General features: G+C 41.4%; 14 protein-coding genes across 19 annotated transcripts; 6 read left to right on the top strand and 8 right to left on the bottom strand.

Moving 5' to 3' along the window:
* Window positions 1–103,166: 103,166 nt before the first annotated feature.
* Window positions 103,167–118,111, bottom strand: LOC311013190 (uncharacterized protein). The gene is made up of 8 exons (XM_084009148.1): window positions 117,871–118,111; window positions 116,109–116,266; window positions 113,813–114,069; window positions 112,419–112,506; window positions 110,527–110,639; window positions 110,216–110,368; window positions 109,911–110,001; window positions 103,167–103,565 (listed from the first exon to the last, which is right to left on the bottom strand). Exons 1-8 carry the CDS (start codon window positions 117,959–117,961, stop codon window positions 103,527–103,529), a joined length of 990 nt encoding a protein of 329 aa, XP_083865274.1. The 5' UTR covers window positions 117,962–118,111; the 3' UTR covers window positions 103,167–103,526.
* Window positions 118,112–120,611: 2,500 nt separating this feature from the next.
* Window positions 120,612–127,789, bottom strand: LOC311014049 (leptin receptor overlapping transcript-like 1). Its single transcript, XM_084010407.1, has 4 exons — window positions 127,645–127,789; window positions 126,960–127,035; window positions 125,739–125,925; window positions 120,612–124,303 (listed from the first exon to the last, which is right to left on the bottom strand). The coding sequence occupies exons 1-4, from the start codon at window positions 127,658–127,660 to the stop codon at window positions 124,187–124,189; spliced, it is 396 nt and encodes a 131-aa protein (XP_083866533.1). The 5' UTR covers window positions 127,661–127,789; the 3' UTR covers window positions 120,612–124,186.
* A 1,087-nt stretch (window positions 127,790–128,876) lies between these two features.
* srp72 (signal recognition particle 72) lies at window positions 128,877–365,818 on the top strand. 2 transcript variants are annotated; one of them, XM_084010368.1, is made up of 19 exons: window positions 128,877–129,019; window positions 129,523–129,643; window positions 129,843–129,963; window positions 130,258–130,401; window positions 130,952–131,063; window positions 131,143–131,174; window positions 131,676–131,800; window positions 132,006–132,063; window positions 132,173–132,304; window positions 132,514–132,642; window positions 132,823–132,895; window positions 133,173–133,237; window positions 133,336–133,431; window positions 133,757–133,860; window positions 134,644–134,721; window positions 135,008–135,145; window positions 135,239–135,279; window positions 135,833–135,992; window positions 136,922–138,027. In XM_084010368.1, the coding sequence occupies exons 1-19, from the start codon at window positions 128,920–128,922 to the stop codon at window positions 137,100–137,102; spliced, it is 2,010 nt and encodes a 669-aa protein (XP_083866494.1). In that variant the 5' UTR covers window positions 128,877–128,919; the 3' UTR covers window positions 137,103–138,027. The 2 variants fall into 2 exon arrangements, with proteins under 2 accessions (XP_083866494.1, XP_083866495.1); XM_084010369.1 differs by lacking the exons at window positions 135,239–135,279; window positions 135,833–135,992; window positions 136,922–138,027 and adding an exon at window positions 365,809–365,818 and having other exon boundaries at window positions 135,008–135,156.
* Window positions 138,617–139,741, top strand: LOC311013362 (snRNA-activating protein complex subunit 1-like; the record flags this gene model as incomplete). The annotated part of the gene is made up of 1 exon (XM_084009380.1): window positions 138,617–139,741. One exon carries the CDS (start codon window positions 138,617–138,619, stop codon window positions 139,739–139,741), a length of 1,125 nt encoding a protein of 374 aa, XP_083865506.1.
* Window positions 140,436–145,029, top strand: arl9 (ADP-ribosylation factor-like 9). The gene is made up of 4 exons (XM_084010177.1): window positions 140,436–140,831; window positions 141,956–142,136; window positions 142,259–142,434; window positions 143,576–145,029. The coding sequence occupies exons 1-4, from the start codon at window positions 140,583–140,585 to the stop codon at window positions 143,750–143,752; spliced, it is 783 nt and encodes a 260-aa protein (XP_083866303.1). The 5' UTR covers window positions 140,436–140,582; the 3' UTR covers window positions 143,753–145,029.
* spmap2l (sperm microtubule associated protein 2 like) lies at window positions 145,453–154,470 on the top strand. Its single transcript, XM_084010178.1, has 7 exons — window positions 145,453–145,458; window positions 145,539–145,569; window positions 147,254–147,388; window positions 149,621–149,749; window positions 151,932–152,073; window positions 152,568–152,702; window positions 152,950–154,470. The coding sequence occupies exons 3-7, from the start codon at window positions 147,285–147,287 to the stop codon at window positions 153,079–153,081; spliced, it is 642 nt and encodes a 213-aa protein (XP_083866304.1). The 5' UTR covers window positions 145,453–145,458; window positions 145,539–145,569; window positions 147,254–147,284; the 3' UTR covers window positions 153,082–154,470.
* On the bottom strand, window positions 167,364–173,775 carry hopx (HOP homeobox). The gene is made up of 2 exons (XM_084009020.1): window positions 173,446–173,775; window positions 167,364–167,672 (listed from the first exon to the last, which is right to left on the bottom strand). The coding sequence occupies exons 1-2, from the start codon at window positions 173,593–173,595 to the stop codon at window positions 167,595–167,597; spliced, it is 228 nt and encodes a 75-aa protein (XP_083865146.1). The 5' UTR covers window positions 173,596–173,775; the 3' UTR covers window positions 167,364–167,594.
* Window positions 185,902–210,480, bottom strand: sec24b (SEC24 homolog B, COPII coat complex component). Of its 4 annotated transcripts, none has more exons than XM_084009208.1 (24): window positions 210,208–210,480; window positions 208,886–209,584; window positions 208,316–208,456; window positions 205,616–205,759; window positions 201,878–201,961; window positions 201,323–201,486; window positions 200,296–200,483; window positions 199,981–200,083; window positions 198,499–198,625; window positions 198,256–198,365; window positions 197,881–197,993; window positions 197,599–197,717; window positions 196,955–197,010; window positions 196,629–196,835; window positions 195,915–196,038; window positions 194,053–194,211; window positions 193,789–193,962; window positions 193,467–193,577; window positions 192,539–192,714; window positions 191,123–191,260; window positions 190,715–190,819; window positions 189,594–189,686; window positions 188,845–188,948; window positions 185,902–186,924 (listed from the first exon to the last, which is right to left on the bottom strand). In XM_084009208.1, exons 1-24 carry the CDS (start codon window positions 210,299–210,301, stop codon window positions 186,810–186,812), a joined length of 3,648 nt encoding a protein of 1,215 aa, XP_083865334.1. In that variant the 5' UTR covers window positions 210,302–210,480; the 3' UTR covers window positions 185,902–186,809. The 4 variants fall into 4 exon arrangements, with proteins under 4 accessions (XP_083865334.1, XP_083865336.1, XP_083865335.1 ...); XM_084009210.1 differs by having other exon boundaries at window positions 198,499–198,622; XM_084009209.1 differs by having other exon boundaries at window positions 200,296–200,480.
* tstd2 (thiosulfate sulfurtransferase like domain containing 2) lies at window positions 211,248–215,036 on the bottom strand. The gene is made up of 9 exons (XM_084009428.1): window positions 214,700–215,036; window positions 214,023–214,312; window positions 213,753–213,861; window positions 213,518–213,637; window positions 213,065–213,170; window positions 212,737–212,852; window positions 212,260–212,418; window positions 211,853–211,991; window positions 211,248–211,716 (listed from the first exon to the last, which is right to left on the bottom strand). Exons 1-9 carry the CDS (start codon window positions 214,832–214,834, stop codon window positions 211,487–211,489), a joined length of 1,404 nt encoding a protein of 467 aa, XP_083865554.1. The 5' UTR covers window positions 214,835–215,036; the 3' UTR covers window positions 211,248–211,486.
* Window positions 215,112–223,461, top strand: ncbp1 (nuclear cap binding protein subunit 1). The gene is made up of 23 exons (XM_084009709.1): window positions 215,112–215,275; window positions 216,305–216,390; window positions 216,584–216,684; window positions 216,778–216,934; window positions 217,018–217,125; window positions 217,568–217,689; window positions 217,796–217,865; window positions 218,180–218,395; window positions 218,503–218,600; window positions 218,692–218,755; window positions 218,844–218,954; window positions 219,169–219,233; window positions 219,347–219,409; window positions 219,518–219,592; window positions 219,839–219,942; window positions 220,129–220,251; window positions 220,335–220,437; window positions 221,175–221,268; window positions 221,441–221,544; window positions 221,700–221,817; window positions 221,920–222,060; window positions 222,603–222,716; window positions 222,805–223,461. Exons 1-23 carry the CDS (start codon window positions 215,239–215,241, stop codon window positions 222,916–222,918), a joined length of 2,388 nt encoding a protein of 795 aa, XP_083865835.1. The 5' UTR covers window positions 215,112–215,238; the 3' UTR covers window positions 222,919–223,461.
* Window positions 224,963–241,880, bottom strand: slc49a3 (solute carrier family 49 member 3). The gene is made up of 10 exons (XM_084009673.1): window positions 241,437–241,880; window positions 233,424–233,582; window positions 231,437–231,659; window positions 230,294–230,370; window positions 229,610–229,747; window positions 228,407–228,523; window positions 228,018–228,170; window positions 227,496–227,653; window positions 226,693–226,796; window positions 224,963–226,346 (listed from the first exon to the last, which is right to left on the bottom strand). The coding sequence occupies exons 1-10, from the start codon at window positions 241,599–241,601 to the stop codon at window positions 226,180–226,182; spliced, it is 1,461 nt and encodes a 486-aa protein (XP_083865799.1). The 5' UTR covers window positions 241,602–241,880; the 3' UTR covers window positions 224,963–226,179.
* On the top strand, window positions 249,270–305,454 carry pcgf3 (polycomb group ring finger 3). Its single transcript, XM_084009090.1, has 10 exons — window positions 249,270–249,384; window positions 274,721–274,830; window positions 280,577–280,694; window positions 284,055–284,151; window positions 285,924–285,979; window positions 286,573–286,680; window positions 291,718–291,806; window positions 295,712–295,849; window positions 298,482–298,562; window positions 298,804–305,454. The coding sequence occupies exons 2-10, from the start codon at window positions 274,816–274,818 to the stop codon at window positions 298,849–298,851; spliced, it is 750 nt and encodes a 249-aa protein (XP_083865216.1). The 5' UTR covers window positions 249,270–249,384; window positions 274,721–274,815; the 3' UTR covers window positions 298,852–305,454.
* A 12,492-nt stretch (window positions 365,819–378,310) lies between the features above and the next one.
* Window positions 378,311–382,620, bottom strand: LOC311013361 (E3 SUMO-protein ligase KIAA1586-like; the record flags this gene model as incomplete). The annotated part of the gene is made up of 2 exons (XM_084009379.1): window positions 378,311–378,370; window positions 380,786–382,620. One exon carries the CDS (start codon window positions 382,618–382,620, stop codon window positions 381,031–381,033), a length of 1,590 nt encoding a protein of 529 aa, XP_083865505.1. The 3' UTR covers window positions 378,311–378,370; window positions 380,786–381,030.
* Window positions 382,621–448,777: 66,157 nt separating this feature from the next.
* On the bottom strand, window positions 448,778–504,252 carry LOC311014051 (complexin-1-like). 2 transcript variants are annotated; one of them, XM_084010409.1, is made up of 4 exons: window positions 504,028–504,252; window positions 502,929–503,047; window positions 459,554–459,729; window positions 448,778–449,871 (listed from the first exon to the last, which is right to left on the bottom strand). In XM_084010409.1, the coding sequence occupies exons 2-4, from the start codon at window positions 502,957–502,959 to the stop codon at window positions 449,677–449,679; spliced, it is 402 nt and encodes a 133-aa protein (XP_083866535.1). In that variant the 5' UTR covers window positions 502,960–503,047; window positions 504,028–504,252; the 3' UTR covers window positions 448,778–449,676. The 2 variants fall into 2 exon arrangements, with proteins under 2 accessions (XP_083866535.1, XP_083866536.1); XM_084010410.1 differs by lacking the exon at window positions 504,028–504,252 and adding an exon at window positions 503,548–503,571.
* Window positions 504,253–576,716: the final 72,464 nt, after the last annotated feature.

Genomic DNA, 576,716 nt, shown 5'->3' with positions numbered 1-576,716 from the left:
TTCTGAGTCTTCACTAAAATAATATGATAATGCAGTTTAAAAATAAACTTGTTTATTTTATTGTCATAACGGAAAAGAGGAACATCAAAATATATTAAAGTTCTGATAAATAAAATGTATAAAAATACAAACTTAAGATATAAAACTTAAAGTCCTTTGAACAAAAACACAATAACAACAACAACCAAACAACGTTACCAGTATTAAAAGACTTGGTCAGCTTCATAAATATAACTTCGAACAAGACAAGACACAACGGACTACCAGTAGAATGAATAAAAACGAGATTTTGTGTCTATTTGAACCTATAAAATACTAGGTTCATTTATTGAAAAAGTCTCCCCTTTGGCTCCGCAGCTGCCATATTAAATGGTCCTCATTTATATAGCTCTTTTATCCAAAGCGCTTTACAGCAATGACTGACATTCCCCCATTCACGCACACATTCACACACCAACGGCGCAGACTAGGAGGATGATTGACAGGCGCGCTCCTTCATACAATCATGTGCACACTTCATGGCTGCACCTGATTGGACAATCGCTTTCACAGCTGTCCTGTCTGCTCCCGGATTTCAAACCGACCAACATGGCGGCTCGTTTAGAAACTTTCTCTTATTTTACGACAATAGTTCACCGAAATGTGTTTCTGAAAACATTTTATGCGAGAAATAAGCTATGCAGTTGCTGAATGTGTCTTTATTTTAGATCGACAAAGCTCAGTTTAAAAGATTTTCGAGAGCTTGCGGGAGGCAGTGGCGCACTGTCTCTCGACACTCGCCGTGAGGCGAAAGCATTGCAGGGCTTCTTACATACCGTAAATCCTCTAATATACACAATGGGAAGGATGGAAATAACGCTGCCTGTGGACACGTACCTTCAGCCAAAATATCCGCGACGTGAAGGAATTGCATGGCTAACAATGAATGGGAAGCGTGGAAATAACGCTGCCCTGGCCTCCATTAGATTTATTTATTTTTATATTTTTAAAATATTCAATTATCGGTCATTATAAATGCCAATTCCGATAGTTTGGAAAATGCCTAATATCGGCCGATAAAATCGGCCCGCCGATAAATCAGTCGGGCCCTAATAATAATGCATAAACTTGATTCATATTTGATCGCCACTGTCGGCTTCTGAGCATGATGCCTTGCAATGGACGGTCAACAGTTGCACAAATTTGAGGTCGAGTCACGATTAATCACATTCACATTACAGCGAATGCTGAGCCGATTCACAGAGACTTATGCATCATGCTACGTGCATCTGAATCTTTTTGTTTGCGCTAGATGAATGCTAGTTGCTATAGCTAATAGATAAACGATCAAACCATCACTACACACATGGGCCCTGGGCCTCAAAGCATGACAAGGGGGAACAAGTGATTGCAAGACCAAATGGGCCGGGGGCTAGCTGGTTAGCATGCTCATATCTCTGGAGCACAGTACATAGAACTCTTACACATTGCACATTTAAAAGGTGCTATTCTACACAAAGTGGCTTTTAAAATGATATTAAAACAATTTTCTTTTCCTGTGAGAGGAAATACATGAGATGTAACTCTTGGATGATTTGGCATCCAGTCTCTGGAATACCTCCAGCTACATTTTGCCTCATAAACACATTTGCTGACAAGTTCACTGATTTAATGCGTCCAATGGGAATCCTCAGGAAAAACACATTTCCAAGAAAATGTGAGAGCTGTTTTAAGTTGGTAGGCACTCTGCTACCTATTTCTCTTGGCCCCTTTGGCAGCAGCTTGTTAAGATTAGTCATCCACAGTTGTCACCGCTGGCATGTCTCTACTTTACCAATGTGTGACATCATGCTCATGGAAATTAAAGCCAGCAACCATATCGGCCGTAGCCAATTAAAGCCCTGAATGACCCAAACAGCAGTAAATATGGAATATTGGAGCACATTTCATGACCCGTTTTGTATGAAGTCATGTCTCTTTACTGATGGATGGCTGCCATTTACCTCACTTTTAAATCACGGCACCATTTTGTAATCAATATCATGATATAGAGGCATATAAGACTTCCTTGTGTACCTTTTTTCTGACAATTAAAAGTGTGATCTTTTACAACATTTGAAGCCAAAAAAAACCCATCTGATTAGGTGCTATCTTTGTTGTATACTTCTATTTCACTTTAAGAGTTCAACAAGTATGACAATGATTTATGTTTTTTCCCAAACGAGTCAATTACCTTAAAACAAAAAAATATTTTCAAGAATACAGCGCAGCACTTAATTTAGTGGTACAGCGAGGGCTTGTAAAATCAGCTAAATCCAGCTGGCTTACAGTTTTACAGCAGAGTCTCGATGGTTCAACACATTAAATGGTTTCTTATGCTTTTACTGCCCAGGTCTGAAAAGAAATGACTGCAACTGAGGTGAAAATAATTAGCACTCAGGAGTTAGAAACATACTTTCTTCACTTATCCCTCAGCCACATAAGTTTGACAGTACCATCGAAAGTTTCAAATATCACTTTTTCTCGTGTTTTAACTCAACTCTCATTGAGTGTGGTGCCAATGAACCTGCCAATAGTAGGTTTACTCACTCACTACTGGGGTCCCTCAATGCTCTGTCCTGGGTCCCCTCCACTTCTCTCTGTACACAACTCTCTCAGTTCCATTATTCACTCACAACGCCTTCCCTACCTACACAGCAACTTTATTTTGCTTTTAACAGCAGCTAATGTTGCCTTTGGTGAGATTAAGCTCCACGTCCTCTCAATGAGCAAGTCTCCAATACAGTATGATGTTTAATATGTTACTTTACACCTGAGAAATACTTAATCCTGAGAAAAACAAAACTACACATTTAGAGGTTTCACAGCCGGACTATGCTTCTTTCATGGACAGCAACAGAGCCACAGAGACTCAACCACATCACATCGGAATATATAGGGGGTCTCCACTGCGAAGGCCTGTAATGTAAGTATGGTATTGTTAAAGTGGAGGTGAAAAGTGATGTAAACATGAAAAATTGCTTTGCTAAAAAAATAAAAAACAACACATAATTTGTTTTAAAGAATATCATAACATGGAAAATGATTATTCTATCAATTCTAGTCTCTGTGTTGCTGTCAAATTCCTGAATATTGCTGTATATTACTGTAATGCAGTATGTATCATATTGCAGGATTTCTCGAAAACATAAAACATACACAGACATAAATCTATACATGTATATATTAAACGGGTATCCCGTGAAAGAGAATACAACATAATCGCCAAAGACATGAGTAAGCCAAAGCTTAAAATACAACCAGAGTACAGGAGCAGTGAATAAGAGGCAGGTAGGCGGTGACGATGATTCCATGGAGCACTCGGCCCTCCTTCATCTGAAAACAAGGAGGAGACGCCAATTGAGAGAAAATGGAGGGTAACATAACCACAGTGATTAGTAAAATAATTGCCCTGTGCATTGTTTATATACTGCCCAAAGACTGCCAAGGTGCAACTGGCCATCCAATGCCTTAATTACCTCTACTTATGCTATACACTGTTAATTTGGAAATAACACCATTAAATAGCCTCGTTGGTGTATTTAAGCTGCAATGTTGGTGGCCCCTGATTTGGATGTCTGCATTAACTGAGCTGTAACTTTTGTTTAGCTCCGTTAAGTGGCTAATCATTAACTTTGCTGTTTTTGATCAAACGTCATTGAAATCAACAGCAATTTTCCACCAGTCCAAGCCAGGAGCATAATGTAATTATTTACTGAGCAGGGCGTACGGTAAATAAACAAAATAAATAAATGACCACGCTAAGGAAGGACTAAATCAGTCTCATTGTTCCATGATTTCAACATAAAAAATATTTTTTTCTATAGCAAACATAACAGTTTTTTTCCTACATTTCACTCATGACGCCTTGTCATGTTCTGCACAAACTGCTTTTGAAAACCTGCTGAACAAATAAAGAATATCATTATTATTATTATATATTTCATACGGGTCATCTGGGGAGTAATTAGCGTAAAGCGGTGTTTGTTTATGCCCGTGTGTTTCTTCAGGCCATAGAACCTAAATACACTCATTAGCCTCCCGGTGTATTTATTTTGTCATTGCACCCTTTGTTCATGAGGGACGTCTGCTGTGGGGTTCAGGACAAGTGTTCAGGAATTTGAAACTGGAGTCGCCGCCGTTATTCCTCCTCAGTCGACACGTTGCCATGTGGGCTGAGTTTGTCTAAGTTCCCAATGTGGGGGGGAAAGAGTGCGTGGGGAGTCATGCCTTTCTCTGCTGTGTTCAGGTGTACAAAGAGAAGGCAGCTGAGTTCACACAAATTTGCATTGCGTTTGATGTGAACAAACTGGTCTCCCAGAGCTCTATAATAGTAGTTTATCTTACTTTTTACACAGAGACCGAACAAAACTATGAGTACAAACCAGAGACTGTCTGTGGCACAAACAACAAGGTCGCTGCAGAATTAATGCAGCGGCAACATTATTTTAAGTGTTTATGGAGCAGCTACAATGTTAGCATAGCCTGGTCAATCCGAACACCATTCAGTAACAAGCATTTTAAAAGTTATTTGCTTATTGTCTTGCGGACAGACTTAGCAAACCATGACTTTGGTCTATTTACTAATCCTAGTCATTATAACGTTACTTCGGTATCTTTTTACTTAGTTAATTGCAGTTAAATCACAACAAAGTTGTTTGATTTTCAGTGCATACCGCTGTAGTAATTCAGGCAACATGTGGCTTGCTATTCACACTGAATACAGTTTAATTAAATTCACAGAGCAGCACTGGGTGATGTTATGAACTCAGAGAGGATGCCGTTTGATTAGCCGGTGTGTCTGGGACTTCCATAACATGTCCAAAGCAAACATCCAGCATGGGTGAATAAACACAACTGATCCCGCGGCCAAAACTCTTAAAGTACCAGATTGAAGCTGAGAAACCAGCAACGAGACAGAAACAGTGGCAGCCTGCTCTACCAACTCTATTTATCAGCTACAGAAATATGGTGCCAAGTCACCAGACACACCAACTGAATCATTTTATGTGCACAGAAATCCCTGAGCTACACTGAAAAAAGAAAATAGTTGAACCAACTTAATTGAATTGTTTCATTTGGTAACACCTAAATGAATTAAGTTCTTTGAAATTAAGTTAATACGTTAGTTTAACACAATTGATTTAGTCACATGTACTTAATAAATTAATTGTTCTCAAATCAACATTGTGCATTAATCTAACTTAAAATTAAGGCAGGTCAACTTAAAGTTTTCAAGTTTCCCAACTCAATAATTTGCATAACCCAGAAGTAAAATATTGCTCTTTTCTAACCTAATAATATGGTTTAATGTAAATTACTTTTTGGAGTTAAATTACAATTCAATCAATCAAAATCCAATGTTTCTTTTAAATAGTTTATTGTATAAATGTAACAAACCATTAACTTTATGGCCACCAACACAGCTTTTGGGCCAACACATTACACATTTGTCCTTTTTAAAAACACATATGCACAAAATGCACAAGTAACTGTAAGTAGGACCAAAAAGTTGTCAGCAAAGTGTGAAATAGTGCAACAAAGTATTACACAAATATGCCTAACAATCTCAACACATACAGTGTTATCACAACTAGAAAAAGTGCCCCAAGAGTATACAGAAACTTCTCTTTAGCTATAGCCAATGAATATTATGAATCTGAACAGTTTAGCTGACCAATGGGGATGAAAAAATATGAACACTTCTTTTAGAGTTTTAAATCACACTGTTACACACTGTCACAAGAGTTTGTTGTATAACTGAACACATCAAAACTGAAATGCAACCTTTCCCTACAAATGGAGGGAAATTCCCCCTCCTTCTGAATCACAAACACTGCCATGGTGAGCTGCTCCAGGTCCCTCTGAACATCGTCTGCTCCACAGTCCTACAGAGCGGTACAGGACGCAAACACAAATCGTCAGTAGCCTCACTTCTTACTGTGATGAAGTGTTTGGGTGATGTACCAATATGTGTTATGTGCTAGGCAATTTCTTGGCTGGGTGTCATCACACACCAGAAACAGCAGAGAGAGGTGTATCAATCAGACAATCTAATTGTAAGCAAGAAAGATAAGATTTCCCAACATGTCAAACTATTCCTTTGAATTTGTATAATCAACTAAGGCCACGTTTACACGTAGCAGGGTATTTAGAGACACAAATATTCCCCGTTTTCAAAAATAACATCGTGCACACAACATCGTTCAACCCGCATAAATCTGCCGTTGAGCGCCAATATAGCCATGCAAAACCTATGGGAGGCAGTGAAGAGAGAAGGATAAAGTGTGGTGTGTATTGTTGCTGGGAATTACATTATGTCCAATATGGTCATGATAATAAATACAGGTCAGAAATCCAACCATGGTTCAGGTGTTATGGTTGTTCTAACAACAAACAACTAACAAAAATCTCTCTTTTTTTAGTACGCTTAATCTAGGAGAAGGCAAAGAGAGATGGAGAGGGGAGGAGGAGAAGAGGAGACAAGGAGGGGAAGAGAGAAGGAAAAGAGAGGAGAAGGAGAGGGGAGGAGAAGAGAGAGAGGGCTAAGAGAGGAGAAAGGGGATTGGAGAAGAAGAGATGAGGTGAAGAGGAGATGGGAGACAACAAGAGGAGAGAAAGCAAAGAGAGGAGAGGGGAGGAAAAGAAGAGGAGACGAGGAGGAGAAGATGGAAGGAAAAGAGGAGGAGAAGGGAGAGGTAGAGGAGATGAGCAGAAGAGGGAAGGAGAAGTGGAGGAGGAGAAGAAGAAGAAGAGGAGGAGACAAGTAGAGGAGAGAAGGAAAAGAGAGGAGACGGGGAGGAGAAATATGGCCATGATAATAAATACAACATGTCTCCAACTATGGTTCAGGTGTTATGTTTGTTCCAACAGTTTTTTTGTGTCCCTTTGACAAGATGTGCTGACATATAAACTGTTGAAACTTACTTCTCCCAGGAAGATGGTGAGGGCTTTCAGCACACATTCCCTCTGAAGATTAATGTCCACAGTCTAGAACAACAAATGTTGATTAATTTTAAGTTTGAAATTTCATAAGACAGACATCCTTACTCTTATTGCTTAACTCTTACATGTACTTTACTTAAAAACAGTAATTCGCAAGCCCAGAGATTCATTATAGAAAGAAAAGGGGATGAGTTCAGTGGTGTAGTTTTTTAGTCATTAAAAACATTCATGCATATGAAAGCAATGATTAGCATTGGCCTGCCCATATTAATGTATTTATGAAGGATTCAGATATATTTTGACAGCCCTCTTAGTTACGAAGTGTCTCGTTTGATGGTACATATTTACCTGGTCCAATGTGTCCATGATGTTTGCAGTCTTTCGGCGTGTTGCTCCTCCTTTGGCACGGATGACTTTGATCAGCTGACTTGAGTGCACATCTAACTGCGCCATGAACTTCCCCCTCAAAAGGAACAGCCACGAGCCTCTGGAACTCTGTATTTATCTAAAAACAAAACACAAATGACAGTAGATATTGTATTATGGAACAAAATGCAACTGATCTCATCCTGTATGCCAAAATGTCTATACCCCAAAAAGTATAATGTGGAAATTCAAAATGTAAATTCTGTCATTAAGTTCAGTGTTATACAATCTCAACCACATCAAGTTATGACCAATTCATGAAAGTTAACTGCAATAAATCCTGAAGCATACAGACTTTGATCACTTCAGTTCCATTCTTACCTCTTTCTGTGTGAAGAGTGCAGGCCATCTGTCCTTGAAATCCTGCATTCTTGGTTAAATAAGTGCATGGATATGAGTGGCCTCGTCCGTAATGCCTTTGAATCAGTTTGTAGTGCTTGAGCAGTTCAGATCTTTTTGTTAATGTCGTCCCACAGTCCTTACATCTTCACGTGAAGCGTAACACTGGAGAAACAAAGAGATGCGCTTTACTGGGTGTATAGAAATAATTTGAAAAAAACCCCACAGATGTAGGGTTGGGCAATATTACAATATATCAATATGGTGATATGAGACTAGATCTCATCTCAGCTTTTGGATATCATGAATACGATTGTGATGTGATTTTTTTTGCCACATTGCCCAACACAAAGCAAATCATTAAACACAAAATGTAGTCATCAAATGTAGCCAGCCCTCTCTAATTATATTTTAAGGGATCAGTTCAAAACCCAAAGTTTAAAACAAAACCCAAATGCCCGTATGCACTATGCACATTAAAAGCATTTTTTTTGCAATTGTTTCATCTGTCAATACTAGTTGCCAAGAGATCTATATATATATATATATATATATATATATATATATATATATATATATATATATATATATATATATATATATATAAACAATCACCTGCATTTCACATTTACTGTAAGTGTTGAAATTGTATTAATTTTTTCAAATATTTTTTTCACTTCAAAACACACCATCCTGTAAGTTACATACAGCCACATTTCAGCCTGGTCTGTAGCAGTACAACTTACCTTAGGTGGTCCATATGAGTGTACAGCCTGAGACCACCGCCAGTCATGGGAAAAAAAAGAAGAAAGAAATCATATATATATATATATATATATATCGATCATATACGCTGGTCTTAAATGTAATTATACACTTTTATGAGTCCGTTTGGTTTCATTTGACAGTGTCTTTTGATGTCAGCAGGTCTCGCTGTTTAAATAAATCGATAACCGATCACGATCCGATCAATGATGTCACTGTCGCGTTGAAACTTTTTGCAGATGCTCCCGTTGCATAGATTACAGATTGCTTGTGTTTTATCTGTCTCATTTACTCCGAAGAAGTTCCACGGCTTGTATCCGACATCTAATGATTCAAAAAAACTTTATTGTCCGTCACATAGTGACAGGGCTCACTATGTGACGGACATCGGCTTTCCGCCGACAAAATATGCATATTGTGGTGAGCTCTACTTCTCGCCTCCGACGCCCCGACACACTGACTCCGCTAAGCGCGCGCGCACACACGCGCCGCATGTTGGGGCCGCGGATAAGTTTCTCTCACTTGTGAACAATTTAGTCGGCGGTGATCAGAGAAATTTGTGGTTATTATCAGTACAAGCTGAGCTTAGTTAACCTTACCTCCCACCCCACCCGTGGCCGTGACCGCATGAACTGTGCGCGCCGACAGACATGCACACACTCATGTATAAATGCGCGCGCCCGTAGTAACGTAGTCTGAAGAGAACTGCGGCCCGGTTTGCCGCTATAATGTGCTAATGCTAACGAATAACTAACAGTAAACCAACACCAACACACTGCATGCATTGCATAGACAACTTTAAGCTAAAGTTACGATATTAAAACAAGAGAGTCCCGCCCGTAAACTACTAACCTGTCCATTTCGCTAATGTTAGCATGGCTGAATGATAGCTGGTTTGGTCAGGTCAGTTTACTAAACACTTAACTATTGACTATTTTTATATCTAACATATTAAAATATTTGTTCTACATTTGACTTACCTTCAATGACGATGTAAAAAGTAATATCTTCGTTACCTTCTTCCCAAATTGCTGGAGCCGAAAAAATGGCGTCTAAACCGCAGGTAGAAAAATTCTGGAGAAGGCGGAGACGTCATGACGTCAGACGCACAGCGTCACAAGAAACCGAATTGATGCAGGTTCACTCAAATGAGAATAGCAGGTTACATGTGTACTAAGGGAACAACATGTAATAACAAGTTGATATACTCCACAAATGTAGACTGCCTCCACTAAAGCAGAAATCATAATAAAACTCACTCAGAACCTTACGTAGCTTCAACTACTGCTGAAATACACTTTTTAGAGTGTATATAACATAATAATACAAACAATCAGAAAATATTAAAATAGTTCTATTCACATAATCAGTATACCCTACAGTTATGTTTGTTTTGGGGTTTTTTGTCAGACAACTTTAAACTTTACCCGTTGTATCAGAAATGCTATGGAGTATTTTCCTGGGTATTGGTATTGAGTCATGACAACCCTAGTCTGAAGGTCTCCATTAAGGACACCAGGAGAGAAAAGAGTGCAGATCCAAATAATAAATTCAGTTCCCGTAAAGCAAAAATCCAGAACATATTTGAATGTTTCATGGCTGCTCGGGGGTTTGACTGCTGTTTTTGTAGCAGAGACATCCAAACACCCAAAGCCATTCGACTGAATGTTCACCTGTTACCTGTGCTCTTAAAATGGACCACTATAGGCACTGAGGAAAAGCGCTAAGCCTTCAAATTCGACACAGATTATACATGTGACTTTCTTTTTTTCAGATTGTAGCTTTAAATTTACAAAGAAGTGAGGTAAAATGCAAGGAATACATTAGCAATACATTAAAAGAATTCACAGATAACGTGCAGGTGACGAAGCCATGATCGGACAACCAGGGGCCTGTATACATCTATTTTATATCGCTGTCAAAATAGCTCCTTCAAAAAACTGTATTATTAAAGGCGTAAAGGCAGCGATCAGAGTTTTCTCCGGGGGCTCCGGTTTTCCCACATTCACTCAAATGTGAAGAAAAAAAATGCCATTAAGAGTTGCAGACTCGAGCTCTCGGGATCACCTCGGTGGTCTACACACGGCCAGAAGACACCTTCTAGCAGAGAGGTTGTGTGTTGGCTTCTTGAAGGCACAAAGCCTAGAAGCGACGTTAAGGGTTTTCTACAGGTGCTCCGGTGTTCCCACATTTACATTTACTACACGCCATGAAGAGTTCCAGACTTGATCTCTCAGGATCACCTCAGTGGTCCGGGGTCTTCTAGTGGTCAACACATGCCTTGTAGCCATAGAAGGCAAGTTTCTCGCCAAAAACTACATTTTACAAGAGAACATTTGAACACATGAACCTCTACGTTCTCCTCTAGCCTCACTTTTACATGTCAGTCAAGGCATGCCAATATACTTTCATTACATATATTATATTGATACTAACGATTCACATTACTTTGTTAAAATGTAAACATTTACTTTGAGTTTCACACAGGACACGAACAGCTGCCTCCTCGACAAAAGTCCTGTGTTTGTTTGACCCTTCCACCTCCACTCCTGCCCTCCCTGTGTAGACTATCTTGTTCTGTAAACTATGTCTGTTGCTTCACCCTTCACATAGAAACACTCCGACCCAAGGAGCGCTGAATAAGCTGCATGATTTGATGCCTTGGCAGTGGGAACCGATTGTCATTTCAGTGGTGAAGTTGTGGAAATACACATGTACAAAGCCCAGTGATCATGCTGCTTGCCTTGTTGGTCGAGCTTACATTCAAATAACATTATACCACCATATAACTATCTAGTTATTGTAAGTTAACCTTCCACTGACATCCTGAAATAATGTTTGCCATGGTTGCAAATGTATCATTATGATTTTATTTCTGTTTTGACTAGTTCCAATGAACACATGATTTTCAGCTGTGGCCTGGGGTAGAAATTGTTGTTACATGGCAGCAGCTGCTCTTTTACTCCGGTCTCATGTCACTGAACGTCCCTAATGGAGCTATACTGGGAGTGCCTTGCTCAAGAGCCCTTGAAGGGTAAAGGAGCTGCTGCTTCACCGGCTGCTGCATGAATTCAAAGAGGCCACCTTCAGACCACAAGGTCACTTCTCTCACCGTCAGGCCTTTTTGCCACATGGACAAATACTCTACCAGAGATCCACATGGAAATACCTCCCTTGTTAGTTTTTGCTCAGACTGGGCCTTTGACAGGAACTCAAGCTGTGCTATCTCGCCATTAGGCCCAGGCAAAACGCAAAGACATAATTCTGATTATTAAGTCAGTCAGGGGGGGGTGGAGGATTGTCAGAAACACTGCAAATATTACAGGACTCTAAAACAGCTCCCTAATTGAATCTGTCAGCGTGCCCCTCATCTGGCTGTTACACACACATGCAGCTCTTTGTTCAGGGTAAAATATAGACATGAACTTTAGCTGCTAACTATTTCACATAAATGTTTTCTTTTTCACACATTGACACAAAGCCCTGGCTGTTTTACACTGCACAGCACCGAGACATTTTAAATAGATTTTATTAATCTTTTGCATTAGTGTGAAACATCCATAAAATGCTGCATAAGCTCTGTTGGAACAGCACAGGTGTGGTCAACGTCTGTCAGGTAGTCCGACATGGAGATTTACCAAGCATGTTAAACTGTAGCCAATTGTACAGCCCTAAATTATGGCTGGCCTGGAAAAATATAGGAAAGTCATAGGGTAAGGGGGAGATTTGCCGGTCGAATCCTGTTACAGAAGTGTGGTGCTGACTGTCACTGCCCACTTACCGAAGACATAACATATTACTGCTGAGGATAAACAGTGGATTGGGATTTCCCCGTCACCTAGCCAACTGTTGGGACAATGACACTCTAAAGAGGATTCAGTTTTAGCTGCTGACAAGTCAGATGGATTGTGTTTCATTGGCGAGAATATCAGAGATCAATGGGATCCAGTTGATCCTTTAGGAGTTTCCAGAGATTAATGAAATTCAGCAAATATTTATGTAATACATTTATTCTGTCACACTAGACTGTATGTAGAATCTTTCAGTGTTGTAACATAAGAAAATGCGTTCAGTCTTTTGTAAGTTTGCAGGATTGGGTTGCACCGGCTGTTCGTGAAGCTGCTAGCTAGTTTCAAGAGTTGCGCCATGAAAATGTAAGAACTGTCTTAACAAGTGAAGACTTTATCTATGATGCCGTCAAATTACACCAATCTATTATGTCAGTGTAGCATCAAAAGCTGCAAAGTAGTGTGACATGATTTCCTTCAGACAGGAAGGGTGGCAACGAGGCTGCACAATTGTATTGAAAATCAATACAAATGCAAAGACCAGATTTTACTTGAACTGAAGCAAAGACACACCTCCAACACATGTGAGTGTTGCTAGCTAGCTTAAAGCTAAAATTAACTTTGACTGTACAAAATGAGGACGTAGTCTCTGTGACTTCACCCATGTGTTTCTGCAGAGTCCTTGTGAAGTGGGTGTCTCAGGCTGTCGCCACCCTAGCAGTGATGACACAGCCTATCTCCCAGCTCATCCAGCTGGAGCGGATGCTTCAATCCATTGTAATCGGAACAACTCGAAAAAAACGAGCTCCAAGAGGAGTGCAAAGGCCTGTTCATTACGTAACCTGGCGTCATATCATCACGGTGGCGCATATGGTGAATTACCTTTTCATGCATTTTTTTTTTTACTTCATCTAATGTTTGCGTGTTGATGCTGTAACAATGTTGTAGCTGCCATTTCCATTCAAGGTGATGTGTGCTTCTTTGCAAGCAGCCTAGTCCTTCATCAGGGTTCCCACAGATGCTTTTCCCCATAGTATTCTTCAGTTGTTCATTTAAAGATGGTTACTATAAATATTCCAACATGCTCACAATGGCAATGCTAACTTGCTGAGTAGTAGTAAGTAGGCATCATGTTGCTAATGAGGTCTAAATTAAAGTTGACATCAGTATCAAACAGCGTTTTTAGTGTGACGTCATATGTGGCAACAGTAACACCTAGCAATGGTTGCAAATATTTCAACATCAGCGCTAGTTTGTGTGGCGCAACTTGTTTTAATTAAGTGCTGTGTGAATCTTCACTTGTGTTAAAGCTTGGCTGAGTTTGAGCTCCAGATGTTTCTAACCTGCTGGCAGTGTAAGCACTGTGAGAAAAGGACTGCAGCCACCGACTGACAAACTGCCTTGTAACCTCGGTATTTATTTCTCATGCACGCTGCTTTGGACATCCTCATTGTTTACTTTGAGGTACACGGATGGAGGTTTGGGTGAAACGTTTGGATTCCACTATCAAGGACCACTGCTTTTCATATTATCTTGCCTACAAATTGCATTTGATTTAGATTCAACCGAAACAGATGTGACTCGCGCTTCATCTGCAGCAAGCTTTGACCAGATTTATGGAGCAAAACCTACAACTTGGAGGACGTGAACTTTGAGCACAATCTGTTTTTCTGACACATTTTATCCAAATAAATCCAGCTTGACAACAGCTTGACATCAAACAATCGTGCCTACAGATGCTACAGATGTTCGCCATTTACAGGAAACTGTCACAATAGAGGACATTGACTGTGAAAGCACATCTTTATCCTCTCCCTCTGATTATGCGTTCGCAGACTTGCCCTCCAACGTTGCACTTCACCTTCCACCCCAATTCTAGCTCATTAAATCTTGATTGTGCAACAAGAAAACAGTGCTTGGGAATCCACCAGTTTCTGCTAGTCGGAATAAAGAAATTAAGATTAAACGGCAGTGCAGAGGAGTGAGAGTAAATTATGTCCAATTGGAAACAGGATCTCTTGAGATTTGGGAACATCTGTTGGGGTGTCAGGTTGCTTAACTTCTCGTTAGGCCTTCAGTGTACCTCTTGAGACGCTTGCCAAATGCCCCTCTGCTCCCTCCAGGCACTGCCCACATTTTACAAACAACCACAGAGCTGAAAACCAAGACCTAATGTTCTCCCGCTCACCTCACACACAACCTTTGCTGTCCCCGAGTGCACTTTTCCTTCCACAGAGCTGGTGTCACATGGGACTTCTTGGTGGCAGCAATTTGTGTTTTCAATTAATCGAGATTAAGTACTTCGATAATGTAGGCTCTTTTCCCACAAGAAAAGCTGGCTGCTCTGTTCTCCGTGCAGCGATAACCTCTTTGTATTTCTTCCATGAAATATGGACACAATGAAAGCTACATCACGCTAGCAGATATTAAAAGAGATAGATCATGCCAGACGTCAAAACGGCGTCCAAGTATCTGCTGGGTCGACCTGTTTGCACTGAAGAGCTCATTGAAAAAACACATTTCCTAACACATTGCGATGTGTTTGTGATCTCTCTTCCTCTTTATCACACCGGAGGACGAAAGGTAAACGCATTCCAAGTTCGGGGTTGTCACGTTAATGACACGATTCCCTCTGACATTCAAATTGCATTTGACAGTGAACTTCCGAGGCACAGATGTATCGGCCGGGGCCCAAGCAGACGCCGGCTTCAGTGCCAGACGACTGAGCAATCGTTTGGAAAACACTGGCAACACCCGGTGTTTTCATTTTCAGCTCACTTTTTAACCTCTTAGTAAACTTTCAGCAAATCTTAGGTACCGGATGACTGTGCACACATTTGGAGCCCCTTAAAAAAAAAAAACAGATCTGCCTGGAGTGAGCACTGTTGATGTGTTTGGATTCCATTGAAATGCTACTGTCTGTGGGATTTGGGAATTACAGTAGAAGTTCAATGAGAGCAGGCAGCCTAAGGGTGAAGGCAAGGATATCCCTTACTGCCTTTCAAAATCGCTCCCTTGAGACCTGACCTTTTTGTCCTGACCTTTCTGTGTCCTGACCTCGTGGTGCTAAAGCCATAATCTCTGTTTGCTCGTCAACGTTTCTTCCTAACTCCTGCCGTCTCCATATTTCATCTCTCCCAGTCCTCTCCACTATTTACTCTTTACATCACTCGGTTTTATTTTCTCTCCCTCTGTTTCTCCGTCCTCCTCCCTGTTTTCTCCCCCTCCTTCCCTCCCCTTCTCTGCTTGTACTTTTTCTCCCTGTGTCTCCCTCAGCTATGCAGCCATACTGCCAGGGCTGACTCTTTTGATTTGAGTGCAGTACATGTGGTTGAAATCTGAGGCCTGCTGCACTGCCAAGCCACAGGCCCCGTAATGGAGCGCTGGCGCAGGAGAATAAGCCATTGTTCTTAGTGCAGTCGGTGGATGGATAGATGGAGGGAGAGAGGGAGGGAGCTCTAACTGAAAATAAAAAAATTGACTCTTGCTGAACACAGTCCCTGGGGTCAAAGGGGAGCCCCATAATCTCGTTGTAAATCCCACTCTGTGTTGCAGGGGAGGAAAGGCCGCCTGGGAGTCATTTGCAGAAACGGGATGCAGAGATGTTAGCAAGTAAACTGTCCAGTCTTGGTTTCCTGGACTGTCTGACAGCATACTGCAATAACATAAACAAGAAAGTGAGAGTCTTTCAGCTGATGTTATGCTCACACGAGTTCCAGTTATGGTAACCTTTTAGATACATTCTAAAAGAATGTTTCAGTTCCTGCAAACTGACATGATACAAACAAGGTGAGTAATTTACCAGATGGTTCTGTGCTCATACCACCTCAACTTTTTGCACCCTTTAAAATAATTTTTTTTTAAATGTATAGAGAAGTTCTGCAAAAGTAGCAATACAACATTGTATAAATATTTTATAACAAGTAAAAGTCCTTTCAAAACGTGCTTTGAAAGTAAAGTAATTCATATTTTCATTAGTCACAATGTCCCCTTTTATGTGTTATATTATTTCATTATATGATTAATTTTACTGATGTATTAAGCGACATGTTGATGCTAAACTGGTCAATGTGGAGATCATTTGAACTACTTGTAGGATTTAGTGGCATCTAGTGGTGTGGTTGCAGGTTTCAGCCAACTGAAACTTTTCCTATGTGCCTTGTGTGTCAGAGAACTTGTGGCCGTCAAATATACAAATAGCTTGTCACTGTCTGGTTTGTCCATTGTGGGCTACTGTAGAAACATGGTGGCTGGCTCTGTGAAGAGCCCTGCTCTGCATGTAGACATAAACAGCTCAGTTTTAGTTTGAGGTGATTAAACACTTCAGAGATCATACTTAATCATAGTATATTCCATTTGTGCCTTTTGATCCCCCTAAATGCCACCTTTTCAAAACAAGTTGTGGAAAAGCCAATCCCCATAGTCGCCTTGAGTGAATGACATCATATAGTAGGTGGAGCTTGAGAAAAAGAGGCTACACTAAGCGTGTGTACTGTTCACCCTTTATTTCCTACTAACTATTTCCTGTAACTGACTTAAGTGCCATTCATATATTTTATCATTCAAGCAGCACTTATCATATTATATTCTTCAAAAAGTCAAACTCGTTCTGTACATATCAGCCAGCCTATGCACCAATACCAACTTGTCTGTGATCAGCTATCGGTTGGGCTCTAATAATGATAACAGAGGGACAGTTGAACATCAATACAGATGGATATTAAAGAGACTGATAAACAGTTCAGTATACAGTGTGAGTAAAGGTACCCAGAGTTGAAATAAATGAAGCTCCTGGTAAAAACATTGTTCTTCTCTATCATCTACAGTAACATTAAAATACCCCATGTATGTGTCAATCTGATTATTTAGATCTTATAAGAAAATGCAACAGGAGGACAATAAATTCAGCCTTATGATGAGCTGCGATAATATAGTAATTTTACTTACACGTGGACTCAATTTCTCCTCCTGTACAAACCAGTCAGGATGCAGGAATCTATAGCCTGACAACTTTCAACTTAATTAAAATGTGTTCTGGCCGAGGGGGATGATGACTGTGCAAATTCTTTTTGATTAGTCGCACCAGCTGCAGTCCACATAATCTCCCCCCTGCTAATAAACCTTACCTCCCCTATAGCTTTTACTGCTTGTAGGGTTAAATCTGCCTGGGAAATATCTTTTGTTTACCACGCCGGATGCAGCCAAATCATTAAAATAAGCACAATGGATCAAGTGACCCTTCCACTTTAAAATGTATGGCATAATGAGATGGGAGTGCTGGAGGGTGGAGGCGGTGTCATCTTGAATCACGGGAGCTGCCAGCCTGCGGGGACTCCTGGTGCCATAAGGTCCGGAGGTTTCCTCCTTCAGTGCTCCCATCAAGTCATTTCACAACTGGGCCTGCACATCAAGTCTGCACGCACCCCATGAAGTGCCGCCATTGTTTTCACTCCCAAAGCTATAAAACAAGGCTAGTCTAATAGCTGATGTCAGGGCGAAACCTAATGGAGCGATGCCCCCTCGATATGATCTGACTTTTACGACGTGGTGTGAAGCTGTAACGTTTTTTCTCACAGACGGGTAGTCGGGAGGCTTCGGATGTAGGTGATGATAAACCACCGTGAAGCCAGGTCTCCATCCCTGATCAAATTGCTGTGTAACATTAAATGTTCTCTCATTGAGAATAAATGTGCATGAGCAGTCGCCCTGTCTAACAGTGGTGCCACAGAGCACTGTATGTATTTGTTTAGCAGGGCTTCTCCTTGGAAACTCGGGACAGTGTCTCCTGCTGCTTGAAAAATAGTTTAAAATTGGACCAATTTTAGTGTGTTTCATGCATTGCTAAATATTTAAAAAATGTATTTGTTTTTTTCTCTCTTTCTCATCAGTCTTGGCTGCTAAACACTTCCCGGCACTGATTGCATTGGAGTAAATCCTCGGTCTTGCTTCCCAAAAACATTTTCAGTCTCAGATGACCATAAAATCAACTTAAATGTCAGCCTAAGAGATGTTTCCTTAAAGTATTGTGGAGCAAGTTGCTCTTTGAAATATTTGGCTCATAGAAGAGTTAGGGACCAATCACTTTGAAGCGCATTACTAGAAATGTGTCATCTACAAATCAAATGTTTTATAAGGCATGGCCTGCAGATCACCTTCAAATAGGCTTGTTCGAGATGAGTCAGGTCTGCACTGAATCGATCACCGGTGATCGCTGCACAATGCATGCCAGTTAGTTTTGTGTCCAACTTGATCCTGACTCAAGTCTTGCTCTGTCGTCGTGAACACAACTATTATCTCACAAGATCAAGGAGGCCGCAGTTTTTGGAGCCAGGCGCCGCGGTTGCTCTCAACCGACTGTAAGACCCGGGGCATGTTGGGAAATGCCTGGTTTTTGCCTCATCTAAGAGCTGATTGGCTCTTAGTTTTGACAACAAAACAGCTCGCTTAGTAGAAAATGCAAATTTCATGTGTGGGTGTAATATTTAACGCTAGATCGTTGGCTGTTGGTCTCATATGTCTAAGTTCAAACTGTTAACAAACATATCTCATGTGGTTGATAATATTAGTCATAATAACAACAACAAAATAAGTTATTTATATAGACCTTATCAAAAGGATAAATTAGCCTAGTGTGACATAAAAAAAAACGTCCGTAATTACAATTCAATTCTTTGGTGGAGGACGGCCGTAATGACAATTCATCCTGAGGGGGACATGAATGTTTGTACAAAATGTCATAGCTATCCACTTGATGCAGACTGCCAATCAAATCAAGCAAGAGGCGGGCTTTACCTCCCTTACTTTGCCGATTCCTTCCTGCTTTGATGCCAGTAGATGTGGCTGGAGCAGACAATGGCATTGCCACGTGTTGTGGTATGATCGGGGCCTTTGAGTTATAAGCTCCAGAACTATTTATTGAATTTAAGTCTTCATCTCTTTGATCATGACATGTGAGTTTTCATGTTGTACTTTTGAAAAAAAAAAAAAAAAAAAAACGTAACAGACACAAAAATTAAACACATTCGAACAGTTTTTGATTGGCGCTGATTGACATATTTGATTGGCGATTGTGTTGTGATACATCTACCAGCCTCTTCTTCTCTTCTTTGGCTGCCATCGTCCAGACAGCAGTTATTACAGTAAGTCACTTTGATGGAGAAAGGTGTAGGGTACTGGAGTCGTGTTTATTCTTTTTATTGTCAGCGTCACAGTTAATGATCATTACCTACCTTTACCTCGTGTTTGGCTGAAATGCCACATTTCTGTTTTCTGTTTACATATCTTCTTTGAATTTAGAGGGAGCCATTTGCTGATGTGGTATGGGTCTAAAATGTGACAGAATAATATGTGTCATATGAGCCAAGCTAGCGGGTGTGGTTGGGCGATTTGACGAATGCATCAGCGGTTGACTGAGCACATCGCTGTTTGTTTGTTGGGTAAGGCACACTGAATTAAGGGTTTATTTCTACCAAACCAGTATTGTGATTGTGATTGAAACAGTGGAAGAACTAACCAAGACAGTTTTTGGTGAGTTTTATTGTTGTTTCTGTCCAGTTTGAAGTGTCTTGAGTTAAAAAGGCGATTAAGCCTGTCTGTATGACAGAAACTTGAAATCAGATGTTGTAGGGTTGTTTTTCTTTTTGATAAGGTACTAGTTAAATTTTTTTTTTAAATGCATTCTTTCTTGACATTTTGTGAGTTGATTGAATAGGTCTGTGAATCAGTTCACCACTTTGGTCTCAACTGTAACTATAGGATGGATAGCTATGACATTTTGTACAAACATTCATGTCCCCCTCAGGATGAATTGTCATTACGGCTGTCCTCCACCAAAGACATTCTTAGTGGACAAACACTCGTTCCATTTTGACGATTATTGATTAGTTGATTTAATCAACAGATGTGTAAAACTGAGTTCCTTCATAAAACCCCCACTTTTTTTCTCCCAAAAATATGTCTGATGCTTTGACCAAAAAATGGGCAAAACTAATGACATTCCCATCATTAGCAAGACTGTAGACTCTTAGTCTTGTCTTCCTTGTCATCAGTCTTGGCTGCTAACACTTCCCTGTGCATTGATTGCATTGGCTCCTGTGTTTAACTTTATGCTGGGCCAACACATGTTGTTGTTTCTTCCACTGAGCACCGTGGCTCAAGGCTAACACACAGTGAGAAGCTCAATATCCATGTTGTCATAGCGAATGGAGGATAAACGGCCTGTTACAGCGAGCTGCTGAGCTTTCACCAGCTCTTCTTTACTTGGTTTGAACATCAGAGGATAAAGCAACCACTGTCTAAAAGGGCAGCTGTTTCCTACCTCTGTGCATTTCGGTGGAAGGTGATATATGAACTGGCGGGGAGAAGAAGAAGAAATGTTGAGGTCCTCCAAAAGTTAAAGGCATTAGGTCACAGTAGCTGCTACCACTGGTGTTCCTGGCTCAGGTCCTTCGCTGCTATCCTCTGCCACTGTACAACAAGTCCAACATGTGCAAAGGATTACAGCAATAGCAGATAATCAATAAAATCCCTGACACATTTTGATGTGATGGATGCCTCGCCGCTGCCCTCTGCGCTCACATCATCATTAGTAGTCGCGTTGGCCCGGAGCGATCCATCCTGATCAACAGTGAAGGTGTCAGGAGCAGCTACAGAAGTCGTTGTAGTTAAAGTGCTGCAGCTGAGTTCACCCCTTCACACCATTTCCTTTCTCAATGAACCCTAGCCCGTGTCCCTCAGTGGAAGAATTGGACGTCCCGGTCACAACGAGACATTTGACAGATGAGGGCAAGAGGAATGGTTTCGGTTTACCGCCGGCCAGAGGGGAGTCCCAGTTGATTTGAAAAACACCACATGGACACAGTAGGATGCTAAGTGTCTGTCTTTGAGGCACAAACAGAGTCGGGATTCTTGACTGGCAGCGTGGTTATTCACAAACATCAGGGGAGCCAGATGATCGATCCCGGTTGAAAGTCTTCAAAAGCTCTAAATGGATGTTGACATTTACTGTGATATATGCAGTGGTGTGTTATCTGTGTTATTTCCTGCTGATTGCTGCCTGATCCCCAAACAGTCTGAGTGTCCGGCCCAGTTGTGATGAGCAGAGGGAGTTTTCTCACATAAGGCGTATGCACTGATATATTTTTTACCATACTCATCATCATTGTATTGTTTCTTGTGTTTATATCATATTCTGTCACCTCAGGCAGAAAAATATTTTTTCATGTACTGAGGAACTCAAGGATGAGCCAGTCCGGCATGTGGCACGTAATAAAATTCCTTTGTGTTTATGATGAATGATCATAATGCAGACAATTATTCATTATCTGCAGCCCTTGACAAACGACACAAAATGCGAAATACATCCTTGCAAATGTTATATTCATTTTTAAAAAATGAAAGAAAAGAAGTATGATCTGCCTTTTCACAGTTGGTGGGAGTAACAAAGTTTTCGATCCAGGTTCTGACTACGGACCGTCTGTGTTTTATTAATATAGGTGCAACTCATTCTATTCCATACATTCAAACTGTTCTGACAATGTGATTGGTCAATGCCTTTATTCATGGTCGACCTAGTTCGGAAAGAAATGTTGCACATTATTCATGTTCTAAGTATTCATGAAAAAAAAAACGATTGGCAGTTTATTGATCATGTAAAGTCTCCACATCTATTAAATGCATTACATTTACACTGTTATACTGTGGACTTTAATACCTTCTTTTGGCATTCCTGTACAAACACTAAAGCTCTACATTTTAAAAACACATTAGACATTGTACATATATTTTATAGTATGAGTTCATATATTTAAACGGTCTATTTCATCCATGTTTACTGACTGCTTTAAGAAGCTGGGTAAACACGGAAGTGGTAGCTTTAGCAGTAGAAGCTATCAGGCAAGTCTTCTTTTAAATAAACTCCTGGTGTACGTACAAACTTTATTATGCCTCTTTTTGTGAGTACAGACCCTATGTGTACTACTGCAGAAGTTTGGTAACATTCCATGCATTATTAGTAGGGAAATTAACGAGATATACACTATGCACCATCGCGCTATTACTAAGCCATTCGGCTGATAGCCCTATCTTGACCAATGCTGACCATCGCTAAAAATGCTTCCGAGGGGGTATTTGGCTGGATGTCATGGTGGAAATTACCTAGGTTGCATTTTACTCCGAACCATCACTTTAACATTACATCTAGTTTTGCTATGGTTTAGCCTTGTATTCCTGAAGCTCAGTCACAACTAAATCTGCCCATAATCAGGGATGAAGATGTAAAGAAGAACTCATTCTAAAAGAAAGACCTTCACAGGAATTTATCTTGAAAATATGTCGGTAGTACTAGAATACTGGGCTGTACTCAGGTAGATGGAAAACAGCATCTGTCCATCTGTCTTCTACAATACCTCAGTGTGGGCTCAGACCCCCATCATCTCCCACAATACTTCACTGGCATCAGCTCCGCAGACAAGGAGGCCTCATTCACGACGGGACACCCCATTGGCTTGATTTAAGGGGACGCTAATAAGGGGAGGAAACCACTTTGCTTCACATATATCCGAGGATTACGTTTCACAGTGAATGGGAACATTCAGGCGTTGGGACGAGGAGGATCCTCTGGGACAAACTATATGCGGCAGCGATGGATCATTATGTGTCAACTACTTGAAAAACAACTATTTTCAGCGAACTGGACTTGATCCAATCACGCTAACTATTTCAAGTCACTCTTTTATTGGAGAGTTTCTGAAGAGTAATTTGAGTGAGAACGCTCAATGTCATATAATGACTCATGATTCTGCCTGTTCACAGTGAAGCATTCATGGGCTTGTACTGTACTTGTGGGCACGGTGGTCATCGCTGGTGATATGATTAGGAAAAACAAGGTGTAATAGTATAACCACTGTTCTAGCCAAGCCAGGTAGCACCTTTCACTGTTGTTATACAATAAGATAGTGCTTATTTCAGCTTATTAATTATAAATGATGTATATTTTTGCTTTTACTGCCATTTTCCAATAAAAACCAACCTTCCAGATTGTCGTTCAAAGTGCAGTGAAATGAAGATACCTGTTCCCAGTTTCAATCACATGTCCGTGTGTTAATTGATCATTCATCTCTTTTTATAAGCAAACTTTATGTATTTAGGCCAATATCTCTATCAAATCTCTTCTGTAAAAATGTGTGATGACTCATCCTGCACTCAGGGGCCTTAAGGATTTTTTGGGGGCGACTAGCTAGCGACTGCATGTCATATAAAACACCATTTCACTGTTTGTGGATCATATAGTTAACAGAACAATATGGAGAGAGACGAGAGTGATGACTATGTGCATTTGCATATAAGTGAGCTTTCTTTTCCCAAACAGTGTGACTGAGGTCTGAGTCATTCTAAGCAAACATTTTCAAGCTCAGCTCAGGCAGTAGGCTACATAGAGAAAAATGTTTGCCATGAAACGACCAGAGTTTTGCTGGCAGGTGAGAGGGAATGTCGGACCCGGGCAGCGTGGCCGGACACCATTCATCTTCATGCCCAAGAGGGAGGTGTGTTAGTGGAGCCAACGGTCTTCTAGCTCCGTATCAGACTTAACTCTAACTCTTTTTTAGCGGCCAATCAAATGCAAGTGCAAAATGATTTTATTTAGATCCTTTTTTTATATTACTATAGTACGGAAGCTAAAGACGCTCTCACTTCTGTTTCACTGGGACGAACCCTTACCCCCACCATTTCTATAGAAGAAAAGTCAACCAAAAGAGGCTTGAGAACAAAAGCCACTTATTTTTATTTGTCAAAGTGATCCTGTAACGTGTTGATGTGCAAAGAATATACACTTTTTATCTGTTTGCTGAACATAAGACATTTGAACGCAAACCCAGATGACCCTTTTTGTAGCATCCATGTCTGCTCTCTTATCTCTTGTCTGGATCGGATGTTCCAGCAGAACGAATCCTGCATGACTGCAGAGCTTTTCAACAGCTGACTGTCATTTCAAACATGTCAAAACATTTGTGGATCTGCCACTGAGGAGAGTTTTGAAAAGTATTCAAACTGACAAAGTAATAATTCAATATTATTGTTTAGGTCATAAAAAATGTATGTTCCTGATTTGCTGGAATGTGTCGTCTAAGAACTTCAAAACAACATCTGATAAACCATATAACTGGTTGTACAATATGTATTATTTATTTTTCAAACAGCAGGTAACCGTCTTCCAGATAAGAACTTGACCAAACAATCATTTAAACTTTCATGGTTCATCATTGAACTTTTGTAGAATGATACAGAATTCTTAGCATGATGTCCACATACACATTTTCTGAAGCTTGAAAAATCTGAGGAGAATGTAAATTCCATCAACTGATGAAGGCTATCAGAAGCATGTTAAAGCTTGTGTAAATGTCTGTATGTTGAAGTAAGATACAAATTAACTTACTATGTACAGTAAGATTCCTGGCAACAACACCTAAATACATACAGTTAGGTTCAGGCAACAAAGCCTAACTATGTACAGTTGGGTGAAGACATGAAGCCTAAGTACGTACAGTAAGGTTGAGGCAACAACACCCAACAATATAAAGTTAGGGGCAACAAAGCCTAGCTACGTACAGTTAGGTTGAGGCAACATAAACAATCATTAGGTTCACTTTGGGACACGCAGTTTCCCCAACACCAGTCTCCTGGTTGTAGATGATGTCATGGCAGTTTGACGTGGCGTCGGTACGACGTCAGCTGAAGACAGTCCAGTATTCCAGACAAGCTTGGATCCCTGATATTAGAGTAATGTGCCTGTTTGTGGTTTGAAATGAGGACATTGTATAAAAAATATCTCAAAGCACTGATTTAGATCAGTGGTAGTGAAATATGTCCGCACCAGCTTACGCTCTTTCTTGTCATGTTAAAATTACGATGCCGCCTCCCTCCAGCAGGCCTGAAACTGCTCACCTCATTTATCTTGAATTAATCCGGTTTACAGACATGTTAATCTCAGCAATGAGGCAAGAATCCAACCAGACAACATAAATCAGATGCCGTGGATTAATGTATAGTCATGCAGGGTGAAAGTGCCGGGGTGTTTGGGCAGAGCCACTGTTCAAACAGAGAAGGGGCACCACAACTCAACACCTCATTTATTAGGACGTGTCGGCAGGAAATGCCATCCAGAAAACTCTTCTCTAAACATGATCGCTGCAGGGAGGCGCTGCGTTGTGAAATCTCTTAGACCTAATCTGAAAAAAGCAAGCTGTTAATAGACGCAGCAGCCATACATAAAAGTAAACATGATCCGAGATTTATTGCTAAAAGTGAATATAACTACATTATTGTGACGTGATGTTTGATCTTTGATGTGATTAGTCCTGGGTTTCTTTCTTTCTGTGGTGTTTCTGTGCTGAACTTTGAAGAGACGGTGATGTAGTGGTTGGCACCTCACAGCAAGGAAGTCTGGAGTTGGATTCCCAGTGTGACCCAGGCCTTTCTGTGCCTCTTGCATGTATTTTCTCGTTGTTTGCATGGGTTTCCTCTGCGTTCTCCAGTTTCCTACCACCACCAAAACATGTATCTCCTCCACAATCAAATATGCAAATCATAAAGCATTACGTACTGGATTGGTCGAGGCCCAGGTTACCAACTAGGTGGAAACAGTTGATCTGCTGAGGCAATCCTTCATGGGAGCAGCTGGAAGCATAACAACAGTCTTACTTTGAAGAAAACATGTTTGGAACATACTGATGGGCAGCAGAGGAAAAAAACAAACTTCTGACTAACTAACTGGTTTGAGTTTCGGTGGACATTGGTCATTGGAGGACCTGTTCACTATTGAGTGTATGCAACGCAAAGATATCATCGTTACACAGCTCTCTGTGATGAATCCTCAACCATCTGTGGCGCCCGTGGGACAGAGGTAAGGAGGGGGGAACCGGGGAGCGTAATAAATAACGTGTATGTACCGCCGTGGCATGTGACAGCCACGGCGCTGTTGCCACCGCACTCTATCCCTCCAGGGCACCGCGCAGGGAACGGACGGCGGGCCATATATGGAGTTCCGATTACCCATCGGAATCACCGGCGTGGAGGAACATGGCTGGGAGGAAATCAGCGCAAGACGACCGGAGGGGATAAAAGGAGACGACGGAGAATACGTTCGTGTGGAGAGTAAGGAGATGATGAGAGAGAGAGAGAGAAAACTAAAAGCCCTGTGTATGACCCGCTTCTGGAAGAGAACCCCGCGCCCTGATCGACCCCTGGACCGTCTGACTACCCGCCTCTGCTTCGACCCCCGCCTGCCTGACCCCCGCCTCTCCCGCCGAGCCCCGGACCGTATGACTGCACGTCCCCGTGTACCAAACCCCGCTCTCGCCCAACGACGCCGCCCCAGCCTCAGCCCCCTCAAGCCAGCCCCGCACTCCGCGGCATCGACAGCATCCCTGCCACAGTCTTTAATAAAGAACATTGATTGTGAATTTGGTGTGGACAGCCCTCTTTTCCCTGAAATTGGTCACGTAGCGCCTTCTTATAACCCCGGAGGCGCCACACATCACACACACACAAGCAGATCACGTTGTGACTTCATTATTGACATGTTTATTATCCTTCAGTATAGCAATTTCAAATCAAACAAAAACAATTTTCCAGCTCCGCAGTTTGGCTTGAAAGGCCAGATTTCGTCAGTGCCTCGGTTCACTAAAGTCTCGTTCCTTCAGCTGTGTCGCCACGAGAGCCACGTTTCAAAAAACGCATCCAAGCATTTGGAGCCTTTGTCACAGGACTATTACCGTCTGTCATTCTTTCATGCGTCCAAGAGCATTATTTGTCATTTAAGGCTTATTAAAGCTGATCACGCACATCACTTTTGCAGATTACTCATACTTGCATGAAGTTCTTCTCACTCACAGTTCTTCTTGCATGTCTGGGAAGTTTTGACAGGGTCATTGATAGTTATTTACCATCACTTAGAGTGTCGTTGTGAGGCAATATGCCAACAAGAGGAATAAATACATTTTAAAAAAGTGTTTATTTATTGACAAAGTTTTGGTCCTTTGAGGAGATTTTGAGGGGAAAAACTGTTTTTACTGTCGAAAATGTGTGGGAGGAGATTCACATCAATCTTCTTGTCAATATGTGAGGTCCAGTTACGTTTTGTCCTCTACCTGCAGTTCTCTGTCAGTCCTGCACTGTGTAACTGTCTTTTAACGTGTCAGGAGTGACTAACAAAGTCAATTTCCTCACGCTCCAGGTCGCACTCGCCAATTACAAGCGATTATGAATCTGATATCACGGCCAAAACTCTTCTTGGAAGCTGCAGCCTCTGGAATCGCTTTCTAAAAATAAAAAAAAAATGGAAATTCAACAGCCAGGCAATGGTGAGTCTCAGTGCACACCGCTGTCAGCCAGAAGACGAAAGCATCTCGACTTTTCACTGCAATCAAATATTTAAGACATAATGCTTCCCAGATTGTCGGTCTGCAAATGAGTTTCTCTCATTTTCAACATCCAGATAACTGTTTGATCATTGGGACAATTTTAGATCATGCTGCTCATGCTGTATATTAATCAGTGCGGTTTAATAAAGTCACAAGACAAACACTTTCAGATGGTAAGTGCATATACACACATATGGGTTGCGTGATATGACGATATTTTGTGAGATAGTACAGGAGTGGCCTGTGGTCATTGTGAGCCATGTTGTAGCAGCCTGGCCTCGGTCCCTGGGCCACAGATACAGATGTTGGGTTAGTGGCCCTCAGTGTCTTGATACCTTTTAGTCTCAACCTATCCACGTCATGTTTAGACGCAGATGTGGTATTCAGGTGTGTGACGTCCGCTAAGGGCCAGCAGTAGGAGTAGTGGAGGGATTTTTACTGATGACGCTATGTCATGTGACATTAGATTCTTAGCTTTAACATTATAAGGGTAATTATCTTAAGTCAAACTGTGATGTTTTTGCGAGGGATGCACCAATGCAGTTTTCCCAGTCCCGATTCAATGTCATACCTGGGCTTTGAGTATCAGCCAATGCTGATACCAGTTTTTAGTTAATCAGCCATATCCCTCACTCTGTGGAAGGGACTGGGATTCAAGGCTTGACTTCAACATTGATTTCCTAATTTTGTAATGAAAAATATATAAATATTAAATTTACTGATTGTGGAATTGCAGCATACAGTATAAAATGTATATAGTATATAATCATAGAATTGAAAATATAGATAAACCCCATTGTCACCAAATACTGGTGTTGTCTTTTCTAACTCTATGTGGTTTTGTTGCCTGAACCCAACCGCCACTGTTGAGCTGCAACGTTTCATCATTTATATTCATAAGTATGAAGAGTCAAGTATTACATATTTGGTGAAATGTGTCATAAAAAAATGCCAAACATTCTCAAGATTCAGCTTTTCAATTGCAAGGATTCATCCATATGTTGTGTGTGTATCCCTAATGTATGTATACATATATTCTATTCACATGTTTTTAAATTGAAAAAACCGCCACTAATGTGAAGCTTGAGTAACTTCATTATCAGTACTATACTGGCTTTTGGCGACTCTGTCTTAGTACGAGAGCTTTAGCTTCTTTTCTTCCTTCAGCACAATGAAGAAGGAACATTTTTATTTGAACTACTTTAAAACACAGAGAGAAAAAACACAAATCTACACACACAGAGCTAAAACAATATATTGGACTGTACTCTACTTTGATACTTTGACTTTGTGGTCTATTACTCTGCATGTGAGATGACAGTTTGATTAATGACAGGAATTCTCAGTTGTATTAAATGAAAGGTCAATTGAATTAGACCTCCTGGATGCTGTCCCTTACATTCTGGGAGTCCTGACTGGGGATCAGCATTCCTGTTGCAGCCCCTAACCTAAAATATTTCTTGTATTGTAAAGCGATTATAAAGCAGACCCTGGATTAGTATCCGAATGCAATTCGACCCTATTAGTGTGAAGGAGATGCAACGGCTTTCAAGCATAAATTTTAGTCCTAAAGTGGAACACATGGCTCAATATCTAAATTAAACAACTGCAACAAGCTTTATATGTAAGGAAGTCATGAAAACATGATCAAAGTGGCCCCCTAGCGTTTCCAAGCGGTATTGGGTTTCCAAGTGGTGTTGTTGTTGTTGGCGCCACTGTTGCAAAGACAAATAGATGGCTTTCCATTTTCCTCAAAACCTAGCAACTACCAACAACACAGGACACGCTGCGTATTGTTTTCCAGTTACTTTGGTGGTTCCACTGTCCGCAATTTCCTCTACTGGGGAACGTGACTGCAATGAACTTCCATTGAACTTACTATTGATTTACTTGGTAACTGGGGATATTACCAGTGGCTACCTGGGAAAACCAAAGAGCTGAGCTTTGGGCTATAAATCCAGCCTTCATTTTCCTGGTGACACACAGCATTGCAGAATAAAAACAAGTTTAATGGGGAGCAAGGTTAAATGATATGAATAATAGCCATTAGATTGTGCAATCTACATATACTTCATAATACGTAAAAAAAAAAATGAAATGAAAAAAGTATTATTTATCTCACAAATTGAATATTTTACACATATTGAATTATGAAACTAAAAGTGGTTCCTTTAACTACTGTATCATGAATTGATCAAATGCAGCATGGCATGTTTGGCTCAACATGAGGTGGAGGCAGTACCATCCTGATGACTTACCTTCAACTGGCTCGAGCAAAATAATTATATGACAAGAAAATCACAATTGCATGCAGTGTGAGTGCTTCTCCTTGTCAGATGGGAGGGTCCAGGGACACAGAATGTCATATCTGAGGCTACTTTATGAGCATGTATTGAGCGATATAAATAAAACTGAATTTAATCTGAATTCCTCTATATTAAATGTATATTTCCATTTTTCTGTTGTGGTCCATAGTGGAAACATTTGTTCTGTACTGACATGGTTCAGCTATGTTTTAGACCGTCATAACTGTTGTACAAACAGACTCAAAAACAAATTGATTCTGCTGGCAAAATAGCAGCACCTTTCTCGCTTCACAAAGCTGATTATGATACAGCGCCACCACATCAGCGTAATGCCGCTATTGTTACAAATGACAGAAATCCATTGTGCAGCGCTTGTTAGAAAATAGTGTTTCACAGTTTTGTCGAGAGCTAGAGGCGGTAGGAAAGTTGACGGAGGCTGATGGGTAATGAATGTATTGTCATGTGTTTCGTTGGGCACTATGAAATAGCTCAAGTGGTCACAAAACCAGGAATATTAACATTAATAGTGTCTCCTCCCTCGGATGGTCGGAGTATGAGACAATGGTCTCCTGGCCACAGACATGGAGCCCTCCCATTCCCCACCAACATAGTTTTGCAATTTCTTTAGTCATTATGAATCTCTTTATTGTTTGCATGTGTGTCTTTGTGCCCATTTAGCATCCCTTTGCAGTCATGTGTCCCTTTATGGTAATTCTGTATTCCTTTTGCGTCTCTTTCTGGTTGTTTTGCATCCCATTTTGGTCATTGTTTGTCACTTTGCAGCTGGTTTGCATTTCTTTGTATCTTTATGGTCATTTTGCATCTCTTTGTGGTCATTTTGGTGCCTTTGTGGTCATTTTGCATCACTTCACAGTAATTTTGCATCTTTTTGCGTGTCTTTGTGGTCATTTCACATCTTTTGTGGTTCTTTTGCATTTCTTAATGGCCATTTTGTGTCTCTTGGCAGTCATTTTGCATCTCTTTGTGGTAATTTTGCATCTATTTTACGGTAATTTTACATCTCTTTGTGGTAATTTAGCATCTATTTTATGGACAATTTGCATCTCTCTGCGTCTCTGTGGTCATGTGCCTCTCTTTGTCATAGTTTTACGTCTTTTTGTGATCATTTTACATCTTCGTATTGAGTCTCCCACATGGGCCCTCTGACCCCTTGGCTCCCTTGGTAATCAGTTCATGTCTTCTCCGTCATCATGTGTAAAATACATTTTGACATTAAACCTTCGTATAAATATATAAATGAAAGAACAGAGACAAACACTTTTCAATGTCCTGGACTGGAGGGAATGACAAGTGGTGGATTTATCTAAGCTAAGATGAAACATGTGTACATACTTAACAGAGCCAGTGCAAACAGATTTAATGCCCCTCTCTATTGGCCAGTCATACAGAAATAACAGAAATAGCAAAAAGTCTAGGGGGAAAGCCAAACACTCAGAGCGTTCGTATGGATGTATGAAATTTGAACCCACAGCTACGCCCATCACTGTGAGAGGAAAGTGGTCTTGGACTGTGAAGGATTATGGGATGCATATGGATCCCATCTGATTGTTTTCTGGTGACTCCTTGTTGCAGGTCGCGCCACTTCCACATCTCACCACTTCCTCAGAAATGGCCTGTCGTGACCCCGGTGACCCCCATGACTCCTACAACCAAACTGCATCAACAAGACTTCAAGAGGAGATCTAATGGTTGAACCCCGTCTGAAGCATGAGTAAGTGGGGCATGCTTCCTGTCGAACACATTCACATGAAAGACATCACAGGGACTATTTCTCTGGTTGTAAGTTGTGCTGATGAAAGTCTGTGGATTATGAAAATTAAAGAGAAGACATAATACACACTCAAAGTCCCTTGGAATACACATGTAAACAAGTTTGTCTCAGGTTTAAAAATGGTTCAAAACCAGTATAAACCAGTACATTTCCATGACAACTGAGCAAAGTCAATGTGCTATTTGTAAATTGTTTTCTGAACCGCTGAAGAGTTACGAGTTGAATGTTAAGCCTGGTTTAACAATTTATCTCAGCTTTGGTTTTAAACTATCAAATCCACACATTTAAAAAAAAAACTGTATAAATTGGTTCCAAACATTTTAAGGCAGGTATCTAAAATCTAAACAGATTCAATCCCACTTTTTCACAATTTAAATGAATTTATTTTAGGTTTGAATACGTTTTTGTACCCAAAACAAACAGAAAAATAACAATCAAGACCACCCATTAAATTGTTTTAATTTAAAAAGAGTCTAATTTGGTCCGAAACATTTCAACATTGGTGTCTAAAATCCAAACACAAATCCAAAATCTGTTTTAAACCGTTTATCAGGCACTTTCTTTAGCAGTAAAGGCCTTTTTTTCGTGGTCAACATGTGAGTGGATTGCTGCCGTTCCAAAGTTTATGTTTTCATATGTCTGTAGAGGTGTGAAGAGGAGGATCCACAGGTGCTTGTCCCACATATACGCTGCAAGTGGCAGATGACAATTGATTCAAAGACCTCAGCGCGGCCACAAACAGTCGGTCACGTCACTGAATAGCAATAACGAACAAAATACTACCAACTCTTTTAGGCTGTGATGCTACAAGTGAGGTAAATGAAGGTCGCCTGAGCGCAGCTCCACCTCCACCACCGTACCCTTGGAGCGCTGCTTTTCCCTGTGGTTCACTTTATATTCTGGCTTCGGGTTGTGCCGTTAAAAAAAATCAGGTGCGGTGCATTCGTTGTTTTCATTATGCCGTCCAGCTGTACGTCTTTAGTCCAACATGTCATTTAAGCTTTTTTTTCTAAAATAACCAATTAATGTGCTTAAACGGGGGCTTGAGTTTTATGCTAACTCAGGAATCTTGCAAAACGTCACTCAATATTTCCTGCCCATACATAATTTCCACTTTTAAAGTTGGAGCGGTATTTGGTTAAGCTCAAATATCGGCGTGAAAAATGTTTTCGCAGAGGTTAACACATGCCCGTAGTGATATTTGTGATGGTGTTGCAGAAGTAGACTGAGCCCTCGTTCTGTACAGTCCCACTCCTATATGCTAATAAAGTGCAGGCCATCTGTAGCGTAGTGCTGAATAAGCTACCACCTACAGAGCAGCCAACAACATATTTAAACCTCCTCTACTGTATATATCACTTTGGGGAATGTAAACAAAAAGTGGATGAATGTGTCCCAGCTGGAGGAATCCTAACGTTCTAATAGCGGCAATGTGACCTTATTGAGAATGATCACTTTGGTTCGCTCTCGGTGTGTGAACAAAAGTGATATTTTCCCTCTCCCTGACGTGGAAATGTGGGACTGCTGCTGTGCTGTGGAGCGCACCACAGAAGAAGAAAGCTGACTTGGCTCAGACAGTTGCTCACTGAGGAAAAAAGGGAAACCTAAGTAAGAAAATTCTCAAAGTATGTGTTGTGTTTTTTAGCAAAATACATTTTCCTCGAGAATCTCACTTGTCATATTTGACTTTTTCCTCCACATTTCTTGTTAAACAGCTTAAACCTCACTGATCAGCCTGTGGGTCAGTATCATGACACGCAGCCAAACTCGCATCAAACCCACAAAAACCTTGTTTGAAATCCTAGCAGACATCCAAAATGTTCTTAAGATACCAAACATGTCAGTCTTAATTTGGGGGGGATGTGTTTAAAGTGATGCAGACGTCTATGATATTTCATGTGGCATTGAAGTAGTCATGAAGTACTTTATTCATTGATTTATTTATTGTTTTGCATTTGTCCAGTGTTGGATCTGAACGACCGAGAGCCAGATGTTGCTGTCCGTTTCCTTTATTTTTGTTTATCAATATGTGTAACGATGGGTGTGAATCTCATGGGGTAGTCATTATGGACTAACATCCTTGTCATTGTTTGATGATGCTTTTAATACAACTGTTTCATATCCGGCCAATTGCCTAGTTTTCATCATTGGTGGGGGAACTTCTGAGGTTAGATACTTGAGTAAATGGAGCGGATCCCAGTGTGAAAATATTGCATTCGTAACGGTAAATGTATTCAAAACAAAATGTTTTTACAGAATAAAAACATTGACGTTACAATTAGCATTGGCAAGCAAGTTTAACGCTTTTCTTTCCTTATAGAATATTTGCAAAGCTGAATTTAAAAGCTTCACTGTTCAGATCTGTGGTTCCATCCAAGCAGTCTTCTTCATTGCCTTTTTTGGCACTGTGCTACATTTCTACTTGGAACTACTTGTTAAGGTTCAGGAAAAGATCGTGGTTCGGGTTGAAATAACAACATAATGCCATCACTTTAGTAGGGAAGTTACGTGATAAATAAATCATGTTGACTTCTGGTTTCACACAGAACAATGACGGCGGTCTCTTGAATTAAAGGCCGTTATTTTAGTCTCGACCATCCATCTCCTCGCTACACGGAGTTTGTTGCCCTTTGAACTTTCCCGTTCATGATTATATGGATTACATATTCATTTTGTGGACACACTCTCACACCAATGCGGTGTGCAAAGTACCGCAGCTTGGTCAACTATGACGCTCTACATTCCCTACTAGCATGAGTTCTGCATGTGTCAGTGACTGAGTGTGAATACAGGCTCATTGCATGCATAGTGTCTTCGGTTTATAGGCAATAAAACCAAATAGTTGGTTAAAGAAAAGACCGTGCGTGACATTAAATGTGACATTAACCCGACTGAGTCACGAGTCAGGTGACTAACAACACTCACGACCTTCCCTTTGTAGTGTAATGTCATGCCAACCCGCAGAAAGAAAAAGTCGTGACGTGCGACACAGAAGGAATTGACAATTTGTGGCGCTCAGCACAAAACCAATAGATTAAACGTCTATTTAAACCGTTGCATGAGCTGCCGTGAGACTGTGTCGGTTGAATACTTGAGCTAATTGAGCATCGTTGCATTACTTTTAGACAAACGGACAGTGTATGAGAGCAGCCTGCCTCAGAGTAGAAGTTTAGATTAACATGAAATAGAATTACTCCGTTAAAGTGCAGGTACGTTCTCTGATTTTCGTCTGTAGCCCCCCAGGTTGATGTTCTAAACGCTCAAATATCGTAACACGCTGCAAACTAAAAGCAGCCTTGTACATTTTAAACCTTCGGCACTTTTAATAGCAAACAGGTAACAAGCGCCTGGCAGAGTGCACTCTGTGGGTCGAGGCCTTATTATCCCTTGTGAGAAACGTGCAATCAGGGAGTCATCTGTGCAAACACGCTCCTTGCAAAACCGCACAGGAGGCGAAACAAAAGAAATGGCCTCTGGTTAACGTAATGGAGCAGGCACTAGATGGTTTGTTGCAGGAGATGCGTGCTGACAGTTACGCTGTCAAGACCGATGCCCCTGATTGTCACCAGATGTTATTTTCCGCATCCAGTATATATCGTGTGATGGTGCACGCACGCTACCAGAAATGCAGCCATTATGGCCAAATACAGGTTTCGGTAATAGAGGCGGAAATTAGGACACTTCCTGTCTGTGTACAAGGCCTGGAGATGCCTTCTGTTCAGTGCTTCCCTATGCTGAGAGAAAAACAACCATTGGAAATGCTTTTAATAAATGAATGGAGTGTGATTTTTTTTACAAAAGTGAAGTGTAGCTTTTGTGGAAACGGGTTCCATTACTTCCATTAGTTAATTGACCTGATTATTTATTTATTTATTTGTTTTATTCCTTGAGCCGTTCTCATTCACAAGTGTCTTTTAAAGTTCAAAACTCCAAATGTTTAGTGTGCTTCGATAGAAACTAAACATTTGAGAGAGATGCTGGAACTAGTGAATTTTAACAGATTAATTGATTATGATATTGTTCTGTCAATTTACTAATCCATTATCAGACCAATCATTTTAGCTGTAGATTAGATTTTTCTATAAAATGTCAGAAAAAAGAGAATACAGAGACGCTTAGGTGACATCTTCACATTGCTTGATACAATGTCTTATTAGAAAGTAGTTTTGGAAAGTTTTGAAGAGCTTTCAGAGACCTCACCTTCATTAGAGGGTGGAGTTTACTCAGTCGTCATGAAAATGTTTTATATTGTCATTTTCACTTTATATATATATATATATATATATATATATATATATATATATATATATATATATATATTATGACTTGTTAAAATTATAGTTAATGAATGGTTTCAGCAGATAACCCTAACCCTAATCTCCTCTCTCCACTCTAAACTTCTATAATTTAGCACAGCATTGTGTAAAGTGCAGCTAATCTAATTTACCACATTAATTAACTGTTACTTTTGCTGTAATGAAGTTATAGTTTTCAATGTTTGGACAAACGCTTTCTACACTGCAAACTAAATAAAGAAATGTATTGGAGCCTCAAGGTGGGGATAATTATCTTTCACCTCTGGAATGAGGCCTCACTAATCAACTGTATACGGCTATTACCAAAGTGACTTGGGTTTAAAAAATATTCCCTAAGAGTCCCAAAGAGACAGCTGGAAGCTATTGTAAGTGCTTGGGAGGTCACGAAGCAACGACAACCTGTGTGTGCGCTGTGTGTATAATTGTTTTATTCTGAAACAACCTTGGAGGGAGTGTGAGAGCACCTTTCAGATGGACGAGAGGGGGGTCAGAAAAGGCATTTATAAGGCACTTGTTTTTACTGGCAAGTGCAGGAGACCTTGGAGGCAGCATATATGACACCATTGTGATACCGCCCCATGAAGGAAACCATGGACTTTACTGGCACCGCGGAAAAAAAACACGGGTGACCTCGAAGAGAATGCCTGTTTTTCGCTCGAAACACCCCCTCAATTTCATTTCACACTACATTTGTAATCTAATTACCTGGTGAAATGTTACACCGGCCGGGCTCCTCGGGTGTTGAGACGCAGCCGAAGCCTGTGGAAAGTTCCGGTGAGCTCACGGCATGGTCGCTCTGTGTCTCTGCTACCGTTGGAGGATTCGGTGAACCTCGGCGCTCCACCCCGGCCGCCCTGCCAGCCTCCGCCGTAAGCCGAGACCTCCCTCCATAAACGCCAGCAGCTGAGCCGGAGCCATGAGCTGTCAGGCCGCATTAAGACTGAGCACTCTGTGCTCGACGCACACGCAGGTTCCCGGGGAGGCCGCCGGGGCCAACCTCACGTCCCCGTGTGGCCTCGACTCCGGGCCCACACACTCCACCTCAGAAACAGGTCCCTCCATTCACTCAGCCAGCCTGAGGGCGGGAATTTAGACAGACCCTGATATGAACCATGGGAACGCTGTCCGCCCTCAACCCCAGCTGCCCTCCCCCTGAAATTAATTAAGTGTAATTTCACCTACATAATGGGATACTATACATTCAACAGGATGTATAGTGAACCATATTTTTCCCGCTTATGGCAAGTCATCAGATTATGTTTTTGCAAGGCAGAACTCTGTTTGACCCGCAGTGCAGGGTTGCAACCTCATGAAACCAACCCCCAGCTCCCTTGTAATGTTGTTTACTGCCACATTATTGGTGGTATTTTCTCACATGCTTCATAAAGTGATTACGTTCGGGGAGGAAAGCTACCTTTGTGTTCGCAAACCGTGTGGAATTCAGAAAGTCAGGACATTACCTACCAAGGCAAGCTATTGTCTGGGAGCGAGGTTTGTGTTGGCCTCGCTCCACATCACCTCATGTTTGAGATTACAGCACAAGCCACCCAGAAAGCAGCAGCAAAAAGGAATTTTTAATAAATTTGTTTGGCACTGTACTATACTGTTACATATAATATGAAGGGAAGATGAAGTTGCTATCTATGTGATTGTTACTGTTTTAAACCCCAAATAAAGGAGTTGTAAAATCTAATGTCTAACAACATTATCTGCTTGATTGGATTTGTGACATTTATACTTGATAGGAAATCCTCTTCAATATGTTTCTGCTGATGAAGATCATTTGATACGACCGAAAGCTCTAGAACAGCTACTGAGACCTAGATTGTTTTCTCAACTGCTGTCTCCAAAGTTGAGACTTTGAACTCGAAAAGTCCTTAAAATGCTGAAAAAAGGAGATCTACAATTACATGACAACTGGGCAACTCCCATCTGCTGAAGAAGAGCATGTGATATGTTTTAAAGCTCCAGAACAGCTACTAAATTATTTTCTAAACTTTAAAATATAAGAGTTTCCTACATGGAAGCTCTGAACGCATTAGTGCAGTGGAGATGTCTGAATTTTAAAATTAGTTTTCTGTATCGTACTGTTGTTGTCTGAGTCATGAAAGCCTCTTGGGAGTCACTGTTTGGTCCTGTTGCTGGTTCTGAGTGAGACCACACCACTGCTTCTAGATTTCAAGGCATCTACAAATTGTTCTTGCATGCTCTTATCCAGGATTCAATCAGGGTTGACCTTTTAAATTTGAGCTCCAGGCCTGCTAATCTGTCTCTGCTGAATGCATCAATCTGTGTCAAAACCCTGGAAAACCGAGTGGAACTGGTGTTTTTAATGAGCTCACTGTTTGAGTGCTTCCACTTGCTAACCTGCCCAGTCGAAGCAGTTGGATTAGTATTTTTTCCCCCCGGTTTCTCTTCACTAGCATCTTTTACTCTTGCCTTCATCTGCTTAGTTTGACTATATTTCATGGATCAGGAATAACCTCAATGAGACAAAAGGGTCACGGTTGAATCTTCCTTATTGGCGAGGTATGCACACACATACTAGAAATACACTCTACAGACTCTACACTCTGCATTGTCAATAAGGTTTTTTTTTTTGGCTTGACATATCACAGATTAGTTTCCAAAGAGTGGGCAGAAGTGTGCGTAGGGAGGAGGTCTGGGTGGTGGACGGGTCAAACAAACACAGGACTTCAACCCAGGAGACTGATGTTAGTGTCCCATGTGGACCAAGTAGTTTGGGTGTGTTTTGTTTTGTTTCAATTCCTTTTTGTGTTCTGTTGTGTTTGTTGATCACATATAATAAACTGTCAAGAGATTTATTTGTAGGGGAACATCATATTGTAGGCAATGGAATGACTTTTGAATAAATAATGTAACGGGTTGGTGGTAATTAATTAATTAATTCAGAATGTTTAAGTTTGCCATTTGACCTCAGAAAAACTTCAGGAAGTGAATATTGTTAAATAATGTGGCTTCCATAACGGCATAAGAAACAACAAACCAACTGAAACGAGCTGCCTGTTATGTAAAAAAATAAATAACTAACAGTGTCCTTTTTATTTCTGCTTTGCTACCTTGTACTTCAGTCTCTCTCTGTCTGACTTTCTGAGAATGGATAAAAAGGTGATTACGGTTGTTAGCGTATGTGTGTGGCCTGCAGAGCTCAGTGGCTGCATACCTGCCGGCTGCACGCAGGTACTCTTAAATCTTTCCCTTAACATCGACCTTCTGTCCAAACAGCTCTGGATATGTGTGCCACGCGAAGCCCCTGACTCGGTGAAGAGGTTGTGTGAGTTCCTGGCGTGTTCGAGTGTTCAGACAGGTTTACATGTCTTTTGTTAGCAGATTCCGTACGATCAAACTGTTATTTTCAAGTTGGGGCAGTGTGTATGGCAGACACGAGCTCTTCCAGATATTTTGTGCATGAGAAGAAGGGGGAGGGGGAGGAACTCAAAATGCTTTCCATCTCATCGTCACCAAACGTGTTGCATTACCGCTCACCGCAGAATGCTCTTCTGAAGGATCCACATGCACGCTACAGACAGCCGGAAATGAACACTGTGTCACACCACAAAAGACACATTCCTAGCGGGTTTATTCCTTTGGCGTCGCAGCTACATAACATGAAAAAGCGCCTGGAAGCGAAACCCACAACTTCTGGCGATTCGTCTCTGCCAGTATCTCACAATGGAGGCTTGAGGACCAGGAGGTACATCAGGGGAAAAAAAGCCCAGGGCATCAAATGGCTCGCATGGTAATGCTCTCTATGAGCTGTCAACAAGATATGAAACTCTACGCCTCATGAACTCGCTGTTCCTCCAAAGAGGGCCATTTGGTGCCCCTGCTACCGTATCCCGTTGCCACCACCGGGAATTCACCTCCACATAATTCAGCGGGCCCTTACCTTGACGCAGGAGGCAAGCTGGAGGTGGAGAGCCGAGACAGTGAGAATAAGGTTTCCCTCAGCTGGAAGCCACCTGTCTGAACTGGGAGATCACAAAGGCGGGCTGTGCAGCGGCGCTGGAAAACAACCTGTTTGGATTAAAGCACTTTGTCAGAATTTATAGCGGTTAGTGACTGACATATTGCTGTTGTCAAGGGGGAATAAAAAAAATGTTCAATCTCAAATTTGTGGTGATTGGACTGACAGCTGGTCCTTTATACTTCAATTTCACCGGTTTTATGATGCTGAATGACCTCTGAGAGCAGTTTCATAGTTTAAAAAAGGAATTACAGTCATGCAGCTTGAACCAGTAAACAAAAGTAGAAGTGCTTCAATATTAAATTAAATGAACTTTTTTTTTTAAATAATGCTATGAAATGACATCTAGTTAGTAAAAACAGTTGAACAGCAACACAAAGAGCACTTTGGTTGAATTCAGGAAGGATCGTAATTTCAGTTAAATGTGTGAAACACGTCGTGTCCTGTGCTTCAAATCACTGCGACGACTTTAAGATGGACAAAATATGCAGTTTTCTTTCTTGGCATTCCTACTAAGATTACATGAATAATGAAAATGAATATTGCACTAATAATCCCATTTACATGCAGCCATGTATACTTCGATCAACGATCTTGAAAAGGTCGCTGTTGAGTGAATGGACGACGGGATATAATCTCTGACAGCCAGCTTCTTCCCAGGTCCTGGATCTGCCAAAAGAAGGTAAACAACTGACACAATGCAACATAATCACAAATGTTATAAATAAAACCAAAAAATAAATGGACGTGGGCGATCACCAACACTGCCAGAAAAACACATCCAACAACATTGTATTTTTTATTTAAATTGTTACAGTTACACTGATAAGTACGACAGCATATTAGGGCCACTGTAGGAAAAAAACAAACAGCCGAGAGACGTGGGCAATATTCTGGGGGAAAAAAAGTTGAAAGTTTAAAGCAAGTTTAAAGTCGCAAATTTGCTACTTTTAAAGCAGCAAATTTGCTAGTTTATTACGATGCTAACAACCGGCATTTACTGTATACTAGCTAACTTCCCATCCCAACGTGTGACAACGCTTTGCTAAGGTCCTTAGGGTGATGGCTGTTGATGATTATTGTTGCTTAATTTGCCACTTTAAAACTAGCAAATTTGCCACTTTTTTTCTCAGAATATTGCCTCGGCTCCGTTTTTTTTTTTTTTTTCCTACAGTGGCCCGAATATTATAATATATATATATAATATTTATTGAAAGTAAAATAAACTAAAAATAGATTCTCCTTCTGACTAGAAATGTTGGCTTTTCTTTTGGGCATGAATCTCTCTCCCAGCCTTGCAAACATTTGTGTAGTTGGCTTGTGGTTGTCGAACTGACAAGAAGCTTTGAGTCGCAAACTACCAATTTATATGCATATTATGAATGCACTGTATACATGTCCAAAGAATGCTTAGAATGAGTCGTAATTCAGAATATCTAAACAGAATATGACTTGTATTACATTTACTGGAATATTGTCATATTTTGAATCATAGTGGAATATAAGCGTGCATGTAAACATAGTCAGTATTTAACCAACACTACAATAGTGCTGTTTATGCCTAAAACATCAACTTCAAAACGTTGACTAATGCTTCACTTGCTATAAGCGGACGCTGTATTGCAACATTGGATAATGTAAGAAAACAAATTAAAACATGATGTCAGTGAACATTTTACAAATAAACTCCATCTTGTTCTTTTTCTGAAGATCAAGTTTAAAGACTAAATCAACTTTATTGAACTGACGGAGGGAAACTAAGGCGTCACAGCAGACATGCGGTGCAAACAGATGCACAGAATTTTTATCATGAATGAAATGAAATATAGATAAAATAAAATGTACATTTATCAATACCACGAAACACACAATAACACGAAACAATGTTGAGTTATAAATAAAGGAGGAGATGATTAAATCAAATTACAACTGAAGGTTGTAATCAGATTTTTAGTAAAATGTCTTATTGCATCATCACCAGCATGAAAGACAGTTATTGCACTTGTGAACTCTCTTTGTGCCCATCAAACCCATCTTAAACACCCGATTTATAAACACTGCACACTGCTCTCATTCAGCAAGACGTCTTAACTAAATTTCTCAAAAGCCGACTCTGCGAGGAAACATCAAAATTCAACAAAAACTCAACATACTTCTGTGTCATCAGCTCCTATTGTTTAGTAATTTACGAGGTTTTGAAAGGTATTTTAACAGAGCAAATGAGACAGTTGTGAGCCCTTGTGGCACCTCCAGCCTTTCATAGTAAATATCAAGACTTTGAGGTAGAAGCAACTTTATGTGTTGAGGTGTACTCGGTCAGTTGTATGTAAGGTTAGAGGAAGCCGGAGGTCTGACAGATGTGGAGAGCTGAGAACCGCAAGTTGAAACTCTGAGTCACATTACTCATGGAGTCAGAGACCACTGGACTAACAAGCCAAATGGGAAAAGGTTTTGTTTTTATTTTTGCTGCTAATCAGTGCAGTGGGATAAGCCCTTTGAATTCCAAGTGCAACAGGAAGGCCTGATTAGGTTTCAAAGGAAGTTAGTGGTCACCAAAACCAATCTGGAGACGCCAGCTTTGACCATCAAGTGAACCTATTGAGGGCTATTGAGTAAACCACATCTCAAGCATTTAGATAGTGATATGCATTCTGTGTTTCTAGCTGTGGTCGACTGATATATAATAGTCTCTGTCTTCTTCAAAGACAGAAATAATGATCTCCTGCCTTTTTCAGACAAAGCTTTTATGCTTTGATATAATAGAGGCAGAAACACATCATATTTCAGGTGGAGGGCTGTTGTATTGGAGGATGAACCAACTTCATCTGTACATGTGGATCCACTATAAAACCAAACTACTCAGGAAGCCATGTATGAATTAAATATTAAAAATGCTTCCTTTATGCTAGCTGTGTCAGAAACGTCATACTGGGATACGTATGAATCAGATCAATCATATATCTCCTCCGTGATATCAGGTAAAGTTGAATGTTGTCTTTTACCCGGGACTCTGTTCAAATCTCTGTTGCACCAGACTGGAAGCCGCTGGCCAGTCAAACAGCTTGCAGTGTGCTCCAATATAGCCTGCTAAGCCAGATCTGCAGTGAACAGGCGTCAACCTCCGCTTCTGAAAAGTGAAGCCAAAACTCAAGTACTTTAAAATTGCAATCTTCAAATGGCCATCGGGGGGCGACTGCTCTGATTGCAAAAAGAAGTCTGATTGTAAATAAGTCTATGTGAGAAAGTGACCTTCACTTAATGTATTACCTTAGTAAACATTGTAAACATGAACTGAAAACATACTGTGGATTCAAATTCTAAGATGAAAACACTGTCACAGGATAGCCATGCCCTAAAACATACACTGCTTACTAAATTAACATTATTATTAACTTAGTTAACCTTTATACCAATGATCACATATATACAGGTACATACATGAAATAGGGAGAATTAGGAGCAGTGAAGGGGAGCAACGTAAGGTTTTAACATGTGGACAGACAGAGCGATCGAACTGCAGCCTCACATCTAAACTAAAAACCTCCTTTATCTGATGGGCAAATGTTAAGAATTGACTGGCGTTAACACAGACAATGAGACAAGGGATTTAGCCACGCTGAGAGGAAATCAAACTGGGTTTTGAGCCTATGGTGGTTAAAGGAAATGAAGAAGCAGACAAGCTGCTGACAGCTCTGACAACGAGACACATTCAAGCACAAATACTCTTACAAGGCTTTTATTGCCGTCCGTCTGCCACGGTGTCTCTAATGAAACTTAATTATAGAGTCCAGGAGAGCTGCAGACAGCAGGGTGGACAACCTCCCAACTCCCTGCGTCTCTGCAGCTCAGGACAAGCTTCCAGCGGACGCACTTATCTGATCTACGTCAACGTGCCTGCGTATGTTGTACCTGTGTGTGCGGTTGCCTGGCAGTCTAGATGAAAGCAAATGTATTTGGTAAATGTGATGGTCTAACACCTTCCTTGCCAAATGGAGAAAACACTTTTCTCTGCGAAGACGTGACTCCTGAGCGGCCGAGGTAATTTCAAACTGCTCTTTCAGCTTTGTCGGCGGGGATAAAATGCTGATTCACAAAACGTCTTTCAAAGTCTCCCCTGTCGAAGCGGAGGAAGGGGGACTCTATTTTCCACCCAGTGCGGGTTATGTGTAACCCAACATGTCTAAGTCTAATTGCTCAGAGTGAAATACAGTAGATCTTTTGATTCCCTCCATGTGAAAGTGGTGTTTCCATGCCTGGATCCACACCCCGTGACACGAGCACTCAGCACAAACATTTATTCCAGATCTCAGCGTTGTTTACAAACTACCAAGTGACTGATGGGAAGTGAGCAGCCATTTGATCCAACGCCCCTCTCATTATGCCGGGTTTTGGCAACGCTTCTGCATGCAGAACATTTTTGGACTTGCCAAAATGACTTAATAATTGTCATCTTGTCACAATGAAGCCTATCGGCGTCCCACCAGAACCAATAACCGACGTCAGCTGCTGACCAAAGTCGGTACATTCCACGTTATGTAACGACGCGGACAAAAACAAATTAAACTCGCCCATAATTTTGGAACTAACTGCTTTTATTTCGTAAAGTTGAGACATCAAGGCAACAAACGTATTAACACTGAGGAGAGGGAACGTTAAAGAAAGACATTTAGTCATCTGTTCTTTATTGGCCTCTATGAGCATGTTTTGTTTTTTTACTTCCGTTTTATTATTATTTTTACTATCATACCTTTTTATTGAAGTAGTGTTCTCTGTATCTTTATAATATTTAAAGAATGTTCTATGTATAATTATGTATATGTACATCATGGGGTTACACATTCTATAAAGTTCATGCCTATAATTCATTATAAACATACCAGTATGCTGGTGTGCACTTATTTTTTTATTTAATTTTATATAATTTGGTTTATAGTTGATTCACCTGCACCAGCTGCACCCAGGAGAGAAGAGACGCACCACTGTGCACGGGATGCCTTCAGTTTTCTTATGCATTACAAACATATTACTGTATTATTATAATGAATGTATTTAATTTACTTCAAGCAAACCAATCACATGATGAATTATAAACAGATTAGAATGTATTACAAGTATGGTAATTATTATACACTATGATCCTTGCAACAAATGTCAGTGAGTGACCAGCAGTTAAGAGGTATTATAATACTTCACCTTATGAGTCGTTGTAAAGTGCTTTTTAAGGTGTTGTGATTATTATTATACAGCATTATGAATATTTATCGCTATACACATACAGTCTTATGAGCAGATTAAAATGCATTACAAGTATGGTTACAATACATTGTAGATGCTGGTGCTATAGAAAGTGTTACTGAAATAATTAGTATTAGTATGTCTGCTTGAGTAAGTGTGGCTCAAACACAGCAGTTGCTGTTCAGATGGTTACTTCATGGCCTGCCAACAAACAGCAGATTTACTGTACGTTGGGTCAACTGAGTTCTCCTTCACATTCTGTTTCACCTTATTTTTTTATTGAATACTTCAAGTAGGAGTAGGAGTCTCAACAGAGCAAACATATTTAGCCACTGTGGGGGATTTTTAGTCGCACAGCACAAGTTGTGATGCATTTATGTGATACCTCATAGTTGTCTCTTCATTCTTGACCTGGAATTTCCCCTGAATAATATAAAGATATTCGGATTAAGTTGATATATGAATGGTTTGTTTTCATTATTGGTGTGAATTTGAGGTAGGTCCCTTGTAGACATGTTGTTGACACGTATGCACTAATTCCTGAATTCTAGGCAGAAAACGTGGACAGAAAAGCAACCACTTCTGTTTTTTTTCTCAGCAAAACTGTGAGTCACATCTGACTCCTTGAGACAGACCCCTGATCTGCTTACATAACTGTCAGTGGCGGCGTATACTGCTTTGTTGTGTTCAGGTAAAGAGTTCAGTTTCCCAGCCAAGACTGAAGATGATACTCACAATTCACCCACTGGTGGATTCTCACTTTACCGCAATCTGGTGCGAGCCGACCGCCACTCCAGTCACCATGGGAAAAGCAAATATTTCAAAGCTAGCTTCAGAAGTTTACAGCCCCAATGTCATTGTTAGTCTCTTCGGAGCCCGGTTGCTGTCTTTGGCTTGGTGGGAGTAAATATTTCTATTCCTCTGTTGTGTTAGAAAATGATGTGTATTCAAGCCCCGGAGCTCCTTCTCAACGCAGACTAAATACAGTCTTTCTGATTGTTTTTATGTTTTTTTTGTAATAGCAAGTCCTTTGTGTTGGTTTTGCTCTTTCTTTGTAAGTGTGGGTGAAATGCAACGTTTACATCACTTATTATTTTTAGTTTTTTGGCTGCCATCACTGATTTGTCGCCACCGTGAAATTGCTCTGCTATAAACAGCATCCCTCTGGATCTCTGTTACATGTGTGCAGAGGGCTCGTGGCAGTTTCACGGCAAAAAACCCTTGTGAGATCAAACACAAAGGGCAACAATTCCCCTTGGTTTTAACCATTTATCTTCTTGACACAGGGCTTTCTTGTCCAGTTACATTTGAGGGTTTACAGTTGAGTTCAACACATGAGACAAAGCGTTTTCTCCACGTCATTAGCAGCTGATTTAGACCAAAGTCTTTATCTATTGGAGGTCACTGGTGCGCATCTGATAAAGAGTGCTTCTTTTTTAAGTGCGGCGCTTAGAGAAAACGGGTGGTCTGCAGCAGCAAGCAGCGCCAAGTGATTTGTGGGCCTCCGAGCGGAGGCGCAAAAATCAAAAGGGATTAGAAGACATTTTAAAATTCTAGTCTGATTTTATCCTTCGTAAGAAAATTCTCGTCACACAGTGAGGAAAGTGTGCCAGTCAACTGATAGATGGCTGGATTCCTTGCACAAGTCAACGAGGTCTGTCGGCCACAAGCATGACAATTGCTGGATAACTCAATTAGCCATGAATGCAATTAGGGTGAAGTCGGTTGAAGATAATAGCAGAGCAGCAATGAACATATCAATATATTCGTGCGAGACTCATTAAACGCTCACAAGGTCAGTGTAATAGAATCCCAGTGTATACGAGTCATCGCAGCGCTGAGCCTCTCCTTGATCTGTTTTCCATCAGTTTCCGAGGGATTGTTTGGTCAACAACACGCCGAATCAGAGCGAGAATGTCATTTCAGACGACAGCATCTGGCCTGCGAGGAGGCTGTAAACGCTGCCACGAGGAGACGTCCCAGCTCAGATCTTTACAGCGGACTCGGAGGACATGCGATGCACTGGAATCATAAACACTTATATAGACCGTCAGGAACCGAAATCTGTAGTCAATCAGACTCCAGCTGCCAGAGATGGAGTCAGATCCTTAGCTTCTTCCAGAGAACGATACACTTTTAGGGCTGTTCACTTCCTTTTTAGGCTCTTTTTTCCCCTCGGCCCTGGCTAGGCGAGACGGTGTCAGATCCTGTCCGCAGCTGTGCGTCCGCAGCCTCTGGTTTAGCTCGTACCTCATATAATTTAGTAACCACCGAGGACGCCTCTGGCTTTTGACATTTGAGGGCTGCAGGCCGGCGACCACCAGAATAATCACTTACTCGCCATAAAGACTGCAGTCATTGTCTGAAGGAGCAATTGCAACGCAAGTCTTCGAGTAATAATGGCAAACATATCTTTAGTTTTATGAATCTGTGGCGCCGTGGTGTTTTGACATCATCCTTACCTAATTCTGCCTTTAAAGCAGTCAAAGGTTGAGCACAAAAAAAAAAAATTGTTTGGACCAAGACCCAAACTTCATTCATATTATGTTTAAAAAAAAAAAAAGGGGGTCTTATTTTAGATCAGAATGAAGAGTTGTTTCCAAACATTAGCGGGGTCAGTTGCCTGCTACCACTCAGCCCCTCATCTTTCTGTGATCTGGCACCAGATCAGCCGTCTGTTTCTGCAGAGGCTCCCTCGGCTCGGCTGCATCGTGACTCAAACTCCAAATCTGCTCCGGAGGTTGTGGCCTCGTTGGAATGCATCCACAAACACTCAACCTCTACCGCTCTCTCTCTCTCGCACTCTCTCTCTCACTCTTGCTGTCACACACAGACACTGCTTCTTCTTTTTTTTCTCGTCTTAAACTCCCTCACTCTCTCTTTCTCTCTCGGACGTGCGAGCACATCATCCCTCCCTGTTTGGCTTCCCCCTGAAGCCAGAAGATGGGAACTCAATTACTGCAGGCTTTGTGCACCCGGCAGCTGATAATTGAAAAATAGATCTGGCCTCTCGGCATCAGTTTGACCAGCAGTGAGCTTGTTGTGTGTGAGGCTTGTTGTTTTTACCAGAAACAAATCTGTTGTTTCCTGTTGTTAGACAACAGTTAAATGCAGTTTACGGTAAAATAAGGGGCCTTGTAAGAAGAAAGTGCTTTCAGTAATAGAGATTGGAGAAAGAAATGTGGTGAAAACTCAATTGACCTGCTGATCATGATTACCATTCACATGTAGCAGTAAAACAATGAGGGAAGGAGGCAAATTGCATTCACTCTTGAGATGAAATACAATTATCACCAAGGTAATGTCATTAATTTAAAAATAATTTGTTCAACATTTTGAAAAATGCACACTTAGCGTAGATGAAAAGATCGATACCACTTTCACTTGTGCCTGAGTGTTAAATAGGGACCTGGTGAGGGGATTAGCTTAGCTTAGCATAAATCCTAGAAGCAGGGGAAACCGTACGCCTATCAGCACCTTAATATTGTGTTCACTCACACAATTGCATACAAAGTCAATGCAGGATGTGAATAGAATGATGCGAAACTTTGACAGCAGTTGAAAAAAATCTATAAACCAGAGACTGTCTATGGTAGAAACAATGTCGCTGATGTATTTATGCCTAGATGACGTTATTTTGAGTCTTGATGGAGCAGCTAGAATGTTAGCATAGTGTGAGGGACAAAAGCTAACTAAACATGTGTGCTCAAATAGAAACTAATGTACTGTCAAATAATAAAGTATATTGTATACAACCAAAACCTGTGTGAGTTATTTCAATATTTAAATGTTAACCTATTGAATGTATAATAAACAAAATATGGTAACAAATATAGAAACATGGTGTATAGTGTGAGTGTAGGTGCAAAGGGCTACTACCCTTGTATCATGGCTGTGTGGCCACGACTGTGGCCATCACAATAGCCTAGCACTGATCGATCCAAACTTTGTTGCTTTTCGTCTTGCGCACAGATCTAACAAAGTATGACTTCAGATTTTAAATAAAGCTGCATTATTATGTAGTTATTTGGGAACCTTTTGATCCATTATACAGTAATTCACCGAGCTGCGTGCATCTCAGGATGATGCTATGAACCCAGACAGAATGGCGTTTGGATTTTTGGATGTATCTGGAACTTCCATGTACAAAGAGTCTATAGCAGTTATTTTGTTATGTCGTTGGCATCACAGCCCAGCATGAAGCTCACTAATCAACATGTTATAGATTGTGTACACAAAGAGAAATTTTAAAATGACAAGGAGGAGTTAGGTGCTGTAGCGAGCAGTTGATCCACCTGGATAAACCTCTCCATGCAGCATATTTGGGTTGCCAGATATAGTTGGTGAGCACAGATGTTAGTAAAGATGTCTGCACAGTTTCTATGGTAATTAATGAAGATGGCAAACCTCACTGTGACAACAAAGCTTCAACAAGTCATCTGGTCGTTATTTGTCAAGAAATACTTCATCGTAACCACTTTGTCTTTCTTGAAATGATTGGTTCACATTTAAATAGCTCTACGGGCAAGTGTAAATACAAGCAGGACACATTAGAGCGGTGATATAAATCTCATGTCTGCTGCTGCACCAAGGGAGCAGTCTTCCGAGGCACTGGGCCACAAATTGGTCAAGTGTAAATCGATGCTTCTTCATAAGCCACATATGTCATCGTTGTACTCTGACCAAAACATTACGTCTCCAACCACGGCAGCAGTAATTCCTGAACGTAACGTAACCACACATTCTCCAACCAAACGGCTCAAAACAAGTGCAAAAACAAAAGGTTGGAAAACTTGACATCTTGTTGCTATCATGTTGTTTTTATCAACAGTGTCGGTGAATAGCAGTGCACCATAATGATTAACATCCAAGAAGAGAATAGAGAAATTAGTGTAATGTCCCGAAAGTGAGAATGTAGCCTCATTCTTTAGACCTTACTTCCCAAAACCTCAAACTCCACCTCTCACAACATCTCCACCTTTGTCAGTCTAATTTATCTGCTGCTTGAATGGCTTTCAGTGCAGCACATCTGTGGTTCCTGCATTCTGGTTTATATACTCTATGTCGGGACCTCCCCCCCACCATCATCTCTCCCTTGTGCTTGTCTGGAGGACGGGGTCACTCGTGCACACGTTCATTTTTTAACATCCTTATGAGGTGAAAACAGATGGTTACCACTCACAGTGAAACCAGGCGGTGTTGCATCATGACTAAACAGCCTGAAGCCAGAGAGGCGATGGGGGGTCGAGGAGGTTAGCTCCCTACAGCGGCTCTCCTAATTATGAAGTTAAATGTCAGACATTACCATGGGGATTTTAATTAAAGTTGTTCATTTCCAAAATACTGTCCATCTATTTTGGAAATACTCGGAGTCACTTGTAATTCATCTTCGGCGATGTGAAATTGCGTGTTCTTGTTTTGTCAAGCGAGGGCTTAAATTCCTCATTATCCTTTTAAAAAGTGCCAAAATGTTTTGATTCTTCTGCTATTAATTATTTTGTAAGGTGCCATTTGCAAGATTAGAGATTTAGTGCTCTTGGCATTTAAGTATTCAGATCCTGTACTAGTAGTACCAGTACAACAATGTCAAAATCCAACTTGCAACCTGGACACTATTTTCCCATTTTATTGTGTCTATGTCTAAGTGACTATGGGATAACAACTTTTTGAAATTCAGTATTGAGCGAGAGGGCTGCATGCAGTGGCTACACAGGCTGCAATGTAATCTTTGTGGGCAATCGTGCACCGTATGCAATGTACGTCCTCTTAAAGTGCTTCCTTTTGCCACTGGCACCTGAAAACCTTATGGAGAGGAACCTACAGATAAATAAGGCTTTCTTCTTGACATTTAACTTGATCTGGTCTGTTGTTCATTGTGTCTAACCAAGTCTTGCTGAAGGAGCTCTGAGATCTGTGATAGGGTTAAGCCTCAACCACATTGTTGAAATCAGCTAAAAGTTCAACCATGAAATTAAAAGTATTTTAGATGCCACAAAGCATCACTTTCTGTACTCCAACAGAACAAGCTATGATAACACCGGCAATCCTCTCTCCAACTCTCTCTTCAGTATACTCTGACAACACCTCTCGCGAGATTTCAGATGGAGACTCCATTGGCCAGACTGACGTCAAAGTACATAACAGCAACATGTAGTTAAAGTATCAAAAGTGCAAAGGAGAAATAGCTATGGGTATGGATATATCAGTATATGACGTGTGTACACAGCATTTTACTGTTTTAGCTGGTCCAGGTGGAGGCAGTGGCGGCTCCAGAGATTTTCTGTTGCAGGTGCTATGGGGATGCTCAACACTTAAGAGAAGGTGCTTTGAATTTCGGGGCATTTCATTATGGCAGTCGCATCGGACCACCCTTGGTATAGCTACACACGCGTACACGCCCGCATTAACTATACTTGTTCCGCGACTATAAGCATATATGTAAGAGTCAGATTCAGAACAATTCCCATTCATCTGTATATTGTTGTGGGAACAGAAAGATACATGAGGCGTATATGCACCAGAATATGAAGCCTCGATCAATAGGATACACCGATACCACTTATTTTTCAGCACTTGTCGATACAGAGTACTGATATGAGCACTTAATAATACCATTTCACTTCTAACAATAACTATAATATCAAAGAAATAAAAAGCTAAGAGACTCAGAGGAGCAGCTTGTCACTTAGGGGGGAATAGTGCTGGTCCACCTTAAAGGTCAGCCCACCTTAAGTGTAGCCAGAGTTGTTGCTATTATCGGGGCTAACTCCCTTCACTTTCATTATCAGCTGGCTGACAACAACACACAGGAACTTAGCTTGTGTTGAGTTGTAGTATTGATTCACCGGCAAATAAACTGCACACACACTATACTGCTACATTCACAGCTGTAACAGCATAACACTCTCTCTCTCTCTCTCTCTCTCTCTCTCTCTCTCTCTCTCTCTCTCTCTCTCTCTCTCTCTCCCTCTCTCTCTCTTCTAGCAGCAGACACAGCTGATAACCTCCCAGCTAAATGAACTGATGTGGTGGAGACTCACTAGACTGTCTGTTTAGCTTCACACTGCAGCTGCTGATAAATGGTGACTTAAGGTGTTTGTTCATTAGGGTATCGTTGCAGCTGTGCAGCTCATTAGACTCAATGGTGAGATGTTAACGTCACGTTGCTGCAGTGGTGTCGGTGTGGTTATATCTTAGTAGTTTTATGAGGCTGCATGATATCGATTGTTCCATCTAACTTTTGTTATACGCGAACGTTCCATCCAGCGAGCCAACAGCGTTAATTCCACAAATGCATCATCCCACGTAAACTTTTGACAGCCCTGAACATTATGTAATTTCATATTTTGATAACACATTGACATTGTGACATAGCACATCTTCTGTAAAATCAAATGAGAAGCTGTTTATGATAAAGTAATCAGACAGAAATGTCTGGTTATGGCTAACCAAGCACCAAATTGGGGTTCTGAATCACTCTACAAAAGTCATGAAAATCAAATGTCATAAAACAGCAACACTGCATTAATTTGCAATATTGACCGCAATGTCCTACAGTGCAACACACAACAGCTGCATCGTGGAGCATTGCATCATTTTACAGCTGCAGCACAAACCAGACACAAGATGTGATAAAACTGTAGACAAGCACGGACGCTGGGAAGTTGCTGCTCGTCAACCCGAAACGGAGAAGACACCGAGCTGTCTTACGTAAAACACAGGTGTTTCAAAGCAAGTCATGCACTGTTTGTTGACCTTAATAGACCCACAGATAGTAAAGGGGTGGCTGACAGGGTATAAACTCTGCAACCCTGTCTCCTGCAAAATTACGTTCCCATATAACTAAACTGCACTCGCAATTACGTTTCCAGGGAAACTCATTTTCTCCTGGTTGCAGTTGGAAACAGTTTCCAAGACTGTTAACAAACAAAAAAAATGCTACAAAATTACAAAGTTAGGTTTAGCAACCAAACTACTTGGTGACTAAAAACCATCATGGCTTGCCTTAAAATAACTATGAAAACAAAACAAAAATGCAACCAAATTACTTGGTTATGTTTAGGCAGCAAAGTGCAGAGTTCAGGCACGAACAGTTTACTGGGTAAAAGCCTTGTATTGTTTTGACCTGACCATCCTAACCTTTGTGCCACACGGATTCGCTTGCAACTTATTTGTGATACGTCAAGAGCATACATAATCCATGACTAAACACATTTCTCTCGAAACACAATTAACAATACAGTTTTGTTGTGTGGGAACATCATTTTTTAGGAGACCAGGCTGAAACAGTGAAAGAAAATCTCTGATGTTGATGTATGAATATTGTCTCACAGTAGGCTATGTCAGTCCAGCACCTCAAATAGCCACTTCTTCATCTGTTTATTACAACAACAAAGAAAACAGTCCTGGAGTTTAAAAGCATAGTTTCATGAGACATCACTGTTGGTTTTTAATTAAAATGTGTTCATGGTTAGAACCTTTATTTTTAAATCTTAAAGTTTAGCTTTACTATCTGATATTTGGGCAACACTGCATCAATCAACAGCGTAAGTGTGTCAGAATTAGCACATGGCACCGTCCCTGCTGATGCTGCTCAGTGCATTCAGGGAAATGTCAGAACTTTAAAACCCTCACAGTGAAATCCTCGAGTCCAACATGCCCACAGGCGAGGCAACGCCATCCAAGAGGCAGCGATGCGCGACTCGCTGTGAGGATGATTAAACAAAGTGCAGCGGTCGAGGAGGAGTGACGGAGCGCTCAGTGATGAAAGCCAGACAGTGAAACGGTTCCTGAATGGTTTTGTGAGGTGAAGCAGACCCAGAGACTAAAACATATTACATGATTACACCAAAGTGAAGAAAGAGAAAGGGGAAGTTTTACAGCTCAAACTGAAACTGACTTCACTTTTCAAATGCAACGATGCCTGAAACCAAAATGTTACAGATACAATCAAGAATTCAATCCGCTCTCCAAGTTTGAATCTATCCTGTTTCTTTTCATGCACAGTGTTACTGACGGATGGAAAATATCATCTAGGAATTTCTTTGTGTCAACAGAGCATGCTGTATATTTTAGTGTGAACAGTTTTTGTCCTGTAAATCACGTTATAACAATGGCCTCATGGGGTGACAGCGTTTTCAGTTCAGCAATTACAGGTTTAAAAAGTAGCTCCACATTGATCAGATCAGACAGCAAAGACTGGACCTGATTTATACTGTAGTCCCAAATGCAGTGATGTCATTTGACAGGGGAGCATGTAGCACATGTCATAACTGTGTGATGAAGAGTACCCTCGAAGATTTACTTAACCGCACTTTGTTAAAGCTGCACTTGGCAATTACACTGTATCTGAAAACCTAGAAAAATGTCCCTCATGTATGAAAAAGATTTGATGTGCACCCAAAATACTTTTTTTTATTACATAAATTTACAGTCAAACTATTTCAGTTAAAATAGAACTGACATTTCTACACACTCACCACTGTTTGTGTTGCAAGAAGATACTGAAGCTTACTGGACACAAATAACTCTTGCAATAAAAAGTGCAGAGGGAGCTGTGGAGAAAACACAAGCAGCTTGCTGTTTGTTAACCAGAGTCCATCTGAATAAGTACAAAGTAAGTGCATATTGTATTCTGAAAACAACATTTTATCAAGATTATATTTGATTGCAGTTGAATCTGTGTTGAGATTTCACTACTCTGAACAGGACAGTAGTTGGAAACAGGTGCTTTGAATGGCCTTTCTCAATGTCTTAATATTGTAGTGGGGGTTTAAACTGTAACCTGGCTAAAATGGTTTGGGTTACATAAATTAAGTATGTTTGTAAGATAACATAAGTCAACTTTGTTGTGCTTTTGTGGGACACAAACTGCAGTCTCCTGGGTGAAAGTCCTGCGTTTGTTTGACACATTCATCCACCCCAACCTCATCATAAGCACTTTATTTACATGCTTGTATACTGTACAGTCAAATAACTGCTTTATTGGATTGCGTTGCCAAATTTAACACACCACTTAAAACCAAACAAAAGCCTTTTGTTAAATGTTGCTGAGATTGAACCTCACTTTTCGTCTTTGTATCTTACAAAAGAAATTTCAGTTCGTCAAATAGAGTCAAAGTTTGTGGACTCATGTTAGGATGTCCAATGTCTTTGTTGGAGTTTCTAAAAGTTTGAAATGCTGTATGAGTCCAGACCAATGAGGGTGCAAGGACTTTTTCACTTCATGAGCTCCAAATATCCAGACTGAGACCAAATCACCTCAGCTTGGGGTCTTGATGGAAACAAAAAAATGAAATTGCAATTTCCACATGCACCAAAAAGTGCCCTCTGAGCCTTTGGCATTGGCACATTAAAGCAGCGTTCAGAGCAGTGGCACAGATTGTTGCGATCAATACATCACCTCACAGTGCCATGGCTGCTGGAAAGAAATCAATGAAAGTAGAAGTCAAACTGTTAGCTGTTAAGGTAAATCATCAATAAAGTCATCCATGCGTGTGGTTCCATTTCAGATGTCCTAACAGCTTGTACATTATGACTGTATCACAAAAAAAGAAATGTCCTTGCTAAGATTGGAAGCAGAGAGTCTATTGATGTCATTCAGCATCTGCGCCAACTCCATCCAACTCCGTCATGGGTGAGGATGTGGGAGCAAGTGGACTCAGAAGTCTGGAAGTGATGCTTTTCCATTTTTGGAACATTTAGAGGTGACTTGTTTTGTTTTTTTCACACCGAAACACATCTTTGAATAAACAAAACAACACTTGCTGCTATTTTTACTTTTAATCAATAAAATGTAATTATTTATGTCTGTTTCCTGAGGAGGTAAAACACTGTGGTGGAGCAAAACATTGGTTTTCCGGCACTTAAGCTTCGCTAAATAACTGTGGCTAAGCTAATTGCGATACTAAAAGCTGATTAGAAGTTTTAACACTCAAAATCATTCAGATAAAATATTGCTCTCCACTGAAAATTAATGTGCAGCTTTTATATTTGTTGTTCAGTTGTTAATCAAACTCTAGAAATGTCATATGAAGCAAACTAGTCAAATTAATTATAATAGTATTAAGGATCTAAACCTTACAGCATCACCTTTTGAAAAGTTAAAGTAAGAAGAAACAGCGGAATTCTTTAGTTACATTTTCAAAACATGTTTAGTTTAGGCTTTGGGACATTGTGTGCTATGTTGTCATCACTTCTAATTGTATTTGAATAGAATAGTTCCTCTTTCATTTGTTTCATTGTATACTGTACATCATATTCTAATTTATTAAGTAAAATAAAAGAAAGCTGGGCAGCTAACTAACATGAAAGCAAACTGGGAAGAAAAGTTGTCACAATAACTTTTTATTTGGTTCTGAACTGGGATTCACCACCTGGTATTCTGTTCCAACAATCAGGGATGATTTACTATGAGTGGCATAAATGATTTGATGTTTTATTGTCACTGGGCAACATCAAATGAAACGTTGCACACGTAACGAAGCCTTTCGAAGCCTGAACAAGCTACTTATGATGATGGCTGTTCACCGGGCACAGCTGAGTCGGGTTCTGTAGTAGCCAGGCTCTTTAGGAGCCTATTCTGTAGTAGCCAGGTTCTGTAGTAGCCAGGCTCTGTAGTAGCCGGGTTCTGTAGGAGCCTATTCTGTAGTAGCCAGGTTCTGTAGTAGCCAGGCTCTGTAGTAGCCGGGTTCTGTAGGAGCCTATTCTGTAGTAGCCAGGTTCTGTAGTAGCCAGGCTCTTTAGGAGCCTATTCTGTAGTAGCCAGGTTCTGTAGTAGCCGGGTTCTGTAGTAGCCAGGTTCTGTAGTAGCCAGGTTCTGTAGTAGCCAGGCTCTGTAGTAGCCAGGCTCTGTAGAAGCTGGGTTCTGTAGTAGCCAGGTTCTGTAGTAGCTGATTCTATATTAGCCAGTACTCTTTCTCCTGCTAACAGACACTGTGTCATATAATATAAATAGCTGTGCAATTATTATGAGGATGAATGTATTTTAACTGAAACACAGACTGAAATCATTGATCCATGTCATTCATGACTGGGCTTGTCAACTGTATTAACTTTGTCTGTCAGTGACAGTACAAAGTAGGAAATAACAATAAATGACTTCAAAATATTTGTAAATTTAAATACAGAGACATTATTTTGTGAAATAAACAGCATTTCTATTTGTTTTTTTATTTTGCTAATATAATCAACCTTAATCCTTAAATAAAAATCATTTATTAATTATATAGGCTTAAAATCATTGTTTTATTTGATGGCCCCCTGGCATTTGGCCTTTGTGTCCTCAAAAAAATGCCAAAATTGTATTATTAGCGAATGAGTCAATCACCAAACGTGTTAGCTTGGTCGAAAATGGAACGGAACATTTTTTCACAGTTTATTATTACTCATCATAACTACAAACCATTGCTTGTTTGTGGAGCAGTTCGTACTTTGCGTGGATTTTTCCCTCTGCAAGCAACTGTGATTGTTGCGATTCCATTGAAATGAAGGCATTTCTGCTGATGTGATCTGGCCTGAAGCCCGTCTACTTGTGCCCATTTATGAGGTTGACGTACATGCCCAGCCCTGGTTGTAGTTTTAAACAGAGCTGTGCCCCACCTTAATGATCTTTTTAAGTCCCATTTATCTCCAGTTAGGACGTTCCATGACAACATACAGTAGTGTTGGCATCGAGGTGGATTAAAGTAAGCCCTGCTGCAGTGCAGGGGGGATTGACTGGAGAACCTGCAGAACAGAACATGTGTTTGGCTCACACAGATGAGGTCAGCATTGCTGCAGACTCATTGGACCCCTCCGGTGTGGAGCTGAAACACAGAGAGCTCTCTGGTCAGGAGCTAGCTGAGAGCAATAAATTGAACGAAAACGGAACCAACTCAAAGGGGAAACTATTCATCCCAGCCCTATAACTCTTCCTGCTCCTTTCCCCCTATTATATTTTATGTCCGAGCTTTTTCGCACTGATTGCATTAGCAGGCCCCGAAGAGGCCTTGGAAGAACAAAGCCACCATGGCTGGAAGCAGACCTGGCTCAGAGGAGGAGGAGCTCAGAGGTCTGGATGGCAAAACAGAGCTTCCTAATGAGAAAATAGTCTCTATAGTGTCATCTTGTAAATGACTTCTCAACGCACATTTCAAGTGATGGAGATGTGTTTTTATCCTTTCATTGCAGTTGTCTGTGCCTGTTTGTTTGACCACATTTTTGAATGTGTCCATTTTTCCATTTTATTTTAGGGTCCTTCTGTTTTATTGTCTGTGTAACTTTTAATGTCTTATAGCTATCATTCTGTTGTTTGAGAAGCAGGAGGAGTGTTAACAGATGATTAGGTTCTAGGTATATAGTTATAGTATTGTGATAATGATGACAATAGTGGCAGTTTTAGTACCTAGAGTACAGTAGTAGTAGTAGTAGCAGTACTTAGGTGATATAAGGGGATATTACATCCCTGATATCCTATTCATCCCCAAGAGAGTAACAGAGAGAGTGCAGTATTGACTTTAATATGTTTCTTAATGTCTACTCATTGATCATTTATCTGACTAAGGTTTGTGCAAGTTACAATCTATGGCCTCAAAGGCTGGGTGTCAGTACTCAATACATCTAATGTATGGACCTGAAATTACCGAGTGGTACCGAAACTTTTTGCATTTAGAAAAAAAAAAGAGATTTGTATGTTTTTGCATGCAGGCGATCCCTGCAATCGAGTTTAATGTGACATGTGATTGGCCCACTACCACAGCAGCTACAATCCGTACTGTCATGGTCAGCACACCTCACCCTCCTGCCAATCACCGGTCCACCACACCCCTAATCAGCCCAACTCCACTCACCTGGTCTCCACAGCTGCAGCTGATCACCAATCAGTCCAGGTATATACACTCAACAAAAATATAAACGCAACACTTTTGTTTTTGCTCCCATTTTTCATGAGATGGACTTAAAGATCTAAAATTCATTCCAGATACACAATATTACCATTTCTCTCAAACATTGTTCACAAATCTGTCTAAATGTGTGATAGTGAGCACTTCTGCTTTGCTGAGATAATCCATCCCACCTCACAGGTGTGCCACATCAAGATGCTGATCTGACATCATGATTAGTGCACAGGTGTACCTTATACTGCCCACAATAAAAGGCCACTCTGAAATGTGCAGTTTTGTCTCACAGCAAAATGCCACAGATGCCACAAGCATTGAGGGAGCGTGCAATTGGCATGCTGACAGCAGGAATGTCAACCAGATCTGTTGCTCGTGCATTGAATGTTCATTTCTCCACCATAAGCCGTCTCCAAAGGCGTTTCAGAGAATATGGCAGTACATCCAACCGGCCTCACAACCGCAGACCACGTGTAACCACACCAGCCCAGGACCTCCACATCCAGCAGGTTCACCTCCAAGATCGTCTGAGACCAGCCACTCAGACAGCTGCTGAAACAATTGGTTTGCATAACCAAACAATTTCTGCACAAACTGTCAGAAACCGTCTCAGGGAAGCTCAACTGCATGCTCGTCGTCCTCATCGGGGTCTTGACCTGACTCCAGCTCGTCGCCGTAACAGACTTGAGTGGGCAAATGCTCACATTCGATGGCGTCTGGCACGTTGGAGAGGTGTTCTCTTCACGGATGAATCTCGGTTTACATTGTTCAGGGCAGATGGCAGACAGCGTGTGTGGCGTCGTGCGGGTGAGCGCTTTGCTGATGTCAATGTTGTGGATCGAGATCAGAATCTTGATGTGGCACACCTGTGAGGTGGGATGGATTATCTCAGCAAAGCAGAAGTGCTCACTATCACACATTTAGACAGATTTGTGAACAATGTTTGAGAGAAATGGTAATATTGTGTATCTGGAATGAATTTTAGATCTTTAAGTCCATCTCATGAAAAATGGGAGCAAAAACAAAAGTGTTGCGTTTATATTTTTGTTGAGTGTATATACTCCCTGTCATCCTGCACTCATTGCCAGATTGTTCTATGTTGTTTGCACTAGTCCCTTTAGCGTTCCTCGGATGGATTTCCCGGTTCCGACTCTGCCTGTCCCCGACTAGCCTGCTCTGTCTCTGCCCCGGCATTCGACCCAGCCTTCCGGCCCTTACTCTGCCTGCTCCTCGTCTGTCTTCTGCCAGTGTGGTTCTGTGACGGAACCGCGCTGCACCGGACCTGGTTCCACGATCCTCTCGGTTACGGAATCATCCTCTGGCCACTTGGATCTTCAACCGCACCTGCGGTACCACGTACAGGCAAGAAACTGTTCCCGTGTGTTGGCGGGCTGCCTACGCCACACACCACTGCCTGGCACATTGTTCCCGGTCGCCTCCCGCGGTGTGTTCCTCTGGTGTCATCTGTGAACTGTCCTGTTTCCAAGTGTGCAACAAAAGTAATTACCGACTGTCTGTCTGCCTACGTGTGCTGCATTTGGGTCCGCTCCCGCGCTCGTTACACGTACAGCCAGTGGGACACGCACACAGCTTGCATTCACATGATGGATCTTGAATTAACAACTCTATTGGTTTCAGTATCACTTTAAGGGTACTGGTATTTGTATTTTGTACTTGCATCTTGATGTTTTAGATACCCAGCCCCTGTGAAAATCTTCCCGCCCTTCTCAAGTTTACCTTTAAAGCTCTGATTTCTTCACCAACCAGCATAAACTGTCATCACTTGGAATTGCTGCAAAAGCACCGTAATCGGGGTGTGGGATGTAGTTGTAGTAATGGCTGCATCAGTAGCAGCAGTAATAATAACTGTTGTAGTAGTGGTCGTAGGTGGTGGTCGTAGTCGTAGTAGGAATGGCTATGTGGAAGTAGTAGAAGCAGTAATGGCTGTATTAGCAGAACTAGAAGGAATTGAAGTAGTAGTATTGACTGTATCGGTAGGCATTCTAGTAGTAGAAGTAGTAGTCGCAACATTAAAGGCTGTAGTACTAGTGGAAGTAATGGCTGAAGTCGCAGTAGTAGCAGCAACAACTGATGTGTTGGTTTAAACAGTAGCAGCATTAAAGATTGTTGTAGTAGTAGTAGAGAGTGAAAACAGTAGTAGTAGCACCTCAGGTTTTGGTGGTGGTGTAGAAGTAGTAGTAGTAGTAGTAGTAGTAGTAGCAACAACTGATGTGTTGGTTTAAACAGAAGCAGCAGTAAAGACTGTAGTAGTAGTAGTAGTAGTACTAGTGAGAGTGAAAAAAAGTAGTAGTAGCACCTCAGGTTCTGTTGGTGGTGTAGCAGTACAGTAGAAGTAGTAGTAGTAGCAACACTAAAGGCTGAAGTAGTCAAGGATGTAGAAGTAGTATTAGTAGTAGTAGTAATACTATTGAAGACTGTAGTAGCAGCATCTTAGTTTGTGGTGGCAGTAGTAGCAGTAGAAGTAGTAGTAGCAACAGTAAAGACTGAAGTAGTGAAGGCTTTCGTAGTAGCAGTAACAGTAAGAGTAGCCAAGGCTGTAGTAGTAGTAGTAGTAGTAGTAGTAGTAGTAGTAGTAATGGCTGTTGTAAGTTGTGTTCTGAGTACCTAAACTCGATTATCACATGTGCTGAGACTCAGCTTCATCAAAGTGTTTGTAGCTGAGCCTCGGCAGCATCAGAGGATGTTTGTGTTCACCTGACCTGCAGCAGTAGCTGGTGACCGGAGGGACTCCGGAGAAAAGTGAGGTGAGGGCCTCTGCTTCAGAGAAGCACCGGCCTGCTGCTGTCCTTTCATGGCTCTTGTTTACTTCCCATCGTAGCGACTGCTCTGCATGTGGTTCATTAAACCGCAGCGTTTCCTTCGCATCCTGTCGGTGTCGTCATTATGCTGCAGAGTTCACGGACGTTATCGGTATGCTTTGCTATGAATGAATCATGGAAATTGCTGTAATTATCTCTCAACCAGATCCTCTTCATGTTTACAACCTTTAAGCCCGTGTTTTTCTTCATTGCACTCATCCAGAGGAGAGGGAGAGGAAATATCAATATGGCTTGCATCAAGTCAGAGAATAAATTATTCTTAATTGCTTGCAGAGAGCGGTGACGCTTGGGGGGCATTGTGGGGAGTCAGCGGGGGCTGCAAACTGATGGCGACTGTGTACAGTAGGTCATGTATTACGTAAGTCGCGTATGAATGATCTAATACTTTTCCTTGACTACTATTGTGACTAACTGATAAATTAGGAAGTGCATTTATACCCTTTCCTGAAAATGATCATTTGAACCTGTTTTACAAGACATGAGGAAAAGATTCTGAAAGCTGTTTTGGACCGCAGTGAAAATGTTGCTTTTGAAAGGGTAAACGTCAACAAATTAAGATTGAAGCAGAACATGTTGTTAGAATATGTTGTGAATTTTGGAAATTATAATTTCATTTTTATAGTGCCTTTCAAAACTCAAAGATGCTTTACAGAAAAGCAAACAAACAAACAAATTAAAAACAAAAGAAAAAGCCAAAACTTTTTTTGCTACATTTTGGACTGAGGACTTAAGGGGATGGAGAGAAAAGATGAAAAGTGCGGTCACTTTTCATGTGGACAAACACAAGGAATGAATGTGTTCTCTGAGTCTTCGCCTTGGCCAGACGACTTCTCGTGGTGGTTTTGATTTTGTTGTGAAGGGTGAACCTGCGCTGCAGACTGGCTTGGCTGCAGACTGGGATTTCCCGATCATGTCATTGTTTAAAAAATTCAGTCAATGAGGGAAAATATTTGTTATCGTGATCTCTGATGTGGAATTATATGAGGCAATGCAAGATCAGAATTTCTTTATTCAAGAAATTTAACATAAGATACAATACAAGCTCATACTTGCACTTTTGTTTCTGCTATTGATACTTGTTATAGTACGTTATCAGACTTTACAATGTTGTTACGTGAACAACATTAGCCATCAAATGTTAGCTTGCAAAAACAGCTGGCCAGCTGTCAAATACAAATACAATCAAATACTGCAGCCTGCTCAGAGCTCCTAAGCTTGAATCTTTGACGATCTACGTTCCCCTCGAGGCTCAGTTTCGGACGTGTCAGTGAGGCTTGTCATATGCTTGTTACATGCTTGTCTTTTCAAAATAAAGTTTTATCTTCACAGGACTTTAAGATCAAAGGGTCAGCCACAGTCAAATAGTTAAAGAGCGTGATTGACGTTAATGATTTACAAGACAAGTGACTCCTGTTTACTTTTAGTTTCACACAGGAACCCAACAGGAGAACTGACCAAGACACATTGGAAGAGAGAACCGGTTGTCAGCTGGTTCTCACACCACACAATTTTCCTCTGATATCCGTTATCTTGCCTGTCTTGTCGGTTGTCTGTTCTGTCTCTAGACACCTAGCAAGCTCATAATGATTAGACTGTGGTCTGTCATATGCAGATTAATATGAATTTTCAACTTCTTCAGGTTTTTTTTTATATGGAAATAATAAAAAATAAATAATCCTGATAAATATGACTCCAGATGTCACACAGTATGTATTTATGTGTAAATCTAGTTTCTGCATCATCGATCCAGCGGGGTCTCTAACCTGCAAGTTGCACTAATTGTGAAGGTAAAATCATGTCAAATGTGTGGTGTGGAAGAGGATTTAAACATCTTTCAGCTCATAGTTTTGCAGCCAGCAATGCTATAGTTTTGATTCACTCTCACTGCTTCCATCAGCCTTGTTTGCTAATACTTTTGAGATATAATTAGAATTTCAATAATATATCAATGCTGATTTTACAGTTACTTCGGCTGTCCCTAAGCAGCCAAAATAAATCAATGAATGCAGGTTTTAAGTCTAATAAGTAATGCTAGGAAAACAACTAAATATCTGTTCAATCAATCAATGCTGTCATCCCCTTCTAAATGCTTGTCTCCTTTCTATGGCTTCATTCACATCGGAGATTGAGTTATTATTGTCGAGGAATTATTCTACCATGCATTTTAAGTGTTGTTATTACTACGAGTGCCGACTCTAAAGAGATATATAACTCTTAATGTTGGAGAAATGAAAGAGGGATTCAGGAGTGCAGATAAAACAGAACTGTTGTGGTGTTCGCAAACCTTGGCTTCTGTCAACTCAACGCAGTGTGAAATGAAGTTAATACTATAGGAAAACAGGTGTGCTTCTAAGACAAAGCTGCTTTTTGCCTGAGAAAATAGTCCCCCTCTTATGCTGATGTCATGAAAAGTTATTTGAAACACTGCTGTAACTTGAGCTAAAATACAGTTTGGTTACAGTTTCCACTGCTATAGGGCTGTGAAACAAAAATAGTGAAAATACTAAAGAAAACAAAAGGAATTCATACTGTATAGTTCTGAAAATGCACTTTACCAGAAAGAAATGTTTGGCTTGGAACAAAAAATGCCCAGTAAAAACACCATGTGTTCCCCTTCCGGACAGCTGAAAGAGAAAATTTAGAGGCGCACTTAAATTCAACAATTGTGTTGTAATTCTGCCAGAGGAGCAAATTTCCCTGTGTGCTGCAACTCACTGATAGAGGTAGTAATTATTCAATCCAGCGTCTGAAAGGCTATTAAGTAATAATCACCAAACCAAATGTGTCTTGTCGTGTCTTTTAAAAAAGACTTCCTTCAAAAGTAGCTAAAATGTCACTTTTGACAAACCAACAACTCAATAGCTGAAATGTGTAGATGTGTTGGGACAGTTGGACATGGTGGCCAGGCTCTCCACCCAAATGGTAACTGCAGCCGTTGTTAGTGAAAAAGAACCTAAAGGACCTAAATTGAATTTTCACTGCCCACCTGCCTTGTAATGGCAAAGTTTCCCTTTTGGAAGCAAAACTTGCCAATGCTGCGAAACATGGGGCTCTGAAGTTTGGTGCTGCTCCAGGTCTGATGTGTATGTACTTGGCGGCCTTTGGCCCCTGTAAGCTGAATCCATTCTACCTGCAACTGGGAAGTCAATGCGAGTCTCACAATTTCTTTTTATTAACATTTCACCCTGAGAATATACAGTTGCATTTTTCCATCCACTGTGACTTGCTCCAGCATGTCCATAAATGTGAAAATACAGTGTTAGTCCCAAGGAAGTCTGTATATATTTTAGCTCATTTTGATGCTTCTATCTGACCAGCAAGTTCAGGAATGTTCTCTAGTGTTTGTGTTATTTTCATTTTCAGTTTGCTTCCATTCAAACTCCATTTAAATAGGCTTTTCTTTGATTGACACCTTCTCCGGCGCAGTCTGGGTAACCTTCACACATCTGCTGCTTTTATATGATTCAGGAAAAGGCTAAGAACATTATTTTTGAAATGTATAATTTGATCCAGATCTGATATGTACTGAAAATTGCCGATTGGGGATTTTCAGCTATTCTCCATGTAAGGAGAGGCCAAATTCTTTTATTACCGAGAGTCTCAAATAAAGAGGTTGAAATTGGTCATCGGGTGGAGGAAAGAAGCATAGTCCCATTGTGCCAATAAAATTAGCGCCTCCATGTGACTTTTACAAGGTCATTTCACAGCATAGTCGTCACAATCACAAGGTACTGTAGGTGGCTCGATTCAGTGATCTCATGTTTTAGCTCCATCCCAAGTAACAGGATAATTGTAGCAGTGAATGTGGCAGTTGAGGGACTGAACCGGTACCGGAGACCAGGCTCTTTGAATTACTGAATCCTGGATGATATGTCCTGGCTGTGGACTCGACTATAAATAAATGCCAGAGCACACCCTGCTGAATCTGGCTGAATGTGTGATTAGCTCTGGCGGCTAAATAAAGGGCATATTGGCTCGCAGAAGTGCCGGAAAGCTGCTTTTTTTTCCAAGGACAGCATATCCCCATGCCTCACATGTGGATCCGGGACGTCTAACACTCATGAGCCGATTTGTACTACTGTTTCTTTTGCACACAGCGTTTTGGATGAGTGATGATCTGTTTCTGAGTTTGCAGATGAAAACCAAAGTGCTTGTAGTGCTGGAGATACAAGGAGCATGATGTGGTGAAAAGTCTGATGATGCACAACAATATGAAAATGTACAAACAGTTTTGCATTTGTCTGTGTAGGTTTTTAAATTCCTGCATTTCCTCACAATCTAATGTTGGATATCTTGGAACGTTTTATTGTCGGTGTTTGAGAGCATGCGCCTGACTGTCCCTTAATCAAGGGCAGGATCACTGCTGCACATTTTTAGATCTGCTGTTTTACATTTGGGTCTGTTACAGAGAAAAAAATACCACTCCATACTGCTTTAATATTTAAAAAGTTGGTTGGATTGCTTCTCATTGCTGTTCAAAGATAAAAGTTATGACAAACGATATAAAGTGGTCGCACACATCCAAACCATCAGCAGGTGCTGGACCAAAAATAATAAAATATAAAGAAAAGTCACACTAGCTCACTTACGCCGAGAGCTGCCATGCTATTTCTATTGAAGGCTTCGGCGGACGCTCCAAGCTCAGCATGATATCGGCGCTTTTATTCTGCAGAAGTGCAGCCAAACTAAAGTGGGAGATCTTTGACTTCGAGAAGCGAAGTGCAGCCAATGAATAAACAGAGTCCAATGAGTCCTGTGACATGTTGACCTATGTTAGGCCCCCAATCACACCATGACACGTCGCAAGAAGCGAATCCGCTTCAAAAACTTCCCTTTGGGCAAAACGGCTGAAACTGTGAAGATGATAAAACGTGATTAACTGGGCAAAAATGGATTCAAGTGGACGTCAAGCTCCTGCTGTTTCTGTTAGATGAGGAGGAGGAGGAGGGAAAAAGTCCATAAAGAGCGGAGGTTTTGGGTTCACAACATACTGAAAGTTCATCATAATTAAAAAACACTAAAATCAACCTTTCATCTGCGTTTGCCATTATCCGTTCCTACGGCATCTAGCGGCATCAAAACAGGAAGGAAGTGGTTTGGTGGTAAAGCTCGCCTCTTGATTGGCTGCCTGGGCCTGGTGTGACCCTGGCACTAAAAAGTTGAAAATATTTGAACTTTTATGCATGTCCAAAAACCGCTAGAAAAGTGACACATGAGAACACATTTCCAGTGAAGCGTCTCAGCGTGAGAATTTATTTCCACCGAAAACACATAAACACGCGTCCCGGCCACAGAAAAATGCAATGATTGCGGCGAGCTGCTCTCAGCCGCTGTCTGGTGTGTTTACTGCACCACGTTTGTGCATTTAGTAGCACATCTACAAGTGACATTTCAAGATATTGCTCTTCTTCAGACAAAAAATGGAACATTGATTGCAGCTCTTTGTATGCAGCATGTGCAGATCGAAGAAACGTGACAACCAAAAGCCGATGCTCTTAAGTCTTTTTCTCTGTAAGCACGCTGGCAGGTAAACCACAATCATTTGGAGGCTCCACTTTGGACTAGAAACTGATAAAATGCTGAATGCAGCCCGTCAATTTTCCGATTTACTCGGGTCTCTGGCCTATTGACAAAAAATGTGTTTTCGTTCCTGATCTCAAGGATTCTGGAGTTGTGTTTGATGGCTTGAGTTGTTGCTGTGGGGCTGCTCATTATCACAGCCACAAAGGGCTTACAACAATCAGCATGCAGGATTCAGTCTGCTTTAGAGATACGTCCCCTCCAAGAAGTTTTCTATTTATGTTGACAGAAGGACTACTCTCAATGTCGATACCGTAAAACATTCTTTTCCCCCTGTTTGTTCATGTTGGCTGTAAACGGAGGTTCGCCTGTAGGTAACGGAGAGATGACTGAAAACAGATTGTGCTTACTTTTTTTTTTTTTTTATGCGTGGCGGCAGTGATTTTCCTCAGCAGACAAATTTACATTCCGTCCTGTGTTGCATTTAAAATCAACAGCGTATCAAACTGATGAATTCAGATCGAATCCCATCTCAACTATGCAATTAAAAAGGTAAATCTAATAAGAGTTTGTGAATTTCAACCAGCCCTTAGACGTTGCATCCCGTATTTTTGCGGCCTTTCAAAAGTAAACCCTTAAATTAGAAAAGTATTCCTCCACTGAACCTCTTCCAGCTCTATTTGTCAGCTTTTAGCACTCAAGCCCCTTGTGTTATATTGTCCCAGCAAGGACTGTGACCGTGGATTAAAATATCAAAGGCAGGGAGAGAAAACGAGAGCTGAACTAACATACAAAGAGGTAAAATGAGCAGACGGGACGTTTAGTGAAAAACTTAAGCCTGGAGAGATGCTTAGAGCGGCTGTCCAAGTCAAACAGACACTCTGCCAGTGCTCCAACTTCAGAGAGCCATCCATCATAGGAAGGCGACATTATTACGAACATGTTTTCAGCGTTTGGCTCCGTACGTGCAAGGTAAAGCGTTTGTTTCGGGGTGTGATTGCAGAGCGATGCCCAGCCCATGCTGGGGTTGGCCTATTAAAAAGGGATTTGGTAAAGGCATACAGTAAGTCGAGGCTGAGTTGGACCATGTTTGTCTTGAGGAAATCAGGGGTTTCACCTCCTGTCTGAAAGACTCCCTAGCTATTACTGGGAACAGGGATTTCTGCCTCAAGCGAGGTGTTAGCTTTTTCACTAAAAACAAGACATCACTAAAAATGGATCTTGAACCTTCCTCTTAAATTGAACATTTGAGGTTCTGAGGGAATATGACATATCTCCCAGTGTTTTCTCTTCAGTGTTGAGCTTGGTTTAATGTATCAATTTACGTAAAAAAAAATGTTTCCATTAAAAGCAAAATGTCCATTGACTCCAATCACACCAATATCTACTGCCATCAGAGGATTTGCTGACAGCAACCAAATTAAACCTGTGCTGACATTGAATTAAATTAGTCTGGGTGTGGATCTCTGAGACATTTAAATGTGAAAGAGTTACAAATTATTCCTAAATGAATGAATACATTTATTAAATTAAAAATAAGCCATCACAGCCATGTGGTTCAAGGATTTTCTCTGTGGCCACCATTTGAAACGGGAGAAGCCTGTTTTTCTTCAAACATCTATTTATTGTACCACAACTGGAGGAGCTGCTCAGTGCTGGTCAGTTTCCAGTCACTTGCTGTCCGTCCAGACACCCGACGACATCCAAAAGTGTCAGCAATCTGATGAACAGCCTTCTCAGAGCCCAGAAAGTGGACTTTGACCCGGTGGATGATCATAAAGCACTGATTAATTCTCTTTCCTGGTCTCTCGGCGTCGTCTTGGACCAACTTGACTTGATGGAGGGCCAGATCCGCTAGCTATTAAATGTCTAATGCTTTAAACACAGCTGCAAACATGGGCACAGATACAGAGACCTACAGACATGCATACAGTACGTATCGTTAAGTGTTCATGTGAGTGTTTGGGTTCAAAGGCGCTGAGTCATATCTGCGCTGAATGCACACAACCACACACATTCATACACATACACCGACCGCCATTGGCCTTTTTCAACATGTTATGGTGTCCATGTGTGAATGAGGTAATTACACAGTGTTATTCATGGTGATAATGCTATACGGCTCATTTAACTCTCATTACAAAGCGTTTCCAGTGAACTCAGCTGTCGGAGGAGACTCCTCCTCAACGTATTCCAAGATGCATCCCACCAAAGACATAGATCCTTTTCAAAGCAGTAAAGGCGAAACAAGAAAAAGGATAAGCTGCAACGTATGAGCCCCTCTCCCTGCAGCAGTCCCTCATTCTTTTTATTTCAGGACTTAAGATGATACTGATGTCTGCTGGGATTTCTAACAGGACCTCAATCATAGAGGGATACAGGCAGGAGGACATCCTGTAGGCTTCCTCTAATCTAAAAGGCCAGTCTTTCCAGAAGGGAACGTCATCATCTACAGTTTACTGTAGACGCATTTCTCAGCCTCCTTAGTTTACATTATATAAACGCATTTCAGGCATTTGGCTCGCGTTCCTGTGAAGACGTCAGCAGGGAGGGCTTCATTGTCTCACTAAAAGCCTAGCACTTCAACATGTCATCTGATGGATTGACTGTTGTTGGAGATTGAAACTACAGGCTACCGGCTCGGCCAATAGGACCACAGCAGTATTCCCCAACTTCCCACAAGGATTAATAAAATTCTCTGTCTGTCTTTCCATCTTCTGTCTCATTATTTTTTACATATCTTCAGCATGTCCATTTTTCTCTTCCCTTTCTGATAGTGAAAACATATTCTGAGTCGGTGATGAACTGACCGACAAAGTGACAGCCTTTTTTAGTATTAGCTGTCGGGTTGTTTTACGCCATGATTAGCTGGCGTTGTGTGCGTGCTACATGTCCAAGACGGGCTTCAAAGGATTTTGACTGGATCTTGTTTCGCTGTGCACATAAAATGTTATTGTCGTTAAATAAATAGTCATTAAACATATTGTGAAACTTTCTGAGAGCTGGCTGATCGATACCACTCTCATGTCTGTGTGAAAAGTATGGAGCTGGAACCTTGATGACTTTAGCTTAGCTTAGCATAAAGACTGACAGCTTGCCTGGCTCTGTGTAATGTTTTTAAATGTTTTTAAAGCTCACTCATTAACACATTATATCATTCATTCATCTTCAACCGCTTATCTGGAGTCAGGTCAAGGGGGCAACAGCTCCAGCAGGGGACCACAAACTTTGCTATCCTGGTCCACATTATATCTTGTTTGTTTCATCTGAAGACAGACAGTCATATCCATCACCTAACTATAACGACACATTCTCACTTGCAACTCAGTGATCCTGTACGCTTCAGACTGACGCTAGATTGTTTTTTCCATCTTAGATATTATACTGGTTGATTACTGTTGACAACTAATGTTGTTATATGCCTACCCGTCTCTACTGTTAGTTAAATCAATCAGGTACACAGTTTTAGTGTTAACATGTTAACATGAGTCTCAGATGCAAAAAGGCATCCATTACAGTAGTCTATATGTGGAAACCGTCACTGTACATCCTCAGGGTTGTTGGATAATAAGTGAAATCCTGATAAACAGGCCGGTGGATGTGGCTGAAGAGGAAGAGAGTGCTGTCCACCAGTTTAGTGTGATCCCTGGCTCCTCCAGCCCCGCCCACGGGACCTTTTTTCAGAAAAAAATATGTAGGTAGTCAACGGTGAGAGGAAAAAAAAAAATTCAGAATCACTTTTAATTGTGCCATGGATTGTACACCTGTCAATTTAAAAGATAATTTTGCAGGTCAATAAAGTTGCATTTTGTAGTATAACTGTTGAAGTATCAGACAGTGGTAGGATTCTCACGCTATTGCATACAAATTCAATTCAACAACTCAAATACACACAAATTTGCGTCGGGCGGCACAAACGTCTTGTGCTTATCGTCTTGCAGACAGACCTGACCTAACCATGACTTTGGACATTTTACAAATTGTCGTCATTATGTAGTTATTTCGGCATCCTTTTTATCCGTTTATTGCAGTTAACTCACAACAAAAAGTAAAAGTAAAGTAAACCAGATAAATCTCATCTGGGATCAGTCCATCACATGACTGTGCTGCTGCAGGCCTGTCCCTGTCTGAGGAGACACTCCCACACAAAGAGATCCCCTCACTCAGCTCATCCCTGGAGCTCCATATCTTCCCCATATGGGACAGATTGAGTTGTGACCACAGCTCCTCTCTCATCCTGAATCAAGACTGCAGAAATCAGCCTCCTTTCACGCTTTCCTGAGGCCACACAACAAGACGGGAAGGCTCTGATTCGGCAGCAGAATCTCTCTCCGCACTGCTGAGGTCGGATGTAAATCCCCCTGAGGTCGGAGGTCAAGTGTTTTCATCATCCACGCGGCTATTATTTTACGTGTCATTATCAGCTGCATAGTATCCCCGCTCAGACAGGAAACGGGTGTAGATGCAGGCGAGGAAGTGAAAAGACATGGGTCTTGTATGGCTTGTTGCCCTGCAGCTGTGGTTTGGGTCGCTTTTCCCCCCTCAGGACCTCACACAAGCCAGTTCATGTCCATCCAATAAGTCTTCAGCGTCTCAAACTGTAAAGGAAGCAGCTGCGTTTCATCCTCATAACCACCGTTGGCAAGATTGAGTGACCATCAATGGGCCCAAAGCGCAGCTTCCCTGTCCTCTGACCACAGCTGCTCTGATTTTTGATAAGCTTAGAAGTTTTGGGGCTCTTTATTATATCCCAGACTTCGCTTCCCACCAGAATCACTCCCATTCTTGTATCATATCCTATGAGAAGAGCCAAAAGACATTAGCCTCATTGTAATCCAACCCAAGTGTTGCATGTGTGAGCTGATAGAGAGCCGTAAAAGCAGGGGCTTCACCGATATCTAATAGGGCGTCCTCGTTTGTATTTATTAGCTGACACTTTAGTATCACTGTGGTTTGGAAATGTTTATCATGAATAGTATATGCTCACACTTCTCCATGAACTTGGCTACAGCTCTCCCACACACATCATGTTCCTAACATGGAGGGGATGTGCAGATAGCTGATACAGTCCCGATTAAGTTGATATAATGCGAATGTTATCCTTGCTCCCTGGATATTAAGATGCAACAAGAAATATTTTCACTGTTGCATAGCACCTAATGACTTGATGATACCTGCCAGGGCTATCCCTACTGGTGACTTGGCAGGGTGCTCACTTGTGAGAAATCCCTTTATGGCCAGTGTGCAAAAAACCTGAAATGACAAGCTACTGTTTTACAGGCTTTTGCATGAACTCTTATTCCAAAAATGTTACTTCATCATTCACTTCAAAATGCGAGATGTGCTAAAGATCTGTCAGTGTTCCAGTTTAAATCTGTTTGTTTTGGATTGACAGTTTACACTGTACAAACCTTACTCCTTTACATTTGTATTTCTTGTTGTTCAGCTGCTTTCTACTGTTATAATTTTTCATTTTGTTGGACTTGTTATTGTTTAAATGGCTCTTTTTTTTAACATATCAAGGGACAACAGTTGAAAACAGCATCAAATGCTTGAGGTCGGTAACAGTCACAGAATACTTAATGCACAGGTGGAAACCTCCAGCTCTGAACATGTGATCCAACCCTGAAGTGCCTTTAACTTGCATTATCTCTGCTGGCCATCAGGGGGCGACACCTCTGGTTTTAAAAAGAGGTTTGATTGCATGGAAGTCACTGACAAAGTGTATGGTCTCAATCTCAAGTTACAAGTCTTCTTCAATACAGCGTGATGTTCATTTGGTGAATCATGGTCCATTTAGAGTCAAAGAGACCATAAAGGAGGGGATGTTTGAGGGCGGGGCTATCTTGGGATTGACAGGTCTCTATCTACGTTGTCTGGTCTGGGTTAGGTCTGTGTTTCCTTCTTACACCTTTGACCCTTTCACAGTGTGTTTTCAGTTCATTACATTTTCGAGTTGCCTAAAACTGTCTTATTCAGCATTCAGTTGTACTACCAAGATGCCGACCTCGACCCCTGGTCGTCATCACTCTGACCTCATCCACTACTTTGTTCATGGACCTTTAACTTACGCAGAAATGGCAACATTTAATGCTACATCTGTAAGATCCTGATAATCCGCCTGGACTTCATTCACTGACACGGTCTTTATGTTAGCAGATTTCTTCTTCTTTTTAACTCTCTACTACTCAGTTGTAAGAATTCCTCCTGCCAACATCAGTTTAAATTGATAAGAAAGCTGTGGTCATCGTTGCAAAGAGCAGTTAACTTTACGTCTGTCAAATAAATGTTTCAGTCAACTTTAAAAAAAAAAACCTCATACAGCTGTGTCTAGTTCTTCCTTGAATTTCTAATCAAATTTGAGATATTGGCAGCGATTTACAGGTCTGACATGAGGCTACTACTGTAACGGATGACAAGCCATCTCCTGTATCTCGGATCACCTGAGATAATCACGGAAAACACTGGAAATCCTGTAACAGCTGGAACTGCCGGGTTAAAGTTACGAACCTGGTGAAAGGCTTGAAACACAAAAGAGGACTGATAATATTTAGTTTGAAAATAAAACTGATGCGTGTTCCAGTAAAGTCATTGTTGGCGCAAAATTAAAACCAATTAGGAGGATTGTATCCTGTCAGACGGCAGCCTGTAACTCAAGTTCTTGCTTCAAAAAATTGCTAACTTTTCATTCACAGGGTATTTAATAACAGAGAGAGAGAGAGAGAGAGAGAGAGAGAGACATTGAAATATTTTCCAAAGTGGATGAACTGTATTTTGGAATGAAGCCCTTCAATTGTAAACTTAAGCACCAAAGTAGCCAATAAAATGTATAAATGACCTTGGGAGAATGAGGCCATGGAGCGAACTGTGCAGGTACGCTGTCTCCACAAGTCATCTACACATTCATGACTCTTGCGAGGATATTTCCTGCCAGGACTCCAAATTACATTTTCAACATATGGAGGCTCCGCTGACATCGGTTCAAAATCATCATCATCGTTTACACAAAGTCCTGCTGATTGATGTTGATTGAAGGCGAGGTGTCCAAAAGTTATGAGACGTATAACAGCCACCCCGTGACCCCCATTTGTTAGACATTTGCGATTGCTGAACGTTGCAAATGCAGTTTCATGAAATCCAGACCATGACCTCCAGCTTGACTCGAATGATTCTCTCCGGCCAATAGAGCTATTTGAGTATCCCTTTTATTAAGCGTGTGTAACCGTTGGGTTTTCAGCGAGGGAAATGACACTCTTGTTACCGCTCACGGTTTCATGTGGTCGACTGAAATGACCCCGTGTGACCACGGGGGCAGAGGGCTCGATAAAAACGACAAAGCATGAAACTATAGATCACTCTCCAAAGCAGGAGTGGTGTTAACCTTGGAAATCTGGGGAGCTGTGAGGTTCAAAGAATACAGGCCCTGAGTTATTTGTTTAGCGTTGAACTGAGCTGAAATGGACCTACTAAGTTACTGGAACCATAGCTCAACTGTGCCCCGCTTCCTGGAGGGGTCAGAGGTCACTGTTGCTGTAGAGACCGCACAACAGTAGAGAGCGAAAGTGGCTGGAGAGCTCAGGAGTTTCTTTTTGTGGCCATCAAGAGACAGGAGGAATAGAACGAGAGAGAGAATTAGATGAATAGTTTGCGGTACAGAACACCACAAATTATAAATCATATTATGACCTCATTGTTTAGCTGGTTTTGATAAATGTCATGGTAGCATTTCAACTAATGATCTACTGCATGTCGTACAAAACCACAAAGCATGATTTCTTTATAGCACAGAGAAGCCCTCACTGATGTTTGCTATTATTCTTATATAGGTTATCCTAGGTGGCCTCCTGCACCATAAAGACCCTGAAACCACATACACTATAAACTATTTACAGAGCTGAGAAGCACATCCGAAAAGGGTTTCCGTGGCTAGATCCTCCATCTTTGCCTCTGTAAATGATAAACCTTCAAAATCACACATTGGGGATGGAAACAGTAGTGCCTCTATTTTTACTACTGACTCACAAGTGCCATTTAAGGGGAGACACTACGGTTGAAGAAGTAAGTAAGCATCACCATAAAACTTCACCAGTTGATAACATCAAAACAATTATTTTTCTTATCAAATGTACTAATTTGCATGAATTCCAAATCAGAGATCTGAACATTGGATGATGCCAGGTTCAAAGTTCTTGTTTCATTTTGTTGACATATTAGAGTCGAAAGTTTTCACATAGGGAATGTTGGATACGGATCACTCCATAAATCAGAAAATACAGTCAACAGCCATAAAAAGTATCATTTTCACCTTGTTTTTAGGAATACAATGTTGTATAAATCAGGCTGTGAATGATATATGAATGCAGCCCTCTGTAAAGACCTTCAGAATGTAGATAGGAATGAAACTGGAAAGTTTGTTGGATGTAAGAGCTACTGAGGTGGAGAGTTCTGGCTCAGTCTGAGAAAATGGCCTTTGAAGATATGGATTGCAGAAGTCCATACAAACAGACACTCCAGCTCCAGGGTGACAAAATCAACTAAAAGATATGCAACTATCAACCTCAGTTGATTACCTACATTATTAACTTTTGTATTACAGTATTTATGGAATTTACATTTAAATATGCACATTACCTAAATTTTACTTGTGATTTTCGGAGAATTGTATGGACTCGAACAGACAAGGTTGTAAAATCCATGTGTATTTTGGATGTTTTATTTTCACGAATCTGAAAGCAGATAATAGCCCAAAATCTCAAAAATACTGTTTTCTTGCATCTCGCCTGAAAGAAAACTTATTAAAAGTAAGACGTATTCTCCACTGTTCAGTGGATTTATGAAAGAGCTGATGAAAGTTTAGACAGATGATAGGTTTGGACCACAAGTACATTGTTTTCGTACCCAAGAGAAAGTTCAAAAATGAGAATTGGTGAATGCAGCAATGAGTCATACAAGCAACTTCAGAATGAGTGTTTCTTGCATGAGGCCCATTGTGTGACAAAACGTAGACATCTCTGGACTATGGAGGTCACAAGCCAAAAAATATTGGGCACCAGTGGTTTAAAAGATTGGCCCCTTCTGCTGATTGAAAAAGACAGGGATCTGGTGTTGTTGTCGCTTGCCTGTGGGGCTAATATATGAGGTGTCTCATTTCACAGTAATAATCAAAAACATGCTGATCTAATTATCATAATGTCAGCCTATAACCATTTCTTAGATAAACCATGAGCCAAATGCTTCACCAACTGTGGACTTGTTTTTCTTAGCCAATCAATTTCCGAGGCGGCAGCCAGGGATTACCTCCAAGGCTGATCCAACCCTCCTGCAACAGGCTGCGAATGCCGTCCGTGTCCTGCTTATTTTGCCTTCCTCCTGCGTATTTGGGTCTGTTTGTTGATCTTGGTCATGCTTTTCCTTTGGAGGCTGCACCATTTTTGTCTGCTTTGTCTGGCCAAGCCCTGACACCGGCTGGACTCGGGACTGCGCTGCGTCCCAGAATACACAAACGTCACTGGTCAGAGGGCCCGCGAGAGGCGCGAGGAAACGCTCGGCTAAAGACCACACAGCCGTCAGACCCGTCTCCGTGTGCAACTTGAGAGAATTCTGTGAATGCATTCAGGTCAACGCCGCGTTGACTCCGGCTTCTTTCTGTTTAAGTGAAGGAGAAAATACAGGAAGAGCCTCCGTGCTGTGTATTTTTGCAAGAAGTTCAGATAGAAACACGGGGATCACAGAACCTTGATCCACAACCACAGGGGTCAGTTTAACAAAATATATGCAAAAACGAGGGCCAGTTCTTAAGAGAGAGAAGAAAGATTGCTGGTGAATAATTTCCTCAACAGAAAAAAAAGAATTGCTCAATTATGTTGGTCTGGAGGTCTCCACTCCCAGTGAGGGCGAGTAAAAATAGTCCACGAGATATTGGACATTTCAGGATAAATTGGTATATTTTGGCTAGCATTAACAAAACCTCAGAACAGGAGAATCATAGCATTTTTAAACTTATGGGCAGTTGTACTTCATTTATGAATGTTTTGCCTCATTTGAAGTGATTTTTTGGACACTGAAGTTGATTTCGTTGCTCAAAAGTCTCCATATGAAATGAGAGTAACAGCTCATATTTTCCTTTCACTGCTCTTTTCCTTTCTTCTCCTTCCATGATGCATTCGCTGTCTTGTTATGAACTATTGACCAATGTGGTTTGATGATTAATAGACAAATGGTATAGTCAAATGAAGTGTGAAAGTTGATGGAAATTATATCAAAGCTGTTAATGTTTTTGGCATCACAAGGAAAAATAACATGTATTTTTAAGTCCTATACTTGTTTTCTTCCATTTTTTATTTCCATACTCTTGGCTGTCCTGCTAAACATTAACCTGCACAGTTTATTACATGTAGAAGAGGTGACAAAGAATCGCGTTTAATATTATTAAGGGAAGTAGCAGCTGTTGGTCTGCTTTTTTTCCGTTGGAGAAATGCATTTTGGATAATATTTGCTCTCTGTGTTGGTTTTTTCCTAATCACATTACTGCATCATTGACCCATCATGGTTGCCCCAAACCAGTGGTGAAAGTCCCTTAAAACAGATTACACTGCATCCTGCAGGCTTTTTTTTCTTAAAGGCTAAGGTCATTGTTTTTCTATATTTGTTGCCTTGCCAATAAATCCAAATTAAAAGATCAAAACCGACGATTAATTGATCCTGAACAAGACTATCGTTGTCCAAAAACGATTAAAAGCATATCAACAAGCAACTCTTTCGTTAAAGGGTCTGAGCAGGATATTCAGAGCAGAAGCATTCTCCCCACACGGCTCTCAATATGCCCACAGCTGAGTCGGCAGCTAGCAGCTAACAACAGCAACTGTGCAGACAGAGCTAACAGTGCTTACCTCATGGAGAACGTGAGGGTGGGTGCTACACTTCCGTGATGGCGCTGTGGGTCGGGACGGCGTTATCAGCTGGGACTGCCATGTGACCACAGTGAATAGGGCCATTAGCTAGCCTGTGGGGTACGCTCACACTGGGACTCAGATGCACACGCAGCCCAGCTACATAAACAAAGCACAGAGGAGCTAAGATTACAACACACACAGAGGGAAAGTGACTTAATTCTCTGCTCAGTAAACATTCCTCCACTATGTCAAATAGTTGTTTGCTGCCATATAAATGCTCTGAATGTTGTAAATTACACCTTTAACCAGTTATGGTTGCTCAAACACTGTCCTCTGAAAATACATCGTATTGCATTCTCCAGATGCTTTTTCCTTAAAGGCTAAAGTTGGTGATATTTTTTGTTTTTCATATTGTCAATAAGACCAAAGCCAACAATAAAAGTATATTGCTAACAAGACTTGCCTGAGGAGTCTATCCCTGATATGCCTTATTCCTCTACCATAGAGCTCCACAAAAATGATTAAAAACCCATCATCAAGCAAAACTGTTGCACTGGCGAAATGGTCTTTCATTACGTGGCTTTGAGTCAATCGTACCCTGTCCAGGTGCTGGAAATAGACACCAAATGTGCACCACATATGTATTAATTCGCAAATGAAAGTAGTCTCCAGATAATTACACTATTTACATCTGTTTTAGTAAAAAAAAAATGAAAAAAGACAGGCAAAGCTGTAGGAAAGTATTTTTCCCCTTCTTAAAACTGAAACTATATCCATTACACATGCAGTTATTAAAAATTAAAGGATTTTTTTTTAATAGAATTGGGTCACCAATTTATAATTCATTTGAATGCGCTTTATTTCAGTCATCACAGTGTCCGTGCTGAACTTGTACTTGCACTGGTGTTTTGACATGGGTGTTTCTTATTTCATTTGGATTTGGGGATTTTATTGTTTAGTTTTATGATATTTGTGTTAAATATATATTGGGACCTTGTTGGAAGTAAATGTTTTCACTTCAACAATGTGGATTTCTTTTTTTATGAATATGCAACATGAACTAGTTTTTGTCTTTTCATGGTGTTTGTTGCAAAAAAAAATCCCATGATCAGATCATCACCCGTTCTGTTGGAGAAGTAGCCTCAGTGCATCAGTAGCTCAGCAAATATACAGTTAAAAGTGAAAGTTATTAAATGCCAACATCTGTGGGTTCACCTCAGCCAGTAGTTTTTGTTCTCACTTCGAGGGTCACCTCACATTGCCCTTTCCGGGTGTTACAAAGACATCACACATGTTTCAGTCTGCCAGAGACCCCAAAAACCAAACATTGATTTGCAGCATCCATCAAGCGTTATCCTGAAGTCAAGTCTCTTTGCATTCAGGGGGGATAGAGCTGGGAAATACATAAGCTGGGAAATACATAAGCTGTCATCTGGTCCAGCTTCAAAAGTTTCTGTTTCTATTTTTCATATCAAACCTGCTGAAAGATGGGGTATTGTTTGACTTTTTTTTCCCGTCACGGCGTGCACCACATGAGATCTTTACGTTTGGAACCTTCCAGACTGCAAATGATTCGATAATAACGGTGAAATTCATCTGTTCTCCAGCTCTCTTCCAAGGCTTATAAAAGATTTGGAAAGTTTTCTGCTGGTTTCACACATTGTCTCTGATGGAAAACGTTTAAGAGGGAAGGGAAAGGCCACCCTGGATGAATTCTCTCTTTCCCTTTCCCCCCCCATTCTCTCTCTTTTTTTCTCTTAAATGCACACCTCAGCTCACTCTATCCGGCACGTGAGTCGACACTTTTTGCCCAGAGTTCGGAGGAGGCATGTTCACCATCGCAGCAATTATACTCAGCAGCACGTTTACAACGCAGCTGAATTAGCTTTTGGATTAGGTATAGCACTGCTTTTCTCATTGTGGCCTGTTGGCTCTGTTCTTTTCATTGTTTCCGGACTCCTGCCTTTGTCCGGGGAGACGTCTATATAACTGCTTTTGCAATTACGTCATCTAAGAAGGACTCTTTTTTTTTTTTTAATTACACACTTTTTTACGTATTACGTACAAGATTTTGTGAAAGATTTGTCACCCTTCTGTTGGCGACTTAAGTGTGTGTGAAGGAGACATGGAGCAAGGCACAGGGCTTCTGGGAATTTAATAGTGATGTTTTTTAAATTACATTTGTCTGCCATTTTGGGTTACTTATGTATTTTTAAATGATCTCAGCTTTGTAGGACTCACAAAGCTACTGTTTGCCTTTGTAAAGAGTTGTGAGGTGATTTGTTGCCCACGTCTTAAATTGTTTCATTATTTTAGTTTTTGGACCCCCATGCCCGACCCTTTCTAACGGTAGCCAGACACCAAAAAAAAGCTTCACGAAGTGGGGAAACTGTTTGCATCAGCCTCTTGCAATTGTGAATTTTTAACTATAAAATCACCCAATTGATGAAAACAACTGCAGAACTTTTTGCAGGCCATTCTGGCATGAACGCTGTATAAATCATGCTTTATTTATGCTAGCTAGCTAGTGCCACCACCTCAGTGTATGGGAGTCATGATACTGACTGCAATTCAAATCCTACCCACACAGAACAATTTAAAAAAAAGCAAAGTCAGCCTGAGTAATGGAGTGTGAGCCATTCGGTCTCAATATCAGGTGCAACCAGTTGGGGTTTTTACGGACGAAAGTGCTAACCTAAATGCTACAATAACAAATCTTGTGCACTTCTGTAGAAACAAGACAGCCAGAGAAAGACATGATCTGTTACACAGCGTCACTGCCTTGTACATTAACAGATCTTTGGCATTTGAACAGGAACAGTTGGAAAAATGTGTCTGCCTGTGTCTGAGATTCAGAACATGGTGTGAGTATTACAGTTATTCAGATTCTGAGTGCACAATAGCCTCAAAATATAACCTGCACATTCCTCTTATGCTGTTTTTCCGGTCTTGCCCTGCAGTCAACACGATGTTACTGACCTACAAGGCTGTAAACGGAACCGCCCTGACCTACCTCCCAGCGATAGTCAGACCCCACTCCCCAGCTAGAGCACTCCACTCAACCACCTCCACTGGCCGGCTGGTGCCACCAATGCTAAGAGCAAGCAAAGGTCGCACAGCCATGTCACAACCCTTCTCCGTCCGCAGAGTCGCTCCCCATCTTGCATAAGAGACTCAAGACCCTGTTGTTCAGAGTTCACCTCCCCCCCCAAAAAATTTGTACTCATTACTTGTTTGTATGTATTGGCTGTACTGTAGTTACTTCACTATTTTGCATTTTGTATCTTACCACTGTTGTATACCAGCTACGGTTTAACTTAGCAATTGGGCCTGCTTAAACTTGTTCTTGTGAAATCCGTACTGTACTGATAGCGATATACTGTTGCACTTTATTCCAACAAAAGTACTTATTGTAAGTCGCTTTAGATAAAAGTGTCTGCTAAATGTTAATGTAAATGCAGTCATTCCTGTGATGTTGCTGCGCTGCACTTCCCAGATATCACCTGCCAATCAAACAGTCTTCTCATTAAAATTCTCTGATGAAGAGCTCAAGGCAGCACTCTTCCTCTCTCTCTCTCTCTCTCTCTCTCTCTGCTAAGCCGCGGTGACTCTTTTTTCTGTGTAGTACAAACAGACTGGAACAGTACTGTAAATCACAAACCGGTCTGTCAGCCAACACACTTTTTCCTGAGAGAGACCAATCAAACAATGTGTGTTTGGAAAAGCAACTGTAAAAGCTTCCATGAACTGCCTGTATTTTGAATCACAATCGTGTTATAGCAATCACGGCGGAGAGTAGCAACATGCAGATCTGTTTATTTGAAAATGTCACATAACATTCAGCTGCAATCATTCCCTCATTCCTCCCGTAACTTGACCTGGTGTTGCCCAGTCTTCCCATATTCTTACTCACATAAACATCTCTAACAGATTGTATTGTAGTTCTTTTGTAAAAAATGTGTTCTGATTCTACAATGCAACCATTTTGGAACAATACAACCAATATATAAAACTCTTAGCTCTGTCAGCCATGTTGCCATTGTTAGAACTGTCCCCGCTGTTAGCACTGTTAGCCCCTAGCCGCCCACTCATAGCCATAGCCATGTTGAGAGCCGTGTGCAGCTTCTGCAGTACTGGGCTAATCATAAGTTGCATGTTTGACGGGAGAATTTTGGAACAACTACTGTAAGAAACAACCATCATAGAACAATGTCAGCTTATTTCTTCTCATGATAGTTTTGCAATAAAAAAAAAAGATTATTAATACTTTAGGAAAGTTAGAGTAAATTTGCTCATTATGTAAAATAAAAGTAGACAGTGCACACGATGAAAACTGTATTTACTGCATTTGTGTCCCTCTCCAAAATGACTGACAGTGATTTTCACTCTGCCGTGACTACCAGAGTCTTGGTTTTGGCCATTGAGTTATTTGGCTGGAGCCTCTGTTTCTAGCTAAATATTTATGATTGATTTGACCTCTTGACCTTCCAGTCAAATCCCAAGATATCTAACCATCATTAGCCCATCCATCCATCCATCCATTTTCTACCGCTTATCCTGTATTTTAGGGTCACGGGGGGGCTGGAGCCGATCCCAGCTGTCATTGGGCGAAGGCAGGGTACACCCTGGACAGGTCACCAGTCTATCACAGGGCCAACATGTAGAGACAACCATCATTAGCCTTTGTTAGAAAATGTGGACGTTTTTTTTTGTGTGCGTCTGCAGCCATAATCAGCATGGTGTAGGCTTGTGACCCATGTCCTGCTCTGGACGGGCTCTTTGTTGAGGTCACATTGTATTTTGGGCAGGCAGCCACCTTTCAATCCTCTCCAATGCATGTTACATCAAAGTGGCGTGTCCGCTGCCTCTCACCAGTGTACAATATGCTGCAGTATGAACTGGCCTTTATTCAAACCCACACTAATTACCTTGAAAGTTTAGTGGAGACAGTCTGTTGTTTGGAAACACTTGTTTCTTTGGTAACTGTGCAGACCATGTATGGTGTGCTACAATAAACAATGCAAACCTCTCTGATAGATGTTTAACTGTAGATTACAGATTGTACATGAGATAGTGGAAATTACATTCTATGCTCATGGATTTGTAATCAGATTTGAGTTCAGTTTAGTGGGTTTTTACTACAAAAACGTTCCTTGAAGAGTTTTGGAAAGAGTCCAAGTAAAGTACAATTGGAGTTCATTACTGGAAGAAAAACATTATCAGTATCAGTAACAGTGAGCGTTTACAGTTATATTCAGGAAGGAGTGAAGCTTGTAGACTTTAAAATCCCCTTGTGTAAAAGCCATCAGGGGAAAACTACTTTTGCCAAAATAAAAGTCTACTTTTTCAAGGCCTCGAAAAAATACAAAACCAAAGCAAGCTTTTTTTAGTTTTTCTTTCTGAAAAACACCAACTTTGCAGATGCTGTGAAAACCAACGCTATGGATAGTACACGTACACCTCCAGACTCCAAAACCCACAACTCCCAGCTCCACACCCAGACGCCTCTTCCTCCCGTTTACAGCCATACATTCTCAACCAGTCTGGGGTCCGGGAGTCAACCACCACCCCTTGACACCAATCCATGAGGGTTAATTGACAATGAAAATACCTGCAGGGAAAATAGCCATTTATAAAGTCAGGATTTAAACCTTGCCATATAGGATTATTTAAAAAAAAGTCACGAGCACGCCGCAAAGAAAATACCTTTGCCTTCAGATGAATAGGTATTCTTTCTTCCTCGAGAATATGTTGTTTTTCTTTGGGGAGCTTGCGGTCTTGAAGTGCTTTGGACCTCAGCTCCGAGGCAATTTAATGGATGTACGGAAGCCACACTGTGCAGAAAATAGTATTAAAATATGTTCCTTATGTTTTGATACCAAATTCAGGCTTCAGACTCGTGCACAGTGTGCACCAGTGGCGTTAAACGTGCCTGCTGCAATGACACGCGGGGCAAGTTTCTTTGGCTACGCCGATGAGAAACGGCGTCCAAACACTTGCCTCAGCAGCACTCTTACAATCGCTGAGGAACATTTTGTAGCCAGGAAACATTGGAGCTGATTTATGACCTCGCAGCTCAGTTTGTTGCCTGATGCTGAAAACGTTCCTTTGCTCTGGCTGAGATTTTGTCTTGTACCCTTGCCACCCTTAAGATTAGGCTTATGGATTGAGTTCACTCACCAAATACCTAATTGAGACACACAGAGAGAAATGTGATGTACATGGGGACAGGCAGGAAAGTGCACGCTCATTCGCCAGTTGCAGATCCTCATCCAAACCACTTATTTTTGGATGGTGGGTAAACACGATCTGAACATGTATTCCATATTTCTTGAGCCTGACATGATTTTATGCAGCAGTTTGCCTTATTTCTCCTGTCAATGTATTATGAAACAGTGAGAGCGGGTAACTGCAGCGATAGCATCGCTGCCATGAGTTGCTGAAGGCTACTGAGCTTGTGGAGAGATAGCATCACTATCAAACATCCCCAAATGGGTTAAACATGAGCGAGCTGCAAGAGAAACCACGCAGCAGCCTGCCTGTTTCCATAACAATGCTGCAGATACACATCTCTCGCTGTAATCAGGGGTTTACTCACAGCTGCGTGTTTTGACAGTGTTGCGTCAACTGTTTTGACATCGGCTCCGCTCATCTTAACTTTTCAACCATTCAGCTATATCTTGTTCCATTTTGTAACGTCTGCATGAGGATCACTGGCTCAGCAAACTGCTGTGGCGTCAATGTCTTTATTGTTATTTTATTCTGAGCAGTGATCAGCTTTGCACATGTTGGGTGGCTCCACATCATAAAAGTATATAGCCTGTTCACATCTGTCAACTTGGGGTGTGATGTTTCATACCGAACTGAGTGGTTGAGAGAAAACAGTCCACATATGTGGTGACTTCATTCATTCATTATCTGGACACAGTGGTTTGTCACTTAAAGCTGCTTTATAGGGAATTCAGAGCATATCTATTGCCAACACACGGCTCTCAACATGAGGACGGCTGAGCCAGCGGCTAGCAGCTAACTCTGCTAACCATGCAGACAATGGCAGTGGGTGGAGGGCAGAGGAGAAGCTACTGCATTTTAAACATCAGCATCCATGTTTGCTAGTTTTGCAGTGTTCTTTTTATTATTTGTTGCTACATTTCAACTTCATTGTTTCTTCACACCGGATTGTGTATTGCGTCGCTCAGGTGCATGCATGATTCAAACAACCACTCGTAAAACATTGCTAGGTGGTACTACTGGTGGTTAAAAACCCCACAGGGTAAATTTTACAAAGTATTTTTATAGTTAATAAAAAAATATGATTTCCAGAATCCATTAATTATTAAATGAATGAAAAATAATGGGAGCTAGGAGAAATACATTTACAATTCATGCCAGCATTGTTTGCAAGATTGTTTCTCTACTGTAAAGTAAATAAGTGAATTGTAAATCACAATTCATTTCCAAATTTTCACCCCTTGCAGATGGAAATGTGTCCGAACCGGGTGCCAACATTTTATTCACACTTTTTTAAGTACAATACCAGAGGAAGTTAAGGTTTTTCATTTTCCAAATGATTGTTGTCCAGCGCAAAGCCACAAGTCCAAGCAGTGGTGTGGTATGGATTTCAGCCGCTGTGATAATGACACATGTATCTTCAATTTCACGGCCTTTTTCTCATCTCACTCGTCAGGTTCCCCAGCTATTATGAGCCTGCTGTGTCTCTGACAGTGATGACAAGGAGGCATCATTAGGACACGGGTTAAACCTGCTGTCCTGTCTCGTCGGTGTTTTGAAGGGGCCCCAGGAGATCTCCTTTGGTCGATGAAAAGAAGTTAAGGCGGGTAGCTTAAAGGAAGTACCATCTTATATCTGCCTCGTCTCACGTTGCTCTCGTTCTTTCTTCCATCCCTCATTCTTTTGTATCGCATTTGCCATTCGCTTGGAACGTCTCGGGATCGGCTTTTCCATTCCCAGACAGCTGGAGCGAGTTACTGGCTGTTTGGCGATCGGGCCAGTGGGGGAGACGCAGATGGTTCGATTCTCATGTCACTCTGTCTGCTTGGCAGAGACATGGGGGAGCAAGTGGAGAAGGATTTACTCTCACACACACACACCCATATATACATATATACAGACATACAGATGCATACACAAATAGGATCCAGCACATAAAAGTCATGCATGCATGTGTGAGGAGCTCACACAACCCCCCCATTTATATTACAGGCTTAACACTCAACACTCAGGAGACACTTGAGCAGAGTGCAGCGGTTGATTAGGCTTCAGTTCAAGCCACTAAATAGCAACAACATATAAATGTAAATCAACTTTTATTGTCACACATGTACACAGAACAGCAGGCAGTCAAATTTAGCCTCTGCATCTAACCCGTCTTAGTGGGCAGCTACTATACAGCGAGTGGAGAGCAGTTTTGGGGGTTGGTGCCTTGCTCAAGAGCATCTCGGCAGCTATCAGTCCACACTCCGTAATTAGTCGGTGCAGGGATTAAAATCAGCGACCATCCACAGACCCCACAGATGGATCTAAAGCCACTTCTAACATATACAGGGGACCTTACAGGGATCATTTTGGGTAACGCACAAGTACAAAAGTATAAATGCGAACATTTTGTGTACAGTTTACACAAGCGTTTACATCCAAAAATCTATTTTAGTCAAAGTGGAAAAACCCCAGAATGTGGTACCAACCCCTCCAGTGAAAGGAGGGATAAACGGGGACGAGGGGAAAACATCTAATTGTGATTTTGTGGTAGTGATTTAAATTGTGCTGTATTCTTATAAATTACACTCAAAGCATATTGTTGGTCTACAGAATATTAAAGAATAGACTATTAAACACATTTTGTACCAATAATCTTACCTGTATCAAGGAAATCTGATGATTTAGTTAGACTTCAGCTAGTTTTCTGGGGAAAAATATCAGTTTTTCTCACATTTCCTAGCTAAGATGGTTCATTAGTGGTAATTTCTCAGTATTAGAAATAGGCTACATGTGATATTCAAATGTGACACTAAACATACCAATTAATGTCAATTAGCAACTGTTACTGCTGTTGCCGACTTGTGTCACGTATATAATGTCATTAAAATTGCATTCTCAGATTATTTTTGTTCAGCAGTTCTTTTAATGATTTGTATATAATTAGGTACAATGGAGAAAAGCAGCATATCCACATACCACACTCCAAGTAGCTTGAAGTCAATGAACCATTTCATTTGCCTTATCAGTTTTTCAAAGCTCCTTAAAGCGCTTATCATCCACCAGCCAACATAACTGGATGGGCGGTCTTCAGTGTTAGAAAGTGCAGAACATCACACAACCCTGAACCTATTAATTTGTTCCTAATTACAGGCATATTGTTCACATTATATCAACAGTGACTGTGCCTCGCACCACGTTTGCACTTTATTCAAAACATACTTTTGGAAGTGATGTGACTGCATGGGAGGAAAAAATTGGAAAAACCCTGAAATTATTTTCGAGCGAAAAAGAGCTTTGGGTCTCCCAATGTTTTACATGAAAGCATTCTTTTTTTTCACAAAATGGACCACTTTACAATTCGAGAGTTCCTCAGCTTCAATAATTGTTTTCTGAATGTTTTAAAGTTTGTTGTCATATCTAATTATGGCAAAAGGGCAGGCTGCATTCCTGCGGCGCAGCTTGGTCATCATGCTCGTCTTGGCCCCTCTCCTGCTGGGGAGGAGACGTGTGTGTGTGTGTGTGTGTGTGTGTGTGTGTGTGTGTGTGTGTGTGTGTGTGTGTGTGTGTGTGTGTGTGTGTGTGTGTGTGTGTGTGTGTGTGTGTGTGTGTGTGTGTGTGTGTGTTAACATTGCAGGCACAGTAGGTGGGAGGTATCTATAGCAAGAAGATCCTGCTGACAGCTGCAGACAGGTGGGAAACCTTACAATAATATTACACAGGAGTTAAGGGAGTGTGTGTGTGTACATGCTCTGAATGCATGTATTCATGGCAGTTGATGTGTAAAATGATACCAGTTAACCAACATTCATGTCATACCATGACCACAGAACATGTATTCTTCCTACTTTTATATATCATTGAATTATATTCTTATTCAAATGTATAATGCCTAAAAAGTTTATTTGTTCATTATTAAACTGATCTGGGCAATATATATGCGAGTGGGCACTACAGATACGTTGTACCATGTGATCGGTTCATATCAGCTGTAACACGAAATCGGGCCAAGGGCTTTAAGTGATGGCCCCTTCGCCCCCCTTGCTTGGACCACAGCATCTTCAAAGTGGGCCTGAGAAAATGTGGTTCTGGAGACGCTACTGTGGCAGCAACAACCATAGAGGCAGTTTTGAATACCTTGCAAGGTGTTAGCAAAGAAACAGAGGCAGAGCGAGTTTTGCCCCTATCGGAAGATCGGTGCTTTGATTCCTGGCTTGTCGATGCCGAAGTGTCCTTGGGCAAGATACTGAACCCCAAATTGCCCCCAAAGGCCGTGCCATTGGCGTGTGAATGTGAGTGAGTTAGATTAGATAGATCGTGATGGGCAGGCGGCTCCTCTGCCATCAGTTTATGAATGTGAATTAATGTGTGAATATAGACGTGTAGTTAAAGCGCCTTCAGTGGTTGAAACGACTATAAAAGCTCTTTATGAATGAAGGTAGGGAATTTGTCACAGTGATAGCATCACAACAATTGCAAGATGCAGTCACGAGACTTTACAGATGTGGTTGGGATCAGATGAAGGCCGACTTTGAAGACTGGTCTGGACCGAGCAAGGGGTTCAGAAGTGCAGGGGTAGGAAGTGGGGAGGGGGCCATCGACCCCCCACTTTACACCCCTGGTCGATTTGGTGTTGCGGCTGCTGTGATCCCGTCACAGGACCATGGTGAACTGGGGGTGAATACATAAATGTATCCAATCAAATGGGAATTGGAATGAGTCACCCAGCCTGTCGTATAAAACCACGCTTGAGGGTTCACTAGTGATGCTGTTTCCTTTCGAAATATGTAGTTACAAAAGCTAAATATGCTCTAACTAGCATGTCAATGTATCCTTGATCTTGGAGGCCAATGTTGTAAGTTACTCCAATTTCTCCAATTTTCCAAGATAGATAGAGCCCAATAACCACTGATAGATGTGTAGTCACACCAGATAAAAGTCCTAAATTAGTGTCTTTGCTTTATATTTGTAATCATTTGTTTCAAATGAAACCAGATACAAACTGTGTGTAGCTCCTTTAAAGTATCCAAACTGATTCTATTAGCACTAATTTAGCATTTTATTTCAAGTAATTCAAACTTGGCCTTTACAGCCATGTTGCCAGCGTTTTGTTAACATTAACATAGTTCTGTGAAAGAAAGTGGGCTGTTTGTGATTACGATATGAATGCTATAATGTTAAGCGACAGTGATTTGAGGACTCCCTACATTACACTCTGCTCGCATGCCATGATTTGAATCTTAGGATAATGTGCGGCATGTTGACGCTTCAGAACTTACTTGGTGCTGTTAACTTTGTTCTTTGGACTAGCTTCTCTCTGTGACACCCCCACATAGACATCTCCCCCTTCCTTACCTATCTGGAAGAACAGCAACATCACCTCTCTGCTGAATATATATCAAACTTGTGAATCGCTACCATATGTGTATGTGCCCTGGATTTCAGTGTTTTATTGTCCAGTGATGGTCTTACAGACTTTCCCACGGTGATGTGAATCAAATTCAAGGGGAAACACAGAATTCTTGTCATTTTTGTGCATTCAATTTGTCAAATGTATGGATATTGAATATCAGGACATTACAACCGTAACAACTTTCAAAGCCACTGCTGGTCCAACCGTAACGCGTGCATATGTTCCAACCAAGCACCCTGCTGCTGAAGAATCTTCACCTGTCCAGCGAGCGAGTTCCTCTTCTCATCTTACCCGTACCCATTACGAGGTTGCCAGCCCGGTGCACACTGAGAAGAAAACGTCACACGCAGGAGCACTCAAAACTGAAGTGAAAAGCATCCCTCAGAAGTTTTTTTTTTTCTCTCTCTGTTGTTATCTTCAACTCTGAATGTGCTTTAGAAATGTGTGCAGGACATCCATTACGGAGCTGTCCCTCGCTGGGCTTTTTATGGTGAGATAAAAGAAAAACCAAGAAGGTTATCTCCAGCTCAGCTGACATTCCAAGTCGGAGGATGGTGTTGACTGCAGTCTGCTAATTGAAGACACATTTGAGAAATGTCTCACTGAGTGCCAAATGGGCTTTCACTGATCTGACAATCCTGGTGCAAGAGGGACCTCCAGTGGCTGAGTTAGTCACCAGGAATTACACTGCCGGCAGCCTGAAAGAGTTCCATGATGTAGAGCACTCACTGATGACTGAGTGGAGATCTCCAGAAGTCAAAGACAAACTATACTGACCTCAGCCGCCTTGACTTTCATTGTCATAATGCAGTTTTAGAGCATGTCAGGATGGCTTCAGTTTATGAGAATATGGACTATGAAGTACAGTATGTGTGACTTGTGATGGTCTTTTAAGGCTTCTAAACCCAAACCCGTTTTGACTCCCAAGGTCTGATGGGTCAAACTAACACAGGACTTTCACCCAGGAGATCGCAGTTCATGTCCCATTTGAAACCAAGTCAACGTCGACTTATTTTAGTTTGTAACTTGCTTAACTAATGATAGTTACGTAACAAGTTATTTGAACCAAAACCACAATCTTTGCCTCTGCCAAGTTATTTTGTTTCCTATATCTAACCAAATAAACCTAAAAAGTACATTTTGACTGTAAAGAGACTGTATGCATGTAACGAGCAGGAACATGACATTTTCTGTGAATAAGAAGTTTAATTTAAAAAAGATGCTACGGATGTAATGAGTGTAAACTGATACGCCGCCCCTGCCACGTTCAAAACTGACGGGAAAAAAGGAACCTGGTGCGTCATGGGTTCGAAGTCTAGGTGTCAGCCCTGTGATAGTCTTGTGACCTGTCCAGGGCGAACCCTGCCTTTGCCCAATGTCAGCTGGGATCGGCTCCAGCTCCTCCCCCAAATTACCCTGAACAGGATACGCGATGGACGGAGTGAGAATGTGTTGAAACAACGGATCAGAGATGTTGATTCTCACAGATTTCACAGATTGAATCATTTAACGAGTAGACGACACTGATTATAAGACTAAGTAACATTAAGGCTACAAAGAGCCCATAATGCAACACTCTGTTGGAGTCATCAGAACACTTTGTATGAACACGGATATCTGATCTTGTCAACATGCAGTCTAGTCCTTGAATATGATATATGATATGAATATGATCACCATGGTTTCCAATGTAATTTGCTTGTATTCAGGCCAATATGGGCGTCCTGGCCATGTGGCAACAAGTTCTTTCCATACATGTGAGTCTGTTGCTTAACTCAAACTCTTTCTTCTGGTTCATGACATGTTCAGAAATGTGAGGCTGGGAGCGAGCTGACTGAGCCCTTTAATGCCTGGCTTTACCAGAGCTTTCATCGTGGCTTCACACACTGAGGAAGAGCATCATGATTTAAACAGAGTTGACAATAATTCTTCTCCACACAACATGATATAAGTCCACCAGGAGCCAGGCTGCTCAAGTGATGGTTTAATGACCAGAAAGGAGAAAAGTAAAACAAATAACATGTCCATCTTTAATATCTGTCAAAAATCTCTGACATTCTTCTTCAGATCTTTCACAGGCCTTCTTGTTTTTTGAGGTGGCAAAACAATAGATGAGACAATAGATGTCTGTAACAGAAAAGATGAAAAAAAGAAACAGTGAAAAAGAGCAAAGACATAAAAAAAACCCCCCTCCAAAACAGTCCTGCCCTGGCACACACAAGGCATTTCAGGTCTGAGAGAAAATAGATCGCAGATGTTGCTGCCAGAACCTGAGGAGGAAATGTTTACAACCTGTACACCAAATTGGTGCCAGCAGCACAGCCTGATATCTCGCTGGTGTTTCACCGAGGGAGAAAAAAAAGTTGAAAAGGTTACATTAGTTGACAAGGTCTCCAAAAACAGAGCAATCAGCCTGTCAAAAACAAAGTATTCAGGAGAAGTCTAAAATCAAGATTAACCTCTTCAAGGAATAGTTATATACTTTAGACAATGGGCTTATTCACTTTCCTGCTGAGTACAGGCGAAGATCAATATCACTCAGTAAATATGCAGCTGAAGTGATGCTGGTTAGCTTAGCTTAGCATAAAGACTTGAAACACCTAGCCTGGTCCTGTCTAGTGGTAAAAAAAAATAATCCACCTCAGCTCCTCTAAAGCTCACTGATTATTTGTGGTGTTAAATGTTGATTATCGAACTTTGGTGATTTTTTTTAAATGATTCACTGTTTCTACCTGTTTCCAACCTTCATGCTTTCCGTATTTACAGTATAAATAGTCAAACTGACATCAGAAGGCAGGTTCTGTTCCAGCACTAAAATAGCTCATTAAAAATCTAATTACTAGTAGTTTCTTGGAAAAGTGAAAAAAATAGTTTTTTATTTAAAGGTCATATTCATAATAGTTTTATGTAGATGAATAATTAGAAAAAAACATCCAGAGGTTTTAGAAAGGTACCATTGAAAGTATTCCGTTTCCTATAAAAAATGATTTAAAAGATTTTGACAGGTCCAAAATAAATGTTTATCTTTGTGGAAGATATCTGACTTTGTTGCCGCTTTTAATAAGAATAGTGAGCCAGTAGTTTCATGAAATTGGTATCACATGTTGTCTCTGTTTTGTCAGTCATCAAGTTTCCAGTTGGTGTGGGAAAAAAACTGATAAATGGCTCAGTTGGACGGTAAACGCCTGGCTTCTCTTTGGTAACGTCGACAACAAATGGAGGCTGCCTCTGCCATCCTACTGTCTGCTCTCCATCAGGTTGCAGAATATGTGAATATTTACTATGGCAACAAGTGACAAGTGGCATATTAGCTTAATCGTCCAAATAACCAATAGAAACTATTTTAAAACAAAATCATCAACAACTACCACGGACCTTAAAACATTAACGAATGTGTTTTGACCAGTTAGTTTGTCAGCTTCATTTCTCTGAGGAGCTACATCAGCATTAGTGAAGCATGCATCTGGTTATCTGACACTGTATTGCCCCCAAACTACGTATATAGGAGATGCACATCCAAAGGGATTTAGAAGTGGGTGGAAAAAAAGTAGATAAGTTAGTTAAATTGTGATGTAATGAGCCGTCGTGTTGGGTTTATCTCATTTAATAACTGTGCAGAACCTGTGACGGGGTGAGCTAACATACATAACGTGTATACATTTGTACTGTCTTCAGGCCTGTTTACTTCCTGAATCTCCGCCAATCATAGAGGAGGCAATTAGTCTAAGAATGTGGCAAGTAAACCCAGAAACACATTTCAGTTTTCTCAGAAGGATCGACAAAAGAAATGCCTTGAGTTACTTTGGCTCTCTATAAACACAAGACTGGGTGATCTTCTCATCTAACTCTTGGCAAATAAGTATATTTCCCAAAAATGTCAAAGTATTTTGTTACAAAGTATTATAATTTGTCTGGAACTGTAAGAAAAACGTGTATAGATACCTATATGAGAATCATACAATCCATGAAGTGGTCTGAATAGTTGAACTTTCACCCTCTTTTTCACAATTTATGTGTCTCCGTGCCGTCATCTACATCACCGCTTCATGATGAGATGAGATCATAAAAAGGCAATTTAATAGCTGAAGATCAAATTAGGGTTACAGCTTTCACCTCCATCCATCTGGTCATCCTGGAAATCTCCTCCAGAGCAATTTATCAAAATTTTGCAAAGAACACTGGCAATATTGACAATGTAATAACAATGAGAAATGGCCACCATAATATCAGTCAAAATAGCTTGCCAGTGTAAACACTCCATAGACTGGAAAGTATATTTCTCAACATGAAACACATCTGTCTTCCAGACCGTTGATATTGGGCTTCATACGACAGTAAAGGGAGGTTTCCTTCCCAGCCGGCCGACACTGGAACGACCTTGTCGCTGTGCTTCACCTGTGCACTCGATGGTCCGGACAGCTAACGCTGCCGTCTGGGGCTCATCGCTGCCGCCACACACACACACAGTCACCCTTCAGTCACCCCACGGGCTGTAAACTAAGCTGCCGCCACATGCCAACCAGGGGTCAGTGGTGTGTCAACATATTGCCACTGTCAAGAAAGGAAAACACATACAGAGACACACGTGCTTGCATTGCTACAGTTGGGAGGGCCTTTATTGTCTCCATTTATTCCCCAACCTCAGACCATTTTCCTTCCAGCTCTACATGCTTTAACCACAACTTTTACCTTAAACTAAGCCCAAGTCCAAACCCATAAACGCTCCTTAAAGAAGTGAAGAGCGGCCAAATTGACCTCACTGAAGAATGAAAACTCACACCGGCTCTCATTTAGATAGAAAAACAAGTCCACTCAGATGGTGCTACAACTTTCATCAATCATTTTCTGTCTGCAGAGAGCCTATTGAATCCATACAGAAGGGAACACTACGAGCCAGGAAGCGATGAAGTGCTTAGCGTATTCAAAGTGACACAGTCAGCATATCATGGTGGAAAAGGGCCTGAAAGAAGCTCACATTGTCAAGATCTGTTCAAGTTGTGTGATCGAGCCCCTAGAGCGTACTCCTGGCTCATGTCCGCTTCTCGCTCTCCCAGCAATGGGAGGTTAGAGTCTGTTGTGCCCACATCTATACAGAGACCTGGCTCCGTCATGGCATCCCGGATCAAGCGCCGCTTGACGGGCGGACCGTTGGATAGAGTGCAGAACTCCGGTTCGGTGCTCAGTCATTGTCCAAGCTGATGGACAAAGTTTCCCTGATGTTGAACATTTAATGGTCCAAAGCCAGCCATATTTTCTGTACACAGCATTCCAGAGGAACATTGGGGCCAAGTCAGTAGTATTTTTTCAAGATTTTTTTTGGTGGGTTTTGCAACAAAATGCAGTTTACAGTTCCATTTTGCTACATGAGGAAACCAAATAAACTACAAGGGTGGAGGCTTGCCAGAGGGCAGCATGGTGAACAGGTGGGTGGGTTTCATATATTCATATTGTTTGGGCTCTGACACTCGTGGATGGTACAATGATGATCTGGTGGTTTACAGAGTTTGTAATGTTTCCAGTCAGGATGCTTCCCATTGCTCGTCTGGAACTACAACCATTTAACAGCTTTTCACCAGGATGTATATGAATTTGATTTTGATAGAGCATCTTTGTATCAATAGCTAACCAACTATAAATCTGTTAATATATAATATAACGATGAAGCAAGAGAGCTTTAACCACCATGTGTTATGTGTGTGCTGGCTAATAATTCAGGCTGGATGAGTATGAATGTAAATCACTGAGGCAAACTGTAAGGCATTAGCACATCATGTCCTAGTTACTGCGACAGACCATATCATCAAGTCCAGCCAGATCAGATAACTTAATAAATGAATCTGATATTTTTTTACAAAGTAGAATGGCGACATGCAGCCATGTTGTAGTCTTTAACAAAGAGACATGGCGTGCAGCTATTCCTGCTTTTGTGTCACATCCCGTCAAACATGAACATGCCCACCACAAAGACAACAGACATGGTGACTACCATCCTGCACTTGCATGACAGTAAATTATTTCTCAATAGCCTTTATTCGGACTCCAAAAAATGAAGCTGAAGGAACCAAACAGAAGAACAGTTACAATGGAGTCGCCAAAAGACGTGCAACCAACATGATAGCTGAATGAATTACTGAATCCTCTCATTCAGTATCTGCTTTTTTGTGCTTTTTACTTGGAATATGGCTTCTGCAAAATCTCACCTTAAGATAGTGCAAGTTAAAAGCTCTGATTTCTGTTATAAAACATAGCACTCACATCAAAACGTCGACTACGTGCTGTGTTTGCTTTATTGTTGGAGAATCTGAACTCCCTCGTTCGCACGTTGCCAGGTTTGCTTTTTCACTTGACTCGGCTCTTCATTTTGTTTACGGGGAGGATTCCTCTGCGTGTGATGTCAATGTTTCTTCAATGTAAGAATAGCAACGTGTTTACGAGCAGCTTTGTGCCATTAGGGTGCTCGCAGCATGCAGCGTGGGCGTCAGCTACGATCCACGAGAACTTCTCAAAACCCCGACACCTAACCTTTGTGTGTGTTTACTCACGCCACTGTTAAACATTTACATACCCATCCAAACAGTGTCAGAGGGGAAAAAACCGCATCATCCCGCTCTGTTTTACATTAACATGCGGGCCAAGCAGTTTGCCTCTTCCTCCGAGACGGAGAACCGGTCCCTGAACATCCATAGTAATCAATCTGATGAAACCAAACAGCAGTATACACGGAGGACGCTGCGGTAAACAACCTTTTACTCAGCTGGATTGAAGTTTCGTCTCTGCGAGGAGTGAATAAGACGTGACTCCATGTTTCACTAATATTTTGTCTTTTAGTTTAAGCTCCGGACCGCAAACAACTATGTGTAGAACATCCCCGAGTTTGTTTTGTGAGCGGAGACAGACGAATATTTCGCTAAGTGGACTCCAGCTCTCATAAATGTTTAACAAATGCTTTCTATTCACAATAATTGAAACTTTTCCAGACCCATGTGGTGTTATTTATAATCCACATAAGCAACATACTGTACACCACATAATCTGTGTTTGTACAAGCAAGTGCAACAGACAAAAGTCACACGTGGAAACACAAGTCTCCTGGTCTCCATTTTAACAAGTCTCCCTTTTTAATGGGTATATCCTGGTGTTAAATATCTGTTATGTGTTTTGCCTGGCTGTGACGACGGTTGGACATAAACATGCTATTCTTGCTGTACCTATAATTGTTCTATTAATAACGTCTATAATGTCTGAGTCCCGTTCTGCATGGAGGGGTGCAGCTGTATTTATTGTGTGCAAACGCGACCTGTTTCCAGCTGCCACACGTTGTTAATCTTCGGCTACACCTCTGCCACTCGCAGTCTCATTTAGGTCGGACTCTTTTTGGCACTTGGCAGTCAGAGGGCAGGCTGCCGCCGCTGCCACCGGTGTCCCCCGTGGTCAAGGGCGCCACCACGCCTTTCTGACAAGGCGTAACGCCGGGTCTAACTGAGAGCACCTTTCCCCAGTTACGGCTGCACAACCCTTAAATACACACACGGATTCCTTTCCAGTGGTGCTCTTTCAGGGGGCGACCACACATAGACCACCTGGGGAGCACTCGATAGACTTGGGCTGAAACTTGAACCTGGCCTCTACCCGCCGAATCCGACTGGTGAAAGGTTTAGAGTCAAACTTGGCCCAAGATCTTTATTTGATTCATTAGTGAATTCAATTAAGCATGAAGCCACATGTAGGTGTTTCTCAACCCGAATTCTTGGTGAATTTGTTTCCAAGTATGTTTCCCAATTTAAGGCGAACAAACATGCACTGATCAACTTTATTTTGAGATTTTGGGCTATTTAGCTTCCATAACATGTCTACGAAAAAATCCAAAATACACATTTAGCTGTTTATTTTACTTTTGTGTCTGAAGATTTCTCCATTTTACCAAAATTAAACAAGAAGTTTGAACCATATGTAGCCAATGTTCTGTTAATGTATGCAAATTAGCAACTATTTAATAAGATAATGCTTCATTTTCATTTTAAACATTTGGATAAAACAAATTTGGCACACTGGGGAAGTTTCATTCATTGATCTGGATGTGTAGTGTTAATTTATTCTGTCTCTTGACCATTTTTGGTGGGCAAAAAAATCCTAAATGAGGAGGTACAAAACTGCACTGCACCATCAGTGTCTGAAACACTAAAAAACAACCTGGTAACTGAAGAAAAAGCACTTGCAATGCAACATTTTAAATTTTTGAAATAACAAAATTCATGGCAAACCAATGTTCTTATTTTCAACACAAAGACGGCATTGTAGTTGCATATAACTGTGTCTTTCTGATAACATGCCCATACAATTAAGTGAAACACTGACAATATTTTATTGGCTCTTTTTCCACGTTCTTTTTAGTTTCTTGCCCCGTTTTTTCAGCTGTATCGCTGCTTAGTTTCAACCACAAGTTATCTTGATTTTCCATCCCTCATTCAATATCGCCGCTGGCTTCCCGGTCATACTGAACGAATGTAATTGTGAAAGTGATTGCATATGTTGCAGCAGTTGACAGTTTACGGTTGTTAATGATTTCATTAAATGCAAACACACACACACACACACCCTGACATACACAGAAATTAAACATCAGCCTTGTGGGTTATGAAAGCTTGAGATGAGGGTGATAGTTATATAGAAATAGTAGATTAAGGTGTTGATCAGTGTCACAGTTTTGGAGCCATTTTTTATATTGGTTGGGTTTCTGCTTTACTTTTCCCCCTGATTGCCTTTGCTGTTAGAAGATAGTTTCCCCTTTATGACCCATCAAATCAACTTCTCCATCCTCATATTCCCACACAGCTTTTTGTTTAACGGGTATGTGACCTGCCTGGCATCGAGTGTAAAATGAAGACTGTGTGTTTCTATTTCATGCAGAGTCAGCTTTATTGTAAGTACACTCCAACCTTAATATCGAGGATGAATTTAGGTGTTCACCCTAATTATCACACAGGGAGAGGTAATGAAACACATTGTTTTGGGAGGTGACTCAGATGCTGAACTAAACCCCAGGCTGAAAACTGTTTACAAGGGTGAGTTAGCGGAAGTATTTGCTTTTAAAGGAACTTTTTTGAAAGTATGTAGTTTTATCCAATAATCCTAATTATTTTCACGTTCCTCATTGCAATGACTGTCACTTTAAATTGTGTATAATCCCATGCCTGTGCTTTTAAGACACAGGACTTGGACACCTGAATTTGCTTCTTGCATCCCGCATGTGGTTTATGCTGTTAAAACTTTTAATTGAGATGAGGCAAAAGGTTGCGGTTTTGTCAAATAGTTTGAAATAAAACCCTGTGCCCCTATCCATCCTGTGTGGTGCTTTACGTCTGCATTGACTTATTTAATGGTTGATGAAAACCACAAACTTCTCCTAACTTTAGTCAAGTGTGTTGAAATGCCCAAAAATGCCCATAAAAATAGTTGTCATCCTGTAGTTACCAGAAATGTTGTGGAGCAATCTACATCTTTATTTAATGCTGTAGGAAAACAAGCTAAACATGTTGACAATGAGTATTTGTTGTTGTCTTAGGTAATTGTTTCTCGCTATCCTAGTGGCATTACATACAACCTGGCAGTGAATGTTCCTTAAAATGTGAAGGCAAATGAGTTTTATAGGAACATAACTTTAAGACACAGTTGCAAAATACAAACATTAAAATATGCAATATGCATTCAAAGGGAACAGCAGCAGAGACTCTTTGTTCCAAGGGGACCTTTGTCCAAGGTCAACCTCTCATTTTCAGGTTGACCTTGTTTTATTGTTAGTAGAACGTGTTTACATGCTTTTATAATTAAAAAAAATATTGTCTGAATATACCTGTATTCACCCCTCCCTGAAATAGTCTGTTTTAGTGCCTGTCTCTTTAAGACCCCTACCGAAGAAGTCTTCTCTGATTAGTCAGCATTTTCTGTATTCTGTTTTAGTGGCACCAGAGACAGTTGAGAAAGGAGACAACCCACTGAGAGTCAGTTTCCTGTATCTGTGTCATGTGACCCCGCCCCGTTAGGAGACTAGTGGCAGGTCCTGAGTCTGTTCATTCCAATGGGAGAATGAGAGCACACATGAACACACATTGTGAGCCATTCTTTTACCCCAGAGTCACCAGTAAATATTGGAACAATTTTTCGAAATACACAGATATTCTGAACATTCTGGGCCCTAGTTTCGTAGACCAGGCGCAGTTGACGCGCAGCGCACCTGCAACACGCCGACGGGGTGTGTCCGCCAGGACTTTGCAAGTTTCGTGCACTGCGCAGGCTCGCGCAGGCACTCCTCCGGTCACTCCCACCCGCGCAAGTGGGAAAGAGGGAGGAGAAGAAGGCGTGAGTGGGAGACGAGGAGGAGACGAGGCGTGGACTGGGATTAATACAGCCGATTCAGATCTTCACCAATCAAATGAGCTCCTCTCCTCACCTTTAATGCGCCAGGCGAGGTGCAGTGCAAGTTTCGTCACTTGACAACCCGATGACAGAAGCAGTGCCGCCGCTCCCACCACGCTCATCACGCACTGTGCATGCGTATAGTCATAATAATTATAATGCCGATAAACTGACCGTGCGCAAGGCTGTAGGAAAACAAGCTAAACATGTTGACAATGAGTATTTGTTGTTGTCTTAGGTAATTGTTTCTCGCTATCCTAGCGGCATTACATACAACCTGGCAGTGAATGTTCCTTAAAATGTGAAGGCAAATGAGTTTTATAGGAACATAACTTTAAGACACAGTTGCAAAATACAAACATTAAAATATGCAATATGCATTCAAAGGGAACAGCGTAATGCAAGTTTCGAACAGTTTGAAACTTGCATTACGCCGGCTCCGCCACCTGTCAGTGGGATTATAACAAAGTGGAAGTGATTGGGAATGACAGCAACTCAGCCAAGTAGTGGTAGGCCAAGTAAAATGACGGAGCGGGGTCAGTAGATACTGAGGCATATAGTGCGCAGAGGTCGCCAACTTTCTGCAGAGTCAATCAAAAGACCTCAAAACTTCATGTGGCCTTCAGATTAGCTCAAGAACAGTGCGTAGAGAGCTTCATGGAATGGGTTTCCATGGCCGAGCAGCTGCATCCAAGCCATACATCAGCAAGTGCAATGCAAAGCGTTGGATGCAGTGGTGTAAAGCACGCCGCCACTGGACTCTAGAGCAGTGGAGACGCGTTCTCTGGAGGGACGAAACACGCTTCTCCATCTGGAAATCTGATGGACGAGTCTGGGTTTGGAGGTTGCCATGACAACGGTAGTTGTCTGACTGCATTGTGCCACGTGTAAAGTTTGGTGGAGGGGGATTATGGTGTGGGGTTGTTTTCAGGAGCTGGGCTTGGCCCCTTAGTTCTAGTGAAAGGAACTCTGAATGCTTCAGCATACCAAGAGATGTTGGACAAGTCCATGCTCCCAACTTTGTGGAACAGTTTGGGGATGACCCCTTCCTGTTCCAACATGACTGTGCACCAGTGCACAAAGCAAGGTCTATAAAGACATGGATGAGAGAGTTTGGTGTGGATGAACTTGACTGGCCTGCACAGAGTCCTGACCTCAACCCGATAGAACACCTTTGGGATGAATTAGAGTGGAGACTGAGAGCCAGGCCTTCCCTCCAACATCAGTGTGTGACCTCACAAATACACTTCTGGAAGAATGGTCAAAGATTCATATAAACACACTCCTAAACCTTGGGGAAAGCCTTCCAGAAGAGTTGAAGCTGTTATCGCTGCAAATGGTCGACCGACATCATATTAAACCCTATGGATTAAGAATGGGATGTCACTTAAGTTCATATGCGAATCAAGGCAGGTGAGCGAATACTTTTGGCAATATAGTGTGTCTGGTCCTTCTATAACCGAAGTGAGTGCTGTGTCTGTATTCCCGGCACAAAGTCAAACACATTCCCAGTGGCTGTTGGCCTCCGCCAGGGTTGTCCCATGTCACCAATCCTGTTTGTGTTTTTCATGGACAAGATTTCAAGGCGCAGCCGGCGAGAGGAGAGTTTCCAGTTTGGGGACCTCAGAATTGTGTCCCTGCTTTTTTCAGATGATGTGGTTCTGTTGGCTCCTTCAGAATGTGAGCTTTAGTGCCCACTGGGGTAGTTTTCAGCTGAGTGTGAAGCAGTTGGGATGAGGGTCAGTACCTCCAAGTCTGAGACCATAGTGCTCTGCCAGAAAGCGGTGGGCTGCACCCTCCAGGTTGGGAGTTAGTCACTGCCCCAAGCACAGGAGTTCAAGAATCTCTGGGTTTTGTTAACAAGTGTGGGAAAATCGAGATGGACTAAAGCCACACAATATTCAAAACATTTCCAAATGATGTGCAGAATAAGGAGGACAAGGCGAACACGCCAATACCACGCTTTCTTAGGAGACAGGAAATGTATATCATTTCACACCATTGGCGAGCTTGTGAATCTTCGTTACAGAGCACCTTTGGCAACTCTTCTGCCGGTGACTGTATGAAAACACAACCAGGCAGACATCGGGATGGCTCATTTAAATACAGTTTCTGAATACCAGCTGTGTGTGGATTTTGATACTTTCATAGTATTTTTAAAGCATCTAGATCTGGTTTATAATCAAAAAGATATGGAAATGTCAATTCTACAATATGGGCCCTTTTATGCCTAATGAAGGTCTATGCCTTTTTTGTTTAAAACATTTAGACAGTCCAACCCCCATTTGACTAAACTCACTGTTGGATGCATGCAGTTAATAAATAGTTAATGTGTAGTTTGACATAATCTATGCTTCAAATGTATTTTCCCCCAACATTTCCTTCGTCTGTAAATAGTTTAAACCATGTGTGCGTGGTGCGCTTCATATGATGAAGCGTCTGAGTCGTCACCATTAATCTGAGCCAATATCACCTCACATGCGTTTTAGATTCTTGCTGACAAGCGATAAGTGAGGAGATCTGATCATCAGAGTGCAGATGTACCAGATCGTCAGTAGGGGAACGATCAGCAGGGCTTCACTTTGGTCCAAACAACACGTTTATTGTTTCCTCTGCACACCAGCTGCTGCTTCCCCCGTGAGGATTAATTGGCAAAGCAACACACGAAAACATTCTCAGGTGCTTTATTGCTCTTGTTAACGGTGTGGATTAAAAGGTCTGAATAGTGGACGATTACAGGAAAATGTGACTTTAGGAACATGTGATGTGCATGTGTCACAGGAGCAGAGTGTGCAGTCATATATCACCAAGCAGAGTCTTGTCAAGACAGGTGAACAATAGTGGAAGAAACCCTGTGAGTGTGTGGTTACACAGGTATGTTGGTTGTTTTTTTTACAACAATGACTGGGAAGTATTCCACGAAGCTATCCACACACACAAACATCTAGTGGTTATGTTCTGGTTTGCAGGAGGTGGGAAGAGAATAAGAAGACGAGTCGAGGCTCCAGGCTTCTGTCCTCAAGGAGGTTTTTGGTGTCCGTTGATAGGATTCCCTGTCTGAGGACAGAAAAATAAACTGTAAGTGAAGATGACCAAAGACAATAAACTAAGTGTGCAGAGAGAAATGCCTTTAGGAGAATTGTCCCAGTGAGTAATGGCAGGTCAAATGATATCTAGATATCAAGGTTAGACTGGACATAATTTGGCTAAGTCTATGTTTTCTTTTAGTTTTCGAGGTTGCGTACATATAGAGGAAAAGAGTGGGTTTGGTTAAGGCTAAATAAGGTAATACAAGGAACAGCATTATGTAATTAGGATACACAAAAGCATATCTGTATTCTGTTACAGTTACAAAAACGGTTTTAGAACGAAATATTAAGTAAAAATGGTAGCAGATTTCAAATTTTTGAATAAACACTCAAATTAAAATAAAATCCCAATAACTACCATGCATGTACACATTACAACACTTAACAACACTTACACAAGTCTGAAACATTGGCCTCTCACGTAAGTGGAAAAAAATGCTTTCACTGGTTGGAAATTTGGCCCTTATTTGGTGTGCAAAGCAGAAGAGGGGAACAACATCACAGTGCAGTGAAAGTTACGACAATTCAGGATGGTTAGAGCACTTTCCAGTTCACTGAGATGACTATTTTTGCCGAGAGGCATCCCAGCGTGAAGAAAATGAGTGAACTGCTTCAGATTTTTGGTACAGCAAACATAATACAGGACAAACCCGGTTAATTTCATTTCATTTATATGCTGCTTCTGCTGCTCCAAGTTAAAATCTGGCAACAATGATGAGCCAAATGATTCGAGTCCTTGGATGCTGACAGCATTTTCACAGCTGGAAGGCAGACGTTGCACTGTACTGTGATGTTGTTCACTGTTTCGGCTCTACATAAAGACTAATGGTGAAATGTTTCATTTCTCTTGGCTTGGATTTGAGGTCATCTAAAAGTAATGGGAAGTAATCAAGTTACGTTTCTTTAATATTGTGATATTTGGATTTGGTTACTGTCTACATGTTTAACAGGTGATTAGTATCTGAATTCATTTTAAGGTAACCTGGTCCTGACTATATGCTGAAATAGTTTAAAAAAGCTGTTGAAACAAGCAAATGCAAACCAAATGGACAGACTGAGGGACAAAAGGTTTCCATAGCTATGCGACCAGAGCAATGAGTAACATAGTGCTGAGGTTAAAATGTGGCAATCTCTGGACTTGAACCCCTGGACGGTGACTGCAGGCTCCCAGCACACTGAGCTTGTGATGTGTAGCCAAACATATGCCAACGTGTGAGAGAAACCCCAGCACTCTTATGTTTAACAACTCATTTGTTGAAAGTTATTGAACATTTTCTGGTCCAGCATATAAATCCTCCACACCAGACTCTGCAGCTACAACAAACAACACAATTATACCACAATATACTGATAAAAAAATCACAAATCATAAGTTGATAAGGTATCCTTCGTTGACCCGTACTTCAAATCTATTATTAAAAGCGGGGCTTGTGTGTGAAGAAGTCTTTTCTTTCCTGGGAATCAAGGACTTCACGCTTAAATCATGTGAATGAACAAGCTTACAGACGTCAATCATGTCACCACCTGTATACTAGAGTAGGTATTTTCTTGGTAGAAATATCTCCTTGTTTGAATTTTTAAAAGCTCTTCTGATTATCACCAGCATAGAGTTTGCTGTTCTTCTAAAATGTGGGAATGGAATAAAACCATCAACCACCTCTATGCCTTTTCTCTTCCACATGCTGAACCACTAATTCTCCAGCTGAATAATTCCTGTTGCTTAATATATGTGATGTTTACATTTCCCTGGATTTAATCTCACTAATCACACTGACACCAACTAAGAATGGTACTGATGTCTACATGATCTATACTTCATATGAAACATGTCAAAGCTGGTGAAGTGTTTTTATCGTGGTTGTTTCCTGTATGTCTCCGGCGGTCCCTGCTCCTCCAGCTACATTTCCTCCCTCTCTCTGTAAAGCAAAAAAAAAAACCTCTGCATCATCTGCACTCAATCAGAATAATTATCCCAAGAAATGCGGCGCAGAGTCTGTGAGGGGAATAAAGCACAGAGGCTATTGGCAATCGCCTCCCTCCAGTCGTTATTAGTCATCTCTCTGCTGCTTTAGAAGAGGACCCGGACGGCTTGGGAGGAAGCCATGTGCAGCCGACAGACAGAGAGAGAGGGGGGGAGAGAGAAGGCCTGATGTGACTCCGCTGCCCAGAAAGCCTCAGCGAACTCTCAAGGCTTTGGCAGCCCAGCGGCTCCTCTGGGGACTGGCACACGAGTATCAGCCGTATGTTCTGTCTGTCAGGCTTCCTCTTATCCACAGATTTAAAAAACATTGAGCTTGTCGCGCTGAGGACGTGAGAGCATTTAAAAAATACCAAGGCGGACAGCGAACACCTTTGGGTTGCTCTGTTTGAGGTCCTGTCAGGATTTGCGAACGCTTCCCGGAGGAGCCCTTTGTGGGACGTTGTGGGGTTCCTGTTTGATTGGAAATAGTTTTGCAATCAAAAGTCCCCCAAAGCCCTCTATTTTTTAAAAAGCAGACAAGACAGTAAAACACTGATTAGACTCCAGTGCCCATGAAGTATGTTTTTTTAATGTTCTGGATGCCCTACAAGCCCACGGGGACTGGCAGCCGTCCTCAGATGACTGTCTACGTACTGAATTTCTAATTTCTCCCCTGGGACTTGCACTTGTCTGGGATCCAGAGATTTTAAAAGACTGAACTGGCCACTCTTAAGGTAGAGGAGCTTTTCTAAAATCCAAAGGCAGCTTCAGTACTTCTGCACCTTAGCCCTAAAAGATTAGGTAATAAACCCTCATATAAGAAGAACAATTCTTATATAGAAGCGTGTTTACTTCTTAGACTAGAAACCTCTCATTAATTCAGATACAAATTTTCAGGCAAACTCATCTGTTCCCCCGTTGAACTCGGGTCTTCTTTTTGTAGTTTTGGCCATAATTTAAGTTGTGATATAATTTTTCTCTGCAAAGTACAGCTGAGTTCTGGGAACAAGATCACATTACTACAAGAGTGTTTAAACATACAAACACTCCAGCCAGATTGTCTAATTTACCTTTTTTGGCAAATTAAAGTGAGAACATCAAGAGGAAAACTTGTCTTCATAATTGTTTTTCTTGTTTCCTTGTGCAGATGTCTTGACATTCCTGATCGTCACAATGAACTTGACGAGTACAACATTATTATTACTGATGACTGACAAAAAATACAAGAATAAGACCCAAGTTGTAAGATACTGGAATTATTTTATTCAAAAAGGGGCCAATGTTTTTGCTCCTTATTTATGTCATCAAACTTGCTGAAAAAGTATTTGTATTTGTTTGTAACTTTCTTGGAATATTGGCTCCGTTTTTTTCCCTACAGTGGACCTAATACGCCGTCGTAGAAAAAGACACTGATCATCCCTGTTTATCGTAAAGTAAGTAAGCAAAGACCTGTGCAACAAGAAAAGGGGATAATGTTTAAGTAATTCAAACTGAAGACAAAATGTAGTGAAACACAAACAAGCTGCTGATTATGCACACCCCTTTCAAATAACTTAATAATAAATAGCAATGAATACTTAAAATGCATGAATTCGATTTTTTGTAAAATCTAATTTATTCATTATTGTGATTTGTTTTGATTGCATTCTCAATTGTTGACTTGCGTGCCCTCTAGTGGCCGGCTGTTGGATTGATGATTCACGTTCTTCGTCGCCTCAGCGCTGCTGAATACTCTAGTCGTATGTTCTTGTTATAATTCACAGCAGGCAAAAATAAAACCGCTGCTGAGACGTTGATGCCGATGAGGAGTTTTTTTTTTTAAATCCTGGCACCAAAACAAACCCACTGCAAACTGGCAGCTGTGCCCAGATGAATATTAGACCCGTGTTTTTGGATGTCTAACGTTTCACCCTCGAGATCTCTGATCCAATGATTTTAAAACACTGAGCTGATCGCCCTAAAGATACTGATCCCTTCCTGATCCAAACAAACTGAAGCCAGTAAAATAACGTGAAACCAACCTGGAGGAGGTGGCTGGCCTCGCCAGAAAAAGTAGTTTGAACAGTTGAAAACATTCTCTGTTTTTACAACAAAAAAAATGTGTTCAAAACATTGACAACAAGCAACCTGTTCGAATGCCCTGGGAAGCCCAGCACGTCGGACTACGATGCTCCACTATGGTTGCACTAAAACCGTGGTTAACGCCTTCAATGACAACACTTTCTCACGTTCAAGGCAACAAAACCACTTGATTAGGTTCTGGAAAAACGATTGTGGTTTGGGTTATAAATACTAAGTTTTAGTGAAAGTGAATTTTAATGTCATGTACACAAAGACAAACACGTATTGTTGGTCTCACATGGGACACGAACAGCTGTCTCCTGGATGAAAGTCCTGCATCAAACATAATGCAAAATTTTCATCCAGAAGGGTCGCTGCTGGTTTCCGTGCAAAACTATCAGTAAAAGTTGACATTGTGTCATTGTTAGGAGGGAAACCTACAGCTATCGTTATGTTTAAGGGCCACTAACCAAGCATCTGAGTTTGGAGTGAGAATGTGTTGGGGGTTTTACCACTCTGATGTATGTTTATTATACTACGTCATCACTCTCTTGAGGGATTTTCTCTGAGCATCTCATAATGACATCACAGTTAACATGAGAGCCCAGTGCATCTCATACAGGCGTCTCAAACCGCAGAGGGGCACAACCAAGTGTCCCAGAGTCTGGGGTGAAAGGGTGTAAAAAATAAAGGTCTGAAAGAATGTGTTCATTCAGCTCTTTAAGGAACATTCTGTGTCACCCAGTGATTGCAAACAGGCTTTTTCAAAGAACCTTTAAAAGACAAAACCAATGATGAGACTCCAGTACCCATGAAGCTTCAGAGCTCTGGCTGTATGACAACCGCAGCAGGGACTGGCAGTCACGCCCAGATGAATGAATATGAATATTAGCCCTGTTCTTTTTTATGTCTTCTATTTCAGGCCTCGGATCAGTTTTGGTCTTGGTCTCCAGAAGTGTTTTAATACAGAAAAGGTTGCTGTTAAACCAACGGTTCAGCTGAGGGTGCTTGTGACATCCAAAGGTGAACCTTCACTTAGACCTGCCAGGTAATCGAATACTTGATTGAAAGAAAAGCAAAAATGTCAATGATTCTCAAATGTGAATGTTTGATGCTTTTCGTTGTCATGTATGATACAACTTTATATATTTGGACTATAATTACATCTGCTGTGTCTATGGGAAACAGACTTTTTCTGGGTTTTTTACATTTTACATACAAAACAACAAATCGAGAAAATAACAAGCAGATTTCTTGATCATGAAAATAATGATGAGAGGCAGCTCTACTTCACATTCGTGCTGAACCGTTACAGCTCCATGTTTGGCTGCCAAAGAACTTTCAGTAACCCCTACAGGTTCCTCAAAGCCTCTTTACTTTAATCAGTCTGCACACTCTCAGAAACAAGGTGCTAACTAGAACCATATTGGGTTCTTCGGCTTGTCTTGGTACGGCCAACAGATCATTGGTTTCATACCCCGACAACCGTCAGCTATACTTTCACATCTTTCTTTAAAAAGAGAAGCGACATGGAATCAAGCGTGATTTTTTTTTAGATGTTCCACACTAAAGAGTCAAATATAAATAATATATTTAAAAATAACAATAAGTTCTCTGCATCCTACAAAGTGTAGTTTTTCTGTCAACAATGCGTTGTTTAGATAAGTGACCGGAAATCAAAGTGTTGCCACACCAGTGAGTTCAGAAAAAGGAACAAAAAACAAACACTGGGAGAATCACCGACCCTGGTGATGGTTCACAATCCCAGTTTTTAAGGGGTTTGGGCTGGGAGGATCTATTAACACCCATATTTTCAACAATCCTTTAATAATTTCTTCCAAAGTAGGTTCTTAGGATAAAAAGGGTTCTTAATGGAACCCTAAGTCTTACAAAGAACTGATGAAAACCCCTTTCTTTAACAATAAAAAACGGGTAGAAGCACCACCCTTTTGGACTTCTTATTTCTAAAAGTGCAGAAGACAGAATAAACTCACTTAACCCCCCCGTTGAAGACATACTTCTACTTTCTGGGAGAGCTGACAGTCCAGCACCTCCTCTGGGGATTGGCAACCATACTCAGATGAATATTAGCCCTCCCTAATAAATCTCTAATATTTCACCCCTGAGGTTAGCGCGTGTCTCCCACACACGGATTTCAAAACCCTGAACTGGTGACATGTAAAGAGACGGCGGAGAACATTTTTACAACACATTGCAAAGAATGTGTGAACCGGCGTTTGCATTTTTAGCCGTGCAGCGTACGACCATTAAGAAGAAAAATGAAACCGGTACCTGGTTAAAGAGCTCTGCATAAAGCATGTTTGACTTCTCCACCTGAGACTCCAGGTCAGCCACTTCATCTGCATCCCATGATGTTGGAGTGCTTCAAACGACAGGCATGTAGGCGTGGAAAACACAGTGGAAAATGTATAAAAATGAAGGGAGATGAAGAGGAATTTTGTTTTCCTTACTTAATGCCAGTGGGAGTCTTTTTAAAACACTCCAGAGCTGATTTCTGGCAACAACAAAAAAGATGTGCAGCTTCATCACAGTGATACGTTTAATGTATGTTGCATCTGTCTGGTCCCCTGCCTTACCCATGGCAGCATGTAGGGTCCTGTAGGGGACAGAGGACGCTCTCTGTGGGACTCTCTTCATCTAAACTCTTCTTCAGTTTCTCGGCCTTCGTTTTCAACACGATGACCTGTCGCAGCAGAGCGGCTCTCTCCTCCAGCAGGCAGTCTTTGAATCTGTAGGAATACATTCATCTATGCACAGTGATTTATATACAGTATTTATATATGGGACAAAACACGAATGCAGGAATCTCTCTGACAACAGGGACGCTATAAACTCTGAATGTTGATACTGCTGTGTGATCGTCGTGGTCCTGGGAGAAGATACCCACCTCTTGACACTACACATCCAGTAGCGCTGTTGCTGGCAGAGCCACTCAAACTGCTCTGCCGTCCCCTGCAGTTTCTTCACACTCCTCTCGTTCTCCCGCCTCAGCTCCCTCACCTCAAACACAACACAGGATCATGTTGTATTTTCAAGCAGGATGTGATGAAGGGAAGACGAAAGCGTTAAATAACGACTGTGTGTGTGGTGCCAATGTGTCTGTCTGCACGTCAGGAGAGAGGCGACTCTGTCACCTGGAAAGATGAACAAACGGGGTCAGACTTCATCTCCAACTCTTAGGACTGTCACGATAACTCCCAGACTTTACGCTCCGCAAATAAATATTTTCATTAAATGTTTCACTGACAGGGCGGTCTGCGGTTTGGTTGGACTTGTGTCTCGCAGGGGAGATAGTTGTAGAGCTGGATTCTTTGCTGTTTGATGGACCGGTTGAAACCGGGGCCAGGAAGGGAGTGAGTCTTTGAAGCCAAGTGTAAATAAAAAAAATCCTGACAGTGTGTAGGAATGTTTCACTAATGCCCAGACTCAACACATGAATACAGACCTAATGTCAGGAGAGGGGGAACAAATCTGAATTAGTGCGTTCTCTGGCGCGGCTGTAGTTTTTCAAATTTGGCAACAGAACATAAATTTTAACCTTGCGGTTTTATATGTCATTAAATTAATTATTCAGAATCCAGCAGCAGACTTTAGTGCCTTTAACTGGCACAGTGACGCGTTGACCTAAACTAGCCTACTAACAGTAGTAACACATTACTACTGTTTGGGGGAGCTGGCACCAGTGATGCTGCACTGCATTATTACTGGAGGAGTTGGCTGCACGCTTGACAACGAGGAATACTTCATATTCATTATAAAAGCATTAAAAGTCCATTACTTATCTATTTATGCTCAAGCAGAAACAACCAAAGCCATGTTGGACAAAGTGTCCAATCCTGACATCTGCTGGAGAAAAGTCACATTACACCCACTTACTCATATACTGTGCTGTTAGATGCTGGTGGCTATTTATAATAATATAAACCGATTTGTTCATTAGTCACACCTTATTAATATATAGTCATGTCGCCCACGTATAAATATAATATTGCCATGCAAAATATCGCTAACTATGCCACCACTGAGCAGATGGACACTGAACGTTGGTATTTGATGGAATGAACATATTGTGTACTTGAACCGAAAGCATCAGGACATTTTTGTCATGTGTGATAGACAGTTGTTGATCAGATCAATTATTTCTCTTCATGTAACTGAAAAATGGAAGATAGTATTGTGCTCTCTGTATCAACAGTGTTAGTCAATAAGTGAACACCAACAAAGCATACTATTGTCTCTATATGTCTACTAATATTAAGACTAAAAGATAGGAGATATCAAGTTTTTAAGTAAATTCTCTAAATGTATGGAGAAAGAAATTATTTAAAGCAAAATGTATAATGTATATGTTTGTTTGTTTTTAAATCACTGGTTCCAGCTTCTCAGGTATTTTTCTCAGCTTTGATAGTGAAAGTTCATATTCTTGGGTTTGATGTTTCTTTTAGTCGGATAAAACAAGTAGTTTGAATGTCAATTTGGGCTTTGGGAACTTGTGGCGGCCATTTCTCACAATTGTATGACATTTAATAGACCAAAGAATGATTAAAGATCCTCATCATGACAGATGAATTGATCATTTAAATTGATGGTCTACTTTTGAACACCAAATATTGATGTCTGTAGGCTTTAAAAGTGGCTCTGGAACATGGACACACAGAGAACACGGATCAACAAACCACAGTGGTGACGTGTTTAATGCAGCAGGATTTCTTTGAGAAGTTTTCATTTCATTTGTTTGTCTTTGACTCTCACAGAGCCAAACTGTTTCTCTTCCCTCACCTCCTTGTGATGAGCGGAGCGTAAATCCTCCAGCGTCTCAGTCAAAGTCTGCTTGGTGTCTTGCAGCTCTTCCAGCTCCACCGTCTTCCTGTTGGGGACGAATACAGACTTTATCTGTGTTTACTTTTACCAGCGGAGAGATATATCAATGTAGATATCAGCATCGTGGTTGTAAGTTGCACCACAGAAAGTGATTTAAATGGACCTTTAATTGATTTTGATAGATAATTTTTTAATTTTCCATTGCACAGGAAATTATACTATACTATAACTATAAGACAAAAACAAACGTGAAAAATGATGCACTAATATTACTAATAAAACTGTTAAAACACATTAAATTACAGCTGTAATCATTTGGAACTGATAAAACATTATGTCTAATACTTTTAACTTTACTAAGGTAAACACTCATTGATAAAAATGACTGAAAAGAGCAGCATTAAGACTTTGCATTCAAAGAGCTTTAAGTTTAAATAGAATATACAACTATTTGGTGCTTGGAGGGCTCTCAAAGTAAAATAATGTTCCTCATTTTTTCATGTTTTTCCAGGTGTTTCTTCCACATATCTGTCTGCATTTCTATTCTCAACCCCCCCTCGCTACTCTGTCACAGGCAGCAAATGAGATTCATTCACGATTCTATCAGTACATTTACGGTTAGAGTCAATACGAATTTGAAAGGCAAATGTGAAAAATGTAAATATTAACCCCTCTGCTAACGTTAAGATTCCTTTCATCTCTTGACTTGTGGGTTGGAACCATAATGTGATAACGAATTCTGACACTAAGCCAACTCTCCACGGGGATTTAAAGGCAGCGCATTGAGGCACGCCGCTGCATTTCTGCTGACTTCAAATCGCAGGTCCGAGCTCCATGTTTTCATTCAGTCTTGAGACAACATTTGGAGATGAAGTTCTTCTCTGTGGGTTTGCAGAGCAGCTGCAGACAGCGTGCTGGAGATGATAATCACACGTTGGAAGGGCCTTTTTTATTATTATTATTAATTTTAACATTTCTTTTCTTATCTGAGTTACTGTTTGTTTTTATATTTGGTTCGGTTTTTACAGCTGGGTGGAACATGGAGGTATGTGTTTAAATCAAACCATCAATAATTGACTGAAGCACAGGAAGAGTTTGTGTTCAGCCTTTATCTGGAAACGTGTGCACATTCAGTGAAGTCCACACACTCAAAATGATTACTACTAATATTGACAAAAACTGTTCAAAAGTGATATTATATCATATTTAATAATATTAAACTAATAATATGTTTAAGTCTTATGTCTTATATATATATAATAATTTAGGCTATAGCTTAATTATATTTGTTATCATTAATTAATCTTTGAATTATTTTATGTTGATTAATTAGGCCATAAAAGTGGGCCGACCTGCAGAGCTCTGCCTGCAGGCTCTCCGTCAGCGCAGCTCTGTGCTGGGCCTCAACGCGCAGCTCCGTCTGGAGGCTCTCTGCCATCCCGGCTCTGTGTTGGCCCTCGGCGTGCAGCTCCTCCACCAGGCCCTCCAACTTCACCTCTGACCTCTGCAGGCTCAGCAGCTCTGAGCAGACCTGCCGCAGCAGCTCCTCGTCCCGGCAGCTCACCTCCGCCAGCAGGACCACACGCTGCTGCAGCAGGTCCACCTGGTCCTGCAGGGGAGACACGTAGAGATACTGGCACATTCACATACATGTACAGGAGATAACATTCAAGTCATCCATGGTAACACAGAATGGTTTTGTGCAACCAGATTCTATTTTATGGGTTTTATTGCTCTTTTTTATCTAGGGTTTTTCCTGTGCTGAATGCTTACACAGCTTTAAATAGCTTCGTCTCATCTGACACAGACGCTTATGGAAAGATACATGCACCCCAACATGGACAGAATATACAGAAATGGCACATACTAACCATGTATTTCAATCTTATTTTGCTCAGTACTTCCTTTTAAAATATTCCTGATCGTAGCTTTATCTTCTTGTACCACACAAGTGATATAAAAAGTTTGAGACAAGCCCTAACCTGACTGTCTTTCAGATCCCTGTGGGTAAAGTGAGTGAGTCACACTCTAAATCTCTGGAAGAGCTGCTCATTTGTTCCTGTGAAGTACAGATACACCTCTGAGGTCAAAAGGTAAAGAAAGAAGAAGAGAAAAACTACAACAATCTTTTACTGCCACACAAAATTCACTCAACTTTTCCAAAATATTGCAATAAAGCAGTCAAATCTCTCTTTAGTTAAACTTCTCACATCTCAAAGTTCGTGCAACTTGTGTTGACAAGGAGCCAAAACCCCCAAAAGGTTGGTACAACTGCCAAAGCCTCTACAGTATGTTAACACAGGCACTTACTGGTAACCTAATTCCAGTGTAATTGCAGTAATTGCAGCATAGGTGGCTGACTGGTATGGTCATGGCTATGTGCATTTAAATGATGGGATGTAATGAGGTTAAACGCTACGGAATGAAATTACACAAATTAAAATAAAGTATTGGACACCAGTTGGCCTTCAGGTAAGTATTTCCTATAAAGACTCTAATTGTAACACCAATGTTTGAGGTTAAAAATTTTGTTTTGGAAATAATTTGGCGAAAGGAGCAGAATTATCAGCAGATTGTGCCTCTCTAATGAGCTTTTTATCCTTTTGGAGCTACTAGATTTGGTTTCATGGCACATTTACTGTATGGTTCATTCCCAGCAGAAGCATGCAGCAACAAAGCTTGAATGCATCCACTGTCCACTGCCTTTCCAGCAGCAAACAGCATGACAGAGTTAGGAGAAAATTGGAACATTAGCAGCTAAATAGCCAGCCTGCATGAAACCACTACATTTCCATATAGGGATACTATAGACAATTTCCAGGATGTCGAGGTAAAACCCTTTCACCTCTAAATGATTGCCCTTAGCTACTGAAGTATTCCCTTAGCATCACTAGAATGCTCCTCAGAACACTTTAAGGGACCCGTGCTGTCTCTTAAAAGTAAAATAATGTGTGGAATTCAAATCAAATATTATATTCTTATATTCTTCAAGCAGAAGATGTTCATCTTCTTTTCAGTTTGGCTTGCTTTTTCTTTTTTTATTCTCTTTGTTGTCGTTGTTGAAGAAGTTAGCAACCACTGACAATAATGCTGTCCAGGAACACTGAAGGATGATGTGAGTGAAGCGTAACCATGGTAACTGAAATGCACATGCGCTGTATTATGACAGCGACTACCATGAAAGACTTAGTCTAAACACTTAGGTGGAGGAGACGAGCCAAGAGGCTTCATGCAACGCTCCTGAAAGAACCTCTGAGCTTAAAAACACAAGCATCAGGGACAAACTCAAGTTGAATGAATGAGAGTGAAAATAGTTCATGGTCTCAATCGCTACTTTCAAGTCTTCTTCTATACAGCATGATGTCCATTTGGTAAATGATGGTCCATTTAGAGACAATAGACCATAAAGCAGGGGATGCTTTAGGGCGGGGCTTCTTTGTGATTGACTACTATGGCGTCACACATCACAATGTGCAGCAGATAAATGAGGAAGAAGGTCAAAGTTCAAGGTGCAAAGTTTTGACAAACTAGAATGTCACGACTGAACGCATACTGCATTCAACAGCACGTACTGCAGTTTGTACTCAAAGTCAGAAGAAACCGTATGTGATTTGGAACGGGATCCATTTCTTTCTTTGGCGGGCTCACCTGCTGCTGGTGGATCCTGCTGAGGAGTTGGTCCTCTCTCATCCTGAGCTCCACGTTCAGCTGCTGCTGGTGGAGGAGGCGAGCGGTCATAGCTTCCAGATCATTCTGCAGCTTCCTCTCCCTGTCCCTGGACACCAGAAACTCCCTGTCGAGCCCGGCTGCAGCCACAAACAACAGACCCCAGTCGGGTTTGGATCGCTCAACCACAGCTGTGGGCCGTTTTCAGACAGAAGATCTGCTGAAAGTGTGCCACTTGGATGGGTTTTAATGAAAGGTAGTGAAGAAATGTTTTTTTTTTACTGTTCACAGCATAAAATAACCGTAACGTTTTAAAGCTACACGTTAAACGTGGAGTCGTATGTCAGCTGCTGACATCCCTGGCATGGAAACACGTTGCTCTCATTGGAGTCTTCAGGCTTTCGCATTCCGCTCACCTCATCACTGCACTTGTGTGTCCTTAATACTTTTTACACACATTGTTCTTGGATCTCAGCTCCTCCTCATCTCTCAGTCTATTGTCCACATCATGTGAATAGCATAGATGGGGTCCTCCATTGGTGCTGCATCTCCTTCTGGCCATCAGCAGAGGTTGTTAAACTCACAGGCCTTAATGTCTCTCACGATTTAGTGTTTTAAAAAAATCTCATCTCTGTTACTTATTATTTAATTACATATTGTGTGTTATTGTTTAATTTTCCATAAGTCACTGCATGGCATTTTTCTGTGGTATTCCTCAGGGTCTATTTGAAGACAAAAATCTGCTTAACAAATGGTATTCACCCACAAATTAATAGAGGATGATGATGACCATCATATACTTCCAATATAATGTTCAAATGTTCTTTTCTGATTTATGACTAGAACAATTTGACACTGAGCCGCATCTCAAATGAATCTTCATGTTCCCAGCTTTCAGATGACGTAAACCACTTCTATGTGGCATGCACTGTTGACCCTAAAGATAATAATATTAATAATAAATTGTATTTTTATAGCTTTTTGAAGAACTCAAAGACGCTTTAAAGATCCCCCTTGGGCCCACGTGGGTTGTGGCCTCTGTATAAACTCGGTCTTTTTCTTGGTAAACAGCGTCTCGTCTTACCTCGTGAGTCCTGTAAAATAGATTTAAGACTTTTATCACTGGTGGTGCTCAGACCTAATCTGATTACTCGTTCAGGGAGTTACAACAGTTTATTGTCACAGTGGTGTGTTGGCATTGTTTTCATACCATAATTCTGTGAAATGTTATCTCTTCCCCACTAACCCCGACGATGTCAAAGCAGTAAATACAACCACGTTTACGCTCAGCGAGGCACTTTGAAGTCATGACCTTGAAGTTACGTGATCTAATGTGTGAACAACGTGGAGGGGATCTTCTATTTGACTTCTTCAGCATGGAGCATGAATGTTGGTTTGTTAGCTAGCGAGTGTTTTCTATAAGGGCTTCATTTTAATGGCATGAAGCCAGATCAACCTAATACATTCAGAAATCCAGTAAATAGGAGGAAATGTGACCATTAGGATACAGTATGTGTGTTAAATTACTCTTAACATGACATCAAATTACTTTACTCTGGTACTTTTTATATCATAGAATCTGAACTTTTGATGTACACTTAACAAGCATGTGATTTAGGGGAGTACGCACATACATAACAGACTAAACAGGATTAATGGTTAACACTAGACTGAACCAGAGTACTCCAGTAAGGGCTCTGAAACGTGTATGCGTAGCTTCATTTTCAGAGGTCAAATGACTCACCTTTATCGTGAGTCAGGCGAGTGCACTTGGCCGTCAGATACTGGATCTGACTGTAGTCTTCGTCCCTGTGCGCTCGGAAAAACTTCCTCATGATCGGATCGATCAATCAATTCGTTTGAGCTCAATCCCAACGTTAAGCTTCGTCCAGCTTCCCAGGATCCTTACGGCAGAGCAGGTGTGTCCCACATGGTCAGATCGGACCCAGAGTGCACATTTCCTGCAATATTTCACTCTCCCTGCAGACAACGTCCGCCTTAAAGAAGACAGAGCACTAACAGAGGGCAAGCTTAAGCATTAATCCAAGCTGCTGTTTTCATAACACTGAGGCGAGGCAGGCTGTGTGTGTGTGTGTGTGTGTGTGTGTGTGTGTGTGTGTGTGTGTGTGTGTGTGTGTGTGTGTGTGTGTGTGTGTGTGTGTGTGTGTGTGTGTGTGTGTGTGTGTTCAATTCTGACTCACTGTTTGAATGAAAAGAAAAATTAGAACTTTTTTTGTGCACAAAATAAAGGCTTGATCCGACATTAAGTCGGGCTTGTTGTGTCAGGCAGGCGTCTTTGCAGCAGCAGCCTCAGGTTAGTTCTTTTCTAATACAGGACTGTGTTCGGGATCTTATAGAAGAAAATACCTTTGGCTTTCTCTCGTATTGTATGTATAAGCTATGTTTGTATTAGAAGTTTGTATGTTGAATATAGGCTACAACACTTTAATGTTTTACTTTCTTATAAGATACTGTACGTTAAGGTAAGTTTTTCATGTCACTTTATATGTCTATTCCACTATATTTCAGTGGAAGATATTGTATTTCACTGCAGTAATTTAACAGCTTGAATTGATATTGTGACGGTGACACAATATTGGGCTCTGAGATCTTGTGAATGGCGTTTCTCACTCATTTCAGAATATTTACAATCCAAGCAATGAATTTAGAAAAGCAGTTTAAACCATAATGAAAACAATCATTACTGTTTTACATAAAATAGTAAAATATTAGCTCCACCTACAACAGTAAAATTCAGTTTGTACATAAAGTCATGTGTAGTAATAATCTAATATATAATACTGTATAGTATAACAGTCGCAGGCAACATTTTTCTGCATTGAGTACTTTTATACTTTAAGTACATTTTCTTGAATATACTTTCTTACTTTTGAGGACTGTGCAGGTTGTTTTCCCATCTTTTTTCAGCTCTTTTACTAAGTATTGATTCTTTAAATAAATTACATATTTAAGGATCCATTAAGTCGTTTTTTAATTAGTAATTATTATTTCATATGTGTGATGGCAGGTCAGTCAGCTTTAAAGAGCTCCAAACATTAAATGACGTTCATCAGTCAGAGTTTCCTTCTTTACTACTACTTTTTGTTTTATAGCTATAAGAAATGAGAAATGCACATAATAGATTGTGTTAATAAGCCGATAAAGAACAAACAACAAATAAAGTTAAGTGTTAATAATCACCAGATATCCCCGAGAATATAAGCAGTTCCTTCTAACATATTCACACTGTGAAGTGTGGCATTGTGGCTCGTACGTCTAGAAATAAGACGCTGTGATCTCACTTCACTCCGTTTCTCAAAAAGCTGTCTAATCAACACTTTGCATTTTGCTGCTGACACAAAATATGATATGTGAGGCCAGAAGAGGGAGACAAAGCACAGATACTCCTCCCAGGAGAGTATTTATTACCTTGTACTTGAACTTATATTTGAACGAGTTTAGTGGTTGTTTATATAATGGTCGTTTTCTGTGTAAAAGCAGTGATGATGAATGAACAGATGTTGGGGATTTCTTTTCATGTGTCCCATGATGATTGTATTCAGTTCTTAGACCCCTACAAGAATACATTCTGGTGTAAAATGCACTTATTTGGGGTAGATCAACAACCTAAAAGTGCTAAATAAATTCTGACTATCAATCTGAGTTTTGAGAAACCTTTGCTGAAATGAATCAGCTCTGCAGTGATCAGCTGTTTCTTATACACCAGCCTTGTGTTATTCTGTTTAATTGAACATGGTGTTAATTGTCAAAAGTTCTGTTTCATCTGTGACTTAAAATGGCTTTGAAAATGATTCAGACCTTTTGAGTTTTGTCATCATGGGTTCTTGTGTGTTGACTGATGGCAAAAAGTCTAGAGTAGAACAAAGTGTGCAAAAAAATACAAAGCCTGTATGTTTAATAGTAAGTACTTGGTATAGCTTTACATTAGGTCCCATTAGGTTACATTTAGAATTTCTCAGCAAAATTATAATGTAGTTGAATGCAGATATAAGGACATAAAAATTGTTTCTACAGCAGCCTCCACATACAGGTGACCACAGTGAGAGTTATACAGATACATGTATAACCACTTGTATCTGATTAAAACTACATAATATTTAATAAATGTTCATATAATACATGCTAATTAGGGGCTCTTCTAGTTAACAGTTGCCAAGCAGTTCAATTATCAGTACAATCGTTCACTAAGTTGAAGATGGGGATCTTCATTATGAAAGATTTAAGATAACTACAAATCAGCTGTATATGTTTGTTCTACCCGGCGTGATGAGATGTTTTGACTCAGCAATGAGCTTCAGGCTCTCCTGTAGGCACCGAGTGCTGCTCACCAACTAACTAAGCCACGCTGATCATATCAGTTCAGCTTGTTTCCTGTGAAACCTTATAAACTAAGTGAGCATGGTCACCTATTCTGATCCAGTCTTGCCAGCAAACCAAATGCATTTGTAGTCATTCAAAGGAGAGGATGTTCAAAAATGGCGTTTATTAAAAAAAAGAAAACCACCATGCTGACCTCTGCCTCCTTAACAGAAAAGTTGTAGATAGAAAATGGCGTTGGACATTGACACGAAGCGTCCGATTATTAAAGTAAATAAATAGAATATCCTCCCAAATCTGTGAAACCAAGCTTAACATTTCTCTTAAAACAGAAACACAGAGAAACCCATCCCACATCAACACACCAGACTCTCACATCGGGGAGTTTGACTACAAAACAGAGTCAGAGAACATTTAAATTGAGCTTAAAATCCATACAGTGTCATACAATTCACACCTCAGGAACACAATATAGATTTACCCTGCTTGTTCAACCACAAACTGGCAGTGGGTAAATATACTGTTCAGAGCAATTTGATTCAAAGTGGTGTCACATAACAATATGCACAGATCCTGTCAGTAGTTTTCAATATTATTCAGAAACTTAGTCAAATACATTTTTAACTGGAACTAAAAAGCTGCCATCGTTGTGGTGCTTTTAATACAATCAGTGCCTTCACTGAGGTTGTGATCTCTAGAAGAGTCACGTAACAGACAAGAAAGTAAAACAAATAAAATTAATAAACATTGCAGCTGAGTGTGACGTCGTGTTAATGCCGATGTGGAGCCAAAAGCCAGGAGTCAGTATTTTTAGCCGTGGGTTCCCTCGGCAGATTTCCAATGTTTCTCTCTTCCCATAATTGATGTAAGAAATACCGTGGTCAACTTAAGGGTTTCACTTTTTGCTCTTTATAAATGAGAAGACAGATGTTCTCAAGCCTTTGTATGAAAGTATGGTGCCGGAACTGGGAGGCGATCAGCCTAGCATAAAGACTGGAAGTTATCCTAGTTTTAATAAACAAAAACAAAGCGTCAACATGTCGAAATTTAACTGTTTAACATGATGTATCTCATTTGTTTCATTCGCAGCAAGTAGAGATAATGAAATGACAAAAGGTGGTTGTAGAGGGATTTGTGTGCTATCACTATTTCTTGATGAAGCTCAGTTTATGCAATAGTTCATAATCATAAATTCCTCTAAAAACACAATTTGTCATTTCAATATATATTTGTTTGTGGAGAGACTAAACAAACAATATATATCATGTTAAATACTGAGATTTAAGGGTGTGTAATAGGCATATTTTTTAAAGTTTTACTGCTTTCATTATTTATGCTAAGCTAGGCTAATCGCATCTTGGCTCTCACTTCATTGACACATTAGAAATGTGAAAGAAAACTGAATTGGCTTATTTTCCCCAAACTATTCCTTTAAATCTGTTTTTATTTAATATATGTGTAGCTTAAACTTTTTTTTGTTAGAAAAAAACCATTCTGAAAGTGGAAATTATACTGTGAGAAAAAGTGTGTGGACATTATGCCTTTTAATTGACTTAAAGAACTTAAACTGTCATGCATGGAAACCCACGGTAAAAGTATGTTTTGGGCTGGCCGACAACTATTATGGGACACAATTAAAACAAATCATAATATGTCAAATGTCCTCATAAAATAATTCTATCTTTTCTATGTTTCAGAGAGCACATATTCAAACAGAGCCATGGAGAAAAACAAAGTTACTCAACATAATTAACAATCTAAATGAAATGTTCCAGTACTTGAGCAAGGCAGCAGATGCTAATTTTATGTTTAGCTCCCACTGAAGCAGTTAAACAGCAAACAGGAGAGCTGCACCTGACTGACTGCAGGCTTAAGCTGCCTAGAGATTACACCACCCAATGTACAAATTTCCTTCACACGTAGAAACACCTCAAAACAAATCAGAAAAGATAACTGTGTTTTTATCATGACAATGCTGGTGTGAGGAAATGTGACGGCATGTGTGCAGATCTGAACCTAATGTGCTTCTAGAGGGAAATACAACATTGACACTGAGCAGAGCACTTTTATTTTGAAGGAGTCACATGTTTAAGCTTAAGGGCTGTTAGTGACCGACTAGGCCTCGATTATAAGTCGCCCAGTTCTTAGCTTGGCTCAGTTTCCAACAAGGCTCCTGTCCTCAAGCTAATCCTACGCTAGCTGGTGGCTACTAAAGGCTTTTCATGCTTTCTTGACCTGACAAGAGGTTTACCCATACACAGAGTGAGGTAACAGCTATGCAAAATAACGTGGTGAATAAGCTGCATCCACCTGGGACATCACCACGTCGGTTTCATTTGATCGCTGCAGCGATGGTGTTTGAATAAATCCTCTCCTCTAAGTTTAGAAAGGAAACAAAGTGCTGCTCCTTATTTTGTGTGATGCTTTTTTTATGGGTTGCAGACAGAAAAACACAGGAAAAAACAACTGTCCTACATTTACACATGTAACAGGGTCTGAAGAACGGCTGGTCGCAACAACAGCCCAGTTCTTTTTACAGACTGGTCTTCATCACTTTCACAGCTTAGCCATGGTAGCATAACATTAGATGGAAGCTAATTTAAAGTCTGCATTCAGCTGAATTTTCACCTTTTACTGTGAGAAAAATAGACAGGCGGTGTTCGAAGTTGCACACTAACGTTCTGCATACTCAATCAGAATGCTCTGCATACTGCCAACTACATTAATGATTAAGTATGATTTTACCAGCAGACTGTTCCCACTGAAGAATGCAACGGCCAGTTCCAAGGCATCTCACCACATCTCTGAAAACGCTGCAGCAAATTGCCAAACAGGTGTCATTTGGATTAACTGACCATATATTGGGAATCTAAATAAGAACATCATATATTAACAGCTTTAAGCCTTGACCAAAATCCCACAACTCAGAGGCAGACGCAATGCATTATGGGGCAGTTGAGTATGTGCAGTAAGCTCACATTATACTCAGATATTCCAGATAATGTAATTTACATTTAGGAATTTTTCATGTACACAAAGTGTCCATAACCTGCAGTGTGAACGCACTACGTTTGTTAGTATGTAATTTCAAACAGAGCCACAGTTTCAATCTAATGAGACTTGCCAAATGGAAATACAGCTTTTTCTCATCATGAGTGGTGAAACCTGAGCTTGTGTTGTGCTGATTTTTTCGATCAGTTTTCTGTTGATTTACACTCAACTCAGCACTTAGACTGGAAATGCACACCCATCTGTACTCAGTGTCGAGACAGCTTCTTCCAGAGTGTCAACTAAATAGAGAAAGTCGGGCAGACGGGTAGGACCCCGTCCTTTTGGTCAGATTATGTCTTGTTTGACATTCAATTGGATTCTTTTACACATTTTTTTTTCACAGGCAAAACAAGCAGTTGATCACCAGTGCTCATCAGCTTACAAAATGAAACGCACACATGGAGAGAACATTAAAAAAATAAAAATCAAAAGAGCTCAACTAAAATGACTAAACACCCAACAGAAAGTCAGCATTTTCCACCCCACTTGTGTCAGTTCAATATGATGCAGGCAGTAAAAAAAAAGAAGTATTGCACTGATTTGGTGTGGGTCTATGGATGGGCAGTCATCATATAAATAACAACAACAAGAACCAAACAGTTATACCATAATAATAATAATTGAAATGCTAATAAAAACAGTTCAGACTAAGGTCCCCTCCCTCTGCTGTTTTACCACTGCTGCCAACTGAAGTCGTCGTTGGATCCAAAGACCATGAAGAAGCCCAGGATGGTCCCGAAGATGACTACGTTACCCGTTAGCACAAGTGCACACGCCCCCCAGGCGATCTGTAAACCAACACATTAATAATTCAGGTTAACAAATGCTGCCATACTTCCTGCCAGGCTGCAGTGCATATTTAGGCCAAAATCTAGTGGGTGTCAACGGCAACAGTTCACAGAATCATTTCCACACGCTGCTCTACAGATGTATATTCAGAACACACTGCTGGATGAGACATTAACAAGGAGCCAGCAGATAAATGCTAATCATGTCCTTCTGCAGCTGATGCTCTGGCAGCTCCTCTGCTGTCGCCAGACGTATTCTCATTGTCAGTCATTTTAATGAATTGCATATCTGGTTTTGTTTGCTTTTGTTTTGTTTGTTTTGGAGACTGCCTGCTGCTGGAGCCAAAAGCAAACCTGTCAGGAAGCAGCAGCAAGCCTTCTTGCTAATGCATTAGAACATACAATGCAGCTGGTAATATAAAAAAATTATGTTTTTGTCATCAGATCAGATCAGATCTCTTCAAATGGGCTAAATCAGTTCCTAAAATAGCTGGTCACTGTAGTTTTTATCCAAAAAACAGGAGGAATAAGTGTAGTAAGTGTGTCTAGTGATTGGGTCATAATGAACTTGAGTGTGCATTTGTTCATGGTAATTAAGGAGCATTAATACCTTCATTAGTGCAACAGTGTGGCTCATTAATGTTCTTTTGATCGTTTTTGGGTAACAATGGATCTCACTGTCATAGAAGAATAAAAATATCAGACTTTTTGCTTCATAGACAGTAATTGTTAGTAGAATTAACACTCCCACGGTTATTGTTTACATATCTTTACTAAATATACTTTTGCTTTCTGATATATCATTTCAAACTTGTACATTTCACACTTCACATCAGGTGTTAGGCTCGTTCGACATGAACTGCACCTCGCCTGGAAAGTATGACGAGAGAAGGCGGCAGCCGCAGGAGGCAAAAAGGAAGTCAATAGAAACAGTTACATCCTGTTAGATGTGATCTGTAGTTTATAAATAACAAAGCACACATTTGGATTTATTTATATTTGTTCATAAATATATGAACATTTTCATGTGTTTTCAATGGAAAGGAGAATAATGATGAAAGAATTATTAAATCATAATCCAATTGCAATATCAGTCAAAATAATCACCATTAGATATTTTTTCTAAATAGTTCGCCCTACATATTTTGATACTCAAGTGTCAAAATTGAGCCAAAAGCAATAGGTATTGATGCCATGTATGCATTCTATGACCATTTTTTCCAGGAGGTGAAAGTAATAAGGTGTTGACGTTATATTTTCTAGTGATGATACGTAAAACATGTAGCATAAAGTTTTAAAAATGTCTAGTTTTGTTTAATTTTTACTTGAGGTGTCCTGCTTTGGCGGATTCATCTCACTACAAACTGTATGCACACGCTGAAGGCTTCCTTCTTGCCGTTAATCGAAGCTGCACCGAGAAGATTCTGTTACTTACTACTTCAGCTCTTGCGAAGACGACGGGCAGGCCGAAGGCTGAGATGACGATGCCCGTCGTGAGGAAGATGGCCAGCTCTTTGCAGGCGTTACTGGCCGAGTCTGTGTCGTCAACCACCCTCCGCGAGATGCAGTACGGAATGGGAGACAGGATGTAGAAGAAGAGGAGGAACAGAGGCCAGTATTTGCTGCAGAGAGAGAGAGGGAGAGAGAGAGATACACTCACGTGTTGTGATGATAAAGGATGCAGACAAGTGAATTGAAGGATAAGCCAGTATTATGAAAACCCAATGAATGTCAAATGTATCTGTGGTGGTTCTAAGCTATTATTCATTGGCTTGGCTGAAAATTATACAGATACCGATTTATCTAAAATTAGCTACTTGTCTGATCATATCGGTCAGACTCTACTAATAAATACCACTAATTGATTTTCTAACAGCCTTCTCCCCCTACATTCTGTTGGACTGATGTTGCCATTTAGTATAATGATGATGGCTCAAATGGAAAAGAGATAAAAATAAAAGAGCCAAATAGTAGGCTTCAGCTTGATGTATCTCATGGAGGGACTGAAAAACCTTTTACGTGGCTTTGGTGCGCTTTATCACCTAACATTAGGAATTTACGATCCTGTAGGTTGCCAAAATCTACTTTAAAGTCCTCCAGTATTTCAGCTGATATTGTGATTGCATGGTAGCCTGGTTCAGTCCAGATCTTCGAATTCAAATAGGTCTGATATCGTGTCTCTTCACAAAACAGTCAGTCAATCACAGCTTCGTTGGGGACACTTTTTTCTTAGCTACCTATAGCCACAACCATGAAAAACAGTAAACTAGTGTGGATGACACCAACACAGCTGTACAGAACTTACAGAAGTAACAACACTTAAATCACAATATTTCAATCATCCTGGAAAACATTAATTGTCCAGAAAATCACATTGCTAGGGCAGGTATGTATCAAATTACTACACAATATACCTAAGGGCCATGTTGTTTCAACAAAAGCCACAGAAAAGGGAGCAATACATGCGTATTGTTCACAAAAGGTGGGAAGGCGTATTGGTTAATCAGGCCCTGCATCCACACCTGTATCTAAAGCTGTAAACCAATGATGGGATCAGCCAGGGAGCATGCCAGTGCCAAGCGTTAACAGTGACCTCACACTCTCACTCTCTCACACACACGCACATGCTCACAAAGTGTGTGATGGTGGTACTTACTCGTACACAGGGAGGGCACATCCTAGCATAAGGAACATCAGGCCAATGGCCCCTCCAAATGACAGGCTGATGAGAGCTACAACAGAGACAGAAGGAGGATTTCAGCATTCTAGCCTCTCTGAATGTGGGCCCCTGTAGCTACCATGTTATGAATCAGCTGATTTCACGTGTAACAACTAGATTTGCAATCGAAGCCACGTTACTGGGGGCGTGTGTTAGAGCAATACAGTCAGTGTGGTTGCTTGTTGACAGCAATTAATCCGGGAAATCCTCACTTGCAACAAAAAAAAGCACAGCATCTCAATCAGCGACTGTGTCATTACTGAAGTTAAGGTGCAGCTAGCATTAGCATTATAACGGTAACTACTGCGTTGTTACACGACTTAGAGTGAATGGCATTAAATGCAGTATCATACTGTAACTGTATATGGTTGCAGTGTGTTATTTAATGTCAATAAACATCTATTTGTGTTGTCTGGGAAGCGGCTGCTTCCAGCTCAAGGAATGAAGGCTATTGAGCTAATGCTAACGACTGTATTGGCCCTGCGGCTTCATCACGTTACCGTTAGCTAGCTGGACGAAGCTAACGCATCCATCTGCCTTCAGAATAATTTGAGACCGTTATGTAAACTGGTCTGGAATATAGAGGCTTTCTAAAGGAATTTAAAAAGTAAATATATTTTACCTTTAATCCCAGCCATTTCTCCCGAACAAAAGCTCGACACACAGCCCTGACGAATGACAACAGTGCCCCCCTCCTCGGATGTGTCGAGTCCGTCCGACCGAACCTCCAACCCTGCCTGTCGTGCTGCCTTCTAGTGCTCCCAGAAATATCAGTATTCTGAATAAAACATCTTAATACAACGTGTAGAGGTGGATTATTTGATTATATTTGTTATTTATATAATAAACAAATTACTTTCTAGTGAATTTAACATAAATACCTGTCATTGTGTCCTGATGGTCAGGGGTGGGAAAGGTCTTCAAAACGTACGCTGTCAAAGAAGCATTTACCAAGTAAAAAAAACATTCAAAATCTTACTCTAAAAAATGTTATCAGCTAAATCTATGTCAAATATAAAAAGCAAAGAACCGGTTCTCACAGTGGATATATTCAGTTTATATCCACATTTATTACTACAGATGCATACACATGTAAGAAGCATTTTATGTTGTAGCTCATCGAGGTTGAGCTAAATGTTACTACTTTGCAAATGTCTGGGTAATTTAATTTATTTTTGAAAATTGAAAATGTATTAACTATGTTATGTATGTAAAATCATAGCTTGCTAAATGTAGTGCAACAATAAGCTCAACAATCGCTTCTGAAATATAATTAAGTAGCCTATATTTTTTATTGAGAACATGACAAGTACAAACAAACAGAGCATATTGACATCCTTGTTCATCACAATCAATCAATCAATCAATCAATCAATCAATCAATCTTTATTCCAGACACAGGGACATATAAGCATATTAGCTTGTGCATACACCATACGATACTGTCTATAAATGTCACGGTCATCAGACACATTTTGGTGACTTCTTCAAAAGATTTAACACATTATTACAGTCGGGGGTTTTAGTAAAACTTTCCCTGTAAGCAACACAGTATTGAGAAGAAAAAAGGCTCAAATGTGCACCACTAACTGCTGCAGCAGCTACAGTCTTCCATAGCCCGTAGGCTCCCTACGACGGCAGCGTTGCGGAAGCCGAACTTTATAGGTTGGCAGTGAAGGCATCATTGGGCTGCGTCACTGCAAAGTGAGAAACCAAACGGCTAGTTTGTGCCTCCCAAATATCTACTTTTCGTTATCGCTGGAAACATGTTATAGTTTATCACCAATGTTCGGTCCGTGTATGGGGTTTATTTTAAAATAAAATAAAACCCAGTGGTTGTTTACCCGGATGTGTACACTTTCTGCTTCCGCCGACTCTGTGAGCCCATTCAGCGAAGATGGCGAGCGCTGGGGTCTCGGTGGCCTCGCTGTGGACTGAAGTGAACCGCTGTGGACAGAATGGAGACTTTACAAGAGCACTGAAAGCTCTCACTAAAAGTAGGTTCAAACTGAGCAAGAGACGCGGGCACACAGTAGACAGTCGGCTCACTTTAGTTGGCTCCAACCAGCGGAGCTCACTAGCTAAGCTAGCACCAGCTGCATGACCAGCTGTTAGCATGTGGCTAGGCTAACGGCAGTTACACTTATACTCGTCAGGTATCTCAAACACAGTGCTAGCGCCATATAGTCAAAGCTCTGCACATACTCGTTTATTTGAGTCTTGAATCTACGAATCCAGCTGGGTTGTGTAGGTTTTATGCGAAGTATTAAAAATCATATTTTGCCCCAGAAATGCGCCGTCCTTTCCCGATTAGTGACGTGTCCCTAGCCTTCCAGCTAACTTATGGTCGGCAGCTATCCAGCTTTCAGGCAGTTGTCACCAAAGCGTTAGAGACCATGTCTGTTTATTCTTCTTTGAGTTGTCCTGTTCTCAGGTAATATGTTTCCTTCAGTGTGCATTACTAATGATGTATCCTTTGTGTCCGTGTCTTCTGTTGCAGTTCTGCAGGAGAACAGGGACGACGTGACGGCCCTCCACTGTAAAATAGTCTGCCTCGTTCAGAATGGCAGCTTTAAAGAGGCGTTGAATGTAATGAACACACATTCAAAACTGCTTGGCAGGTAATCAGCTTATTGCGTGGTGGCTTATTTGGACTGTTGGACAGACAAAACAATATTACATTTTCATTATAATCTTCTATTCAAGTTCTTGAAAAGTATAAGCTCTGGAGATCTGCAGTGATTAAGTTGAATAAATGATTAACTGATTGGTAGTCACAGTTGGTAGTCACCCTTAGTAAAAATCTCTCTTCTTTCTCAGTGACGTTGTGTTTGAGAAGGCGTACTGCGAGTACCGGCTGAACAGAGTGGAAAGTGCCTTGAAGACCATCGAGGCTGCTGCTGAACAGACAGACAAGCTGAAGGAACTCTACGGCCAAGTGGTACGCCTGAAAAAATATTATAGTACTGCTTGATGCTTTCGATGATGGGCAGCATTGCACAAAAGTGCATAATTTGTCCATTAGATGTTGTATATATGAGCTCCTCAGCTGCTGTGTGTTTGCTGCTGAATATTGATAAAAAGGTATATTTGAATCAAACCATGTAAAATATATATATTTTTTAATAATTATATATCTGGCTACTCAACCAGAAACCATTTTAATCACTGAAGATGTTGGTGTTTGATTTGGGGATTCCTGCTGATTGGAAGTGTCTCTCTGTCCACTGTCCAGCTGTACAGACTGGAGCGCTACGCCGACTGCAAGTCCGTCTACACAGATCTGATCAGGAACTCCCAGGATGAATACGAGGAAGAGAGGAAGACCAACCTCTCTGCTGTGGTGGCTTCTATGAGTCAGTGGGAGGAAGCTCCATTGGTAGGCTTCTCTACAAATGTAACGTTTTCGGCTTTTGATGGTCCAGGTTTTATGTCACAAAAGTGTTAACATTAGAGCTAACATTCAACTACTACTTAAAACTAAGGGTGGGATTCACACGTTTACGATGATATCACGGTACTTGATACATTGCAAGATAATTATCTTTGATATGCATCATGATCTCTGTGTATCTCAAGGAGACAAAATAACAGTGAAAAGGCAAAAGCAGGAATTAATCTTATACTGTGTTTATTTACTGCATTGTAGTGTCAGTTTCACGGAACATATCTGTGCTATGTGTGCCATCATTCCAAAATAGCCATAAACTGGCAAAAGGCCAAGAGGAGTCATGAAGTAGTGACTCTGGAGAGGCAAAATGGTAACAGGCTTAATGCATGGAATCAGTAAATAGCACCTGCATATTTTAATAATAATATAGATTTTTAAAATTATATATATTATACCAGAGAAGAGCTCAGCTCAAGGTTATTATATATATTCTGTTCATTTTATATATATTAAAGATTTGTTTTATGTCCTTCTGCAGGAAGATCTAGGTCTTCCAGAGTCTACGTATGAGTTGTGCTACAATGCTGCCTGCGCTCTGATTGGCCAAGGACAGCTTAAAGAGGCGCTCGATAAACTACGACAAGCCGAGGGTCCGTAGTCTCTTCTCTGTCGACTTGCTTTTTCATCCATTCTTTGATTTGACATTAACTGATGGTTTTCCTTTGACAGAGCTTTGCAGAGTCTCATTGGCAGACGATTCTGTGAGTATATGCTTTGTTTTTGTAAAACACATGAGCACCAGGCGTGAAATCCAATTTTTGTTTAAGGAAAATCAACCCTTTTTAATTTGTAACATTTTCATCTAAGACAGTAGAAGATGCTTCAGAGATGATGGTGTGATGCACTTTGTAGAGCTTTGTATTTTGTGAATTGATTTGAAAATCATGAAGTGGAAAGTAATGAGAGTATAGATGAATTAAGACTTGGATAATCACAAACCATCGATGGCATTCATCTTGTTGTCATTATTATCATTTTATAATATGGAGGGAGAAGTTGTGTAGTTAAATGTTACTGAACAGCAGTCAAAACTTTCAATTCCCAGATATGAACCAATATTGTGATTTTGAAACTTATTTGAGTTTTGTTATCAAGGCAGATGATGGAAGAAGAAAAAATCATGAATATTACAGGAAACTAGAAATAGTTAAATAGGCGTTAGTAGCTGTACAACAATATCCATGGTTGTCTTAATTCACCAGGATGTGACTGAGGAAGACATCGAGTCCGAGCTGGCCGTCATCCATTCTCAGATGGCGTACGTCACGCAGCTACAAGGTCGGACAGACGAGGCTCTGCAGCTCTACAACCAAGTCATCAAGCTCAAGTGAGTGCAGGGACCGTCGCATGTAATTTTCTCCAAAAGCAGATGAAGACCAAACATATGTTGTGATCATGTTGTCATATGAATTTGTGTTGTGATGCTACATCTGTGCCGGAAACCGGCAAACGTCCATATATAACTTGTATGTTTTTAGTCCTATGAGCGCAAATGTCAAATAAATATTCTATAATCCACTCTTATTCTGCAGGCCATCAGATGTGGGGCTTCTTGCTGTGACTGCCAATAACATCATTACAATAAACAAGGTGAGTTCATGACAATCTGACAAATTAAAATATTTGATCATAAAAGCAATCGCAAAAATTCCATCAGGGTGAAATGTGTTTTCATTAAAGCTCCATCTGTTTTTCGTAGGACCAAAACGTGTTTGACTCCAAGAAAAAGGTGAAGCTGACGAACGCTGAAGGTGTTGAATACAAGCTGGCGAGGAAGCAGCTGCAGGCCATCGACTTCAACAAAGCCCTCCTGGCCATGTACACGAACCAGGTAGCTAAAAAGTGGACCCACAGCATAGCGACGTCGTATTTCACATGGCAATCTTGTATCGACAAACGGACGCCAAGTATCTGAACTTTTACAACATAAACTAATATTGCAAATACAGATAACATCTTTTGGTAACAATTGCATTTTCGGCCCAGTAGATAGTAGAGTTTTAGATTTCCTTACTGATCAGGATTTGTTGTCGTCCACAGGCGGACCAGTGCAGGAAACTGTCGTCCAGTCTTCAGTCTCAGAATCCGGGTCACCCACGGCCGGTCCTCATCCAGGTAGCCCAGCTGTGCAGAGAGAAGCAGCATAGCAGGGCCATAGAGCTGCTCCAGGTAGGAATGACCTGCACACATACTGCTACCTTTGTAAATGTGAAGCACCCACTTTGATTATCCATATTTAAAAAGTAAACTATTGTTACTGTTGAAAGAAGGATCATATTTATGTAGGATGTGCCTGGAATAAGTTATAGTTATAAGTTTTGTACTTACTAACAATAATTTTTTTCCCAGCAATTCTCAGACCAACATCCAGAGAGTGCATCTGGCATCAAACTGACCATGGCACAGCTCTATTTAACACAAGGTGATGGCATGTTTTACATTGACGGTGGTTTGAGTTGTTCAGACACGCGCTACTCCTCTATGTCTATTTTCCTTCTTTCTAAACACATGAATATCTCTGTCAAATGAAAGCACGTTTTGTTGTTTAATTGAGTCGTTTATTCAGTTTTTAATGGGCTCAGAGTTGATTGGAGTACTTATATATTCATAAACAGGAAGAATGTCCAACTTCTAATGGAAGAATTACATTTTCAAACTCTTTTGCCTCAAAGTTTACAGTTTTATTTTTTTGTCCTCAGGTCACGTAACAAAAGCTTGTGATGTTCTACGGTCCATTGAAGAGTTCAAGCACAAATCGGGCATGGTAAGTCTGTTTTGGATTTGTGAGGATTTTGGTGTTACAACCTAGTAAATGTGTAAACTTTCACAGCTTTCATCTAAACTGTGTCGTTGACTCCTCAGATTTCAGCTCTGGTAACGATGTACTCCCATGAAGAAGACATCGACAGCGCTATAGAGATTTTCAAACAGGCTATTGAACACTACCAGTCTGAACAGGTATGTGTCCAGTGTTTGGTTTTGACCGCTCTGCAGACTAGTGAGTCCTCCTGTGAAATAGGTTGCTGAGTTAGTGCCGCAATATCCACTAACAGAAGCACTGATTGACGTGTAATATGCAGGAAACATTGCAGTACTTACTGCTTCAGAGAAAATCATCAAAACTGAAGTGAATGCTATGAAACAAATGTTGCCAGTCACCATCTATTCTGTAGTGAAGGCTGTGGTTGACACGTGCATCTGACAAGACAAGCCAACACATGAACTTGTTTGTGAGATCTGAATGTTTCCACTATGTAATCGGCCTGTTCCTTCTCCTCCACAGTCCGGATCTGCTGCACACTTGGCCCTTGTACGAGAAGCTGCCAATTTCAAACTGAAGTACGGACGGAAAAAAGAAGCCATTAGTGATCTGGAGCAGCTGTGGAAGTGAGTAACTGCCCTGCGAAACACTCTCAGGTTCAACATGTGTGGAGTATTTGGGAGGTGGGGGGGAGGTTATTTCACAGATGTTGATTCTGCTTTTTGTTCTATTAATATTGTCAGTATGATGTCAAGCACCTCATGTGTTTATCAAACGGCATATATATATATATAATGAGAAAATAAACCCGATGTGACTGCAAAGCATTTATCCATTTACGCATTTATCCTTTTACATTTTTGTGCGGCACATCAAGTGTGAGTGCAAGATTCAAAGGGATAGTTGGTATTTTTTAGAAGTAACGTTACATTACATGAGGTCGGGGTGTTATCTACAGTAGATGGTGGTCAGAGATCTCAACTCTAATTTTCTAGAAGTAAAATTACCATATTTGTGAAAGGAGTCCTGTGGCTTTGAAGAGAACAACAGCTACTGTTTCCCATCGGAATGCTGTCCGACGGCAACATAAAGCAGTGGAAAATTATAAATGGCATTAATTTGAAGTTAAATTATTTTTATTTAAGTGTTTAAAATATTGTCGCTGGTCCTCCTGTCTGCTTCTCCAAACTAGCAGCGTGCCGACCGCCATCTACTGTAGATAATGATACACTGACTGTATAACTACTTCTTACCCCACTTCCAAAAATCCAAACGACTCCATTAACCTTTACATTTTTTTGTTTTAGTGTTTGTTTAGTGTTTGGTTTTACTGTTTGGCCATTTTTATCACTTGGAATTCCTTCTTTTCCTACAATTAATCTTAATTTGTTTAACTCTTGTTGAAACAGACAAAACACCAACGACATGCACACCCTGGCACAACTCATCTCAGCATATTCTCTGGTGGACACGGATAAAGCCAAATCGTATCCTTGCCCTAAAGTGATGAAGGAAGTGGAAGGCATATCTTTGTTTTTTGGATACATTTTTGAAAAATTTGTGAAAATAATTGTGAATGAATCCCTAATGAAAATAATTGTTAGATCCAGCCCTATTATATTTTAATTGTATGTCATTATGCTACAAACTCTTACAGTATTGCATTCCCAACATTATTCATGCAAAGACCTCGAGGTTAGGACTCTACATTACCTGAAAGTGTACGTTTTAAATGCCAAGGCAAATAGCTCTTTCCTTAGCGTTTGTCTCCAGCCTCAGCAAGCACCTCCCGTCCGCAGACACGATGGCCTTGAATGTGGACGTGGACGAGCTGGAGAACTCCCACGGAGCCACCTACGTCAGGAAAAAGGCTGCTAAGGTCACAGGAGAAAACCTTCCCAAAGAACAGAGGTAAACTCCCAGTTAGCGTTTTGTTTTTGTGTAGTAAAACGGGTCTACACGTTCACCTCCTTAATGCTAATTAATCTGCGTTTTTGTTTCCAGCCAACAGGTCGAGATCAAAAAGAAGAGGAAGAAAAAGAGAGGTATGTTGTTGATCAAAAATAGTTTGTGGGACAGATTATTTTGAGAATAATAAAAAAAAGTCAAACCAATAGTTAGAATTCATAAAGGCTGTATTTCCTCCTATATAATAGTCCGGTGAGTTAGCTCATGTGTTGCGGCAGTGAAGTCTCTCTTGGGATGCATTCACACCAGATGAGGCGCTGCAGTGAAAAGGCCTCCCATTCATCTGAGTGGGGATTGTGCTTTTGGCCTGCAGTCTGACACAGACCGAACCTTTGGTGAAATGCAGGCCAACGTCACGCTGCGGTGGCTAATCAGAGTACAGTCAACTAAAGTTCATTTAGGATTAATGTCCAAAAAACACAGCAAACGTGGGTGAACCAGCGCTCCTGGGGGCGGCGGGGATGTGGCGAGCTCCTCTGCAAGAACATGACATATACATGCCGAATGTTTCTGTGATTCAGATTCAAACCATGTTTAAATCCTTCTGACTGGATCACACTTATACAAGATGCTTTCAAGATAATATATGATGCTCAGCCCTTCATGGATTCCTCCTGATGTAACTTTTAGGCAAACTGCCCAAGAACTGCGACCCCAAAGCGACCCCCGACCTTGAGAGGTGGATGCCCATGAGGGAGCGTTCCTACTACAGAGGCAAGAAGAAGGGGAAGAAGAAGGAGCAAATAGGAAAAGGCACACAGGGAGCGACGGCAGGAGCTTCAGCCGAGCTGTGAGTATTGAATCGCATGCATGTGCACATCACCTGCGAGTGGAGTTGTCTGGCTGCAATTTCCTGTAAACGAAACCCAGTAATCAACTAATGGAGGAAAAGCACCAGAGATGAACCTGGTGTTTCCCTGCCAATGAATCCTCAGTGGAGGTGTCCAGCTGCTGCACAGGAGAAACAGATCTCGTGCTCGTCAAGGCCGAAATACAAGTTTCTCTCAGCCAAAGTAGAAATCCATATGCTCAGACCATCAGGCCGACTTCGACACTTAGGGAAGCGAGACAGTTTCAACTGACTGCTTATTTTGTAATCTCAGCTCTCAAGATGCTAATGTTAACTTTAACTTTAGTGTTTGTACCCATAACTTTGTTTTTTGAGTTCCATAGTAATGTTTCTAAAGACGTATTGACAATTTTGACTGAATTAAGTAGTAATTTATATAGATGATCTTATTAATGCGGAAGATAACTTCCGCCAAATGATGATGCCGTTGATGTTCAAAATAATCAATGGATCAAGGATTATTTGTTTGTTGGCTTTGTTTCTAAAGGTGGAAAGGCTGATACCACTCATGTCTGTCCATTTAATACAAGGCTAGAGACAGTTAGCTTAGCTTAGCATCAAGACTGGAAGCAGATGACAACAGCTAGCCTGGTCCTCTCCAAAGTTACAAATGTTATAGTTTTTGTTTAATCTGTACAAACAGACTATAAAAACAACGCGTTAAACCCGACCCCGGCTTTATGCTAAGCTAAGCTAATCAGCACTTGGCTTCAATTTAATATTTACCAGACAGACACAAGTGTGTGTGTATACCAAGTATGGAACGTGAACCAGAGGTCAGTTAGCTTAGCATAAAGCCTGGAAACGGGGCAAGTTGCTGAAAAGGTCTGGCACAGTGTGACATCGGTTTGGCCCTTCCTCTGTTCCAGGGATGCCAGTAAGACAGCCAGTAGCCCCCCTACCTCTCCCAGACCAGGGTCTGCATCCGGCTCCTCTACAGCCGCTGCCAGCAACGTGGTCCCTCCACGGCAGCAGAAACCTGCAGCCCCGGGGGCCACGCGCAAGAAGGCACCACAGAAGAAGAAGAAGGGAGGCAAAGGAGGCTGGTAGTAAGAGGGAAGCAACACATGAGGCAGCGGGGCCATGGGATACGCTATCGTCTCACCAAGAAATCATAAGCTTTTCTCTTTTTTTATGTTTCTAGTTACACGTTTCTTTTGTTCTGGCTATTCGTTTAAACCAAAAACTCCCTTCTGCTCTTCTGTGTCATTAATTTGTTCTGTGAAAAGTACAGAAGAGAGAGTATTTAATGGACACTTCCACTAAATTAATATTCTGTTGCTCTGCAAAAGCAGGCGGTTTTTTTAAAAGTGTTTTTACTTTGTTTTTACTTGTGATCTTCTGAGGTCACAGTAAAATGAATTTAAAAAACTGCAGATATTGACACTTTTCCATTAAAGGTCAGATTAATGGGGAAATGCTTTTTCATTGTTACCTGGTGCTTTATTTTTCCTATCAGTGTGACTCACATTTGTCTCTTATGTCAGGTTTTCAGAGATGCTGCATTCAAGAACATGAATGTCTAATAAATGTGATCATGGATTAGTTGATACAGCCACCCTAACAATCTATTCAATAAAGTTTCAATTAAATCATTAAAATCATGTCTCCTAACATCACGTCACATGTTCAGTACGGCAATTTAATTTGACATCATCTCAGTATTGGAGATTTCTTAATGTTGAAAATGCTAACTTGAAGTTCAACTTTGAGAGAATTGTCCTTGGTATTTCTTGGGTCTGAGTATTAGTGTGTCACACTTTGGCTGTTTGCTTCATGTTTCTTTAAATTGTCCCTTTTACTTTCAAACAGCTGCAGAAATGCTGTGTTAAAGAATATTTATTTTTCAATCCCTGTGTTGGTCTAAATTCAAGCAAAGATCATTTTAATTCTTGAATTAAATTCTGTCGGATGCATGTTTGAGGCCCAGCAGATGTCCCCTTTTGTTAAGTCTTAATAAAACCCTTAACAATGACACGTGACCTCTGTGTTCCCTCACAAAATGACTGCTGTTAAACTGCATTTGGGTTTGTGGAGGTTGCATTATTAGTTGATATTTATTTTAGATGGAATTTAACTTCATTGACTTGTTGGGGCTGCATGGTGGTGTAGTGGGTAGCACTCTCGCCTCACAGCAAGAGGGTCCTGGGTTCAATTCCTGGTTTGGGAATTTACCTCATGTTTTTACGTTTTTTTAATTACACAATCAAAAAAGGCACGTCATTAAATTAAATTTTGCCTAAATAATAATAATTGTTACTATTCCCACACTCTGTTTTCTTGTTCTCCAGTTTGGAACCAACATTTTCAAATGTTGAAATCTGAATAATTTGATCATTATAAATCATCCAGTATTATTGCGTTTTCGATCTAAGAAGGTAGATCCAGCTACAAGTAATGAAGGTTATTCTGACACCACATGAACGCAGCCTTAATTGCCATAACTGAATCCTGCCACTTGTGGGCGTAGTTATTTTAATTGGCTGATGACGAGTGTCACCTGGCCTGACTCCGTTCAGAGCTGCTTCAGACTTCAGTGTTGAGGTTTTGGTTTTGTGGTCAGGATGCCTCGAGTGCCGCCCATCTACTCTGACTTCTTCGACCCTCCTCTGACAGAAGATGTGGAGGAACTACTGGCTCGTTTCCAGCAGACTGACTCTGTCAGGTACATGGACTTTTCAGCCGTTTGGAGGGAGATGGGCTTCTCGGATGTGTTCACAGGCATCATCAGTATGGGGGAACAGAAGAGATTCTGCAGAGTGGCGCTGGCCACGGCCGTGAAGTACTTCCTGCCTCCATACAGCTACCAGATCCGAGTGGGAGGCCTGTACTTGATGTTTGGCTTGTACCACACACAACTTGCCAGTCCGCCTGTGAAGATCCGACTTGCATTGAGGGACTGGGCTCTGGTTAAGAAGTTTCTCAAGGACTCTGTGGAAGCTGGGCATCAAGATGTTGTTTACATATTTCAAAAGCTTGTTGCGACTAAAGCCATACACTACACCGCCATGCCACACTTTCTGGCCTTCCAAAAGCAGAGGAAGCCAAAGAGGGAGGCTATGTGCCCGGAGTTCATCGGGAGAGCCACAGCCGTCCAGGAGCTCTCCTCTGCAGACATCCTGGAGGAGGTGGCCAACATCCAGAGCCAGTATGAGAAGCTGAAGGAGGCCACGGTGGAGGTCAGCTGCCAGGTCACCACCACCCATCAAGACCTCTCCGCCCGCCTCAAAGACTGCATGTCAACCTTCATCACTTGGCAGCAGAAGACTTTCTCGGAGGCTAACAAAGGCAAGAAAGCCGACGGTGGTGGTTATGAAGACTGTGATGATGACTATGATGATGATGATGATGATGAGGGGGAGAAGACAACTGAAGCGGAGTCCAGCAGAAGGGCAAGGCTCCTGTCCTCCATCAAGCAGAAGAGCTACGGCAACTTCCAGGAGGCGCCCAAGTCCAGGAGGCATCGAAAGGCCGAGACAGTGGACACCACCAGCTCGGGGGCAGAGCAGGTCCAGGAGACTGGGACTCTGAGGAAAAAGAGGCCTCCCTCACTGCGGGCTAGGACCTGGCAGAGTCTCAGTGTGAAGGAGGAACAGTGCAGGTTCCAGACCTGGCTCCTGAGTGTTCCTGAGCAGCAGGAGAAGGTGCCGCTGAGGAGGACCAACCAGGCTCCAGCTTTCAAACCATGATGGGAATGAGGAAGGAGGACTTTCAGATCCATGAAGGAGTTCTGTCCTTTATTTTGATTTGATTTGGAAAGTTAGTTTGATAAAGAGTCGACGATGAGTTGATTGTTACTTGTGATGCGTCTGTTGTTTTACTGGAATCCTTTAATTTGTTAATAAACGTATGTCATTCTCACCTTGTTTTCACTCCTGACTTCAAAATTGCCTGTCGAGTAAGAAAAGATTAAACTTCACATTCTGTACTGTCTTCTGTCAGGTGACTCAACTGGTTATTTCAAACAGCTGTTTTTGGTCGGCCCACATGGATTTTCGATAATTAATTAATTATTCAATTGCCATGCTAATTCATGGGTAGTTTCAGAATACAGTTTTTTTTTAGATCTGAGTATTTAGAGTTAATAGAAAGAATTTGGTATTTTCAGCAAAATAGACTTAAAGCATCAAAAGTAAAAGTAATCATTATTTGATCTTTTAACGTTATAATATAATAATATAATATATTATATGCATATATGTTTGTCCTGCAAAAATGTTCTTTAAATCAATTTAAAAGAAAAATGTGCACTAGCAGATTTGGTCAGTAATTGTCAAATATAGGAATAATGGCGCCCTCGAGTGGTGACATTGCAACACTGCATCAACAAAAAGCGGCGCACATCATCCCGGAAATATCGTATGAAGGAGTTCCCCTTCAGCTTCCTGTCTGTTGGTTAATCCACTTGTTGAGCAGCGGAGGAGCACCAGGTGGTGGCTACAAAGTGAAAACGTCACTAAAAGTCCAACAATGGCGGAAACGGACGGCTAAAAAATCGTTAAGAAGACAAAAACCCGGCGGTTGAGGACAATGTTCGGTTTGAGGGAAGCCGGTGTCCTCGGTGCATCCGTAGCTCTTGCAGGGGGAGTCGCGTATTTTATCTGGGTCTACACTTCCTCCTCCGGCGACAAGAAGCCCCAAAAACGGCCGGGAAAATACGTTGAAAGTACCGGAGAGGCGAAGGAGGAGGAGAGGAGAGGGACCGCTGCGGCGGAACAAACCGTCGTGGTCGCTGCCGCGGCGCCGGTTGTTGCCGCTCAACCACAGAAAGCCTCGGAGGTAAAAACGTTACCCGGCCGGGACACACCTTCCTAGAAAGGATTATGTACTAATACTTCTAAAATAATCTGTTGTTTAACCTGACATGCAGATAATCTAACAAGGACCAAAGCAGGAGAAAACGAGCACATTTAACTGCCTTTCGCCTAAATAAACGTTTAGGTTTCGGATTAAAACTTGACATATAAACTGGAGTAGAATCAGTAGCTGTAAACAGATTTACTGTTTCAGTTTGCCTTTGATTATAAACTTAATACAGAGTTTAGAAACTACTACTACTTACGACGAGCGAGATACTTTTCTCTCTTTTTGGGGTTGCTGTGTGGAATTCTGGGAAATGTAGGACCTCATTACAGACGACAAAGTGAAACTACTTAACTGTTTTTAGAGTGACAGATGAATGATACTGCAACTTTTTAACTGGTTAATTCGGTCTTTTTTTCCAAGCAAAGCAAAGGTGACCTTGTCCCAGCCTCTCAGATGTGAACATTTACAGGGTTTCTTCGTTTTAATGTCAATATTTTGATTATATTTGAACTCAAGCACTTTAGAGACATTGGCCGAGGAGCCAGTTAGCACACCTTTGGTACTGACACACAACATTGGGATCAAATGATATATATAATGCATAAAACCATTGATTGATCATGAAAATAATATGCAGATTTACTGATAACTACTAACCATACAATACAACTAATGGTCATTTCCATTATTGATTAATCTGCAGATCTTTTTCTTGATGAAAAATGCCAGATATAGTTGAGGTAAAGCTAATATTTTCAAATGTGTTGTCTGCTAGAGACTTTATTGATCCCCCATGTCAGAGCAGCAGCAATTAATAATGAAAAAACAATATCAATAATCAAATATTCCACATTTTTAGACATATGGTTAGTCTCACTTTTTTTTCTAACTGCCTTTTTTATTGCAAAATTACATATTTTTTGGATAATTAAGTCTGTGGTATTCACAAAAGGGTTTTGTAGAAAAGCATGTCTACATTTCTCAGTATTACAGTATGTATCTTTTTGGTATCGGTAAAGAAACCCCCGTATCATAAACTGTGTGTGTGTGTGTGTGTGTGTGTGTGTGTGTGTGTGTGTGCGTGTGCGTGTGTGCAGAAGTCCAAGCCTGTGGAGTCAGCAGGGACACAGGTGCTGGTTCTGGGTCTGGATGGAGTCGGTAAGACCAGCCTGCTGAACTGTTTGGCCACTGGTTGTCTGGAGCAGGACACGCAGCCGACGCAGGGCTTCAACGCCGTCTCCATCAACAGAGAGGACCTGCACATCGAGTTCCTCGAAAGTAAGTCTGAACTCAAAAGAGATCGGTGTCAACGTGACCTGTCACTTCTGCTTCAAGTGTCATATGTCTGTCTGTCTGACTGTCTGTCTGACTGTCTGTCTGTCTGACTGTCTGTCTGTCAGTTGGAGGTAAGGAGGAGCTCCGGCCGTACTGGCAGAGGTACATGTCCAGGGCCCTGCTGCTGGTGTTCGTGGTCGACTCCTCCAACCCGCAGCTTTTCCCCGTCGCTAAGAAACACTTACATGAGCTTCTGTCCTCCGAGCCCCGGCTGCCTCTAATGGTGCTGGCAAACAAACAGGTGAGCATGACAGAAAAACCCTCCGTGCTGCTTTCAATCAAAAGCCTGCAGGTCTTCAAACAACCTTGTACATTAGAGACTATATGTTCACATAGGCTGCAACAAATTATTGATTAATGTAGTGATTGGTATCTTGATTAGTAGTTCGGTCTTAAAATGGTCAGAAATGTCCATCACAGTTTTCCAGGTTCCAAGGTGACATCTTTGAATGACTTGTTTTGTCCGATCAAAACTCCATAACCCAAATATATCCAGTTTGTTATTATAGAAGACTCATAAAACCAGCAAGTATTCACAGCCGGAACCAGAACAGAAGCTGTAGCCAGTAAATAATCAATTATCAATATAGTTGCTGACTCATTTTTTGTCTGTTGTTAAATTAATTAACTGATTTGAGCTCTGGAGAATTTAATTTTCTCTGCTCAGAATTTTGTGAAAGTGTGATCTGATCTGACGTCACGGCAGCACAACTTCACTTTGAAACACATGATTGTTCCCTGCTCTCACTCCCAACAACAACATGGAGTTAATACATGGAGACGGAACAGATTAGCTCCTATTTTAATCAACCCAGCGCTCTACGCAGGCCGAGGAGCAGCTCGGGTTTCACGTGTGCTGAACCCACGTAAACACCACCCGAGCATATTCTTCAAATAGATTTTTAATAGTCTCTGAGTCCATGAGAAGTGTTTGCTAACAGGAGTAAAGCAGGTTTGCACAGGTGATGTGATGATTGGGCTCCTGTTGGTCGTTTATCTTCAGTTTTAGTATCTCTGTTGTGATTAGTAAAAAGAAACGTTGATTTAAAACAAAATAAAATCTAAAGTTTGAGTGAGTGTTTCCTTATACAGACTGATTTAAAAAGATTTCGCTTGCATCTCTTCTTCTACAAAATGCTCTCAAAGTCAGATAATTTCAGGCTTTTTGTTATAATATATCATAAATCCTAAAACAGCAACGTCTCCGGATTTAATTTTTTTTTTGTTTTTTTTTGACAAATGATCTGAAGCTATGTCTAGGGTAGCTAACATGCTGCTTTCACTTTCACTGGAGACACTTTCACTGGAGTCCAGAAGCTGAAAAGTTCAAATCCAGAGCAAGTCTCCTCAGTGAAGTAAGGCGGTGACTCTGGTGTTTCCAGGACCTTCCAGGAGCCTGCAGCATCACCGACCTCCATGACGCCCTGTCGCTGTCCGAGGTCGGAGACCGCAAGCTGTTCCTCATCGGCACCCATGTGAAGAAGGGCGAGGCGGAGCTCAGCTCCGGTGTTCAGGACGCCCGGGACCTGATCACCCAGATGGTTTGTGACGGCAGATAAAACCCTCGCCTCAACCTGTTTTTGTTTGAATCTAATTTCTCTGCATGTTTTCACTGACATGTTCACTACACCAGGTTGGCTGAAACTCGTATTTATCTATAAGAAGATTTAAGTGTTTTGTTGTTTTTGGTACGGATGGGATAATAAAAGTCCTAGATTCAGGATTTGAAAGTATAAAACTTCACAGACGTTTCTTTTCTTGTTTGACTGTTACCAAAAATAACAGTAAGCAAGCAATTTGTTGTTTTGTTCTCTTGAGATGGGGGCCAACAGGACACTCCTAACAACCTGTGGTAAAATGTTAAATGTTGTTCAGGTTTGAATGCAGATTGTCAGACGGTCCAGAGCCACCGGGTTTATTTCAGTCCACAGATCCACTCAGGTCAACATCTGTTAGAGTGGGAACAGTCTGTTACGTCGGCTTTAACTCAATATTTAAAAGCTTGACATAAAGACATAAAGCTGTACTGGGCTGTATTTTTATAACAAGTACAGGTGATGTTCCCAGCCCTACTGATGAGGATAAACACAGGCTGCTGTATTCACATCAGAGATGGTGGCATTTTGATACATTTAAATTTACAAACAGTGACCCATTTCAGCCACATGGGGCCGCCAACATGCACACTTGACTAATACAGCTTTAAGAAAAAAACTTGTGGGGCTCATCGACCAGCTCTCTCATGTGCCGTTAATATCTGAACTGAAAACAAATTCACCACAACTATTGTCTTGTCTTATCATGTCTTAATATAAGAGTGGTTGAATGAAGCATGTTACGTGGATATTAAGGGCTGTTCTGTTTTATCATTATTTTATTATTGAATGATAATAAAACCAAACCGTAGCACTACCCAGAACTACTTTCTGTAGTATTGTTATTGTTGGGTGAAAAGCTTTAAAAACATATTGCCTTTATGGTACATGTTTATTGTGATGTCTCTATCTTAATGTTAAAAAAAGGAAATGTAAACCTTTTATTTAGATGTGTTCTGGATTGACTTTGTGTTTTTGCTGTTCAGAGAGACGCACAGCTGCCTTGTTATTTCGTCTTAATGCTGTTATATTTGTTGACATCCGTTTAATTCATCGCTGTGTTCACGTTGGGATGACGGGGAACTACGTTGATGTCATGTTCACCAGTTTTAAGGAATGTAAAGGTTTCAAAGAACACACTTTATTCCCAATACCAGAACTTGTCCAACATACAGTATTGTGTGAACAGTTTGATTGTCTCATACGCAGTTTTCACACTTTGAAATAAATTGTTTCCACTATATTGAATAGTTTCACTTTTGTGTTTTTGATTGTTGCTGTGAGAATCACTTCCCCATCCAGTCTCTCTACCCATCAGGACTCCCTGTTGCTCCACATGTATGGATATAAAACTAATAACAGCGTATTAGTGATATTTACTCTGTCATCTTTGATACCTGGAATCCAAACACACGGCGGCTCCATGGATACAGCCGTCCTCGCTGCTGACCTCCAACATATCACTTTCTTTCTAACGGAAGTCTTCAGACTAAGATGCATGGGATGAGTGTACAGACTCTAGTTTCAAGAGTCCTCGGGTTTGAAGTTGGTTGCTAGGGACTCCTGGCTCCATAGCAACAGAAGGAGATCAGTGTGACACCATCAGCAGGCAGCAAGCCGACACATTCAGCTGCTGCTGCTGCAAGTTGAGATGGTGTCTGGAAAACAAGGTAAACCTACTCATTGTTAAATGTTACACAGCCTTCAAATGTCTGGTCTCATATTTTCAGTCTAATTTCTGTTCTTTCAGGGATTCGGTCCAGATTTGGTTCATCAAACAGGTGAAGTAATTACTTTTTCAGTTTACCAGTCCAAAGAAGTTTGTTATAAGATAATAACGGCTCAACTTTAAGTATAAAGTATGCAAAACATCTCTCTAATTTCAGTATTTTATTTAATTGTATCTATATCGTTAAAATAGTTGTTTTTCTGCTTTTCTGTCTCTGCTTCTGTAATTTAATTAAGTTTTTCTTTATCGTTTTGATATATTAGTAATGAATGAGTTAGTAACCACTGGTCTAAATGATTGATATCCAGCTCTTTAATCTTATCTCCACAATTTCCTTAATTTCTGCTGTAATGTAAATTCCCCCACCATGTTTCATCTTATTTCTTTCTTCGTTGTATTGTTTTCATCACTAGAAACAAACACGCTGTCCACTTTATTTCTGATTCTTACCTCTTTTGTTCAAAATGTATTTGATTTCTTTTTTACATACTATAATGTACCATAACCCACGGATATATGCTCTTTTGCATAGTAAATTATAGTCCACCTGTTGAAGGGTCCACAACTATCCTGGTATCATAAACATGATGAAAGACACGACATTATAACACAATTTTAATTATATAAGATATGTCTTCATAGGGGAGGTTATAATTGTTATATATTATTATATAAATATTATATATATTATATATATTATATCTGCAGGTGTCAAAATTGTAATGTGTTATGAACAGTTTGTTATATGTTAATATACTGCTCATAAATGATAACTTTTAAAGTGTTTCCTATTTTATTGTGGCCTACTATGTCCGTATATCTCTTTCTGGGTCAAAGTGGAACAAAGACAAACTCACAGCTAAAACCAAAGAATGTCAACTTCTCTGTTTCAATCAATCCTGCAAAATGACAAAAAACCATCCGTCATAAAAATGTACGACTCGCACAGATAAACTTCATCAGTCGTGTCTTTGACTTTGATTGGTGGCCACAATGAGGTTTAGAGTCTGAAGCCAACGTTTGAACTGAAGAGATGGATGTAGCATCTCTGCCAGAAGGAAGAAAAAAAAAAAACCCTCGATGCAGACGGGAAACCCACCGAGTGATTGCATGTTCCTCCCGGGCCCAAACTCTGCGAATTACATTCGTATTTAAAGCTGATTTGTGTTTCTTGGGAATGTTGTGTTTTCTTGGCAGAATCTCGGAGCTGGCGCAACACAAAACCTCAAAAACGGTTTGGGCCACGACTCCTTGGTGAGTCGCTGAGTCATACCAACATTTGCCTCTTGATTAAAAGCAGCTTCCTTTCTACATATTTTAAAAACAAACATCTTTTCCCGACCCCACAAGAGCTATGACAATGTTGGTGTTATTACGTTTGGTTATTCCTGGTGTGCACACATCTTCAGCGTTGCAGGATGAGTTGGCTTCCAGCTGTTACCTCATATGAAATTGCATGTTTGTTCATCGATCTGGTATGGATATTGACTCCAAGAATTCAGGAGCCTCTGTGGTCGGTGTTTCCTTCCTCCAGCAGTTTCTTTAAACGACATAATTAAAGACAGATGTCTGGCATGCTTTGGATGAGCGGTTAAAAGGGCAGAACAATGGGGGAATGAACAGAGGACACAATTGAGTCAAAGAGCCTATTCTATTGTTTGGTAATTACCTGCTTGGAAACCATTCATTCCTCTGTCGTCTCCTCACTGGAAACTTTCCATCTTTTCATTGATCAGTGAGAAGCTGAGCTGGGGCAACCAGGAGCCAATGTGGCCCCTCGCAGCTTCAGGGCTCGGAGCCGTTCCAAGTGCAAGAATCCAATACCTAGCCAGGCACAAAGCAGACTTCTCAGCAAGGGAGGACCACCAGAGGTAACCGTAGCCCGTCTGCACCCTGAACATTATTGATGACTCTTATCAAAAAGGCATGAGTGGGAGGGAGGGAGGGAGGGGGGGAGGGGAGTGTTGACGCTCCAGACAGCTGGACACCAGCGTTTTATGCTGCGCTGCATCGACATATTTAGGAAAATGTTTGCAAAGCTGAAGCGGTAATGACTTTGAAGTCCCGTTTTGGCACAGAGTTGATTCAGGAAATGCAAACTGCAAAGTGATGTTCAGGACCGATGCCAGCTGCATCCCGATCAGAGGTGATCACCCCTGAGAGCCTTTGGGATCAATTAGCTCCGGAGGCTTTTATTCTGATATTGTTTGTTGCACTCCCCCGCCGGCCTGAGCAGTCACACTAACCCAAATAATAGTCATTAACTGTAATCGTAGAAGACAGAAATCACCTGCTGGTTCGGTGCGAAGCTTCATGGTCCTGTGAGGAGATATGGATGATTTATGCTGCTGCATACATACAGTTTGTATGGACTTGTTTTGTTTTGATGAGTTGAATATTAAATCTAGACTGATGAATGTATTCTGTTAATAATTCCACCTCTAATCTCTTTGCTCTGCAGTCGACTCCATTCAGTTTGTTTCTAATCTGATTATCTGGCAGACTGTCTGGTCCTACTGACACAATAGTATTACTGCAGGTTGAGACAGCTAGGGCTTTCATTTAATATACAGCATGCTTGCAGCTATTGATCATTTTGGTCTATAAAACCTTCTCAGTGTCTTAAAGCCCCGGCAGACATCGTCCAAAGTTTTGTTGTGTCCGACTGATGGTGCAAAACCTGAAGATACTCAGTGGTTAAAAGGCAAACATCGTCACAACTGAGCAGCTGGAACCAGAGAATATTTGGCTTTTTTTTTTCTTGAAAAATACCTTAAACATTAACAACAATTAATTATTCAAATATATTATTATTATTATTATTATTATTATTATTATTATTATTAAATATTATATTCTACTCATGCATTAAAGTTACTGTGAGGAACTGGTTATTATGCATCAGTCTTAATAAGAGATGAGACATATCGGGTCGTGGCTCAAGATCAAAAACACTTATAATAAGTTGACTGTGGTGAAATATTTTAATATGAGTGACTTGAAAAAGTCTAGCTGGCTGTCATGGTATGGTTCTGTGAAAAATAGAACCTGAATCAAAAAATACTGCATGGATACAACATTTATTTTTTAAGTATTTATTTATCATTTATAGGCAGACCTTATGATTTATAATCATCTTATTTAAGATTATTTGATTGATGTTCACTAAAAAAAATGTGTCTTTTTCTTGTGACACAATAAAAATCTGTTTCTTACATAATATGAAGTGATTCCAGTTTGGATGAGTGGCTCTTTGAGAGTTTTAAGCATATTTTGGTAATGACCCGGGCCTGCTGGACTCTGTCAGACCCTGCTGCCGTATAACGAGAGGTTCTCTGAAGGACTCCGGTTCTCAGAAACACTACCACCTTTGTCCAGACGGAATGCCACAATCAACACAAAATGAAAGTTCCTCATAATAACTTTAAGCAAATATGACAGAAATGTGCTGGTTCCAGCTTCTCAAATGTCAGAACTTGCTGCTTTTCTCTCTGTTTTACATCATATTATTGTCCGTCTCACAGTGGGCCCAGTGGTCCAGCTGAAGATGTAGAAATGAGTCACAAATATCTTAAACTTCCACTTTAAAAAAAAGCATCCGTCATTTCTTAAAATTGCCGTATGCTGAAGTTTCAAGCAAACATTACTCAAACCAGTAAATATCGGATTTGTCTGGGACTATTTCTCAGTGAGATTGAATCAATACTTGTTAGTATTGGGATTTGGTGACAATAGTAAAAATATCGAATATGACCAGCCTCATCTAGGAATAACTTTGAACAAAGCATCAAAGTGAAATGCAGCAGGGAACGTTTGACACTTGACACACACACACACACACACACACACACACACACACACACACACACACACACACACACGTGTCATCCCACTGTCTTGACTGAGTGTAAAACAAATTGGTTTTGATGTTTATGTGGTTATAGATGATTTTCCGCCCGTACCTCCGTCATCAGCCATGCACTGACACTCAGCCATTGTTCTGGATCTCCCCTCCTCCTTCCTTTTGCCTCAAGACATTCTTTTGTCCCAGACACACAACACAACATATAATGGATGTGGTAATAGCCTCTATTTTCCTGCAGGAAGGAGGAGGGGGAGGAGGCGAGCTTCTCCAGGAAGACCCAACATCCGTCCTCCCAGGCATCCCAGTACGAGCACATTGTCCGCTTGTCAACACCCAAACCCAGGAGCTGCAGCTCCCAGGAAGCCGGGTAAAAGCACCACTAGACATGAAGCACAACCCGCAACGTGAGGACACGTAGAGCTGAACCAAACAAACCCAGGTGCTCTGAGGTTTCATGCTATTTGGAAGCCCATTAGTTGAGCTTTGAGCTCAGTAAGCATTAGTTAATAAATCGTGAAAATAGATATATAAATAAGAGCAATACTGTAAATAAATCCTCATCCATAACTTCTACATGGTATGTTGTATTAGCTGCACATTGAGCCAACAAACAAACATCTAAAATTATTCTGGAGAATTGATTGTTGAATCTTGGGGTCAACACATAAATATGAGAGAAGATAATTACATTGATGAAAAACAATAATATTTCTTTTAAAAGAAATAATGTCCATATTTTTCTGGACTGATAACTTCCACTGCAGGCTGCTAGAAATCATTTTAAGAAAACAGTATTATCTTTGGTATCTTTGGCTATAACCACAAGTAGTGTTTCTTCTCGTGCAAAAATCCTCACGTTTATTGCTTCCATATGCTCAGTTATTGCTTTCCTCTGGTTTGTATAAACTATGAATATATTGCATACATATTTAGAAATCTGCAGATGTCACCATGGGCTCAGGGAATTTGTGATGGGTATTTTTCAGAATGTTTGACGTTTTGTAGAGAATGAATAAATATATAAGAATTATTAGTTGCGGCTCTACTAAACAAAGGATAGGATAGTCAGTGGTAAGTTTTTGTGGTTGTATTATATTATTGTATTTTCTCTCCAGACAGCAATGAATTAGAAACATTCACATTCAGTAATAAATGTGTACAGTTATAAACGTGCCAGCTCAATAACAAAGTCTTTGAGGTTTTGTTTCATGCATTATTTCCACCTCCAGCTCTCCGGTTGACCTCGCGGTCACTGTTTTTGGGCAGAGTTACGACTTTAAAGCTTTCTTTCTTTTCCCTCAGGGGGTCCACGTACAAACCAAGGTCTAGGATTTAATCGCTGCAGAATATAATATATCATATGGTTAAATAAGAGAAGCAGCAGCTCTGGTCACCGCAAGGAATCCAGCGTTTGGACATCTGCTATTTCAGTGTCAGACTGTGGGAGAACGAGGAGCGGAGACAAAAGAGCTCATTGTCCAAATTCAGGTCCCCCGGGACGCTCGCAGACAGCCGCGGAAGTCTTTTTATAAGTCCTGAACACAGCAGCAGAACATTGTTGGGCATGAAGAGAGATTTATACAGGGGTTACTCTCACTGTAATACTCCAGATGAATATGTGCTTTTGTCATGTAAACAGTAGACATCACATTGATTGCTTTTTTTAATACCCTCTACAAAAAAGATCATCACCAGCTGCTCAAACGTAATCCTCTCATCTTGCTGCTCTAAAAAAACAACACGCAAAAACGGAATAAATAAATAGCATTAAAAATCAAATCTTCTAAAAATACACATATATGTGCCACTGGGGAATTAGTGCCTACCTTGACAAAAAGAGGACTGTGTTGAAAGTTAATGGAACCATTTTGTGGCTTGCTAATAATGTTTAAGTATTTATAGTAGAGTTCTATAGTAGAATTGGTCACTTACTGTATTAATAAACGTCTACAGTCGAATAATATATCCAGCCGTCTGTTAAAGGCAATAATGTTAACATCAATACTTCAACTGCTCTGTTACAGAGATTCAACTCAACTTTAAGAAACTGCACCAGATATATAATTTGTTTTAATGGAAATAGATCTTATTTTGGTGTCATCTTGCCATGAAGTCAAAACCTGTTAAAGATGTTGGCATTTTGCCTTCATTGCATCGATAGTACAGAGATCCTTAGCTGGACTCAAACCAGGGACGTTGCAGTTTTGTGGTGTGCATCTTCACCATCATGTGACCATGACGCCCCCAGCCTGGTAAAGCTCTGAATGTAGGTCCACTTACTGGAGCTATTCTTTGAGCTTTTCCACTGTGTTCAGCGACCTTCTTATTCTGGCCCTTTGTGGGACACGGATAAAAGCTCCAGGATAACTATGTCGGCCTTTATGTGTAGAATATTTATCACAGATGTGCTTCCATCACTCACGCAGAGATTTTTAGAAGAAAAATAACTAACAGGAAAAAAGCCCTATAAGAAGCAAAAAATAACTCAATTAGAAACCACTTGACTTTTCAGACGTTTTTTTCACGCAGTACATTGAAATGTCTTCCAGGCCTCCTCACACACCTCAGTGTGAGTATAACTGTCCTATTTGGCACGTCGACCCCGGCATGAAAGCTGCTGTGATCACACCACGACTGCTGCAGCTCTCCAGCCCCAAACCCAACCACCCAGACTTCCAGAGAGACAGACGGGTGAGAATCTATCTATCTATCTATCTATCTATCAATCAATCAATCAATCAATCAATCAATCAATCAATCAATCAATCAATCAATCATCGTCTGTCTATCTATCTACCTACCTACCTACACATCATCCATCTATCCATCCATTAAATTACCAACTTTCACGTTATTAGATTAAACTACATCTAATATTCCATACGATATCATGATATGCCATATTATACTATATTATGTTAATGTCTGAATCATGATGTATAATATATTTGATTACATCTCTATATCCATACAGACAAACACTAGTGGCACTAGTAAATCATATCATCAGCCTGGTGTACACTGTTAACAGAGATATGCTGACTCTGCGGCTATGAATCACACTACTTTGACATTCCTTTCTCCAAATGTATTTGAAATGAAATCTTTGTTGTCATAGTTTTCTGAAACCTGTGTCAGACAGCTAACGATAACAAGTCCAACTTAAGGCTGTTTGTGCTCCACAGAGCGTTGCCACCATCATCTCCTTTGCTTCCAAGACGGCTCCAGTCTCCCAGCGGCTGGTCCAGCTGTCACTGCCCAGACTGAAGAGGAGCAACATCTGCCACGAGCTCGGACACCCGGGGGATCCAATCTGGGCTGTAAGAGCACCTGCTGATGAATCAGCCCATTGTTTAATGGTGCAGTTTAGGTTAAACGCTCTTGAACAGTAGACGACGCAAAATTCTGGTGTTCCTGTACCTAAAATGTATAAAAACGTATGGTCCTTTGGTTGAGCAGCAGCTGTGTTCAACATAACTAACATATTTAAAGACAGTTTTGGGCCAGTATATTTTTCTGAAATTGTCACTAAAAGTATGTACGAAATGTCTGTATTGCTAAAACCAGGTTTCAAAGGCAGCGAGGAGAGCCAGAGCGAGTGCTCGTGTTGAAATGCTGGCGACCCCAAAACAGCTCTCCAAGGACTACATCCCCCCACGAGAACCCGAGTGGAGCCCGAACAACGGCCTGTCTTCCTGAGCTTCCCTGAACATCACAACCATGTCAGTGCTTTTCTAGTTTTTGCTCTTTGTGAATCAAATTCAGCGTAAATCAGCAAAACATGAGGATATAAACAGTAATGAAGATCATTGTATTTACTCAAGCTTTCAGCCCATCCAAAGATCCTCCTCTTCTGTGTTTTTTAGCTTATAGTCCAGATAAAGTGGTTTCTTTGCAGATTAAATTAAAGCATAGACCCTAAAATGACAAAAAAAAAACAGAAGCCCCTCATCTTACTGCATGTGAGTGAGAACAACACACATCGGTGTGTCCATTTCTCTGGGTTCTGTTGATATTGTTACCATCCATATAAAACTTTGAATAAAAAACAACATTTGGACGGCATTACTAGAATTTATGAAAGATTGGCGTTTTAAATATCTTTTGAAAAAATCAGAAGATGAATAATGTTGGGAATAAAAACATGCAGGGTTTTTCCTATGCAGCTGAGCTGGTTCTGCGTTTCTATCACAACCATGTGTGTGTGAATCTTTGCACACAGGCAGCATCAGTTCCCTGACTTTTATTTTGTAGGTATTTTAGTCTTAAAGGGTCATTTTTCTTTTGCATGCTTTCACTGTCAGTTTCACCGCTTCCTCTCCATCTCTCTGAAGTTTCTGATTTGGACCAGATGTGTGTGTGCCGTGAGCATTTTTCTTTTGACTCTTACATAAAACAGCGTCACTTCATGCCACTGTGTGCATGCATGTGCAGTCTGAGTGTGAGAACATTTTATCAAAGCCTTTCACAAGCTCCCCTTTCCCCTTTCAGAGGTCATGACTTTTTGGAAATACCAATATTTCACCATAGTGAAGTTGCTGGGTTTCTGTTTGGAAATTAACTGTAATCCCACTTAAACTTTGGAAAGTAAGTGTTAACATAAAAGTAGTGACAGTTGATGTGTTCAGAAGTTGAGACCCGGTGCTGTAATTTGATTTGGAGCGCTGCAGGCAGTGGTAGCCAGCGTGGGCTTTAGATCAGCGCAGGTTTGTGGCCCGGCATGGCTCGGCTAGACATCAAAGGCGATTGAACCGACGTGCTGCTGGGAGGCTAATCTGGGATTAGCCTGTCACAATCGTGACCTGTGACCACAATGTAGTGAGGAAGAGGAGGGTGGGGAGATGGGGACGTTAAAAAAAAGAAAACAAGAAAGTGTTTTAGTTAAACAATTATTTATGAACAAACAGACTGTTTACAGTCACCCGTTGCCACCCCCAGGTGTGAATGTGAGCATGAATGGTTGTGACGGACTGGCGACCTGTCCAGGGTGAACCCCGTCTTCACCCAATGTCAGCTGGGATTGGCTTCAGCCTCCCCACGACCTGGATGGAGTATCGTGGCCAAAGGAATATAATCATAACATATTATAGGAAGAATAATTTAAAAAGAATAATAATGAGCTCAGTTAAATTAATTGAACATGAATAGCTAATTACATTTCTGCTTGAAAATATCGCTTTGGATAGGGGGGGTGTAGTGGGTGCAGTTCTTCTAGGTTTCAAAAAAGCATATATGGTCACATCCAGCAATCCAACGTAGCTAAATTTAATTTCCTTCCAAGCAGAAACATTATTATTGTCTCCTTTTGGAAATCCAAGTCACCAGATCACTGTTGACCATACTAAATCTGGATGCGGTGAAAGTAAAATGGGAACACTGCAAGGATCACTTCACCTACTTTTGTTGTTTTGCTTATGACATATCTGAGTGTTGCACATGAGTTGGGCTACACATGTATGCTGACGATGTTGTTTTATTTGTGGCTGCAAACACACAGATTGCTGCAGCCAAACTAGCAGACAGCTTGGGCACGGTGGCACATGCTTGATGCTTACTGCCTTAACAAATGTGTCGATACTGCATAACCTGTTGGTCTCAGGCACGTCCCTTTAAAACCAAGCTATCAAAGTTCTGGACAATAAACCATAAAGATTTCATCATTGCAATATCCTAGCCAAGTATCTTCCCAGTTTTGACAATTTCATGAACTACTCCCACCTCACACTTGCATTTCAATGTCTCCATAGTCTAGCCATAGTCTCCATCCATTTTCAACACTTTAATTAATAGACCTCACAATTCTGCCACTAATGCCTGAAGTTCATCACAAGGAAATGTTAGAATTAGACACCGTAAGACTTCCTTTGCACAGACTTGATTCTCAATTAAAGGCACCACCCTCTGGAATCCCAATTTATTTTTTACCCTTATATCACGTATCATAAATACAGGTATATTCCGAAACCCCTAGCACCACTAGATGGTGAGATACTCCACTAGGTGTGGTACTCTGATGGCATTTGCCTGGATCCAGACTTTCAAACCCGCCCCCTCCAAATGGAGCGTAACGAGTTGATGAAATGTAAGCAAAGAGTCACACAAGGCGTTCTTTGTATTTTGTCCACCACTATGTACAGAACATGAAAAAAAAAGTATTTAAGATCCCCTCTTAATGTGCAAACTATTCACAACACTATCAAATACAGTCTCAAATTCACCAGAAAATAATCAACACCTTTCTGATATCAGGAGCTTCGTAAATTCACTATAGTATTTATCCCAAAGATGTTGTGTTGCATTTAGGTGTAGAGACTTTGCTGTTGTTGTATAATGCCTAACAATCAGTCTATTAATTTACAGTCAATCGTTTACAACCCACAGAAGACTTGACTTGTATAGAGAAGTTTTATTTCTTATTTTATTGTTGATCATTGTACTTTTTTATATGTTTATTCAATATTTATGCCTAGGTGGGAAGTAATGAAGCACAAATATTTATTACTGTATTTGAGTAGAATCTTTCCATACTTTCTTCTCCTTACATTTTCAACACAGACTTGGTGATACATTAATTTGAATGTGGTTGACGGGAATTATCAGTATTTATTTCTTTCTTTTTAATATGAAACCGTTTTGGCAGTAATTAATGGACAGGTTTGTTGATAATTGGTCAAAATGTATCATTATCTACAGCTAAATTGAAATGTTTGCACAATTACTGTCTTGCAATTTTCTATCCAGTTTGTATGCACACACACATGTTCTATATATGCAAATGCAGATTATTACTTGATAAATCACAGTATAGATGGATGATCTCTAAATTTGGCTCAGTTGCATACAGTAAGTGTGCTTACATCCTGCTTTGCACGTTTCACATGTTGTGTGCCAACAGCCTCACGCAGGATGTGCAGCCCACATCTTCTGCTAAACACAGGAAATATCTAAAACAAGACGTTCTCATGTCGTTGGCCTGCTCTGTCAGATAATGGTACACTCAGTTAGCCTTCATTTGGGAGCCTGCATGGGAGTGTATATTTAAGGTTGTTCTTGATTTGTTACCTAACTCTACATAGTCATATAAAGTAATATTTTACAGTTCAAGTTTAAAAGCAACCCCTATTTGAAGAAAATAAACTGCTGTCCGTATTAATGCTGATAAGAAAGTGAAACCAGTTACGATCCATCTCATTAAGTTTCCTTTTAAATAGGTTTGAAGAATAGAATGATCTTTATCGCTATTTTTGGTTTGCATGCTGTAGCTCTGCTAGCAACAATTCATGTTACAGGAACTCTCTCTCTCTCTCTCTCTCTCTCTCTCTCTCTCTCTCTTTCTCTCTCTCTCTGTCATAAAAAAATTATACTAACAGTAGGATAGTATTTCAAACAGTCATAAAATATGCCATGGCCAATAAAAAGTAATTAAAATGTTGCATGCTGTATGTAGTATGTCATAAATATGCCACAAGCTGTGGCATTGTTTGTCATGAAATGGCCATTGTGTGGTAAGTCATAAAAACCTCATAAAAAGTCAGAGTATAATATACTGTACACTGAAAAGGTCACACTACAGTTTATGGAAAAATTAATAGTATATGTTGTAAAATTTAATATTGTAAGTCATTAAAAAATAGAGTATAGCATGTTGAAAAAAAAGTATGGCATGTCAAAAAAGTAATGAAAAAGTCATAGTATCGTTATGTTGAAAAAAGTGATAGTATAGTATACTGTAAAAAGTTGTGAAAAAGTTATAGTATAGTATGACTAAAAAGTCATAGTATAGGCTAGTATGTCATAAAAAGTCATACACATAGTGTAGTGTAGTATGTAAAAAAGTAATAAAGTATGTCATAAAAGTAATGAAAAAGTAATATAATAGTATAACTAAAGAAGTCATAGTATAGTCTATCGTAAAAAGTAATGAAAAACGTATAGTATAGTATGTCAAAAAGTCATAGTATAGTATGTAAAAAAAATCATAGTATAGTATTTCAAAAAAGTCATAGTATAGCATGTTGTAAAATGTTGTGAAAAAGTCATATAGCATGTCAAAAAAGTAATGAAAAAGTCAGTTTAGTATGTCGTAAAAAAGTCATAGTATAGTATGTCATAAAAAGTCATAGTGTAGTATGTTGTAAAAAGTCATAGTATAGTATGTCATAAAAAGTCATAGTATAGTATGTCGTAAAAAAGTCATAGTATAGTATGTCATAAAAAGTCATAGTATAGTATGTCATAAAAAGTCATAGTATAGTATGTTGTAAAAAGTCATAGTATAGTATGTCATAAAAAGTCATAGTATAGTATGTCATAAAAAGTCATAGTGTAGTATGTTGTAAAAAGTCATAGTATAGTACAGTATGTCCAAAAAATAAAATAAAAACTCATAGTATAGTATGTTGTAAAAAGTCATAAAAAAGTCACAGTATAGTATGTTGTACAAAGTCATAGTATAGTATGTCCAAAAAATAAAACAAAACGTCAGAATAGTTTGTCGTAAAACAGCTAAGGAGAGATGCTAAAGATCTGCATGATGGGATGTGGTACTGGACTGATGATGATCTCAGTTGAAGGAACCTTGGGCACTGATGTGATGAAGACTGGAGGTGAATGGGAATGAGGCGGGTCACGTCCACTTGTAATAAAATGACGACTGGCAGCAGAGAGAAGTTCAGTCTTTATTTAAAGTTTAGCAGCAATGATATGATTAGCTAAGATCTTAACAAAATGTGGTTAGTTTAACGCAGAGTGAACTCCCATACTGATGGGCTGATGGAGAGATGTGACAGAGCGAGAGAGAGTGAAAGAGAATCACCCTGATTGGACGGAATGTATATGTCAAAAAGGCATAATATAGTACACCAAAAATGCATAGTATAGTACATAAAAAAGGCATAATAATCAAAAAAGGCATAGTATACATCAAAAAACAGCGTATATCAAAAAAGGAATAGTATCGTACATAGTAGATGCCAGACTTTTCAACAATGCTCATTAAATATGCAAATAAAAAGTAATTGTATTGTATGTCAAAAAGACTCCACGACTCAGTCACAAAAATGTCATGAGGATGTCATACAGCATGTCTGAGCAAAGTATGTGATACAAATATCATAGTAATGTATAGTAGATTTCATACTATAGTATGTCATGTTTCATTGTATTGTATGTCAAAAAAATCATGCAAAAAAGCATCATTTTAGAAAACATCATATAGTATGTCAAAAATGTTATACTTTACCAAGAGTATAGTATCTAATAAAAAATATCATACTATAGTAAATCATAAACTATGTTAAAAAGTAATAATAAAGTCATATGATGATATACCATAAAATGTCATAGTATCTATAGTACATCATAAAAATGTCAACCACAATATCATAGCACATGATGTCAAAAAAGTCCAGGGCTGTTCAACTATATTGTTCAGGGGGCCACATTTCCAGAAAGCTAAGGGACGGGGGCCAGACATTTTCCCTGACCCTTTCAACACCTTTCTGGCCTGAAGAATTAAAACCTTTTTGTCTTTTTGCTAATTTGTGTTGATTGGGTATGATTTCTGACATACATTCCAGATAATACACACATTTTCTTCAAAATATATGATAGAAAAGATCTGTGCTCTTTATCCTGGTTATGTTTTTAAAAAGGGGGGATCAAATATAATAATAACACATTTTATTTATGGAGAGCCCTTCATGGTGCGCAAATTCGCTTTATGCTTAAATACAGTAAACATAGAAACAAACATACAAGCAATAGGGGGCAGCTATGGAGGAGGCTCTTGGTCCTGATGGGAGGGGAGATGAGGTTAGCATCATGGAACGGATGCTGCGGTAAGGAGTGTGGTGGTGGAGCAGATCGGTGAGGTCGGACGGGGCCTGGTGGTGGAGCAGGTCGGTGAGGTCGGATGGGCCTGGTGGTGGAGCAGGTCAGTGAGAAAGGATGGGCCTGGTTGTGGAGCAGGTTGGTGAGGTAGGACGGGGCCTGGTGGTGGAGCAGGTCAGTGAGAGAGGATGGGCCTGGTTGTGGAGCAGATCGGTGAGGTCAGACGGGCCCTGGTGGTGGAGCAGGTCGGTGAGGTCGGATGGGCCTGGTGGTGGAGCAGATCAGTGAGGTCGGACGGGGCCTGGTGGTGGAGCAGGTCGGTGAGGTAGGATGGGCCTGGTTGTGGAGCAGATCAGTGAGGTCGGATGGGCCTGGTGGTGGAGCAGATCGGTGAGTTCGGACGGGCCCTGGTGGTGGAGCAGGTCGGTGAGGTCGGATGGGCCTGGTGGTGGAGCAGTGAGGTAGGACCACCAGGCCCCGTGAGGTAGGACGGGGCCTGGTGGTGGAGCAGGTCAGTGAGAAAGGATGGGCCTGGTTGTGGAGCAGGTTGGTGAGGTAGGACGGGGCCTGGTGGTGGAGCAGGTCAGTGAGAGAGGATGGGCCTGGTTGTGGAGCAGATCGGTGAGGTCAGACGGGCCCTGGTGGTGGAGCAGGTCGGTGAGGTCGGATGGGCCTGGTGGTGGAGCAGATCAGTGAGGTCGGACGGGGCCTGGTGGTGGAGCAGGTCGGTGAGGTAGGATGGGCCTGGTTGTGGAGCAGATCAGTGAGGTCGGATGGGCCTGGTGGTGGAGCAGATCGGTGAGGTCGGACGGGGCCTGGTGGTGGAGCAGGTCGGTGAGGTAGGACAGGGCCTGGTGGTGGAGCAGATCAGTGAGGTAGGACGGGGCCTGGTGGTGGAGCAGGTCGGTGAGGTAGGATGGGCCTGGTTGTGGAGCAGGTTGGTGAGGTAGGACGGGGCCTGGTGGTGGAGCAGGTCAGTGAGAAAGGATGGGCCTGGTTGTGTAGCAGGTCGGTGAGGTAAGACGGGGCCTGGTGGTGGAGCAGGTCGGTGAGGTCGGATGGGCCTGGTGGTGGAGCAGATCGGTGAGGTAGGACAGGGCCTGGTGGTGGAGCAGATCAGTGAGGTAGGACGGGGCCTGGTGGTGGAGCAGGTCGGTGAGGTAGGATGGGCCTGGTTGTGGAGCAGGTTGGTGAGGTAGGACGGGGCCTGGTGGTGGAGCAGGTCAGTGAGGTCGGACGGGGCCTGGTGGTGGAGCAGGTCGGTGAGGTAGGATGGGCCTGGTTGTGGAGCAGATCGGTGAGGTCGGACGGGGCCTGGTGGTGGAGCAGGTCGGTGAGGTAGGATGGGCCTGGTTGTGGAGCAGGTCGGTGAGGTAAGACGGGGCCTGGTGGTGGAGCAGGTCAGTGAGAAAGGATGGGCCTGGTTGTGGAGCAGATCAGTGAGGTCGGACGGGCCCTGGTGGTGGAGCAGGTCAGTGAGGTCGGATGGGCCTGGTGGTGGAGCAGATCAGTGAGGTCGGACGGGGCCTGGTGGTGGAGCAGGTCGGTGAGGTAGGATGGGCCTGGTTGTGGAGCAGATCAGTGAGGTCGGATGGGCCTGGTGGTGGAGCAGATCGGTGAGGTCGGACGGGCCCTGGTGGTGGAGCAGGTCGGTGAGGTCGGATGGGCCTGGTGGTGGAGCAGATCAGTGAGGTCGGACGGGGCCTGGTGGTGGAGCAGGTCGGTGAGGTAGGATGGGCCTGGTGGTGGAGCAGATCAGTGAGGTCGGACGGGGCCTGGTGGTGGAGCAGGTCGGTGAGGTAGGATGGGCCTGGTTGTGGAGCAGATCAGTGAGGTCGGATGGGCCTGGTGGTGGAGCAGATCGGTGAGGTCGGACGGGCCCTGGTGGTGGAGCAGGTCGGTGAGGTCGGATGGGCCTGGTGGTGGAGCAGATCAGTGAGGTCGGACGGGGCCTGGTGGTGGAGCAGGTCGGTGAGGTAGGATGGGCCTGGTTGTGGAGCAGATCAGTGAGGTCGGATGGGCCTGGTGGTGGAGCAGATCGGTGAGGTCGGACGGGCCCTGGTGGTGGAGCAGGTCGGTGAGGTCGGATGGGCCTGGTGGTGGAGCAGATCAGTGAGGTCGGACGGGGCCTGGTGGTGGAGCAGGTCGGTGAGGTAGGACAGGGCCTGGTGGTGGAGCAGATCAGTGAGGTAGGACGGGACCTGGTGGTGGAGCAGGTCGGTGAGGTAGGATGGGCCTGGTTGTGGAGCAGGTTGGTGAGGTAGGACGGGGCCTGGTGGTGGAGCAGGTCAGTGAGAAAGGATGGGCCTGGTTGTGGAGCAGGTCGGTGAGGTAAGACGGGGCCTGGTGGTGGAGCAGGTCAGTGAGAAAGGATGGGCCTGGTTGTGGAGCAGATCAGTGAGGTCGGACGGGCCCTGGTGGTGGAGCAGGTCAGTGAGGTCGGATGGGCCTGGTGGTGGAGCAGATCATTGAGGTCGGACGGGGCCTGGTGGTGGAGCAGGTCGGTGAGGTAGGATGGGCCTGGTTGTGGAGCAGATCAGTGAGGTCGGACGGGGCCTGGTGGTGGAGCAGGTCGGTGAGGTAGGATGGGCCTGGTTGTGGAGCAGGTCGGTGAGGTAAGACGGGGCCTGGTGGTGGAGCAGGTCAGTGAGAAAGGATGGGCCTGGTTGTGGAGCAGATCAGTGAGGTCGGACGGGCCCTGGTGGTGGAGCAGGTCAGTGAGGTCGGATGGGCCTGGTGGTGGAGCAGATCAGTGAGGTCGGACGGGGCCTGGTGGTGGAGCAGGTCGGTGAGGTAGGATGGGCCTGGTTGTGGAGCAGATCAGTGAGGTCGGATGGGCCTGGTGGTGGAGCAGATCGGTGAGGTCGGACGGGCCCTGGTGGTGGAGCAGGTCGGTGAGGTCGGATGGGCCTGGTGGTGGAGCAGATCAGTGAGGTCGGACGGGGCCTGGTGGTGGAGCAGGTCGGTGAGGTAGGATGGGCCTGGTGGTGGAGCAGATCAGTGAGGTCGGACGGGGCCTGGTGGTGGAGCAGGTCGGTGAGGTAGGATGGGCCTGGTTGTGGAGCAGATCAGTGAGGTCGGATGGGCCTGGTGGTGGAGCAGATCGGTGAGGTCGGACGGGCCCTGGTGGTGGAGCAGGTCGGTGAGGTCGGATGGGCCTGGTGGTGGAGCAGATCAGTGAGGTCGGACGGGGCCTGGTGGTGGAGCAGGTCGGTGAGGTAGGATGGGCCTGGTTGTGGAGCAGATCAGTGAGGTCGGATGGGCCTGGTGGTGGAGCAGATCGGTGAGGTCGGACGGGCCCTGGTGGTGGAGCAGGTCGGTGAGGTCGGATGGGCCTGGTGGTGGAGCAGATCAGTGAGGTCGGACGGGGCCTGGTGGTGGAGCAGGTCGGTGAGGTAGGACAGGGCCTGGTGGTGGAGCAGATCAGTGAGGTCGGACGGGGCCTGGTGGTGGAGCAGGTCGGTGAGGTAGGATGGGCCCTGGTGGTGGAGCAGGTCGGTGAGGTAATATGGGCCTGGTTGTGGAGGGCTTTGTGAGTTAGGAGGAGGAATTTGAAGTGGATTCATTATTGAACAGAGAGCCAGTGGAGGTTCTGGAGGAGAGGGTTTATTGGTCATGGGAGCCAGAGCGGATGAGCAGGCCAGCGGCAGAGTTCTGAATGTACTGGAGTTTATTGAGGAGTTTGGATGATGTGCCATACAAAATGCTGTTACAGTAGATGGACAGACAGGCAATGTTCTTCAAATGGAAAAAGGGCTTTGGGACCAATGATGATCATGTCAGGTTCTGTCACAGTTAACTCAAAAGCCTTACTAGCTGTCGCTTATGGGCTTTCAGGAGTTCAGGAGTGGAATAGTGGAGAGGAGTGTGTGAAAGAGACAGATTTTCTTTTAATGGGAGCCAGCTGATCGGGACGGGAAGAGAGCGTATGATAAGGGCAGATAAGTGATCAGAGGAGTGGGACCAGAGAGTTTGAAAACCAGAAGTTCAAAAGAAGGAGCGGGAGGAATGGAGATAGTGGTTGTTTTAATTCCTGTAAACTGTTGCAACACCACCTCCCCTCCCCGGACAAGGTTTATCCATGTAAGTGTATTCTGTGGGTGGTCTAGTTGAGAGAGAAATAATCCAGGGGTTTTGCCAAGTTTCAGTAAGGCAGAGGACATCAATGTTACTGTCCGTTATATATTAATTCAGGATGGGGCTTTTATTATTGAGTTAGTGGGAGTTGAGCAAAGGTTTCAGGTGATTCACGTGTTGTTTGTTGTGAAGACGTAACCTGAGGACCAGAGTGATGGGAGGGAGTTTGGAGATGAGACGTGAACATGCAGCCAGAGCCTCTGTGTGGAGGATGGCCTCTGCTGAGTCATCCAGTTACATTTAGAATGTCCCAACAATCCGGGCGTAGGTGGTTATTGAGATGATGGTGTACAGCAGCAATGGTCCGGGTCGAGAGCGCTAGGACAGAGCTAGGGTTAGCATGTGACCAAGTGCAGGGGGTCCAGCAAAGGAACACATACTCCAGGGGAGTCCACATGATAATCGACAGCATAACAACGGCAGCACACCAGCAGTCTGGCATAGAGGAGATAGGAGGTGCTACCGGCCTGTGCACGGAGGAAGGAGATCAACCCTGTGCAGTGGAGTCGGTCAGCAGAGAGAAGCCAGCCAGAATCACAAACAAAATGTCCTTTGTATGTTCCATAGTATGGAATAAAAATTACATTGAAAAAATGTCACAAAAATATTCCATAGTGTAGTATGTCAAAAAGGGCATGATGTCATAGTACAGTATGTCCCAAAAATTGAATAAAAAGTTATCGTATTTCAGAAAGTCATACATACATAAAATGTCTTTGAAGATGTTTTTAGGATAGCAGGTCATAATAATGTACTGCACATACACTGCACCCACCAGTGTTAGTCAGGATAGGAATGAGTACTACTAAAGCTACTGGTTGCATGGCAACTAGGGGCACCTCACGAGTGTCACTGGCATTACATTTTGTCATCGATGCTAGTGCTGTTAGCTGTTAGCAATTTCATTGACTACGAGACAGTTTCATGTGGAAGTGAGACTGAAATGTTATTCTGTATTAGGCGTGCACCTTCCCTGTGTCGCCCTTCATCATAGGAGCCTTAAGTGGCACCCGGTTATCAGAAGTTTGAGAACACCTGCATTAAGTGGAACAAAAAGTCAGGTTCCACAAAGTGACTCACTGAGCCTGGCAGCTTCTAAATGCAGATTCCTCACAGCTCTACAGAGTCCTCTTAGCAACGGACAAAACCAGCCGACATTTAAATTCTGCGCACGCTCCCATCTGCTCTTATGGCACGCCATCAGACACTCAGATCATCCTTTCACCGGAGTGACTCGAGGACAGCAGAGCTAAGGCACATGTTCTCTGTGCTACACGATGTAGGGACAGCAGCAGCGTTTCCCCTAGAATCACTTCATGACCTCTCACAGCAGTATTAATAATCAAGCTATCGAAGTTAATTCCACTTTTGTTTCACTGTAAAGTCACTATGGATAAGTTATAAGATGAATATGTATCCCAAAAAACATTTTAAATCCGGCCGGCTGCTGACCAGGTGAAACTCTATTCCCTTATCAAATTAATTTGTTAATATTACATAAAGTAGTTGTTCATCTTTACTGGCTCCTGCTGGTGAGAAGGCCAATAATATCATCACTGATTTTTTGAGTAATTTAAGTCAAAGTACAAGTTGTACTGTAATGTTTTCTATGGCAACATCGAAATAGATCGAGGCATTTTACATTTCCTGCAAATTAAATTAAAATATATTAATTCAGATTAAATAATGAGATTAGATTTTGTGCAATCCACTGAATTAGATTAAATTTATTATGACATGAATGCAACAATCTAGTAAATCCTCTATCTTTCTCATAAACATACGTCTGATTTGCTCATTGATTTCCAACATGTTCATAATGTAGCCTAAGTCAAAGTTGACACTCAAAGTTAAAGAGATCTATACAAATCTGCGAAATACAAAAAACAACAGACCATGTCAATATTTCACTATTCAAACAGTACTGCTATGTTTTTGGCTCCATTGAAATTGAACACAGGAAGGAAGTCCTGAAAGTTCATCGATTTGTTCCCAAATTCGATCTGTTATCTAACAGTCAGGCCATTGAATTCAATTTTCTGGTTGATAAATAGGGATCATGGGTTTTTAATCTGTAATCCTGTACAATATCATGATAATATAAACTGTCGTATCATAAACATATTGTGGGTTTAAGCGATCAAAACTGTAAGATCAAATGGTGATACATGAGGGGTGGGAGAGGGTGTGTGTGTGTGTGTGTGTGTGTGTGTGTGCGTGTGCGTGCGTGCGTGCGTGTGTGTGTGTGTGTGTGTGTGTGTGTGTGTGGCCTGTATTTCTATACATATGAGCATTTAAATGCAAGCAAATCAAAAAAAGTAAACGTAAGGGGTTTTTGTTTTTACTGTTAGAATTTAAGTTAAAATTTCAGGAATAAACTAAGAGCATGTCAGTAAACCATCAGTGCTCCTGTGTTCATACTGCATGAATGTGCAGATGCCAGTGTAAACACTCTGACACAACAGTGTGTTGAAGCAGAAGTGTGTTTTATAGTTGAACTACCTGTTGGGTCGGTGTTGGTTTCTGCCGAGCTTGTTGGGCAGATTGTTCTCACAATCACAGCGTGTTCACTCCAGGCTCTTTGGCAGGAAACCTCATCCCCCTTCTCTCATCAACCACACACACACACACACACACACACACACACAGTCCAGGATTTCTTTTCTGTCCTGTAAAATGAGAAACTGTAGCCTTCTTGCTCCACTTTCAGCCTGGGTTCAAATTTCCATGCAAAATTTCATTTTCGTTCCTCTCCCACAAAATATTCAAACTAATTTAATTGGCCAATCAACGCCTCTTACTGGTTAAATCAGCCAAAATAAGTGCATTCTTGGAGCAGAAGAATTTGGTCAAACTAGCTCAAACTTTTGTAGACCTTGCCTCATTTATTTCTCCTGAAAAGAAGAAGAAGAAATGTCCTTCATTTCAAAGAATTATTTTTACATCCGACTTGAACTAAAAAGTAGAATTTGCCTTTGTGTTTTCTCTCCTTTGATGGGCTTTTGGCAGCTCAAGGAAGAAGTGATTGCTTTGTGGTTTCTGAAGGAATGACAGTAAATTTTGTTGAATTTATTATTTATTCTGCATACTTCTGCGATGGCTGACCACTCTTCTAAATTGTATGTCACACTGTACACATCATTTCAACCTTTTTAAGGCACTCAGCCCCAAGACCACTATTGAAGACATAATTCCTGAAAAAATATACAGTAGACTGCACAGAAGAAGTGGAGGTAGTCATCATGACATCACCCATTGGTTTGTGGACTCGGGTTTTGAAACCTCGAGTTTGGCATCATGGATTTTTTTGGGCAACAAGTGAACATATTTGTACAGCAGAGAGAAGTTTAAGCGCTTCAGCTTTGCCTTAAATTTTCAGAATTAGAGGTTGCTGCCTGTAAAATATATATTATTATTAATCCTTAAACAGCAGGGACATTTCGTTTTTGGCAATATTACTCAAACAAGAGGAAATAATGCATTTGTTGAAGATGAAACAGATACAAATTCTGTGTATTTGGGGCTCTTGTGAGTACTAGACAATCAAGTTGGTTTTGATGTTTTCAAGGAATTTTTTTACAGTTGGAAAAAACAGAACATCTTTGAGTGAGTGCTGACTGCTGAGATCACATCCTTTTTACAAAAAGTGATCACAGGGAAAAGGGACAATGAAATGACATCACCATTTATCTGTTCAGCCCATGATGCCATTCGGCTCACATGTCCACCCCCCTCCCCTCCCTACAACGTAATTGTTCCACATTTGTCCCTGAATGTTCGTGGATAGCAGCAGCTGATTCCAGCAATATCTATTGTAATCCCAGTGCTTCCTTACATCTTTTATAGTCCATCTCCGGCTCCCTGCTGACAGAAATACATGTAAACAAAACCTGAAAACAAAAGCAAACCGTCGCCCAATACCCCCTGCTCCGTCTGCACCATTGTATAACTCGGCTTCCTCTGTGAATTTGGACCCCAGACGTACAGCAGCCTCAAAACACACGCAAGTCAACTTTAACTTATGACAACAATATGTTTATTTCTGTAAACATGGCGGTTATATTGGCAGCAACACACAAACACCTTCACATTCCGTACAGTAAGTCAAAATAGCTTCATAGATACAAAGAGAGAGGGAGATAGGAGAGGGGAAGTGTGTGAGGACGAGGTGGCAGGGTCATTTTGTCCAGGAGAAACAAGGTCAGCGCAGAGCTTCAGGCTTCCAGGAGATTCTGTCATCAGTCTCAGTCCAACACCGATCCATGCTCGGCCGGAAGACCCTCCTCCTGCCTCCACTGTGCGATACGTAGCTTGAACCATTTCTGGAGGACACAAATAAACAAAAAAGAACAATTACAATGGGTGTTGTTAGAAACGGGGAACAGGAGGTTTTGTTCCGAAACAAACTGCTGCCGAGTCTGAAACGCGAGAGCGATGAGGTAACGGGTCCGGCTGAAAGAATACAGCCATGACATGAATATTCCTGAGAAGTTACACAGGTGGAGATCTTGTATTGTCAAGAATGACTTGAATAATATACTCCAAATTCATTGTTATACTTTCCTTATTGGAAGTACATGAGACACTAAAACTATCATGGTGCAATTTAAAGACCTGTGAAATATTTTAACTGGTGTCTATTACAGTTTGTTTTGAAGTAACTTGAGCATTACAGCCTCAGTAGTCGCCAGCCTGGCTAACAACTTTAGTCTTGTTTATAAATGTAGGGTAGGCCCTACTACAAATACATGTTTTCAGAGTATGAAGATGTCATAACACCTGCTTGGATGAAGGATTTTTTTCTCTCTCGGAGACGAGCGAGAATCTCATGTCTGTGCAATGAGAAGGTGTAATCAGGACATAAACTACCTTAGCACATTAGCACTATGGGGATAGCTAGCTCTTTGAGGTTCAAAACACCAGCAGTAAACGTGCTGCTTCCAGCCTATTTATAAAGGCATGTTAAAGATAGCATGTTAGCAAGCTCAATCATCAACATGTAACTCACAAAGTAACTTAGCATAAGCATGTTAACTTGCCTAAATTATCATTCATCTTAACTGCTGCTGAATTTTACATATGTTAGCATTTAGCATTTCAGTATTATAATGTTTGTTGAATTCAGCATGTTAACATAAACTGCAAATTTAACATTTAGCATGTAATATTTAGCATTTTAACATTGGCATATTATCATCCATGCAAACCGCTATTAAGGTAAGTTGAAAAAGTTAGCAAGTGACATTTTGCATTTATCATCCTCTCAAGTATCATGAACCAATTGGCATGTGTTCACATGCTAATGTTTAGTGTATTTGTGTGCTTAGATGGCACATAGGTATGCTAATGATTAGCATGTAACGTTATGCTTGGGTATGACATAAACATGTGTTTTGTGTAGCATGGGCCTGTCATACCAAGGGCACATAGAGTTTTGCCGATAATGGAAACATTTACAGGATGGCTGAAAGTTATGTTTTGGCATCCAAAACACCAAATGATGGTGGTTTGGATGGTTTGAGTCTGAATATCATTTTAGACAATAGGCATGTCTGTATACCAGCTGTTTTCAGTTGTGTTAAACATCTTTTTCTTTCTGTGACCAGAGCTATCATCAATACAGAAACCCCAAATATAAAATCTATGATTAAAAGAGTCATTATCTGTAGCTATGTTTCCCTTCTGACTTTCATTATCTTCATAATCACATCCCAGTCACATTTTCTCGTTGCATGTAAGTGTGGTCAGTGACTCATAGAGACACAGCAGTGACCCCGAGGCTAAGTTGTATCAGGCAAACCACAAAAGACGAATGTTTCCATCCCATTTTAACAGACCGCTCAGCCAATAACTGTTCCACTGAAACTCTGACCAGATGATGACTGCGCTGGGCGCCTCCACAGACACACACCCGTGACCCAGCACATTGCTGTGTTGTGCTTCGTGTTGTCAAGGTATTCACAACAACGCTGACATCATCTCGATAACACCAAGGGGAAAGGGAGGGAATTCAGAACGGCGGCGTTAAGACACAAGACCCCGACTGGCTTTGTGAGACACGCGCCCGGCAGGAGGGATGGTTTCCATATTTTGTACTGAAAACACATGAGATTCCCATTTGGAGGCATCTGGGTTTGCACTTAAAGACTAAATCAATTTGAGAACTGCTATCTGAAATTAGCTGTTCTTCTGTTCTCTTCTTGGCATTCTACATTTGTGTAGCTCATTTCTATGATGATGATGATGATGATGATGATACAAGGCAAACATTTTTGGAGAAAAGTTACAAAAGTTAGACCATTAGATATTTCTCAACTAAAGAAGAGCCAGGCTATCAGTCTTTAAACTTACATTTTCTTAACCAGGTTTTGAGTGGAAGTCAGTGGTTCTGTACTTTGTTTTGTTTATGGTTCTTTTTCAAAGTGGAAAAGATGGTTAAATGTCTTGAAAAAGCATTACAAACATGCCACTTCAGAAGAAAAATAACATTTAAAATGCTGGCCAATAAAACGGTGCTTGTGTAATTTATTTTTACCGATTGACTAGCACTGGATAAGGTAAGGAGGTCTCTCAAACTACCTTTCTGGCTGCAGGACTGAACACAAATAAAATGGTTTATGAAAAGAGCTCAAACATGCCACACAGAGGCTGAAGCACATGATTGTTAATGTGAACCAGGGAGTGGTAGCCGGGGTGTGTTTCTGCACTAAACCTTCTTCAATGAGAAGGTTTGTTAACAATCAATGTGAGGGGGGCAGGAAGAAAGAAAAAAAACCACATCAGCTGGAAATGAAGTCAGGCCTTTTGATGAGAGGCCAGACCTTTACCTCACCCTGGACCAGGCCTGCCCTGTCAGGTTGGCCCTCCCACCTTTGTATACTGTGAATGGAAACAGTCACTAACACTGGAGGGGGAATTAGGACGCAGTGTAGTGCAGTTTTAGTTTATCTAACATTTTTCATAGCTGGTTAGCAGGCAGAAAAAAGCTGAATTCTAAACCTTGGTGGAAGGAGCCGAATAATGAAACACTTCTGCTGGGGTTTGGTTGGAAGTTAGCCAAATCAGGTGGGAATCTTTCAATCCAGCTGGAATGAAAAACTAACCTTTTTAACCCTTTTAGATCACATCGCCGGCAATGTTGTGCATCTATTTAACAATATATGCCGATATTTTTAAATAATTTTAAGGCGAGTATGGACAAGAATGATTACACCTACCAGTAATCCATTCAACCTACTATGGGTGTATGAGTATCATATAAAGAACGATTTGAGAAAATCAGATCCTACTGACCTGGACTCTATACACTAACAATGGTACACACTGTTTACTTATCATGAGGAGTACTCAAGTGACATCATACTATTGAGTTGCATTATGGGAACAGTAGGATCCAGGGTTATTGGAGCAGGATTTATACTAGGGATTAAAAAATCAAGAAATCTCAACCTCTATTTCGTCTATTTTGACCTTTCTTTAATCCGCCTCTCTCAAGTTACCCTACCTTAAGGAAATGCAATACCACTTGATGGAGAAAGCCCTGTAAGCATTGAGGCTGAAACGTGTTTCTCTGGGCTGCACATAGATCCACATGCCCTGGTGAATCCAGAGGAACTGGTTTGTGCAGTTGAAATGGAAAAACGGTCAACTGCATGCATAAGTTATTAAAGTGTTTGCACTGGGTGAGTTGATTATGAAGAGGACACACCTTCCATGACATGTTACATCTTAACCTGTCAGCCTCCCGAACACAAACAGGAGCAGGAATTTGCCTATGAGACCTGACGTCAAATCAAATGACAGAATTTGCATATCGGGTTTCACCTTCTGTTGAATACAGCAAACAGTCATGTTGTTATCCCTGCCAGGCCTGGAAAGAGCTTTTTTAATGACTAAAAGAGACATTTACTCTTCAAAAACGCATAATATATGGCGACTGAAATTCTTGGAGTGCTTCCACAATGATGCATCTATGGGAGGAATGCTGCTGAAGCTGCCTGCAGAGCTTCAGTGCACTTTCAACATGTTGTTATCGGCGCTCTGAAGTTTCTCATCTGGCTCCTGATGTGACAGTTGCACAGACTTTACAGTAAGACATTCCTCAGATAGAGAGGTGGTGGGAGTGTTAACATGGGGGAGAGATTGAATACCTAAGTAATAATGTGATGTTTTATATAATTGGCAGTTTTTCTACTTCAATTAATGACTATAAAAGTGGTCTTCCCTTGTCTCTTTCTTTTTGCTTAACAATCGCTGTCCGGTGGCTCTTTCCTGCCAGAGTTGTGGATGTTGTGTTTCTGGTTTGATTTGAATGATGATGGGTTTAATTATAAGCTCCAGAGCTGCAATGACCAGTGAGTTAATTGATTATTTGATGGAGCGGAAATTTTGAGAATTCAGTGAGTCAGTTGCTTTTCCTCGTCTTATCATCAGATTGCATTGAATATGTTTGTGTTTTGAACTTTTGTCGGACTAAATAAGACATTTTAGAGATATTTTTTGATGTTACGTAGACCAAACGATTAATGAGAGAATTGAGTTAATTGATTATGAAAATAATTATTATTTGCATCTTGGGATTTCCTACATCCTTATCATCCTTAACTGTTGATCTTCTAATTAATCGATTATGGTCTATGGAATATCAGAAAAAGTGTAAAATGCCCATTACAATGTCCTAAAGCCCAAAATGATGTCTTCAGATTGTTTGTTTGGTCTGACCAGCAGAACAAATCCCAAATGTATTCATAATACTGTCACATTGACAAATAAAAGTAACAAAACCTCAGATTTGAGAGGTTGAAACCAGGGAATGTTTGGGGCATTTTGTTTAAAAATTTCCATAAACGTCTAACTGGTTATTAAAATAGTTGCTGGTTCATTTTCTGGTGATCAACTACAATAAACTTTCTGCTGCATATTATGAGCCAAAAACAACATGTTTTTTCAGTTATTTTCTCTCTCCTGGTAAATTCAATGCAGCTCAGTAAAAAAAAATCACCCACATTTGACCAAATATGAAATCAGCATAAACACAAGCAGAGAAAGTGACCACATATGAAGCTCAAACTTTGCCAACAAAAGTGGCGTCACAGTCCTAGCCTGGCTGTTTGATTGACGGATGATGTTTCCTCTTTAAACGTTGAGCCACGAATCAGTGTTCTCAGTGTGAGAATGGACTACAGCAGCAGGAAACTCAACTCTGACGTGACTTCATGAGGAAAAACAAGCAGGAGCTGCTCCGGTGACGATCAATGGGGCGCAGCTGCCTCTGTGGTCACCGTTTACACTCAAATGGGGATTATTTCATCACGGTGACATTTTAACACAGATACATTAGCCAGAATGACACTGAGCACTGACGCCGTTCACAGACCTGCTCCATCCACCGCTGCAGGAGCAGCTCCAGGTTTGATACCGCAGATATAACCTTGTTTGCTATGAGAAAATAAAAACCTGTTCCTGCAGACAAATATTCACATGATGACTGTATTATTTCCTCAGAAGTCTTCTGACACTGACGGACTGATGGTGATGCTGAAAGCACTTGTAAAACGTTCTTGACACTAAGTTGTGATACCATAAAGTCAAGTCGCATGTTGTTGTTCCTGTGCTGAAAACTTCTGTACAACCTCTAATAAAAAAGCACATTTACTAAAGTACTGCACTTTAGTACAATTTTCCTCAAGTGTTTTTTTTATAAGGAATAAGCTGCTTTTTCACTTAATGGTTAAGAGGGAGTTCTCACTGTCTATATATGGATACATGTCATGATATAGACATATAGGACAAATATCACAGCCCCTACAGGACTAAGGGGAACCAGAGAGAATCCTAAAAATACCTTAAATAAAAGTGAAATCACAATAACAAATAAAACAATCTCACTTTTCAGCATCAGAGGTGGTTTCAGTTTCCATAGGAACATAACTTTTAGAAACCCCGCGCTCTTCTGGTTCAGGACAAGCCCAGAGCGACATGATGAATAGATTTCAGCATAGAAACCGACACATCTGGATTTGTAAACATGGGAACCATCATCCCACACAGACCGGGACGGGGAGCCCACTGACACGTTATTACGTTACTACTCACTTGCGTGTCCTCCTCTGACAGCTCGCACTCCGCAGCGATCAGCATGAGCGTCGTCCCGTCCGGATGCCTGGTGACTGTTTTGAAACTGTTCTCCAGCACTTTGAGCTGCTCCTCCGACAGCTTCATACACTCCGTCGACTTAAAAGACATTATTCCTATTCGCTGCTGCTCCTCGGTTCGGTTCAGCTTCAGCCCTGCTGGGAGCGAGACGTGCGCAGCTGGACGCGCAGAGCGGGAGATGGAGAGGCTCGGAGCGGCGGCGGCTCTCTGGCAGCTCGGCGGGAGTGCGCGGATGAAGTGGAGGCGGTGTGCGCGTGTGTGTGTGTGTGTGGGTGTGAATGTTTGGAGGTTTTACTACTGTCAACAGTACGTCACGGGGCCGTTCCCACCAGCAGGGCCCTCCTCCAAACATCCCAGTTAAAGGGGTTATTGGACGATGGCCGCAGTAACTACTGGGAGGCTGATCACGTGGAAATGATCAGCAAATTAACTTTGTTGGCCTGCAGTTTTATCACAAGGAAATACTATAAAGTGAAGTATTACTACTGAAAACCACACGTATAAAATATAATAGGCCTAATATTAGAACAGTAATCCCTATGTGTATACATTTTATATTCTTTCCAATTCTAGTGGTGTTAAGGTCTATTTTTTAAGTTGCTTTTTAGATAAAAGTCAATGAAAATTATTGTGTGATTGATTTTAAAGGACAGGTTAGGCTTTTGATGTCATAAACATACAAATATTTAAAGGAGTATTTCATATTTTGGATAATATTTTTTCACTTTCTTGCTGAGAGCAATAGCATAAAGACTTGAAGCAGGGAAGAGACCACTCTCATTAAATACCACCGCCGCATCAATCAAATCCCTTTTGTGTGCAAATTAAACAAATAAGGTCACATGTGTTAATAAGTGATATTTTGAGATGCTTGTTGCTTTCTAAAAGCCAGGCTAGCTGTGTCTGCTAGCCACGTTTGTGCTAAGCTAAGCTAATCACCTTTTAGCTGTCTGGCTCTGAAACACAAGCAGAGTGGTGACACTCAGCAAAACTCAAGTAGGCCTACAGAAAACAAGTAACAATTCTTAAGATAAAATAAATGCCCTAAAGGATAAAGGTCTCTAGACAAGTACACATGTGAATCTTATGTAACAGCAGACAGTCAAAATTACTACTATTACTAAATCACATACTAACTCACTGGTATTAAGTAACAGACATCGTTTATGTCCCACTAGGATTATAGAGGTATGTTTCTTTTTGCCACCTTAATCTCTCCGATTGTGTTCATGAATCGTATCCGCTCGTTACTCAACATGTTGAGTGACTCCAGGATCCAACAGGACGCACCTGACCAAGCAGGCCTGCAAAGATAAGACACCCATTTTTAAATCATAAACCTCCCTCCCTCCCTCCCTCTCACGCACACACACCCTTGAAATGCTTTCCTCCCCGGTGGATGTTATGATGCAGTTTTCACTGCGGCGTGCTGTAACGGCGGAGCATTTACAGGACTTACTGGGCTGACTTTGATGAGATTGATGCCGACTGTTGTGGTGAGTCTGCAGCAAAGGAAACATCCTGACCAAGCATGTCGAGTTTCACGTGGTCCAAACAGTAAATACGGGCCCGATGATCCACCCCAGCTCACAACACACAGTTCCTTTTGATGCTATCTTTGGATTCTGATTAGACCCGTAATTATGTGGTAGCCTACTCTCACTGACATGAGCGATTGCAAAGCTTGCTGGGGGATTTCCTCTTGGCTGGATTTCTGGTGGCAAATAATATCTCGCATACGCAAATCTCACCGTTAACACCAACAGCAAGCTAGCCCTGCCCCAAATATATCATGCTTCATTAACCTTTAATGCGCAGTTGTTATTATTGTTGTGGATCTACGTGTTCAAGTGTTTGCTTACAATCCTGAGGTTTTACTCCTTGAGTTTGATTGGGAAAAGTGATCTTTTTCAAATCAAGACTGCTCTTTCCAACAGGATTATAGTGTTGTTTATTTGTAATGAACAACATAATCAGAGCCAATTTGAAGAAATCACACCAAGATGCAAAGCTTTATGGGTTTAAGACACCAACGAAAAGAAGGAGATGGGATAAAAGGCCTGGAAGTCTAAATTAACATTTTACCACCCACTGCTCCACTTGCAGGACACCAGCACCGGCCAACAGTGGAATAAATAATTTAAAACCTTATTTCCAAATCATAATAATAATCCATCTGTTTTAAGACCAGGTTCACCAAACCAAACAAACGATAGACCACGAAACAAGCCAGAATAAAACAGTTTGTGTATATTAATTACTGGTTTTCTATGTTTGATTTGAAATTATACAAACTAGAAACCCGTTTAGCAGAAAGAAGCTGACAGACATTCCACAAGCATGTGAGCACAGGAATACATACATACTTTAGGCAGCTCAGATGATCAACAAAATGAAATCAGCTGATGCTTTGGCCATAAATAAAGAATAAAGAATTTTAAGTTGGGAAAACGTGGACTTCATAACAAACTTCATAAAGAGTCGTGTCACACTCGACCGCCATGTGGAGGTTGTCTATACACACAAATCCCTGACCTGACGACGCAGCATATGGTGATTCTGATGATAACAAGCTGTCAGTTTATGGCAGACAAACATAATATGCAGTTGTGACCAACACAGGAAAACGTCCCGTACGTGACACTGCTGCCGCCGCAGCTGATTGGCTGCTGCCGATCGCCCAGGTCGTAATCAATGATAAGAAAGGTAAATCCTACCTGGGGGATCCAAAGTTCACACCGATCAGATGTCTCATGTTTCTGTAAACGATGTTAAGTAAACTTTCTTTCACTATTTCAACAAGTCTTTAAATCACTACCACGTGTTGCACGACTACCTGAAAGTATGCAAAAGGTATTTAAAATAAGAGAGAGACAATATAACATGAGAGGAATGTTCATGTTGAAGAAGAACCAGCTCAGATATAATATAATCTAATATATGAAATATAATATTTCTGTTGAAGTGGTGAATTTATGGAATGATTGAACAAACATTTTAAAAGAAATATGATCAGAATGGCATTTGAGCCATGGTATGGTACATACTGTTGTAAAAAATAAAAAATGTTATTTGCATTTAGTGTTACTATGTTCTCTTATTTGCAAGTGTACTGTTTAGCAGAGAGTAATCTTTATCTTTTTCCATCAAATTGTGTAATTACTTACAGACAAAATCAAGCTGTCATATTTAATCTATTAATAATAAACTTTTATTAGTTGGACCAACTAATAAAAGTTTATTGAACTGATGTACCAATAAAGATTTAAACTGTACAAAACCAAATCAAAGAGGAAAGAGTTACTGTTCAGGGCAGTTTCACTGAGTAACTGGTTTTATTCACCAACTTGTAAACAATGTTTCTAAATAATAATACAACTATAAGGAATGTTAAGAATAACAGAAACTTGCTTTCCTTTTTTCCGGACTAAAAAGGACAGAAAAGTGAGTCTCCGGCGCTCGTATCACACAGGAGGAGTATATTTTGGCAACAATCGGTGTGAGGGTAGTGTGGTGTCTAAAACCTCTGAATCTCCACATAAATAAACACAGATAATCCGACAGACTGCTGACACGGTGGACAGGTCGGGAGTTTTCCTTCTACTGTAGGTTTGGGATAACAGGACTTATAAAGAGCCTGAAATAGAGAAGAGCCTGATAACAGTGAGTGGCTGAGACCCACCGGGGTAAAAATATCACAGGTCATGAACCTTTATTTCCAGCCGCTGCAGGAAGACTGAAGTCAGATTTATGCTTCTGCAGAGATGCATGTAAACATGTTTGCACTATGCACAGAAAGGTGTTATGGGTAATAAGAGGTAGAGAGGAGCCGACACGCACACCTCCCAAATCTCAAGCTGAGCGGATCAGACTTCCTATGAGGATGTTTTTGTTTTTTCATTTTTCATGCATATAGTTGAGGATAGAACAACAAGCGGTTTTCTTGACATTATGGCTGCTTCCTCGTGTACTTTACACTCTTGAAGTATTACAGAAACAACAGAGCCTGATCAGGAGCCGTGCCAAGCAACACTGCTGTAAAAGAACCTGCTAAACAGCTTTGATGATACTTTATCTGCAGGACGGTGTGCCAACTACTTTCTTTCTAACACAATCTTTTTATTGCTGACGGTTTTCCCGGTGAGTCACGTCATTGAAACACTGAACTGTATTTAGAAGAGTCCAGTCTTCTCTCACTAACACGGTTGTAGACTTTAAAAAGACTTGAGAGGTCGAGTCCACTTTGTTTTTGTCATCTGTATCTTTTTCTACTTTGTCGCTACTTTTACTGTTAAATTAACTTTTCTGAGGTTTCTCCTCTTTTGTCTTATTGTTGTTCATTCATCAGAATAAAGTCATCACTGGGTTTGTCTATTGTATGGAAATTATCCTTTACTTTTATCTGCAGAGAATATAATAAATAATTGTCTTATGCTGAAGGAGGAATTGTTGAAGTTATGACATGTGGTTCTTGTTGTTCTATACATCAGCATGACAACTATGTCTCACATTTGAACCTTTTAAGTCACATTTGTAACAACAGACTAAAAATGTACGTGGGTTTTATCAGGTTCACGATGTGTTCAAATTGGCGAAGCATAACTTTGGATAAAAATAAGCACCCTGTCTTCCCCCAGGTCGGGATTTCTGTTGGGAAAATAAAACGCCCCTGAGGTAATCGCACTCGTGACAAAGTCTGAATCACGATGATCCTGTGTGATCTTCCTGCAGCGAGACATGGGATCATCTCCTCTCGATCCGTAGGTGAGACGGATTATTGCAGCACACAGGCAGCTTGTCAAGGGTTGTTTTTACACGTAATTACAGAATCAATGTCAAAGAGCCGTCAGGGACGCTCATCACAGCAGCTCCTGTCCTTCCTCAGTCACAAACCAACAGCTGTGCATGAGACTTGGCATCTGTATTCCAGTCTGAGTCACAGGCTGATGTCATGATATCAGTACACTGATGTAACTGCATTAGCACATAGTCTATAAGTCAATACTATCTACCTGTGGATGTTCCTGCAAGAAAAAAACATTGACCTTAGACTATTTTCTAATATTTTTAAGTATTAACTAAGAATAACAAATTATAAACTGTTGTCAATATGAAGAATTCTACATAATTCCATTTTATGTCAATCTAAATGATTGTATATATATATATATATATATATATATATATATATATATATATATATATTAACATTTTTAGATGAGTGACAGTGATAACTAGGTAGGTCCAGGGTGATGCTATTTATAAAATACTTATTCAACAAATTCAAAGAAGTGATAACATTTTCAATCTGGGTGGGATTAAAGATTAAAGGTCAAAGGAGTTTTGGCAAAAAGATGTTTATAGTTAATCATTCCAAAGATAACTGGGTTAGGAATGTAGAACATCACAAATGTATAAATAGATTACTTTCCCAGTCAAAAATAAAGGCTACAAAAGTCAAGAGGTGATGTTTAAACACGGTGAAGAAAAGCCGGAGAAAGATCCAAGACAAACACTGGGTTTTGTTTTGAGAGAAGGAGCCTCGTCTTCCTCATGAGACAGTAAATCTGTGGACGATCTGATATGTACGGTAGGTTACTATTAATAAATCTCTGGGTCCTGTGGGAAACGGGGAAAACAACTCTGTCTGTGGTTGTCTCAGCAGCCGTGTCCTCTGTCTCCTCACCGTTTAACCCTCGTAATTCACAGAGGCTTGTTTTCATTAAAGAGAGGCCGCGAGTCAGGGCCGACGCCTGGAAGAGAGACTTCATTATTGGCCGAGGTTCGTGGTCGGCACATGGCCCTTACATAAGGCTCAGCTCACAAACTGCCCACCCACTCATCAGCTCCCTCGCCACACAAAAACATCTGGGAATGAAGACTCTAATTCACATTGACCTGGGAGAGGCGGGAACAAGGCTGCTGCCTTTACACACTGGGGACGTGACGAATAAATGACACGAAAATGAGAAAAACTGGCCTGCAAATATCATATGTGTAGGGCCTTTATTGGGCAAGAGCAGGAGTCTTTCCTTTAGCCCCGCCTCCCAGGCCTCGGTCCAGGCTCATTCGCATCAACGGAGAAAGGAAACTCTGGATACGTTTTACAACTATTAGGACCTATGATCAAATTAGGATCTCATTTTCCCAATGTAAGTCTACTGGGAACAGTCTTTTGGGTCCAATGGCATTACGTGACAGAATTGTAATTCCACCGTTTGGCAACGATGTTATATTTTCTCCAACGTCCAGCACTCTTGCTGAGGGCTTAGTTCAGACTCCAGAGCCTCCCTGTTTTTCTTTCATCACACAACGTGGTGGTTGATGCCTTTGTTCACGATTCGGAAAAGAAAGAAACATGTAATATTTCCGTTGTGTGAAAGTATTCAGTCAGCTTTAAATGACCGAGGCTGCCGGACCACTTCTGAAGGCAACGTGTTTACAGCCGTTGTGAATGACCACGAAGGTGGTGAGCAAAGCCAGCGTAGAGTCTCTCCTCAAAAGATATTAATGCTGTCAGATACACACAAATAACTGACAGAAGCAGCTGTGTGAAGAATGAAAAACGGGGAGTTTGAGAGAGTTCAAACCACCGCCTCAGTTTCCCATCACCACGGCCAATTATGACCCTGGCCATGTCAGCGGGATTGTCAGATTGTCCTTTTTGGACACTCCATCCTGTAAACCACCAATTCTGTAGCGTTCCCAGGCCAGGTGGAATATGCATTTGCTGCAGCATGTGCTGTACTGGGTCTGCCAATGTTTCCAAGATGTCAGTGCATGGAAGGGTCCAAAGACAGGCATCGAACTACCTCAACCGGTCACTTTCATCATGCACTGTTGCGTGCACATTAGCAGTACGAACTGAGCCTTTCATTCTTCAACAATGGCAACAAAAATTTTGTTGCTCTTTGGCTCAAACTTTGCTTCATTGGTACAACAAATCCAGTCTGTATTCATATCTAATCTGGTGCCATTATGGTGTTCCCCCACTGGGATGGGAACTCTCCACCATGGTAGTAAAAGAGCCATGTTGAACCCAAATAGGGACTCGGATGGCGACAGAGAGATTTCTATCTGGGTATTTCTGTTCTGTTGTTCTCAGGGAAACCTTCATAGAGGAAGTGTTCAAGACGTTTCAAACGACCAGAAAGGAAAACCAAGACGTGACAGCAGGAAACGACTTCCTGAGTCAGTTAGGGATCCAACCAATAGAGAGGAAGCACAACGCTTTAGAGGGGGCAGCATAAAGGCAGGATCTTTTACATAACTGGGCGGATTTATATGTTCCACGTCAAACACAGGGGGCCCTCAGTAGGTATCTACTTCTCTAGGGGAGGGTTGGAGTCCAACACTCTACTGGTGTTGCTGGCCAAGCACAACAGATTGAAGAAGTGGCACCTTTTTATGGAGGAGAGTTAAACTGAACTCCAAAAACAGAGCAGTTAAACCAGTATTTTGTCCATTTAGGCAGCACGAAAAAGCAGTAAGTCCTGCATATTCAAACATTTGTTTTACTCAAGTGTTGCTTAAACAAAGTTAGAAAAACTATTCACTCACACAAGTTGCCTTTTCACATTGGGCTCGTGAAACCAAGGGTGGTAGAATTAGAAGTTGCAAGACGGAAAAACGGCGTATTTTTTATGATTTCACATTTTAAAGAATAATTAAGCCAGATAAATGTAAAAATGCAACACTTTCTTACTTTCAGCGCTTTGTCCACACTACAACATCATTCTTCTCACCTAGAAAATGAGTAAAGTGGTCTAAAGAGTAGGAACACATTTAAAAAGTTATGGTCTGGCTTGAAGGCCACAATGAACAAGGGAAGCACTTGTGATGGATTAACTAAAAAAAAAGAAAGTTACTGAAAGTTTGAACCTCAAATTTTAACAGCTGTTACTGGCAGGGAAACATACTGCCAAGTCATTTAAGGTGAAGCTTAATAAAGTACACAGTAACTCGAAAGTCCAACATAATGTAAGGTGGTGCTAGGGGAGAGGGAGCCCTTGATCGCCCAGATGGGGCGCCTCTTATGGGCTGGAAACAGCAGCCGGCTGCCTCCATCTCCTAGATGACTTCCAGGTCTAATCGACCAGGAACACTGAAAAAGAGACAAAACAGCAACAACACACGGGCCCTGGCAGGGGCCCCGGGGCCGTCACAAAGGGGAAATAGTGAGGGCCGTGAGAAAACCCCTTGAAGTGGTTCTGCATGTCGTTCAAGTTGAAGATCCGGGCCCACCTTGAGGAGAAATGCTCATCAAAATATCCTCAGCTGGCCTTTTCCTTTGCTTCCTACCGAGCCTGAATGCTCCATCAGGAGGTGGAGGTTTCGGGCCGGCGTGGGCCTCGCTGCGTCAAGCTGCGGCAAAGCTGAACAAACATCAGTGTTTGTGTCCGTCACAAAGATAAAGAGACACGATGAGAGCTGAACACACTAACGATGCTCTGACAGACGGGTGTTATGACACCAGGCTTTTTGTTTGTGCTCACGGAAACGTCCACTTCTGGTTTGAACTGCAGGCAGTGAACTCGACACGATCCATCTCAAAATGATACGGTCTCCTTCGTGGAGACAAAACATGCAAACCACATTTGAGAAAACCACATTTGTGCTCCTTCTGTCTACTGTAGAAAGTCTGGAGGAGAAGCAGGCGTTGCTGAACCACAGGGATGAAAGCACATGAGGTCCTTATCTGGCCACGGACTCACATATTTTCCCTCAACTACAGTAAGAAGTGCTCTCTATTTTGACTGCAGCCCGCGACTATCTGAAGTATATCCGGTGTAACAATACTCCATTGTTTGCGTACAGGACAAACACCAGCCAACGGTAGACTCCTGTAGGAACTCCCAGAGTGCCGAGCGGTGTATCACTGGCGGATAACCTAAGGGAGCACGAGACCGGAGCTGCGTACGAGTCCAACAATCCTGAGAAGAGGAGCGGAGGCATGGGGGGGTTGTCTTCTAACGGCTGGCTCAGATCACAAGCAGAAGTCAGTAACTGGAGGAAATTAACCTTTTGTTGGTTATTTTTGATTCCATATCAATAAAGGGCAGATAGATTGCCATTAAACACACATCTCTTTTTCTCCATCTCTTTAGTCCTGGTTGATAGACTCCGTGTTTCTGCTCTTCTCACCTCCACCACGGAGGTTGTGTTTCAGGTTGTTGGTCAGAGGAAAAACGACAGCATGGGGAGAACAAGAACCCGTTTGATCAAAATCATGGGGCAGATACACAAATCATTTTTCACTTTAACACTGCTAGATGGAGCATTGGCGGAGGTCTGTGCTCCTGAGTGCCTTTCTAGTTCATCATTTATTTACCCAGATAGTCTCTTATGCTACAAAACAAAACCCTCCAGATGCCAAAATGAACATTTATCACTGAATAAGGACAGAAATGAAGGCAGCTCCTTAGTGAAAAGCCTTACTGTTCAGGGAGTAAGTGGTAAAGAATGAGGTAGCTCTAATGAGCAGCAATAGCTGCAAACCTCAAAAACTCAATATGTAAAGACGAAGGTAAGTCATGGAGCATGAATCACAGCGGCCATGCACACCAGGTTGTATGCAGGACAAGCAGAAATTGCTGTAATTCAACATCAAAATCATAACCAACACTGAGACACTGTCAGTCAAAGAACGACCCAAATGTTATGGATGTACAGTAGAGCTGCATGTATTATTAGTGCAAAGTATATTAATTCTCCACACAACAAACATAAAACCGTCTTAGGAGGTCGTAAACACGGGAATGTTTCAAGCCCTCCCACGTGATGTGAAGCTCTAAACACATCACAAGAATTAACTCCAGAACAGATGAAGAAAAAGGACGTTATGATTTATGTTTGAAGCTCTCTGTGATTGGAATCATCTACTTGTAAAGATTGGATCCATATGATCGTTCCACGCATTCAAAACTTCCCCGTCTGCTTATAGAATCAGTCGTACATACTGCATTTTATTTGTGATCCATCTAATTATATATATTTTTTTTTGTTGTTGTTGCTTTTTTCATATTTTTTTCACATTATTTTTCCATTTTGTGTTGTGAGATTGCCCTCGAGGACCTCCTAGAAAACATGTTGGTGCATCACAAGGGATTATTCCTGAAAAAGAGATTTGCCACATATTATTCTACTTCTGCTCTGATTGCGGTTTTAACTCCTTCACCACTTTTCGCTGCTTGTCGTTTTGATTATTACCAACAGCAATCAGAGATGGTAAAATGCTGTAGGTCAAATGTGCAGCCAGACGGGGAAAGTGTGACTTCACGATCATGAATGTATAAAGAAGGTCTGTGGTAAGAAGGAAAGTTGGATGAGGTGGGGGAAGGGGCGTTGGACACACTGGAGGTGGGTGTGTGAAGGGTTGGACCAGTCACAGCTGGAGTTTAAATGGCAGAGCAGCACTCACTTGTGGTGTGTTGTGTGAAAAAGAGACAGGCTCATAAAGCAGTGCTGGTGACGGACTTGAAAACCAAAGCAAAGCTCGGAGCTCGATTTCTTACGGCCGGTGCACATGTGCGAGTGTGACGAACATCTGGCATCACGAGTCACACTGCTTTTAGATTTGTAAGAGCATGTCAACGATTCCGCTTTCAAGCACTAGAAATGACTTTTCCGACGCCCTTTTCCAGTTGGATGTGATCATCTTTGGCTCCTTAACTCATATTTCAGACAGTTGTTTTGACATTTTACTGAGAATAATGTACAACTTTTTGCCTTCTGCCCAACTGGCATAGATAAGATATTTGAGGTCCAGGGTGCAGTTTTTCCATGAGAACAGCAGCAGTGGGACCATGTGGGAGCCAGATAGGTTTGTAAATGGAGCAGAGAGCAGATCACTGTTTGTGTGTTTACTACAGACCATTAGCTTCAGAGTATTTCACAGCTGCTTCTTAAGGAGCTCGACTCACTTCAAGAAAACACACTTCATTCTCAGACAGGGGTCCTCTGCATGTCTGTGGAGTCTGAAAACTTTGATCATTTCCTGCTGCTGAAGTGTGGAAAAGCATGGGAGAGACTTTTGAATTATATGAATTAACCGTATGGTGCATATTTTACAGTCTCATGGGTAGAAGTGATGTTTCAGATATCGTTCTGCCCCTTCAAGAGTAAAATATTGGAATAAATCCAAAATAATTAACTTGTTGGCAGGAAAAGTCAAATTTAAATGTACCGAATGTTAATTATCTATATCTGATATATGACTGTAGTGGAGAGCTGCAGCCTGAGTCAAAGGTATTTTATACAAGATATAATCTTGTTTTCAGGCTCAACACATGATTCTAATTTGACTGCTGAAATATACAGACCAGATTCCTGGTGCTATAAATGTATTATATTGGACTGATGGCAGCTTTCAGGGTTTGGAGTAGACCTGAAAGACAGTTAGATATGGTTTGTTAAGGTTTTACCTCTTGAATTGGTCTGAAATGCCACCAGAGAAGAGCTGAGTGCAGTTAAATACAATCTGCATTTTAAGAAAGTGAGGATAAATAAATAATACTGCACACTCATCATTGAAAAATGCACAAAATAAACAAATGTGGGCAGAGAGCGGAAAAGAAAAAGATGCAACACTTTGACATGTATGTAATTTGGTACCATTTACTGAGAAAATGGATGACCAACTCAATGGACAGATATTTAAATTAATGTTTACCCATAGAGAAATTTCACATTTTTGCATTCTCAGCTACCAAGTTACTGTGTGCTGCTACTACTAGGTCTGTACCGAATGTAATTTGAATATATTGTTTTTTTCTTGTTTTTTTTGTTATGTAAACTTGAAGAAATATGGATTGAAACAGAATATTTCATTAGTTAAAAACGTGAATTTTGGAAATTAGTTCAGCTTAATTATTTTTCAATACATTTTAACTTTTGGACTCAACATCACTGGAGTCATTGGAAATGTTTGGATCACACGAGTCAGAAACAATCCTGCACAGCGAGCGCTGGAATCTAATTCTACAAAAAGTATTGATATTAGTGTAGCCTCATCTTTATCTGCAACCATGCAGAAACAGAGGGACATCAATAATAGATCATAATAGATCTTTCTACACATGATTCATGAAGTCAAATATTCTGCAGGAGCCAGAAATCATCCATTGAGAATGAGGGAGCGACGGCTGACGTTATGTGTTGAACCATGAGAGGAATTAGTCATGGTCCTGAAGTCACATGACAATCATGACGTTACTGTAATCAGTTTCAAAGATAAAAGGCAAAATGCCACCCAAAGCCTGTGCATAGAAACAGTGGGACCACGGTGACCATAGCAACCGTTTCTTTCAACACAAACTGATGTTGTGAAACAGCACTATAATAAATCCTGTTATTCTTAACGGCACCATGAAACATGAAACAAGCACCAAACAAGAGTTCTGTTTTTGTTTTTTATTTAATAAGCTGGTTCATAAATTATCGCACATAAAAGATTCTTCTTCAATAGTTACAAAGTGGATAGCAACTTCAGTTAGCGCCTGGAAAAAATAAAACTAATGGGGCGGGGATTGTTGACAGCGGGGGAAGTTTGATCTCAACAAATCAGGAGTCGACACAGCAGAGGGGAGAGAGGGAGGGGTTAAACATCCAACCACTGTCGAGTTATAGTCCCATCACACACACATGGTTGTCGTCTGTGCTCGGACTTGCAGCGAACAAAACCATGACATGCCTTTTGTATTTCATGCCGGAAAAACAACAAAAGGAATGCTCGTTTCTGTTCTCCAGTGTATTTAAAAAAAGTCTCAACATAAAACCCAGGGAATGAGGAAGGGCATAAATTATAAAATGATAATAATAAAAAAGACAGCACTAGCTACATGTGAGGCTCACAAAAACAAACTCAACTAAAAGACGTGTAGAAGTGGCATCTTCTTGGCTCGACTTTCGTCCTCTTCTCTCAGGAGCGAAGGGTTCGACGAGAGGCTTAACGGGATCGGAAAGTGGTTACGAGGCAGCGAGGACGCGCACTTTCCATCATTCAGTTAAAAGTGGAACAAATCCCCGTTAGTCATTTATTTATTTCTGTTTATTCTTTTCTACAACTATCACCGTCACCTTGTTCTGATGGTCGATTCCCAGCTGACCAACGAGCTTGGAGGGTGGATTTGTTTAATGAGACCGTTTGGATGAACAGGAAGTAACCCGCCTCGCTAAAACTGGTCTGAAGTAGCGATGGGCGTCCGTCATTTCTAACGCTAGTTTTCACTCTACGAGGCCAAAATCCTTCCTCGCTCTGGTTTGAGGAGTGTAGTGGCCAAAGTTTCTCTCCGTGTGTTCGGAGCCTACTTGGACATTTGCTGCTGAATGGACTGCAGGAATTCATGGTAGGAAGAAGCTGACTCGGCCCGGTCCTCCACCAGGTACTGGAAGAAGGTAGCTTTGGCCGAAGCATCATCCCTGCAGGAGAAAAAACAAAGACCAGGGTTAGAAGGGTGAAGCAGCACTTGGTTTGTAATTTTTGGGGATTTTATGGAAAACCGGGGATCGTTGAAAGTAGGGTTTTAGATTAATGGGCACATATCTTAATATCATAAACAGTTATTTATCAAGCAATAATGCCAGAATCATTCACTGGTTCCAGTCTCTTACAAGTAAGCATTTGATGCTTTTCTTTGCAATATGATCATGAACTAAACATATTTCGTTGCACCGTTGGTCAAACAAACCAAGTCATGTAGACGTAATTGACCCTATAAAACAATCAATTCAGAAAATAATCAGCAGATTTATCAATATAATTGTTATGTGTGGCTTTAGTCCTAACATGACTTTAAACTACACTCAACCGATGACACATTATCATTTCATTTTTAACAATATAAAGGACTTTATATCTCAAACTTCTCATATCAGTCGTAATGTAACTGAATCTGCTTTTTGCATGACTCTAGGAATCTCATCCATCCATCACCTGTCATAGTGATGCAAACCCCCTCAGACTGCTCTGAGATCAGCCTCCAGCACAACAACAACACTGTGGTGTAAACAACAATACAGTAGACCGTAGGAGAGAGGAAACAGAAACAATGCCTTCCCTTTGGAAACCTGTGCCAACGCTGTCAACCAATGACCTTTCTGCTGCTTACCATACGTGTTTACACTGGAAACGGTTCTCCGTCACATTACAGCAACACTGGCTGGAAGAATGCTCCCAGTTAAACACTAAACTGGTCACACCCTGTTTCGGTGTGGTGCCAGTCGATAGACTGAGACTGAGGAGCTTTCACAGAAAGCAGACAACCATAACATCTATGGACCCAGAACTGGAGGCGACTGCATTTTAATTCCATACAGATTCATGTGCTGAAGGATTCTTGGTGGTGATAGTTAAGACCCAAACCACATGAACTGCCACGTCTCCAGTTCGATTCCCTCTCTCCCCCTTCCTGCCACCACACCCTCCAAATAAATACAATCTGTTGACTAGTTCTTGATTAATAGTTTACAATAAAATTAAAATAGGGAAACATGCCAGTTCCCCAGAGCCAAAGATGCCAAATCCAAAAGAGCCTTTTCTGTTTGACAAATAGACCAAACTTAAACACTGGCTTTGTAACGGTTAAAGTAATTTATCAAAAAATAAAAATATCAACTGATTTTCAAAAATGCTGTCTTTTATTTACTGACTAATCATTTCAACACTAGGCTACAGCCGAAGCCCAACGAGACGTTTTCCAACTACGTGGATGCAGATGGGTGGAAACCATACTGTTTTCTCTACACTGCCTCTGACAGCTTTCTGAGGAGAGAAGGTTTCTCATCATTCTGCTCATGTCCGTTCTGAAAGAATAACCTTGGGTAGATGCCTTCCTGCCCAAGAGACAAAACTGCAGGTTGGCTATGACCTCTGACCTCAATAGACTAACTGGGATGGTGACCTGACAGCCATTTAGTGTGAAACATTTTGGGTGAAGTGTTGAATAAAGTGCTTTGTTTGGCTGCTTCAGTGCTTTAACAAGAAGAACGGCATGTCATACTTCTTCATCCATATCTGAGCCCTTTACTCACAAGCTAAACTTTAATGATTCCACACAGGATGCAGCAGAATACCTCTTTGGGTTCTTAACTGCACTCCTTTCTACTGATTCAATCTTAATGTCACAACTGTGTGCTCTGATGCTGGACCTTCCTCACTTTAGCAGCTGGCAACATTGGTGGTAGAGGAAGTGAAACCCATTTAGCTGCAACGGTAATTTGAGGTCAACATTCAATGGATTTTTTTTTTTTTTTTTTTTTTAACCAAACGTTAAAACATTGAACAACAAACAAAAGAAGAATGTGTGAGTTAAAGTGAGATGTTAATCCAGATGTGCGTACTTGATGACGTGTATCGTGGAGCTGAACGAGCGGTTGTCCTGCAGCCATTCGAGGAACGCTCGCACTCTCTCAGACAGAGTGGTCTCCAGCTCAGGAATGTGACTCTGGGATTCACAGGGAGAAAGAGAGCACAACCAAAACATCAACAGCATTGTTTTCCCATTCCCTGTATCTCAGATTGGAAACAGATAATGCAGAGTCACACAGTCATCTTGGCTTCACATCAGGGTCCACACAAACATGCCTGTGGTTTGAAATGTGCCGCTGGTCGGCGGCTCTGGGATGCATCCACCCCTTTCTAGAAAAATACAATAAGCAGTATGAACAAGTGCTGATGGTTGCCGTTTGTCCTGGATGTCACCATCACGCCCACAGTGTGGTAATGACAGAGCTTTCTAGGTAGCTGCACTTGTTCAAAAAAGCTACGGCAGCAAATCCCTTTTGCTGCATGAGTCGTTTTCTGTTTTACAACGCTGAGAGAAACACAGTGTTCTTTTTATTGTGGCGTGAATCTGTGACTCACGTTCAGGGGAAATATGGACAATGCTGCATTGCATCACCCATGCAGCAACTGGGTGGTGGAACAATACCACCATTTCCCTAATCATAGTAAGTCCCTGTAATTTCCTGACATGTCCGGATGGGTGAAATCTCCTCAATATCACAAACTGCCTTTGGGCTACATTAGAACTGATGGACTTTTCCTTTTGAAATGTCGGCTGCTTGTACACAGTCACAGTCTTACTGACCATGTTGGCGGGTATTGAAGCGTAGTTGGGGCAGCCCAGAACATCTCGGATGAACATCTCGTTGCAGCATTTGCCGATCCACAGATAAAACACCTGCACAGACAACAACAGGGTCAGTAAAGAATATCTACTCCCACAGACATGCAGATTACAGCCCATGAAAGCTTTCTTAGTCTTCCTCAAGACCATATGAACACATTTGTGACTGAAAAAGCAAACATTTAAGGTTGCAGCATCAGGGATATATGTACCATATACAGCATGTACAGGATATATTGCTCATAGTAAGAAATTGACAAATTAGGTTGCCTGGGCCTTTGAAAAGCTGAATCAATAGTTTCAAAGGAATCCTCGTTCACAACATGACCATTTGTGTATCAGTTATTCATTCCAAGTTACCTTGAACGCAAAAAGAAAACTTTGTCAAGAATGAAGAATCCAAAAATGAAGAAATGTCTTAATGAATTGAAGTAACATACATACGTGAGCAGGCCAGTTATTCATCTGTGTAAAGCAGCCCCATTTACTTCAATTCATCAAAACATTTTTCCTTTTTTTTGATCACCATAAGAGTCATGTGATTTACCAGAGAGTCAATTACCATATACAAATGGTCATTTTTTTTGAGTCAAGTATACTTTTAACACTTACTTTCAAATACCTAGAAATACCATCCAGGGATAAAACTATTCATAAATTATATTATATTTTGCACTGATCAAAGCCTTAGGAAGAATGATTCAGTTTCCTTCCTGTACTGGATTTTTCTCAGGGTTAAAAGTTATCTTAGATTAAATCATATGACGCTAAAACTTAAGGAAAACTAGGCTAGCGCTGATTTTGTCACGTTTAGGCTCAAAATAAATGTCAACACAAGGGCTGAACCGATCCTTGCCTGAGCCGTCACGTATCCTTCAGACCAAACCAACCTTGCACTTGTATTTATTTTACTTGAAATGATCCCAGAGGTTTACAATTATCTAAACTTGTTAAAGGAAACAAGACAACTAGATGGATAAGTGGCCGAAGAAGAGAAACGTGGGGAGAAATAAACGTCATCTCATTCTGAGGTTAACCCTTGAGAAACATGATATGGATAAATAATAACAGTGAAAGCTTACGTTGCCACAGTCCATGAGGAAAGCTCCATCTCTGCTCACCCTCTCAGCAGACAGGTGGAGCAGGTGAGGCTGGGGAACCACCGTGTCATTCAGATGGAGCGCCCCCTGCAGGTGGGACACAAATAGTGCAATGGATTAGTTGGAGGAGACAAAAAGTTTGTTCCACTTATTTTAATTTTCATATAAAAGTACAGGGAGGGTTGTTTTGTAATCCATACTCATGGACCTAAAGACTAAATTAAAATGTGTCTTTTAAAAATAAGTTTTTAATTGAATGAAATAACTCTCCACTAATTAAAAAGTGAAGTCACCATACACTCCCACATCAGCTGATCAAGTTCTTCACTCCCACATTTTGAATTTATAAACTGACTCATACACCTCAGCTCCGTCTGGTCTCTGTCTTACCTGGTCAGACATGTTGTCCAGTCGGTACAGGTCAGGATGAACCATTCGCATCAGCTGCTGCAGCGGCTGCGTCTTGAACTCGCACATGGCGAAGACCCGCTCGTCCAGCCGCGTGCTGGTGCCGGTCCGCAAGGCTTTCTGCAAAGAAAGAGAAATCCTTTTAATGTGTGTGTTCCTCTTCATTCCTTTTTATCCCATGTATTTGTAGTTTGCTTTGTCCTGTTTTATAACCTGCTGCTGCTTCATAGAGCTGCCTGGGAACACCAGTTAGTGCTGGTTACAACCGTCAGAGCTTCATCCTGATTTATCATCAGATTAAAACAAACATCTGCTAAAGACAGAGTTTTGATTAGATTACTTAGAAGGGATAGTTCTTCCATAGTCACTGTATTAACTACAGGAGATGGTAGTTGGTGCAGGAGTACCAGCACAGAAGCAAATCAATACACTGCTGTGGACGGGGGCTGCAGCAAAACGGATTTTAGCCACCTAAACTAATCGATAGCAGTTTAATTGTACGCTATATTTAGAATATTTTCACTGCTTTAGCTTGCTGTCAGACAGCCCATTATGACGGGAAACTGAAGCTTTCATCTATGCTCTCTTCAAAACCACCAGACTCCACTGACAAAAAAACTAATTTTTCTCTTGCAGAACACCAAAGTTCCTCGATAAGTTAGTTTGTTTGTGTTATTGTGCAACGTTGGTGAATCCAAACTAATGAAAGTAACTCAATAACCATGAACAGCAGTACATTGCTTTGCTCCCGTGCTGGTACTCCTGTCTCCACACTTAGGGGCGTGCCAAGCACCATATAGTGTAGGTGATACTCTGACTATAGAGAAGTACCTCACTCAACCACACTGTAAAAACACCCAAACTATCCCTTTAAAGACTTAAAACTACGAGCTGAATGTGGATGAAAGAGTGAGAGTTAACAGTTCTGACGACTCCGTATCATCACCCATCTGTAATTTTACTTAATCATGACACAGCGTTTAATAAGTGGGAACTGTGTTTGAACTGTTCAGGGTGTACACTGATGTGGTCAGACCTAGAGGGGGATGAGTCTCAGCACGGAGCGTGAGTGTGTATGAAAGTGGTCACACCCTGGATGTATGAAGTCCGGGTGGATAAATACAGTTATTGAACATGAAGGTTGTCTGTTTGAATGTAAACTCACCTTTTAGAGTGTGTGTGTGTGTGTGTGTGTGTGTGTGTGTGTGTGTGTGTGTTTATATAGAGGGAAGGGTGGTGATGACGTAAAAGCAATTCATATGTTAGGATGTGTAATAGTGATGTAGAGGTGGAGTATTGGGTGTGAATATGTGACGAGGTGCGTGGCTCTGTGGGTGTTTTAGGTGTTGACAGCCAGTCATTTACTAATGGGATGAGTGGATGTGCTGATGGCCACACCTGTTTGAGCAGAGAGAGGATGTAAATGGGGAAGAGACACATGGAAGCCGGGACGACCAGGCCGGACTGCTGCAGGTTGGACACGTTGCTCTTGTAGGCGCTCGCCAGATCCACCACGGCGTTGGTCAGGGCATCACGAGCGTCTGACAGGCTGGACGTTATCGACCGGTCGATGGCTGAAAAGGGAATGTGGAGTTTCACAGAAGACAGAAAAAGTTGTTAGAACGTTTCTGAAAGACTGAAAAGCCTGCATCTCACATTGAGGACAAACTATTTCATGTTAAAAACAAATTCACTTCAATGACAGAACGTCATTGCTTTTTATCGCAAGGAGAGACTTTCTACCTATTTATTTCCATTTATTCCTTGCAGTGTTTATTGACACGATGTGATGTCTTGACAGGTCTTAGAGGTTGTGGTTGCAGGAAAGGAAAACTGTTAAGCATTGATTTCCAACTTAAATTCAGTGAATTAGAAGAACAAAGCGTTCCTTTCTGATTGCTTGCTTCATCCTGCTGTGGCCCGTCTGCTCTCTGAGCCTGTCTCGTCAGGCCTGTGAGGTCTGAGGGCCTCGGTAAATGGCGAGGCGGCGGTGTTTGACCTGGGAATGAGACTGGGCTGCACACCCTGCCTATTGGTTGCCGGTTACACCTCCACACGAGCAGGGCATGTCTGCAGATACAGACACCAGCATGCACTTCTAGTGGTGAAATGACTAACCACTTTCCCGACTGCCCTGCTGACTATGGGTTTTGTAGTCTTTTACTAGATGCCATGATGGTTTGTGATGCTTGTTACTGTAATTCCACCAGTTCGTAGTGTGTCTCCCCTCTATTACACTGTCTCTCATGACATCACAACATGGATAAAAAAAAAGGTAAAAGCAATGTATTTAAAAGACAGCTCATTGTTGATGCGACAGACTCACCCATGTCGGCTAGCAGACAAGTGATGGCCTGAACATCCGCTCCGGCGTACACATCACTCAGTTGGTTGACCACCGGCAGACACAGAGTATGGACCCGGATTCGCCGTTTTCCTACCGGGATAGACGGATGAATAATCACCACTAGAGATTTTCACTTTTCACCCATACCCTACAATCAGTAACATTCTCCTCTTTTCACACCAGACAAGTCAAATAAACCTGAATATTGATCCTCATTCACGTTAACACATGACCCCATGCAGGAAATGTTGGTGAACAGTTCAGGGATCGACTACATTTGTGAAAAGGAGAGTTTGTGCACCTTTACTGGAGGTGTAGAGCAGAGCAGCCTGGAAGCAGGCCAGAGACGAGTCTGCCAGAGAGTCGTCGATTGACATCTGGACAGCGAAGGCAGAGTCCGGGTTGACATTGGCCAGGGACAGCAGGTCAGTGGAGCGCACAAAGAAGTTACCGTGGAACGTGTGGATGGACAAACCTGAGGGCAAGCAGAGGATGAGGACAAAAACAATGCAGAGAAGAAACTAGAAACAGAGCTGTGTGCATCTGACTCCAGGGACCCGGTTACCTTTGGTGCACCGTATTCTCATGACCGCCTCGAAGCCGATCTTCCTGGTGAGGTAGCGCTCCAGATCCTTCTGGAACTTCTCCAGTTGAGCCGGGTTGTGGATGTAATGGAAGGAGGGGTAGTAAAAGATGCTGCCTGCTGAATACTTGGAGATACATGCTGAAGAAGAGAAGCAATGATTGATAGAAAGGTCAAACTTTTTCTCTCATGTTGCCAGAAATAAAATTAAATCCACTTTAAATTTCACCATGTTTATTAGTCTGTTTAGCTCAAAAGAATACTTTGTGGTAAATGTCTGCTGAGTATCCCGTGCTCGCTCCTTAGCTCTGAAGTTTGGAGCTTGCTGCCCCCGAGGACAATGCACTGCAAGTATGACTCATAACTAGGGATGCACGATAATTATCGGACCGATAATTATCGGCCCGATAATAGGAATTATGACGTCAACCCGATAAATCCGATACAATTATTAATACCTCCGATAATCCGAAGATAGGATGTTTGTGTTAAAACAGCGGGTGGATTGGGATGAGGGACGTTAGTTTTTTTCTAGGCGCCTCCCGTTTAGCATGTGATGTGGTTACTGTGGTATCACAGGTTTCGGAGGAGGGAGTTAATCCACAAATCGAGCGCTCCCTTCTCATGCCTGGCTGTGACGTAGAGGCTGCGAGCGAGTGGAGGAGGAAGACTAGTAAACAAACACGCATGGCGTCTGTAATGTGGGACTACTTCAAAGTTTCTGAGGAAACTGAATCGTTTGCCATTTGTAACAAATGCAATGCAGAAGTTCCAAGAGGAGGGAAAAAGGCATCGAGCTTTAATACATCCAACCTTAAAAGTCACCTCGCACATCACCATCGCTACGACGGTGTGTTAAAAGCGTATGAAGACGCCGGCGCCGCTAAAGAAGCAGCGAGCCCGTAGTTTAGCGTTTTGATGCACGGGTGAAGTAGCGGTCCTTGTACCTCGGGTCCAATATAGTTGAGAGATAATACAGTGGCTTTTCCTCGATGTCACCAAAACGCGTTTCCACTGCTTTTAACGGGGTTTCCTTTGATGTTTTCACTCCGTGGTCTGTTGGTAACGTTTGTTTTAGCAGTCGCGTCAGCGCTTGAATGGAGGGGATCACATCCGCAGTAGTGGCTGTTGCTTTGCTGATATTTCTGCCTATTACCGTAGTTTACATTTCTGTGTGGATCAGGACCAACAGTTTAATGTAGCAGCACTTGTGTGTGCATATCCCATGCTGCTCAGGGAAAGTTGTCATTGACTGACTGACTCACTTACATATTTATTTGAAAAAAATAAATATTGTCATTTTATTGAAGAGTCAAAACTGTTCTTGGCTTTCTTTTGTTCATAGTAATAATTATCATGTCACTGTGATACATCTGGTTAGGTGTTTGGTAAAAGGCAAAGCTATGCTAAATCTACCTAAGCTTAGTCATTAGTGTTTTTGACCTGAATTTGATCTGAATATACATTCAAAAACGAATAACAATATTATCGGTTATCGGTATCGGTATCGGTCCCGAGGAGCAGAAAGTTATCGATATCGGTATCGGCTTCAAAAAATCAATATCGTGCATCCCTACTCATAACTACTGACCAATGACATAAACAGATCTACTTTTGGAGTTTTTAAATTACCCACCCTAAAATCATAAAAGGTCAGAATATAATCCCTATATAATAGTACAAAGGAACAAACTACTAACGTTTTACATCCACCTTTCATGCCAACAAAAGAGAAGTGACATGAATTATTTTTGATCCAGTGAATATCCGACAGTTATTAAGACATTTCCTTGTGACAGACAAACTAACCCCCGACAATGATGTTGAAATGTTGGTGTTTTTACCTAGTGAGGCAAGATCAGCATACTGGGAGCTGAGCAGGAAAAGATCCACCCCAATATGTTGCCCTGAGCAGTCCAGTGCAAGTTTCTTATAGAAGTCTGTGGCTGGGCCAAGGTGCTGGACTCCCTGGAAAAGATACAGACTCATCACACAAACAAATCCTCTTGTTCTGCTCTGGAGGAGAGGAATACATTTCAAGAAACATTTGTTTTTCCCCTCAAAGCCTTTCATGCTATTAGATACACCCGTGTCCACTAAAGTATGTCAAATATGGAAAGGATGAAGACAGCAGAAAAGCAAAGCAGAAAGAGAAATTCACTTTTCCTGAGAAAAGAAAGCACATCTATTCTTAGTTCACCATTTCTAGTTTTTTGCAGTTTATTCAGCTCAAACATAAAACAAGGAAGAGGAAGATCAATAAATCACAACCCTAAGATGACAAAAACACAGATTTAAGCTCAGCATGACTCTCCATGAGTGCTCTTTGTCTAAACGGAAATTATGACATTATGGCTGGCAATAAAAGTGAGTTGTGACAGGAATATTAATATAACACAGCAGCAACGAGAAAGCCAGGATAATAAGTATGAATTGGTGTGGGAGAGTCATCCTCTTGCTATATTATGGCTTGCTTGAGGCTTCATAACTCACAGGGAACACAGCACCTCCATGATTTAGAGGTCTCGTTCTACAATCAAAAAATGTCTTGTCCGTACCTTTGTGCTTGAGCGCTGGTTGGGGTCTTCCCTCGACTGCAGCGAACCGGCTCCTACCGTCGGCAGCTGGGTCTGAAACACTGTGACGCGGCCCCCGGTGGGCGACATCAGCTTGAAGGCGGCTTGTAACGCCGGGCCGAGGGCGCTGTGGGTCTCCCTGCTCTGGCTGAACATGCCCGGCAGGGACGTCAGCAGGTCCTTCACCAGCTGAAGGAGGATGAATGACAATCGAGCGAGGAAATAAGCCAGACTAATGATGCACTGAGAAGTAAAGAGTGTGATTGTGTTACTGTAGCTATTTAATAGTATAAAAACAAAGGATGTACCTCCTTGCTTTCCTTCAGGTTCACCATAAGACTGTCATGAGACGGTATGAAGATATCTGGAAAAAACAAAACAGACATTTGGATCACAGCAGCAAGATTTATGCCGTTTGTCGCCAACAAGGTTATGTTTTCGGTTTGGTTTGTTTGTTATGTCAGCAGGATTACAGAAAAACTACTGGCCCCATCAAACTTGGGGGAAGGGTGTCACAAGGGCCGAAGAAGAACCCATTCAATTCAGGAGAGGATCCAAATCACAGGGTGGATGTACGCATCGTTTTTCACTTCTAGTAACAGTCTTGGCGTAGGTCTGTGCTCTCCAAGCACCCTTCTAGTTATTTACGGTGTCATATATTATTTCAGAGATGTGGAAAGTGTCTTACATTAAATTTAATACATCGTAACATTGTAAATTAGTCATCAATTAAGAAAAGTAAAACAGGCTCTTTCTTCGTGCCCTGACATAACTTGCTCTGCTGAATGAAATTATCCGGCATTATTCCAATATGTGACTAAAATATATTTGGAAAAGGATAGCGTTACATCTCAGTGAAAAATCCAAATGATGTATAGACTGAGGTCATACTGATGTAAAAATGTGCAGCACTGAAATGAAGCCAGTGATGGATTCCAGTGAGCAGACATACCATCGATGTCCGACACCACCAGCATCTGCGGCTGGGACAGTCCCTCCTGCAGGTTGTAGAAGTGGATGGTGTTGTCAAAGGTGAGGAAGCCCACCCTGGTGCGTGTATCCCCGGGTAACCTGAAATACATAACAATCCTGTGAAAACTGGCTGTTCATAACAGGTTATGGTTATTTTTAAGCAATTAAGACAAATAATACAAAAAAAGGTTATTGTGCTATACTGCAATGATTAAGCAAGCAAACAGCCACATTTATTGTAGTGATTATCAATGACACTCACTTATCCAGGTTGTCCATCAGTGAGTCACAGAAGTATTTAAGGTAGCCCGCTTCCACGGCATTGTGAGACACATCGAGAACAAACAGGTAGGCTGCTGGCTGAGGCGGCCGCAACTGAACACACACGAGGAAGAACAAAGACGCACAATGTGGTAAAAGTGAATTTTTGCATTGTTACACGTCAACTTTGAACTGTGTAAGTTATTTTTATTCCAGCCAAGTATCATTTTCTTTTCTCTTTTAATTTAAAGTTCATACAACAAGAACACCCTTGTTGTCGACTCTAGACAAGACTGCTCTCTAGTGGACAAATAATCATACTACACCAACAACTCCACAAGAACCAGCCAAAGGTTTAGGGATTGAAGCCACTTACCATGTAGTCTGAGGAGGCAATGAACTCCACGGTGGCGTTTTGGACCTCCGGTCTCTTATGAGGCTCGCCATATGACCGGGTGACTGGGTTGTACATAAACTCATCTGGAACTGAACAAAGACAACAAAACACAGGTTTGACATCTGCAAAACTATGTGGGACACAAAATAATGATAACAAAACTAATGAAATGAATATTTATATGGACTGGGCACAAAAAGGACTTCATGATTGAACTCATACCGTCATTGACTCGATAACAGAGGTTGCACTTCCACCTGCGCTGGTCGAGGAAGGTGACAAACGGATTGATGTAGGTGCGACAGGAGCGACAACGTACTATCGTGTTGGACGTGATCACCGGTAACTGCTGCAGAGAGGAGATGGAGGCATAGAGTAAATGCTGAGGGAAAGTGCAATTGTGTCTTGTGAGCTAAACATTTCACATTTTTGTGCTTCTTCTCAAGTTTAGTCTCAATTGTGACCTTTTTCCAAACATTCCTCTGTTCATGCCTCAGCAGAAGACTGAAGCAAAGCTTTGTTTCTGTCAAATCCTTGGAACTGTAGTCTTTGTTTTCCTCCTCAGTCTCTTATGTTTCAATGACTGTGTTCTCATAGACTTCCCCTGAACATTTAGCAGGGTCATCTGAGAATTCTCCTTCGGGCCATTTCATTTTCAGTATAACTGACAGCTAACAGTGTAGAGAGAGAACAAATCAGACAGTGAGGTTGTCTAGCTCAGGGTATGAGGTGGTAGTCAACAAATCGCATTGTTTTGGAGATTAAACAACGTTAAATTCATTGCCGTTTTAATAAATAATTAGTGGTGCCAGAATTTAGAGGTGATTGGCAGAGCTGTAGAGGAGAACCAATGTCTGGTTAATTATTCAAACACAAATTATCACAAGTGTAGAGTTGTATAGTGTGAAATTGGCAAGTGGTGTAGTGTGAAGTGAGTGTGAAAGCTGCCTCCACAGTGTTACAGTCATCGACTATGAAAGCAGCAGCAGCTGTTGAAGAGCCTGAACGTGCACTTTAACTGCTGCCAAAAAATCCATGGCCATTGGAGAATGTGGATGCAGTTGGGCCGTTTCAAGGTTGTTAATCAGTTTGACTGTGCGAATATGAACTGACACAAAATAATATATTATTCAGTGAGTCCCTTGTAAATGGATTTAAAATATACTTGACCCTCTCACAACTTTTTCCAGCCATCGATCGTACTTGAGGGAACAAAGTTTCAAGCCACAACTATTAAGTTGGTGTTAACTTCCTACTTGTTTCTCAGCCAGTACACATTCCTGTTCTCTGTCAACACACCACTGGACAACACATCACCCAACACCCCTATAAATACACTCGCCTATCTTCCTGCACCTCCTCATCATCATCATCATCATCATCTCTCTCTCTTCCTTCCTTCTATCACTGCAGCTGTTGTCTACAACAAGCTTATAACCGGCTCAGTATGTATAACACAAAGATTTATATAATAGAGTGCTGCAAACGATGATACTTTTGTTCAGCAAGATCATTTTTACAAATTAACACCAATTTCATGATTTCTGAGAGGAAAATGTAAAAAAAAACAGCCAGCATCTGATTCATGTGAGGCAAAATAAACAGGGGCAACATGTACGTACGGAAAAACCTTGAACTGGATAGTATACACTGGATATTCCTGTGTGTATTGCGTTGTGGGGCGTTTTAGACATTAGACCATACCTGTAAGTCTCTGAAGGGGTGGAGGAGGAGGCCCAGAGGGAGCCTGGCCTTGTTGAGTAAAGCCTGGGTCTGGGGGATGCTGGTCAAGGTGCACCTGAATGTCCTGATCCGCAGAGAAGCAAGAGGGGAGCAAAAACACGTTAAATAATATATTCAAAGAAAAGACAATAAAAGATTCACAGACAGACTGTGAGGAAGAGATAACTTAAAAAAGTAGTTCAACTAACAGGGATGTGAAACATGAGCAAAACTAGTATGCTATTTGAAACAGCAATGTTTATAACCCAATAGTTAACCTCTCTTCACATTACTTACTGTGGACTACAGTTGACCTTCTTGAGGTCGGGGCTGAGGTTTGGTTCGGGGGCTTCAAGGGGCCTCGGAGGCAGCAGGCTCCTCTCCAGCAGCAGGTCGATGGGCCTAAGGGCCTCCACCTCCAGCTCAGGCACCCCGCTCAGCCCCCCTAGGGCTGCAGACAGCTGGGACATGTTTGGGAATGGCTGCTGAAAAGAGAGGAAGAACTCTTTTTTTACTTTTGTGAACAGTTAGGACTGGTGTGTCAATATAGCAAGGACACTACAACTGCTGCTAGAGAGGATGAGGAATTCAACTATAAGTTTCATTTGGGCCCTGCGACCCTGAATACAGGATAAGCGGTAGACAATGGATGGATGGATGGATGGATTCATTTGGAGTCAAACTACAATAAAAAGATCCGTGTTAAGGCAATTAAGTCAGTGTAGCAACTATCCAGTTGTTTAAAGATAAAAAAGGTGGCATTGCAGTTGTTTAATTTTGAAACAGTAAAGTTGTAGGCTGGAAAACTAAACAAGGAGCCGAAAGCAGAGCTGCACATTCAGCTGATTTTTTTTAGGTTAATCACTGCAAGCGTCATTTGATGCTTGTCATAATAAAAATGTACATTATAGCTGCTTTAAAGTACATCCTGGTTTTATCAACAAAGAAGGAGCTGAAACAAAATTAAATACTGCAACAAACTGCAGTAAATGTACAAAACAATTGCATTGTCTTCATAGTGATGAAAAGGATCATGAACTTTATTCTACAGTTACTTGCAGTTTAATATACCATGGGCAGTGATAACATTGTTGACAGGTATTGTGTTTAAGAGGTCTCATTCCCTATGATTCAGGCTCTGGAGGAAACAGTCTTTCACAGGAGCAAAAGCAGACGTCTGAACAAAATCTAGGATGTTGTTAGAAATTCAGAGAACTGAAACCAGGCTGGTAAAAACGCTGCAAATAAGAAAAAATCACATCAACAGTAATATGAAACAACAAAACCACACTCAGCATCTATTTAACTGAAAGCGTGACCTCACCTGGGAGTAGTGCTGGTAGCTTGACTGGCCGTACGGGTCATGAGAGGGGGACGAGTCAGTGTGGGATGTCGGTCCCTGCAGATAACCTGGCTGCATGCTGGGGTAACCATAGCTACCATAGGGGGCAGCCTGGTTGGTCATGTGGTTGGAGGGCGGCATGGAATCTGGATAAGAGAGTTCAGCATGAAACACATCAGATGCATTTTTGCATTTTGGAGGTATAATGTGAGGAAAATGTGTGATTACCATTTCCATCACAGGTGTTAACATGAATGGAAAATTGCATGTCATCAGCAGAAAATATCACCCCTCCCATATCTCTTCTACTTATTGAACTTTATATTTTCTCTTGTCAAACTTAATTACAGAAAGGACTAACTATTGGGAAATGTTGCTCAAAATTGAACCTTTTGATTCATGGCTGCAGTAAATGTTTATTGTTGGGGGTCACAGTTTGAAATCACAAAGACGACCCTGATAAGTGGTTTTATCATGTGATATATTGGCGTGTAAACCTATTATTTAGACAAACAGCATGTTTTGATTGAAACATACCTGGGTAGCTGCCTCCCTCCAGGTTATCATAGCTGTTGGGCACTGGGGAGGCACTGCCAGTACTGGAAGATGAAGTGTCACCACCTGAGAGAGATGCAGAGAGAAAGAGTCAAACACAAAGATATAACAACTGAAATAAAAAGGCAAAGAGTGTTTGAGAGGACTAGAGAAGGAAGGAATTAAATAATATAATTGAACAAGGACCCATGGGGATAGCAAAACAAAAAGCACAACAGAACAAAGTACAACTAAAGAAGCAAAACAAAAAAACAGGAAGACAAATAACAAACAAAGGTTGAAAAAAAGGATGGCCTGAGAAAAGAAGTACGACAACTGTAAGTAATTAAAAATGAAGGGAGGGGCCAAGATGAAGGGAATAATATCAAATAAGGACACATTAAAGGGAATGAAAAGTAGCTTTTTTTCTTGGTTTGGCCACAAAGAGTGCTATTTGGACTCCCTCGGGCCTCAGAGGGAAAGAGAGAGAGGGAGGAAAGAAAACATGAGAAAAGGATGCACTTAAGTGTTGAATAAGCTAGCGTACAGGCTTCTGAGGGACACTGATGGAGCAGAGGAAAAATTAGTAAAAGATTACAAAGATTATGCGATGGTGACAGAATGGCTGATATTACGGTCATGTTACACTTACAAAAGGCTTTCAATACCATTGATCATTGCATTATTTTAATGAAATTGCATGTTGTTGGTCTAAAAGACAACACATAAATGGTTTAAATCTTACTTGGAAAACAGGAAACAGTTGTGTAAAGTTGGTAAGTCCACACGTTAGGAGGTCACATGTGGGGTACCACAGGGCTCCGTTTTGTGACCACTGTTGTTTTTGAGTTATGTAAATAGCAGTGGCATCGGTCATGATGCTTTACGCCAGGGGTAGGCAACCATTTGGTACCCAATGCTGGCCTTTGTGAGCTTACACAAAGTGCATGTTAGTGAGTATCACTAAGTATATTAACGGAGTATTAACTGACTTAAAAAATAAATAAATAAATAAATAAACAGGTTTTGTAGATGGGGCATCATGGTGGCCACTTTCTCTAATGCCATGTTCACACTACATGCAACATAATTAACTGTGGCCAAGCTTGGCCAGCCACATTGACTGTGATTCACCATTGGACTGTTGCCCAAGCGCTCGTTGACATAGTGAAGTTGTTAAAAAGAGCTTCATATCACCAGCCATTGAAAATGACTAGTTGCTGTGTCATTCGTAATGTGGACATAGCAAAAGATGCACATAATTCAACCCGACTTTCTGATGTAATGCGCTCCCCCACACTCTGCATGTGATTATGTACCCGATCAAATAAAGCCAAAAATGGATGCATTGCATTTCTTCCCTCATGTCCAATAATGAAGAGGTTTATCAGAAGGATTACAAGAGTAAAATATCTGAATGAATCAATGTAACCACGTGGGCCAAAAAAAGAGGCTGAACAACAGCAAACCAAGACACGACAGGCTTCTGGCAGAGAACCCATTGGACAGGAGAAGATCCAAGAGAAGATTATCTCTCACTAAATCGGAGCAGCAAACTCCTGGATTATCTGCTCTGGAGGAGAACGACACCGGGACAGCTTAGCCTTCTGCCTCCTTCTCCTCCTCCATGAGTCTTCTGACACCTCCTCTTCCTGCTGGAGCTATCCAATGGCTACGAGTCAAACAAATCTGTTCATAAAAAGTCTTGCCTTGCAGCTGACAGTTTTCCATGTTTTCCTTTTCCTTCTAAGCCTCAACTGTTAGCCTATGTTTTAAGTCACAAGCCTTCTTTGCTTGCCCCCAGGCTGTTACCACATCTGCTTAGAGAGAATTAGAGCTCCATTCATACTGTGGCCGACGATGTTCCTTTTCTGATCCATTTCTCACAAGTGACACTGATCTGATTGTCTACAATCAAAACAGCGAAAAGGTTTCCACATTTCCTCAGGAACACATATTGTTTATCTTACAAGATGTAACATGTACTTGAACGAGCACTGCCCCGACAACAGGTACGTAGTCATGTCATTCACAGGCTGTGGCAGGGTAACGGCCACAGCTACGGCAAAGAAAGCACAACACTGCATGTGAACTGAATGAGACTGCTCTACTTCAACCATCATTCTAATCAGAACTACTTTTACAAGCAGAAATGGTGTGTTTGACGTTACAGCTTTTCTAATGTGGTGCTTTTCTGCTTTCATATGTTTTTGTATGATTGTAAACTGAACCTGAGTTTAGCAGGTGTCATTACACAAAACAAGCAACCTGAAGATGCTGGCTTTGACTTTAGGCATTTTTACCCGACTAAAAATCAATGAAGCACAAAGTAAATTAATTAATGTTGTGATCATGATTAAATTACTTGTTTACCACATACATAACAGTGGAACACAAGTTGATTATTTATGTCATACTGTATGTCATAAAGTGTGATCAATATGTTCTCATTAATATCCCAATTTGAAAATATATTGCTGCAGCGGAGAGCTGTAAGAGACCTGGGAGTATTGAAGAGATCACAGTGAGAAAAGCTGAAAGCTAAAACAAGCTTCTCTTTCTTCATCAAGAGGTGTAAATGAGTGCTAGCTGTGCCGTCATGCTCTCTCTCTCTCGAGGGGAGCAGGCAAGTCAGAAAACATGTACATAGAGAGCCTGCACATGCTGGCAGGGGAGTGGCTATATTTAAAAACCTGTTAACCTCTGGCTGATGACACAGCTCCGGGGGGAACATCATCAGCAGCACCTGAGCGGTCCATAGTAATACACATATGCACCAGGCTGTTTAAGCTCAGAAGCCTATGATACAGTATTACAGTACATGAGTAAAATATAAGATTTTCCCACATGAGAGATCACAGATCACACAGAGCAGAGAGGCTAAGGTAGAGGTTGTAAAATGTAAACTTCATCAATAGTTATGTTTTGTGGAGCCAATTTATTTCCAGTATTGGCAACATTCGTGGGGAATTGGAAAAATTAAACATTTCAGTTGTCATCAACCTAGCACACACACATTTAAAAAAAAAAAATGACTCAGTGTCAGTACTGAAGACTATGAGGGGGAAAGATGGAGAGCACTGGATGAACTTGGAAGGCTGGTGAGGAGGCAGCAGGAAGGAGAGCAGAGAGGAAGGTATGGATGATGAGCTGCAAACTGATAAAGCGTGTTGGTACTTCAAGCAGAAGTGACAACACAGAAGAGGAGAATGGACCACATGCACCAATGGTAAAATAATTGATGGGTGACATTGCTGAAAGGAGTATGGGCATTGAAAGGTTTAGGATAGAGATGCACTGATCATTCTCATAAATCCAATTTACACAAGTGCCGCATGATAGTTTTAGGTTGGGTTTTTTTTTGTTTGTTTGTTTGTTTTATTTTTTTTTTGTTTTTTTGCAATTTGTAATTTAATAGTCAATGTTTCATTATTATCATAGATGTTATTATTATTTAATCCATCCATAATTATTGATCACAGCTTATCCTATTATGGGTTGCGGGGGGGCTGGAGCCGATCCCAGCTGAGATTGGGTGAAGGCAGGTTTCACAACGGATTTGAAATTGTCAATTATAGTTCTTCGAATGAAAGGAAATATGAAGAGGCAAAAATCTAATTTGGATTGCCGTAGAATAATTACATCGGTTCATCTCTAGTTTAGGACACAGCTGAATGAGTTCATGAGGGATGGAGAAAGTGGTAATGAATGGGTTGTGGGGAGGAAAAAGCTAAAGCAGACCTGCTTCCTCATCCTCCTCCTCATCATCATCATCATCCTCCTCCTCTTCCTCAGAGCTGGATGACGAGGGGGCTGCGGCTGGGCCTGAGGTGGTGGCAGAGGCAGAGCTAGCTCCACTATTAGCAACATATCCATACTGCATGCCTGTTGGAAGGGGGGAGTGGGAGAGGTACATAAGAAAACTGTCAAGGCTGGGAGATGGACAGCAGACCGGGAGGCGAAGATCAAGCAGTAAACTCCATTCCATGTGAAGTGCGTGCTGAAGCTATGGACCAACTTCTTAAACTCACTGATCAAGGCAGCTGGTAGTGTCTGTTTTTTTGTCATTCAAACTGAAAATAAATTGACAGGTCTACACAAAAAACGTTAAACATTTTTTGCTCTTATCAATCTATATTGTGTTGGTGTGAGTTGCCTGAGTGATGAAGATATCAGAAGAGTGCATCTATAACTGAACGAGACTCATAGCTAACACACTGCTAGCTCACCTAGCACCATTGAGGCTAGCAACGGTTATAGCTTGATGGTTACATCTCGTCCATGACAAGGTGCACGCTTCCTTCCGATCGGTGACACGGTTGGTGGGTGTAGTGCGGTCCTACAATCAACTGCTCATAACAAGGTCCGTCTTATCTTGATTAAACTAGTCACAAATTCTGGAAAGAGACATTCCTGTTGAGTTTTTCAAATTTATTTTTGGCACTTCTGAGCAACACATGCCGAGTGCCAACTGGTTCCATTATAATTAAAAGAAGGCCAACGTCTCTAGAGCCGATATCTGCAACTCCACCAAAACAATCTAGATAGATAAATAACACTACAGGACAGAGGAAAATATGTAGTTTTGATTTAGGGGTGAACTGTCCCTTTAAAACGAATACTGCTTTTGTGCACAAGAGTCAAAGACCCTCCAGAAAAGTTTAATCAGGCTGAGATACTTTGGATTTTCTAGCAATGAGAGCGGGTGAACTTGTTTTGCAACATCTGGGTTGCTTAGCTTGTTGCTCAACATGAACTCTTGAGCCAAGACTTCATGAAACCAGAAACACTTTATAGGCAGCCTGAGAGGTTGATACAAAAACAACCAACAAATAAGAACTTAAACCTTACACGTACACACAATTAGTTTTAAAATAGGCATCAAATATCTCTTGGTGTGTCAAACTAATTTGAAACACTTGCAGATGTGGGACTTTATTTGCCTCAAAGATATTTTCATAGGCACAAGTTACTCTCAGTCGGTTTGATGGTCCAACAAACATTTTTACCCCACAGTCTTACAAATTTAATGACAATAAAAGATACTGGCCATAATAATCCCAATCATTGCATTCAATGTTCCCATAGATTTTGCCCAGCTAAAACTAATTAGATCACTTGATTTAAACCACTTGAAATACTTAAATACTAAAAACAAGGCCTTTTATATGCGCCTATAAGAGAACTGTGTCCTTTGTTCTGTTATTATGTTGCTTTTCTAGAACATGTTGCCTGAGCCTAATATTACCAGGGTCAGAGAAAACTGATGTTGGCACACATTTCACTGGCCAGAGAAAAATCATGAAAAATGTTTTAAAGATGCTCTTTCTTTGTGGCAGCTGGTGAAGGAGACCTTTGGTTCAAACCTGCTTAGCTGACAGTGGAAAGAAATCACGGGTCACAAACAAAATATACCAGCAGCTGGCTTGTAAGTGGTACGTTCCAACCTGAAACCCTCACATTTGTATAAATACTCAAACCTCCACATTTCAAAGTGTGTGTGCGTGCCTGGAAATGTCCCACCTGTAATCTGCTGCACACACAGCTGTGAAAATGCAAACCAGTCGCACACATTTGCACCGTAAATTTAGAGCAAACAGTCAAACTGTACATTCAAACATCAGCACAAGGAAGACTTTGCACCAGAAAAGTCAAAACTCAAGTAGCAAAACCAAGAGCTGGCATTGTCCTATAATGACTTTATGTTCAAACAATAAAGTAAACGAGAGAACAAAATGTTTTCAAGTCAACACTAATTCTAACTGAAATAAAAAATGTCACTCTGTTCCGAGTATACATGTACATTTTGTATTTCAGAAGTGAGAACACGACAAGATAATAAGCCCATTGTGTGTGTGTGTGTGTGTGTGTGTGTGTGTGTGTGTGTGTGTGTGTGTGTGTGTGTGTGTGTGTGTGTGTATAAAATAAATAAACATTCAGTGGATTCACAAATAAGTCTCCCATTCATCAACTATGGAGCAGCTCCAGATTGTATACCTTATTACAAATTTCAAACTCACTTCTCTGGTTTCGGGCTTTGACAGAGAATAGTTCATGTTCACAAATATCGATAGAACTTTCCCCAGCCATAGAAATAGCATATTGGAATCATTAATTTAGGTGGTGTTCCTTTTAATACAATATTCCTTCTGAAATTTTGATGAGCGATATTGTCATTTAAGGACCGCTTTTTAACTCCGATATAATAATAAAACAGCACAAAAACACAAGTTCAAATAGAATGATCAAGGTAATTTCCCTAGATCGTGGAATTAGTCAATATAGTAATTATAGGCCTCCATTCAACAACCTAAGTTTTGAAGCAGCCGTTCATCATTACCAGCAGCATTGAAGAGCAGTAACAGTGTTGATTCCTCTCTCTATGTATGTATTGTGCTGTGTTAAAAAATAAAAAAAAATAAATTGAAATCTCTTTGTTACCTTGGTGGTGGCCGGGCGAGGAATGGACTGAAGTGGAGGGGGTTCCTGAGGGCGGCCGGTCTGCGCCACCACTACTATGAGTGACCCCGTAGGAGTCATAGCTCAGAGAAGCCTGGTGGCTTTGGTCATAGTGTTGGTGAACTGTGGTTCCAAAACGAAGAAGCAGAAAACACAGACTCAAATGTAGGACATTTAAATAATAATAATAATTTAAAAAAAATCAACAAAAGATATCAGGAAATACAAGAACGTCAAGCAGCATTAAAAATAGGAACAGTCCTCAAACAAACATGCATTAAATTTGACTTTTGAATTTCTAGAAGTTTTCTCAACTCTAAAACTAACTTTTTTGTTTGCAAGTACCAGTATGATAGATAATTAAATGTATATTGGCTGATACAAACATGGATATGTAGGAGTCTTAGGTGAAAAACAGGTTATACTTTAAAGCTATGTCTACTGAATATAAGGGAGAAAAATATGCATATAGTGCTCTGGGGTACAGCAGTTTTAAGGACGGTCTCTCAGATAGCTTTTCAACCCCAGCATAAATTAACCACTCACACATACCTGTGCTCCCTTGACCATTGACTGTCGGCGCCAGCTGACTAGGAGGAGCCACGCTGTACCCAGGCTGCACTGCTGTTGTGGAGGCTGGCCGAGAGGTGCTGTACTGATGCAGGGGTGCACCCATCTGGGTGGGCATAACTCCATGTGTGGAGGTGCTCTGGGAGGAACTCAGGGTGCCATACTGGCTACTTCCTGGCGCAGACGGGTACGAAACAATTGGGCAGACGGGAGCTCCGGGGCCGCCAGTCGGTGCAGCCACCAAACTGGGCTGCTGCTGCTGCTGCTGCGAGTATTGTGCTGGGGGAGCATGGTAAGACTGCTGTCCATAGTAGGATCCTGGGGGGGCATATGGTGGATGCTGCTGCTGCTGGTATGGCTGTTGGTTGTAGTGGGCATTTGATGATGGTGGTGGTGCTGAAGAGGGGAGGGTGGCATATGGCTGAGAAGGAGGAGCAGAGCTTGAGCAAGCACTGTATGGAGAGGGCGCTACATGATGCTGAGAGAGGTGCTGCTGCTGCTGCTGCTGATGATGATGGTGGTTGCTCTGGTAGTAGTTAGCACTGTGGGCACTGTTCGTGGTGGGTGCTTTGCTGGGGACAGGAGTAGAGTGGGCTGGGATGGTGGGGTAGTTCTGTTGTTGAGGTGGGGCTCCATAGCAGCCTGTGGGCGGATGCATGGATTGGTATGTCTGTGCTGGACCTAAAAAGAGGAAGGAGGTGGTCAAGTGCATGCGCAATTAGCTTGGTTTGTGTGTTCTCCTTCACCCAAAAGCTCACAACTAAAGTCCTGAACAGAGCCGCAAACAACAAGCTCCATCAGCAGCAGTTAGGGTTAAAAACCGGTTAGCGCTCAACTGAATGCATCCCTGACAACACAGCAACAGAAAACAATAAATACTTGATTATTTCAGTGTACATTACATTGACTCTTCGTGTATCATAGACTCACTTTTAGGCGGAAAGTATGAAGTGATGGTGCGCAATTTGTCACACCGCTACTATCTTGCTAGCACTTCCAATAGCTGCCGTTGAACGTTAGCTTAAAAGCTAATGCTAGCCACTAGCTGTTCCTTTTGGCTTCAGGTTAGCTCTTAAGTTGGCTAATGTTAGCAACCGAATAGCTTTAACGTTAGCTGAAACCTCAGTTATGCCGAGTTTTACACGTCGCCCTAATGTATAGTTAACGTCACCACTCTGATCAATACCGGGGACCAGTTGCACAAAAAACAAACAGAGCAGCGCCCGACAAACTATCTGACAACCCAGATATTTAGCATGCTAACGCTAGCAGACTGGCTAAGCGCATCACCCGGCCTGCGTTACCATTCTGATAGGGGGGCGCAGCTCCACCGTTCGGCGTTGAGTTCTGGTTGTAGCTGACGGAGCTGCTGAGGTTTGTGAAACCCGGCGCAGACATCGCTCGGTTCCCTTCCTTATGTCCACAGATACACGGGTGGGTAAATACACATGAGCGGCACCGTCCCAAGACCTGGCTTCTCCCCAGATATGCGGCAGAGAGGTTGCTGCTGGTCGTTGAAGACCCGGGCAGACGGGCCAGGTCCGCTCGGCTCGGATGAGAGCTGAAGCTTCTAGTCGGGATGTTGAGGATCTTAAAGGACTCCTGCTGTGGTCCTTCTACTCCCCCTTGCGGATGTTCTATGCAAGTACGTACGAATGTAAACAAGTCTTTTTAAACAAGTTTTAATGTCTGCACATTATGTATTTTGTAATTTGCACGTTGGACACATGCCTTAAGTATTTCAAAGCACACATTGTATATAGCTTATGAATTTCCTTTATGCCGTATTTATTTAATTGTATCTTTTCCACCCCGTTTTGCTATATGAAAATTTCCCCTCCAGAAATCAATGAGTATTATTTCAGATGAAAAATTAATTACTACTACCAACTAGTCTATATTATTAACTGAAAAGTACGATGATACTGCAAAACGGAAATAAAAGGATGCAACTGTGTCTTGAATGCTCAGGGATTTAACTTTTTGATGCTGAAACCAGCTGAAATTAAGATATAACTCTGACATCAGTAGTTTTGCATGATTTCATATTGACCTGTGTATACGCGAAGACAAAGAGGTCAATTCTATCCAAAAAATGTGTCATCCTGAATAAGGCTCACACACGTGTTGATGCTTGTGGTGCCTGCAATCTCTGTAACCTCCTTTGAGATTTGAGTTTAGAGAGCACAAAAAAAAGTTATGTGATACATTTTAGGTACATTTGTATTGACAAATTACTAAAATGATACATTTTAGGTATATTTGTATTGACAAATTACTAAAATTTAAAGAAAATCCCATTTTGCAGAAACAAGCCACCACACACAGACAACACAACAACAAGTTCATGTTTCTAGGAGCTGAGCTTTCATTATTGACAAGGCATTCCAGTTTCACAAAATTCATGTATTAAAACTCATGGAATCTGCAGATGTATTACATTTTCTTAATAAAAGACAATTACATGGTTTTATTATCTAATGGGGTTCATGGATGTCTGTTCATATTAAAACTTCCTCACATTCATATAAAAAAATCATGACTTTAAAAATATACAGGGTTACATTTGTAACGTCTCCATCCCTACACATCCTGAGGGATCCTGGGACGTCCATCGGTGCACTCGCACTCTTCTTTGTGATGCGGAACGGCGCGGGATGCCTCGCTCTGGGCCTGTCCTTTGGTTTGGCATGTGGGGCAGCAGGCGGTGTGCCCGTCCTGTCTGCAGCCGGGACAGGACAGAACCAGCTGACAGCAGAACTGGGTGGAGCAGAGTTTGTACTGGTCCCAGGGACAGCCGCAGTACCTACAGTCTGAACACAGAACGATGGAAGTTTTACACAAAGACTAACAATAGAGCACAACTAAATGTTAGTGTTTATTGATGTTTTTCTTATAATTTATTTATATTATTCAACGTGCTAATATGCTCTTTATAAATAAACTTACCCGAAATGATGTCATTGTTGGAGGAAATAGCGTAGCGTTCATCAAACACAAAAAGTTTCCCCCGATAGAAACCCTCTGGAAATCGCTCCAGATACTTGTGGATTCCACCTTTCAGCTGGTAAACCTCTTTACACACATCCTACATGTAAACAGGTCAACAAAAACAATTATACAGAGATTATAAATAATCTGTTATGTGCTGAATATTTGAAGTACAATTAAAAATGAATTATTCGCATTAACTGAATGTTTTGTCCAAGGACGCAAGCAGACAACCACTCAACTCACCCTTGTGGAGAATCAGCAGCCTGCAAGATTACTGCATGCAAACCAATCCCATAAACTGCTTCACATGTAAAGAGTCCACATGGCAGTCCCTAGCTCCCATCCAAGACCAGTCCTCTCACCTTGGAGCGGAGGTATGCAGAGCCGCGCTCACAGCGGATCCCTCCGGTGCAGTACATCAAGACCTTCTTGTCTCTGAACAGCTCCAGGTTCTGGTCAACGTAGTCCGGGAAGTAGCTGAACTTGCGGATGCTCGGGGCCAGACACTGAGTAAACTGCCCCTGGAGTCATAAAATAATCACGGTTCAGAGTTAAAGTAATAACAACCTGGCTTTTGTCCTGTTTTATTATGATAAATGTGTGGAAGTTGGGGTTTACAGCTGCTAAAAGTGGATGGACTTAGATGTAGGCGGATACGGAGTACAGAAGGCTGTGGCTCCATACTCCTTTGTTGCTAAATGTTTGATTGATGGATTTTAATGCAGCTGGTGTAGCACAAATGGTGTCAATTAAACAAATAATCACATTTTGATCACCAACGTAACCCATAGAACTTTTGCAACTCAGTGTTTTTGGAGGAAAAACGATAAATTACTTACAATTTTACTCTCATAAAAATTGCGGCAGTCCAGGAGGATGGTGTCCTTGCATGAATTCCCTTCAGCTAACAGAGTCTGCACTTCTTTATGAAACTCCTCTGGCTCCAAATGAACTCCTGAGAGTGGAGACAGATTTGTAACTCAAATGATAAACACAAAAAACAGCTGTTAGAAAAAATTACTTCTTATAGAAAGTAGCAACATAAAAACACTTGTACAATTCTACTAATGTACGTATATGAAAAATACACAACAAACTGAAAATATGTTTTAGTCATTCGTATCAGTACTATAGTACTGATGTTGTTGTTGTTTTGACAAACTATACCTGCCAGCTCGTGGGAAATCACATCAGGATCCATTCCCATTGGGACGATTTCCTTATAGACCCCGACCCTCAGGTCTTTAAAACACGCTGTGCCACCATCACTTGTCTGAACACACACACACACACACACACACACACACACACACACACACACACACACACACACACACACACACACACACACACACACACACACACACACACACTTAATATACATACAATGGAGAGACTGCACTAGTAACAATAACTGATTATTTGATATTATGGTAATTATTTCTCCAAAAATCTAGGCTTAAAACTCAAGCTGTGTCCAGCCAGTGGAAACGAAACATTTCATATTCACGCAGGGTGCCCTGTATCAACTTTAAATAAATGATATATGATAAACAAAAAGCATATCTGTATATTCCATCACCAAACAGGGGTTTTTCTCTTTTTAAATCAGCGTCTGACCTTAAAATCCTCCTTATCCATCCTGAAGAGAGGGTGTGAACGCATCGCGTCAATGTATATGTCAGCAGCCATGTTGGTACCACCGACTGTTCCATTGATGCCTTCAGTCGCCACCCTCACCTGAAGAAGATGATTGTGATATATTTTAAGATAAATTTACTTCAATTAAATACATTTTAAAGTCTTCATCTTGTTCCCAAAGTAAACATTCTGCAGGATAAGAGAATGTATTTACCTTGCCTGTTAAATGCAACTTCTCACACAAAGCTTTCTGCCAAGCACAGATGACGTGTGGATGGTCCAGCTGACAGTAGCGGTAATAGAGGAGAACTTTGCCTGGACCCCTGAAAAGAAGAACATCATTTAGAAATGATCATCAACATTATATAAATTACATACTGTACATGTATGCAATTTTAAGGTGTATTTTCACTTTAAAGTATTATAAAGACACGGATAGCATGACAACTGAACCCAGACGGCAGAATCAAAGTTTGAGCAGTACTTCTGAAGTTGCTCCTCAGAGATGTGACTAGTTTCAGGTATCCAAGCAGAAATGTCCACCGGCTCGGCCTCACTCTCTTTAGGCTGATGTGATTCAGGATCTTCTTCCAGCTGGCTTAACAAATGCTCATACGCGGCCTGTGTGACCTGCTGTATCTCAGTATCATGAGTCCTGGCCACGTGTTTGTGAATGGCAGAGTGTTCCGTAAAGGTTTGGCCACAGCAGCGCCAACATGTGCTTCCTTCCTCCTCACTGACGTCCCTCTTGGATGCCACGAAGCCAGCAAATGACTGTGGAGAACAAGAAAAACTGTGACTTAACATCTCAGAATGTTCATTTTGAATAATTTTATTAGAACTATGGACATAAGATTATATACTGCAATATTATTTTTTTTGAGCAGCAGAATAAATTTTTCTTGATAATTACTCCAGTTATTACCTTACAACCCCTTAGATTCATATGGTGACTCCTTTGCCGGTATATATATTATATAAGTAATATAAGCAAAATGACACCGTGCATTTCTAGATTATAGCTAAACTATTGCACAGTGAAACACAATCATGTGCTGTGTTCACTTATGTGGAAACGTTACACGCGATAAAAAATTAAATCCAATACAAATAAGACCATAAAACTTGAGTCACATGTTCAGTGTTTGTGTTGTCACTCACCTTCCTCCTGCATAAGCTGTAACTCCTTCTTTGTGAGGCAGAAAGCTGTTTCTCCTGTTTAAGTCCGTTACATGTCGAAGTGTGAAGATCCAAATCCATGAACTGGTGGTGAACAGATATATCATCCGCTGCCATGGTTTTTAAAAATACTATCAACTTAGTTAGCTAACATTCTTTAGCTAGGTTATAAGAAGCTACTTCCGCCGTGTCGTCTGAACGTGTACATCGCAAAGACATTCAATGTTGACCCAATATAAGCAAACATTAAATACAAAGTTTTAAAAATATAACTACATTCTATGCAGATGTCAGCAAACATGCTGCAGAATAACAGGCAGTGAACATCGGACGGAAAAGAGCGATGCACTTCCTTTTGCCCCGGATGTGCATCACTTGAATCTGACCGCTATTATTTTTCTGCACTACTAGCAGCGGCCAGGCTGAATGATCTAGAAGCTTGTTCAGCCTACTTATTATTTCGTTTCATATACATTTCCTCGTCGAATTACCTTGCGTTCATAGCGAAGCGGAGTGAAAACATGTCCAGGCGACGACACAGCGACAGCGAGAATGAGGGTTAGTGAACGCTACATGTGTACAACGCCAATTCCGACGTTAGGCTAACGAGCGGGGGCTAGCTAATGTTAGCGTGTTTTTGATAACGTTAATCTTTTGGTTTGGTGCATTCACGCTAATGCTGATTGATGAGTTATTCTCCGAGGTTTCAGTTTTGTTGTTTTTACCCAAAACTGCAAAACACGCAAAAGTGATATTTGCTTTCGCAATCGCCGCTTTAAAGCGAGAAGATTGCGCAAATTGTAACGTTGACCGGTATATACGTTTACCGTTAGCCGCTGAGCTAGATACTGTTAACCAGTATAGTTATAATGTGGGCGGCTACCAGGTGATGTAATTTATACAAATAAACCAGTGAGAGCTATTCATATAAACATCTACTGATGCTATTTTTTAATCCTCCATAAGGTCCATGGCGCAGTGACACGGGGTTGATTAAACGTGTACTCATTGATGAGCAGTTAAAGGGAAAATCACCCTTAAACAGACATTTACATTGTGCTACTTTTATTAAGCAGCATCAACAACGTTCATGTTACCTAAATACGTTCAGGGACATTTACAGTCCAAAGACCCTTACATTATGACATATATTGGATGCATTCATACATTACATATAAACTGTGAATCAGAAAAGGTGTACATGTCCCAGTGAAATCTGACTGCTACCATAGTGTCATCTTACGTTGTATTTATCAAGGATGGATCCGACTTGTTTCACTAGCAATAGCAATACCTGAGCTTTCGGTATTGGATGATACCCAAAAGTACTGAATTGTTATTTAATAAAATAAATGTATCAGACTAATATCAGTATATCTATCTGCTGGCATCATCACCATAGTGACTTTCTCTGTGATTTAATAAGTACTCCAGCGATTTAGTATTGTTCTTCTGGAGATTTTTTCATGTGTTAATTAATGTTTTTAAGGTGGATTTCCCCATCAAGACGCCCTTAAGTTATTCTCTTCGCTGATGTTTCTCTTCCACTCACTCTGTGGTTATTTTGCTGATCTTTTACCCGTCCAGGCCAGGCACATAAAAGGAGGAGAACGTCGGAGCCCATTGAAATTGAAGACCGCCTGGAGTCACTGATATGTCGTGTGGGGGAGAAGGTAAAGCATCTGCCGATATAGTTCTTGCACAGTCGATTGAGCCTCACATCAACTTGTGTTCTGCTCTGTCTCACTCTGACCCAAACAACACAGGACGTAACCTCTGAAGGCAAACATTTCAATGGTGTTGACTTCAAGTCGATACACTGTGTTTCAACAAAAACAGATGTAACTGCTTCATTTTTCTTGACAGAGTACATCGTCCCTGGAGAGCAACTTGGAGGGCCTGGCAGGTGTGTTGGAGGCTGACCTTCCCAACTACAAAAATAAAATCCTGCGCATCTTATGTTCTGTGTAAGTTCATAGTTCAGTTCTCATTCTTTTATTTTGAAATAATCAGTGCTCTTCGTGGTAGTTTTTCACTGAATTATCTCTTTTTATTGGCAGCGCCCGCATCCTGCCTGAGAAGCTGACCGTGTATACAACGTTAGTTGGCCTCTTGAATGCCAGGAACTACAACTTTGGGGGCGAGTTTGTGGAGGCCATGATCAGACAACTCAAGGAGACGTTGAAAAACAACTTGTACAATGAAGCTGTTCACTTGGTAAGCTGGCATTTTAGATGCACCTAAGATGATGTATGCATCTTCATCTTTTCTTTTTTAACATTGTGTCTTTTTTGTTGTAGGTGCGTTTTCTGTCTGACTTGGTCAACTGCCATGTGATTGCTGCTCCTTCAATGGTGGCCATGTTCGAAAACTTTGTCAGTGTTACTCAAGAGGAAGATGTACCACAGGTATGTAGGAGTGGGGGGGGGGGGGATTATGCCATTTCCCCCCCAACACTTAAGCAATAAAGGAAATGTGAAATGAATTGTTAATCCAGTCATGGCTCTGGGGATGGTGGATAACTAGGTTGAAGAGAAGAGAATTAGAAATAAAAGTGAACAAAGGGCATCTACAATCATATTAAAATGTTTTGACGCTATATTTTCCATACAGATATGTTTCTTCCTCCTAAATTAGCATTACAGAGTTACACCTTTATACTTATAAATTTAGAGTTTAGTGTCGAGACAATCCCTGACTCGAACAACTGCTAACTTTTAATGTGGGTGCTCAAAATGTTATTATGGGAAGCATCTTGATTCTCACTAAGTTTTGGCTGCAATCCTGGTTAATGTTGAGGTTGAAATGAGACGTGCACGACTTTGTAAGCAGTCTTGTTGTTGTCCTCAGGTCCGGTCGGACTGGTTCGTGTATGTGGTGCTGTGCTGTCTGCCGTGGGTCGGGAAGGAGCTTTACGAGAAGAAGGATGTTGAGATGGACCGACTCCTCAGCCAGATCGAAGGCTACCTCAAGTAAGATGACTGCCTTGCTTTCTCACCTTTGTCTCTCTCCTGCTTAGCCAATATATTTTTATTTCTTCTTGTTTTATTTTCACGTTATTTGTTGTGTCATTTCCAGGGGGAGAGTCAAGACGCACGTCCCCATGCTGCAGGTGTGGACAGCAGAGAAGCCCCACCCACAAGAGGAGGTGAGAGACGGATTGAAGAGCTGCATTTCTCCCCTTTTGTTGTTTAGAAAGTAAACACTGTGAATCACATTCCTATATATTGTGGAAACAAAGCTGAATGGAGATGTCACTTCAAGAGTTTTATAGTAATTGCTGAAAAACACAGTTGTCTGTTTTTCCATGTAATTGAATGCTGACGAATTAACAGCCGTGGTCATTGGCGGCTGGTATTTTTCTTACTGCAGTTAAAAAAAAGGCTGGCTTTTCCAGAAGCTTCCAGAGTGACAGTCTTTTAAAACAGCAAGTTAAAGTGAGTCTCCCTGTCCTTCACTCAGTACCTGGACTGCCTCTGGGCCCAGATTCAGAAGCTTAAAAAAGACCGCTGGCAAGAGCGTCACATCCTTCGTCCATACATCGCCTTTGACAGCGTGCTGTGTGAGGCCCTGCAGCACAACCTGCCCCCCTTCACTCCACCGGGCCACATGCCCGACGCCCAGTACCCCATGCCCCGGGTCGTCTTCCGCATGTTCGACTACACCGATGCCCCAGAGGTACATTGTAGCTGTAATGTCACTGACTCTCTGTTGCTGTAAACATCAATTGATTTAGGTGTAATGTTTAGTCTAATGTACTAAAAACCTGTCCTCTTTATCCTCAGGGTCCCGTTATGCCCGGCAGCCATTCTGTGGAGAGATATGTCATTGAGGAAAACCTGCACTGTATCATCAACACTCACTGGAAGGAGAGGAAAACCTGGTTGGTAACACTTGATTGTGTTTCTGCCTGTCTGAAGGTGCACTTTGAACACACTCAAATGTTTTAATGCTTCCGTCTTTTCTTTTTTTAGTGCTGCCCAGTTGCTGAGCTATCCAGGGAAAAATAAGATCCCACTCAACTATCACATCGTGGAGGTACACTGACATTTTCACCAGGCTACATCCTGAGAAATAAGTTCCAAAATCAAGTTATACAAGTTGTATCTGTGTTTTTTTTTTCCAGGTGATCTTTGGAGAACTTTTCCAGCTGCCAACTCCGCCTCACATCGACGTCATGTACACCACACTGCTCATTGAGCTGTGCAAACTGCAGCCGGGATCATTGCCACAAGTTGTATCCTTGATTGTTTTGTGTCCCAACTACCCCACTAAGAGAATTCATGGTGTGAGTGAAATGTCTCAAGCTTTAAACAGGTGATAAAATGTATATTGCTGTATTTATCACAGGATAATCTTTTAAAGCACACTGTTAAACCAGTTCTAGTTAGGGGGGCGGTTTAAAGCAGAAACACTTTCAAAGAGACTCTTCCTGAACACACGTCTGTTAGTTGGCCCAAGCCACAGAGATGCTCTACATGAGACTGGACACCATGAACACCAGCTGCATAGATCGGTAATTAAACTGCACGTTTACTTTTACTGGATGATTGGAAAAACAAGAAGTAGTTCCTGACTTTGGTTTAACAATGTCATCCCGTCTCTCTCCATTTCCTTTTTCATTTCCAGACTAATCAACTGGTTTTCTCACCATTTGAGCAACTTCCAGTTTCGATGGAGTTGGGATGACTGGTGAGTGATCCTGTGATGGACAGAGACAGCTTTCATAGCAGCTAATTCTAGGTTTTAATCGACCAAAAACTGCACAGCTGACCGTGTGATCACATGTCGTCTATAAAGGTCTGACTGCTTGACCGTGGATCTAGAGAAGCCCAAGCCCAAGTTTGTCAAAGAAGTTCTGGAGAAGTCTATGAGGTATTAAAGCATTTTCACATGTTTCCTCCACATCTATACCTTTTAAATATAAATCTTTCCTTCCTTCTTATTATGTTGATAATCATATAGAAGTGGTATTGTTTGTTGTTATTTAGAGCCTGAATGTATTTTCCCTCAGAGAAGTTGAATTTGAGTCATTTTTCCATGATTGTTTAATCTTCGACCCTTTGATGCTGAAACCATCTCCTTACACTAAAGTCGTCTTTTTGCTCCGTGTGCCTGCAGACTTTCATACCACCAGCGGATAGTGGACATCGTCCCTCCAACCTTCTCAGCACTCATCCCAAGTGAACCCAACTTTGTTTACAAATACGACGATGAGAACGCTTGTAAGAACATTATGATCTTTAGATTTACGTTACACAACAGGAGACAGGAGAGTTTTCATGTCACAAACTATTTTAATTTTATTTATTTACATCTTCTGTCATCCTCGATGGTTCCACAGAGCTCCCTGTAACTAGCATACACTGTAGGTTTAGATATAAATGCCTGATAAAAGCTCTCTCTCCCAGCATCGTTACCAGGTTACCCAGCATCCATCACGGTCGGAAACGCCATTAAGAACCGAGCGTCCAACGAAGAGATCCTGGCCATCCTCAAAGAAGTGCCCAACCCCAACCAAGAAGATGACGATGGTCCGTTTCTTTTTAAATTATTTATAATCATTATTTTGCTTCATTTTTATTTCATAATTTTGTGTTCATGTGTCTCCTTCCAGATGAGGGGGAGAGCTTCAACCCTCTGAAGATCGACGTCTTCCTGCAGACTCTGCTCCACCTGGCAGCCAAATCCTTCAGCCACTCCTTCAGTGCCCTTGGCAAGTAAGTTTACCTGCCATGAAAACAAACCCCATTCTCTTTTGTCCTGATAGCTTTTTGTTGTTTCACCAGTTTGCAAATTTACCATTATAATAAAGCCGTCAGTCTTTTTTGGTCTTGTATTTTGGAGCAACTCATTTGTTAAATTACAGGCACAATGAGTAGGACTTTCCTTAAAAAAGTATCGACTGATACAAAAAGAATCCCTCTCAATAATAAGACACCATACATGAGAAGTGTATTATGGACACACTCCCCCATGTAGCAAGCAGGTGCCAGATCATTAGCATGCATTGACAAGCTACAAAAATGGGGGACACAGCCCCGAAAATAAACCCCACATTTTCACCAAAATGTAAGTAAATCTGGGGTTTTCACCTGCTGGCGATCACCCCGGCCCTCGCTGAGCTGGGGAGGAGGAGCCAAATCCTTCCTGCTGTACCATAAATAAATCAGGGTTGCCAACTCTCACGCTCCCGGCGTGACACTCACGCTTGCCGTGACAGCGTGAGATTGATGGTGAAAGCGTGGGTGTCACGCCAGGAGCGTGAGAGTTGGCAACCCTGAATAAATGGTACACTATTTAGTGCTAAAATTAAAACACTACTTAAATATCTAAATAAACTCTGATGTCCTTTTAAAAGTCGTAAGTTCAGGATTCAGCAGTTGTACACTAACCATGAGTATCATCACAATCAGGTTTTGTATTGTATGAATCCGGTTCCATGAAATCCCTCCAGGTTCCATGAAATCCTGAAGGTCCTGACGGAGAGCGATGAGGGGAAGCTGCACATCCTCAAGGTGGTTTATGACGCATGGAAGAAACACCCGCAGGTACAAACGACACAAAACTAACAACAAACCTTTAATGTGGATGAGAAATGGCTCAAAAGTGGTGAAAACACATGTCGTTCAGTGATGGGGAGTTACAGCGTGGATGTTTGTTCATAGAAATGGTTTGTGTGGCGTTTTGGTGAAGATGGTGTGTGTCTGTGCTGCATTATAGATGGTCGCAGTGTTGGTGGACAAAATGATCCGGACGCAGATCGTTGACTGTGCCGCTGTGGCCAACTGGCTGTTCTCTCAGGACATGGCTCATGAGTTCACCAGGTGGGGTTTGTGTTGAATAGCACTCCACGTTAAGAATATGACGTTTTTGCCATTTGGTCATCTACATTTAAAACTGAAGCTCTGTTTTCTGCATATTTTTTTAAATGCAATGTTTTCTCTCTGCCTGCCTCTGTAAAATACAAACTGTTATCTAGACTTTTCACTTGGGAGATTCTGCACTCGACCATCCGAAAGATGAACAAACACGTCCAGAAGATCCAGCAGGAGCTCGAGGAGGCTAAGGACAAGCTGGAGAAACAGCAGCATAAGAGGGTAACATCACGTCACCTCACTTTGAGATCAATGTTAGGAAATGCACAGGAAAGGATTTGAGCTGGTTAAAGCAGGGGTGCGTATGTCTTTGTGCACCAATAGAAGGACAGCGGGGACGAAGAGGACATGGAGAAGAACAGCGAGGATGAGGAGGGTCAGCTGGAGGAGCAGATCGAGAGGCTACAGGAGAAGGTGGAGTCGGCTCAGAGCGAACAGAAGAACCTCTTCCTCGTCATCTTCCAGGTACTGAAGGCCGTCGGGGACTTCTGAAGCCGATACACTAGGATTTGACACGTATTAGGCTCCGTTTCTCAGAGCAGTCGAGCAAATGCAGCAGATAAATGTGGAAAACGGATGTCCGTCAACTCTCGCAAAGGCAACCGCAACTCATCCAGTAAACGCTGCTGTGGTTCTGAGCAGATCCCACGTGTGAATATGTGTTCTAGAAACTCATTAAAAAATGAATTATGGAGCCAGAGGTGGAGGGGAATAATAATCAGAGAAAACCATGGAGATTTAAGTCATCAATCTACTTGGAAAAAATGCTAACATTTACGAAAATACAATGTAAATATTCTGACATTATAAAGTCCTACATTTTACAAGAAAGTAAGTCTCAGAACAATGCTTCACTCAGTGTAACTGTACACACAATGGCCCTAATAATCTGTGACAGAACCACGATTATGGAGGGGAGGAAAATCCTTTTATAATTCATACTGATATGATGGAGACGTGATTACATAAACAACCCCTGTGATTGGCATTTATGTTCCCTTTTCCAGCGCTTCATCATGTTGTTGACGGAGCATCTGGTCCGCTGTGAGACGGGCAGCGTGGACATCAGCACGCCCTGGTACAAGAACTGTATCGAGCGGCTGCAGCAGGTCTTTCTCATGGTAATGCATCACACACACACACACACACACTGCTGGAACACACTGCGTGTATTCTCTCTCTGACACGATTCATCTCCTCGTTGTGCAGCACCATGTGACCATCCAGCAGTACATGGGAACCCTGGAGAACCTGCTGTTCACCGCGGAGCTGGACCCCCACATCCTGGCCGTGTACCAGCAGTTCTGTGCCCTCCAGCTCTGAGGCGCACACACACACACACACACACACACACACACACACACACTGACACATGTAATTGGATGAAATGTGTACTTGTGTTCACACAGTACCTGTGCTAAAGCTACACATTAGGAACTACCAGCTCTTGCATCAAGAATCTCCTCATTACAGGTTTTTTTGTTGTTCGTTTTTCATTTACCTCCCTTTTGTGATCGGTGCCATTTTACTCGTTAGTTTTGTGTGACTTCAACCGAAGACTCTGAGTAGGAATTCAAACTATAGTTTGACAAATTCCTCCGTCATTAATTTGATGTAGTTTTCCCCTTTTTTTTGTTTTCATTTTTTGCTTGGTTTTCGATTGTGTTCATTTTTTCATCCTGCTCGTATTCTTATGAATGGGTCTTTTTAAAACTGTCCGAGTCCAGACGGAGCTGATGGTCATAGGAGACGAGGTTTCAGGTCGGCTCTGATTGATTCTGAATCTAGAGAGCGCTCTACTTTTTTTATATTTGTTTTATGTGGAATTGGGAAATAATTAAACTCTCCAGAGTCTTTATCTGCCAACTTGTTTGTGCCGTGTCATTTTCTGCCACTCAAACGTCTACACCCGTCGGTTTATATTCTTCTCACGGGGCAGATTATCTGGAGACACTTCCAGAAACGTGATCATTTTTAAAATCAGGTGCACAGGAAATGTTGCTGGTTGAATTGCTTCGTTGATAAATCACATTAAGATAGTTCAAGTCAAAATGAAAGTGATTCAAATTAGACTGCAGCTGCAAATTAATCTCACTTTCTCCTTAATTAACATATATATAACATGCCAATAACAATCTCATTCATTTCATCATTTGACAGCATTAACTTTTATCTTCAGATTTTTCTTTTTTGCAGCCTCATTTTAAAGCTTGCAACAGAAGGTGTTTTGGTATTTTTATATATAGATTTATTTCAAATAATCTCATTATTTTTTAAATGTTTTGTCTGAGACTTATTTTGTTCTATATATAATAATGGTAACTTCTATAAAGGCTATTCAGATGCAGTTTTCTTATCTCACAGTATTTGTTCCCCGGCTCGGTGTCCATGTGGTCTGACACATAAACGAGACCTTCCAAAGGATTTCTTATTCTCACAAACACACAGGTGAAGTCACCCGCCTACGAACAGCCTACTGATGTTCTACTTCAAACCTACGCTCTCAAAGTTGTGACCAAAACATTTTTTTGAGCTGAGCAGATTTTTACCATTCAAACTGAATTTGAAAACGTTCATCTTCCTTCATTCACTCGGGATTTAAACTGTGTACAGATAGACTTATTGATCTCTCTGATCAGGAACAAAGGGATGACCCGTCACCCGTCTGACACTCAGTAAGTCACACAGGCTTGCTTTGAGTATCCAACTGAAACCAGGCAGGTTCCCACTGCTCTCCCTGAAATCCGCTACACAAACGGCTCATTAAATGGAATTTTGTTTTGACAAATTGTATTTTATATTGCTCAGAAAAGTTGCTGTGTGAACTTGTTTAAAGGAGTGAGGCGTGCCTCGGAGGTTCCCTGCCACGGAGCCTTTAACAGATTGATTTAGCGTGCCAGACTGCTGGGATTCTGGCATCGGTTATAATGGTTAAAAGTCTGGAAAAGAGCCATCATTCATCTTATAAGTTACACCTTCTGTCTTATTATCACATGCTGTGAAAAAGATCTCCTGAGCTGCTGCTATGATGGGTGGTTTTTTCAGAACTTGGTTCGTATGATCACGGAAAACCTTGGAAAAGTATTTAATTTGAAAATAACAATTCCCAGACATTTTTAGAAAAGTCATGTAAATTTGCTAACACTGTTATTACCCGTAGCCTATAAAAGAGTAAATTCTGTTGGTTTCGGTTCAGGTCAAAGGAGAAACATGTTTGGTTAGATCATGTGTGCTAAATGTAATTATTCATGTATAGCCAGAGAATGTATGGTCATGAAAATGTGCTTCAAAAAGACAAATGTCTTGGAAAAGTATTGGCATTTTAAGGCATGAAAACAGGCGTGGTTGTCAGAAACAAACTCAGGTGAGAAGGAATAAGTGCTGATATTTACACATCTGGTATCTTTCAGGGGATAAAATCTCAATCAAAACACTCGAGGTTCGAGTTTCTTAAATCTTTAACCCATTGGAAAATACAAAACAAATATTAGAAGACAAACATTCAGTATGACGTTAAACATATATGTCACTTCTATCTACCATGAATCAACATTGGATGTATTCCCTTTATTGCACACAACTCATAACCGTCGCTATGAAACGTTCAGATCCTTCAAACCTGTTTTTCAACCAGGTTCACTGCTGCTATGAGGAATTAGTTTCCCACAACACTCCAGTCACACAGAACATGCCAATAGTATCATCTTGTTTTGGCACATCTACTCATCAACACAGTCGACAAACAGGAAACAGTCTGGTTTCAGTTCCCGGTCCATGAGTTTAACTTTCACAGAACCTGCAGACAAACAAGTTCATATGTTGTGTTCAGAGTTCGTCTGTAAACAATCTTTTCTAGTGGTTTTAGTACAACAGGATGAGATACAAACGTGACAATACATTTGAGTTATTTCAGGAAGCTCCATGTGAGACTGATGGAAGAAAAAGTTTCAGTGATCCAAAAACGTCAGCAGTAAAGATCAGGTTGAGTGGAACAGACTCCACGGTTCTCCTCTGCACCTGAATGCACCTGCAGGTCCTGCTGTGTTAGAAGTCCGTAACCCCGAAGCAGAAGTGGTGTCTGAGCAACAATGTGCATTGATCCAGAGCAGGTTCTATCAGGAGCTGGTTCATCTTCATTTTCTCTACTATTCACCTTAAGCACGTGGTCAGTGTGGGAATGTTGAGCGTTTACTTCCATTCAGAGAACTATTTCCCAACTCAGTGGCATTTCTAGAACAAACTGGATAGAAAACAATAAAAAAAAAGTGGAAAATACAATTATTTGTGCTTGAAGCCCTTGCTTGTGTTGATGACATGATATTCTGAGGATTTCATTTACCTGCTAGTATAATTTATGTATATTGTAATTCAACGTACAAAAATGTCTGGCCCTAATGTCGTATAAAGAATCAACCGGAATAGGAATGTCTTGATTAAAAACATGTAACCTAAATCAGAGGTTACCAAAACCAACACCAACTAATTAATATACTCCGTTTCATACCAAAGAAAACCAACTGTGGGTGTGATCACGCCCATAATGCCCATAATGCCCTCTGTCTCGCTCCCTCTTGTTGTCAGCCTTTACTTCTCCAAACTGGGAACGTTCTCGGAGACGGTCGTGACGTTCGTGTCTTTGGTCCTGTACGTGGCTCGTTCCTCGGCCTCCAGGCGTCGGTATGGCGTGTGGAAGAAGATCACGAAGCAGCATGTGAAGAAAGTCAACAGTCCCGCCATCACCAGCATCGGCACTGTGGGCGCGGGATGTCCACAGTTAAATACAACTCAGATACATTAAAAAAAGAGTTAGTGTTCATGAAATGCAGTAAATATTGCTGCTTCATTACATCTTCCTGTAGCAGGACCTTGACTATTTTTATGTCATCTACTTATCGTATGATATGTATTTATTTATATAGTACCTTTATATATGTTTCACATTCCAAATGTATATTCTTAATAATTAAAAGGAGTTCTTTTAAAGGGTGTACTTGCCTTTAAATTATAATTATATAAGTGGCCTGAAATGGTCTAAAAATGACAATTATATTGTTCATCGGGATGATTTCTTGGACCATAAATCATCCTGTGACCTACCTCTCCAGCTCAGCACTACATCCTCACAGGTTGCCAGAGGAGACTCTGTGAGGCGTTTGGTTAAAGCCTGAAGGAGGATGATGTAGATAACAGACTGGATCTGTCTGGAAAAGATCACAACAAACAGTCGTGATTAAAGGTTGAGTAGGTGATTCTATTCAGAAACACTTTCTGTTATATTACTTGAAATCCTCGTAACATACCGACAGCAATGAAACATTAAATGCTCTGATATAAAACAATTTAAAAAATGTCATCTGTGGCCGTGGCAACACTGTAAAACCCCGTCCAATCAAAACAGTTGGGCTGGAGAAGATAATTGGACGGCCTGCCTGTCTGTCAATGCTAACTTCCTGGTTGCACTCTGCCGAGCTCGAGCAGAGTTTAGTGTTCTGGGGGAACGGCTTTGAGGTCTGAACGAAGGGGGCGGGGCTTTTTAGTTTTTTTGCCTACTCTGCCTTTAATATGTATTTAAAAAGTATAACCATTAAGTCCAGGAACTGATCAGAGTATGAAAACAGGATTTTAAAAATATTATCTGTGACACAAACAGCATCAAATCCCTTTGAGTTTTTATACTGTGGTAATATTAACAGCTTGCATTTTCTATCAATTTTCACTTTTACTTTCCGTGCTGAAAAAAAAACAGCATTTAACTGCAAATGACTGATTTTCTTCAAAAGTGTATTGTACTTATACAGACATGCAGGGATCACATCTGGGTAGAAATATGTTTATACTCCACATTATTTTAATAACAATCTGCCTCAGTGCTATACTGTGTAGACAACAGACAGTAGTACCCCGATACGAAGACGAGTCCGGCTGATGTGGCTTCTCCAACGGGGTATGAACACTCCACCGAGAGCTCCACGCACACCGGGTATATGGAGAACCCGAAAAAGCCCAGAAGAGATGAGGCCACGGCCACGGCGGCTTTCTGCTGCGGCAACTGAGACACCTGAGAGGAGGAGAGGGCAGGAAAACATTAGTTATGTTTTATTCATAATATTAATGTCATAGAACAAACAAGTGTCCATATGGCTGCTCAGTATTACTGATCCAGATTTACTCCTGTTCATCAAAGCATTTCCATCCGGGTTTTATTTTTTGTTACTCTCCTGGAAACGTGAGGTGCTTTTGGGTAAAGTGTCCTTTTAACGTTCTTAAATACGGAACGCTTAATTTATTAGCCACGAAAACATAGTTAACGTTGAGATTTAATGCAACCTTTTTGTTTATTGTAATATGATGCACATCCCCCCTATTGTGCGGGTCGAGACTACACTCTGGAGCTATAGACTACTCCTGTCTCGTGTCCTCACCACTGCGAAGGCGATGCATGAAAGAGCCGTGAAGCTCATGTTGATCTTTGTGGCTTCGATGAACTTCTTGGTCTTGTCGACGTAGAGGCCGAGAGCAGCGGCTCCCACGATGCCAAACACGATGAAGAGAGCGCCACATATACCAGCGAAGTTCTGTAGCAATGAAATGTTATAGGTTTACTATCTAAGTCTGCATCCAGTATGTGAGAGACCAGTTTGTTACCTTGTTACATCAGCTTCTTAAGATCATTGCTGTACTGTCAATACCTATATTTGTGCATTTATTAAGTCAATCATCAATTTATTTCATCTTTATTCCCGATTTCCCCAGTTGCTCACATATTTCCCCATGAAATCCGTGTGATGTCTCATCCTCCTGGTGTACTTACGTCAGTGTATCCTTGCACACAGAGGATCTGTTCCAGCAACGTGGTGATGCAGGTGAAAACAGCGATGCCCGAACCGAAGCACAGCAGCAGGATGAGGTAGGCTTTGTTTGTCATTAACTACAGAGGAAACAAACACAAGGACGTGGAAGAAAAACCTCATGGCAAAATAAGGTCACTGTAGCAACAGCATCCAACAAGGCCACCTGAATATCAGCATGCACAGGACAGAAATAAAATAAGTAAATCAAGTGATAAAACTGTGAAATAATAAAAGTAGAATGCAAGGGTGGGTAGTATATATTACAAATTCACTATTAAATTCACTGAAACTATGCTACATACAGTACAAATGTAATGGTATCAAAGCAGTAACCTTTTATGTGGATGTCCAATCAGCGTTGATGGTAAATGCAGTCAATTGATCCCTCAGTGCACGCTATATTGGACCAGGAAGCTGAGTTTGCGGCTGCACCCAGCACCGTCATTTAAAGTGACGTTGACATAGTTGGAGGAGAGGAAGAACTACAGGCTGTTCAGCTTCTATTCTCAGCCTTTGGATAGACTAGTGTAGCTGCGTTTCCATCACTCAAGATATGAGTGCACAGGAAGTTATGGATGAGGATACATTTCACAGTGTTTTCAGCTGTATGTATTTGAGCCAGAATATACGGTCAAAGAAAAGCAGCAGAGAGAGGCCAAGGCTGCATAAGCCATGCAAGAGGACACGGCCAGTGAGGGCTTCAGAAGCATGCGCATTGCATTCTGGTACATGTAGGCTCCACAAGCAAGAGAACACAGCTTTCCAAGTTAATACATCATCATCTGAGGAATGTATTGCTTCAATGTACTGTATTTACCATCAGAACTGGCAGGACATCCACACAAGAAGGTGGTAAACATTCTCCTTAACTTAAGGAAGCTTCACTGCTCTTAGTAAAGCACTGCTTCAAACACCACTAGAAATATGGTTGCAATCAATGTTGCTGAAGAAGAGTGTGCATACACAGCGGGTTTTCTCTGATAAATAAATATGTTTTGCCTGATTACACTGTTCACTTGTGATTCTTCCCCCGGTTTTGTCACTGTGATCCCAGATTGCAGCGTTCAACTTGATTCAGACCTGCCCGATGCAGAGTCAAGTGTGATTCTCAGTTGGTGATTTGACCAGCATGTTTCTCTTTTCTACCCTCCTTGTATCCTCACCAGTTTGATCCCCTGGAAGAACGGCTCGGAGGCGGAGGACTCGGCACTGGCTGACGGCGGCGTGGGGGGTGAGCTGCTCCGTATCCCCACTGTTGCTAGGAAACAGATGAAGCATGCCGGGACGGCATAGGCAAGCAGCTAGTGGAGGGATGAAACGCACATAATGTGATGATAAATGGATGTTAGCACCTGAAATTAAAGTCAATTTATCATCATTAGCAGGTGAGGTGCCACAGAGCCATAGAGTTCAGCGGCTGCAGTTCTCTCTAATCCCACAATGCCCTCTGGGAATCCTCTGATTCTAGGCCAACTGATGTCTTTTTTGCTGTTGACAGTTTTGCCAGTACTGGATGGCTCCTCGTCGTGAAGATAGATAGTGACAGGAAACAAGCGGGAGAAAGGGGTTTATATGCCACAAAGGCCCCCAGGTAGATTTAATCCAGGGTTATTGCTTTTGCATATTTACAAATCCATTAGACATGTAGCAACATTAGCATTCATTTGAATGTAAATCCAACATCCCCTCTCATTTTAGCTCTGGTTTGGTCTCCCCCAACTCCTGAGAAAAGGGCTTGTCAAGCGGTTTGAAATGTTCTACTGAAGCTACTGATCAGCATCACAACACTAAAAGTGAAACCTGACCAGACTCAGTGGATTGGAAGACGTTCTCTTGGTTCAGCTCACCAGCTGTGGGATCTGTGCAGATGTTTCAGCTACCATAGGAGAGATGATGCTGGCGAGCAGGATGCCAACGGGGTTAGCTGAGGAGGGAAAAGAGAAGTGTTACTCCGGTTTCTGTCCGTTAAGAATCAATGATTTTCCTTGTTTCAGTCGTCCCAGTTCTCATCTGTAAGTCGATCATTTCAAGAACATCTATCTTCCGTGCCTTTTTTCAGAGTGGAACTGGTTGGTACTAGCTGATGTAAGCATGCATATATTTGGTTTTCCAGGAAGAAAAAGACAGCAGAACTGAAAGAAAGTGATTCATCATTTTTTCGGTCATCTATTGTTAAATAGGTGCACAATATTTTCCCAAATTAAAGTAGAAGTATTATCGAGAAGATTCTTCTTTTCCCCGATGAGAACATAATAATATAACAGGACTCCAGACTGACTTCTACCACTAGAAGCACTGGTGCTTCCTACTGGAAATTTTAAGAGCACCAGCACAACATTCAAATCATCGACACATTTATACACAATTATACACAATGATATATTGTGCAGCTGAACCTTATGGACTACTCCTATAAAACTACTATCATGTAAACTGATCGAACTGTGATGTGTTTGAATTCAAAATTGAATTCATATTCATCTTGCTCTCCGTCTCTCCTCCACACTGCTTGACTGCGTGCTGAGCAGACTGGGGCTGTGTGAGTCTCCATACTGATCTGTTGTGGGCACAAACCCTGCTACAGGAGCTACATCCATTATGAATAAAAGGATGTCTGCCATCGTATCAATCATCGTATCAATCAGAAAAGAGTGCGTTTCATAGGCTATAACAGTGAGTCTTGTTTTGGGATTGCTTGTGAAAGCCCTAGTTTCCACGTTGCACATGCAAAATCAATCTGCAAACCGTAAGCATGTAATGAAAGCAATTAGTGCCACGCACCCCTCCCTCCTGGTGTTTCACGTGATATACCATGATGATTTGAATAAATAATTTGGCTGATGCGTTGCTCTGTTTTTAAAGTATGTGTGATTAACACCCAGAGAAACACCTGGGTGTTGTGTGACTGCATTAGTATAGAATAATAGTGAAGCCGTGGCAGCCGTCTGAGCTAATGCACACGCAGCTCTCCGTAATAATGAGGCACTTACACATAGAGGAAATCATGTTCGCTGTGACACGCTGGTGGTCGGGGAACCAGAGAGCTGCCAGCTTGGCGGGGGTGAAAATGATGAGGGGCTGAGCCAGGGCACCAAGGGTCTGGCCCAGCATCGCTGCAGGGTACGCCGCCTCAAATCCCACGCCCAAGCGTTGCTGTGTCCCGAGGAAGCGCAGCATGGCCCCGAACATGTTCAGCCAGGCTCCCAGAATCAGCTGCAAACTCAAAGACAAAGTCAATGAGTTAATTCCTGTAAGATTGTGCTCTTCTCTTGTCCTTCTTTCCTCGGATCCTTGGTTTAAGATTCTGAGTGCTTTGTCTCTGTCAGTTTGTTCATGGTGGCTCTCACTCGTGTTTTCTACAGTTATTCAACTCTTCACTCTAAACAACATATGTACTGTATAGCACCCCATCCTTCCCCGCAGCAGATGACTTTCCCAGGAAAGAGCTTTTAGACTCCAAGTGTTTACATCAAATGGAAAAAGCTCTTACAAAGTCTGAGTCACTTCAATTAAACAATTAAACACTTATTCTTCCACCAACCACAACACCATATTCCCAATCAAATCAAATTCAACAATTTAAAGTTAACTTTTGATATTTGACAGTGATGTTTCCTAATATTTATCACAGTGTTCCCCCTGTTGTTGTACAGGCATGAGTCCATGGACGAGGCCAGAGACAGTAGTGTCTCTTAACGGGTCTTAACGGCTTAAGTCGTTTGAATCAGTGAAATGAAAATGTCGTTGTCTGCAGCCTCTCGGTTACAAACAGGCTCGGTGGTGAACTTAAGTGGAGAGCTTCTGATGGATTTGATGGTTTCCTGTTTTTAGCTGAGCAAGACTGGAGACTATTCAGTTAAAAACACATCAGCGATGCAGGTTTGCCCTCATTGTTCTCTGTGAAATTAGCTGGAAGTGATGTTATGTTAGCCCAGTATGCTTTATGAGTTACACCAGACTCTGTTTACAACATAGCTATTTAAATGCTACATTGCTTGTCAGTAACCGGTCATATGGTAATTCCACGGGCAATCTGGCCTTGTGTGCGCTGATTCATTTGGCATGCAGTTAACAGACCAGTCATAAATGTGTTTCAATGAAAACTCAGCCCCTGGCAGAAGTTTGCTCCGGGTGTTCTTCACCACGGTTTTGGTAGAAGGCAATAACAAGACTAACAAAGGAACCAGCTTTAAAAGTGCCATTTTTTCTATTTAATTATGTCCTATGCACTGGAGTGGTTCATGTGGATTTCAAAACTGCTTCATATTTAAATCAACTTTAAAGTGTGTAATTTCAGACCAGATTTGGTGCGGTGTAATTGTCCCCCCCGGCCCTTGTGTGCAATGTTAAAATGAATACAGGGAAAGCAGTGAGAGAACATTTCTGTGAAAATGACACCGGTTCTAGTATTACAAACAGATTTTACAAAAATGTATAATGTTCATCTAATGTATGCTGTTTCTGTCCTAATATGTTGTCACTGTATTTATCTCATATAAATAATTTCACGATTAAAGTCAAATACTGGTGTTTTGTGCATTCACAATGCTCAAACAATAAACTGTGTGCACTGGTCATCACCATGTAGACAATGTTTCCTTTTCCATAAAACCTCCTTGCCAGTTTCACATCTTCACATAAAAGAATATTAGTTTTGGTTCCATTTCCAACCCTTTTTCTCTGCATCCATCTGAGGCCTTTCAGCAGACACAAACGATCTTTGAGACTATGAATATCTTTTGATCCTGGACCTGGAGTGTTTCTCCACACTCCTTAAATAATTTGCCACCTAGTTAAAGCTTGTCGTCATAAAATAAAACCCCAGATCCCACAGTTTGAATTGGCTCACACTGAAACGGAGATGTCCCCATTAACACAAGACACAGTCGAGTAGCAACTCATTCCAATACGCAGGTCCGTTATACTGAATCAAGCAAAGCACTTGTAGCGCCCCCTGTGGCGTTGTGAGGTTCATACCGTGGTCCGCAGCCCGATCGTGTCCAGCATCCATGTGGTCACAAAGCTGAGCGGGATGGCCACCACCATGTAGACCACTGACAACCAGTTGATTTCCTCCAGGCTGACTTTCAAATACTGGGCAGACTGGTCCGCTACTGGTGCAAACGTCAGCCATATCTGGGAAAACACATGGAGGGATTTGTTCAGAAATGTGGTCTGTAATTGGAACAGAGATATAATAATAATAATAATAATACATTTTATTTCATAGGCGCCTTTCTGTCACTCAAGGTCACCTTACAGTAAATAAAAGACAATGTACAGTACACAATAGAATAAAATAAAAATGAAGTAATAAAATAAAATAAAATAAAAAGAAGCCACAAAAGTACACAAGAGTAAAGTAAAGTATGGACAGGAAGCTCGGTTAGAGGGAAAAGGCAATCTTAAACAGGTGTGTTTTGAGTCGGGACTTGAAATGTGAAAATGTACTGATGTTCCTTATTTCGGGTGGCAGAGAATTCCAGAGCCGGGGAGCAGAGCGGCTGAAAGCTCTGCTCCCCATGGTGGTAAGACGGACTGGGGGGACAGTCAGCAGAATGGAGGAGGATGAACGGAGTGTGCGAGAGGGGATGGCAATATGGAGAAGATTGGAAAGATATGGGGGGGGCAAGATTGTGAATGGCTTTGAATGTTAACAGGAGGATTTTGTAGTCAATGCGGGACTTGACTGGGAGCCAGCTGCTGTAGGACGGGAGTGATGTGGTGGATGGAGGGGGTTCTGGTAATGACACGGGCAGCTGAATTCTGGACCAGTTGAAGTTTGTGCAGGGATTTATGGGTGAGACCGGAGAGGAGGGAGTTGCAGTAATCCAGGCGGGAAGTGATGAGACTATGGACAAGGATAGCAGTGGTGTGGGGAGTAAGGGAGGGGCGGAGGCGGTTGATGTTGCGTAGGTGAAAGTAAGCAGACCGGGTGATGTTATTGATGTGAGATTGGAGAGTGTGCTGTCGAGGATGACACCCAGACTCTTAACCTGTGGGGAGGGGGAAACGGAGCAGTTGTCAATGGTGAGGGGGAAGTTGTTGGTTTTGGAGAGTATTGATTGTGTGCCAACGAGAAGAATCTCAGTTTTGTCAGAGTTGAGTTTTAGTAGATTTGAAGTGAACCAGGATTTTATTTCAGTTAAGCAGTCAGTAAGGGAGGAGGGCGGCAGGTTGGAAGTGGGCTTGCTGGCGAAGTAGAGCTGGGTGTCATCCGCATAGCAGTGAAAAGTGATGTTATGTTTACGGAAGATATTGCCAAGGGGGAGGAGATAAATGATAAAGAGGAGGGGCCCCAGGACAGAGCCTTGAGGCACACCTGAGGTGACAGGGGAAGGTTGGGATGTGAAGGTTTTTAGCTGGATGAACTGAGTGCGGCAGGAGAGATATGACTTGAACCAGTTTAGAGGAGTATGAGTGATGCCGAGGGAGGATAGTCTCTTGAGGAGGGTGGTGTGACAGATGGTATCGAAGGCTGCACTGAGGTCGAGGAGGATGAGAATGGAGAGTAAACCAGAATCAGCTGCCATGAGGAGGTCGTTGGTTATTTTAATGAGTGCAGTCTCTGTGCTATGGAGAGGGCGGAAACCAGACTGGAACTGTTCGTACAGGTTGTTGTTGGATAAATGAGAATGGAGTTGAATTGCTACTGTTTTTTCAAGAATCTTGGAAATGAAGGGGAGATTAGAAATTGGACGGAGGTTATTGAAGTTTGTGGGATCTGCACCAGGTTTTTTCAGAATTGGGGTAATTGCAGCAGTCTTGAATGATGTAGGAACAGTTCCAGTGGAGAGAGAAGAGTGGATAATGGCGGAGATGAGAGGGACCAGGGGAGGAAGGCAGGCTTTGACCAGAACTGTGGGGAGAGGGTCGAGCTGACAGGTGGATGGCTTGGACTTGCGGATAAGATCTGAAATTTCTGGGGTGGTGGGGAGCTGGAAGGAGGAGAAAGAGTGGGTAGGAGGAGGAAGTTCAGCTACAACGTTGAGGGTGGTTTGTGAGCTGAGATGTTGGTGAATCATCTGGATTTTCTGACTGAGGAATGACATGATGGAGTTACAGAAAGCAGTTGAACAGAGGTGAGATGGTAGAGATTCCGGGGCTTGGGTGACATTCTTGAGCAGTGAGAACAGTGATTTGGCGTTACCTTTGTTGGAAGAGATTATGCCAGTGTAATAATTTGATTTGGTTTGGGTAATGCAGTTCTTGTAATGTAACATGTGATTTTTGTAATTGTCTTTGTGAATATGAAGTCCAGTTTTCCTGTATAGCCGCTCGAGTTGTCGTCCTTTAGTTTTGATGAGTCGAAGTTCGGGGGTAAACCAGGGAGCGGAAAGGGAGAAGGAGACAGATCTGGTTTTTAGCGGGGGAGTTGAGAATGTGTTGAAGTCCAGTGTTGTAGTGTGAAACCAGCTGTTCAAGGGAGACTGAGTTGTGAGTGGCCATGAGGGAGTCGATGCTGGAGGAGAGGGAATCTAAGCTAATGTCCTTAATGTTGCGAAAAGAAATGAGACGGCGGAGCTTGGTGGTGGAGAGAGGGAGTTTAACATTAAATGAAAGGAGGAAATGGTCAGATATGGGGAGTTCGACTGCAGTTAGGTCAGAAGGGGGAACACCAGAGCAGCAGATTAAATCCAGAATGTGACCCTTCGAGTGAGTGGGGGTATCGGTGTGCTGATGAAATCCAAAACTGTCGAGGCAGGAAGTAAAGTCTTTTGTGAGTGGGTTGTTGGTATTGTCCATGTGAATGTTAAAATCTCCCAGTACTATGTTGTTAGGTGAAAGTGTGGATAGGTGGGTGAGCAGAGCAGCAAAGTCATGTAGAAAGTCATTATGACAATTACATATTGATTATTATTATTTGGGAATGCAGCTTTGGATAATAAATACTTTTATGCTCTTTCTTAATACACACATGAGCATCCTGCCTCAAACGCCTATAAGAAATGAGAAATGTATGAAGATAAGGGTATTACAAGAAGAAAAACAACGATGACAATTTAGCTAGCTGTCAGATCTGTCTATGCTTCAAATACCGTAAGATCAGTATGAATATTACTTGTATTTAAATAAAGCTATTGAATAACATATCAATTACAAATTATTAATTTGAGCTAACTCCAAGACAGTTAACAGCAAGTTGATGAAAAAACAGTTTAATAATGCTTTCATTATAGAAAAAAGGAATAGAAATGACCAGGAACAAATTGGTACTTAAAGACTTCAAAAAGGTCAGTCACCACTTGCTTTCTTCTCTTGTTGACCACGCCGGTAAATCTGATTGAATTACACTTTGGTGCTCATGGTTTCCCTAAAATTAACTGAAGAGTGAAATGTGGAGAATCTAACCGATCTAGCGAGGTAAGCATGTCCATATTGACCGAAGTTAGCCTGCATACAATTGAGATAACGTCAACAAATTTAAATTTAAGTTTTATAATATAAATAGTCAGTCAAAACTGAAAATGTGGAATACATCGGTATACAGTAAATCCTTCCTAAAAATGATGTTTCCCTGAAACCAAACCAGACAGGATACAAGCCTGATTAACAGCCTTGTGTAAAGCTGCAGAGTAAAGGTTTGAGACAACCCAGGCCATTATTTAAAAATGTCAACTCAGACAAATGGGAAGGTACGTCTTAGAATGCCAACACAGACATTTCTGTGTTTGCTCTTAGTTCAGCGCTGCAAGCTGATTTTTGCCACAGATGATAATTTAATTGATAAAATGTATTTATCACAGCAGCAAATCTATGTATCTATGCAGCAAATAAAACAACAGTTTTATTTGCTCATATTGTTGAATTTGTTGTTTTAAAAAAGTCGTAGTGAAAGGATTCCTACAGTCTTTTATTCATGTACAGTTACATTAAGATTCCTGATATTGATGATGCTAATATGTGATATTACATAAGAGCTGATTGGATTGTAAAACTTCAAGGTTAACTGGCAACACATCCCATTTAGTTTTATCTTTTTTTTTCCCCAAACAGTTTTATTTCAGTAACCAGAAGTATCTTGCAGTCGTCATGTGACCTGGGCACAAAGAGGAAGACACAAGACTTGCTTAGCACATGACACTACTTAGTATAGACTCCGTCCTGCCATTGAAGGTTCACAGGATATCTCCGTTCTGCTGGACAAATGGTTGAAAGGGACAATCCCCTCATGAAAAGCTGCTGACAACGTGAAAGGAAACTCCATACTTAACACTTCCACTTCACTACATTTTGAGGGAACTTCACAGATATTGTTACTACTTTTCAGATCTAATATATAAAATAACAGATTTTCTTCCTTTGTGATACAGTGATGGCGTTTGGGATGTGCAGTGCCACAGCAGTGCCACGGCTACTTTCCAGTGAACACTGTATTTTCCGTTGTAACTAACTTTAGTGCAGACTTAGACGACCTTATTGTGTACACCACAATGTGCAAAGAGCCTGTGTTAATGTTAGAGCAAGCTTCACTCACCCTAAACCTCGCTGTGTGTGTCAAAGCCACTGTCACTTATCTGGGAAGACAGGCGGGCCGGGTGCCCCCCCACAGGGGCCAAAGTCTCTGCTTCGGCAAACTTTCCCGCCCCCACCACCAGAAGGGGAACTGCATCGTTTCCTCAGCAGGGCCACAGGCTCTCTGGTCTGCACCCAGTTGACGTGCCCCTCCTGACTGACTGTCTTTCTTATAAATGTGTACAAGACACAAGTCAACACTTCTGGGCCAGGTTAGTTTTCAAACTACAGGAGCCTCTGCAAGGTTTCCCTCATTTTTATTCAATAAATGTCCAAGCTAAATAAGTCATGCTTTCCTTGTGTTCAATGTGTCTTGTATATATAGAGCAAGCAAACATTTAATGGAAATATACATTGTCTGTCTGTTGCGCCTCTGACCGAAGCTGACTGCACCAATATGCCATCATAGGTGGTTACCACCGGGTCTGGAAGAGATTCTGGGGAAACTTTGCATCTGGTTTTACATTACATCTTTTTCCCTCAATGGTCCGGGTCGTTACAGTGGCTACAGTTACTGAAGTAAAATACCTTAATACTTCTTCTACCAGGGGGGGTTCGTTCATAATAAATAAATCTAGGGAGGATTTAGGTGTAAATTGGTTTCAATCAAAGAAAACATTATTAAACTTAACTAAAACCGAGACTTAAGTTAAAATAAAGAACACACTTCTAGGAGCCTAAATAAAAAAAAAATGAAAAAAATCATACTGCTTAACACTGAACTGTTAAAAAAAAAGGCAAATTGTGCAGCAATCATATGGTCCAAAAGCCAGTTTTAGGCCAACTATAATTCTGTAAGTTAAGCTAAAGCCTTTTGACAGTATGCAACTATAAATCACAAAGCTACGCAGTATCATGTTTGCAAGTGCCTTAGCTCACTATCTTAGCTTGCAAACACATTTTTTCATCATTTTAACTATTATTATAGTTATCAACTGCAACCTGGTAGACAGAGGGTGCTAAAAAAATCCCTTTCCGTGCTGAAATCCAATGTTTTAAGCTAGCCACAGGTATTTTGTTAGCTTTTCAGCTCCTGGTTTCATATTGTGGCGCCGATTGCTTTCCACCCTGGTGGGCGTGGTGCTGTCAGAGTATAACACGTGGTTCTCGGTCTCTAAACAGTAACCGTGTTACTGCAGTGCAAGTAAACTCGTTCAAATGACTGCAATAATCACAACATCCAGGTCACACACAGCAACCACAAACAAGGCCAAGAACACTGACATTAACCTGCTTCTTAGAAAAGACAAGGCATTCTGATCCCCAGTCAGAAAAACGATGGAACGCTCCTACAAAATTGTATTTAGGGGAAATGCAGCATGTAGGGTTAATACACAGTGACTGAATTAATCTGACCTGTAAACCAAACACTGAGACCACAAAAGCAGCACCAGTTCAACTCTCTGTTTGGTGGACAATACAGAAAACCTAATTTATGCAGCTGAGTTAACATAAGCTGGTCAGCTGAATTGAACACACAATGCCAGTCCTGTCTCCTACAGGGTGAAGCGCTTGGGATTTTACATTTTCACACATTCCTCCTTTTCTGATTCTGGAGAGCGGTTTCTGTTTGCAGAGGAAAGGGCCACCTGACGAAAAAGCCCGTTTGTAAGACCCGTCTGCTTTTTACCAAACTGTAGTGCATCTCAACTCGCAACCTCACAACCATCACCACCACGTTAATAGTTTCCCCTGGTGGAGTTTCATATTGCACTGAAACTACAATGTGTCATGCAGAAGCTGCAGACACCTCCAACAACTTCAAATGGTTTACAACCACAGCCTAAGGAAACGCACGTTACTTCAATTCAAATGAACACAACATGCATTTATTTTGCCATAACATTTCCAGTTTCACTGTCTTCCCTTTTATATAATCTAAATATCAAATGTGAAAGTGCTTAGAATGTCATTTGAATTACACTTATTATATATAAACCAGTTATTATTGTGATCAATGTTTTTGCAACAAATGGTCAATATTAAAGCATTTTGATACAAATATGTTGGCCAGTCATACTGTATATTGTCTACTAAAACTAACGAGAAAAGTAATTCCCATGGAAGGTGAAGGTGGAGCCGTTATTGCGGGAACAAGTGGCGTTTCAGCACACTTGGTTTATTACCTCACAGTCAGGAATATAAAAATATTGTTCTACAAAACCCTTTTTTTCTATTTAACAAAATAAAGATGCAGCCAAACTTCTCAAATACATCTGTGTTTATTGTTACAAAACAACAACACAATAACTTTGCCCAAATAAAAGTCAAACATTTGCTTAATAATTCAAATTAGGAATAGTTTCATCAAAACATGACATCCTATTCCAGCTTTTATTATTTTTCTGTCGTATTTTTTTAATACTCACTGCGACCTGAATGGGAAGTAAAGCTAACTTGGTGTTTCTCCCCCTCGAGGGTTTTATCTTTATTTATCCGGTGTTTCCTGTTCTCTGGTGTTCAGTTTCACACATTTTTCCGCATGGCCATAAATGAACACGAACATACACGGTTCTCTAAATGAATGCAAAATCAATTTACAAGACAACAACCAAAAGCTGACCTGGACCCCCAATAGGGTTACCACTGATGTCTAGCTGTTACTTGACACATTGTGAATGACTCTGTCCACCAGCTGAGCGTCCTTTGTGAGGAGGAAACAATAGCTCCCACAGAGAGGACGAGTCCCACGGGAGCTGGAACCAGGTGAGAGAGGGCTCGGTTTGACTGGGACAGGCACGCTTGTCTCCAGGCACACTCTGCCTTTCATTGATAACGCCCCCAGGGAATTTCAGCAAGCTCCAGCAAACATGAGGAGGCATCACATGTCATCTAACCCCATGTTCAGAACCACCTCTGCTATTTAACTCGAGGAAAAGCTCAAAGAATTTCACATATTTGATGAAGGACAACAAGCCTTCAATTAAAGGAAAGCTATATATATATATATATATATATATATATATATATATATATATATATATAGAAATGTTAAACTGTAAATGCCCCCAGACATGCCCCCTTTAAAATGTCTTTTTTTTTCTCCTCAGCATTTGTTATGTTTCTGTATGAACCGGGATGCTGGTGGACTAGAGCATAATGTCCGGTGTGGCTTGATTATTTGAATAGTAATGAGAAGAAACTTGTGCTTTGCTGAGTGTTTTTGCATGTTCAGCCTATTGGAATAATCCTACATATTTGCTTGGACTTTAAGTACGGTTTTTATTTGCAACCAATTCTTTTTTTGGGGGGGGGCATTTAACAATGTCTGTGATGGAAGCTGTGAGTTTTTGAGGTAAACAAAGGTTACTGCATATTGACCCAAAGTAGCTACAACGTTGGTATCTGCTATGAAAGCCAATGTCATCGACCAGTGAACTCCGGGGAACACGAGCTGCATTTACGTCCCGCGTTAGCTTTGTTAGGTCAGGTGACATGAACCAAAACGTTACACACGAGGTACCGGTAACTCACCGTTGCATTGGAGCAGTTTAACAGACAAACCACCAGCAGGATTAACCACCTCCTCTTATAAACTTTAAAGAACAAAAGTTTCTCCAGTTCAGTGTTCGGTGTCCTCGGGACATCAGCGGTAACCGTCTGAACCGCGGTGATGGAGGCTTCGTCGCCATTCTCCATTAGTATTTACGGTGTTGACAAGTTTACCGGTTTAGCGAGTAACGTTGCCGTAGCTAACGTTAGCAGCGTTAGCTAACACTGTACAGATATACGAGGCATGTAGCTTTAACGTCTGCTGGCTGTCATTGGATCGATAAAACCAAAAGCCCCAGTGAAAGTCCTTTAAAAGACAAGCTGTTAATCCATTATGTAGTCTTGTGATGGGTTATGAAGTCATTATATTCCACAAATTGTCGCCGGGGTGCAGTTTGACTGCCCGGAGAAGTCGACAAACACACCCCTTCATGGTTCAGGAGGAGCGCCGCCGGGAGTGTCGTCGTACTGTGCCAAAGATCTTCTACTGTAAAGATGAATCACTGTCACTAAAACAAAGGCCCGGAATATACACGTTTATGTTTACAACTATAACACACACACACAAAATGTCAAGGATGACACTATTGAGGCAGACATTAGTGTGTATAAAGTAAAGATACAGGAGGTGGAAGAAATACTCAGTTATAGGCTACTAAAATGAGACATATGCCATTGCCATGGTCTTACTTGTATTTGGGGTTTCTACTATAAAATATTAACATGCCTTGATGTTAAAAAAAACAAACAAACACACAAAACAATATTTTTCCCATGCTGTCTGAGTGAAGATACCTGTAGTCAGTCACTGTCTGAAATGCTTCATTTTAGGCTTCCTCTGGTCTTCACAAATGGTAGTTCTTCAGAGCAAAAAGTACAATATTTTCATCTGAAATGCAGTGAAATAGCACTATAAAGCAGTACCAAATGGAAATGCTAAAGCAAAGTATTTACAAGTATCTCAGTAAGTGTAGCCCTTAAACACTGACCTATAGAGGTCAATATAAAGGCAATTTCTGGTTGTGTTTTTATATCAAACTCAGCTAAAATTAAATAAATAATATACTATAATACAGTACAATTGTAAATTAAAACTCTTCCTAAAGCATTATATCCCAAAGTGAGTAGTGTGTGGTAACTCAGGGATCATAAATTACCAACAGTTATAATTATGCACTCTTGTTTCTGATGAAAAACATCTGCTAAACTGAGCTTAAAGTATGCATCACTGTCGCCTATTTGCACATTTGTACTATCAAGCAATCTTTCTACTGGTTATTTCTTTCTTGTAATTGGTAATAGGAACAGAGTGAGACATCTTCACTTCTTCAATTTCTCTGAGTGCACTGAGCAGAACATGACAACACACTCCTCCCTCTCTTTAACCCCTTTGAGCATCTCATTCACATCTGTGTTTAGTTTTGAAATGAAAGTGATACTAAAAGTGAAATCATCACAATTGAATCATGACACCACTTAATGTTTTCTTATCAAACTGGTCCCTTTTTTGTCTTCTGTATGTTACAGACCATGATATTGACCATATGATAACAAAAAAAAGACACATGGCTTGTCACAAGAACATGAGAGATTTAAATAAGCTCATTAATCACATGATGGATTCCGCATGACTACAATAAAATTACAATAAAATCCTCACATTACTGTTAGCACTGAAATAATAATTTAAAAAAGATGCATAATTTTTTTTTGCAGCCTAATTATTCCTCTTATCAATTCACACTCAATACCGTAAATAACTGAGCAAAAACTGGATTTGAATTATTTTGCAAATATATGAAAGAAAAAACTGAAATCTCACATTAACGGCATTCAGACACTTAAGTACTTGAAGCACTTGAGGCAGCGATTACAGCCTCCAGTTTTCTTGGCTGTTATACGCTTCAAGCTTTGTAATTTGCACACTTAGATTTAGGGATTTTCTGCCATTCTTCTCTGAAGATCCTCTCAAGCTCGGGCAGGTTGGATGGGGACCATCGGTGGACAGACATTTTTCTCCCCAAAGATGTTTAATTATGTTCAAGTCTGTCTCAGCTGAGTCACGTAAGGACATTGACAGAGTTGTCCAACTCCAGCATTGTCCAGCTGGAAGGTGAGCCTTCGCACGAGTCTGCGATCCTGAACCCTCTGGACCAGGTTTTCATTAGAGACATCTGTACACTTTCCTCTGTTGAGCTTTCCCTCGACCCTCCCAGTCCCTGCCAATGAAAAACACTCCCACATGATGTTTCATATTGAGACCAGGCTGTTCAATCTCGGTTTCACCAGACCAGAGAATCTTGTTTCTCACAGCGTGGCAGCCCTTTTAGATGCAAACTGTGTCGTTAAGCTCGAGAACAAGCTGGTTGTTTCCAAACCTCTTTCATTTTAGAAGTATTAAGGACACTGTGTTCTATGAACCTTCAATGCAGCAGAAAGGGATTTTGTAGTCTTCCCAGGTCTGTGCCTCAACACAGCCCTGTCTCTGAGTTCAGTGCAGAAGACTCAGTGTTGCTCTGATATGCATTGTCAGCTGTGAGCCCTTATATAGACAAGTGTGTGTGCCTTTCGAAATCCCGTCCAATCAGTTGAATTTACCACGAAACAGCTTGAAGATGATCAAGAGAAATGGGCGACACTTAGACTTCAAATGTGGCAGCAAGGGTCTGAATACTTGTGTCAATGTGATTTTTCACCTTTTTCTTTTTTTTAATAAATAAATCAATCCTACAGATCCAATAGGGTTTTGTCATTATGAAATTGATGGGCAGAAAATAATGATTAAACTATTTCAGCATGAGTAAGTAGAACTTTCTTTATATAGCACCTTTTTTCACAGCTTTACATCAGCATCAGTACATAAAAGAGAAAACATAAATACTAAGCACATACACAACATCAACAATACACAGAGAGCATCGAGTCAGCAACCAGTCAGCACCCAGATCCACTCTTGACATTATAGAAAATTCAACTTATAGAGTGCAGGACCTTTACATATAAATGAAAGTCTGCCACATTCAAGCGCTTGCCAAACGAGTTCACACAGTAGTGTACTTTCAGTATCTATAGTGATACCCATCATGTGAATGGAAGTTGTGTGTGTGGCCCACTTGCTCCACCATAATGCACAGAGGTCATACAGTGGTTAACAGGCAGCAACCATGATTCTGTAAAGTGAAGCCAGTGGAAGTGCCCTAAATTTGCATTCTCTCAACTGGCCATCAGAGGGCAACTCCTCTGGTTGAAAAATGAAGTCTGATTGCATGGAAGTCTGTGAAAAAATGACCCTACTTCTCACTGTATTTAGTTTATGGTCTAAACCTTTAGTTTCAAGTCTTCTTCAATACAGCCTGATGCTAATTTGGGAAATGGCCCCATTTATAGTAAGGAGGGTATGATTTAGGGCGGGGCTACCTTTTGATTGACAGGTCGCTACAACCACACCGCTACCTCAGCCTCGCTACTTGTCACTACCATGCTTCACTAAGCCTCTGATGACTTGAACATTTAGATGTAAAGTTGACCTTGAACTCTGAATCTAACTTTGTTAACAGCTTCACACCAGAATCCAGATGGATCCAGATCCAGTAAGGTTGCTGCTCAAGGTGCTGCTCTTCTGCTTGTGTTCATCAGATCCAACCGTCGATCCTCTGCAAGAGCACGATTTAAATGCATCAAAAATATTATTATGTTCAGCAACTCGAAGGAGACATTGTTTTTCCAGCATACTTTAGAAATGCAAGGTCATTTGGAAAAAAAACGTTTTTATTTTTTAAGTGGCTGGACAGAGTTGCAGCTGGAGGTGAGGAACATGTTTACAACAGGGCAGGTTGAGTTCAGGTTGGAACTAAAAATATCAAGATGGAAGGACGCCAGACACAGATGAGAAGTTGTCTCTTGTGCATGGTAATGGTGGCAAATACAGTTATTACATTTGGAATAGATCAGAAGAGGTGAAGAGGGGCATACCTGATGCTGTTAATCTTGTTCACAAAAAATATTACAAGTCCTAATCTTCAGTTGAGCAAGCTGTACAAGACGATTGACTGTGTTTGTTAGTGGTGATTAATTCTGAGACGCTGTTCATTCAGTATCCTTTATTTCCTGATTTAGTCAGAAGCTCTGTCATGCGTAGAAAAGGAACATTGTGTGGTCAGATGGCTGCAACATAACAAAATGTGAGGAGAAAAAAGTGAAGGGTCCTGAATACATGCTGAATGTGCTGTAAAGTAAACTTTTAAAGGAAATGCTTACTTTTTTTAAGGTTAACCCCTGAGTTCTCTGTTTGGGAAAAGCAATACAAATATAATTTCATAAACTCTATATTTAGATGGCATTCAGAGATAGTTATTGCTCAAAAGGGTAAATTCAAGATTTTTATAAACAATATAACTAACAAGCTTATCTGATATTGCCAACAGAATTCTAGAGGGAGATATATCGTGAATGCTGAAGCATATTAATACTTGATACACTGAGAGGAAGTCTTTGATGGAGCCGCCTTGACTAATGTCCCCTTTCTATAGGCCCTTTATTGGCTGTTTCACTGCTTGAAAGGGGCATTTTGTAGTCCTAGTTTTAAGTCACTGTAGTCTATGCTTAATAATCACACTTAACTAGAAGCGACTCGTACAGCAGCCTCTTTATACAAAGCTTACCAGCTCTTGGAAACGACTCACACTTAATTAGATTAATGCAATCACAGTCCCGGAATTGGTTTAAATCGAGTTAGTGTACATCCTGCACGACGAATGTAAAGATGCTGTACTGCGGTGAAGAGATACATCTACAGTTGGAGAATAACAAAAACATGGCTGCAGCGTGAGGCTGAGTCATCTGTCGGAGATTTATGAAAGTCAGAGGGTCAGCAGATGTCGGCCTGTGGTTGCGCTAAAAACAGAGGTTTTGGCAAGTGGCTACATATTTCTAGTTAGGAGCATCCAGTGTGCCATATTTCAAGACAATACTTCAACCACATGCGGGCCACCCGCACTCTCATCCTATAACCACACCAAATCTCCACCTAACCCCAACCATCCGTAGCCATTTTCAACTTCATACCCAAACGTAATCATCTCACGGCTCTTATGCCAATTCTGCTGCCGTAGTCCTCACAAATGGAGCACATTAAACCTGTCCTTGAATCTCTGCACTGGCGTCCTGCTGTGTGTCAAGCTTCAAGAGTTCAAGATTAAATGTATTGTCATTGCACAATGAAATACAGCCTGTAGTTCCATGTTTGCTACATGAGAAAAATAAACACACACAAAAACAAACTATATAATACGATGATGGGTGGAGGATGAATTTAGGAGTCTCACAGCCTGAGGAAAGAAGCTGCTCTGAAGTCTCGTGTATCTCCTGCCAGACGGCAGCAGGGTGAACAGGATGTGAAGGGGTAGGTTTTGTATTTTAATAACCTTTGCAGGCACCTCTTATCACCAATATCACTGATGCTCCGTAGATGGGTACCAATGATGCTCTGGTGGTTTGTAGAGTCCTCCTGTCCTGGGCTGTGAACATCCCATGCATGCCACGCTTTCCATTGCTCCTCTGTAAAAGTTACCAACTTGGCTTCTTAAGTTTCCTCAAGAAAAACAGCCATGTTTGAACTTTTTTTCACCGGAATGGAGATGTGTGAGATGTGTGATGATGATCATGTCAAGTTGTTAATGATGCTGATTCCCAGGAACTTTAAACTGTTCACTTGCTCCAGCTCAGCTCCAGTGATCTAGACAGGGGATCAAAGGATCCAATTACTTGGCTATAAAGCACTAAATGGTCTTGGGCCTAAACGCATCTCTAATTTACCTGAATGTTACATTCAGACCCCCTCAGGTTTACTGATTGTTCTTTGGATCAAAACCAAACCAGGTCTGCACGATCTGCCAGCTCTTTTCAATCGACTTTAAACGTTATTGTTCACTGCAGACTTTCTAATAAATGTGATACATAACATAGTTCTAATCTTTTTTTAAATTCAGTCAATATTTTATTAACATCTTATGTTTAATATATTTCTATGCCCGTGTTTCTTTGAATTGCTTGATGTCTGAATGGTGCTCTAACTGCAAATTATAGCATTTTTGGTGCACTAACCACAATGAAATTGCACTGTTGGTATTTACAGCTTCCTCCATTGGTGAGTTTCTTAAGTGTTTAGAGTAAAAAAAGAGTATAAAAGGTACGTTTGCACCGAGAAAAATTGTTAAATTGTTATTTTGATATTGAGTTGGGTCATTCTCATAAACAAATCTATACACTGTATCTTTTGCATTATACTTGCACCTTTATTTATATTTGCACTCTTTTCCATGTTGTGCTGCTACTGAACAGTAGTTCAGTTCCCCCTGGATAAATAAAGTTCTGTCTTCTATATCTTAAGTTCTCATGTCTTTATTATCTACAGTGTCATAGATGCAACAAGTGACAAAAGTAAATTAAAAAGGGTAAAACATATCAGCACAACAGACAAACAATATCCTGAATAAAAATCACGGTCATATTGCTGTAAATTTGATACACTTAATGAGTTTAGAGTATATCATCTACAATACACTAATCTACAAAATTATTTTCTATCCACTGAAAACCTTTTCATTGCCATTTTCCACCAACCCGTTCCCACTTCCCTCCTCTGCAGCTACCTGCCTCCCCCATCCACCTCTTCACCCGTATCTCATTCCCTTGTCAGCCTCCCAGTTCATACACGGGCCCACTTCCATTCATTCCCTGCCAGACCATTTAAGTTGCCAAGCTTTAAATGTTTCCTGAGCATGAACCCACCCAGACTCTGCCTGCCCGTATGCTTTTACACAACTCCACAATTGAAATGGAGCAGGTGCATTTCAATTATTTTTTCTGCGTATAAATGTGTCTTATCTGTTCCCTCTATATTAACAACGTTGTAACTATGTTTTTTAAGTCGTTTGACGTTCATGGTTGCAGGTGATGAATCCTAATAATGATCCCCTGATTTTCTCTGTTTTCTCCAGTATTATTGTAACATAGATGCAACCCTTCTGTATGTTCTTTTTAAATTGCTTACAATTGATTTAACGGGTGCCCTTGCAATTCATTGCTGTGTTCCCCAGGAAGAGCTGGAAAATGTTGCTTGAGAGAGGGATGTCTGGAATGCCCTGTTAAGCCTGCCGACCCGGCCCCGGATAAGCTGAGGAAGATGGATGGACCTTGTTCGTTCTACGGATCAACTTTTTTTTTTTTTTTTTACATTGTTTGATGGGTTATTTTATGAGAGCAAATTTGGTACATGAATAATTTTGGGTGAATAAAGATCTTTAATCCCCCCCAATCTGGTTGACAGCCTGACAAATTCCTCTGGCATTTAGTAGCTTTTCTGAAGGTGTTTTTTCCCTCAGATGGACGTTAACTTCATATTTCAATTTCAAAGCACTTTAAAAGTTGAGATTAAGGTTCATTCTTGACTGTGGAAACCAAAAAACAGGCTTTAATAATTAAATGTCTTGGATTGCCATTCAATTTGGTACAGACATTAATGTTAAGTTGAATTTGTTCACTCCCAGCATGTTTGCCTTTTTTTTTTACTGTGAAATTCCAAGAATGTTTTTTGGTTGGACCGTGTTTTTAGTTCGTGTAGACAGAGAGACTGTTCATTGCAGCTCTATTTATGTTGACTTTTGTGTCCCCGCACATCGACTCGAGCTATTTCCTTAAAATGAATAATGAATGACACACTCAGCGGATCAATTGTAAAACTGAGTTGCACTCATCCACCCTCTCTTCCCCCACCTCCCGTCCGTGTTCTGCGCATGCGCAGCGCTGCTCCAGGAGTGCTGTTTCGGCCTGTTCCGCGGCCGCTCGGTCATTTTCGCCTCTTTGTTGTACTGATAGTAGATTTAACTCGGATTCAACCCAATATCCAGCGGACCGTGCTGCTCCCAATCAGGTTAGTTCGTCTAACTGGACCTGTCCTTTTCATGTTCCGTCCTCGGTGGCTCTATCGCCGGTTTGCTGTCCCGGTTTGTGTCCCCCTCCTCATTTTTCGCATGTCTCTTTCCGCTTGGTGCTACGGGGCATGCTATACGTGTTGTTTTATGTGTCTATGTGGTGGTGTATGGCGGCGCCGGGCCCTGCAGTTGCACACCGGGGATGGGGTTTTTAAGGGGGAACGTGCATTGTAAAGGCGGCTTTAATGCTAGCCGGGATGCACACGGTTAGCCGGCCCGGAGAAGAGGCTCCGGCAGCCGCCTCGCTGCCTGTCTCGTCATGTTTAAATGCTGTTGTTCCTCTCAGCCAAACACCAAGTCTTCTTTCCCATTGAGCCGGAATGTTCTTGAAAAAAAATCTCATGGTCCACCATTAGGCTAACCTCTTCCTCCTGCCGTCCAAAGTTCAGTATGTGTTGCGTGTGTGTGTGTGTGTGTGCGTGCGCGCCGAGGATCTACATGAGGTTTAGATTAAATCAAGACAGAAAGTTGGTGCATTTTCTTTTCTTCAGGGTGGATGTCGCCCCTCGCCAGACTGCTGGTGCAGCGAGGAGCCCTGTGTGACATTGTGGGGGGGAAAGGCTCGCAGAAAGCAGCCAACAAGTCTGTGCAGCTTTTTTAGAGGGAGATGCAGCTAGAATGTTGTGACCTTGTTCATCCAGCGAGTAACCCAGGACAGGAGCAGGCTTTATAGTCGGGGCTCTCCACAACTTTTCTTTTATCTCACAAGGCACTGTGCAACACAGGAAGCATGGCTGGGGTGATTAGCAGGTCAAAAACATGTAGGTGTTTTCACTGGGCTGAATGTGGTCGTCTCGCACTCTCTCTCTCTCTTTCTATAAGCATGGGCTCATCCACATCTCTACAAATCTCCCCGATAAAGTCATGTATGCCTGTAATTGAATCCTTAAAGTCCTCCTCCACTTTTACACCAGAAGGCAGTTTTCACATCCATCTGCTGGAGAGGGAAACTTCGTCTGGGCTCACATTAGATCTCCGTTCAAACACGTGAACGTATGAGCAGGATTTTGTGACATCCTAGATGGTTTACACACGACAAGTGTGATGTGACGTGTGAGGCATCCAGGGCACAGAGTAGGACACATTTTTGTTTTGCGGTGAACTTTTTTGTAATGATAAATATTTGCAGAGTCAAAGATCTAAAGATCTTGGACTTGAGAGAGAAGGAGATGTCATTTTAACAAGGCAATTGAACTGTTTTGATTAAATAATCGTTCCAATCGTTAATTTTTCTTTCCATGTTTGGATTTGCTTCGGGAAGTAAGCATTTTTTTTAAAGAACATTTGTCCTCATTCTGGTGCTTCATAGAGACAGACGCTAATGTCTTCAATTCAGGCTGAAACAGATTAAATGGGTAACTTTCCAGGACATTTTCAGTGATGATCCAGCTGTAATATATAGTCTGATCCGGCTCCTCTAGTCCACACGTCAGATACTGAACCCCAACTTGAGAATGAGACTGAGCATGAATACGTAACATTAGATCCTGATGCCCATCGGTATGAATGTATGTGTGTGGATTCTGTAGTGTACATGATGTAATGTAAAGCGCTTTTTTTGAACAACACTATAAGAAATTGATTGGAGAATAATATAACAATAAACACTACCTTAGTTACGACCAGCAGTGACGAACATTTACATTTGAAGGATAATGCAACTTGGATAAGTGTCAGCCAATCAATCACCCTCCATGTGTTGTGGGGTGTTGATGGGTGAAATGATCATTTTCCAGGACAACATGAGTTTTTTCCTTGACATTTTACATTTTCTCTCATTGTCCATGTGTTTTCCATAACCTGGAAAATTGGTCAACTGTTTTCCAGGATGCATCTGAGCTCTTTTTCACATGACTTAAGAAAACCAGGCTTGTAGAGCAGAAATGATTTGACAAGCTGGAGAGCAGTGTTCGTTTCAATGTGTAGTTAAGATCTGCTTCGCATTTAAATATATTCACTGAAACAAACGCTGTTTAAATGTCGCCTAATTGTAGTGTAGACGTCTAGACATCTTTTGATCTTCTGATCATCAAATCGATGCTTGCGCGTGCTGTAAACCACAGACGCTCGTACTCTGCAGAGTTTCGGTGCAGGGGAACCTAAGAGTGTGCACCATCTCGGCAGCGTTTAGTTCAAGTAAGGGCAGTTTCTGAAGATTGACGTTAAAGCCGCCCCAGGCTTGATCGTGCCTGTTTGCTGCTTCAAGCAGGAGTGGTGTGTAACTAAATAAAGAGCCTGACTAACAGGGTGGTTGTTTAAAGTGCTTGGAAGACATTTTTACCTGCTAATTATATAATTGTGATATTGAAAGTGCACACGGTGTGTAAGTGTTTTTCACTGCTTTTGTGAGCTTCAATAGCCTCAAATCCGGCAACATACTGCTGCTAAACTGCGCCCAGCGTGCTTGTGTTTTAACAGCCGAGCCGCTCTCTGATGCTTTATACCATCAGAGAGGAAAGAGATCCAAGTCGAGCGTCCCCTGGATGGGGCTTTCACTCATTCTTTTGATTTTCTTGTTTTTTTTTTCTGCTCCCTTTTTGGGAAAAGTCTACCAGCTTTCCATCCAGAATCTCAATCAGTGGAGAGTCAATCACAAGTGAGTGGATGCTCTTCTCTGCACGGGAGGATGTCACTTTTTGTAGCTGTAAGCTAAACCCCAGAGCCCACTGAAGCACCTCGCTGACCTGAATGATGGTTCTTGGCCGGCTTAATTTTAACTTGGCTCGTACTCAAGAGATACCAAATGATATGGCTGTTGCGTAAGACCACACATACCAGACAAGCGTTCACTTTCATGTCAGATTTCTGCTTATTTTGCAGGGAACCCCCAAATGAACCACAGCATCTCCGGACAGCTGACCTTTGACCTGAAAATGAATAACATCTAATGAGTTTTTTTAATCCTAGCAGGATTGTAGCGCGCAACAAATGACTACAAATTAACATTTTATTTTGACTCATTCCCACCAAACACGTGTCCACGCTCTGTTTAAACAATGTTAATGTTCCCGCTGGGACGTCGGATAAAGCTGCCTGCCCTACAGGACAGGCGAGCAGGATATGGCCTCTTTTGGCTGCCTGATAATGAAAAGAAATGGTGCCTTTAAACTCCCGAACATGCATTTGTCTTTTTCTTGTGACAGGAAATAATCTGAGGTAGCGTCCTAAATGAGCTACTGAGCAACTGTGGAGAAAACCTCACCTACAAATCAAGCTGCAGTTGGAGAAGCTGTTAAAATCCTCAGCACCAGTCTCACTTTCTCCTCTTCACCACGGGTTCTTTGAACATCGGATAAGACCTGAGAAATGAATTCTGCAGAAAGTAGTAGATTACAGCTGCTGTATTCTGCAACGTTGTGAGCCAAACCGGCATTTGGATTGTCCAGTGTGATATAAGATAGACGTCGTTGATGGGTAAATGCTTGGTTATCTACCCTAGATAAGACCAAACAAATATTTGTGTGCTGCTAGAAAATGCTTACGAGAGAATCGGAGTTAACAGGGCAAGGAGCTGCATCGTTGGTTCTAAATGAAACCTCCAGAGGTTTGTTCAAATGCACAGTGATTTATGATATCATTATAATATATTTTACAACTCCTGTAAAGTAATCACAGCAACATTGTGATGTGTTTGTCATTGCATTGTTCTTGGAGAAAAACTTGCGCCAGGTTCTTTACCTTCTTGGTGACAAATACAGTGTCAATACAGACAATGAGGAGGAGGCATTTTTGTCAGGCAGCACTATTGTTAGTCTGACACATAATCATTTCAAACCAGCAACGTTTTAGAACAAATTAATTTCTTTCAAATGAAGGGGTCGCTGAGATCAGCAGAATTCATGCAAAGAAAACCATATTTCTCACATCGCGTTCATGTTCGATGCACATTAGAGATAGTGCTCTTCTTTGAGGAGATGGAGAGTCTGAAATGACCAGTCAATTGCCAGTTGGCAAGCATGCTCGTGCTCCCCCCTCTTTAATTAAGTCTTTATTCAGAGGATGTACAATCCTGACAACAAAATCCTAGAGGGAATAAAGAGCGCAGACCTACGCCAAGGCTGTGGCGTGTATCTGCCCCATTATACGCATCTACTCCAAAATGTAATGGGTTCTTCCTTGGCTCATGCTACACCCTTCCACCAAATGTCTTGATAAACAGGCCAATAGTTTTCCCATAATCCTGCTGCCAAACAGATCAACAAACCGAAAACAAAACTTCCTTGGCGGCAGAATTTAGAGAATGGGTCTTGACTTCTTTCCATTCTCTTGAAATTAGCTTTATTTAGTTCAGTGAAATCTACCACACATAACTAGGGCAAGCAGCTCCATAAGAGGACAGCCAGGGGATACTACCTGAAGCAATATTGTGAACGTAGGTCAAGAAAACCCTCTGAATCCAAAAGGGATGATTCATTTCCCAGAGTTACTATTTAAACTAAAGGATATAGAAATCTCACAGAAGAAAATGTGCTTCTTTGGCACCTGGCTGAAAAATTCTCCTTTTTGCCGCCGCAGCCATAGAATTATAAGAAGCGGCTTCAAGACCAGAGGACAGAAGAACACACATTAAATCAGTGCAAATGCTGAATAATGTCCTTGGGTCAGGTGGGGCCATACTGGCCGTTCAGACGCTCCAGATAAGATTCACAGCCTGGCTTGTGCTTCCACTGATCGTATCTGTTTTATGTCAGCAGCTTAAGTTACTGGTCGTCAACAGGTTGTGTGAATTCAAATGGTTTGCCTTGCTTTTATGTTGACATTAAAAACACCAGCTGGCAGACATCGACACAGATTTAGGTGGAGACCAGTCAGTGTTTCAGAAGGCGTCTTTCCCATTTTTAAGTTTGATGTGCTGTCTGCTTTGTTCCTGAGGCTTTTTGTGTTCAGGCAGAACAAGGCTTTTCTCAGCTGGAGAAGTCAGTCTCCGTGCTCCGTTTGTTATGTAATGCAGTAACGGGCTAATAAACAGGAGCTGGGTGGATTCCAGACTCGCTTGTTAGCTCGGCTGGTTTAATGAAGACTGTACATTGGGTGTATGGGTGCTGGAAGCTGCTCTGGACGGGTTTCTCTTTGGGCCTTCGGGTGATGCAACCCTTCCTAGCAGCACACTGAGCCTGTTTTCTTTGTGCGAAATCGTTGAAAAATGAATTTGACCTCACGTGTGTCAATCCCGTTTGCACACCGACTCCGACGCTATTAACCATCAAAACACTTTTAGCAACTGGTTTGATTTTCTGCGTTTTTGGAATCTGTCAAAAAGCATTCGTTTTTTGACCACTCAAAGCCACCGTAGATCTACAAACGTCCAACATATCAACAGACGAGCTCATCCATCTGGTCTCTCAAAGCAAAGTGCTGTATGACAATCTGAAGACCATAAAGATGCAGAGATGAAGGGCACATTGTGGCAGGGATTGCCTCACAGTTTGGGACTGGGCATGAACTGCAGCCGCTGTTCAGGGCCAGTTGGATCATGGATATTGGTGGTCTTCTTTCCGATACGGCCCCAGTAGTGCTGCAAACTGGACCGCCGACATCCTGAAGTCCACCTGGACCCCATCGGGATAGTTGAAAATAAATGGAGTCATCCAGCAGTGTGGAAGATTCTTGTGATCGTCTCATTCTTGAAAGAAGAAAAAGAAGGGAGCTGTAGAACTATCCGGATCAGTCCCGCCTTCAGGATTCATCTCCTCGATCAAACGCAGCTCTTTTCTTTTCCTTCTTTCAAGAATGAGACGATCACACAACTTCCTCAATGCTGGATTTATCAATTTATTTTCGTTTTGAGCATTTCCCCAACTAATAAATATATTAAAAAATGCATCGGAGATAAATCAGACTCGGTGTGCTGAGGCTTTTACTGTGAGTCATGACCCGTCGGTTTATCTCTGTTATCTCAACCGAACAAGTTGCACATGTTGAGTTGCTTTACTGGTCTTGACTGGTAACTGATCAGCCCTGTCTCATGATTGGTTTTGCATTAAGCATGTTCTTTCTGTAAACCGTCGTATGTTGGCTTGCTATGTATGAAGTTAGTTTTCGGACTAGTTTGGCTGCTAAAAACACCCAGCTGTTTGTTCAAGTTGGCAGGATCACCCCGGCCAAAATAATAGGCATTCACAACATTATCCCGATAACCATCAAAATATACTTATGACCAAAACCAAAACGTACTGGAATCACAGAAAGGATACATCTTTTTTTACTAAAGCTTTTTTTGAATGAAACATTTTCAATCATGAATAATCACCCTGCATATATAAATAATTGATCAATAAAAAAAAAAAGTGTTGCGACCCTGAATACAGGATAAGCGGTAGGCAATGGATGGATAAATCGTCGCATCATAGTCCTCAATTGTTCTGGAGTAGTTGGTCGAGCTAAAGCCAAAATCATGTAGGAAGTTGCTGAAAGCATTAATTCCCTTTACAGCATTGTGATTCTGTTATTTCTCCTGCTTCTTACAGGACAATTTCCCTATTTACTTTATTATTAAGCATCAAACAGAACCTCTAATGCCAGAAAGTTTGTGATTTAACTGCCACACCTGTAAAGCAAGAAATGTTAAAATATGCTTTTTATAATGTAAATACTATCATGGCCATTTATGCCTCAACTTATCTTTTATGCCTCAAGGAAAAACAATGTTATTATTGCACAAGTTGTTTAACAAAGCTTTATGTTTTCTTGGTTCTACGTTCTTAACATTCTGAGTGCAGATACAATAGGAAGACAGACCAGATAAACACTGTGCATCCTAGATATTTATTTGAACTAGAGTGCCACTGCCCACGCAGCCCTCAGTAGAATGATTCGCAGGAAACTTAAATGATTGTTGTTATGGACAGAGAGTGCTTAGCTTCTTCTCACTGGCAGGAAATGAGACTTCAGAAAGAGGTGTATGATTCATAAAATTGAATTTGAGATTCATCAGGAGATGGTTATCAGCTCGCCACCACTGTTCAGCAACATTTACTCATCTTCTCCTGCAGTATTCTGGGCTGTGGTCTCACCAAAGAACCAACAATTTCACAGGTTAGCTTTTATTTGGCGGTCTGTCAGCTGTTTGATAAAACCTGGTCAAGGGTCAGCAAAGGTCTGCAACTTTTCCCTGAAAGTCTGTAACACAGCGACAGTAATATTTAGCATCATGTCAGTTTAATGAGCCCAGAAAGCCTTTTTAAATGAACAGTCGGTGGGCCAAATGAGGAATTAATTATTGCTTCCCTCGTTCTTGAGCCCAGCTTGTACAGTAAATGGGTAATAACTGTCATCTCTGGGTCCGTGCGCGACTCACCCTGCCTTTGCCTGCGGCCTGGAGCCCACAGTTTGTGGTTAAATCTGGAAAAGCAAGACGGCACTACACGGCTGAGAGCCTGTTAACCAACAAACCCACGTAATGGCTCATTGCATCCTCCGTGTTGCAGCAAGTTGCTGCTCTGCCACAGATTGAATGGTGCATGTTTACACTGAGAAATGGAAATGGGAAATTATTGTCATTGTTTAGTTTAAAAAGTAATAGTTACGTTGACGGATAGCTGTTAAATGGTGCATCTGTCAATGTTCTTAATGTCCTAACATAGACAATAGATGAGGATTTATTAGTTACAGCAGAAGCAATTTGAAGACCTCAATTTGGGTTTCAGGAAATTGTGATTTCCATTTTAAGCTGAAATTGAACAGACAAAGTGAATAGTTAATCATAAGAACTATAGACTGATGAATGAGTTGTTTTACATCCTCCTGTCCTTCCTGCCACTGTGGCCATTTAAAGTCCTAGCAGAGTGAATCTCACTGTATAGGGTGGTGGTGTCCCGGACCTTTCCCCTCCCCCTAATGCTCTCAGGGTCCTGGGGTCTCTGGTGTCATTATCATGGAGGTCAGTAGGCCAAGAGCCTCAGAAGAGGCCTACTTTGACCTGAGGGGTTCTCTATTAATGGTGTGTGTTTTTCAGTGACAGGTTTAAGCTCTAGGTGACAGGTAGCCAGCTTTAGTTTTAAAAATTGGATGATCATGGATCAGTCGTGTTAATATATGATTGAACCTCAATATTACAGTATCAGGATGAGTAATATGCATTTTCATCTTTCAGCTCATATCAACAGATAATGCAAGCTTTTGCAATTACTTGTGTAAATACTTGGTATATTCTTCTCTGAACAGGAAGTGAGGTTTCTATTTGCTTTTCAACTTTGTTTGAATTAAACAAAAGAAGTGGGCCAATATGAGTGAAAGCAACCATGTCTGAACAGATAAAGAGACATGCAGTTTCATCAGTTCCAGTTCTAACACTCAGCTTCATCCAGTACTTTATGTTTTGAGGCCGTTAGTCATTTTTGCCTGCGTTTTGGATCCACTGGGTTGGACTCGGAGGGAAGTCTAATGGATGGTTTACGACACAACCCCTTATTTATTTTAGAGCTGGAATGATCAGTCAATGAGTTAATTAGTCCACTTCATCAAAAAGAAAAATGGATCAAGTAAATAAACATTGATTGATTGTGAAAGGAATGATTAGCCTAGTCATAGCCCTTACTTTATTTCATGTATACTATAGTATGCATAGCGCGTACTATCACACTGTCATCTGTGATCTCTGCAGTAAGAATACTATCCTTTTCTCTTTGCTGAGGTAAATTCAATTGTGCAACACAAGTGAAGGAAACGAAGGGTTGCATCCTCCTCACAACAGGAAGTAAAGGTCTTGTGGGAAAGGTGTCTTGAAAAACATACAATACTACATGAAGAGGTGGCTTAAAGCTTGGGTAGTATCCCAGGTTTGAAAGATTATCCAACCGAGAAACTCAGATCTGTGGTCTCGTTGCTGCATTGTTGCCCTGATCTCTCGAGACATGTTGGTTTTGTGTGTGCGTGTTTATACGATGGTACATACTTGCTTTTAGTAGCTCATTAGCTATATAAGTAGGGGTGTGAATCTTTGGCTTCACTTTGATTCGTTTAACGATACAGTAGTTGGCAATTCGATTAAAGGACAATTTTTTTTTTTTTGGAACGATTCGATTCGATTCAGTAACTTGTAACCAAAATTCTGTATCCATGAAATAAACATGCAATAATGCGAGTGAGACTATCTGTATTCTTCTGACAGGTCCTGATCTGCTACCGTTCAAGTGTCTTGAAGCACACAAAAGACCCAGTCACACCTTTAGAGCTAAGCTGCTAGTTGGAAGTGGAGGTGGTTTTACTGGGTGTAGCTAAGAATATAAAGCAGAGTGACGATGGAAAAAAAAACATGCTCAGCAAACCTTCCCAAGGTAAATACAGGTTTTAAATGGTCTATCACCGGAGACATGATTATAAGTGGCATGTGCTGGACTCATCGCTGTCGGCACGGAGGTCATTAAAGAGGTGACATATCCGACAGGGTAGGCCGGGGATGTTAAGTGAATTTCAACACTGAACTGACATGTGGTCGGTAATTAGAAAATGTTGAAAACATTAAAACAATGTCATCCTAACCAGAGCCAAACTACATGGGGAGTAAAAGGTATGTCAAAAATAAAATCGCAGGCGATTTGCGAGGAGAATACACATCTTTACAATGTGTACATTAATCTAGCCTAGCAACAAATGAACCGAAAACTATGGTGGTATAATTTACTCTCAGCAGTCGTAAACATCACACTTGGTGCTACAGTATAATGGCTTAGTCTGTAACATTTCTGACACTCAGCATAAAGTGGCCTTTCAAACTGTATCAGGACTCCTTTATCCGATAAAAGTCAATCCTTTGATATTTCTCCACCGGACAAATGCTCGTTTCAGTCCTAATCATGCTTTTATATGGATTATTTGAGGAAGATATGAGGAAGAGCGCAGAGCCTCAGGACGCGTCGCAGAGAGAGAACACCCTGTAAAAATCAAACTTGTAGCAGACGGTTAATTTAGGTGAGTGTGTTTGTGAGGCTGTAAAAATGTAACCAGCAAGCCACAGTTTAGAGGCGAGGCGTTAATACTGTCTGGGTAAATGTCACCGCTGTCATTATCCCAAACAAAATCTTTATTTGTTGTGCGTTTCGGGGTAATTGCTCGACTCGACATCCTGACTCGGAGAGGTTCAGCTAGAGAACAGTGATCCTGAATTTGGGACATGTTCATGGTAGCGCTGGGCGATTTGGCTCAAAATAAAATCTCTATTTTTTTCAAACTAATAGCCAATTTTTGATTTAAACCTAGATTTTTTAAAATGTTTTTCTCTAAACAAAGTAAAAACACCAAGGCAAAATTTAAATACATATTTTCTTTATTAACACAATAAAAATAATGAGATTACCAAGTAGTCTAAGCCTTGTGAACAAATCAGTTGTAAAAAAACAAAACGGCACCACTTGGCTGTCATTGTGCAAATATTTTTTTTAAATCAAATTGAAAGAAATGTCTCTTGTAGGCCATGAGGAAATGACCCTTCTTCTCACTGTATCTAGTTTATAGTAGGGATGCACTGAAATGAAAATCCTTGGCCGAAACTGAAAACCGAAAATGAGGAAACCAAGGCTGAAAACCGAAACACAGAAAGAAATTAATATTCCAATCATTAGTACCATTGCATTTATGACTATGACTGTGTACTAACCTCACTAAAATCAAGGCATTGCAATTCAAAGAATCAATAAATTACAAAAGTCTGAAAATATTTATTTAGCACTGACATTACAACAATGCACAGTATGTATTAAAAATAAAAATAAGATGTTTCATTTCTCATCGAACATATCAGACAAAGAGGGTGCATGCCCCTCATCTGGCGCAGAGAGACGAGTCCTTTTTTCTGCGCTCTGCTCTCCTTCTCCTGTGCTGTGTGCTCCTCCGTCTCCAAGCGGGGTCTCCCCATCCATCGCGGCTGGATCATTTCTCGTGCGCGCTGCTTTAATCCCACATCCAAGTAATGGTCTTTATAACGCGGATCAAGCACAGTCCCGAGGAAGTGCAGAGGATCCGAATAGATCTCAGCGAAACGTCCACACCGCAGACATGTTGGCGTTATCCAGACGAGCGTGCGCTGGCCGCGTTTTTTGTCTGCGTCATCACAACTTTCTGTTTCGGACGTGTTGTTTTGGTGATAAAATTTTCGGTAGCCGAATATTCGGTGCATCCCTAGTTTATAGTTTCAACTCTTCTTCAATACAGAATGATGTTCATTTGGGAAATTATTATTTATTGTTTATTGTTTTTCTTTGGGGGGGGGGGGATCTTTCCACATTTTATATAAGTAATGTAACACATGAACTGTCATGCAAATAGGGATTTCTTTGAAAGATTTGAAAGAAAAATTCTCATTTGTGATGCATCGAGAATCGCTTAATAATCGAATGGTGACCCTCTGAATCGTAATTTAATCGTGAGGTGACTGACGATTCCCACCACTATTTATTACAATATTATTTGCATAGGTTCTTGTGTGATGATATCAGTATGATATAGATATATTTCCCAGCCCTACATGGGGGTTTGCGACCAGAAGAGACCGGTTGGTGTACCTCTAATGTGACTGGGGGACTACATGTAGCTAAGGTGCCAGGCATCCCCAAAATAAGGCACCATTTGGTCGACTGCTGGTGGTCCCGAGAATGATTATCTGAGATAAAGAGCAGCTTTGCATCTTGACAACATGTCGCAAAGATTACACTGATGCACCAAAGCCTGGCTTACTGCTGTGACTTGAAAGAAGAAAGGGAGTATTTGACATTTCTGTGCGGAAACAACAGACACATTCAGTCCCCTGACGGCCTTTTATTTAATCCACTCGTCACAATTGGCTGTTGAGAGGTCGAAGATGTAGTTGACTCTGGTTCATTCATGTTTTTCAAGCAGCTTTTTAGCTACTGCTATCAACCCAACTGCTGCGCCAGGATAAATGCTGAACTGTAACACAGGAGGTTGATAATAATGCTGCCATGCTGTGTCGTAATACTTCAAATGTCTAATATAATCTGACTGCGTCTGCGATACTGAATATTCTGCATTTTGGGACACGTCTGTGGTATCTTGACAGCTTCATTCAAGTATGTGACAGTTGAGAAAGAACATTTTAAGTCTGCTTGCCAGCACAGAATTTATGAATATAATCATTTCATCTTTTACAACTGTTTTGCTCGATACTCCCTTGCTTTCCTTCAGCCTGGGAGCAGCAGTCAGCTTTGCTCATTACAACAACCTAATTCATGGACTCTCTGTGGGAATCAGGGCTGCTTGGAGGATTGCATTTATTTTTTATTTATTTATTCATTTGAAATAACCAGTGAGTAATATTAAACAAAGCAGGATCCTTGCAGTTGATGGTATCGGGGATCAGGAGAGGTGATCAGCGTTTGCAGTTAGGAGGAGCTGTAGCTGTAGGTGTGGTTGATCAAGAGCAGAGCGGGGAACCCTGCATGTTGAAAACTCAACGTTGGGGACCAGGCCATCACTTATTTAAAACACACCTCAATCTTCCATATTCATGAGCGGGGAAAGTATTCCTTCTGGGCAGCAACCTCTGGGTTAAAGTGCCTTACATTTGCATTCTCTCTGCTGGCCATAAGGGGGCGACTCCTTTGGTTGCAAAAAGAAGTCTGATTGCATGCAAGTCTAGAAGAATTGAGAAAATGACCCTACTTACTATTTATTATCTCAGTAAACATGAGTTCATGGTCTCAATCTCTAGTTTCATGTCTTCTTCAATCCAGCATGATTTTTATGTAGTAAAGCAGGTCAAAGCAAGTCTGTGGAGTACAGTCTGCCTCAACACGCTCGATGATGAAAAGAACAACCGTGTCCCTGGGTATATCCCTGCTATGTTTCCACTAGTAACACTTTTGTTTTGTGTGTTTGAAATAAACTGGAGGAGAATCATGTGCAGTGTTGCAAACTATAGGAAACTTAAGGGACAAATCGTAGTTGTCACAGTTAAATAGACAGGAGGTATCTTTGAAGGTTGCTACAAAAAAACAATACAGCAACGAACCGTCAATTCAATCAAAACAAAAGGTTCCTCAAGCAAGCTGTTGTAAATCATGTTTAACGTGGGACGTCGCACAATTTTATTAAAAAAAAAATCCCAATCCAGGCACTCTGGGAGTTTTATTTTTTAGTTGAGGACATCTTTCATGTTTCACTGTGTCTCACAATGTGTCTTCAGATTCTTCAGAGAATGATCACCTGAATGAGCAGCTCCCCTCGGCTTTACAGAGCGTCATAGTGAGTTTTTGTGAGCTGTCTGCTGCCGTTTTGGTTCAGTCTCAATGCTTTCATACGCCGCATTCCAAACTGCATGCTTTCTCTTTTACCGTTGGTATATGCTGCAGCTGTCCTGGCAAAGGACGTATTGTTGCATTATGCATTCAACTGGGACATACTACTCTCTCATAAAATTGCACCTTGAACTTTGACCCTCTTGCTTATATATCATTGAGGATTGTGAGTCAGGATAGCTAGAAACGTGTGCAGGCTTACATGCTGCAGAATGCGACTGGATGCAGCAGAGATCCATGTATTTATGGCATACTGCATTTGACATACTATGTCTTTTTTTCCCCCCCTGACATAATACATAGTATGGTAGTATTGGTGCACACAGATAGTGTTGTTTTTGTCTGCAGAAGAAAACACTACCTGCTCAGCAGACAGACGCAGATAGACAGGCTGGAGCATTAAGCAGCTAAAGAGCCAGATGCTGCCTGGTTTGCAAGGTATGCAAGTCTGTGCACCAATCACTTTGTCATATCATTTATCAGTTCATTAATGCGTCCCCGGAAAACAACAACCAATCTTGTAAATTGAGTTTAATACACACGTTTGTTTAAAGATTCAAATTCATAATCCGATCTACTCGTCAACATTTAAAAAACAAAAAAACCCAAAACAAACACTGTATCGGATCATACTCTTTATTGGCCGACATGCAAGTTCAGGTGTCAGACTTGGTATCTGGAGGGAAAAAAATTGCATCATTAGTTGAAAATGAATTATTCTCGTCTAATCTTTCAATAAGCCGATATAAGACAATGTACTTGTCAGGACTCAGTGTATTTCTTAAGCAGATGGGTACAGAGAGAAATAAAGGGCACCGCACGTTTCAACAGATTTCATTAGAGCCTCTGTTCCTCATTTGAAGCTTATCTCTTTTGTCTTCCTGCTGTCGGGGTGGCCAACGTGTCCTGAGCCTCTGGGTGTTAAGACTGTTTACTCTTTGATATCTCCTCCTTATGTTAAGGCTGTATTTGTGTCTTTGTCTGTCTGCACAGTAGGACCACCGCATGCTCCACAACAGCTCCTGTGTTTAATAACTTGGAGGAGCTGCATCACAAGCCCATTAGGCGACGCTAACGGCATATGCCATTGAGTGGAAACATACTGTATGTCTGAACCTCCAAACGGTGTCATGAGTGTATTCGTTTGTGTACTAGAGGTTTCAGTGTGAATACCCAACCCTTTAGGTGCAACCTCATACTGTCGACTACAGAAGAGAAACCGTGTTATTGCTGTAATCCTCCCAATGTCCCCCCGTAGGATCAGTTTCATCACATCTTGAGCTACGCATGACTCATACTGGTAGACATAATGAAGCTCTCTAAGCAGCAGAATAACTTGTTTTAACAGATAAGCATAATGAGTGCGTTGTCTAATCTCCCCCTGTATTGCATTTGTGGAAAGGTCCCGCATGTAAGTAAACAACATTCTGCACAGTTTGTTTTGCTTGCTCCACTCTCATCAGAGGGCATGAGATCAATAACAGGGTCATCCTGGCCTTCATAGATAGTTAGTCAAACAGAAAAGTGAAAACAGATTTGGTGTGCCTTGTTGCTGTGACCTCGGAGGCATAGTGTGAATGTTGTCTGAGTCATGAAATGTTTGTTTGAGCTTTTATCGACGGTGAAGATCGATGTGAACAAGTTCTCCAACCTCTTTCACAACTCTGCTCCAGACCTGAGTTCAGTGCAGTTATTTCTGTTCATATCAAAGTGGCTTAACTTTGCGGTGAAGGAGCCAATTAGGAAGAATGTACCAAAGTAATTAGGGGCATGAATTTCATGATTTTTTACGATTTGATTTAGATTTTTGGGGCCATGAATCGATTCCTGATTCAGTATATATTGTGCGCTGATTGTGCATCGTGGCAAATTATGGCACATAAGCAGTGTAAAGTGTGTATTTTTGTTTTATTTGGAAAAAGTTCTATAAAATGATTGAGATAATTTAAACACAAAGAAAAAAGGTAACATTTATTAATGCTAAACCTGCACCAATAATCACTTTAGCACTTTATAAAGTCACGTAATAATGCTCTCACTTATTTGACTTGGTGTGTAGGATCACCACCTTTCTATTTGAAACCTGTCAAAACGAATACAGAACCTGTCATACAGAAAATACAATATTACACAACTAGAAGCATAGACATGAATGTTTTCACTTGCTGCTCCAAACAACTCAAAACTTGAAAAAAATACACCCATTGTTACTGAATAGAGGTAGAAAATAAACTTTTGGTTTCCCTACATGTATGAATAACCACTTTCTCTGTTTTCCAACCAAACTGATTTTGGATGGCATACATTGGCTAGTCGATGGCGTTAACTGGCTGAGTGAGCGTAGAACTACTACAAACACAAAATGCAAGTTCTTGTCTGGTGGTTTGACTTTGTAAATCTTGTTTGCTGCCTCTGGGAGACACATCTTCTCACACAAAAATACCCGCTGTATCATCTCTTCCCGTTCCCGTTCGGTTTCTTTCAGTGCATGGTCATATCAGAAGAAATGTTTGACAAACGGTTGCATGTCTAAAAAAAGTTGTATAAAAATCTAAATTTCAATGTGTGTATATTTACTAACCTAAGCAGAAGCAGCCATGAGTTTCAGTTTTTGGAACCGTCTGTCTGGCGTAGTTCACATTAGCTTCACCAACTTCACTCCTGGCCTTCACAACCTAAACTCAAAGCTCAATTATTCAAGTGTTGCTGCTTCTTGGCAGCGCATGCAGCCTCCTGGCTGGCTGCAGTCTGCTTTCCTTTGGATCGCGTCTATTGTCTGCCTGATTTCCACCAGGCACCGAATCCTGGCCGGAGGATTGTGGGCCATCACACAGAATTAAGAGGAAACAATAAATGCGTGTGTGACGGATGGTGGATGTGTGAATACTTACAGTTGGACAAGAGCATGTTTCAGTTTTTGTATGCTTTTTTGTTCTTGTGTTGGGGTGTGTGTGTGTGTGTGGCCTAGGAGAGAGTGTGTATGTGTGTGTGTTGAAGCAAAGCCAAAGCCCCCACAACAAGAAGAGGCCTCTCCTCCTGGCTCCGTCCACTGAAGCCGGCCTTCAGTGTCCGTCGCTCCAGCTGGCAGCCAATTTATACCGAGGCCAAACACTCCAATACCCACAGGCAGACCAACAGGGGCTCTTTGTGATGCCAGAGTGTGTTTTTTCCTTCAGAGTGTGTCTCTGTGTGTACTTGTCAGCTACTGAGACAGTTGTTCGGCCCATGATAGACTGCAAATGTTGTTAATCTGCAGACTTAGCCGTATCCAGAGGACTTATATCAGTGTTTCTGCATTAGATGAGGCTTGACTTGCATTTTATTAGTGGCTCAAAGTTTGTACGTCCGCCACCCGGGAGACACACAGCTTCAAGTGTAGTCGTCGTCATTGTACCAAACTGCAGACTATCAGTGCTTGAATATGTAAACAACGCTACAAGAGAGCTTCAACTTGATACAACAAATGATGTGGCTGTTACTAGAGACTTTCCAGACTTTGGGCAAAAAAGTCGTGGTGCGAAGGAAAGACGAGGAAGGTCATGTAAGACTGCAGTGTTGGATCATATTTCAATTTCTTTGTAATGTTTTTGTTGTTTCTCCTCTATTTCACCTGTGGTCCCCCTTCCATCATTTTTAACTGTACCTTTGACACGTATAAATACTTTTCTACCAGGTTACCCATCCATGCTCAGTGCTCTTGGGATTTCTTATATCCGTCTCAGAGAATTTATCAGTGTGTCTTTTGATAGTTGGCCCAGTATCTGGTGCGAAAATGAAGCTGACAAATTTGTAGTAATATGAAATTAAGGTATTTACTGGCATTAACAATTAAAAATGCAATATGTCTCAATTGCGTTAACAGTATTTGGCTACACCGGGCAACTAGTTCTTATAGTCACCAGGCTAAAAGAGCCATGTTTAAAGGTCTGAGCATCTATTCCTCCACACAACTCTCAACATTGCTACGGCTGAGCTGGCAGCTAGCAGCTAACAAACAACGGCAACAGCTGACAGAGCTAACAGTGTTTTACCTGAGGAGAACCGGAGGGTGGGTGTTGCGCTTCTGTGGCGACGCTGTCAGTCATAACGGCATACCTGTAACCGGCGTATGAAAGCTGTGCAGAGTGGTAGCAGGTCAGTGGGGCACGCTCACATGCACTTTAAAGGCACACACGGCCAACCCAGCTATATAATAAAGTGGATTACAGAGCAGCTCCGATTACAACACACACAGAGGGAGGGCGTCTACATTACTCAACTATATCTAAAAATAGCAAATAGCTGTTCTGCTATATTGATGCTATGAATATCACATATAGAACCTTTAAGAAAAGTTGACATTAACAACAGCCAGAAACCAATGCTGCTTAATCTGTTGCGTTGTCAACAAACCTCTATTGTTTAGAGCTCCTACACCCCCTAGAAACCGATGGGCTGTCACTCCTTGAGTATTTCACACCTGAGAGTTGGTAAAAATAATTCTAAAATAAATAAACTAAGCAGGTCATGGCTTAGTTGACCTTTTTCCTGAATTATGCACATTTCAAGGTTTTATTTTGCAATAGCTGCTCATTTGTGAACATAATGTCATCAAACCACCTCTCGTGTTGATGACCATGTAAGAAAACTGTTACACATTTGCTTTACAGAAAGGCTTTTCCACTATAAATTGATGCATAAAATGTCCCCAGAATGCAGGAAATTAAGTGTCTGACCCCCTCCAGCCGCTTTATAACACTCTTATCAACCCAAGTCAGCATCCACTACAAGTATATTTCAAACCAGTGGGAAGAACGGTTCAGTCTCTGGCCTATTGACAGAAATATTTTTTCCTGTTTCTCCAGGATTCTTTAGTTGGATTTGATGGCGTAGGTTGTTGCTTTGGGGCCTGGGTTTACAATCACTGGTGCACAGAATTCAGCGTCTCCGGCACTGACATCCTGCCAACTACATTGTGCCCTATTGGTTAAGTAAATTTACCAACTTCAACACTGCTATAGAGCCACATGTACTTGAGGAATAAAATAGCTTCTTTATCATAAATATGATTGCATCAGAGCTTGAGCTGACTGGTGGAGCTTTCTGCACACTAACTGAAGATTGTGAATTTGCTTCCCATTCATAGTTGCACAGTTCATCTTGTCTCGCTCCTAACATGCATTTAGCACTTTTGAAATGAAAGCTGCCAGGTAAAATTATAGCACACAATTTATTATTATGAGGTATAAAGTCGTGCTCGGCAGCAGACTGTAACGGGGAACTGTGAAATGCCATTTGCTATGCTTAGTTTGCACTTCTCATGGATCATTTTGGGCATCTGACCTCTCACCCTGAAATGGTTAGACCACTGAGACCGTCGCCCTCGTTCTGCCCTTCTGAGAGGTGGTTAGACGCTGCTCTGATTTCACTTTGTTATGTAAGCGCACCAGAAATGAAATCAACCCTCAAAATGTTTCACATTTAACGTATTTAGCTGATCCTCTTATCTTCAGCGACTGGTGCAACAATTTCCCATTCACCGGCATTACAAGCAGCCGCTATTATAGAAGAGCGGAGTGGAGCCACAGTGCTGACCAGTTTGCCTCGACCTCAGAATCAAAATGTAAAAGAGACCAACTTCTATTCAAGTGGAATAAAAAAACAAGATGTTGTGGCATTTATTAGGTCAGGGTCAACTAAAAGCAGTGAATCACTCCAGTGTTTTGACAGCATAGCTCCACTCATCGCACTAGTCATATCAGTTATGCTCTTCTGCCTTGTAGGGATCTCAAAGATTTCTCAGAAATCTTTGAGATCCCTACAATCTCAGTCTCAGAAAACTTGGATTTCTATCTGTTTCTACTTAATGAGTCAACACTGGTGGAGGGGAACAATCTCTGGTAAATATACACATGCATTTATTTACCAAGACTTTATAAAAAACATGCATATAGTTATAATATAATTAATAATATAATAACATATAATTAAAGCTAGGGTACACAGTTTTCTGGAAAAGGGTTTCCATCTGATGAGCATTCTGGCAAGCTCGGGATCCAACACGAGGCCGATGCAATCAGGAAGGTCTCCCCGTCTCTGAAACGTTTTGCCAATATTGACACGTGTTTTATTGTCAGACTATCTTCGACTCGTTTCATTAAGTCTGTGTTTCCCATAAGGATGCTTTGCAGTGTAGGCAGTTGTCGCTAGTGCTGGAATAGCAATCAGGCTCTCACCATCTGAAGGCACTTCTGCATTTGCCAAACAGCCTGTAGGAACGCCCTCTCTCTGAAATGACCTGTGATCGAAAACAGAGCCTGAGGTTTTTTTTCACAGACAACACATATGCTGAAAGGTTAATATAGAGTTTTTGCCCAATGACACCAAAAAGAATCCTGCCTACCACAGCTTTAAGGAACATGTTAAAGCTTGGGATGTTGACTTTGGTTCCTAACTTTAAGGGCTTGTGAACCCTCAAAAAGAAGCCATGTCTACTTGTGAGCCCATCACCGGTGGTTTTGCTGTTAACTTCATGGTAACAAATGGATTTCTGTTCATTACATTTTTTTTCATTTGAAGGATCTTTAGAGGTCGACAAGAAGAAAAGCAAAACATATTTGCTACACATAAAAAAAGAATAGTCCTATTATGGATTGTTTTCTTTATCTCCCCCGTGGTAGAATGGATAATGAAGAACACAAACTGAGGGGGATGTAATATCAAGCAAACAGCCACCATGAGTACCTCTCTCTAAGCCTAAACAAATTGCATCAAGGCACATAGTACACAATGAAAGGTAAGCTGTTGAGATAAACATGGATTTGCTTAAGTTTTAAAGAGCAAATTTCCTGTTTTCTTGAAGCCATATCCATCTGAGCCATGCTCAGGATCCAACACGGTGACATAAGCAGCCGTGTCATGATATCTGTGGCCGTCATAGAATGTGATTGATAAAAGCAGAGCGTCACTGGTTTCTGAATCCAGCATTTTTCAGTGGGTTTGTGGGAAACAGTTGCTGCTTGACAGGTTTCAGTGGGAGGATGCGTGATGACGAACCCACAGCCTCATTGTGAGTCACTACACTATTACAGCACGACGGTTACCTTTTACTTGTATCTGACATTGTTGCTTAATGTCAGATTATTCGGCAGACTGATGTTTAAATTATTTGTTGATCTTGTATGTTTTTAGCTGCAATAAGTCGATTAATTTGCCAACCGACAACAACCATCCTGTTAATCTTTCAGATGTAGATATGTATTTCTTTAAGTCTTATCCTGATTTATACATTTAATAATGTTTGGATGGATTTAGGACTTGGTCAACAATATGAGACATTTGAAGATGTCACCTCAAATCCTTTTCTACTGTTTTATCAAAAAAATGAACAGATTCATTTTTAATGATATTACTTTCAGAGATCAGCAAGAGCTCAGTACAGTACAGCAAGAACAGTAAATTGTATAGTTCACTGTTCTTGTGCCAGTATTATTATACAGTACTCTGGTAGCTATGGTAAAATGTCTTCATACTGCTGCCACTATGACGACTAACTGACATTTCTGTTTGAATATGTGCAACAGGGAAGCGAAAGCAGCATGTTCCTTGTTAATCACAGAACCGTCTTTAAACTTTACGATCAGCCGGAGACGTTAACAGATTTCAACACAATCAGGTGGAGTAGATAAACCACCCAGACAGCCACAATATCACCCTGCTTCTTACTCACAGCTGTTTGACAATAGATCTGTGTAAATAATGCACATTGTGGCCCGAGATGATTCAAGCAAATACAAAAAAGTATAGAAAAGCTCCTGGATGCTAAACAATCACATCATTTTAGGAACATATTCACAAGTGGATGAGAGACAACAGACGTTATTGCCTCTTCCTTCCTGAGAAAATGAAGAAACGTGCGTGCGTGCGTGTGCGTGCGTGCGTGCGTGCGTGCGTGCGTGCGTGCGTGCGTGCGTGTGTGTGTGTGTGTGTGCGTGCTCTGCAGACTCTGAGATGGCCATTTTCAGAACCGTTTCACAGTGGTAATGTTCACATTATATGCTGCTGTCCTAATATCTGGTAGATTAGATTATTTTTATCCGTCAGACAGTTGAGACAGGCGGGAAATTAGCCGAGTTAACTGATCCAGTTAGTTAGCCTTATGAACTATTTTTGAATACTATCTTGTGATTGACTACCACGCGCTGTCAGGGAGTCTGTCTGTGTTTTCGTCTTGCAACTATAACCCTTTCACTGTGTGTTCTCAGTTCACGGACGTTTTGGTCGATTTAAAATGTCCTTGTGTTTCAGGTGAACACGAGTGACCCTTGAGTCACTTCTGGCTTGTTGGCGAAACACAAACCAATAAGTGATGTCATGGTCAATACGTCCACTTCTTACAGACTTCTCTTTCAAGGAGCATCTTGATGCTACAGCATAGAGCTGCAGACTGAGTTAGTCGATCCACAGAATATGTATCGCCAACTATTTTGATAATTGATTTAGATATTTCTCAGCAAAAATGACTTGAGGATTTTCACTGCTTTCAGCTTCTGATTGTTTTAAGGTTTTTTAGTGTTGTATGAATGGTAAATGGACCTGCAGTTATAAAACTATTTTATAGTCTTCAAACCACTCAAAGTGCTGCACGGTGGTGTAGTGGGTAGCACTGTCGCCTCACAGCAAGAGGGTCCCAGGTTTGATTCCTGGGTCGGATCCGGGTTCCTTCTGTGTTGTGTTTTCATGTTCTCCCCGTGTAAGCGTGGGTTATCTCCGGGTTCTCCGGCTTCCTCCCACAGTCCAAAGACATGCAGGATGGGGATAGGTTCATTGTGACTCTAAATTGCCCGTAGGTGTGAATGTGAGTGTGAATGGTTGTTTGTCTCTACATGTATCCCTGTGATAGACTGGTTACCTGTCTGTCTCTACATGTTGGCCCTGTGATAGACTGGTTACCTGTCTGTCTCTACATGTTGGCCCTGTGATAGACTGGTTACCTGTCTGTCTCTACATGTCGCCCTGTGATAGACTGGTTACCTGTCTGTCTCTACATGTCGGCCCTGTGATAGACTGGTTACCTGTCTGTCTCTACATGTTGGCCCTGTGATAGACTGGTTACCTGTCTGTCTCTACATGTCGCCCTGTGATAGACTGGTTACCTGTCTGTCTCTACATGTCGGCCCTGTGATAGACTGGTTACCTGTCTGTCTCTACATGTCGGCCCTGTGATAGACTGGTTACCTGTCTGTCTCTACATGTCGGCCCTGTGATAGACTGGTTACCTGTCTGTCTCTACATGTCAGCCCTGTGATAGACTGGTTACCTGTCTGTCTCTACATGTCGGCCCTGTGATAGACTGGTTACCTGTCTGTCTCTACATGTATCCCTGTGATAGACTGGTTACCTGTCTGTCTCTACATGTTGGCCCTGTGATAGACTGGTTACCTGTTTGTCTCTACATGTCTCCCTGTGATAGACTGGTTACCTGTCTGTCTCTACATGTCGGCCCTGTGATAGACTGGTTACCTGTCTGTCTCTACATGTCAGCCCTGTGATAGACTGGTTACCTGTCTGTCTCTACATGTATCCCTGTGATAGACTGGTTACCTGTCTGTCTCTACATGTCGGCCCTGTGATAGACTGGTTACCTGTCTGTCTCTACATGTCAGCCCTGTGATAGACTGGTTACCTGTCTGTCTCTACATGTATCCCTGTGATAGACTGGTTACCTGTCTGTCTCTACATGTTGGCCCTGTGATAGACTGGTTACCTGTCCAGGGTGTACCCTGCCTTCGCCCAATGATAGCTGGGATCGGCTCCAGCCCCCCCGCGACCCTGAATACAGGATAAGCGGTAGACAATGGATGGATGGAAACCACTCAAAGCACTTTACACAACATGTCAGCATTCACCCATTCATACAAATTCTCTACTGATGGCAGAGGCTGCCATACAAGGTGCCACCTGCCCATGAGGATCCAATATATCAAATCATGCCTTGATGGCTCAGCCTTCGGAGGCAATTTGGGGTTCAGTGTCTTGCCCAAGGACACTTTTACACATGGACTGGAGGAGCTGGGGATCACACTACCAATCATAGAATAGGAGAACGACTCGCATTGACCTCTGAGCCACAGCCGCCCGTAAAACAGTAATGTGAAATATTCACCCTGCAGATTAAGTGATCAATAACCGTTGGTTGACTAGTTTGCTTCCAACGTTTTGTCAGCAGTTTGTCTGGTTCAAAACTCCATAAAGAATTGTTTTCCACAGTTTGGTGTGGAAGAGCTTGACGTCGGCTCCATCCAACACCTCCGGGATGAACTGACTCTGAGACAGACCTGATGTGTTGGACCTCACTAATGCTCTTGTGGCTGAATGGGAGAAAACCCCTGGCAGCCACGGTCCAGCATCTGGAGGAACGTGTGAAACCAAAGGAGTGGAGCCTTTATGGCAGCATGCAAATGCCCATGACATGTTTAACAATCTCATGGGTTTCATATTTTGGCAATACGCCCTGTATTTCAGTTTCACTCTTGTCTCGCTGCAGTCGAAATGTGCTTCTTTGCACATTTTCACGAGGTATTTTGCCGTATGTTGATTTGGCATCTGCTTTTGATACACGTTGAGCTTTTCAAGCACAAGTAACTGCTTGATAGCAGATGTCAACATCTGTCTTCTTATCCCCACATCCCATAACATTCAGGGGTTGTTTTATGTTGTTTGTGCCGACAGTTTTATGTGCTCACACCTGTCGAAGCAAAGCGCACGGAAAGAGGGAACACTCCTGAGTTTACTTGTCATGACCCCAACTCAACCCCGCCGAGGCAGGAATAAAATATTACATCACAGAGGAGTCGCCGGGCGTCATGTGTCGATAACATCTGTGAGAAGCTCATCAGCGCGTGGCCGCTCTGTAATAGGATGTGTGTGTCCTCAGCAGCCCCCCCCCCCCCCCCGCCACATTTCATCGCTGTCGACTAACTGGGCTAATTTCACGGTCTGATGAGCAGACGGAGGCAGCCTGGCAGACTCACTGTTGTGACCGGGGACTTTAAAGCCGCGTTTTTCTTCTCTTTTAAACCGCGTACGTGTTCGGAGGAGGATGGAACAGTGGTGGGTGTCCGCATCGTGTTTCCTCTCCCATCGTGAGTGGAGTGGTCAGTCTCATACAATTAAGCGATGAATCACACAAAGTGCTGGCAGGACGAGTCACCGCTGCCGGAGGACTGAAGTCCGTTCCCCTCTGTGGAGGACAACCACAACTTTCAGGAACACTACAGTATTACAGCGTGTGTTAGAAGTGGTAATACATGAGATCATCTTCCTTTTTGTTGGTTCTTTCCAGCAAAGCGTTCATAGCTGTGGTGTTTGGCTCCTCGGTACAACAGTGTGGGTGGTACAGTGAGGCTTTTATTCTTCGGAGTTTCCGTTGCCGTTTGACTCTCTTTAGGAAGCTTTCTGGGATTTCGTTGCTCAGTAAAACCTAAACAAATACAGTAGAGCTTAGAAGAAGAAGAATCGTCCTTGTTGTCTTTCGTGCCGGGAGTGACTGATATCACAATAAATATAGATAACCGAGTGGAAACCATCGCCTGACTCATTAGAGATGCTCACAGGTGGAAATACAAATGCATCTACTACATGTCACGTATTTAATTTGACATGAAAAAAAAATGACAATTTTCATTTCACCAGAATGTTGTGTGACATACTATTTCTTGGCCGGCAGCCCTAACTTTTTGAAGTCTCAGCTGTTTTGCCTTTTGAGTTAAATAGGCCAGCGCATAACCCTCATAAAACAGGGACTTTACATTTTACGACATAATTGGTGACCTTTTGGGTGGGCTGGTTGGCAGATTTCATACAGAACCAGGCTAGTCTGCTCTTTATGCTAAGCTAAGCTAACTGGCTGCATGCGTCTTATTAAACAGAAACATAGGACATGAGTGTCTTTCTGAGAATACCATGTTTGGATGCTGACAAGCCTCAATGTTATGATATTTGAGACTCAATCTCAATAACGGATTTGATTTGTTCTCTGTTACAGGCTCCAATGAGAGGCTCTCCATGATGAGGAGCTAACACTGTCGGCCGCACAACCGCAGGAAGAGACGTGGCCGCTGCACCATCCACAGCCGACGCATGGCGGTATTAGGGGTAAGAAGCACCCGCCTGGTTTACCCTCGCTTCTCAGTCAGGATTCTCCTGTTTTCTTAGCCTCAGAAACGACGGTTGGATGATATACGAACGGTTTTAGACATTTAATGTCAAAAAGTCAAAAAGGTGTGTAGTTTCTCAATGGTGCATACAGTTTGGCTGTTAGTAGAAGGAAACTAAATCAAAGATTTTCCTGTTTATGTGCATCTCAAATGTTCATATACATTTTACTTCCCTACTAATTGGATTAATAAGGGAAAAAGGATATTTGAATATAGGTTAATGAATACTGGTATTGTAAGCTGAAACTGCTTCAGTCCAACATGATTTAAAGCAGCTATCATTTTCATTTCGTATTCTTCTGATACATCTTCTCTCAAATAACTGATTCAGTTTGATTTATACAATTTTAAAGTAAAACATATTCAGAAAATGGAGACAAATCCCCATTACAATGTAACCTCTTGAAATGAAAAACCCATTGATGTTCCACTGACTTGACAAAAAAGTAAGACGTAAGACAATCAAGGAGCAAATCTTCAACAGTGTGACGCTAGAACATTATTGACTCATCTTTTCATCTCTAACTCTGACATTAGATGGCAAAAATGCCCCATCCATCTAAAGTTTTTTTTGTTTTTTATTTCAGTTCAGTTTCAGTTCTCAAAAAGCTGGCAATTGAACATTAGAAACGTCTGAGTTTGTTGTTTATCTTCTTGACATCCATCTCAGAGTTCAGCCTCTTCCACTGTTTTAGAAGTCGTTGCCGATCTCTGAACAGGCTGGAGCCTCTAAATGATGGATGTCAGCTGTCTCAGTGTCTAACTCTCCACATACAAACAGCCATTATCTGAGTGGCAGTTGGCTGTAATTTCATAGCTGATGATTCTGTGCTCAGGCTGTCTGCTGTTGTAGTCATTTAGTCGGTTAGTCAGCCTGTCACACAGTCAGGACAGTGAGTGGTCAGTCAGTTAAACACGGGAACAAAGACAGCAGCAGTTTAACTGCCTGTCATCCTGCTGTTCAAGCAAGCTGCTTGATGAGCTGCTGGCAAGGTAGCAAGTATGCTGAAAATAAACTTTTCTTTTATTGCTTCACTTGATGGATGGTGGAGACGAGCAGTCAGGGTCAGGAAGGCAAAACATAAAATTAAATAAAATGAATGTATGGTCTGACATAAAGACATCTTTAATGCTTCAGTGTGGAGCCGAGCAGTCTCTTCAGGAGGCTCTCCTCTCTACTCAGTCATACCACAGGGCTGTCTATTAATACAAAAAACAACTAACTTCCTTTTCAAACATTTAGACATGCTCTTTGAATTTCTTATTTCAAAACTGAACCCTCCCAAACGTTGAGCACGTTCTTTGAAGGATCCACTTAGTATGAAAGTCTATCAGCAATTTGGTTTGAATCATAAATCATGATAAACTAACATTTAGGCCTGTCATGGTAATTACGTTATCAAATTATCACATTATCTACGTGATGATCATTTCATTATTATTGACTAATCATACCATATATGGACATGCCCTCAATATTGCCTCTAGTGTTTCCATGCGTGTTTGTTGACAGAAGATCAGTGTATCTGTATTTTTAATCAATTGACAGTTAATTTTACGGTAAAAATAGTACGTGGGTGTGTATTTTGGTTCGATTTAACTAAGAACTGTGTCAAGCTTGGACACATCTCAGGCAGCTGGGGTCACTTTTTGGCAGCCGCTTCTGGGAACTATAATAAATCTGGGATATCATTGGGGAGAGAAAATCACATTGGTAGTAGTCGAAATAAGGACACACAGAAACCGCGGCTGCAGTCAAATATTGTTTTCTTTACTGAGTGAAGAGACCACAGCATGTCAGCCTTGATAAGAGCTGTTTGACTTCTCTAAATGCTGAGGAAACGTGCTTCGATGCTTCCTTTATTATCTCCGTTAGCAAAGGGAACACTGCACCATCCTTTACAATGGAAGGGAGATCATGCCCTCCCACAATTCCTTGCAGCAGCAACATTTTAAGTGATGCATCATGTGGCCATCAAATCTGCTGTCACTATTTAATTGATCATTATGGATGGATTGAAAAGGTCCTTATTAAGTGGTGTGATTAAGGTTTTGAAAGGAAAACTTGTACAGCATCACGTTTGTCACTGTACTCGTGTCAAAATCTGCTGAAAGTGTCTTTTCCTTATGAATTCTCCTTCACATGCTTCCTAATGACCCCATCCACCCCCTTCACTTATCATTCCAGCTGTTGCCATCTGGCAGGAGACCCACGGTCCCACTAGCCGGAAGAAATGGGTACCAGAAGCCATTTGTGTCCTTTTACTGTATTTAATGTGTTTTAGCAGCCCTTACTCTGTTATTCCCTTTCACGTAATGTACTGGGCGATTATAGTTTTCTTGGCCAGACTTGGGATGTAATTTATTTGTTTACTGTTTGATATTTCTGAGCTGACAGGCTAGTTGACCATTTACATATCAGCAGTTCGAGCTAGAGATGCACCAATTATCCATTATCATCATCCGTCGTCATGGTAATGAAAATAGTAACTGATTTAAAAGAAAATACAGAATAAAAAACATGTTTTATTTATGCAGGGAGACTTGAGATTTCTGATCATCTAATTTCAGATCATTCCATGTTTCCACTAAAAGGATGTGTATCACATCCATGAGGCAATACAAATATTTAACAGAATGTCAAGTGCTTCCAGTACGTTTTCGTGCCATTTTTAAGTTTATCTGATCGTAATTATTTTGTCCAGGGTAATGTTGACTTTAAATGTTCTTAGTGATGACAATAGGTTTATTTAATAATACCAATATTTGAGTAAATAACAGTACAGCACATGCATAGCTATGTATTTATCGTTACATTTTGTTTTCCAGAATTAGAGAAGAAATGTTTAAGTCAAGCCTGACGTTGGCTCACACATAGAGGAATGATCCCAGTGCATACAGCTTATGAATCAAACACTGGTATTGGATTGGTACTCCGTATCAGCCGCTACACAAAGCCCCTGTATCGCTATCAGGACCCAAACAGTGTGATCCTGAGTTTGCTCCTCTCTGTGAAGACTCCTGGTGACTTGCTGATGCTGTTACTTGCAGAGTGAAACCACAGTTAGTCATTCAGTTACTCAACACACTTCTGTAGAGCAAATCACGACTTCCAACATGGTTCTCGCTCACATCTGCTTTTCTAGTTTTTTAAAGAGAATTAGTCACCACTGAGCTCCGTGTCGCTGCCTGTCATCGCTGCTTGTCGGATTGTGATCGTGCAGGTTCATGTTGAACTGAGTGGTGTGAAGCTGATCTGAATGTAAGCTGCCTTATTAATGATGAACACTGCCGCACAGATGAATATCTCAAGCTAGACTAGCGTATAAACTCTGTGGAGATATCATGAAACATTAGAGTGAACCAGTGCATCTGTGGTTACAGTAAGAACACCACAGTGTTCGAATAGCAACATCTAACAGGACACTAGTGCTGCAATAGACTCCTAAACGTTGTTTTCAAAAAGACACAGGACCAGAATAACAAATCAGGGGAGATGCAGTGTGGTGGTGGGAGGGAGGAGTGATGGTTAACTGGCTCCTTGGGTGCAATAAGACCAGACATAGAAAACAATGAAGCCCAGCTCCATGACATAAATGCAACAATAATATGCAGTATGTTGTTCTTTGTTGGGATTATGGGCATATTACTGGCCTTTATTCAATGGTTTTAGTGGTGAAGCACCATGTGAAACGGCTTTATCTTTCCTTACTGAGAGGCATTATTCTTTGTATTTGGAGGGATCCCTATTAATACTGCTGCTTGTTCGATGAACCTCGATATAATTGTGGATTTATACTGTGTATATATATATATACTATGTGTCTATATTTGACAATTTTGTTCCAGTGTGACCTATCATGATGTATCACAAATGATTTGTCACCAAAAAGATGGGACTTGCTTATGAATAACTGAAGTAATCACGGGCCCGCTCACTCAGATTTCAAATGTAATGCGTCAGACAGACACGCACATAGAACCAGCAGCAACAAAGAGAAACACATGGAGGTGGGTCAGATATCAACCCTGCAGAAGTTGTTACTTTTCCTGCCCACCTGAAATTATCATTTGGGAATTGCAGGTGCTAATGATCTGCAGTTTGCTAATGTCCGGGGCATCCATCACATTATATTTGCTTACTTCATATACAAAAAAGTTTAAAACCATCAAGGATTCAAGATGTGTTTTGTATCCCTTTTGCTCACAATGCTGCAATCTGCTTCCTTTGCCACTCTGTGTTTAGAAATGTATACGACTTCCTCTATTTGGGCATCTGATATTATGCAACTTACACTTCAGCCATTTAGCTATCATTGTATAGCAGCACAGAATGAGTGAGCAGGAAGTATTTCACACTGTTGCCCTTAGATTAGTGAGACGGATTAGAAGCCACAGGAACGCCAGTTATAGTATCAGAAAGGACACGATGCAAGTTTCGGACCAATAATAATGAAATAAAGAATGTGCATACACAATGTTAATGGCACCTCTGGAGTGTTTGCCAATGTTTGAGGGCAGATAGCAAAATATATATATTTTTTTGGCAATGGTTTTTAATTATTACTGTTAGCTACTTGGTGCCTGCTCAGTCGGCACGGTGACCGCATCATTGATATGCACACATTTAGAATTTAGCATCTTTAGCGACACAAAATTAAATATTTTGTTGAAATGTTGGCATCACTTTCAAAGGTCACGATTCAGAATCACACCGAAACTTTGATCCAACTTGGGTGCATTTCATAATGTGACTCATAATGTCACACAACATCTGGGCTGCTCCCCATGAGGCGGCGGATGGTGTCCTGGGAGATCTCCTCCCAGACCTGGATCAGGGCATCTGTGAGCTCCTTGACAGTCTGTGGCGGGACTTGGATGCATCGATACATAACGTCCCATAGGTGCTCAATTGGATTTAGGTCAGGGGAACATGAGGGCCGGTCAATGGCATCAATGCCTTTGTCATCCAGGCCTACACACTCTGGACTGACAGTTTGGTCAGAAACATGCTCTAGCTGTGCTCCTGCTCTTCCTGTTTAAACAAAGCTGCTGTGTTGATGTCCAGCTCTCCTCGTGTAACAGTCTCCTGGTATCTCCTCCATGCTCTTGAGACTGTCATGTATGGATGTGGATCCTGGAGGAGCTGGCCTACCTGTGAACCTGATTGGGCTGCAGGTACCACCTCATGGACACCAGCAGAACACAGAACCAGAGAAGAATCAGTCAGAAAGGAGGAGAGAGAGCAACTGTCTGTGGCTACATCAAAACCATTACACCTGTTTTACCTTTAATTTTCACCACATCAGGTGGAACTGCTTCCCAATCACATCTACTTCCTACAAGGACAGAATGATCTCCCTGAAGTTTAACTGACCTGGTGTTAAACCGATGATTAAGTGTTCCCTTCATTTCTGTATAAAAGCCTTGTCAAGTGGGAGAAAGAACCAAAGGCATACAAAGTGGTCAGACTATTAGCATGGATTTTATTACAGACCACTCAAAGGAACAAAGAGAAAATCAAAGGCCTTCCATGAAACTTGGTCCGCTTCACAATGGTCCTCAGCTCTTTATCAGAGCCTTTTAATGCCCTGCTCATTCCAGGGTCAGCAGCTCCAGGATTACTTTAATTTCTGCTTCAAGCTTTAAAATGTAATATGTATCATTTTGTCCTTTCCCCCCAGAACCCCGACATGCTGACGAGGAAGATAAAGCTCTGTCACATCAACGCCCACATCACATGTCGTCTTTGTGATGGCTACCTGATCGACGCCACCACTGTCACCGAGTGCTTACACACCTGTAAGTCCCTCCTCACGCACTTCCTCACGTCTGTTTGCCTTGGTTTGCTTCCTGTTTTTCTATCCTGTCGCCAGCTCTCAACCGTTTCGCTTGTTTATTTCACACCTTTTGGTTGTTTGTCTCAAAGGAGTGTTTCTTGGCTCTAAAAAAGGTGTCGCCTTCAGGATTTATCCCCAATGGGACGATTCCCGGAGGCAGAGTTGGTTCACAATCTCACCCATAAAGCAAAGCACTCTCATGGTTTATATATATGTAATTTTAAAATATTGGAATAGCCTTAAACCTGAAGTGAACACACACACACACACACACACACACACACACACACACACACACACACACACACACACACACACACACACACGCAGGAAATGAGATTCTTGTTCCCACCAGGTAATCTGCACATTTATTAGCCCTCATCAGAAGGTGAGGAGATGTCATCTCTGGTTAATACAGTGGTTCATCATTGGCAATAAAGTAGGATAATACTGTCTGTTTATATCTTCGCTTATAGTCATTCTACTGTCTGGTCAAAGCCATGCTATCACTCTACTTAAAACGTCTCAAAGCGAAAAGCTGCCTTTTATGAAGCATTTTTGAAGTTCTCTTAAATATACACTTTAGAAGAAATTACATTGTATCTTCTAACATGATTATTATTTTAATAAGATCTGTTAATTGCACAAACATCAACAACAGGGTAAATATTATATCTATATCTGTCAAGTTCATTGCTTCTCAATTTGGTGATTTTTCACAAGTGAACAAGTGAAGAAATCCTTCAAAGGCAGAGAGGAATCCTAATTAAAACATTCTGTGATGAAACATCGTTTGAACATAATTAACAATTAAAGGTGTGTTTAGGGTGTTGAATCAGCAGCTAGTTTGATCATGCATTTTAATTAGTCAGCAAGTAATTGAAGCCTCTTAAAACTGTGTTCAAAAGTGTGGAAAGAAAAAGAGACGGACACAAAATATGATTTAAAAAAAAAAACATGCCCCTGGTTTTTGCTTCAGACTTGACAGACTGAAGGATCTTTATGCTTTAAAGTAGTCGAGGTGTGATTGCTCTTACGAATCAACATCTGGGCAGTTTGGGTTTCCCTTTCACGTTGCTCATCTAGCCAGACACTTCCTGTACAACCAGCGAGGCCACATGTGTTTTTCAGCCTCAGTATTTCCTGTTGTGCTGGACATCATTGATGAGCGGCAGAAATCTGCCATTGAATAGTTTTTTTAGACCTGGGGGAGTCACTGAGTTAACAAGGTCTCAGCCTGATTACAATCTGCGACCTCAAGTGCCCTTTAACGCCCACCAAGTGGATGTTTTCAGTTTCTTTGTTGAAGTACTAATACTGCAAATTCAATAATGTAAGGAGACGGTGGATTTTCAGCTTGAAGGCATTCTCACCCACACTGTGTCTGGAGAGGTTTAAATCCAACGCCACACATTTGTTCGTGGTACAGTGCATTTGGGCCTGTGAGAATAATCAAATTAAACTGGAGCGTAGACCAATCGGTCCGGTTCACCTTATACAGATTGAAGTGAAACCTCTTTGTTTAGTTCTAGAGGGGACATGCTAATGCAGCATTTAACTTTAATCCTGATGCTGAAATAAGCACCTTAAATGTAAGAAGAGCATGCAGCGTTATGAAAGAACAAAGGTGTGAGATGAACCCAGGCGTTGTACCACCAAGTCGGTCCACTAGAGGGACCTGTTGCACCACAGATGGGAGCTCGTCGGCTCACTGTAAACATCGGTGGAGACGAGACGCTTTGATTCTCCCTCTCACTTTGAAATAAGGGGCTCCACCATCACAGAGATTCACATCACGTCACCATTGCAGCTGTTCAGTCTGACCGGCTCAGCTGCACTGCATTAAAACGGAGATCACGATGGGAAAAAAAAGGTGGATTCGATGGAGGCACGTGTGCTGTGCTGGTTCTGACCGTACACCCTGTATTGTGCACATGAAGATCAAAGGTATAGGTCAAGCTAGGAACTGGACAGTCGAGGGGTTTTCACTTCAGCAGTGTGGATGTGAGAAATAAATAAAATGGAACATTTTTCTGCAGGATGTTTACAGATTGACAGAGAATAAATCCATTAAGACAGAATCCCAAACGTTCCCTGGTTCTTCTTGCTTTTCTTTCTGTCATATATTTGAAATGGGAGTCTGATGTGTGGACTGTTGGTCAGACAAAGCAGTCGGTATGAAGAGGTCACTTTGGACTCTGGAAAAAGGGTTAGGCATTGTATTGACTTAATTATTAACAGGAAAAATAATTGATATGTTAATTAATAAGTGAAGTAATAGCTGGTTGAAGTTGTGTGTGATGCTACAGTAAATACATAAAGGCCATCTTTTTAAGACACTTGAATACTGATGCCTCTGTGTGACCAGCAAACACATCACCAGGGAGAATATTAGCTAATTCTATATAGTTATTCTTCATGCCTGTCATTTCCATCACCGGAAACACTAGTGGGCTCTCTGGCCGAGACCAGCCTGACGCAGACAGACCTCGATCTGGCATCACTTCGACCTGCAGTGGCGGTGAGAAGGAACACGGAAGTAATGATTCCTCCTCTGAGCAGAGCTTCACCTCGCTGCTCTGATTCAAGAAACCACTGAGAGACTAAAGAGGAAATGCAGATCCTAACGGCAACATTACAGTTTAATCATCCAGCTGATGCTCTGATCATAATCGATGAATGAGATCCAGTAATACCGCATTGTTGATTTTGTGAATAAATGAAAATCAAATAATGACTTATCAGCAGATGTTTTATGTATATTTTACATTTAGCAAACAATGTATGACGGGTCTAAATTTAAATTGCTTATTAAAAAAATGTGACAAATATGACCAGAGCATTTTACAGTATAAAAATAAACCCGTCGGTGCCCTCTGGTGGACAAACTGGTCTAAATGACCTCAAATAAATGGTTAGGCCTTCTGTACTGACATTTCGTGTTGCGTATCAGCCGACATAAAGGGATATATGGTGTTTGTCAGGCTCTAATCATGAGCTATAAATGCTCCAGTTTGCTATCTTTACACTTTAATGGGACATGATGAGGTTTTAAAAGGCAGATTATATGGTTGTGTTCCTGAAATCATCTGATTGGAATATCCAGCAGATAATCAGATTATGATTTTGGCCACAGTCACAGATTTCACTACAAGATGCAAGAAAGTATCTTCTCATAAATCTGACAACATTGAAACGTTTGTCATTTGAAACATCAACATGAAGCCACACTTAATACAGGATTGTTGTTGGCCAATGGGTTTCCTATAAATCTATAGCTTGGAGAGTAACCGTATGTGTGTGTGTGTGTGTGTGTGTCCAGTCTGTAGAAGCTGCCTAGTGAAGTATCTGGAGGAAAACAACACATGCCCCACATGTAGGATTGTTATTCATCAGAGCCATCCACTGCAGTACATCGGGTGAGTGAGGGAGCCTCCGCCGCATGCACACGCACACATACGCACACATGCACACACACACACACACACACACACACACACACGCGCACACGCCTCTGGGGACTATCAGCAGCTCACTGCCAGGAAACAAACTACCAAGCAACATAACCTAGCGCTTTTGGTTCTCAGGCCACTCTGCTGAGGGTGGTCTACATCATTATGTCAAAGGCTTTGAATGATGAATTGTTGTTTCCCGGAAATTGGAGTTGATGCCGAAACATCACAAGTGATTTGTAGACGACGCTCTCATCAGATAAAAATAAAACCCTTCTGCTCATCAAGAAGATTGATCAAAGTTGATGTTTGAACTCAAAGTCACACTGAGCTCAGCAGAACTAATCCAGCCTGTTAATCTGTGGAGTGGCTTTCCTTGTTGGTTTTAATCCCTTTTATTATTTAAACATGCATACCACTATAAAACCACCACAAAGTCATTCTTAGCATTACTCTGCAAAGAACAGCCTGGCATTTAGTTTGGGGAAGGAAATTAGATGTCTATATAATAATAGACGAATAATAGAAGAAGAAGAACAATAATAACAGTAGGAAACAATGAACTATTTTGTATGGTATAAAATGTAAAGCTGAAAAGAATATGAACCCTAAGATATTGTTTATAAAGAACTGAAACGCCCTGCAAACACGTGGTTAACCCACACAGGTGATTATTTTTCTCATTTTCTGGATAATTAATAAAATCATAAACATAAATAGCTATGCAGGAGCATGAGCAAGTTCTTGGTTATTTTTGGATGTTTTGGTAGTGTTTTTGCCGCAGTGATGCACCTCTGCTGAATGAACACATAAAAAGTTAAAATTCCTGGTTTGATGATCTTGAAGAGCCACTACAGTCGTCAGTGACACGCGGTGAACTGCCTTGCTGTTAAAAGATGTTTCAAGAAGTTGCCACATCTTTTGTTTAACATGGTGCAAGTGCCATTGAGATTACAATCCCCTTTTCAGTGGTATGTTTTGACCAATCGATACCTGTAACCCTGTGACAAATAAAACAGGGAAAACCTGTGGGAGCCAATGATCTCCACCGCCCTCTTCATAACCCTAAATAAGGACACATTTTTATGCAGAGCAGTGTTTTAACAGAGTTAAAACCTCCAACGGTTGAGAAAATTCTCCCAACTGTGTCCAGCAGGGCTCAGTGTTTTGCTTCCTTTGGCCTCAGCAGCAGCAGATAGGACTCTGCCTGTGGACAGCAGGGAGACAAACAAAGATCTTTCCCTCCATAACATTGCAGCAAACCCAACGCGTCGTGTCCGTTAGCTGGCAGCGACGGCTGGCTGTCAAAGGCCATGGCGATGGCGAGACCGGGGCCCACGCCGTGCACCTGTGTCACCTACAATGCACGACAGGCAAAGGGCTATTTAACACTGACTGACGCAGCATATGCTGCACACTGGTGTCTGAGAGCAGGTGCCATTTGAATATATCAGTAATACATTTGACATTTCTCAACATAACATAAGTTTTAGACTTTTCTTTTCATCAAACAGGGTTTTCAGTGTGCAGAGTTGTAATGCAGCACCGTGTTTCTAGACCTTTACAGTGTCTTAGAACAAAGCTTTCGTCTGAAAAACATCATTTTAAAAGCATGGATGTAGCACCAGCAGTGTAGCAGCTCTTAGATTTCAGATGAGTGGTTTACATCTCCACGTGTAATCTAACATGCAGAATAAAGGAGCTAATAAGGGAACTAACCACTTTCTTGTTCTTTTCAGCCATGACAGAACAATGCAAGACATTGTCTACAAGTTGGTACCGGGACTTCAAGAGGGTGAGTGTCGTGTTATCCCTCTTTGTGATGCAACCCGCAAGAAATCCTGTAACCGATGTACGTGATCACTCACTATTGGGTTGCACCAACAAGGATGCCTTTTTAAACCAGATTAAATCACGGTTTAACTTTAAATCATGTTGCACCAAACTTTCAAACTAGCGCATAATTATGAAAGTTGCACCAAAACTTTAAATACTAATTTAAAATGTGATCTTAGCTTAGACTTGAGGAGGTTTAACTTTTTAAATGGCTAGTTTTTTTTAGAGGGATTGCACAAAATAATCAAGTTTCTCTAATAATTTGCATTTATACTGTACTTTGTACTGTTTACAGACACATAAAATAATTTTTTTATGGTGCAACAGAGCTCTGCTTAATTTTAAGTCAGGATTTACTCATTTTAAACCTAATCTTGCTGCCCTAATTAGAACTCATTTCAGATTAAATGATTGGTGCAGCCTAGCATGTGTTGTCATATGAGATTGGCAACTCTGAGAAAGCAACACATTTTAAAGCTCACACACACCAATGATTTGAAACAGTGATGGACAGCAGTGACATGAGAATGATTGATTTGTCTCTCTAAACAGCGGAGATAAAGAAGCAGCGGGAGTTCTATCAGAAGTTGGGGATGGAGGTGCCTGGAGACATTAAAGGAGAGCTTTGCAACATGAAGACTCATCTAGATCCACGCAATGGTACGCTCCTCTCCACACATCCTCCTGCAGCTCGTTTTATAAGCTCCAAAGGATTCACATGGTTCTATCTGGTTGAATATGCAAATTGTGTCAGTGAGGCCAGCGCCCCGTGTGAACCGGATAACGAGCCTTGGTGGCTTCATTAGCTTGATTTATTTGCTTCTCCCGTTCAACCTTGAGGTAGTACATAACATACATGGGTGGGCACAGCACGCCAAGATGTGTCGTCTGCCTTTATTGTGTGATAGGAGGTGTTTGTTGGTCAGCTCAGATTTTTGGTTTGATTCTGACAGACTGTGAACCATGAGATATTTCTTCACAAGGTAACACAAACCACAATGTTCAGTGCTTGTGCTGTTGTGTGGTTTCTATGGGATGGCACAGCAAGGTTCAAGAGCTGGTATCTGACACTACGAGGAGGATGGGAGGAGCCGTGTGTTCATGGTTCAGCACAGCTCAGCGCGTTTAAAGCAGGCTCGACCGTGCTCGTGGAAAACCGGCCTATTTTTACATTTGGACTAAACACTGTATATGAGACAGAACTTCTCGTTTTGAGGAAACGTCGTCACCTTGGCAGTGTGAGCGTCATCTTCTCATTGTACTATAATGAGTAACATGAAGTAAGTTACTGCCATTAAGCAGTAGCAATGAAGGCAATTTGGCCAATCAGAGGGAGTCCCCGGCCTGCTTGTTGTGCACGGCGGCTTTTCCGTACCAGCTCGTTTCCAAGGGCTGGCGGAAATGTGTGCCCAGAGGGTTGTCATGCCGGCGGGCCTAATCGCTCGCTTAATCCCCCTCTCAGATTTTAGTAATTAAGGCTCAAATGGAAGTGGAACTGCTCTGTGGCTTCCTGTGAAGTCAGGTTTAACTACCACACACACACACACACTCGTGTTAATACACAAACACATTTTAAGGATCATTTGTACAGACGCCAACCGAAATGGAAACCCAGGGACTCCTGGACTGCATTTCACTATCATTTCACTTCAGTGTGCTAAACACAAGCAGATATGACACCTCTAGCCTTCGGGAGTGATACAAATGTTTGTAGAAAATGAAATGGTTGCATTTGATTTGGAGGCTCTTTGACCAGGTTTGATTAATAAATGTGAATCACTCCTGGACCAATGAAGATTTTTGTGCATTTGACATTTATTTCCTACCAGCCTTTGGACACATTTTACTGTGTAATGATAGCAGAGTTCTTTGTGGTATTTTAATGGCGACAGCGAGCGTCAAACCTGAGTGCATTAGAGAAATTAAGTCAAACGTCCGCTCCACCTCTCAGCCGGTCTTAGGTCTGGCATGTTACTGCATTTCATTGGTTTTATCATGATGGATGGACCAAAAGTAGCAGCGGTATAAATCGCTCAAAGATTGAAGACACTTGTCTGACTGATGAGCCGAGTCTGAAAACACCTGACCTTCACTTGGTCTCTGAAGTGTTGCGAGGTTCTTGAAGGGGCCATGGAGGCTACGGTTACCGGTAGTCATAAAGAGTCTCTGTTTGAGATTAACTTTATGCCTATGCGTCACTTAACTACAGAAGTTGTCTTCCTAATAAAATGTGTATTCTCCCATGTGGCTCTGATTATGAACACAGCTTTATAGTGTAAATATACAGCTAGTGACCTCCAGAGGCTAGGCCCGGACAATCAATCAAAAGAGCTTGTTGTTTTAAGAGCCAGGCGGTTTCACTAACCAGACACAAAGCATCTCTTTGATTATATTATATAGGCCACAATGAGAGTTTGGACATGCAGCATGCCTGCAGGGGCTTTAAAGTAACTTCTTGCTCTCCAGTTGGAGAAAATGAATGCCCCTCATTAGCTTTTATTGAGGAACGGCAAACTCAAGTGAACACATGGCGAAGCAGAGATCACACAACACTGACTACAGGCGACAGTGGGCACTCTGTTAATGTTGCCCCAGTCAGCTGAGCTGAACTGCCCTACACTTAATTAAGGTCTCATTTACCCAGAATCCCTCAGAAATGGTTTGTTTTGGCTCCTCTCTAACCAGCCATGTTAAGTAAATCCACTTCTTGGCGTATTGCTAACCACGCAGGACTGAGCAGCACTTCCTTTATCCCTCTGAGCCCAACGCAGGACCAGAAATGTCGATGCTGTTAATGTTAAGTCTGATAAATTTACCGGGGTTACTGTTTGGTGCAGAGAAATGCCAACATGGGCTTTTCAAGGACAGAAGCCAAACCTTCAGCTTCAGCTACATTACCGTTTTTATTAAACATGGAACTGGAAAGTTTAATATCTAAAATTTTATTTAAATAATAGAAACTTTTCAGAGCCACCTTTCCAGCTTGAGGCGTTTTAGCACAGAGATCCCGGCATAATCATGGAAGCTTTTGACCTCCGTTGCCGTCTCAGGGGCAGAACCATTCTGACACCTCATGCTGTGGACCTTTTTAAAAAAGGCTGGAAAAAGGAGTGATAATTCCGCAGCGAAAAGGTCGTGTAAAAGGCGCTGCTGTGTTGATTCTGAAAAACTTTATTGATCTTAAACTGTGGCAGTGTGACAGTGACTCCATGTAGACACTGAGTGTTTCATCAATCATGGCTGATGGAACCACTTTTGCTGGTTTGTACATGAAGAACCAGATATGTCGGTAAACCAAACACCGTTCACTAGCAAGCCATGCATCAGCCGGTTTACTGTGTGAACCCAGAAGGAACTATTTTGCTGTGATTTAATTGCAATAAACGGAAATCAAGGATGTTCCAAATCACTCTAGATGTGACGATGATTTCTAAAAAGTCTAAAGTCATACATACAGTGCTAGAATATTACTCAGCAATGTTGGGACAACAGGAGGAGAATATCCATGCTGATCTACACAGCTTCAAATTTCTATTTGAACCCTCGCCGTCTGGGGCTGTCCACCATGAATTTACATCTTTTGGATGCAATAGTGTTGCACATGAAATTTATCCCACGTTTGGTGTGAACACAGAATAATACCTATCGTATTGCCAGCTTCTTGTCAATGCACAGCCATCATACACACACACACACACACACACACACACTCACACGACTAGTTTCCTCCATATCATTCCCAATGTCGCTTGTCATCGTACATGCTTTTGTGATTTGGATGTCAGCAATCCCAAATGAGTGAGTGAGACAGACTGCTCAGTTTGTAAAATCCCCATTACCTCATACACAAACAGAGTCTCCATCTCTGTCTGAAGTCGCTCACACACTCCAGGGTTGTTTGAAGGTGAGCCGCAACAATGAGAGCGAGCCCCCTCTTGATAAGCAATCAGTGGGCCTGGAGTCTGGAGACCACCACCGCAGAGACATCAGAGCGAGCCCAGACCTCTCCCGGTAATACTCGGTGGGATTGGTGACAGTTAACCCGAACGGAAAACGATCACAGAGGGCTGAACGCAATCCCATCTGCTGCCTGAGCTCAAGTAAACTGTCCTCGCACACCATGTGATTACATCCACTGAATCCAGGAAGAATAGACCGAAGGTCGTTGTTTTTAAAGGTTACAGAAAAGCAATACCTGTCTGTGCAGCAATTTTGTCACAGCACTGCAATTTTGACTTTGATAACTAAGTTTCATATGTCCTGGACAACTGTGTAGCAGCTGCTTCACCAGGGTTTTAAAGGTTGGTTAGTGGTCGTTTTACTGTGTTTATGTGTACGCAAGAAACCAGATTAAGATGTTCTTATGATGCAGTGGACACTCTGATTCTATCTTTTCATTTACAAGGATAAGGCTAGAGCTAAAGGGGAGACACCCCAAGCATAAAAACACATTTTTTAAGCATCAATTTTGAGATTTTGCATCCAAAAAATACACATTTAGGGTCTGTTTCCACGCAGTGTCTTTTCTGAGACACTGCGTGGAGCGTCTGAGCTTGTCGCTGCTCAATCTGACAGCCGTAACGTTCGAGGAAGGAAGACTTATGTACGCCGATAAAACAATAATAAAAAATAAATAAATCAACATACAGTGAATGCCTGGCCAATCTGCTGGGCTTTTCTCTTTATAATAATGTTTATTTGACATATAAAGCTCTGGATAGACAGACATGGCCAAAACAAGCATCTCCATTTTCAAATTTTTTTTTAATTTTCAACTAAAAGGTGTTTATTTTATCACTTTGTTTTCAGAAAACTAGGATTAAAAAAATGTGAATTTAAATGTAAGTAATCAACTGGGCAGGTTTTATGTAGAAATCTATTAGTAGTTGTTTTTTTAACCCAAGACTGAGCTTTTGTGTCTGATGCTGTTGATATTCTTTCAGCGGATTGAACTCCAGTTGAAAGAAATCAAGGACGGATTCACTTCTACAGTTATAATAAAAGCTACTTTCAGTTTTCAGAAATGAAACTGTTTTCTTTTAACACATTCTTTAACTTTAATAGCCGACTGCATCATTCAGCCTTCTCCAGCTCCAAAGCTGAAGCTCTGTGTGCTGTATTATTAATACCTTACCTTTCTTGCACCACTCTGGGCGCATTACCCTCATTAGAGAGAGCCACGATCTCTAGTGAACATACATCTTTTACACTGCGCTACTGTCTCCCACGTCTGCCTCCGCTTTCTCACAAAATGCAAAACAAGACGAACTCAATTAAGGCAGAGCTGATTCCAGCCCTCATGGAGGCTAATCAGCATGGAGAATGAGTAGTTTTCCTCTGGTTCGAAGTTGCCCTGTATTAGAGACATGCCCCTACAGCAGATCAGCCATATAAAGGGCTTTCTATTACCTTATATAAATGGAGCTCCGCAGGAGCCCTTGTTACGCTCCAGCCGGCCCAGGCTGTTTGAATCCTGCAGAGAGACCGACCTGTCTGATACGTCTTGTGTTCCCCAGCACCACGTCTATTAAGCTGAAGCCTCTCGACTTGAGAAACAGGCTGCTCTATCATGAGATTGACTGCAGCATACACGGAGACGTTGTCCTTTACGGCTATCTACTGTCGGGAGCAAATATTTAATTTGCATTCAGAATTTACAACATGGCAGCTCAACGCTCTTCATTACTTTCTGCACAGGCGATGCAAAATCAGAGGAGACGGCCAATAAGGAGGCAGGAGAGGAGAAACCAGAGGAGGACAACGACTATCACCGTAGCGACGAGCAGGTAAGCTTTCATTTACTGATGGACAGTGATTTCTGCTTCAAACTTGCTCTTAACGTGACTTGTTTTGCCTAAATTAGAAGAGAAAAAATGACCATGAAGTTGAATTTCAAAGAGTTCAACACAGCGTTGTAGTCCCTTCTTCAGTGAATAATCCTCAAACCTTGCTGTCAACATTACTTTCTGCCAAAAAAAAAAAAAAGTCCCTTTACACTTTAAACTGTTTTCAAACGGGCATTTGTGCCTCTTCAAAAAACTGTTGCCTCTCCTGACAGTCCTGACTCCTGACACAGATCAGGGTTTTGATAGACAACCCTGTCTTGAAGGCAGACTGAGTAGGATTTTCTCTCTAAAAAAACCAACAAAAAAAACCCTTAAATGACTCGAAAAAAGTAATCCCTCTCAATCATCCCCCCCTGTCCCAGTGGAAGTGTGTGGTGGTGTCTGTATCTGCAGTCTCCTCTTTGTCCCCTGCTTGTCTTTTCTCTTTTCTTTTCATTTTGCTGTGTTGAGGACGTTTCTGTGCGTCAACCTGTGTAAAAACAAAGCGACACAAAGTGTCAGATTGGAAGCACGCATCAGAGAGGAAGCTACAAAAGTGCTTTACGTTGAAAAAACCCCACAAATACAACTCTGAGTGCTGTTTTTACAAACCACTGCTCGACATGCCTTGAAAGTTTAGAATTAGAATGTAAAAAGCTGCTGACAGTGAGGCCTGAGGATTATTAATGAGTTAATAAATACTACCTGCATGGGTAGATTACTACAGGTAAGTGAGAATATGTTATTTTAATGTGTTTTAGGTGAACCGGCCCTTTATCCATAAACCAATATATAAGGAAGGGAATTTGGGAGGCGGCACACAATGGTTTGTGTTTTAGCAGAGATTAAAAGAAACAAAAAGGATGAAGTAATTGTGTGTTACAAAGCAGCCTGTCAGGAACAGAAGCACCAAGGGACAACATACTGTTGGTGATAATTGTGGGTACAGTTTCCTTTAAAAAACCGGCACATCAATTACTGCTGTTATGAAAGTGTGAGTTACCAGGCTGTTTTACAATTACTGGAGTCTTTTGTCTTTGCTGTTGCGGCCGTTTGTATAGATCCCCTTAATGACAGACACCACTGAATGCAGTTAAAATGGAAATGGGCTTTTCTTAATTTCATTTGTATTCTGGCTCATTACCAAACGCTGCAAATTGACATTATTAATGCGGAGAGAGCAGAGTTATTGTTGTGCTGGACAAACAGCATCAGAAACCCAAAACGTCTCCCCTGCAGTGTAGCACAGCTGCTGAAGAAAATTGTCTTTTCTATAATTTCAGTCGTAGTGTTGAAGAGGAGAGCAGATTTAAAAAAAAACAAAAAACAAGCCAGTCATCTCCAATCAACCAGCTCTTAAGTCCCATGTGTGGAAGGCAGGCTGCCCCGATGAGGGGAGAGATCTTGCCCTTTGGATACTCAGCCGCGGTGCAGAATGCGTTCAGAATAACTAATATGGCAGTCTGTGTGAGCTGAATGCAGTCATGTCAAATGTCACTGAGACGAGGAGGGGGGAAGCTGAATACAAGATGGAAACCAGAGATTTGCAGGACTGAGGCAGCGAGAGAGAGAGTCACCACGCACTGCAGGGTGATGGGGTGGGTTAAAAAAAGATAGGTGTGAGTAAGTGGTGCACATTAAGGGGAGTTTCATCAGAATAGGCAGAAAGGAAATGGCTGAAACGAGAGCTGTGATGGAATATGTTGGAGATGTAATATACTAGCATAGAAAATACCCTCCATAAAGGCGTTGAAACACACAATAGCACTGCGTCAATTCATTACACTTGACAGTTACAGGGTTGTGGCAGAAGTCACAGGACCACCCGGCAAAAACAGTGCCACAATGAAATGTAACGCCATCAGGCGAGAGTGGAGCTATAATAACGCTCACACTCATCTAGACGGAGAATAAAAAGATTGCTGCTGTAATACCCTCATAGAGTTTAAATGACCCTCATTTGGTGTAAGAATAAAATGTGCTGTTGTATAACAGGACCTCCAGGGAGCCGGGGGAACACTACCTCTCCATAGTTTCCACTGCAGAGGTCCGACGTGTTACTGTTTAATCTCAACACTAGGTTATCGTTAGAAAAAAGACTTGTTTGGTAGAACAGGGTACTTTTGAACTAGGGGCAGTATAAAGTATGGTCGGACAATATAATATGTTTACACTCCCAACACAGAGGTTCTACACTTCAAATATGATGCTCTAGATCGCCCTCTAGCATCAGTGTTTCCGTATATGCATTTGTTATATCCAAGAAATTATGATTTTTTTTTTATTTGTAGTTGCTGTATTGTGTACACCAACATAAAATGACACATCCCAATAGTTTTATCCTTATTGCCGTCGCCTAGTAGCAGCACTATAGTGTTCGTTTATACTAAGTTTCATTAAGCTGTAAAACCATTGAGGATAAAAAAAAACGTAAAGCTCTAAAGGCCCTTCAATGCCCTTTTTTATGATCCAAAATGTAGCAAGCAGCCCAGATAGTAGAGAGCAGAGGATGCCATGAAGAACTTTAGAAAAACAGAGAGGTGTGTTTGGTGAAAAGAGAAGATGGGAAAACACAAAACAAGGCGCTCCAGAGGAAAGGCGGCATCGGCTGCAATGAGGAAGAAATGAATGGATCACGATGTCACTCAAACTGTAGAAGCCACTCGGATGTAAGCACCAGCAGACGAAGCTGCACGCATGGCCGACTTCCAGAACACTTCCCCGCTGTCTTCTGGACGACCTTTCACAGTGTGACCTTGGGGAGCGAGGCAGTGCCAGAGAAAGCTAATGAGGGCAGCGACACACCAAAAAAAACAAAAGAAAAAAGGATTACAATGGAGTCAGAGAAACCTACTTTACCATCGCAGCATGACGTAGTGTTACGTTGGAGCTAAGATGCACAGACTTGAGAGGAACAGTACTAGTGGACACATTGCCTCAGACCTCTGCAAAATAGCACTTTTATCTGCGTGAGGACAAAAAGGCACGTGAGATGTTTTCCTGATGTGCCCAGTCACATGTGTGAGTGTGTACAGCTGTAGCAGCAGGACTCTCGGGCTCCTTAACCACGTCACTAATGCACTGTAATGTAATGAAACTGCCATGGAGCCGCTGTGGAGTCCAGATCGCCACCGAGGCTTTTATTTCTCATTACGAGCCTCCCTCATTGGAGAGCAGATATATTAGGGTTTGCTTATAGAACGGCAGGCCGGTGTTTATTTGAGAGCAGGCATGATTTCAGAGTTTAAGTAGAAACCAGGATATATATATATATATATATATCAGGAGATCAGTGGCAGTAATGCATTCTGACTCCTGCAGCCATCGACTGCCAAAACCACCTACCGTGTCACCCCAGGGGGAAAAAACAAGAGCACGGGCCAATGGCAGCGGTGCTCGGTCGCGTGAAAGAAGCCAATAAGCGAAACACAAAGAGACAATACAGGTTCAGTGGGACGTGTGACACAATGAGCACCGGTGCCAAGCTGGATTAACCAGCTATCATAACACTTTCATAATCCTTCAGTCTGTTTTCATGAGAGATTAGTGGTAATAAGTAACCAACAGCAGACTACTCATTCAAAGTATTTACTATTTACTTGGCATCTCTCATGATTAGCTGCAGGCTACAGCAGCGCTGCTCCCACTGTTGCACTTTTTCAATCAAACAAGACTTAAGGGTTCTTTCACCCCTGTAGTTCAGTTCCTTCAGTCCAGACCAAGGGAAAATGATAATGTTGCATTTATCTCTGGTCCGGTTTCTATGAAGCTATATATACAATAAAGATTGTTGCTGTACTTGGTGCAGACTGGAAGGGTTATCGTTTCTTTCAGCATCCGTTCTCTGCTTGTTTCCTCGTTAACAGGTCAGCATCTGCTTGGAGTGCAACAGCAGCAAGCTTCGAGGTCTGAAGCGCAAGTGGATCCGCTGTTCAGCACAAGCCACGGTCCTCCACCTCAAGAAGTTCATCGCCAAAAAGCTTAACCTGACATCATTTAATGAGGTAAGGAAATAACACGCAGCGTGGGAGGAAACCATTCATATCACAGGATAATTCCTTTTTTTATGTTTTTTTGCCCCGTTGTTGAGGGATTACATGCCATCAAAAATAATAGTTCTGTACAAAAACCTTTAAACTAACATCCGGCACCAGTCGACATGTTCCACTGCTTTGACCTGACAGAATTCATAAAAGGTTGCAAAGAGCATTTTTCAAGTTTACGTCAGTGTTTACAAAAGTAATAAGAAATAGACATAGAAAGTTTAGATATGAGAATATGACTAAGTGCATCTGTCACATTTTGTCTTTGTTGAACTAATAATGTAGATACAATCAGTGAGCTGACAAAACCTGCATGCTTTCCCCCATAAAATGGTATTGTAGCAATTTGGAACAATTCTTTTAACTATTGGCATTTGGTTTTACTTGTTTGGAAGCACCAGCTGGGCAGTTTGTGTCAGAAAGTAGTTTACTTTAATTCATCACAAAAAAATTACATAAATGTCCCCTAATTATACTTGACTCACACAAGGCCTTTTGTGTTTGTTATATTTGGCAGGAAACGAGCCCTTATGATATCTAGATGTGGTAATTTTCTCTATTTATTGTCTTTTACCGCCCCGTTCAGAGCAGCAGGGGGAAGTGTGGGCGATAATTTGCCGGATGGGTTTTTAGAATGCCGTGAATAATCATCACAGACGCCTTCGTGTCTATTTTTTATTTTCTGTCCCTTTTCCCTCCTGGCTGTCACAGAGATGAGTGGGTAGGCTCCATCATATCGGCGGCCTCCATAGCACCACCATTGTCCTATTTATTGACTATCAAAAGCTGTTGTTCACACAGATTCTGTTTTCAGCGAAGAGCTTTACAACACATGGCTTTGTTGCAGACGTGCGTGCTATTTACTCATTCCTCGTGTTTGTAAACCCACCGTTGTCATCCTGTCACACAACCGAACGTCTTTGCAGGAAGTGAACGCGTGAATTGCGTGAACTGATCAGCCCCTTTTCAAGCTTTACTTCAATACATGCAGCCAGTTTGGAAGATTAAGTTAAGTGTAGGAGATATAAAAAATGACAAACTAGGCTTTGGCCGCTTTAAACATTTTCAAACCGGTCTGATACTAAGCCAAAGATAAGACCCAACCCGTTATACCGATCAAGGAAAAGAGAGTCAAAAATATGTTGCGATGTACCGTTTATAAATAACTAACTATAACTAACTGTGTCTCTTTATACAAAACATCACGGCTTTGCAGAACGAGAGACGCATATCGCGCCGCAGGCTGTCTGATGTATTCAATGAGCGTAGGAATTCCGACCGCAAGCTAAGTTGCTGTGCATCATATACGTGTTGCTGCATACAACTGCGACCTCGTACGAGCAACTACCATCTTTGTATCTTCTTCGGATCGACGTTCTCAGCTCGTGTGCCGTGACGCTGTCGGCACAGATCACTGATGTCTTAAATTTAACGTGTCATAAGGACAAATGAACCAGTGAAACCGAAACCCTACAATCTACGATAGATTGTCACATTTTTGGAGCGGTGGCTTCCAACTCGGCTCGTTACAGTAAATCAATACTGTCACTCCTCAGAGATTTACATGGTGGCTGTACCTTAATAACCCTGCATTGTTCAGAAAATCAACCAGCATTTAAAAACAATTCAAAACCACCATATTTGCAGATGTATTGTTTTCACTGGACTGATGTTCCCTTGTTTCATTGAGTCCCAAACAGGTAAACCTCCAAGCAAATTTAGAAAATCAACAATTTTTGTAGCAGGAATAATTTTTTCTTTCTTGTAAATCCTTGTGACCAGATCAGGCCCCCCTTGTGTCGGTGCTTGGGGGATCCTGAACCTCAGTTCTCCAGAATGTCTCTTTTCCTGTCCTGTAAAGGAACAGGCAATTCTTATCCCACACACTTTGTCAAATTCAACCAATATCTCCTCACCCGCTAGCTGTCAATTCTGTGTTTACTGAAAACATTTTGAAAGGCTAAAATAAGTGATTTTTGGGACCATCACTCTCCTTCTTTTCCCTTCAAGTTTCTTTTATGTTGACACAAAAGCCCTGATTGACTGCCGTGATGAATCTGCAGCTCTTTCTCCAGATTGTTTTTAGTATCTTCCTAATCGCAGACCTGGACAGATTCCACCGCTGGGTCTGTGCTGATGAAGGCTGGATGGTGTTGATCCAGTCAGGGCCAGCAGGTGGCGCTCCCCCTCCCTCTCTCACTGTTTCACAGTATTGATTGGCAGATGGAGATGCCAGGCACTGCTCAGCAGAATATCAATGTTGACTTCACAGGGGGAGCAGTAGATTTGCGGCGCCGACTTGTTCATTATTGAACTCCTGGGTTCTCTCAAAAAGCCCCGCTGCTGCACAGGGGCCAGGGGCCACACTCCATGTCAGAATAAGCTTTGTCTCCAAGAAACAGCGATAAACTAGCACTGAAAAATAAGAGCAGAGGGGGCAGAGTACAGGTGGTCCAAGTGTTGTTTCATCATCGCACTGCTCAGCCTGAAAGATCAGCAGACGCCTCCAACCAGAGTTTAGTCACGTTGTTCACCTCCGTTCAAACAGGTCATAAATTATTATAATCCTTTGCTCTTGTGTTGCTTTTCACAGCTGGATATTTTATGCAACGAGGAAATCTTGGGAAAGGACCACACTTTGAAATTTGTTGTTGTGACAAGATGGAGATTTAAGGTGAGTGATGCGTCGAAAAGACGGATATTGTCTTTTATTTAATGTGGTTATTTAATTGTGTTGCCTGTGAAGAAAATATGCTAACTTTTGGTTTTGGCTGCAGAGCACGGTTTCTTCTGTAGTAGTCTAGGCAGCCAGGCTTAGCGTGCTTGGGTGCATTTGCTAAGCTAACTGATGTTTGTAGGAGGGGTTTAGCCAACAGTGGTCTCGTACTGAGGCTGTGCTTTGTTTCCCCCTCCAGAAATCCCCCCTCCTGCTCCATTACAGACCCAAGATGGATCTGCTGTAGCTATAACGGACACAACGGTTGTTTTGTTTTTTTTGGGGTCCAGTGGCCGCGGACTGTGCCGAAACCTTTTTATTTATGCAAAGACGATCAACCAACACCAAGCAAACACCCGACGGTAAAAGTCAACACAAGCCAGCAAATCGGGATCTAAAGAGGGAGGGAGGGGGCGACAACTACAAGACAAACTGGCAACCTCCAGCACAGATACTGCAACACTGGTGTGTTTTTAGGAACTAAAACAACCATTTTTTTGTCCGCTACATCCTAGATATGTGAACAAAGAAAAAAAAGAAAACTAATGGAGAGAGAGCATATATTTATACTTTTGTACAGAAGAGACACATGGAACCAAGACACTACTGGTGCTCTGTTTACACGCAAACAAGATGTCGGGAATCACGTGACCGTCTTTTTGAGCTTCATGCAGATTTCATCCTCCTGCGACGGGAGGAGGAAGGGTTTTTTTATATATAAAAAAGGTGTTTTTTTTTTTCTTCAACAACACACTCGACACATCTCGGGAGCACAGAAAGTATATGGAAAAAGTTATATAACAGGCATCAATTTTAAAGCCGTTTATCAAGTAAATTGTCTTTTTTTATTTTCATTTCGTCGGCTTTGTCTAATTTGCTATTGGGTTCTTGCTGATTGTCAATTGTGAATAGGCTAAAAAAATTTGTGTAGTAATTTATGTTCTATATACCAATATTGTACATAAAATGTCATTACAGAGAGAGAGACTGAAGAGTGTAAGAGAGACTTTAGACTGTTAAAAAAAGAAAAAAAGAGTGGATCCCAGAAGTGCTATCTATATGTTGGTCGGTAAGTGTCCGAAGGTGATAAATTAGGATTTTTAAAGACAGACTCGCTATCAGTATCAAGATATATAGATGCATCTTTATGTTGTCTGAAAAAGACACAAAACAAATATATCAAATCCTCTGCCATGTGTGTGTATGTGGGGTCCGAGTATGTTACATTGCTCTCATAGCATTACTAAGAAGAAAGCCCCCCCCCCCCCCCCCATGCTCCTCATCTAACCAGCCTTCTATGGAATACAGTCAACATTGTGTTTTTTTGTTTGTTTTTGGACATCATTATGAACCAACTCTGTCTTAACAATAACGCTACCCAAAACACTTGTGTTCAAATATGCCTGCAAGACATAAAAATGCAATATTTGTGCAGAGAGCATTTTAATAGATTTCACACCATGCAGTCCTTCTAATATCCATCCTCGTTTCTATCAGGCAGGCAAACGCTGATACACCCACATGTTTACAGCTTTTAGGTTGAGCTGCTAGCAGCAGATGTTGTTTGCACCCTGCACCCCGGACACCACGCATTTCACTGTGCTACACTTTCCACTGCAAAAACAACTCTTCTCAAAAGCTGCAATACTGATGATTTTTGCAACTTATAAAATACACAGCGGCCTCGCTGGTGTAAACAGCTTCAGTGAGAGAGTCTCATCCTGGTTGCCCTAATTAAATCCTGGTGTAAAGTATGGAAATTCTCTCGCCCGCAGGAAGTGAAGTGATGTTTGTGATGTTTCATACCGAGGAAGTCTTTGCTCATATCTCACACATGTTTGATAAGACGTGAGTGCAGGTTACTGACGTCACATTGTTGTGTTTTTGGGGGATTGTTCACTTACTTCTCACTGCCAGTTGGAGTTGCAGATGTGCAAAGTTGTATTGTGTTTAAGTAAATTTCTGAAAAGCAAGTGGATGAAATCCGTATCAAACTAGGATTTTCTTTTGCAGAATAGCCAGTGTTCAATATTGTTGACTTCACAAGACGCAAAATTCCGAGTATTTTTGTGAACTCGCAAATTCAGGTTTCGCACAGGGAGGTTTTTTGAGCATTTTGATAATGAAATTCTGAATAAAATGACTACTGTTGGGTCATTTGGTGCTTATAAATGTGTGTTTCTAATCGTGAGGAGGATTGTTCCTCAGGAACATGCTGTTCTTAACTGTGTGACACAGCAAACAAAATGTTCTGTTCAACAACTTACAATACTCAAAGCTGACTGCTTTGCTGTCTTTAACGTAACCACAACTGGATCCCTGAACGCCACATCAGACCTCAAGTAGTATTACCTCACTGACCTGTCTGTAACGAAACAGTTATTTATCCTTCGCATTGTCTCTGCCACTACAAGCTGTATTGTCTGTGTGTTCACATGCAGGGTTCCTATGCATCGTAAGGCTCATAAAAGTCTGTCAATATATATTAATTTGACAATTTTCTTGAAATGGGATAACAAATCTGAAAATGTGTCATCTATGGAAATCTTTTCATTCACAGAATTGTGATATTTGTTTTGTTTGGTGAGTAACGAGTTATCTATCCGCCATTATTATAATGGTACAATTGGAGATATGGATTTGGGAGGTGCCATGGATAGGAACCCTGCCTCATAAGGACCTATGACGTGTGTAGTAAATGGGTGTTTTTATGGTCTACAGGTCTGTACCGAACCAGCTCAACCAAAACTCCTCCTGCAGCCTTTCAGTTGTGTTCTCCTAAACTTTGTTTCAGGGCCTTTAATCCGGTAACCTGTGTTCATTGTTTTTGGTTTCTTTTTTTGGTTTCAACAAATACTCAAATGCAAATGAGTTGGTTTATCCGCTTGCAAGTCTAGATGCAAATCTGATTATACAAAATATAATTTGCAGCAAAAGCATTCTGCATTTTCAATCACTTTCCATTTGTGATTTCTCCTCATTTGTCAACCTGTTTGTCAGCTTTCTGTGAACATGGCAAACTCTTCTACTTTAAATAATTAAAAACCAAAAACAATGAGAGTATTGTGTTAGAATTTGTTGAAAACCCCTCAGAATAATAATAATAATAATGTGTCTTTGTCAGTGCAGACTTTTTGTTTTAAAGGCTTATACGCAGGTTATGTCACAGACATGAGGCCAATGTCAAGTCAATTTCAAGACATTGAGGTCAATGTCACAGTGATCTGGTTTTGAGAAAGAATGCAGTTGGACTCTGATACCAGCCATCCCTCATGTTAGCGTTATTTTGCCAATCAGCCGTGTGGAACGTCGGTTGTTGATCATTGCGTCGCCCAACCAGAGCTCTCGTCACCTCGCTGTGGTCCGTCCTCAAATGTAAATAAGCTTTTTCCTCAGGTGATTAAGCTGTAAAGCGCCCAACACAAGGTGCTACAACCTGCAAACGTGAACCAACATCGTCTCACAACGTCTCTGTACGATGCAGAACTCATCATACACTGTTGAAGGCCTGGCATCGAAACAAAAGGCTACATGCGTGTTCATTTTTCATGTTTTTATTTGAGGTGGTTGTGTTCACACTGCAGCACCTTTTTTGTGTGAAATATTCCTGTTTTGCCCCCACATCGGGTTTTTTCCTTCATTGCCGTGAAATAGAAAATGTTTGTCGCAGAACTAATCACCAAACAGTATTTTAATAACACAAATGATAAACGGCAGCAAACAAAGACACAAAAACATCCACCAGGAAACTGCAGAAGTGTCTGATATCTATTTCTTGTACGTTAGCACAGTGAACACAGATCCACAAAAGGCCGCAGTGTGAACTAAACCTCCCACTTTGTCCTTCTTCTGTGAACCTTGTGATGTGTGTGACTGATGGGAACCTGATGGAAAGGGTGGTCTCTGTTACAGCGACAGTCAGTCGTCTCTCTCTGGCGCCGGTGCTTCCTTTGGTGCTAACAACTCCTCGTTCAAACTTCAGTCAGAGACAGAATAGCACTGTGTTGCAAAGTTCTCCAGTTGTCTCTCTTCTCTCTCACACGTCTCGAGTCCTTGGGCGTTTTATCTCAGAACTGTCTCGCTGTGCCGATACGGAAAGAGCTGCCCCCCCTTTTTTTTATTGATTTGTTGGCTTTGTTTTACCCACTTGTCTAGGCTTGCTCTGGAAAGCAAACAGAGGGGATTTTAATAAGACATAGACTGTGACGGGGCTGATGCTGTGAAAAAATAAAAGTGTGTGTGTGTGTGTGTGTGTGTGTGTGTGTGTGTGTGTGTGTGTGTGTGTGTGTGTGTGTGTGTGTGTGTGTGTGTGTGTGTGTGTGTGTGTGTGTGTGTGTGTGTGTGTGTGTGTGTGTGTGTGTGTGTGTGGCGATTTCCTGCCTCTGAGAGAAAAATCACACTTATTAAAGGGTGGCTCTGGTGAGACGTTGGTGCCCCCTCAGTCGGATTGAGACTTGCCTAAAAAACAAAAACGTCGTCGTTTTAAGGGGAGACACCCAAGGCGAACACATCGGTTTTCCTCCAATGGTCAATTTCGAAGGTTTGGGATCCATAACAGCAGAATTGGCATTAGTAGTTTTCTCCTTCACTAAAAAAAAATATCATTAGATCCAATATTTAAACGTAACATTTCAGAAAACGCTGCATGGTTACGTTGCAAGTTTTTTGGAAGTGTCTTCTTTAATTCTTATCTAAATTCTAGGGGTTTTTACTGAAGGGTTTGTTCATATATCATTTATAACCTGATTTATAGGCTGTAGGTTGTTATATTTATTCATAAACATGTAATAAAAGCTACAAAATTCCCTCGGTAAAAACTTTTCGACTGACATGTCAACAAAAATTAACAAGAATTTGGAATCTGGCTGGATCCCATGTAAAGATCTCCTTTCTGGAGATGTATGCAAATTAGTGCATATTTAACAAGATTACCTCATTTGCATATATAAACATAACATTACAGAACATTTTTGATGCATAAAGACCATTTTCTTTAAGTAATCAACTGGGAACGTTTCATGGCGATGTCTTAATTATATTTCATTCACCTGGGTGTCTCCTTTTAATATTAGTTCTCCCTCTCAGTGCAAACATCGATCCATTCAGCTACACGGCAAAAAAAAAATGTTGTATTGGCAGCGACATTGAGACATCAGTGTTGCTACGCTTGACAGCCAAGCTAAGAGGCTTACAGGAAGCTCGACTCTGCCTCGCTGCAGATATGGGGGGGGGGGGCGCCAAACGCTCTCCTACATGGAGGGAAGCCGTGATCCGTCAGCTTCAGCTCGCGGCCTCGTCTCTCTTTGACCTTGACCACCTATCAGCCCCTTTGTTTATTTCCTGCTAGGAACTCGGTGGAGAGCTGCATCAGATTTTGATTCTAGTTGGTTTCGCCACCGTCAGTACCAGCAGATTGTAACGTACCCCACACCATGTCGTGAAGTTAACTATTTATTATCCTTTGTAGACGCGTAGACCTCCCAGCAACATTCATTTCATTTTTTGGCAGCAGACTCATTCCTGGCAACACGAAATGGTTCTTCTTTTTCCACCCCACTGTAATAAGTGTCCACTCGAGGAGTGCGATAGCTTCCTTTTGTTGGCCAGCTCTCACACACTCCCTTATTTCGGAGTCCTCGGTAATCTCAGAGGCAGGCTTTGTGCGTGGCAGAGGGGGTCACTCAGACGGCCACATGGACTTAAACACTCTTCAGAAAACCCGTTTGGTCTGGCCGGCGCTGCACGGCTGCAGCTGCTCGCCTCTGAAAGGCGCCGCGCTCGAGTGCACTGAATCCCGTCACCCATCTGAAGAGGAAATGACTGGTTCTATTTTTTTTAACACTTCAGGTTCGGGACTGTTGCTTTTAGAGATTGTTCACTGGTTTGCAGGATCAACAAAGTCAATGAGGCACTGGTTGGAAAACGACTCCCCTTTTTGTGTACTAGATTGAGATTGCTGTTCCAAAATAAATTGGGAAATCGGTCAGCGGTTACCAAATGACACAGTAGCGTTCCCCCGTGAGCCATGTATCGGATGTCATCATGAATCTGTCCAACTCCTTTTTTGTTTTTTTGTAATTATTGTTATTTATTTATGCTGAAAGTGAATTCTGCAGTCGTTTTGAATTTTTGAAAAGAGATTTGCTCTCATTTTTGCTCAAATTTGTATTCTCTCTACACCGAACTCATAAAATGGCTTAAATTATGAATTGAATTCCCTTTTTTGTATTATTCCAGGTGTGTTGATGTCGACCCAATGCTCCGTCTGTGTATAACGAACACATAGTTGTCTTCTTTTTTAGGTCAAGCGCAAAAGAAAAGAAAACAAAAAAAAACCCAGAAAAAAATGTTTGAATCTGGCAATGTGGTTATTGTATTTGCAAGGAAGATGTGCAATACTGTATACGGTTCTCAGACGGTTCCAGGTTTCAGCGTAGAACATTTTATTTTTTACTGTTTTTCCAGTCAGTTCCTCAGGTCACTAAATGCCTTCTGGTCCTGAGGGTGACCAGGAAATCTCAGAACATACACTAATGCACCCGAAATACAAAACGACTGGATTCTATTTTAGTCTTGTCTCTCTCTCTTTTCTTTCCTCCCACTTTTTTCCCGTCAATTTTTCTCCGAATTTTTTTAATTTTTTTTTATTTTCAGGTTAACACGGGCACTTATTCAGGTGTCTTTTTCCTTGCCTACTTTTTGTATTATTGTTATTTATTGCACATGTAATGAACTGGTTTCCATTGCCACATTGAATTCAAGGAGTTTTGGGTCTAGAATGGGGCTGGAATTTCTTACGTACAAAACTACAGAAGCTTTTGTCAAAACCTAAGTGTGTATTTCATCAATAAATGCCTTTAAAAGTGTTCCCGACGCTGCACTGACTCATTGTTCTGAATGGAAATAGTCTTTTTGTCAAATACTTGGATCCAGCCATTACGGAACCAAACTGTTTGTATGACGTGCTGTAGATTTTATTCAGTCTTCATCTTCAGATTTAAAGAGACAGTGTGTAGGAATTAATCCAATTAGTGGTGAAATTGTATTTTGCATTCAAACGAATAGTGCTCATTAGAGCATCGCTTTGTTATAACTAGGTATAGCTGATATGTACCAAGAAGCTATGACAACAAGTCGTCCAATACCACTTCACCAGTATTCTTTCAGGTGATGGGGTTGATATTTCATCAAACATATGTGAGCACGTATAAGTAATTACTCCTCCAGCAAGATAGGGATTTATGTTGCCATGTTATTTTTGGTTTATTTTTGGTAGCCTGCCATTACTATGTTGTAGCCTATAGCATCAGCTAACAACTCACACCACAAACACAAACAAATCTCCAAAACGAATATCCAGGATCCCCAGGATTAATGAAAAAGTTCATAAAAGTCGCTCTTCCTGAGTTCCAGAAGGAACAGCAGGATGTGGGCGTGCCCATATCCGGGATCCGTGCGCCATGGGCAGAAGAAAAGGTCGGTAAAAGTCGCTGTCCGCCCCGGGGGAGAACCGGTCCTGCATGTCCGGTAGCACCTCTCGCTGATGTGGTCATCTTTCATTCACACTAGCTCTGAACAGAATCACGTTTAGGCGTTTTGTCTCTCCTCGACGATTATCGTCTTCAAAATGGCGGACCGAGGATGAATCAGATTATTGGCAGAGGTAATTATACACTTATGAGGACCTATTTATGAATTAAGATATTGATTTTATCTAATAAATTACTAAAAATTTAACAGTATTTTTACAACCCATCCAGTGTTAAAGTCTTCATGTTGCCATAAGAACCGTAATCCAAAAATATTAGTATTAGAGTATCTATCTTCTGTATGGTGACATATTTCTGAGTGAAACATTGTAGACAGGCAGGACATAATAATGGGAGGAATTAGATTTGGTTGTTAAAAGATTTAGTAACAACACTTCTCCAACTGTGCTGTTAAAAGTTGCAGATTTATGGATGGCTGACATGATATTGGTTGAGATTGATTGGTACTATCTGATGTAAGCATGCATGCACGTCAAAATATTGGATTTTGTGTTTAAAAAAACTGAAAATAAAATGAATTGATTTAGTTATATATTCAGCAGATATTGTTAAATAGGTTAATATGACTGAGGATGTGATTTAAAAGGGTTTAAAATATATTTTTCATTTCAGCTCATCTTTAAAGTTTCTACAAGGACATTTTGACTGGTTATGAAATGGTCTCACATTGATCTGCAAAAGAAAATGAGATCATCACAGAGAATGTTTGCTATTTCTACATCGTTATGATGATTTATGCAGATTCGCCAGATAATCCTTCAGCTCAGGGCCTCCGCCCGTCACGAGCAGACCCTGATCTGGTGTTGCTGCTGCCTTCAACCTGCAGTTGGAGCTCCGATGGGAGGTGGAGAGCTCTGCAGCAGCAGCTCCTCCTCCAGCCAGGAGCAGAGCTCAACCTCGCTGCTCTGCTGGTCCCAGCTGGGAGCCAACACCATGCTGGTCCAGTCCCGGACCTTGTTGCCGGGCCCACTGGAGGGAAGGCAGACACAGGAGGACCAGAACCAAGACTGAGCTGTGCGGACCATCTGGCCCTGCTGCAGTAAAAGTAGGTTTTCTTAAAGCATTTAGTGCCTTTAAATAATGTTTCCAAAATAGTTTCAGTGGTTCACCACCTCAAAACCAGGTGATCAGCACTTCTACATTCGCTCTGTGGCCCTCTATCGGCTGTAACTGCACTATGTAACTTTGCCTCGTCGGATAGTGGTTTTGTAGTTTTAATGAGACTACGAATTTGACCTGCTTTACGGCAGAGCGTTACAGAAGCGGGTAGGTGGAGGATCTGCGTGGAGATCAGTGGGAGAACACCCGGCAAGTGCTTGGAAAATACCTTGCAGCTAGGTAGTTTTTAAATTGGCGTCATGGCAGAGCCTGCAAAGAAAAGGAGGAGTATAATGTCCGATGAGGCGAAGAAAAGAAAACGGGAGCATGACAAAGAAAGAGCTCGAACGAGAGTGAATATCGGACTGGCTCACACTCATTGGCGAGAGCTGAAGGAGGCTACAAAATGCAAGACGGATGGTGACTCGGCTTTGTTGCTGCTGGACTTGTAAATAATTCTGGTAATAATTTTTTTTCCAACAGTGTGCATCTGTGTACAATACATTGTCGATTATTTTATTGGCTCATGTTAGCTAAGGCTTTAGCCATTGTGCTAATATATATGTAACTATCGCTATGGCTCATGTTAGCTAATCTTAGCTAAGGCGTTAGCTACTCTACCTTGTCACTGGACATCGTTCAAATCGTTCATTGTTTCCAGAGCCGGTTCTGCATACAAACAAATAACGTGCGTGCGATGGTAGGCTGCGGTAGGCTAAATTATTTACGACGGCAGTAATGGACAATTCCCTTCCAACCTGTAGGGGGACCGAAAAGGAAAAGTTCTTAAGTGTTGCTTTAAGGGATTCTGGTGCCTGGAAACACTACCGCTTTTGTCCACAGAGACCGCCAAAATCAACACAAAATATATATAATGTAAAATGTATATAAGTTCCGTGTTAAGGGAAAGGCCTACTTGTCGTGACAAAACCACAAAGAGGACTTTAGGAGCCATTTAGCCTCTTTTAGCTCATCGATGTGGTTTTTACAGCACATGTACTGTACGTATCAGCCCCATTTCCAGTAGCAGCAAGCTCTGATAAACTCACCACCTGCTCAGCAGCAAACAGCAGACTGACACAGCGACTGGCAGCAGCGACTAGCTGCTGGACATTAGAATTAGAATTAGTTTATTTAAAAGGGGACAGTGCAATTTCATAAAACACATGGTTACACATGGTTAAAAAAGCCAGAATTAGCCAGAAGGATAGTTTTCATCTGTAGTCCCCTGGCCATGATGTAAAAAAGGCAATAAAATTACATTACATAGTGGAGCATCTAGCAGCTTAGGAGCCTGACCATTTTCTCAGGAGTTGAAAACCAAAGCAGGGCTAAAAGCGCTGGGCATATATTCATCAGGTCTCCAGAAACGCAACACTAACTGCTGTTAATGTTGCTCTGTATCTGGTGGGTGTGTAAATAAGCTGGCTATTAAAAGGTGATAATATGTGAGGTGGTGGGTTAGTTCTTCTGCATCCTTGTATTCCTTTCCTACAACATATAATGAAGTAGACACAGTTGAGCCTCCTGCCGAGCAGCTTTGAGAGGAGAGCAGCGAAATCCATCAGCTGATTTTACACTGAAAGACCCAGCGAGTTTCATCCTTTTTGCCAATACACATATGTTACGGCCCCAGCCCTGTTTGAACGGGCTGGGCGTTTAGTGGATTTGTTGCCTTGTGGGTACGTATTTCGTCGTTGATGTTCTGGGTGAGCGCAGCAGTTGGGCACTGCTGTTTGGGTAATTGGCGGCACGTGGCGCTCGTTATGGTTGATTGATCTGGTGCGGCGTGTGACGTCAGGTTGGTGGGGTTCTCTTTGTGTTTGCCTGTGTGTTGTTGCGGCCTCAGAGCCGGGCGTAACACATACATCAGAGTTCTTCCTTGAATGTTATTTGGAGTTTTGTCTCTTGGCAGGATGATGCAAAAAAAGTGCTGTGTGCAGCAAATCAAAGGACCATTTGGCACCAGAACCTTCCTTACAGCAAAGATGGCAGCTGTTGCAAGATCCCATCTGCTCACACTGTAGCTGCAGGTACAGCCAGCATTGTTTCACGTCCTGGTTTCCTTCCATCTGGAATGGAAGGTTTATTGAATCTGGAGTTGTACTGGGCATGTGCGAAAAGCAAAACTAAATAATTTGCTTTTGCAGTTCATAAACCAAAATATTGGACAAATTGAAATGTTGACCTGAGAAGAAGCTTTTATTGATCCTTATGGGGGAAGTCAGGTGTTGCAGCAGCACAAGGATAGAAATAACATACTGTTATGCCCAGCTCGCTCAAGAGCATAACCAAGGAGGGAGGACCACACAACGACCAGGTCAATTAACCATAAATTTATTAAAGGAACACAAGTTTTAAGTGTAGGTCAGTAATCTGTAGTGTGGTGAGAGGTGCTGGATGTGTGTGTGCAATCATAAGGTAACAAAAAGCTAACAGAACACAATCAAACAAAACAACGCTGAGGTGCCTGGGTGGCACCAGCCATCCAAGAGGGAGGAAGAGACCACCATCTTGGAAAGACCTCCTCTTTATAGACACAGCCACAGGTGGAGTTGATCCCTCTGACGAGGTAGGAGGGACACAGGCAGAGAACCTATGGAGGGGAGATGAGACGGAGAGACACAGCAGCAACACAACATGGCCGAGGGCCATAACACCCCCCCCCATAAAACACAAGACCCCACTAATAAGGTCTTGTGTAGAATCAACAGGGCGCACGGGAAAGCGCGTCAGCCAGAACATTATCTTTACCCTTGATGTGACATACATTCAATGTATAAGGCTGCAAAAACAGCAGCCACCTCATGAGCCTACTATTGGCATTATACATGCTGTTCAAAAACGTCAAGGGATTATGGTCCGTGTAAACAGTTACAGGCAAAGACGGCCCAACATACACTTCAAAAAATTTCAAGGACCAAATCAAGGCTAGAGTCTCCTTTTCAATGACTGAATAATTCAGCTGATGACGATTAAACTTACGTGAAAAATAGCACACAGGATGGTCAACTCCCCCCTCCCCTTCTTGCAGGAGCACGGCCCCAGCACCAACGTTGCTCGCATCCACCTGGATTTTGAACGGTTTGTGGAAGACTGGAGCAGACAGGACAGGAGCAGAGCATATCAAACTTTTTACACCCTCAAATGCAGCATGACAGTTGGAGGACCAGTCGAAAGGTGTGTTTTTCTTAAGTAGGCTGGTCAACGGAGCCACCACAGTAGAAAAGTTGGGACAAAAACTGCGGTAAAACCCCACCAACCCAAGGAACCGCATCAGGTCCTTCTTGGACGCTGGCACTGGATAATTGAGGATGGCCTCCACCTTAGCCTGCACTGGCCGAACCTCACCCTGACCAACCACCTTACCCAGATAGGTTACTGTCGCCTTAGCGAACTCGCATTTTGCTAAATTAACCGTCAAATTAGCCTGGGCTAACCGGTCAAGCACTGCACCCAAACGCTGAACATGGGATTCCCATGTCTCACTGAAAATAACAACGTCATCCAAATAAGCTGAACACCCTGCCAACCCCGCTAACACCCTGTTCATGAGACGCTGAAAGGTCGCAGGGGCATTTCGAAGACCAAATGGCATCACAGAATAAGAAAACAAGCCCCACGGGGTAATAAATGATGAAATTTCCTTGGCCCTGGCTGACAATGGCACCTGCCAATAACCTTTCAAAAGGTCCAGTTTAGTCACAAATTCTGCCCCACCCACTTGATCAATGCAGTCCTCAATGCGAGGGAGGGGATAACAGTCAGGTTTGGTGACTGCATTGACCCGTCTGAAATCTGTGCAAAACCTGTCTGACCCATCCGCCTTATCTACCAACAGACATGGAGAGGACCAGCCTGAGCATGATGGCTCTGCTAACCCGTTTTGCAGCAAATACTCAACCTCCTTCTCCATACGCCCACGCTTTTCCACCGGGAGCCTGTAAGCACGCTGCCTCACAGGCGGAGCATCTCCCACCTCTATATCGTGCTCGATCATGTTCGTGCGTGATGGTACATCTGAAAAAAGAGACACATGAGACAGAAGAAATTTCACCAGATCGTCCTGCTGGGTATCTGACAGATAACTAACTTGACTGGGAAGACAGTTCAAATACTCAGAGTTCTTAAGTTTCCCAGTCAGAATGGGCTCAGAGGGAACGTCAAAATCATCTGAAGGCCCAGCACCAACTGCAGCCACAGACTTAACGCCATCACCCACAGGAAGCGTGTCACCGCCCTTAACAGCAGAGGAGGTCAAAAAAAGATTTCAACAAGTTCACGTGACACCATTGCACTTTCTTCCTCCTGTCAGGTGTGACAATCAAATAGTCCCTGTCAGACATCCTGCTCTTCACGGTGTAGGGCCCACTAAATCTGGCCTGAAACGGTGAACCAACCACAGGTAACAAAGCCAGAACCTGGTCCCCTGGCTCAAACAGCCGGCCCTCAGCCTTTTGGTCAAAATCTTCTTTCATTTTCTTTTGAGCTCCACCAAGATTCTTATGAGCAGTAGCACAAGCAATGTGCAATCGATGACGAAAATCATTCACATAATCCAAAACATATTCAGGTGGCTCATTAAGTTTCGCGAGCCCACTTCCTCAACAGTAAGCCATCACTGAGAAAATAACCACCAGAGGCCCCCTTGACTTCACTCTCTGGACCAACCATCGCAAACGCAGGACCCAGCGTAGGATCCACAGCCTGTTCCTTGACACACTCCTCCCTAGAAAACACAGGCAAAGGCATGGAAAAAAACTTGCACAACTCCTGTCTCTCAGAAAGACCTGCCTGAGAAGACTGGGCCTGTTCAGAAAGCTCCAGCTGTTCTGCTAGAGCCTTACTCCTAGCCCGGGTCACAACACAAGAGGACAACACTGTAGGGCCCCCTTCAGCACCTCCTTCAGGCTCTTTAGGCACCTGCAAGACTGAACTCACATACACACAGGGTGGACCATCCTTCCAGACCTTTGACCCTGCCAAATCATTGCCCAAGATGACATCAACCCCCTGAATTGGCAGCTGGGGACGGACGGCCATGTCGACTTCACCACACACCAACTCAGAGTCAAGGTGGAACCGATGCACAGGCACCAAGAGTGTAACCATTCCAACACCCAGTACAGGGGCGTTCCCACCAGTAGCTGTACGGGCTGAAAATGGCAGAACACTACTCAAAATGAGACTCTGACTAGCTCCGGAGTCCCGCAGAATCTTAACAGGTACCTTCCCCTGTCCACCTAAAGACACAAGACCATCGGACATGTTTAGACAACACAGTCCCTGGTGGACGAACAGACTCCTCAGCATGACGCACAGAGGTCACCAGGCCAGCTATTTTCACATACACACTGGCAACTGCTGATTTCTGACCTGTTTTACTAAGTGGACACTCCCCTTTCCAGTGTCCCCTGTTCCTACAGACATGACACGTCCTGCTGGGATCGAACTTCCCATCTGTTCCTGGAACATGTCTGACAGCAGCCTGAGAAACCTCATGAACCACCACAGGCCTGTCAGGCCTAGGCCTAAAACTCTCCCTCCGTTGTCCCTCTCTATAGCCCTGGCCACCATTTGAGCCACTGCCATGTGTTAAAACATATTAATCAGCCAACACTGCCGCTGCGGCTGCTGTTTTAACTTTCTTTTCAGTTACATAAGTGGCCAGCTGGGCAGGCAACGACATCTTGAACTGTTCTAACACAACCAAGTCACATAAATCATCAAAGGACTCTACACTGGACGCCGAGCACCACCGACTGAAATGAGTTGAAATATCCTTAACAAACTCAACATGGGTCTGCTGGTCTCTTCTCTTCCAGTTGCGAAACCTCTGCCTATAAGCTTCCGGCACGAGTTCATATGCTTTAAGGACTGCCGTTTTAACCTTAGCATAACTGGCGCTGTCAACAGAGCTCAGGGCAGAGAAAGCTCTCTGGGCCTTTCCCGTGAAGACACACTGCAGCATCAAAGTCTGGTGGGCATCTGACCACCCCCTAACGCCTGCCACACGCTCGGACAATGCAAAAAATGTGTCGGGGTCCTTCTCATCAAATTTTGGCAACAACCGCAACCCTTCAGCAACATCAAAGCCCTGATGCGGTCCTGTAAGCCTATCACTCCCATCCCTCAACTTCAACCTCAGCCGTTCCACTTTAACCCTTTCCTTTTCCAATGCTGCTTCAGCCCTGTAATGGGAATTTTGGATGTTTGTACTTTATAATCAGAATATTTGTCAGGCTGACTCGATCCGCATCTCCCCATCTGACTGTTATGCTATGACGAAAATGAATGCCTGTTTGTAGATGATATGAACATGAGTGCCACATTGACATAAGATAATTTCAGGACGCCTGTGTTCTGTAAATCTTGACCTTGCCTGTACATCTTGTCTTTGTAAGATAGGACATGATCCGTCCTTTGGTTCCTCCTCCTTAAAAGGGAGATTGTTGTTGGACTCGTGGTCGTTCCTGCTGATTCTGAACCTTTGCATCAGAAGGCAGGGGTGAACTTTCCTCTGCAGATGAGAATACTTAGTGGAATAAACCTCGGAGAAAAAGCTGATCCTGGTTGTTGATCTTTATTGGGCAGATTCATTTTTCCACAACAGCCCTCAGCTTCTCCTGCTCCAACTCAAACTGGAACCTCTCCCTCTCCAGCTTCGCCTATTCTCTCTCCAGCTGCAGGCACTGCTCAAATGTCCAACCCCCCTCCCCAACACCTGGCGCCTGAGCCACCTCCAACAGAGCAGCAGACACAGCGAGCCCCTCAACAATGACCCGTAGCTTAGCCTTTTTTGGCACCCCTTTTGCGTCAGACCAAACCCAAATGTACGGCCAAGTCAACCAGATCCGATTTGTCAAACTGAGCTAAAGTGCTACGAGATGGTCGCTGGAGGAACTCAGAAATCAGTGGATTACTGTGCGAAGTCTCCATGTTAACTGCCAACCTAAACCACAACAACAACAACCAGTCCAAACTCCATGCACCTCATTCAACAGAGAACACAACAGCCACAGAGAGACAGAATGAACAAGGAGCGCACCCTCCTAACTAGGGCTGGGCGATTAATTGAATTTCGATTACGATTACGATTTTGGCTTCCCTCGATCATGAAAACAAGATAATCGTAAAAAAACGATCATTCTGCCGCACGCCGTGTCTTGTATGGTAAATGTAGCGAACCCTTCCATCCCCACCTGTGCACTCCGCTCCGCCCCGCCCCTGCCTGAAAAGTTTCGCTTTCAGCCATGCCGGTGCGTATTGCCAGTAGGTGTTTGGGAAGAAGACGGTAGAAAATGGCAGAAAGGCAGCCTTTGGTCGCGAAGAGAGGGAAAGCAACTTCTGTGGTGTGGAAACACTTCGGTTTCGAGGCGTCTGACCCGGAACAAACAAAGATATTGTGCAAGATATGTCACGCGACCGTGTCTGCCCCTCAAGGGAACACGACCAATTTATTTAATCATTTGAAGTCCACACACCAGTGTTAATTTCGTTAACAAAAACTATGACGAAATATGTTCGTCAAAAGCATTTTTCTATGACTAAGACGAGACGATGACGAGCTAAAAATAGATCCTTGATGATAAAAACTATGACGAGATGTCTGCTTCGTTTTCGTAAACAAGACGGGACGGGACTAAAATGTTTATGGTGTGTTCTACGGACATTAAAAAAAAAAGTGTTTTTTTCCTCTTAAACTAGAGAAACGGGCCTAAACAACGGAACCCTGCTTGTCCATGTGAGCGATTTATTTCTGACAAAACAAATGCGTAAAGATGTGACTAGATGTCTCCTCGTCTCCGAGGCGCATTTCTCCGTTTTGTTATGTATATCGATCAGTATTTTCATCCGCCCTCTTGCTCGTGACGTATAGAGTCACGTTTATGCATCGGACGCTCGTATTGGCTCCCATAGCGGCTTTTACAGCCAATCGGAAAGCCTGATTTACGTTTGGCCGTGAGTCGTTGTTTGCCCAAACGGGAGACACAGAGGAGTTCAGAGCAGAGCAAATGACGGTCAAAGAGTTATTGAAGTGATAGAGAAAGTTAAATACATAAATGGCACAGAAGAAGTACACTATATATACACACATATTTAGGGCAGGGAGTGGAAAGGACCATTCCTTTCCTTTCCTTTCCATTTTATATAATATATTTTTCTCTTATTTATTTGCATTTTTCTTGTTTTTCAGTTCAAAGTTCAGTGTTAAAAGAAATACCAGAGTTCAAAGTTCAATAAATGCTTTTTCTCAAAGCAATGAATAATCGTCTTTAATAATCGTGATTACAATATCAATCAAAATAATCGTGATTATGATTTTTGCCATAATCGAGCAGCCCTACTCCTAACTGCCTAACTGAAGCTGACTAACTGCGCCCTAGTACATATGACAGCGATGTAATAGCTATATATTTATGATTAAAATGGTACCTGGGAAAACAGCAATTTTCAAATATTTTAAGGTTTGTGTAAGAAATGATCGATTATTTGGTTGGAACAACAAACATAATATTTTTGACTACTTGCGTTCACTAACATCATATTTCATTAACTTTCTGAGACATTGCAAACAAACAGCAGCTGCAATTAATTCCTGTTATTTGTTATATGAGATCATCATGTTTCCCCCCCACGATGTTTGAAACTCACTGTAGTTGGTTTCTCTTTGTCATTGAAAGCATTTCAAGGTGTGGTGAATCCTGCCAATCGTTACTCCGAGCAGATTAAAATGATGGATTATTTTCAAACACAATTTCACACATAACTGGTTTTGAGGCGTGACGGTAGTGGCAGCTGTTTTGATATTCAAAGCTGATAGTTTTCTCCAACTAATGGCGATGCGGGGAAATCGAAGCGGCTTTGGATGCACAGGGGAAGGACACAGCGTTATGCAATATTTGATTATTCATTTAAAATGATAAATACATGAGTTCACTTTGTATCAATGGCCCCTCCTGTGGTGCAGGAGGGAAGGTTTTATTCGCTGCTTGCAGCTTGAGGAGAAATGACTCTCAGAAGACAAAAGGCTGCAACATGTTTGTTTTCTCAGGACCATTAGATGGCAGCTATTTCAGTCACTATCTGTGGGCGGAGAACTCAGATGTGTGAAATGAGAAGAGGAAACCATATTATTGGCTCATTAACCAAGTCCATGGTGTGGAGTCTGTGGTCTCTCTTTTATTTACCATCACTGGTGTTTTACCACATGGTGTTAGGAGGCCAGCAGGGCCACCGAGTCAGACTCAGGGCAGTTAATCAGGGTGAAAAGGCTGTTTTGATGATGTAACACTGTGGTCTCCGATCATTATGGCATTACCACATTTACTTCTGACCCTGCCTGGTCGTTTGCTCATAGTGTTAACATAAAGATGACAGAAAACTGAAAAGGTTTCCAAGATGTATGGTACAATGTTCGATTCTGTGTCTCCACCTTCAAATCCTGAGTATGAGGTTTGGTTAATTTCCCTTAGCTTACAGAAAAGAGATTAAAGACTGGACAGGACATAATTCAGTTTGTCGTCAGGGTAACGCGGCATTGTGCGTTTCAAGGCTGATCCAATGTATGTGGTTTGGTTCGCAAAAACGTACAATGCCAACATTTCTTTCTGGAGTTGCAACACTAGAAGCCTCAGTCCTTCAGATACAAAGCAAATGTGGAAATGCCTTTCTCTGCACTCTACTGTATGTAATCTCTGACCACATTCTATATTTTTGTTACTCTCAACGTATCGTGTGTAATCAACGTGGGATATATTCTTCCTCTGCAGCCCCCAAGAGTGGTTGCCAGCTTCTGGTTTCCCAAACTGAAAATATGGTTTCCATTTTAAACACCATATATTTGAGTAATCAAGCAAGCAGTAATATGTCAGCTTAATAATGAAAATGTGACTATACAAAATTGAGATATGAATAATACACACATCACAAAGGTGCTAGGCTATCAGTACAGCATCATAGAGGAAAAGGAAGATAACACCTGCAAAATGAATATTATAATTAATAATATTATACTTACTCAACAAATGTTTTTTTTCTATATTTGGGAGTGCATTTTTTGCTGTTTGCTGTACCTATTTTGTATGTTTAAAAGTAGTTGCCACTGATGGCAACTAAAGGCCAAGACTTGGCCAATATCTCAAGATGGTTGCCAACAGCAACCTGGCAACCCTTCTGTGTGTTCCATTGTTGTCCAATAACTGTTTAGAACACATGAAGGAGCCACACTGGGAGACATGTTCCTTCACAATGCTATGCAACTGGGACTATTTACTCCTGACATTTGCTGAAAACAATTTTTTTACTGAAATAAATTAATTAATAAAATACACAATAATAATAATTAAAGAAAGTAGTTAATTGCGCCAGCAGTAGGCCTACAGGGACCTACAACCGTATAATGACACATTAACTCACCGTTAATTTAACTGAGAAGGGGCAAATATTTATACATAAATACATTTTGCTGCAAAAAACAATACTTTAACTCAAAATAAAAGCCTTCTTCTTGTCGTACACAGCCCCCTGCTTGGAGCCACGAGTGCTGGAGTTGCCTTGCACAGCTTTACATCTATAACAACATGCAGTCAGTGCTGTGCAAATCCATATTTTGAGTTGATCCTAATTGGGATCACTGTCCTTAAACGTCCCCGTCCGCATCATGTGAACATGCTGACAGCTGAGGGGCCACAGCACATCAGGGGACGTCTGAGCACCACGGATGAACAAGTTTTCATCGTACTGGGTGGACCAGCGGATGTGGTTCGATGCTAGCAGGAGTTAAGTGGAGGGATCAGGAAGTGTCAAGGCTTTTTTTCCCCCCAGAGTGCCCAATTCTCTTGATGTGTCTCGACAGCCATGCGGACTGACAGCGAGAGCAGCTCTGTGCTGCATGACATCCTCATGGCTGCCGGTTCTGACAGCAGCCTCCCGTCCGTCCTTCCATCTACACCAAGTCTGGCTGCTGTGAATCAGTCTAGCATTGAACCTTCAGCTCCACGAAACACAGGATCTCAAACTACTATTAAATCACAATGAGCTTGAACATTACAGTGGATATAATATGACAGCCGTTGGCTGACATTTTACTCAGCCACAAAATGGAACCTTTGGAGTTTGAGAATATTGAACATCAGAGATGAAGAACCGTACAGAAGTTTTACCTTCATTTCTTTTATTATTTCATTTTTTTCTTATTTATTTCTTTTCATTTACTTTCAATTCTTGCCCTTTATAGATTTGGCAATATTGTTGCTTCAGGTTATTACTGCTCTGTGTGATGCGGGGCAGAGAGACTGGTGGAGAAAGGAAAAGTCAATAATTCATCAACCAAGACAGAGGTGTCAACGCAAAAAACATCTCTCAGCTCAGGAAGGAAGACACTTTTGGGTGCCACAAACAAAACATTATATATTATGAGTTAATGAAATTCTAATTATCTCCATTGTGTCGAATGATTGGCTTGCTAATACTTCATAAGTAGCATTTACGTACGTGTACGGAAGGGTTACTAATGTAAAGCAGTTGTTTTCTTCTACATAAACTGTTTGGATGCTTAAAGGCCTTCTTGGACACACATTCATATTTCACAGTTCGGATTTCATTTCACAGTTGGCCGTCTTTGAAGAGGAGGACTAACTGCAGAGTTGGCAAACATAACTATCTCAGTTAGGTCTGAGCGCTTCTGTGCTTACAGGGTGAGAACCTACGATTGAACACCAGGGGAGGTCGGTTATATAAGACCACATCTCTTTACAGTGTGCTGTTATAGTTTGGCCCTTTCTGTTCCAAGTCATAACGCCGCTGTTATGTACTTTCTAATTGGCATTTCTGAAATGTAACAGCTCACTAGGGCTCAACAGTATTGCAGCTGTAAAGATGCACACACACACACACACACACACACACACACACACACACACACACACACACACACACACACACACACACACAGTATTTATATCTGTGTAAATCTGCAGTGTGTAACTTTAATCAGAGCCCCAGAAAGAATGCCAGACTACTTGTAAACCCACTAATGTGGAAAAGGACTCCATCCTATTCATCATTCTAATAGTGAAAGCCGTTCTTCTGCTATAATGTGAAGACTACATGTGTTTCCTCATATCACACTTGCAGAAACACACGAGTGTTAAAAAGATTGTGGTTTCTATTCCAATAATAATGTAAGAACATAACTAACTAACCAGCCTTAGCTGACATTATTGTTGTGTAACATAAATAATATGAAGCATAAAGTCAACATTTATGTTTGGTTTCACATGGGACATGAACTTCAGTCTCCTGTGTGAAAGTCTTGTTTGTCTGACACATCTTTTTCTCGCTCTTTATATTTATTATTATACCAAGTCACTTTCAATGACACCTGCTATATGTCACTTGCTCTGACTGAATGCAAAAACTTCAACATTCAACATATGGATGTCTCAGCTCCATCTGCCAACTTATCCACCATGGGGTCAAGAGCTTTCAGCCGATCAAGTGTGGAACTCTTGCCAAACATTTGCACTTCCGATTCTGTCTCCACTTTTAAATCCCGCCTGAAAACGCACTTATTCCTAGTGGCATACTCTGTCACACACTGACTATTGCCTTATTCAATGCATTGACAATTGCTGAAGTAGCCACATTTCTTTATTTTTTACTGTTTGAAGTATTTACTGTTTGACGTACTGTTGTTTTTACAAAAGTCTTCCAAGGTGTACTTGAGTGCTTTGAAAGGTGTCTTTAAATAAAAGGCCTTATTATGATTATGATTATGATTATTATTATTATTATTATTATTATTATTATTATTTAGTATAATTATTTCAACAGTTTTGCAGAAATGGCTATTTTTTTGCAACTGGGCTTGTCTTCTATGTTTTATAAATGTACTGATTCTTGAGAAAAGCATGCAGATTACTTCAGTTTTTACAATAAATGTGAATATCAAACAAGACATTTAAAAGAAACAGCAGGAGAATATTCCATAAAGAGACATTTGGCTTATGCCTCAGAAAAATCAACTATTCATATTTCATCAACCTCCCCAGAAAAGAAACAGCAGTGTGTTAGTGATTTAAGAACTTCAGAGACAAAATTTGCAGACTGTGAGCCACGACAGCCGGATTTAAGACTTCAGATTGTATCCACAGTCATGAACTGGGAGTAACGACACTCAGGAGCATCTCTCAAAGCCCCAGTATTAGCTGTTCCCATGGTGATGGCTGTCAACATTTGCTCGAAGATAATAGTCAAGTAATGTCTATCTGAGCACAACATGAATTCACTCTCCCTCTGTGTGTGTTGTTATCAGAGCCTCTCCTTGCTTTGTTGACATACCCGGCCAGCTTCGTCGCTATGCTATGCACCGCTGTCATCGCCGGTTACAGCTGATAATGTCGTCCTGACCAACAGAGCACCAAACTCTAACCTCTGAGTCTGTCGTGGTGTTTGAGGTTCTGTACATGACCACAGGCAGCCTACTAAACAGCTAGTGACTTGCATGCTTTTCCTTTCTTGCTGGTTTACGTTTACTCCCGCTGCACTCCTGTTAATTCAACACTACAGGTTTATCTGCTGTCCTCTGAGGGTGAAAATAATTTTTTTGAGTGAATGGGCTCATTAACGCTGCTACCTGCCTCGTTTGACTAGAAAACATATAACAAACTTCCCCTAACTAGATTCCTTCAAAGCTCTCTGTAGCTTGTAGGCTCTCTTCGCCCCAAATCCTACATGAATAGAAGCGAGTGAGATTAAATTGATCCCGGTTTCAAAGTCTTGCTGTTGTTTTATCTGGTACAGCCATGTTTTCTCAGCTCAGATTTGTACAAGAAAACTTTTTCTTAAGCGTGTTGCCAGTGGTCTTGGTTGCCCCCCTTCCTTTGAATTTGTCCTGCACATTTGAAGATACCAGGGCTCAGTTTCTGTTTTCATCCTCACGAAGCATGAAAAACTTTGATAATCCAACAACTGAAGAAACTTTTATGTGACGCAATTGTGATTATGTTAAACTGTATTTTTTGTGTACTTTTTATGTGAAAATCTCTAATCCTACAAATAAATCTTACAAAAACACATTTATTTAAATTCCATGTCTTGAAACAAAATACCAAAATTCAGCTATGAGGAAGTGTTAATTCAAAACCAATAGAGTTGAATTAACACTTTCAAAGTGTCTATATTGGTCTAGAGTTACGAGTTAAAATCACACTGTTGAAATACTTAACACTACAGAGTTGCAGCAACTCTCTCAATAGTGTCTTAGCTTAATTCAACACTAATCAACTCAGGTCAGCGTGGATTTACACAACACTAGTGTGTAGTGTTAAAACCATCCATATATTCTTTAGGAACACTAAATAGAGGCATTGTCAGACCATCACTATAACAGATGTAAAATCAAAATAAGGGTGTCAGAATGTAAAGTCTGATGTTCATGAATATGATACTGTTGATCCTCCTGAAAACAGAAATTTACATACAATACAATACAAACAATCACAGTCAGTACAAAAGACCTGTCAAACATCACATTAACATTTAAGTTACAGTTTGTGTGTGAAAGAGTTTTGAAGGGATGCAGTCACCCACGTTTGAATTCATATGGATTTTAAAAACACTTTCTTTTACCAAAAGGAGTAGTTTGTGAGTCTCGATGCCACGCTGCTGATCTATCAATCTAGATTGACATCTAGCTGACTGCTGCTGGTTTCTTCAAAATTGCTGATACCAGCTTTAATAGATAATATCAGCAAACAGCAGTATCTCAACCCTGTAGCATTATTTGACATGTATTGTATTTGTAAAAATGGCAAAATCTCCCTCCAATCAGTGCACAAGGACTGGAGGATGTCTACAACCAGACATGTCAACCTGATGAATACAGACATCTTCACATTCTTCAGATTCTTGGGAAGCAAGAGACTTCTTGTTTCCCACCGAAGAACACAGTCCCTCTTGTTCAATACTATAATCCCCTTCAAGCTGCTTCCTCCTCAGGTTATTCATGTGAAGTGGAAGACATCAATGCAAAGAACTAACTTCCTCTATTGACTGTGTGAGCTTAACTCTTCTTCATCGATCAGCTCCTTACTGACTTTATCCGATCTGCTCTTCCTGGTTCAAACCAATTAGGCTCCACCTTCTAAAGTCTTCTGCTCAGGTGGTCAGGAGACAACCAGACAATGGTTATTTATTTGCCTTTACATTGGTTCGCGATATCTATGGATGACATCACAGTGACTACGTCCATGTTTGATACTATAATACAGCCTCATAGAGCAGCTAGTGTGTCTGTAGACCCTGAAAGTTTGGGATCTGGACTAGAGGTAAGATCGGGCCTAAAAAATCCAGCCCGACCCGACCCAGGCCCGCGGGATTAAAGCCCGACCCGGCCCGAACCCGAGCAATTAACTTGATTTGCAGGCCCGAGCCCGAACCAAACCCGAAATTTCATATTTTATTTGTGAGGACTCAGAGTACGTCCTTAAGAATCTAGCGCGGCACTTTAAGAGAGAGAGAGAGAGAGAGAGAGAGAGAGAGAGAGAGAGAGAGAGAGAGCGCAGAGAGAGAGACGGGGAGAGGGAGAGAGAGAGAGCGCAGAGAGAGAGACGGGGAGACTATCTTATTCTCCACACATCGTTTATACATTTCTATAAACATATATTAAAAATAAAAAAATAAATAAATAAAAAAAAAATAAAAAAAAAAAGTCAGCGAGAGAGAAGCCCGGCCCGACCCGACCCGAACGTAATGATTGACATTTTATACCCGACCCGACCCGAAATTCGGGTCGGGTCGGGTCGGGCTCGGGCTCGGGCTCGGGCTTAAGATCTTACCTCTAATCTGGACTACAATTTTAACTAAGAATACTCTGCTGTGTAATGTGTCTGACTTTCCACTGGGTAGTTCTGACTGATTAAATTCACTGGCTTTTGACAAAGCTTACATTTTAAATCTAAACCCAGCCCAGACTCTAAACCTTGTGTTCTAAATCCGAGTTCTCACTCTTAAATCCCCAGTCTCTTCCAATCTTCCAATACGACCTCACTTTACAGGAAATGAGTTCACACTATAAAAAGGTCCTAAATTCAAATGGTGTCTCGCTCCTCTGGCTGATCTGTTCCACTCAGGAAGACTTGAGCATTTCTGCCTCAGGGTAAAGTGTGGATTTATTCCCCCCCCCCATTCTCTTTACTGCTTTCATTGGACTGTGGATGTCTCACTTGGATGGTTATTTCTGCTGTATTTCCTTCATGTCAGAAATCAACCAGACATGGGTTGAAAATTAAGATGTAAACATTCTGGTTATCTTAAATCAGAGACATATGGCTGATTTGTTTGAAAATATCTGCTTTTTTATCAATGTTTTTTCTGAGTCGCTTAGCCGGCAGGAGGAAGCTGTGAGGAGAATGATGGTGCTGCAGTTAAACAGTGTGAGCTCAGCAGATTAAAAGCAACAATCTCAAATAAAAGAATAAATTGAGGCATAGAAAAGGTAATCACTGGGATCTTGTGGAATAACACATTTCTAGGTGCTTCAGGTCTATTACTCACGCTCCTCCGGCTCTTGTGACATATTGCGTCAAGTTTTTTGATCAAACAGGTTCCTTGGAAAGCATTTGAAGCAATTTTCTCCACACTGCAATTTAGAGAGCGAGACAAACAATCAAAATTGAAGTGTAGCGGAAAACAAGAGGAAATCTAGCCCTTGCTGTGATTTAGAGTAGGCACACTGAATGCGGGGAGATCTTCCCACCTCTTCAGTGGCGTGTAAGAACAAGAGCCTATAAACAGGCAACAGCATTTATCTACTTTCTCAAGGGGCCGTGCTCAACTCGACGCCAAATTGACCCGAGGCGCCATTAAGCTGCTTTTTAATCATCCAGCTGCAGAGAAAACGTGTCAAAGCTGCCTGTTGGGACTTCCAAATAATAAAATAAGTCAGAACACCTCAGAGAGCTGATTGTGTCGTCCTGTTGAGTTTGCTATGTAGCAAGGCACTTTCACGAGCAGGGTTGAGGGTTCCTTTCCTGGAGACACTGCCCACTGCCCAAACACAAACAATGTGCTGCATTTCAAGACTAATGTGTTTGTTCTGCTAATGGGGAGGACAGTAATTGCCTCATTGCCTCATCTGTTTGGTTGTGTAGTTTTTGTGTTTTACTTCTCTCTCCCCTTTGCAGTCCCAAACACTTGGTCAGCATAAAGGAGGGGAGGAATGGAAGGCTGCTTTTAACACTGCTCTGGCTCATTTTCCGTATTTGGTCATGCCTTTGGGTTAACTAAAGCCCCAGCAGTGTTCCAGTCAGATCCGTGATAGCCAAGTTGCTACACCAATAACTAAGCTACTTAACTAGGCCTCGTGGACAGCTATTCTCAGTGTCGCGGTTCTGTGTGAGTCAGACTAGTAGAACTACCACATATAGCCAGTAGAGACGCTAGTGGACCAGGAGACTAATGGTAAACATCATACAACAAGATGGGCTTCCTGCTAAGCCTTGATGATTACATAGGTTATGTATTTGTGGCTGCTGGGATAGGTGACGGAAGGAAAACTGTATTTGACTCGGTCAAACACTCAGTCACTCAGGTCACTAAACAACAGCAACCTTGATAGTTGGCCCAGGAGTAGTCACCCAGGCCCGACTGATGGCCTCACGATTTATCATGCAGTAAAAAGATGCAGCATCTTCAGTATGAATCACAAATTGTTAATTTTAATCATTTAAATAATAAAACACTTTAAAAGTAAGTTTGATTCCAATTCTAGAAACTGATTTATAAACTTCTGGACAACTTTTGAGAGTTCCTCCACCCAAATTAAAAATAGCATTTTTTAACAGACAATGTTTTTTTCTTGGCTTTTTAAAGTTAAGTCTGTGATTCTATAGTCGTAACTGATTCAGTTTGGGAAGTGGGTAGTGCAGTGACTGGAGGCTGGGGATTGATGGGTAGGCGGATGTTCGGAGCAGCTCATTAAAAAAAAAAAAAGGTGGAATTTGATCAGAGCCTGTTGTAAATGAGGTCCCCGGTGTGGAGTCTAAAAAAAGAAAAACCCGGCCCAGTGTAAAACAGCCCCGACTGTTCCCGTGTAACAGTTTCATCAGAGTGAGAACCAGATGCAGAGTCCACACAGAGGCAGCCGGATGTTCCACAGCTGTAGTCTCACATCATGGAGGCATTTTAACACAAGCAGGCTCTGGGGACCAACTTTAAAACCCTTAGTGCAATGTGGCAGACTGACTGGGGAGCAAGGAGAGGAGAGAATCTAGTGCCTCCTCTCTGTTTGAGTGCAGAAATGACAAAGGGGTGACTGATTCAAACCGAGGAACTTTGATAGGCAGAACAGCTGCAAACTGTGAGAGCAATCAACACATGTGAACCCAACAGTGAGACTCATACCAGAAACCATGTTAATCACCTCGTTTAATTGACCACAATGAGCTCATGTTGAGATTGTCATTTTTCATCCAGTCTGAAAGTGCCGTCTTAGAACACAAACACAATGTTTTGCTCAACTTTTACACATCCTTGCCATAATTTGTGGTGCAGTAAACATTCTTGCCACTTCTAAACCCTTTGAGTGTCTCAATTCAGCAAACATTTGAAAACCAAGGCACCCCATCTTTAGTTTACTCCAAATATCAAAATATCTTCTGTGGCATAACTGTGTATTTCAATGGAGGCAGTGCCTAGCACTTCATTTTAATAATTCTGCTTACTTTCTTTTAATTTCCAAAGACATTGCCTGAAAAGAGCTCTTCAATTTGGCACTAATTTAAGTAAAGAGATGGTTGTTGTGCTTCAAACTTGCATGATCAAGAGAATTTTAGTTATTGTAGACATAGAGCAAATTTATATCTATACAGGTGAGCATAAACATTTTTAACATTTTTAATTAATCTCTGATAAATAGATATTTATGGGACAGCTAAGGACACACACATAAGATGCTGAAACGTAGTCAAAGCTGATGAACACGTTATCTGCCCGGAGAATTGTTTTGGCAAGAAATTGCACTAAGGGAATGCACTGGCGTTTTTGTTTGTTTCTTTTATTCGTCATGTTTTTCTTGAGTAGCAAAAGGGCTATGCATTTTGTTATGCATGCCTGTGTTGCACGATGACAATAAATTATCCTTGAATGATGCAAGGATAGTGGGAGGCAGCTCCAGGAGATAAATTCAGATATAGCCTTTATGAAATAGCTCCGTCTTCTCCTAATCTGTCCATGGCTCTTGCCAGCTGCCTGATGTCTACATTTGCTACCACGGTATGCAAATATATGGATTTACTTTTTAACAATTAACTTACACGCTGAAGTTGCCTGGAAACGCATCAGAGCCCACAGATTGTTTCCTCCGGCCCTGATGGGCTTCAGTGGAGCTCTCTCGTGTTTTGTCTTTAAGGTGCAAACCTTATCACAAGCCTCGCAAACAGAGTTCACGCCACAGTGCTTAACTCCAGCGAGTGCTATCTTTGCCTCATCGCCCCGCGGCGCTCCAGCCTCTGGGGAGCTTTTTTGCATTTCCTCTCCATGCAGGAACGAAGCGTCTCTTTTCATAAATAGACTGGAAGCTGGAGTGGAGTTTGGAGTGCCAGCACGAGGGAAGGAAATGGATTGTAATTGGCAGATGCTCTCACTCTGAGGCAGCAAAGAGAAAGGCGGCCTTGTTGGCGTCAATTTGAGAGCCATTCATTTGCACCTGTGGCCATTCATAGCCCATAAAATGGGAGATTAATTTTGGCAGTTTTGTTCAGGGGAGGACACAGTGAATTTACACACATTCATACACTCTTGGATCGTTGCAGATCATGTGTTTAGGGCAAGCGCCATGCCTTGTGTTTGTCATGTGACATCAGCCAATGATTCCAGGTGGAACGTTAACGATGCCTGATGATCATCATCCAACATTAATGCTATTTTTTGCACCTGTGCCTTTCCTGCTTTGACATGTCACTCATTCACTCCTCCATACATAGTTCTATGTCGAAGACATTAGTGAGCTCATCACTTTTGGGACAATACTCGGGTCTTTTCTCTGCGCCATTAATTACACCAATGCAATCAAACAATATAATTGTACACTACTATTCGAGATGAATTGTGGGATGCTGTGTGTCCACCAGGGTATAATAATTCTCCCTCAAATGTCGGGCAGCACTGCAACAGGGCAAACTCACTATATGGGGAGTGGTGAGGGATTTTGGACACAGGCAAAGTGTCTCCTGCAATAAGTCTGCTGTTGCTGGCTCCATTGTTGACATACAAGGTTATGAAGAGGGAAGCTGGCATTCAGCAGAGAAGGGTGATGTGAAATTGGATGGAAAGGTCAGAACCGTAACAGTTTGAGTGTGTTTGGATTTCAAAGTAATCGGTACCTTTAATTTAATTAGAGGAGCGTTGATAGCTGTGTTTTGTCTGTAGCGGTCACAGTTTGAATGCTAAAAATCCAATCTGCCGCTGTGAAGATCTCTCTTTAAGTCAAGAAAACTGTCTTGCTGGCAAAGTTGAGGACATAGATTTCAAGGAGTATAACATCAGTAGGCTTTAAGCTGTAGGTGGGTGTTTTCAACATAACTGGCGATCACAAAAAATCCTGTTCTATTCAGATTATTTATTCTCTGCCTTTGATGGAAAAATATGATCACATAGTTTATTTATTAAGAAACCTTTGACATCTGTCTCATAACTCTCTACAAACCATGCCATGTTCATGCAGAGGTTTACATAAGAGTGTATTTGTGGATCGTGTTAACCAGCTAATATGCTGCATTAGCCTCCTCCATTTTGTCTAGTGTTGTCATTTGTTTCCTGTCAGCTGCTTACTATTGTAGGCAGAAATTCTCGTCATTTATTATTTTTTTGTCGTCCAATTCACCTCCAATAATTGTGTATTAACATCAAATAAAAAAACTATAATATATTCACCCATTATGACTCAAAATGTTTGATGTCTGGTTTTCACAACTATCAAAAATGTTTCACAGCCTCGAAGCACACACTGTGACTCATGTGACCTCTCTGCTTTTGCATCAAAACATAGAGAACGCTCTCGCTCCGGATGCTTCAAAGGAATTAGCGGCGCCGCTGTTATCAATTGAATGCATTCGTTAGCACCTGTGGGTATTCAGACCCCCTGCATATATCATCGCTGCATTTCATTTCACGTGCAGTATGTAGGCCTATGCAGCAATGAACTGTGCCTTCATTAAAATGCTTCAAGTCAAATTTAATTCTTCACTGGTCATGAATAAATGAGATATAAAGGCACTCTTGAGTTACACTCACCCACATACTGTAGGTTTTTAATGTTGCTTAAAAGCAGGCAGGTTGTGCTTTATGCATCAACCTGCCTCTTGGATTAAAAGAAAGATGAATGAAAGTTCAAGGAAATTCCATTAAAACGTCCACTTTGATTGATTTGAAAGTAGGAATGAAGCCTCCACCGAGACTTAATAGACTTGTATACAGATACGTTTTCAGATTTGCGGCGTGCTGAATGTCATCTTTTTATTGCATGAATATCGCTCTGGAGCTGAGCTACTTGAAATTCAAGTTTTGAACTTTGGATTCAACTCTGAAAGCATCATCAAATAATGACAGACTTGGAGCTCTTAGCTGAGGAAATAATTCTCCTGACATGCCGAGGTGTTTGCCGTACGCCCATCCAGCAAATAAACAGGAGGCGACACCACATTTGAAGCTCCGGTGTATTGAAGCTTTCAGAGTTATCATTGCAAAGACAGGATAAAGCTTGTTTACTTTGGGTCTTCAGGCGCCCGATCGTGTAGTTGCATAGCAACCACTTGGAATGGAAAATGAGTTGACCTGTGCATCGTGAGCCTGCAACCAGCCAGCACCGACTCCCACAATTCCACCGGTAACTGTACGTTGTTGTTGTTGTTTGAAAAAACACTAAACGCCATTTAGTGGGTTGCTGCATGTTATGTAACAGGTTTGGAGGGTTTGTAAAAGATTAAACTTTATTGATCCTGAAGGATGCAGATAATTCACTGAAGCAACACAAGTTGAAGCATGGGTAGAAAATAAGATATGCTTTTGAAACACAACAAATATGAGAAATAAGACGAGGTTGTGTTAACAAACAGATGGCCAACGCATTATGCAGTTACCACAGGTCTGCACTACTTCTTCAGCAACACCCCGACATACGCCAGGATCCTGTTTGTGGATTCAGCTTGGCGTTCAACACCATCATCCCAGACAGCTCACTCCCCGGCCTCCACCTGTCAGTGGATTGCAAACTGCCTGACAGAGCGGAGGCAGCAGGTGAGACTGAGGAAACATCCAACACCCGGACCTTCAGCACCGGCAACCCTCAGGGATGTGTGCTCACCCCACTGCTCTTCTCCCTCTACACCAACAGCTGAAAAATCCCTGCATTGTTAATCATTTTAGTGCACGGCTACCCAGAGACGTCCAATGATGTCAAAACATGCAATTGAGAGGCAGCCAAAGTGGCACAGACTAATGGATCCATAAAGCTACTGCGAGGGTTCTAACCGGGCTGGAAATCCACTTCTTTTTTGAGCTGAACTGCAACTTCATCATCGTCATTGCCACGAATGGGCGTTGGTTGCTGAGGAACAGCACATGTGACAGGAGCACAACCTCCCAAGGACCTTCGATAAAAGGATGAAAGCGGCACGGCCGATGTTTTCCATGTGTTTAGACATGTGAGCTGCATAATGATGAGGTGCTTAAATGAACCCAAAAAACTCAAGCTACCTTTTTTAAAGTTTTTTAGTTACCTTTGTTTTCAATCCTCTCTTACTGTCTTCATCAGTGATAGATTTTTAGTTGTCATTGATCTCATCTGACTGAAAGACCTAGAAAAAATGAAGACTATTATCTCCACGGTAAATATTGAAACGAATTATAGGCTTTATCTGCTAATGTTATCTAGTAAATTACACTATTTCAGTGGGGACACTCAAAACATGAAACAATTGTTTGTAGTTCTTTGAACCAATCACAATCATCTCAGGCAGAGCAAAGGAAGATGCTCTTGCAAAGTAGACAGTGTAGATAGTGGAAGGGGAGGAGTATGCCGGCTGAAAGAAAGGCAGGTGAACACCGACACAAAGGCTACAAACAAGTAGGCTATGGGGAATATTGAATAACAGTAAAAGTAACAATAAAAATTACAAACAAACGTGAAAATGTATTAAAAATGTATTAAAAATTGAGATTAAATAAAGTGGCTTCAAGACCAAACTGGACGGGTTTGGTCTTAAACACATACAGGTTTGCGTGATGTGATGAATTTTACGGTGTGACATTCGTCAGTGTATATTCTAGCCATCTCATTAATACAGATGGGTGAATAAGGCTATTCAGGGCAATGGGGCAAATGTATTTATAAATAAGTATTTTCAGCAGTACACATTCATTTTTAATCAATACAGCTGCACACTCACACTCTACTCACCTTTTTGGCACATAGCTGCGACCTGAAGTGTTTTTTTTTCTATGCCGCAGGTTTATTTATTCCAACTCATATTATGTGCATATTTACTATGACTTTGTATTGAAGTGTGTGCTCTGCCAAACACTTCTAGTGCCTGAATGTATCCAGTGGAGACGTTGATGGAGGACTGAAGCTGCTGCTTTCCCTCTGAGGCCCGTGGGGACATTCAATCTACACCTATATACATATCAAATTGCATTATAAATAATAAGGGATAGAAACGCAATTAGCCAAAAGAATTGTTCACGTTTGATCTCCTCATGCAATGAACCAATACAATGCACAGTGAACAGAAGATGAATAAGATTTTAAATTAACGTATTCTTTTTTTATTTTTTAAATAATCTCCCCAATTAACCAAATGTGTCTTTCTGTTGTATTTGTTTTATTACACAGGTGTTTTAGTATTTTGTCAAACAAACAAACAAACAAATAAAAATAAAAATGCTTGAGAAAACTTACAAAGAAGAATCTGAGAGGGAAATGTCACTGAATGGAGTTAAAAAGAAAATAACATTCCTTTATGATGGCATGGCACAGTTTGTATGAATTGCCAGCCAGCGTAGAGTATATATATATATATTATAAAAACACTTTCAAATCCAAATGACGGGAGCCTTGGGGAGCAATTATTTCATGGTAGGTTCTTCAGAAGTCGATAGCACATGTGGCACGGCTTCAATAAGTCAATATCTTTGCATCACCTCCCTCTAACGCCTGATGTGGCCTGAAAACGTCTCGTCAAGTGTCATCTTGTGATCAAAGCAGCCACCTAGATTTTAAATAAACCAGGTCACTCCTCACTTCCTCCCAAATGTTCATTTAAAAAAAAATTGTATTAACGGTTTAACCCCCCCTCAGAACATGGCCCGTTCCAAAAAGTTGCATCATCCTGTGCATCCTCTGATTTTCTCTGTGTGCGTCCTGTGTTGGGAATGTAAAACCCTGCATGATGATTTGCATAAGATGTAGGAGCAGGAGCTGTGCATGCATGTTAAGCCTTTGATGTTGTGGTTGTCCCCTCCCAGAGTAAATCTGCCTTCATGATAGTTCTGTGCTCTCATGTGATGCGATCGCAGCAAGGCTTCAAAGAAGACACATTTTTTTAACACAGATGTCGTTGAATATTTTATAGTATTAACATTTATGCCTGAAACTGGGTAAAATCTCTAATTTCTCACCGTTTTATGCTGCTCATAGCCACATCAGTGAGCAATAAAGTAGAACTCTTACTCCCTTAAAGGAGAAATCCGGTCATTTTTGACCCCATTTTCATTGTCCCCAGGGTCATCCCGACTTATTCGAAGCAAAAAACCCGACAAAAATTGACGTTGCCTAGCCCGAGATCTGTACCTGCCTGGCAGCCTTCCAGACTCGCTCCAATGCTAACCCATTGGGGCACGTTTTATCTGCTTTCCTGGGCCTCAGTAAACAATTCCAAGACCTATGCAACACAGGTTGGGTCCGTACGAGACACCACGGCGCTCGTTTAGCTCAAATAGTGTTGCAAAACGACATAAATATGTGTGTTTTAGCATGAAGTTACTCACCTCAAATCACTCCAAAGACATTAGCAGTAGATAGCCGAGCGCCTGTCGTCCCTACCAGTCACCGCAGAAACGAAAACGTTTTCCTCGTAGTTTTGATTTTGTATCCATAAAGAAACGACCGAGCAGTGCAGTCGTCCTGTTCGTAATAAATCCAGGAAGCTGTTATGTCCATATGTATGACTATGTTACAACATAGCAACGATAGCTTACAGCTAGTAACGTTCTGGGCGCTCGTCCATCCCAGTCACCGCAGAAACGAAAACGTTTTCCTCGTAGATTTTGTATCCATAAAGAAACGACCGAGCAGTGCAGTCGTCATGTCCGTAATAAATCCATGAAGCCGTTATGTCCATATGTGCAACTATGTTACAACATAGCAACGACTGCTTACAGCTAAACAGTAGCCGGGAGCCAAAACAATGCAAGTCTCGCGCAAGTTCCCGTCTGCCGTCCTCACTCTGGGCTGTTTTCAAGCCAGTACAGTGAAAAATCTTGGACAGTCGCGCGAGGGTCACTTTGATCTCACTCTGTTGCAGTCTGCACACGCGACACGCGACTCCCACTCGTGCTGTCAACACAACTAGCCTACTGAGACTGCGCGAGATTTGTTGTCGCTGTAGCAATCTTACTATGTAGGCTAGCGCTAGTTACACTGTCATATGGACATGACAGCACTGCTCGATGGAAAGAAGTTTGTCACTGTATTGGCTTGAAAACAGCTCCAGAGTGAGGACGTCGGGAGACGGGAACTTGCGCAAGACTTTTGGCTCCCGGCTAGCGGTTTAGCTGTAAGCAGTCGTTGCTATGTTGTAACATAGTCATACATATGGACATAACAGCTTCATGGATTTATTACGGACATGACGACTGCACTGCTCGAACATTTCTTTATGGATACAAAATCAAAACTACGAGGAAAACGTTTTCGTTTCTGTGGTGACTGGGATGGACGAGCGCCCGGCACGTTACTAGCTGAAGCTATCGTTGCTATGTTTATACATATGGACATAACAGCTTCATGGATTTATTACGGACATGACGACTGCATAGCTCGGTCGTTTCTTTATGGATACAAAATCAAATCTACGAGGAAAACGTTTTTGTTTCTGCTGTGACTGGGACGGACAAGCGCCCGGCACATTACTAGCTGAAGCTATCGTTGCTATGTTGTAACATAGTCATACATATGGACATAACAGCTTCATGGATTTATTACGGACAGGACAACTGCACAGCTCGGTCGTTTCTTTATGGATACAAAATCAAAACTACGTGGAAAACGTTTTCGTTTCTGCGGTGACTGGGAGGGACGACAGGCGCTCGGCTATCTACTGCTAATGTCTACGGGGTGATTTGAGGTGAGTAACTCCATGCAAAAACACACATATTTATGTCGTTTTGCAACACTATTTGAGCTAAACGAGCGCCGTGGTGTCTCGTACGGACCCAACCTGTGTTGCATAGGTCTTGGAATTGTTTTCTGGGGCCCAGGAAAGCAGATAAAACGTGCCCCAATAGGTTAGCATTGGAGCGAGTCTGGAAGGCTGCCAGGCAGGTACAGATCTCGGGCTAGGCAACGTCAATTTTTGTCGGGTTTTTTGCCCGATCACCTTGCTAACTGCTACCGTTTGCTGATACACAGATTATTCTGGAGGGGGAGAGAGAGAGAGAGAGAGAGCGAGAGAGAGAGAGAGAGAGAGAGAGAGAGAGAGGACCTGCAACCTGATCCAGCACCACCAGTCTCAATCCATCATCAGGTATGGATGGTGGTACTGTTGGCAGGCCCCTGCAACATGATTAAGGAGCCAGCAGCGTGATTATGCTGCTTGCCTTATGAGTGGAATAATATGGAGTGTGGTGCAATATTCCCCTGATGGAGGCAAATGTGTGGTGGGGTCTGAGGCCCTTGTTCTTGGAATTGTTTTCTGGGGCCCAGGAAAGCAGATAAAACGTGCCCCAATAGGTTAGCATTGGAGCGAGTCTGGAAGGCTGCCAGGCAGGTACAGATCTCGGGCTAGGCAACGTCAATTTTTGTCGGGTTTTTTGCTTCGAATAAGTCGGGATGACCCTGGGGACAATGAAAATGGGGTAAAAAATGACCGGATTTCTCCTTTAAGACACATAAGATACAGATTGGTGCAAAATAGGTGTATTGTCTTGTAGTAAACATTGAGTATATAGTGCTTTACTCTGCAGGTTTGAGATTACATCCCAGCTGTGCCAGTGGTTGAAAGGTTTTATATATTTGTTGCAAAAGTGGCTTCGTGGCCCAAAAACCTGATTACTGCTTAAAAGTCCATTGTGGAAGATGTGGGCTGAATTTTAGTTTAAACGTTCAAAAAATTGAACTAAGATTATAAACAATAAGTCAAAGACGTCTGTTATTTGTGCTGCAGAGATCGCTACTGAAACGAGCATGCTAACCGGCTAGCTCGGACAATCCTGTCTTGTTTTACCTGGAGAGGTGATAGTGAGTCACTGTTGCGTCCAGTCTGCACTACAATATGAAAGGACGAAGAAGAACCAAGGGCTTATCAATAATATCTGTGTAAGTTTTGATAATAATTTTGAATTTCATCCAAAGTGGCAGAAACAATTAAACAGCTTGTTTTCCCTGCCAACAGGAGACTACTTTGTAGGGAGGACAAACCGAAAGTCAGTCTTTAAAACAGTCCAGGTTTCTTTAAGTTTCTACCAGATTTAATCCAATAAACATCCATTAAAGCGTATATGGATCGTTCAGCCTCTGGTGAGTGGTACAGTTTATACACAGATGGTTAACGTAAAATATAGGCTGACTATATAGCCGATAACAGTGTCATTTGGACTGATTTTGAGCAGTTTGGTAGAATTTTTGTATTCTTGCTTCTGCTGGTTAGTATTATATAAGCTTACAACATAGTTGTCTCACAAGCTCTTGTTGCTTCGGGAATTGTTTAGTTGCAGCCATTTACATGCCTCCTGATGCAAATAAAAAATGCACTACAGGACTAACTGTGTTTATTACTTACTGTGTAGCAGATGGGCTACAACTGCATTTCATTGTACAACCCATGACAATAGATATCGCTGAAGCCTTGAAATATCATGTGCTTCTTAGTATGTTATTCCTCTGAACAAGTTACAATCATGTAATGTCATTTGTAAACTAATAATTTTCTGCAGCTGTGTTGGCAAAGGAACCGGTATATCATTTTCTTTGGGGTCTTTATAATGTTGTCTGGTTTAACAGCCATCACGTTTTACATGCTGATAAAATTGTGTGTTCAGTGAGAGCTAAAGTAGGATGTTAGTGGTCGAACAAATAGACCTCAGCCCTCTTCAGGGTCTCTCATAATGGAAGAATTTGCCATGCATGCATCAGGATGATTTGTCATAAGCTGAGCAGTGTGTAGGCGGATTATGTCTTTGAGGATTCGTATGCAAGAGATGTGAGAGGAGAATATAGAGTGGGTTTGTTCTGGACTGGAAAACATATTGTGAAATTGAAAACTTCGGCAAAATCCTTGATATTTTGCATGTTCTGGTTCACCTTGGTTTTCATTTGGATAAAAAGGAATCCGTTTTTATTTTTGATAGCTAAAAAGAATGAATGCATATTTAATGGAAAGCACATATTGTGTGCTAGGAAAGAATGGTGTATCAGAGGATGTCACTTTGATTGAGTGGCAGAGAATAGGCCTTCATCACCTGTCAGACGGATACTTCGGGAAGAAACTATATTTAGCCAAAAGGTGACAGACCAGAATGAATGAGGGTGGAAATGAACCGTCACCGTGGAAGAAATGTCCACCTTAACCAGTCTGACTGATTTAAAATGTGACATAATAATGTCTTTCACTGTCCAGCCTGGTATTTATTTATATGTCTGATGCAGAGAACTGAGACAGTATCAGAGAACCAATAATAATGTCAACAAATATATTTAGGTACACCTAATAAACACAACATATAGGTGAATCTCAAACAGTTTCATCCAAATCTGATCATTATAACCTTCACAAATTCTGTTGTTATTCTTCAGATCTTGAATTCACTGTTGGAATATTGAAAACCGAACATGCAACAATCAGACATCATGATGCTGCTCACATTGAAATGAATGTTTGAAGCTTGCTAAGTAATCTGGATAGCTGGGGCAAAACGCCACTGCCATTGCAATGTTGTTGTTGGATTGGATTGTTTTTATAATGAGGCTTCTTTTGCATAAAAGGGGACAATTTATGCACTCATTGTCTGCATATTACCACATTTAAATACGTAAAAAGCACCGGAGCACCGAGATGCTGTTTGCTTGGCAGCGCAGTGCATTTCACCCTTTGTGGTGCTTAAAGAATTACACGGTTTTTGTGCAGTGCTTTTTTGAATTTGCCCCCCAGTCCATTAAACTGCTACTTTTCAAGACTGTACCTCTAATAACTTTTATCAGCCCAGAGAAATTATGTCCCATACCCATCTAGACCCAATAATCAATCCCATCCATAATTTCAATTATTTAGATAATCCATCCATCGTCGACCGCTTATCCTGTATTCAGGGTCGTGGGGGGGCTGGAGCCGATCTATCATTGGGTGAAGGCGGTGGATAGGACACCAGTCTATCGCAGGGCCAACATGTAGAGACAAACAACCATTCACGCTCACATTCACACCTACGGGCAATTTAGAGTCATCAATGAACCTATCCCCATCCTGCATGTCTTTGGACTGTGGGAGGAAGCCGGAGAACCCGGAGACAAGTTTCATGCATGTTATTTGATATCTGCCGAAATGAGTGAAAGAAAAGCTTGATGCCTGTCACAGTACCATAACAACCCATCCCTGTCATGTACACCTACTTTTCACCTGTGTTTTCTCTCAGCAGAAACAATGAAAACGCCACACTGTCCCTCATAGATAGACGTCAGAATGGAGAAAAACAACGTTTATTGGTGGTGGCGTCCAATTGATCTGGAATAAGGCTGGATAATTGCACTTTCCTTTCATGTTGGGTCTGTTTGGATTCTGAGACCAAGGAGGATTACTCCGCCTCCAGCAGACGCCCACGCTTGGAAAGCTCACTCGCTGTGATGAAAAAAAAACTTGGACGACACTCGCATCAGAGGAGAAAAAAAGGGGGGGATTTAGGAGTCTGGGTTATTACTAATATCAGTGCTGGCTAAAAGTCCACATCTCATATCTGTATCTCGTCCAGCAGAGGTTTAATATCTGTACATGTTGTCATGACACATTTTCATCTGTGGACAGGAGATCGGTCATTTAAATGCCAGGCCAGGGCCATTTTTGGAGATTCACAGATATGCCCTAAAACACAGATGCCTGCCCCACTACCTGTTCTGAAAGGCTAGGATTGGTGTCAAAGAATCGGTCAGCAACTTGGTAGTATACAAATGATCAAAATAGGTTTGGATGTCTTTTGGGGATTTCTCTCTGAGATCTACAGGTGTCCAAAGCAGGCTTGATATCTAATGATGGCGACTCTATCCATGTTTTTATACACATTTTAAATTTGTGAATTAAAAAACCTGAGTGGAAAATATAGAAGATTTGAAATATCAGCAAAAAATTAAATAAAACATAACAAAACAACACACATTCATTTGCATATCCTTTAACAGTTTTTTGTTAAAATATGCTAATATTGGATGGAAACCTATATAACTATACCACACTCTAAATTATGCATTTATCCCTGGACCAAACGGACGCCATTAAAATGAAATTGAAACAAAAAGAAACGTGACAAAAGTACTTGGGTCACACGGGACGGGACCCATCATCACCCTGACCTCACCTAGGACTTCCATGGTCTCATTTCAAGCTAATTTGTGATACGCCAAGCGCAAACGTAATCCACGACAAAATACATTTCCCTCGAAAATATGATTAATAATCCAGTTTCGTTGTGTGGTATTGTCATTTTGGTTGTATTAACACACAATTCAAGATGGGTAATTAAGGAAATCCTACTACCACTCCCACCACAGCCCGAGGCATGGTAAAGACTCTACAGAATAAAAACGTTGAATAAAAGCTTGTAAAATTGTGTTCAGGCGAGAAGTGAGAAGGTCAGTTGCTCCAGGAACAAGAAGATAAGATGGGTTAAAGAGAGAGTGCAACACGGTGCTTTGAAATGAACACAAGCAGTAGCGGAATGAGGTCAGAATAATTGAAACCAACCTGTCTAAGAGGGCAAACAGCAGCAGGCTTCCTGCAGGGCTCCAACATATAAATCTACAGGAGCCTCGGCCACAACATTCACAATAAAATCTGGAGTCTGAAAATGAGTTTGACCTGCTGAAAGTCTGCAGTCTCATGCTGTTGCAGAGGAAAATCTATACCACACTGATATTGTTGCTGAAGCAGGAAATTGTCGAAAAAACAACAACAAAACTTTCATGTCAATAACTAGAACCTTTCGCCTGGATTTCTGGGCCTACACGTCTCTACTTGTGATCGTCAGAGAGCTTCATGGCAGCTTATTGAGAATATCAAATCAACACCAAAATATCTGTTAAATCTTGTCAAATTTTCTTGAATGCTGGTAATTAAGATCCCAACATTTTCTGGGAAACGTTACCCCACTTTACCGGAATAATACTTGCAAGATCATGTGTGTGCATTCATATCTTGAACAATACCATATAGGCCTACTGTATGCCCAACTGGAAGTGGATTATTGCTACTTGCAGCATTATTCAGTTTCAGAACAAATTTTGCTTTAATCGTTTTCATTTTTCTGAGTTTCCCAGCTGAATTTATCCTTGAAACCTGTGAGTTCACAAGACCCTGCAGGTTTCTGTCATCCCTCCACATGTTACGAGCAGCGTCATGAGGCGAAGTCTCACTTCCTCAAGTCCTTGCAGATCAGTCGAGTGTCTCTTCAAGGAGCACACGCCTGCATGGGAAGGCCAGATGGCGCGATCAGCTGGCCTCCTCAGAGCTCGGCAGCCACGTGACTCGTCCTCGCTCGGATCCCTTTGTCGCCTAATGCCTGCCTGGATCTCCGTCAACCTGTGCCAGGCTGGCTGGATCAAAGGGAATATTTACTGGGCGCTTTTCTGTGTCAGTCCGGCTTCGAAAGGAAGCAGGAGGTTTCTCCTTCTCGTGTTCTTCTTCATTCACCAGTGGGAGAACTGGAAGCAAACCTCCCACTGCTGGGTTAACATCTGACGTATGGAGCCTTGATTCTGGTGTTGTTCCTCAGTTTGCATGTTGGCCCCCGGTGAGAACCGACAGTCAGTTTCTCACACATCCCCCTCACATGATGAATAGGCTTTTGAGCTCCTCAGTGACATTTCTGGAGATATCGGTCCTTGTGGCTTTTCTCAGGTTGACGATGTTCAGTACACGAGCCCGCTTGAGGGATTAGTGCAACCTCATAGGCTTTATAAATATGTATTTTTTAATTTTAATCTCATTTGCAAAGGGGCTCCAATTTACTGCATTAAACACAGTGTGTGCTGATGTTTAATCATTAATTAAAACTGGTAAATGCTTTTTCATATCATTTTTTTAAATTAATTTATTAATCATTTTCATCATCATCTATTCAGATCAGTCATTAAGGAATTGTTGAGTTGAGGAAATAATACCAGGAATCATATATGTCTGAGTATCTGCATTAATCCACTTCCTGTTTTCCCAGCGACGCATCTTCCTCCGTTGCCCTCGGCAGCCTCACAGGGACTCCAGTCAGGCGGCAGCACGAACCTCACGGTATCGACATCAAGAACATGAAAATATTCAGCGATGACAATGTTTGGCGTTTAAATATTCAGGCTTAAATATGCAAAGATATGCACAGGCGTGATTCTCACCTGCAGGTTGAGTGTTGAGCTCTGAGTAATCACTGGAAGGGAGCGTAATCTTAAGACAAAGGAGAGAAATTCCCCTCTGAGCTCAGTACAGAGATGTTTCATATGGGAACAGAGCAGCTGTTTACATCTCCAGTCTGACTGGTGATCACAAAGTCATTAAGAACATCATGTATTTTTATTTGCTGTTTTTCATTCATTTAAACAATCTGCAAGAAGAAGTGAAAAAACTATACAGTGGGTTTAATTCAATGTATAATGCATGTGTTTCCTGCAGCTGGTTACAGCTCAAGCTGATTAAAATTCTGTCACAATTTTTGATAAAAAGCTTTTCATTTGTAGCCGTAGATTTCACACAAGCTATAAAGGGAACTGTCAGGCCTTTTAATAAATCATGTGACAGTATTATGACTGCTAACGACGGTACATACAAAATACATATATGGAAATAGGATTAAATGAATTATATGCATAAGAACTATAAAACATGTTGTCCATGTTCTGAATACATTAAAAACTACAACACCACAATATTGTTAGGGAAAGTACTTTATTCTATGATTTTTGGTTGCTGAAAAAATGATGATGTCGGATACTTTCGAGTTGATGACTTTTCTGGTAGACAGAAAAATGCGCAGCATTCACGCAATTACAAGACAGTTTTACAGATTTCAAACTTAAACAGTAAATGACTGACCTAAGCTGAGTGGTGAGTAAATGTACCTACTGTATTTAGTCAAAACATTTGCTAAATTTTTACTCTTTAATCTTTTATAATTTTTCACTTTATTGTTTATGTCAGCATGATTTTATAGGGATCATTTTTGGATCAATTTAAACCATCATTCCATGTGCTATCCCTTTTTCACACAGGAATATATTTTCAAAGACAGATATCTTATTCAGGAATGAACTCTTCACGACCCCAGTGAATAATCTTTCATTTCAGTTCCCCGCTTCCATCGAGAACACGCCATCCGCTGTCTCTCGGACTTCACACTGGATCTGCGGACGGCTATGCAGGCCCAGATAATGACTTTTGTGATTTGAATAAATGACAGCGGGCTCTTTCTTCCTCCCCGGCCCTGGAGAACGTGAGTCCTGTCACGACTCTTGTCCTGAAGTAGAGCCCAGGCTGTAATGAGTGCCGGCCATTGGTGACGATGTTATCATCCAGCTCCTGGGGAGGTGGCAGAGGAGTAAAAACATGCAGGTCTGTGCTCCTCATGCCCTCCTTCAACCTGACTGATGACTAATTAGGCCCCGCAGGTAAAGGAATTACCAGGCATCTTAGGAGAAAGCATTCAGTGGTGGAAAACCTGAGGATATCCATCTAACTGTGTCTCCTTTCTGACCTTTACCAGTTGTTGTTTTGAGTTACACATTGTCTAGGCAGCTAATTTGTCCGTAAATGGGAGCGTCATGTATTTTTCACATGTGGCGTGCTTCCCTCTCATTATCTCTGCTCTTGCAATCCCTAATTAGCTTGCAGAAGGTCAGCTCACCTCTGTGGTATGAAACAATGCAGGGATACACTTCATTGGTTCTGCCTTAAGACACCCACGCACACCCTTACATAAGCATATTTAAATATATATACATATACACACACACACACACACACACACACACACACACACGCCCGCTGAATGACACTAAATGCTAATTAAATAGTCCAATGTGCTCTAAGGGAGTTACAAGGCGACAACACAATGAGGGAATGTGAATGCTTTGATGGTTTCAACACAAGAAGTAAAATTGAATTCAGCCAGAAACACTTTAATCAAGGAATTGATGGACCTGCATTTCTAAAGCGACTTGGCAAATTGGTGTTCTTCATCTTGTCCAAGGACGTGTCAGCATGTGGACTTGAGGAGCCGTAAATTGAACCACCGATATGCCAATTGAAGGACGACTTGCTCTAACTCTGAGCCAGGATCAGGTCGATCAGGTAGAGCTCTCATAGATTTCTAGCAGCGACAAGGATTCTGCTTGCAGTCAGGTCTTCTAAAAAAGTTCCCATACAACAAAACTACATCGCCCATTACGTGTTGAGGGAAGCGTATTGTCCCCATGGATTATGTTTATATTTTATATTTTAATACACTTAAAGTATATTAGGTACACCTGACTTTAACTAATGTAGTCTCGTGCACTCTACTTGCTATCAACCCTCAACAGGCCAACGAAACATTTGGCCTGGTTTACAACAATGACTGGAGGATTTAATGTATATGTGGTGTTATAGTCTGCCATGTAATCCCATGTGGGATGGACCATTTTTATGGTAGGAGAAACAACTTAATTAATTAAACAGATAAAAGACAAAAACTTCACTTTCTGACTGTAATTTAACAATGTTGAAACATTCACAAACAAAAGTAAACTAAATAAGAAAATAAATGTGAGAGAAGTGCTTTGCTTGTGGTTCATTCACAAAAGTGTAGATATGACAGGTTTGGAGTTTTTGGTTGAAAGTCCTGTGTTTGTTTAACCCCACTCAGGTTATTTTCTCTTTTTTTATACTTGTTATTATACCATGTATGTATAAATATCAGTCACTAGATATACGTCAGTTGCTCTGCCCGAATGTGAAAACTCTGTATTTCCATTCAAATGGGTTGCACTACAATGCCAACACTTTTTCCTGGCAACTATGCTGATGGTGTCGGTTAGCTGTAGAGTATGCCTTTTATGAAAAAGTAACATAAATCAAATAAACCCAGTATCACTGAACAACAATGATTGCTAGCTTCTGCTGGAGCCCCTATATGATTTACCTGTGGGCCAGTTGCATCGCTTTTTCAAATTATTTGATAATAATAATTGATAAGCTCTCAGCTCCCGACATCTCTATTTTAATGAACTCAGATCATGATCTACTACAGAGAGAAACATTTTATCAATATCCATTAAAACATATATGTTGTGATCAATCAGCTGGGTACAGGACCACAGTGTCCAGTGGAAAATCATTAATGCCAGACCAGAGCTACATCCTCGCTGCTCTCTCTCCCACAGGTGTATTCCTGTCAAAGTGGTTCACTAGAGTTGATAAGACCCTTTGGGCCTTCTTCAAAACTACCAACCTCTTAATTGCATAAGAATTTATGCATGTCATATATATATATATTTATATTCCATTCATTTTTGCAGGAGTCTGATCCCTCATGGGACCAAGTCTTGTAGTTGGCTATGCTGCATGCCCTGGTCATATGGGATGTCTTGTTAAACTGTTTGGAGGAAAGGTGAATTAAATTAGAGTGCTCATTTTCCTCTGCAGAGCGTTTGTAGAGACAAGAAATAGATGTGCTTTTCTTTTACTTTAATGAGTAATACTTGGATGGAGCGCAGAGAGCAGGATGATGAATGGTGCTATATATCAGAAGCACCACCTTATCATGTGCGTGGGTTTGTGTTGAAAACATGATGTGCCTGTTTATGACTTTGGTCCCTCAGTGTATTACCGTGTGAGGGTAAAATTATATAATTTGTCATGTTAGTAGCAGAAATGAATTAAAGGAAAAATCACCACACAGGATACTTGTCTTTATCCTAGAGATGTGTATATGTACACACACACTATTTGTATATTTATAATGTATAAACAACAAATACCAAAGGACCAGAATTTAAATATGTTCTTTAAATTGATTCACATCATGGATGCACACAGGATAAACATTCTCATTCTGTTCGCAACATAGGACTTTGATTTCTTTGACTAGTTGCTTCATTTACTACACTTAATGGAAAGTAATCCAGTGAGCTGACTGTTCCCTGTTGGGTTTCATTCATTCCAATAAAATGAGGCTTGGAACCTATAGTTAACCTCTATTTAAAAACAAACAAACAAGAACAAACTTTGTGATTAATTCACATCATGAATATTGTACGGAGAGAAAACAGCATTTTTTTTCAGAAAGAGGTCGATCGAGTCTTCACACAGTCTTCAAATAAAAAGGCATCAACTCTCTGCCTATAGACAACAAACTTTATTACTCCTTTCAACTTTGACAAAGGCCACATCCATACCTTTCCATGGCTCTGTGCCTTCCGTTATTACCTTTCACAATAAAAGCCCTAGACATATAGGGCCCTAGTTTCGTGGCGCAGCGCAGGGTGGCGGAGCCGGCAAGTTTCTACCTGCGCAGCCTTGCGCACGGTCAGTTTGGCAGTTTGGTGGATCGCCTGCGCCAAGATGGGTCTGGCGGCGCAGCAGGGGGAGGCGTCACAGATTCAGCTTGGCGTAGCGGAAGTTTCGTGGCAAAAAGCCTCGCCGAGACTGCGCTGAAAGCTCGCCAGCTCCAACCTGGTCTACTCTCGGCGCAAGGCGCAAGGCGCAAATAAAGTCCATTCATTCAAGGCGAATCACAGCTGGCGGAGTGTAAGTTTGGCTGACGGCGCGCAGTGCGCACACATCACCGAGACCTCACAGGCAGGTTTCCACAGTTCCAGGCACATTTAAATGCAATAAATAATCACAACAAACACTATTTAATGCAACTAATTGAATCAACACCTGAATGTATATCTATATAGATTGTCCCGTCACATCTGACGTCAGATCAAAGGCGGATGGCACGCGTAACGGAAACCTCTCGGACCAAAACATCTTCCTCTCTCTCTCCTGTTTTTTATAATATCGGCATTGTTATTATTATGATACGCGCGCACAGCGCGTGATGCACGTGGTGGGAGTGGCGGCAATGGGCGCGTTTCGGATCGCATGCATTTGCGCCGATGCATGCACGAGACTTGAGAGGATCCGCCGGAACTCGTCATAAACACGCCAAGTTCTCACCACGTCAAGTCGGACACAGGTGCACTTCACAGGCTTTTTTTTTTTTTTTTAATTTAAACTTTATTAATAATTGTATACATAACAAAAACTATCGCGCCAGGGGAAACTTCACGGACTTTGCACAAAGAATATGGCCTGCCCAGTGGCGCTGGCTTTCTTCGTCGCTGATGAACTCGAGCCGAGGCATTTGAAGTCCCGTTGTTGACGGAGGCTGAGGAATTTTCTCACGTGGGAAATACCACGTGATAATTCTAACCAACTAGGGCAACGTTGAGGGGAGTGTCTTATGTCCGCACTTATTTCAGACCATCTGCAGAGAAAAGCATGCGAAGGGAGGTACCTGGAGATACCGCGAGTTTTTAAAGTCATGTGACATGTCGCAAAGGGAAGTTATCACCAGCATTTGTGAGGTTTTTTTCCCAGAATGCCTTGTTTTGCGAGGCAAATGCATGCGCATGCTTGATTCGAAACAAGCCTACTGCTTCTGTCATCGGGTTGTCAAGTGACGAAACTTGCACTGAACCTCCCCTAACGCATTAAAGGTGAGGAGAGGAGCTCATTTGATTGGTGAAGATCTGAATCGGCTGTATTAATCCCAGTCCACGCCTCGTCTCCTCCTCGTCTCCTCCTCGTTTCCCACTCACGCCTTCTTCTCCTCCCTCTTTCCCACTTGCGCCGGTGGGCGAGACGGGAGGTGTGCCTGCGCGAGCCTGCGCGGTGCACGAAACTTGCAAAGTCCAGGCGGACACAACCCGTCGGCGTGGCGCAGGTGCGCTGAGAGCTGACTGCGCCTGGTTTACGAAACTAGGGCCCATAATATTTGCAGGCGAGTATTTAGCAATTTCAAATGTGATTTATTCTTCACGACTTTAGATGTTATATGCTGTAAATCAGTCGAAGGTTTCATGGAATTGATGGGAAATTCAGTGTCTAATTGTTGAATGTCCCCCCAGTTCTTATTGTTAGAAAGCTTAGTTTGGATAAAAATATGTAGAGAGAAAAAAAGAAAGATATACAGTATGAGGATATGGAAATATGTATACACCAATATTAAATTAATTGATTCTAAAAGGCACAACATTACACTGGTAATGACTATTTTGTTTTATATTTGTGCGATTGCAGTAATGTGACTGCACACGTGTCTTCTGTCCAGAGACGGGTCATGTTGTTGGTTAACACCTCATACACAACAATCATAGTTCATCATATCCGGTTTTAAACAACCATCTCCTAGAAATTACATGTATATGCTACTAATTTGCAAACATTTTATTAAATATTTATGTGCAAAATGTATAAAATGTTGTTACAAACCAAATTGGTTCATATTACCAATATACCAAAATTCGAGGTGCACAAAAACCTACATCAGTTAAATCCTGCTATAGACCAAATGGGAAGTTAAATAATGGACGCCTATTAAATTATGCAACATTTTGAGCTGCACTGAGGCCAGCAGCAGAACAGAACAGATTACTGGGAAGCCTCCACATGTGAATATGTAATATAATGTAAAATCAAATCTAACAAAATGATGAAACTGAACCTGCATGTCACAGAACCCTTTATAGATACCATGTACGAAACAAAGAACATATGAGATCACGCTGATTCGGCAAAGTGTGATCAGCGTCTCATTTGTTGGCAGTCAGCTTCCCACAAAGAAATCCTCAGGGAGGGAGCACAGTAAATTAATGGTGTGTTCCTAGCAATTATGACAAAACGTGACGTATTTCCCCCAACTTTAATAATATGTAAAGGATTGATGTCACTGCATGCACGAATATAATCCCTAAATCCTCTTAATGTTTTCTCTTTGACAGGAAACATAACAAGGTCTATTCTGAGAGTGTTTCCCTGCAATGAAAATTTCATGTGAATCCAACTGCTGCAGAGTGTAAGACTGTTTTTTTTTTTTTTTTTTTGTTAAAATAATCTACTTGTACCAGAATCTTTTATTCAGCTTCAGCTTGGAGAAACTGTGTTAGATACAATAGGTTAGGGGTGCTGCTCAGCTTGGATTTGAACTGAAGAGTGTTTCCTGGATGTTGCATTGATGTTGCATTGTATTTGTATTCTCTCTGCCGTAAAACTCCCATTTTAAGGAGTCCTTTTTCAGTTATGTTTGTTTCTTTGTTTTAGTAGCACCCACCGGCCCTTTGTAGTTGTTTAATCAACTTTGTTCTACCATCTTAAAACTTTATGTTAAAAAAAACCGACTTACTATAACACCTGGTTTCATGTCGCTTCCCTTTTCTCCTCTCGAGCCGGGTCGTAACATGGACCCACAGACTCCCATTGTGAATGACAATAATTAACAGAATAAAAACTGATACAAGCTGGTTATTTGAAGGGATTTATTTTGTTACTTTACTTTTGCAAATACACAGTATAAACGGGTAATAATAACAGGTTACATTAAATGGTTTTTTTTTGTGAATGTGGATGAATCCTAATGACTTTGGTGACCTTTCTTCGAGTGCCATTATGAGTTTGACATTTGCAGCTTTGAGTGAAATATCTTGACAGCTATCTCATTTAATTTCCATAAAACTTGGTTCTTATATTTATGTTCCTTTATAGTTTTGTTGACCAACATACCTGCAAAACTCATCAGCTGCATTGAGTGTGCTAATTAGCCTCGTGAACATGCTTAAACAATATGGTGAACGTGTCAAACATTATACCTGCTATCCATCAGCATCATGTTACGTTTTACATCCATCTGCATTTAACCCATGCTAAGCATTTATAGTAGTTGGCTGCAGTAAAGCACCCACAGAGCAGCTTGGGGTTCAGCATATTACTGGGAGCTGGGAATCAAACCTGAATGAACCCAACCTTGTGGTTAAAGTTGAGCTGAAATTTGACATCACATCCACAGTTATATTGAGCACCTATTTAACAATATTTGTTGGCAAAATTACGAAAAATCAATTTCTGAATAAATCATATCAAAATATCCATATTTGGAATGCGAAATATGACACACACTTAGATAATATCATGACAACCATCATCAAAATTACCCTCTTCTCACTTTATCTATTATCTCAGTAAACATTGTAAACATGAGTTTAAGGTCTCAATCTCATGTTTCAAGTCTTCTTCAATCCAGCATGATCATGATTCATTTAGTACATTTTGGTCCATTTAGAGTCAAATAGACCATAAAGTAGGGGATGCTTTAGGGGCAGGGGTAGGCCTCGCCATGATCGCTACCACAATACACTTCTGTTTACTGGTTGCCAAAATCCAAGATGTCGGGTGGTTCATGCCATAAATGTTGTGGTAAATGTGGTCACATGTGGATGACATGATGAAACACGGTGGTTAGGTTCAGGCAACAAAACCACTTAGGGTTAGGAAAGCCATTGTGGTTTGGCTTTAAATAAGTACACTTGCGTCACGTCAGTAAAAATGACCTTTTGAAGATGAACATTGGTTCCCTGGAAAATTGTGTTTGAACCGTCCTCCATTATCAGACTCTCAGTGCTACGTCAGACACCGACGGGTTTACATTGGAGTAAGATAAGTGCTGCTGCAGAAGCGTCACTATGTGATGTGAGTAGAGGGCTTATTTGAATGGGTTGCATCACTTCTTTTTTTTTTTTTATATATTTTTTGGGCCTTTTATTGGCTTTATTCATAGAACAGCTGAAGATATGATAGGAAACAGGTTGAGAGAGAGGGGGAGTGACACGCGGCAAAGGGCGCCTAAGGCCGGGAATCGAACCTGGGGCCGCCGCAGCGAGGACAAAGCCTCTGCACATGGGACGCCCGCTCTACCAACTGAGCTAAGCGGCGCCCCGGTTTGCATCACTTCTGTCATATGATTCATACCTGACTCATACCTTTTCACCAACATGGGCTGCATTAGATTTCAATTAAACACAATCGGAATAAGAAGCCAGAGGAAATGCCAGAATGCTGACCAGCTCAGACTTCCACTTTTTTAATCATAGCATCTTAGAAAGATGGTGTGAGAAGGTTGTGTACTCATTTTTGTTTGTTCTGCATCTAAAAAGTAATAAAACATATCTGTGCATATGACATGCTCTATATGCATTCTGATTGGTCCTCCAGACTTATACGCAGGCAACCCTATATTTATGCCAAGGCAGCAATTACAGCATAGCATAATGGAGAGCAACGAAACGAGGCGAGTGTGCAATAATACCTTTATGCTCAGGTCACCAAGCTCAGCAATCAAGCGTGACACTGATTCTCACATTCACAGCCGCCGAAGCAGAACACATGCTGGTGTTATGTTGTCATGAGGAACACTGAGATGATTATGTGACAAGAAAAATGCAGGCTTCTGGAGTTTGTGTGAAGCAGCTGTGACCTTTAGCTTCGTCATGTAATGCACCTGAAAGAGCTGGATGTGTAATTAACAAGTCACCTGTTCAGATCTAGGTGTGGGGATTATTAACAACCCTGTTCATGGAGGCTTTAATTTTTGAGTTACTTCAAAAGTTCTGTGAACAAAGTTCCATCAGTTATTGAAGCAGCTTCAAGTAAACCAGCACTAACTTCTTATCCCCACATTTTTCCTCAAAGCAAGACAAGGCACACTCTGGCTTCATATGTATCTCTTTATTGGAGTGATGATGCGACCCTCTTCAAAATCAACGTATCCCTACGTACCAGCCCATATAACAATCACAGATATTGTGTTTTTCTGGTTGCAAAGTGTGAGATCCAAATGACACTTTGAGCAGGTGATGTAGCTGCATTCTTTCTTAAAAATAGCACCAAACTTACAACAGCAAACACCAGCAGACGTGAGTCTGTATGTGCCACATTAAAAGGTGCAAACGCTGTGTGTTGATTGTTCCACATGTAAATTGGCTGACTACATTTCAACAGTTTGACTGGAAAAGAAAAGTTTGTCATCTAACCCATGAATTTAGCCACTTTTAGAGGAAAGGGGAGAATGAGCAGACAATAATCTAACACATCGAGATGTGACGAATGGAAATGTATCATTCCCTACTCTCAAATAGGGCAGCTTGGTCAGTGGCCCTACATTTCATATGTTCGACTGGTCTTCAGTCACTGCTGCCATGACGTCTCAACGGTACGTAATTAAGCCACCCTTGATTGGCTGGGTGTCAGTGGTAGCCCTACACGCCCAGTTGCAGTGGTCATCACATGTTGGAAGTCCAACAAAGTAATCAGTCAGTGGTGGGTCTGGTGTACTGGACATTGATGAGTAATTAGCCGTTAAACTCAGCCCAAAAATGAGTCCTTCTTTTGCCAGACTCGAGGATCCAACTGACGAATCCTTCATCGCCCGTCCTATTCCAACTTTCATTGTACGCCGATGATGATTGGACTTTAAATTAAGAAATATCCTCTTGCCTGAAATATATCATGTGCTGGTGGATCCAGCAGTGAAGCATATCCTCCACCATATTATGAAATTAAAAGAATAAAATATGATCATTGGCTACATTTTAATCATATAAATTTAGTTCATATGAGGAAATCCTCCAACATCACAAAATCACAAACAATTGTGCCTCATTACAAACCCATTTAACTCATCCAACAAGTGCATGTGCTCTTCATTTCAAACAGCGGCAGCAGACCACATGGATTGATGAGTGAGTCAGCAGCTTGTGCGCAGGCAAAGTTGCCTGCAATAATATCAAGTTCAGAGTAACTTTGCAGCGGATTTGGCAGGATGTCCTGACACCGCGGAGGGAACAAGGGCGCCCGGTCTGTTCCATCTGTCTCCGGATTGGGTCGTCCAAAAAATCTGAGGGAAAGAAAGATGGTGGGTGAGCTGACAGGAAAGAAGACATGGGGCGCTTCACTGGCTGCCAACTTGGCTACACACAGCAGCACTGGAGTGGAACACATCTGTGTATCCATGTGGTCATTTTGATTCACTTTACTGACATGGCGAGAGGAGGATCATCAACAGTCTTCAGTGTTTGCTTCTCCAGTCTGGTTCTTGGAAGTAGAAAAAACCCAATGTTCAGAAATGAGAAATTAGCAGTGCATTTTTGAATATCAAATATAAATGAGATGATTAATGCATATGCTCGCTGTTTCCGAGCAAAGGCTCCAATAATTAACCCCCACCCCGTTAGCGGGTGTATTGGCTGCGGGTGGGTGTTGAGTTGCAGATGGCAGGGGAGCACCGGGAATCCGATGGGAGCTATTTGGAGCTGCTGCGTCGGCGAGGTTACGCTTCCTCTGTGTTCCCAAGTCTTCAAGAAAGCTGAAAGTTTTCACAGGAAACCAACACATTGCTGCTTAATATAGGAGAGCAAGGCTCCAAAAGTTACTACAGAAACTGAAGTTTGGTGTAAAGTGAAGATCCATGTAGCTGATATAGAGGACCTTTTCTTTCTCTAATGAAGCAGAGACGATCCAAAAGGTCCAGATGGCTTTGAACCACGGGGTTCTCCAGAGAATCTGTCTGTTGTGTGGTGATGTGATATTTCGAGGGACGGTTTTCAAGTTGGTGTGGGACGAATACATGTCGTCAATGATTGAAAAGGAGCCACTGTCACACAGTCGCAGTTTTATACAAACTAAATAAAGACATCCGATTCATTTAGTGTTAGCTGTTGCATAGATTGTGTGCGTGTAATTACTTTTTCGAGGCTTTACCTTCTTTTCCTTTTAACCGCTTGTCCAATTAAAAGTTTCAGGTTCAGCCTTTGCAGTAACACTTTGTGTTTTTTACCGATCTTGAAGCACAGAAAGCCGAAGGTTAAAATATTTTAATAACATTTCTGTGTATTACTTTGCCTAAAAATTGTACAGTAACTCTCTTAAGGTTAAATCAAATTGGATAAAGTAGGAAAACTTTTTTTAAATCCAAATTCTGGGGACAACAATTTTGTCAAACTAAAGGATTTTGTCTAATACTGCAGTATCTGTCACATGTTCATCTCCTTGTCTTTGTGTTGACATATTCTGCATAGTTGTAAAGCTTACTGTGTAGCCACTGGTGTTTGTCACCCTGGGAGCTGGCCAGCTGCTCAGTACAGGTAAAAAGGGGTCCTGAACTTCTGTGTAATGACGACAGCTCAGGAGTCTATAAGGGTCAGTCCGTCGTGAACTTTAACCTTTGAACGTTCAGGACCAACTACCTTTGATCCAGCGCTGTTTACTGAGGCTGCTTTATCAATGTTTCAGTGTGACCTGGTCAAAAGGTGCAGGTGAGCGCATGACTTTTGTGTTGCATCGTCACTATCTTGCAATCAGTATTTTGACCTCTGTGCTGAACAGCTATTATTGACAAAGTTGATGTTTACTCATAGAACCATAGTACAAATTAGAGCTGCAGCAGAACAAATTATGCGTATTGTTACAGCCACTGTAGCACCCTCTCCACGTAACAAAGTTAGTTAGTTTGTTAGTGTGATGTTAGTGTGTGTGATTGGCATGGATCCATCTTGGCGTGGCTGTGCCTGCTGCCGTGGACGACTACTGTTGATACTATTGCTTCTGTTAATACTACCACTACTGTTGTACCAATATTACCTATGACCAACACCAAATGCAGTTGGAACCCAAGGGCCTGGTCTGCACAAGATTTCTGCCTAAAAGCCTATTAAGGCAGTTTTTTCTCGCCACTGTCGCTGTAACGCTTGCCGCTGGGTGATGTTGGGGCTTTGAAAATGTATTGACTCTGAAAATGAAAATCAAGAGCGTATTCTAGTCCTGCTCCTGCTCATGTGTTAAGTGTTCTGTGATGACTTGTGTTGTGATATGACACTATAAATAACATTGAATTGAAATAGAATTGCTATACGATCTTGGGGTCCACCTGTCGCTCCTCTACGGTCTAAATATGGTCACTTCTGTTCACTGGTTGCATAGATTCCAAGATGGCAACCGCATAAATGCCAAACTTGAGGCTTCAAAACTAGGGCTGGGTATTGTTTAGAATCTCACGATTCGATTCGATTTCGATTCGTTGGGTCACGATTCGATTCAATATAGATTCGATTCGATATTGAGTGAAAATGCTTCGATATCGATTCAGTTTCAAGTAGAAATACACAAGTAAGAGTACCAAATCATTTTTTCAAATAATTTATTTAGTTTCATGCCTTATGAACAGCCGTGGTATAACTCATAGCATGATAAAACAGGACACTACTTAAACACTGAACTACAGTGCATGTAACCGCCGCGGAAGCTATGGTAGTAGACAGTAGTAGTGCAGATATACCGTTGAAATGCACATATTTGTTTATCTACTCTTCACTCATTTATTAAATGTATTTTCTCTTCCTGTTTCCCAGTGCGAGTTGAGATACACAACTATGATCGCATTTGTCAATCGCGGTATTTTATTTTGAAAATTGCTTTTATTTTGAAAATTGGCCAGATTGTCTCGTGTTTCTTTAGCTGTGGCTGCAGACCCTGAATTGGGACACAGCTACTGTGTGATTTACTGCCAGAACTGACGCGTTCGCTCGCGGGACGCGCAAAAAATAGAGCAGACACCGGAACGATCGCTTCACGGCGCGGGACGGCCGCGCCTATTCGCGGCGCTCCGTGTCTGGTGTGAACTACACTATCGCTTAACAGGGGCGCCGAAAGGAAGCGGGCTCCGCTACGCGCCTATTCGCGGCGCTTCCACGGCCGGTGTGTACTCACTCCGGTCGCCATATTGTAATGGTTTGGTCTAGTGCGGCCCCCGTCCGTACAGCGCGAATCACACGAGGGTGTCGGTCACAGCGCCCCCACTGGCCAGGGGCTTGAATCGATTCAGAAGATTGCTGAATCGATATTGAATTGCGGGGAAAAGAATCGCAATGCATTGCTGAATCGATATTTTTACCCACCCCTATTCAAAACCATAGTTTACAAACCAATGGTTGACATCACATTCACAAGCAACACGTCCACTTCTTATATAGGCCACAGTCTGTGGTTAAAACTCTGGCAGCAGCATTCTGAATGGTCTGTAGTTTCATAATGCTTGCTTTTGGTGTATTGCACTAATAATACAAGGCAAGTAAACATGCCTTAGTTTAGTGTATGTTGTGTAACATACACTAAATGCTGCATGCATCTTGTCACCAACATAGCATCATATTTTAGTGCGTCTCCTCACTGAGACCTTTAAGGTGTACAGATCGAGACTCAATGTGCCAGAAGCCAAATCTTTAGTGAGACTGCGCTGGGATCCACAAGCCGAGTGCTCCAAATAAATGAAGGGAAACATCTCCCAGCATTGTGTTGCCGGGCAGAATGCAATTAGAGCCAAGGATGCTGAACATAATTGAGTGTGACACATGTTAATAGCCCTTCATTAAGACAAATCTGGATCCACAGTCTAAAGCTGGACGAGAGGGTACAAATCGGAGTGGATGCTCTTGGAAAACAACAAGTCATTATGTTGCAGCGCGAGCGCCGGCTGCCAGACGTGTGTGAAGTCATCGCCAAAGGAGTGCACAGGCTGATTGCTCGCTCGCAAAAATATGAACCAGACTTTTATCAGTGCGCTTGCATATCTGACAGGGCTTGGAAAATGCATTTGTTTAAAATTTGAAGGGAGCACTCACAGTGAATTAGGGCTAGTCTTTGTCGTATTAAAACCAGCAGAGGTTTGATGAATGAGGCATGGCTGTTATAGGATAACTGCAGAGGCATTTTGGGACTCAACACAAAGAAGAAATTATCTCAGAAATTGCAGAAATTATTTTTAAAACTACAAACCATTAAAGGTCCCATATTATGAAAAACACGTTTTCTCTGGTCTCTACACCTATAAATGGGTCCTCCCTGAGCTTGTCAACTCCCAGGATGAGGAAAACAAGCGACTCCTGCATGGTCTCTGCAGCCCCCCCACTGGTACAACGGCGTTCCTCCAGGCTGTTCAGATTCAGCTCCCATCGTTATGTAAAAGGATGTTAAAGGATCTGTCCCAACCATACGGGACCCAGCAACTTCACCTGAGCCACATAGGCGAGCCATAGTGATTCATCCACCGTAAACATTGGCTCATGCTACCGCTAGCATAAGCAACACCGTTCTCCCCGTCGCTCTCCAAGATGGCGTTGACCGACAGAGCTCATTAGCATTTAAAGGTGCAGGCACAGAAACAGCCTGTTCTCAGCAGAGCTCATTTGAGCAACTTTTAGACAGCTGAAATTCAGGACCACGGATGGGTTTGGGGCAATGCATGTTGAATACTGTGTTGTTGGACCTCTGACAGCTGTGTGGAATTGATGAAAATCAGTATAATAGGGGACCTTTAATTTAGCAATGCAGCCAACAGGAAGGGAGCACAGATCATTTCATGGGGCAGGTGAGCTTTCATTCAGGAAGAGAAAGAGCTGAGCAAACAGTACAATGAACACAGAAAAAAAAATTCCTACATCCCTCTCCTCTTTGACAACAGCTTAAAGAGTGCAACCTGCTTTAAGATTCATGCTGTGGCACTGATTTAGCCCCATTCACGCAGCGCTAGGAAATTATATGTCTCACCCAGCGAAGCTCCCTACATGAGAAGCAGCAATAAAAGGCAGTTGTGTCTCTCCGCTGGCTTTGTCCATGCAGGGAACATCGATCTTCATACAGAGATTCCCCGGTGCTACAATATCCTGGCTTTCATAGATATTACGTTTTTTTTTCTCCAGCAGAGAGGTTGGCATTGAAGCCACACGCGATTTGGATTCCACTAAAGCCGATTTGATGAAATATGAAGTAAGAACTGAATTTGAGGCAAAGTGGACAAGGAGCAAGATGTAAGCTGGAGAGAAGGAGTTGAAGATTTTAGAAACATTTGACAGAAATACATTTAAAAACGGTGTCTCTTAAAAGGAGAACTACGCCCCTTTTAAAATATTCATATATATTATTTCTTTGGTCTAATAAAGTTTATACACATTGCTAAACATGACCAACTCTCACAAATTAAAACACCAGAGTACTACAATGTACATGTTATTGATGTCATCAAGTATGAAGTCTCCATAGACAATGAATTGGGGGAGATTTTAATGTCACTGCGAGCATCCAGGGAGTGTATGTTCAATGTTTTACAACTGAGAACACTAAAGTAGCACAAAGCTTATTTGGGTTTAACTAAAATCGGTGCAAATACACATATACAGTATACAGGTCTGCAAGGCTGATTACGTTCGTCAGCGTGAGCGCCTGCAGGAAGAAGCTGTTGCTGTGTCTGTTTTTGGAACATAGACTGTAAACTGGAATAAGATGGTGTATACTCTTGGTGAGACCAAAATAGTCAGACAAGTAAACAGGAATTATATTATTCATGTTAGTGAGTCGTGACCAATTATGTCTGTTTACTTTCACTTAAAAGTTTCTGAATATTTTTGGACAATAATTAGAGGATATCAAAGTAGGCCTATATTTTAAAAACCTTTTTCTGAAATCACTAATTGAATATTGTGAGTTTTGGGCTCAACCCCTATATTGCTAATGTGAAACAGCTATATTGCTAAATAGTGAAGTTCTCAATCAGGGACGGATGCCACATATTTTATTTTCTCTGCATTGCACTGAAAATACTCGATCAAGTAAATGCTATTTAAAAACATCTGTTTACAAATTCTTACACAACTCATGAAGTACAGGCGGCAACCTCTGGTTCTGAAAAGTGAAGCCCATTCTTAAGTGCCTTATACTTACAGTCTCTCTGCTGGCCATCAGAAAGCGACTTTGTAAATGCCGCAACGGTGTCTGCATTTAGGTAGCACCTCGGCTTTGTGGAAAGAGTGTCTATGGACTCGTCGGCCATGTAACATATTCAATAAGCGTCAGAAATCTGATTAGCTCGATGCATCAAAACAACTACGAAAGGTGAATTTTTGCTCGTCTCGCCTATTTACACGACTCTTCAACCGCAAGCAAATTTGCTGTGCATCACAAACATGTTGATGCGTATAACGGCGGCCTCGTACGAGCACCTACCGGTGTTTTAGCTTCTTTGGATCTACGCTTTGAGCTCATTAAATCTGCCGGTGGCGTGTCGCCCTGGTAACATGTCTTCACTACGTCACGTCTTTTCCGCCTCGTGTGTTCGAATCGTTTAGATAGAATGCCGTCTCGCCTCTGATGCGGCTCTGTGATGACCTCCGTTGGCGTCTCAGAGGAGTAATATTCTGTTACGCCTTTCTGCTTCGGCGAGCGTTTAGACTGACAACGGGGCGGAATAACGGCGGAATACTCCCACAACGAAAAGGTTGTCTAAAAGGGGCTTATGAGACAATGACCCTACTTCTCACTTCATTCATTGCCTTTTTAAACATTTTAAACACGGGTTCATGGTCTCTATCTACTTTAGTTTAGCCAAGTCTTCTTCAGTTAGTAAGTTATGGTCCCATTTAGTCAAGAGTCTCAAAGATAATAAACAAGGTGCTTAAGGGCATGGCTACCTTGTGATTGACAGATCGCTACCACGGCGTTGTCTGGTCTGGGAGTTGTCCGTGTTCTCGGCTTAAATCTTGAACCCTTTCACAGTGTCAGTTTCTGAAAGTTAATTGTAACACATTGCTCGCCTGTCAGTCATCTTGCAGGGTTGTTCACACCAGAAGTGCATTTCTCTGGTTAATAAGTCATTCTGCTCCTCTGCTGTTTTTGTTCTGCTTTTGTAATTTGATCATGAGGGAGGTGAATGGGGGGAATTGAAATTCCAGGAGAACATTAGGGAGAAAGTGAAAGAGGCAAAACGAACGAGGTGAGGAAAGCAAAATTGTGGGATATTGTATCATATACATATATCGTATATAATACATCATTTATATATTGTTTATACATTATCAGTGCCACACTTGTTTGCAGCATGTGGAGAAAATAGGCCAGACTCAAGCTGTTTCTGAATATTGCGAGCCAGGCTCTGCATCGTGGCGTGTCCTGTGTGAACAGTCCAATAGGATTACATGGGCGCTGCTGAAAGCACGCGGGTGGCACTTCGCCTCTGCCTCCAGTGTGAACTCAGCGTTATTCAGTCTTCGGTTGTGCTCGGCTCCAATCTCGAGTGTCGCTTCTGGTTGCAACTAAACAAGACGGCGATGGTCAACATACCTTCAAAAAACCATAGTCCACAAACCAATGGGTGGTGTAACCGTGACTATGTCCACCTCTTCTATACACCTTATGGTGCTGTATAATCAGAGTCTCATTCATCCAGTTGTAGGTGCAAACAGCATCTTCACTTAAACCTAACCATTTAAAACGCTTCAGCATAAACAGTACTAACACGGACGAGACTCACAAAGCGTGAGACTGTTTATTCTGGTGTGTTTTAGGGTTTTCGCATATGCATGTTGTCTTGATAAATTATTAATAAAATTCATCGAGACTTTTCTCTTTTCTTTTATTCTCTGTTCACTGTAGAGGCATGCAAAACACACACACACACACACACACACACACACACACACACACACACACACACACACACACACACACACACACACACACACACACAGTGACTTATTGCTATACAAATGGTCATTTGGGGTGAACTATTCCTTTAAACAATGTTACTGAATCTGAGGCTTGGATTTGTCAAACAGTGCTTTCCAAAGTTGAAGAGCAGTGATAGTAAAAGCTCAACAAAACAATTCAGGCTTAAAAGCCAGCGTTTCACATATAGGATATCAACATTTCCTCTTTGCTAGACGTTACTGTTGTATCTCTGCTACAAGTCTCTCTTGTGTGACTGTGCTGTTGCTCTTCTCATGCTGTGGTAATTCCTGCTGGTCCCTCCGAGGTCCCACATCACTTAAAGCCCCGGTAAGATGGGATTCATAGTGTATTTACAGCAGCATTCTGGGGGAGAACGATGCAAACGCACAGTCGACACTTTCACGTGTGTCGGCTTTAGCTTGTTTGCCACTGAGCAGCTCCTCCCAAACCGATGGGGAATAAGCACATTTGTTTCTTTCATGCTGATTGCTCTGCTTTGAAAATGCATACAAACTGTGATTATTATTTCCAAGCCTTTGCTGAGCAGGCTCCCTGCGACTGCTTCATGCACATATTTTGAATGTATTCACAGGGAGCTGCCCAGTGCAACACCAGTATTGATTTAGATGCAGTGACAATACAACATTTAGCCTGCAGCAATCATTTGAATGTGATATTGAATTGTTCGGTTATGATTCCTTCAGTTCCTTATTGAAAATAAAGGTTTTCTATACTTCATCACTTGAACAAAAATATTTGCCCTATTGAGCTCCCTCTATTGAACAGTGTTACTTACTTACTTTAAAACTGATTTTAAAGCCCCTATAATCAATATTAGTAAATTAATAATGGGTCTAATGACAGTTGTAGCGATAAACTCACAGATAATTAACACCAGACATAAAAGGGGATATATCATGTACATTTTCAGGTTCATATTTGTACTTTGGGTTTCTACTAGAATGATAGGCACAGAAACCCAAATGAACGAGCACAAGCACTAAAACAGTGAGCTTTTCATGCCCCCCTCATCTTTCAGCTCATTGTTTTTATTGTCTGGACACCTTTCTTGGGTGTTAATTATTGCAGGTTTAGAGTCAATAATTGTGAGAATGAAATGAAAACTACTTATTTTTTTAATTGTTTTTTTATTGTTGTTGTCATGACTACGTAGCTCACAGTAGCAATGGCATGGGGGGGCACACTGATACAACGTTTTTAAAACAGAATAATTTATTAAATCATATGCTTCAAAAGATCAAAAGTGTTGTACAAGTCAGCGTAATGTAACAAAATGCAAAAAAAGAGGGGAGGGGAAAGAGGAGTTTTATTTTTAAATCAAAATCCAATCATCATCCTGTCAAATCTTTGATTATATCAGCAAGAACCAACCACTTTCAACCATCATTCATCCATCAATGAATCTGAAACTTTTAGCAACAACGGAGGTGTGTGTGGAGCCACAGTCCTCGGTTGCAGGTCCAGCCCACCCACAAGTCCAATCAAATGCAAAGGATTTGATTTAAATCCCTTACTGCTGAAATATGCCATTTCACAGGGAGTTTACCAATAACATCTAAGGAAGAATATTAGTCTTTTTAATCTCTTTGCTCAATGTCTGTAAACATATTGACCAGCCACTGCAAATATATTATTATATTGCCAAATATTTCCTATTGTATCAAGCCTTTCCAAATCACATGTGAGTGTGGGAAAATGTCCCAGACATTTATGTTGGGTTCTACAATGGAAACAAATGCATTTTCACATATGATTGACACTAACGACGGATGGACCCCATCTTGTAGTCCAGCATTAACATTTACTACAAGCTGATTCAAAGTGTTTCACACTATGACCGTACAGGGACGTTGGAACTGCAGCACCATCCAACACATCAGTACTGGTTAGAATGAGCAATTATTAAGCACGACCAAAGACTTGAATTTCAAATAACTTAAGAAGAATGAAGCTAATAGAACAAACTAGAAAATCGCCAAACATTTTTTTTTTTTACACAAAAAAATAAATGAATGAATGTCCGTGACTTAACATTCATTAAACCAATGCCTAAAGAAACATGCAAAAGGGAAAAAATTGAACAGAACTGGATATGTAGATTTATTAATTACACACAGGGCGGAAAAGACGTGACGTGGTGAAGACGTGTTACCAGGGCGACGCGCCGGCAGCGGATTTAACGAGCTCAAAGCGTAGAGCCGAAGAAGGTAAAATGCCGTTGCTCGTACGAGTTGTTTATGATGCACAGCAACTTCGCGTGTGGTTGAAGAGTCGTGTAAATATGCTCGATCCATGTCATATTCATGTCTGTCTCCCTTTGCATTTTAAAGTTGCGAATAAATCCTACTCCCTCTGTAGATGCAATACTATTTGGCCTTCTCTTGTGTGAGCCACCTGCTCAAGATGTAAAGTGAAATATGAGACTCAGAAACTGAAACTCATTTGAGAGTAGCGCCCACGCTGTGTGACTGACAAGTGATCTTTATGAAGTGCAGAAACCCACCACCACAAAAATAACAGCACAAACAGAGAAGTTACATATAAATCTATATGGCATCAAATGTTTCAAGAACTTTGCCTCGTTACAGCAGAAAAGGCTTTCTGAAACGGTGAATGGAGAAGAGACTGTATGATCAGATGGAGGTCTGAAGGAAGAGGCAAAAAATAAGCTGGAGCTTGCTAGGACTCATCGTTTTGACTCTGGAGTTTGCTTCATGCAAGACAGGAAAGCGGGCCCTCCTATTCATCAGCGAACGCAGTTGGACTGCTTTCTTCATGCTGGTTGACATTTTGATTTGAGCGGAAATAATGAAAGCAATCAGAGGCTCACTCCGGCTCTCCCACCAGGCTCATTACCCATTTGTGACATGTTTACCTTCAGCTTTTGAGACTTCCATGGCTCTGGCTTTTTGTCAGCTCTAAGGCTCTCTCCAACATTACAATACATCCACGGTCCTTCAATCCATTATCCCAGCAGTCATTGGGCAAAAGCAGTTAGCACAGGTTGCCAGGCTACCACAGGGCTGACCCATCGAGACCATTCATGCTCACATTCACACGTAAGAGTCAACATCTGTTCTGTTGTTAAAACTGTTAAACAGTCTCAATAAGACATCAGATTGAGTGATAACCTACCTTGTTACCCTTCGACTGTTATTAATCTGGAGTCAGTTGTTGCTCTACTATAAATGCACAACTAACTAAAAGGGGCAACACTGCACACACCTGAAGTTTGAAGAGGTAGAACTATCCCTGTCAGTGAGACTTTTTAAAGCCTTGGAAACTTGACTGCTAACGTTTCATGGCATGATCGGATGACAAAAGTCTTTCTGGGATTGGGATCCGATCAGCCGGACCGCATGCCGAGGTGGCCTGGCTCACATTGAGTTGGGATCTCAGTGAGGTGTGGAGAACTGGAACTGCTGTTTGAGTCCTGTAATGTTAGAAAATCCAACATTACTTGTTACGTTCGGGGGCTCTTATTTTAAATGACGAGGTCATCCCTATATGCCTGTTATACATACAAAGATGAATGGGAGCTCTTTTGTCATTTTAGAAAAGCCAAATTGTGATATTGCTGTTAAGATACCTTCACTCTACCTTTATTTTGATGGTGCTGGCAACGCTATGGGACTAGTTACCTGCCAAACTTTCACACGGAAGAAGGAGAATAAGACCGGATAATATACAGTGTGCTTTTAGCCTTGTTGCATCAGCCACACTGGAATATTGAGATGAAACGCATTGAATAATATACAGTGTGCTTTGCATAAGACTAAAAGCATTGTTGCATCAGCCACACCAGAATACTAGTGCAAGTTTCGTGCACCGCGCAGGCTCGCGCAGGCACACCTCCCGTCTCGCCCACCGGCGCAAGTGGGAAAGAGGGAGGAGAAGAAGGCGTGAGTGGGAGACGAGGAGGAGACGAGGAGGAGACGAGGAGGAGACGAGGAGGAGACGAGGCGTGGACTGGGATTAATACAGCCGATTCAGATCTTCACCAATCAAATGAGCTCCTCTCCTCACCTTTAATGCGTTAGGGGAGGTTCAGTGCAAGTTCCGTCACTTGACAACCCGATGACAGAAGCAGCGCCGCCGCTCCCACCACGCGCATCACGCGCTGTGCGTGCGTATCATAATAATAACAATGCCCATATTATAAAAAACAGGAGAGAGAGGGAGATGTTTTGGTCCGAGAGGCTGAGTTTCCGTTACGCGTGCCATCTGCCTTTGATCTGACGTCAGATGTGACGGGACAATCTATATAGATATAAATTCACGTGTTGATTCAATTAGTTGCATTAAATAGTGTTTGTTGTGATTATTTATTGCATTTAAATGTGCCTGGAACTGTGGAAACCTGCCTGTGAGGTCTCGGTGACGTGTGCGCACTGCGCGCCGTCAGCCAAACTTCCACTCCGCCAGCTGTGATTCGCATTGAATGAATGGACTTTATTTACGCCTTGCGCCTTGCGCCTTGCGCCGAAAGTAGACCAGGTAGGAGCTGGCGAGCTTTCAGCGCAGTCTCGGCGAGGCTTTTTGCCACGAAACTTCCGCTACGCCAAGCTGAATCTGTGACGCCTCCCCCTGCTGCGCCGCCACACCCATCTTGGCGCAGGCGATCCACCAAACTGCCAAACTGACCGTGCGCAAGGCTGCGCTGGTCGAAACTTGCATTGCGCTGGCTCCGCCACCCTGCGCCGCCCTGCACTGCACCACGAAACTAGGGCCCAAAGCCTTTATTGTGAAGCTACTCGCTGCAAACATGCAGTTGTGTGAAAGACAGAGCTGTGTTAGAAACAAGAAGGTCAAAAAAAAAATGAAGAAATCCTTGATAACCCTGCACAGAGCTGAACATAGCTGTCCTGGCAGCTGGTTGCAGGCTGTGGATGATACATGTTTGCTTCAATAGCAGCACATTGACTGATCAATCACATGCACACAGCTAAAAGAGGCATTTACTGCACTGTCACATACATGCAGAGGCATACATTATATATATATATCTATATATATATATATTTATACATACATACACACAAATACACGCACACACACACACACACACACAGTAATGGGAATTTCCTTGTGTGTTCAAAGCGACACAGAGATAGCTGCGGGGCTGTCCAGATGAAAAAGAAACCAATCACTCTGAGCCAGATGACATGTTAGATAGGCCTGTCGTGGCTGTGATTATTTTCACTGGAGATGCGGCTGCCCAGCTCTGCGTTGAGGACTGCGTCAGCTGATACGGAATATTGGTTTAAGCAGAGCTTGATGTTGACCGATGGAGGTTTCTGTTTGGCATCAACATCACAATATAAAATAGGAAAAATACAGGTATTTTCCATACCTGTCATAATGCACTAAATGTCTGCCTGGTTTGCTTCCCAAGATCGTTTATGGTAAATAGGGGCGATTCTGAAGGTTTGTAACATATTTCATAGTTATTTTAAGACAAACTATGATGTTTTTTTTTTTACAAAACCTGACCAAGTCGTTTAGCGTGTTCTGATTTTCAAACTGAGCATCAATTACGTTCCCTGGAAACGACAGTGTAGTTTAGTTGTATGGAAAATCTAATTTAGTAGGAGACAGGGTTGCATGCTGACAGTGTTCTGTCTGCCGGCAACAGTGATAGTTAACATGTGTCTTAGCAAAATGGCGTTTGTGTTTTCTATTCTTCTATACATAAAAAACCTTAATCTTAAATAAAGGGGGATCAATAAGGAAAAAGAAAATAACAAAAAAAAACATGATTTGACTTAGGTTTGGTTTAGAACAGAGGATTCTGATTGGTGAGGGCCATCTTCAACCCCGTATAAAAAAAATACTTGCAGCACCACTGTCTTATCACCAACACACTGAAATGTAATCCTTATCAAGTGGAGGACAATTTGCATTTCCTCTGATGTTATCACCAAATAGTTACAGGATTAAATGTTCAAATGGATGCGTGATGGGTTGGCCTCTGCTGTAATTACACCATATTTTTGTGTGTGTTCAGGCACAGAATAATTTGGAGTGAAGCCCGCACATCAGACAATGTGGTTCTTCACCACATCCATGATTCCCAACAGGGCCAGCAGAGAAGACTTGAAAGCACTCTCAAGAGCTGAACGATGGGGAAACGAGAGAGAATGAACCTGTCAAGTGGAACTAAGCTCCCAAAACATGATACATTACCACATCAGGAATCTTGTGAATTCAAGCCAATTCAATTATGATTAAGAAGCCAACGACATTGGTTTACATGAGAGTGGGATCACATGATTAATCTGCAGCCACGTTTGGGTTTGTTTATATTTATCCTGGGTCGCATATTCAGTGGGACTGCCTACATTCAAGCACTCTCGTTATTATGAGGAAACAATTGAAATAATCTACTCCAAGGCCAATTTCATTAGAGAGTTTCTACGTTTATTGCTGTTTCTAGTGGTTACAAGGGCGGTGTGGCAGAACGCAATGTCCAGGAACAGTGAAATAACAAACAGCCTCCATTTCATCTGGGATATGGTTTTTAATTTGTACATTTGTGTTCTGGATGTTTCCCACTAAACATTTACTGCTGTGATGGTTTTGTACGTGCCATCTCTCGTGGCATGTTGTGTTAGAGTAAAAATCCCTGCAGCTGTTGCATCTTTATGTGTACTAGCACTCAAGGTTATTTTCACAGATTTTGCTTTTGATTGAAACAAAATGTGCAAATCACACATCATATAAATTACAGCGATAGAACAGAACAGACAGTACTATCCATCTGTCATCAGTCTCATAATGTTGATGCACAATGAATTATGTGGGATTACTATTCCTTATTTCATGGGCTGTGGATGAAAGTTGCAGTTTACATGCATGTCGGTCCAAAATATCATCACCTCACCATTTTATCCTATTTGGCATTCGTGTGAAATTGTCATATTTAGCAAATTAATTCTTGTGTTATGGCCAATCTTGACCTTTGAGTGGATGTGCGTAATTTGAAGAAATCCTGAAATGTGAGGACAAAACAAAACAATGCCTCCAGCATGTAGGCATAAAAAAAGAAGAAAAAAAGATGCATTTGAATACTGATGTGGACATTGATTAGCCTACCATGGCAATGGTCGAAGCTTTGAAACATTCAGTCAGCATTAATTTGACCTTTGGACAAAATCAGGTTAGCCGTTTATTCCTGTTTCCAGTCTTCATGCTAAGCTAGGCTAACTAGCTACAGGTTCCAAAGCATTCCTGTAAGATGTGTTAAATAAGGACTTTGGCTGCATTAATCTAGTGTGCCATACATCTAGGAGCACCAGGATGCACCAACACAGTACCATGGCATTCATTTATCTGTCAAGAATATCTATATCTACAAGAATAACTACATTAAAATGTCGGAACTATTTCATGTTGGATGACATTGCAGCTTGAACTACGGGATACGTCTGCAGGTCTGAGAGATCAAGAAAGCTTCTCCTCAGATACAGGGAGAAAGATACTAATATAGTTGAGAAAGTTTTTGTTTTGTCGTTTCAGTTACAAAACAGCTGGCGTGGTGTAGCTGCACAGAGACCTGCAGCAGGAGACTGGTGTTGTGTACTGGGCCGCTCCCTGTGACTGAGATACAAATGTAAAGCACGGCTATAAAAGAGCTGTAAAGAGCACGCTCAGCAAACCCTCCCTCGTAAAAATAAAATTGTCTGGAAAAATAATAACAGTTGGTAATAATGTTTCATACAGAGCGGCCAGCATGAGAGAAACAAATGTGTTTAATGTGTTCTTCTACTTATTCTCCATTGTTTTTAAAAGGAGCTGGGATTTTTTTTTACTTTCAGTGGAAAACGTTTTATTTCCTTCATTAATATTACAGTGGTATTTCAAAAAAATGGGGCACAACATAGGTTTAAAATATTACAGTTCACAGTAATTGGGAATGGAAATAAATGTGTTTGAGCAAGTGTACTCACAAGTATACACTCATACAATATGGGTGGAGTCTGTGCCCAGAGAAATGTGCATGTGTGCCAGTGGTGCAGGGTCTCCACCGAGGAGTAAATTGAGGCCATTTGTTAGCATTCCCGTCACGTGGAGGAGCTGGATAATTAGCAACTATAATTCACAAACGCTGACCTGGGCTCCAGCTATCTGTGACGCCCTACAGGCACCGTGGGGGAGGAGATGATAGGCCCTGTTCACGGGCTCCACACACAGTCAACAGCACCCATGGGTGAAGTCCAAAACCCCTTTGTGGCAGATTCTGTTTGTTATGAAGTGGCAGCGAGTTACATTCCCATGAACAGATTCCTGGCACGTCATTACTCATCAGGTAAGGGCCTAACAAATGAATATGCTGGAACATTAATCATGGTGCAATTAAGTGCACTTTCTGTGTTAACTGAATGGAGCAACCGTTGGGCACAGAGGTGGCGTAAACCACACCAAAGTAAATGAATCCAATGAAATGGAGTTATTACAAACAGTACAGTAAAGGCAAGGCAAGGCAACTTTATTTGTATAGCACATTTCATACACAAGGCAGACTCAAAGTGCTTCACGTCATACAACAAAGTGAAAAAAAAATAGAAGAATTAAAAGAAAATAAAGGCAAATTTAAAAATGCATTACAGAAAGAAAGGAGAATAAAAACATATTTGCAATAATTAAAAACAGTGCAGACATTAAAAGATTTAGCAGAAAGCTATGGTGAACATAAACGTTTTCAGTCTAGTTTTAAAAGTGGTCAGAGTTGGGGCAAGTCTTACATCTTCAGGAAGTTTATTCCAACCATTTGTTGCATAGTGACTAAATGATGCTCTCCCGTGATTGTTGTTTACTCTGGGAATCACTAACAGATTGGTCTCAGAAGATCTTAGTGGTCTAGAAGGCTTATGTAGTGGGAGCATATCAGTGATATACTTCGGCCTAGACCTTGTAGTGATTTATATGTGAGCAGGAGGATTTTGAAATCAATCCTCTGACATACAGGGAGCCAATGTAAGGATTTAAGAATTGGTGTAATGTGCTCACATTTTTTGTTCTTTGTAAGAACTCTAGCAGCAGCGTTCTGAACAAGCTGTAGCTGCCTGACAGTTTTTTTTCGGAAGACCTGCAAGGAGACCATTACAGTAGTCTAGCCTACTAGTAATAAAGGCATGTACAAGTTATTCTAAGTCTTGAGCTGACATGAGCCCTCTAAGTCTTGCTACATTTTTTAGGTGATAGTAGGCTGATTTTGTTACTGATTTAACGTGACTGTCGAAATGTAAATCAGAATCCATAATAACCCCAAGATTTCTGGCTTTGTTTGAGGTTTTCAGGGACAGAGAGTGAAGGTGTTGAATTACTTTAAACCTTTCTTTTTTAGCACCAAAAACAATTATCTCAGTTTTGTCCTCATTTAGTTGTAGGAAGTTTTGGCACATCCAGTCTTTGACTTGCTCAATGCACTGGCACAGAAGATCTATGGGGCGATAGTCGTTTGGTGATAGTGCTACATAGATTTGGGTGTTATCGGCATAGCAATGGTGGTCAATGTTATTATTTTGCATGATTTGTCCTATTGGGAGCATGTAGATGTTGAATAAAGTCGGCCCCAAGATTGAACCTTGGGGGACTCCACACGTTACATTGGTAGGTTCTGATACAAAGTCGCCAATGGAAACAAAATAGTTCCTATCTTGTAGATATGACTTGAACCAGTTTAAGACTGTGCCTGAGAGCCCCACCCAGTTTTCCAACCTGTCCAAGAGTATTGAGTGGTCGACAGTGTCAAATGCAGCACTGAGGTCTAATAGCATTAATATTGAAGTTTTGCCAGAGTCTGTGTTAAGACGGATGTCATTTACAACTTTAATAAGGGCCGTCTCGGTGCTATGAAAAGGTCGCAATCCTGACTGGAAGTTGTTGTGGCAGCCAGTTGAAGCCAGGAAGTGATTTAGTTGTTGGAGGACAACTTTCTAAATTATTTTACTTATGAAGGGTAGATTTGAAATTGGTCTGTAGTTGTTGATAATAGAGGCATCTAGGCTCCGCTTTTTTAGAAGAGGTTTAATGACTGCAGTTTTGAAGGCCTTTGGGAAATTGCCTGATTGAATGGAGTTATTAACTATTTGCAATACGTCTATTGATAGGCAGTCAAAAACATTCTTAAAAAAGTTGGTAGGTAAAGCATCAAGGCAGCAGGTGGATGATTTTAGATTTGTCACCGTTTCCACTAGAGTTTTAGAGTCTATGGCATTAAAGCTTGCCATGATTGCTGTGTTACTTTTGCCTGAACAGGGTGGTGATCCAACTTTTTTGTTTGAGATATTGATGGCGCGTCTGATGCCTTCAATTTTATTAGTATAAAAGAATGCAAACTCATTGCATTTCTGCGTGGAATGGAGTTTAGCTGGTATTTGTGTTGGAGTGTTGGTCAGTCTGTCAACAGTTGCAAATAGGGTTTTCGCCTTATTAGTGTTGTTGTTTATGATATTGGAGAAGTATGTTTCTTTCGCACTTTTTAAGACTAAATTGTAGGCCCGGAGGCTCTCTTTATAGATGTCATGGTGAATATGAAGTTTAGTACTCCGCCAGATTCGTTCAGCCTTCCTGCACTCTCTTCTCTGGGCTGTCACAACAGCAGATTTTCTCCAGGGTGCCTTTTGCTTACCAGAAATTGTTTTAACCGTAGCAGGTGCAATGACATCTATGACATTCAGAATTTTGGAATTAAAGATGTTTACAAGATCATCAGCATGACATGGGTTTAGAGGTGGTAATGAGGAGATGGCATTTTTAAAGAGTACATTGGCATGTTCATTGATGTACCGCTTTTTGACCTTATTTGATTCTGTTTGTGTGTCAGTGTTATGCCCCAGCTAGGGGAACCTAGAGCACCACATGAATAAATGGACACCTTCCCTCACTCCCAAACCACAGAGAACCCAAAGACGCGGATTTGGTGCGTATCTCAAACAATAATTTATTTATACAATAATAAGTGTAATAAGAGACACAACTTAACATAAAGCAGCATTTGCGTCGGGGTGAGCCAAGGCCAAAATAACAAACACAACCCAACTAACTAAAGAACCAAGGCTGACCTGCAAAAGAAGAGGAAACCAAAATACAAAGTCTAACCTCCCTACTTACTAAACACAGGAAAAACGAAGAACAAAGCAAATGGCAGCCCACCCCTACTGCTGCGTACCTAAACTAAACGCAACCGACAGGGTTGGGAGTGGAGGAGGGATGACTCGCGAACGGCCCAGAGATCCCTCCATATATGGTCCCCCTCACGCTGGCTGGACCAATCAGGGCTGGATCCTGGCACGACACCTGCAACACATCATTCACTCACACATTCATTCAGACACAGAGGCCTAGACCCACCCCTGGGTCGTAACAGTCAGGAATGAAAGAAATATTAAAGAAAACACAGAAGTGATCAGACAAGGAAGGATCAGTCACAAAAACATCACAAACATGGAGACCTTTTGTGATAATCAGGTCCAGGGTGTGTCCCTTACAATGAGTAGCCTCTTTCACATGTTGAGAAAGGTCAAATGTGTCTAGAATATTAAAAAGTTCTTTTGCACACTTGTCATTCAAATCATCAATATGAAAATTAAAGTCACCAGTTATAACTAGGCAGTCGAAATCAGTGGAGATGCTCGACAATAATTCAGTAAAATCATCGAAAAAATTTGATGAATATTTAGGTGGCCTGTAAATAATTAACAGGAGAACTCTGGGAGAGCATTTCAACACAGCAGAAAGATATTCGAATGATGGAAAAACACCAAGTGACATCTGTTTCCCCTGAAATGTATTTTTAAATATAGCAGCAACCCCTCCACCTCTTTTCCCAGATCTACAAACATCAGTAAGCAAAGTGTTGCAGTCATAAACTATTCATAAGAAGTGTATGTATTCACCATGATGTCAACCAATTGGTTTGTGGACTACAGTTTTGAAGATGGTGACGCAAAATGTTACAATACACTTTCATGAACTGAAAATGTACCATGAAAGGGTTAAAGTTGTATTACATAACATGGACAACTTTCAGACCGGACAACACTTTGGTAGCAACCTATCAATCACAAGTTAGCCATGCCCTAAAGCATACCCTGCTTTATGGTCTGTTTGACTAAATGGGACCATACATTTCTAAAGACCATCATGCTGTATTGGAGGACATTTGAAACTAGTGATTGAGACCATAAACATTTAAACCAAAAAACTGTCTATGAAAGGGTCATTTTCTCGTAGACTATACAATCAGACTTTTTTTTTGCAACCAGTGGAGTCGCCCCCTGATGGCCTTTGGAAAGAATGCAAGCATAAGGCACTTTGGCTTCACTTTTCAGAATGGGAGGTGGAATGGTTCCACACTGCTTGCAGTACACACAGCAAAACTAATATTGTTAAAGGTGCCATATTATAATGTTTTTTCTCAATTCCACACAGCTGTCAGAGGTCCAACAACATTGTCCAAACCCATCTGTGGTCCTGAATTTCAGCTGTCTAAAAGTTGCTCAAATGAGCTCTCCTGAGAACAGACTGCTTCTGTGCCTGAGCTCCGTCTGTCATCGCCTACTTGGAGAGCCATGGAGACAATGCCGCTTAAGCTAGTGGCAGCATGCACCAATGTTTACAGTGGATGTATTGCTATGGCTCGCCTATGTGGCTCAGGTGAAGTTGCTGGGTCCCGTATGGATGGGACAGATCCTTTGACGAGGGTCAGTCGAGGCAAAGCCAGCTTTGTACTGACCCTCGTTACTGAAGCAGTCCGATGTGAAGTGGTTAGCACACACATACAAGCTAACATGGACCATAGTCGGCACATTGTCATTAAAAATGAAATGCAACTACTGTCTCTTCTGTTCTTCTGTAGCTGGGACAGAATATAAGAGTATAAGCACTTATGTGAAAACATGTTTTTCATAATATGGGACCTTTAAATTATTGAACCTGACTTCTCTCCTGTCATCGACCTATTGAAACAGGTAAAGGCCTTCAACAAACTGTTGCAACAAAGTTGGAAGATATCATCAATACCAACTGTATACTCCACATTCAAATTAAGGGGACACAGAAAAGTGCACAGGTAAGAACTATACAAGTATGTCCACGTAGTTTTAGCCATTGAAAGGAATATGTTCTGGCACTCTGATATGTTAGTGTCTCATACATATCTGTAAATTCAGAATGCTAAGTTTATGATTTTGAGTTTTAGTTTTTCAAGTTTTAGTGTTCTCATGCTGCCATATCTGGGAGGGGGAAGGCTCTACGTCATGGTGAAAAAATATTATATTATCATACATTTAAAAAAAACTCTGAAAGATATGATACAGATTTAGAAAATATAATTACAAATACCTGCATAACATTCCTCCACAAGGTTGTTGCCCTAGCAACACTAGTTTGGATAAAACTCTTCACATCCATCCACCCACACAAACACATACGAAAATACACACATTGATTGGAGCGGCTTGCAGTGCCTTGCTCAAACAGACTGAAGTGTCATTTCAGTGATGTGCTGAAGTTGAAGCAGTGTCACCTTGTCACATGTCAGTAGTTCCCCTCCGACAAATAAATAAAAATAGGTTCCTGCAGCACCTTCCAAAGAGACTTGAAGGGCTGCCTGAGTGATGGTGGACACCTGTGAGTGAACAAAGATAAACAGATTTCTGGAATCTTCTCCGGCCTGGAATAAGGTTTATGTTACTTTTGTGCAGCAATCCATCTTTTACCCACCACATGCCGCTTTCAAACAGTACCACTATCATGAATTATATACACAAACAGATACATTTATAATAAATGGCTCCATCCTTCATATTTTGTTTTTTGTAAGTAAAATGGAGTATTAGGGATGCACTCAGTTTTTTTATTTTCATGTACTGTAGAATTGGCAGTTTTATTGTATGTGTTAATAATCTGTTGACCATAAAACACTAAAACAAAAAACTGAACCCATAGCAACCACATTTAGCAGACATAAGCAACCTTTGTGAACAACCCAACATTTTGTACGGGAGAGCTTCTTTTGTGATCAAAAGAAGCTTCAGTTGGTTGCAATCTGCAACAAAAACAGTGGCCAATATTGACCAAATTACTTACTATTGAAAAAGTCAGAGTAGAGCATTCCAGCCAAGTTAAGAAAAGTTAACAACTCCATTTTGGTGGACACCTATATTACCATTCTTCCTTTACACACTCACAAACATACTGCCACATATTCACAAATGGACCTAATCACGTTCCAAGAATGGACTAGGCGGACTGACAACCCCAAAACATAATGCCTCCACGTAACAACAAAAAACAATGCACTTGAGTATTGATATGGATGTTGACTACCATGGCAATGGTCAAGGCATTCAGGACCTCAAACAGATACTGCCTTCCTGCATCCTGCCATCATCTCCTCTGACCCTCCGCCAGTGACATGACCAGTAGAGTCTACTCATCCATAGTTATGGTAGGCTACATACTATTCAGTAACATGGCATTAGTATAGTAATGTTATATACTTTTTTAAATAACTGAAATGTTCTGAATTACCAGTTCTCAGATATATAAATATAATGGGGAGATTCTGATCAAAACCTTTTTTCAACTCAGATTTTAATGGTAACCTCTGTATCATGATACGTATTGTATCGCCAGATTCTTTCAAAATGCATGCACTGCTTTGTAAACTAATCTGGATAGACATAAAAAAAAGCCTATCATTATCATCATCATCTTACTTGTTTGAGTACACAAAGTGGAAAAGTATTCAACATTGACTCACTTTATCTGGTTGACTGCAGGTGGAGGTGTTTGGACAGCAATGTGACTGTTGAGCTGCCTTATTCAATTAAGATGTTATCACTTATTCATAGTCAATTAAACCGACACAGAGCTGTCACCAGGCTATGCTGGCTGCTTGCCTGCTAACCCTTAAAGCCACCGTCACTGGAAAACAACCACCACGAGACAAAGTTCATCATATTACAACAGCAGAGGGTGGAGGTGATTGACCAGCCCTGCAGGAGGATGTGGTCTGGGTCAGACCACATCAGTTCAGCACAAATTTGTATCCTGATTTCCATCGTTGCCATATTGATAGTTAGTTACACAACAAACCAAAGTGCATTGAAAGCTAGAAACCAAATGGTATTGGATTAATTGCATATTCAGTAGATTAAGGTTGCTATAAACCTCCATTTGTCACAGAGTACACTTTTTTTTCAATTACATTTTTCACAAGTTACAAAATATTTTTATACAACCCACCTGGTAAAAAATGAAATTCATATAATGTTTTGAGATACCTTTTTTGTGAGTTTCTGCAAGCTTGATATGAGGCTGATATGAAATGTCTGTATTACATATACATATTACAACATATTTTGGATTTTAAACTGTATTGTATTGTATATTTGCGCACACTGCCAACATTTCTCTGTTGACTGGGTTGCAAACGTTGTAGAGGAGCAGGTCAATAATTTAAGTTTCCCAATCTTAAAGGATGTGATAACAACTTTTAAAGATCCATCACAAAACACTCAAACAGTTTTTTCTTGCTGTAAGTAAGTAAAGTAAGTTGAATGTATTTATAAAGCACATTTAAATACACTTCACACTGACCAAAGTGCTGTACATAGTGCAAAAGCAGATAAAAGAACACATACACCAAATCCTCACATTGTAGCTAATTTAAGCAAAAAGACAAAACATGAGAAGATGTATATATACATCTATATCTATGTCATAAAAGGGGCTGAAAAAGGTAGAGAGAAGAGATGTGTTTTTAGCCTAGATTTAAACCTGGAGATGGAAGGAGTGTCTCTGATAGAAGGCGGCAGTTGGTTCCGTAGGCGTGGCGCAGCCACAGCAAAAGCTCTGTCGCCTCTCGGCCTGAGTGCTGCATGGAACATGCAGGAGACCATTGCTACAAGATCTAAGGGAGTTGAGTGATGGTGAATGGGCTCTGCAATGTAGGATGGGGCCAGGCCATTTGGGGCTTTAAAAACCATTAGCAGAATCTTGAAATGTATTCTGTGGTGAATGGGCAACCAGTGGAGGGAGGCTAGGATAATATGCTCCAGCTTTTTGGAAACAGTCAGTAGCCTTGCTGCTGCGTTCTTGACCAGCTGGAGGCGAGAGACGTATGATTCAGGGAGTCCCAGGTAGAGTGAGTTACAGTAGTCCAGCCATGATGTAATAAAAGCGTTTCAGATTGTGAAATCATTCCTCCTGTTAATAAAAGGATCGTCTTTGCAGCCATGCATTTGTAGTATGTGATGATATAAAGCTTTCCCATCTGCAATGTCTTTAACAGTCTTAGCAATAAAAAGTTATCTTTGCAGAGAGATTGTGGTTCGGTTTCCCGTTGGCCTCCTTTGTTAAGTTGCTGTGTAGCCGTCTAGTGACCCGATTCAAGTGATTCTCCCAAATATTTACAGTTCATTTCCAAGCGCCAAAGGCTCAGACAGCACATCCTCATCTGTAAGTTTCCCTCCAACTGACACTGAAAGTTGAGTCGCGGTTCTCTTACATTTCTTACACACAGAAAAAGTTCACATCAGAACAAAAGGAGGACTATTCAGACTGAAGCTGTGCGCTGCAGAGCCATGGGGATTTAAGTGCTTGGTTTTAATACGGCAGCTTTGAATATGGCATGCACGCTCATTGTGCAGAGTGAAAAAAGAAAGACAACATTAATAGCAGAGGCTTTTCTGCACCTCACAGGAAGCTCTCATTGGTAGTCTACTTTATTTAGAAACAAACAGACGTCAGCCCTCCTGGAGGCCTCAGTTTCCCACTGAAAACTCAGATGTAATATATGCTAATGTGATCATGCACTTGGTCTGACTCTCAGAATGTAGTGCTGTGCCCTTAAGACTTTTTATAACTGCTTAAAATTCTCATTTGTATAAATCCCCCCAAACCACTTTCATAACTTCAAACAATACTCTAATTTCTGATTCTCCATTATGAATGTAATGGTTGCATGCAGATTTGTCTGCTTTAACACTTAGTCAAATATTAAAAAGCTGTTTTGTCAGCAGCAGAGATGTGGAACATGCAGGAGTTCCCACTGGTGCAGCACCCACAACATCTATGAATCATTAAAAGCGAGGCTTTGCTTTGATGTTCATCTGCAACACTCTGATGACTCCGCCTGCATATTCCCCACAGGGACAGAGAACTTCTTCTCATCCAGATGCGACTGTAACCTGGCATGACCCGCCACTTTCATGTGCATCTAGCCAACAGGTTGGGACATCAACGCAGTTTGGGTTTCGGTCGGTCGCCTCTCAGAGGATGCAAATGAAGAGAGGAAGCATTTGTTCAAAAAGAAGATCTTTTCATTAAAAATGTTTTGCTTTAATGTTACAGAGATGAATCCAAATTCATTAATAGTGTATGAACATTTACGGCAATGGACTGGATCATTTCAGTGAAATAAAAAAACAACATCAAAACTACAAGCAAAGAAGAGGTTTTTACATAAACACCATAGATTGTACATTAGAAGTCCACGTAGTCATCATGACATCACCTATTGGGTATGGACTACAGTTTTGAAGCCTCGAATTTGGCTTGATTTTTTGCAACCAGTGAAGGAAGTGACCATATTTGGACTGTTGAGGAGCAACAGTCTGGATCTGATGACCACAAGCTGCATCCCGAGCAGCAACCTTACTGGATCTGGATCCATCTGGATTCTGGTGTGAAGCTGTTAACAAAGTTAGCTTCATAATTCAATGTCAACTTTAGAGCTATGTGTTAAAGTCATCTTAGTAGCTAACTACATTAGTAGCATGACACGGGTGGTAGCCAGGCTTTAGTAGCAACAACAAATTATGTTGTTGTGATCAAAATGTTGCAATTAACTTTCAGGCAGCAACATGACCGTAAAGTCATTTTTTTCCCCTCAGTTGCGCTCTTCTGTCTTTAGGCAAGGCAAGGCAACTTTATTTGTATAGCACATTTCAAAAAACAAGGCAGACTCAAAGTGCTTCACATCATAACATGTCATACAATAAAGTGAAAAAAAAATAGAAGAATTAAAAGAACATGAAGGCAAAATTAAAATTCATTACAGAAAGACAAGGAGAATAAAAACATTTGCAATAATAAAAACAGGGCAGACATTAAAAGATTTAGCAGAAAGCTATGGTGAACATAAAAGTTTTCAGTCTAGTTTTAAAAGTGGTCAGAGTTGGGGCAAGTCTTACATCTTCAGGAAGTTTATTCCAGCCATTTGTTGCATAGTGACTAAATGATGCTCTTCCGTGATTTGAGTTTACTCTGGGAATCACTAACAGATTGGTCTCAGAAGATCTTAGTGGTCTAGAGGGCTTATGTAGTGGGAGCATATCAGTGATATACTTCGGCCCTAGACCATGTAGTGATTTATATGTGAGCAGAAGGATTTTGAAATCAATTCTCTGACATACAGGGAGCCAATGTAAGGATTTAAGAATTGGTGTAATGTGCTCACATTTTTTGGTCTTTGTAAGCAGCGTTCTGAACAAGCTGTAGCTGCCTGACAGTTTTTTTTTTTTTCGGAAGACCTGCAAGGAGACCATTACAGTAGTCTAGCCTACTAGTAATAAAGAAATGTACACGTTTTTCTAAGTCTTGAGCTGACATGAGCCCTCTAAGTCTTGCTACATTTTTGAGGTGATAGTAGGCCGATTTTGTTACTGATTTGATGTGACTCGAAATGTAAATCAGAATCCATAATAACCCCAAGATTTATAGCTTTATTTATGGTTTTCAGGGACAGAGAGTGAAGGTGTTGAAATACTTTGAACCTTTCTTTTTTAGCACCAAAAACAATTATCTCAGTTTTGTCCTCATTTAGTTGTAGGAAGTTTTGGCACATCCAGTCTTTGACTTGCTCAATGCACTGGCACAGAAGATCTATGTGGCGATAGTCGTTTGGTGATAGCGCTACATAGATTTGGGTGTCATCGGCATCGCAATGGTGGTCAATGTTATTATTTTGCATGATTTGTCCTAGTGGGAGCATGTAGATGTTGAATAAAGTCGGCCCCAAGATTGAACCTTGGGGGACTCCACACATTACATTGGTTGGTTCTGATACAAATGGAAACAAAATAGTTCCTATCTTGTAGATATGACTTGAACCCAGTGGTGTAGTCTAGTTTTTTGCAGTGGGTATACTCATATCACCTCATAAGCACCATCCCGACCTTGTGGCTGATGTTGCCTCCTAGCATGTTGATAACATAACCAGTCTTTCAGAATGCTCTCAACAAGATGTATACTGTAGGCAATGCATTAGTGAATGTGATTCAGATTCAGATGTTTATTTAATACATGCATAAAAAACATCTGAATCTGAATCACATTTAGTAATGCATAGCCTACACAGTATACATGTTGAGAGCATTCTGAAAGACTGGGTATGTTATCAACATGTTAGGAGGCAGCATCAGCCTCAAGGATGCAATGAGACTGGACAAATCAATTAGGAAAGCTGGCTCTGTGATTGGTTGGACACACTGGGAGGAGGTGGAGAGATGCACACCAAAGATGTTAGAGGTCATTCTGAACAACTTCATAACCATGATGGACCAAAGAAACAGCAGCTCCTATCTCCTCACTGCAGGACAGAGAGATACTGAAAATTCTCCATACCTACAGCCATCAGGCTTTCTAATTCTCCTGCAAATGGTAGATGAGCTGACAGACAAATTATGTCCCCTTGGGGTTTAATAAAGTCATTCTTACTCTTATTCATGTGTTAATTTATTGTATGCAACACAATACTTTTAACAGTCAATGAATAAATGATTACTATTAAATGAACAAGAATTGGCTTCAAATAAGACAAAACCAGTTAATCAACAAATAAACTTCAAATGAACAATAATGATAATTTAGGCTAGTAGCTAAAAATTAACATTTTTAAATCCATTATTATAATTATTATTATTAAATGACCAAGAAAACACCTCAAATTGGCTTCAAACAAGATAAAACCAATTCATAGACAAATAAACTGAAAACTGAAGATACTGAGAATAAATATAAAACGTATAAAAATAAGTTAACTAAAATTATAAGAACTAATAGAAAAGACTACTATAGGAATATATTGGAAAAGAACAAAAACAATATTAAAGGAATATGGAACATACTGAACAGTGTTATAAAAAATGGTTCGGGACTCAGAAATTATCCTAAGTACTTTTTGGTTAATGAAAAGGAGGAGTACAATATGGATGTTGTGGCCAACTGCTTTAACCATTTTTTTGTAAATATTGGTCCTGACCTAGCAAGAACAATTCCTGATCAAGGGACATCCGAGCAAAATATGGAAAAAATAATAAATAGAAATGAGTACTCTATGTTTCTCACAGCAGTGGAAGAAAGGGAAATTGTTGATATTGTTTTGAGTTGTAAGGGCAAAAAGTCTAAGGATTGTGATGACATTGATATGACTGTGGTAAAAAAAGTGATTGAGGGAATAACAAAACCATTCACATACATCTGTAACTTATCATTCCAAACTGGTCCATTTCCAAAAAAAATGAAAATAGCAAAAGTCATACCTCTGTACAAATCTGGGAACAAACACCAATTCACAAATTACAGACCGGTCTCATTACTGCCACAATTTTCCAAAATTCTTGAAAAGCTATTCAATAATCGACTGGATAATTTCATAGATAAGCACAAACTGCTCAGTGAAAATCAATACGGATTCAGAGCAAATAGATCTACATCAATGGCTTTACTAGACTCAGTTGAAGAAATAACAAATTCTATAGACCAAAATCAACAATCAGTAGGGATATTCATAGATCTAAAAAAAGCCTTTGACACAATAAATCATGATATATTAATAATAAAACTGGAACGTTATGGCATCAGGGGTATAGTGGGGAACTGGGTGAGGAGTTACTTGAGTGACAGGCAACAATTTGTGACTCTTGGTGATTGTTCCTCTATGTGTTTGGACATTGCTTGTGGTGTTCCCCAGGGGTCAGTGCTAGGCCCAAAATGTTTCATTCTTTACATAAATGATTTATGTAATGTATCAAAAGTGTTGAAGCTTGTTTTGTTTGCTGACGATACAAACATATTTTTTTCTGGTGATGATTTATATCAATCAGTAGAGGTGATCAATTTAGAAATGAGCAAATTAAAATTATGGTTCAATATTAATAAATGATCTTTAAACTTATGCAAAACAAAATTAAGGTTATTTGGAAACTGCAGAATAAATGAACAAATAAAGATACGGATTGATGGGGTAGATATTGAAAGAGTTAGTCAAATAAAATTCCTCTGGGTAACAATTGATGAAAAACTAAATTGGAAATCGCACATAAAACATATACACTCCAAGGTGTCCAGAAGCATTGCAGTATTATATAAAGCCAAACAGGTTCTGGATCTTAAATCACTACACATTCTCTATTGTTCACTGGTTTCACCTTATTTAAGTTACTGTGTAGAGGTTTGGGGCAATAATTACAAGAGTACATTACTTTCACTGTTTATTTTGCAGAAAAGAGCTATACGGACCATTTTCAATGCTGGTTATAGGGATCATACAAACTCATTATTCATACAGTCAGAAATACTCAAATTGACAGATCTGGTTGAATTTCAAACAGCACAATTAATGTTCAAAGCAAAAAATAACAAACTACCAGCAAATATTCAAGGAATGTTCACCCAAAGAGAAGGGAGTTATTTCTTACGGGGACTGTTTAAATTTAAATTGCGAAAGGTGCGTACATCCAGAAAAAGTTTTTGTATTTCTGTCTGTGGGGTAAAACTATGGAATAGTTTGAAAGAAGAGCTCAAGCAATGTCCAAACATAAAATTATTTAAAAAGAGGTTCAAGGAAATAATTCTCGAAAGGTACAGGGATGAGGGTGTTTGATGATCATTGGGTGTTAATTGTTTATTGTTTGTTATTTATTAATTTCTGTATCCGTGTTTTGTATTTATTTTTTTAGGAAAGTATTACAGTTATTATATATACTATACTATATTATATTTATTATACTACAGTTATTATAGTATATATTTGATATGAACATATAAGTAATACTTTTTATTTTACATAAAGTATATATATTATATTATATTTGGATACATTAAGAATATATATATATATATATATATATATATATATATATATATATAATAAGTAATAATACATGAAAATGTTATTAATAATCATTATGAATAAGGAAGCTTAGCTAAAATGAGGGATGGAGAAGGGGTGGGATTAGATAAGTGGAAACTTCTTCCCACTCCTTTTCGAACATGCTTTTCTTTTAAGCAAATTGTTTGTCATTCATGTATATAATTATGCTTACTATTTCTATTTCTGTTATTTATTTATTTTTATTTTTTTTACATAAAATAAAATTTCAATCAATCAATCAAAAAAAACTTAAAAAACACCTAAAAAATGGAGGTTGAAAAAGGCAAAAAGTATTTACAGGGCTGATCAGTAGTAGTTGCAATGAACATATCATTTTGAATAAATTGAGGTTTGAATTGAAGTATTTACACTGGATTTACTGTGTTGGTTCACAAGTCCTGAAAAAAAAAGGATGGGACAGTCATAGAGAGTCACTGTGGTGGGGGAAGGAGCATAGAGACGGGGTCGCTAAGTCACTGCAGGGGGCAGGTAGCCTACAAAACATTCCAAATATGTTTGTACTCAGGCAACTGAGGTGTGCATTGCCTCCTTGTTTGTGTGGCAGAGTGATGGTTTTTCAGCCATGTTGTGACATACTTTCTTGGCTCAAAAAGTGATACAGGTGGCCCATTGATGCTGATCATCATCAAATGACTTACATTTGACAATAACAGTGTAGATCTCTTATCTGTGCAAATATTGTTCATTAGACTGAAGCCCCTTTCACATTCAGCAGTGCTGCAAGGGATAGTCTGCATGCATCGTAGGAGTGGTGTTAGGTTTTCAGGCTCACTGTGTGGGTGCTCCAGGAAATCTCTCATACCATTGACTGCTTGGTCTTCACAAAGGTTGAACCGCCTGCACAGCCTTTTGACTTGTGCCTCACCATGCAGTATGCCAGGTGTTGATGGCCAGTTGCCTGTATCAAGAATGCTGAGATCATTAAGCATTTCACCCTCAAATGAGAGGCGCTTCTCCAGGTTGTTGATCAGACTCTGTAGGAACTGCTTTGCATTGATCGGTGTGAGCTTTGCATTTGACTCCAGGGGGACAGATCCAAAATGTCCCAAAGCTTGTGCTGTTAGTGCTTCCTCTGTTTTCTCCCCTGGGGTGTCTTTGAATGATGCCAGCACTCTGATGGTGCGCTTCAGAAGCTGCTCTGCTCTCAAGAGTGTGACTGAATGGGCCTGGAGTTGCTCAGACAGGTTTGCAAGCTCAAACAGTGCATCATACATGAGTCCAAGGTCACACAAAAATTCGGTGCTCTGCATTCGACGTGCCAGACCTCTATAAGTTTGTCTCTCTTTGCTGTTTCTTGTTTGGTCACTTGCTGCATTTTCAAAGTGTCTGTTTAGTGCTTCGTATGACCTCCACACAGCCTTTACAGAACGGAAGCTGCTGGCCACCCATCGCGTAGTTAAAACTCTGCTAATTCTCAGGACTTGTGAGCCCACTTCTTGAGCTGCTTCCAGAAGTTCCCGTGAATTTTTATTAGACTGACTGTAGAGACTGTGGATCTTCTCAATGAACACTTTGAAGTGGTTGACTGCCTGAACCTCATCCACAGCATCAAATACAGCCAGTTCCAAACGGTGGTTCATGCAGTGCCATGTGAACAGGTTAGGGTACCTTGCAGTCAGCCTCGTTGCCACACCAGAGTTCTTCCCTAACATAACACTGGCTCCATCTGAAACAAATGAGACCCAGTTCTTTTGAAGCCACTCATCACTGAAGCCTGCAGTGTCCAAACAGTTCAGGAGAGCTTTTTCTATGTCCTCTGCCCTTTGGCTCTCCAGCTCAACCAGCTCCAGGAACACAAATTCAGGTATAGCTCCATCTACTGAGGCTTTCAGGTTCACAATCAAGGCAGATTTGTGGCTAAGAGATGTAGCCTCATCAATGAGGACAGACAACTTGCTTGATGACATAACAATACTGTGAACTATTTTATTCTTCATCTCCTTTGATATGTGTTCAGTAATTTTTGTGGAACTGTACCTTGAGTGCAGACTAGTGCCCATGTTGACACCATTTTTCCCCTGAAGCTCAATAAGACTGTCATGATCAGAGAAAGGTCGATTCATCTTAGCAAGATAGTATGCTGTTCTGAAAACAGCGTCTGTCTCACTCAACTCTCTGACACAGCTCTCACCAAATTCCCCAGTACATCCTGTCCACCCTTTTCAGTGAGCTCCTGGGATATTTTGTGTGCCCTAGACATCTCATGTCGTCAAATCTTGTTCCTCAAAGCAGTAAGTGATGTTGATCTGTTTGGGTTTAAGGACTGGATCCTAAAGAATGCCCACTCCTCAGATACAGAAACTCTTTCCTCAGTGAGGATGCCAGTTGATTTTGTGGAGCTGCAAACAGCACAACCTGGAAGTAAACAAAACCATGAAAAATTAGAGTCATCATAAAAGTTTTGTATTTACATTAGCAACAACATCTGCAGAAGCAGGCTAAAAATTACTCAAAAGTATTAAATGAACTGTAAACAATATTCACATCATGGCTAAAGCATGCATGAAATATAGACAAAAGGTGGAAAATATTCTACTCTTGCAATAGCTAACTGACATCTAACTACTCAGAACTAGCATTACCATAGTTATTTAATGGTATATTAAAATATTAAGTAATGCACTTCAAACATGGCCATGAATTAACTCTTTGCATGTGCTGACATTTACCTAACTTTCTGTCCCTCCACTCTAACCAGGGATGCCTGCTCTTAAATTCCCTAGCCTGACTTTCACTCCACAAGGCCGGCCAGGGACTCTCATCTGTCTCATCATCTGAAACAAGGAGATATAAACATTATGTTCTGTTTATGACCACACACACACTCACTCTCACTCTCACTCTCTCTCTCTCTCTCTCTTCTCTTTCTTATAGATATTGTATACGTTAACCGTTCATAGTTCTGTGATTTCCCTGATGTTCATGAACGTGACATACACAGGGGCTGAGAAGCCCCTGAAGTGGGCGGGATCGGTGTGTGAGCCGGCCGGCAAGTGAGAGAGCCGAGCTGAAAGTTGGTCAGCTCATGACTCTAAAGGCGGGTCCACACCGGACCGAAAATCGGCATCTATGAGAGAGTCGGCGTCCGTGACATTAGTCTCCTTGGTGTGGTCGCTCGAATCGGCCCACGTCGGCGTTCATTTCAGCCGATTCAAATGTGTAATCCGCCATTCGAGTTGGCTATATTAAGTAGCCCGACTTCATTTACCGACGCGAGTAGGGCAGTCGGTGCGGTGTGGACCCCCCTTAACAGAAGTTGGTTTGCTTGTCTTGGTGTCGGCCGCGGCCCACAGCAGCCTGGCTGTTCACGAGTAAAGCACGGAGAAACCATCTGATGGTAGCGAATGTACTGAGGGACGCTACAATAAATATACCAACAATCCCCTGCTATGCTAATTTCACTTACCGGTTGGCGTTATGGTAGCGTCGGGCTCCTCCTCCGGGTTAACTAGAGAAACATTCTCATCTGCCTGTTTTCTTTGGTCCCCAGCATCTTCTGCTGATGCTGCAGCGAGTATAGGGCGTATACTGGCGTATCAGGTAGACTAAACCACTGAGGATACGCAAATCACTGATCTTTTCCAGTGGGTATACGGCGTATACCTGCGTATCACGTAGACTACACCACTGCTTGAACCAGCTTAAGACTGGGTGGAGCTGTAGTGGTGTGGGGCAGAGACCAATACATCACAGAGGCCATGAGACAGCTGGACAACTGTGAGTACTATGAACCTTTATTGTCCAACCCAATAGAACAAATGAAGACTGAGCTCATGGAAATACTTTGGCATGCTAAAAATGAAGAATGGATCTCACAAAAAGAACATGATTTTCTGCTCTGTAACAGCCCACAAATTCCTTCATTTTACATGCTTCCTAAAGTACACAAGAACTTGGAGAACCCACCAGGAAGACCAATAATCAGCGGAAATGAATCAATCACAGAACCAGCTTCTCAATTTGTTGATTTCTTTATTAAATCGTTTGTCTTAGAACTGCCTTCCTTCATTCAAGATAGTACGCAAGTATTGAATAGAGTTAAAGACCTAAAGAACATTGGACCCTCTTTCCTAGTCACCATAGATGTGGAAGTGCTCTATACTAACATCGATCACAAAGATGGACTAGATGCCTTATCGCATTACTTGGAAAAGAGACCTCCAGAACAGATGCCCCCTCCTGCCTTCATCCTGCAACTGGCTGAATGGACTCTACATAACAATGTATTTCTTTTTCAGAATCAATTCTATAAACAGAAAAAAGGTACAGCAATGGGAGCTTGCTTCCCACCTAATTATTCTAATCTGTTTATGGGAGCGTGGGAAGAAACATTTGTGTACTCGGACCTTAATATTTATTTGGACAAAATTATATGGTGGGGCAGGTATATCGATGATATTATCCTCTTGTGGTCAGGTTCATAAACAGAACTCCTTCAGTTTCATTCATATTTGAATAATACTAATAGGAATTTAAAGCTCAGTCTTGACTTTTCTTTATCTGAAATCAAATTTCTAGACCTAAAAGTCTGTAAAGATGTCAATGGAGATTTACACACCTCTATCTTTAGAAAATCAACTGACCGCAATACGATTCTTAGAGCGGACAGTTTCCATCCATCTTGGTTAATAGATAATATCCCTTTTGGTCAGTTTCAGAGACTCAAACGTATATGCGATTCAGAAGAAGATTTTGAAAGTAATGCTCAAGACATGAGCCAGAGATTCAAGACAAGAGGATATCAACAAAAAACTATATCCAGAGCTTACAATAAAGCAAAATGTCTCCCTAGAGAACAGCTGTTGGCTTCTAAACAGAAAAATCCACAAAATTCAAATCAAGTATACTTTGTGACACAATATAGTAATCAAGCAAACAAATTTCAAACAAATTGTCAAAAGTAATTGGGACATATTGAAAAGTGATAGTACTCTAAGAGAAGCTCTCCCAGATGCTCCAACCATTAGCTTCAGAAGAGCTCCAACCCTTAATGACAAACTTGTTAAAAGCCACCTCCCCCCTAAACAACGAGAAACCTGGCTCTCCACCAGAAAAGGCAACTATAAGTGTGGACATTGTAATCATTGCAATAATATGATAAATGCCAACTATTTTACTGATGTTACATCTGGTCGTAAGTTTGACATAAATTCATTTATCAATTGCAATACCTCATATGTTGTCTATAGACTTGAATGTCCATGTGGTCATTCATTGAAAGCAAGATTGGCTGAGCATAAGTATGCAATAAGAACTGTCAGTCCCCAATATCCCATGGCTGTTCATTATAAAGAAGTAAATCATGGCAGTTGTAATTCTTTAAAGATATCAGGTATAGAACATATTGAAAACTCAATAAGGGGTGGAGACAGGCTCAAAAAACTTCTGCATGGAGAGTCATTTTGGATCTATACATTGAAAGCTATATATTACCCAGGCTTGAATGGCGAACTGGATTTTTCTCCCTTTTTGTAATTCTTTCTTTTGATAGTTCTTGTTGTCTCTTAGACAGGTAATTTGAGAGATACATAAGTAATTTCTCAGTCTTCTAACAAGCTCAATATGTATTACTTGAATGTATATATGTATGTTTTTTGATTATTAGTTGAATCAATGATGTTTAACTGTGTGGTGCAGATTTATTTTTGGTTGTGCAGAGTCTGCAATATCTTTGACCCTTTTTTTCTGTCATTAGCAGGCCATCCTGGTCATGTGACCGCCTACCTGCTCACACTAAGCAGCTGTTTCTGATCACCTATTTAACGATGAGCAGAGCTGACTGACAAACACTTTGCCCTTGCCCTGATGAAGGCCTTTTAGGCTGAAACACGTTGGCATGTTTTTATTAGATTAGCCATGTACCAATAAAGGCTTTGTAGCAGAGACGCCTCTCCTAACAAGCAAAATATAAACGTTGGGCGCCAGACAGGATATAAATCGTACTGTCAAAAAAGACAACTTAAATGATTGTAATTATATAGAGTGTAGGAGAGTTAATAAAGTGTCCCGGCTAATTGTCTCGCTACAAGAACAACCAAAAACAGGATCAATTAAGGTAGTTTTCTATTAAGTTAAACAAAAATGTGATTAATCTTCAATGATCAGGTAAGTCCACAGTTCCAAACAAATATATCATCCAACAATTAAACTCAAATTCAAGATCATTTCATACGTAACGTAATATAGTTGTTAAACAGTTCAAAACAGTTCAAAATGTCAATAATTGGTTAAGTAGGTAGTGTGAATGGGGGGAGGGGAGCAGGTAAGTGTATGTGTATTCAGGTTCAGAGTTCAGTTCTTTCTTCTGAAGGTGCTGAGTGTGTGTGTGTGTGGGTGTAGAAGAGTCCAGTTCAGTTCATAAGGTTGTATGTGAGTGTGTGAGCATGGATGAATGAAGGAGAATGTAGATCAGGAGGGGAGAGTGTAGGAAGGTGTGAGTGAGTGGGTTGGAATGGGAGAAAGAGCAGGTGAACTGGGCAGCCAGCTGAGAAGCCTGGAGAGTAAGGGGGTGGGGGACCCAGACTTATCTGAGGGAGTGCGACGTTTGAATCCAGACAGAGAGAGGGGTTTCGATGACCTCCAAACCGGCCTAAGGCTGTCGGCCTGTTCCCTGGAACTCAGTCCTCTTCTCCGGTTAATCCGATCCTTTTTCAACGAACCATCTCCAGTTTCCTCAGATTATTTTAGTTTTGATTCCCGTCCTGGATTATTTTCCTTACGCTTCTTTTCTCACTTCTATCACTCGGTCTGCTTCACGCTTCTTTGTTCTCCTTTGTTTGACCTTCCTTCTCACCCTCAGTCACACTCTCCCTCTCTGTGTCTGTATGTCACTCCCAGGTGCCTCTCATTTGAAAACTCTCCTCCCCCTCCTTGTGTGTGATGTCACTTCCTGTTCACCTTATGTTCAATGTCCTGCTCTGCTACACTCCTCCCCCCTTCGGCAAGACCACTTATGGTGGTCATTCAGAATTCCTTCCGTTTTTCCTTTTAGTCCAAGAATCCGCGAAAATCCTCGTCCTCCGAACTTTCCTGGAAAATCTCTAGGATCCGTTTTCTTTCCAGCTGCTCCAAATCCTCTGCAGTGGGGTAGAAAGGTCGAAGGTTGTGAACATGTACAGTCCGTACATCCTCACCAGAGTCTTCCCATACCACACGGTAATTCACGGGTCCCAGCTGTTGAACAACTCGGTAAGGTCCTCTCCATTTCCGAGCCAGCTTAGCTGTGAACTTTTTTCCTGCATTCGACTGAGGGAAGTTCCTTACCCACACTCTTTGCTTTGGTTTGAAATCCACGTTACGCCGGTTTTTGTTGTAGTTCCGCAGCTGCCTTTGTTTTGCTTTCCTGATGTTTTCCTCCACATCTGCTTTGAGTCGAGTCAAGTGATGGACAACATCGTAGGCAGGAGCATTAGGGGGACAAACGTTTCCTTTCAGCACCTTATCCATGGGACTGTGAAGTTTTCGGCCAATTTGGAGTTCAGCAGGGGTGACTCCGGTAGTTTCTTGAACAGCGGAATTGATGGCAAATCGGAACTCTGGGAGGTATTGATCCCATTTAGCATGATTGTTATCTACGTAAGAGGCGATCATACACTTTAGGGTACGATTCACTCTTTCGGTCATATTAGTTTGTGGGTGATAAGCGGTGGTAAGTTTGGGAGTTACGGTCCATTGTTCGCAGAGTTCTCTGAACACCTCAGACACAAACTGACGTCCTCGATCAGATAGAATGTAGTCAGGTACACCCCATCTTGTAAAGATCTCCGTTTTCAGAAATCGGGCAACTGTTTGGGCTGTAGCGGTCCTTAGGGGAGTAAACTCAACCCAGCGGGTAAAGTAATCCACCACCACTAAAAGATATTCATATCTCTGTGGACTTCTGGGCAGAGGACCCATAAGATCAATGCCAAGCATTTCATTCGGAGCTGTGACATTGGTCTGTTGAATTTTTCCAGCAGGTTTTTGGTTACTAGCTTTCAAACTCTGACACACTGCACAATGACGGATGCATGTTTTCACGCCGGTCCACATCCCTGGCCAATAAGCTACCTCATAAAGTCTTTTGTAGGTTTTAAAGACACCCACATGACCACTTAGAGGGCTTTCATGGTATTTCTGGAGTAACTCCTGAACCAGACTAAGGGGAATGTAGAGCCTATAGTGAAACTTATTTTCCGATAGTTGTGTTTTTCGATATAGTTTATCCTCCAGGACTGCAAACTCCTGGTCCACTTTCTTGTCCGTGTGGGCCAGTTGTTGCAAAATCTCCACTACTTTAGGATCTTTATGTTGTTCTTCCCATATCTTCTCGAGAGATATGGGCAGATTTCCATCCAGTTTCTTAGCATATAGACAGCATTGGACATCAGGAGGGATCCTGGAAAGAGCATCAGGAGCACTGTTTAGCTTTCCCTTCCTGTATTCCACAATGAAGTCAAATTTCTGCAATCTTAGGGCCCATCGGATTAACCGACTGGTGGTTTTGGTGGATGAGAGGACCCACTTTAGAGCAGAATGATCAGTAATGACCCTGAAAAGCTTTGGTTCGAGATAATGTTGCCATCTCTCCAGAGCCCAAATAATCGCTAGACATTCTTTTTCAGAATACCGCTCCTAGGCCTGTATTGCTGGCATCGGTATACACACTGAAAGACAGGTCAAGGTTTGGATGACCTAGGACCGGGGGTGAGATCAGACAAGACTTCAACTGATCAAAAGCATGCTGACAAGCTTGACTCCACACGAAAGGAGTTCCCTTTTTCTTCAGGTCATTCAAAGGTTGAGCTATCTTTGAGAAATCGGGCACAAACTTGTGATACCACCCAGCAAGCCCTAGAAACCTCTGGATTTCCTTAAGGTTGGTGGGGACGGGGTAGGATCTGATGGCTTCCACTTTCTCAGGATCAGCGCTTACTCCCGTTCCAGAGACAATGTGTCCCAGAAATCTAATATCCGTCAGACAAAATTTTGATTTCTTTAGGTTTATGGTCAAGTGGGCTTTATGTAGTCGATCTAGCACAGCTTGCAACCGTTCAAAATGCTGAGCTACAGAGGAAGAATAGACAATAATGTCATCAAGATAGACTAAACAAGTGTTTCCTCTCAGACCATCTAGAACCATCTCCATAAGCCTTTGAAAGGTGGCTGGCGCATTTTTAAGACCAAAAGGCATGACATTAAACTGATACAGTCCAGCGTGAGTGACAAAAGCAGTTTTCGCTTTGCTAACTCGGTCCATTGGTACCTGCCAGTACCCACTGTTTAAATCGATTGTAGAAAAAATAGAGGACCCGGAAAGTGACTCTAAGATTTCGTTAATGTTAGGAAGAGGGTAAGCGTCAGTTTCGGTGGCAGAGTTAACTTTCCGAAAGTCCACACAAAATCTGTGGCCACCATCTTTCTTGGGAGGTAGAACCACAGGAGAAGCCCATCCAGAATGGGAAGGTTCAACAATTCCAGAATCGATCATATCTCGTAACTGTTCCTCCACAATTGCTTGTTTGGCCGCGGACATCCGGTAAGGTCTCTGTTTAATTGGTACACAATTTGTGGTGTAAATGGTGTGTTGCAAAACATCAGTTCTCCCAGGTTGATTTGTGCAGACCTGTGGATTAGCCTCTAGGAGCAGTCGTAGCTGTTTCTTTTCTTCATTTTGTAGATGAGCATCGTTCACAGCTTTATTGATATAATCTTTTGCTTCTAATCGTACAGGTTCCAAAGCGAGGATGGGTGGTGGAACAGAACTGACCAGCGAAAGATTTTGACCTGGACGTTTTTTTATCACAGGGAGGTTTGAAGTTGCTTTCCAAGGATTGTACCGTGGAAGTGATGCACTTCCAGGCTGGAATGGATAAGTCACAGCAGGAGTGGATAGAAAACTGTAAATTTTATCAGCCACGTTGATTATCATTTTGACATTAGAAATGAAATCCAGGCCAAGCACCATACCATAGGCTAAGGCTTCTTGGCCAAGTACAGCCACTGGTAGAGAAGACTCTTTGCCCTGAAGGTCAACACAGAGGTTTCCCCATCCCAGTGGAATGGCGGCTTCACCGTTGGCGAGGTACAAAGGACTCTCTGTCCATGGTTGTAGGTCAGTCTTTGACCCTTTCAATTCCACCCACAAATATTCATGTATGAGTGTATAACTAGCTCCGGTGTCAACTATTGCCTTTCCATGCCATGTACCAATGGAAACCGGCACAACAAGTTGTTCAGGACTGGAGGAGGATTCCAGTGAATTAGCAGTCTCTGCTATCATTGTTTCATGACGTGGTTGAGCTTTTTGTTTGCACTCTTTTTTAGATTTCACCACTGTCACAGAACCATTACCCGAAGGACCCTTTGGCTTTGGAGCCCGTGAGAGATGTCTTGGCGTCCCCTGCTGCCGATGAGCAGTAGGTGAGTTGGCACTCGGTGAATGATAATGCGGGCAAGAGCCAGGAGCATGGTCACCCTGACATCTCCAACACAAGACAGATGGTTTCGGCTTATCATTAGGGTGAGTGAAGACAGGATTTTTTTTGAGGTGGATGAAGATTTCGAACTCCCATTTGTCGATAATATTCAAGCTGTTGCACATGATCTTTCTCGAACTGATGTCCAAGACGCACCAAATCTTCAACCGTGTCTACTCGACCCCTAAGCTGACTAGCAAGATGAGGTTTGATACTTTTCAGAAGCATCTTAACGATGTTAGCTTCAGTAAGAGAAGGATTCCACCGTTTACAAAGAGCTCTATAAGAGAAAGCAAAGTCCCGGATGGGTTCATTCTCCTTTTGTCTGCGGGTTCTTACCCGTTCCGCAAGTTCATCCTCATAGTCCTCTGCGAGGAAAGCAGACAGAAAGACAGTTTCAAACTGACGCCAAGTCGTGACCTCCAGTCTAGCAATCTCCCACCAATCCCGAGCTGTACCATAAAGGACGGTTCTAAAAGTTGCCAAGATGTCAGGATCAGCTAAAGGATGTAAAGCAAGAAAGTCATGACACTTGGACAGATAATTAAGAGGATCGGGATCATCAGTAGGTGCACCATAGGTAGGAAAGGTCAACCTAATGTGATCTTTTTTTACCATGGTAGGTGGAGTAACTACATCTGGCGATGGTTCGCTCATAGTTCCACTAGGACCAGAAGACCCAGAAGATGAAGAGACGGCTTTGACTTCTTCCTTGAAGGTTTCTAACTGTCCTTCCAGTTCAGAGGTCTTTTTGTCAAGAAGTTGCAACCGTTCTTTACCTTCCCGCTCTACTGTCCTCATGTGTGTGGTCAGTTGGGTTAGTTCCTCACGACTAGCGTCAACAGTCTCTGATAGCTTACTCATACGTTCATGTGTAGCAGAGAGATAGCCTTTTAGTTCCTGTTGGATCTCCACTTGAAGTTGTTCCACCATGAAGCGAATCTCTGATAACAAGGAAGTTTCAGAGTTCTTCACTTCCTCTTCCACCATCTGATTGATTCCCTTCATCAGTTTATCCATTTCGATTTCTATGCCTTCTTTATGTGTGTTAATCATAGTGAAAAGTTCTCGATGGTTTGCACTCATTTGATCATCAAGTCGCTTGAATTGTTCCTTCGTAACATTGTGATTTCCTTTCAGGGATGTTGTCAGTTCGTTAATAGTTCCCTTCTGCTCTCTCATCACTGTGTGCATTTTTTCCCAACCATTGTGTGTTTCATTTACCAGTTGATGCAGATCACGAGCAGGAGTAGGTATTGTTCGTGGGAGTTCGTATTGAGTGGGGGATACTGAATAAGGAGAAGAAGCTGTGAGATTCAAAGCTCCACCTCCTGGATCAGAGGAAGAAGCCACCGCCTCAGTTTCCCAAGCCAGAGATTGGTTATTGGTGTGAAAATTATTTGAAGTGGAAAAGGGTCTGTGGGGGACCTTGACCTCAGACATTTGGTCCGGTGGTTGACTAGGGGTGTGGAAATAAGTTTGTAGGTGGGCACCAAATTCAGGGCGTGCACCATGGGGTACAATAGGGGTTTCTACATCTGGAGCTTCTATTTCCAGAGTAACAGAAGGTGATGCTGGGGAGTGTTGTGGGTGAGCCATAATGTAATGGTGGGTAAGTGAGTATAAATGAGCCTTCGAAATAACATTTAAAGGTCGCAAACACCACCATTAAAAGTTCACAGTATGCAGAACATTTAACCCTTGCAGATAGTAAATGGTCAAGTACACACTCCACTTCAGAACATACAGTTAGGTTAAAGGGTAATAAAACCACACAGTTAATTCAACTTGTTAGACTCGTATTAATTGCTTCAATTAAACTGTTCAATAGCTTGTTCAAGCTCGAGCCCCACGTTGGGCGCCACTTCTGTAGCGGAGACGCCTCTCCTAACAAGCAAAATATAAACGTTGGGCGCCAGACAGGATATAAATCGTACTGTCAAAAAAGACAACTTAAATGATTGTAATTATATAGAGTGTAGGAGAGTTAATAAAGTGTCCCGGCTAATTGTCTCGCTACAAGAACAACCAAAAACAGGATCAATTAAGGTAGTTTTCTATTAAGTTAAACAAAAATTTGATTAATCTTCAATGATCAGGTAAGTCCACAGTTCCAAACAAATATATCATCCAACAATTAAACTCAAATTCAAGATCATTTCATACGTAACGTAATATAGTTGTTAAACAGTTCAAAACAGTTCAAAATGTCAATAATTGGTTAAGTAGGTAGTGTGAATGGGGGGAGGGGAGCAGGTAAGTGTATGTGTATTCAGGTTCAGAGTTCAGTTCTTTCTTCTGAAGGTGCTGAGTGTGTGTGTGTGTGGGTGTAGAAGAGTCCAGTTCAGTTCATAAGGTTGTATGTGAGTGTGTGAGCATGGATGAATGAAGGAGAATGTAGATCAGGAGGGGAGAGTGTAGGAAGGTGTGAGTGAGTGGGTTGGAATGGGAGAAAGAGCAGGTGAACTGGGCAGCCAGCTGAGAAGCCTGGAGAGTAAGGGGGTGGGGGACCCAGACTTATCTGAGGGAGTGCGACGTTTGAATCCAGACAGAGAGAGGGGTTTCGATGACCTCCAAACCGGCCTAAGGCTGTCGGCCTGTTCCCTGGAACTCAGTCCTCTTCTCCGGTTAATCCGATCCTTTTTCAACGAACCATCTCCAGTTTCCTCAGATTATTTTAGTTTTGATTCCCGTCCTGGATTATTTTCCTTACGCTTCTTTTCTCACTTCTATCACTCGGTCTGCTTCACGCTTCTTTGTTCTCCTTTGTTTGACCTTCCTTCTCACCCTCAGTCACACTCTCCCTCTCTGTGTCTGTATGTCACTCCCAGGTGCCTCTCATTTGAAAACTCTCCTCCCCCTCCTTGTGTGTGATGTCACTTCCTGTTCACCTTATGTTCAATGTCCTGCTCTGCTACAGCTTTTTATCATTTACCTTCTTGAGTGCCTCAGATATTTTATTTTTTTCTTCCCCAAACTGAAGACCACCAGAGGGACACCTTTTTCTACACCCAAGTAGCACTCCCTGCATTGTTTTTTCTTTTTGATTGCAGCTGTGTCTGAGAGCCCCACCCAGTTTTCCAACCTGTCCAAAAGTATTGAGTGGTATTAGGGGAATTCAACTTGATGTAGCCGCCTGCAGCGCGCTACCTAACGTGATGTATTGTGGGTTGAAAGCGATGCATGATGGCTAGAATTTGTGTCCGACTTAGCAGCAGACTGCAAAGACGTCACAGGGTCGCGACCATATCACGTGACCCAAAACATTGCGGGAACAAGTTTTTAAGAGCCGCTCCTTGCAGCACTTGGCAGCTGCAACCGGCTTGCCCACACCTCCGCTACAGCGGAATGGTTCTCATTGGTTAAAAGTTCAATGACGTGTGTTCAGGTCCGCACTCGGCGGCCACCTTGTGGTGAAATGATTTGCCTTTTTATTTTGGTCGCTTGATCTCATGGCTTGATCTAAAGTTCTGTGCATTGTGCTTTGAGTGGGCCTATTTATATGACGTGAGGTCTGGTTAATACAAACATAGAATGATAATACAAATATACTTAAAAAAAGAACGCCTTCCACATGTTGCCTTGCGTGTGTGTGTGTATATGTGTATAGTGTATATATAGCCTATATATATATATATATATATATATATATATATATATATATATAAAACATATCCTCTTTGGTTTGCTGCTGTGTTCTATCACTTGAGCACTATAGTCACGTTGACTTTGTTGTCCGACTTGACGGCGTTTGGCTACAGTCTCTTTTAGAGCCCGCCCCCTCAGACACCTGCAGCTCTCGTCGCTGTGATAAGTCAAGTCAAGTCAGGCCAAGACCATCCTGAACATGCCTATGGAGTCTGTGTTAAGACGGCTGTCATTTACAACTTTAATAAGGGTCGTCTTGGTGCTAAGAAAAGGTTGAAATCCTGACTGGAAGTTGTTGTGACAGCCAGTTGAAGCCAGGACGTGATTTAGTTGTTGGAGGACAACTTTCTCAATTATTTTACTTATGAAGGGTAGATTTGAAATTGGTCTGTAGTTGTTGATAATAGAGGCATCTAGGCTCCGCTTTTTTAGAAGAGGTTTAATGACTGCAGGTTTGAAGGCCACAATTTCCAGGATTCTTTTTTCTAAGTCAGACACCGTATCCTTCGGAAAGCAGAGTACTTTGGTGTTATTACTGCTTTTCATATCTTTTACAGAAAAGTCACCCACAATCAGATTTTCAGGCCCTGTCGTTAGTTTTCTCTGTGGCTTTAAGTTAGCAGGTCTTACCCTGCTGCGTGGTGGTGGGGGGTTATCCAGGCAATCAGAAGGGGATCCAATGCAGCAGTGGAGCAAACCTGTTCTTTAGTTGAACAGTTGTTTGCTGGGGAGGTTTCTTGGTAGCTCTCCTCTTCCCAGCTGTCCACTGCTGTGTCCTACGAGGCAGTGGGGTTGAGGAGGCGCTGTGCCTGGATGGAGATGGTAACGCAGGCCAGCCGGTCAGATCACAGATATCGGGGCGCTGGGTCCTGCCAGATATCCGTTCTCCCATGTCACAGGGAGATGGTCTTCTCTTTGGCTTCGCACCAAGTGTGTTCCAGGGAGGATTATTGCTGGTAGATTGATTACAGTGTACAGGGTCCTCCCGTTTCTTCATAGCTTCATTATTGCTAGTTAGCTGGGTTCTAGCATGCTCCTGTCCACTGTTTTGAGTCAGTGCTAGAGAGGTGCTGTTCCCACATAGTCCATTCACTTCTACATTTACTATTAACCGATTCATTTTTGTTTCCAACAGTAAAATCTTTGTTTGTGGTAATCTTCCGTAGAGAAGGGAGGCATCTTCTGCTAATTACCTTAGCAATGTAGCAGAGGCTATATATAAATATAGAAAATATAATCCCACTGGTTTTGTAAGTATCCAGGAGCTGCTGCTCTTTGTTTCTTATCGAGGCGAAGCAGATAGCAAAAAATAGCCGAAAATCGCAGGCAGAGGTGAAAGCAAAGAGGAAAAGCATCTGCACTGTAAGAAAGCCGGAAGTAATAAAAAGCACCAAATACAGACAGCTAAATTCCACTTTGGTTGTCTATTCATTCAATGCCACATAGCTAAGCATGCAACAATAGCTTGGCACACACACACACACACACACACACACACACATAAAGGTGAGCAAGTATGCAGATTAAATGTCACATGGGATGTAGTTTCTAGTGGAAATTATCTGCGGGTCTCCACTACAGTGCTAAAACTGAGGCTTTGTTATTTCATGACAATTTCCATACCATCAAATTCAGGATACCGCAGTGGTGGACTTCCCCTGTATACAGAGATTGGGATTCAAATCACTAGTATTGATCCAGAAAAGCAAATCAATATTCAAAAGGGTACTTATAATGGTAAATAAAAAGCCAGCAGTTCCTATTTATTGTTTACTTCGTCTCTCCAATTAAGCATGCAGCTTTGCAGAGCTACATTTGTTTTTAAAAAGGTCATTAACAACTTTTAAAAACATAAAAAAAATTACAATTGTTTCTTTGAAAGCTGTAATAATTACAGACAACACTATGCAAATGTAATCAAGGTTTCACCGTCGGACCACACTGTGTTACAGTGACTGCAGCTGTTCTAATGGAGGATGGAAATTTGAGAGAAGATTCACACAATGGCTGCCAGGAATATAATGAAGGGGTTGTTCATACTGGTCTAAAGGCTGAAATGACCTTTGTGTTTTCATTAAAGCAGTAACGCTTGCTCCCGGGTGATGTTGGGAAAATTCATTGACTCTCAAATGAATGAGTGTGTTCTAGTCCTGCTCGATGTGTAAAGTGTCCTGAGATAACTTTTGTTGAGATATGAATTGAAAATGTAATAATAAAACTATCTGCTGCATAGATGTTTCTGCTGACTAGAGGCAATGAAGCCATAAAACAATCGGCTGTAGATGAAGTGGCCTTTGTGGAGAGGAAGTTGCACGCAGTCTGGATGCTGATGTTCACTGTTGGGGGTTTATTAAAACACTAGATTTCAGATTTGTAGCTTTCTGCTGTTAAATTAATCATTTTGGTATAACAAAATGATTGAGATATCAGAGTGATAAGTGTTTTGATTTCATGCCAGCAGCCATTTTACAAAGATACGTTGTTTTCTCATTTGCAATGACTGAATCCCATAAACTGCTGACACATTTAGATATTCATTCTTAAATTTGTCCAGTGATGAGACGCAGGTGCATCCTGGCTACTATTTGCTCCCGCTCCAGCCACCATTCATTGGCTCTGCATCTCTGTGCCTGTCCACAAGCTGGCCACCAAAAAACACGGCAGAAATTAAAACAGAAATAATAAAATGAGGATTAACATGGCGCCATGCAACGCCTGACCAGTTCAATAGCAAAGTGTTATTGGAATGAGCCTCTGATGGGTCACACAGCCTCTGTGTTTATCTGTCACTTTGTAAATGTCACAGACAAAGCAGAAATGCCATGCTTTTGTTGTTTTGTTTGTCTTTTCTGGTGCCCTCGTGTCACACAAAAGACCGAAAAGGCAATATTTCCATAAACATGGTGTGATGTCCGTCATGCATGTGACCTGGCATGTGATGTGCTTTCCTACAATGTGACAAGAGGCTGTAAATGAAGCATTACGTTGTTAATTTTTACTCATTTTGTGGCTGGCTGGTTAGTTAACATGCTAATTCCACCATGCTTTCATGCTACACTTGTTACATAAAATGACACAAGCAGCAGTCTGGTAGCCAGCAACAGTGTTAGATCCATCTGTCCATCACTCCTGCTGCTAACCACTCTCCTGCCGGCACACTATTCTCCTTATGGCAGTTAGCGAGTTGTAAATGTCAGACTCATAGATTCCAGACGAAGTAAAATGTATAGGCCAATGCCAATAACCTAGAGTGTTACAAATTTGACTGTTCAATGTGGTTTGCTTCATCCAAGTAGTATTTACTTATTATTGGACAACCGTCTTGTTGTGAATATTTCATGACATTTCATGTCAAGACATGAATGTGTTTGACTGGATTAAACATACAGAACATACGAGGCAAAATAGAACTCTTCTTGCTTTAAGATTTACATTATGTAGACATCCTTCCAAGGAGACCAAACCACTCTGTTTCAAACTGACAAATAAAAAAACACTTAAGACCTACTCACAGGTGAAAAGAATCAGCTGAAGGCAGCTTGAGAGAAAAAAAAAACTAATTCCATGTCTTACATACATGTACTGCAGCAGTATTTTGAATTCAATATAAACAACGGAGGCAGGTAATTTATAGCTTATGTATGAGGTACTCAGTGCTAGTATACCAGCACTAGTACCCATATGTGGGAAACTAAGGAACGATATTAAAATATATCAATGTGTATTGATATGCAATTCTAATACCTGCTCTCGTAAAAAGGGGCACCATCTGTTGGTCGGACAGAACTCTATAGAGTTCACTTTAATGACTCTCATCACCACTTATTCATTAATTAACAATCAATCAATATTTAATCAGTCTCTTTCCTCAGATCATAAGCTCTTGAAATAGGGATCTTTGTATTCTGCTCAGAAGAAATATCCACGGACAACAACTTTATGCTTTAGGAGTATTTATTGATTAACTAAGGATTAAACAAAGGGAATAAAAGAGGATGGGGAATTAACCTAAACACACATAAACATACAAGAAGTATAACTGAAAGAAACTTGATTAACCATGAAGATAGGGAATTTGGTGATAAGCAGGAGTGTGTGTTTCTCCTTTGGAAGAATTTGGACTTTCTCAGTAGCAAAATGCCTCAACAGATATAAAACATTAGAGAACGCTATTAATTAGTTTCACCATTCACTTCAACTCTGGTCACCGAACTGAATGCAGACTGTTTCTGTCTTACGTAATGCAGCGTGATCTCAACCTTTCCTCTGAACCCCAAGCAGTCACTCTTCCCATCGGTGAATTAGGGCACTGCAGTTTGCAGGCTGTCTGCCGAGGGATGGTTCAGGACCGTGAGCGCCGCTTTCCGGTGGTTTCCTAGCTGATGTCGTCTGGTTCGGAGGCTGTCTCAGCCTCGGGTTGCTGCTGTTGGGAAGCGACCGGTGGTGTGACGTTGATTTTTGGATAACTAATTATATAGCTTACTCGTAATACTTAGTGATCTTACTGATAGTAACAATACCCAAAAAATGCAAAAATGAGAATTAACGACAAAAAGGAAAAAAGAATGAAAAAGAAGCAAGGGGGGGCAGCCAAGCGTCAGCTTTGACCTTAACCCCCCTCTCCAACTCTACTCGACGAGCTATTGGAAACGCTGTTTTTATGCTACACGCAGGAGCCGTGATTTTAGTTGAACCCGATCCTGAGGAGGGGCCGGTACAGGAGGGCCTCCAATAGAACTACTTGTATTGTGATTCCCTAATTGTATATAATATGCTGATCACACACAATCTCGCCCTATATGGTCAAAGTTGGCTCCTTCTAACACATTGCATATAGTTCTCACACATAATGATAGGTCAAAACAAATGAAACATTAACTGTAAACATTTCTCTGTACAAATCATTTTGAATTAGATATTCTGGTAGAGTTGAAAGGAACTTTGATCCAACACACAGAAAAGCAAACCTATCAAGCTAGCCCAAACAAGTTTGGTATCTTAGTAAGCATTTTGTCCTCGGTGATGTGGGCAGATTAACGAGCAAACATATTTCCTCTGACTGCATGGTGCAGTAGTAAGTCCATTACAATGACAATGTTAATTTTAGCATTTTTGGTAACTTCTCTGTTCTTTGGCGTAGAACGACAGGTTTGCCAGTATGCTTATAATTCCTTGATGATTATTATGGCATGGTTTGAAACTAATGTTGAACATATATCTCATCCTTTTCTTGGTTTGATCTAAATTTGAACATGATTTCCTACAGAGTTCTGGCTTAGTTCATATGGATTCCCTATGACCTCTTCCCTCCCTTCCCCTCATTTCCACAGACCAAGTGGTTAATAAATGACTCCAAGAGGGGAGGAAGGGGTCTTCACCATGACTTGGGAACAAATAGGGAGGAAGAGATAAGGGGCCCTAGTTTCGTAGACCAGGCGCAGTCAGCTCTCAGCGCACCTGCGCCGCGCCGACGGGGTGTGTCCGCCTGGACTTTGCAAGTTTCGTGCACCGCGCAGGCTCGCGCAGGCACTCCTCCCGTCTCGCCCACCGGCGCAAGTGGGAAAGAGGGAGGAGAAGAAGGCGTGAGTGGGAGACGAGGAGGAGACGAGGCGTGGACTGGGATTAACACAGCCGATTCAGATCTTCACCAATCAAATGAGCTCCTCTCCTCTCCTTTAATGCGTTAGGGGAGGTTCAGTGCAAGTTCCGTCACTTGACAACCCGATGACAGAAGCAGCGCCGCCGCTCCCACCACGCTCATCACGCGCTGTGCGCGCGTATCATAATAATAACAATGCCCATATTATAAAAAACAGGAGAGAGAGAGAGGGAGATGTTTTGGTCCGAGAGGCTGAGTTTCCGTTACGCGTGCCACCCGCCTTTGATCTGACGTCAGATGTGACGGGACAATCTATATAGATATAAATTCACGTGTTGATTCAATGAGTTGCATTAAATAGTGTTTGTTGTGATTATTTATTGCATTTAAATGTGCCTGGAACTGTGGAAACCTGCCTGTGAGGTCTCGGTGACGTGTGCGCACTGCGCGCTGTCAGCCAAACTTCCGATCCGCCAGCTGTGATTCGCATTGAATGAATGGACTTTATTTACGCCTTGCGCCGAAAGTAGACCAGGTCGGAGCTGGCGAGCTTTCAGCGCAGTCTCGGCGAGGCTTTTTGCCACGAAACTTCCGCTACGCCAAGCTGAATCTGTGACGCCTCCCCCTGCTGCGCCGCCACACCCATCTTGGCGCAGGCGATCTACCAAACTGCCAAACTGACGGTGCGCAAAGCTGCGCGGGTCGAAACTTGCACTGCGCCGGCTGCGCCACCCTGCGCCGCCCTGCGCTGGTCTACGAAACTAGGGCCCAAAGTGTTACCTTTTTATAATTTAAGGCTTGTGTCCAGAAGAAAAGTTACTCAAAACCCGGAATGGTGTTTGATGAAGTCTTAACGTCTTCTTGCGATGAAGGTTTTCCTCCTTTCATGCCCTGGAAAGACAGGACATTATGGGGGGGCTAGTTGTTCCTTGTTTAAGTCCAATGGTCCTGACCGCTGGGTCAGCAGGAGTTTAACGTCATCAGAAGATCTGCTTTATTTCACCCTTAGGCGGTTTGATGACCCTGTTGAGTTTCTTCCTGTGAGGGTTTAAGTGACTCTGTTTCACAAAGTCTTCTTCCGAGAGAAGATATCTCATCAATAAAATTTGTCCTGATAGTTGAGGAATTAAAGGAACTGATATGTTCCTACACGTACTAGCACTGGTGAGGAGGTGGGAGCTGGTATTAAGAGTCTGATTAAGAACTGGCACCAGACTGGTGGTTAAATAATTATGAATTATTTGAGCCACTTGCAGGTTGAATTTAAGCAAGAAGGTCTGTGTTGTAAATGCACACTTAACAAGCTTTCTACTACAACTATGTATCCTCCCCAGGTTGATGAATCTGAACAAGTTCATATTCAGGAAGACAGGAAGAGCTTGTTATGGTTTGGATACCAGGAGATGATACATCCTTTTATGATGCTCAAATCGATTATCTACAGCAGATGTGACCACCTTGGAGGAAACCACTTGATTTCTTCCATCATTCAATTTTCTAACAGAAAACAATTAAATCCTTCAGACGAAATCACCATGCAAAGTTGTAACGTTCCAGTTGAGTGACTGTGGATGAATCACAGAAATTTTGCATCGTTATTTCTGATATCACGTCTGGGTGCACTGAACACACTGAAATAATCATTGCCACAGGTTAGAATGCAAAGAAACTTGTATTATTGTTTTCTGAAACCCGAAAGCGATTGTGGACAAGCTCTGAAATGAATTGGTCTCGGCTGTATCGGCTGCTGAAACTGAGGAATAAAAATTAACGACACATGCTTTCACCTTCCTCTTTCCACAAAAGCACACAATGACGTGTGATTACATGCGTACGAGTATCCTGGTTTCTTATGGTGTATTCCTCAATAATGTCTCAACTTGAATAAGGTACTATCCACAATTAACTACAAAACCCAGTCATAACCATGAAACTAGTGCACATGTTTAAACGCACTCACTGAGTGAGTCAGTACAAGAAATATTCATTGTTAAAAACAGCAGAAACACACACACATACACACTTCTTGGTGATATATTTTACACTGCATATTGATTCAAACTGATGCAGCATTTAAATAAACATTTTTTATGACAACTACAATGATAAAAGACAAATTAGAAACGATTTAAAAGTGACATATGGGGCGCACCTGCGCCACGCCGACGGGGTGTGTCTGCCTCGACTTTGCAAGTTTCGTGCACCGCGCAGGCTCGCGCAGGCACACCTCCCGTCTCGCCCACCCGCGCAAGTGGGAACGAGGGAGGAGAAGAAGGCGTGAGTGGGAGACGAGGAGGAGACGAGGCGTGGACTGGGATTAACACAGCCGATTCAGATCTTCACCAATCAAATGAGCTCCTCTCCTCTCCTTTAATGCGTTAGGGGAGGTTCAGTGTAAGATCTGTCACTTGACAACCCGATGACAGAAGCAGCGCCGCCGCTCCCACCACGCTCATCACGCGCTGTGCGTGCATATCATAATAATAACAATGCCGATATTATAAAAAACAGGAGAGAGAGAGGGAGATGTTTTGGTCCGAGAGGCTGAGTTTCCGTTACGCGTGCCACCCGCCTTTTATCTGATGTCAGATGTGACGGAACAATCTATATAGATATAAATTCACGTGTTGATTCAATGAGTTGCATTAAATAGTGTTTGTTGTGATTATTTATTGCATTTAAATGTGCCTGGAACTGTGGAAACCTGCCTGTGAGGTCTCAGTGACGTGTGCGCAGCCAAACTTCCACTCCGCCAGCTGCGATTCGCCTTGAATGAATGGACTTTATTTGCGCTTTGCGCCTTACGCCAAAGGTAGACCAGGTTGGAGCTGGCGGGCTTTCGGCGCAGTCTCGGCGAGGCTTTTTGCCACGAAACTTCCGCTGCACCAAGCTGAATCTGTGACGCCTCCCCCTGCTGCGCCGCCACACCCATCTTGGCGCAGGCGATCCACCAAACTGCCAAACTGACCGTGCGCAAGGCTGCACGGGTCGAAACTTGCATTACGCCGGCTCCGCCACCCTGCACCGCCCTGCGCTGCACCACAAAACTAGGGCCCATGGTGTTCATTGTTCAAAACACATTTTTGCCATTTGAACATGTGTCTTTAAGCCCCCTCCCAAAAAAGACCAGTAGTCTCTGATGAGTCATCAATGAACCTATCCCCACCCTGCATGTCTTTGGACTGTGGGAGGAAGAACACGGAGAGAACCAACGCTTACATGCAAACCCCGCACAGGGCCTCTAACCCGGGCCCCTCTTGCTGTCAGGCGACAGTGCCAACCACTACACCACCGTGAAGCTCTGGATAATTAATGAATAACACAATAATAATTAATGGATTGATCTCTTTTGGAGGAGGATTCTGAGGACGTTAAATGCTTAATGCACTAATGTGAAACCAATCTGTATTCAGTGTGAGTCATTGCCTCGGCGCCCAGAATAACAAAGGACAGTTCATGTATTAATGTTTCCTGCCATTACTGTGTAATGGATGTGCAGTCTTGTGCAATGTAAAACCTTATTGGCGATTTGTCCTCATAGGCCCTCGGTGTGTAAACATCTGGGCCAATACTTTGGCCTGGCAAGACAACCTGCTGTCTTTATCATTTTCTTCAATACTCCCACTGTCATGTTTTCACATGGTTCCAAGTGTAAAGCTATACTATGCCACTTCATCCCTGTTTTCACAATACTCACATGTCAGGCAATAGATTTACTATAGCTTTGTAAGATGACTCTTCTTTGAAACTAGAGGTGGGACGATACGGGTAGCTCACGATTCGATACTGTGACGATATTTGGCCCACGATAACGATAATATCACGATACACGATATCTGCGATATTCGATATATTGCAAGAAATTTCATCAATGATATATCACGATATGTGACTGAAAAAGAAAAAATATGCATAAAAAATAAATTCCAAAACTTCGTACAATGTACAAATGAATAAACACTGTCCAGCTGGACACATTAAAGTGCATGAACATTAATAACATGTCTTATGTAAACCAGGACAGTGCTTTCTGATACTGAAAAGTCAGTAGCAACTTGTTTTATGTAAACTTGGGCCCGTTTTAGTTTAACAGCTAAACAAGATAAGAATAACATCAGAATTAAATGAAATATTGTGCACATTTCAGTATGCAACCAATTATGTGCAGTTATGTTCACCCATCCAGTACCTGGGAAGTCGGGCCTCATGCCCACACGGCTCCACGGATCCACACATGCGGACCCTCCGGCGGACGGTAAACACGCGCCGCCCGGAATCCTGCCCGTAAATAGGCAATCGAGCCCGGCCGAAAAGTGGTTCCTCATGCCCTCAATGCTGTGTGAAAAGCGCTTGAGCACCGGCCAGCACACGGCCACGCTTATGCGGCGTTCACACCGGACGCGATAGACGCGAATACAATCGCGTGAGACGCGTGTATCACTTTGATCATTTTGGACTATTCGCTTGATTCGCGTCATTCGCGCATGACGCTTATTTTTGAACCGGTGCTGCTCTAGTGGGGGAAACGAGGGCAGCGCCGGCGGGGAGCCGGCGGGTCACGTCGGCGGACCCTCCTCCTCCGCCTCGGGGTACCCGATGCCAGAGTCTGCGAGTCCGTGAGTCCGTGAGCCTCTAAACTCTAGCGCGCCGCTCCGAATCCTGCCCGTAAATAGGCAATCAGACCGGGCAGCGGGCGGCCCCCGCGGATCCGCTCCGGAGAACCGTAAACTCTTAGACGCACCGATGGGAGTCTAAAAAAAACCTGTAGACCCAAAATATCGATATTTGCCATCAGTGTATCGATTTATTTATTGCGACAGAGAGCACAACAATATATTGCAATATCGATTTTTTTCCCCACCCCTATTTGAAACATCTCATCTTGTCCTGCCAATTTTACTTCTTCACTCTCTGAGTGACTGTAGACAAAATGGAGGATGATTTTAAGGTAGTGTGGATGTGTGATGAAATATGCTGGATTTAGGCTCCAGTCTCTCTGGAGGTGTGGGTTCAAAACCCACCACTGCCAGTAGACATAACGTGAACTTATGAGAAGAAATGCTCAATTGCTCCATTGTGATGCTGTCCCTTACATCCTTAGTCACATGGACATGTTATTAGATGACTCAGAAATGTATGTGACAGGTGGAGATTGTCACTTCTCAGTTGAAGTTTCATTTGAAGGTACAGTGATTACCGACAATTGAATACTGTATCTAGAATTTGGTGAGACCCAATGATTATGAATGGATTAATACTCAAATGTGGTTGAAGGCACTCCATTAAGGGAATTATTATCCTGTCTGTATGGAAGACCAAGAATGTGAAAGGTGGAGCAGAGTGGAGCAGCGGAAGCGTGCAGGGCCCATAACCCAGATTTCCATGGATAGAAACCATCCTCTGCTAATTGTCAATAATTTGGCCCAGCATGCTGTCTATATCATTTTCTTCAATACAATAAACTCAGAGACAATAAATCAAGTGAAAAGTAGGTTAATTTGAAAGAAAATGAAAGAGGAGCACAAACTCATGACTGACTATAATTTGTGACTCTCTGCACCCTGTTAGTCCCTCGACTAGGAAAAAGTAAAGCCTTTAGTCTCATACTTGAAGGTGAAAACTTAAGGTGGTGATAACATAAGATAACCCTTTATTAGTCCCACAACAGGGACATTTGGAAATATGTCAGTGGGAGTTGATGGAGGGCAGTGAAGAATTGAAGAGGTTTTCCCATGAAAAAATACCTGGTCTTCAAAAAATAACTTTCAAAAATAAATAAATCAATAGGTAAACACATCCTGAAAACAGACCCTGGGGATGATTAAACACGGTGGAGACATGGCCAGTGTATTTTCCAGCCGGCAGTGTATTCGTCATTGTTTAACAGTATAGATATGTTTGACAGCTGCACAGGGAAGTCAGCTGATTGACAGTGACGTATATAGTGTACACAGGTACCACTCAATGCAGCTCCACTGGATTTTTACAGAGCGTAGAGCCTGAGGGGTCAACATATACGATGAGCTCATGTCTGTTGGTGTCAAGTACACAAATTGGTTCATTTAATTTCAGCTTTAAGGTGTTGGACCGACAGCAGAAAATTGATTGCTGCTGTATAATAGTGGAATGAAGAAGCCGCATACAGCTACATTTATATGCCTCATGGGAAACACCATGTGTAAGCACAAACTGCCGAAGGGCTTTGCACATGTTAACACATGGCAGATTTTTTTAGGAATGGCACTGCTTCAGTCAGAATCAATATCTACATAATACCTTTAAAATTGGTAATCTTGGCTACTGTTTGCATTTTCATGCATTTTTGGTATTTAGATAAAGATGTTCCACTGAGTGCCTTAGTTGAAACATGAATGCATTTTATTGAGCCATGCATTACATCAATGAAATCTACATCTGTGCTAGATATTTACAAGGCGCTGTACTGGGGAATTTCTAATAGCTACTAAGAATATCACAAGGAGGTGAGAAATATGCCAGTAAATACAAATTTAAACATTTTGAACTTTAATCAATCAGACTTTAACCACCTCCCCAATTTGATTAGCTAGGTCATTTTTATGCATTGTTATGTAGACAATGACACAGTGTCAGATCCAAAGCTGTTGGTTCAAATGCTTAATATGTGTGACAATTTCAAAAGAGGACCCAAAGGCAGAAATTAGGCAAGCAGGTCAAATTGAATAAAAGACAAGCTGTAAAAACAAAAGCTGATGCAAAAAAAACAACAACAGGAAACAATAACTGAGGGAGCAGAGGGGTATTCCACCAAACTCGCTAATTAAAGCGGCGCTTACCTAGTTAAGCCTGGTTAGAACTAACGCCAACTTCCACTTGCGGCTAAACCCGTTCCATTAACGCATTTCAGCCGCGCCTTGTTGAGGCTAATTCAAGCCAGGTTAAAGTTGTCGTGTGTTACGCCGTTCATGGGATATGAAGCCAGACCAGAACCGTGAATGTCGAATCATCGAGAAAATGGCAGAAAAGACCAGCGCAAAAAATATTGATGGAACTGTACGAGGAGTACAAACCCATCATAACCAAAAAAGGGAACACTGTAGTGATAAATAAAAATCGCGAGGCTGCTTGGGCAAGAATTGCCGAACGATTAAATACGGAAGTACCGTTAAGAGTAACATGTTCTAATATAACTCTGACTACAATTTCTCGAGCGTGACAATAGCGTAGAGGTAATGTGCCGGCTTTGCATGCCGCCGGCCACGGTTCAATTCCCGACTATGTAAGTTTGAGAAACTTCTTTCTTTGTCCGGAACTCTCTCTCTCTCTCTTTTTTTTTTTAGATAGGCCTAGTAAATGCATCTACATTGACCAACTCATTTATCTCAACAATTCAATGAACACATTCAATGAACCTATTAATGAACTCACCTGAAAGGAATTTATGTGGCTGAAAATTGCATGCAGCAATGCCTTTGTCATTGGGATCTATAACATGCTATTAATAATAACATCTTTATGCCTATCATGTTTTTGCAAGTTATATTTGGGTTCTGGGGAAATTGGATGACATATTTATCATAGTTAAGGTAAAATGTTGGTCTAATTCTCTGATCTAAAGACAATTATACAAGCAAAAAAACAAAAAAAAACACAACACACATGAGATGTCTTCACCGGGATATGAACCTGGGATGCCCACATCCGGGGGCAGGAGCATCACCACTCACCCAACTGGGGGCTTTAGATAGTGATATGGCCAGTCGGTCTTAAACAAAATAAACGATTTATTCATATTTTTTTAATTGCAAGCGTGTATTCTTAGACGCTTGATGAAAATATAGTCTGTTTGTACTTGATATATGTAATTTTGGTCATTTTTGGTCTTTCACGTGACGAAATCACGAGGACTAGGCTTGGCGGAACCTTCTGCTGGTACAGTTGTTTCCGACAGACGGACTTCTCTGAAACCCCAGCTAAAGTAAGCCTGATGGTTAGCCTGCCCCAGGGCAGGCTAGTTTGGTCGGATAAATTCCCATGGTTACTTAGCGGAGAGTGCCTCAAGTCACGTTGATGGAACGCAACTCTCGCTAAAGGTAGCGAGGCTTATCGAAATTAGCCCGGCTTTGCACTTAGCGAGTTTGATGGAATACCCCTCAGGTATGTGGCAATACAAAGTACAAATAATAATAAAAAAACCTAACCTAACTGAGGACAAACTGATAAGGAAAATGAGTGACAAATGCAGGAACGTATGCAGGAACTTATCAGAGACAAAGGCAGGAATGTAGATACCGCAAGGTAGACAATCTGCAACTCTCACAGAGAAACACATGCACGTAATAAACAAGAAAGTAATCAGACAAAGACACAAACAAGACACAGATGGGCAGGCTGAAAACTGATTGGTGGAGGAAACAAAGAGAACCGAGCACGACTTACAAGATTAATACATCATGGGTCATGAACAGAAACTAGTAGGGAAAACCACAAAGATAGGAAGTCAAACAAACATAGGACAAAAGAGGACCAGACAAAATAAACCATGAAACAAATTATTCATATGATGACAAAATATCCTATATCTTCCTCTGATGGCAAAGTAAATAATGCAGAGAAGGCATATTAAAAGCATAACATTTCAAGGGCATTCCACGTGTCATGATAATGCATTTTAGCCTATTTTGTTACCATGAAACACCCCTTTTAACTTGAGGCAAAAAATAAATAATTAGGATTAGGGAAAACATCATGGTTGGGCATAACATAATGTAGGTACGTAAACAAAGTAAAATGTAAAAAGCGTAAGATATGGAAAACACATCAAAACATCACAAATGTTACTTGAACAACTCTTTGGGACACAAACGCCATTCTCCTGGTTAAAAGTTCTGCATTTGTCTGACCCATCTGCCAAAGTCTCTCTCACTTTTTATCCTACGTCACTTGAGCTGAGCATAGCATATTAATGCACATGCATTTATATTGCAGTCAGAACAAACTACATGGCCTACTCACAAATTATCATGTCATTCATATGCCATTTGATGAGGCTGAAACATTAGGAGTAATATGACATTGGCTTTCATTGCATCTCCAATATTTCATAATGAGCTTCGTTGTTTTCTGCTGAAGAACATCACATTTCACATCAGTCTCTGTTTCAATAATGACACACTCTCTGTCTCTCTGTTCTCCAAAAGTAAAACGAGCAATTATTCTCTTTCTCATGCACACTTCGGGAGAGACTTTTTGATAGTGAATGATTCTTTACAATCTTGATCATGTAGCAATGGGAATTACATTACTATTTCTTACAGGTGAGCAGATCTCCAGAAAGTGAGAGTATTCTCTTTGCGGTTACCTTGTTTTCGCCGCACAGATGTGTGGTTTGTGAACTACCCCATAAACCTAAATGTTACAGCAGTTCCTTCAGCCAATAGCCCTCATGGCTTGAAAGCCAAAAGTTAAAATGCTTCGGTATAGCGTCTCTTTCATCTCCATCCTCTTGCTTGGTCATTGAAGTCAGGATGGGGGGCCTTTTCTTGTGGCCAGACGTGTGTCTTTGATGTTATCTGAGAGACCTCAAGCACAGAGAAAATGGCTGGAGAGCTGACAGATGAGATGAAAATTAAAGTCAAGAGTTGTCTCCATAGGACAAGACTGCATTAAACAAATTTTAAATTAGTATTACACTACAAGTTGATGCTTCGTTTGGACAACTAGTGAAATGAATTTAATCCTGAAGATTGCTGAGAATTTAGATCATGAAAAAACCTTTGAAAAACAAGCCACTTCTGGACAATGGGTGAAATACTATTTTGACCCTACTGCTAAGGTTTATTGTGGAAACACTGTATGACCCAATTTAAGGGGGAATGAGTGCTGAGAAAACAAATAGGGCGAACTTACTAATTAATTAACTCATTTCAACATTTACTCACTTTACTTTTTCATGCATGGTTCATCTTGCTCATTCGCCAGTCCACGCTGGGAGCCAACACCACTGCTGGATGCCCAGGCTTTTTTGTGGAGCCTGCTGGGGGGTATAGGCACTGTAGAACCAGAACCACGACTCTTGCTGTAGTGAAATGTTTTTTCAAAAGGGACACTGGAGATCTTATACACCACCGCCTTTGTCTCCAGGGACCGTCAAAATCAAAATACACAAAATATGTAGTAACTCTTACCTTCGTAATAAAACCCCCATCTAGCATAAACCAATGTACATCAAGTGGCTGCATGACATAAAACCTCCATCCATCATCATCCATCTCATGAGGGGTTTAAATATCAGCATTTCCATCCTCCAGGGTAAATCCCCACAATGTCAAGGAACACTTTTGGTCCCCACAATGCGATGGAGGAAAAGTACACACACACACACACACACACACACACACACACACACACACCCTTGCTTTTAATCACTTTTTGATTCCGCAGTGAATTCATAACTAAATACAGTTGGTGAGCACTTCCATTCATCCGTTATCCTGAGGCACCTGCAGCCACACCAAAGGGATGTGAAAGTCCGGGCTATGCTAACACTGTAGCTGCTCCATAAACACTTAAAATAATGTCTTGGCTTAAATACGGCAGCAACCAAGTCACATCTTTGCATTGACTTTAGATGTAATGGTGTCACATTAATAATCTGCGTTGCCTTTGCCGTGAACGACCCTTTACAGTTAATCCCTCATCTTCGACTTCTCTATTGTGTGTATGTGTATGTGTGTGTGTGTGTGGTACTGCATTGTCGAAGAAGTGCAGCAACATGTGCAAAATGATTGCAATTCACACACGTACCAAGTGAATATGTAGCCATTAGAGCATTGTTTGTGTGTAAAGTCTCATTGTCCGGAGTCTTTTGTCTGTGATAATGAGCTGATGAGCCGTGTCTCTGTTCATCTCACAGCAATTCATCATTATGAACAAAACCTTCCTAATAATTAATATTTGGTGTTGTTTCCATCAAGAGAACAGACAGCAGTGTCTATTGATCTGTCAGCATTTGCATGACAAACATCACACACTCTTTGAGGTAGGTTCTCGAGCCTTAATCCCAAAATCTCTTTTAGGGCTGCTTTTGCAAATATAATTATTCAGTTATTAATGAGAGTCTTATTGCTTTTACTTGATTATTGGCAGCTTTTATGTCATACAGGTCTATAAATAATAACACAATCTCACAGCAGTTTGTGAAATAGTCACCCCATTGAAATAGTATTGAACTAGTAATTCGTGTTGAACTAGTAATTTGTGTCCATCGATACAAATTCAAATATTGTGTCACATAGAATGACTTTCAGACTAATGTATTTCAAGTGGAAGTATTGTGCCTACACCATTTTCTTTCTTATAAACCTCAGAAAATTCTCAGCATGGAGGTGGCAGCAAGGCAGAGAGCAAGAACATATTAACGTCTCTGGTAATGCTTCTTGCTCCTCTGCTGCCACCGGAGCAGCTCTTAGTTGAGTGGGACCGAAGCTGTTTAGATCTGTTTTTCCCTGCAGTCATTAGCACATTAGGCAATATAGGTTTACACATCGTTCAACAATGAGGCAATTGAAAGTGCTTTACATAAGACATAAAAATACATTAAAGTGATGGTTATGAGTGAAATGCACCCTAGGTAATTTCCACCATGACATCCAGCCAAACACCCCCTCAGAAGCATTTTTAGCGATGGTCAACATTGGTCAAGATAGGGCGATCAGCCAAATGGCTTAGTACTGGCACTAATGGTACATCTTGTATATCTCATAAATTTCACCACTAATAATGCATGGAATGTTACCAAACTTCTGCAGTAGTACACATAGGGTCTGTACCTCAAAACGAGGCATTTGAAAGTTTGTAAGTACATCAGGTGTTTATTTAAAAGAAACACTTGCCTGATAGCTTCTATCCTTAGTTACAAACTTTCAATTTTTAATTTACGAGATATACAAAATGTACCATCAGCGCCAGTACTAAGCCATTCGGCTGATAGTCCTATCTTGACTAATGTTGACCATCGCTAAAAATGCTTCTGAGGGGGTATTTGGCTGGATGTCATGGTGGAAATGACCTAGGGTGCATTTCACTCCTAACCATCACTTTAAGACAAGGGGCCCTAGTTTCGTAGACCAGGCGCAGTCAGCTTTCAGCGCACCTGCGCCGCGCCGACGGGGTGTGTCCGCCTGGACTTTGCAAGTTTCGTGCACCGCGCAGGCTGGCTCGCGCAGGCTGGCTCGCGCAGGCTCGCGCAGGCAGGCTCGCGCGCAGGCACACCTCCCGTCTCGCCCACCGGCGCAAGTGGGAAAGAGGGAGGAGAAGAAGGCGTGAGTGGGAGACGAGGAGGAGACGAGGCGTGGACTGGGATTAATACAGCCGATTCAGATCTTCACCAATCAAATGAGCTCCTCTCCTCTCCTTTAATGCGTTAGGGGAGGTTCAGTGCAAGTTCCGTCATTTGACAACCTGATGACAGAAGCAGCGCCGCTGCTCCCACCACGCTCATCACGCGCTGTGCGCGCGTATCATAATAATAACAATGCCGATATTATAAAAAACAGGAGAGAGAGAGGGAGATGTTTTGGTCCGAGAGGCTGAGTTTCCGTTACGCGTGCCATCCGCCTTTGATCTGACGTCAGATGTGACGGGACAATCTATATAGATATAAATTCACGTGTTGATTCAATTAGCTGCATTAAATAGTGTTTGTTGTGATTATTTATTGCATTTAAATGTGCCTGGAACTGTGGAAACCTGCCTGTGAGGTCTTGGTGACGTGTGCGCACTGCGCGCCGTCAGCCAAACTTCCACTCCGCCAGCTGTGATTCGCATTGAATGAATGGACTTTATTTACGCCTTGCGCCTTGCGCCGAAAGTAGACCAGGTTGGAGCTGGCGAGCTTTCAGCGCAGTCTCGGCGAGGCTTTTTGCCACGAAACTTCCACTACGCCAAGCTGAATCTGTGACGCCTCACCCTGCTGCGCCGCCACACCCATCTTGGCGCAGGCGATCCACCAAACGGCCAAACTGACGGTGCGCAAGGCTGCGCGGGTCGAAACTTGCATTGTGCCGGCTCCGCCACCCTGCGCTGCGCTGCGCCACGAAACTAGGGCCCAAGGTATTAAAGAATCACAAGGCAATATAAAAAAAAACCTTTTCACTGCAATTGCTTGATTGCCTTTGTAAGGGTTAAAACTCATTGTCTAAGTCATCGTAATTCTGCTTCTATTGGCACAGGGGCAGAGTGATAGGGACCTCATAAGTGGTTGTCAAATGATTTCTCGGGTATGAAATGATTAACTAAAAATGAAATTGTGCTACAAAAAATGATGTTTACCTTTGGACTTTTCTCTAGCTTTTTTCTTGTGAAGTATCAAATTGTGTTATCAGGCCACTAAATTGATTTAAATTAAACTGTGTGAAGAAGAAAATAGAACTCATTAAACTACTGAGAACTCATAAACATGCCACCTTTGATGAGCGTAAATGGTTGGAAGTCATACTACACAGTGCCCATTATGTTGATCGCGATCAAAGTCTACCGGTATGCTGGTAGATTGTGAAACATTCCAATTATTTTTATTTTTTTTTACATTTTCATCCCTGGCTGACTCCATCAGTGCAAGTCATCAGAATAAGGTAGGGACCATGAATGTATTGAATTGTAATGTGCTGTAAGGGTCCACATATGTTCAGATGTTCAGTACCAGATTTGTATTTGTTTCATCTTTATTTATTGTATTATTTTATGGTTAGCTTGCAAGCCCAAAAAGTGGGGGCACGCCTGCTTTAAATAATTTAATTAAATTTTTGTTCCATCCTGTTTCATTCCATCAAAATGCTGTTGGCCAGTTCACTGTGCTATTTTATGACAGCTATATCAACAAACACCTGATGGCCGATGTTGTAGCTGGCTGTTTTGTTGCTCAAAGTGTCAACAAATGATAATCAGGATGTGGACATTACATTGGAGTTACTCGAAGGCCCAGTGCGTCTCATGGATGCTCATGTCCAGTGTGTCAGTATCGGATGCTGAGTGCCATGAAAAAATGCTGTAAACTCTAAAATCAAAGATAAAGCTCAATGTCACAAATAAAATATAAATACCTATTTGTTTCAACACTATTCAATACAGAATATATAGACCTTCAGGTATGTTTTAAGTTAATAGTCATCCTTGTAATGAACGTGGTCTGTATGTGTAACTACATGGCAGCACACTGTCGGCTCCTCTGAAGCTGCCTCTCGGCTTTGTTATCTCTTTGTGGGGGTAGACTGTTTTTCATTCAGGATTTATTCAATATATAATGAATGTATTTTCCCCCAACAATCACTTTTATCTGTATATACACAGCACAGACAGCATACCACACTCACTGTTCTTCTCCTGCTGCTTGTTGTCTTTTTTCTCTCTGCAGAATGGAAGCTGTAAAAGCAGCCACGACTTCAAACGGCACATTCAGTCTTGGGGGGTGGGGGGCAGAAAAGGGTTGAGGGGAAAAAAATAACTACATAAAAGAATACATTGATCTTTAGTCATGGGAAAATACATTTAGATTATACAGTATGTGACTAAATATTGACCAAAGCATGTAGCCTATCACCATTCGACTGCGGTTGGTATCTGAGATTGGTATCACAGTTTCAAACAGAGGAGATTAAAGGTAAAACCATGTTTAAAAAAATGTCACACAACAAAAAAAGAAAAGAACCCTTAAATTAATCTTTTTTCATCAGTTGTGCGCTTAGATCTCTGTGCTCTTTTGGGCCCAAACCTGCAACAAAGAGATAAAACGCTAAAAATAGAAAGGTATAGCAGCTCTGTCAGGGTTTGACATGACACAACAAACATAGACGTATGCTCAAATACCAAACACCACACGGCAAGCGGTGCTTAAAATCTAGAGCCTTGTGCAATAACAGCATTTGACATGCTGCAGGGGCTTGGGTTCTCAACCGTTGGTTATGGCTTTGGACGGCATTGCTGGTAATCCTGTAGGGAATTGGGGCCATTATGGAGATGTAGTCAGCAGTGCCCTTCACCACCACTGCAGTGTGGCGAGTGACCTCCAAGCACAGGCGAAGCAATTACAAGGAAATGAAATCCATGGAAAAGACCAGATTGGATTATTTTGGTCATCTCTGCAGTGAGGATTTGTTGGCAGGATGGAATGAGGGGAGAGCTGTATGGCACATAGTGGGGAACCACTTTTTTGCCCTAATTACTGTTGCTTTTTCTGCCTATGTCTCTGACTAGACCAACAGGAGGGAGCGCACCAAGATATAGCCCACAGACTGTCCTGGCTCAGTAAGCTTTGCACTGCAGCAACATCAAACCGTCAACAGACTTCAAAGCTCTGTGTCGTCATCAGAGAGAGTTTCCTACCAGACCAAGACATAGTAAACAGTCTTTCTCATCTGTGTGCTCCTATGCCTGACACTAACCCTGCTGTGGCAGAGAAAATGAAAGCTAAAATGCATCATATTCCACTGTTGAGGGTTGAGACAAACACAACCCTATACTAGTGTTGTCACGGTACCAAAATAATGAGTTTTTCTTACGCCACCCTGCCTAAATAATCTACCAATTCCGACGAGAATATCCAAAAATGTCAGGAAAGGTAATTGAATAATAGATGATAGAACATAAAATGTCTTTTCCTATAAATGAAAATAGTACATGGTAATATGTAGTAATCTAATGCCCCCTTTACTTGTATTAAACAGCATTTAATAAGAGTTTTTGTAAAACAGCACCCCTGACAGTAACAGGTGCACAGTGGTACCTCAGCACAACAAGAGGCTTCTAAAACAAAAACACACGTTATGATAAGTTCAGATGAAGTTCTATGACACGTTGATGAGTCGCACATCAATGGCTCCTATTAAAACACTGTCATACTTTAAGTATTGGTACTAATAAAACAGGGTATTGTATAGTTTTAATGGCAGGATATTGTGACACTTTTCTAATATCGGTATACCGTGCAACATTAACCTATACCAGCAGCTCCTGTGACAGTGGCAGAACAATCTGGGTCAATCCTCCTGTTCTCCATCTGTAGCCTTTGGCAACCAATGCCCCCCTTACTTAGTTTCAGGAGTTCATGCTTTGAATATGCATGGTCTCTTTAGTTAGATCTATGTCTTCAGGGCATTTATTCAAAGTCACTGCACTTCAAAAGCATGCATATATCATACGTTCTTCACTTGAACAAACCTATTTGCATAGAGTTGTATTTATTTATATAGCATCGATTTCTCTATAAAAGCATGTGTTACATTTCATTGGACTGGTAGTAGTTGTCAAAAGCAGGAAGGCTGAGCATGCAGGTGAATCATTTATCATTTGAATGCTGATGTAAATGGTGTTTGTCTTTTTGAAATTCTGCAGAGCTTGGGGTCCTACATGTCAGTTCAAAATTGTGCATGATGTGAATGAATGATCTGCACCTCGTATATCACAAGAGATATATTCTAGATCATGAGCACTATATTTAAGATGGACTCTGGCATCTGTTTGTGCTTTCACCCTGAAGTGTGTTTGCCCTGAGCAGGATAGCATAAAGGCATACGCCCTCGCAGTGAGCCTCCTCGCTGGCTATCTACATCCCGAAAGCATCAGCGGGTGTTGGCTGTGCCAATAATTAACTGCATAAGATAGATGGGAATTTTTCTTTCAATACGAAAAGAAAAGTTGGCATTGCACATTTCAGCAAAGCATGGATATGTTGAATGTGATGTAGTACAACAAGCGGCACGCAGAGCAGGCCTCCTAACAGGCTGGAAAGTCCGTTCAGGGTGGGTGTGATGGGTGAAACAAACACAGGACTTTCACAAAGTAGGCCACTGTTATCGTCCTGCATGAAACCAAAATTAAAGGTTGATTTTTACGCTTGTCGTGAAACATTAAAGTCCCAGTCGGCACTCTGTCAGATTTTGAATGTTTACAACTCTCACGCTCCTCCCCCACGACCACCGAGCTCCTTCCCCTCGACTTTGTGCCCATTGAAATCCCCTAGATCACGCCACCTTTGAAACGCGGTTCCGATATTGACTCTGGTTTCATCACGGGCCCCGTCGCAATCTTTCTTTTTTTCCTTCTTTTCCACCGGTGTTTTCTTTTCCTTGGTTGTTTTGGACGCCTCGTTTCGGTTTTTAACCGAGGAATTGGAAGCTTCTTGCTACTTCCCTCCACCTCCCCCCTGTAATAGTGGTACGATCCGAGGGGGGAGGGGCTCTGTGTGTGCATGAACACAGCCCTGCGTGCTGATTGGACAGGATGATCCGGGCTCTGTCGATTTTTTGCAAAACAAACAACAGGCTCTACATGCATGTAGAGGTGTGTTTTTTTTCTAAAACCGGATGATTTATGTTGTTCTATCGGAGCCTAGTGTCGGCTTCGGTGAATATGATATAAAAAATAAAAAAAACGGGACTTTAAGTAAGAAAGTCCAATAAGGGTGGTAAGTACCATTTGGTTGTAACACTTGTAACGCCATGTTATCCAATTTTATTTGTACAAAAATGATGATGTTTTTTTCTAACCTAGTAGTTTTGTTGCCTAAACCTCAACAATTGTTCCATGTGTGTGACATGGGGCTGATATTAAACATATTTATGAAACATTGTTGAAATATTTTTTGCTCACATATCCCATATTTTGCAGAAATGTAAAATACAATTTTTTTTCTGCCGACTGTGTTGTCTATTTGGGTTGACAAAGGAGAGTGATAGCAGGAGAGTAATAGCTTAGTTTAAAAATTGACAACAAGAAGACATTGTATGATCTCCACAGAAAAGTTGACATATGTAAATCTTCCCTTCAGAAGCAGTTGGCGCCTTGAGAGAACTTCGAAGGAGGAGAGTTTAAGCGTATGCATCAGGGCTGTAATTATGTTTCTACAACCCATCAGAGCTCTGTGTATTGCCCTGGGAAGTAGATGTGAGGAACTGATGAAGGACCGTCCCTCCCCACTCACTTGTTCACTGCATAAATTTGAATATGGAACCTCTTTTTCTCATTGTGTCACCCGAATATTAAGCCTCAGCATTCGTTTTTCACTTTGATATTCTTCACTTCATTCCACTCTAATTCTGACTTCTCTCCATTAGCAGAGATTCCCCGTCTCCCAACATTTATTTTGTGCATCAGTTTATGCAGTGTAAACTTCAGTAGAACTCAGCCTACCTGTTTTAACTGACATTGACTGCCATTCATGTTGAAACGGTGTATAAAAACACTCTATGAGGCTGTTAAATCTCTGGCTTTAGGTAAATCAACTTTGTGAAAATCACAACACTGTTTATTTTATCCAAAATTACTGCATTAGTTCAATAAGAGCCATTCAAATTTGCAAAAGCTCGAAGCAGGTTCTGGGTGCACTTGTTGTTAATGTACGGCTGTTTCCCGTTTACGTAAGTGGCCCGGGTGGAGCTAGCCGGTATTATCAAGTTTTTTGGTGAAGTTCTGTGGAATGGCTGCCGGGCGTGGAGCTCTCCACCTCCTGCCAAAGCTCCAACTGCAGGTTGGAGGTGACAGCAAAGCTGGATTTGGTTCTGTCTGCTGTAGGCTGGTCGCTGCTGGGGCCCCATTGGAGTCTGAACTAAAGGAGTTTCTGGTGGACCTACTGTCACGATGGTGAGGTAATGTCTCGTCTTGGGTTTTTGTCTTGTCATTTCCTGTCTTATTTTGAAAATAACTCCCTTCTCGTTTCAGGTCACTTGCCCTTCCTCATGTGTTCCCTGGTCTGATGTCATCCCTGATCCCTGATTGTTGCCACCTGTTGCTCGTTATCCCTCTGTGTATTTAAGTCTGCGTCTCCCCTTGTCTTGTGCCAGTTCGTCCTGTTTCTCGTCACGTCACGTTCCACGTCACGTTCCATGTCACCTTCCACGTCACCTTAAGTTAAGTTGGTATTTTTGTAGTTTTGTTTGTAGCCTCGTTTTGTTTCCTCCCGGTGGAGTGATTTTGTGTTTATACTTTTTATGTTAAGAATAAAAGCCTTTTTTTACACTGCCCCTGCATTTGGGTCCTCCCTCCTTGCCTGATACATGACAGAACAAACTGGCCAGTAAGGACCCAGCGGAGGCAGCAGCAGAAGCCAGCATGGACCCAGCCATCTTCCGGATGGAATTCAATGAGGTTATGGACAGCCTCCAGTACCTCCAAATCTGCTACGATTGTGCAGACACAAAGGGGGAGAGGAAGACTTTCCGGAAGGAGGCGGGGGAACTGGTTTCCTCCAGGCCGTGGCTCAGGGGCTCTCTGCCTGACTGGGTTACACACCTGGTTTCCGCCCCTGAACCCCGGCCAGCCTCAGCTCCAGCCATGCTACCAGCCTACAGTTCCAGCCATGCTACCAGTCCAGGCCTCAGTCAAAGCCAAGCATCCAGTCCAGGCCTCAGCCACAGCCAAGCATCCAGTCCAGGCCTCAGCCACAGCCAAGCATCCAGTCCAGGCCTCAGCCACAGCCAAGCATCCAGTCCAGGCCTCAGCCACAGCCAAGCATCCAGTCCAGGCCTCAGCCACAGCCAAGCATCCAGTCCAGGCCTCAGCCACAGCCAAGCATCCAGTCCAGGCCTCAGCCACGCATCCAGTCCAGGCCACAGCCAAGCATCCAGTCCAGGCCTCAGCCACAGCCAAGCATCCAGTCCAGGCCTCAGCCACAGCCAAGCATCCAGTCCAGGCCTCAGCCACAGCCAAGCATCCAGTCCAGGCCTCAGCCACAGCCAAGCATCCAGTCCAGGCCTCAGCCACGCATCCAGTCCAGGCCACAGCCAAGCATCCAGTCCAGGCCTCAGCCACAGCCAAGCATCCAGTCCAGGCCTCAGCCACAGCCAAGCATCCAGTCCAGGCCTCAGCCACAGCCAAGCATCCAGTCCAGGCCTCAGCCACAGCTAAGCATCCAGTCCAGGCCTCAGCCACAGCCAAGCATCCAGTCCAGGCCACAGCCAAGCATCCAGTCCAGGCCACAGCCAAGCATCCAGTCCAGGCCACAGCCAAGCATCCAGTCCAGGCCACAGCCAAGCATCCAGTCCAGGCCTCAGCCACAGCCGAGCTACCAGTCCAGGCCACAGCCACAGCCGAGCTACCAGTCCAGGCCACAGCCACAGCCGAGCTACCAGCCCACGCCACAGCCACAGCCGAGCTACCAGCCCACGCCTCGGTCCCAGCCGAGCCACCAGCCCACGCCTCGGTCCCAGCCGAGCCACCAGCCCACGCCTCGGTCCCAGCCGAGCCACCAGCCCACGCCTTGGTCCCAGCCGAGCCACCAGCCCACGCCTTGGTCACAGCCGAGCCACCAGCCCACGCCTCGGTCACAGCCGAGCCACCAGCCCACGCCTCGGTCACAGCCGAGCCACCAGCCCACGCCTCGGTCACAGTTGCGCCATTAGCCCATGTCTCGGTCACTGGTCTTCAGTCGGTGGTCCGGTCGACACCTGCCAGTGGTCTTCAGTCCAGCTTTTTTGCTGATGATGTTTGCTCTCCAAATCAATCAAAAAAGAATTGGTTGAAGATTCATTTGCCAAGTGCCAGGATGGTTGATTGATGACATAAATTAAAATGGTGTGATTTAGTTAGCATGTAATCCATTCATCAGGAAAATTCCAAACAGTAATTGAGTTTCAAAGTGTAGTCCGTCATCTGTAGGTGTACTGTCACTTTCGTATATGATAACTGTAAACTAATTATTGGTAAAACAAAATGGTAAAAATGGGACTTGGCCCTTCTTCCTGACTAGTTCCAAAGATGTATCTCCAGTCATGTGTTATCAAGTAGGACCTCATACAACCCCCTGCGATTACTATTGGAAGATACTGAGTGAGATAAAGAAAAGCTAATTTTCATGTGTCTTGACAGCTGGATGAGAATTTAGAGGCAGAGGCCCATAAATCAATCCACCTGAGAGTGTGCCCCAAGACAATACTTTCATGTCACACTGCAGTCACAATGCTAAATTGGTTGTATAAGGACAAAGGAACAAGGGCGATTCAATACTTTTCATGTAGCCTGGAGTGCCGAACAATGCCGAGCAACGACAGGGGCTTGTGTCGGGCAAAATCTCTGGGAGTGAGTCAATATCCAAGACTTTCACTTCAAGTCTCAAGAGTGCTAGATAACAGGCCTTCAGATGCAGCTATGTAAGAGCCACTACTCAAAGAAAGGCTGCTGTTACTGAAACAAATAACATTTCACTAAATCATCAGCCATCATATTTAACAGTGGTCTAACGTGTGAGCATAAGTACAACTGGAGGCATTTTCTTATAATTAGAACTTCGGTAGATTGCAAGAGTTTGTATAATATTTCTACAAAATGCTAAATAAACTCATACATGCCAAATATAGATCTTATAGCTATGAGACAACAAGACCATAATTACAAGGTACTGAGTCATAATGAAAAAAATATACAAGTAAAACTCTTGCATGCGAGAGATAGTACCATTAGAACATTACCAAGATCTTGTTAAACCGCTCTAATTGGATCTGATTATAGAGAGGCCAATGGCAAAACACCCAGTTTGAATTTGCAAATACAATATTTACATTTACATTTAGGTCATTTAGCAGACGCTTTTGTCCAAAGCGACTTACAAAGTACATTTGTCAAAAGAAGGAAACAAAGAAACCACAACGTATCATTGCCGATAAAGTAAGAGCCAAAAATAGAACAAGTGTTAGGTCCTCATCTGAGTAAAGTAGTACTTCAAGAGCAACAGTGCTACGATCAGAGTGCTATAGGTAAGTTTTTTTTTTTTTTTTTTTTTTTTTTTTTTTTTTTGGGGGGGGGGGGGTGTTAGTGGGTCATGCTATGTAGAGTCGAGGTGAAGTCTGAACAGGTGAGTCTTGAGCCTTTTTCGGAAGACAATATTGATGTGTTTTTAGCACAGCAAGCTAATTCATCTCCTTAATGTTCGCGAAGTTCTCCACTTTCTTGTCTTTGGTGGCCCCTATGGCAATAACTGGTAATTGCAGGTGTGTTTTTGAATTGTGTGTGCTTGGTTGACAGGTTTCTTAGCTTTGGTCATTGTAGCTTATTTGTCCAACCTCCTCCATTGTGTGTCACAAAGCTCCAAAATGCACTTTCCAGAAACCCATTGGTGATTGCATTGTCCACAATGTCCATGCTTTTCTTCAGGCTATGATTATAACATTTAAGATATTTGTATGTGTAAGCAGAACAAATGTACAATGCCAAAGTAGCAGAATCATTGGACTTTCCAGGTCAAGAACAAGTATTACCTTCCTTGTCTTTGTATCTGAGCCCTTGGGCAAAAGACGAGAGTTCCCATTTGAGTCCAAGGGCTGGGAAGGTTTTGCCTCAGGGGCCAAGCCAGCAGGGTGATGGCAGTCAGAAGGTTAGAGTAGCTGCTGCTCAAAAAGTGCCTGAATCAGGAAATAAATGTCTAGCTGGTGGACTGGGAAGTCTCAGATGCTGCCATGCAGCTGCTCAGTAGGCAGGTTTATACTCCAAACAGAGGGATAAGTTAAATCGGCTAACTCTTTTGAAAAGGATTCATATGGATTTTTGTCTTGTGACTACACACCATGTTTAAGCAGTGGTTGGCCTTGGATTTGGGAAAATTGGGGGAAACAATAGCACTTGAACCTGTATTTTTCCTTAAAATTCCATTGAAATGAGAATCGCTTTTCTGCACTGTGCAAAGTATCGCACACATAAACTGACTGAATTGTTATTGAGCCTCTATTGTAATGTGATCCCATGGGAGGGCGTATAAATAGCTCCTGCCGAGTTATTCAACACCAGGTCTTAGCGTGAAATGGTGGTGTTTAAATTATGTTTAGGCAACAAAACCACTTGGTTTGTGATACGGTTAGAAAATACATTTTGGCTTGTCTCATACTACACATGCAAACTATGTATGAATGTATAATATGTAAATTAACAACGTGACAAAACAACAAATTACTAACATAAGTTAAAATTACAATAACATGATCAACATTTTTGGTTTCACACAGTCACGTCAGAATCCTGAGTGAAAGTCCTGTGTTGTTTGTGAGCAGTGCTTTTTTACATTACATCACTAGCTATTGGCATTGCTATTAGCTACCTCTGAGGTGTTGTGATAGCACTGGGAAATACACCTTTTGCTGAGACCAAGTTATGTTTTACAACCCATGATGACCGTGGAAATATTCTAGCTCTCTTTCACATCCTTTGGTACTGTGGTATCTGTTTAAACACCTTGTCCATTATCTAAAATAAAGCTCTCTCTAAAGCATTTTTCCAAGTGTTGAATTAATATTATGAGTTTGCAAACCAGGCTTGACCTACAGGGGTGGCTGGTAGTCGAGTGATTGAAGCTAATAAGTCTGCCAGTGTACTTTTACTTACACAACTTGCCAAGTGCATCTATAAATTAGGGTTACAAATAAGTCAAAACTGAAGCCTTTGGCTCCATTCCCTCTCCCACCCATCAATTCTCCTCAGTCTTCTTACTCCACAGCTTTTGGCCTCACAAGGCCTTTCTCCCTTCAGGCCTAGTGATGACAGACGACAGGCTCTGCGACCGATGATATGGTGCATCCTTTTTTAAAGTGTCGTGCAGAGGAGAGTGGGGTTTCACTAGTATTTGAAAGTGTGTAAACATTTGTGGCTGGCTGCTCAATCAGATTCTAGCATTTTTAGCTGGAACTCACAAGAGCTAATTCTGCTTTCACACCTCATTACTTTTTTATACTTCTATACTCTGAGGGTGGAACGTTTATTTTCTGCTTTCCCTTTCTATTGCATTTTGATGGAAAGACAAAGAAGAGGTAGAAAATAGTCCTCTCTCATCCTGGAGGCTTTGCCAATTAGGATTACAGAAAGCTATAGAGGCAAGAAGAAGAGTTCCAAGGCATTTGAGGTGTGAGAACATCTACCTCAGCATTTTCACATGTCTCCTGGAGGCATGAGCTCATATTAGCCATGAAGCTTGGGAGTTAAAGTTGACAGCAACACATATCTTGTAAGGTGCAATTTCACAGGTTGCAGTGAATTTATGATGAAACATAAAGTGTCAATTTTATACCTGTGTGGATTGTTACCAAAACATGTTTTGGTCTTATCAGCCTTTTAATTCAATTTAATATTTCTTTTTAAAGCTTTTTTGCATATACGATTAAGTCAGGATCATCAGACGATCTTTGCAATATAGCAAAGTACACATCAAATTCAGTCTTTGAAGGGATGGCGTCGGTTGTTTTATGTAGTTCTCATCATGCTGAGGTTTCTTCCAATTTTCATTTTTGCTTGGTTTTAACTAGTTATTTGATGCTATAAAAGACGGGGTTGTCATGATTGATAGCTGAAGTAGTAGTTGCAGAGCATGTTGTGTGTGTGTGTGTGTGTGTTCACAACAGTGTTAGCTGAATTGGATACTGATCTCAAGGCCACTTTTTGAAAGTGCACTTAACCACTAAATTGCCTGTTTATTGTGAGATTGATTTTATCGTTACTGTGGCTGGTCTTGAAAGCAAAGGAAAATTCACCCATGTAAAATTCAACTCTACAGTGCCTTTTGAATATATATATTAGGGCTGTCAAATGATTAAGCTGTGGATTAATCACAATTATTTACCATTTGTAAATACTTCTCTATATATTGTTGTGGGAACGGAAAGATAAATGACAGAAGGCGTTTATGCATCAGAATTTGAACCCCTGACAAATAAGGATGCACCGATACTACTTTTTGCCTTGGCATACTTACATTTCAGTACTTGCTGATACTGCATACTGATATGAATACCATTACATTTCTAACAATAACTTTGAAAACATCCAACATTGTGTCTTGATAAAATCAGAGTTTGAAGTTGGGATATTAATAATGGGGCATTAGCTCAGGAGGTAGAGCGGGTTGGCTGGTAACCACAAGATTGCTGGTTCAATCCCCAGCTCCTCCTAGCTGAGTGTCTGGTGTCCCTGAGCAAGACGCCTCACCCTAATTGCTCCTGATGAGCTGGCTGTTGCCCTGCATGGTTGACTCTGCCGTCGGTGTGTGAATGTGTGTATGAATGGGTGAATGTCAGTCAACACTGTAAAGTGCTTTGGATAAAAGCGCTATGTAAATGAGGAATTAAATTTACCATTTAACCGTGCTATCAGTTACACTGTTAAAAAAGTTATTAAAGTTAGGAGATTCAGAAGAGCAGATTAACTTTGGGAGCTAACTCCCTTCCTTCCACTCACTAGACTGTCTGATTAGCTTCATATTGTGCAACGTATTGCTGCAGCTAGGTGGCTTATTAGGCTCAATGGTGAGAGGCTCACGTCACATTGGTACCATTGCAGTTGTATCTTAGTAGTTTTATGTCCTTAGTAGTTTATTGGTTGTTCCATCTTTGTTTAATTACATTTAAACTTCCCATCCAGAGAGCCAACAACAATATGTATGCATTAAGTCCACAAATGAATTGTCCCCCATTAATATTGACAGCACTGACTAATTTCTAAAACAATTGACCAATATGCACCGATAGTGTGCGTGCTGACTGAGAAAAAGTATTGTGTTGGTGCCATGGTTTGCTACAGTTTGTGGGGTGGTTACTAAGGTAGGTGGAAGGTAGTTTGAAAGGCAATCACAATGGCTTGCCACTGTGCACTACGTCTGCAGGCCAAAGCCTCCTCTGAGCCTTTCAGTACTGCCTGCTCCACAGAGAGCACATTTCCCTTCTTCATAGATGTCAGAAGGGATCACCAGAACCTATTTATGGAAATCCACCCACACATGTGCTTCTGCAACTCTTAGCCTCCTCATACATGTGGCTTCAATCGTTCTCCTCCTCAATCCTCTGACAGTTTCCCAGAAGCTCCTCACTGCCTCATCACGCTTCTATCACACCATGACTACCTCTACTACTGTAATACCTTTGCAGCCTCAAACCTTCCTCCATGTGTCCACTACCAATTTCTTGATACGTCAACAGCCTTAATTTCCCTGCCAGCCAAATCTCTAAAAAATAGAAAAAATATTGGGAATGAACCAAAGAAGACAGGTTGGTGGAGGGAGAAGAGTGGCAGGGAGAGTGCTGCGTGGAGGAAGAACTAGAAGAAGACAAAGAGTTGTAATTTCTGATGAAATAAAGGCCACACTTCTAGACCATGTTGTGCATCATGTTCTCTCATTGCAAATAACAAAGTTTTTCAACCGAACAAACAGATGAGATTTGCATGCTTACAGTAAATGAAAACATTACAGGATTTCTGTATTACAATTATAGAATATTTACACAGATATATACTAACAGTTTTTACTGTAATATATATTTTTACAATTGGATCCAAAGGCCCAATGGGAGGATGAAGAAGGATATGTTCAAATGAGCAGGGAAATGCTATTGTTGACAACAACAAAAAAAAGCAGGGCTGTACAGTGGGGGATATACCGGATATAGGCAGAGGTATTGGAGGCTGTTTAAACATTACTCACTCTTATTGCTTAAATGCTCACCTTTGACCATCCTGTGACACCAAAATCAGTCCAAAATGTTCACTCGTGGAACAATCTCCATATCATAAGTGCTTAAGGTGATTCTTTTTTGTGGACTGCTCCATTACAGCTGTCAAATCCTTCATATCTATAAGCCATAAAAATGAACACTAGCCAAGAGGAAAAACGTTGCCAAGGTCCAGACCTCAGGGACCTCATCGTGTCCAAGATACTCAAATACAATGTCACCTCTTTCAGAACACCAATCTTCTCTAGCTACTTCATCCAAATATGCAATTAACTGGGGTCCTCATTCATGGCCGGAAGTGTCAGTCAACAGTGCAGGTCTCCTGCAAACAAATTAGTCCTCCAGGTCCCCCGCGCTCCCCACTTCAAACATCACACAAATAATTGGGCACTTGAAAGTCAATGGAAAAACAATGTAAGTTGAATGTTATCTCTCAGAAAGTGAAAGAGCATCATTTGAATGCAAAATAGAAGCCCCGGGAGAGCCACCTCCACCCGAGTGCCTTCCTGCCTTATTTATTAACCTTTATCACATCAACAGATGATGAACATGATCTTCTCAGTCAACCTTTCTGCATTACCTGTTAACTATGCGGGAGGAAGTCGGGGGGGCAGTAAGTTCACCAGCAGCGTTGAGAAGAATATTGAAAAGGTCGCGAGTTGACTGTAAGGAAGCCTGAAAGTTTCCAGGTGTTGGGTGTGGATAATGACACGTCAGATATCAACATTGTCACAGTGATTTAGTTCCCGGCTCAAATTAATGAGCCTCCGCGAGAATAAAAGGCAGTGAAAGATTGATGTGCCGCTGTCCTTCATGTATCACTGCCTGCCACGCCTGAATGATAATCCTGCCCATCAAAAGCGGAACTGGACAACAGAGCAGCTGCTCAACGAGAGCTCTTCCTCTCTTTGGAGTCTTTGATGCCTGAACAACTTCTCAGTCAGTCTGTTAGAGCGAGTCAAACATACTTCAGTGAACTGATATTCTGCTGTTATGAAATGTTGGGAACGACTCATTTTAGGGCAGACAGATGTTATTTGAACTTGAACGTACAATGTATTTTTTTTTTTTTTTTTTTTTTTTTGATGACGCATCATATCTAAAACTACTTAGAGAAAGATTAAGACCATGGTTACAGTTTTTTCCGATTGCTAAACAACAGAGGGCACAACTGCAGCTGTGCAAAACTCAAACACAGTCTGCATTACCAACACTTTTATTGCGGGAGGACAGTGTGAGAGTGAAAGGGGAGAGAGAGGGACAACATGCTTTAAAAGAGGGCTGCAGGACAGATTCAGTACATGGGGCGGTAACTCTACCACTAACTCGTTTTTGCGACTGGAGCAGATGTTCGTCACAGGTTGTTATTTATGTAAAATATTAATAACTGATCATTCATCACTCAATATTTGTGATGTGACATTGAGTTGATACATTGTCCAGGGAGGGTTTAGGTAAAACAAGAAGGAAAGAAAATCATCAGTTTGCTTCAATAGATAGGCTATATCTTTTTATTTTGTCTGTAGTAATTTACTAATGCTATTGTTGCCAACAACCATGTCAACAATTGCATTTTCCTTCATCTCAGCACATATCCTTCCTCTTCCTCCTGCCTTTGGGTCCAGTTGTAAAAATATTATATCTACTGTATATGTGTTCACTAGCAGTCTAAAACAAGACTCCTGCTTAGACTTTCAGCTAAAATTGCAATCATCAGTGTTTCAAAGTCACCAGACTGAAATCATTCTGTTATCTACAGATAGGGACCGTTTGTGCCACTAAAACAAGCATTTCGTGTCCATTACTCCCACCCACGTTAACTTTGGGCCAATAGAAACTCTGATATGATTGTGACACATCACGTCAATCAGTCAATCACACCTCACTCCTGCTGCTGCTTTGCTTGACAGAGGCCTATTCGCCAACTAGCTAGCTAGCTGGCGACCATGGAGAAATATTTGAGTCAGTCCATACGAGTGACGGGAGACCAAAATGCGTAATGTGTCTTCAGGTGCTAGCGAATGATGCCATGAAGCCAGCCAAGCTAAAGAGACATCTGATTACAAATCACCTGGAATTTCAAGGTAAAACAAAATAATTTTCCAGTCGAAAGACCTGCCAGAAAACAACAACTTCAGAGAAAGCCTAGAAGGCTTCCTATTTGGTCGATCAATGGATTGCTATACATGGAAGCCACACATCAATCCCACAAGAACTCATACTTCCAGCAGCGGTCGAAATGTGCTTAATCTGTGTTACGATTATGAGGGGGTCCTTGGGAAATGTTCTCCCCTGTAAGGGGTCCATGGCCCCAAACAGTTTGAGAACCGCTGGTTTACAGTTTTGGCAGCGGTGTTTAGCAATTGAACAAAGTGCTGTAAATCCACAGTGCAGGTTGTGGTTAAAGCCATGAGACAGTGTGTAGCTCTGAAAACTGGTTTGGTCAACATGAACTGCTGTTGTTCAGGCTGTAATTTTGCATATGTAGCTGCGGTGGTGCCCGCTGTCATTTAGCAATCGGAAAAAAAAAACTGTAATAGAATATAGGCTTTACCAAACCATATCCTACTACTAATAGTAAATAACAAGCCCCATATTTTGTATTTGGGACCTGCCTGTCTTGGCTTTACGACTTAATTTGGGACTTCATCTCATCTCTGCCATTTAGTTGGCAGTGTCACTTTTTCCTGAAAGGAAGGGGAAGATAAAATATTAAGCAGGCGCCTCAGGAACCCTTCCACAATGAGACAACATATATTTTAAGAACTCTGGTACATAAATAACCCATTTTCCTTTCAATCATATCTCCCTTCCTGTGTTTGGAGTGAGCATGCTCCATAGGGAATCGATTAAATTATGCATGGGGACAAATTGATACTCCGAGCTGAAGGTGGTCTTCATCATTAATTTCCCCCCTCTTCATTATGATGTTCTGATTCAAATGAATAATTTAAAATTTGCCACTGTCACCCAAATATATTGGCCCTTCGTTTTGAGGCATTATGGGATATCATGTGTGAAGCAGTCTCAAAAGAATGAGGGTTTAGAAAATGGATTCACTGTCCTTTTATCTGTCTCATTGGTAATTCTTTCAAATCTTAGGTTTGAATTGCTCCTGCCACCACCAGTGTAGTTGATATGTTGATCAAATGATGGACTCTTGATTAAAAGATTTCACACTAATGTTTTCAGACTTGCCTGTAGCCTTGTGGCTGGTTTATAGCCTCATAAAAATCAATTCAACGCTTTTAGGATCTGTTATTTCATGTCATTTTATTTTAAATATTCATCCACTTGTTCAGCTACATAACATTAATTTTATTGTTGGCAATACACTGACAACTGGAAGCGATATAGGCTATAGGGTGATATACATTTTCTTCCAAAATAAGAGTTGATTGATGGGGAAATCATAACAGTGAAAAGAAATGAATAATTCCTCTTCACTCCTTAAATAGAGACACCAGCAACTGCCAACTTTATATAATGTTTAACTTCCGAGACACATTGCTGGTGATACCCGCCAACATTACTGTCTTTAGAGGCTCTGTTTTAAAGCTAGTTAAGATAAGACGACATAAGGAGTCCATTAGTGCCAATCATGTCATGCCTGGAGGACAGAATAATACGCAAAATTTAAGCTTAATTTTGGCAAGGAGAAAGTGGTATGGCCATTTTCCAAGAAGTCCCTTGAACCTCTAACCTCAAGATATCTGAATGGAAATAGGTTTGATGACTAAATGGTATCAACCCCCAAAATTGAGACATTGGAATGGTCATCATATACTTCTATCATAATGATCTACGCACATATTGACTCTTTCAAGATTTGAATAGGCAGCTGATAAAAAAAGGTTTATTACAGATTTACGACTAGAAAAACTTAACACACAGTGCTGAGATGCATCTAAAATTACCATTCAGATTCTCAGCTTTCAGAGGGTTTACACTGCTAGTATGTGGCATGCACTGGGGTAGCTGTGGCTCAGAGGTCGAGTTCACTGAAGTATGTTTGACTCAAGGTTGTCCTCCAATCGGAAGATCTGTGGTTCGATCTGGCTCCTCCAGTCCACATGTCTTGCCCAAGTTTCCTTGGGCAAGATACTGAACCCCAACTTGAGAATGAGACTGTGCATGAATACGTAACATTAGATCCTGATGCCCATCAGTATGAATGTATGTGTGTGGATTCTGTAGTGTACATGATGTAATGTATAGTGCTTTGAGTGGTCGGATGACTAGAACAACACTATATAAATGCAGGTCCGTTTACAATTTACCAGATAACTCAACCTAAAAATCCCCTGCCCCCCTAAAAAAGACAAACATTGGTTTAAGTGGGTTCTCTAATGCATACATTAACAATCTGTAAGGGTTAATGTATGCATGGCATCATAATTGATTCGATTAATTTCAATTCCCTCTTTAACACAAACACTTCAAACCTCCATATTGATGGACAAATCCACATGTGACAACGGTATTGTACATATTATCCTGTGATACTAAAAGGCACCACGGACACAGGCCCCTGGAGGGGACGGATGTCAGAGAGGAGCAGTGGGCATTGGTCAACAAGGGAGTCATGGGCTGCAGTGCAGCAATCCATCATTTTGGGTTTCCAAATCTTTCCCACACCCACTGCATATTGACATCCTGGGTGATACATGGTCACAGGGTACTAAGGATGTTTGATTTCAGAGCAAAGCGTATGGATTTTTTCTTCAGAGACAGCAGCACACATGCCCTTTCAACCACTCCCGTGGTCTGGTAAATAATGCATTTACTATCTTTCCTACAGGGGACTGAAGAAGAAGTAGGCCAACATGTCTGACAGCGTGGTGAGAGACCTCATTCTGTTGCACGCAGTAATTTTGTGCATTAGATATTAACCAGTTCTCTCTCGGTTCCACAGTTGTGTCTTTGATGCCAGGTCCACTCAGCGTTTTGATCTCAGAACAGAGACGCCAGCAAAAAGCAGGCACGTGGTTTGGCGGTAATATTCAGTTCGGATGGTAGATCAAGAGAAAAAAGGATCCCTGATGTACCACCAGGACAAAAAACAACAATGATCACAAGCTGGAAGATAGTCCTCCTAGTTGGGGAACTCCCCTCAGTCTGTCTGCTTGTTGTTGTCTTTTTACTATCAACAAATCTCCCAAAGACATGAAAACTATACATGAATTGATGATAGTTTCAGTGACGGGATATGTTCATTGTAAGTTGTGTCTTTTGTTGGGATTTGTTGATAATGCTAAAAAAAGAGAAAAAAATCTTAATTCTTAAATTATCATTATGGGCCCTAGTTTCGTAGACCAGGCGCAGTCAGCACTCAGCACACCTGCGCCACGCCGACGGGGTGTGTCCGCCTGGACTTTGCAAGTTTGCAAGGCTCGCGCAGGCACACCTCCCGTCTCGCCCACCCGCGCAAGTGGGAAGAGGGAGGAGAAGAAGGCGTGAGTGGGAAACGAGGAGGAGACGAGGAGGAGACGAGGAGGAGACGAGGCGTGGACTGGGATTAATACAGCCGATTCACATCTTCACCAATCAAATGAGCTCCTCTCCTCACCTTAAATGCGTTAGGGGAGGTTCAGTGCAAGTTCCGTCACTTGACAACCCGATGACAGAAGCAGCGCCGCCGCTCCCACCACGCGCATCACGCGCTGTGCGTGCATATCATAATAATAACAATGCCCATATTATAAAAAACAGGAGAGAGAGAGGGAGATGTTTTGGTCTTAGAGGCTGAGTTTCCGTTACGCGTGCCATCCGCCTTTGATCTGACGTCAGATGTGACGGGACAATCTATATAGATATAAATTCACGTGTTGATTCAATTAGTTGCATTAAATAGTGTTTGTTGGAATTTATTGCATTTAAATGTGCCTGGAACTGTGGAAACCTGCCTGTGAGGACTTGGTGACGTGTGCCTACTGCGCGCCGTCAGCCAAACTTCCACTCCGCCAGCTGTGATTCGCCTTGAATGGACTTTATTTACGCCTTGCGCCTTACGCCAAAAGTAGACTAGGTTGGAGCTGGCGGGCTTTCGGCGAAGTCTCGGCGAGGCTTTTTGCCACGAAACTTCTGCTACGCCAAGCTGAATATGTGACGCCCCCCCCTGCTGCGCCGCCACACCCATCTTGGCGCAGGCGATCCACCAAACTGCCAAACTGACCGTGGGTCGAAACTTGCATTACTCCGGCTCCGCCACCCTCCACCGCCCTGCGCTGCGCCACGAAACTAGGGCCCTATGTGTCTAATTGTATTTGACTCATGAGTCTTTTTTAATTTACAAACTTGCATAGCCATAAACATAATAATAAAAAAACAACACTCCCTTAAATCCTGAAATCAAATATATATGCTACTTTTTCATAACACGTAGGTTTGATTCAGTAAGAGTAATATGGGGGTTATCCTAATGCCGTTAAAAGCGTTCAACACCCACTAATGCCATTATGGTTTCTATATGCTTGTGATTTGTAGCACATTTTCAAAGCGGCTAATAAACATAATGATCTTTCTAACATGGCCTTCATATTGTGCAAGCTTTATCTGCTGAGCTTTAAATATCTACCACGCTATTAAGATGAGGATTTATGCTTCCACTAAAAAATAAAAAAAAATGTTTATAATCAAGGCCTATTATTGAAACTTTATACAATTTAAAATACCTTTCTAATTGACTTTCCATTTTCATTGTTTGCGTGGGGATGACATGTCTTTTTAAATGATTGCATGATAGGTCTTGGACATTCCACATTATTATGTGAGGTCAGGTTAAATATTATCTCATCAGAAATTAAAACAGTGAAAACACACGAGTGAAACCCAGCTCAAGAATAAGTCAAAGCAGGAAATAAGTTAAAGCAGCCATATAAAAAAACAAAAACGACAAATAGGCTATATCAGTAAATATTTAGCATTTTTTTTAAATGATATTTACACTAAAGCAGGTCAAGTCACAATGATGTCTTGCATCACGTCTTCCCTCTTTGGAACCAAACACCAGTCATTTTCCCACTTGAATCCAACTGTCAGCTTCCTCCATCTCTTGCACAGTGTTAATTCTTCAATCAGTGTGTGACTAGATAGAAAAAAACTTGGCAGCTGTCACACATCATCAGAGAGAGGCAACCAGACATCGTAAAGGGCCCATGATAGAAAAATAATGAGATCTTCCTCGAACGTCATCGCGGTTTTGTCACAGCTGGAATCTGAGTGCATCACTGCCCTCGTTGGGGGACTTTTCACTATAAATCTCATCAATGTGCATTTATGGATAACTATGGTGCACCACATGACTGCAGCTAGCCATATGCTTTGCTTAGCTGAAGGGGGAAAAATCACAGTGAAACATTAAAATGTTATTCCAGAACATCCACCTCCCCTTCTTATTCTAAGAGGATAGACAGTAAATACAGAGCTATGACTTATTCAGCATGACCGCATCTCACTCTGGCAGTTTCTACTCTAGCTGCTAGAATGTGCTGGAGGTGACTGAGAAACCATGCAGCACAAGGGGACAAGTACATGTGTGTCTTCCACATCAATGTTTCGGGATCTGTTCACTCCACTGGTCCCCACAGAGACCGGGGCATCGCTCTCTGCTGCCTTTTTGCTTCAGGCCACCAGCAGACTCACTCTACTGTAGATCCAAAGCTGCTGTGTGAAGCATCGACGACACTTTCTGTAGCACACAGAAGAAGAAAAAAATGCAAATTGTTATTTTGTCAATGATATCAAGAAGATAACAAGAACTTGCACAAAAAAAAAAACACAAAGAAAAAGTATGAAGTGCCGAAGCTGGAGTTAATGATTTAAAGCTCACCGGCTCCTCCTTTTCTGTTTTATGTTGAATTAAATTGTTGGAATGCTTTCAAACGACACAAAATCTCCTCTCATTTATTTTTAACCACAAACAGGCTGATCTGTTTTCTCTCACTATGCAAAAAACATCTGCTGCTTAAGTGAATGAATAAATCTGCACATTTCAATAAAACCATTTTAAATATTAGAAAATACAGCAGAGGAAGAATCCGAAATATGATCAAACGATCTAGAACAGTGACTAAATGGACCTTGTGGTGAGATTGTAAGTATGAACTTAAATGAACATCTGCAATTCCATGACTCCTGGGCCACCTCCATCTGCTGAAGAAGATCATGTGAAACAACTGACAGCTCCAGCAGGCCTACAACATAAAACCAGTGGGATTGCCTTGTTTTAATCAGTTTTTGAAAACATTCTTTCAGTTTTAGAAGAAGTCTGATAGGATACTGTGAATACACTTGATTATAATCAAGATAATTATGCATGAACTGAATATTTATAAGACCTAAGAATAGGCTACCATGGAAAGATACTGGTGTTGAGCACGTATCAAATGAGATTCAAACAAGCAGGCTAATTATCTGAGAGGGCTGTCTTCAGAGTGCGTATAAACTCCCGTATAAACACGGTTGTCTTATTTTATTCTGAAAATTCATATGCATGTTCCTTGCACTGTAAGGTATGCTGCACTGGTACACTGGTTCACTTCACAACAACACTTTAGGACATGCGGTACGTGTGTCTTAATTGAAAGTTCTGTTGTTGGACCAATCCAACCACTGGCTCACCACAAGTAGACTTTCTCCATATTGAATACCATGTCACTAGCTCTGACCTTTGCATAGCCACATGGATACAATATATATAATTTATGTGTCCACCGTGAAGAAGGATCCTAATTGACCATTTCCATTGTCCGCATTATTTTTGTGGTGATTTCATGTTCAGGAAGCCAATAGATAGCATTTTAACACAATTTTCGATGTTTCGGCCCTCAGGCCTTCTTCAACATCAACCATAAAATGGCACAGACATTGATTTTATATATATATGTTGTATAATCATAAATAGACATGGATATGTCACATTTTACAAAATTGGACCTTTCACCGAAAGTTTACATAATTTCTTAGACAATTCTAAGAATTAAAATATTTTAGTGCTTGCAAATTTTCATGTTAATTACTGGAGGGCTTATGACATAGAAAATTATAATATATATTGAAATAAGTCTGTTCAGACACAACACATAACAGCAGCGGATGATGACATTTCTAGTGCACATGGAAATGTGTATGCATATCCCGGGATGGATCCCCTGTCACCACGCAATACTTCCTGTTATGAAAAAAGCAAAAGCAAGTCTAGACATGATGAATACGAGTCCCAAGAAACACGGAGTGATTTAATCAGCCTCACGGAGAGGCAGGTTTAAAGTGGGTGTCGAGTCAGATGCCCCCTCGAGGTTCATCTGAACTTTCAAATAAATCCAATTAAAATGGCAGCACTAAAGAGACAAACACTCGTGTGGTATCTTTTGTGTAACACTGCCTCTGTACAAGAAAAAATTAGGTACTTTATTTCACGACGACACCTGGGGAAATAGGGCCCAGTTGCAGCAGCTATTATAAAAGTCAGCATTTCCTTTTGTACAATGGAAATGTCGAGTCTGCACTGACAATGACTCGTTGTTTATCTGCTCAGTTTCTTTCTTCGGGGTCAAATTGCCTTCTTCTCTTGAGGTGACAAAAAGAAAAAGATAAGACCACATATCCACAATTGAACTGTCACTAATTATATCTCAGATACCAAACCTCTTGTTACTGCCTCCCATTGTGGAAAGACAATTGTAAACCTTTCAAAATGTTCATTTTTATGACCTGCAACACTTTTTTCACGCAAACATCTTGTGCTTACCGAACAGTAGGTGTGAAGAGCTTTGTTCCACAATGACACATCTGTGTTTTGACAAAAATAGCACGCTGGTTGTTGAAATGTGCTCTCGAACTGTATGAATTTATTATCAGCTTTACTGTGTTTCAGATGCATTTGTAGATGAGTAATATGAATGTGGTGGTGACTTTTCTTTCTTTTGAGACTTTATGCAGGGTAAGAAGAAAATCTATTATGCAGAATGTTACTGCTAACTAGCATTAGCAAATAAACCAGTGTTTACCACACAGCTGTTTTTGTTCGTCAAGATTAGACTTCAGCTAAAAAAGGCGGAGTTATGCTATTTCCCCTTAATTAATTATTATGAATGATAAATGTGTGATGGTCTGGTTATCGTGTGTCAAAAATGAGCCAGGAATTGATTCGATTTTTGGGGAAGAAGAGGCCAATGTCAGTGTTGCTAGGTATACTGTATGTTTATATATATATGTATACAGTATATTGTTTATGAAGAAATTGACATTGGAACAATTAGAAACATTCTTTGTGTTCATTGAAATATTGTAAAGATTTGGCAACATTTTTGAGGGATTTGTTGAATTCATGTTACTAATTTCCTGGAATCAAAGTGTCACATGACTTCCGTATGCTCTTTGATACTCACCATACTTATATTGGGACTGTAAGTGTAAAATAGCCTTCCCCTTTTCCATATCCCAATTATAACCCCTCTGACCACTCCTTCCCATCACTTGTGGACAGTAGCTACTGGACCATGGCTGTTATTACCTCCCCCTTACCCCACACATGCTTGACTCCCATGTTGCACAGCAAGGTCTACTTCATCCACTCTGTTTCTATTTGAGGTCTAATTTGAACTGTGAGGTTTTGCTTTGAATACTGCATGTGTTTCAGGTGCAGTAACCAAAATGAAATGCATTCAAACACTTAGTTTCTCATCCGGACTTAATGAGCAGCCCTGTTTAATAATCATCATAATAATACTTCCATATTTAAATGTGTTTAATGAATGGGCATGTCGCCACTATGCCACCATTCTGAAATAGTTTTCAATTAAAGAGAATGTAAATAAGAGGGATGTAAATAAATTCACTGGTGCTTCTACTAGCATGTTGTTGCTCTGTCAACAGCGACTGTTGAGACTTTACACCCATATAATCTCCATTTCATCTGCTCGATCATTTCTGGGTCAGGAAATCCATTCCAATCCAGTTTCCCATCCCACCATTGTCAGAAGAGTCTTGCCAGAACTAAACATCCATATGGTGTCACAGATAAGGAGTGTGCCAAAAAAAAAAAATCCTGCTGTCCCATTTTCATCTCCAAATGACACAAAAGGTGCTAATTGTAAGTGGACTGTCCTAGTTTATGATGAGATGTGTCTTTTCAGAATTAAAAGGAAGCAGGTTATTAAAATCAGGTATAAGAGGGTTATGACTACACTTTTTTAATGATTCAGGTTATGCTTCTTTCAGTGGATGTAGAGCTTTGTGGAGATTTGCTGTGCACCAAAAAGGAGACTCTGAACTTTGAAAATGTTCATCAATACTGAGATGCCTCATAGCATACAAATGAAATAATATCAATGTTGAAATTCAGTATTGTTAACCATTTAAGGCAGAGCAGTACCACATTTCCCTTAAAGTAATGTGGAATCTCTATTTTAAGCATGGAGATCTCGTAGAATACCATGCATTGACACGGATCTCAAATTAAATGACCTTCTCTTTAAGCCACTGATTTATGATTAAACACCACAAGTTGCCTAGTGCTTCTTACACAAAAGCCACCATTTCAATTTCAAAGCTGCCCATTTTCTTGAGCACGGTGCCCCTCTGCATAAATCTCAGCCCATCTCTTGACTGTGGAACAAATGAGTGCCTTAAATTAAATTTGAGACAATTAGGCTGCCTGCTATATGTAATTGGTTTTCTGGATAGATCAAACGGTCACAACTCAGGCTTGGATGAGAAGAAGTGTGGGTGGAATAACAGATGCAACAAGGGAACTTGGGCTGAGGAGTCCCAGATGTTTCATCAAACTGTTTGGTAATAAGATATCACAGTATTTCCATTGGGAACCAGTGTGTATCTCAGACTTGCATTTCCCTGCTACATGGCACAAGGCGTTGATCAGGGGCGGACTGGCCATCGGGATGTTAGGGAGAATTCCCGAACGGCCGGCCCACCCCGGGCCAAACCGGCCGGCAGTCATATTTCAATTTCAGATGTCAGTTAGAATCATGGTCGTAGGCCTATTAAAACAAGTGAGGGTACGGCCCTCAGCCAGGCCAGCCTTGATAGTCAGAGAGTGTGATTTATTTTCCACAACTCTCTGCCACAGCAGCTTTATAGTCGCAATTCAGATGTCAGCCTCAGAGCATTACCCTTTGTTATCAAATTTCCATAGACGACTGGCAGTTCAATTTTTCAGCTCAGCAGAGCTTAATCCAAAGGCACACCTTCTAGGAAGTAAGACTGCAGATTAAGCCCAGAGGAATGTGTAATATTAAGTGCATCGTGTTGGAAAGAAATAACGCCATGCTGAGGAAAAGACCAAAACCAAGCCTGTGATGCCATGCTACAAATAGGCGTGTTTATGAACCTTTTATCGGCCTAGTTTTGCTTCAATCCTCAAATATTCTAAAAAATATAGAAATATAGATATGCAATAGACTGTGCATACAATCCCTAAGTTGTGGAAGGCAGCTAAGAATGATTTCAATGAATGATTGATGCTGTTATTTTTCCTGTTTATTCACTAATTATATCTCCTCAAGCTAAGATCCCTCACACTTTTCTCTTCAAATAATTAGATTTTTCCTCCAACATTTACGAGCCAATCATCTCATTGTTAAAAACTGTTCCTTTCTCCACTGTTGTCAGCTGTCATTTCAATGTCAATATTGCATTTAACTTTTATATTTTGCTTCTTCTGCAAAATTCCCCAGTGGCATTATTTTCTGTAGTATCCTGATGCTGAATGGTTGTGTATGGCTAACGTTGTGAAGTGGTTCTGTTGAACATAGTAACATTGGTTTACTTTGTGAAACGGTGGGGGATAATGTTGTTTAATTGGTTAACATTGTGAAACCGTCTCCCTGAACTCCTACCACACCCTGGTTTTTGCTTCAGCAACTGCCACAGCTGGTGCCCTTCTTGCCCAATGGTACCCATCAGCTGTTTTGGGAGACCCCTGAGCCGGCATTCATTTCCGGCTTGACGGCCTCCTTCACCGCTAGTATCCACCGGCTGGTTCTTCGGTTGATGCCATGACAAGCTCCGATGACCTTCCACAATGGAAGTTTTGACCATGGTCCAGTCAAATTCCATGTCCCCAGCCTCCTCAGGGATGCACAAAAAGCTCTCCCGGAGTTGGAAGTTGAAAACCTCATGGACAGAGAAGTCTCTCTGTGCTCCTTTCTTTACCCGAGTCAAGACATATGGCTCTACTACTGTTAATACTACTACCAACACCTAATGCAGATGGAACCCAAGAGTCTGGTCTGCTCTAGATTTCTGCCTAAACGTCATTTCGGCATTTTTTTTCTCATCACTGTCGTGCTGTGAATTAATTCAAAATTCATTGACTGAAAATCCTGAGGGTGTTCTACTTCTGCTCAATGTGTTAAGTGTCCTGAGATAATGTTTGCTGTGATATGAAACTTTACAAAAAATGTAACTGAATTTAATTGAATTGAATTTATATTGCACCTGACCCTACTTTTTTTGGCCCTCTGAGCCCAGGCCTGGCCACCAGACGCTCACTGGTAGGCACCTCAATCAGATGTGGCTCCAGGAGGCAGCCCCGGTCTCCCTAATCTGGGCGAGGTAACGCAGCCTTTGTTGTGCTGTTCCATCAGGGATCCCTGAATCGGCCTTAAGGGGTGTTCAGACCGAACGCAACCCAAATTTTTCGCACAACCAAATTACATGTAAAGACAGATGCGACCTGCCACATATCCACGCAATTCTGCAATGCGACAGATGCAAATTGTTGAAATATTTCAACTTGACAACTCACAAAACGTTTTGAAATTGCATGTACAAGAATCAGCAGATTTCAATTTCATGATGACTTCACCAACTGCCGTGACACTGTGTTGGCATTTCACCGTTTGGTGCTTGAAATTCTGAATCACAAATGACCCGCCTGATCTCACAAAAATACACAAAATGACCTTCTAACAGCGCATTACGTAGTGTGGGCATATTATTTGACGTAGTTCTGTGAGATCATGTTGAAAACAACTGATTTGTTTAATCTGCGCCGCACATGTAAGACGATGCCTTTTGTTGTAGAATGGAGAAGCAGCACATCATAACAGTATGGGAGGGGCAGCTTCCCTGAGGGAAGCCTTATTGAAGCAGAGCAGAATTTATAGACAGAGCAAAACATCCTGTTTACTCCCTTCAAATCCTTATGGAGGTACATGCAGAATTCATACTCTCAGTCTACGTCTTCTATTTGTGGATGACATTTTATATATAATGCAGGCTTCTAAACAGGATTTAACGGTTTAGAGGTTGTGTGGCAAAGTATTAACATCATCATATGCCAACAAGCACTTCGCACTCAAGAGGAGAAATTCTCGCTAATTGAGGTCAGAAGTGCTCTTTAACCAAACTTTTTAAAATCCTTTTCAGCCCAATTGTCCGCTCCTTTTATCACAGTGTAATGGAGGATGGTCCCCTTGGAGTCCTGTGCTGAAATTAAATGCCTTATAATATGTCAGACCTCTTGTCACTGAGGTGGATGGAAAAACAGCTCACCACGTGTGCTGCTGATATGGGCGGGTGAGGTCTCTGGGCTACTTTATTCATTAAACGGACCTATTATAGCTTCATCTGAGCCGCCTTGGCTACAGCGATCTCATGTCAATGGACTTGTCAATCAGAGTCTCCCCAGGTTCCTGTGATACTTATCTTCGAGGTCCCATGGACATACAGCTGAAAGGTGGAGGAGGAGACTTCCCCTGCCTTCAAATAGCAGCCCGATGGATTTGAAGCAATCACGTTTCTCGATAGTACATTTGCATATAACCAAAGGTATACAAAACAGAAGAGAATATGTGTGCATATCTGTTTGGAGCATGTGGAACGTCCATTAGATGTAGTTTGAAGCGAAAATAAATGAAGCTCTTTCAGGGCGGTTGCCTGTCTCTGTATTATTCTTGCAATATGGAAATTCAGCACTGCTGGTCATGCACTGTTGGTCACACCGACCTCCTTTGGATGAGACCTTATTGTGGTTCACACTGCTCTCACACACAAAGCAATGTCACAAAGACATATACTGTATGTCAGGTGCTGATTTTGTGAAGTCTGTTGTCAAATATTTTGTTTCTATTTATACACGTTTCTTAAGAGACAGGGTTTTCCTGAAAATAGAAACATTGATGAAGGCAGAGGTCCGTGGGGTAGAGCAGCATTTCAGACTGCATGTTAGTGAAATTACTGTACTGTAATTACTGTAACATAGTATGTCAAATGTCACAAGTGTAAGAAAATGTTAAAATGCAATTGACAAGAAAAGACTATTTTTATTTTTTGTTCTTTTTTACTTTCTATCTTTAATTTTATTTTATTTGTATTCTTTATTTTCTTTAATCTTATTATTATTATTATTTTTTCTTCTTTCTTTTCCCCCCTGGGTAATGGGGGCGGGACTAGATAAGCCTCGGCTTCTCCCGCTTTCCCTTTCGGCCATGTGTATTCATGTTTACTGTGTGAGCAAGATGTGTGATGATGACCTAATGTACATGCCCGAAATAAACAAATAAATAAATAAATAAAATTATGAAGAAAATGAAAACACATTTAGTCTGTGCAAATGCAATTACTATGAGATGATGGCACATGCCTTCAAGGCCATCAATGGAACGGCACCCATCTACCTTCAAACACTGGTCAACCCTCATGCCCCGACGTGAGCACTTCGCTCCTCTACTTCAGCTGGCCGGCTGGTACCACCATCGCTGAAATCAAACAAATGTCGCTCAGCAAAGTCCCGACTCTTCTCTGTTCTGGCGCCTCAGTGGTGGAATGAACTCCCGACCAATCTCAGGACAGCAGAGTCATTTGTCATCTTCTGAAACCTGTTCAGACTTCACCTCGACTCTGCATAGCATGACCCACTAACAACCCCCCCCCCCAAAAAAAGCACTTGTTCTTATGTTCTAATCTATAGCACTTTGATCATAGCACTGTTCTTAAGGTAAACTTGCTGAACAGCTACTACTTTACTCAGACGAGGACTTAACACTTGTTTCTATTTTTTCGCTCTTACTTTGTCAGCAATGATATGTTGTGGTTTCTTTCTTTTGACAAATGTACTTATTGTAAGTCGCTTTGGACAAAAGCATCTGCTAAATGCCCTAATGCCCCATGACTACAGAAGCAGAATAATATAGGAGTTCCTAAGCAATAAAATGTGGCTAATATTAACGTTTGCCAAATTATTGTGTAAAAGACTAACTTGACAAATGGTCGGTATCCATCAATCCTTCCTTTTGGACTGGAATACCATGTTGGTCTGATCAATGTGACATATGCCATTTTAAAGTGGAGTTACTCATTTGACTGTGTGGGTAGAGCTATTGAATGTTTGTTCACCGACTTGTCACACCGCGGTGAGGGATGTCCTGTCTTGGGGTTTTTGTCTTGTGAATTTCATGTTTTATTTTGAAAAGTAATTCTCCTCTCGTTTCAGGTCACTTGCCCTTCCTCTTGTGTCACCAGTCTGGCGTCTCCCCTGATTCCCTGATTGTTTCCACCTGTGCTCCCTCCCCTCATGTGTATATAGTCTTTGTCTTCCACTGTCCTCGTTTGCCAGAGTATTTCGTTCATTACGTCGAGTACATCCAGCCTTGATCACAACCTTGTCCACAGTCTTGTTTAGTCCAAAGCTGTGCTCCCTCCCCTCATGTGTATATAGTCTTTGTCCAGAGTATTCCGTTCATTACGTCGAGTACATCCAGCCTTGATCACAGCCTTGTCCACAGTCTTGTTTAGTCCAAAGCTAAGTATTGTCAAGTTTTGTTTTCTGTCTAGTATTCCTCTTAAGAAGAGCGATTTTGTGTTGTAAATTTTGAGTCAGTCTTTTGTTTGCTTAAGTCAGTTTAATTTCATAGCGTTTGCTTTTCCTCCGTTGGAGCGTTTTTTGTTTGTAGATTTTCAGCATAGAGGGAGTAGATACGTTTATAGCCTGTGCACTTTTCCTCGAGTGATTTTTTGTTTGATAAGATTTCATAGATTATAGTTTTCCAAGATCAGAGTAGGTTTCCCTGTTTCCCTGTTTTTTGTTCTTTGATTGAGATCTGTCCTAGTTGTATTGTCCTTTGGACATTTAGAGTTCCACAGCCTGTTGTGTTCTCACTCTGTCTTCAGAGATACTGCAGAAAATAAAACCTGTCATTACTGTTGCCAACCTGCATCTGAGTCCTATTTATCTGCCCCAGTCTGACACAACTGGGTTATTTCTGCCTCCAGAGCAGTTCTGGGAAAATATGTAAAACAGACATCAGATCAGCTGTGCAGGCCCTATGTCATCGGCAATCTTTTTTCTGTGCTACTATTGCCTGAGAGTCTGAAACAGTAGGCCAATAGCAAATTACCATGTAATATATCAGCAATCAAAACAGCAAAACGGTCACTGATCACAATATTTCTGTCCATGTTTTCTCACGTGGGGAAATATCCCCATCTCTCTACAAGGGAAAAAAAGAGAGCAGTTAATTGACATTGACTGTTGTATGTCTGCAGGGCACCAACAGAGCCAAGGCTCCCCTGCAGCCTGAGTGCTGCTCAGAGAGCACAAAGGCAGCTCGATACGAAAAGGCTACCTCGTAGCATGAATACTAATGGAATTGATTTATACCTCCATTTCCTGGAGGGAGAATTGTGGACTTTTATTGCAAATGAGGAGCCAGGACCTTGTGTGTGCTCAACAGCCTGGAGTGGTCGAAAAGCAGCTGCACAGTGCAAATCACAGAGGTCCTGCAGTTCTGTCACAAACGGAACAACTGGGTTTGGTGCCATTATGGTGCTCCAGTGGAGAAGGAGACTGGAAGAAGAGCAACCTAAGCAAGATGTTGGCGGTGTGGGTAAATTTAAATTTCACCTCCAGCAAATGTTGGTGAATGGGCTGGTAAGCTAGATTGGTATCAAAATGTAGGTTGCTATGGCAAAGAAAGCCTTGTCTGTTGTTTTAGTTCTATTCTTTAGCCTGTTACTAAATGTTGTAGCTTGAGAACAGTGAGCCATTTATACCGATTAGAGCTTAATAGCTTAGTCTTGGGCCAATTAGTTGCCATTTAGTAACCATTACCAAGGTAAGTATCCCCCCAACTCCTCAAATACTGAGGTTTTGTCATTTGCCCTATGTTTCCAACTGTGGCGCTTTAGCTACAACTCTAGAGACCATTATGGACTCAGAGACAGCAAGTTTCCACTTGTTGCATGCTAAGCGTTTTGGAAATGTAGCTTTAAATGTATAGTTGACCAAGCAGCGGTATTTGACGAGTTATGATATTGACAAACACAGGATTTTCACCCTGGACACTGCTGTCTGAAACCCAGTCAATGACATCTTACTAACCATTTTAGCTCAGGAGGTAGAGTGGGTTGGCTGGCAACCGCAAGATTGCTAGTTCGATCCCCGGCTCCTCCTAGCTGAGTGCCTGGTGTCCCTGAGCAAGACACCTCACCCTAATTGCTCCTGACGAGCTGGCTGTTGCACTGCGTGGTTGACTCCGCCATTGGTATGTGAATGTGTGCGTGAATGGGTGAATGTCAGTCATTACTGTAAAGCACTTTTTAAAAAGTCATATAAATGAGGACCCCTAATCAAGTACATTTGTTGCCTAATCCTAACCAAGTCATTTCTGTTAGGTAAGTAAACCTTGAGAGAGAGAATGTGTTGGATGTGCACAAATATTTTATATCATGAATTAATTTAAAATATGTTGACACACAATCTTTAAAAAAAACAAACTGTTGAGTATGATACTTGGATAACAGTGATATTATAAAAAACATATTTTTCTTAGCAAGAGAAACAAACTGCTGTGATAGCAATGAGATATTTGCATTGCTTTGATGTCCCTGTCACTGTGACACAATCACAAAGTGTGCTTTTGATAAACCCTCCAATCACGATTTGAACAACACAGTCCATTCTGTTTACAGCCCTTTTCACTTTTATTGAGTAGATGTTGAAATTCCTTCTGAGAATTTTTTTTTTTTAAAGAAAAAATGCACGACAGCCATGTTGGGATGAATAACAGGATTGACTGACAGAAACAGTAACATGTGATATACATTGAAGGTCTTTGCACATATACTTCCTTATCATGCAATGGGATCCATGACTCACATCTAAAGTCAGGAATAATCGCCTTCACAACCACGTCACTACCACGGCTTCAATGTATTGTTATTTTCAGCCTGGTCTACTTCAAATGATGTCCCCACACAATGAATCTACATTGTGAATTCCATTTCAAGGGAAATGTATTTTATCGATATTTGCTCTTGAAGTATGACAAATTAGTTTCAAATGAGACTGCGAGAGTCAGCGTAAGGAGGAGGTTGGGGTGGTGGACGTGTCAAAAAACACAGGGTTTCACCTTTTCACACGTTCAACCCAAGAAGTTTGGTTGTCCAAACATAACCAAGTCCCAAGGAAAATGTTTTTGTTTTCTAACAATGTGTTTTAAATTGTTTCAAACTGTGACCATTTGGAAAAAATATGTTTCTCTGGAAACTTAATTGAGAGTTCAGTTAAGTTGTATGGGAACATAGTTTTGTAGGAGACAGGATTTTTTCATCAAAGGCCCTGCTGCAGTAGGTTACTGTTTGAATGCAGAAACACAAGACGATGAAAAATGATATGAAATCACTTTTTATTCTCAGAGTGTGCGGTGATTCCATTTTTACAGGAAGGTTACAGACTGAAATATCTGTCTAAACGCATGCAGTGAGGCTAACAGGTGGAGCTTTGAAACACAGAGAAGACACAAAACGATTATCAACGACCTTGCCTACATCGCACACCATAAGCATGCATACATTTTGTCAACAGATAGGGGGAGACAGAGAGAGAGAGAGAGAGAGAGAGAGAAGGAGGGAGAAAGGGTGAGAAGATTTCGCAGTACAAAAAGAATGCAACAAATTCTTTTTTTTCAAAATACCAACCACCAGAGGACAGAAACAGGACCGGCTACAGACAAGAAAGTAAGCATCTTCTCAACGCGTACAAAACAGAGAAAGACAGATGCAGGATAGAGAAACATCAGACAGTTTACATTCAAGTCACATCAAAAGGAGTATTTTTTTTTCTTTAAGTGTCGCATTTTTCAGGCAGTTTTTAATCATATTAATGGCTGTATGAATGACACAAATGAGTGGCTTCCAACTAAACACTGAGGTGGACTTCTGACACGGAGTCTACTGGATGACTAAATATTGATTACGCATGACTTGGGCAGGCGGTTTGGGCAGTGATCTAAAAGCCATTGAGAGCGCAATCAATTGGCATTCACAAGGTGACGATAAATGGGTTTGCGATGGCGGTGGAGGCGATGCAAAGGGTGATTTGACTTCAGAGCATGTCCGTTTGGAAAAGACTCACTGGTAGGCTGAGGGACTGCACACATTGGTGATGTTTGCTAAGGTTTTGTGGGCGGGAAAGTCCTATACTTGGGTCGACTGGGCAGTAATCGTAGCTTTTCTGGAATATTCTTGGGCCAAACAAGAGATATGTCATTCATTAAGAAAGGTTGGCGGTCCCTTGTTCAATTTGAGTTGGAGGCTAATTATGCTAAGAGAAGGCTAGCTATGGTTTAAACGTCTATTAAAACTTCCAGCTAAAGTACCTGAGAATTTCAAAATAAATGAGATGCAGTAAATAAATAGAAAGAAACCTCTTGACTAAGCCTACTACTACCAGCACTATTCTTTGGTTTGATTGGACAACTGCTCTGATAATGGATTTGAGTGTTGTTGATGCTTGGTGCCACAACTTTCAGTTGCCAACTATCTGCTAACACACTGGAGTAGGCAGTTTACAAGTACAGTAAAATCACAGGAAGTGCAATAAATGTGCTCTACATGTGACCGTGGAAGTTTTTTTTTAATATATTCAACATGATTACAGAGCTCACAAAACGCTGATAGAAGCTACATTTCCCCTCGTAAATGCCACAGGAATGCACACGTTCAGAATTAGCGTTATCTTATGTTTAGCTAGCTTAATAAAAAGAGCGGCAATGTGGTTTAGAAAACCTGCATTACGCCTACTACGGAGCTACTGTGCTCACGTGAATCACAAAAAAACCCATTTCCTAACAAAATTGTATCACAAGATTATAATGATCTCCACTAATAGCACATATGCTTCCCCTTTAAAACATCATGTGGGATTTTTTTTTTTACTTCTGTACATGGCAGCTAAAATAACTCTCCATTTACTTGGTCAAGTCATTAATATTGAATTCATTCTGGTATATATTTTCAGGCTATAACAACATTAAATTTCATTTTTCGTTACAATGTAGTTGAAGGCTAACGAAGGTGTCGACTTAACTGTAAATATCCACTTTTATGTGTTACCAGTACATGTCTGGTGGAATGTCTGAAATATCTGGAATGTTTTAACAAGACACTGTGGAATGAAGGAGAAGTAGTTCGAAAGAAACCAAGGCATATAATTTCATCCTCAGATGACCCCCTTTAAATTTGTGCCATCACAGGGCAGAAAACCCGTTCTGCTGTATGATCACAGACTTCCAAAAAGCCTTTCATTATTTAATCTAATTTCTTCACATCTTGTCATGTCAGCTTGATTTGGCTTTAGATTATGAACACAAATACTCCTTGTGCTCATAATTCTGTAACATGTGACCATTTGTTTTTTTGAACACCACAAAACAAATTGTCCCACCTTCCCCTCATTCACTTATTTTAATAAATTATGTCTGACTTACGAACGCTTCACTGTCACTATGCCTTTATTTAATGTTGCCTAACAAATTTATGAGCAAGTTTAAACACACAACAATGAAGATTGTCTGTTATTGCTGATTTGGGACTTCGCTCCCATCAGTTTAAGCAACGGAAACAGGGCAACTTCATGTCAAACAATATATTGCACTATTGTCACTGTCTGTTCACATATAGCATGTTCACAACTTTGTTGTGTGAAGATTTTTTTTTTTACAAAAAAATTGATGCAAATGTCAAAAAAATTCAATTAACTGGTCTAAGATTTACACGTCTTCAAACCACAAACATGTACAGCAAGTGAATTTATATTTCAGACACTGTCAATTATGACCCACTGTACATTGTGGAGGAGATGTCAATCGAAAAAAAAAATGGAAAACCAGTTATTGCCTCAAATATCAATGTATTTTGCTTCATCAAAATAACTGAAATGGTATCCAAATATGAACTTTACTTCACAAAAGTTTACTGCATGCTTAGAAAAAGTAAACAAAAAGGACAAAGACAATAAATGTCTGAATTTCTTCACTTTCCAGCTTTACAGGTGAGGCTTTGACTGTACCAGTGCTCATATTACACATTCACAATTAAGCAATTAAAACATGAGAGACAGTTTATGGGGTGAATCCTCACAACGGAGAACTAATAAAAATGTATTTATATACACCGTATGTATCAAATATTAGCAAGAACAGAAAAGGAAAATTCAATCAAATTTCTGATATGATTTGGATAATTTCTTAAAAGTTAAAAATATGGCTTATACTCTTAGTCATCTTGTTATGTCATATTTCACTCATATATAGTTCTCTTTTTTTATAACCCGATGCTATTTACAAACAAAAAGGATGGATGATGGGTGATATCTGATTTTGTTCTAAGTGTCGAAACATTTAAAACATGGCATACATTTTGCTTTGAATCACTAGATCTGTGTAGGTGTTACATACTCTTAAAATAGCTTTATCAAGAAAGATAATCTGTACGAGAGATTCATAAGTGCATACCACCATCAGAGATCAGCTATATTTAAATTGAGAGCAAAGTCATGCCATGTCACTCTATTCCAAGACACTTAGAAGTCGGGTGGAAGGGGTGGGTGGGCGGATCAAAGTGTGACTGCAGGTTTGGGGCGGGGCAGCTTGATTACGGCAGTAGTCTCGGTTAGATGAACGTTGTAGGAAGTTAATCATATTTCACCTAAAACACTTGTTACTTCTTATTGAACATATCCATGAGTGGGGTCGGGATGAATTTCATGACCGTATCCACAATGCTCTCCTCTTCCTCCTCGTCGCCGCAGCCTTTGGGAACCGCTTGCTTGGGACGGGTGAGGCTGCCCTCGGAGGCCTGCTCCATAGCAGCCGCTGCCTCGGCTTCCTTCTCTTCCTTCTTCTTGATGCCATACTGTGCAGGAAAGACAAAGAAAGAGAGATGGGCAACAAGTTCCAACCTGATGGGATTTATTTCTGTAGGAGTGATATGTTTAAAGACACTACAGGTCAATAGGGTAAAATATTTTATAGAAAAAAAAATGACCACGAAACTTCCCCAGTTGATTAATTCAATTAAGACCATTGTTTTTTTTGAAAATGTGCAATTTGCAAAATACTACAGGTGAAAAATAACTAATAGATATCTCCATGAATCATACTTGAAGACAATTCTTTTTTGTAAGACAAGATTTTTGAGATGTTATGTTGAAATATGAGGCAATATACAGTATTATATCACTGGCGCTTATGTCTATATTAGGTTTGTCTCATCTGTTGTCTTTTGTTTTGTTTTTATCTTGTTGTATGTGTTGTTTGTATTATGGACCTCCCAGTGGGTGAGTCTGAAATAAAGCTTCAATCAATCAATCAATCAATCAATCAATCAATCAATCAATCAATCAATCAATCAATCAATATCTAATGCTTTGGTTAATTTTGGAGAACCCTACAGACACAAATAAAGTGCAATGAAATAAACACCTAAATATTTATTTTGGACGTTTTTGCTCCACTAGTCTGAAGCACAATATGTTGTGGAAGCAAAATAACTGGAGCATCTCATACCGATTCTAAAGGGTGTCTTTATCAGACCTCAATGAGCACCGACCAACCGTTGGTACTTGACAAGTTGGATTGCCTTCTGCCTAATTAGACGTTCACAAGTAAACTAGCAATCTTCTCATTTTACTCTCAGCAAGAATGCAAATAAGTGTATTTCCCAAAATGGTTCCTTCAGAACATTGGCAGTCCCAGTATATGCAGTATATAATACCCAGTAACTGTGAAATTGCCGCTTTTATTTCATTTTTTTAAGCCCAAAGCGACATTCAAATGCCACTTAACTTTTCCATTGGTCAGCCCCCTAACCCTGCAAGCTGTAGACATGTCCCATCCATCTTTTTAATTTTTGCCTGAAGAATCTGTGGCCATCACTGTTATGCCATACTTACATTCCCCATTTCAGTGAGAACCTTTGTAAATTGCAGAAGTGAAGCACCATAATAAAACTGTCATTTCCTAGCACATTAAGCTCCATTTGATGTCTATGTTTAGAATAAGGTTGCAGGAATAACTTCTCCTCTGGCTTCAACAGTAAGCAGGAGAATCTTTTCATTGGAATACTGTGACTGAAAAATAGATGTGTGAGGTGTAACATGATCATCTCATGCATTTGAGGTAAATTGGTTGAAAATGATTGGTACTTTTGCAAAGTAATTCATATTTCTTCATTTGCATGAATTAGCATGAGGCTGCGTTCTTATTAAGTGTATGTGCACTGTAGCTTGTGGCTCCTGCATGAACAGCAGTTGAGATGCAACAGAGGAGCCGAAGATACATTTGGGTTCCGTGCTTGCTTGGTCTAATTTGACCTTCCTGGATGTTTTATGTCCCAATTATAGGCAGAGCCAGTGTAATGCCAGACTTCAATTAAATCAAGAGTGTGTTTAGAGGAGAAAGAGCACAAGATTGCGATTTAAAAACAAAGAATGAACATCAACAGCTGGGAAATCTGGTTCAGCAGCACCTTGATTGTCACGTTCTTGTGCAATTCAAGTCAGCTTTCCTTCTTTCTTCAATCATCAGTGAATGTAAAACAAAAAAAATGAATATAGGCAATGCAAATTGTTCTTCATTCACTGGTGACAGTTTAAAATGTTGCACTTGTACTTTGCTGTGATTTTCTTTTCAGGCATATGTCAGCCATCTGTCCAACACATTCTCCTTGACAGCTGTGCGAGCTCCACATGCTGATGAAGACCTTGCTATGCAGGTGAAAACTATGCAAACAGCTAGTGAGTGAACCTTGAAATTAGAGAAAAATTACAATTTTCTTTCAGGCACCTTACATGCTTAGATAAATGGACATTTTTAACATGATGTTCATAACACGGAAACTATGACGACCAGCCAAACTCGATCTGCTGAGGAAGACCATGGGGTCATTCCGTGTCATTTCATCAAATGCCTCCCACCTGACCATCTTAGAATGTCCTGAAAAAAATTGAGTACAAAGACACACTTGTTAATAGGACAAATCCAAAATATTAGGTCTCTACTGTCAACAATTTTCTCATGAAACGTCATTGAATGAAGGGTAGTTTACATACATTTACATTTAGGTCATTTAGCAGACGCTTTTGTCCAAAGCGACTTACAATAAGTACATTTGTCAAAAGAAGGAAACAAGGAAACCACAACGTATCATTGCTGATAAAGTTTAGACGGTTTTTGGCATCATACTCTGAAAAGCCATTTTTAAACGGCATTATCTGGAAAACTATCTCACCTGTGGCCTTCAAAATTTCTACAGTGTATATCTGTTACTAATAGCCTCCAGACATGAAATATCAGGGGTGTAGCTCAATGATAACCTAGTATGGTAGGTACTTAAAATGAGGCTTGTTGAAATAAAGTAGTACATTTGAAGAGTGGCTGAGCTCCCAATTTTACAGATAAAAGACTTCTATCACTTCTGCCTATATCTCTGGTGTTAGCTTAAACATTCTACAAAATATGGTCTCTCTTAGATTATTAGTTTCACAGATAGTAAGGCTCAAAAATGGAAGTTAACACATCTTTGCCCAACACGTATCAGGTCCAAACTTACTTTTTTTGAAAGATCATATTCTTGTTAAAATCATATTAAAAAATTAGGAGGGTGTTTTGCCTCATTTTGTCGCAGTGATTTTTTAAAAATCCTGATATTGGTGGGGTTTTGTGGCTGGTTTTGGTACTGCATGTCCTAATAGCCTACCAGTAAACATCACAGGAGGGCAATTCAAATGTGTTTTTTACCATTTACCAAAGACTTACATGTGCCTAAATGCTACTGATAAATTTAGCCTAACGAAAACATTCAAATGTAGCACAGTTGTCGTTACAGAGGCAATAAGTCCTTGAATGTGAGTTAAACATGGTGAAAGCAGCTTTTAATGTCTTAAACCATGAACAAAAATAGCATAATATTGAAGACTGTACATTTTGTCATACTTTAAGTATATAAATACCACAACCAAATCAAATAATAATCTTAATTTGAGCATAAGATTTTACATTACAGTACAAAAGTCTCCAAAGTTTGATATTGAATAACAGTTTGTCTCTATGCTCACTGTGAGGGATCACACATTTTTCATCTTGTAGATCCAATTCCTTTGTCACATTCATTAATTTGGCAGTCAGTTTAGAAATTGTCTAATGTACATCTCTGCTCTGTTGTGCTCATCTTTTTTGATGGCATACATGCGCCCAGTTTCTGTAGAGGGAACGTCAAATCTTGCAATTCTATGCTGCAGTGGGACATTGCACATCTTCTCTTCTTGGCCAGTAGAAACTCTTGGCAGGGCCATGTGGGTGCATGAACTGAACCAGTACATCTTCATCTTGATCCGAAACATCTCTGATACTTCCTATCCACCATTTCTGATCATAACTCACATATTGTCTCATAGTGAGCATAGAGACAAACTGTTATTCAATATCAAACTTTGGAGACTTTTGTACTGTAATGTAAAATCTTATGCTCAAATTAAGATTATTATTTGATTTGGTTGTGTAATTTATATACTTAAAGTATGACAAAATGTACAGTCTTCAATAGTATGCTATATTTGTTCATAAGACATTAAAAGCTGCTTTCAGCATGTTCAACTCACATTCAAGGACTTATTGCCTCTGTAACTACAACTGTGCTACATTTTAATGTTTTCATGAGGCTAAATTTATCAGTAGCATTTAGTCACATGTAAGTCTTTTGTAAATGGTAAAAAACACATTTGAATTGCCCTGCTGTGATGTTTACTTGTAGGATAATAAGACATGCAGTACCAAAAACGGCCACAAAAACCCCACCAATATCAGGATTTTAAAAAATCACTGCGACAAATTGAGGCAAAACACCCTCCCAATTTTTAAATATGATTTTAACAAGAATATGATCTTTCAAAAAAAGTAAGTTTGGACCTGATACTTGTCAGTTTTTTGGAATATGACTCTGAAGTTGGGCAAAGATGTGTTTACTTCCATTTTTGAGCCTTAATATCTGTGAAACTAATAATCTAAGAGAAACCATATTTTGTAGAATGTTTAAGCTAACACCAGAGATAGAGGCAGAAGTGATAGAAGTCTTTTATCTGCAAAAATGGGAGCTCAGCCACTCTTCAAATGTACTACTTTATTTCAAAAAGCCTAATCTTAAGTACCTACCATACTAGGTTATCATTGAGCTACACCCCTAATATTCCATGTCTGGAGGCTATTAGTAACATATATACTCTGTAAAAATTTTGAAGGCCACAGGTGAGATAGTTTTCCAGATATTGCTGTTTAAAAATGGCTTTTCAGAGCATGATGCAAAAAACCGTCTAAACTACCCTTCATTCAATGATGTTTCATGAGAAAACTATTGACAGTAGAGACCTAATATTTTGGATTTGTCCTATTAACAAGTATGTCTTTGTACTTGAATTTTTTCAGGACATTCTGAGATGGTCAGGTGGGAAGATTTTCAGAAATTTGATGAAATGACACGGAATGACCCCATGTGAAATTACCTGAAGTTCTAGAAAGCGACTAAAAAGAACATGTGGTGAGGTTGTTTTATCAACTACTATTTTAAAGATAAAGAATGTCACATGACGCTACTTTAACATTACTGAGTGACCATTTTATAATTTTACCGTATTTTACAATGTTAACTTGTATGTCAAGATACTATACAACAGCCCTTGAATCATTAGAATCCGAATCACCAAACACACTTCTGCCCAAGCAGCAAAATATCTGACAAAGTCCCATGGGAGTTTAGAAAACAGTCACAAAATGGAAATTTACTGATTCGTGTCCATGGACACAATTTTTCAATTGTTTCGTGTTGCTTAGCACATGTTTTAAAGTTATGTATTTCATTTGTATTTTCACGGTTTCACTTTGTTCATGTCTGCATCAGGTTTTTTTTTCTCTGTCAGTTGTGATGACAATACAGAACTAAAATAAAAAGTTTGGTTTAGGTAGCAAAACTGCTTAGTTAGATAACGCACTGTTGCGGTTGCGTAGGCATCACAGGTACTGCCCTCAAATGGTTCGAGTCTTATCTGTCCGATAGGAGTTTCGCTGTTCACTTGGGAGAGTTTTCCTCTACCGCTGCCCCTCTCACCTGTGGAGTCCCTCAAGGCTCTATTTTGGGCCCTATCCTGTTTTTACAGTATTTGTTGCCCCTGGGATCCATCTTAGCGAAACACAACATTTCTTTCCACTGTTTTGCTGACGATGTACAAATCTATATCCCTTTAAAATCCAAGAGTAAGGATACATTGCAGCCATTGCTTGATTGCTTATCTGATATAAAAACTTGGATGGACATAAATCTTCTCAACCTTAACGAAAACAAAACTGAGATTATTATGTTTGGGCAAAATGTTCATGATTTTTCTGCTGCACTCATGTCAAGAACCTTGGAGTAACACTAGATAGTGCTTTTAAATTTGACAGGCAGGTTAGCTCTGTTGTCAAAACGAGTTTCTTCCAGCTTCGACTCTTAGCCAAGATTAAGGCCTATCTTCCTCCCAAAGACCTAGAGAGAGTGATCCATGCCTTTATTTCTTCACGGCTGGATTACTGTAATTCTCTGTATGTTGGTGTCGACCAGACGTTGCTCCGTCGCCTGCAGCTTGTGCAAAATGCTGCCGCTCGTCTCCTGACTGGAAAAAGAAAGCGTGAGCACATTACACCAGTCTTGGCTTCGCTACACTGGCTCCCTGTCCGCTTCAGGATTGATTTTAAACTTTTGTTATTTGTTTTTAAAGCTTTAAATGGACTGGCACCGCTATACTTATCTGAACTTTTACACTGTCACACTCCAGCCAGAGCACTGAGGTCAGCAGATCAACTGCTCCTGAAAGTCCCCAGGACCAGAGTTAAAACCAGAGGGGACCGAGCCTTTGCGGCGGCTGCCCCGAGGCTCTGGAATAGCTTGCCTTGGCATATTAGATCAGCCCAGACCCTAGAGGTTTTTAAGTCCCTATTGAAGACCCACCTGTTCTCCATGGCTTTTAATTCAGGCTGAGCATGACACCCATCTACTGTATTTTATGTATATTTTTATTTATTTATTTTTATTATTCTCATTGTATTGTATTGTATTGTTTTACTGAACTATACAGCACTTTGGTCGACCATTGGTCATGTAAAATGTGCTCTATAAATAAAGTTTGAGTTGAGTTGAGTTGAGGAAAACTGACACAAACGCGCAACTTGAAAACAACACTTGGGACACAGCGTCAATCACCGGTCTTGTGGTTAAAAGTCCTATTTTATTGGACCCATCCACCTCCCAAACCACCCACCATCCACCCTTCTCAATATGTAGTACTACATCACTAGCTCTGGCCTAACATGGTCATTTTGATGTGTTTAATGTGTGTGTGTGCACCATGAAAAAGGATCCTAATTGAATTTCTATTGGCATTGTTTTCATGCCGAGAGATACAAAAAAATATAATTTGTGTCCCGAAACCAATAGACTGCATTTAGTGACTAGCTGAAAACCCACCATGACACTTGGCTGGAAATCCATCCTGGTCAGGGCGTCATATAGTGGTACTAAACCTGACCGCTTAGGTGTCTTCAGACATAAGGCACCCTTCACCCCCTCAGAGCAACGGTCGTAGTATTAAGAGCGATAGCAAAATATTGAAAATTCAATATCTGCCATGAGACTGGGTTGAAATATGAGGAGTATGTTGCACAATGACAACAACTTGAAACAAACAGATATGGACATGATCAATGTCAGCCTAAAACTGCCTCCTTCATGAATCACATGGATAGTGGATGATTTTAAAATAATATGAAACAAGTATCTGGTTCGCATTCGTTTTGCTGTAACGGTAGAGGATCTGTGTTCACCGTTACCTTGAGTATAGGTTGTGCATGGGTGTGCCTCGTTCAAGTAAAATCAATACAGTTACACACAATGCAGGGGAAAAGGCTGCGTAGCACAGGAAGGTCAACAGGCTGAGTGATGGCTGATCTTGAGGCAGAGATGTGGAAAATGAGCTGGACTCCTTCTTGACCTCTTTGCTGTTCTGCCAGGCGCACATTAATGTCATTCTGGAGCACTAAATATCTTGGAGGACTACCAGTGTCCATTTCCACAGTGATATGAAGATATGCACGGAGGCGGTATGAGCATCTCTGTGGGTGTTTTTAGAGCAATGCACTACGGTAGTTGAGGAGACAATGAAGCAACAACGTATGCAATATTGAGACGATTCAACCTTTTGATTGCCGTTCATTAAAGTATGGATCCAGCTCAATAATGTCCTCTGTTGATCCATGAGCCTGGTCCACTTGATGCAGTCTGTGTGAGGCATCAAAACTAACTGTGAGAATATTATTTGTACACACATCATGTAGCATCATTAAAGAAGGTAACACCTGCACACTGCTTCATGCCACCGTTTATTGACAGTTGAATCAACATCAGGTCGAAACTTGCCCTACCAACTATGAAAACACGGACGTGAGCCATTAATTACTGTGAATAAATGTGAGGAGAGTTGCGAAGGCATTTTTCAATGCCGCTATTCCCCGCCAAAAATCTGCAGGTGGGTGATAAAGTAGGAACACAGGTGAGAGGGTTGTCCTTGATATAGTCTCCAAATATCAACAATAGTCGTCATTACGCAAACCTCAACTCTATGTATGGGCTTCGGATCTTACGATTGGCGTGCCTCTCTACACTGTAATGACAACTTACCTCAGATGTCACGTAGATGATGACATAATACAACATTGCTAATGTGACGACTGTGAGGATGTGAGTGATAGCATTCAATCATACCTCATATTAAAAAACACCGTAATATTTCACTTAACACTGAATTTGAAGGATTAATCCTGCAGCCAGGAAACCCCTTTGTGGTTCATCCCCACCAGCTAATAAGATGTTGCTTTCTGATCCTTGGTCTTAGAGTGCAAATTGTCTTTCTCGAGAATAAAACATCAGCAGTAAATGCCAAACCAGGTCCTGCCAGAACACTTATGTCAAGCCGAGACGACATCGATCAGCAGGAGGCTAAGCAAATAAAAACGTCGGCGGAAGAAAGAGCAGCGATAATGTCTAATACACCGACTCATCTAATCTTGGCATATTTATGGCTACAATAACAGCAGACCAGCTAACTTATTCCCACATCTTGTTTTACCCTTATACATATTCATACTCAATTTTCGACTTTAATATTCAGTCTACAGCAGTATAACATGCACTGTTCTCTTCTGCAAATGATTGACTTTATTAAGTTGTATTCCAACGTGGAGAGGTTTATCATTTATTAACCTTTTAGAAGAACTTCTATAAAATCCTCATTTAAAACTTGACACCTTTGCACAAGACTTGAGCAGGGGATCCATACGTGTTAGTTCAACACCTGAGAAATGTTTTCTCCTGACTTTGTAAGAAAGAAAAACATTGATGTGATTGGTTGATATCTCCTTCTCTGCCACTCTGTTTGTTCTCTCACAATCTGTCTCAGTCGGTCTCTCTCTCAAAGGCCTGCATCAGTAGAAGGAAAGACAGTCACGCTTAGTCAGTCCCTCGCCATTCGCAACAATCAAACACTTTCCTAAGATATTCTACCATATCGCTCCGTCTCCCTCCTCACTATTCACAGTTGTCATATTCACAAAGCGTGTTCAAGTCAAATATTCAATGAAATCTTAAAAATGCCAAGAGGAATATCTGATTGCAAGCTGCAGATGCTTTCAGGCATCACTTCACATTTTATAACAGATGAATTAAGTAGTAACTGTGAATTTATCAAAGACATCTTGGCGTGTTTATAGACCTGACTAATCTGCAACGGTTTAAAGCCAACTAAATAGGAGAATGATTGATGGGGTAGGGTTATTACAACTTTCTGAATGAATCATACAGTCCAAGCAACTCCTAGACTCCTACCCATTAAATTCATATGCAATAACTATATACTTTATTGTTCTATTGCTGGAAATATGTACTTATGCAAGTATATTTGCTTATGTATTGAGTAGTGTGTAAGGGGTAGGAATAAATAAGCTTGTGCTTCTTCCTACTCCTTTTCGGATATGTAATTTATTTTATTTAATTTAGTTTTGATTGCTTCAACTATTTTGTTTTGTTTGTTTTGTATTACTCACATTCTAAATAAAACCTTCATGCATTCATCCAATGTAATTCCTTCGCATAATGTTGTTACGCTTCCTATGTAACATCTTACAAGAAAGTACGCTAAGGGCGGTTATTTATTTACACTAGTTACATTATTTGTATACGTAATTGTTTTAACACCACCATTTCACTATTAATAAACGTTGACATTCAGTGTAGCTATATTGAGGTATTTCTTTTACATCCAATGGAACGTTATCAGCCAATAGAATTGGCTTTATGGAATGAAAACAAAAACAGGTTTAGGCAACACAACTACCTAGCTACTACAAAGTTGTCTTCCTGTATTCATGTCGGTGACCAACGGTGTGAATGGTGGTAACAGCCAGGTTGGCCTCTGATAATGCGCATTAATACAGTTGATGACATAATGTTGTTTTACCTTATCTCTGATGCCCTGTCGGATGTTTTCTCTCTCTGCCTCCATTTTTGCATATTTGGCCTTCCTCTCCTCCTCCTGTTGCCTCAGTGCCTCTTGCCTTTCTTCCTCTTTTTTCGCAGCATCAGGATCCTTCTCCTCCTCCCCACCAAGCATCTTGCCCATGTCTTTGGTGGCCCCTGTTGTTAGTCATGATAGAGAGAGAGGGAGAGAGAGAGAGCGAGAGAGAAAAGTGAAAAATTAACCAAATGTCAAGCAGGATTCTTCTAACGCCCGACACCGGCAATTCAAAGTAAATCACATAATAGCTCAGCCATCGGCTGTTGCTAAGCATTCTGTGTGCACAGTGGTAGATCTAAGATTTGGATAATTCAAGAGACATTCCTTTGTTTTTCAATTCCTCTTTCAGGCCAGTGAGAGAGAAGCACGATCGGCGCCCAACTGAACCAAAGACCATGAGCCAAATGTGACAATAGATGGAACAAGAGGTGAGAGCCACGACCATGAGCCCGAGATAAGAAACTGCAATGAATTATTAGTGATTCTCTTGATTGCCTTTGTGCCGCTCACGCTTTGCTATCTCCGACAGGAATTTACATCCTCATGCAAAGCGTCCACTTGGACTATGGGTCAAGGCCTGCCAACAAAAGGCTTTGAGTGCTGTTGAAAGCGCCATAATAAACATCCACTGGGGTTCACTGTACTACTGATCCCATCTGCTGTCTGCACTCGTTAGATATGCTCAACAAGAGATCAAGCAAACATATATTTAGTATTATATCCTATTTTTTTCAATGATGATAAAAGAGTCTAGAAATATGCAAAAATGGAATTATGATTAAATCCTCTTTCTTGATGAAGACTTGTTCATTAAAAATCCACAGTATGATGTCTATGTGTTGCATGTGGTGTATTCCTACGGGTAACAAATGACATGCTGTATCCGGGAATAAGTATGTCCTTGTAGTGATGTGGAGAGTAAAGCCTCGGTTTTACTTTCTGCAAGGAAGAACATATGGACATGAGCTGACGGATTTGTTCGTGTTTCTTATACTCTATGTGTGTTTCTCCTCACGGCAAAGCCACATTCTCAAAGTTCTCCATTTTCACTGCTCATCTGTGTTTTTACAAAATGTTGAATCTGCCCAGATGGGCAAAAGAAAATTCTAAATCACACTTCAGGGTATGAAGGACGTGCTTCTGTTTAGCTGCGTAACCTTAACCATAGGTAGGCCTAATGTGCCACAACCTAATGATAACCATACTGTTTGTATGTGTGCACAGATGTTGCTGGTGTGTCTGCATTGTCTCATTTCATTGTGTCAAAATGTCGTACTCATACAACTAAACTGCCTTCTCAATAAAGATTGATGACTGCATTCTCAATAACATTTCTGAATTGATGTCACAGTTTTCAGCACCTAGTTAACGTTCTAATTTCAATCAAAACAAAAATGCATCAAAATGATTTGAGGTTTAGATAACACATCATGGTTGAGTATGTTTTCCCCATTACTTAAGTTACAGATGTAAATTAAAATGAGTCATCGCTGACTTATTTTACTTTGCTCAAATGCTCAGACTAATCATGAGTGTCGTCCAGCGTGTTGAGCTGCTCCCGCAGTGCTTTTCAACATTACTTTACACGGTGCTCTGGTTGTGTGCTCTCGCCCCAGAGGCATTAGCTCTTCTTTCCAGCTCAGTGGCTGGGATTCAGCCGGTGCTCAAACAGCGGCCCGAGCAACCCTTGAACCAGCAACTCTCACTCTGCTCACTTCTGACTTGCAGGAAATACATTTTAATGAGAACTGGACCTCCTGGACCACACCAGGCATATTTGAAACACGGCTGGCTCTCTCTCCCTGCCCTGAGTCCTGCACACTTCCCTTCACTAACCGTGCCCTGATTGTCTGCCCGGCTGCTACGCTGAGCCTCACACGCTCTCCGGAGGAACAACTCAAAGACACAGCCATCTGCTTCCGCCATGAACATTGATGAGACAGCGGTGACCTTGAGGTTCTTGGCTGCTGTTCTCACTTGCTGTGTTGCAGACCCGGGACAAGCCCCAGTCCTTAGTGATAGGGAGCAGGGTGACTGCTAATTAATAAAGAGACATGTTGGCTCCTGAGTGTGCAGACGACTTGACATGTTGGCATGTTAATAAGGCCTTACATTCATCGTCTCCAGGCTTTTTTATGTCAGTGTGACATGTGTAAAATATACAGTTAGATGATACACATGTTCACCTACTGTAAATAAGTGATGATGAAAGTCTAAACCAAGTGTTTTCACATTAAGTTATATTCATGTTGAGTTGAATCACAAATGGTGGCCTCATATCATCAGTCTCATCTAGTATCAATCTCATGTTTGTGTTCTCATCATAAAAGCAGAACCTTGTCTAGTTAGTTTTGTTGCAGTATCATTCATAAAGAATATTTCTTTATCTTGTGAAACCAAACTGCTGAATTGGTCTGTCAACTTCCTCTCTGACTCTGTGGCTGGTAGGTTGAGGAGATTTCCTAAAACTTGCATGCATAGCAATAATACAGAAAATCAGAAGACTCACTTCACTTCATAGATAATAAAGTCTAACTTGGCCAAACTGAACAGAGAAACTTTTGAAATTAAAACTGGTTGAACTTTAGAGTCTGCAGATTGAAATTAAAAATAGCGCGACATGATGGCAAGAGAGGAGGAGGATCTCTCAAAGTCTGAGCTCTAACAAGGTATAAGGTATGATCTATTTTCACCTTCTCATTAGAACTGCCACTCATACTGGAATATGAATTTCTGCTAGCTATGAAAAATGGGTTACAATATGGATATGATGTAGCATTTTAACATTGGAGTAACTGACGATGAATGTAATCTCTTTTTGTTACTTACGCTTATTCAAAATAGAAGCACATTTCCGTATGCATCAGCTGGAACATCAGACAGATCAGCCTCTTATCTCAGGGCTTCTGCTGATGATGTTTACCTCTTTGCAACATTTGACATACAAGAGATAAAACGGCATCAGTCGCAGTGCCTCTCCAAGGCCTCCACATGATTAATCTCGATGCTCAGGGATAATTAGCTCGTCTGATTTTGACAAAGTTTCTGTGTAGAAAGCGTGAGACAGTTGCCGTACCCAAATGCCTCGGTGTCATCAAATGCTGCCAGCTGTGGAGTCTGGGAACGGTGAGCAAAGGGAGAATGCTCTAGAGGTAAAGCTGAGAACCATGGCTATGGTTCGAAAAACACTGAAACACTGTCTAAAGTACTTAATTAGAATGCACAATGAATAACTCCTTCACTACAATGAGAGTGATACAAGGCAACTTGTTTACTTTGAATGGTAGTAAAAGGCAACTGCAGATAAAAGTAATAACTCCATATGAGTCAGTGGCTGAAGGAAACCATAAAAGGAAAATGCCCTTAACAAGAGAATGAATGAACACCAGCTTTCTGTGATCACCAGATCAAAACTGCTCCCAGCTGGAAGAAGGTTCAATAATCGTCCAGGATTATCCACAATTATCTTCAATGGAAAAGACCAGGTCAGGATCTCCACCATCAGTCCAGGCGGCATCCTTAACTTTAGTTTATTTTGAGTTTCCTTGAGCTTACGTTGGTATACATTTGGACTGGAATGATTTGTGAAACATCCAATGTACCATCAAATCTTACATCTTCTGTCCACAATTCAATTAGTAAAATATTAAAAACACTAAAATATTATAGCTCTACAAGTGTAGATAAGGTGTCTTCGACATGGCTCAAGAAAGAATGTACAGCCACACAAGCATCTCTGTGAGGCCATAATGCTCACTCTGAGGAAAACAATGTTTTTAAATAGATTATGTATATTGAATATATAAACTGTTGGAAATAAATAATAAAAATCAAGAGCACCAAAGCTAACGAAGAACATGTCTGCATCAACTCATATGCAATCATAATCTAATTCATCCAAACATTTTAGTCTGAGCTACAAATGCCAACCTGCTGTTGGCGCCGGATGAAGGCTGAACACTTTGGGATTAGACACCATGAATATTCACAAGTTCACGGCACATTTGTCTACAACCATGTTTAAAGTAATTCCTGTAGTCACTGACTACACAGCACACACCTAACATGTTTAATGACATCACTGCCATTAGTGTGGAGAGCTAGTTCACCATTCTAACTCATTACAGCTCTAAAAAGGAACTTTTTAGGTCAGCTGAGGCCCAGGGCCTAATGTTAAAAGAAGAAAAATGCTTTCTCTGCTTTGTTAGAGTACGTCGGAATTGAAAAAGGATCAGGGTGATGTTTGGAAGTATTGGATGGTCGGGTCATGCGGTGGATTAAACCGGGAAGAGTTATATAAAAGGCTGGTTTAAGATTTGGAGAATGTGTGAAAACATGAGGAGAGCGTGTCTGGAAGTATCTGTGTGTGTGTGTGTGTGTGTGTGTGTGTGTGTGTGTGTGTGAGGATGAGTCCCTGCTGGGTGTTAAAGAATGAGAACACAATGTACAGCACTTAATTCCCACTATGCATCTGTCCAAGTGTGAGTGTGCACAGCCGCTGTGCGCTGTCAGAGCAGAGAGTATAATCAAGTGTGTGTCCTCCAGGTGCGTTTCAGCACCGGCAGCATTTAAACGTGTGTGTGTGTGTGTTGTGTGTGTGCGTGCGTGAGTTGTGTGTTCGGTGCTGATGAACGGGTGAGACCACATGAGAAGTGTCCCCTGTGGAGCCCAAATGCACAGGAGGAAGGATGGAAAGAGGGGAGGAGGCAGATTGAGAGAGGCAGTTGAGACTGAAGACAGAGGGCAAACAAGGACACAGTAAAGGTTAACTACAATGAGTGTGTGAACAATTATTACCTCTACAAGACAGAAAGTTAGAGGGATTGATAGAGAGAATGTGTATAAATGATAAAAGAAAAGAGAAGGACAAGCTCAAAGTACAACTCTGTAACAAGGACACCAGAGAAGAAAAGAGAATAGTGGGTGTTCAGGAAAGAGAAAGAAAGGACAGTGAAGGGGAATTAAGTAGAGAGAGAGAGAGAGAGAGAGAGAGAGAGAGAGAGAATGATGATTGCAACTGGGAAATCCATTTCAGGGAAAAGTTAAAAGGAAGAGATGGAAGATACGAGGAAATTGACGTATAAATGAAGATGAGACGAGAAACGGAGGAACCGATTTAGAGCAATATAAAATATAAGTGCAAGGGTGTTGTGAGAAGCAGAGGGAGAACGGGAGATACTGCAGAAAAAAAAGGTAGAAGTGATGAAGCAAGAGAGAGGAAACAGCGGGACCAGCTCAAGGACTGTGTGTTCCATTCTCCCATCTGTCATCAGTCCTCGGCAGTCCCGCGGCTGTCGGCCGGCGGGTCCCCGAAGGCCCACACCAACCAACCAGACCATCATCATCAGCCTCCTGCCCCGGGCTGAGAGGAAGGTGGTCCCAAAACTCAGTGTGAAGACCACCAAGGGAGCCTTACCGTAAAGCAGAGAGCAACATGGCTGAGTACAGAGAGAAGACTGAATATATTAGACGTGTTCTTCTCTCTCTCAAGGGCAAATTTACAAAGAATTGAATGCAGCTGATGAGAGCACCATGAATTGTGCATCATCATTCATTTGATTTTTGCGTTAATAATATAATCAAGCGCAAATACAACCATAACGTTTTTTGCCATTTTTTTGGAGCAATTGCAGTTATACATGTAGCAAATTGTGAATGCGTATGAGGTCAGTGCCTCGGTTGGAAAGGGGCAGAGTCAGCCTGCGTCAGAAGCCCATCGGGACCCGAGGTGATGCAGTCCTAGCTTGTGTCAATTTGTGGGCCAATGTGCTTCATTTGGTTTCGGAGAATGTCCATAATGCACACCAGAGGAAGAATTACCCTATGTGGCCGGACCCATATTAAAAGACAAACTAAAATGAGCAGCACCTCCCGCTGCCACCTTCGACTGCAGGCCGGATGTGGGTCTGTGGGTGGTGGGCTGGTCACTGCTGGAGGCCCAGCTGGAATCTGGTGAACCTGTGTGTCATAATGGGTTTCTTCTCATTTTAATATATAACTATACAGAAATAGCAATATTATCTTCGATGATTTGCTTATGTAGGTCATATAGAGGCCTCAGTGTTTCAAACCCAGTTAAAAGTTCCTTGTAAGTTGAAATAAAGATGGCTGATGTTTCCTCGCCCACTGAAGGTTGTTGACGACTAGGAAAGTATGAAATTCACAATTCATTGGAGTAACAAACCTGAATCATCACACAGCTTGTGTGTTGTTTATGGCTTTTGAATTTGCCTTGACTGAATGAAAAGACTTGTTCAGGTAGAATCAGTATGGATGTTTATGAAGAAGTGACAAAATGTATATCACCAACGTCTTCCAGGCCACGTAGGTGTCATAGTTTCATTGTGATAGTTCATTGTGATGCTTTAAAAGAACTGAGGCTGTGTTTCAACCACTACACAAAAGTTTTATCTGTCAGACTTTTAAACAATGGGGAAAAAGAAACTTTTGTTAAAGCAGCACTGAGTCATTTGTCACACTGAGCTGTCTGCGGTGGTCCTTGACGACTATTGACTCAATCAGTGAGACAGGTTTGGCTTTTGGCACAGTTGTCCTTGGAGAGCTTGAACAACACAGAAAAAGAGAAAGCCCTGCTTCTGCATCAGAGTGACAAGCTGACCAGGGGAATATTATTTTATAGCGGAATTGTGCCAAGTTCCTTTTCATTCCCTGTACCTTAATATTGTGAAAAAGGTGCCTTTCAAAATGGCCTTGAGAAGAAAACTGAACGACTACCAGTACTGATACAATTTATCTAAGTAGATTAAAGGAAGAAGTAATAACTGCACTAGAAAAAGGCATAGGTTTTATACAGCAATGTTTTACTAGTAGTAATGTTTTGTTTTTTTGTGTGTGTGTGTGTGTAGTGGGGAGGTTTGACTATGTCGGAACCTTCATTATGTTCTTGTGAAGAATAGGAGCTGAAGGATGTTATCTGAAAAGATTATTGTCATTACTCTTTTTGGCAATGCAGTATTTTTCAGTTTTAATTACTTGGATGAGTATGTAATGTGAAAAGTGGATGTACTTTACTTTAAGTTTTATTGCAGGGTTTGGGTTAAAAACCACTGCTTAACTGTTCAAACTTAACAAAGGTGCTGAAGCTGTCAATCAGTTGACGTCACCTGGGAAGGTTGAGTGCGAGAGGCTGCAAGGGCTTGAAACGGTATGAGACAGCTCTATAACTTCGATGACACAAAACATTTTATCCACAGTTGTGGGTTTTTATTTCACATTTTTTTACCTCCTGATTGAATGTCTTCTTGCCTTGTCGGACGAGAGGTAACCGTCAAATACAAGCTCATTTTCGTCAAAACAGCTTCAATAAGCCAAATTTATATAAAAGGTTGATGAATAAACCAGATGTGTAATAAAGCATCTGTTCGCATTTCGCTGATTTCATGTGTTTTATGTTCCGTCTTCAATTCTTAGTGTTAATGCAATATGCCAGTCTGAACACTCATTATCCATCCTCTTTGTTTTTAAATTACACCTGATGTCACAACGCTATGCTTTGTGGGTAATTCCCTCTTCAGAAATGGAGGCTTACAGAAAGTATGCACGTAGTGAGATAGCCCTAAACCAGTGTCCATAGAGAGAGCCAAGAAACACTAAGGAGCACAATAAATATACAAAATACAAATGATATAGACAAAAAGACGAAAGAAGAGACAAAATAAATTGATGAAAACATGCCATCATCAAACAAAGAGCATGTAGAGTGCATTCATGGCGAAGGAACATTTTTTTGTTTGCTGAAGAGGGCGGGTACCAACAGATTTAATCACAAGGACATTTCAACAACTAGACAACATGTTTTGTATTGCAGGATTAAATGTAATTTAAAAACAAATAAGAATTGAAGAAGGAATAAACCTAACAACATTGACTTAATAGTGCCGTTAGTCCAGTGGACATGGAGGTGCACAACTGAACCTCAGCAGCAGAGCAAGAGAAAAACTGGAAGCAAGTCAGTAGTTGAAGTATTTGGCAATGCAGACAGAAACGCAGGATTTTTCATGTGCTGGTAGTGAAGAGGACCCCCCCATCCCTCCCCCCACAGCATACCCCAATAAATCTTTGGGGTGCATGGGTAATGGAGGCAATAGAGGTACATCATTCCTGTGCTTTATCATCCGTTCACAACCATTATCATTGGAAGACAGCCTCACAGAGTCTGGCCTTGGTGATGGGAGAGCAGGGACAGGGTACATTTATCACCTCTGACGTTGGCATGAAAGAACGAAAACCATCCGTCCGCACACACACACACACACACACACACACACACACACACACACACACACACACACACACACACACACAGAATAAATCAAAGTTTACATTCAAGCTTCATGATCAAAGTGCTGAACATAATACCGGCGGTGCATCCAAGAACTCAGTCTGATCAAGAAAGATGCAAATCCCAGTTTGTAAAAGTGATCCTTACAACGTGTTAGACACCAAGCATATCAGACGATTTTTCTAGAGCGCACGTATATGCAAGGTTTCCAACGGCATTTTTCCCCATTTATTGCTTTTTATATATTAATTATCTTATTAAAGTCAAACTCTTCACCTGAAAAACTTAGGTAACCATCAGGTTATTATGACTAGATCAGAAATCCTAACACATATCACAGCCAAATTGCACAGACAATTTGGCTGCTCAATGTTATGAAATTCGAGGACAAGGTATAGCCACTCCAGTCTTTTGTCATAGTAAAAGCTGAGCGAGGTGCTGATGTCATACTCGCTGTCTCAACACTCATCAATTATAACCATGAAAGCTTTCTTGGATAACTACAAACCATTAAGGCAACAATTATCTTTCTGTGGAAGATATCAAGGATGATGTCACTATGACAGTAATTTTGATCACAGGCGGGCTCATTATTGTCATGATAACAAAAGGCAAAAGAGCGGGTTGGCCAATGTTTGGAGGCTCGGCGGTTCGATCCCCACCCTTGTCACTGTGTCACGGTTGTTGTGTCATTAGGCAAGACACTTCACCCAGCTTGCCTCGTATGAATGTGTATGACTGCTGTATGTTTGAGTTGGTGGTCGGAGGGGCCGTAGACGCAGAATGGCAGCCATGCTTCCGTCAGTCTGCAGCTGTGGCTACTATCGTAGTTTACTACTATGACTGTGTGTGAATGAATGGAACCTGGAACCCTGTCAGAGCGTCTTAAAAAGTGCCATACAAATCGAATCCATTATTATTATAACTGGCTTTGTATGTAGGTCTGATAGCTTCTTCTGGCTCTTCAGATAAGTGCTGCTGTGTCTGTGTTGGAGAGTGCTCTAACAATCCACGACAGCTCGGGGTGGCACATTTGGTCGCGTGCCAAAGATCATGGAGAGCAATCGCAGAACTTCAGAAGCAATTACTCGGGAGTGGTTGTAGTAATGAGTCATGGAGGCAACGCTGCGGCAGGCTAACCCCAAGGATTCTACCCACCGCAGAGTCACCACATTTCAGGATCTGTAATAGATTTTAATTCATAGATTACTTTTAAAATATATATGTATTTCAATTATGTAGCAGTGTTGGGGAAATTTACAGAATTGGTAGTACAAATTAACGTTTAAATTTCAATTTCAGTAAATCATTTGAATGATAAGGGAGTCATGAAGTCTACATTGTCACATGCTGCCCTTTTTGAATTGACTTGAAAAGCTACCATTGTATCAATTTATATTGGTTTAATGAAGCAGTGAAACAACACAACGGTCAAATAAAGTGATATTTCTTGTGTTCATATAGGAATTATAGTTTAAAAGTTGTCATTTGATAGAAGTGCATGATCCATTTCATGTAGAAGTGCTCAGTTAATGCAGAAACTGCCACAGAAAACTACAAATTATATAAAATCATTTGCTATATAAAATTGTTAGCATATATTGTGCTTACCTTCTATATATGTACACTATATTGTTGTTTGATTCATTTATAGAGATATTAATGCCCACTTTCTTAACATAATGAAGGATTGTGCAAATAGTTTGTGCATTGGACAAGCATTTGGGTTTAATACATACCAATGATTTGGACATTGTGTACCCTTGTAGAGTTTTCTAACATTCCCCGCCCGCGCAGCTTGTTTAACGTTACCTTGACTCTAACTTTAAATTACAGTTATAATGAAATAATACTCTTTTATTGGTGTTATTGGGGGGGGGGGGGGGGGGGGGGGGGCTGCCCTGTAGGGTGTACCCTGCCTTCGCCCAATGACAGCTGGGATCAGCTCCAGCCCCCCCGTGACCCTGAATACAGGATAAGCGGTAGACAATGGATGGATGGTGTTATTGGTGGTGGTCATGTGCCATAAATTTGACATAGTATATAAGATATAAATGTGTAATCGTGGGACTAATAAAGGATTATTTGATCTCTTAAGCTCAATAGAAGCATAATAAAACAATATTGTGCAATGCTTATTAATAAGTAAGCGTGATACACACCTGTTATTTCCACCTTGACAATTGTGATAAACGTGATTTTCCACCATGCCATCCCAGTCTGGTGGAACAGTTCTCCTGATCAATAAAATACTAAAATACTTGCAGGTTGATGGGAAGCACTATCTTTGAACTGTCACTTCCTCTCAGAGTTTAAACCTTGTCCATCTGTCTTGACAGTTCAATGAGCTGCAGGCTAGTGACCTCTGATGTCATGTCAATTACGTCCAAGTTTATAAACCATCAGTCTGGAAAAAAAAACTGAGAAACTGAACATAAATGGTGTCTTCCAGATGTCCATTCTTGGTTTATCACAACCTTTTTATTCTCCAGTGCTTAAAGTAATACACCAAATTATGTCAAGAAGCATTTAATAATCTTCACACATTTGCAAGCACATTGTTAAGAATGTGACACCTTAACTTTGTGTTTGATTGTTGAATTTTCAATAATGTATGTATAATATATGTCAATAATTGATAGTAAAGGCTACAACAGCTGTCGAAGACTATGGAAAACATTCATATTAATGTGTTAGAATAACAAACATTACAGTTCTTTGCGACTTTGTAGCTGTAGTATTTCTATGCCACCTGGAAGTTACATTTTCCCTTCAGCTCTCTATTCAGCTTGGTCTTCTAAAAATGTTAAATATGTTTCGAGGGAAACATTTTTCCTGGATTACTTTTTGACGTAACACAAATAGGTTCCTAATCAAAGTGTGCACAGGGAGGAGGTTGGGATGGATGGGTGGAACAGCACAACTATGACGGTTTACTAAACCGGTCCAATACGTTTTGTTGCATCTTTGTTTTGTTTCAATTCATAACCACAAAACTGCAACTGTAATCCAGGAGAAAATAACTTAATGGAGCGTGCAGTTTAGTTGTATGGGAGCGCAATCTTTAGGTGACAAGGTTGCTCTATTATGAAGATGCTCAATAACAAGTCAATAACGTTGTGAAGATACTTTTCTATCTAGGTACTAATTGTTCATTAACTGAAGCTATTATTCCTCTCAGTGTTTTGATTGACTGAATGATGGACCTTCATAAATATCTCTGATCAAAAAGGTATCAGAGAAAGCAGCTTTTATACTGGTAGCCTGTAATATAACTTTTAAAATTTGTTCTTTGAAGCTTTGTTATAACCACACATGCAAATAAAATCACTGAGATGTGGTTGGTCCGATCTCACACAAATGATTAACTCAAGGTTTGTTGTGTGCTGCTGCTGTTTGCTTTGTTCTGTCAGGCAGGATACCTGAAAGCAATTATGTCCGAGTCAGATGTGAAGATTCGTTAAACTCTTTGTGGAGCTAAATAATTGGTTACTAATAATTACCTTTGAGAAGATCAGTGCACAAGTGACACATACAAATAAATGAATGCATTTTTCAACTAATTAGACTCCAATTGCATAGAAAGTTTTCCAATGATTTTATAATAAATGTTGCATTTTAACTTTTTGTGCATTCGGAGTTCATAAGCATTTTTAGTGATTTGATCTATCACACTCGGAAATCTTCACATCCATGTCCATGTGTTCTATTAATGCACTTTCTAACTACCTGAGATGTGATAGAAGGTTGACTCATCAACATTCCTTCTCTCCTGCACATGAACATGAAAATAAAATATGTCTGAAACGGAAATGATCCTAAAGACATCTACAGTAGGTTCAAGCAGCTGTTGATAACTAAGTAATAACAGCATTGAATAGTGATACTTGACATGGATTTATATATCAGAAGCATGTTCATTGCCAGGAAGGATTTTATACCAATGAGGAATTTGTCATGGCTACTGTGTATGTAAAGCCCAGTCTCAGTCCAAAATACTATCTATTGTTGTTGTGTTCAGGGACAACCATTAACAATTTTTTGGGAGGTTGCTCAACATGAAAACAGTGTCAATTGAAAGTAAATTCAGATCCTTTTTTTGTGGTAACACAAATGAAAGCGTGACTATGCAATGGGCAGATCTAGTGACATATGACACATATTGAGAAAGACTATGGTGGGCGGGGTGAGCAGTGGATCGTCCCAAAGTCTTGTTCTTAAGTGACACGTTTGTGACAGTCTTCTAAAACCTAATGAAGAGGTTTTGTTCCCTAAACCTTTCATTTTGTAACGTAATGTCTTGCCACATGCATGAATGGAAAATGATTTACTTCATCTGTCATCTGAGAGCTACGTTTAGGACAAAGCATCATCGTAGATTTGCCTTTGAATTCACAGTATTTCCCTCATGACTATAATGTTAATGTGACTCTCTCTTCAGCTCCACAATAAAAACCCTCTTCCTCATCAGCTGAAAAACTCTTTCCAGTTAATACAATAAAAGCTTTTGAAATGGCTCTCATTTTACACAATTTGTGGGTCTCTCATCTAGGAATCAATGAGCCGATCATTGCAATTGCCTGTTTGATATGGATCTCATCTAAAAGGCTTAAATAGAGACAAGAGGCATCTTGATATCGATGTAAAATAAATAAAACAGCACTCGAAGTCATAGACTAAAGCAGTGAGAGGTTAAGAATCAAAGACTCCCACGTTTTTGACTCGCCGAGCTGTCGAAAGAGAGAAGAAAATATGCTACGGAGCTTTACAGGCTCAAGTATTTCAGTATACTTGGGAGTTCTTCAAGTGGGTCAACAACTTTGTTTTTATTAGCAGAGACTTTTCTTTTATTGACAAGGAATTGGGACACTGCTAAAAAAGCTAATCTGCTGGCATGAGTTTTTGAAAAAGCTCAGTTGAGATGAATATACAGTACATAGATGGAAAATTCAATTAGAATTTGTGTTTTTTGCCTATGTAAACAGGAAGTCTGAATCTCCCAGATTGCAGTATGACCTTTGAGGAAAGTCATCTTTCCAAAGCTCAGAGCTCCTTTGAGAGCACCGGCATCACCTCCTGAAATAAGCATTGCCATGAAAAAATGGCATTCAGCTAAGCCGGTTGAGATCTTCCTTGGGTATGTATCCTCAGCATTATGCATGCACGTTGATCCCTGAGACCCAAGGCTTTGCTCCCCCCCCAGTTGTGCTTTTAGCTCCAATGTTGCCTCTAAACACTAATATCAGGAACTATGATTCAATCCTCTTGATAGCTTTGGAAAGCCTGTGAATTAGCTCGATGGATCCAAGGCTTCCCGCTATGCATAATCAGCATCGCCTCATCCTTCTCTGCTGCACTCTGAGTGTACTCATCGATCACATGTGTGTGTGTGTGTGTGTGTGTGGAGGGTGGGGGGACTGATTTCAATGATAACTAACACCATTATTCATACATGAGATTGCGAAGACCTACCCCGCATCACCCTGTGGCTCGGATTTGTGCGGCTCTGGATGTTTTTTAAAACGTGTGAAATATGAAAATGCAATTCGTGCCGATCCCTCTCACAGCATGAGTGGCCATGCAGGAGCAGAGACAGTGTGTACATACAGAGCACGACTGTGGGGCTCTGCATGGCTCAGATTAGGTTGCAATTGCTAAATGTGCATATACAAGTGTGGGGAAAAAGCCTGTTTCGTACAATCCAGTACATAAATAGGTGCATTTAATCTAGTAACGTTGAGGTACTTGTAGTTCGGTATTTCTATACTGCCTAATACATATATTCTACTACAGTACATTTTAGCGGGACACGTTGTACTCCACTACATATGTTGAACATTAAAAGTAGTTGAAGATAAAGATTGAAACACACAACACATGGCGTTGTCATGTAAACACATTTACCAGCCGGCATGTAAGCAGGTAAAATGAGCTCACCCAGGGAGCATAATTAACCCTTATGTACTTTTGATACTTAAAATCCTTAACAAGCAGCCACCTTACTTTCAGCACAAGCTCGTTAATGACATAGCCCAAAATAAAGTAGTTATTTCTCTTAAAACATTTTTAATTACATCAGGGTCCTGGTCTCCTTTGAGAGGTTGGAGTTTAATATCCAAAAATCCTCATTATTTTAAGTGATGCTTGATAAATTTTGCAAAGGCACAAAAAATAAATAGAAAAAAGAAATCCTCACATTTTATAATTTTGTATTCACCTCAAAATATTTGTTGAGAAGGATTTTTTATCGAGTGAACGGTATCCAATGTTCAGGTTTTTGTTCTGGAAAACACATATTTAATATGATAATGCCTCATTTGCATATATAAAATATTTAAAAAATGCTATTTATGTAAGTAATCAACTGGGGAGGTTTCATGATAATATCTATAAGTTGTTGTTTTGACCCTATTCACCTTCTCCCCTTAAGGCTTAAAAGTACTTATGTCTAGTGGAAGTAGACAGAGGGAATTTTAAATTAGGAAATCATACCTTTGATCCTTCAAATTCAATTGTTATGTCTCCTATATTTTCCTTCCTATTTCCAAGAGACCAGGTGTTCCTCATATTTTAAACATTCAGTGAGACTTGGTGAACACAAAAGAACTTAAGAAAAGAACAAAGTTAAAAAATGCTCCACTACAAAGCCAAACCGGCCCCAATACACATCTTTGACTGGAAGAGGAGATGAATAAAGATGCACGAATATGTGAGCATCAACACATCTCTTTCAAATCCTGTCGCAGCGCCAGCTCCAAACTCTGATGGGAAGTTCCACATCTGATTTATTCACCATCATCCCATCTGGAAGCACAATGACAGTTGGTAATAAAATTGATTCAGATTGTGAATAAAAGCCTGATGAACAATCTCTCTCTCTTTGTTCTCTCTTTCTTCAGCTCTATAAAACCCACCATTGTAATTATGAGATAGCATATAATAAACCATTTCCTATCCTTTCATAGATGGCGTCCACATTCATCCTCGGGCTCATGAATTTGCAGCATGCTGTTAATGATACAGCTTCTCTGTGTTATGACATCGCTTTATCAAAAGCATGTATGGCTGCATTATGAACCTTGGCTCTCACTGTTCTCTGTGACCTCATTGTGTTTTGACTTTCTCAATCTCACTCATAAAAGAGAAAATAAGAAAAATGAGAAATCTCTTTATTCAGCGTTTGTGGTTTTGTATGCTAACTGCAAATGAAAAGTACACTTACACAAAAGCCTGGAACGCCAAATAATTCTGATTATTTTACATTTTCAGCTATAGATATTAGCCCAGTCTCACGGCACTTTGTGAGATAGTCAGGAAATGCAATCTATTGAGTTTTTTCTTCTTGCTCAGCTTGAAAACAATGCCAAAGGTGAAGTTAATTAGGAGAATTGTTTGCGGATACATAAGTTAAACACATCCATGTGACCATGCAACAACCAGAGCTAGTAAAGTAGTATTACATATTGAGAAATACTACTTATGGCAGGCGGGGTGGCGAGGTTTAGGGGTCCAACAACATAGAATTGTCAACCACGAGTCCAGGGTTTGTCCCAAAGTGTTGTAGTGTGCATTTGTGATGGTTTTCCTGAACCTAACTAAGAGCTTTTGTTGTGTTTTTTTTTAGTAGCTTAACGTCATCTCGACTGATAGTCTCCAAAACAAATGGACAGTTAATGTTGCACAGCACGAAAACCAGTCAATTAAATTTTATGTTTCCCAAACTGCAGTGCATGAGACTGTATTGAGATTTCACCAATTCCAGATCCATACCATACAAACAAACTAAGCAAATCTCGTGTCTGTAGTATGTCCCCATTGGAAAAGAGACAAGCTTTCATGAGTTCTCAGTACGCATATTGACCTGGACCACTGATGGAAATACATGCAGGGGGATGATTTGCAGTGGTTGGGTTTCAGGTACTAGTGAGACGATGAAAAATGATCCAGGAAATTAAATCTGAGTAAGTAATGAGTGTGAAGGATTATCAGACGCTTAAATACTGCACAGCAGTTAATAATAGAGGATTTTACAACCCGGGAAATTCACAGCGAGAATCATTCTAGCCTCCATCTTATTGGTAAATCCCAATAAGTTTCACTGCTTATATTATGTAAATTAATGTTCAAGGATTGCGTACATCCAAGGGCATATTTGTACATACAATTGTAAATGGTTGTAAGATGGCAACTTTATGGTATTATTTACAGTTTATTGACATGCACTGAAAAGTAGAATGACCTCATCACGATTGTATCCCTCCGCCAACCAGTCAAGTTTCAGTTTACATTTCAGTTCTTCCATCAAGAAGTATGTACCCATTTCTGGAGGAAATTTTGCATTTGTAATCTAAATATATTTTCTCACACGTTCCTCCAAAACAACACAACTCCTACTTGTCATCCTGTGTGAGTGGTAGGTAGGTGTAGTTGAGAGGAATTCAACTGCAAACATGTGAAAGGTGAACGTCACACTTTCTTTTCAGGCTGTGCTGAATGACTAAACCTTGGAGGAAGCTGCTAATATTACAAATTGAAGGTAAATAAAGATACATTTGTTTTTGTACAAAATGTCCTGTTTTTGCCCTGAAATTTGTCTTGACCTGCAATTGGAGAACTAGAACTATGTTGCATCCAGCCAGTTAGGTGTGAGGAGTGTGACTGACTATAAAATATCTCATCATGCCGTTTCCTCGACTGATTTTCAGAAAGACCACACATACACACACACTCTGGCACACTTTCATGCTGGGAGATGCTGGAATATTTCTAGATGTCCTCTGATGTCCACCTGGCGACCAGACCCCTACCTCTCCCACAGCACTTTGAAGTTCTCCTCAGGCAAAGAAAAGGCGAAAGAAAAGTATAAGAAGTGAACTGAGAATTGAGGTCAGCGTTGGGCTTCTTTTTCGTGGTGGCAAGGAACTACTTGATCTCCTCTCTTTTTTTTAATACTGAAATTCAAGAAATATAATCCCCATGTGATGGAAGAGAGAGGGAGGCAGGATGGAGGGTGGAGGAAGGTGAGAATCAGAAAGATGAAGGGAGAGACTGAGGCGGCCAGCACGAAAGAAAGAGAGGGGTTGAAATTGCAGAGAGAGAAAGAGAGGCTGAGGGTTGAAAAAGGAAGTAGAGTGTGACGGCAGGGTTTGTGATGCTGACTCATCCATGCCAGTGACCTTGGCTGGCAGAGGAAGGGGAGCTGCACAGCATAACAATGTTTACTCCTCTGGAGATGAGAGAGATGAGCCACGCTTTACATCTCCTTAACCATGTTTGACCAAATCTGACATATCTGGTTACAATACGCTTTAAAAAGAAGGTTTTAAAGCTACCAAAGATGGTTGCACATTGACAGCTGCTTCTATCATGGAAGCCCGTTGGCAATTTAGCAAAACTACTGTGCCATTATTACAATATGGTAAATGTCTAATAAGGTATTTCCAAAGACAACAAATCAGTCTAGCTTTCTACTTACTTTTTGGATAAGCAAACCATTAGCTAGCTATATGACCTGCAAGCTAATTGGGAAGAAAGATAATTTAGGGTTAAAGATACACCTAATAGCTACTTAGTTGCTTAGGCAACCCATTGTTACTCCCAATTCGTCAAGTAAGCTTGATCAGTAGCCCTCAGCATCTGACACCGAGGCACCGTTTAGCTTCTGATACTTTCAGCTAACGGCAATGTAAACCCATCAGCTACCATTATTACATGTCAGAACAACTGATGGTATAAAGACCAACAAATTCCACGAAGTGCAGACGGGGGGCAATTTCGGATGGTTCAAACAAACACAGGAATTTCACCCAGGAGGCCGATGTCCGTGTCCCACATGAAAACAAAATTATTTAGCGTAGTTTTGTTTAGTAAGTTCAGTATCCTACTTACTACCAATTTTACATAACATACACTTATTTTAACCCAAACAACTAACTTGGGTTGGCAACATGTGTTTAAGTTTATTTTTGAAAAGACATTTTGCATGTTATGAGCAAATATTGACCAATCTGACACATCGTCTCAGACACGTCCAAAGTTGGCCAGTTGAACACAAACACAGTCAACGTATTTGTCTCTGGCTTCCTGACAGCCAATGGCTGCCCAGTACATTTGCTGTTCGGTGCAATAAACAGACTGCACAAACAGTCCTGCAGGCAAGTTTGTGTGACTTCACTTTCTGTTTGAACACATTTTTACCTTTTTAGTGCTCATATTGCATTACTCATGTCGTTTTTTTTCTCTCACAGACATTAAAAAGGCAGAGTGAGAGGAATTATCCCCCTAAAAGTATAGACTGTAAACAAAATCACATATGACCCACTAGAAGTGAGTGGTGAGGTCTAGGTACTAGATCGTATCACATCCAAGAGGTAGCCACAAAATTGTGAAAATATAGTGAGGCTAAATGTCAAGTGGACAAAGTTCTCTCCACAACAAGAGTGAAATCTGGGGTTGGCTGTCATCGGCCTCTATTTAAGGAAGCTCATCATATAAAAAGGTGGAGAACCGGAAGATGGAGCTAACGCTCATGCCTCTCCAGCATTAATCTGGTCTATACTAATATATTTGGTTCAGCTATTTGGGCCGTGGGTGGATGTAGCTGACTACACTTCAGGTACATTATATGTGTGAAAGCAATTGTTTTGGTAAGTGTCGGTCCTGCTAAAAGCGTCCTTCTGAGCGCCTGAATCACCTCCAGCTGCAGGCCTGCTGCTGTTTTTTTGAATGTCTGACCTCAGATCCGTTCTAGATACAGGACGGGCAGAAAAAACAAATCTAGTGAGAAAGGTATTTCATCATTGCTTCTATTGTCTTGGCTTTGCTACACCAAAAGTAAATCAAATCGAATCAGATGAAGGCAGCGAGTTCATTTCTCTGACCTCTGAATAACAACCATCAAAACACATTTCAAAGCTCTTTGACTGCAAGTGGATTGCTGATGTATCATGAGAGGCTGTCAAGGTAAAGTCAGTGAGGACGTGAGAGGTATTATTAGATAGAGAGGAAAGATGGATGCTGGGATTTGATTCCTCAAGGGGAGAATCATTAATGCAGGTTATTATGAACCATGATAGAATTAGCACATCATTTAAAAAAACCTGCGTCAGCCTAGTAGAAGAGGTCATATAGAGGATTTTTTCTTTGTCTCCTATTCAAACACCTTTGTCTCTCTAAATGCGCAGGATAAATATGACTGAATTTGCCACTAAATTCTCCAGACAAGAAAACAAATATATATCTGGAGGAAAGAAGACAGGAAGACGAAGGAATGACTTCAATGCTTCTGTCTGTGTGGCCTAGCAATTTTTTTTTTACCGGATTCACTTCACTGAATAAATGTGTAACGTCCAACTACATTGCTCAGTCTCTCCACCATGTACTTCATCTCCAAATGTGCCTCAAAGGAATTTAAAAGAAATAACTTCCTGTAACCATAAGAGATAGAAACTGTTTCTGTTCAATGCTTTTCGAGTTTCACAATCTGCAGAACATCCTGTCTTGACGGCCACAGAAATGTTTCCCAGTAGCCTCAATTGTGTGAGTGTGCTTCTGTTTAAAATTGGGTGTTTTGCTTTCCTTCAAACTATCCTTTATCTCCTCTGCTTCACTGTCTTTGTTTCCATAATGTTTTAGCACTTGGATGTGCAACTGCTGCACTCTTTATAGTGTGTTTCTTACTTTTCATGGAGGATTTAAGGTGTTGAAGAGATATAAAAATGATTTGAGGTTCAACTTTGTCAGCACCTAAGTTCAAGTGCACTAATGCAGCATTTCCACTGCAATTTCTCTTTTATTTTCCAATAGATAAATGTTGGTGGTAGGTACTTTCTTTGTTCTCACGTTCCAAGTGAGTTAAAAACACTGTCGTCAGGGGACATCCTGCACAAACATGTGATTTTTAAATAGCCAGGCAACCGTCAATAGATTTTTTCTAATTTAAATAAAATAATAATAATTTTGTATACCACACATGCTGGTATACAAAAACACCGCTGGTGCCTAGTTAGCAGAGCATAGCTATTATATCTGCACACTAGTTATTAGTTATAAAGCACACACACAGACACACACCATTAGGCACACCATGTGCTTAGCCTGTCAGTCTTCACAGATTTTGCACCAAGCTGCAACATAACCATACATATTTCCAATCATCATCACTGCACATCTGTATATAACAACAAAATAAGAAATTAATCATTTAACTGACTTATTAAATGTTTTTTTGGAGAATAAACATATCATTTTGTTACAGATTGCTACTATTGTACCCCCCAAAAATGAAAACTATGATGCAGATGCGTTTTCATATGTAGCACATAGCACCAACTTAAGTTTTATGTGAGTTCTTGAGCTGACAATCAGAATCACTTGTGAGGACCAGTTCTCCACCAATCACATTATTGGATGGCTGGCTGTCTCTATGTCCCCCTCGACTGCAGTACAATTCACGCCGCTGGGTTGATCGCACATTGAGACCCGAGTGGGTCAGCAGCACCAGAAGAGCAGGCGTTCGCTCAGACTTTCTGACAGGCTCGATGTCTGAGAGCCAGCAGCCGTGTCTGACTCACAGTCAGCAAGACGCATTCGCCGCCTGGCGCTGCAAACATACCAACACATAGCCAAGTGCACCATGTACGAATCACTACATTAATGCATGTGACAGGGGCAGCTCACTCGGAAAATTAACCTTTATCCCTCGAGGTTGAACGGGGAATGCTGGTCGGTGGCAGGCTATGTTAACGCTGGGAGGGGGAGCTTGTGTGTGCCAGGTTTTAGGAGGCTAACTGGACCTGGAGGGTGTCGGATGGGCAGTGAACTGATGTCAGAGCAGCTTAGATCGCTCAGCTGGCTGATGATAAAAGCGTTGCCGGGAACTCTAGCTTAGACAGCAGACAGTAAGAGGCTGTTTATAGCATACAGTCAAGAGGCTAAAAGTCACAATGTATATATAGATCCTGTACTTTTCTGTCAATTTTAGCATTGTTTTATACAGTATATTTCTTTTTGTGCTCTCATGTATTTAATATAATGGGGTTGAAAGTGTCTCTCTTGCCTACTGCAGCACAATGGATGAAAATACAACACAAGGTTTTGATGTTCCAGACATTTTAGCCCAGACTATATTGTTAACAAATTGGGGCAGCCTGTATAAAAGTGCTTAGAGACCTGATTGTTAAAAATATGGTCATTGTTTCAGTTCAAATCCAATGTGTCAGAGCCAGAGAAGCAAAGAGAGCCAACACAATCACTGTCCAAATTCTTACAGCCTAACACGTTAATGTTTCAGATGATGTTAATTGAATTGAACAATTTTAAGGTTATTTAATCATCCATTTTGTTATTGATGAATCTGTCTATAGAATGTCAGAAAAAAGGTCAAAACAATTGCCCAACATGCTCTGACAGAGATTTCTATCACCATGTTTTACCTACAATCCAAATATAATTTGCACTTAAAAACAGATAATTTGCACTGTTTATAATATAAAAACAGAAGTAAAGCAGGAAATCCTCAATTGAGAAGCTGAAAGTAGTCGATTAATCATCTGTTGATCAACTTCTTGATTAATTAATCCTAAAATAAATAAAGAGGGTGTCATGGTCATCCCTTACATTTCCTGTTCATCATTTGCAAGTGTGCTAACTGCAACCATGATGCGATAAAGAAAATACCATTCCTGAGAAAATCTCAAACTTCTAGATCTAGAAAATCTAATCTTGAGAGCATTCTTTTTAAACATGTTATTCTGTTTCCCATCATTCTGTGTAATTCGTTCAAGATACTGAGAGGAATAGTGTTTGTCCCCTTTGCTCAAGAGGTAACAATGGCAGCAGATTTACATCAACAATGTGGTTGCTCGGAACCTGTTGACTCACAGTTAAGTATCTTTAATGTGATGCCAACACAGCAGCTGCTACTGCTGCCGCTCAAGTGTCTCCACACGAGGGCAAAAAATAGGAGAAACGAATTAATCAACACTTCTCGTGTCACATGACTCGATTTCATCTCTCTTATCAATCCTCAGGAAATAACAGCTTTACCTTCTTCCTCTCATTAGGTTTTTTTCTGCTAATCCAGCTAATCTCATCGCTGTGTTGGCAGGCAAAAGAAACAAGGAAACACAAGCCTCATGTCAAAGTCAAAATGTCTTCGATGCCATAGCCAGTGTTAGAATGATTTGAGTGAAAAACATTTTTAAACTAAATTAAATGCAGAGAAGGAAGAAAAGGCACTAGATTTCCTCCTTTAGCAAGTGACATTTATCCTCCGACAGCAGACATTATTTAACCCAACCTGGAGTCATCGTTATGTATGCATTAGCTGGTTAATGGATGGCCCTCATTAAACCGTGTGGGTCCTGCCGGTGCGCATTCAGACATGACTTGCCTGTAAAGACCACAATCCCTGAGCAATAATTACTCTTATTAATTATCAAATATAATAATTTGTCATGGTTAGGGTGTATGTCAGAGTGTTGGAAATCATGATTTCACCTTTTTGCATCTGTCGAACCCTGGCTGCTGAGGTCAGCAGTCAACTATAGAAATAGATGGAAAATCATAAGGGAGCTGTGCATAATCAGCTGCTCATTTGCCTTTTCTCCCTTTTCCCCCTCCACACTTTCTATTTCAGGAAACACTTTCTGAGTCGTCAATGTCTCAATAAGACCTCATTCACCAGCCACGTCTCACTTCCAGTGTGTCAAATACCCACATTTGTGCAGTAGCCCTCGGCCACTATACGGACACAGAAGGCACCGTCTGTGTGACATGCATCAGGCTTCCAAGTAACTCCAATATAAGCTCATCAGTGTCATTATTAGACGTAGAACAACAGATGTAGAATTAAGAGCGATAAAGTCTGCTAAGGGTGGGAGGAAATTGTGGTGGATGGTTAAAAAAACACAGAACTTTCACCCAGAAACCATTGTTCATGTCCTTTGTGAAACCAAAATATGTTATTTTAACTGATGACTTTATGTCACCTGACACCAAGTCAGTGAGCCACATGATGTTACATCTGTTGCTTAAGTTACATAACAGACACATTTATTTTAGGAAATGTATGATAATGCAAATATTTTCTAAAATAATACAGTGTATAGACAAAATTAATCCCTCTCAATTACCACTTATTTTTACGTCCCACTAGAAGTGTATGTGTATCTACAGAGACCCTCCACTCTGCCTGTATTTTCTCCTTATTTTGCTGTGTTTCGGAACTCTTCTGGGCATCAGAAAAGAGCATTTGGACCCCACGTTGGGGTGTGACAACAAGCCAATAAGCAGGGTGTACAGCCTGTTCTCTTTCCCAGATTAAACACCACCGCTTTGCCACGGACATCACACAAGACAGGCACAGAGAGAGCACACAGGTCACAGCAGGATGAATAGTGTCCTTCGGCTTCATTTAAAATCCGACACCTTCCTGCAGGAGTTGCAGGTGTGTTTATTTGTGCTTTTAGAACAGTTTGTTTTATTCTGGTAACATCTTTCCATTGTCCTTGTTTTTTTTTTTCAAATTGTCTGGTAGCACTTTATGTGGTGTATGACACTTACAGTAGGCTTTGGTATAATAGGAATAAAAAATAATTATACCTTTTCTGCTCAAAATATTCATTGTTGAGGGTGTTTTTGTCTGAATTTGTTGAAGCACACAAGTACATTCTCTAGTATGAGGCTGCAGCTTTTTGTCTCCATCAATAGTTTACCATTCGCCCAGTCAACTGTGAGCTTTTATTCTTCTCTTCTTGCCTGTGGGACACGTTTCTTTGTACCACTGCAGATATGGATTGAGAAGATATCTCCTCTCCATTGTCTTGGAGGACAAAAGCTGGCACATATGTCTGAACTGTGATAACAAAGCTGCCAATTCACTCCCATAATCACTCTGGCAGGAGAAAGAACAATTCTCCTCTTCAGCATGACCCTCGGGCTGCCATTGATTGTATCGTTTCAACCTCCGGGGAGTCAGCAATGTGACATGACTTCAGCAATGTCACACTAACTGTACGTGAAGTGTTAGAACTGAGTCATTGATACTGTGAACGCCTATGGAGGTACTGACCTTTACAGCAGTGTTGTCTCCATCGATCTACTCCTGTCAGTGTGTTTGCTGGCAGCCTGGCAAACCTCATGGCACTTAGGTTGCATTAAATCTCTGACAGGAGGTCAACGCCCTCGCCCTCGGCCCTGACCCTCACCCCACAAGAGAATAAATTACCAAACTGCACCCTTGAATCAAAGAAAGGTAGCGCCGCCCTACACCCTCTGCATTAACATATGTCTTACTGTTTAGCACGACAAACCAAGGAGATTTTAACTTGTTAATACTGTCTAAAATGACTACTGATGCCTCAAGTAAATGAAACCATGGGCGGCTGTTTTCCTGTGTTTCCAGTCTTTATGCTAAACTGAGCCGACTGGCTGCTGGGGGCAGAGTACATAGCATGGAATTGGAAAACGCTGAATACTAATTCATCACCTACTCCAAAACTTCTTATCAAGTTCGTGTTCTTCCCTTTAAAATGTATCACAACTTCTTTTCATTCTAACAGGTCCTTGCATCCCAGAAACAGGACGTTCTCCACACATGTCAACATCCTAATTCCTGAGTCTGTTTGATGTAGCGGTTAATGCAGGGGCTAAATTGAAATTCTCAGCTTAACATTATTTGAGATGGTCGACTCGTCAGTGATTTATTAAGGCAGCTATGTGAGCGGACTCATTTCATGCCTCCCTCCTTCGCTGCCAGTGACACATTTTAGCATCCCCGCAAAAAATCTAAGCACTTGCCACCCAATTCACGTCTGCAAACTAATTAGAGTTCCATTGTGTCAGCTGGCTTCTTTTCCATGTCGTTTCCCTCTTTTCAGTGGCTTGGTGTCTTACAGAGGATAAATTTGCTCAGTTCCATGAACTGACCTTCACTAGTGACGATTGAGCTTCCTCTTTTGTTAGCATGCCCATACTGTTAATGGAGAAAATATACCCAATTCCTTAAGCTGTGTGCATGCAAACTAGCTTGCATATCAAATTATATATGCAGGGCCCTTCCTTCGCAATAAACTGCTGAATTATTTGTGTGTGGGTAAGAATAGCAAGGAGAAATCCCCCCCGAAACACTGGGCGAGATATGCAGTCAGAGAAAATGGAGTATCCAACCTGTGACCCCAGTGTTAGTAATAATGTTTCAACCTGGTTTTTCAGATGCATGCTGCAGCTCTTTATGTGGAACACTCCAGGAAGCTTCATAGAGCTTTTTAGCAGTCAGAAGTTCACACTCCCACCCACGGCTGCCTTTTCTCAACACCCACATCTCCCGAGCTTGTGTACCTTCACAAAGGTTCACAGTAACCGCTGCAGCTCAGAGACCTTCAGCGTCAGCGTTGAGCTCCTCTATTCATGTTTGTAAAGGAGAGAAGTGTTGTGTTTCAAAGACCTACATCTATAATAATGTTCCTTTTTAATTTATGTTGTGTGAAAATTCTCTCTTTTCTTCAGTCACACACCGGGGGCTTTAAGTATTGATCTGCTGCACCTAGGCCATAAACTGGAATGAAGCTTTATGTCTTTTCATTTTAAAAGGGCCGACTGAGGTTTGTCTTCCTTTTGTTAAAAGGGTTTTTGTTTTCACATCTGATACTTCTTACCATTAATAATATTCTATCAATACATTCTAGTGTAATATAGATGCAGTACAGGTGAAGGGGTTTGTGGTGCAAATACAAAAATTTGAAATTAAATAAATTATTGCAGTTTTAAATGTCTTTAAATGGTTTCAAAACCCACTCAACAAGTAACTTTAAAACAATAAATGCTGCAGGCAAACTTTGTGTGTGTGTGTGTGTGTGTGTGTGTGTGTGTGTGTGTGTGTGTGTGTCCACAAACTCAATGTATGCTTCACCACACACAAGGGATTTATAAAAGCCCAGGATGAAGCCTGCTGTGGACAGCATATTCAGTCTTTGAAAGCTTAAAGTGTGGATCGGTGAGTTGATTCCCGAGAGTCATCACCTGAGCTCAGGAGTTTGCTGGGAGACACATGAATCGGGCCATGATTCACAGCTGAAGGGATATGCACGGAAAGCTCCATCTCCAGTAATCCTAAAACTGATCCTAAACTGCAATGAAACTCCCACTGAAAGCAAATCTGCAACAAAGGATGGACTAAAGGTACAATCTGCACAGTTAGGCAAAAAGGCTGGAATTCAAAGATCAAGCAAAGAGCTTGAAAAAAAGGTGCTTAGAGCATATGTATTGCCTCCCCATGGCTCTCAACATGGTGACGGCTGAGCGGGCGGCTAGCAGCTAACAGTGGCAATGGTTCTGACAGAGCTAGCAGTATTCACCTGGTCACCTGCTGCGCTTTTGCGGTGACGGCGTTGATTAGGAAGGCGTTATCAGCTGAAACCGGAGGAGAGGAGAGAAGATAACAACACACACAGAGGGAGAGCGGGTTAGTTCCCTGCTCAAAATGCCCTTACTCCTCTATATCTTTAACTATTGGTTTGATGCTATATTAAAGTACAGGGGAACTCACTCATGTTAACAGTTAACTCTCACTGGTGAAAACATGGACCTAAACGGGGGTTAAAATGATTTTTGGAGAGCAGTATTTTCCTCATCTTGTAGGCAAATATGCGATTTGCGAAGGAGGGCTATATGAATACAATTGACTTAACTTACAGTTATGCAACACATCATTTTGGCTTTAAATTTTGTCAAGCCTGATGACACTATCGAAAGTATTGCTTTTAATTTCTCAGCCAGAAGTGACAGTGTTCAGACGTTTTCTACCTTCTTTGGCATTAACTTTGATTAAATACAGCTATACAAAACTACCAGCATCACTTTGCTGTTTTCTCTGATTAAAACACATCAGAAACGCACCACAGGAAATCGGAAAGTCTGGACACTTTCAGCCACAGTTTAAACCTTCCCTCCTCTGTATGTGTTCACCTTGATGGCACACCTCCTGCCATCATTTCCTCCTCCTGTGGTTATCTTAGTTTTTGCTGCTGTTGCTCTGTTCGGAGCAGCGAAGGAGTCTCCCTGAGACAGATGGCAGATGACGTAGCTATGATCTTATCAGAACGGGAAAGGCAGTTTTGTTTGCTCTATACTCCCGAACCTAATCACCCTCGCCTCGTCCACATGCCCCTCTCACCTGGCAGCTCACCGCCATCAGGCCACAAACTATTAATCCACAGAACCATACGAGATCGTGAGTGCATACATTTTCAGCTTGGCTTGGCCCAGTAGGAATCAAACCACAGAAACCTTGGCAGTGTTTGGGACTCAGGACTTTTCAGGACACTCGGCATATGACAACCAGCAGGACATGAAGTTCATCCTGTACAGACTGCAAAAAGGGAACGCTTATAGTGCAGCATATAGAGAAACATATTGAAACGATCTGTAATATAGGACCATGACTTGGAAGAGCAACAAAGGCATGAACACAGCAGCGATGTTTCAATTGATTTGTGAATTGTGTGGAAATATATTGCTTTTAATGTCTACTGAAGACAAATAATGCAGAAGTCATCAGCTCAGTCTTTAGGATCCACAGTCCTGCTGGCTTTTGTCCTGCCAACTAATCATGCAGTGATTTACACCTGGGAGACCAGATGACTGCTGTTAATACCAATTAACTGGTGAGCTGGAAAACCAGCAGTAGCCTTTATCTGTAGATTATAGGGGAGTTTTATCATTAAAGGCAGAGGTAGCCTAAATGCTGTGTTTTGTTTCGATCCAGTGAAAAAACTATTTATTTTTGTATTAATTTATAGAGCCCACAAATACAAATGTCCCTCAGAGGGCTTTACAATCAGTACGACATCCTCTGTCCCAGGATCCTTGAGCGGATAAGGACCACCCTTACAAAAACCTTTAATGGGGGGGTGTCTAATTAATGAATTACTCCCTCCTCTTCTGTCCTCCAGTATTGGCTAAATATCACCCACATATGAGTGAGCAATCAAATGCAAAGGAAAATCAGTCAATACACATGATAATGTTTGAATGAACAACAACATAACAGTTCTGCTCCAAGGTTAGAAATCCATTCAGAGCTTTCATTAGCAATGAGGACAAAAGCTTCGTCCTTGGTGTGACCTTGAGTGAAATCACTGCTGCGTGTCTTTTATCCAATACGGCTTTTCGGCTCAACCTTGTGCCGCATTCGATACAAAGGCGCTGCTCTGACGTCTGCAGACCCTCCTCATCCTCAAAGCCTCAGCAGCACCGCCAACACCACTGGATGACACACACACCTGCAGAGGCAGTTTGCTGCAGACGGTAGAAGTGTTCTGATTAATGGACCGGCAGACCAAATGGAGCCACACGGTTTAATGGACCTACAACAGCTCAGCCTGCAGGAGACATAATTGATGAGTCTTCTTGTTTGTTTTTCATGGCGAGGTGTGTCTCTCTGTGTCTTGCGCATGTTGTGTAGACGTGTGTGGCTGCACAGTGTCACTTAAGGGGAATTACTCCCAATCCTCTAAGTGTGTATTGATGACGGTGAAACTCAAGCCAAGGGGTGGATGGTCATTTTTTGCCAAGGTGACATATTGAAGAGGGCGGCCATTTTGGATGCCGGTCAAGACAGTGCAATTGAGGTCAGCTGTTGCTTTTATCCCTTGCCAGAAAATGACACACTGTTCTCACTGGGCAGAGCAGCCCAGCGTGTTGCAGCAGAGCCAAGTGGGAAATGAGTTGTTTTCTAAGAAGGCAGCACGTCACAAGGGTTATTTTAGGAAACAGAGGTTCCTTTATGTAATCAGCTACAACTACAACTTTTGCATTATATGGGGCATGTGAAACTATTTTTACATTCACATGTATAAATGAAATGTTACAGTTAAGTGAAAGATCTGCAATGAATATTGCAGCAGTAAATTACTTTAATGCTTTTGAACATATTTTTGTTCATCTTTATTAAGCTGTCCATTTTAGCCAGTCTGATTTGAAATTCAGTTTTCTCACAGATTATGGTCGCAGTTTTAAACACGTGTTTAACATTGTAAATTGAACCAAAAGAAAACAAAAATGCAAAAACAACTATGATGACTATTATGTTCAGAAAATAAAGCTACTGCTTGGTTAGGATTAGTAAAAGATCATGTTTTGGATGTAATAGCTTAATTTTCCGACTTTACATCAAATGTGAAGAGGTCTCCTGCGTGAAAGTCCAATGTTTGTTCAACCCATCCTCACAGCCCACAAACAATGGCGTTTTGTTGTATGAGAAAATAATTTTTAGGAGACCAGGCTGAACAAATATTTTTCCACATAAAAAATGCAATCACTCAGCTTTAAGTCATGTTGCATGCACTGCTGAAAGCAAACTAAAGCTAGTCTCACATAACCAGAGCTATCTCTACAGCGCTATGTCAGCGGCACTAGAGAAATGTCTGGCTCCACACATTAAATGGTTTGACCCTAACCCTATCAACAGTCGTCTTGGGTGGTGGTAAGCACAGGATTTAGTGATGGTGTCCTTGCAGACTAGATAGCAGACAGATACCCACGTCTGTATCTGGTAAGTCAGACTTAAGCTAATCCTTTATCCTGTAGAATCCTGCTAAAAATATTGTCATCTGTACTTTGATAGTCTGAGTCAATTTAAGATGACTTTGATATGTTTTGATGCTACAGTTTGTTCCAAATTGCAACAACAAGACATTGAATTTGCTACAGCTCTGATTTATGCTGCCAACTGCCTTCTTCTCCAGCAGCAGTGGCTAAAGCGTATGGGTATCGTAGTAGTTAAAGCCGTTTTCCATACACCCACAAACTACTTCGTATCATAAGAGGCTTGTGAGTTTTGAATGTTGAGGTTGATTATTTCTGCCATCAGAGGAACTCTGCCTTAAAAAAAATGTCCCTGACCCACACTAAACGTTTGTGGTTTGATGTTAAACGGTCATGAACAAACAGTGGTCGCCACGGCAATGTTGTATAATGTAGGTGCAAATATTCAGGCCAATCAGATGACTCATTTACTCACAGCACAGTCACTGCAGAGGTATTGACAGAGCCTATTAGTGGTGTGTGTGTGTGTGTGTGTGTGTGTGTATGTGTGAGACTAATGTGCTGCTGTGTGTCTGAACACGGTTGTCTTTTTTAATGAGTGTGTTCATGCATGTTGAATTTGTGAATTTGTTCTTTTAATTGCATTGGTCGACATGTGATTGCATGTGTTATAATATTTGCCTACAGTATATACGTGTGTACGTGTGTGTGTGTGTGTGTGTGTGTGTGTGTGGGTGTGTTTGAAGTGTGGGGATTATGAATCTTAATCTTGTTTGAGTGTGTTCAGATAGACACATCTTTATATTTATATGTCATTTTTTGGCAGGGATATGTTGCATATATTTCATCATCATAAACAGAGCACTGTTGCTGCCCCCGGTAAATACAGGGGTTGTTAAGGTTGTTGAGGAACAACGGTGACTCAGTGATTTCTTGGCAGAGTGCCTAAAAACTCACTTCATTATCCAACTTGTGTAGGAGAAAACAAACTCTGCAGCGGTCATTGATAACTTCACGCCGCCCCTTCGCGTGTGTGTCAAAGCAGCAGGCGGCGTCTGTTTGCATCAGGATCCTCTGGGTAGCTCAGCAGGCCACAACACATCTCTGATTCCTTGGGCCCTGAGCTCAGACAGCCCTGCCACTGCCAATATGTGTGCATGTGTGTGTCAAGTGTACAGCTGGTGACCCCTGCAGAAAGTTCTGGACGCTTCTGGCTTGACTGGCCTGCTTTACTGGCCAAGTCTTCTCTCGCCTGCCCCCCATTTGTGTACTTGTGCAAAGTCAAACTGATGAGTAACTACATACTAACAATATGATTCAACAATCAGATGACAATAGGCAAGATCTATCAAATTTGATTATCCATCATCCATCCATCCATCGTCTACCGCTTATCCTGTATTTAGGGTAGTAGGGGGAGCTGGCATTGGGTGAAGGCGGGGTACACCCTTAAAGCCTTGGGGCTTTATTGTGTCATCCCTGACTATTTTTATTTATATAATGTATGGCACAGATTGCTGTTTCATATTTTTATATCAAGAATGGTCAATAAAATCGATCAATCAATCAAACCCTGGACAGGACACCAGTCTATTCAAATTTGATTATGTAAATTCTAAGTCATGGACACCCCAAACTATTAGCATGTAGAGTATTATGTATTATGTTTTAATCTGCCATCATCAAACCGAGCAGACTTTTCAACAGCAGGTTCAAGACTCTACTGTTCCTCTGCCAGACACACACTGTGACTTTTTGCACTTATGTATATATATATATATATATATATATATATATATATATATATATATATATGAACAGTGAAGCAATCAACTGGCAGAATCAGAATCAGAACATGTGCCTGATAACTCCTTATAACAGACTACTTGGAGATACAAGTGATTTGTTTTTCTTCTTTGGTAGAGAAAACCAATGTTGTGCACTTGCACTGATCTATTCTACCGTAGGAGTGACGTTGGTCCACTAAGTGCCAGAGATCTGAAGTAGCAGCACAACAAAGGAGGATGCAGAGGACTCTATTGTTTGTCTGCGATGGTGACTCATATCATCTCTGCAGGAAACCTTGGCAGCACTGCCGTTTCTCCTCTTCATTAGTTGATATTGCACAGTGCTCTACAATGATAGGATTGGTACAGTAACAATACAATGCACAAAAGGGAAATTGCCACAATAAACAAATACATGTATGATACATTGACAATAATGGCCATTTGACTGTGTATAAGAAGTGGTCACAGAGACGTCACACATTGGTTTGTGACCTGTGGTTTTAAAGCTGGCATTTTGCCCATCGCAATTTTTTTTGCAACCAGAAGTGATACGAGGAACTAAGTGAAGCCCAACGCTAAATAAGACATTTTTAGACCAACATGTCTTAACTTTCATGAAGTGAAAACTATGATGAGAAAAGATAGGTCGATAGGAATGATGTCCAAAACAAAACAAAAAAAATAAAAAAAAATCAAGCAAAACATTTATGTATCCTTTCTTTTTCAAGTACATTGCTAATTCTTCTCTTAATCCCACCCACCCAGCTGGCTGGATGTGGTTGGGAGGATGCCAGCTGGTGTTCTTATAGATTCTTGGCATTGATCTCACAAATATGTGTGCTGTTTGTGTTCTGTCAACAAACGACACGGTTAACTGTCCAACACATTTGACAGGTTCCTGCCTGATTTGAACATAAAACAGCAGAAGTTATACATCTATTATAGCTGTGATTTTTCATAGTGTATTTGGTATATGGTAGATTGGATAATAAAAATAATAACACTGGGAAGAGTCAACCTCAAAATCTCAGTGAAAATGACTAAATGAGGGCAGCATCCCTGCAGTATAATGATGATACGTAACACTATATGTGTGTACTGTACAGCCAAACAGACAAAAATGCAAACGAGAGGGAACTCCATAACACTAATATGTGCTATCCAGTCATCCCTCTCACCACAGAGTCATGCAGCCTCAGCGTATGCTATTAACTGCTTTCTAGGTCAAAGTGTGAATCAGTACTAAGCATCAGCAGCTCTCACGCAGCACAGCGTCTCTCGGCTCCGCAGCTATGCAGGTGAAGCGTTTTGATTTCCTGACCTTCCCATCAAGCCCGGGAAAAAACGATCCATCCACAGACGTAATGAGCAACTTGTGCTTTCATTCAGAGTGGCTCATATTTCTTTGCAGATGACTGAGCAAGATTACCATGTGGTTTTATTGTGTGGAACTGTGTGTTTATTTGTCAACAATTAGCAGTGTACAAAGGACGTCTCTACACCGCAACCCAAGACATATATAGTACCTTGCCACCAGGGGGCTTATCCGTCAAGTGCTATTGTGCATGGGGTCTCAGGATGGAAGGAAAACTATTTCAAATATTATAAATATAAAAATATTTTGGCTTTTCAAATGTCAAGTGCATGTGTGCATTCGGCTATTTAAATGGGCTATTCTCCTCATTCCTCTCCTGTTCATCTGGGGAATACTTCAGGATCTTTCATGTTGGAAATGAAAATATTTGAATGACAGCAGCATTGGCCACATGGGGATTCCCACTGCCGTTGTTGGACTGCCTGCCCCAGGCAGACAACCCACGCACATCAGAGAACGTCAATCAACTTGTTTGTTTGGCTGTAGAAGTCTGCAGCCAAAAGAAGCTGACAAATCTTTTTTTGGATCCGTTTGAGATATATCAGAATTAGTAATGCTAAAAGATATAATCTAAACCAAACAATCTGATAATTTATTTGACTCAATTTTGTAAATTTCAAGATACATTTTAACAAACGGGTCAATTTTATTTAATTCTCCTCTGCAGCACAAAAAGAGAAGGAAAGAATTTCCCTCCAACTTTTATTTGATTCTACAGTTTCACAGTAATGAATTAACAGGATGTTAAAGCTTGACTTGTCGAGGTAAAGTGCAGCACCCCATAAGATCCTTTAGCATTAGTTTTACAGGCCTTAGTAGTGGTTTACTACCAACAGAGACTTTGTTTGGACTGTTTGGATGGTATCAACTGAATATCAAGGCTGCTGCTCCCAGAACCAACCAAGCTGAAAAGAAACACCATCCCCTTTTAATTTATCACAATAATGCTGACTATCAAAAGCCTCAGGGAGCTTCATAAATTACTATAACAGATGTTTTCTGCTTCTGAAGACAATGGTCTGTAACTTCAGTTTAAGAAAATCCCTGCAGGTTTGGTACTGTCAATTCAAGACCATTAAACACATGACACACACAGTGTGGGCCCGAAATCTTCAGGGTAAGTTGCAGCATCATGACGACAAATGAAATATCAATACATTAATCATCTTTAGACTGACATTCACTCATTTTAGTCCATTCAGCAGAGCCAGGACGACGACCTGAACGTCTCAAGAAAAGGTGTCTTTTCCTTTTTTAATGTTTTTTTTTGAAAGCTCAGTGTTATCTCTTTAGATGATATGCGCCTTATTTCCTGCCAATAGATTCCACCTAATCATAAAACAGTTAATATAAATTAATATGAATTAATCATTATTATTTTATTCATTATTGTTATCATGATTATACTAATATTTGTATTATTATAACCACATTTGCATTGACTGTCCTATTCTAAAATGCGATAGGTGAACTTTTACATACTTGGCTGGTCAAAAATCAATATGATGATGGACAAAAAAGAAAGCAACAGCTTCACAAGGGCAGCCCACAAACCAATACATCCATATGCAGCCTCGTCATTTCTATGCAAAGAAGGTCTGGTGATGAATCATTGAATTGAAGATTTTTTGTGAAAACATTAGTAATAGAAAAAACTAAATTTGAATGCAGCTGGAGGCAAGTTTGTCCACAAATGAGTTTAAATGTATGTGTGTTTTGTCACTGTGCAGCGGAGGTGTCTGAAGAGGGCAGATATCATTACTGCACATCAATTTATCAGAATTACATTACCTCCCTTCTTGGCTCATTTCTCTGAATTGGGTTCAAAAAGGCTGAAATTCGCCATAAAACATTATTCTTATATGCCAAGTTAACTGAAAGCCAGTTAAGTGTGAAGAAACTCATTGGAATTGCTCATATAGACACCCATGCACAAAGGTTATACAGAAACACATGTCTTGTAAGATGTGATATGTGTTGGTGGTCTGATTTAAATGGAAAGTGCACACAAACAGCATTTTACAAGAAATGTAGACAAATTACTGCACTATTTGAAATACAAGGACTTCTGTTTGCACAGGGCTGATAATAACATGTTGTAATTTAATTATCATGCTGCATGAACAAATCGGCTTCACATGGCCATGTTTTCATTGCTAAAAACAAAGATTCACATAAAAAGGAGAATTATTGCATTTTCAACTAATCATTTGCATTTTCAAAATATCAACTCTCTTCTAGCTGTATAAAAGCTGAGTGTATGAATCCATCCCAGAGCTCTTAGCTCATAAAGACAGTCCATGTCAGCCTCATTAGCAGGCAGTGGACAGAGCAAGACGGATAGAGGGCAGAGAGGCGGAGAGGAAAAAAAGGAAGATGAAAAGGAAAAAGAGATAGGGATGAGCAAAGTGGGAGGATGTGCAGACGAGGGCATGTAAAAGCCACCGATTTACAAATGTAGACTTGTTTAAGTACATCCTTTGAGGGAGGGGATGCACATTATGATTTGAGAATTTCTCTCTTTGAATGAGTAAACAAATATCAGCCCATGTGTCCGCAGGGGTTTGCAAGGTCACACAGGAGTTAAAAATCTCCATATCGCCTTATATCCTCCAGGGTTCTTCAGCTAATCCTAATTAATCCTTGAGGACAATTGTGTTTTATGTCCTATGTGGCCACACAGCCACGGCTCATATAGTGCACATTACATTTTCACAGTTATACTATCAATATTGGGCATGCCACTTTACAATAATTACAGCATTCCATAGACCTATGGCAACATATTCTCATGAATTTTCGTATGGAAACGTACGAAAAGTTGTGTACAATTTTTTTCATGTTTTATCCTACGAATATCAAAATGACGCCAGTGCGCATGCGCGATTCCCTGCAGTGAAAAATGGCTTCCATTCCTTTCATTCATAATGAAAAATGCAGCATAATGCAGCATTTTAAAGCTGTTTCGGCATTACAGTACGTTTTGATGACATTCCTAGCGAAAAAATATGCATTTTGTTCTCATATTAATCCTTCAGTGAATGTATACGATCTTTCGTTTGTTGGTTAGGGTAAAAGCTAAGGTTAGGGTTAGAATTGGAGGATCCTGGGATCGAACCGACAATCTTGCGGTCGCCGGCTAACCCCCTCTACCTCCTGAGCTAAACCCCCCAAAGGTTAAGGTCAAGTTTAGGTCTGATGGTCTACTACTACTACTAGCATAAAGCGCATCATTTACGTGACTACGGCTCTGTGTAATACGTAGGAAATCATACGAAAATATCATGCTTTACTTTTCATACTTTTTAGTACAAAAGCTGAGTGAGAGCAGCCTGCCTATGGCCATATGCACTGTATGTGTTTAAATGTATTAAAGTGTGGACAGTTTTTACTAGGTTTTACATTATTCATTCCATCACCAGAATGTATTTCTTGACACCCAAAATATTTAAAATTCACGTCCCATCTGTTTATTCCACAGTTTACATTATGCCAACACATAAAGTGACGTATGTGATGTTTTTCCGTACTTAGCTTACTTTGTTTATGTAAGTTTTTTACTTTGTATGATGTGTTTACTCACCCTAAGTGTTTTGTCGCCTAAATATAAGCAACAGTTTCGGTGAATGATGCGGCGTTGAGTGATGCGTAAAAAGCCATTTTCACAAACGTAACCCTGTGGCGTATGAATGACATGTGAAAAGCCAAAAATCAGTCCAATGGAATGCAGACATGTTGTGCTATTTATACGCCTTCCCATGAGATGTGTATGGCAATGGCTTGTAACTGATAGACTTTTGGTTCACTTCTCTGAGCTTCATCAGCACAGATTTCATGCCCTTGAGCAAAATGCTCAACCTCCATCTCGTGAAGTGTGAACACATCATTGAGAGAAGCATCTGCGCTCAATAAACCTGATAAATGAAGGTTACAACCACATGTCCTTGTCAAATGGAGTCACTGTGTTTGCCTGTGGCCCAAAGCACTTATGCTCAAAGTATGCACTTAGGTTATTTACTTTAAGACCTACCGGAGGGATTTTCAGACCCCTGATCACTTTATGCATAACCCCCCGCGATATCATTTATTTTAACATGACCCTGCAATCGAGATGGCAGAATTAATATGACAAAATTTGAGGAACCCCCCCTCGACTAAAAATTGCAATACCTAACATGACTCAAACTATTTCATTTTTTAAAAGATTCCTGAATGCATCATATTTCCTACCAACATAAGACAGTGCAGCTTTACCACTGCTGGTTTGCACCTCAAATGGAGCCATAAGAAATTAGTTACAAAGAGGAATTTAAATCTGAAGTTTGTGTGTTGGTCCCTGATAAACTCGAGGAGCTCTCACTCTCATTGTGATTTCCTGAATAAATAAAGTATACAGTGTGTATATCTGCTTGTGTATCCTGCTCAAATACACTGCAGTACAGTACACCCACTGTTATTATCCACTGTTATTTTCTATTGACTCAGGGAAGTTCATCTTCTTCGAGAATGTTCACGTATGTCCAGTAGATGTGTGTAAAAGGATCAACTGCAGGCTGCTCTGTCTCTACTGGTGTAATGCGCTTCTCCCAGCGATCCCTCAGCATTCCCCGGCTGTGGTTTTCAATCCAAGTGATTGTGTATGTGTGTGTGTGTGTGTGTGTGTGTGTGTGTGTGTGTGTGTGTGCCCAAGTAAGACAGATAGAGACATGATGCCAAGAAAAGACAAAAAAAATAATAATAATTGGAGAGCAACACTGGTTTACAGCAACAGGACAATCCCAATGACATAATGATAGACAAAGCGCACAAACACAGACACACAACCTTGTACTTCTATCTTTGTGAGGTCACTCACTGACTGAATGTAATCCCTAGCCCCCTTACTCTAACCTTAACCATCACAACAAAATGCCTGATGCTTACTATTACCCTAAACCTAATTCTCACCCAAACTTAAAAGCAAGTCTCAACCACAGACTGTTTAACATATGGACATGGTTTATAAAGAGCCATTGTGAAATGCAAAGTGGGTGGCTCTGGCCAACGCCATCTTGACAGTGATGACAGCACAAAGTGGGAAAGAACTAGATCGTTGGTGGAGCTGAGGCCTGCAAGCTGCAATGCCTAACTTAAGTTGAAGTTTATTTTTTGTAGAATAAGCCCCTTGAGTTGTCACAACTCGTTTACGAGGGGGTCCTACACACACATAGAGATATTCTGTGAGTTGAGAATGGACCAGTTTTTCGAAAATGTTTGCAATTGAACAAATAATAGATATGGGTCTATAGTTATTACAGTCGAGAACATCACCTGTTTTATGGGTGGTGTGATTCGTGCCAATTTCCAGATAGTAGGTAATTCATTTGTTGAAAGTGAGAGATTGAATAGATCTGCAAGAGGATACATGAGAACATTGACAGCTAATTTGATGTATCTATTTTCCAGGCCATCAAGTCCAGCACTACTGTTTCCATTGGATTCTTTAATCGCATTCAGCACTTCGGCTGGCATGATTTTTCTAAATGAAAAAAATGAGCTGACAGGAGGTGGAGTGTTGCCACGCCATAAGTTGGTGTTTGAGGCAGGAAGAAGAGTAGAACAGACTGAGGAAAAATGCTGATTAAGTGCTTGGGCAACAGAAGAAGAGTCATGTAAAATATTACCATCAATTCTTAGTTTGTTAATTATTATTATAATTATTATTATTATTATTATTATTATTATTATTTTTGAAGTCAGAGTTCAGACTTTCATAATAATAATTAGCCTTAGCATTACGAGTTTTGATTTTACTCTGATTTCTGAGTTGTCTGTACACTTCCCAGTCAGCATTACTTCTCGTTCTCCGTTAAACTGACCATGCTTTATCTCTCTGCCTGAAAAGACTAATAAGTTCTGGGGTGATCCAGGGAAGATGTTGGCCCCTGACCTTAACCATCTTCCACGGAGCATGTCTGTCAAGCACATCATTATACTCAGTAAAAAAATAGTCCCAGGCATCTTAAAACATGAATATAAGTTGTAAACATTCATTTCTGCTGTAAAGTTGAGCATTTTAACATGGGGGTCTATGAGGATCAACTCTCTTTTGGAGTCTCATGGTCCGTTGAGGCACTGCAGTTTCTGGCACTTCCACATTGGCTTTTTTCTCAGTAGCAGAGCTTGGTCTGAACTCTCAAACAGGCCTTTGAATGGCTGACCCAAAATGTCCACACTTTCCAAAACTGTCCTCTGGAGGTCTACAACTTCAAATGGTCCTCACAAAGATGGCTGTACAAGAAGACCTACACACACGCACACACACACATACACACATACACACACACGCTCAGTCACTAAGACCCAAGAGACTTCTCTGTTTGTCACGCACTTTACCCCTCTCTCTCTCTTGTAAACACAAAAAGAAACACACACACACACACACACACACACACACACACACACACACTCACACAGTTTCCCCTCTGGCTGCCTTATTGAGGTTTCCTTGCCTCGCCCATTTAGATTTACTGTAATCGTCGAGAGAGGGAGGGAGGAAAGAAGGAGAGGGAATGTTAAATTGCAGGACAGAGAGTGAGAGAGTGCTATGGAGCTGTTCAGGGTAGGAGGAGAGTGATGAGGACCTGAGAGAGGTGGGGAAGGAGGGTGGAATTAATAAACGTGGCTAAAGATGAGGAAGGGTTAGAGGGTGAAAAGAGTTGAGAACAGAATAATGGAGAGAAGTAGGGAGAACAGAGAGAAACTCTGAGGCCGCAGAGGACCGAAAACATCTCCCATTAAACGGAGATTACAGCTTCTGCCGGTCCAGAGTGCAGCGCGACTTTACAACCTCTGCCGTCAGCCACTGATGATATAACACCCAGTTTTAAAGATCAATTTGTCACTTTTCATCTCCTCCTACACCTCATTCTCCTCCTCTTCTGCCGAGGCCCAGGGCAGAGATGGAGGAGGAGGAGGAAGAAGAAGAAGAAGGAGGGGGGGAAGATAGAATTGCAGCTTGGAGAGAAAAGGGTGAGAGAGCTGATTTCACCTTACGAGCGTTTTTGATGATACCGTCCGCAATAAATCCTCCCCTCTCCCCCTGCAGTTTCCCACTCTTGCAATTAGATCCTTATACACTGACAAACACACTCACGTTGCTGTAAGTGCTCAGCAGACTGAATCAATTCCTCATGTGTCCTTACTTTTCTCTCTACATGTCACTGTGGTTCATGATTCAGGGATTCAAAGTGTTTCTATATATAGGTTTATAGAAAAAGAAAAACAAACAAGAGGTGTTTCAAATGGTTTAAACCACTATCTGCAAACCATATATTTCACATTTGTGCAACATTGTCCATGTCATAAACTTGATTCAATGTCTTGACTCAAATTTGCTGCAACTACATGACAGCTTGGAATTATTTGGATGTTTTGCAATGCTATAGGCCCTGTATTGATTTCACTTTGATTCTGACTGATCAGACATCTGCTCAGTTTTATTGTGGGCATTGCTGTGCTGGGAATTATGTGAGGTCACATATGCTAAAACATATGTGTGGGGGTGAAACAAGGGGCTTTTGGGGCGCACACACACTAGGCCCAGTTTCGTGCTACTGTGCCGAAGCACGATTGTCCGCCCCCTCCCCAGTCCCGGTTACCTCTTGTACATATATCATCATGCATGGCTTTACGTAGTTTCTTGAAGCATGCCCAACCCCGATCCAGAATACAATCGTGTCTTGTTGTTGCATACCCGTGCTTGAGCAACTGTACCGGGCCGAAGCCCAGCGTGCCAGTCAGAGGAAGTGTACCGTGCTTGGGCACAGTATGGAGCACTCACACTTGTCAAACAAACTGGACTATGGACGTCAAATGTGCACGGTACAGATTGTGTGTGTGTGGCCTTCAATGTTTGCTGAGGTGTCTTACCTGTCTCAACAGCATTATTTCACAATTAATTGTATCTCCATTTTTTATATGAAGGTCAATGTACTTAATTGCTTGTTTATTACCTTATTTACAGAACCCTTTTCTGTTTGTTTCTAGTAGACTGGTTACGCTCCCCTCAGATGAGTCATTCATTTTCTGGGAGTCCTTGATATGAAAAACTTTGGGAACTTCTGAGTTATGACTTGAATTTCAAAAGCTGAAAGGGTCATGGATGACAGAGAGGAGCACTTCCTTGGTGCCATTTGAGATGACCTTTGCTCTTCACTGTATAAAACAAACAGAATACAAATCATGGTATGGGCTCGCCCTCAGAGTGCGCCTGCACACACACACACACACACAGAGAGAGAGAGAGAGAGAGAGAGAGAGAAGTGAGATAATAGCCCACAGCTAATCCACAGCACACTGAAAACTCATTACTCCTTTAGAAGGAAATACAACTAAATCTTGCTTCCCAAGATGGAAAGAAATACTCGGCTTAATGTGAAGACCTTGGCACAAAATGCTTGTTTTTCCTCATGTTGGGAATTTCTTTTATGCACAGTTCGTTGACTTGAGCTTCATACAAGCCACACACATGTCTAAATATATGATGAACTGTTACTGTACCTGAATAATATGGCTCTATCAGGAACCTCAGCCCTTCAAGGAAGAAGTAAAGAACCCTTTTTTTTAAGAAAGGTTTTTTTCAATGGTTCTTTGCAGGACTAACAGTTCTATTAATAACCTAACCCATCTAAAGAAGCCCTTTTGGAAGAAAGGGTTGTAACACATCACTGTTGTGAGTTCGCTGGACCACATCAGCCCTTTAGGACACTTGTATGGAGTTCTAGATGAAACCCTTGGAATATGATAGGGTTCTTGGTGGGTTCCTGTTAACTCCCTTAGAAGGTAGAAGGTACGCTAATTAAACACACTAGTCCCAACAACAGCAGACCACTCTGCTGTGTCAAAACCACTGAGGTCCTTTCACTGCACCATCTGCATTTTAATACATAATAACATGTTCTTCCTCAAAATTCATTACTCTGTTATGGTAATCTCACATCGGGGGAGTCGTTTCAGCACAAGCAATTCTAATTCACATGCCTTCATGCTGAAATGAAATGATTAAAGATTAGATTCTGCCTTGATTATCTCCCCTTCCCCCCTTCAGGTGGAAAATGTGTACTCAGCATGTCGAGATAAGAGTCACTGCAGCGTCCAGTCAGGATGCGCCGTTAATGTGAGACTGTTACTGAGCTGCGGCAAAGACCTGGTTTCACACCTCTTAGTAAGTAGTGAAGTATCTGGTCAGTTCAACGGTCAGTTGGACAACAACACATTGTAGTTGGGATTTAACAATACCTAGATGTTTCATGAGCGAAGGTGTAAGGAATGTTTAGGAGGAAGATGAGAAGAGGCCTAGTTGTAAATTAAGCTTAGCTGTCTGATGAGGCCCTGAGACATAAATTAGTGTCGTCTCTCTTTGTGTGAACGTTACACACCAGCTATAGGAAGTAAAGCCCATATAAGGGAGTAACTTCATTTTGCCGCCGAAATGGCTGGGCAAAACATGACCTTATGAGTACAAAATGGAGTGCCTGGCAACCTCGCTCTTCCATTGGAGAGGACAAGGATAAATTTACTAAGGTGTCAGGGTGAGTGAGAAGAAGGGTGATCAGGAAGTAGAGGGCTTTAAAAGACAGACACATGGTAGGGAGAGTTTAGATTTCCTTAGATTCAAGAGTAAGAAAGGACTTCCCAGGTGGAACAGGTGCAGAGGCTGTAGGAAGGACTCTGCCAGGGATTTGGAAGAACCGGGTGCGGCCACACGGTTTCAGACGCACGCTTGATATCTGCTTAAATAAAGATAATTCTCATTCCACCTGCCTGACTCATTTATCACCAATCTACACATCGACATCTTTGGGGAGTTTGCCTAAGAAACCGCAGTAAGTTGCACTGACTGGAACATGAAATGCCCTTTTGGCCACAGCGGTTCAGTTTACGTTACAAATCACCAGCCTGTTACAGTGAGCTGGGCTCAGTGTGCCCCAGGGGCCAACTACTGTGCGCCATGTGTGAACAGATGCGGAGGAAGAACGCCAACAGGGAAGAGAGGAATAAAAGCTCAACTGGCTTCCTCCACTGCAGCTGTCTGAAACGGCAGACAATGATGATGTGTGAATTTGTGCATTGGGATGCGAAATTGGGAAAGCACACTGCATATCAAATCAAGTCGGACAGAAGTTTGAAGGAAAATAAAACCTCCACGAAGCACCCCCCCCCCCCCCCCCCCCCCCACACACACACACACACACACACACACACACACACACACATGCCCGATGTGCGTTCACATTCAACAGTGGAAAAAAAGGTCAATCTTACCTCCCAACGCTTGTTTCATAACGAAATTCATGATGATGGCTTTTAATTCCCTGCCTTCCTTGTCCAAGCGATGTTACATTCAATTTTGACGGAAAAGTAGAAGTCCTTTGTGGTCAGATCTGGAAAAGAAAATTATTTTAAAAATCGATATTTCTTTGTAAAAAAAAACGTATAAACGTATAAACCTTAAATGTATCAATAAGCATTTTACCACATGGCATACACATTGATTGTGCCATAAAGTTGTATACGAGCTCACTATAAACTCATTTTAATGTACTACAAACACACTCCTCGTTGCATATTTAAAGAATATTGTAGAAATAATTTCTGAAATTACTCAACAATCAGCTCCAGTTACCACCAGTCACATCTAGACTCACGGAATCGGTATCATTGCGTTAAGCACGTTTCTTCAATGCGACAACTGAAGGACAACAAGGTCAATGGTTCAAAGACAATGGGGAGCAGAAAACCGCCACAAATCTACAGACAAAATCAGCAGCTATGGATAATCATTTCCTCGCAAAAAATGGGGCGCCTTCCCCCCCAGAACCATCCCGGGCAGCTGAGTGTTTATTGCCGGGCACTGACAGGTGTCACGACGTTCAGTAACAACCTGATGTGGCTCTGATCTCCCCGCAGACAGGCGAGTTCGGTCAAAGTGCACGGTGCAAGTCCTCCGCTTGGCAGGACGGTCTGATTTCATGCATGTGGACGCCGGACTAAACCACCGCTGTGTGTATTTTTTTTCCTGATCATGTGGTAAAACTTTCCATTCTCCATTGGATGAACATTTGAAACAGCCATCCCACTCCGGCTTCAGACAAGCTACTCGCACAGCGCGTTAATCACGCCACGATGCAGACCGATAACATGCACGTTTGCAGCTACAAATGCAAAAAGACGTGTTGTAAAAAAAAAACCTTCGACCCGACTGTGCGTTTGTGTGCGGAGAGACGAGGAGACAGTGGAAACGCGGGGATGCACATGCACTTCCTCGTTTGAATCAGCGCTCCGTTTCAGCACCACCGTGACTGGATAGCTCCCCCAAACCCGTTGAGTTGCATTCAAGCGGCCGCATCGAGCATCGATTTACCTCCGTCCCGGCGACCGGCTGAAATCCTCCTCACACACACTCAAAACACCGAGCAGGGATCGGGAAGAGCAGAGAGCTTCGGCTGCAGCTGAAGTTATCCCGCAGCAGGCAAACAGCAGCGCAGACTAATCTAACTGCTCGTCCCTTGCATCTCCGGCTCCTGGGGCTGGAAAAAAAGGACGTCCTTGGTGCCTCCTCCTGACTGCCGCTTCGTCTTCCTGCACACTCACTCACTCACACATACACACGGGCGTCCGCACACACACACACGCACGCACACACGCGTAGAGAGGAGGAGGAGTAGAGGGTGCGGAGGGTGAAGCAGCTGCCGTTCACACCGTGATGGGAAGGAGCGCGAGTAGCACGGAGGGAATGGAGAGAGAAACGTCCCACTGGCGTCCTCCTGACCGATAAAGAGAGATCAATTATTCAGCCCCGACGCTGGCTGCTCCTCCATCTGACAGCCCGCCTCCCCTGCTCTGCAACGGGGAGAGGGACTCGGCGGCTTTCCCTTGAAACTGTAGTGCAGAATACAGCGGGAATACGATGGGTATGGAATGAATGTTATAAGTGGATGCCTCTTTGTTTGCCCGCACTGTCTTGTGTAATGTGACAGGGTTTGCATTAAAGAGATGTGATGTGGAAAAACACAAAATCTACCAAATGAATATGGGGAGCCTTCTGTGATTTTGCTATAGGGAATTCCAGTGTGTCTTCTTTCGTACACATGTCACTCTACATATTTCATTCTATTCGTCGAAACATCAGGGCATATTAGGGGCTGGGGTGAAATGGTAAAAGAGAGACGGTCCTCCTGATACCTGGGATTCTACTAGCCCTCTGATGTGACCTGTGATGGCAAAAATGAAGCATCCAGTTATGGCCAAGACGGCCCTAGTGGATGCCACTGTGGCGATCGCAACATGCAGGCGTTTCCATCTGAAACACACAGCAAATGTATTTAGTTTTACTTAGATTTCACTCTGCTTTCTTCAGGGTGTGTGTGTTCAGCTAGCTGTGTCACTGAACTGACGAAGAATTAGGACACAAGAGTATTTTTACTTGGCTACTTTACTATCTCGGCCAGACTTGAGCATGGGAGATTATGTGGTCAGCCGTGTGTGCATGCATGTGTCTGTCTGTCCACAGTAATTCTTGCACACTATTTATGAATATGTATGGTCAAGGACCTCTGGGTTGCATTGATTCCCACGTTTTGAAAAACAGATTTTATTGACTGTTATGCCATCATTGGCTGCTGACTCCTCTTAACCGGTCGATAGGGGTCTGACTGACTGCTTCAATCAGATTTGCATGCCTAAGCTGCAAATTTCAGTCCAATAGTATGCCTGAATTTCCATCAAAACTATGATTGTGTAGGTAGTGCATGCTGTTCTTTGCAGCAGGTTTTTGCACGTCCTTGATGTGTGGAGAAAATGTAGAACTTTGAGGAGCTTTGATCATGACGGTTAGTCGCAAGGAGAAATACACAGTATAGTGTGTGTGTATTCCCAACATACACGTTGTCCCTTTTTATAAAGACGTAAGAAAGAATGTGTGAATTGGCCTTAACAGACGTTGAACCAGCTCTGTGACGACCTCCACTGCCAGCATAGTTGTGAAGTAACATCCATTGTGACTTTAACAACCAACAATATTGGCCATTTTCTTTCGACCAAGTCAAATAATCCATAAACCAAACAGTACAATATCCGTCCTACTCATACTGTGTCTGTGGCCCCAGTGCCCTCCAATGTCTTCCTGCACTCTTAAATCCAGCTCCACATTTGAGAGCTTGCAGAGACAGATTCATACATACAACATGACACACACATATACACTGTATCTACTTGCTTCACTTCCAGTTAGAAGTCATAATACACGTCAAAGCCATGACACTTTCACTTTTTATGGCTGCTGCTTTATAGAAAATGGAAGAAAAATGAGTGAGCTTGAACCTGAGCAGACATAATATGATTTTAAAAAATAGTTTTAGACCATAATTAAACTTGATCCCTTTTTGTTCTCAGTTCATGACATACCATTTTTTTCATATCTGGATATAGCTTGCAGGGAGGTTAACCTGTTATGTTTGGTGTCACTCAAAAATATCCACCTAATACAGAACTCAACTTTATCCCGATACTGTAGATGGCATATTCTGCAAATGTATGCAAAGCTGGATCACTAAAATGTCACATCCTACACCCTGTTTTAGCTGTGTCTTATTTAGCACCCCATTCAGCATTCACTGATGTTCTTTGGTGTGCATGATTTATGTGTCAAATTGTGTCGTCTTGAGGCATTTCACTATTCAGCTGTAAAACAGGGACTTGACATGTTTTCCAGAATTAGGCTGCATGTAGAGAATTCTAATCCCCACTCTCGTTTTACTTCACCCGTTGACTTCATTTGAAGAATGTCGGTAACACAAGGTTGAACATCGTGCCAGACTCAGGTAATTAGGCTTCCGTCGTTTCCTCACCAAGGCATGTATCACAAATACTGTGGAGGTAAAGTCAAGTTGATTCAAACCTTTCTTTTTTTTTGCCTTATGCCTTGTCTTATGGGTGCATCTGCACATACATTAAGATGAGTTTGCTTAAATCTCATAAAATGATGATGAATAGCATGGAGCTATTGTGTGCCATGCTTTTCAATTTAAAGCAATTTAAATTTTTTGTATTTATTATTGTGTTAATATTAAAAACAGATGTATTGCGTTACTGGCGTGTGGTTGAAATTGTTGCATATGCAGTCATATATGTATTTAATTCTGTACTTCAGTTGTGAGGAGATGAAGTACAACTTAGAGGGTAATTTCTGTATTTGTAAAGCTGGACTTGTTTTGAGTGCTGTCGACAGCGGCCACTTCTGGGCTGCAATGTAATGCTGATTGTTATTAGACGTGTCTGACATTATGGAGAGAGTCCTTAACAATATGAACATTCAAAGACTTCTACTTCTGTGGGACTTGGACACAATAAAAACAGACCAGATCAAGCAAAGCGTAAACGGTTTGGTTTCTCTGTACGGTTCTTATAATGTTGACAAGTTGAGCCTGTCAGTGGTGAAAACAAGCACTTTTGGTGAATGTAACGTTACAGTGATGCTGTGCGATTGTTCGTTTAGCAGCTGCTGACTGCAGCTTTATCCCTCAATGCTGGACCAATTTCAAAACCGGTTGTCCCATTAGTCACTTAGCCACAACAGCAGGGAAAAATAGGCTGCAGGTTGAAACATAACGGTTACCCTTGAAGAGAAAACGATAAAAGAAATGTCTAAATATTGGCCATCCAGAGAACACCTGAATTCACTGCTAAATATTTTTTTCTTCCTCCTTCTCGTCCCTTTAGTTTCTTATCACAAAAAGCATCAAAGACCAGCTGGGCACATTGTTCCCGTCCTGCTGTTGTCACCTCACATGATCTGGAAATCCTTAAACTTCAAAGTGACCTCTCCTTTTTATTTTTGCACAAACTTGCTGAGTCCTTTAATGTCTAATTCTTTGTTCTTTATCTTTCAACTTTATACAATATTTATAGAGAATGAAAAAGTTTAGCATATTAGCGTTGCCTCTCTCATGCCTTATCTCTGATCCCTTTAGAGATGATTGCAGTTTAAATGCAATAGGAGATGTTATGTAAAATGAAGCTTGAAAGACATGGCCCAGTGTTTTAGGGGAAGATATGGTGCAATAAGTGGTTCTTGTGATAAGGATTTTTTTGGTCAATTTTAGTCTGTCTTTTTTAATGCTGTCTAACTTAGATTATCATGTAGACATTTTTTTTCTTTCTTATTAGTAATGTTTCTTTTAGATTAGGAGTACAATGCCAGCATGCATAGATGACTGAGGTCAAGCTGTCACTCGCATCTCTGTGGTTAAATCAGCTGTTGGATGCTAAAGTTATAGTGTACCCAAATACACTGACACTCATGGTAATTGCATTCAATCAGCCCAGACTGAGCAGACCGCAGACAGTCAATTACTGTTTGTGAAAAGTATAATATAAAGGCTTTATATATAAAACAAGTATTTATGTCTATAGAGATGACGGTAAGGGCTATAGCAACAAACTTCCAAGTGAGTGGATGGATACATGTGTGACTGTGTCTGGTTTTCAAAGAAGGTGTATACAAAGTGTTTATACAAATGATATGTATAGTAATAAGATTAATTGGAGTAGAAGTAGATATGTGGAACTTATAGAATATCTCCAAAATGATAAAGTAAAAAGCCTGATTTTGTCTGTTTGCAGTCAGGTCATCAACCTAAATGCACTCACTCATTCACTTACACAAGTATTTTCTATGGAACTTATTAGACACTGGTAAACATGTTTAAACTTGTAGATATAATCCAAATGACCTTATTTCTAGGCCTTAAAAATGTTCATATGGAGATCATAAAAAATATTTGAAAACCATGCACAGTAGACTGGCATGCATGCTTCTGTAATTGCTATCAAACTACCCCCCCCCCCCCCCCCCCCCCCTTGTGGTTGGCTATCGGCCGAAGCAGAGGTCATTTGTGTCCATCCATGAGCCTCCATGCACCCCCTCCATCAGCCTCTTGGATGGCTATTGACCAGGAGTTGAGATCAATAGTAACTCACATTAAATTATTTTTTTCAAGCTATTTCTGCCATTACTGTATAGTATTACCAATTGTGACTTTGTCTTCTGATCAATATATTCAATTACAATGTGCATAGAGGATGTGGAAGCATGGCACAGAAGGCATGGGATGCTGCCGACTGGTGTCGCTGGTGACGCTTGACGTTAATGTATTTAGCCAAATAGGGGTAAACATGATTGTTTGGAAGCCAGATGGACAGTGAAGAAGTTGATAATGCTGCTGTTGCTGTTGAACAACAAATATAGAAAAAAATACTAATTCTTGACTGGAATCCATTGACAGAACTCTAATGATTGATTCAGAAAGAGATTTGCACCCAGTCCCACATCACATATTAAAATAGGTAGTATTTCTTTCAGTTATTCTAATTTTCTATAACATTATCAAACTGCCCATCACACCACAATGTGTTATTTATACATTGTGTTGTTTATACTTATTTCAAAAGAGCTCTATTCAAAGTTATTAATACAATGTGGAGGATGTCTGCAAGGCATAATTATTCAAATGTGATTACTACAATTTAGTATGGGTGTTTTCTTTGAATTTTCTGAGTACAATACTTAAATTTGCTTGAATACAGTATATATATAGTTTCACAACAAGGTTCAGTGCAGTCACCAGAATAATAAAAAAAAGCACATTTCTGCAATCCATGGGATATGTTCAATGTTTACTGTTGGCATAATTCCACATGGTTAATGTTGGGAAATGATTGATTAGGGTAAAGCAACAAAATAACCTGGTTACGGTTAAATATTGTTAAAGATTATTTTGACAATGTGATGTAACAATGTTACAATATACTACATCACTTGCTCCGACTGATGAAAATGTCGACATTAAACATATCTGGTTTGCAGAAACCAACAATGCCAACATTTGCAAGGTTTGCTGAAGAAGACAGGTTGTGGGTCAAAATCCTGCATCTAAAAAAGATATTAGTGTTCTTGCAAAAGAGAGACAGCTTCTGGCAAACTATGTTTAGCTGTATGTTCTATATTAAGTATTGTTTCCAAGTAGAAATTTAAATTCTTGTCCATGAAGGAATGAAACGGTACATTTAATATAGACACCTTGCAAACTTGAGCAGACAGTTATTCGCTGATACTATAACTTCAATTTCTAATTCAACCTTTGTACGAAATCTAACCCCATGCAATATCCCTGGCAACTCGACAACAAAACGAAAACCTCACTTCCTCCTGGGGGCATTTCTGTTGTGTGGGTCAAGCTCATACACTCGGCTCTCTCCCACATAGGCTCCCCTGACGTCTTGTTAATTCAACTCAGGCCCACTCTAATGTACTGTATTCTCCTTTCCATCTCTCACGGTGTGTTGCCTTCACACACACCCACACACACACACACACACACACACACACACACACACACAAAGTGTAGTGATCGGTGCAGGAGGAACCATAATGCCAGCTACATCGAAGGATCCCAACCGACCTGCTCAGGCCGACCTGTGTGTTTAAGTGGGGAGGTGGCCTTTATATCAACTTGGGAAGTCTGCAAGCCCTGTTATGCCTTTATCCTGTGTGGCTGCTGATCTGTGCTCAGTCCACAAATTTCCCCAGAGGATATAATATAGACCGATAACCTTGTGGGGACCTCATGTAAATCCCCAGATGGTGAGTCCCCATAATGTGACTGTGGGAACATGTCCCCCCCCCCCCCCCCCCCCCCTCAATGATTGTTACAGCAGCTGCAAAATCAATAGAAAATCAAACTCAATTCAATGGAGCTGCAAGTTACAATAATAGTCAATGTCCAGGAACGTTATAACGGCATAAGCAGGGAGCGCAGCAGCAAAGAAAAACCCAGACAGAGCAGAGCAACCAACAAGAACAATGGTAAGGTACATAACAGATGACGGGAGGAGCTGGGGTGGAGGTGGGTTGAAAACGCCGGCAGAGGAAGCAGCGAGGGAGGTCAGGCTAGAGCAGTTTAAATAGCGCGCTCTGAATGCAATTTCCCAATAGGAAGCGAGCACGGGGAGTCAGCTGAGCCGTCAGCTGATCTCCTCGGCTTTGACAGCTACGCTGTTGCTGCTGATTTAGAGCTTGACGTCGTGGCCTGCCAGAACTAACGCTACGCTTGATTTTTAGTTATACATTTGAAATTCAATGATTTTTTATTTCACGTGTCTTTTATACTCTATTGACACATTTTGAAACCTCTGGACACCGTTGTGGCGAAAAAAGCCACGCACTTACAAACTGCTATAAAATCATCATACATCAATATTTTTTTCTACTTTCTTTTTCATAAATCTCTTCAACAACTTCCACCTTGCTCAAAATTACCAAACATTCAATAATTTTCAGAATTTTAACCCTATAATTACCAGTTTGAGTATTTTAATTTTTTAATTTTTAATGCAAAAACACACACACACACACACACACACACACACACACACACGCACAAAAGAGTTATTTAAAGATTAGCAACAAAATTGATTTGTTTGCATTAGTATTTCTTCTGTAGTACCAGATATTCCCTCTGGACACCATTGACTTCCAGCCAAACCACATTTTTTAATCTCACTGGCATTGCAGTATGCATTCTGGTATGTTAGCTTTCCATTATGAACAAAAGTAGTGATATTTGACATTTTTCTGTATTACCATATTCAACCATTTTCCCATTGAGGCCAATGCATGAAATTCTTGTATTTCTGTCAGTTATATTATGGAGCCATGTGACTACCAGGGGACCCCCAATAGTTTTTTCTATGTGTGTGTGTGTGTGTGTGTGTGTGTGTGTGTGTGTGTGTGTGTGTGTGTGTGTGTGAACATGTCCTCATGCCTTTGCTCTACTCAAAAACAAAAACAACTGTTAGTGTGTTTATGCACCTGGCTGCTTTCACAGCCAAAGATAAACATGTAACTTGGCTGAGGGATCATTTCATTAGTGAGCAGAGAAGGAGAAAGACCTTAAGCAAAAATGAGGAGGCATTATAGTGCAGAAGAGGCTTTAGAAATGGTCATGCAACCTTTATCTGCCAGCGAGCTGCAGGGCTCATCTGAAGAAGACACAAGCTTGGAGGGGTAGTCTTACAATGCTGACTGGATTCAAGACTCCACGATGTGGCATCCTCTTTGTCAAAAGCTAACATACCAGAATGCTTGGTTTTAAACTGCAATGCCAGTGAGATTAAAAAATGTGGTTTGAATGGAAGTCAATGGGGCGTTTTTCACCACGAGGGTGTCCAGAGGGAGTATCTGGTACTACAGAAAAAATACTAATGCCATCAAATCAATTTTGTTGCTAATGTTTGACATCCAAGCCTCTAATTCCCACCAAAGCCCCATCCACCTCCTATTTATTATATGGAAAATAACGTAAATTTTTTTTGCGTTAAAAATGAAATATAAAATACTCAAACTGTTATTTATAGGGTTAAGATTCTGAAAATGATTGAATGTTTGGTAGTTTTGAGCAAGGTTGAAGTTGTTGAAGACATTTATGAAAAAAATGTAGAAAAAAATATTGATATGATGATTATGTGTCGAGTGCGTAGTAAATTTGAGGAGCTTTTTTCCAACTTTTTTCTCAGAATATTACCCACCTCTCTCGGCTCTCTCTCTTTTATTTTTCTACAGTGGCCATATGCCGTCGTAATAGCGCCATTGTAGGTAAAAAAAAGAAAAAAGAAAATTAAACAGATATGGCAATATAAAGTAGCACATTACAAGAAAATAGTCGCCAATTTATGAGAAAGAAATAGAACATTTAGATGAAAAAAAGTTGCAAATTTACGAGATTTTAAAGTCATATTTACAAGAAAAAAATTACTCACTTTCTGTGTATGATCCCTATGTGTAATATATTCTTTATTGCTCTGTTTAAATTATGATGCTTTGTCAAATTAGTGTTTTGACAGTAAATGGCAACACTATCGCGGAAACAATGGCCATTTATGCTAACGTAACTTCCTAAGGATCTACATGTTTATTTTTCAAATTAATATATTACAACTTGTGACAATACGTCCTTAGGGTGATGGCTGTTGATGGTTATTGTTTATTTTATTCACATGTGCCAAATTGCCATCTTATCGGTGTTTATTGACCGGTGGTTGGGCTAAAATGCAGCAACTGCAAACATATGGTGTTAGTGGAAACAAACGTTAAATTTGATACATTGTATAGCATGAGACTCGTTTATATTGGTTATATGTACATGTTCGACATTAGAAATTATTTCTAGCAGGCCTACATGAAAATAAACACAGGGCATACACCTGTATGTAAACACAAATCTGCAACTTTATAATCTTGTAAATTTGCTACTTCTTTTCTCGGAATATTGCCCCTCTCTCGGCTCCGTTTTTTTTTTTTACCTACAATTGCCCTAATACCGTGTTGTATGAATCAGATCCACCTCCCTTATTTAAAAATCTGGTCCGCCTGTTACTCCTGTATTTCCATATTCCAAAACAGTGGTGAGGAACACCAGCAGCAAATTCCTTTCATTCAAATTTAATTATGACTGGTGTGTTAACTGCAAGCCAAATTAATCAGAGCACACAAAGCCAAATCGCTTCTTCAGTTACCATATGAGCATCAGCTAACAAACACTATAGCAATTAGGCTATTTTTAAATGGAGACTGGCACAGAAACACACCAGGGCTGACGTGACACTTCCAGCAAACCTCACAGAGAACAATCAGGGTAAAACAGCATCACCGATAGAGCTTTCACATGACCAATAACAGGCTGCTAAAAGCTGCCATGAGGCCTCCCTCGTCCCTGACTCTGGCTGCTGAAAATAGAGCGAGTTACTTTGAGAAGGAAATGTCTTGTCTCATTGGAGGCAGCAATATTTTGTTATTTGCTTATACTTGTAAGCAGTGCATTGTACAGAACAGGCATCTAATGTTGCTATGCAACATAATCATACCAGGTGGTACTTTTCCTGATCAGAGCAGTTACAGTGTAAATCAAGCTGTCAGCACACATTTTTTGCCTTTTGCACAGGCAGGGTGGACTTCATCTTGTGAACATATTCACAGTTTAATATAATTGGTTCTCTTTAATGATAACCAAAAAAAATCACTGAATTGTAGTTGAGTTCAAGGCCCTATTTTCAGTTATTCTGGCTGATTAAACCTTGTTAAGTGGAATTATGTGCACGCAACAAAAGGTGATAAAAATTTGTTTCATTTGATGCTGAAATGCACTGCTTGAAAAGTTGTGATTGGCAGAGAAGCTGAAACAGAAAAGAAAAGATTGGACCGATTATCAGTGGAGCAGCAGAGGAGGAACCAGAGTGCTGATCTCTAATCAGCCAGTCACAGTCTGCTGTGTTTCACACAATTCCTGAGTTCCTGGTTGTTTTATTGCACAAATGTGCAGGAGGCTTTGTTGAAGATCAGTGTTGCCAGGTGTACGATAATTATCGTATTTGTACGACAATTTTGCCCTCTGTACGATGTACGATCAATAATCCCAAAAAAGACCAAATATACGATAATTTGACCATTCCGTGAATGTGTTGTTGTAATTAGTTGTAATCAGCCTGTCGCAACCGTCTGTCGGAGTTTTTTTGTGAATCTGAAGGCATCTGTTTCACGATTGGCTGGAAATTCCAAATGCTTTTCTAAATGTGAGCTACGTCACTGACGTGTATGCGTTTGCCTCAGAACAACGGCCATGATTGGCTGAATAGTCCGCTGCGCCCGCCCCATGAGTGAGGAAAAGAAAAAAGAAATGATGAAGAAGCAGAGCCCGTCTGGAAGAAGAAGCGCTGAAAATGAGTGAACATGTTAGACGCTATTTAACACTAGAGTGACTATAGCGCATCAATATGTCAGGGCCCCCTAGCGTTGTTCCTATTCCTGTCTCGTTTATTTCCTGTTTTATTTTGGTGACCTGATTACCTTCCCCCCTTGTCCTGCTGAGTTTCCTGTCTGTAATTACTTGATGTCCCTCACCTGTGTGTCATTGTCTCCCCACCCCGTGTGTTCTTAAGCTGTGCTCCCCCTCCCCTCTGTGCCAGATCGTCTTGTCTGTTTCCAGTGAGCGTTCCAGCGATTTTCTCCGTGCATATTCACAGTTTCCTCGAGCCCTCGATCCCGTTTGTTTTTGACCACGAGTTTGCCTAGCGTCTTTGATCCCTCTGCCTGTACTGACTGATTTACTGGTTACGAACCCTGGAAATAAACTGACCTTCCATTTGCCACTCGCTTGTCTGCACCTCTGCTTTGTGGGTCCTCCTGCTCTGATCGTCACAGTACGATCTGGCCAACATGGACCCCGCGGAGCCAGATCAGGTCGGCTTGCTTGATGTCCTGAGAGCCCAGGGACAGAAGCTCCACCAGCAGGACGAACAGCTGGCTGGTGTACGCCGGGAAGTGGCCGACGCTGCCAGGCAGAGTGAGTCCACCTGCGCCACTCTGACCGCCCAGCTGGACTATGTCATCAACCGGCTTCAAGGCTTCGAGCACGCCCTGGCAGCGCATTCTCCGGTTCCTGGTGCCTCCGCTGCGGCCGCAGCCGTGGAACCAGCAGCTCCTCCTCCACAAGACAATTTTCCAGTCCGCTACCCCCGGACGTGAGGCTGCTAAGGCACTGGTGGCATTAAAACAAGGCAGACAGCCCGTATTAGATTACGCCATAGAATTCCGCACACTAGCCGCGGACAGCGGCTGGAACCAGCCGGCGCTAGTAGATGCCTTTTACAACGGATTGACGGAGACGATCAAGGATCATCTGGCACTACTGGACCTACCCCCTGAGCTGGATGCCTTCGTTGCCCTAGCGTCCAGGATTGACAAGCGTCTGACGGAGCGCCACCGAGCTTCGTTCTCCTCGTCCCGACACCTTCCCGGTCAGCGCCCAGCCCCTCCTCGGGGGCCTCCACCACCCGGCTATCCTCACTCACCTGCTGTGCTGCCGTCGCTGCCCGAAGCTCCCGAGCCGATGCAGATCGGTCACACCCGCCTGTCACCAGCGGAACGCCAGCGGCGAATGAATGAGGGCAGATGTATCTATTGTGCTCAGTTCGGCCACTTCATCGCCTCCTGCCCCGTGAAGCTGTCTCTCCCCGGTGATTCAACTCAGCCAAGGGTGAGTCCCTCCAGTTCCTCCCCTGCTTCTAAGAGACAATTATCCCAAGTGGTACTAAGTTCAGAGACATTGACTATTAATCATCCTGTCTTAGTGGACTCTGGAGCAGACGCTAACCTGATGAGCTATAAGCTAGCGGAGCAGCTTCAGCTAGATAGCGAGCCCGTTTCCCAGCCACTCTCAGCGACGGCCCTAGATGGCCGCCTCATGTGTTATGTTACTCATCAAACCCTTCCAGTAACGTTAAGTTTTAGTGATGGTCATACAGAGTTGTTGAGTTTTTACCTTTACCACTCGACTCACCACCCTCTCATTTTAGGGTACCCTTGGTTGAGACTCCATAACCCTCACATTGACTGGTCCACTGGGAGGATGCTGAGCTGGGGGAAAGATTGTCGGGAGAATTGTGTTCCTCAGCATCGCAACATAATTGCTCCCACGGACAAGTCCAGCATCCCTGGAAACCCCGACCTTGTTGGGGTCCCAGAGTGTTACTGGGAGCTAAGAGAGGTTTTTAGTAAGTCCAGAGCGACCTCTCTACCTCCTCATAGACCATATGACTGTGCCATTGATCTGCTTCCAGGAGCTGCGGTTCCCAAGGGAAGATTATTCTCCCTATCCAGGCCAGAACAGCAGGCTATGGAGGAGTATATCACCTCCTCCCTCAAGGCGGGAATCATAAGACCCTCTTCCTCTCCTGCAGGAGCGGGTTTCTTCTTTGTGGGAAAGAAAGATAAGTCACTCCGCCCGTGCATAGATTACACCGGCCTTAATAGCATCACAGTCAAGAACAGGTACCTCCTCCCTTTAATCGCCTCAGCCTTCGACCAGTTACAGGGAGCTAAGGTTTTCACTAAGCTCGATCTAAGGAATGCCTACCATCTGGTAAGAATAAGGGAGGGGGACGAATGGAAGACTGCATTTAACACTCCCGTAGGTCATTACGAATACCTGGTTATGCCTTTTGGTCTGACAAATGCCCCTGCAGTCTTTCAAGCCTTAATCAACGACGTACTGAGAGACATGCTGAACCGAACTGTCTTTGTCTATTTAGATGACATACTGATTTTTTCCCCCGATCTCCACTCCCATGTACAGACCGTAAGGAGGGTCCTCCTCAGGCTCCTAGAGTGCAAGCTCTTCGTGAAAGCAGAAAAATGTGAGTTCCACCGCCCCTCAGTGTCCTTCCTGGGCTATATAATCTCAGAGGGCCGATTAGAGATGGACCCGGGGAAGGTTCAGGCAGTGTCTGATTGGCCAACCCCCTCATCACGAAAGGAGGTGCAGCGCTTCCTAGGTTTTGCCAACTTTTACAGGAAGTTCATAAGGAACTTCAGTGCTGTTGCTGCTCCTCTCCATGCTCTCACTTCCTCCAAGGTCTCCTTCTCCAGGACCCCTCCGGCGGATACAGCGTTTCAACGCCTGAAACAGAGATTCTTCTCGGCTCCCGTCCTCACACTCCCAGACCGTTCACGCCAGTTCGTGGTTGAGGTTGACGCTTCCGACACTGGGATAGGTGCAGTCCTTTCTCAACGTTCTGGTAAGGACAATAAGATTCACCCCTGTGCGTTTCTGTCAAAGAAATTGTCTCCTGCAGAACACAACTATGCTGTGGGGGATCGGGAGTTGCTGGCAGTGAAGACCGCCCTAGAGGAATGGAGACACTGGCTGGAGGGAGCAGAGCAACCATTTGTGGTATGGACCGATCATAAAAATTTGGAATATTTAAAGAGTGCTAAGAGACTGAATCCTCGCCAGGCCCGATGGGCCTTGTTCTTTTCGAGATTTCATTTTACTCTGTCCTACCGTCCAGGGACTAAGAATGTCAAACCTGACATTCTGTCCCGCCTTCATGCCCCTGAGACTGACATAGAGGGGACCAGCCCGATCCTGCCAGCCACCTGTTTTTTGGGTGCAGTCTCGTGGGAAGTGGAGGCTAGAGTAAAAGAGGCGAACCGAGCTGCCGACATTCCTCCGGGTTGTCCCCCCAACAGACTGTATGTACCTTCAGAGTTGAGGGGTCCAGTGATTCACTGGGCCCATACATCCAAGGTATCCTGCCACCCCGGTGTTCGCAGGACGCTTTTCAGGATCCAGGAGAGGTTCTGGTGGCCGGCAATCCGGAGGGATGTGGAGGACTACGTGGCAGCGTGCTCCACTTGTTCACAGAACAAGCACTCCAACGCGCCCCCAGCGGGTCTCCTCCAGCCACTCCCTGTCCCACGGCGCCCCTGGTCAGACATCTCCCTGGACTTTGTGACTGGTCTTCCTCCATCTGAAGGTAACACCACCATCTTAACCGTTGTAGATCGATTCTCCAAGATGGTGAAATTTATCGCTCTACCTAAGTTGCCCTCTGCTAAAGAAACTGCAGAGGTAATTCTTAATCATGTGTTTCGAGTTCATGGTTTCCCTAGAAATGTGTTGTCTGACCGGGGGCCCCAGTTCGTGGCACGCTTCTGGAAAGCCTTCTGTCAGCTGCTAGGAGCTACAGTGAGCCTGACGTCGGGCTACCACCCTCAGACAAATGGTCAGGCGGAAAGACTCAACCAGGAGCTGGAGACTGGCCTCCGGTGTCTCTCATCCCAGAATCCCTCCTCCTGGTCCAGGATGCTCATCTGGATAGAGTACGCCCATAATACTCTACCTTCAGCATCCACCGGTCTGACGCCTTTCCAGTGTGTTTTCGGCTACCAGCCCCCTCTGTTCCCAGACCTGGAACAGGAGGTAGACGTCCCATCCGCCGCTGCTATGGTGCGGCAGTGTCGGTGGATGTGGACCCGTGCCAGGGGGGCCCTTCTCCGCTCATCTGCTGCATATAAGAGATCAGCTGACCGACGTCGCAGAGTGGCCCCAGCCTACAGCCCTGGCCAGAGGGTTTGGCTCTCCACCAAAGACCTACCTCTTCGCACAGAGTCTCGTAAGTTGGCACCCAGGTTCATAGGTCCATTCCCTGTATCTAAGGTTATTAACGACTCTGCTGTGAGACTCACCCTCCCCAGGTCCTCCCGCATCCACCCTACATTCCATGTCAGCCGGGTGAAGCCGATTCACGAGAGTGTTCTGGTCCCACCCGCCAAGCCCCCCCCGCCTCCTCGCTTCATCGATGGGGGGCTGGTCTATACGGTGCGACGGCTGTTGGCGGTCCGGCGGCGGGGCAGGGGACTGCAGTATTTGATGGACTGGGAGGGCTACGGACAGGAGGAACGGTGCTGGGTTTCTTCCAAGGACATCATGGACCCTCAACTAATAAGAGACTTTCGGCGGGCCCACCCTCACGATCCTGGGCCGTCGGGTGTCGGCCGTAGAGGGGGGGGGGGGGGGGGGGGGTACTGTCAGGGCCCCCTAGCGTTGTTCCTATTCCTGTCTCGTTTATTTCCTGTTTTATTTTGGTGACCTGATTACCTTCCCCCCTTGTCCTGCTGAGTTTCCTGTCTGTAATTACTTGATGTCCCTCACCTGTGTGTCATTGTCTCCCCACCCCGTGTGTTCTTAAGCTGTGCTCCCCCTCCCCTCTGTGCCAGATCGTCTTGTCTGTTTCCAGTGAGCGTTCCAGCGATTTTCTCCGTGCATATTCACAGTTTCCTCGAGCCCTCGATCCCGTTTGTTTTTGACCACGAGTTTGCCTAGCGTCTTTGATCCCTCTGCCTGTACTGACTGATTTACTGGTTACGAACCCTGGAAATAAACTGACCTTCCATTTGCCACTCGCTTGTCTGCACCTCTGCTTTGTGGGTCCTCCTGCTCTGATCGTCACACAATAGACTTGTTATTTTGGTTATGACGGGTGTACGATAATTTCCTTCAAAATAATTTTATGTCTCTGGTACGATAATCCTACATTTCTCACCTGGCAACACTGTTGAAGATACACCTTAATGTATGCAAGTAGCGAGTAGCAAAAATGAATGAAATATCGCATCAAAATGCATTTCCCTGGAAATGTAATTGCGACTGCAGTTTAGTTGTATAGGAATGGTATTTTTGGTAGAACAGGGTTGGCATAACACACAACTACACACTCTGAAATGATCTCAAAGCACAAAACAAATGATGGAAAATATGAAAAAGCTGAACAAATGTGAGAAGGTGCAACGGGTTGTGATGAAGTTTGGATGAAGTTTTGAAGGTGAAAGAATACATGTCAAGGGGATGAAAAGGTTCAAATAGGGGCATGTTTAAATTGTCTGCCCATTCATTTCTAGAAAAAAGTTGACTTACCTGTAAAGAATGGGACAAATGATGAATATGAATGCATATATTAATTTAGATTAGACTAGCTTGAAGTGTGATATAATAGGAATGTGTGTGTACAACAGTTCTAAGTCTCCACTGGTTGTATGAGCATCTTTCAGCTCTTTCTTCTTGTCGGGTTTTCTGAACTGCACTTTTCTTTGTGGCTTGCTGCCATGTACTTGTCAAGTGTTCTTTTATTCTAAACTTGTCCTCCCTGCAAAACAAATGTATCCTGATCTGAATCTCTTCGAGTCCCATGCAATTGTCGGCTTGAGCAAAGAACCAGTGACACAGAAAACACCTTATCTGTGAGCTGCCCTTCATCTATCATACTGACAAAACCATTTTCCCTCCCTGATCTCGGCCTTTATTATTTATGGGTTAGTCTACAGTATATCGCATCACTGCGATCGACTGAAAAAAGGCTCTGGCTCGTTTGTATATCAACCAATCACAATGGTCTTGGACAGTGCTAACCTTTGGAAGCTGCTGAGAACGGAGACACAAAACGGAAGGGGAGTAAAGTCTGCCTTCCTTCCTCCGAGTGTTGATCCTAAGCCTTCACTTCCTGTTATCTAGATTATTTAAAGGGTCAAAAAAGGGAGCACAGTGTTGCACATCGCACCATGTAGAGGATGATCTCCGGAAAAAACATATTTGTTCATTTGTTTCTATTTTATTTTTTTTTCCACCGTGCAGCCGCAGCTCTTGATGATGAGGAATGAATCATACGGAATAATGTTCCGTGGAAGGAAATGGGCTGCATGAATGATGTTGAATGGGCTCAGCATTGGGGAGGCTGTCTATTCAATTCACATGTGAATGGACGGCCGTGATGCATTATGAGAGAGAGGAAAAGACTCACCTGACATCAGAGGTTAAAACAGTAACAGGAATATGATGGCTGACATGCAACACACAAAATGTTCAGTATTTCAAAAGTAGATGATGTTAAAGAATTTTACCAAATAAGATGTAAACTGAATGTCTGACTATGTCAGAACCACCGTAGCTCACATGCTCTTCTTCCGGTCGGGAGGTTATTTAGGGACAATGGAAGCTTCGTACATCCTCTCCTTTTTTACTACACAACGCGGAAGCGTTAGAAGCAGCATGACAGATGGCAGGAAATTGTTTGCGGTAGGTTCTGTATTCTATTACTAAATTGTCACTTAAGTGTAACTTAAGAGCGCATGAAAAACGTTATTTCAATCATGTGCATGTGTTCCCGTAGAGCCCAGTTCGAGGTTGGTCAGAGTGGCCGCCGTAAAGGCACACCAATATTTCATCTCGTCACTTCCGTTATTTCATCTCGTCACTGTATGGCCACGGTGCATAGTTTGAGCAGAGTTTGTGAATGTAAGTCATGCATTTGAGATTAAGGCCTATTGAGAGGTTGGGACAAAATTAATGCATCTGTGATATTCAATATATTTTCTTATTCCTCTTGTAGAAGGTGTCATCACAGCATTAAGCAGGTCACCGGCCTGGTGAAACCTGGATGAGCTTAAGGTACAGCATATTGTGTTATGGGTTATGGGTATTGTGTTCCTTTTGGCATTCATTTAGGTTGGGCAAGTGCAATATATCGTGTGAGTAAGGTGTATAGCCTGGTTGAGTGGGAATCATAGATTTGTGTGTGTGCAGTGATATCTTTTGTCCTTTGGGTTTTAGTCTTTTCCATCACTACATGAATATCATGAACAGGATGGTTAGCCTGCTGTACTTTGAACATTTGATCGTTGAAGATGTAGTATCATTTTCCACATATAGTACAAGTCACTTATGATCCTGCTAATAAGATTTAAATCATTTAAACAGTTATGATTATTTTTTAAACCTATGTTAAACAAACACACCTACCATGACGTGGATAGGCAGCGGCTAAACTAAAGCAAACAGTTAGAGTGAGCTAGGATGGAAAATAGACCTGTACTCACAACTATGGACAAGACAGCAGCGTGACCACACTAAACAGGCGAGCTGGACTAAGCCATGCTACCTGCAACATAGATAGCAAACATTTAGCTCTATCAGGGGTCACGACAAAGACTACAACACATTCGGGTTTCATACATACCAACAGGGCCAACGCTCGTAGTCACTGATTAGGAGACACTAAACGGAAGCACAGGCCGTAGTCACGATCAGCTGCAGGTATACATAAGTAAGGAGAACAAGACTCCATGTACCTAATAAAGGGCGTTAACTGATTCCTTCCCCAGGAACGGACCCTAAACAAGGTGAGGCTCCTGCAGAAGCTCTAACTGAATGGTGAGTTAACAATTTTGGGTACCTTATTTGATGCTAACTCGATGCGTGTGTGTTGCCATGGTGGCTAACGATAGCTAGGTCGCTAATGCTACTTTCTCTTCTCTGTTAGTATTTTGAGCAACGAGCAATGTTGTAAACAAACGTGGTCAACGTTGCGTGTTTTCCAGTTCGTAACATTACGTTATATTTCAACCGATGTTGATGATCACTTTATTGTTTTTTCATGCAGCCAGTTTCTTTCTTTAATGTAACAAATATGTCAAATCAGCATCAACGTCGTCCTCTAGTTAATTCAATTTTAGGCAGAGTGCGGTGTTTTGTGCTCAATCTCAACGTTTCCATGTTTGGTGACAGTCTATGAGGACTTTGTCAAAGAAGACATCCATCAACATTCAGACTGTATGTTTACTTTGAGTAACATTCATAACTTATATAGTTTAATGTACACAAAGTGTGCCCACATTCAGCCTGGCACATTTGGTACTATTGGAAACGTTGGGATGTCTATAAACCTTGAATAATTTTGGCTGCGCAGCATGAGTTTAAAAACTGAACCCGACTGTCAGATCTGTGGGGTTTCCCATGCACACCACTGTGATCATCCCTCCATCATTGAAGAGAAATAAGCTAATAAGGCTAATTAAAAACTACTTTCTGTTTCTTCTTCTCCAGCATTTTTATTACTGGCGAAGCATTTCTCTCACTCCTGTGACGAAGAGCATGTTGTTTTGATTCATTTTGCTCCATTTCACGTCCTTGCTTGATATCAGCTCTGAAAACTAGAGTGTAAAAACTATAAGTGTATGACAATATTGGTGTCTCCATGGGCTACTGGGAGACAACTCACTCTCCTCTGCCCCCGTAACAGCCGGAGACTTGAATGGCATTGAATGAACAAACCAATTTTTCACCCTTTAGAGTTGAGCATTGGGCGTGCAATTGGCTCCATGTCTTTAAGTGAAAGAGAGGGTTTGGTCAAAACGACACTCTGGTGGGTGTCTCTGAATAGGTCTTTTTGTTGGAGTGATGACGAGTCATCAGTTATTGTGGGCTTCATGAGAATAATCACTTCTGCAGGGAGCTTCCACAGCATATGGCTGCAGCATGAAGAAAGAAAAATCAAGTTCCCACACAACCAAACTGCATTGTGAATTTTCAAGGGAAACATATTTCTTTGTAGATTCCATTTGCTCTTTACATATCACAAAATAGTTTCAAACAAATGTGTGGAGCTCAACATAAGATCAAGGCCTGGGTGGTGGATGATCAAAAAACAGGGCGTTCACCAGGAGACTGCTGTTCATGTCCCACATGAACCAGGTGCTTTTATTGCATTTAGTTTGGTTTCAATTTCATAGTCATTGTAATCCAAACTATGATTTTTATATGTCTATGTAGTTTTGTAGCATGTTTTTGTTTAGTTTTGTATATTCCTCACGTTTAAACTGTGACTGTTCTGTAAGAGTGCTGCTTAGCTGTATGGGAATGCAATTTTGTAGGAGTTTTGTCTAGCATGTAGTCTATATGGCACTGCATCTTCTTTTCTCCACTGTAAGGGCACCCAAGATGGCCACTTTATCATGTTTTATCTGCCATAGGGGCATCCCAGAGGGCACTTGTGTTGTGTGTCTTTTGAATATGCCCCGCCCTTGTTGATATCAGTTCTCAGTGCAGTGAAGTATCAATCCGTCTAGCCATGCAGATCCATGTTATGGTGACAGCAGGCTAAGCGAAACAGTCCAAGTTGCTGGAGACCAGTAGGTTGTATTAGTATCAGGTCATCCACGAATAAAACCTTTGATTCATTGATAAAAAAGTTAATTTTGTTGAGAATGTGACAGGAAGTCATGAAAATCAAAGTCAGCACAGACATACTACACCAACTTTAAGTTAATTACAGCGAAATGAGCCTATAGCTTCTAACTTTTTTGAGCTCAGTATTGATCTGGAGTGGTGTGCTATAATGATAATTTCCTAACATAACATGTTGTGGCTTCATTTCTGAGGAAGTTTACAAGAGGCACGGAGAAGGAAAGGAAAAAGAACGAAGAGCCTAAAGAGGCTTAAAAAAAACTCTAGATCTTTTCCTGCACCTTTTATGTGGAAATCCAATCAGTGTTGATTGTTGTTGTGGATGGTTGTTGTGTGTAGTTGACTGAATCACTGACCAGCATCGGTGACGTAGTTGGATGCAAGGAAGAACTACAGGCTGCTGTTTCAGCTTGGCTTTCCAGTCTCTGCAGTGTGAGTCATTGGAGCAGAGGAGAGTTTATGTTTTGCAGTTAAAAAAATCATGTGAATGTACAGTAGAGTTTGCAGTTTGTACACAAGTAAATGCTGCAGCTTCTCAGACCAATCAGAAACAATGCTTGCTGGTACAAGAAGGCATGACCTGCACTGCTCTGTGAGCAAGATCAGTCAGGCTTTCTGGCTCAGTATAGCATGCACTGAAGGATGTATTGTGACTTTTAAAACTAGTCACAATATAAATTGTTATAATTGGCTTGTATCCCACAGAATAAAATGTCTATCTTCAATTAATACCCCATTATAACGCCTCAAAAATACTATATAGGAGTGTTTAGGCAGATGTGTGATTTCTTTCTGATGATATTGGGTCAGTAATGGAATAGGCATAAGACCCCAATAGACTGCATTTGTTTCACTAAGTAATGCTCTGGACTGTAGAGAGCCCCTAATGTCTTTGACTAATAGCTGATGATGAAAAACTGCCCCTTGTCTCATTGCTTCTGTCCCCTTTGATTCATTAATTCATGTTTTTATTTAAAGTGACAACACACATTAATCAACATCTCTGTAAGTGTGCCAGTTGAAGCCAGATGGCAAATTTTGGTTCTCACATCCATGGCAATGAAACGAAATGAGCACAAATAAGCAGCAGCGGTAGGAATGTATGTAACCGGATCATACATGACATGAATATTTAATCTCACCAATGAAAACAAAAACGTACACACAACAAGGCAAAGCTGGCTGTTTACATAATACATATTTCGGAGGGTTTATATAGATATGCATAGCATTGTAAACATGGAGGCAGTAACGAAGCAGACTAGAATAGTATTGATGCAGGGCCCAAATCCTACAACAATACAGGTGGTTTTAGAGGCGTGGGTGTTAATGGCCGACTCAGATATGTACTGTGGATTTAGGGTCTTAAAGATTTTGGTGCCTCATGGAGGATAAAGGAGCAAAAAATGGCAAACAAATAGACATACTTTCTACCTCTTTCACTCATTTAGCATTGCTTTTTGACAGACTGTCTACTCCTGAGGTATGATCATGAAGATTGGAGGTAGTGGATGTTGTTATACCGCAACAAAACCTCAGTTCATTACAGTTGTGGTTGGGGTGAAGAGTTGACTCTTTTTGAAACTGTGATGCGCAACATCTGGTTTAGATTGGTTCCAGTCCTCTCAATGTCATTTCTGACGTGTTCAGCGATACACAGGTCTGTGCTCACTGAACACTGTTTCCCATGGTTGGAGAAACAGTCAACAAATAAGAGCACTGAAGGGGGGAATGGGGATGTTTTCTTCCTACAGAGATTGAGATGCAATGAAAACCACATACAGCAAAATGGTCATAAAAAGAACGATGCAGCTATACAGATAAATACAGATATGAGTTAAAAAAAATACACAAGGGAAGTAATAATGGGAGGTGGTCTAATGAGGGACGGGTGAAAAGATTCAGGGTGGATCAGACAATCCCACAGACAGGAAAATGGCACTGGCCTTCAAGGCCATCAATGGAACGGCACCTGTCTACCTTCAAACACTGGTCAAACCACACGCCCCGAAGCGAGCACTTCGCTCCTCTACTTCAGCTGGCCGGCTGGTACCACCATCGCTGAAATCAAACAAATGTCGCTCAGCAAAGTCCAGACTCTTCTCTGTTCTGGCGCCTCAGTGGTGGAACGAACTCCCGACCAATGTCAGGACAGCAGAGTCATTTGCCATCTTCCGAAAAAGGCTCAAGACTCACCTGTTAAGACTTCACCTCACTCTGCATAGCATGACCCACTAACAACAACCCCCCACAAAAAACACACACGAAAAAAAGGCACTTCAATGTTCTTACCTATAGCACTTTGATCATAGCATTGTTGTTCTTAAGGTATACTTGCTGAACAGCTACTTTACTCAGACGAGGACCTTACACTTACTTTATTGGCAATGATATGTTGTTGTTTCTTTCTTTTAACAAATGTACTTATTGTAAGTCGCTTTGGACAAAAGGACTTGAGCTGGTTGACAGATTCATGCCAATGTATCAATAAACTAAATCTCAAAATCACAGTTAGAAGTTGAAATTAGATCATTTTTACTCCCTTCAGTTAAACTCTTTCTCTCGCATTGCTGCTGTTAACTTTGCTTTTTACCTAACTCAAAAAATATTAATCTTTCCCTGCTATGCCTAATACGGCCCATGCTGTTGCCGTGCTGCTGTATTAAAGTTGCAGTGCTCGGAGAGTTTCTTCTCATATCTCAGATGCCGTTGAAGAACTGGGTTCACTCTAAGTTCAGAGAGACTGTTGCCATGTCACTCTGAATCAGACATCTCATCTTCAGAAGGGAAGCACTTCAGGGACCGAGTCCAACCCAGACAGACGGGAGAACAAAATGAACACAAAATAAACAGCTGCACATGATGAAGGAGTGCGACTACATTTTCTCAGCCGTTTGGAGACAAAAGTTCTGCAGAGGGTTCTCACAGCTACAAAGCTTTCTTTATTGTGATTGACATATGCACTTTCTCAGTGATGGTAACTAAACTTAATGTTCTTTCTCCATGGTGGGGTTTACTTTTTTAGCATAGCAGTAAAATATTCATGGTCTGTGCTTTGGAGGGAGATTTGAATGTAATAATTTAAAGTTTGGTATACTCAATATGCCCTACCTTGACTAGTTCTGATACATGCTGGTATATTTATATCTGCACTGCCTGCACGAGAAATTGTTCTCTCTCCCGACACAAACACAAGTGAAACGGTTATGTTTGAGCGGTATATGCATGCCACAGTCACGTCCAGTTTTAAAAGGACGATTAGTGGATTCGCCCACATGGGCGAACTAATTGCCCGCAAATTATTTTACGTTATAATACTTTGCTGAACTTTGACCTGTGGATTTCCACCATTGACCAACAGAAAGTCATGTTGACAGAGCTGACCTTTGAGGGCTTAGACAGCCAGAGAGTTAAAAAGAAATATAAAAAAAATAGGAAAAAAGCTATTCTTGTGACGAGCAGTAGCCCAGCTGGTTAGAAAGTCAGCGGTTATAAACGTTCACCAACTAGTTCTCTGTGTATGTTAGTGTTACCAAGTTCCTATAACTGATGCATGGATTCAATGAGCTCTACCATTTTCTTGCCCAACGTATCCTCATACAATAGTTTATATGATATCTTTCGACAAGTTATACTACATTTTTTCGTGTCATGTCTAACAAAAGTCCAGTCACACAGTGTGTCAATTTCTGCTTGTTACATACATAAAGTATTTTCAAAATAAGCTTCTAGATTTACAGAAAACTTACTTTGGTTTCGGCAATAAAACTGGTTACATAAGGTTCACATAACTACGTTACGTTAGAGATTATGTAAGAAATAACCATTGACCTTTGTGGAATGTGTTACTGTTTATACTTATATACAATTATGTGTACAAACTACAGTGAATTACTGTCTATAGGTGGAGCTACGACAACCCTGTCTCTTACAAACTGCATTCCCTTACAGCTAAACTGCACTCACAATACATCACATTTTTTCGTTTGACAGTCCATCCTAAAATCATTGGCACAATAAAATATCGTGAAGGGATCAAGTTGCCCTCTTGAAGAGTTGTATTTTCAATACAAAGTGTTGACAAGTATCAATCCCATAGTTTTAATCATATCTGCAAATGTATTTTTCCACAGAGGGTCCCAATCTAATGAAATCTACCCACAGTATCAGTTGGGTGGAGCAAACGGTCGTTTTGCTGTTTCAGTAGCAATTCCGTGCAATCATGAGAGGACATGTGGACTCCATTGTAGCCTAAATGCCTCTGCACCGTTCGTTCGGTCTCTCCAGCTCGTATAAGTCTGAAACGGTGAAATACGTTCCCAAAAGCAGCCTGCACATTTTAGCAGCTGAATCGAAAAAATGATTTAAAGGCAATCAGACCTGGGATCAGAGGGATTTAACTTCTTGATTGCAGGGGAAATTTCCTCCGCTCCTCATGCATGCCAGTGGGAAACCAAAAAAGGCTGCCACTGCACTGCAGTCAGTCTCAGCAGGGTATGGAGCCACTGATGGTGAAAGTAAAATGTTTGATCGGGGCTGACGTATTTTGGCTGATTCCCAGGAGAGGACAGAAATAGTGCTGGCATGCATGAGAAAGGCCAAACTAGCAAACATGATAGAAACTTTTTTAGGAATATAAAATTTACTTTTAGAGGAATACAAAAATGATAAACACTTGCACTTGCAGACCTTACTGACTCTCGATTTCATGTGATACAAAATCAAAAAGCGCCAACTCCTAAACAGGCTTGGTATCACTTTCAGTAGAAAGATTTCCAAGCAAGACCTCAAGAAGCTTTCACCTCGGTTAACAAATGACCATGATGCATTGAGGTGCCTTTGTTCCCAAGCCAGTTTAATTAAAATAATCAATCTGGAACACAGCGGAGGTTCGCCTCTGTGTACACGCTACACCCTGGTACCGTAATAGAAATGATTAATATTTTAACAGCAGTTTGCCTGCGTTTCAGGGAACTTGTGTGGGCCACAGGTGCACAAGATACAGGGTTGAATTTTGAATTTGTCAATAAATATTAATTAAAATATTTCTAAACTCATTATAAAAAAAGTGAAGGAAAAAAGTAACAGTAATAACTTTCTACTAAACCATCAGTTGTTGTTTGTGTTGTCACATGTGCAGCCTTATAACAGAAAAAAAAACAAGCCAATACAATTATTGTGTATTATTTGCAACCCTTAATATATCAGCAATTAAATGCTGGAAGCAGTAATAATGACTTCGCCGAGACGAGAATGTCCTTGATCAGGATCTGAAGTATGAAGAACACAATAGAAGTGAACAGAGCAATATGTTCTCGAAGCTGTGTGAATACATTAACACCTGCAAGCTTGACATTTGGAGGGCAGACATCAGATGAAGAGTGCAGCACTCACAGCTTCACCTTGCAGATGCTGATAATTTCCTACACTCTGGGTCTGCTTTCTTCCTCATTGCGTTTGTCAGACCCATCTCACGGTGCAAAGCATCCAGGCAGGTGCATCTGCTCGACGAAACCACAGAAACACAATGTGTAGACATATTATGTTGAGACTGAAATTTAAGGTGTGAAAAACACAGAACAAGGATAAAAACGTGTTTTCTTACAAAACATTCAAAGTTGATAATGAACAACTTGCTCCTGAGATTCAGGTAAACAACACAAACCGGTTACATATCAAAATCACAGGTACACAGTGGTACTTTAGTTTGCTTGCTTTTCTACTTGTACTTTCTACGGCCTCAGCACATCTCCTTTCAACTTTGACAAGGACAGCACACCCACTCCTTCCATTCATACCTTTCAGAATAAAAGCCCTACTCATATAAGATTTGCAGGCGAGCATTTCATATATTTTCGTGTTGTTTATGTGTAACACTCGCAGTGTGTAAAGGCCTTAAGAGGATAATTACAGGATAACTGTCCTGGAAAAAATCTCTCTCCACTGAATGAGTTTAGTTGTAATTTAGTTATTCAGCTCCACCTTTCCATTGCATCTTAATAACATCCTCAAATCAGTCAGCATATAATCCAGGAAGCACTGACAGAATGTCCACCAAGACCCGACAAATTCTGTCAGACACACAGAGAGGAGGGGAAGCAGAGATGCTGTCTGGTCACATTCATTAGGAGCCTTAAGGTCACTGAGGCTATCATCACACAGCCTTTATTTGATTTGGGAAGAAGGGTGAAATCTTGTTATACCTCCTAATGAGCTGAAAATAGTAGCCAGAACCCATAGAGATGGCGAAGACCTGTCTAGCACCTTGTGTTGCCGACAATTTCTGCTCAGGCTTCAGACGAAGGGACAAGGGGTGGGGCTGGGGACGGAGAAAGCGTGGAGGGACAGTCTCGCCCGAGCTGCCTGGGAGGACACTTGTTTTTGTTCGCCGATGAGATGGCCGGCAGACAGCGAGTTCAGGCTGCTAATGAGGGCAAAGCTCGCTCACCGTGACTCTCAGCTCAGTGTGGAGGTCACTGTCATTACCAGAGCACACACCGGAATAAGTGAGACGAATGTAGTGTTAAGGCAAATGAAAATGATTCTTCGTCACACTGGAAAAGTGCTGTCCATTCCAAGGCCAAGGAGAGAATTTAATAACCTATTTTATTCATCAGTAAACCTGGACCAAAGCAGTATCTGTAGAGTACAGAAAACAGTGTATCAGACATCCAGACCCCCCATTACCTTAATTATTTATACCTGAAGTCTTTTTCATATTTTATTTTTTTTAACACAGAAAAGGTCCTTCTTGCCACAGTGAGTGGGAAAAGGGCGTTCTGGGTAGCATTTTAAAGAACTGAATATCTTGCTTTGTGGGGATGGCTAATGTATGCCATTAGTGTTGAAACGCAGAGAGAGAGGCCAGATAAGATAAAACATTAAAACAGCGAGATGCTAATACTGCAGATTTTATGAATGAATGAACACTGCGTGTATTGTTTAATGCACTTAAACTGATTACTTCACTCAGCAATCTAAAATTAGGTTGATACAACCAAAGAGATGTTGTCCATTCAATTTTGTCACTTTGCAAATTTGGACAACAAAAAGGTATATAAATTATATATCAGAAGTAGATATAGACACGACCACACACAATTAGTGGGCCATAAGTGATGATTGGGATGGATTGTTTATCTTGTGTTGTGTATTATACCTTTTAAGTACATTATGTAACATCAGCTAATGTGTTGGCTTCACATGGGCCATAGACATTGGTCTCCTTGGTGAAAGTTGTGTGTTCTCTTTATAATATGTCACTGAAATTCCTCCTTTATCTGCTTGTCTGCTTTTGAGTTCACCTCCTTGTTCATCCTTTCTCGTTTTAAACTGTGGTTCATTGTAAAGGTATTTAAGTCAACCAATTAAGTTGGTGCAGTTATTTCTGTATGTTGTAATAAATAAGAATTTGCATAATTAAAAGAAGAATATGACTATTTGTACTGCATGTATGCATATGTTTTATATTGTATTGTTGTTGTTTTCTCATGTCTCTCATGATTTTCTTGATACTGGTCTCATGGGATCATACCAAGGATACACATATCCGGCTCTGGTTGGTTGAAATGTTTATTTATTCTATTCTTCTAAATAACCACAGGAAACACTGAGGAACACAATTAACAATTTGCACAACACTGAGTTGTGTTGATGTGCTAAACCCCACACATTTAGTCCTCAGTGCAGGTCAACAAAAGATAAGTATTATTATTATGTAAATACTAATTCACCACGTCTGTCTGAGGCACAGAGCAGTGGCTGCTCTCCCAGCACTCTGAAGCTAATGTGAAATTACGCCGTCTGCAGGCATCGTGGTTGTATCTGAGCCCCTTAAAAGCCTTGAATGGACTCAATTATGCCTTCATCAGAATGAGGGAATCAAAATGCATTCCCCTTATCTCCCTTTGCCCCAAGCGGCATCCCCCCCCCCCAAGAAACAGAAATTAAAGTTTCCAAACGCAGCTCCCAAAGAGATTAGATCCATACAGGCCAGCTGCAGTAACATGGTCAGAGAGGGGAAAAATGAATACCAGCCAGCAGCCAAGTGATGGAAGAAGAAAAGTTAATAATGGTTGGCTCTTGGTTCATACAAATCTTATCATATGTTTAGCTTCACATTAACTGTTCATCAACATCAGCAAGCCTGTGACAGAAACTGCTTCAGCACAGAGGGGGGGTGATGTAGAGATAGATGAAGATTGCATGGGTTCTGTGAGCATGAATGCTATTCAATGGACAGCAGATAACACATTCTCTCCACGTAAATATACATCATCCAGTCATGCATCTAAATCAGGATTTTTCAGCAAAGATAAAAAAAAAAAAAAAAACAGGAGACCAGATAATGAATATATAATAATATTTTTTATTCTCACTGGGTTTCCAACTCTTTGATATTAGAACTGGACTCACCAGGCTCATTCATTCCCTTTAAGAGAAGAACCTGACTTTTAATATGAAAACGTTTCATACATTCAGTACTTTTATTTGCAGAACCTGCATTAGAAGTTTATTTTTTTCAAAGACGTGAGATGTGCATAATGAGCAGAAACTGTATGTTTTCTGTAAACACAGACATTTATGCATTTAACAAGCGGTAACTTGACACGCCGTTCCTGAGTCCAAAACTGACACTACCTAGAGGGTAGGGCCACTGACAAGCAGCAGTTTTTGAGTTGGGCTGTATTATCACATGTTATGTATCACATGTCAGCTGGTCATTGCAATTAGTACATGGCACATCAGTACAAGAATGTCAATAAGCCTCAGTGAGGTTCAAATATAGTGCTTCCGGTCATGCAGTAGTCTGATGCCTGCTGTCAGAAGGCGAAGCTTTTATAGCTTTCTGATGAGTAAATCTTGAACTTCACGGGCCCTAGTTTCATAGACCAGGCGCAGTCAGCATTCAGCGCACCTGCGCCACGCCGATGGGGTGTGTCCGCCTGGACTTTGCAAGTTTCGTGCACTGCGCAGGCTCGCGCAGGCACACCTCCCGTCTCGCCCACCGGCGCAAGTGGGAAAGAGGGAGGAGAAGAAGGCGTGAGTGGGAGACGAGGAGGAGACGAGGCGTGGACTGGGATTAATACAGCCGATTCAGATCTTCACCAATCAAATGAGCTCCTCTCCTCTCCTTTAATGCGTTAGGGGAGGTTCAGTGCAAGTTCCGTCACATGACAACCCGATGACAGAAGCAGCGCCGCCGCTCCCACCACGCGCATCACACGCTGTGCATGCGTATCATAATAATAACAATGCCGATATTATAAAAAAACAGAAGAGAGAGAGAGGGAGATGTTTTGGTCCGAGAGGCTGAGTTTCCGTTACGCGTGCCATCCGCCTTTGATCTGACGTCAGATGTGACGGGACAATCTATATAGATATAAATTCACGTGTTGATTCAATTAGTTGCATTAAATAGTGTTTGTTGTGATTATTTATTCCATATAAATGTACCTGGAACTGTGGAAACCTGCCTGTGAGGTCTCGGTGACGTGTGTGCACTGCGCGCCGTCAGCCAAACTTCCACTCCGCCAGCTGTGATTCGCCTTGAATGAATGGACTTTATTTGCGCCTTGCGCCTTACGCCAAGAGTAGACTAAGTTGGAGCTGGCGGGCTTTCAGCGCGGTCTCGGCGAGGCTTTTTGCCACGAAACTTCCGCTACGCCAAGCTGAATCTGTGACGCCTCCCACTGCTGCGCCGCCACACCCATCTTGGCGCAGGCGATCCACCAAACTGCCAAACTGACCGTGCGCAAGGCTGTGCGGGTCGAAACTTGCATTACGCCGGCTCCGCCACCCTGCGCCTGGCTGATAGCCCCATCTTGACCAATGTTGACCATCGCTAAAAATGCTTCTGAGGGGGTATTTGGCTGGATGTCATGGTGGAAATGACCCAGTGTGCATTTTACTCCGAACCATCACTTTAATGCAGCTCCATATATCACATCACTTGTGCTGGTGTTGCTCTGACCAAATCCAAAAATGTCCACATTCAACATATTGCAACAAATTTTGCTGGCGACTAAATATTACATACAAACTGGAGCGTAGAAGAACCATAAAAGCAGGATACTCTTCAGTTGGACTGGAGATGTTATCTGAGGTTTGACACTGTGCAATGATTGGAAAAAGGAACAGGAAGGATTGAAGTATTATGATTGTTGCAGGCAAAATCATGTAATGTTTGCACATGAGCAACCTCTCCGTCAATCCCCTACCCCATGTGGTGCCTGTCATAGTCAGATGAATGCATATCATATTACCTCACACACACAGAGAAAATCCATTAAAAAAGCTCATGTCATGGGAAATGACAGAGGCTGGGAAGAGAGAGAAAACCAGTAATCTCTCTCTTTTGTCTGATTCTCTCTCCTGCAGTCTTTTTCCTGCAATTGTGGTTTGCATGGTGTATGAGATGAAAAGCCTGTAGCTATGTGTATATTGATGGCCATTTCTTTGTCCAATACCCCCTCATTTTGTCCTGGGCAGAGCTAGCTCATTTCAGAATAAATCGTTTTGAGGAATATCCCACCACTACAATAAATCTCAACAATAAAAAGTCTCATTACCCTGCTATCGTGCAGCAGTTTGGGAGCTGTGTTATGAATTCCTGAGAATTGGTTCTTTTTCGGTGTAATATTTTTAACAAGGTTCTCTCCAAAATGATTAACTATTGGATGTACTCATCAAGGTTTGCTTGAAAGTTGCTTCGGGTGTGTCGAAATTTGGTGATTCCAAATTGCAAAAATATTCTTGGAATGGATCTTACTTCAGGGTCCATTCATTCTGTGAGGCCAGTTTGTGATGCTTTGAAGGAGAACAAGTTTCACTTTCACTTAATTTGCTGTGGCTGAGAAGAATGATTTGGAATGATTCCTGGTGGCAAGTCACCTGTCTGGGACCAGCACAGTCTCATGGCAGGTCATGAAATGGTCACAAAATGCAATCTATTGGTGTTTAGTACAGCGACACAAAGTCTACATTTTGCTTGTGCCTTCAGCATGAAAACAATGCCAATGGAAAGGTAATTTAAATTTTTTTGTGTTGGACACAAATGATATGCATCCACATGACTTTGCATTCACCAAAGCGGTTGACTACTTATGGATGGCGGGGCTGGGGAGGTTTGGGTTCCTTCTGTGTAGAGTTTGCATGTTCTCCCCATATTAGCGTGGGTTCTCGCTACATGTCGGCCCTGTGATAGACTGGCGTCCTGTCCAGGGTGTTCCTTCGCCCAATGATAGCTGGGATCGGCTCCAGCGACCCTGAATACAGGATAAGCAGTAGACGATGGATGGATGGGGCTGGGGAGGTGGATGGGTCCAACAACAACACTTTCAACCACGAGACCAGTGTTCAACAACACCAAAGTGTTGTTGTGAAGTGACATGTTCGCAACGGTATTCCTAAACCTAACTCAGTGGTTTTGTTGCCTAAACCTAACTTTACAGCCCAACCATGATGTTTTTCCTAAACCCAACTTTCATTTCGTTTAATTTCATGCCGACTGACAGAAAAATAAGTCATGCAGAGTGACACATTTTTTTTATTTACAATTTGTGTCGCTCAGCATGGAACCAAGAGATTACATTTCTTGACAGAAACTGCTGTGAGACTGTGAAGCTGGGACACATTCCATGCAGCTGTGCGACCCTTTTGCCCAGTTACGTCCAATGCTAACATTGTGTATGGTGACTACACAGTGTGGTCACAGTTAGGGAAGGATAATTACAGTTAAAAAAAAGTCACGTACAGCTTTTCTCATGGTCTCCTGTATGAATATGCTCTATACGTTCTAATATTAATCATGCAAGTGTGTCGTTGCCATCCCTCTTCATATCACATTCCCATCATCTTTGTATTTAATGCTTTACCTGGCCCCATTTACTAGCCCCATCCCTGCTCCAGGGTGTGTATCTCCAGAGAACCATCTGGTTTCCCCTTTTGCTAGGAGACGTAGGCAGCAGAGCCAACACCAAACCCCATTCGGGCTGCCTCCTACCTCACTACTTCATGCATGTTAAATAAATGCATGCTGCTTCCCACATACTGTCTCAAGTGTCCTTCCTGATCTAAATTTTTGAGCAACCCTGGATTCTACGCATGTGGGGCTATTTTAAGCAGTCATTTAATTTTAATGGAAATGGCAATGTTCATGCCTATGTGGGAGGCAGCGTGATCACATGATGCAGAGAAAAACACAGGTGAGGAGTTTGGAATGCTGAATGGCTCCTGTAAATCATTTACCTTTCAAAACTGTCATCCTGGGTTATCAATCCAGTTTCATGTTAGCATCTTCAGACTTTACGGAGATGGGCTAGTATTGTTTTCACCTTCTGAGTCCGTGTGTGTGAGTCCCCCCCCCCCCTATTTTCCTCCAGTGGTCCATTCCATTAATACTGAACGGTCCCTAAATGAAGCGGCGAAAATAACTTAAAGTCAATTTTAAATGAGTTATTTTACACTACACTAATAATACGTTTCTCATAACCTGCTTTGCTCTAACATCCAGTCTGTTGCATGTAGAAAACTGACATTTCTGTAATGTCAGCAGGCAGCAGACTAAAGTCGCGTGCTGTGTGCTGTCAGTTTGAGGATTCACAGCGTCTTGAGTCGAGTGTCGGAGGCACCCGGAACTGTCGGTTCCACGGGCAAGTCCAACACTCCTCAAACACCCTGATCTCTCACTCGGCTTTGAGAGTTCACGATGAAATTCCATCAATGAAGTGAACGGGATGTCAAGAAGTATGTGAGCTTGCAGGCTTGTTTCTTTCCCAACTTTAACCTGGCGATTTATTATTCAAGGCATGTTGGTTTTTATTTTGCCAAAATAACAGTCTAATGCACAAAATTACACCTGCAGAATAAATGGCTGTGATGAATAACTTTATAGGTGCACAGTTAAAAGCAGTCTCTCTCAGCAATTTAACATCAAGGTGTTTACTATTAAAACAAAGCAGTAAATAGCCAAAACAACACTTGGCTCCATGGCAGCTAAAGCATGGATCCAAAATTAAAATCACCTGCTGTGCTCTGCGGGGGGCATTTAATAAGTCAGCAGGTAGTTATTATGTGCTTTTCAAATGGACAATTGTCCTTTACTGATAATAGACACATTGGCAGTGTTTACACACACACACACACACACACACACACACACACACACACACACACACGCACTACAATATAGTCACTTATTTGGCAAATAATATAATATATTCTCAATAAATACATGCAAATACAGGACCATAGTATCGTATATTAGCTATATATTGCAGGATGTTGCAATAACATAGCTTTCCCTTACATGTTAACTATATATAAGCCTTATTGGTACTGTAATCTGACTATAAAAACAACAGCAATTACAAGATTACAATATATAATATACATTAACATCCATGCATCCATGTGTGAAACTTTTCTACTGTCCCTTCATACACTCATTATTAAATAATATTATATATAATGTAATTCCCTAATATATTGTCGATAAAAACTGAACATAGTAAGATAGGATTTGTTACAATAGAATTTAATTGGTGTATTTTTTTAATGTGTGTGTGTGTGTGTGTGTGTGTGTGTGTGTGTGTGTGTGTGTGTGTGTGTGTGCGTGTTTGTGTTTCACAGGCTGCATGGAAAACTCCCTTTTTTCACTTTTATTATGTTTTTTTCCACCATCTATGGAACCTCATTATTACAACATCTTTGTGAAGTCAACAAACTCCCAGCGAGTGGAAAGTCACTCCTGTTACTGTTGGAAATCATCATCATTTCTTTCCACTATTGGGCGAAAAAAAACTACAACAGAGGTCTGAAGTATCTACCACAGCAGCTGAGACAATGATCTGGAACCAGATTTGTGAAGAACCGGGGTTACGTCACGGGTAAAATACTGCAAGGCTGATGAACTGATGAGAGGCAGATGAGCAGACTGGAAGGGGGGATCAGCTGATTGATGGAAGGTGTGCAGAGATCCAGGACAGGGAGAGGCACACAAACACAGAGGCTGGGTCTAAAATCACTCACTACTCACCACTTAGTGAACTATATAGTTACATACATAGTTACATATATAGTGGAGTATATAGTTATCTATATAATAGACTATATAATTACATATATAATGGACTATATATAGCGGCGTATATAGTTACATATCGCTACATAGTGGACTACATCGTTACATATATATAATGGAGTACAATACATATATACATATATAATGGAGTTTATAGTTACATAGAGTGAAATATATAGTTTCATATGTAATGGACTATATAGTTACATGTATAGTGAATAAAAACCGAGCACAGTTCCGCCATCGTCACAATGCTACATCGCTTAACGTCATGCTATAATGAGACTAAATGAAACAAGATTAAATGCTTCACAGTGATTACAGCCTCATCGTTATGGTGATAACAGGAAACCTCATGTCGTCCAAATAAACAATTAGATTCTATTACTGTACATTAGATCCCATTACAGTAGAGACAGTTTGGTGAGTTGTGCATTCTGGTTGTATGGGAGTGTGGTGAGTCGGCTGTTTTTGGTTGATGTGAGCAGCTATCATGATAATTGTTCTGGGAAGTGTTTTTGTGTCATCCAGCTGTGTTCGTCAATTTAGTGGGAGAGAAGGGTGGTCCACATACGGTGAGTGAATTGTTGTTCTCTCCCTGTTAGACTGAAGATCCCCTTTGGAATCTGTCAGTGATAGTGTGGTGATGAAAGTGGTCAGAGCAGTTGTCTCTGGGACACGTCAGAGGCTGCAGGTGACTTGCCAGGTAATAGTGGATTTGCCAGGATTGCAGGTTTGAGCACATAGGCACCTACCACAAGTAGCAGCTGAAGACGAGGGGGGAGCTTAGTTAGTTCCTGGCTAGGCAGTTAGAGGGATGGGGATGTGGTGATGTTGGATGTGGGCTGCTCTGGCTATGAGTGAAATTACTTAATTGTGTGTGCATTTATTTGGGCTTTGTGTGTTCGGGCAGTGAGTAGGTTTCCCCCAAGGCTTCTGTGGAGGACGTTTTGGAGCTCCTTCCAGAGGCCTTCTGTCCTTCTCAGCTGTCTCTCTTAAGCTCTCCATGTTGCAGCAGAGATTGGTTGGTGGGTTGGGGAATTCACTACACTCGGTCTGGATAAAATCTGTATATTGAAAGTTGTATGGTAGGGATAATTGAATGTTGAAGCTGTATTCCTGGTGGTAAAACAGTTTTTATGGAAGGGACGACCCCTCCAATCCACTAGGGCTCAGTGTTCCCGTTCATCCACACATCATACATTACTGAACCTTCCACATTTGGTTCATTTTGGTTAATTTGAGAAATAAATGTGTTTATTTGTTGTATTTGTTAACTCGCCTCCCATTTTTGTTGCAGCCTCTGAGCCGGCTGTAACACAATCCCCCCCACCGGTTGTGCGACCTTCAGTAAACAGCACAGAAACATCTTGAGACACGATTGAAAGTATTACCTTCTGCCTGCGTCTTGTTTAGCTTTTCAGGGAGCTTGATTAAAAACATATTTGTATTTACACAAGGGGCCTGGGACCACATCAGCAAGGAGGGCTATAAAAGGCAGATAGAGACCAGAGACATGTTTTATCAGCCTACTGTATAACTTCTGCCTTTAATCCAAGATTTTAAGACAAAAAAAAAAAAAAAAAATGGAAACAGAAACCTCTTCAAAATCGCACCTTGGCAAAGCATGTCTGGCAAAACAAAACAAAAAAAGGGAAGAGAATATTTTAACTTTTATGCATGCTCAGGTGTGATCAGCCCCATACAAAACATATTTACTGATTTAATATCAATCAAAAGATTGAGTGCTTAACTGCAGTCAGTGTCAAATGCAAAAATACAAATTAAAGTTTAAATTCACTAATAAATCAGAAATAACAAACTATTAATTAATCCTCCTATTTGTCTGGGATATTTGCTTGGCATGTTCTTTGTAATCAATTCCTTATTAGATTGATCTGGTGGACGAGCTGTAGTGCCATACTTGTATGGATTGCTGTATAGATATTCACAAACTCTCTTTCTCTTAAATATTAATATAAGGACTTCATAATAATGAACATGCATGTATACAGAAGACATGGCAACGCATTCCTTAGATAAGTAATAAACTAATTCAATGTAAGACAACATGCACCAAAGAAATAAAATTAGGTAGATGCACAATGAGCCATGATATTACCAGCAGAATGCAGCAGAATTAAAGTACATTGGTACACAATTATATCTTGGAGCAGAAATCTAACTCTTCCCATCAGACTGTATTTTATCACCTAGCCCACATTATGTGATGAAGAAACACTTACTTCCATTTGCATCCTAATTATGTTGTATTCCTTGTCAGCTTTACAACTGAATGGAATAGTAAGGCCTGAAAAAAGTGTATTCTCTGTCTGCAGGATGTGGTGACAGAACATTTTGCTGGCAGTACATTGTCTGATTAGCATTCTAATTAGACGGCAATAGTCTCAGAACTGTTGCTGCCAGTTCCGCCTGCACACTTAACTCACTTTTAATGGCGAAACACATTTTGGAAATCAAACTTTTAGATTTTCAGCACAGCAGTTTCATAAAACGGAAATAATATTAGATTATTTTTTAATCGGCTCACATTTTACATACAGTACATTTAATTAAATAGTAGATAGATAGAGGTTTTACATTATTGCAATGCCCATGAGAACAATTTTGCAGGAAAAATACAGGGTTATTTATTTTTAATTTTCGGGAGTACTGAATGCATCCCCTCAGGCATGAGACAGAAATAAATATCCAGCCAAGCAGAGAACTCATACCTGTTAGAAAATACAAAACCAAAGTTCTTAAAACATGCTTATGTACTATGACAAAACACAATTAATTGGTGTGATTAAAATGGTGATCGAAAATACAGATTTGTGATTGGATGTCAGGTGGTTGTTCAACTCTCAATGCTTCACTGTTGTATGCCTCCACCAACCAGTCAAGTTGCAGTTTATTTACTTAATTATTTGTTTAGTTCATCCTTGAATCCAGGTGGACGTTTATGCCAAATTTGAAGAAATTCCCTCAGGCAGAAACCTCTGGTTCAGAAAGTGAAACCCAGGTTGAAGTGCCTTAAATTTGCATTATCTCTGCTGCCCATTAGGGGGTGACTAATGGAAGCCCAATTGCATGGAAGTCTATGAGAAAATGACCCTACTGCTCAGTTGATTTATTATCTCAGTAAACTTTGCAACCATGAGTTTATGGTCTCAATTAGGGTCTTAAGTCTTCTTCAATACAACATGATGTTCATTTAGTACATTTTGCTACCATTTACAGTCAAATAGATGATAAAGCAGGGTATGCTTTAGGATGTGGATACCTTGATTACCTGATTGACAGGTCACTAACGTGGTCTATACCATCGCTACCACACTACCAATGCAATTAGCAACTAAGATAACTTGAACACTCAGCTGTAAAATTTACCTTGAAAGATAACAGCTTTGCACCAGAAGCCAGATGGGCCTCAATACTGCTTGTGTTCATCAGATCCATTCATTGCTCCTCTGCAGTACAACTATGGCATAGTAATGAACATCTGTGATGCAAATTATTTGTGCGACACAATTACATATAAAGTCGATGGAAAGATGTGACTAGGTACAAGTTTGTGCCGTGCGTATGTCAGAAATGTTACCCAATAAACACAAATGAGAAAAAAGAAGAAAAAAAAAGGTTGAGTGGGTCATGACAAATGTACGGTACTGAAAAATATAGTTGAATAGCCCTGGCTAATATAAGAGAATGGAGGGACGCATGGAATTACCCAAGAAAACACCTCCGGCCACAGTTGACACGGAGGCATAACAACAGAGATCTGATCGACAGTTCCATTGCTTTTCTATATCTGTGTTCAGTGTATTAAACTGCAGGTAACCATGGCAACAACCCTTCTGCTAAACACGGGGTTACCCGATAATAACTCACTGAAGCAGAGTTAAACTTTGAGAAAAGGGAAATGAGTGTCAGACTATGAGGTGCTGACTTTCATCCTCATCGCTCAGTAAGAATCAAAGATGCATGTGTCCTTTTAAAGCGTCCTTTCAAAGTGGGAAATTGCTTCTGATGGTCAGGCGGCACCTTGAATACATTGTGTGTGTGTGTGTGTGTGTGTGTGTGTGTGTGTGTGTGTGTGTGTGTGTGTGTGTGTGTGTGTGTGTGTGAGAATGGATGAATAAGGGCTAAAAGCATTCTGGGTAAAATGCAATCAGTACCTTGGCCTCTCTTTCTGTAAAGACCCATACAACTTCACCAAGAAACGTGTCAAGAGGTAACATTGCTGTATAAAATTTCCCGCTTTTTAAATTCATAGTGGAACGCTATCACTGCAGGTACAAGCAAGTGTATTAGCTTAAGTCAGTTTAAAATGAATGTTAAAAAAACTATGAAAGACTAATAATCCCTCTCTGAATGTATGTAAGTAGTGGTCTTTTTTTGTTACTTACACTTTTTACAGTTTTATGCTCTTGGCAGTTTCAATCCCCAAACACCAGTCATATCAAAGCATTCTTTAATTGTCATGCTCTTTTGGAGACTCCAACCCTCCAGGTTTACTTTACAATGACGCTCTCTCCAAAGTTGTTTTTAAAGTCCACAAGCCATAAAAGCTGCTGATGAGGCCGCCTGGAAATACAGAAGCTCTGTAAAATCAGCATGGCCCCTTCTTCAGAACCTGTGACATCACTTAGACCAAAGACGAAGTTTAACGCTGCAATGCAGAATAAATCATCCGATCCTCCCCAGGATGGATTACTGTCAGTTAAGGATACAGTAAGCTGCCTACGTTCTTATCACAAAACTATCAAAGTGGTCTGTTTTTTGTTGAGAATAGTGTGCTATTGTTCAATGGAGAGAAAAAAAACATTCAGTTCTCAGTAAGAGAAGTTGCTGAAAAGTAAACTGTAGAGACAAATGACCTGCTTCCTGTGTATTCTATTGGGATTTTTTTTTAAATGGCAAATAAATCTTTTCATTTATGTTTGGAGAATGAATGTAAAAACTGGCAGAATAACAATAAGGTAAGCACAGCATTTGACTCAAGCTACAATATGTGATTAGGGACAACTCAACATAATCTGTATTGAATGGCCCTGCTTGTTTCCCTGCACCATCATTGTCATATTTCTTCACACTTATAGACCAGCAAATCCCCTGCTGTTCAGAGCTGCCATTTCCCCACCATTAGGGCGACAGACCTGAGTCGATACAGTGGCTGATCATACACCATATTCCCTAATGTGTTTTAAAGATTGAAATGGGCTCAAAATTCAGCATGAATATGCTTCTTTAGCCATGATTTGGATGGATATAAATCATTCAACTTGATGAAACAGAGCAGGAAGTGACTCTTTGATCAAAACACCTACCATACTTTATTTTATTTTATTTATTTATTTTTTTTATTATTTTTTCTTTCTTTTCCCCCCTGTGGGTAATGGGGGCGGGACTAGATAAGCCTCGGCTTCTCCCGCTTTCCCTTTCGGCCATGTGTATTCATTTTTTACTGTGTGAGCAAGATGTGCGATGATGATTTAACGGACATGCCCGAAATAAACAAATAAATAAATAAATACTAATCACTACTTGTTAAGTATACCACCACATTTATTTTGAAAAACACTAGTTAGTTTTTTTTCTTCTGTTTTTTTTTTCTTCATATAATTGATTTAATGCAAGATATGTGAATGAAAGACACAAAACAGTTGGCCTAATGCAGCTTGTTACAAAGCAGCTGATAGGTGATTCCAAGATGTATAAATGGATCAGGTCCAAAGTCCCCCCCCCCCCCCCCCCCCCCCTTTGTATTTCTTTAAAGAGACATAATGAATATGAAAAGGAGAAAAATAACCACAAAGATACGCAAAGCATTAAATAAGAGACTCAACATTAGTAGAACCACAAAGACACGAAATGACCAAAAAGACACAACATGAACACAAAGACACAACATGACGACAAATACACAACATGACCACAAAAAGGCACAAAATTACACCAAAACCAAAAGAGACAGAAAACAATAGAGAGATGCGTAATGATTACAGAGAGACACAAAACAACCATGAAGTCTGTGTGTCTTCATGCCTTCATGCCTGTGTCCAGGGGCCCAGTGTTTCACAATCAACCCAAGCTGGGATGCAGTCTGCCTTGTGTAACCTTTTATAGGTCATATTTGTGTTGATTAGGTGATGAACTTACCACCTGGGCACCTTTTTATCTTTGGATGGCGAGCTACCCATAAAACCCTCTATTGAACCAACCCTCTCTTCCACAGTGTGGGTAGCATTGACAAATGAACCAGATGAACTGCATCTTGAATCCTTTTTGTTGTCCTGTGAAAAATTTTCTTTGGACACTCATTTTGGATCAGACTTATTTCTCTCAATTCATCCCTCATCAATTGATAATGCACCTTAAAAAAGCGAATACGTTTCATAAAGCTGCATGGATCCTCATTCGGCTGGGAGCTCTTTGACACTGCCTTCTGGACCTTTGGGTCTCCCAGGGCTCCTGACAGCCAACCACCAACCTTTGTGCTGTGGAAAGAGATTGGCCACACTGCATCATTTGGTTTCACTTCTCCACAAAAAAGCAGAAACACTATCCCAAGCCACAGCAGGGGAGCAAAGGGAATACTTAAAAGCTCTGCTCAGAAACAAAAGCATTCTGCGGGTTTTGAAGCCCCGAGTGCTGCAGACTTGAGCAGAAACTTGATGCCTCCATACAACTGCAATGCGTCTTGAGTGGAATATAGTTGTTTGTGTGTGTTCTCTTTCGCTCCTTCTCCATTCCCTTCTCTCCGTTTAGCTAAGTGGGATTTACAGACTTGATCACAACATGGTCTGTTTCACCAAAACACCCATTACAACTGGAATCCAAGTCTTCCCACTTTGTCAATTTGATGCCTGAGACTTAGATGTAAAGATTGCATATGCTTTGTGTGTGTTTTTATTGCACGTTTGATATGTTCACTACAAAGAGATGGGGATTTCAAATAGTTTTGCATGGAAGGGTGAAGCTCCCTATGGTGTTTGGGTTGTGCTGGGACCAAAGGTGGAGCATGGTGCTCATGTTTTCCCAAGTTCCCCAGTGATAGATCTTAATATTTTCGGAAATTGGGACACTGAAGCAGGTATCCGGGGAAGATGCAGGGAAGGTAGTCTTAAAGTGCCGAGGGGTTAGAGGTGGTAAAGGCGTAGGAGAGAGGGAGTGTGTTGGTGGTTACTACCACACCATAGTCGTGAAGTCATCTGTCTGAGTGCACCAATGTGACAATGTGCTATTACTGAGCATGTGTGCGGTCAAACTGTCACTGAATGAGCAGCCCAGTCTCCTAAAATGAAGTTCCCGCACAACCAAAGTGAATTGTGCATTACATTTCAAGGGAAACACATTTTGTCATGTTTGATCTGAACGTATCACACTTTAGGTATTAGTAGTAGTAGTAGAAGTAGTAGTAGTACTACATAGTTGCGATACATCAAGAGCAAACATAATCCACACGAAATATGTTCGACTCTAAACATAATTCCCAATGCAGTTTCGTCATGTGGGAACGTCATTTTTCAGTGAGCAGGCTGATCCATCACTATCTGATCAGACGGGTTGCATAGAAGGGTCAAGTATGGACAAATATGTGGACCCGAACAGTTACAAGCTGTTTCATTTTAAAACAAGCGTAACCACGGCCAGAGACGGACAGCTGAAAACAGGAGAGGAAGAATGGGGGTAAAAAAGGGAGAAACAGGGGCACGCCCCCATTGCCACTTTCAACAGCATCTCATCGTCCTCCTTAGTAAACACACCTACTGAGCAATATCCACTGAAGCATAGTGTAACTTTTTGCCAGCTTTTTGGCGTAGGGTTGCATCGAGGTTATAAGGCCTTAGAGGTTTATAAAAATGGATGTGGTTGAGTGTGTGCTCACTCACTGCTCTGTGCAGACATGGTCCAAACAGCCCTGATGAAGTATTGATTTTTGGCCTGGTCTGGGTAATGAAGATAACTTTAACTATTGACAGAATACGTAAACGATCCTTTGGAAACTGCTTGACTGCCTCTGAGCTTTTCCTACAAAATATTAAAGGACCCTGGAAAATAAATGTAGGCAGGTCAAATTGCCTAGAGTGAAACTGGGAAGCAGTGAGCAGAAAAAAAAATCAATTTGAACCACACAGCCCTTTAAAAGACACAAATATCATGAAAACCAAATACTAATGATGTTTTTTTGAGGAAATACTTGCGTCCTATGGAGAAGATAGTTGTTGCCTTAATCTAACTGTACATAGTTATTTTGAGCTCAACCATAAAGTTTTCCCTAAAAAAAAATAATAGTACGCTGCAGGCACAAACGATACTGCCTGTTGGAATTGAAAAATAGCTTGAAAATCCTGCAGAGTGCCGAAAAATAAACCTTTCATTTTATTTTTGTGACTATTTCTGACAAGAGGTTGTGTTGGACTTGAAAATGTACTTGTATTGTCAATGCTTTCCTGTTCAAAAACATGTCCTTACAGTGGTAGGCGAACCCTTGATCGATCGGAGGAGTCTCTGTGTTTCTGTGTTTGAGACTAATCTGTTGTGAAAGAAAAGAGATGGAGAGTGCTTGAAATGTGCAAGCAGGCGTCCACGTATTTCCGTATGGATAACTGAGCTTATACAACTGTCACTACATTTATTCATGTACATATAGAAACCAGAATAGAACTGTATCTCCTGAGGGGGCTTTGTGAAATCTGATAAGTTGCCTCAAGTGATGTCACTTAAGTCAACTTCAGGTGGGGCCAAAATCTGAAATTGAAACAATATGGGGGTGTGGCATGCGAAAAAATGCAGATTTATATTATGTTCCAGAAACAGCTTAATGTCTTTGTCAAGAAAAATGTGTACTTCTTACAAATGATTGACTGAATGCCATTTTGGATGATGTGAAAATCATCATTAATCATATTTTCTGTTTGTAAACAATGACATTTTGTGGGCAGAACCAAACTGGTGGCACAAAGCGACAGTTCACTGTAAAAAAGGATTTGTTGACTCAACTTAACTCAGTCAAGTCATCTTGTTGCTTTGACTGAGTTATATCAACGTTAAGTCAACAGTCAAGTTTATTACACTTGCATAAATTAGTTCACACAACAAGCAATTTGTTGACTCAACTTCTTGGGTAAAATAATTTGGACTTGAAAAGATTAGTTAAGATAAAAGAAAAAATGTTGGTTAAGCTTACTTTGTCAAGTTTTTACAAATGTGTACCAAGTTGGCTCTACATGAATTACTTATTTTTTTCAACTTCTATTACCAAGTTACTCAAGTTTACAGAAGCTGATACAGATTTCCAAAACTCACCAGGACAAGAAAACTAATACCTATAAAGCTACTGTGAATCTACATGAGAACTAGTCGAGTCCAACATTAAAAAAAAAAAAAAAAAAAAAACTGAAAAGACGTATTTCAATCAGGACTTTTATTAAACGCTCCAGAATGCATTTAAACTCCCACCCACCCACACTCAAAAAGACCTTCCTTTGGGACATGTGGACAAAAGAAAAAAAAGCCTTCACGCCCTCTCACACATCATCACTCTTGCTCAGAGCCCAGGGCTGCTCCAAAACTGAAATCACAGTGTTCCACATGTAAAAAGAAAAGCATACTTCATTTGGGGGGGGGGGGGGGGGGGACAACAGGAGTGAGTGTTGCTGCAATAAAATGCTTCAAGACATACATAGAAAAAACGTGTTTTTCAAAAAATACCTCAAATGTCAATCAGATCATCGCGAGATCATTGTAGGATGCCGGAAGGGGTTCCTTCACGTCTTCAACGACTAAAAGGATTCCAATCACCATTCCCTTGATGAAGTCCTCTTCAGGATCTGTTGCAAAAACAAACAGAAAACAACAACAAAGGTGCCTGTGCTTTAGAGATGCATTTCCATATAGTGCATACACACAGAGGACGTATGAAACGACAAGTTTAACCCTGCTCATTGTAGGGCTGCACGATTATGGCCAAACTGATGATCACGATTATTTATCACGATAATTAATTGATTTTATTGACAACATATTATTGCACTTTCATATTTAAATAAACATAGCACTGCTTTCACTTCCATGTTGTGCTACATTCCTGCTAATATGATTCACAGCCTGCAGGTAACATTACAGCAGGAGGAGGGGCTGGTTTGTCTCGGGCCAGCAGCTGAGTCTACAAAAATTTGCCAAATTTTTAGATACGTGGCAAACTAAGCTTAACAGTTAGACTACATACAGACAGCTTTTGTTTTGTTTATAACAATTTGCTATTAGCCGAACGAACGTGCTGTGTTTGTGTAGAAAATAGCAGCGGTGTCAAGCTCGGACAAGGAGGGAGGACTCGGATGCAGAGGAGGGGCAGTATAAACAGGTCTTTATTCCAAAAAAGGTCAAAAGGTATCAAAAAGTACAAAACAAAAAAATCACTCCACAGGGAGGAAAAACAGGCTAATGCTTAAAAATTAAACTACAAACAAAAAATCACTCCACAGGGAGGAAAAACGAGGCTACGGGCTACAAACATAAAACTACAAACATAAGAACACAAAATACCAACTTGGCAAGGCTATGGACTGTGGCTGGAGCTGGCACAAGACAAGGGGAGAGGCAGACTTGAATATAAAATAAACAATAAACAATCAGGAATCGGGGATGACGTCAGACCAGGAAACACATGAGAAATGGCAAGTGACCTGAAACGAGAGGGGAGTTACTTTCAAAATAAAACAAGAAATGACAAGACAAAAACCAAGACGAGACAAACCTCACCGGCGTGACAAGCGGTGGATGGGAGACTGCGGACAGAGGAGATAACATTGCTTTTCTACATGTTAACATGTTTATGCTTGTTGAACAGGTGTATTGATTAAGTACTAGCTTTTTACTCGAGAAGGATTTATTGCACTTTCTTTCAGAGAATGAAGGTAGTTGGAGGAGTGTGTGAGAACATCTGCAAATCCGTTTGATAAGAGGGTGGTGTGTGTGTGTGTCCATACAGTGTGTCTGGGTAGACTGGCGGTGGGTAATTAAAGTGCACATTTAGCTGCAGTGCATCCTATGTCCGCCTTAAATGTGTCAACTGTAGAGAGCAGTCCTCTTAATGTGTGATGGATGTTGTAATTACAGCAGACGGGAGCACTGGGGACTAAATTTGGAATACATTTGGAATTTGAAATATAGTGTAGTTTGGCCCTATACCCCTTCTTATTAGGATCCACATCTGTCTACCGATAGCTGCAAGTTAATTCAAAACGTCTTTCTCAGATTAGCATGTTTTGTTTGTGACATCTTTTCAGACTCAAGTCCCAAAGAGCTTGAGATAAATGTACAACTCCACCACTGTGGGTCCTGGGACAAATTGCCTCTGGGCGAAGCTTTGCAGATTCCAGACGTATGGCCTGCTTCAGAATCTGTCACTTTAATTTAACTGCATCAAAGGATCTCTGAATAATGCATTGCACCAGGGGAGGCAGGATCTTGCATTTTGGAGGACCTACAGAGAGAGAGAGAGACAGGGAGCTGGAGACTGACAGAAAGAGTTGGGAACTCCTCATCTTAATTGTGTTGTGTTGAAACTGAACTGTAAGTGAAATTATGAATGAAAAACTTTTTTTTCTGCTTACATGGCTGAAATTGGATCATTTTTGTGCTGAGAGAACATTTTTGTGCTGCATCTAAGTGGAGGATTGTTGAAGCATGTCACCTAATGGTGACAAAGTCTTCCTGGGATTTGCTCAGTTTCTGTAAGGAGACTCTGCAGATATAACTAAGTATCTCTGCTGCTATTTCTACAGAGTTAATTTGCCCTGAGAGGAGGAACTTTTCTGGAGTTATCAAGAGTTCTCTGCTTTTAGTTGGTGACATAAAAATTCCAGACAGACCATATGGAAGTTTTGGCTTCCAACACTTTTGATTCGAACAATAAATAAACACACTCATCCTTGAGTCAAAATGAGTATTGGCCAATGGTCAATTATAACTTTTTTATGATGTGTTCAAATGTGACCTTCAAAAATGTAGCTTTTGGTGAGACACTAATACATAAATAAATACTGTTATTTAAAAAGGAATAACACAACAAAGCAATATAAAATATTTAGATATATTATATTTATATGACCTTCCTTACCTTAGCGCCAGGCTTCTAATACATTATTACAAATACTTATGCTAAGATTATTTTTTTTAATCAAAGCAAATATTCAAGTGAAAATACAAGTCTTTTTCCTAGTCATTTGAATTGTGTGTTTTTAGGAAAAACAGTTCAGGTATCCTGAAGGATAAAATGCTAATGGGGTATTGCTATATTTACACGTTGCACTAGTAGCAATGAAACGGTACAAAGACTGAAGAGCTGGCTGACTCACAAAGACCACTAGGGTGGTCACTGAATTGTCTGGCACTTATATCTTTATTATATAGCTGACAAACAGGAAACATGGGAGCAATGAAAGACCCCAGATGCATACTAATTACACAGTGTGTATCTTGGACCACTGGCCCCGTAACCATAAATTTTACACTTAGTTAAGATTATTTATCTCTCTAATGTATAGGGACCTTTTAGCCGAAAGAATTCAGAGGCTCCTGGGAAGCCCAGAAGTTTGTTTAGAGTGAATTTACGATTGGTTTGTTCCTGGAAAAAAACATGATAAAAATGAACTCCCCCTGTTGACCCTTATAACAGTTTGTCTTTTCCAATATAAGCAGAGCAAATGTAAATGTTCCCCCACTACACACAAACCTTTTGTATACAGCTCTGGCTTTGATTTACAGAGAGAAAGACAAGCCGGTCTGGATCTATTCACAGTGAGCCAGCTGTATTAATGCATTCATTTACCACATTATAATGACATGTATTACATATAATACAATATTATACAATATAGAACCCTAATATTATACAATATATATTGTATAATAGTTAGTATAATAGTTCATGCATATTTCTGGTAATATTCTGTCACATTGTGCCTCTCTGTCCCTCCATCCATCCTTGTCCTCAAAGACCCTTTGTCTTTTTTCCCATTGTTTTGGATGGACCTGCATTTATAGAGCGCTTTTCTTGTCTTGTCGACTACTCAAGGCACTTTACACTACATCCAGTCTTTTCACCCATTCACACACATTCATACACCAATCACAGAAGAGCTACTTTCAATTTTGGTTCAGTATCTTACCCAAGGACACTTCGGCACATGGACTGGAGGAGCCGGGTGTCAGGGTTGTCAGTTTTGTTGTTGTTGTGCTTTTTCCACACCGCACCAGGACACAATCGGCAATCAGATCACCGGTGGACCGGGTACTTAAGACCGACTCATGGTTCAATCTGGTGCCAGATCTCCTACGTGGTAATAAACATAGCTTGTCTGAGTATTGTGTTGCCTAGAGACTGTTATTTTTCGGGTTGTTGAGCGCTATCCTGTTTTCCCTTCGCCACCTTGCCTGAAGGAGTTTTTTGACGTGTTCCTCTTTTTTTTAAATTAACTAATTTTAAATGCTGTGAAATGCTTTTTCGGGTGGGGTTCTTAAAGAGACAGGCACAAGAAAAGGGGGCGTTTCAGATGGAGGGAGAATACAGGTATGTTGAGACGAAAAATAATGTGTTCTTTCAACATTAAAGCATGTAAACATGTTCTAATAGAAACCCCAAAAAACAAGTATGAACCTGAAAGTGAGCATATGTCCCCTTTAAAAACATTCCCTGTAAGTTTAACAGCTGAAAACACTTGACAACCTGAAACACTTCTCCACTACTACTTCGTTTTCTCCGTCCCTGAGACTGATTTCCCGGCTGACTGAGCAGCGCTACTGGAAGTACGTGACTAATGTGCAGTTTAATCAAGGTAATCGTTTGAAAGGTCATCTAACTAGTAGGAGTGAAGATCATATGTTAGCCTTTATCCCTCACTGTGGGATGGATGTCGTGCTGAGCAGAGAACACCTGCCGCCTTCTGTCAAAATATTAGCTCATGGTAATTACCTAAAGCGTTCTCCTTGTCTTGCCAGTTTGACTGCGAGAAGGAAGTGGTAAAGACCTTCAACAGGTTATTAATGAACACAAGATGCACACTATATTGTTTTAAAGAATAATTCAGCAGCTCTTGAATGGTCTTGTTTCCATTTTATTATACATTTTCACCTAAATTGCCACAAAATTAAATTCTAGTGATTTGTGAACATGGACACCAATTTTCCATGTTTTTTTTGTGTTGCTAAGCTTGACTTTCACACTAATGTATTTAAGTTACAAGTATTGTTTGTGCGTACACCAAATTGTATTTTTATTGTGTATTTGCTTTACCTGTCCAGCTCCCCCCGCACACCTACCATAGTCTCTCAATATATTCAATATATGTAATACTACGTCACTCGCTCTGGCCATTGCAAAGTCACATGGATGTTTTTAATTAAATTGACTTTATGTTATGTTTTCATGCTGAGCGACAAAAAATTGACAATGCATTGCTCTGTACATGAAACCAATTGCGTTTCATGACATTTCACGGCCTGTCTTGAGATGGGGCTGTTTCTATTAAGAGTTTAACATATCATTGATCTGTTGTATGTTGTGATGGTTTCCAGGGTGTTTAAACATCTGTATCACGGGGTATATGCTTACTTTTATACAGCAAGATTTAATTTTTTTGTCAAGGTTTTCCCAGATGAGAATCAAATATGATTGTGTTATATTATTTGACAACCACAGATGTGGTGCAAAATGGATCTACCTCACAAATCTTCTACTGGAGTCCTTAGCAACAGTTTAGGCAGTTGTTTGCAAAAAGCCAAATTGATTTTATTTTTATTTCTAATATCTTGATTTACATTTTCCTCTGACTCTTTACTGCTTTAAATTGAATAGAAAAATCCACCAGCTACATTAGTGGCACTATAGCAGTAACAGGAGTATGGTGACACCCTTTCTGGTTTCTGACTCCTGAGTGAACCGGCGTTGCAGCAGATTGCGTTTTTATGTTCCCATGAATCACGAGATCTCAGCTGACTGCATCCCTTTCATCAGCCAAACCAGCAGCTGTGCATTGCCAGCATTAAAGCCAAGGCTCTTCCAAATGAAATAGCGTCCCTTGAAACAAGACAACCCCTGCATGTTGTGATTCTATAGTATGATCACTGACCTGTTAAAAGAAAGATCACCGTAAGGCCAAAGCATTTGAGCATTTAATGAGCCATCAGCATAATTAGCTGGCTGGGTCAGGCTGTGTATCCCATAATTCATTTCCTGGAATTACATTTTCTTTCATTAATTATCAATGATTTTTACCAAGATAATGTATTTCTGAGGATGTGCCAGCACAGCCAGAAGACAGCCTCTAAAATTAGTCATCTTATTAGCCTTAAATATTTTGCCAAATTAATGTCTGTCAAGGCTTCTTCTGCCCCCGGCTTCCTTTGTCTTGTCTTCTATTGTTTTATCTTACCTACCTTCTCTCCTTGTCTCCTCACTTTTGTCCTGGTTTCAGTGCAAAAAGGAGTAAATGCAAGGCATGAGACAAGCACGTTGAATTAACAAAGACAAATATGGTTTTGATCTGATACGCATTGTACCACGAATTACATTCTGAAAGTTTACTTTCAATGATGCAGTTTGTTGTAGTATCATTAAGTTGTGAGTGAAGAAGTAGTTCATCTCTTACGGCCGTTAGCTTGGCTAGCTAGTGAGCTAAATTAGCTACGTTCCATCAAAAATGTAACGTTATTTTACATCAGATAAGATAATGTTAATTTGTTTTTTCCAGTGAATCCTTTGTGTGAGTGAGATCCTGTTACAGATCACAGGCGTTGTAGCTTCAGAGAGACGTCACTTTTGGTTGTTAAGTCTTTCTAATTACAAAATGTGACTTTCTTGAGGTTCAAACTGATCTTTGTTGACAACATCAATTCAGCACAATTAAAACTGGATACAAAAAAGAGATCTGTCTCTTCATTGACTACCGTATTTTCCCGAAGCAAGGTCCCATGGGGGTCCACTGGAAGGGGCGGGACTTACCTTACACAAGGAGAGCAGGGTGATCAGATACAGGTGGAACAAATCGGGGCGGGGCATATCATCACGGATGCAGGAAGTGAAACAAAACAAGACTTTCTTGCCTTCCTGTTTTCTGCTACACTCATTTCTCCTCGCCTCTCCTCCTCGCTGCAGACTCAGAGGAGTCCTGTGGATACGGAAAGGTGAATGCGGGACCATTAAATGCAAACACACGTGGCAGGGACACAAACGCACATTGTCAAGTACACACACAGACACAAAAACGCATCTGCTGTCCAGCATTTCAGTGTGTGACACTAACAAGAAACCAGCATGTAAAGGCCGACCTGCTTTGGAAAGAATACAATCACACGGCACGGCACGCTTATATTCCTTACTTGGTGTTGTCATAGAGAAATACGAGGAAGCAGGAGTACATATTACCTTTAACATCCTGGCTAACGTGGTAACTTCATTATTTGGTGTTTACTTTCAATAGAAGTCAACACTTCTGCAAAAGCTTCAAATTAAAAACTCAAAACAGAAGGATTGTGCAGTTTGAGCCCCTGGAGGGCCTTTTAATGTGAAATATCTGAGCAGGAAGTGTTGAATTTCATTGACACAAAGGGCCCTAGTTTCGTGGTGCAGCGCAGGGCGGCGCAGGGTGGCGGAGCTGGCGTAATGCAAGTTTCGACCCGCGCAGCCTTGCGCACGGTCAGTTTGGCAGTTTGGTGGATCGCCTGCGCCAAGATGGGTGTGGCGGCGCAGCAAGGGGAGGCGTCACAGATTCAGCTTGGTGCAGCGGAAGTTTCGTGGCAAAAAGCCTCGCCGAGACTGCGCTGAAAGCTCGCCAGCTCCAACCTGGTCTACTCTCGGCGCAAGGCGTAAATAAAGTCCATTCATTCAATGAGAATCACAGCTGGCGGAGTGGAAGTTTGGCTGACGGCGCGCAGTGCGCACACGTCACCGAGAACTCACAGGCAGGTTTCCACAGTTCCAGGCACATTTAAATGCAATAAATAATCTCAACAAACACTATTTAATGCAACTAATTGAATCAACACGTGAATTTATATCTATATAGATTGTCCCGTCACATCTGACGTCAGATCAAAGGCGGATGGCACGCGTAACGGAAACTCAGCCTCTCGGACCAAAACATCTCCCTCTCTCTCTCCTGGTTTTTATAATATGGGCATTGTTATTATTATGATACGTGCGCACAGCGCGTGATGCGCGTGGTGGGAGCGGCGGCGCTGCTTCTGTCATCGGGTTGTCGGCTGCATTAATCCCAGTCCACGCCTCGTCTCCTCCTCGTCTCCCACTCACGCCTTCTTCTCCTCCCTCTTTCCCACTTGCGCGGGTGGGAGTGACGGGAGGTGTGCCTGCGCGAGCCTGCGCGGTGCACGAAACTTTTAGAAAAGGATTGTTTCTTTTCTAAAATAGACATAATAAATTATGTCCATATTAAAATAATTATTTTTTTAACATGAAAAAAGTTTGGTGGATGGAATCAAATGTTCTTTTTATTGACAATTTTTTTTTTTTTTTTGGCAAAAGTTGGAGAGTTGACATTTGCAAGTTTTTCATTCATCAGTTACCACGACACAAGGGTTTATTGAAGTACCCTTGGGGAGAGAAGTGGGTCACAGAGGCTGGATTTGGAAGGGGGTTTGAGGGCATATCATTCCTGCATGCAGTAAAAAATAAATAAAAAAATAAAAAATAAAAAATAAAATTTTTTTATTTATTATTATTGAAACAATTATATACTACCTGAGCAGCAAACAAATGTATTAAGAACTGGATACTGAGTTCAAAGAAGGTCCTGCATCCTCTGACAACATTTTGTTAACTGGTCTGTATTCAATGTTCTTCATCTTGCGTCTTGTTGTTGTTGTTCTTCTCCTCCTCCTTTTTCTTTTTGTTTTTAAATGCTTTAGTTGGGTGTGTATCACCCAAATCAACAGCCTCTTGAAGACTTTCCAAATGAGTGTGCTGTAACGTTTGGGCACTGCTCACCACACAACAGACTGGTGAACATTACAGAGAATGTAGAGCCAGATATTATTCTCAGAAGGAGATAATACATCAGTGTTGTGACGACAGCTTGTTCTGCTTGCCCAAATAAATTAATAGATGCAAATCTAAAACCTGTTTGGTGACAAACAAGGTGTTACAATTTGGAGATTACAGCCGCGAATTTGTCAGCTCCGCATCCACTTACATCGTTTTATTCCATGCAACTTGGCAGGAAAAACTATTTTTGACAGCAACTCCACTGTCACAATAGCCAAGCAGCCTTGAGGCAGCATACCCCGGCGGACGCTGTGCTTTCAAACAAAATGCAGCCACACAGTGTGTTCTTCTGCTCAGAGTAACACGCTGTACGAGCTCCTGCTGGAGAAACCGCCTTTGAAGGAAGCCTTGTTGTCACAGAGCCACAACAGCCCGCAGGCCTCCATGCCTCAGTGGATGCCACGTTTCGCTGTCGTCTGTTGCTCCCCGTGTGTGTGACGGACACTGTGCCGTTGTCAGTAGCAAATAGCGATGATAGCGAGAGCCGAGCTTTTGACAGCTGCTGACAGGGATCCGCTCTCAAGGCAAACACCCAGTCTTGTTTAATTCAAAGGCCTTCCACAGAAAGTTGGCTCCAAAGTCGAAGGGCTCTAACAAGCTTCACAACGTCTCCAGAAAGCTTTCATGTCAACGCTCATCATCTCTGTCACGTACACCAGTCGGTCTCACTAATGAGACTTTAGCCTCCACGCCGCACTCCTGGCCTTTCTGTTTTTTTCCTCGGTTTCTGCGTTTGACGGTTCGATGCAGTACGGACAAACAGATTTTTAAAATCCTCATTTGGTGTTGTCATGACTGATGCAGTCACACACACACACACACACACACACACACACACACACACACACACGATGACTGCTGTGAATTCTAATGCACATCCATGTGTATGTTATTCTGTTTGTGTGAGGCAAAACAAAAGAGAGAGAGAGAGACTCTGGGAGACTGGGGTGCTGTCATATTTCTATGTGAAGAACTATTTTGAAAGCAAAAATGTTTTTGGGGAAAGTGAGGACATTTTTTTCTGATTCTCACTTTTTCAAAGGACTGTTTCAGGGTGGTTTAAGGCTTAAGTTTATGAATGGCTTAAAGTTCAGTTTAGGTTAAGAGAAAGTCAGAACATCAACAAGGCAACAGTACGGCTGTTCATTTACCCATTTTATTTAGCATTTTTTAGCATTTTGAATACGGCATAATGATCCGCTTCACTTAATCAGTTGGCCAGGAAATTCTTCTGGTGCTCCTAATGAATCTCAATGATTAAATTATAGAAAAACAAATTCTGTATGCACGATACTTTCTTACCTCCTGTGCTTGTCTGCATTAATGTATCTGTGATTTTGTGTGTGTGTTTGTACAACGATTGATACTAATACATCTGATAGTCTATTGCTGTCCTGCAATAAATCCTCCCTTCATGAAGATTATAATGTCTGATTTCCGACGAGAGGTGTTGCAGTTTATGGCACTGTTGTATTGCATTACATAAACAGTGTTTTCTGATATTTAGCCTGTCCTCACTGATATAAATACAGTGGAGAAAGTAATAAAAGCACCTGTCAGTAATGTATTAGACTGCATTAGTTTAACCTAGTATACCCAATAAATTGGCAACTGGAGTGTATGTGACCAAATTTTTTTCAAGGAAACATAATGCTCCCAGGATTTCACATTTCATAAAAGAGTCATATTGAAAATACACAGAGGAACGTCAAGATAATGTGTTTTGCTGTCACACTCTTCCTAAATCTAATCTAAATCTAAAAAACCCATAAGACAATGATCACAATCTGGCCAGCATTATGTTTCCTCTCAAAACTTGTTTACAATGCAAATTAGTTTCATATAAATGCCATTTGAGTATATGCATGTGTGTCTGCAATTGGTTTGTGTTGGGTTAGTTACTTTTCTTCATCACAGTGTGGGTTCATACGTTGTGGGGACATGAAGTGGTTAAGTTCAGAGTAAGCCTCCTGAAAATGAATTCAATGAAGTTCATACAATGTACTCACAAGACGCACACACACAGGCACACACACACACACACACACACACACACACACACACACACACACATCCTGTCAGTCTGTCACCACAGCTCTATCTCGTCGATGGACAGCCAGAACCCAAACCCGTTTCTCCTTGGCAGCCTAAATCCACTCAGCGTTCAGAGACTCCATGTCTCAAAGACACTGAAATCATTTGACTTTCTGTGTGTGTGTGTGTGTGTGTGTGTGTGTGTGTGTGTGTGTGTGTGTGTGTGTGTGTGTGTGTTTGTTTTTCCACATAAATTCACATCTTTGTTTCTGCTAGAGGGGAAAAAAAGAACTGTCACGCACAACAGCAGTGTGAGCTCTCATCTCAGGTCATAGAGCGCACACACTCCCGCCGTGGCATACCTCAGAATACGCCACATGCCAGCTACCTTGGTGTCGAGCGCACAAATGTCAGGTTATTATAACCTTTATTTAGTCAGGGAATGGTGATTCATCTCCGGTAACACGTTGCCTCACATTCAAATCTGGGTGCTGTCGAGGCTCAAATGAAAATCTCTGGAGCAAATGGAGGTTTGTGGATAAAATAAGCAATGCAAAAGCAGCTGGGAAGTGTTTTGGTATAATTTTCTATGTTCTTACTTGATGTATTATCTCAGTAAACATTGTAAACATGAGTTTATGTTCTCAATCTCTAGTTTCAAGTCTTCTTCAATACAGCATGATGTTCATTTCATAAATTATTAGAGTCAAATAGACCAGAAAGAAGGGGGTGCTTGAGGGCGTGGCTACATTGTGATTGACAGTTCGCTACCACAGCATTGTCCGGTCTGTATTTTCGTCTCACAACTTTAACCCTTTGACAGTATGTTTTCAGTTCATACACATTAATTATTACATTTTGACCGCATAAAAATGTCTTATGAAATATAAAATGTTGCGCTCCACCCTCGTGTCACTTCTGGTTGCAAAAAACTATAAGGTGAGGCTCCGAAACCTTACTCCACAAACCAATGGTGACATCACAGTGACTACAGCTGCTTCTCATATACAGTTTATGGTTTGACCCAATGACGAACATAATCAAAGCCTAAAAGCAGCACATCAACTGCACCAGTTATTACTAGGATTGCCTCATTTTATGCTGTTCATAAAACAATTTTACACCTAGTGGCCTTAATTTCAGGCTCGGTTAAGCTTCGGTGAAAGAAAAGAAAGCTTTAGACCATAGAAACAACCTCTCTCCCACCGTCTGCTATCTCGTCCATTTAACCGGCAAACAGTCGCACATTTCATGCAATATTCTTTGACATCAGGGTTCATTCTCTCAAATGTTTTCTTCCCCAAATAACCTCTTATATTATCAAATCATATCTCTCAGCAATTGCAGATCTGACACGTCTTATTCATCACTGTCATTTTTTTTTTTACCATGTAACTCCAGACACATTGAATCACACACACTGCTTCCCTCGGTTTTCATGGATATTTGTCTGTTCACATAATGACTCAGTGATTGTCTGCCGTATAAAGACTTCCCTGGTGATGAGAAATGACATGAAATGAATGACACAGCATGTCACAAATGGCTCATTCCTGTTATTGGTACAACAGCCTGTGATTTCGGGCACAGCCTGTAATTACTCTCTCCTAGCAAGCTAGGGTCGAGAGAACCGGGAGAACCTGCGATTGGCCTATTTCCAGTGAGGAAGTGTGTACGTTTGTATGTGTTTGGAATGAAAATCAGTCCGTCAGCAGCCTGAAGGATTTCAGCTGGACGGAATCGCTCTCTGCCGCCGTTAGTGGAAATGTCAACACTGAGGTAAAAGCCCTAAATTATTTATACTACTACTATAGAGGCATATTGTATTTGCAGTCAGGCCATCTCCCTCTATAGATTTTCACAAAGAGAACATGCTTCATGCACTATAGCCGAGAGCCATCCCCCTTTATGTTCTCTCCTAATGTTATATGCAGCTCAATTGGCTCAATTGGCTTTCAGGCTTAAATGGAAACATGGCATTCATCTTGGTGAGCGGTCCTACATCTCATCACTAATTAGATGTCTTGGAGAGACGAGCGACGCAGTCAGCTGTTACTGCTTTGACCTGTTTCGTCAAAGCTGGCAGTCAATCCAAGATGGCAGTCCGTCCAAAACAGACAGCAGAAGCAAGAAACGGTGTTTAGTCATGAATCAATTGTGTTTGCATGTATATGTCTCGCTCCATGATATGAGGCATTTTGGATATGAAAGTTGAGGGTTGCACTCAGCTCTACCAATCAGCTGTTTGGGTACAAGAGTGCACTTTGGCTAATTGCTAAAGCCCGTGCACAAGCATAAGATTCAATGATTAAAAGGATCCTGGCACCAAAAAAACTCTGGGAGTTTCTGGGAGAAACACCAAGTTTGAGCTGGTTCCAGCAAATTCCATGGGGATGGTAGATCGACATGTCTTGACAATGCATGCAGGAAAAGGATTGGCCGGAATGAGTGAATGACGAATACAAATAATCAACAACATTCCTTTTGTGATTCAGTAGAATTATTGTTTCTTTCTGATATCATGATAGGTAGAAAGAAAAAGAAACCACAGCTGCCCCTGTCAGCACAATATCTAATTTGCATCGCCAGCACAATAATAAATTGCTAATGAAGAGATCAAATCTCAGAGGTGAAATCCAATATCGTCTTTGGAGGAATTAATTCAATTTGCCTTAAGGCCCTGTATTTGAACCTACAGCTCAGATTAACATCACTGGTATTTGAAATGGATGTTGTTGCTCTTACATGGGAGTCATGGAGACAAAGTCCTGGCCAGGCTTGCAAATGACATAAACAACAAATCGTCACATTATAGACAAGTAAGCTAGCTAATGAGAGGAAGGAACAACCATGTTTGGTAAAGAGCTGAACTGTCACCATAGCGACTGAATGAATAGTGAAGGTACTTGTCATTTATTTTTGATCTCCTGAATGGAATGTCTCATGTCATTCACAAAGCATGAGCATTAAAGGCCTGAAATCTCAAGACACAAGCCAGTAATTGTAGAATAATTTGTATTCATTAACAACCAATCAAATCTTCACATATTATCATTTTCTTTAGCAGCATGTGGCTTATAGAATAAGCGTAGAGCCAAACAAATTAATTGAAATAAAGCAGGAGTTTGCAGTTAAAAATGATGTGTGTGTGTGTGTGTGTTACATCCAGCTGAAAAGGAAAGAGAATCATTAACTCCACATTTATTTCTCTGTTTAGTCTGAACAAACTGGAAATGTGACACCTGTGACTTCCTGAAAGCTGGAGGATTTTCCCGGAGAGACCCAGCAGACATCAGAGTTTTATCCCGGCGTTCACGTCTCAGTGTTGCTGAGGAGACTGCAAGGGCTCAGGGCTGTCCTCCTCCGAGTGCCTGGGGGCTCCCTATCACTCTTTTATACCCACTCACCTTTTTAGTTATACACGCCGACTGTAGTTGTGGAATCCTGCTGACTTTTCTTGAAGGGGAAAATATATTTTATAGTGTTAAAGGTACAGTTCACCCCCCCAAATACAAAACAAACTAGACCTATTTGACTCTAGGGATGTTATTGATGTGTAGTTGGACGCATCCACCTCCCAACATAGGTAGTCTCTCTCAATATTTCATATCATGTCACTAGCTCTGGCTGTTGCGTAGTTACTTGGATTCGTGTGTCCGCCACAAAAACGGATCCTAGTTTCTGGTGCTGAGTGACATGAAAAAGACATAGAATAGAAAGCATTTTGTGACTATTTCACAAACTGATGTTAGACTGTTCCAAGTGTTTGCACGATCTGGGCCAAAATGTCAGCACTGATGTTTTCGTCCCAGTCCAGCCCTGCTCAGACATACAACAGACCCTCACTTTACTGGCCTCGGGAACACCTCTGCTTCTGTTAAACATGGAGCCTCATGTTCTCCTGTTCTTCTTACAACAAAATAAAAGCTTTTATTTATTTTTTTTACATGTATTTTTATTGGTTGTTAGACAAGATGTACACTGTCACACATGTTGCAATATTTCAGTTAAATTTCTTTTTGTGTCAATGTACAATGAAACAGTAGCATTTTAACAATTTACATTTTTATATTTTTATAAACCCCATCCCACCCTAACAATCCCTGTGCCATAAAAAATATATATATAAAGGGGGGGGGGGGGGGGGTTCTCCTAAGATGAAAGTGTTTGCGCTTTACGTTAACGCTTATATACTAATGAGAGGGGAGAGTGACAAGTTTGTCAAAATAAACCAGTAAAGGGTCCCAGACTTTGTTGAATTTTTTGGTTGATCCTCTAAGAAAGTATTTAACTTTTTAAATTTTTAAAAACATCATCATATCAGAAAGCCACACAGATGCCTTCGGTGGTAATTGGGATTTCCATTCCAAGAGAATTCTCCTTCGAGCAATTAGAGTGGCAAAGGCAATAACATTTTTCTTGTTAGTGGCTGTCGCAGTGTCGTTACCTCTTACCCCAAATATAGCCATTAAAGGGCTAGGTTGTAGATAGGCCAAAAGCAACATTCAAAATCCCAAATATTGATTTCCAAAACTCTTCCAACTTGGAGCACGTCCAGAACATATGAGCTAGGTCTGCGTTAGTGGCTTTACAGCGATCACACGTATCATCTAGTTCAGGGTATATTTTTGCAAGTCTGGCCTTACTATAGTGAGTACGGTGGAGATCTTTAAATTGAATCAGATTGAGGCGTACACAAGAAGAGGTTCCATTTACACAGCTAAGAGCTCTAACCCATGTCTCGTCTGAAATGGCTGTTCCTAATTCTTCCTCCCATTTTGTCTTGATGTCTTCGGTTGATACACTACTAAACGACATAATTGAATTATATAAATTAGAGATTTGGCCCTTCAAAGTTAAGGGAATCTTTAGTATGACATCCAAGTTTGAACTTTCCGGTAATTGAGGGAACGATGGGTTGTACGTTTGAATAAAGTGGCGTATCTGAAGATATCGGAAAAAACTGGATTTAGAAATAGTGTTTTTTGGCCAAATCTGTGAAAGTAGGAAAAATATTATCTATGAAAAAGTCCTTGCATGTAGTAAGACCCATAGTGTCCCATTGTATGAATGTGACATCAAGTTCAGCAGCTGGAAAAAGGTGGTTATTACATATGGGACTTAGCATAGAAAGGCCAGACAATTTAAATGTTTGCCTGAATTGTATCCAAATTCTTAGGGATGAGCGCACTACTGGGCTTGAGGAAAACTGTGATGGGGAGAGAGGAAGTTTTGTTGTTAACAGTGCAGGAAGTGATGACAGATTACAGAGCTTTGCCTCCTCACTGCACCAACCCGTGTCTGGGGCCTGAAACCAGTACATTATTTTTTGCAGATTCGCTGCCCAATAATAAACCCTGAAATTTGGGAGAGCAAGCCCACCCCCTTTTCTTGGCCTTTCAAGCAATGTTTTACGAAGTCTTGAAGATTTACCTCCCCATATGAAACTTGAGAGTAGGGCATCAAGTGAACGGAAGAAGGATTTTGGCAGGAAAACTGGGATGCCAAAAAGTATAAAAATCTAGGCAACACATTCATCTTGACGCAGTTGATTTTTCCAGCTAAAGAAAGGTAAATAGCACTCCATCTCTGGAGGTCAGATTTTAGTTTCTCCATTATAGGTGTGAAGTTGGCTTTAAACAATTCAGAAAAAGAAGGGGTGATATTTATTCCCAAATACTTAAAACCTGAATGTGATATACAAAATGGCAAGTCTGTGTCTGGAATCTGCTTTGCCTTATCATTGATAGGGAAACACACACTTTTTGAATAGTTAATTTTATAACCTGAAAAACCACCAAAGTCAACCAGAATCTTCAAAAGTTCGGATTTACAGGATAGCGAGTCCGTTAAAAATATTAAGAGATCATCAGCATACAAGGAAGCTTTATATTCCATCTCCATCCTTCTAATGCCATGTATGGATGGTGTAGTTCTAAGTTTAATTGACAGGGGCTCTATCGCTAAAATGAACAGTAATGGGCTAAGTGGGCAGCCTTGACGCGTGCCCCTAGATAAAGGAAAATACTGTGAACATAATTTATTAGTGACTACTGCAGCTTTAGGAGATGAATATAATAGACGAACCCAGGACATACATTTCGGCCCAAACCCAAATTTACCCAGTACAGCAAAAAGATATTCCCATTCTACTCTGTCGAATGCCTTCTCCTGGTCTAGGGAGACCACCACCTCTGGTCCTCCCCCAGACGCTGGAGAATGCACCACATTCAGGAGTCTACGAATGTTAATGAATGAGTGACGGCCTCTCACAAAACCGGTTTGATCATTTGAAATTATGTCTGATATTATGGTGTTTATTCGAGAGGCCAGAATTTTAGACAGTATCTTAACGTCCACGTTCAGTAAAGAAATAGGCCTATAAGAGCTGCAATCCACCGGGTCTTTACCAGGCTTCAGTAAGACTGTGATGAGAGCCTCTGTGAGGCTCTTTGGGAGAGCTGTCTGTTCAAACGAGTACTTAAACATATTGAGAAGCAAAGGGATCAGTTTTAAGGAGAATTTTTTATAGAATTCGACTGGGAAGCCGTCCGGCCCAGGGGCCTTCCCGCTCTGCATGTCCTTAATTGAGTTATCTACTTCCTGTCGGTTTAGAGGTCTTTCCAGGTTGTCCCTTTGTTCCTGTGCAATTGTTGGAGTATTCAGGGTTTCTAAAAAATTAACCATAGAAGAAGTGTCCTGAGGAAATTCTGAGGTATATAACTCAGAATAAAATGTTTTAAAGGTATTATTAATTTCTTGGGGATCAATTGTCAATTCTTGAGGTGTTTTCCTAATTGTTGATATGAGTTGGGCAGACGACTTAGCCTTTAACTGGTGAGCAAGTAGGCGTCCTGCCTTCTCCCCATGTTCATAAAAGAATGCTTGTGATCTTAACAAGTTATGTTCAGTCTTTCCAGTAGATAATAAATCATATTTTGCTTTCAGATTTAATTTTCTTTCTATAGTTCAGGTGTTGGAGTTGTTGAGTATTGATGATCAATTTTAAGAATAGAATCAATGAGCTCCTCCTGTCTTTGTTTTCTTTTTTTATTACGTGAAGCTGAAAATGATATTATTTGTCCCCTCAGTACGACTTTTAATGTTTCCCATAATATGGATGGTGATACGGAGTCATTCTGATTGGTTAAAATTAAATCATCTATTGCTTTAGACATGAACTGACAAAAATCTGCATCTGAAAGTAATGCCGTGTTAAGTCTCCAAGCTGGCCTTGGTGGGTAATTAAGTGTAAAGCCAATATCAAGAATAACGGGTGCATGATCAGATTCTACAATAGCAGAGTAGTCTACAGATTTCACTGAGGGAAGAAGACGCTTATCAATGAAAAAATAGTCTATTCTTGAATAAGACTGATGAACATGTGAAAAACAAGAGAATTCTTTTTTGTTTGGATTCAAAAATCTCCATGGGTCAATACAGCCAAGGTGCGTCATAAGACTTAAAAGAGCTCTGGACATTTTGGATGGAGGTGCAGATTTGGGACTTGACCGGTCTATGGCTGTGTCCATCACGCAGTTCATATCACCGCCAAATATTAGATGATGAGTATTTAAATCTGGTAATAAGGTGATTATCTTCCTGAAAAAATCTGCATCATCCCAGTTGGGGGCGTAAATACTAACTAAAACCACCGGGGTGTGATAGAGACGACCTGATACTATAACATAACGTCCCTGGGGATCTGAAATTATTTTTGAAGCAGTGAAGAGTACTTTTTTATGGATTATAATTGCAGCACCTCTAACTCTGTTACTAAAGGTTGAATGGTACACCTGACCTATCCAGGCCTTTCTAAGCAAAACTTGATCTTGTACTTGCGTTTTCCTGCAGAAATGCAATTTCAGTGTGCAACCGTTTTAAATGTGAAAAAATGTGCGCCCTTTTCACTGGGCCATTCATGCCTCTGACATTCCAGCTAACAAAACGTACTGCAGACCCTCCAGCTAAAGTTGTGTTTGCTCTATTCATAGCTTAATAAACAAGCGGATTGGGTAATGATACGGCTGAAATGGATGGTGCTGTATAGCCAGATCGGGAGAATATAAAATGGAGAAGAACGGGAGAAGAAAAAAAAAAAAAAAAACCACCCTGGAACATGTGTAAACTCTAGGTTCGTTCTCTGAACAGTAACGAACCGCAGCTATCTTACTGTGACTATGCTTCCAATAGCCCATGCGTTTTTCCCCCTTACACAATGCTCCCCGCTCTCACTTTAACAAGTATACACACTCAGCGCATTGACTCTGAACAGAGATTAATAACATTGTAGTTCCCAGTCAACATAAACAACCGCCATTATTATAACAAGTAGGCAGGCTAACTTAGCATTATTCGAACTACTGCATAGACAGGATAGATGGCTAAATGATAAATAAATGCATCTGAACCATAGGATCTGAACAAATAGTCTAGGAAAGTAGTTTTGCTTGGGCTACGCCCCTCTCAGGCTGTAACGTTAGCCAGTTGACAACAAACATTCTGCTATCGATTATGAAAGTGATACAGACTGATATTAGCTTCACTTAAAATGTAACAGCTCAAATTAACCAACCTTCAAACATATTGATCACTTCAGCTCGATGGATTTCTGTCGGTCTCAGATTAGTCCATTTGAGTCAGAATCAGTCAATTGGTCCGGCAACCCGACGGTCATAGAACACCTTGGCAGCTTCTGGTGAGTGGAAAAAGAGAGTCTCATCCTCAAACTGAACTCGGAGACGTGCGGGATGCAGCAGGCTGAATCGTATCTTCTTCTCATAGAGGAGCTGCTTGACGTTTTTAAATGCAGCGCGTTTCTTCGCCAGGCCCGCAGACATGTCCGGGTAGATCCTCAGTTTGGAGCCGTTAAACTCCACGTCGTGCGTCCGGGCCCACCGCAATGCCTTTTCTTTCACCTGGAAACGATGGAAACACACCACAAAGGGACGGGGCGGCTGTCCTTCTCGAGGTCTTTGGCCGGGAGAACGATGAGCCCGCTCCAACTCCGGTGGGTTTTCAAAAACCTCTTCGCCCATTGCTTCCATTAGCAGGTTGGATACAAACTTGACGGTGTACTGGACCTTCTCGCTGTCCTCCGGGACGTTCAGGATTCTCAGGTTTGCTCTGCGAGAGCGGTTCTCCAGGTCATCCACGCGTTCGAGCAGTGTGGCATTTTGCTCCTCTAGTCGTTTTATTTTCCCGTCCGCTGTGAAAATCGCACTGAAGTTATCCCCAGCCAGAACTTCGGTTGCGCTTAGCCGTGCTTGAAAGCTAGTAACAGTCTCTGTCAGTGCATTCACGGAGGACTGAAGCGGGCAATTGACTCTTGAATTAAAGCAGAGATGTCCTCCTTGAGCGAAGACCGTTGTTTCGACAACTCGGCTACAAGCTGGCTCACGGAAACAGCCTCGGCGTTTGCAGTCGTTCTACCACTGTGTGGGCTAGCACTAGCCATAGCAGCTACCTTGCCAGCAACACTAGTTCGGGTTGCTGGCGCAGCCCACAGCGGCGGCGCACTGGTCGGCTTATTCTTACTCATCTCGCCAAAGTTGGTGGCCTTTTGTCTGTCTTAGACTGATTTAAGCAGTTGGATGTCCTGAGCGGCGTTTTTAAAGGTTAATATTGATAAGTTAGGTGGGGAGCTCTGCCTTCGCGCGTCCTACCCCTGCATGGCCAAACCGGAACAATAAAAGCTTTTATTAACTGGATGAGGAAGTTGGGTGTTGGTCTTTAATTCCAGGAAATCCTCAGGAATCAAAGGTCTTCTGTTTTTCAGTCTGACCATGCCATCATACTGATAGGCTTGTTGAAGTTTTTACATATAAAACCAGCAGTATTTCGGATCATAGAGAGTACTTTCACACAAGGGGTCTTACGGTGTGCACAAACAGCGCTTTATGCATTTCAACCTCTTAATACATCAGAATGCTGATAAACCAAATAATCACGTCACTATAAAGCCTTCAGCGATACATCGCACAAATTGCTGAGACATTGTGGATCTCATCAGATGAGAAGGTTAGTTCCTCGGCCCGGTGACAAAGACCTTGGTTCATCATGTGGAACGACAGCTGCAGCTCCATTGAGACAGATAGAGGTGTAACCTTTTATATCAAGGTGGCGCCAAATGACGAATGAGAGTGCGGGCAAGATGGAGGGATCAGCATTATCAGTGTTGTCAGTCCAATCTCCCTCCATCAATGAGCTGGGGATGCAGTCATCTACCATTAGTGTGTACTGTCCAGTCCAGACTGTCGGACTGATGAACAATTATTTAGCCCCAAGGCCATGTGTGAGGACTGGGATTTGTTCTTTGCTATACGAAGTGAAAACTGTTATTATGTTTTATATTGTGTTGGTGCTATTTGTTCCCTCTGTCCAATTTACCCGACTATTCCCTCTGCATGTAGTCTGGTGGGGTCCATAAAACACTATTTTTTTCAATGCGCTTTTCAGCAGTTTTGAGGACTTTAGTAATGAAGTGGGTCACTTCATATTACTTTAAAAAGGAGTACATTTATTTATTTTCTTTTTTGTGGGGGGGGGGGGGTATTTTGTTTTATTTATCATTCTCTGCCGTATCTTTTTGTATCTTCATCACCCACTGCTGCTTTTCTTAATCGGTAAATACTGTATCTTGCACCTTCTCTAAGTGAAACCAGACACAGACAGTGCAGACTTCCGCCAAGGCCAGTCGTCCAGTCCCAGGTAGGGAAGTCTGTAAGCGCAACCACTACATATGTCTGGATGTATTTCCAAAACTGAGATGTATGGAAATATTTTACATACATTTGTGAAAACTAGAAAAGGCTTTATTATAATATACATATCTATCAAATGCCTAGAAGGATTTATAATCCTGAAGTCGATGGATAGAAGAGCACAATGACACGCTAACTTCACGGTCAGTATTATTGCTTGTTGTTTGAATATTGTTCTTTAATATCTCTGGAGTTTATAACAGACAATGCACATTTGGATGTGAGTAAGCGTATCATTATTGTTATGTGTATAGTGTGCTGCAGGGATGAAGTACTCTACATTTGTAGGCCAACGGAAACATGGGATTTTTCCATTGAATGTTTGCTGAAAATAAGCTCTGTGGCAAACACATGCTTATAATACTTACACCTTTTGTTAAGCAAATTACATTTAACACATTTACACATACATGAAAGACATTATACTGTCAGATATAACTACAGACACTTTCGTTTCCATGTGACTGGAAAAGCAGTATCCTAATTATTCTGGTTGCTTTCAAATCAATACAAAGTATCACCACAAGAAAGAGTCTTGTAGATGACACTATTGATTCTTGTGATAGATAATTCTTGTGATATTATTAAAGCATCACAATCATAGCAGCCTTTTTACAACAGCAGTAATATGAGCGTGTGATAACTGGCTGGATGAGAGCAGGAAGCCTGCATATCTGTGGACAGAGAACTAACGAGAGGTAGTCATGGTTAATTCATCCGTGGCCTAGTTAATTTGGGACAAGAAACTTGATTTCTTACTACTGCACATGGTCAGCTTCCCTCAGCTGGGAACTCGACAGTTGCTTGGAGACAAAGATCTCCCCAGCAACACTTGAGCAGCTCTGTACTTTGAACATGAAAGTGCGCTCACAACTTTTGTAGAGAGGACAGAGGCATCCTGACTCCGTCTCTCTCACTGGACGTACAATAAGTCACCGAGAGAGACGTTGTCTGATAGCGGCGAAGCGTTGACCCCGACAGATCTGAACTCCTGCCATGGATAAAAAGGATGACATGAATATTTCAGTGCAAATATGTCACTGTGAAATCCCTGAAAGCAGACACCGAGATGACACTCTTTAATCCTCTGTGGGGATCAATACATAAAAGTTTCCTCTGCATGACAGCTTTGAACTTGTGAATCCCTTAAAACTTAAACTTTTGAAATTGCATGTTTGCAGCCTACAATTGGGTTTTTTTTTATTGCCATGAAAAACTAAATTCATCAAATCTCAGTAAAAGCCGCGTCAATTTCATGCAAGACAAAGTGGCACTTCAGCAACGAGCCACAATCTGCATCCTGGGCAACTGTTTTTGAGAGGAACACATTCACTCATCTGCCTCTCTAACGTGACCGCCAGAGACCAGCCGTGTGCGACAATCCGAGGCACCGTGTGATTATGCTATCAACGAGCTACTCAACAGCCATTATTTTATTGTCATACAGGATGAGAGGATACTGGGCGCAGGGAAGCCAGAGGAAGCCGAGGATGACTGGCGATCCTCGGGGAAGGACACGCCTCAGAGGAAGCATCACAACATTCTGTCTCTAGCAAAGGGTGTTTACCAGCAGAAGGAAGAAACAGACACACACACACACACACACACACACACACACACACACACACACTCAGGAGCCTAATGTATATGGAATTGTGTGATTGAAGATGGATTGATGCTCTCTGAAATCCTTTTCCCTGCCAGTGTGACATGGAGGACCAAAATGTTGCGTCGATTTCAAATTGATTGGTTTTCAACCATAGTTTATTGATATCTGTAAAAAAAAAAACACATTTAAAGGTAAAAGTCTGAGGAAATATTTGTGGAAAGACACAAGACGTACAAAACAAACATGTTGGTATGTAATCTAACTGACATGGAAGGAGTCTTTTCTCGTCAACCATTAGTCTGATGGACTGCACACTATACGGTGTATAGCTGAGGACCCAAAGAAGTGTGAGTCGAGTGTGAGCTCTTGAGATCTCTGGGACATTTCTATGTACGCACTGTGTAGTGTAGTTACACCACCGATCGGGCATGCTACAGCTCTTTCCCTACCGCTCGCCATAGAACCAAACAGTAGAAGCTCGTTGTTCGACTACAGTCAGTTGTTCGACTACAGTCAGTTTTGGGTTTTTTTTTTTACCAGAAATAGTCTGCTGTTACCAAACGATATACTCTAGCATTGCTACAGGATGCAACTATGGCAGTTATATAGCTCAGTGTAAAGTTGTTTTGAATGGGCACTGCACTAAAATGAAAAATAAAAGAATGCAATGCAGTTGTGAGTTTGTCATAATTGTATTACCAGCAATGGTGCTATACACCATCGGTGCTTTCCAATAGCACGGAAATTTCCCTCTCTAAACTCACAACACCACCAATTGTCCACAGAAAATAATATGCAATCAAATGCGTACGCTCCAGTTCTGAAAAGTGCCTTAAACTTATATTATTTCTCAGGATTGGAAGGACAAAAAAGCAGGAAAATATATGGAGTGCAGATCACAACGTGGCAGCACCAAACTCCAGCCCCACTCTCACCCTGCAAACACACACACACACACACACACACAGTGGCATAATTTTAATATTTTCAATGAATATGCATCGATCGCCCCCCTCCATACTCACACACAAACACACTGAGACTTTCATTTCTCTAGCCTTTGCAGAGGAGGTGTTTGCAAGATTCTTCAGGGCTCGCAAACACCTCTCCTGGAACTCCAGCTGCCACGATGCCATCTTTTGCCTTTTTCTTGCCAATTGTACTCAGTGTGCGATAAGGCCGTTTGTTCAGCTCTTCTTTCCACCTGATGGGAGCTTTGTATCTTTGGCTTGACAGTTTGACATTCCAGCATAGTGCAGCGGACTGCACTTTGTCTTGAGTAGTGCTGAATGCATGTCATCTGCGTGGTCTTCAGGTTTCCAACTGCTACGACTCATCAGTCTCCATACTCAAGTTGGTGGCTTTTGCTTGCATGATGTTTGACATGATGCTAAATGACTGCACCAGTGGGTCATGACAGGGACAGTGCAGATAGTGGCAGCTTGCAGAGTGCGGTGTACTGTGGCTCCTCTTTACAGAATTCCACCTTAAATCAAGACATATGTCATCAGTCATTAGAGCAAGACTCATGTCACTTGAGAAATAGCAGGGTCATCATAGACATCATAGACAGGCTACATACAGCACCCTCCACATTGTTATTCTGTGAAGATGAATGGTCTCAAATCCCTTGCATTGTATTCTCAAACTTTTTGGAGGTGTTACAGGAGAAGACTAAGCAGTGTTATTGGCCAGTGGTCTCTGTAAATACATAATCATTTTAAAATAATTACATTTGGGGTGCCAATAATTGTGGTGCAAGTTTAAAAATATATATTTCTTTGTCTAAATGTAGCACCTGTCGTTCCTTCTGTGTGGAGTTTGCATGTTCTCCCCATGTAAGCGTGGGTTCTCTCTGGGTTCTCCGGCTTCCTCCCACAGTTCAAAGACATGCAGGATGGGGTTAGGTTAATTGGTGACTCTAAATTGCCCCTAGGTGTGAATGTGAGAGTGAATGGTTGTTTGTCTCTATATGTTGGCCCTGTGATAGACTGGTTAGCTGTCTGTACAGTACAGATACAGTACAGCTTATGAAAGAAATAATTACATACTGTATATGTGGAGCCAGCTCCAAGATCAGAGTAAAATTTTTTCAAAGTTTTTCTTTGTTTAATAAATGAAAGGTATATTGTTTGAAGTCTTGACTTGTCCAAATAAAGCCATACCAATTTTTTAAGACTTCACCACAGCTTGTTCCTTCCCTAATTGTTCAAGAATTAGGGAAGGAAGTTAGGTGCTGGAAGTCGGATCTCAGTTGACTTCAGCTCGAGGGATTTTATCTTTGGTCCAGACTTGTTCCTCCCTTTACTGTTTATGAGGTAAAGGTGGTTTGATGAAGCAGGATAAAAACTCTCTGACAAGTCTATCTTGCTCATCGTGGAGTAGGTGAACCTTGCATTGGAAGAGCTGGACATATTGCTTCAGCATGGGAAGGATTGCTGCTCTGTGCAGCGGCGCTCAAGCAGGGTTTTCTTGTCCTCAATTAGCACCTGACATAACATAGTCAAGAATGGTCGCGCTGCAGCAATTACCACAATGGTTTAACAAACCTCTTGATGAAACAAATCCTGACCTTTCTCATATTCCCTTCCCTTATGAAGTTCTTGGACCTATTCCCCAACGTCTTCCACAACTCGTTTAGAATGGCATTGACAATGGCTGTTGGAGCCATATTGCTTATATGAAATATTTCTGTTTGAATACTGCTATTTATGCGTTTCATCTTTAAGTTTAGAATTATTTGTATATATTTTTGTGCAACAGGATTATGCCTTGGTTATTTGGAATGATTGCTCCCCCTATGATTTGCTTATGGTATCATCTGTGGCCCAATGATTGACAGCTACCTATCAGGTGTGTTTTTAAAATGTCTACCGGAAAGGCCGGAGGCGTTTCTCTTTCTTTCAGTTGGACAAAGATGGGGCGAGCATATAGTTTTTTAACCACCGAATAACACCCAATAAGACCGAATAAGACTGAATATTATCAGATTTGTTTTCGTTTCGTTTCGTAGTTTATTCATTGGTTGATCGTTTGGAATTGTGCATCCTGATTTATGGATTTCGTTTGGGATCGCAATAAAAACTCCTTTGGATTAATTCATCTACGACCCATGGTTTGAAGGTGCGTCTGAAAAACGTTTCACCCCGATCTGGTCGGCATCGGGCATCACATAGAAAGCCGACACAATGGCATTGTATCAACTCTTATCTTTATTGCTGAGGAAGGCAATGTAGAAGATGACCAACTCCCACATGCAACGTGTCAAGGATCAAATCCAAGACTGAGAGCCACTGGTGTGGGATGTAACACTCGAGCAGGCAAGGATTCCAAAAATGCTGCCAATCTCTCTAAGGCCATCTCTCATGTCAGCTGACCTTGTGGTCAGAGTGGAGAACTGACAGCAAATCCTCAACCTAATGCTCAAAGGGGCAACTTGCATTATGAACATGGTGGCATGAGTCACCATCAATGTCGAAGAGTTGAGGTCCACGCTGATGATCTTCTCTTCTCTTTTTGGAGCCCCTCATCACAGCACACTAACCCATGAGAATGGACACCAGATTTTGTCATGGGAGAGTCATCCTTTCAAAAAGCCCATTCAGTGCAATGCAGAGAGATTCCACTCTCACAGATGTTGTACAACCATCTTCTCCTCTCAGACCAGTAGCTAACAAGCTAACCCAATATCCTTGCTATCTGTGCTTGTCGCCTCGTGAATATTCAGGGAGAAGGGGACACTTCATTTCTCAACACCTCATCTTGGATTATCTTCTTCACACCATGTGTGTCCTGTCCATAGTGTTCTGCCAGGGCTTTGGGATCTGTTGCCTGCTGCAAAATCAATAATTCCTGGTGTGCAACAAATCCAAGAATGCGTGCCTGAAAGACATAGACTAATCTGATTAAAACACCATGCATATGCTCAACATGCTTCCTAAATGCAGTATTCTCACTTGTTCCATAATTTATGCAAATGTTGCAAATCGCCTTGCCTGCTTGTCTAATTTTGCTGAAGCTATTCAGTTACGGGGCGTCTCTTCTCCTGCAACCAACTCTATTAAAAAAGGTTCTAAACCATGTCCACGGTATGCTGAAAATGAAGAAAAATTTTGGTCTGACAGAGAAAAGCCAGATACGTTAGTCTATTTCAAAATATATGATTACGAAATACCACAATACTACCACTTAGCCTACAACACATACAGATCTCTTTTGATGCAGTTCTCCTGCAAAAAGACAGCCTACAAGGCTAATTATGTTACTGACAATAGTGTCAGATTAAAAAGTATAAAGCCTGATGTAAAAAAAAAAATTGACATTGGGATTTCATTTGATATGCAGAAGGTGTATTCGCTCCAACTCATATGGGCTATTATGTCTGTGTCTTGGGGGCCACTCCTCTGATTGAAGATGATTATATGGAAATATGAGACATATATAATATAATAACAATATAATATGATAACCCTGTGAGGTGCTACGTTCTTGCATCATACTTATTGAAGTATGACCGCCACAGCAGCACTACTGTCTGTCCCTTGTGTTTCCCTTCTCCTTGTGTCCGTGTGTCCGTGTGTGTCCATCTCTGTGTGTGTGTGTGTGTGTGTGTGAGTCTCGCTCCTGCACCAGCCTACAAACAGCCGGCTGGCTCAGTGCACATCTGACTACGATCATTTCATCATCACGAAGTATACAGAATAAATTTCATGGTCCAGCTGAGGCAGGGATATGATGTTTATGTGCCGCCCAGGAAAAAGATGAGATCAAGATAAAAACATCACATAAACCATTGCATTCATACTGATAGCATTCAGCCTACCCTTTCATATTTATTTGTTAATATTTTATTCTACATTGTTGCCATGAGGGAGTCAAAGTGGAGGGGATGTGTTGTGTCATTGATGATTGACAGGGGTTTTCCTGTGTACAGCTGTGCTATATAGGTCAGCTAACACTCTCTTTCCTGCTGTCTTAACAATCCCGATCAACTAGTTTCTATTTACTACAGCCAAGAACCCATAGCAGACAGAGACATTAAAAACAAAGATGCTCTCTATCAGGCTGACATCGATTTCTTTTTTTAACGACCTCTTCAGTCTCCTAATTAAAGCAGTTTCTAAGCAGCTCTCTTACATATAAAAGCAACATTGTTTGTGTTCAAAGATATTTCAAACCGTTTCCACACTATCAGTGGTGATAGTAAGTCTGCTTGATTTATATATTCATAAATATTTTCTTATTTACACTATTCATACACTTAATAGTGTGTTAAATTGACTTAAATATAGGCATAGTGCCTTTAAAAATGCCTGTCTTCACAGTTAGGTAAAGGCAACAAAACCACTTAGCTAAGTTTAGGAAATGAACATGGTTGATGTTAACTCGACTAACGACTCACTGTTAGTTTCAAACTCGGACAGAGGTATTCTGGAAAAAAGTCTTGTGTTTGTTTGACCCGTCCACCTCCGTGTCCTTCCTCCCTGTGTGGACTATCTCATCTTATACTGCATCTGTTGCTCTGACCAGCTGGGTGCGTCACATACAAAGGCTAAATGAGTGGGTTCCAGATGCCAAGGAGCACTGGCCGAGCCGCATGCTTGTTCCTTGTGCTCCAGGAATCCTGTTCTCTTGCCTGCCCGCCTGCATACCTGCTCGCCATCTCATTCCCTCTGCTTCCTCTGCTGCCACACCAACCAGCCGCTCTCCATTTCCACTCTTTCCTTCCTGCCCTTTACTCACCCTGGTCATGTCCTGCTTCAGTAACTCCTGCAGTGAAACTGTTAACTGCCTCCTGGTCTGTGTTCAGCATTCACAACTCCTTATATAAGGTAGTGGTGTTCCTGGGCTACATCTTGGAATTGTCTTGCCCAGCTCTGAATGTACCATACATTTGAAAGGGTTCATCTTTACCACAAACTAAAGCACTTTAAAATGCTATTGATTTTTGTCCGAGGGACCACTTTGAGTCTCACTGACTCCTCCGTGTAAATGGCATGCTTTCCTTGCAAGGAGCTTTTCAACAAGATGAATATTAGGAGTCTATGTGGGAGTCATCAAGTGTAATGGAGTGAACTTCCAGC

The sequence above is a fragment of the Eutrigla gurnardus genome (assembly GCF_963514095.1).
Source record: "Eutrigla gurnardus genome assembly, chromosome: 5".
Classification (NCBI taxonomy): domain Eukaryota; kingdom Metazoa; phylum Chordata; class Actinopteri; order Perciformes; family Triglidae; genus Eutrigla; species Eutrigla gurnardus.
This window is presented reverse-complemented; position numbering and strand designations above follow the sequence as displayed.

What these genes read in the sequence shown, in the direction of transcription:
- LOC311013190 (XM_084009148.1), bottom strand. Translation starts at nt 117,961, where the DNA reads ATGAGGAAGTTTTTCCGAGCGCACAGGGACGAAGACTACAGTCAGATC. An exon ending in GCAGGATCCACCAGCAGCAG is followed by an intron (nt 114,070 to 116,108) that starts GTGAGCCCGCCA and finishes TCTCCCCTGCAG; the next exon opens with GACCAGGTGGACCTGCTGCA. An exon ending in GACCCTACATGCTGCCATGG is followed by an intron (nt 110,002 to 110,215) that starts GTAAGGCAGGGG and finishes TGTCGTTTGAAG; the next exon opens with CACTCCAACATCATGGGATG.
- LOC311014049 (XM_084010407.1), bottom strand. An exon ending in TGTGCCCTCCCTGTGTACGA is followed by an intron (nt 125,926 to 126,959) that starts GTAAGTACCACC and finishes CTCTCTCTGCAG; the next exon opens with CAAATACTGGCCTCTGTTCC. An exon ending in TCTTCGCAAGAGCTGAAGTA is followed by an intron (nt 124,304 to 125,738) that starts GTAAGTAACAGA and finishes GTTGGTTTACAG; the next exon opens with ATCGCCTGGGGGGCGTGTGC.
- srp72 (XM_084010368.1), top strand. Translation starts at nt 128,920, where the DNA reads ATGGCGAGCGCTGGGGTCTCGGTGGCCTCGCTGTGGACTGAAGTGAAC. An exon ending in TGGCCATGTACACGAACCAG is followed by an intron (nt 132,305 to 132,513) that starts GTAGCTAAAAAG and finishes TGTCGTCCACAG; the next exon opens with GCGGACCAGTGCAGGAAACT. An exon ending in GACACGGATAAAGCCAAATC is followed by an intron (nt 134,722 to 135,007) that starts GTATCCTTGCCC and finishes GTTTGTCTCCAG; the next exon opens with CCTCAGCAAGCACCTCCCGT.
- arl9 (XM_084010177.1), top strand. Translation starts at nt 140,583, where the DNA reads ATGTTCGGTTTGAGGGAAGCCGGTGTCCTCGGTGCATCCGTAGCTCTT. An exon ending in GCACATCGAGTTCCTCGAAA is followed by an intron (nt 142,137 to 142,258) that starts GTAAGTCTGAAC and finishes TCTGTCTGTCAG; the next exon opens with TTGGAGGTAAGGAGGAGCTC. An exon ending in TGGTGCTGGCAAACAAACAG is followed by an intron (nt 142,435 to 143,575) that starts GTGAGCATGACA and finishes TGGTGTTTCCAG; the next exon opens with GACCTTCCAGGAGCCTGCAG.
- spmap2l (XM_084010178.1), top strand. Translation starts at nt 147,285, where the DNA reads ATGTGGCCCCTCGCAGCTTCAGGGCTCGGAGCCGTTCCAAGTGCAAGA. An exon ending in TGCAGCTCCCAGGAAGCCGG is followed by an intron (nt 149,750 to 151,931) that starts GTAAAAGCACCA and finishes AATGTCTTCCAG; the next exon opens with GCCTCCTCACACACCTCAGT. An exon ending in ACTTCCAGAGAGACAGACGG is followed by an intron (nt 152,074 to 152,567) that starts GTGAGAATCTAT and finishes TGTGCTCCACAG; the next exon opens with AGCGTTGCCACCATCATCTC.
- hopx (XM_084009020.1), bottom strand. Translation starts at nt 173,595, where the DNA reads ATGTCTTTTAAGTCGACGGAGTGTATGAAGCTGTCGGAGGAGCAGCTC. An exon ending in TGTCAGAGGAGGACACGCAA is followed by an intron (nt 167,673 to 173,445) that starts GTGAGTAGTAAC and finishes TGTGTCCTCCAG; the next exon opens with AAATGGTTCAAGCTACGTAT.
- sec24b (XM_084009208.1), bottom strand. Translation starts at nt 210,301, where the DNA reads ATGTCTGCGCCGGGTTTCACAAACCTCAGCAGCTCCGTCAGCTACAAC. An exon ending in CTGTTATCGAGTCAATGACG is followed by an intron (nt 198,366 to 198,498) that starts GTATGAGTTCAA and finishes GTCTTTGTTCAG; the next exon opens with TTCCAGATGAGTTTATGTAC. An exon ending in TTGCCTCCTCAGACTACATG is followed by an intron (nt 197,994 to 198,255) that starts GTAAGTGGCTTC and finishes GTGTGTGTTCAG; the next exon opens with TTGCGGCCGCCTCAGCCAGC.
- tstd2 (XM_084009428.1), bottom strand. Translation starts at nt 214,834, where the DNA reads ATGGCAGCGGATGATATATCTGTTCACCACCAGTTCATGGATTTGGAT. An exon ending in ACAGCTTATGCAGGAGGAAG is followed by an intron (nt 214,313 to 214,699) that starts GTGAGTGACAAC and finishes TGTTCTCCACAG; the next exon opens with TCATTTGCTGGCTTCGTGGC. An exon ending in CTGCATACCTCCGCTCCAAG is followed by an intron (nt 211,992 to 212,259) that starts GTGAGAGGACTG and finishes GTTTACATGTAG; the next exon opens with GATGTGTGTAAAGAGGTTTA.
- ncbp1 (XM_084009709.1), top strand. Translation starts at nt 215,239, where the DNA reads ATGTCCAGGCGACGACACAGCGACAGCGAGAATGAGG. An exon ending in GTTCTGGAGAAGTCTATGAG is followed by an intron (nt 219,593 to 219,838) that starts GTATTAAAGCAT and finishes GTGTGCCTGCAG; the next exon opens with ACTTTCATACCACCAGCGGA. An exon ending in CAACCAAGAAGATGACGATG is followed by an intron (nt 220,252 to 220,334) that starts GTCCGTTTCTTT and finishes GTCTCCTTCCAG; the next exon opens with ATGAGGGGGAGAGCTTCAAC.
- slc49a3 (XM_084009673.1), bottom strand. Translation starts at nt 241,601, where the DNA reads ATGGAGAATGGCGACGAAGCCTCCATCACCGCGGTTCAGACGGTTACC. An exon ending in TAAACTGCTCCAATGCAACG is followed by an intron (nt 233,583 to 241,436) that starts GTGAGTTACCGG and finishes GTGTTTTCCCAG; the next exon opens with ATATGGCTGACGTTTGCACC. An exon ending in GGACTCGTCTTCGTATCGGG is followed by an intron (nt 226,797 to 227,495) that starts GTACTACTGTCT and finishes GATCTTTTCCAG; the next exon opens with ACAGATCCAGTCTGTTATCT.
- pcgf3 (XM_084009090.1), top strand. An exon ending in GGTACCGGGACTTCAAGAGG is followed by an intron (nt 285,980 to 286,572) that starts GTGAGTGTCGTG and finishes CTCTCTAAACAG; the next exon opens with CGGAGATAAAGAAGCAGCGG. An exon ending in ATCACCGTAGCGACGAGCAG is followed by an intron (nt 291,807 to 295,711) that starts GTAAGCTTTCAT and finishes CCTCGTTAACAG; the next exon opens with GTCAGCATCTGCTTGGAGTG.
- LOC311014051 (XM_084010409.1), bottom strand. Translation starts at nt 502,959, where the DNA reads ATGAATTTCGTTATGAAACAAGCGTTGGGAG. An exon ending in TATGAAACAAGCGTTGGGAG is followed by an intron (nt 459,730 to 502,928) that starts GTAAGATTGACC and finishes GACTAACAACAG; the next exon opens with GGGCCACCAAAGACATGGGC. An exon ending in GACAGGGCATCAGAGATAAG is followed by an intron (nt 449,872 to 459,553) that starts GTAAAACAACAT and finishes TTTCCTGCACAG; the next exon opens with TATGGCATCAAGAAGAAGGA.